General features: G+C 37.2%; 1 protein-coding gene and 2 long non-coding RNA genes across 5 annotated transcripts; 2 read left to right on the top strand and 1 right to left on the bottom strand.

Moving 5' to 3' along the window:
- Positions 1-95,663: 95,663 nt before the first annotated feature.
- Positions 95,664-102,964, top strand: LOC126645441 (uncharacterized). The gene is made up of 3 exons (XR_007630122.1): positions 95,664-95,847; positions 101,270-101,373; positions 101,959-102,964. It is a non-coding gene; the product is annotated as an uncharacterized LOC126645441 (long non-coding RNA).
- A 41,697-nt stretch (positions 102,965-144,661) lies between these two features.
- LOC126645432 (uncharacterized) lies at positions 144,662-165,159 on the top strand. Of its 2 annotated transcripts, none has more exons than XR_007630121.1 (4): positions 144,662-145,028; positions 162,037-162,128; positions 162,705-162,787; positions 163,776-165,159. It is a non-coding gene; the product is annotated as an uncharacterized LOC126645432 (long non-coding RNA). The 2 variants fall into 2 exon arrangements; XR_007630120.1 differs by lacking the exon at positions 144,662-145,028 and adding an exon at positions 150,586-152,301.
- PLXDC2 (plexin domain containing 2) lies at positions 156,600-411,551 on the bottom strand. 2 transcript variants are annotated; one of them, XM_050325692.1, is made up of 14 exons: positions 410,807-411,551; positions 295,062-295,273; positions 274,022-274,168; positions 269,850-269,919; positions 224,191-224,313; positions 221,220-221,338; positions 212,910-213,009; positions 203,983-204,078; positions 202,969-203,050; positions 182,866-182,926; positions 179,884-180,040; positions 178,497-178,535; positions 166,971-167,131; positions 156,600-157,038 (listed from the first exon to the last, which is right to left on the bottom strand). In XM_050325692.1, exons 1-14 carry the CDS (start codon positions 410,913-410,915, stop codon positions 156,922-156,924), a joined length of 1,593 nt encoding a protein of 530 aa, XP_050181649.1. In that variant the 5' UTR covers positions 410,916-411,551; the 3' UTR covers positions 156,600-156,921. The 2 variants fall into 2 exon arrangements, with proteins under 2 accessions (XP_050181649.1, XP_050181659.1); XM_050325702.1 differs by having other exon boundaries at positions 179,887-180,040; positions 410,807-411,548.
- Between the last annotated feature and the right edge of the window lie 23,522 nt (positions 411,552-435,073).

The raw sequence follows: 435,073 nt of genomic DNA, 5'->3' as shown, positions 1-435,073 counted from the left end.
GATTTAATTGATCCTGGTTTGCTGGACTTTGAATGGGCATTTGGTTAAGCATGCTCTCAGAGCAACACTAATGAAAAGAAATTGATTTGCTGGCTTCTTTAAGACAGTTTTATATACAAATGTCTTTCTTGGGTTATCTTTATTCATTTACACAAGTCAATTATTTTTGCAGCATTGTAAGAAAGTTTAAGTTAAAATAAAATCTAGAAGTATTTTGGAACTGCTCTGCTTGTAGTGGAAGAAGATTATTATGCTTAGGGACATATTTTATTTATTTGAGTGTTAACTGTAATGTATAATGGACTGCATTAGAATATTTTTATCAAGTGTTAGTTTGAAAAAGGCAGTTAACAGTGAATGAGGACAAATGGCAGCTACAGATGGAACTGGTTAGTGCCTTCTAGGTAAGTGACATACAGTTACTACCACACTAATTTCTCCTTAGGAAATACGTGTTAGCATTTCCTATGAAGTTTCATTAGTTACAGGACTTTGATTCCATGATCTGTGGTGCTTTTAGATACTGAAATGCTGCCAGAGTAGCAAAATCCAATCTTCATATATACTGCAGCAAACAGCAGTTTTCAATAAGAAAAAGATTTAAGAGCTGCCAAAATGGACTCAAAGCACTCGAAATGTGTTTTATTTGAAAATCTCTCCATAATCTGCTTGTGCTACTGAAGTATTTGGTTTTTGTTTCTATCCTAAATCTGTATTTCAGGTGAAGGTCCTCGTGACAGCCACTGATGTGAAGTTGGTAGAAGTCATGTGTTCAGCATCTGAGGGATTATGTCCTTATTCAATAGCAGTGTCAAATCTAACAAATGGCTGAAGGGAAGAAGGCTCTCCTGTCTTTACTGGCCCCATAGAATATAATTATCAAAAGGATTTATGTACTGGCACTTGAAAGTCCTGTGGAAACTGTCCATGCTGTGTATTGGATAGGTTGAGAGTCAGCTGTCACTGCTTTTAGAATGCCCTTATGTCTGCTCTGTCACAGAACTGGGCCTTTGATTTTCTCTGTCGTATTAATTGGCAAGAATAAGCTAATATACTGTAGAGTTCCCTTTACAGAAGAAATAATTGCCCAGTGCATTGGCTGTGACAAGTACTGCCTCCCCTACCTTCTCCCATTCACACTATCAAGCCCAACCAGGTTTCTAATCCTGTCCTGCAGTGACTACCTCTCTCGTCTTTCCATGAAGCTACTTGTGGGACACAGTAAAGTGTTATCAACAAATGATCCAGATTTGGTTTTTTTCTTCCAAATGATTCGTTTTATCATCATTCTTTCAATGATTTTGTTTATTGCACAACCTCAAAACCAGTAATATTGACATAAGGAAAGAGGTAGCATGTCCTGGGTGGGAAGGCATGCTGAAGTGAAAAGCCACATATTTCTTACTCAGATTTTGCTGCAGAAGTTATTACAAGTCAAGCATATGTCTGAGGGTACCATCTGAATAACTAACCTGTAAGCTGAGCAATACTGTGTGGATGTGCTTGACCTGTCTGTGAGTGTATGTCTGTGCTGTAGTGTCAGAAGTGACTCTGGGGGAGTGTGCAGATACCTCCTCCAGCTTTTGAGCAATTATTTGGAATCCCAAGAGCAAGCCATCCACTGGCATATGGCATTCATACAGGCAAATTTGTCCTTCAAGAAAATGAGACCTCAGATAGTACAAAGGAAACAAAATGTCAGTAGGTTTGAAGTGCATGTTCTTGTGCCCTGTGGGAAGGAAATCCTTTGTGTACAGTCAGAAGACTGAGCCCCATGACACTACAGCAAGCTCCTGTCTCTGAACTGTGTTTAGAACTAGAATGAGTTGATGTGTGACAGAGCTCACCTGCTCCACAAATTTGATACCATATAATGTGCTATGTGCTCAGCAAGTTTTCAACGATGACAGCAGAAACTGGAGATGCATATTTATGCACTATATCCTAAACAGAGTCTAACAGTCCTTGATTTTATATATTTTAGCTTTGTTTTCTTTCCCACCTGCCTACTGTTGACAAAATCTACATGATAACATGCCTGTTCTCATGCAGAAGACTACTGGCTTGTGGCTTTGACCACTTGTGTCTACAAAGAGACATCCCCAGGTATTAACATCTGGCTCTTACAATACTGTTTGGCATATAAATATCCGTTTTCAATCATTTCAAAAGAGCTGTCAGTTTTCATGATTGTTCTTCAATTCAAGCCATACCTTTTCTGTATTTTTCCTCGTCCTCCATCTTTCTTCTTGGTCTGCTTATGGTTTGTGCTGCTTGGACAGCAGCTTTTCCAGGACTCAAAGGAGATACTTTAAAGAGGCTTCTCAAGCATTGAGAAGAATTTGAATTGCTTGAAAAATGGTAGTGTTGTCTGCTCATTAAGGTCTCCTTCCCCCAGCAGTTGTCCACTGCTTCACTGTACATCCTGGTCTTTTACCTCTTCTTCTTTCTGTCAAGTTCTGACATCTGTCACCAAACCTGATGGGCTTGGGACCTCTTCAGTCAGGCCTTTAGACGACTCTCTGACCTCCAGGTTCTGTGTTCCAGTTTGGAACTTTAGAGTGGCTCACCTATCTGTTCTCCTGTCGTGACCTTTGAGCAGAACTCAAAGAACATTAGCACGTGCCCATTTGCCCCAAGGGGTACTACATTTCTGTTGTGTCAGCTTTGAACAATTCTTTGTGAAGAGTCCTCTTGACTGTGCTTTCCCTCACCTTCCTTGCAGTGGGTACTTCTGGCAGCTTCTGAGCTGTGCTACTGATTTCAGAAAAGACGGAGATCACAGTTTTTTCTCTCTGATGAATACCTAAATCACCTCTTACTCATTCTCTTCTTCAGAGGGTTAGCATCTTCATTATGTTATCCCTAATTCTGGGCTGAAATCTTGATTGAGGACTAATTCTTTCTCCATCAGTGAAGGGTTTGTGCTGTGTAAATGTAGTCTGTTGCTCACCATGGAAGCTATGTTGATAGGCACTGTCCTGCTTGGCAGAACATTTCAGTTCCTAGCACTGCTTGTCCTGTATTCATCAGATAGGATCTCTGTGAAACATGATTATCTGTACCAAATCCAAACCTTCCTATAAATAAATGTGTCATTATAAAGTAAACACTTTTCCCTTACTTATAGTTCCTCTGACTCAAGATGACATTGACATCCTCTAATTTCATGGCTTGTAGTGACATTAGGAAGCATGCATCTAAAATGTGTCAGATGAGTTATGCTCTAAGGTGCTGTTTAGGCAGACCTTGATGACTGCAGCTATTTTACGGTATGGATATATCAAGTTAAATGGGATAAGTGGCATATGAGGTCTTTCTGGCAAGTGGTTCAACTGAGAACTGAGTTTATGTATTTATCTGAGTGACCCAGCTATTCAAGAGACTGTCGTTTTCATTTCTACTCCAGCAATCCAAAACAAATACAAGAATTAGGTGACAATTATTCATAATCAGCTAGTTAGCTCTGCAGCTTAAACAATTCCTCCATCAATATGGAAGTGAATAAAATCAGTCACGGTTTTGGTAAACCATGTGCAGGATGGATCTAGGCATTTGAATTGACATTCAGCATGCTTGCACTTCCAACCTTTCCTTCTTCTAACCTTATTAAAAATAATGATAAAGGTCTACTTCTCACAGAAGCAGACTTGGTGTGCTGTTAAAGAAATTAGATCTTCAGTAGAAGAATAGATTCAAGGGTCTTGTAAGGTCTTGGAAGACAATATTTTACAATTATGCTTTCAAATCTTAAAGTTACTTAAACTTTTACTTTGGTCCCTTGCATTTTTACCTGGCCCTTAAAACCCACTAAAATGGTTTTCCTCTGCTCTATGTTCAATGTTTCATTTCCTGTGGCAGTTAACTTTGTGAGAAGGGAGAAAGACCATAGCCATTGAAATACTCAAATAACTTTCTCTTCCTACAGTTTTTCATTGCTATGCTAAGTAACATCTGTGAAATATCCTTCATTTCAAGGCTCTTTATTCCACTCTCATGAAACATATTGCACAAGTGCCATACTCCCTGTTCAAATGCCACTGGCCACAATGCTCTGGTGCACAGCTGTGATTATTATGAAAGGGGGGACGTGTTACAATGGCAACAGCTACAATCTTGATGTCAGAGCAATGACTCCTGTGAGAGATTTCTCAACTTGTCCTTACTTTGAAAATAGTAGCCATCATTGCATTGTACCAGTGTTCTGTGAGATTAGTAAAGTTGTAACTTTGCAACTTGGTTTGTTTTCTGGATGCTATAAAGTCAACACAGCTGCAGCTGCTTTTGAACAGATTGATTTTAGATGCTGTTTTGACTAGTTGCTGCTTATGTTTTTGTTGGTATTCTACTGCTTTCTATTTTATGGTATGGTGGCTAAGCCAGAAGAGTACATCAGATCTGCTCGTGTGAGGGCCTTCTGCCAGTCTAAAGATGTATGTTTTCTTATTTTAAGCCTTTCTTCTTTTTTCAGCACTGCCAAACTGTTTCTTAGAGATCAAGGATATGAACAGGCTTATACTCACCCTCTTACAAGAGGGCCAGAACTGTGGTCTGAACTGGTACAAAATAAACCAAAACAAGGGCATAGTCACTGGTCACAATCAAACTAATTTGTCCTCTAAGTTGAACACATGGCACATGAAACACAAACACTCCTTTGCCCCCCCAAATTTCCCTTCTATAAATATTGCTGGTCTAGTGACTGTATGTTTTAAGAAACACACCTGTCCAAGAAACTCACCTTTTTGGGAGTAAAATAACAACAGGCTTTTCATGTATTATTGCAACATTATTTAACCTGATCACTGTCACGAGGAACTTACAACTGGATCAGAACTCCACAGCTAAATAAGGTAGGTGGAAGAAGATTATCTAGTCTGTGCTTTAGATTATTTTTAAAAGCTTTTTCTCATTTGAATTCTGTACAGATAAGCAGTGAAGAGTTTTGTACAGGATTGAACAGCTTTATCTAATTTCAGAAAGCAATGTTGTGAAACCATGGATCATATCAGAGTAAATGGACCTTGTTTCTTAGTCCAGACCAAGGTTTCTTAATCTACTGTATTTCTTATCTGTATTAGGCAGTGTGTTCAGCTGAGGCAAAAAATGTTGAAGAGGCATATTTTAAAATATATTTAGATTCAGAACCAAGAAGGTGAGAGAAAAGTGAGTTTTTCAAATCACATCTGAAATCTGAATCTGGTTAGAGGGACGTTGAAAACTTTACTCAACATTTTAGCACTTTGGTGTGCTTTAAGAAACTGGTCATCATCCTTTAATGGATTACATATAAATAATGAAATGGTCACTGAATTAGGAATCATAAAATTTTGTTTACCCTGAAACCAAGCATCTAACTACCAGACTAGAGCTGTGTTGACTTTTTTTCCAACTATTTAGTCTAAGGACTGTTTAATTAGGCTATATGAAATGGGACATGATCAGTGAAATGGGTGTCGATTCTGAACTCCTCATGGTTTAGCAGTTAGTGATTCTTGGACAAGATACTTATCTGGATGAGGATTTGAGTTACTGGATATGAAGAGCTAAATCAGTCATTCTGAAAGACCATCTCTTCTTGATTTTTTACAATATGGCTGAGATACACCCTCAACAAAGTGTTCAGGGCCATGAAACATAAGATGGGATGGAGGAGTGTCTGTGCCATTCCAGCTTGGAGATATTTGAGATTTGGTTTTGGCCATAGCATTTCCTACTTGCTGTGAAGAAAATATGAAGGGGTGATATATAACACAGAGCTCTGAGTCAGTACAGCCTGATTGGCTAAGCATATGTCATGGGTCATTTTTAAATCATGTTGTTTGGAATGGGTTGGAGAATGCTTATGCTGGCCTTCAACAGATAGGAAATCCTCAAGCAGAAACGGGTCACTTGGAAAAAAATTGAGGGCCAAGTCCTAATTTTATGTCTCAACTTTGTTAAGAGTATGGATGCTCCTCACAAAGCTCCGAGGAAATTACAGGTTTTACTGCTGATAAGCTGGTGGTGCTTTGCCTCTACTGCCGGCAGCAAGTCCTGAGTGCAAACCTTCTCAGGGCAAGTCACTCTGGGTGGGTGGCCTTGAGGGCCACCTTCTGGCAAAACCTGCATCTCAGCCCTGCCATTTTTATCTCAGGCAGCAAAGCAGTAGCTGTGGCAGGAGGGACACAGGGATGTGTTGCCTGTGTGGGAGTGCAGCAATGGACGTGGTTGAGCCAGTGTGCCAGAGGGAATACAGACTCAGGGGAGGTGGAAAGAGCAATTGAGCCAGAAGTATCCTAGTGGGCTGTGATAGACAATGTTACCTGGGAGCTGAGCCCCACCACTCGCTCCTGCTTACGACAGGCAGGAAAGGGTAGTGGATGTTCAAGCACCAGTTCTCCCAAGTGGATATGTGAGCACTTGTGCTGAATATTTTTCACACTCTCCAGTCCAACTACAAAGCCTGGATGAACAGAACACTGCTGGAGTAAAAATTAGGTTTTTTGCATCAAATGAAATTGTACTTGAAAGCATCCAATGCCTCCCTTGACTGGCTGTTCCAATTGTGGTAAGTTTTACCATGAAAACCAGCCTTCATATTTTTACTTACTTTCTTGTTGCACTGCAGAGCAAGCGTCTTTGTTTCTTCTTTTATCTGGGCTGTGATGGGAGCAAAAATCTCTTTACCTGGTGCAGTAAAGACATTAGGAAACTGCCACTGGCCACAGTCATTTGCTGTAATCCTCCTGCTACATATAGCATTGATAGCTATGTATCTGTCCCCATTTTTCTCAGTCTTTCTCTCTTTTTTAGAAAAAATGTCCAGCAGCTGAGATAGAAACATACAACAATATCTCTTTCCTCTTCTCTGTTGTCCTGAAAGAGAAGATGAGGAGCAAAATAATTGCATATGAACTTTCAATACAGCCTGTCAGGGCAGGGTGAGCTGTAGTTCATTAGTCCCTTTAGCAGTAAAAAAGGCAGTCGTGTAAAACTGGCACAAGGGGGCAGGTGTGCACTACTGAAAATTCTTCATAGTTTGAAATTGTGTTTATGAATGATCAGAATTAGCTGCAGGACATAGACTGGTAACTGTCTTGTTACGTGCATAAATAGTTATGTTAACTGTGTTTTAAGAAAAATGGTACTGTATATTTATTAGAATGAAAAGTCACATTTCTACATAAAACACAAGGGTTTAACAATACAAATTATTTACAGAATTTGATTTCTGATACAGATCAATAGCAGAGACAAATAGGGAATAAAGATGTGTTTCCTTAATACTTTTTACAGGATCAGATGAGATGAGCCCTTCAACTACTGTACTTCAACACTTTAAATATATATATATGGGCATTGTGTTGTGGTCATGCTTAAAGGTGTTCTAGTACTTAATCATATATACATGCTCCTTAAACAGTGATAATTACTCAGAAACCTGTGATGGTGCATATGGTGGAGTCAGGAGTTCATAGAGTTAAATGTGTGTACAATTGCTATATATGACTGCAAGAAGAAAGCCAGTGCAGGAGGTGCAGTCAAAGAAGAGCTGCAGTAAGAGTTGTTACAGCAGCAGGGGTTTCATTATGCTCTTAAGACAAATTAATCTGCTGTGAAGACATCTACTCATGCAGTGACAGCATTTTCTTCCCCAAACCTCTCCTTCCTGTGACATACACTGCATCTTTTTAATCTGATCTGTTCCACATTTAACCCAAAGCAAGTAAATATTTTTATATTTTTTATATTAAAAGACAAAACTCAAATGCTAGAGATAAAAGCAGTAATTTTATTTCATGTGATTCTATTAAAATTTAATTTCTGTTGCTGCCTGGACTTAACATAGACTTTGTTGCTCAAGCAATGCCAACGTAAAAATCGTTTTCTATTCAGATTAATCTGAAATTTTTCAATATACAAGACGTGGAGATGAAGCTTTGCAAGAACAGGTGTTTCATGAGAACTTCATTGTGGTTGAGCTGAAATCAATGTCATTAATATAAGTGAATATACATGTATACAACAAGATATATACAAGTACACAACATAATTTTGCAATTCAGTGTTATCTGGGAGACTATTTTTTTGTGAAGGAAACAGGCGCTCAAGACTGTTTAAAATCTGTTTTATTGTTGTAATACCATGTGCCAGCAGATGATCAAAACTTAACTTGAAGCAATGGGGACTCTGTTCAGCTGCAGACAATGTAAAGGTGAATAGGTGATGCTTCCCTCTTGCCTTTCATGTTTCCAAGCACATTTCTCAGCCTCACTTGGATTATTCCAGGTCAAAAATAAGTAAGTTTCTTTCCAAACAGGTGGCATCAGAGTCATCTCTGACTGATGTTCTGATATTTTCATTTTGCCTACTGACCTGTATTATTGACGTGGTAAAACAGTTCCTTTGCCTTTATATAGGTGAGCATAGCTTGACTCTCTCTTCCACAGTTGCCAAGTGCATTATTTTCTTAAAATTTCTTCATGTGCCAGTTGCAAAAAATTTCTGTTCTTCTCTGAATTTACTCCATTCTCTCTTTACTTCTCTCATTGTCTAAAATGTGTGTAAAGATTAGAAAGCTTCAGCAGAACCATGGAAAGGAGGACAAGTCTCCCTTGCTCTAGAAGTGAAGCCAGTTCAGTAGGGTAGCTGAGGTCTGTGACTGTGATGTAGAGAAGAGCCTGGGAGGAATCTCCTCCACCAAACACTGCTAAGACTTGACTTCTGCTCCTCTTGAGCCTTTTTATGAAATCTGCTACTCTGGTAGCTCCATGTTGATGATCAGAGCATTTGGGATGAAAGTGTGTTCAGACTCAGGCCAATGTGGAGGTCTAGATGTGGCTATGTGGCTTCAGCTCAGTAGAACCAAAGACTGACTCCAGCCCCTGGGAACAGGCCTCTGGGAAGCTGTCCATTGAAGACCTCCTTCTCCACACTCTTGGTGTGGCACCATACAGGCTTCTCTCCTTTATGTTAGAGTGCAATGAGTGGCTGCTGAGTGGTAGGTTGGCATGAATGCCCTTTTCCGAGCTTTGAGTGTAGGTGCTACCGATACTTACAAGGAATCCTTATAGTCTTGAATGTTCAAAAATAATTGCTTGTGGTTCATTAAATTCCTTAGTTATGTCCCTAGCTCCTTAGCCTGAATATCACTGGGATGCACTTTTTAACATTTTTCCGTGCATTCTCTTTTCCAGTCATAACAACTCTCTACTTCCACATAATTTTACTAGTAACAGTTGCAAAGCTGCTTTAACTTGTATTTTTGTTGGTTTTTTTGGATTTCCCCCTGCCCACCCCCCCCAGACAGCAGTTTACCTAATGAATTCTGACTATAGAAATACTGGATTCTTCCAACTGTGGTTTGTGAGTGTAATAAGGAACAGAGCAGAAGATGTGAGAGCTTAAGTTTAATTCCAGATTTTATATTTTGGTTATAGCTAGGTCATTGCCAAGATGTTATAGAGACATTGATTAAAACAAAAAAATACATTATTGAAAGCAGGAAAACTGGGTACCTAAATAAAGCTATTTAGCATGTCATAATCATTTAAATGCCAGTTACCTGCTGTGTAAAACTGGGCTAAAAGTGGTTTCTTTGCAATGTAATCCAATCCCACAGGAAATGTTCTAACATTACAAAAGTAATTTCAAACTTTGTACTGTATTTACACAACATGATCAAGACCATATCCAACTACTTTGATGAAGACTTAATTTATGGTCTGTGAAGAGGAAGTGTCTGTCATTGAAACAATTTCTCTGCTTCATCTTTCAACCCTGGTTGATTTTCTTTCTCAAGTTTTAGTTTTCGGTGTTTATTAATCTACATTTAAGAATACAGCTAATTTTATCCAGGTTGATCATCTTTGTCTTGGCATATTGTAGAAGTTATTTTTGACCTCAGTCTCAGAAAACATGAAAAAATACTATTTCCTAAGTTTTAGTGGAAGATTTGTGATAAACACTCTATTTACTGAGTTTTTGTAAAACATCAAATTATTTTCCACTAATGACTGTTTAATGCTGAAGTTCAACACATCTCACAGCTGGGTATTAGCTAATGAACACAAGATGGTCTAAATATAATAGCTGTTTATCCTCTCAAGAAAAAACCACTAATTTTATTCCAGAAAGCATGGGTGAAGCTTTTAAACCAGACAGTTTTGCAGACATGTTGTCATTCCTCAAATTAAGAATATTTCTCCACTGCCTGTCCATGCTCTAGGAGCTGTGAATGGTGATTCAGTAAAGGACCACCTTCTGTGGCTGGTTTGTTCAAAGGCCCTGACACAGAGTGATACTCTGCCATGCATAAAACCAGGTCACTGAAATTTTGCACGTGCATTTTAGAAGAGGAAGGCTACTGTTCCTTGTGTTCTGACCAAGTTTATGTTTGTGTCATTATTTTCTATTGCCAGAATTATAATAATTTTATATTTTTGTAATAATTTATTACTTTCAGTGGAGATGACACTGATTTTGTTGGTATACAGTTTTGGAGTACTAGGTAGGGTCCAGGCTGCTGCTTTGATCATGTTTTTTTGGTACAGAGTTGGGCTGTTGAGGTCCTCATTACACTAGGATTCGACTGCTTCTGAAGATGGCTTGTTGCTATGTTTTGTAAGCAACAAGTAATTCATAGAGAATTTTTTGTGAAATTTGCTTAAATAGTTATCTCTGATGGTGTTATGACTTAGAAGTTATGCTATGAGAAGCTTATATATGCAATGACTAGGAAATAAGTCTGGATTAAACAATACCGGATTTTCCAGTGAAAACCCTGACATTTGTTTCCCGAAGATTTTAGTGTCTGTTTCTCCTGGTTTTATATCTGTGCTTTGAAAAGCTCTTCCTGAGCAGACAGACAAGTGATCTGCTCAGTCAGCCCCAGCCTTAAGCTCTGACAGAAGTGACAGGCGAAAGGCAAGAAAACAGGACAATAGAACATGTATCTGTCTTGCACAGCTGAGAAGTGCTTGTGATATTTTTTCCCTTTTTTGCTGGATCTTCAAACATCACCTGTCAAATAATTTAAGGGAATTCATTCTGTAACTCTTGTTGACTCTGTACTGCAGAATTCAATGAGGATGTGACAGGTGTTTTGAAGTTGCACCACAAAGCTCATGGTTCACCTCTTGCTTTTCTGACTGAAAACATCATCACTACCTGTTGTGGTTTAGGAACACCATTCTGCAATTTACTGCTCCCCCAGCTGAAACTCTCCCAAACCAGACACCACTTGCTTGCTTCCCTCACCTTCCACTTCTCCTTCCCACTCCAGAGATGGGGTTGAGAATTGGAGGCACAAAAAAAAGGCAAAAATTACAGGATGAGTTATGAAAAATTTACTGGAAACAGCAATGAGATAAGAAAATGAACAGTAACAGCAACAATATTAATAACAAAAACATACAAAAAGAGGGTGATGTACATGCAAAAAATGCTCACCAACTGACCTGATGTGGTTTGACCCCGAGACAATGAACAATGGCTGCCTGTCCTTCTGCGACCAGATTTTTTCCCAGCTGAACCCAATTTCCCACTTGTAATCCCATGACCATCTTCTTCTTGAAGTGAGAATCCCTTACTTCTGCACTGATGATGGAAGGTAGTATAACAACCTAGATATGCCCATATGGCTCGAGGCTCTGCCCCCTCATGGCTACTGCAAAAAAATTACCTCTGTCCTGGCTGAAAACCAGGACACTGCCAAACAACCATCAGAGGCGATGACTAATTTTCAGGCCCAGAACTGAAAAACATATTATTGCCTATAGATAACTCTTCCAGTTATTCATTCCAAATATTCAGTTCTTCATTTTGCTGAAATGAATCATACACTTACATCTCTACGTTCTGACTGAGATCTTACTAGTAATGCTATGCATCAGATGTGAAATACAATATCTACAATGGCATCAAAGGAGAGTCTATTATATATATTGAGATTCATGAATCTGTAATGTCTTCCCTACATGTGATGAAGAAGGTGATCTATGCTGTCCAAAATGAAACCTAAAGTAATGCCAAAAAGTAAAAGACAATGCCAAAATGTGCTTGGATAGTTAAGATCAAGAGTGTCTTACTATATCTGAGAAGTGACTTATGTCAACTCCCTCCTTGGAGAAATACTGAGAATTGGAAGAAGGATTACAATTTATTAATAGCTTATTGTTGATGGAGTAGCTTTTCTTGGCAGTACATGTCATGGATGCAAAATTAATTCCTCAGTGACTAATGTCTTCTAACTCTCTTTTGAGATTATCCAGTGGTTATTTCATGATTGTCTATTCGAAGAACATTATGGGGTGAAGTTTTGACCCTTTTACTTTCCTTATTTTCTTGTTCCTACCAAGAGTTTGTGTATAAGTTGGATAAGCTGTATACAGTTGCTTCCTTTTGTGTAAACCAGGGGAAGTTGGCACTTGATATTTTCACTTTTAAAGAAATCTTATGGTAAAAATGGTGCTTTAGTGGCTATTGAGAAGCTTTCTCTCAGCTTGTGTATTCCAATATATTTATGTATGTGTATATGTATACTAACCTCTCACCATTATAACACATAAATGAAAAGCTAACTGGGACTTTGCTCTTTAGAATTCAATTTTGGATTTGTAGGACTAAGTGGAAAGCAGACATAACTGCAGTTCTGTGGGTTGTTTTACCTGAAATGATCTATTTTAGTGAAAAACGGAACTTGCTCATTTGTTCCACCCTGTATCCTCCTTACTATTATGCAGGCAGAAGTGTCTGTACAGCCATACAGTGAACCAAATCCAGCAACTGAGCATGACCAAAGGTAACCCACAAACAAAATCACTTAGTTTTAACCTTTTAACCTTTTAACCCCGTCCCATATCCTGGTCCAGCTGATGGATGCAAGCTGATACTCAGTAGTAGAGGAAAAAATAATGAAAGAGAAAAAAAATCTGTCTGAACTTTGTAGTAGAAGATAAATTTCCAGATAGAAAACCTTTCTTCAGTGAGATTATATCACTGTTTTCACTGTTTTGTTTTTTTTTTTTAAATAAAGAATCTAGTTAAGTGAGGTTTTTTACTCGTTTGGTTCATTGGTAGTTTTTTTATTGTTGTTGTTTCGTTTTGTTTTGGTTTTTGTTTGTTGGTTGGTTTTTGGTTTGTTTGTTTGTTTTGTGTAAAAGGTTTTTCCCCATCTCCTAGAGTATTTACAATTACGTTTAAGTCTTGGTAAAAGACTATACTAGAAACAGTAGTAAAACCTAGACATACTACCTTTCTGTCAGCAGTTTAATTTCATCAGATGTAGGGATACAGGAAGCTCTAGTGTGGTGTTTTGCTGCAGATTGTCATGTTGCTGTCATGGTACATCTATCCAATGTAGATGAGGTTTGAGACAAAGCATAGCTGCTGTTTCACGTAGTATGATATCAGTAAGAACTTCAAAGTAAATTTTCATATGAAAGTAGAAACATAAGCATTAGAATTTAAATTCTTCTGGCAATGTTTTGAGGTTGTTCCTGCTCTACAAGCCAAGAAGCCTGCTGTTTGAAGGAAGTTTGCTAAGATTCTTAAGCTAAAAACAGGAGGTTTTGCTGGGCAGCTTGGGTAACTGTATATAAGGTATGTTAGGCCAGCTCTGCAGCAGAAAAATGTTCTGTACCATCAATAAATGTCTACATTTTGTTTTATATAATCCCTACAATATTAATGGGATAACATTAGAGATATATTAGAAAAAAATAATGTATCATTTCATGTTAGTGTTCATTGCTTTCAAGGTCTATATTTAGAAACAAGCATGTGCACCTCTCCTGCTCAAGCCAGCAGAGATAAGAACACAAGAAAATTAAAAATGTCAGGTTGCATGTGTCCTGATTTCCCACACAGACATGATAATGCATATTATAGAACCAGCTCTGACTATAGGCACTGAAAAACAGGTAAGGAGTTTTCTCTCTCTCTGATGACAATTCTCTCCCTTCTTTGTTCCTAACCTGTGGGCATAAACTCATTAGCAATAATGGAGTTGTTACCTTCAGTATTTTATTTTCCTCCACAGGAACCTAAATATATTTTCTTCATCAAAGAAAAGATCATGAATGAGAATGAATACTTTATAAAACAAGACATTATAAAAGGAAAGGAAACAGTGTTTGAATGCCTAAACTTTCTGCAGGCAAACCCAATTAGCAATAAAGGAGCTTTGACTTTATGGGAAAGCTGTGATGGTAACTCTATTAGAATGAAAACCAGACTATTTTCAGACTTTATCCCTTTAAAAAATCTTATGTCCATTTGCATTTTTTTCACTATTGAATTTCCAACCTATTCATCAAGAGACAGACACTTTACACATTAAATTATGCTTTTGTGTTTGTACATTCAATAGATCTTTTCACTCCTGTAAATCCACTATTAGTCCCATTACAACGTTTGCTTATGTCTTTTCTGTGTCAGGAAGCTTCTTTCTATTCAGGTCTGCGTGAAGTAACAACATTTCCTAATTTCATACAGTCCTAGTATATCAGAGCAACCCACTGAGCAGTTGTTCAGCTGAATTAGCTGTATGAATTCATTGGTCCTTTACCCATTGTACGTGCTTGGGCACTCAGTGCAGAAGGAGACTCAACTTTCCCATCACATCATTGCTGTTAGATGCTCCCCTCCCCCTTCTGCTCAGCAAATGAGCACATACCTAAAATGTCTTTGGTAATGATGAAGGCTTGCTGTCTTAATTTTAAACTTGACATACCCACTGTATGGTGTAATTCAGGCTTTGTTTATCACACATCTTGTGTCCTGGGATACAGGAGGGCAAAACTTCTTAAAGCATTAGGTGGTTCTTCTTCTTCCCTCTGTCATCCCAGCAAGTAAGCACCTCATGAATCATTTATTTATGACTTTTTTTTTTTTTTCCAGTTAAGCTATACTATGGCCACAAGAGCTTGGAAATGCATACATTTAAATATATTTCAAGAATTTTAAAATTAGCATAACATATACAAAGTCCCTTGAGAGGTCTGAGTGAGATTCCCTCTCTCTGAGACTGCAGCTTAATGAAAGCACCAGAACTCCATAGTAGATTTTATGTCTGAAATATAAAGTTCCAAACTTACAGTCCATCCCCAGAATGACCACATATTATCATTATCATATCTGATATAATATCATATAGGCAGATATTATCATATCTGCCTATATTAGGCAGATAATGAGAAATTATTTGTAAACACGTCTTAATTGGATGCACACTACTGAGTCATTCTTTTAAAGCTTTCATGAGAAGCAGGCAGCAAAAAGAAGAGACTGAATGAGCTTTGAAGACTTAATTCTGTCAGCCAGGCTTTTTCAAATGGAGAAAAAAAGGAATGAACAGCCTATGCCTTTGCAAACTCTAAACATGTAGTTTTCCTGCAATTCATCACTTTGGCCAGACTCCCCTTCTACATATAAAGTGAATATCAAAGTTAACATCCCTTGTCCCACCATCAATAGCAGTATTTTTGGTTGTATGAGATGATGTTTGTACAACATAATACTTTGCTGGCCTTGGAGCTCAGGCAGCAGCTGAACAACTATTAGGGGCAGCGTTAAATTTTACAGACTGCTCTAAAAGCACAGCCTTGAACCCTGTGCAGTGTGGAAGGCTGACAAGAGACACAGTATCTGAATCACAAGTACCTCTAAGCCCTTCTGCAGCGGAATGCAGCTTTTGAGAGATGTTGTAGGAAGCAGGGACGAAATACTGTCCTGAATTTAAATTTTGTGAAGTCAAAGTAATTTTCAGTAGCTCTAGAAGGGAGGCATGCTTTAGTATTGGAACTATTATAATAGAAATGCATTTTTAGAGACAGCAATAGGTAATAGAGTCTGTAGGGTAAACAAGGATAGGCAATAGCACAGCATTCTGAGATTACATGCTGCCAATCACTCCAGAGAAACAGAATTTATCTGAGTTCCAAGAACTTCAGAAATAGGCATAATCTAATGTAGAGAGCATTAAAAAAGAATAAACTCCAAATTCTGTTGCTGATTTATTTATTCTGCTAGCCAGCACTTTCAGCTTATGGCTAAACCATTAATATTCCAAGAACAGAAGAAGAGGCCTTTTCTTGACAGCTGTTTCCATAGCTCCTTCTTCACTGTGTCCTCTTTTGATAGTAAATTGAGATGGCTTTTAAAAGTGTCATAGCGGCCACACTAGCTTAAACATGATAAAATAATAATAATGAATTTATTTTTAAGCAATTGGATAATTTAAACAGTACTGTGTGATGGTCAGGTATAATAACATAAGTTCTGTTTGCTTCATACCTATCAAACAGTCAATACACCATCCTTAGGAGGTAGATGGGTAGGCTGCAGTGCTCTTCTTTTACAGTGGGTAAAGTAAGACAAAATGCAAATGACTGCCCAAGGCCATGCAACGAGCAAGTTGCAGAATCTGGATTAAAACTGTAGGAAATTTACATTTACTTCATTGGTGATACTTGTTCTGCATATATGGCCAATAAACTAAGAGGAATCCAAAGTTCCCTGTTGAGAGATGAAGTCTAGATTTTTTTGTTTTTGAGCAACATATTTTCAGTGGAACTGTAAATGTTTTATTTAAATATTTTTTAAAAGCTGCTGTCTAGACTGTTACCTTTGCCAGCTCAGTTTAAAACTAGACACAGAAGGAATAGTATCTACATCATGAACCAAAGTAAGCATGTTAATAAAAAATTCATCAAGGACCTTTAAGTACCTGACTCTGCAGAGGGAATTTTTGTCTGCTCCCTTATAGGATGTATCTTTGAGATGATGTTGAATATGTATTTTTATTGACAAAATCAAAGCATACTTCTGAAGTCGTTAATGGACATTGTGACTTTTTCATCCTCTGCCTTTCAGTGAAAGGTGGAGCTGACAACAAAGCAGAGTACTTGGTAAACAACCAGTGATACAGGTAGTAACTTTTTGATTAACCACCTAACCCGCAGGTGTAAGGCGCTGTGTATCTCTACATTTTATCTTGCTGGAATAAGGCATATCTGACTAATAGAGCACTCCATAAATGAATGGAAAGACAAAAGTCATGTGAGTAAAGGTATCAATTTGTTATAAAGTAATATAATATAAAGTAATATAATAATTTTATTAAATGAATGCTTTTTTCCCTGCAAAGTGTTCATGTGTTGCATCTAATATGTTTCTAGGATCTGAATTAACTAATTTACAGCTATTTCAGAAATCTCCCATCGACATGAGAGATTTTGATCTTTTGGGTCAGATTCTTATGTTGAAAATTATATATGCCATCTGGAAGGGAGAAATAATGTTTTTCAAATGGGCTCCTGGTAGAAAACCAATTTGTCTGTGTTCCAGGCAATGGTGTGAAGCATCTGTTGAATTCAGAGCACTTTACTAGCCAGAAGTAGGAGTTGATGCATAGATGTCTCTCCTAGTTTTGCTGTTTTTCCTGCTTTGTCTTGCCCAGTCCTGCTGTACACTGTTATGATCCGTAGTGAAAACATATCCTTGCTTTTCCTCATTGAAAATGTTTCAGTTAGATAACTTTGAAAATGTCACTTTAACTGCTTTACTGCATAGAGAACACATGCCATCACACCTGTACTTTACAAAAACTGCAAACAGCAACAGCTCTAAAACCTTTGGAAGCAGCAGTCCTGTCATCTTGCATCATGATCCCGTAAGTCCTTGGGAGGGCAGGAACTGGGGAGGTAAACATCTAGGTCCTGCACGCAAAATCTGTATGGGGCATTCCCTGGGATTTAGGGAAGAAATGTTGTTACTACTCTATGTTACTATTACATATATAAGTCTATGGAGCAGGATGCAATCCACCCAAGGGTGCTGAGGGAGAGAGTGGAAGTCCTCACTGAGCCCCTTTCTGTTATTTACCAACAGCCTTGGCTAACTGTGAAGGTCCCAGTTGACTAGAGGTTAGAAAATGTGATACTCATCTACAAGAAGGGCTGAAACTACAGGCCTGTCAGCCTGACCTTGGTGCTGGTAAAGGTTGTGGAGCAGATCGTTTTCAGCGCCATCATGCAGCACATCCAGGACAACCAGGGGATCAGACCCAACCAGCTTGGGTTTGTGAAAGGCAGGTCCTGTTTGACTAACCTCATCCATGACAAGGTGACCTGCTTGGTGGATGATGGAAAGGATGTGGATGTGTGTACCTGGACTTCTGTAAAACCTTTGACATCATTTCCCACAGTATTCTCCTGGAATGCTGTTTCCTGAAGAAACTGGCTGGTCATGGCAGATTTGATATTAGGAAAATTTCTTCACCAAAAGGATTATCCAGCACTGAAACAGGATTCCCAGGGAAGTAGTTGAATTACCATCCTTGGCGGTATTTAAAAGACATGTAGGTGCAGTGCTTAGGGGCATGGTTTAGTGATGGGCTTGTCAGTACTGTGTTAATGGTTAGACTCAATGATCCTAAATTTCCAATCTAAAAATTTCTATGATTCTATTCCATGAACTGATGCAAAACACAGTGGTAAGATGAACCTGGAGCTCTGGTCTCTGTCCTTTCACAGAAGGAAAGAAAAATAAAGTTGGTTGTACTTCAGTTTAGTACTTGATTCAGGTGCTTTACACACACACACAAATGCCCTGGGGTTTCCTACTTGACCTCCAGCTGCCAGCACAGTGGGGCACAAGTCCCTCTTAAAATCCTGTGTCTTATCTATAGCCCTAAATAAATAAACTCTGCCCTAAGAATCAGCCATGCAACTGTTGGCTTCAGTTAAGCTGATCACCATAAGGGTCTCTTTATGGTCAACGTAACGAGCAGAGCTGTGGAGTGAGATTTGTCTGACCTGTTTCAAATGTCTACCTTAGGATGAGAAGAATTGCACCCTGGAGTCCAGTGAGCATTAACTTATTCTGCATTGACTGAAGTGGGCTGGGAAGGCTAGCTCTGGTGTGTTTACACTAGAGACGTGTGTTGTTAATCATATGAATCTTGTTGAGTGTGACTGAGCACAGAGCAGCCTGGAGCAGTTTGGGGCAGCTGATCTATCACTTTGTTATTGGTTTCTTGGGACACTGCTTTGCAATATGTTGAATTAAATTGCAGAATCCCTTCTCTCTGCAAGCCAGGGTCGAAGGAGGAGGCTTGCCACAAGATTCCCCAGGTACAGCGTATTCAGTAGCTCTGCAGGAAATTCTAATTCCTTTTTTGGCCATTGCAGAACCAGAGGAAATTTAAGTATAGAATTCAGAATTCAGGTAGTTCTCCTGCAAAACTTGGCAAGAACTTATAATCAGTTCAGCTGCTGTTTTCAGGCAGAAATTATCGACCTATACCACTGATTAATATGGCTGCTGACTTAACCAATATTAACAGGCCTTGCTGAAGAGATATTATTACATTAAAAGTGATTAAAGATACATTCCAAGCAGCAATGATTCTCGGAATACTTGTTATTGAAATGTTGACAACATTTATATCAGGATTTTAATATCCTGCTTGGTAATTAAACTTCTGCCTGGCACAGATTTCCTCTGAGTCTGCTGTGTGGGATCCAGAAATTGCTTCTAAGTTACTGAGTAGAATTATATTCATGTACTGGTCAGTGAAAGATTGCCATTAGTGCTTTTGTCTTGGTAATGTTTCACAAAGATGAGCCTAAAGTTACAAAAAGCAGCTTCCAGCTGAGGAGAAAAATTCGGGTTCTCCAGTCTTTGAATCTTCCAGCTTGTCTTCAGTTTCAGGGTAAGATGCTTTAGGGTACTCTCTGCTGTCAGATTCTCATTTGATATTGCTGGGGGGAGGGGAGGTAGTTAGGCTAAGGCAAAGAAAGGAGCTTTATAAAAGAAAACAACATCAAAGAATGATGAACTCCTTGCACATGTCAGTGTAGTAGGACACATTTTACATGAATTATTGGTGTTGTCAACACTTCTGGACTGTAGAAAGAGTGCACTCTGCTTCAGTTCACTGTTTAATTCTTCAGTTCCTTTAAAATGAATGAAATAAAAGAGGCTTATTAAAGCAGAGGTGTTGTTTATATGTCTGGAGGCTGCCACAGAAGGAAAACTTCTGTTTTACTGGTTTTCTAATATTTTTTTTTATTTTTTTTTCAGACTTTTTAATTAAAATGTCTTTAGTGTGGCTTTCTAGCAGAAGGAGGGTTGTAGTAACACACTGCATGTCTTTGCATAGCTTTCCAAATACTCTTCTGGAAAAGTTTTTTGACCAATATCAATCCAATAAAACAAAAAGGACAAGTGTTCTGAAGAATCATAATTTTTAAGAAAGTATACAACCAGGCTGAAAAGAAAGACTCTGTGACATCCTAATTGAGAGAAAACTGCAGAGAGAATTTGGACACCAGGTAATCCATATGCAACAGAGAAAGTAGTGGCTATCCTGGTTTTTGAGAACACGTCATTTTTTGCTCACACTTTGTTAGATATCGGAGATGAAATTTGTATAAGATAATGTTAAACATCTACAACAGTTTGGATACACCTGAACTGTTCACCTTGGAGTTCCTTTACAATCAGTGGAGAAAAATACAGAAATCATGACTTGTTGAGTAGCTTTTTTTGTTAAGATAAGAAGATGATTTTTAATAAGGTTTTCATGAGGAGTTTCTAGGAAACTGATGCCCTCAACAGTCAAACTGAAAGGACACAGGTAGGGCACAGGCATTGTCATACCTACCAGGTGTATCTCATATATTCTAGAGCATATCACATGGCACTAAATGCCTGTGCTTGAGCATCTAAATTTTGCCCTACCAGTGCTAAACTTGATCAGTGCCTCCTGGGATTATATGCACCCTTTTATGCCAGTTTTACAACACTATGCCTGAGTACAAAATGCATCCCCTAAACATCATCTTCCTGTTCACAAAAGACCAAGTTGAGGAGAATGGAAAATGGAAAAGAATAATAAGTTTTTTTGTTTTGGTTTGTTTTGTTTTTTGTTTGTTTGTTTGTTTTTTGTTACCTTAGCTGTTTTCCATGTTATTTTGTAATTTATTACGAGCATTTCAGTCTCTGCCTAAGAAAATGTCATTCTAACTGGCTAGTGCAAATTGTATTTTTCCAGTCATAAATAGGAGAGGCAGTATAGAAAAAATATGCCTCTCATTATTTAAATCTTAATGCCAGGTTTCTAGGGATTTAGGAGTGGCTGGATTTAATCTTGGAATTTGAAGTTCTAATGTTCTGTATGTAGATGTTATAGGTAATTTATAAAGATATATATTTTTAATTGATTACTAGATTGGGGCTTTATAGAACAGTTTTGCCATCATTGTTCAGAGTGACATTGCATAATTATGTAATTTTGAATTCAGAAGGACAGAGTCTTCTTATTCTTTTGATAACAGCATATTTAACAGGTGTATTGTAGACTATTAATTCTTCCACAAAAAATGCATTATAGTTTTTTTTGTGTCAAGCTGAAAATGAATGGCTAAAATTGAAAGGGGTGAAGGAGAATGTTCATAATTATGCAAATACAACTTTGCAATGAATGGAAGAGATTTTGCTCTCTAGTGGGATATGATAAGAGTTTATGTAGCAGAGGTTTGGAAGATTGTGTAGATAAATGGTAATTATATACACTCTTTAGGATTTAAATCTGCAACTCGTCCATTTTAATAGGAATCTTTGGATAGAGGACTCTTTTCAGACCTTTGTTTAGAGTTCAGAATGTTGAACATCTGATTGAGCCAAGATGTCCCAATGAGCTACAGAAAGGCCAGTTTTTGGTTGCTGACAGCACACAAAAACCAGCATGGCTATCACCACATCCAGCTGCCTTTGATGCCTCAGGTCTGTAAACTTTGTATTATTTACAGCTTCATAGAGCAGGACTTTACTTCATCATGAGTCTGATAAGAGGTCTGAACTCTTGCTTCTTGATCAGTAATAAAAACATTTATATTGCATTGTCACAATATCTTCTTGCATTGGGGTTAGTGTATAAATATATGCATATTCTGTGTGTGCAGAATTATACATCATGGGCTTGCTTCAATAGACCCTGTGTCATGGTGTAGGAAGCCTGGACAGTTTTGGTTTTTTATGTCATCATAAAATTAAAAATTATTGTGATTAATGAAGACAGGTTTTAATGTTAAAGGTGTTGATATATATGAATGTATATTATTGCAAAAAGTTCAATATACACTCACACAGAAGACACATCCAGTCTTTTGAGGGAGACAGAAATGGTGTATCTAGAGAAGAGTTAGTGAACTCAGTTTAAAGCTGTCAACATATAAGATCCTCCCAGTGGACTTTATTAAATATTTTGACAGTATTCAAAGTTGGGATTAACACTTCCACTTTGTTGCAAAAAGAAAGCAGAGGATCAGGTTCCTTGGGCTGCTCTGGCAGCTTTGCACTTTATCAGCAACACAAAGCAATAACAAAGCTTATTTAACTGGCCTGTTAAACCTGGTTTACAGCTGCTTTGCATCGCTGGAGCGGTACAAACAGCGGGCACCCACTGGTGAATCTGGCTCTACATGTGTGGTAGTCTGCTGCTGGTGCTGGTAGAGGCAAGGTGGCTGTAATGACCCCAATGTGAACTGCATGAGTGATGTTTGGTAATGGTAGGGTTGTACTGCTGGCATGGAAGAGTTGCTGAATTTTATTTTCTAAGGAGTAGATGGCTAAGAGCCCTTTCTGAACGACCATTTTTCATTTGTTTCCCTTTGAAGCGAAGAAAGGTATCAAAAGTAAGAGAAAAATTTTTCCGGTGCTAGAACTAAACTGACTTGCAGTGAAACTTAAGGTAATTTTTCCTCTTAATGTTTCTTATGTTCTGTCCAGTGTTTCTCTGCTTCACAGAATCCTATTTTAGGAATCCCTTTGGACCAAGTTTCTCTTGAAACAGAGGTTTTTTCATTAAAAGGAGAAAGCCTCTGTCTCAAGTGCCTCTGCCTTCTTTCATGGCTTCACTAGTCTGAAGAGGCTGACGCAGCATCACTGTGTGCATCAACCCTTACCAAAGTGCTGTTTTGTTCTTCCACGACATTTTCATGACCTAAATCACAGGCCTGCCAAAGCTGTATGTGACTTGGGGGCAAACCCACGGGCTTGACTTGGGACAAGGACAGGTAATCTTGTATGCCTTCCCTGGATTTTTTTTTTTAAAAATAATTGCCTCCTAATATAGATATATTTGCTCTGCTTTTGTGAGTTTTTGTGCAGTGCACATGTCCTCCTTACAGGCAGGGTTGTAGACAAATCCTTTAAGTCCATGATGCTGAATGTCTCTCATGCATTTTTTATGTTGCTTTGTTAGATTTAACATTCTTAAATAATGGCTTCAATGGCTTCCTCTGGGCACAAGATGCTGGCAGTTGGAGGTTGTGTCCCAGGCTGGAGACTCATAACATCTTTGAAAATCTCTTGCAGGGATCTCTTATCCCAGAATGTTCATTGGTTTGTTTACAGACTGGATGAATTGCAATAAATTTAACATCCACAGATGCTGTCAACCTTCAGTTATTTGCCTGCTCAGTAATGAGGAAGCTAAAAAGTTACTTTAAGAAGAAGGTCTCTAAGTTTCAAGAAATCATCTTTTGGCTGAACAGTGACTACTTCAATTAAAATAAACTAAAATGGAGAGAGAAGGCACTGGAAAACTACATGGGACCTTGTTTCTCATCCTCTGAAGATCCCATTCATCAAAGTGCATAGCAGCTCGCTGACCTCATTGCTAAGCTGGAGCAACTGGGAAATGGCAGTCTTTAAAATTGCCTTTTCTCACCTCCAGCTTCTCAAGAAACAACCCTTCCTTTTGAGCAAAGAGCTATCCACAGCAAATACTGAATGAGCACATTCGTCACAGCAAGCCATTTGTCAGCTCCAGTTGGGATTACTGTATAATGCTCTTCCTGCTGGTATACAATATGGCTCAGGCTACCACATACTCCAGTTCCCATAGTGATTGCTGGACTCCTGGTGACTGTTTAGTGCCCTGGTTCACTCTTCAGAGCTATCAGTGTAGCAAACCTCAGTTATTTTAAAGGGTCTTTTCCGGTTTGATTTTTTAACTGTTATAACTGTCATGACCAAGAAATAAGGACAAGGTTTAAAAAGGACAGGGTTTACAAGTACCTGGATCAAAGTTTTCTCTGCAGAAAAAAATAATAATTAGCTATTAAATCAAATTTTAGAGCAGAATAGGTAAGTCGAGCATCCTACTGTTTTCTAAAGGTGGCTGCATAATATTGCTCTCTCCAACATGGTGAGAATGATGTTCTCAAACTCTCAGCATCAACAACCCTTTGTATCGCAAATCCACTCAAATGAGAGAAAAGAAAATATGGTAAGTAAAAAACAGCCAACACAAAACCCAACATAAAAGGATAGTCTTAATGGCATTTTGATAAAGAAAACAGAAAAAGTGTTGAACAGTGCACAAAGTCATCTAGATATCTTAGATATAGATACAGAGTGCAAGATAATTAGACACAGTGATGATGGGTAGTGGACAGCACAATAGGTTGATAATTCTGATATCCCTTTCGTAATTTACATGCAATGCCCTTGGCTGACAGTTAGGTAGGATGTTTTTGTGGTTATATACATGTATAAGAAAGAGAGAACAGAGTACAGCGAGTGACCAAATTTCTCATGTTAAAACAAGTTTGCTGACAAGGCAAAGAAATGTGTGAAAAGCCCTTCAGCAAACATTCAGTATGCTCTGTTTTTCACCAGAGGACAGCTGGTACACAGATGGCCTGGGATCAGAGGAGTACAAAGCTGTATTAAGCCATGCATTTTTCCGCTTGTGAGTCGACATGTATGCATTGTAGCTGTAAGCAAAGTTCTCTCCTGCCATCCCAGCCCAAATGCGTGGGACAAGGAAGATCATGAGGAAAGGACTGGATTGTTGCCTAACCATCTTTTTGACCCTCTTGGTTAATTATATCAGGTTTTGGAGTACAGCACCATCTTTGAAAGCTGGCTTGGGCTATCAGCAATTCAGAAGAGCTTTGTCTACTGCCTACAGTGTTTCTCAAGTAGATTGGAATGCACATTATTTTGGTTACTATATATTTTTTTCTAAAAATCCAAAATGCAAAATGAATATTTCAGATGAAGGGTCCCAGTTATAAACAGGGTATATATTCTGGTATATCCCAGAATAAAGCTGGTACCAGTTCAATTTTTCAAAGATTCTTCAAAAGAAAAGGACTCTGCTTATTTCCCTGGTCCATACTTGTTGCACTGAAGTCTTTGTATATTGAGATTCTCTGTAGAGACCACCAATCCTGAGAGACTGCAATGAAAGGGAGCAGATTTCCATATCCTACATATGTGCCAAAGATGGATAAGGGAAAACAGTTTTCTCTGTGTTAGGTTTTCCTGTGGTGACACAGGTACTTGACATACAGTGAAATCTGTAGGGTAGTGCCTCCTGTTCTGTTCTAACCTCACCTGAGACTGAGTGGCCTGCCTGGTTCTTTGTGCTTTCTTGCTACCATCTTTGCATATTTGGGACACTTGTCTTATTGTAATGAGTAGAGGCAGTGGAGGGTGGAAGGATGGATTGTAAGTAGTGGAAAGAGTGCCTCTAAGCAGGGATCATTAACTCTTTGTGATAACAGACTTTCACATGCATGAGTTCAAAGGCTCGTGAGTTTTAGAGTGGATGGTAATGGCCAGTGATGCTATCCAGATTCCCATCATAAAATGCCATGCTCTGTGTTTCTGGTTGTGTTTCATCTGTTACTTTCTACTGGCCTCTCTATTCCAATAAATATGTACAGGCAATCCTGGCTCTAAATACAAAATAGCTGAAGTGTCATTTTCTATGTACTTAAAAAGTATGAATGCAATGGCACTTGCCACGGGTACCTGCTGATTTTTGCCAAATAATCTGTATTTATGAACAAGGTGTTTGTGACATATACAAGGAACCCAAAAAAACCCTGCAACCTTAACTTGAAATTAATATTTTTTTGAAAATGCTGCTGTGAAAAACAGATTATCTAGGATATGTTTCACAGATTTATTATCCAAGCCACAAAAGAATAATTTTTCACATTATTCTTTGTTTATTTGTTCTTTTTCCCCAAAGATTTGTGATTTGTGCAATCAACAAGAGGAAAAGAGCCTCTTTCTGGTCTTAATTGTTTATAGTGAGTTAGGCACCACCCTGGAGAGTGGAGAGTCATAATTATTTTGATGGAAAATTTTTGTAGAATGTGTATCAGTTGTGGAATTATTCAGTGCATCCCTCCCAATTAATGGAAATATTAATAATCTCATAATTATGTTCCTTTCTTTTTAAAGCATTCAATAATTTTTCTCATATTATTCCTAGCAGCCAGAGTGTACTGGAGTCACAATTTCCTTTACAAGTGTCACTGATTGAGTGAACTGGAGCAGTGATTCATATCAACTGCTTTGTGCTTTGGATCAGCCTTTTTGGTTCATATCTCTATAGGGTATCTCTAGGGTCACAAACCACTTGATATTTAAACAGCTAAGGATATATTTGCTTGTATTTTTATTATAATTCTGCCTGAAATTATGGTAAATAAATTTGCCAAGGTAGGCAGAAGCAATATTTCATACAGACAGAGCCCTAGTCATACCTGAAGTAAAGTAGCTGTGTAATACTATTTTGAATAATGTATCTCTTTCACATGTACAGTTTTTACAGTTTATAGCACAATGGGAGTCTCTTAGCTTGTTGGAGTAGCTGTGGTAGTTGAAACATAAAGAAGTGAAAATTGAGCAGCTATTCCTCTTACTTTGGAAAAAAAAATGTAACCAAAAAGAAAATAATCTCTCAGACTGCAGATTGAGAAGATATGGCTATATATTACAAAAGTCACTACAAGCTTTGTGTCCTGTTGCCTGAAATAAGTTTGTAAATGGTAGTTTATAAATTTGTGTCCCTAGAATTTTAAAAGAATCTCCAGTTTTTAATTTATAGTTCACCTTCCTTTACTGAAGATAGAAGCCTTTCTCTTACTTTTGCTCTCTGCTTCTAAAACTATAAATTCATTTATAGCTACAAGCTATTAGGAATGTTCCTATCACAGAATAATTTAGTAATTTCTGGCCAAAATTTTGCCAGTAAAAAGAGAAATGTGGGTATAAGGTTATTTTAAAGTAACATTGGGGAAACAGTGTTAAACTTGAATTATACTAAGTGTTTGAAGGTTCCAAGTGGAATTGCTCTTGCCTAAGTTTAGATGTCTATAGTAGAAATATATGTTTGTTGCCAGTGATCAGTGGAGAGCAACAACAATTTCTGGGATATATTTCAACTGATCTTTCTTAGATCTTCCCTTGTGATGAATTGCAATCCAAATGTTGTTCCCCACTGACGTAAAGAGGAGTCTGACCCACAGGTTTGGAAGGGAATGCCAGACATTTGCATTGAACACATTTACATTTGGGGGCAGAAGTCCCACTCTGCCTCACACATTTTTCTTCTATTTTGAATTCCCATCCTGTTACATACTTCTGCATTGTATTGCACCAACTGTAACTTCTATCTTTAATCAAGCTAGGTAGTAGGAATACTCATCATGTTTTAGGTAAGGCTGAATATGAAACTAAAATATCAGGGTTGATTGATCAGAGTGGTGTACAGCATTTTTAAAAATCCTGTCTTTTAAAAGATGTTTTCTTGTAGAGGTTTCTTCAGAAATATAGCTATATGTGTAAAATTGGCATTTAAACATTTGGAAAGCAAAATGTAAGGCTTTGGTTGTTTATACCCAAGGGCTATTAACCCTAGAATCAATAACACTGAGTTCACACAGAGTCTGTAAAACAAACTTTCGACAGCAATTTCCAAATAAGTGTGTATTAAAAAAACTACCTTAGCCTGTATGCTGCAACATAATAACTGACTTCCAAAGAGTGGTAGATATGGGCATCTTTATGTAGAATACTCACTTTACTCTGACATAATTTGAGGTATTCATAATAGCTTCATTAGGCTGCATTTAAACTGTGACAGTTTAATGAGCCAATTTAATTGCCCACTGTCAAAGCATGTGTGATGAAGTCCATACAAATTAATGTCCATATACAGTCTCTAAATCAGTGCAGTAGAAAGTATCAGTGATAAGCAAAGTATTAAGGATTAATATTAAAGCTTTGGTAAGGGAAAATATGTCAAAACCTGACTTCACTTTAGATGGTTCTGAAAGTTAAATTCCTTACGTGTTCCCTCTCTCATAAACAATGCATTCTTTTAATCCCTCTGCCACATTTGAAAATGAAGTATTCAGGAAAAAAGTTGCATAGATGCATCACTGAATGTTATCAAAATCTGATAACACTGAATCCTATGGAAACTCTTCCTACATGGTTTTAATGTATCTGGTATGTAAAAGCTTTAAGTTGTCTTTTGGCAAGAAGAAGCATATTATTCTTGCAGAAGTAATCTTTAAAGTTTTGCTTTCTCAAGAAAATGACAAAAGTTGTGTCCAACTGATAAGAGCTTCTTACTTTTTTATACTTTCATACATAGAGCTTCCTCGGCAGAAAACAAGAGGGGTGTGCTGGATAAGTATGACAAATGAAATGCATATGGAATAAAAAGGAGAAAGGCAGAAATAATTCTAAATGTTAAAAAAAATCTGTCTAGAAAACAGAGAGACAAAATAAATATTTCATCAAATATGAGAAAACAAGTAACAAATGTGAACAAACTGGAAAAAAATGTTAAGTGAAAAGTTACGTGACATGAAAATTTATTGACCAAGCTAAAGAAGTCTGAGATAACATGAGAAACAAGTTCATAAGTGGTCTGAGCCACAGGTTTACAATGTTAACCAGTCTACAGATTTCTTGTTCATATCCTTGAATGTGAAACTGATGTCCAATTTCATTGTTAAGTTATTCTAAGTTGTTTCATTAATTGAGGTATTGCTCTGATAATGCTTCCATCATTATGACTTCAACTGGAATATATAGATTTCATCAGAATGGTAATTTACTTCATTAAATTGCAGATAATACCAGAAAAAAAGCTATTAAATAACTATTTATTAAATGATAGCTTGAGCTGCCAAGACTAAATCTGATTGTGCATATTTTTCTTAAACCTATGTGTCTGTATTTTCTGTCACTAAGGAATCCTGGTTTTGAAACACAGGTTCTACTTTTTATATTGGGCAATAAATAATGATTGGTAAATCCTCTTGTAAGGAGAAGCCAAATTACCTTCTTGATTTTAATTCAGTGATAAGATTTAATTGATAGGAGAATTTGGATTAATGTAAAGTAGTTCAGACTATGCAGGATATGGATGATGACAGAGAAGTGGACTTCTGCAAAATATTTATGTTGTCCAAACGTAATCAAATCTTATTGATCTTTTTTTTCAGTACCTGTATAGAAAATATCATAGAATAACAGAAAGATCTGTGTTGTAAGAATCCTCTCATGGACTTGAAGATCAATCATCTCTCAAAGCAGGGGTAACTTTAAATATAGATCAGGATGCTCAGGGCTAATCCAGTTTGAAAATCTCCAGGAATGGTAGTTCCACAGTCTGTCTGAGCATCTCATTCCAGAGGCCTAGCCACTCACATGTTAAAGCATATATTCCTATGTGTAATAAGAATTTCCCTTTTTGCAGCTTCTAACCATCACCTCTTGTCCTTTGGCTCTGCACCACAGTGGAACTCTATGTATCTTCTCTGTAACACTCTTTCATGTTGTATGTGACTGCAGCTAGATTTCTCTTTTAGCCTTCTCTTCACAAAGCTTAACAAAATCTGATTTCATAGAGCATTCCAGAATTTTTGATTTATCATTTAGATACAAACCCAGGATTCCATACACAACACTAAATAGATTTCAGTTTTATATAAAGTACCTTCAGAAAAACCTGTGCAGTGGCCATCTGAGCCCATGGGAGTGTAGACATATGCATCTGCCTTTGCCCCATGGCACAGGTTGGACCCAGTTGCCTCATTCCAAGAATCAGACCATTCACCAAGTGCTCTTGTGAAGGAGGATTTCTGTCTCTGTGTGTGTGTGTGTGATGCATTATCTTTGCCTGGAGAGGCTGATAAAGGACTCCTATCTAAGGACACAAAACATTCACTTATAGGTTAGTAACTGTTAAAAAAGTAGCTGTATCATAGTATCACAAAGTAGTAATTTAGGTCAGAAGGAACCTCTGGAGCCATCTAGTCCAGCACCTGGCACAACACAGGCCATACCATCCTGTTAAAACTAGGCATGTTGACTTTGGCTGATAGCCTTGGGACTAGGGCACTCTGAAGAGTTCAAGTTTGTCCCCTCCTGCCTCCAGGGTGGCTCTGACCCACAAATCTCCCTCTGGACAGGTCTAGCAATGACCTAGCTGTAGGCTACAGAAGCATAGGGGCACCTTCTTGTATGGAAACTATGCTGCTGGCAAAAAGGAATCAAGCTGCATATTTTGTATGAGTGGATTAAACAGCTCTGGGAAATGCTGCCAGGTGTTGGAAAGTCAGTGTTTACTCTTAAATCCTCTAAATGGGCAATTGTGTGGCTTTGACCTCCGGTTGCCCCAGATAGTTCTCCTATTTGATTTGGGAGCTAGTGCAGAACAGGGACTTTTCCCGGCTGTCAGTTTTCGTATGGTCATCTCATTTGGAAGTTAGAGAAGTTTAGAGGCATGGACCTGGCTTGTTCTCTGCCACGTGATGTCAGGATCAGGCAATGGCCAGACATCTAGTTTACTTACATACTGTCTTAGAGAAAGATGGTGTGCGTGAGAGGAAGCATGATCCACTCCTGGGGCTCACTGTCAAAATTGTCCTGGACTCTTGTATCTCTCTCTCTTCTGAGTAGTTCCTGCATTTCACATTAGATGGTTGGTTGCTCAACTGTAGCAGTAGAAGCTGTGACCATACCTACAGATATACTAGTCCAGGCTAAATGCCATAAACTCTGGGTTACAAAGTCAATCTGTACTTGCCATTGCTTCCTTTTTATCCAATCAGTAAAGTTTCATTTTCATTCATACCAAATAGGATCTTTGTTCCCATTCATAAACACTTAGAATTGACAGTCTGAGTGCTTTTCTGGGAAGTGGTATATGCCTTATCTCTTTAGGCAGAGAAGCTTATTGAACCCTTGCTTCCCACTGCCAAGGTGAGCACAGAAACACGTTGGAGCTTATATGAAATCAACAAATGGTGTATCCTTCTCTGTGGCATTTTAAAGGAAATTAGAGGACACTCCACTTTGTGGAGGAGGTGTGTGCTGGAAATACCAGCTAGATCACTTATGGAAGAGACTTAAATAGAGACATGACTGTCACCTGAATCAAAGCAGGTGTAGAGAATGAAGTTAGCTGCTCCTCAGCCTTACAGGCTTGCTAGTCTGCACAAGTCCAGGGAGAGGGCTGGGGGCCTATTTTGTTAGCTGAATGTGGTTTTTGGAGTGAGAGTTTGGGTGCAGACACTTATGTATGCATGTCTCTGACTCACTATTCTTAAGTACTTCCCCAACCTATCCCTGCCAAAGAAAGAGCAGTAGCCCACATGAGTACCTTCTCTGTCCAGGATGGCATGTTGTCTGTCTTGTATATGACACAGCCTGCAATGTCTAGTGTTGTGGCTGGAAGACTGTATAGTAATGATGTAAGCCATGAAGCTAGCCAGGATTTGAAACATTAGGTTCTTAAAAAGTAAGGTGGCTATATTTGCATCTATATCTAATTATCAACAGAATCAATTTGGTTTTAAAGCATTTGCTTAAGCCCTGCAAAGGGAAATACTTGCCTAACTCTTTTTAGGATTTTACTATTCAAAATCTTGGCTGGAATTCCAAGTACATGTGAAAGAACAAACTGAGCCTTCTAAACATGGCAATCAGCCATTACCAGTTGCTGAGAGCCCATGCAACAAAAGTGGTGCCAAGACCTGAGCTGTGAAACAGTTCAGCTCAGTAGCAATCATCACCTGCAGCTGCTTGTCAACTTGTTGAATCTAATGTGATAATGAGAAATGCATTGGTCTCAACATTAAATACTTGTGCAGACATCCAGAGAGAGGATGTTTAGAAGTTCTGGGATGAGAAAACAGAGATGAAGAATGAAAGCTTGTTTTCTTAGTGCTCATGGCAAACTTCAGTGAAATGTAAGGAACTGACAAGGTAATGATTGGGTAACAGATGATAATGAGTCTATTTGGTATTGCTGAGCTGTACAGGCTAAGAAAATTAACATATTCTTTTGAGAATGGGATGTGGCTTTAAAAGACTGTTGGAAAGTATCAGTCTTTGGCATGCAGACCAAGTTGTGCTGTTGAAACGGAAGTTTTTGTAAGACAGATCTAACCCCCTGCCCCTAGGAAAACGTGAAGAGTAAGGGTACCTGTTTGAGTCCTTTTGGTTTAAACCACCATCCAATAACCTAAGATGAAATAGTAGAACAATGTTGATGCAATTTAGGTTTTCTTTTTTTCTCCAACAGAACACTTTTTTCTGAGTTTTGCATTTCTTGAAGTCATACAACTGTGTAGTTAAGGTTTCTTTATGAATGAATAAAGTAATTTAAGTAAATTCTGTCAATATAGGATGATCACAATGAAAATGACGCTTTTGGTCAGAAAGCTCTGAGTTGTTTTAGAATGAATAAAGTGTAGCATCAAATCTCCATATATAAATGCATTTATTAACACTTATGCATTTAGTTTAAAAGGATCTGGGAAATACAGAAATAATTTTCCAAGTTTCATTTTTAATGTTATTACAGTCAAACAAACCAGCTGGAACTGCACTATTTCTGCTCTTTGGGTAGTGAAAATCTTTGAAAATGTTGTGAGATTTCCAAAGATCATGCTACAAAGAGCAAGAAATCTTATAAGATTTACTGAAAGGATATCAAGCATAGATATTGTGGACTGGATTCAGTCTCATCCACAAATAATTTCACACATGACTAGAATTAATGCACACTTACTTCTGAACACATCACTATGTGGCTGATAGCTATTTCTCATAAAATTTCAAGCACCAAGATTTTTGACACTGACATTCTAAAACTTTTCACAATGCTATCTCTTTGGGTAGCCATCATTTTAGTCCTTTTATTGGGCACCAAGTAGCTTTGTTTTCCAAGTCTTCTAACTATTTCTTTTTCCAAGAGCCACAGCTGTAGCTTGTTAACAACATCTTGGAAAGACATGGTTACTAAACACTATGTAGTCTGTATAGTCTACCTTCATTGTATTCAATTTAATTGCTTTGGGTTTATATTAAGTAATTAAGCAAGAATTAAAATGATTTAAAATATTGTGTATTTTATGGGTGTTCTGTGAACTCACAAAACTAATATAGATACTGCATATACTGTAGATACTAGGTTTTAGATGTTATGTGGCTGGATTATTAGTACTGATAACATAATTGTTACTATATTGTTTCTGAGGGTGTTCATAATATGCTGTTAGTTTGCAACCAGAGTAAGAAATACAGCAATTTCGGCTATAGCTCTTGAAAATCTCTTGGGCTCAGGATGTTACTAACAAGCTACAATCCTAACTGGCGGAAGAAAAAAAGCATGTTTGATATTTGGTGTGAGAGAGAGAATCCAAAGCTAACAGGAAATTTATTGGCTTGTGTTCGCATAGGTCCATACTCTGGCAATTCTGATTCACTTGGGATTTAAGCAAATCTCCACATGCAAACTAAAATTCCATTGAATCCACAGAGTTGTTTTTAAAATGTGTTTTCAGGTCTTTGAAGCTTTTGATCTGCATTCAAGTGAAATTTAAGCCAACTTTGACATGTGGCTTCCAAACTCTTGGGTGAACGTGAGCTTACTTTGTGGAACCTGATATTAGAGCTGCAGCACTGTTAAAACTGGCTTAGGACTGTTTCTCAGCACGTAAAGTTAAGCATGGCTTGAGGCTAAGGTGTGCTGCACTTGATTTCATAAACAAATTTTTCTAAGTTTTTTTTTTAAATTTTCTGTTTAGGGAAGAGCACTAAAACATTGGACTAAATGGGGTGTCTCAAAAATAGCCAAAGTTATCACGTGTCTGAAGCAGGAGTTAAATAATCAGTGTTTGACCTACTCGAGTCTGGGACTGGATAATGCTTTTGTTTGTGTGCACTGATTGCTACCAATACGCAAGGAAGAAAAAGATTACATCACAGGAAAATAAAAAGGAGATTTAAAGAAAGTGCGAAGGAAAGCAATTTCTTAACTGTACTGTAGTTATTCAGTTTACCTTCAAGCCCTGTTAATTCACCCTAGATCAAGCACTAAACATATGGTATGCACAGATGGCTCATGCAGCTGCTCAGGCCTAGAATCCAGGTGGGTGTTTCTCTGAAGTTTTATCATATTTTATCATATTTTTTTAAATTGTGTTCCAATTTTTAATGAGGAAGTTCCTGAGAATGCAGTAGTAAAAAATGTCTCAGGTTAAGAATGCTGGGCAATAGGCAGTATTCTCCTTTGGGGCTAACTTGCACTTTTCTTCGGTGTCAGGCCCTTGACCTGAAATAGGGACCTTCAGTGCACTTTTCTCAATGTGTATTTCAGTGTCTTGTTCAGGCTCTTACATAATTGCTTAACATATATCCTGAACATAGGTGTTGAGATTCCTGTACTAGCTCACCACCACACATAGTGTGTAAAGATACATACATAAGGAACAACACTAACTAGATTTATTTCCCTAGATGAGAAGATACCAGTGAGAAAGGACTAACAATAGAGCAGGTGGCCAGTGGGAGTTCTTTGCATCAGATAAAAGTTATTTAGAGATTTTGTATATGCTAAGTGTTCATTCCAAGACTAAGTGATGCTTCTGGGCAGTGTTTTTTCCTTTGTAGAGAGCAGACTGAATCAAATATGTCCTAAGAAACACATGACCATGCTGTGTTGCCTTGTCCTTTCTCTGTAGATGGCTCTGTTCTATTCTCAGCCAGTAAATTACTTGATATAAGTCATGGATGTTAGGAGACTTTAGGACTGAGACTTCCTGCATCATCACCCCAACTTGATTCTTTTCTTCTCTGCAGGGCTCTCTTTCACATTTAGAAGTGTATCTGAAGGAGATCTGTAATTGTTCTCTCTATATATCCTTGTATCTTTCTCATTACAGTGGTATCGCCTATTTTGTTACCCTTGGTTGGGTTACATGAAAGAGTCACTAGTGCCGTGCTGTCTGAACAATCAGTCTCACAGAGCTGGAACCAAGCTGCTCTGCTTACAGTGGGCTGCAGCCTGGAGGGATGCTGCATTCTAGTTCACTGAGGCACTGTGGTCTTAAAGTGGTGGCTGGCTAAAGGCTTTAGAAGCACAATTAGATTAAAGATATGTCTGATATTACCATTATTGAAATAAAGTCACAGCTTTTACTACGTGATTATGTTTTGTTCAGATAACTGCTCTTAAGATTAAAAAACTGAAGTCCAAAACTTGCAGTCCTCAGCATCTCACTGAGAAGCTGCCTAATTCTAGAGCTGTGTGAATAAAATACGTAGTGAAAGTCACTAGTAAAAATGTGTAACAACTAGCTGAACACCCATTTTCTCCCCACTCTCTGGACTTGAGAATCTTGATCAAAGGAAGGTTTCTTCCTGAAGTTCAGAAAATGATGAGCAAAGCAGGGTTGATCTAATAATTTGGTGATATAAAAGGGATCATTCTCCTTCTCTTCCCATTACCTGCTCTGTGTGCACCCTTGCATACTGTACCTTGCACTAGTTCTGGAGTTTGTCAGAGTATTGATTCATTTCACTGAATTTGGCAGAAAACTAACAGCAATAAAACAAGTATTTTACTGATTTCAGCTGTTCACTGGGGGACAAGATAAATGTCAGAAGAAGGAAGAGGAGAAGAGGAAGGAGAGTAGGGTTAGAACCATCATTCATGGGAGGAGTTGGCAAGTAAATCTCAGCTGCCTCACTAAAGCTCATCTCAGGGAGACGAGGCCTCAGAAAGGGATGACATTGAGAACTTGAAGTGTTTCTCTATTAGCTAACTTGGTTTACTTTATAGTTTGTTTTTGAGGATTTAATTCTGACCTGCTTTTCTCCGTCTACTCACTGATTGTATATAGGAATTTCTATCATATAAGTTGATGTTAGGCAATGTGGTGCTCAGCTTTGCAGTTCTCAACTCCATCCCAGATCTATGTCTACCTTCTCTGTAGGGGTAGACAATGAAGTCTTCTTTGGTCTTCTCTGAGGCAAAATTCATGTACACTAAAATTTAATTCATGCTTTTCCTGAATCTGCAGGGGATTAGTAGAAAAAGAACAAACAAACCAGAGAGGAGAGATTGCTTGGTATAAATAATAATAATAAAAAGCTAAAAGCAAGGAAGTTATCCTCCAGCTGAAGATCTTATCTCTTTTATTTCATTTTTGGCTCAAACCATTCAGATTGAAATTTTTGTTTACCTGTATTTATATAGGCTTATCTACACTGCAATTTTAAACATTTCTTTATTGAAAACTAAAAGAAGACCTCAAGATCCAGACTTTTGTTAATTTAATGTGAGTCCTTTTAGATGAAATCACTTCTAGATGAAATTGCTTCAAAATATAGTTCCTTTTAGCTCTTCAGTAAAATTTAATTAAGTGGCTCAATCTAAAATATTGGATGTATTTAGAGTAAACATTGTGATTATCCCCTTCAAAATAAAACAATTCTCTAAGGAAAAGATGAAAAGATAGCTGTATGAATATAGTGTAATAATAATTGCAGTGATTCCTAGACTCTTTGTCAGGCATGGCATTTTCCTGCCTGGATGGCTTCCCATAAATACATTGTCGTTGCTGTAAGAGAAACCCTTCCCAGTCTAACCTAGTTCATCATGGACCAGGGGAACATACATTATAAGAAACCTTCCAAACCTGGAACTGTTAGTTGTGAAAGAAGTGAAAGATACAGGAAGGCGCTTTAGGTGAAATATTTTGCTGCACAATAATAGAATCTGGATACTGTTGAGCATATAAGACTTCAGATAATAAGTGACCTTGTTAAATTAGAAAATAGAAAGTCTGTTGTCTGTTTTTAGAGTAATATTGTAATGTACCTTGGGGAAACATTGGTGACAAATTTTTATCTCAAATAAATATTGTCATTATTGTTTTACTTCTGTTTACACCACTCTTTTTCAAGTTGAATTGAGATGTTTTTATGAATTTGTCTATGAAAGTGTGCTTCAGACTAGGAATTTGCAGTGTGTAAGAGGCATTAGGGCTGTGTATGCACTAAGCATTTATGTGTCCATGGTGAGATGAAAGGACACTAAAATTATTTCGAATCTTATAGCTCAAAAATTATTTTTGATTCTTGCTTGCTCAGTTTCTAATTCACATTTTAGGATTATTAAAGAAGTAACTTTCAGTACAACATTCATATACACTTTTTTGACCTTGGGATTAGCTCCGTTGCTTACAGCATGGTATTAAAACCAAGAAGGTTTGGGGTTGAATCCCATATGGGCTTGAGGGTTCAATTCTCTGAAGAGTTCAACTTGATGATCTTTGTGAGTCCCTTCCAGCTCAGAATATTGTGTGAAATTTCTCTGTGAAATCTATTGTCTAACATAGAATCTGAGAGATATTCAGATTTTTCATCTGCTTTGTACAGATTTGAGAAGAAAAAGACGTAAGAGTTCAAAAGATCATAATTATATTCATGTGATAGTGCTTTAAGTGTGTGTTGATAAAGCACCTATACATACTGAGTTTCAGGACAAAATATCTCAAAAAATATCAATACCGAACATGAAATAAAAGCTTTCATCTCAAAACTAAGTTCAGTTCTTTTTGAACCTTTGCAAGAGCTTAGCAGACTTCTCCTCATTATATTTGTCTTTCTATACATCTGCTTTTTGGACTATTTCCAAACAACTGGAAGTGTAAAATATAATACCTTCTCTCCTGAGGTTTTCAGCCCAATTTTGCTTCAGAGTATAAGAGGGCTCTGACTTGATTTTTAAGAAGAATAATGATTTAGATGAGAAAAAATATTTTGTCTGCCTGTACAAACCAAATCTTAGCTTAGTTTAGGACTCTAAACACATTTATTCATCCAGAGTATGGGCAGAATATAAAGTGGTGATTGTACAAAAGCCTCAGGAATCAGTGATTCTAGGCACACCCATGGATTTAGACTAGCTTTTCAACCTCTCAGCTCTAATTTAAAAATAAACCACAAATGTTCTTTATGCTGCCCAGTTACATTCTATAAGTTGATGGCTTCAAACCACTATGCAAAGCTGCAGACCTTTTGGATTTATTCCCCAGAAATCAGGTATTGAGCTGAGGTGGCAGTGAATGGCTCAGCATTTTGTTTTTTTATGGTCAAGGAATGAAGTCTGATGAAACTTTGCAAATAGGAATACATGACAGGAGGATACAGAGGGACTATCAGCACTAGCACCAAAGCTTGGATGCTGTCATACACTCGCATAAAAGCAATGCTTGCAAGGGCTGCTGTTGGCTACAAAGGAATTTCTAATCCCATCTGAAGTTCATCCAGAACCTTGCAGTAGAATAACAAAGTAATCTTCTAGCAAAAGAGCTAATCACCTTTGGGACAACAAAATGTAAACAAAGAAATGCTCTTAAAAAATTATGATTGAAGCCCCATAGGCTTTAAGGACTTGGCAGCTAGCTTTACAAACAAACAGAAACCAATACCAGTGTGTCTCTTGGGCTGGGAATTAAATTTATAATGACTCAGATTAACTCCTTTGCTTTTAATATAAATCTCAAGACTGCATAATAAGGTATACTTAGAATTATAGAGTTGTTTACTTTGGAAAAGACCTTTTAGATCATGGAGTCCAACACGGCACTGCCAAGCCCACCACTGAATCCTGTCCCTAAGTGCCGGGATGGTGACTCAAGCACCGTGGCAGCCTGTTTTACTGCTTGGCAGCCCTTTTTGTGAAGAAATTTTTCCTAATATCCAATCTAACTCAAGCTGCAGTGCAGCTGCGGTGGAGCAAGTTGTTTTCTGTAGAGTTAATGAGCAGATAGGATATCCTCCATGCAGAAAACCATCATGTTTTCTACCTCAGTACCTACTTCAGATCCCTTGATGGCTGAAAAAGTATTAGGAAATATGTTGAAGCTTATTAAACAGGGGACACACTGGAGTGAAGGATAATACTGCTGAATTCCCTATTTCTGCCATGAGAGAGACATAAATTGGATAGTTCTATAAAATTTGAGGTTACCTCATATAAAATACGCATGAGCAAAAAAACTACATTTACACTATCATACACATGTCTATTGATTTACCCAGTGGAGTTAATTTTAGATCCTGTGACTGGGGGATGAGGGAAGAAAGAAAGAATTCCAGCCGAGTGCAGAGGGAAGATGACTGGTATCAAATGCCAAATTCCTCTTTGCTTGCTTTGAATCAGATGTGCCTTGCACCAAGGCAGGAGCTATAGCATAATAGGTTTCTACGGACAATAGAGCTTAGGAAAGGACACTGGGTTAAGAGGAAAGGGAAAACACAGAAAAGCTAGGTTAACATGTGTATTAAAAGAGAAGAAAATAATTCCCTGGAGATATGTCTTGTGACAAATTTGTTTAGCATTGAATCTGAATGAACCGACGGTATATTCCAGAAACCTAATAAAGATCTTAAGGAATATACGAAATACTTCATTGAATGGTTTCTCTCTTCTACAGTTTTACAAACCTTTCATAAAATTCCTCAGCAGCAACATTAGACCAAGACCTACCAAGTGTGCTGATTTCTGACCATGTGTCAAATAATAACATGGTGTGGTGTCTTTGATCCTTAGCTCAGCAAGCCAGTGCACACTTACAGCTTTCTTTCCTGGAGACATCCCTCAAGCAGGAGTTCAGAACAGGACATAGATTTGTGCTGCACGTTCTTAGTGAGACTCTTGGACCATTCTACTCTACCAGTTACCTGATTTTTGAGTGCATAAATATAGTGAAATTATATAGAAATGCATTAATTACAAAGAAACATGTATGTATGCACGTCTAATCATAACATGGCAATATGCACAGAGTTGATCCTTCCCTCTAACGTTCTACCAGATGGCTCTGTAAAAGGTTAGCTACTTTAAATTTGCTCTCACGGTGGGCTTCAGAAAGCAGCAAAACTGATGGAGGGTGTACTGCATACAGTACCAAGGCTCTGCTGCACGGATATACTAAGCATAACATGAGTAATTAGTTATTATTAAACTCCTGTCCAGTCTAATGATCAGGTTTGGAACAGAAAAATACATGGCAGGGAACTGCTGCTCTTGGGAGGGAAAAAGGCAATAGACCAGCAGACAGCCTTCATTTTTCAGAATGCTTCAGAGAGCAATGCTAAAACCATGTTCTGTATAAGTGACTTTGGAAAAATTGGGTTTTTTCCAGTCAAGTCATAAACATTCTTAATGCATGAAATAGATGGTAGTCTGTGACCTACTTTCTGAAGTGGCTTAGATGTAATTTATACTAAGGAAATACAAGTTACGTGCAAAATTGTAGGATTTTTGATTTGCATCGAGTAAAACTCCTTAGGGAGACGGTTTCATCATTAGGGAGGTATGAATGAGACCACTTTCATATGAGCATGGTGCATTTGTGGGAGGGAGGTATAGGGGTTGCTGATGTAATTACAATGATATAGGTAAAGGAGAGCAAAGTTGTAATGTAGGTGTGAGAACCTACTTTCACCCAATGGATGAATGCAAACACAGTCAAAAAGTTGAATTGTGACACTTTATTTTCAAAAAGTAATTTATTTCTTAGATGAGCTAAATCATCTCAATGTTCCCATGATGGTCCAGATGTACTAGGCATCTAGCAGAGCCACTACAGGTGAATGTCTAAAGCAACCTGGATTATATAAAGACCCTCTTCACAGTAAGGTCCTACCCTAGCATTTCTGTGTAAGTTTGCTAACATTCCTCTGTAACTAGTTCCTGCTTGTCATAGACCACCCTACCAGAATACAGAAAGACACAGATATTGTATATATATTTGACACAGAAAGTAATGGCACAGGGTTCCCTTAGAGCATGAAAAAATTTGACTTCTATTACACTCATCTTGCTACAACTGACACAAGCTGTCTGTTCCTTCAATCCCCAGTGATTCTTTTCTTTCATGTTAGACTTTCAAGGATTGCTACAAAAGGCAAATTTTTAGAAACCATTATTAAAAGGAAATCGAGACTTTATACATTTTCTATGTCCTCAGTAGCTATATATTGTGGAACTCAAAGCCCAACTCTGCCTTTCTCAAGCTGTTTGAACATGCAGCAGTTGTAAATGTGGCATTATGTGGGACAAATTCTCTGTACTTAGAGCTGAGAAAGCTGTTTGTTTTATTTCATTTAAGCTAGTGATCTCATAAAGCCTTTGCACCTGATAAAAATGACTCACATATTAATAGTATTTTATTTTTAATGAAGCTATTGTTTAATAAAGTGAGTTTAATCTGCAATCATATCCACATGAACTAGGTAAACTGGAATAGTTTAGGCAAGGAAGGAGAATACATTATTCTCTTAAACTAACCTGTCATTTTGTCAATCAATTTCCTTAACTTGACATGTTCTAATGACCTGATTCTATGAGGCTGGAAACGTATCCTGCAAATCTTATTTGCAGCAGTTCATATGACTATATATTTTTTAATTGCTTTTATAATTTTTTACTTCATTCCTTGCCAGATGATAGACATTTCTGGACATGGGTAGTAATATTCTGTGCCTGCACCTCTAATTTCTGTATTCAGCTCTCAAAGACAAATTTTTGAGATAATAAAATACTGCAGCAAAATTACTGTATCTGAACCTAAATTTTTTTAAGCTGAATTCAGTTTTGTTAAGTTATAAACCTTTCTAGATGTGCCATGATAACAGAATAGAAAACATACTCTTACAGTAGAAAGAATTTTCATGACAGGTGTGTTGACAGTGAATTATGGATCCCTTTGGAATGGTATATAAAGTCTTCATTTACCTGTTATAATTAGATGAGTGTCTGTCACTTTTTTTCTGATTGTTGCTGGAATTTTTCTATTAAGAACGAAAACAAGCATTGACCTCATAAGGCTTTATTATCCAAAAGACCAGATGACATGTTGGTGGAACAGCAGCCGTGTTCTCAGACTTATTGGACCTGCTAGTTCTCTCTTTGTACTTCTTGTAGAGGAGATCAGAGGCACTGAGAGATGCTGGCCTTTGAAGCCACCCTTTTTCTCCCTTGGAAAGATGATGTCAGATTACTTGGGAAATGTAATTCCTTTTTCCCAAATGGTTGGGACCTAGTTCCTTCTGTCAAATGCAGCTGGAATTGCCCAACATTTCAAAAGCTGTGGGAGGAAGATGAGACAGCTGAGGTCTGATGGATGGGCAGAGTGACTGACAGGTTCCTCCATACAGCCTCTGTGCTCCTTTCTCACCTGAAAGTAGGATGGTAGTGTTCCCCCACCAGTCAGGGATGAAAGAAGAGGCACTTAGCAGGGTTAGGTGAACCTATGGTACCTCCTGCCTCCTCTCCCACCTCCATCAGCAGTCAACAAAAGGTGCTTCTGGTCCTGAGGGATAGCAGGTATGTAACATTAAACTTTACAAGGGCATAAAAAGACATAATTTTTTTTCCTTGTGGTTTGCCTTAAAATGAATTATTGTTACTTAGAATATCCCTTTTGTTCACATTCTTGTCCTGCCTGTCTCTGAATCTCGGCTAATAAACAGTTGGCTTCTTGGCAAAAATCTTCTCAAACTTCTCTGAGATGGATTTCCACACTGTTTCTCATATCTGGAGTGCCTGCTCAGCCTCTGTGAAAAAATAATTACAGTAAAGTTAATTGGGTTACTATAGATTTATATGCTGGTGCAGAAAATACAGTCGCCTTTTATATTCCAGGTTTCACTTTTTTGTAATTTGGTGGGGGATGATGAACCTTAGTCACTGATCCAGAGCACATTCATTCTGTCTCTGGCCTTGCTTGTGTTAGGTAGTTTTTCTTAAAAGAAATATTATTTTGCTATCAAAACAGTCAATTCAGTGAAAAGTGGGAACGAGATATGAAAAAAGTCAGAATCAGTAAAAAATAAAATACTTTAAGTGAAGTCATTAGTAGAAGCTCTGTTTATTACTGTATTTGCCAAGGCACCTCTATAAGTGGTTGTGATCCCCTAGCTCCTGGTAGTTGGGTAGCTTGCAGAAAGAAACTGTTTGGGATTATAATGAGAAGATGTTTGTTCAGGTTTTTTTTCTTTCTTTTTTTCTTTTTTCCTCCTTTTCTATTAGTCAACTTTATTGGACCCTATAATATACCCAGGAATTTGAGTTTTTTCCTAGAACTCCGGAGTCTGTGATGTATAAAGCATCTTTAGTTTCTGTGAAATCTGATGGGAACTGAAGGGATCTTTAGGCCAACAGGTAGACCATGGCTTTATACCCTGTATTTCCTTTTTTTTCCCTCACCACCAGTAGTTAAGAAATCATCCAAAGTGGCTGCATGTTTGGTGCTGCAGGCAATACAATGTCTCTAGAAACTTCTGAAAGCACAAGAGTAAACATGATAGCTTCTGGGTATGTTCCAAGACTGAAAAAAAAAAACCCTTCTGCATCTCCTCAATCTCCTTCTGTTTGTAGACATGAATATTGTCAACAGCATTTGCTTCACTCAGGGGAGCATATGCATTGCAATATGGCCTTTAATTACTCAGTTGTAAACTATTCCTCAAGTAATATGGAATTGTATCCATATTGCTCTGTAACCTCAGATCACTGTTTGCTGCTCTGCATGAGCCCCTTGTGTGAGAAGTACATGAAATTGCATAGTAACGTTATAAAATATTTACACATTTTAGTGCTGTATGTAGACAATGTTAATTTTCAGTTTAAAAAAAAAGGTTAGTATTGCAAGGCTGCTGTTTGCAGCGTATTTTTCTATCCACAAACTCAGCACAGCTTTGGGGTGTGTGTTTTGCCTTTGGAGGACAGTTCCTCACTGAGGTCTCAAAAGCTGCAACACGTGTCTGTATGACCTGAGGAAGGTTCTGGGGAGTAGTTGTGAATATGAATACATTTTTCAGTGGTGATGAACTGAATATGCCCCATTGTGGATTTATGTTGAAAAACTGCAAATGTTAGCTTAAGTTTGACTCCTTCTAGAATTCCTAATGATTGGTTTCTATTAGTCTGTTAATTTTAGTGACACTGTTTGAAACACAGGCCTTAATTCTTCTATCTAGACGTGCTTGCACAGACCTACTTATGCAGAATTCTGCAGGGCTTAAATTTTACACTGCAATAGGCTATGGTTTTTTATTTCTTTTTTTTTTTTTCAATGCCTGCTCTTTAAGTTAAGAATGGACACATTTAAAGTATTTGAGAATCAGATGCGTGATCTCACATTTCATGTGCAGAGTGTCAAGAAATTGCAGAGTATAATTTTAGGGATGAAAATGGGTAGTGGTAAAAAGAAATGCTGATGTATCCAAAACTCTGCAGTCCCAAAGGATGCCACTGTAATATAATTTTGCTAGTGATTAAAGCAAGATGGGAAGGGTCTCTACTGCCTGTCATACTGCACTAACAACAAACACAGCACATTTTAAAATGATTAATGGTGAGAGGATAAAAAAACCTATTAATTTTAACAGATGTTAATAAACAGTATTTAATAGGAAGAAGGTTGTACAGGATGTCTGATATTTATTTATGTCTAGTCAGGAGTACAAAAAGAGAAGAGTATAAATTATTCCTGACATCTCGATTCTCAACAGAATTCTGTTGCATGTAGAAAGGCTATCCAATATCTTTAGTTTATTATAAGCTATGTGACCTGTGTGTGTGGTTATGAAATGAAGTGTTGACAAATGCTTTCCTCTAAGCAGAAACCAGTGCTGTCAGCCTGGAAATGTGGAATTGCTGTGCTTCAGCTGGCACTAACTCTTAGGCTCTGTTCTGTCATTTTGAGGTGTTGGCTGTAATGAAAAAATGCACATTTAAAGAGAGATGCTTTTATCAAACCAGGGAGTAGGGTGCTGGAAATTGTGTGCATGGCTGAGCATAAAGAAAGGCAGGGAGAGAGTGGTTACAACTTTGTTTTTCCCTCAGAACCTTTGTGCTGGTATGCAAAAGGAGTGATGTCCCCAAAAACACCCCAGAAAATAGAAGAATTAAAACATCAAGACTGTTACACATAAGGAGAAAAGCTGCAAATGAATTGTGCTGTGTAAAAGGAGGAGAAACCAGATCCTTAGTGCTATAAGTCAGCACAGCCCTATGTGAATCGATGAATAAATACTGAAGGAGCAAATTGAGGGAGGAAGGTGCCTGGTTGCTCAGCATACACCCTGAATTGTGGGGCAGCGAGGATTCTGTATGCACTGAGGCTATGGGTGTGGTGTAAAAAGAAGGGAAAGAACCAAAGAAAAGCAGTTAACATGATGAAATCCCCTCTTTCCCCTGTCCTGTGTTTACATGACACTCACTGCTAGACCTTATGAGCAGACCTGGCTACAGAACTGTGGGCTGGAGTCCAGCCTGTTGACTGCACAGAGCCAGGTACTGCTCAGTGGGAATCTGGTACTAAATAGTTCATGTTTAGATGCTTCACTCTTGCCACTCTCCATGGTTGCTATAGAAGGAAGCTCTGCTTTTCTTGGCTCAAGTATCTCTTGTCAATTGACTTTTTATGAATAGAATCTATTTACAATAAATCTCCCACTCACAATAAATATGCAATCTTTGTCTAAGAACTGCATGCTCTGTGTAAAGACATGACACTTATATTCATGAAATGAAGAAAATAGCATATTCTGCTCTGAACTTGCTGTGAGTAGTAACACATATTAAGTAGCAAAAGCAGGAAGAGATTGAGATGAGCACAAAGGGAGTACTGGGCAGGCATCCTAAGGAGGAGAAGTCCTATATAATACCAGAGTGGCTATTAAAGTTCCTAGAGGGGCTATTTCCCTACTACAGAACAGCTTTCTGGGAGGAGGCATCTAAGGAGAAAGATACTGTATGTTATTTCCCACTGTTTTGATTACAAAACCTTCAGCAATTCCTAATGCAGACAGAGCCCCAAGTTGTCATCCTTGCTGTCTCAAAAATTAAATCCAACTTCCACTACAGTCACACCACCACGATTCTTATACAAGTTGCTCTCAAAATTTCATTACTCTTTTCTCTCCAGGATTATGTTCTTTTCTTTGGTAATCTATTTCAGAGCACCTTATCTCCTCCTGATCCTTCCTGGTTCTCCATGGTCCTCCCATTTCACCTTAACAGCTTCCTACTGAAACCCATTTGTCCTTCATACCTCACAGACTTCTCACTCCAGGTACTCCATCACTACCTATTCTCTTAAATGGTGGTGGCTGGCATCTGCTGCTGCTATGCCTGTAGCTGATATTGTGGGGATTTTTTGGGAGGAAAGGAATAAGGAAGGACTTAAACTCACCCTCTTCCTCCAATCCAGAAGCAGCCAGAAATTATTAAAACAAAAAAAATCATATAGTAGAGACCTCAGGGATATATCTAGGGCAGTGCAGACATACTGTAATCCCAGATGCAGCTCTGAAGTGCCCAGGGCTTGCCAAAGTGCATTGAAGCCACACAGCAGAACAGCTCTTGGAGAGAGAATGATGACAGCAGGAAGGTAAATGATGTGAGGACCACCTTGTTACCCACTTCTCTCACTGTTAGCAGCTAAGCTTGCTGGAGTGAATCACAGTCCTGTTATCAAGACTCTGCATGGTCCAGCACTCATCCAAAGGAACACCTCATAAGACTTCAGTTGGTTTGCTGTTGCAGTCTTATAATGTTCATTCAATTTCCAAAAGAAGCCTTCTTTTTTGCCATATTTTTGTCTTCTCCTCTATCACAGGGCCATACTCTGGGAGCATATATAATGCAGTTGATCTATCGAATGTCACAATCAACCTCGGTTCCTTAGTGGTCTCTCAGTTGCCCATGGGAAGGAAAATAGCTGGGACCAGACTGCAGCTGCCCAAAGTAGTCAGAAGGCCAGCTCATCCTGATAGGTTGTAAGTCAGTCTCAGTGTGGACATAAAAGAAATTGATCATTATTTACATTTAGGTTTTATTCCCTGTGGTTTAGGTCTTTAGTCCATGGTATTGTCTCAGACACTTCAGCTTACAGGCTGGCTGGGTCTCTGCTGTCCCAGCACTAACAGGGCCTGGAGCGGATGACTGTAATTTTTTCAAATCCAGGAGCAACCTCATACACTGTTACACACACTTCCCAAAACCTCCTTTTTTTTTTTTTTTTCATGCAGATTTGGAAGCCTCTATGCAGGTTCCTTGGTACAGGTGCTTCTGAGCAATGCTCTAAGCTGAGCTCTGGGACAAGGCATATCCCATTAGTCATGAGCTACATTTACATAGCAGAATATTCTAAATTTCTCTTTGAATAGCAAGGAACAGGCAATCACTACTAGCCTGGGGTCAGAGAGAATCTTCCTCTCAAGGCTATGTCATTCTATGTTTGTCTTGCATTTTCCTCGCGAAGACAGGTGGTGAAGCTTTGTTAGAGCAGGATATCAGATTTGACAGCCCCAGGGCAATGTGTGCTCCTTTGTTTCCCTTCTTTCTGCCTCTGAGGGAGCTAGAGGTGGAGTACCTGTTTTTCATTCGCTCTCAGGGTCTGGGAAAGGTCTGTAGCACATAGAATATTGCTTTTCACTTTAGTAGGGTTCCTTCTTTCTGTTCCACAGCAACAGTCTTGAATTTTTTAGTGAAAAGTGTTGTAAGAGTTTGTAGTGCATGGTGACCACCTAAACAGGAAGAATGACCACACACACACACACACACACACACACACACACACACGAAACTAGCTGAGACACAGAGCATTTGTTGAAGGGGGGAAACTATTTTAATATGAAGAGGACAGACACCATAGTCTCCCAGGTGGGAAGGGCAGGCAGCTGGAAGGGACTGCACTTCTGCACAAAGTTTGACTTTCAGGCTTTCATCTTCATGCGTGTCTGAACATGTGGATGGTCTTCCACTTGAATACATAAACTTCCCATCTGCCAGAACTTGTGTGGTCATCTTCAAAGAGGCCAGTGCTGGGGTGCTGCATGCCACACCACCAGGGTCCTGTACAGAACAAGGCCATCAGACCTGAGGCCACACGCAAGTTTTGTCCAGAATTCCCTATAGAGTGCAAACCTGCATTACTGAGCCTTAATTCTATTTTCACTTATCATCTCCAGCTGTTTCAGCCTGCAGTACTAGCTCTTTTATTAGTAACAGCTGCACCAAATTTTAGAGGCAATACTCTTGTTAATTTTGCCTGAAGCAGATTCTGAGTGGCTTGAAATATCTCTAATCTAATTGTGCAATTAATACTTGTGCTAACATTCAACAGCAAAAATGAAGACCAGAATTTTACTCAAATACTGAGAAAGAAGAAAATATTAGGTAAGTAGGCTACCATTAGCTTTTGTCTTTCTGCTACTGTATTTGTTTTGGGGTTTACGAACATAATAAATTTCAAGGACTAAGTGGAGTCTATTCAGTCTATTAAGGCTCATTTTCTTTTAATACTCTAATCCCCTCAGGATACCATTTGCCCTAATTGTTTCTTGAATGATCCTCCAGTGTTTAAGCTTCAGCCTCTGACTCATAAGCTATTCTGCATACACTTGTGGCTCTGTGCAAAGAAAAATAGGACACATGACATCTGTTTCAAATTTGTTTTTCTTTGCTTTGCAATTATGCCCCTTGTCCTCTTATCTGTCTCCCAGAAAAAAATGGTAAGTCCATCTGACATTAACTATACTGTTTAAGATTTCAATATACCAAAATTAAGTCTCCTCAGACTACATTTTTATATCTATAAATTCAGATTTTATGGTCTCTTCTCATACTTCTTTGTCCTCAGATCAATAGGGCTGCCCTCCTTTTGAACTCTACAAACATTAGGCAGACCCATGAAGTTGTCCTGGCCAGAAGGATAGATTGCATTGAAGGGAGAGTGCAGCCAGACTGTGCTTTTTCCACTCACAACTTGTTTGACTGGTGACTTAAATTCCACATATACTTTCACCTTTTTTTTTTAAGTTTTAATTTTAAAATTCATTTACATTGTTTGGATTAATCTCGTTCACAAGGAAATAGTTATTTTTAACTGTTCAATATTTTAAACAAATAACTATTATTTGTAACATTATAATTTTATTTCCATATAAGTCTTATTGAAATGTGACAAAATATCTTTAAAAAAATCCAGTCTGTGATCAGGGTAAAGCAGCTCATTTCTCTGCATTTTCTAAGTGTTTTGCCCAGTCTTATTTGAAATGTCTCCAAGTTCTCTGATTTTGGTTGGAAACTATTTCAGTCTTGCAGAACTTAACTTCAGAAAGGATATTTGGCTAACATTCAGTCTGAATTTCCCCTTCTTAAACTCATGTCACTGCTGATATGTGTATTTTCATGTATTGTACTAAAGGATGCCTCACATCCATAGCAAGAGCCCCTTTCCTTGCTCTTTAGCACTATGCTTAGCCAAGCTTCACATACTCAGTTCTTTTAATTTCCATATAATTTAGTCCCATGGTGCTCTGACCATTCATGTTTCTGCTTTCTGAGGGTCCCCCTGGTCCCCCTGGAGGTGACTGAGCACCCCTGAGTGTAAATGTGCAGGGCAATAGCACCAGAGCCTGTCCTGCAACTGTGTCAGCTGCCAGAAGCAAAAAAGACAATGGAGCCATCACAATTTACATGAACTATGGATTTCCTCCCAGGCCTAATATTGTGCATCCCTGATACTGTATTGCAGTATGATGCCTCCATTTAGGCACTCGAAAACTGCTCAAGTATTTCCTGTAGTTACCTCTCCTTGCAAGTATGTCTTACAAACAACACTCTATCACTTAAACTTCTGGTATAACGTTGATACTTCCCACATTTCTGACTGATATTATTTAATATATAGGATTAGGGTCATCTCAACAGCCGTACAAGAGCAGGTGTTAATTTTAATGTTTCATTTTCTACTTATGGGATGTTTTTAAACATATTTCTATGATTTCTAGATCTGTCCTTTGTTATTTCCTTACAAGAACCAGTTTTTGATGCACTTTCCCAGCTACTTAACACAAATTTTATATTATACAATACTATGCTGTACTACATATATTAAGTATATATCATATTTATACTTTACATTTCTATACAATGCTATGTCTCAACCTTTAAACTTCATTGACTTAAAAATTTTTTTCTGATTCTGGATGATAGACAAAAAAAATTTCACCTGATTGTGAATGGTTGTTTTTAACTCTTGTTTGCATTTTTGGTGCAAAAATTTTAGATTACAGTAGGTTTTTTTATTCAAGCTGCTGATTTTCATTTAAATAAGCCTTAGTCAAACACAGTATTTACTGTAGGCAAACATAGAATTCAAACTTTAACATATAAACAATAACTTCCTAAAATGATACAAAAATTCTTATGCTCTGGTTTTGTGCTCAGATTTTTCCACTGAAAGAAAGAAAGAAGGAAAAGCATTAAGTGGTGAGTGGTGGAGGAAGGTCTTTCTGTCATCAATTTATGTCTTCTTACTCAGGAGAGAAAGAAAAATAGGAAAAATGCAGAGGATTGGAAAACATGTATATATTCTATTCTTTCTTGTTTTCCTCATTGAGAAATGAGGAAAACAATGAGGCAAAAATGAGAACAGTCAATTTGTCTATTTTTTTAAAAGAAATGCTTCCAAATTTTTGTATTAAAATAGGAGGATTTAAAAATAGAACTTTTTCTTTCTGATGACATTTTGAAGACAGTATGGAAAATACTGATGAATTTTCAGTAGCTCCTACTGAAACCATATGTCAAATGCTACTCAAGATATGGGGGTATTTATGTAAAGTGCAACTGTATGGCTGGGGTGTCCCTTTTTCAGGCTCTTTTATACTCCCCACCCTCTTTTCCTAAAATGCCAGTGTGACTTTTGATGCCAGTAATCATTCATTGACATAGTTACCAACAAATGGGAAGGTGCTGTACCTGCTTGCACTGTGAGGGACAGTCAAACACGGTTTGTCAGAACGCAAGCAGTGCTACAGCCGTGGCTGTTCAATGAAATAAGTAGCAGAGAGCAAGTGGAGTGGAAAATATGATGATAGGTTCTGGGACACTGATTTTGCAGCCACACACCTTAGTCTTGAATCGTTCTGTTTGCTGAGTCTATGGGGAAGTTTCCAGCTTCAGGATATATAATTTTCTCCCTACTGCTCTTAGTTGACAAATGTCTCTGGTGGCGAGTCTATGAAACCTGATAGACTGATTGGGAATGTTCTTGCTGCCTAGAGACTGCTCTGGGGCTTTCCAGCAACTGCAGCAGCCTGCTTCAGCTGAGCACCACACTTGGCTCTGCGTGTCTCACTCTGCCAAAGTACAGGATTCAACCACAGCTTATGTCTCAGTATCCCTGAGCCTTTTTCTTTATTACACTGGAGAAAATCGATTGTAGTAACACAAAAATGTGGGTCATGAATGTACGTCCTCTTTCCTTCTCCTTGAAGTGACAAATTTAGATGATTAATCTCTATGCAATTTATTTCTAGCTTTGGCTTCCAAACAGAGAATGTCAGAGAAAGTGGTACACATATTCTTTACACTAGGTGACAAGAGGTAGAAGACAGACAAATAAGTATCTTCTACATGCAGAGCTAACAGTAAGTAACAATAACAGTACTAAAATGAGAGGGGTATGAGCTCACGTGGATTAAACAGTAGTGAATAAATACAGAGCAACTGCTGTGAAAGCTCTGTGAATAATGGGAAAAGGTTGTCTAGGTGTATTTAAAAAGTGAATAGCAGCCCTTTGGGAAGTGTATTATACCCTTGTTGTGGAGGGCTGTGAGGGAACACAGAGAAAACCAGAGTACACCTAAGTGATAGGGACAGGGCATTTGCAGGCACTGAAGGCAAGCTAGTGAAAGAAGACCAGAGAGCAGAAAAAAACCTTTTTCTCATCAAAAGGCAGTGATGAAGGAAGGAAAACAGCTGGTAAGAGGAAGGGAGAACAGTATCACTGGTGATCAGTTGTCTTTACAAAAGAGGGGTAAACTATCACGTAGTAGGGTTTTTAGTATAAGAGGGAAGGACAGGTGGCGGTAAGTGAAAGCATCTCATAGATATCCGACATTTTATCCCAGCTGCTGTAAAGCTTAAAAACCCCAACACCCTTTGTTTTTAGTTATGTAGAGAACTTGAAACTTAAGTCCACTCAGGAATTTTCAGACTACTCCTTCGAAATTCAATGAGACCATAAAAGTTTCTTTTAAGAAGCAGCTTTTCCAAGACACTAATGGGATTAAATGCTGAACTCCTATTGATTCTTAATGTAAGTTAGGCATCTGACTTCCCTTTATGCCTTTGAAAAACTCCCTGTTAATCTTCACAGTTTACAATTTGCCCTCTGAGACTGCTCTCTCTTAAAATAAATTGACTCTGATCCTCCTGAGAGTTTGAAGGGCTGTACATATTGTGAAATCCCCACAGGGATGCAGTATATGTGGTGAGGGAGAATTCTTGTTCATTATTTTGCTCAGGATCTCTTATGGAGTTTCATGCATAAATAAGAGAGCCTGAGCATCCACCAGTTCAACTAATAAATGAAAGTAAAGATGCAGAGCAAAGTATCTCAGTCTTATGGTCCTCTGTGAAGAGAGCAAAGCTAAATCACTATGGTACTACATGATACATGATAAAAATATTCTGATGTTATTTAATGGTATTACCCAGACAGAAAATCTCCACCACATCCTGCAACTGAACACCTGCTTGTGATTCCTGCTTAAAGAGAAGCTAAGTCGAGAGATACCCTTGCCCAAAGGTCATATATTATGAAGAACCACTTCCATTGCCTCTTTCCAGACTTATAAAGCCACAAAGGCCTCTATAGTTTTGAAATAAGCTGCACTGCTTGAGCTAATGCACTCATTTGCAATCATCTTTGCTGCTTCAAGAATTTATGTGGTTTTATGTTCTCCAAGGTATATTACTCATGACTCCATTAGTGGCCATATCACATCCTGAACTAAACCACATCACTAAACCACAGACAGATGTGTGTTCTCCACACTTAGTAGAGACTTCTCTGTTCATGTTCAGGTTAGAGAGGCAGTGTATGGAAGCAGAATGAAGAACAGAGAAACACCAGTCAGTAAAAGAGCTAGAAAAGTAAATGCATATTGCCTGTGTCAATCAAATACCAGCCAAACCAAAGGTAATTCAAACTTTCTAAAGTTGGTGATCTCTGAAGCCAGTAAAGCAAGCTTGGATAGATAATCTCCACAAAGTTTGAGTGATAACAAAAATCAGTGAAGTTACAAACATTCCAGATTCAGAGAGATTCGTTATGATTGTCCTCAGGTTGGGAAACCTGAGCACAGACAGACCAACTTTGAGATGAGATTAAGGGTACTATTTTACAAAACATAATGAACTGATAGCTGATCAGAAAGAGCAGGTGCAGCTCATTTAAAAGAGCAATGTCTCTTCCCAAAGACAGCAGACACTCAGTGAGATTCTCAGCAAGAAGTGAATTCAAGTCCTTACATTTTATTTAAAAGCAAACAATGATGTTTCTCTCTTTCTGAATTTAGAAAAAAAATTTTTTACAGAGACTGGGATAGATTTTTGCATAGTCACATAGATTTTTGCAGACTTTGTGAGGCAAAGTAACTTTAGAGACAATCCTCTTGCTGGTAGACCAGAGCCATCAGCCTTTCATAGCCTGAAGTACTTGTTGGTACCTGTAGAAGCAAGTCAGTGGAAGCCAAATTTACATTTGTAACTTTCTTGGTCCATGGAAATCTGAACTAAACTGATTTTGCACAATTTTGCCTAAAGTTTTAGCAAGATTCCTTAACTGTGATTATTCTTCTAGATGTCATATCAAGGAAAGTAACTTCGCAAACACTGACCAATTTCTGATTAGTTTGTTCAGAATGAAGGTGAGGTGGTGAGATTCTCTTTACATACTTCTGAAATTATGAATCTGTCTGAGCAATCAGTACTGTTAGTTTTCAAGTGTGTGACTAAGTCCCTGGGGTGATAGTTTCTGACTTGAGTGTCTGGCAGCCCAACAACAAAAGCAATTGTTTTCAGAAGAGGAAGAATCTGCATATTTAGCTAACTATATTTAGCACAACTGCAACATTTGCAAGCTTTTCATTATTTTTTAATTATTCATGTGTCACCACACATATATTAATGTGTGTTTTTTGCAAACCAGATTAAAAAAATATAGCAATATGGAGCACAGTTGAGAAGCACAGCAATAAAGAAAAAAGGCACAGCTAATTTTACAAGTTGTGAAGATTCTCACTTTGAAGAATATGTATATCTGCTGATCTATGTTGTGGTGAATCAGAACAAATACTTAGAGCAATGATTATACTTTTGCTCTAATGGCAGAAAATGTTGATAAGTCCCATTCAGACAACCTGAAAAGTCAAGCAGATATTTCTCTGGAATTAAAAGATTAAAACAATGTGTAGATGTTTAACACTGCTGATTTATAGTTATCCTTGTTTCTCTTGATAAACTGTGCATAATGCAACATGGTGCCAAGATACTCAAGTTAGCTCTGAACTTGCTACTTGGGGCACTACAAGTTGTATTTCAGGCCTTGGCTTCGCAGGGGTTTCTTAGCAAATCCAGCTATGCTGCAAGGTGTGCTCACAGCTGTGCTGTTTCTGGCAGTACAGTAACTCTGTGTACTGGATGGATAGCTATCCCTCTATTCCTGCACAGCTTGAGTTGGTGAGATAAGTCTACTTATCCCTACAAAACAGCACTGCTACAGTAACATTTCTGTAGCATGTGGTATCCTCAGTCGTATTGGGTTTCCACTGCTGAAGCAATAATTGCTCTGCCTCAGATTTGGAAAATATACAGGGATAATGGGTCCTTTCTACTGTGGTTGCCATTGAAAAAGTCATCACCTGTTAGCAACTCCCCCAGAGCAAGAAGACTAGGATGCCTAACTTGCTGGGATATAGTAATAGGGACTATAATACTGTACTGCATGATTAATTTAATGTGGTCCCATGTGTTGAATACACCTGACTAGCTGTAAAGCTGTAGTGAACTTTGCAAAGGAATAGAGAAGAGTGAAGAAATATTTTGCTGCAGTGGGATAGAAAAGGATAATACATGTCAGTGGAACATCTTTCAACTAATTATTCTTACCCTTGCTAGTTAATTTTTGCCCTTCAACAAAACTGTTACTGATGTTAATTTTGGCTTTGAACGTTGCTAGAAAGTGTTAAAGGCTTCTCAGAGTGTCCACAGCGGCACTTAGAATGGAGATTGAAAATCGTTTTGATCAAAGAAGGGAAAGATCTTTCTTTTGCTGTTTGAGATATATGCTGAGTGTATGGATACTACCTTACTGCAATTTATGTTCCATTTAACAGCTGGACCCAGATCATGTACCCTCTGCCAATAGCTGTATCCATAGGGCCCAGAGGTGGGGTTCAGGTCACTACAGAGGCTTTATTGTATTTTTCCATTTGCACACTCAAAGTGTTATTTTACTCCTTAGTAAGTAAGACTTATTTTGGATTAGGATTCCCTTCAGAAGGATTTACTTCAGAATAGAGTAAGGATGACTGACTCCTCATATTTATCTTTGGCTAGAAATTAAGCTTCAGCATTAAAATGATTTTACATCCCTCTTGGACTTGTACTGAAGTATGCAAGCCTCAGGCTTGCGGTTCTGGGTTATACAAAGAACACAAAATAATACTGATAGGGAGTGGGAATATACTGAAATTATCAAACATCCATTACTACACAATTTACATAAAATATATTTTACCAAAATGAAATGCTTTCCTCATTAAAACTCATTAAAATTCTTAAATGGGGCATATCTTTTATAGCTTTCTGGCAAACTTTTAAGAAAATATGTTTATGCTATTAGTCTCCATCTAGGTGCTTTATTAAGTTTTGTATTTTATTCTATCCTAATAGAACCAGTGAGGACCATTGTATCTGTGTTTGAGGACATGGAAGGTAAAAGGATTAATTACATTTTCATCAGAGGACATATTATAATATCTAACAAAATACTGTCCGCAACCAGAAAATAATAGAAAACTATCATAACTACACTGACTGTAAGTAGTTCCCAGCAATGTTTTTTTTTCTGGAAAATTAACCTACTGGAGTATAAAGTTTCAGTATTTTCTTTAACTTTCTTATAGTAGGACTGGCAACAGAAAATATGACTCTTAGAAGAAAGATTCCTTGACTGAACTCAGAACTCAACCTTTAATGGTTCTTCATGAGTTATAGGTAAAATATTACCATTTTCCACCAGGATTTCAGTTTCAAGGCTGATAGTCCAGAGACAGATGTTTCCCTATACTAACTACAGAGTATTTCCTCTACTGGTGGGCACTTTCAGAGAGCATTGGGGCTGAAATTCTCATAATTCCCTTCAGCCAATCTACATTTTAATCTAAATTTTCAAATTTTTTTCATATTTATCTCAGAAATGCCCAACCCCAGCATTCTGTTAGAAGAAATAGACCAACAAGGGGTGAGTCCTTTGTCCTCCTGTGACAGTCATATATAAGACAATGGGGTAATTAAACAGGAAATACCCTTGCAAGCTGATAGAATACTGATGGATTTCAATAAGTCTGGCTCATAGAAAAATATATAACCCTAAGACAAAACTACTGCAACTCTTCAATCAGGGTACTATTTCCACTTCAGCTTATATATGTGGAAGTTGGAAATGTCAAAAGGATAAGCAGATGTCTAAATGGATTGAAAATGAACAGCTCAGGCAAGAACTAAATAGCAAATGGAAAGAATCTACAACAAATGCTCAGATTTATTAGAAATTTCAAAAATCCCTTAAGGCTGCCTAGAAAAGAAAGGGGAAATATTTAGAATATATTAAGGGTGAAGCCAATGACAGCCTATCATTAGGCATCTGGGAAACAGGGAGGATCCAATGCAAAGAATCTGCTAAAAATCCTTAGGAAGGAAAAACGTTCACAAGATAAGAATAGAGAAGCAGAGAGCACATGCTTATGGGACAATATAGATGTGTACAATGTGAGCTTAGGATGGGAAAAGGACTTTGTCAGGAATATGATAGAAAGAGGAGAGCATATCATAGACTCCAAAGTAGAGCAGAAGTTTCTCATCTCTGAATTAAAGCAGTTTGAACAAGGGAAAAAAGTGACTTATCTTTGTTATTCATATTCTTATATAGATCTTCTTTAGAGGATTCAGACAAATATTTGGAATTTTCTTTATCCTGGAGCATACAGAAGAATTAAGTTTAAGGAAATTTTTATTTTATTTTTTTTTAATATCTGGTAGGAGGTTTTCAAAATGATAGTCATGAAGGATTTGTGTCTGTGTGCCAGTGCAGATGGTCTTGTAAAACTGTGCCTAGAAATTCAAATTCAATCAACACACAATGTCTGGTTTAGGGCTCTGAAGATATGTTTTTAAATTTATTTAATTTTATTAATTTTTTAAAATTAATAAACCACTTGAAGAAAATGTATCTCTTGACCTCTTCTTTGAAGGTCTTGCATCAACATCCTGTCTCACTTCTCATAAAGCTTTGATTCCTGAAAGGATATTTGATAAAGCTTCGGTTTTATAAGAGTGATGATCTTATACTGCAGTGTGGTCGTGTCTGGGAGTCTGAGGTGCATTTTGAGAAAATGGAGTAATAGCAATTTGTGTGAAACTGCCTCCCTAAAGGCAGAAGCAGAAGAGAGAGATTTTAGAGGAATATTTTTTTCCCTTTCTAACTATGACTGTGCATGGACTGTAAAACCAACCCACGAGCTTTGTTTTCTGTTTCATTCCCAAATTCACCTTTTCCCCCTTCCCTCTATCTCTCTGTCTTTCCCTCAGCAGGAGTTTGACATCTCTCTGGACTGAGGGACTTGAGTTACAGACTGCATTTTGTCTACTGAATTGCTATACCCTGAAGGAATATTATGAACTTCTGCCACACCACTACTCATTTTTTACTAATCTTTTCAGTGTATCGCATTCCATATATTCTGAGTTTCTAATTGAAAAAAACTTTATTACGCTTCATTATTTTTGTTATGTAGACTTCTCCCTCCCACGGATCAGTCTGAGATGCAGTTCCTCCCCCATGGTTGTCTCAGAAAGCCTTAGGTCCTTGTGTGTGCTTTTGGCCCTTGCAGCTTTCACAGCTGTAACCAAAACGTAGCAGTCAGCATGAGGTAAAACAGAAGGAAAACATTCCTGCTCAGCAGCGTCTGGACTCTGAAGCTGCCCTACACCTGAGCTCAGCAGGCTTTGGAAGTCACTCTGGCTCTTTGGCAATGCCCAAGATCAGGAAGTGAGTCTATATTAGTGTTTTAGTTTTGATAATGAATGAACATCTGAAATTAGTTCCCACTGAGCCCTGTAAGTGTCCTTCTGAAACTTAACTTCCTGTAGGCTATGAGATGGTGCAGTTGAGAGTGTGTCAGCCCAATTGGTTCTGAAAGGGTTTAAGGCTGGATGACGCTTTACCCCTTTCTGGATATTGTGGTATCTCTAAACTCAGAATTTTCACAGAAGGACTCACTGGGCTCCAGCAAACGTTTCTAATGGAGTCTTTATCCCTTGAAAGCTGGTATCTGTCTACCTTAAGGCAAACAAATGAGCAAACACTAGCAATGAAAAGTTAAATATCCTTCTCTATGCTTTTGCACTTTGAGTGCTGCCAATGACACATAGCCTTTTAAAAGCAAAGTATTGGTTTGTTACGACCAAAGACTGTCTGAGAAATCATAGGATAAGCCACTAATCTGTATGATTTCTACCTCCTTCCAAGTTTCACTGTTTATCTAGTTCAGAGAAAGACTCTGTTCCTCCCCATTCTTCACTCTTGGCACCCCTTGGTCTATTTCATTTCAACATCCCTCTTTTAAGCTCTATTTTGAGTATTTTTATTGTCTCTTTCTTTGTAAGATTGTCCCTAGAGATTGAAATGGGATAGGATGCTTAAAGACAAGAATTTTAGCTATCATCTTTCAGGTTTTATGCTGACTATTTATATGTGAGAAAGCGTTGCATTACTTTTTTTTTTCTCCTCCTGTTTCTAGAGTTGTCACAAATAAACAATTCTAAGGCATATAGGAAATATTGCACTATAAATAATAGCTAAATAGAATCCTTAATTTATTGAATAGGAAGTAGTCCTGTCTGCTACAGCATTATCCTATGAAACACTAATTAAAGGCTTGAAAAAGGAAAAATAACAGATGTGTAATGTTTATCTATGCTATTCCATTTTTAGCTTCTTTATTTAAAGATGTTGAATTCTCATTCCACAGACAATTTGAAATGTGAAATTAATTAGTTGATTTATAGTAATTGTAGCCTCACAGTAATAGAATTTTTGTTGAATATGCTACAGCATAAACCAATGACATCTGGGCACTGTATAGGAAACAGGATATGCAGTATTCTGTTATTAGGATTGTTTGTTATTCTTAAGAGTATTTCCTCAGTTGATTGTACATAGTCTCTGCAACATAGAGCATTCTTTGACCTAGTCTTCCTTGTTTTGTGTTGTTCTTGTTTGTTTGTTTGTTTTAACTGAAAAGTTTTTTATTTAGACATAGTTTGAGTCCAAGGCTCTGGGACATAATACTGGAGGTGAGGCACCTGTTTCCTTGTATTACATTCCCAGATGGTGCATTTCACACAGGTGTTTTGTAGTGATTATACAGGCTTGAGTCATTCCTGGGACCATGTAGCAGGCACATGCCAGGCAGAGACTTCCTCTTCTCCAAGATTTTATTAAAAGCCCATTTGGGAAAATGAAAACAAAGCGGTAAGGAGCCATCCCTGTGAAATGGTGTTCTCTAGATGAGATAACTCAGAAAAATTTTTAAGTACTCCCGGTATATCCAGACCTTATCTACCTCAAATTTGCTTTCTGTAACCTGGAACATTGTATAGAAATAGAATTGTGAAGAAACAGTAATGTGACGAAACCGAAAAAGGTATACACATTTGAAAATTGTATTTACTTACAGTAATATGGGATAATGGCAGCTATTGTTGTAGCATAGCTTCAAGCATGCTATGTTTGTGTACTGCACATTTAATGAGCTCTAGACAGTGTACATGCCCTTCAACCAGAATCCTGTCACCTCTTGAGTATTCTCTCCATACATGCTATCTCAAATAAAGGTGTTTACATTGGTTGGAAAAGAGTGACTACTGAGGAGGAGGGTTATGTGTTGTCAAAAAAATGTTTCTGTTACCAGAGAGGATGCTTGGGTCTAATGTCCATGACATACACAGAAGTTGAGCAGTTTTATTAGGCCTCTGACTGCCAAAAGGTGTACTATCATTAGGCAGAGATCATTCTTGTGAATACTGAATGGTGGGAAAGCTGTAAGCAGAGGGCGCATTATAAACCCACTTTATTGCTAACCTGTGGTAGCACCAAGCTTGCAGTCAGGCTACAAGTAGCTTTACTCTCTGGCTGTAAGGGTGAGTGAAGGAAAAGTTTGGTTTGCAGTAACTAGCAACAGGTATTGAGGTCTGTATGACAGGCATGATTACCCTTAGTCACCAAATGGAGGTAACAAGTATATCTTTAGCATAACATGTTACAACATATAGAATGTATTTACTTGCTTCATTATTGATTTGGAATGACATACCTGGTGATGAGTGCTTTTTTTTTTTTTTTTTTTTTACATTTATGCTCAGCTGAGTGTATCTGTGTGTTATTGTCAATATTCCTCTCAGCTTTATTTCCTCTGATCAAGTCACGGGTGTGCAGAGCTGCTACCCCCTGCAGACATGAGGTGGTCAGCTTGTTTCCCAGACAAACCAGGAATCGATGGGCAACCAGAGAAGTGAAAGGGTAATTCTGAAGTGTACTGTCGTCTTGTGCTGACCTTATCCCTCATACAGTAAAATCTGTGAGTAAACTTAAGCCTAGAGAGTTATAGGATTTTTTTTTTTTTAATTGTGTTTGGGGTTTTTTTTGTAAGTAAGTTAGAAAATGTTCAGAAACTTGGTGACAAGAGCATGCAAAAACAAATGGCTTAGGAAAATGAAGAAGTGGTGAAAGACTACTTATTATTCAAAAAGAATAAAAGTAGCAATAGTGGAAAGGACACACAAAAGTGTGGAAGATTTTCAGTTTAATGAGAATGGTAAGAATATGAAACACAATTCCAGCAGTACTGTTTTTATACATGTGTTTTCAGAGACAGTAGTAAGTGAAAATCTTTCCCTGAATTCTAGTGGGAAAAGTGACATTTATGTCATGAAGAGATGTAAATTTTCTGCAGACACTGGGCAAATTTCACTATGAAGATTTAGCAAAAGCCTTATTGTTGAAAGATAGGTTTTATTTAGTAAGAGAACTAAGAGAAAAGTGAGACGTTCTAGCTATCCTGAACAAATCCCAACAACTTCTTTTTCTGTTGAATTGATTTCTGTGTAAAAAGTGAGAAACTGATTTGCTTAATCATACATGAGAGCCTGAGAGCAGAGATCTGGTCAACCAAAGAACAAGATGCACTACTTGATTTGAAAAAAAGCCCACCCTTCACATTTTAAAAAATTTTTCTTTACCTTTCAGTATATAGGAAGAGAGACTACCTATAAATATGGAAGAGATAACAATTTATAAATTGTGAAAGGTAAATGTTTATTTAGTAACTTTGTGTTTATATGCACCTTAATAATTCTCAGTCTGAAAATTATATCAAAAGGGTCTGTTGAATACAATAATGCTGAGAAAAAAATAGTACTTAAACAAGGAGATTAGAACACTTATTTCACCTTAGGGGAACGTTTGTCCATCTGAAATAGACATGACAGGTGTACAGATTCTACCTTATATTTAAATATTGTCTCATAAAATATTATACTTCTCATCATCATATTAAGTAGCAGAAGAGATTCTTTACTATGGTTATCTGAATTTTAGTATTTTAAGATGCTGGTTGAGTTAGAGTGAATATTTTGTACTTCAGAAACAAACAATAATATTCTCTTTTTTTTTTTTTTTTCCAGCAGTGTACTAACCAAAGTGAATTGTCTGTATTTACAGAGATATCTTGACCATACTTGAATGAATTATTTAGGAGCCACCAAATGTGTTAGAACCTGTTCATTCTCAACAGTGAGTGCCTAATTGAGTTTGGGGTGGCCAAACACAATCCACAGGATAAATATTTCAGCTGCTGAGGTGAGCTGAGACACAGCCTTTTGCTACTTATGGGTTACCTGAAGAGATTATTTCAGATAAAAGTCTCTTCCTGAAGAGTTTCAAATACCCCTAAGAAGAAATTCAGTAAAGTACACTCCATCTGTTGCTTATTAGCTAGCAGCATCAAATAGATCATCAGAACACTTTTGCAGACACTTTCAGAAGGCCCTGGAGGGGGGAAAAAAAAAGACAATAATTGGCCACACAGAAAATTCCAGCATAGTTATTTCTTAAATGTCGGATATGAATTAGGTTTGATTTATTGGATTGTGTTTTAGCAGAATATCTCAGAAAACAGTAGAGTAGATGTATTTTTAAAGCCTGAGTACACACGCCTTGACTAAGGAGTCAGTTCAGGGAAGGATGTTTTGCAGGTGGTGGATGTTGCTTGGTGGATGCTTTTTCTAGCAGGATTAAAATGAGAGATAATGGGGTGACCATGCACTTCAACACAGAAACTTCCAGAAAGGGAACAGATTTACCAGTATTGAGGAAGTTTTTAGAAAGGGAAAAATGAGATACCTGTATTGCTACAGAGGCATGAAAGCAAATATTTACATTATGATCTGGAGGACACTAAAGATACTTCTGGTCCAGAAATCTATGATCATAATGAGATATAGTGCTTTACAAGTCCAATTATACAAATACATAAAAAACTTAATTGTACATAGCTACTTCAGTTCTATTCTACTGTAATTATACAGAGTATTTGTAATTCATTTATACGTAATGGGTAAATATAGCAGACATGAAACATACAACTGCAGTGGTTTTAATTTTCATACATGTTATCACTGTTGCAAAAGGAGCCGCTCTGTGAGGAAACCCTGTCACAATGAGCACCAGAGGAGAAACACCTTGCTTCCCCCAGGGGCCTGATATTTGTTCTTTCTTACCTGGCTGCTTCATTCAATCTAAAATGAATATTATCATGACTTATGGCACATGACATTCTCTCTGTCTATGAACTGTCACCAGTCCCACTGGCAATCTTAGAAGTCAACCAGTCATCGCTTTACTCGTGAGAACTTTCAGAATCTATAAAATGACTTTGCTTTGGGAAATAGCAGAGTTTTCATTTTTCATTAAGGACCAGTCACAAAGGAAACCAGAGTCACAAAGAAAACCAGTATGTCATCTCCAACTTTAAAAAGTGCTGAGCAGACAACATTTGACATTTAAAAAAAAAAAAAAAAAAGCCATATCTTAAATTAGAAGATTTAAATGTCATCCTTTTGTTTTTTACCTTGAAGTGTTAGGAATTATATCTTCCAAAGAATAACCCAAGTTTGCAGCAGGCAAATGAGTGAGGTAGAGTGCAAGAAGTCTTTTGTTGTTGTTATTAGTGGCACCTTACGTTTTCTGTAACATCTTTTATCCCATGAAGATCATTGCTATTACTAAACATGATTTGGTTTTTTAATTCTGTTTTTGTGAAGCTTGATTGAATATTAAGCCATGACAGACATAAATTACATTTAATAATCATACTTCACAAGAATTTAAATCTGTCACACAACAAGCACAAATGTCTAAGAAGCATTTTAAAGCACTATATTAATTTATTGATAATGCCTTACACTAGGTTAAATATAGTGCACTGAGTGACCTGTAAGATTTGCTAAACCAAGGAAAAGTGGGATTTGAAATTATAAGTTAGAAATAAAAGAAAATTATGGCTTTGCACACCAGGTTGTTGTGTACAAGACCCTCTGTAACAGAGATATGAGCACCAAATCATTTGATGCATCCAGCTGAAGGAAATGCACTGTGTGATCAAATTTAAATTTGAGTAAGTAAATATGAATATGAAGTAAGAAATAGCCTTGTGATGAAAAGTATTGTTACTTGTTACTTAGTGGAGTAGGTTTTGTAGATTGATGTCATTTTGCTGGGTATCTACTTACCTGTTGAGTGCATAGGACAGATCCACCCTGGCACAAGAACAGCACAATCTGATGCTTTTGCAGAGGCATTTCTTGCAGACGAACTCTGCGAAACCCACACTGGCATGCTTTACTGGTCAAAACTATCAGAAGCAGAGAAAATTTGCAGACTAACAGGTGGGACTTTGAAGTAGAAAGAAATGCGTTATCTCTCATATGACATCAAAACTATGTCAGAAAGTAAATCAAGAATATAGATAAAGAATTATTTCTATAAGTGTTCATCCATAACAGGGGTAACTATAGCCTAAGAGGATTTTTGTCTTTGTAGTATCATAGAAATCACTGGTGTGGGACTAGAGTTCTACTTGCAAATATTCCTCTCTGTGACAGATCCCGAATTTTTTATTCTCTGAGGCAGAATTTCTGTAACCACTACTGTGGAGAACAATGAGTCTTCAAAGACTCTTGGAAGAGTGTGTTTTACTATAATTTTCATGTGTCCAATCTCTCTTTCACACAAAAGGCAAAACCTGTACAACAGATGTCTGACATAGTGGTGATAAGACTGATGGTAAACAAACAGGCCTTTTTTTCCCTATATTTAGGCATATTATTTTCGTATTAACAGGCATTATAAATGTTTCCATTTGAGTCTATCAGTGTATTAAACCAGGGTCTGAGTTGTCAAAAATACTGATTTCTAGTACTGAAAACATATTGTAGAATTATCATGAATTAGGGAAACAAGTCTAGAGCAGTAAGGTACTCAAAAAAATAATGTTTACATTGAAGACTTGGATCTGAGATTTCCCCTCAAAGTTTGCAAGTTCTCATTAGAACTATATGTAAGGTATTAGCTTTAGAAATCTGCTGTGGGCTATCTGATGCTGACAGTACCCTGAAGCTGATAATTTAGAGTGGAAAAGAGAAGAGCTCCATGGTGTTTAACTGTGCTTATGATCCACTCATAGCCTCATCCCAGGCCTTCCTCACCCGCAGTTGCCCCACAGTAGTGACCCATTGTTCTCCTGGAGGTGGTAATTTACTGTCAACACTACACATTGTCTCTTCTAAGAAAAGTAAGTAACTCCAAAATTTCTTTCTATTTTATGGCTTTATAAAGGTTAATTGGACCCTTGCTCTAACAATAAGAAAATTTCTTCACTGAAAATTTTTGCCTACTATGCCATTCATTTTCTATTTTTATAGTTGGGAGTTCAAGTCAAGTTCATGTCACAAAGTAAAAAACTGAAGTTGAACATTGTTTAAATTCCCTCTGGCTATTTAGATAGGTAATAGGAGCAAAGGGTGATAGCACTTTTTTAGCAACACAAACAGAAAACTTTAGGGCGTAATAGAGATTTTCTAGATAAACAAATTGTGGCAGCAAGTTTAATGTTTCACTAATAAAAACAATTCATAGTGCCACTTTATGGATAGATTCATTGTAGGAATCCACATGGTCGGTGACAGGACTGAGTCTGGTGTTAATAAAATCCACTCCACACCAGACTTTATTTCAGTCTGGGTTTTTGTGTTAAATTAGGGTTCCACCTTGCACTTTCATCCACACATTTGATTGTCTACACTGCCTGCTTATTGATTTATACTCCAACAAATATCTGGAGCAAACCAGCCAATTTACCAGGTGGAGAAACATAGTTACAGAATATTGAATCTTGCCTTTTCAGGCGGGGGCAACTCCAATCTCAAGCCACAGGGCATAAACTGTGGCTTATTCTTTGTAATAATTAACTAAGTACAGATTAGAACAGCATAGCAAATCCCCCTGCAAATCCCCACCAAGTGAGTCTGGTACTGTGATTTCTCCTGGGACTGTATCTGAACAATACTCCTTTTTTCTTTTCATTCTTTCTCTCTGCACACCAGTGCTTCTGATTTTTACCAAGACAGCAAAGAGACAGAACAGAAACAGAATGAGGCTGAAATGTTGCCTTGCTTAACTTCTTTAGAGGGCTCATGATTATGCAGAAGACTAAAAAAAAAAAAAAAAAAAACCCAAAACAACCCTCAAGAATTTTAAAATCGGTGTTGACTTCTTTCCAAACATTTCTAAGATTATAACATTTGATTTTGAACAGAGCCTGAGGTCAGCAGTGTTTTTTTCATTTCAGCTAATTTCCTGTATTCCAGTAATTTTACTTCTTATTCCAGTTAATGCCAGAAAATACAATTGCACAATCTGCAAATATGAATTTAACTTCTAACCCTATAATAGAATTTGTCAGTCAAGTACAAGAATATTTTGTCACGTGGGTTGATGGACCTTCCAGACAATTTTTTCCATCTCTCACAGAAAACTTTACCTTTTTTTTAGCATCTCCAAAGTAATCAGTGCCTTTTATTTCAGATTGTCATGGAATTATTGAACTTCTGGTGTACACCCTCTCATTAAACTCATTATACCTTAACTCTTGCAAAAACATGGGAATTGAGAACTGCTAGAAGTGTAGCCCCATTTCCAAACAATGTCTCAGCTGGTGATGTTGGCAGTACAGGGTGACAAATGGCTCAGACTGCCCACATTGTGTATCGTACTCCAAAAGAGTTAAGGCTTGAGATGATTTCTACAAAGATGTTTGTAGGAAACTTTCTGTTCATTGACAATAAAAATAGTTTCCAGGCATTATTTTTTGGATGGGATTTTTTGTTTGGTTTATATATATATATTTTTTTTTAGTCTGTATAACCTTTTTAATAAGGGATTGATTCTATCCCTGAAAATATGTAAAATGAACCAAGCTCTGTGCATATGTAAGGTGTGATTAGAGATTACTGTTTTTTTAATTTAAAGTCTGTTCTCCCTGACCTTCAACAGGAATGAGTTACTCATAAACCCTATGTGACTCCAGAGTCTAAAAATACACCTGTAATGTACATCTGAATTGCAGAATATCTGGTGTCAAACGGAAAAATATTACCTCCTTTAGACTCCACTCTGTGAATGAAAATTGGGTAACAGCTCTTTAACATCCTTGTTAGAAATGTCTGCTCTGGTCAGAATTTTTTCTGCCTGTGAATCAAATTTTCTAAGTGGAAGAAAGGGAGTATGATCCTGTGTTCTCTAAAAACTCACCTTTTCTAAATATTCAAAAAAGTGAGTGAATTCAGAAAAATCCTGATACATTCTTGTGTTTATGGAAATGCTTGTGTTAAGGGTGGGAGAATATTGTCTGTTTTGACCTTCTCATCTCCTGAGGAAGTATGAAACAGAGAAAGTAACTTCCATTTCTGAAAATGATACCTTTCATAGAATGACTTTCTCTATAATTAAGAGAAAATTTCAGATATTTGTCCTATCTGAAAATAGATAAATAAGTATAGGGAATTTAATCTGAATTCTTTCTCCTTGCTTACTATTGGAAGTAAGATTTTAAAGAGAATTAGATGAGAATACAGCCCCCCTAAAAAGTAAAAATGCTTGGGGTCTGATTTTTTTTTTTTTCAATTACATTATAATTTATTTGGACAAAAAAACTTTGGTTCATAGTTCTGTGTGGAAAATTACCATTTTGCATTCAAATTCTAAATGAATATATTTATACTATGTGTAAATAGAAGCAACTGAATGCTGAAAAAAACCCATTCTTTCAAAATGACCAGATTCAAATGGGTTAAAGTCAACCTTATGTCCTGTTCTGAGTATATCTCCTCCTTTGAAAAGCAGCTGAATTTTAGTGTCAACACGTTACAGGAATAAAACACCTGTGTTCATATCAATTAGCTGATTTGGATTGAAATGTCTTGTTAGGACAAGGGAGCAGGTGGTAACGATCTGGACAAAATCACTCTTCGATGTGAGTGGGAGCCTAAGCCTATCAAGGAAGAGAGGATGTGAAAGTTTTATGTCATCAGGTAAACCAAAGTTATTTATTATAATAATTATCAAAGAAAGGATTACACAAAGATTACGTTTGAACTTTTAGAAATAATTTTTATAGCTTGAAAACTTTTTGTTTTCTATAGTTTTCCATAATATTTTCAAAAAAGTTGCATTCGATCCTTCTATGGATGGTGTATTCCAATGTTTTCAATGGTATTTCATCTAAGCAACAATCTTTAATGCCAATGGTCTCCTATTATCATTAACCCTAAAATCGAAATGGAGCAAGTTGACTCTTGACTTTGTTCCAACTCATCCATTATATCTAATGTGTTTTGTATTCAAGATCTATTGAGCTGTTCTTGTCTGTATTGTAAGTTACATCAAAACCTTACTTCCTATTGTGGATACTGATTTATTAAAATGTATTAGGTCAGAAGCATCCAAAAAGATAAACCACCTAATCTTGTGATTATTTTTAAAACTAGAGTTGAAAGAGCATCTAATGCTCCTTTGAATTATATCTGCTTAAAAACTGTAGGTGTTAAAAACCTCCTATGCTCTTTGTAGTGAAATTTGAAGTCTGAAATTTAAACTGAAGGAATTAAGCTGAGTTCAAAGTAGAAAAATTGCAAAAGTGTTAAGGATAAGTAAAGCTCAGTTATTCAGCAAGAAACCAAAAAGCATATCAGATCAGGAGAGAAGAGATAGGAACAAATTCAAAAATATTTTTCACTTTCAATAAAAAAATGCCTAGCTGTTTTTGTGTTTGTTTCCTTTGTTTCTTTTTCCCTGAAAAGATGTTTGTCTTTCAAAGGCTCTTACAGTCTGAAAACCTAACTTTTTGGCACTCTCAGTTGTCAGTAGATATTGAATTTTGTGTGGCCCATGCACTCAAGCCACTGGAGTGCAAGCTGCAGGGTGCTGGGATCCAGCACAGCACACACTGGTGCGTGGCACGAAGGCAGTGCTGATGCTGCTTTTGGGACATACCAGTATTTCCTTTGGGTGTTTCATCTTCATTTTACTCTGCAGCACCTCCCACAGACAGCCTGGACTCCTCTGGCAAACAGGAAGGGATTGATAAAAGTCTGGTATTTGTAAGGGGCTATGGCTGGGAATCTTGGATGTGACTTTTGGACTTTCTTTCTGTTTGACTCATGCCCTCATGCCAAGATCAGTGCTTGGCTCAAGGTGGAATGACCAAAAAATGGTCTTCATTGTTTAGGTAATCCTTTGTCTACCAGACACTGCAACCAACCATAGTTGCAGCTAACAGCATTAGTTCCTTAATATTTAGTGTAATAACCTCAAGTAGGTTTCCGTGGAAGCAGCCTGGGCACCGAGGTGTGAGCTGGGGTCAAGAGGACGATAGCACCTGACCTCTCATCCACACAGCCTGTCATCCCACAGTAAACACTTGGTGTCAGGAGGCAAGGGGAAGAGAGAGACCTGTTCTGCAGATTGAGCTGTGGCCCTTGAACCAAAGATTTTTATGACTGTTACAGTTTGCTTGTCTCCTGAGCTGTGTTATCTCAATGCTAAGGTGAGCCAGCCTGGGTTGGGTTTCTGAGCTCCCAAGAGGAGTCAGAGCTCAGCCATGTCCTGCTGGTTAGTGCACTGGGTTTTGGGCATCCCTTGCATAGTACCTTCTTTTCTCTGGTATCCTACAGAAACATCAGTTCCTGCCTTTGGGTTTGGGCTTCTCACCGCCAAACACAAGCATATATATGTAAACCACCCCCCCAATAAAAAACCCAAAAAAACCCAACAAACCAAAAAAACACAAAATATTGTCTAGAGGCCAGACTGAAGGCTTGACAAACTCCTCGGCTTTGAATTCAGGATGTCTGGACTCAGTACTCAAACTGACCAATGTGTTGACATGGCATAGCTAAACTGTTAGATGGTTACACAACAAGTATAATATTACTGTGAACTACTATGTGTGTAAATCATAATGACAGAACCCATCTATTTAAAAAAAGAATTGATGAAAGGGATAAAAGAAAACTTTGCAAAGAGCTGCGGATTTGATTAATATTTTTGTGGGGAGGGAGGAGAATCACTGCTATATCAGCACTAGAGAAGTCTATCAAGACAGCTTGATTAATAGGAAAATATTACCTGAATGTGTAAGCGCAGAGATAAGATGGATTTTTGTAATCCTGAAGTTTTATAAAATGCCAGCTAGAAGATTAGAAAAACATGGTGTTAGTTTCTTTCAAAAAGTTCTGTAGAAAAATCTCCTATAGGAAGATTCACAATAAATCATTTCAGTTCTGAGTAAGATTAGGATGCATTTTTTACCATGTATACATCATCTTAAACAGTATGTAAATTTGTACACAGTTCATCAGGAATTACTGATAACTTACCTTCTTTGATAAAATTTATCTTTTGTAAGATAAATTCTTGTTTTTGACTCATTACTTCCTGCTTAGAGAAACCTCATTAAATAGCAAAAAATATAGAAAGCACAGCATATCAGGAACTTTTCTCATACCTTTACAGAGCAAAATGTTTCTACTGGATTTCTTGGTATATCTGGGTTTGTTTCTCTGTAAAAGAATACAAAATAAAAATTCATTGGCTAAAATTAGGAGACCTGAGCTCAATTGAATTTATTTCTATGAACAAATGGGGAAGTTAGAAATCAAATAATTCATGATATTTTGAAGTGGATAATTTCTCTTCTGGGTGTCAAAAGTTTTATGATATAACAATTATTTTTGCTTACAATTAAATAAAGAAAATATTGATAGGTGTAACTACTTTAAATATTGCCGTATTCATAAAGCTGTGCAATATCAGCCTATCTTCAGATAATGAATCATGACATGATCCTGAGTTCTTAGCTCCCACATCTGTTTGCTGGTACCATGGATTGCACACCATCTGCATACTTAGTGATTTCCAAATCCTAAACTTAGTTTTGGTATGAGATGAGGCACAAATAGACACATGTGCACTGTCAGTAGCAACTGGAGACAGATGGGAAAGCTGCACATCAAATGCTGTAAAAAGCATGCATAATTTGGTGTGAGTGTAACGGTTTGGTGGAAAATGAATAAATTTATTAGCTCTTTTGAGAAGCTCATCAATAAGCTGGTCAATGCACCTGGAGAAGACTAATTGGCTTGCACCTGCTGCTGCTTATCTTGAAATTATTCTGTTTATGGGAATCCTAAACCTATTAAAACTTTACCTGTCATAGGTCTGTCTTGACTCTTACAGCTGCCACTGGAGATCTTGCTTAACTGTCCCACAGACACTGGCACTTCCAGGCATATGCCTGGTGTGACCAGAGTCTGCCTTTCCTCGTGCCTTTCATGGTGGTTCTGTAATCCTGCTGTGGCTTGGCATTTAGTATCAAGAGCCCAGCCATAACCCCCTGCCAAACACACATGGTCTCTGCACCCATATTGCTGTGATAGTGCAGGCTCTTAAGGAATACTGATAAGTATTTCAATTTGCTTTTAGAAATTTAATTTACCTTTTTTTCTGGGTTGTTTTGGCACAGGACAGATTGGCAGGTTTAATCAAATTGAATATTTCAGGTAGGATGTTAAAGAAGTTTAGGGTAATAAGTCTGCAAAATAAGTGTCCCGATTGAAAAGATTTTTTTTTTTTAATTATTTTTTAGACTTTCATACTGTGGCTAAAATCAGGAAACATTTATTTACTAGAATGTTTGCAAAAAAATACTTACAGTTATAAAAGAATCTGAGCTCTCTAGAAAAACTGAATGTCTGCATTTGTAGAAATCTGTTCAACAGTCCAAATTTCACAGTCCAAACCAGCCATAATTAATTGCAAGAAGAATTTCACGACCTTCAATCACTTTCATTTGCTGTTTTGCACTGTGTGTAGATGTTTTTTTACCACGACTCTACTTGCTTTTGTCATAGGTAGGAAAGGCATAACAGGTATTTCAGAAGTATGGTAGTGGGTTTTTTAATACATAATAAAAAGCATTTTTATATACCTCTGATTTTTGCAGGGGTGGTGGTGTGTATGATAGAGGGATTAGTAGTGATAAGGAGCCTGTGAATGCAGTCTATGAGCAATGTTCAGACTTAAGCCAACAAGAGCTCCCTGGCGAAGAAGAGCGTGGCAGGAAAGCAAGTGAGAAATACAAATCATTTGCAATCTCTTACTCTTTTGGGAATGGTGTGTGTGTATCTGAAACCACAGCTTGGTCTGCTGTTTAAAAAGGTTGCTCTGGGTTAAGATTTTGGCATCTGGCTCTGATTGGAGTCAATATGAGTCCTCTGTATGCATCTGGAAGGGTATGACCCTTCCTGCTTGTTTTCACTTACTATATTTTTATGGTATGGCACCTCTGAGCAGGGCCAATCTCAGCTGCTCGTTCACTTTAAAGACCATCTGTAAGGAAAGCTATTCTTGTGTTTCCTTTCATTCTCTGAGCAGTCCTCAGCTTTCTTTCATGACTTCCTTTCTTGTTGATTTATTAAGCTACTAAGGCTCAGATCACAATCTATAAAAATTAAAACTTCAATCTGAAAGAAAAAATAACCAAATAGATAATGTAAGTACAAGATAATAGCACAAGCAGCTACGGGGCAGACATAGCATATTTTATTTTCAGACATCTTCTCAAAGATAAGGAGCAGTTCAATCAAATTAAAAATGTGGAGAGATTTTCCTTCAAGCCACATTGAGCAATCAAGTCTAAAAAACAAGCCATACTGTGCTTCTGAAGCAGATAATAGTATCAGTGATGAGGTATTACTATTAGGAGTAAATGGCTCCTGTAAAATAATAAACTGATTTAATGGGCCAAATGATGATAAGGTACTTTTCATGGATATGCCAGAGGCAGAAATTTTTTCATCAGGATTGGAGTCTTAACTTGACATTCCTACTGCAAAGCTCCAGATGGCTTGAGACTAATGGCAGTGTTGTGATTACTATGATGGCAACTGAAGTGGGACCCTGAAAACTGAATGTTCTACAGCCTGTTTAAGTATTCTTTGAGGTGGGCAATGCTTGCCTTTTGTTCTGTCTTAAAGCTTGTGTGATTGCAGGATCTCTGGGCTTACAACTGAGACCACTGCTGAGCAAAGCTTCTTTTGACAAAAGTGGTACAGGCTTAGCACATTTATAAGAATGACTCATGAAATATTTTATATTAAATTAAAATATTAAATAGCTGATAGCTTTGCTCAAGCCCTGGTTTTCTGACCTGTTGCCTGAATTTGTTGTTGTGCTTTGCTCTTGTGCCTTTTCTTGTTTTAAAGCTGTATGAAGGCTCCCAATTTCAGAAGTCTTAGACACTCAAAACCTAGATTGTGGATCACCTGATACTATTACTGATACAATATCTAAATATGCTGTCATATAATTGAACGTTTTGGGTTTTTTTCTGGTAAAAATTTCATTAAGTAGACAGAAAGGTACCATCATTTCAGTGGGCTTTTTTATTATTCTATTTTACTACTATCCATACCATACTACTGAGCAGAGTTTAGTTCTGTTTCCTCTGTATCCTTGGAAACATTCATGGGGTCCTGCACTTAGGCCAAAACAACCCCCTGCAGTGCTACAGGCTGGGGACAGAGTGGCTGGAGAGCAGCCAGGTAGAAAGGGACCTGGGGGTGCTGATCGACGGGAGGCTGAACATGAGCCAGCAGTGGGCCCAGGTGGCCAAGAAGGCCAATGGCATCCTGACCTGGATCAGGAACAGTGTGGCCAGCAGGAGCAGGGAAGTGATCCTTCCCCTGTACTCAGCACTGGTGAGGCCACACCTTGAGTATTGTGTTCAGCTCTGGGCCCCTCAGTTCAGGAAAGACATTGAGGTGCTGGAACAGTTCCAGAGAAGAGCAACAAGGCTGGTGAAGGCAGTAGAGCACAAGTCCTATGAGGAGAGGCTGAAGGAGCTGGGGTTGTTTAGGCTGGAGAAGAGGAGGCTCAGGAGAGACCTCATCACTCTCTACAACTACCTGAGAGGAGGTTGTAGCCAGGTAGGGGTTGGTCTCTTCTCCCAGGCAATCAGCAGTAGGACAAGAGGGCACGGGCTTATTCTCTGCCAGGGGATGTTTAGGATGGATGTTAGAAAGAAGTTCTTTACAGAGAGAGTGATCAGGCATTGGAATGGGCTGCCCAGAGAGGTGGTGGATTCATTGTCCCTGGAGGTTTTTAAGATAAGGCTGGATGTGGCATTGAGTGCCATGATCTATTAACCACAGTGGGGTTGGATCAAGGGTTGGACTTGATGATCTTTGAGGTCTCTTCCAACCCAGTTAATTCTATGATTCTATGATTCTGTGTCTGACAGGTAGAAGTTCATGTCAAGAATATGAAAGAAATTTGGGAGTCTATTCTGCAAATTAGATTTTTTTTGACCTCTTTTGTTTTGTTTTTATTTTCAGTTGTAGAAAATCTGTAAGACCCTTGCTAGAGCCTTGATTAATATCACAAAAGGCTCATGAATATTTTTTCTTTGGAGGCAAGGCAAATATTTTCATTGCAAAATGTTTGGTTTATGCAGAGATATCACCAAGTTCAGCAATAATTCAAATAAAATGTATTAGTTTCCTAGGAAGTTTTATTGTGGGAATCCAAGCTTCTTCTGAAACTTTTTTTAGTGTCCTCATATACCTTTCTTACTATAAAAGTAATATATTTGCAGAAATAAAAAAAAACAGATGAAAAAATACTGTCAAAGGAGTTTGGAGAGTTCAAAACAGGTATAATGGATAAATCTTCCTTCCATGTATTAATAAGGCAGAAAGAATGAAAAATTATTTGCTCCCACTTTCAAAAACATGAGATCCAAAGCATAAAATCAGAAAGAATTTGAGGAAGTATCACCCCAGCTTTTAATCTTCAACTTTATTTCCTCAGCATGACATTTTGCATCTAAACGTTGCTCATGAGATAGGTAAAAAGTATTTCCTAACACTTATTCTAGCAATTTATTATCTCATGGGGGACTCACTATGCATTTACTTTTAAGTTATCTTTCTCAGGGTGGTTTGTTAGGTTTTTTTGGTGTTGAGATCTATACATGTGAACTAATTTCTCTGTTTGATATTACAAAAATTGGTCTGTCATCTCTGGCTTTTTGATTAGAGAAACATTCGACAAAGATACACATATTCCCATAAGAATATGAAAAGTGTTGGCTGAAAAAGCTTTGTTATTGATAACATTCACGGAGCGTTATGTTATTGGAAAATACATGATCATTGCTTGTTTAGGTTCTCATTTCTGGTATGTTTCCATCACAATTTCCTGAATGTTTACGCAGGATTGTGCATTTTCTAGGAAACTGGCCATGCACAATATATTTTCCTTGCAAGTCATCTTCAAAAAACTCATCACTGCTTTGTACTTTTGTGAAGGGCTCGATTATGTCATACTGGCAGTGTTAAGTGTACTTATAACACACTTGATAATATATAATATTATCAGCAAAAACTATCTATTTTGGCAAAGGCTCTAGGGAATCATCAGGAATCATATTCTGACAAACAGGTATCAGTCAAAATGGCTCATATCCCAAAAGCTGTTGGGAGTATTACATGGAGGCCTAAAGTATAGGAGGAGGATACAGCCTCTGCTTGCTTAATCAATGTGTGGAGGAAGAGAGACTACTTTTCTTTGGAGATTGCAGTGTCTGTATTAATTGTTTAATCTGTTTTGACAAAAACCTGATTAAGTAATGGAACAAGAGAGAAAATGTTCATTTGTGGAATTTTTATTAAGCTGAGTATATGGTTTACTGGATCTCTAGACTAGTAAAACCCTGTCTGCTTTTCTCTGCACAGAAAATTTGTAGTTCTTGATCAGTGACTGTGTTGAGCTTTCAGTTCAGAGGTCTACAGGGCTTCAAGGGGAAAGCAGAAATACAGCATGTCTCCTTGGTGCAGAGAAATACATTCTACCTTGGAGGTTAATACCTCAGAACAGCCCTTGGATTCAGCATGTTCACATGTGGTTGGTGGTGACATTTTCTGCCTATATGTCTGAGGTCTCCTGCGTGACTGATTAATATAGATGGTCTGTTATGTGCTTTCACCAGTTAATTTTTGAATTTCTATAGCTGGTTCCCTTGCTCAGTTTACCTGAAACAAACAAAAAGCCATCCTGATAATCTGTTTTCCCTAGATCCTTTGCTCGCATTGTCACAAGAGCAAGTGTATATTTTAGTGCTGTAAATGCTTTTCCATTGATCACTACATCTGACAGCATAGCAATGCTTCCTTTTCATGTTTGGGTTTTCTCCTCGTTCCGCTATCACTTATAATACTTATCTCTGCATGCGTTAATGGAATTCCATACCCCCTAATTAATATATTGTTCATACAAACAGTACATATGCCCCTAACTTTTAGAATTACTTGAATAAAAAAAGACATTTATTGTTCAATATCTACTCAGACATCTTTCTATGATTCTTTCTCCCCATTGACCTATCTCCACTGGATATTTTGAATGATACAACTTGAAAGCTTGTATTTGAAGAGCATATATTAAGGAAACTTCCCAGTCTGATCATTCAAAAGACTCTATCAGTATTGTGATGTCTGTAGTAAACTACTTCAATTTATAAAGAGAAATAACATTATTTTTAGATGACAATGCAATGCAGTCAATCTGGATTCTTAACACAGTGCCCCCTGTGATTCTACAATTAGAAAGTGTGCAATTATTTCATTAAGAGATTCAGAAAAGAATCCATTGGAGTTTTTTTGAACACTAATTCTTCAGTATTAGCATCTATTTGTTGATCTGAATAAGAAAAGATGCAGTCTTATACAGGAGTTTCATGAGTTTCATCCCAGCAATATGAAGTTAATGGGAACTCTTTCATGAACGGAAACGGGAGCAGCAGCAAGGTTGTGCAACACTCCCTGTATACAAATTACCTAATTTTTTTTGAAAAAAGATGAGGACAGGAAATCGGAAATGCAGTAAGGAATAAAATTTTTACTAATAATAGAAGTTCCTTCCATGTTGCTTGGATTTTGACTTGAGGATGAAGGTTTCCCTGCTTGCTGCTGTGTTTATGGCAGCAATGGGAGTACTGCTTTATTTGACATTGCCCAATTACATTTTATGAGACAGTTAAGAAATGCTTAGAAATTTTGCCAAAACATTACTCAATTTGGTTGATATATTCCATGTCAGATGTCTGCCTGAGCCAAAACACCTCTGTGTCAAGCAGCAGGGCTGAGGAAGTACGTTGTTTTGCCACATTGTCTTTGAAGTGCTCTAGCTCCATATCCAAAACTGAATGGGAATTTAAATTCATTCTTTGTCATTACCTCCATACTTTCATAAGGAAAGTAAGAAGAGGACTGTATTTCTGCTACAGCTTGTCCAAGGAAAATCAATACTTTCCCCAGAGCCCCAATTTAATGCAATTTAGGTTGATTGTGATTTTGATTTTACTGATATAAATACTGAATTTCTGTGCTTCACCCAGTAACCTGATAATATGGTCCTGTACTTTGCAGAAATATGAATTCCTCCAGGACAGGAAAAAGATTTTTCTTTACTGAACCTTTTTTCCCCTGATCACTGATGTGTTATGTCATAAAAGTAAAGAAATGAAAATAAACCACAACAGTGAAATGCTATTCTGGGCCTATAAAAATTAGTTCAACAGCTTCACCTTCTAGGAAAATACCAAATGAACCACCTATTGAAGAGATCCTGTAATTGAAAGGTGGAGACTTTTTTTGTCTGATGATTGAAAGCAATGAGCTCTTGTCACCAAGTTATCTTGATGAGACAGGCTGAGTGGGAAGTTTCATCTCAGGGGATGACAAGATAAAGAAGCGGCAGGATGTCAGGACCATCATTTCCACAGTGCAGGGACTTTGGCTCAGCTGGTCAGTAGAGACCTAAGATGGTGGGCTGGTAGGAAGTTTCCAACAACCTTATAAAAAATCTGTCCAAACAACTTTTTTTGTTTGTTTGTTTGGTTTTTTTTGGTTGTTGTTGTTGGTTTTGTTTTGTTTGTTTTGTGTGTGTGTGTCCCCCAAAGTACTGTGTTCAACAAAAGAGCAAATTCTAAAGGAAAATGTTTTATTGGATTTTTTTCCCCCAACTAGCTCTAGAATGTGAAATTATAGTATAAACATCAGATTCAAGATAATGCAATAAGGAGGAGCACTAATTTATTTTTAAGGGGAAAGAATTAAGCTTCAAATATCGAAAATTATTTAAGACATTGATGCTCATCTGCTATGCAGAACCTAGTTAGCACTGACCAGAAAGTTATCTACTGATTCAGACTCTTTCGATCCACAAACATGAATGAATTGGTGCCATATTTGCTGAATGGCTTTTACGGAATTAATATTAAGAAAATGTATTGCCTTCAGTATGATCAATGTTGTGGCAGGAAGAAAGGATGAGAAATGTATAGAGCAATTTGCTTTCACTTGCAGAAAAAACAGAGCTGCATTGAAAATCTATCAGGAGAAAATTAAAGAAAGGCTGGAATAAGCAGCCACGTTAGTCTTCTTCAGTAGCAATGCTGAAACTGAAAAATGAAGGCTTTGAAAATTTGAAATGCTAATGAGTAATAGGAAAGAATAGGCAGTTTAATTTAATTTTGATACCATATTCAAAATTATGTTCTATCTTACTAGAATAGAGCATGTGACACAATTTCTCCTTCTATTTGTAGCACAAGATTGTTCCTTGCATTTTACAAAAGAGTGCTGTTTTGTTACACCTTAGTAACAATCCTTACTGAGATACAAACATTGATCTCTGTCTTGTTTCATATATATTTTAGTGAATTTCATAGGTTTTGCATTCGGGTCCTAATTACTTTCACACAAAATACTCTGCATACAAGAGGGGGGGAAATCTGAATGTACTGCCTCAGTGATTTTACTGCATAAATCTGCTACTATGGAAGATTTAAATAGATTGCATTTTTAATTTGCAATGAACCAAAGATGAAAATTAAGTATGAAAATGATTTTTCTGTATTTGGAGACTGATATTAAAAAAATAGAGGCCTTAATTTCTCATGAAAAGGCAGTAGTGGCTGTTTTCAGTAGGAAAATGAATAGCAAATTGTTCTTCCAACAGTTTATGTTAATTATTTTTATTTAAAATTACATAGATTAACAGGCTTTATCAAGCACATGGCAGTCTGCCTGTTTCCAGGCTAAAGAAAATGGATATTTAAATAGGAAAGCTCAGTGCTGAATTTCTGAAAGAAATAGGGACCAGATCCAGTAAACCACTTGAACTGGATCTGGAGGGACTGGAGTGTCAGAAAGCTGAGGCTGCTTAACCCAGTCTTTAGGCAACAGCTCTGTAAGTGAAAACTGTGTGCCAATCGAAGGCTCCCTTTTTACAACACTTAAGAGAACACACGTAGCTCAGAATACGATGCAAATCCATCACCCTATTTGGATTGGAAGCTGCTGAAATCTGTGTAGAGATGGTTCATGCCAGACAAAATGGAACAGTGAGCACAGGTGTGTTTCTGCAACATTATTGTCTTCCATAATGTGGATGCCTCTAGTCTCTTCAAATCCAAAAGCCAGATGTCCACTTGAAGACAGATATCTAAAATCTTTCTTCCAAAGGAGTTAAGTTCTCTCTCCTTACAGGAAGGAAAGTTAGTTATTTCTATAGCTGCATATATCTTCTTGCCTTGCCTCTTAGAGCAATCACTCTGGCAGTGCTTCAGGCTATGGAGATTTAAACCCATGGCTCACTCTCCTGGGTTCTTTTGGCGGGTGAGGACAGTTCATCATGCCTTAGGAGAGGGAAGGAGAGAAGGAGAAATAACTACAGACCTGTAGACTAATGCTTATCATGCTCATCTCAGAGAACAGTGTTCAGTTTTTTAGGCTGTTCTGTGACATTAATCACTCACTCTAAGAAGTAGTTCTGGGCTTAAGTGCTCTCAGGTGTTAGGATATTTGCAGGAGAGAAATACATTTGGATCTTCACAGGCAAAACAAGGAACCATGTAGTTCCTCCATGAGTGCCATAATGACTAATTAGCTGCACAAAAGAACAAGTTACAAACTGCAGGAAACCACCCATGGTGGCTATCAGACATGGCTAGTTTGAGTTCAGAAAATAACATTTTGGGCCTCAAAGTCCCTATTTTTCATGCTACTTTTCATTACAGGAAAACTTTGGGATTGGGCCATGGAAGTTCTGGTACAAATTCTAGATAACACTATAGGAATTTTATCAATAAAATGTCATTGTGCAGAATATGTTACAAAAAAAGGGTCAGATTAGGCCATAAAGTGGACATGTATAGAGTTTGTGTTGTGCCTTTTATAAAAATTATCTATCTATTCCTATACATATCTGTATGAACACAGAAGCCAGCCAATTCACTGTATATACAGTCTCATAGAAGTTTCTGGATGTACCGACAATATGAAATGTAAGGAAAGATAAGGAAAAGCTGTACAAAAGTGTCTTTCAAATCAAGTTTGCTACAAACAGCGCTGCAGTTTTGATTTCTGCTTCTTTCTATTACAAAGTTCCTAATGATCCAAATAATCGTCCTCAGAACTGTCTTTGCATGAATGTGTTTTCCAATTGACATTAACGAGGCTGCTTATGCACATAAAATTAAGCACAGTTATGAATATATGCAGAATCAGTGCTCTATATAGTTGCCTTTGGTCACTTGATAGTATTGATGAAGATTTTTAATTCACATAGAAGAGACCTGGGCACAGCACAGCAGTGAAGCTGCAGAACATGTCTCTCATTAAGCCTCTCTTAAAGGTTGTTGTGGCATTTACCTGTGTCTTTCTTAACTGCAAATTTATAAGTGGTCTGAATTATTCTACTATTTCATATTCTCTGCTTTATTATATATTGTAAATGATAGTAGTGGATTCCCCCCCCCCTTTTTTTTTTTATTCCACATATGAACTGAATACCATGTACTTTCAGACCCTTAACTGGTACAGCAGATATTTTTGAAAAGGCAGGAAAAACTCTTAGAAAAAAGTTAAATAATAGAATTCTTGGTAAGAAAATACTAGCAATTCTTGTCCCCTGTTCTTCATATTAAAGTATCTGCATAAAACAAGTCAGACTTCACAGCAAAATTTACCTGGACCCAAGAGAACAGTATGAAGCTGTGTTGGGGAGATTTAGGTTAGATATTACGAAAAGATTCTTCATCCAGGGGGATCTGGGCACTGGCACAGGCTTCCCAGAGAAATAGCTGCAGTTCCAAGCCTTGCAGAGTTCGAGAAGTGTTTGGACAATGCTCTCAAGCAGTATGACTCCTGGGGCTGTCCTGTGCAGGGCCAGGGATTGGATTTTTATGATCCTTGTGGGTTCCTTTCAACTCAGGATATTCTATGATTCTATGAATGAGTCCTTTCTTCTAATTATCTTATGGGCAGTGACTACTCAGCTTTTGAAGTTGCTGATCTAGACCTGTAAAGCCAATTGATGAAGATCTCAGCTGTACCAGTTTGTAAATAGACAGAAAAGAAGCAATCCTACCTCTTGCAGGAGACTTGAAAGACTCTCACAAAGATACCACGTGTCAGAAAAAATTCAAGTGTGTCTTCAACTCAAGGTATCCAGAAGAGAGGTGAGAGATGGCTTTCATGACTTCTTGTATGACTCGTGACTCAACTTTATGAGTTTAGTACTAATTTGTTTACAAGAGTCAGGGAAATTTCAGCAATGGGCATACCAAAGATTTTGTGTGAATCAAATGAGGTTTGGACAATCATCCAAATGACAGAGACCATTTAGTTCCAACGGCTAATTGGTATAGCACAGATCACATCTATAGAGCTAAATTATTTTACCCTTTACTCACACCCTTTTGTATTAACTTGGACTTTATGTTTAGGAGGTTTTTTGAGAGAGTACTAATTGGTGGGAGCTGAAAGTATAACAGGGACTGTGGTGAGGATGGTGATAGCATGGTGGCTATACGTTTTCTTTGACACATTTTTGTTTACTGTAGAACACAAAAGGTGCTGAAGAGAAACCCAAAGCTTCAGTTCAACACTACCCCATGTGCAAGATTCTTTGTTCTCTTGTCTAAATTCTAATCTGATCCATGGTATATGCCAAGATAGACAGATTGTGTGGATCAGGTGGATAATTCTTATCCACTCCTTTACTGCTCAGCAAGAAAGTTTCTAACCAGTTTGTGCAGTGAATTCTCTTGAGCAGATTCTGTGTAAGTATACTTTACTGGTATTTAATGGTTTGGAGGACTGTCCCCTAAGTGCTGAAGTCCTCTAAGAAATCCTGAAATAATTGTTCTTTAATAACTGGAGCTCTGAATTTTCACCCTCACTCAAGCTCAAATGCTGTATCTACCCTTGACCATCTCCAGTCTTACCCTCCAATAAACATGAGACACCACTGCAAACACAGTCAGTCTATTAACTCACCATGTCTTGCAGAATTTAGCAATCCATTGAAATCCACAGCCACTTCTGTCCATAGCATTACCCTAATCCTAGTCATATCTTTTCTCTGATTAGTATTCCTACCGTTGTGTTACATTTCTCAGTATAAATCAGTTAATCAGCCTGTCTGAGAGCTCATTATGAATCCCTATAGACCTTGCTGTCTGAAGGAGTATAAGGAAATTTCTATCCGGATTCAAGAAGTATGTTATCCCAGAGGTGAAAGTCATATATTAAGTTAGGCATGGGTCACAGTGATGGTGTAATGCTTAAGTTTAGAGTTAGCTTAATCTTACAGTGTGGAGAAAAGTAACTACAATTTGGTTTACTGACGTGCCTTTAATACTTGTTTTGTCTAGAGAGACTGGTGATCAGTCAGGATAGCTGGGTAAAAGATAAGAAACAGAGGAGTGGTTTGGAGGAGAAGGACTGTAAAACTTCATTAATTCCTAAATTCTTCAAGTCTGATGACATCTGGAAAAGGGCTGTTGTTGCCAGAAGCTTAAGATCTCATTGTACTTATATCAGAAAATCCTACGTAACTAAAATGCAGTGCTTACAGAAATCCATGAACAGAAATATTGTTTAAATTCTGAGAACGAATGATGTTTTTGTAATGATGAAGAACAGGTTTAACATTGGCAAGAAATTTAATATTCAGAAACACAGCATCTGAAGAACTGTCTTCTTGTTCTTTCTGCAAAGATCACCAAGATGAGGTAAGTGTGGAAGAAACAGAGGCCATTGTCCAGTGAACAAGGTGCTGTATTGTCATCATGCTAAAACTTCAGGTTGATCATGAAAATATGAGCATGGGGAATTTTTTCTTTCCAGTTCAAGGACTCCACCCCTTGTGAAGTTGTCTGGCTTTATAGCAGAGGAGACCTGTCACTCAAAGTCCTTTTCAGGTTGCTGCTCTTTGTAAACTCTTCCAAGAGGGAATACTCCCATGAAAAGATTGGTTGTTTAAAAGTTAACTCTGTCTTAACATGCATTAATTTATCATGAAATTTGCTCCCAAAGTGGAAAGAGTCAAATAATGGTAGGGCAGGATGTCCTGTTTGTAAGACTGTATTCCATTTCAGTGGGAACCAGGGGCATTCAGTGTCTTGCAAGACAGTAGTTTTAGATCTGTTAATGGGATAGTGAATGTATCTTGTTCAGGGGAATTTCAGCAACACTGAGCACTCCTAGGATGTGAACTGTGTTTCTGGAGGAGAAGGAAGTCAGTCCCATTGCTGGGCCATTTTGCACAAGGCTGGGCAAGACCTTCCTGAGAGCAAGAATCTTGCAAGGAAGGAAATGGAAGATGTTTCTTAGCTTTTTCCTGTCTCCCAAGGAATGAATTACTGTCTGCTGAGTAAGTGACATGTCAGTGACATTAGTGTATGAAAGCTGTAAAAGAAGGAAAATACAGAAATGAACCTGGCAAATTTCTTTGGCCTGGTCTTGCTGTTTGTATAAAAGGATTCCCAGAGTAGTATGAGCTCATGTCTTTTGACTGAAAACTCCACAGATCCATAAATTGCTCACACATGTTTACTATTAGACTGCTTATGTAAATAGTTTTATTTATAAGTCAGTAGCTGATAATACATGTATGAAGAGATTAAGAATTTAATTTTTAACAAATGATTTAATATATTTTCTTTTTTGAAAAAATCCCATTTAACATGAGGTCCTGATGCATGAAGTGGGAGTTACCCTGTCACTATGTTTGTGCTCTTCTAAGCTGTATGATTCTGAAGTGTGAAAAGGTTAATCTGATATGCATTCCAGTTATTTTTATTGCATGAGTCTTTTGATACTGGAGCATTACAAATCTCTCAGAGGGAAGCCATTATACAATATTTATGCAAAGCTGTGTGAATACTCTGTTATCCCTCTGCAAGCTTTGCTTTCTCTTGGTGGGCATTACGCAGTGACAATAACCAGGCAGCACGCACTTGTGGAATTTACAGAGAGATTATATAGTCCCTAAATTGAGTGGACTACAGGTAGGTCTTAGATGCTGCTAGGGAAATAAAGAGAAAAAGTGCTTTCCCTTTTGTTCCCTCAGTAGCTGTTTAATATTGAATGCATTACTTTTGATATTTAAATAAATTAACTGACATCTGTAAGAGATCAGTTTTGTAACATTCAGCAAGGTATTTGATATTTGCAAACATAAAGGTCTTAGTAAAATATCCATTAAAAATCTGAAAAAAAAACCGAGTGTGGTACTTTGAAATCCCAGTTAAGTAAGGTTTGTGGGAAGATGTAAAACCTTTTACTCGACCTGCGGATATAATTAGAAAAAGCAAGCACTTTTAAAGGCATAGAAAGCCTTCAACACTTTTGAAATATGAGGTATGAACCTTTAAAACTAAGTACTAGTGAAGAAAAATTGCTCAGAATTCAACTAGAGACAGGAAAAAGCTCTTTAGTAGCAATAGAGCTCCAACTCTAGCATCTCAAAAGATACTCCAACTAAATATCATAGCAAGGGAAGAGTCCAGGTTGTGTTGAGATAGGGAGAAGATGGAAATAATTTTTGATGATAACTCTGATTAGTTAGAAGTTGAAAGGGGGAAAAAATATAAATCCCAGACTGACAGAAAAGCAGATTTTTTTTCTGGTTTTGATTTTTAATTTTCAGAGCAGGTACAAATTTGAGTTTCTGTGCAGTACAACTGCACTGTAGTAGAGGTTACCCTTTTTGTATTTTCCTGTGCAACAATGTATAGAGAAAAGAGGTATTTTTAATCAGAAAAAGCTTTCATCTTTGATATAGTTAGGAAAACAAGCTAAGCACATGTCTATCACATGTACTCCCAGAGGCTGTGGCCTTTTGGCATAGGTGTTTCTACAGCCTAGAAGAATCAGTGACTCAAAGGATCACAGGGTTAAAAAAACACTTGTCCATCAATTCTATTAAAGAGATGGGTACTGGATTCATGCCAAATAGAGTGTGCCTTTCACTAGAGTCACTGATGAAAATTTTTTGCTAACTGTGGATACTGTCTAAAGGAGTTGGAGACTCTTGGAAGGCTTTTTTTCTGTCTCTCTGTAACTCATCAAGGATCCAGTCTATCAGACCATCCGATTCTGTATGTGAGAAAAATAATAATCTTATAAATAATAAAGTCAAAAGTTGTTTCTATTTCCACCTGGACAAAGCATTTGAACTGTTTGTGACATCAGGTAAAGAAGGCAATAACTCAGAATGCTATGTTAAAAAGATACAATGACTAGATGGGGCTTATTTTTTATTTTTTTGCATTTACAGTTGTGTAGTCAAAAAAAGAAGAGAGTTTTATTGCCCACACCCTCCCCAGTTTATTTTTTCCCAAGTCTACAAATTAAAGAAATGTTAGCTCATGTGTATATGTCATTTTCTGTTGTAGTACTACAAGACTGTTAGGTATCTGTTTGTGTGCATGCAAGAAGAAGGTGAGGATGTTATTTCACATGGGAGTGTAAGAAGGTTCAGCAGAAAGCTGTATGTTTAAAGGGAAAAAGAGTCAGTCCTGAGGGACTGGCTCATGGAGAAAGTATTTAAACTTTAATTATGTCCACATTCTCCTCCTACAGAATAATATTTTGTCTGATGTATTGAAGTCAGAGTTTTTAAAAGAAAGGAGCAATAGCTGAGAAGTGTCTGAATTTTCAGCTCAGCCTGAATAATTCCCTCCAACTGTCTAGCAATGAAATGCTAAGCACAGATGGAGTGGTGATATACTGGGCTGAGGAAGCTGCCCAGACTGTTTGTTGTTCCAAGTATTTGATTTTGTGAATAGCAATAAAGCCTTTTTCATTGACCTCTGAAGGATTAATTTCTTAATTTAGCACTCAGTGGCAAAGAAGCCTACAGAAAAAAAAAAAAAGGGATATGTGTATAATGAATTGCAGTGTTTATAGTTTGTATAAGGTACAAACCCCATAATCTGCTGATTGCAGTTGAATTGAGAAGTGCTAATTCATGAGCTTTGACATTCCAATTATTTTGTTATTAATATGTTCTGCATCCACCTGTGCTGCTGTCTTAGCATCATTTCAATAGCCCTGCTAAACAACACTAAATACAAACAATGAGAAAAAACATATAACCGCATTTTTCTAAAGAAGAGTGTGGGAAATTTATTGAGACCTTTATTTGATTTAAGGTGGCTGCTTTTCAAAGCAGAAATACGGGATTTTGTTAAATTGTGCTGACAAAGGCAGGTTAAAAAGTGAGCAAAATTTCAATTTCATTGAAATTTCAGACTGGTTCAACCAATAATTTTTGTGCTTGGCATATTTATTGGTGGCTTGATGCAAATGGCTTAATATTTCTTAAATGTGTTGCATTCATTTTCAGTTATAAATTGTTCTTTTTCTTATTCTCTCTGCTGGATGGATTTAGCCACAAAGATAATTATCCAAGTCACATTGCCCTATGATTAAAGGATGTAAGAAAGAAAACAAATAGGAATACAGACAATTACCTGAAAATGCTTTGCAAGGAGCAAATTCTTCCTGGTTACAGAGGAATTATTACAGAAATAAAACAGTGATATGACTTTAATGTTGTGACATGCAAACTGTGTAATATAATAACTCCAGACCACCTTTCTTTAAGCAACTAAAGAAGGCAAGGCATTTAAAACCAGATAGGCGTTAAGACCACACAACTGCCTGGGTTTGCATATGGAAGGTCTGTCAAAGAGAATACCTAAATTTTCTTATGTGAAACTAAACACCCTTCTGGTGATGTGATTCAGCCAATCTGCCTGTGTCGGGCTGGAGATCTGATGCTCCCAGGCCCTGGGACGCTGCTCTGTGGCATCACAGTGTACCAGGAGCAGGACTGCAACACAGGACTCTCTTCTAATAGACCTGAAACCCCCTTGGGCAGGATTTATTTCAATCTTGAATATGATCTCATTAAATATAGGTATGATTTTCTCTGCTAGACAAACCTAGGAAGAAGTGAAATGATTTTTACACCTTCCCTAGCTCACCCTATTTCATCATCTGGCACAAGAAGAAAGAAATGGGAAAGCAACATTATATTTCATAATAGCAACACCAGAGGTTCTGGAGATCCAACTTTTCCACTCTGATCAATACTGTGTAAGATATGAGACTTTGACAAGCAGTGATATGGTTTTTGGTACTGCTAATAATTCCCCTTGCTGGTATTAAAGATGCACCATTCATGGTAGTTTCTATTCTGAACACATCAGAGTACATCTCTTCAAGGTAACCAGGCTTACTAACCAAGTGATAATAAGCTAGGGCCCACACTTTTGGTCTCTTAATTATATTTTTAAGCATTTTATTGACATATTTTTAAGTTACTATAAGTAATGAAATCAGGTGCCTACTTTATTCCAAGAACATTTTCCTGGTACATATAATGGTTATGCAGTTTTCCTGGGGTTACTTCTCTAGAAATTTATTTGACATTTCTTCCATAGTCCATGTAACATAAAGATAGTTTCTTTCTAGTGATGAAAGAATGTTTATATGGACAAATATTTTGTTAACAGGGGCTAAAAATTATAATTTTTGAAGACCACTGTAACATAAATAGCGACAAGTTCAGCAATTGTTTGTGTTTTATTTTTGTTTTGCTGAAAAAACTCCCTCCATTTTGGAGAGCTTTGCTGGTTATTTTTTAACATGAAGACAGATGGCTCCTTTTAGTGGAAGGAAAGAACGTTTTGTCTCTGGGCATAATAATGTAGTAGCAATTCAATCATTAATATCAACATTCATGCATTTGTTACTGGCCTATCCTGCCTGTGAGTGACTGTAATAACCTCTTTTCTGACATTTATGTGCATATTATATCAGAACCACATTTTAGAATTCATTTGACTTCTTCAGGTGCTGAAGATGGGGAAAGCAATTTTCATAGCTCTCTGAAAAACAACCTTTGTCTGCAGATGCTCAGCTCAGGAGTACTTTTCAAGTTCACAACAATTTTAGCTCTAGACTGAAAAACCTCAGAGCCTTACAATTGGTGAGAACTAATGCTTAATAAAAAAGAGGGAAAAATGTCATTTACGGATATTTTCTAGTCACGAAAAGATACAATTTTCTGGAAATAGTTGCAGTTCATAGTTTGAGCTTCCACGACATTATAAAATAAGTAGCATGATAAATATTTCCTGACTACATTGAAGTTAACTATTGTTAAATGCAAGTAACTAAAAGTTGTCTGATCTCAATTTATGAAGACTACAGTACAAAGTATTATCAATTTTTTATCACTTTTGGTAAGTGACATCCAAAATGAAAAAAAAAAATAAAGGAACCACTCATGCCCCACAGAACTTACAATCAATAGCAGAAGATAAATTTATACAGATTATGATAAATCAGTAGTAAGGAGATGCTTGTGTACTGATGACACGTTTTAGAAAATTATTGACTGCCTTATTGTTCAGCCAGCCCAGTTATATAGCACTCTCTTAGCCATCTTAAGTATTATCCCATGTTCCCTGCCAACTGCAAAGCACTCAGCAGGAGCACTTTGTGCTGTGTAGCCCAGGTACAGCACAGTGCCCTGGGGACTGGTACACTCACGGGTGGGAAAACACAGCTATGAATTGGCATCTGTGCATCCCCAAGACATGAAAGTGCTTCCACTGACCCGTGTTTCTTGGGTGGGGGTGTAGCTTCCTCCCTGCTCTTCTGCTTCCATTCTGAACCCAGCACCTGAGAAAAATGAGCCTTTTCTAAGATGTCAGAATTTCTTCCAGAGTTCCAGAATACTGAATCTTAGTTAAGTCTGACACATTTTTTACATAGTTAAGCTAGGAGTGCAATGATTTAAAAGTCTTGTTATAGATAATTTCAAGAAATAGATATGTCTCGTGCAGTTTTCCCCTTTGAGTACTGAATTGTCTTCTCAACTGAATAGAAGAGCTTGACTTTAGAAAGACTGAGATGAAGTCTCGAGTTGGGTGTTATTCTGACTTTCCAGCCCTCTTAAGTGGTATGCCTAGAGATAGACCTACTAGGATAGAACTCTTTCTGTTTTTTGTTGTGGCTCTATGTGGATTTGCAAATTTATACTTTTTTTTTTTTTTATTTGCAAACAAAGTGCCTGTTCCTCTCTTGATCCAGAGGGCTATCAAATCCTGCCAGGAACAGGGACAAGATCCCACCAGGTAACAGTCACATGGTCCTGCATTGGAGCACTTGCCACTGATTTTAGAATGATACCAGGCATGGGAGGACCTTCCCTCTTCGTGTGGAAAGGGTTGCTGGTCCCCTCTTGTCCTTGATGCTCAGAGGAAGTCAGGCAATGCTGCTGCTTGTGGAAAGAAGAAGAGACCAGGATTTTGTAGGTGGTGCTCACAGAAAGGATTTACCTCTTCTAAGTCTGAGCTGCACTTGAAGATGAAAGTGTGAAGTGAAGGAATAGAGTAGCACAAGGAAATGATAGGTCATAATCTCGGAATATTTTTGATGCTATCACATGTAACTTTATCAGCCATTCCAAATCAAAAGAGGAAGGTAGATCTGATGATAAAGTTGGCAGAGTAAATCTACCTACTCTACATTAGGGCTCTGAGACCATGCTCTCTGTATAAAACCTTCCTGAGCTTCGTGACAAAAAAGGGGTCAAAGATCAGCCAGGCATTACTGTCCATTCTGGACCAGACTGTAAACTCTCAAGATGATTAAAAAAATTTAGCATTTCTCAACAGGCTGCAAGGAGCTTAAATTACCCTATAAATGAAACCAGAAATGATAAAGAGATAGCCTGGATCATTGAGAAAATAGTAAAAAAGATATGTGTTTCATTATTAGGAGAAATAATAACCATAGGAAAATACTCAAAAAACATGACTGCAAAAACCTCTTTTGAGAGAGAAATTGAATAAACACTTTCTTACACATGGTAGAGTAGGTGAATTTCAGATCTCCACATAAGGGTGAATAAGAAACTTAGCTGAAGACTAGCACCGGAAGAAAAATGCTTTAACTGAGGAGCAATTAAGAAAAACTTTTAATTAATTCTATTAGTTCTCAAGCCTGTTAAATGCAGCTTAAATAAAATTCTATCTGTTAATGTTCAAGTGAAAGCATGGAATTTCTTAAAAGAAACACTTGCAAAGCATTAGTCACAGTAGAAAAGATAATAATGCTTTATACATTAAAAAACCCCTAAAATATATTGCCCTTTCAGCCTAACTCTTAGCTAGACCAAGATATTTTGTATATATTTTTTCATAGTTAAGATTAAGGAATATAGTTTTATGGAAATGAAATTGTTTTTAAAAATTGAATATACATTTGTACAAAATAAATTTCCTCCATGAATTAGCTTGTTAATTATGGGTCTGAATCTTAAAGTAGCTAGATATAAAAATTCCTTTACAGACTGTGGATTAACAATACACTCGGCAAATAGCAGTCCTAAGATCATCAAAAGGAAAAGATATTTTCTGGGAAAACTTTGCATTTGTTGGGTAGATTGAGACATGCAGCCTTAAGCCCATGAGGTTGACTGGTGTTCCCTGGATCCCAGTTTGCCAAACACGTTTACCCTGAAGGAAATTCCCCTGATGTCTGCAAGTTTCCTCACATGGTTAAAGCTGTACTTCTGCCTACAGATACTGAGGGATAAAGTCCTAGTTTTCTGAAAGTCAGTGGCAAAGCTTCTACTGGTTATTGTGTGGCCTGGCTTTCACTCAAGTTTCAATAATAAATCTCATTTTCATTAATAAATCCCATAAAACATCACCACCAAAAATGTATGAAGAGTAGGAATTTTAGTAGAAAGCAAAGAATGGGAAGTTGTGTCTCTGGGAGAACAAAAGATAAAGTCACCTATAAATTTAATGTGATTGGACAGAAAACCAGAATGTATTTCAAGCCATAGTAAGCCTGAAATTTTCTGTGTATCTTGTTCTTGGGGAATGCGGTGGGGTGGGTGGTGGGTGGGCAATTGGGATTTTACTTCTGACTTAATGGAATTAAGATGTTCTGCACTTTCCTGTGTACTCTGTTCCTTAATAGAGAACCAACTATAGGCCCACAAGATTCCTGTTGAGCTATGCACAGCACAAACACAACCCCCTTGAGTGTTAATTTATTGAAAAAGAAGGTCTCTTGTATATAAAGAATAGGCAAGAAAAAACACAGATGCATAAAGAAATTAAGAAACCACACAGCAGTTCAACCTAGTTCCCTGAACTGACAGGTTTCTGTCCAATAGCTTACAGTTCTCTTCAAGCAGGAATTTTTCCTTTTGGAGGTGTAGTTCAGAGATGTCTTCTGTGAAAATGCTGGTAACAATGGGAATTTGAAGTACTGAGTTTTTCTGTGACTTGAGATTTATTTGAAGAAACATCTTGCACAAAAAGCCCTTCATTACGTACCATGCTATCTTTTACTGAGACTTGCTGACTGTGATAAGTAAGGAAACAGAGATTGACAGCATTTGCTACCAGAAGACTTGAGACAACTTCTAGTGCCTGGAATAGAAAATCAATCAGAGGATTGGGAAGAGAAAATGAAGCAATTAATGGGTAAATTGATTCCAACTCATCTACTTGGAAAAGTGGCTATCTCTTCCCAGACCTGGGAAGAGCTTTGTTGTTGCTGCTCACTATTTGCACGGTCTGGTGTATTTATTTACTATATTTATAGGTCAGAAAGTGTGTAAATCTGATATGAAAGAAGCATTTTCTTATGTTTTATTTCTTACATTTTTAAAATGACAAGTGCAAGAAATTTCAACGGCTGGTGGTGTAAAAATATCTATGGACTTGCCCTAAAGGATTGTGTTTTTATTCTGCACTGATATCAAAACTCACAGAAGCAGCATATGATCAGCTTGATAAGGAACAACTTAAAATCAAGTATTTTTTAGAAAGACATTTTTTTATAATTTGGAATCTAATCTCAGATGTATTTAAACTTGGTTCCTCTAATAACAAGTGTTTATTTTCTGTACTAAAATATTGTTTCAGTAAAATAAATAAGCCTGATCATTTCTTGCAACTCCTTTTCTGTAGAATTAAAAATGCTTTTATAGAAACTTAAAATGGATGTCAACTGAGAATTCTTCAGAAAAAAAAAGGAATTTCTTGACCACTTACGCTGATTTTTGAATGTCCACTTGGAGATACAAATCAGGTCCAAACTGTCTAGAGTCTATATTTATGTCCATCAGACCTAGTCTGATGAAGCCTCGATAACACCAGATTGTCCCCCAGGCACATATGAGTTATGGCACTCTTGCATCTACGTGTTCACTAAAAAAATCCTACTTCATCTGTACAAAAAAATTAACAAGAAATCTTTATGATTGAAAGTCAGTTCTTTAATCTTCCCTGCCATAATCTTCCCTGCTATATATAAAAATCTGCTGCTTTTGGCAATGGTAGTTTTAGAAGTGAAAGAATAGAAATCACAGCTATAATAATCATGTACTTCATATCATGTTAGTTATGAGTTTACAGTGAGGGAAAGGGATATCTCTTCATGGAGCCTGGTTACGGCAAAAAAGCCTGTCAAATATGTTAAAAAGGGTGTGTTGATTGTGTTTGTTTTTTGGGTTTTGATTTTTTGTTTGTTTGTTTTAATTTGGGATAGAGCAGATGGTTGTCTTTACATCTTTAATGTTGTAAGAATGACTGCTCTTTATATATTCTTACAGCAGTCCTGCAGCAACTGCTAGACCCATAGAGAAAGGCAGTTATATATATCCATCCATCCATCTATCCATCCATCTTTTTTCCTCCCTTTTTATTTTCTTGTGGATTGGAAATCATTGTGGTCATTCCAGCTGGTGCTATCCTTGTTAATATAGGATGGTATTCCCCGTGAGGGCATAGGAATATTGTTCTCACTGATCCTGGGAGATTACGGGTTGAGTTTGGTGCAGGTATGAAGTAGTGTAAATTACAGAGATGCCCAATTATGAGAAAGTAAGAGCCTGTCACGTCAGTGGGGTTCCCATTCATATGACAAATAGATGTATGTTTTTATCTGTGCAGCATCCTAAGCATGTGCAGTGTGGATACAGAGTGGGATGCCTGTACTGGAATGACCCAAGAAAGTAATGAAGAGGTGTGAAAGCCCTTAAGTAAAGGCCCTAGATGAAAATAAAAGAATGTGGGGCCTGACACAGCTCAACTGTGTATACATTGAAGATATATCTGATGAGAAAATTGTTCTTTGGTAAAGGGTTGCATTTTTAGCCTTGTAAGCAATGTCTTTTTTTTTTCTGTGGATTATTTTTAACCAAAATCATTAAGTGAGCTTCTTTACTGCCTGACCTCCACAAACTGCTTTGTTATTCCATTAGTGAAGGTGAGATAAATGTCAACAGAGGAGCAAAAATAAGTGAAGAAGAGTGGAAAGGGAAAAATGCCTTAAGAACCCCTTAAACCAGATTTGCTATCAAAGGCAATACATTACTAAATAATCGTATTTGGATAAATTTCTGTGAGTTAAAAACTAAAAGAGTTATGATGATGAATAAGTTACATTTATGTACTGTGCTTGATTGATAAACAGAATTATTTTCTTCCGTTGTTGATAGGTCCAGAGTATGGTGCTCTTGACTGAAATGAGTCAAGTACTGTGAATGAAAGTTTAATATACACAGAATTGCATAACATCATCCTAGTTTGCAAGGTGCTGAGAGACTGCTATTGGAAGCTGTTTCAATTAATTTTCTCATTTGTATTACTACACTGTCTTTCCTCCAGCAAAAGGGACATGTTCTAGTTTCAAGCAGATGATGAAAGGTGTATGATTGGAGTGTCTCAGTTCAGTTAACATGCTTTTCACCTGGTTTAGGGAATACCTTAGGCTGATAGTTGTCTGCCTGAAGTTCAAATAGTAACAAAGACATTTTCACAAGAGAAAATATATCCAGATTTAATTTTGAAAGGGCAACAATTGCGGCAGAGCATGAAAATGAGCTGACACTACATATGCTGACAATAACCCTTTTCAAAACCCATCTGCTGGAATAGGCCAGGTAACTCGTGATGCTGAACTCAAACCCATCTGCCTTGAGGATAAGGTGAGGATGAGTGAAACACACCCACAACCATCCACACACTCATCTTGTTTGTGGATAAACACCAGGTTTCTGTGCCTGGCTCCCATCAGCCCTGTTCTGTATGCACTGCAGAGAGTGATGAGCAGAGTGATGACGACCTTTGCTTCAGCATGTGCGTGGTAAGTCTGAGACATCGCACAATGATGAACTCACTGTCTAGCCACTGTACAGCTCTTGTGAACATATTTCAGTCTCAGAAATCCCAGACAGAAATATGAGCCCCCAGGGCTGTAAATCACTATTTTCTCACTGAACCCTAAGGCTGATGAAGCTCAGGTTGGCTTCAAGCCTGTACAAGAACAATGGAAATGTTTGGCTGTGGAAAGATTGAAGGTTTTAAACAAATCTCTAAAGTCTTCAGATTGTGGAGATTTCAGGTGTGGAAAAGGGCATGACCAAAGACAGTTGAACAGATAATAGATTTCTATATTTGTATATATTTTTTGTATTTCTGTTGCTTTAAACCATTTACCACATCTCAGTATGGAGTTTAAATGTTGAACTGCTGGTATTGCTAGGTCGGCAATCCCTTCCCCACTTCCTTTTAGCTTGGAAAATCAGGAGACATCTTTTTATTTAATCTCCAAATCACAAGTCTTTTTTACTAAGTTCTTTCTCAACCAGAAAAATTTCCACCTTGACACTGGCATTTTTCCAAATATAATGCCTTTCAGCCTACAAAAAAGAATAAGCCAACAATTCCTTTCCGTCTCAGAGCACTTTACTCAAAGTGCTTAGTGCATTCTTATTCTGACTAAAGATGGATGAAAGTGGTTTGGGTTGGTCTGTTTTATCTGCTGTAAAACAACTGTACTACCAACAACTTGTTTTTCTAAACATCATCTTTCATTTTTCCCTTGTGAGGGTGTATTTTTCATTTTAAGGAAATAATTCTTGCTCACTATTCAGAAGCATCAGAAGTGAATATAAAACTGTAGGTCTACTTCCAGGAATGGCATGAAAATATACGCTGTAATAAATTTTATGCTTCATGTTTCTCAGAGAAACAGTTTATACCATTTAAAGGGGACCAAAGGAAAGAACCATACCTGGAATTTCACTAGAAATTTTCTACCACATAGAAGCAATGTGGGAAAAATATACAACCGAGGTCAATACCCAGGATGCTCTCCCTTCCACCACAGCATCACTCACCACCTCTCTGCCTGTGTATGATATTTCTCTAATGATTATTATCATGTGAGTTCTGCTTCAAAACTGCTGTGCATGAACCAGAGGTGAGTGCTGTCATGTAAGGCAGTAATAGTGGGAAAATTATTAAGAAGCTTCAAAGTTATGAATCCAAACCCAGTGCTTCTGTGCTGTCTTTTGCTCTACCCAAACAGCCTCTACTGCCCCACAGCTGAGGAAACTTGCATGGGAGTCCGCTCTACCAGAAAATGGTCATTAGGAAAAGGTAAGGAAAAACATAAGTTTTTCATCTCAGCACGTTTGATTATGTTTCCCGTGATCAACTATTATAGCTCTTTGCCTTCTGTCTGTTATCACCTTTAGAAGCATGCTGGAAGCATCTCAGCACTTTCAAATCAAAGATGAGCTTGTCATGCAATACTTATATTTTCTGATTGAAGTTGTCATGCACTCCTAAAGAAGGGATTTTTCCTGGTGCTGAGGAAACAGGTACTCGGGCTGATGCAGATCAGCTGTATGCTTAACCTCTCATGTTCAGGACTTGGATGCCTTCCTACAGAACTAATACTGACAGGATGGGACACATAAAAAGAGATGAGTCCAAACCATAAAACAGGCTATGCTGCCCCACAGTCATGAAATCAGTTGGCTGTGATTTCCAGTCACTTGCCTTAATCAAGCTATGAGACTTTGGTTTTATTATGTGTAACAGGCTGGTAAAGCAATTTGCTTAGTCATTTAAACCAGATGTGTAACTAAGACTTAAAGCTATTGGGTGAGAGAATTTGCCTTTGTGGTGTTTATAAAGTGTCACAACCATCCATGGTTTTAAATGGACATTTTTTCTTATTCCTGGTGTTCAACTCTAGTCATCATGCCTTCTACAGGTTGTGCAACACTCTCCAGAGTTACTGAGGGGAGAGGGTTTTGAACTAGATGATCTTCAACGTCTCCTTCCAACCCAAATCATTCTATGGCTCTGTGATGCTTTAGTTTGATGCCTTTAGTTATTATTCACAATGTAACTCACTATTGCAAGACTTTGCTTTTAGTTTCAGTTATGCTTCTGTAAGTCTATGCCCAGAGATACAGGTTTGGGTTTTCATTATAGTCTGAAAGATTAATCAAAACCAATCCAACCATTTTAGAAAAAAAAAGGAGGTAGACAGAAAGTGCTCTTTGTTTATAGTAAAGGCATTTAAATGAGAGGCATTTATTTGTGTCCTTCAAGGTAGAAACTGGAAGAGTGGTTCATGATTGTTTCTCTGTTGCTAGGTGAAACTGCTTAAATGTGCAAAAATCTGAGTATTTAGATTTAAAAGCTTCAGTAGAAACATTTGCTACATGTGAGAAAAGAAGATCAGTGTCTCTCAACCAGAGAGATAGTTCTTAAATGACTGCAACTCTTCTTCTGTGATATGTATGCATCCTATGCATCCATGCACAGAAGCAAGAAAATAATAAAAAAAATGGAAATTATGTCCAATTTTAGTAAGCTGTGCTCTTTTTTTGCCTTTTTTTTCCTTCCACCCCTACAACCCTCCTCTGCCCCCCCCCAAACAGTGTGTCAGACTTGGTCTTGTGGAAGGAAGGAAGGAAGGAAGGAAGGAAGGAAGGAAGGGAGATTATTCTTAGGATACTCCTCATTCTGTACACAGAATAAGACAGATATCCCTCAGAAGAAGAGGGTGCAAGCTTTTATAAAAATACAGAATTACATCTGAGGACTGAATCACAGCATGCAAACACAAATGTACTGTGACAAGCCATATGTTTTGGTTCTTGATTTCTTCATTATAAGCAACTCGAGGAGGTAGTAAAAACAAGTATGCCTCTACGTATTTTCCATCATTCTACTCTCAGTATCCATTTTTGGGGTGTATGCTAAATTCCCATAGAAAATATAAAGTAAGTCCCAGTGCCATTTTCCCAGCTCATTTTTCATATATAATTTTCCATTAATATTGCAGATGATTCTGCTCCACTCCTACTCTCTGGTTTTTTTTCTTTCTCAGCTTGAAATCAGTGCAATTTTAAATACTCTACCTGCCAGATTAGATGTATTGTATTACTCATAAGACACATAAAAGCAGTTAAGCTTTTTTTATTGTTCTTTACATATGTCTCAGCGTAACAGTGAATTTAATATTAGGTTTGTGCAGGAAGGACTAAATAACAGGAAATAATCTATATTTCATAGCTCCAGGTGTCAAGCAAATAGTATATACTACTCAATATCCCTATTGCAGATATGACTTTTATATTAGGAATAAGAAATTAGAAAATTAAAAATGTCCTCTTCTCTCATTTTAATATGTTTTACTGATAATCAAATTTGATCATGTTAGATCAGTCTCTAGGAATGGGAAAAAGAAAGATAAAAAGCTATAGTTTGGAAACAAGCAGGAAGAGCAAGTAAGCTATTCAGCATAGCAATACTTTTTCTCTTTAATGGATTTCTGCTGTCTGTACAACTTCATTTGGAGAACATTAATGAAATAGTAATGTGATATATATGTCTGGTGAGACTCAGGCAATATAATAAATGATTTTGTAGGTGACATTTTGTGCCTTTTAAAGCGTGTTTTTGTTTGTTATTGCCTTAAGCTTGTTCAATGTGCTCAATTTACATCTGACTTTTTTTTTATGTCTTCTATGATACAAGTTCTTAGTGAAGATGCCAAAGCTTATAATAAAGGAGGGTTTAGAAACAAAATTTAAATCCAAGGCGGGCAGACTAAGATCATCACTTTTTCCAGTACTGAATACCAGATAGTTCCTGCTGATTTCAAGGTGTAAGAATAACACTGAATTACTCCACTGCCACAGGGGAGTTACAGATTTGTGCTGTAGCTGTCCTGGCTCTCTGTACCTAACCTGTGCACTGGGAGGACAGCTGTGCACTTGCAAACTGCTTAACTGAAGGGTGGCATCACTGTGACAGGACTGGACAACTGTCCAGCACTAAACACCAGAATTTTGCAAACAGCTTTACTTTTGAATGCTTTTTTTTTTTTTTGCTGTTATTCCTTAAAATCAGGTCTTTCCACCCAATTTCCATTGCTTCTCAATCGTTCTCCTGTCCACGTAATGGTATAACCCTGAAGGATGAGGCAAAGCTCAGCCAGACATGCAGGGCTGGTGCCTACCATATCTTCATCAGGCTCAGCACAGGGCTCCAGCCTTTCTCTGTGGGAAGTGAGGGAGAGTGACGAAATGGGGATAAGCTCCTTGCAGCACTGCTCCCCAACAAGACCATGCCAGAAACTTATATGTAATCCCTAAGGTGAGAGAAGGGTTATTGTCATTCATAAAACTTTTCCCAGCTTGGTTCCAGGAAGCATTACATAATACAGCACTAGGAAGAGCACATTTTATCAGCTTGTAATATATTTGCACTTAAACATCTTGCCTGTACCCTTACAGCTCTATTCCACTGAGTACATTTCCTCTGCAGGAAGACCCATGGAATTCTGTTTGCACTTTCTCAGTGGGGAAATTGAATGATAGTCAAACATTCCTAACTTTTTTGTTTGAATTACACTGTTATTATGCTGTCTGCTGTGAAGAGCTTTTAAGTGAAGTGTTTACCATTAGAGCCTCTCCATTAAAAATTATTTACTATCGACAGTGTTAGCTAGCAGGGAATATTTCTCTGGAATATGGATTTGTAATTACACTGTTAGTTTAAGGTTTAAAGCTTTTTTTGATGGCTTAGAGAGAGGTGTTTTTTTTTGATTTTGAAACCACAGGAGATGTATGAGAAATCTGACCTATCGTGTTGTCTCTGGCTCAAGAGAGGGAATCTGGAATGAATAATAATAAAAATAAGGCAAAGAATTATTTTCTCTAAAAGCACTTTAATCTGATTCCATGGACAGATGGCCAAAGCAGAAATTGTTGTTTTGCTTTGAACGGTTTGTGTGGCTGCCTGGAAGCCATTGTCCCTGCAGCAGGACAGGCAGGCAGGTTGAACTGAGCAAATTCTCCTGGTGAACTTCTCTGAGAAGTCAGCCAGATTCAATCAGGAGTCAAAGCACAATAACTTAAAAGCACAGCAAAAATACTGTCAGCCTGTACACTTCCTTGCCACCCTGAATTTACTGTGTATGTAACGCGTGGCACATCTGCACAGGCTCTGGACCAGGAGCAGAAGAAAGGCGGCCGTGCCAAAGGCACAGCTCTGCGGGGTCTGTGTGCAGTGTCTGTGGGACCCGGGCCACAGTGAAAGGTGCTACTGGGTGGAGGTTTGGCTACTCAGTCGAGGCACACTGCTGCCAGATGGCAGTGCTTACCCTTTTTACACCAGAGCCTTTTCTTTGCTTTCAGCTGGCCCTGGCTATGATCACGGATGTGTTTGCATGGGGTGCATGTCAGTATGCCTAAAAGCCACACCAAATTTTATCAGAAGGTTTGACTCTAGCCTTGTGCGTTAGTATCCAAATGAAGACTGTGAATAAGGAAGGTCTTATTAAGTGATCATAGACGGAAGCTTTAAAATGTACAATTCTTTTAGATCCTCTAAATTAATTCCCTCTATTAAGTGTAATTATTTTAAAGTATAATTTTTTAATATTCATTCATCACTTTATGACAACATGAAAAACTTTAAAATAACTTTAGAAGGACGGCTTAATATTGTCCAGCACAAGGCTGATATGCATCTTGAAACAACTGATCTGAAAGTGATTGACTTCTAAAAGTGAAAAAAATCCACCTTTTTCTGAATCAAAGTGCAAATCTTAACTAATTTCTAGTTTACTTCCTAACTGAAAAAACAAAGAATAATAAGTACAAATGCAGTTTTTGAATTAGACAATTGCAATTTTCCTTGCTTTTGGAAACCAGTGCAACTACTGAAAAAGGAATTTCAGAACACCATAATCCACCAAATGTGAAATTGCCTCAGGAGGAGGTCACTGTGCTAGAAATTCATTATATTAACTTACAAGCAAGTTGCTAGTGATTATAATGAAAACCCCTGACTGTCTCTAGCCATGTTAGAAGTGTGTGTAATGCAACCTCCAATGACACAGCCTAGAAGTGATGAGGCACTGCTGCAAGAGAGGCACCACTCATGGCTCAGGTGAAGCAGCTGCTGGAACAGCTACCATGCACCAATTGCTAACCCATAGCTAACCTGGCTATTAACTTTTCTAGTCTATAATAATTTCCCCAGCTATGGTAAAATGGTTCTGACAAATACCAGACTGAAATTTCCGAACAATTCTACTTTTCTGCAAACCTTACTCTTCAAAGTGACATAAAATAATGGAGTTCTTCTGTCTTTGTATAAATGACTAAAGTATGTGCTATCAAACTGTTGAGTAGATTTTAAGTTGATCCATTTCGAATATTATTTTTATTTTACAATGGCTTTCACGGAGATCTGACCGGAAAACTCATATGATATGTGTGCTTTTGTTTAAATATTCAGATAAATAAAAAGCTATTTTCCTAGGAGGTTGTCTCAGGGCAGAAAGAAATGTGGTGACTGAATTATAAATCCTTTATAGTCATTTACCGTAAAAATGCGGATACACCAGGAACTGTAATGCTGTGACCAATTTTGTTATAATAAAAACATTCTACTTTACCTTTTTATTTTACTTTTCCTCTCCAACAACTTATTGTAAACTTTTATTAGTGCATTTGAAATAAGCCACCTCTTGCTCTTGCTCTTCCAGAGAGAGAATTTCACGGGCACAATCAAAACTTGCTAATCCAAAGAAAGTTGTGAACTAAGAAAACAATCTCAAGATTGTATCAAACATTGCTTAACTCTGTTCTGGTAAGTATACAGCTGACTTACTGGATATTCATAGCATGTTCTGTACTCCTACAGAGATTATTTAGTAAAAAAATGCTTAAAAAAATACCAAAGCAAGAAGAATGATAAGCAGGTTTGTGTTATAATATGTCACAAAGCAGAAAGACAGAATGGGTGCTGTTTGCTGGGTGAACACTCAGCAATATACTATATAGATATTGCATCTACATAGTATATTGACAACAGCAGATTAGAGTGACCCTGGCATCATGGGTTGCTTTTTACATGTGACTAGATCTAGTGAGGAACTGAGGAGACTTTATGTGGTTCATGGGAAAATCTAATTTCCTTATTGGTGATCTAATTTTGAGAACTCTGGCACTACCCTGACAGCATATTTACAAAGAATCAATTCTCTAGGGTCTTTGTGCTAATAAAGCAACCTTCTGCCATTATGCGTGGTGCCTTTTCCTGTTGCAAACACTAAGATATGAAAAATACTAGAAAACTGCCTCTTTTGTGGAAAAAAATTCAGATTGCTTCGATGTAGAAAGTCCTTGAAGTTCCTACAGCTGAACTCAATCCCTCTGTGATCTAATATTCCAGGTTGAAAATCACTGCACACAGGGTGGACAACAACTGATCAAAGTATGAGATAATTGGGATAAAATGATGGAGAAAATCATGGCTGTGTTGATGAAATTTGGAATACCACAGTTCATACAAACCATCTCTACGGAGAGTGGAGAAGTGGAGATATGCTGTGCCACTCACCAGGATGCTGGACAGCCTGCCTATTCTACAGCTACTGGGGAAGTAAAGAGAGTAAAAAGTGCTCAGGGCTTCATGATCAGAGTATTAATCAGTGAAAATGGGGGATGCAAAGAAACTTCATCTTTGCATATAATTAGCTGGCATTCAAGTCACTGTTTTGATGGGATTACTTTTAGACTCCATTGAGGCAGCTGAGCTGGGCATGGTAATTCAGCACAGTTGCATGTGCAGATAGTAGCTCTCAGATGCTGGCTTGAGTCCTGAAAGCAGTACAACAGTGTTGGCTATAAATAATACAGCAGGGAATATGTAGGCAATGCTGTTTTCAATACTCATGTTAATCTATTACAAGTTTGTTTTGGTATCTCTCCCTGACACAGCTTTATGCTGCTTAGACTTATCCTTCATGTGCAAGCAGGGAAGCTCTTTGGTTTTTTTGTGCGGAGGCAACATGCAACTCACAGCTGTATCTGGGAGGAGAAAGAACAGATGGGCTGGAAGTAATTGTGCCATGTTCAAAATTACAATTAAAATTCTATGCTGCTTCTTGAGGAATAAAAATCCAAAGGAGAAAAATCCTCAGGTTTTGTTTTTCAGATGATCATATGAAAATGAAGACTGGGGCATGGTCTCACTGAAAGATTCCAGAAAGAATGTTGGCAATGGACAATAGAGAGGCACAGACAACTCTGAAATACTGCGAGTAATTTTTGTCCTGACAGTATTGGAGAAAGAATGTTCAGTCTTGAGGTTACAGGCACACTGTGTTCATTCAGACATTTGCCCATGAAGTTGAGGAGCCTTGGCTGTGCTTGGAGACATGAAGCCTACAAACAACAATCTTACTCCAGTGGTGGGTGAGATGCGAGTGACCAAACACAGGGCTAGCAAACACTTATATTGTACCTCTTATAATTGCTGCAGTTATAAAACCTTTCTACTGTTCTCAGATTTCTGATAAATTACAAATGGGAAGGTTATAGTGATGCAAACAGGGAACATTTCTGTATATCTTTATTTTATTTTCTATTTTATGTTATGTTGGTCCTGATTTGTGGAACTCAAAGTGAGGTAAGTCACAGGTGAGTACAAGCATACCTGTGTGCCCACATATATTAAAGTCATTCCTTACAGTTGGTCAAAAATCCTCTGATTTCCAAGAAAAATATTATGATAAAATACTAAAATACTAAAAAGAAGGCAATGCCTTTGCCTGATCTTATATGCAGTGTGAGAAGAGATAAAGGTGAAAACACTCATGCATGAGGAAGGATAAAAACTTGAAAGTATAAGACTAATACAAGCTTATCTGATCAGTCACATGTATTTCACTAAAATGTTCAGTTTCTCAGCAGTCAATAACATCTTGCAGGAACTGATGTACTGTCAGGGACAATTGAAGAAAGGGGAAAGCAGAAGTAGATATGTCTGGAAATCACAGGGTTGTGTCCTAAGGCTACAGGGTCAGTGACTCTGTGTATGCCTCTTCCTAAATACATCTGCATAATAAGCTTTTCCCTTTTCATATTAATATTTTTGAAAATGTTTCTGATCTGTATTTGCATATGGATGCCAGATGATGATGCGTTAAGTCTGCAAGCTGAATTGAGCACAAAAACATGCTCAAATGAAGCAGGGAAATATTGCTGTGTCAAAGCCACAGATAATATTACATATGCAAAATTTACCTAGCAAGTTGCTTGGAAGGAACCGTCTCTTGAATATTGCAGCAATAGGATTAGCATTTAAGTAAACCAGCAAAATTTTTCACTGATGAAGAGTACCTAAGAAAGTCATAAAATTGACCTTTAAAAGTTCCTAAAATCTAGCTAGAACTGAGAATCTGTTAATGTAATGGATTTTGTCAAAAACCAACTTACGATTATCATCTGATAAATCCATTTAGAAAAAGAAAAGAACTTGAACATGTAATTCACATTGTTTCTCAGGTCCATTGAGACTTAAAGATTAGGAGTATGTTATGCATGCCTTCTGATGATAATATAATAAATGTGTGTCTTGGGCTTGTGTGGCCAGGTTTTGTTAGTGGGGTGGCTACAGGGGTGGATTCTGTCAGAAACTACCAGAAGCTTCCTCCATGTCCAGCAGAGCCAATTCCAGGCTGCTACAGGACACATTGTCACTGGCCAAGGCTGAGCTCATCAGGAATGATAGTAGTATCTCCGTGGTAATGTATTTAAGAAGAAAAAAGAGTTATTGGACAGATGAAAATTACAGCAAGAGAAGAGCAGAGTGAGAGAACACGTGAACAACTCCACAGACATGGAGGTCAGTGGGAAAGGAGGGGGTGAAGATGCTCCAGGCTCCAGAGCTGAGGTTCCCCTGCAGCCCGTGGTGCAGCCCACGGTGAGGCAGCTGTGCCCCTGCAGCCCATGGAGCACCACGGGGGTGCAGAGATCCACCTGCAGCCCAGGGAGGAGCCCACACTGGAGCAGGTGGATGCCCTGTGGGAGCTCCAAGGTGGCAGGGACCTGCAGCCCTGTGGAGAGAGGAGTCCACACTGGAGCAGGTTTTCTTGGTACGACTTGTGATCCTGTGGGGATCCCATGATGGAGCAGTGTGTGCCTGAAGCACTGCACACCGTGGAAGGGTGAGCCACATTGCAGCAGTTTGTGAAGAACTGCTGCCCGTGGGATGGACTCACATTGGAGAAGTTCATGAAGGACTCTCTCCTATGGGAGGGATCCCATGATGGATCAGGGGAAGGACTCCTCTCTGAGTAGCAGCAGAAACAATCTATGATGAACAGACTGTAACCCCCATTCCCTGTCTCCCTCCACCACAGTTGCAGAGGGGAGTGACAGAGCGGCTTTGGTGAGTACCTGGTGTTCAGCCAGGGTCAACCCACCTGACGTGGCACCTGATGGGCCACATTTGACTCTTCGTATTTGGCCATATTTAAAGAGCTATTTCTAAAGTGGGTATTATCATTTCCAGTACACAGCTTTGCTTTAAGCATTGCTGTGTGCTGACTGAGATTACGGTGTGCTACAAATGGGATTTCCATTATTACAGGCACCAAATAAGACTTATCTGAAAACTCTCTGTTTCCTGACTCTGAAAGGTTTGCTTTAATAATTGCAATAACAGATATATGGTTTTTGTTTCCTTCAAAGAGAGAAATGAGGGTACAAGAGGCCTTTCTATTTTCAAAGAAAAAGTTTGAAATTTTCTCCATCATTAATGCTTCATTCTGGGAACTCTGATTCAGCAAGAGCTAACTTGTCTGTGTTCACAAATTGAATACTAGAGACAGCAAGCATTTTTTTCCTTATGAGGGACAAAACTTCTGTTTTAAATATTAGTGAAATTACAGGATGTCAGAAAAATATACGGAGTTGGGCTGCACAACATATCTTGGCTCCGCAAATATACTCTTGTTTTCAATGCCTCTGTTCCAAATTCAAAGCAGAAGACATCAGGACATGGAAAAAGTCAAGCAGGCATAATTTTCTTATGTTCTTCCATTCATGACTCAGTACAATTTCTTGCACTATGAATTTTGCATTGGACTTCATTTTTTCCTTGAACCTGAATCTTTCCTTTCCTGTGTGAGATATTTCTCTTGGTAAATGTATGCTTACTGGAGTTAAATGTATTTAAATTGCTGCAAAGTTGTAAGGGAGTGACACTTTCTACTGAATAACTTTCTCAGCCTTACATAACAACCACCTGAAAGTCAAAGTTGTGCCTTTTCCCAAGGACATAGTTTCAAAGTTGTCACCTGTAATTGCTATTCATGGAAAGGAACTAATCAGATAGATAGTGTTCATCATTTGATTTCATACTTGTTCTACAAGCTTTAAGCACAGGAAACCTATGAGAGATTTATTTCACTGCTCACTCATATCTTTACTGCACAGCATAAAGATGAACGTCTACAAAGAGATGTTTGAATTCAGTACGTCACTCTGCTGCATAGATAGGATACTAGGTACATGGAGTGCTAGCACTCCATGTACCTAGTATTCTATCTATGCAGCAGGGTGACTGACAGAATTCAAAGATGCATTTTAGCAAGAAGGCTAGTGAAGATCCTTTAAATAAATGCAAACTTCTTCACCAAAAGGCTGGAGAGGAGCAGGAGTAAGTCTGTAAAGAGGGAACTGGACAGTATTATTAGTAGAAGGCACTGCAGAAATAAAAAATGTTTCAAAAAGATGAGTTTCCTTAATGGAAAAGGGCTTTGTTCAATAATCCAATACAAAATTTAGTAAAGCTTTGGGAAATGTCTCCATTTTGAGGTATTGCTTTGACAAACATCCACAGTTAGCATGGTTATAGCTGTAGTTTGTTCTGTTTTTTAGCACACTGGTCTTTTCAAAGTTTCCATTATGTTATTTTTTTAAGGCAACATCAGTGTCTGTGAAGTGGAGGCTCATCCTGAGACCATGAATCAATCTGACATGCTGAATGGTTGTCTGATTTTATAACTTGTATGAATATATAATACTGACATAAAAAAAAAAAAAATTCAAAATCAATGTCATTAATATCCCCTTTGCTTTAAAAAAAGCCAGTCCATTGCCACTTGGCAGGAGCTGGCCTGGTATGAGATAATAAGAACACATACTGTGACATAGCTTGGTACATTAGTATCTTTCCATTAATTATATAACCAAAGTTTTCTCCTTGATGATAATTGTTCCTCCTTTATTTCCTTGTAGTTTGAATAGCATAGATACATATCTTTAAACATTCTATTTACTGTCAGAAATTGTATGTGAATGGATTTAATGTAAATACTTTAGAATAGTCTTGGTTCATAAGTTCTTCATGTCATTCAGTACTTAACACAGCTATAAAATCTAAGATGTCCCAGAAGAGCATATATAGGGCACATCTAGATTGCACTTGAAAACCAAAACATTGCATCACTACTTTCTTCAAATACTATTTTTATTGAACTGCGTGTGAACAAGGCCTTGCCATTTACATTTCATTATTCAAATGAGCATTGAAGCAAAGTGTATTAAAAGTTGCAGAGCCTTGAGTTTTGCTCTTATTTGCTTCATATATAACCCAGTTTTCTTATCCTTAGAGTTCAGAAATCACCTGCTGATCTCCTTGGAGTGACATGAGAAATTGCCAGGTAGAATAATGAACCTAGAAGCAGATTTCTTGATCATCTATATAAACATAACATCACACCTGGGGTCTATTCTGGAGTCAACCAGCCAGCCAGCTTCCTCCAGAGCAATGCCCATGATGGCTGCAGGGACCCTTCTTCTATGCAGGATGAGTGACATCACAAAAAGCTGTGCTTACAGGTACTCTGTGCAGCTGCCAATGCTAGAACAGGTTTCTTTCCACCTTTGGCTCTGTGTCTTCATGTGTCAGGACCCAAAAAGGTCTTTAATATTTTACTATAGGACCATCATTTCTCCCTTGCAACATGACCCAGTGTCTGCATTCCATCACTGAGGTGATCTCCCATTGGTCTGAAGAAACCAGAACACTGGTCTCTATATACACTAAAATTTCCCAAAGATAGGAATGTTTTGCCTCTGTCTGGACCAGATGCTATCCAGTGCTTCTGAGCTGAGAAAGAGCTGACTGTGAATGCCAACCAATCTGTCCTACAGTCTTTATAGAATCTAGATATCTCTCTATGGGATAGACAAAAAAAAAAAAATAAAATCCAGCTTTCTTTTTTCTGCCCCTTTCTTTCCCCCAGCATGCCCCTGTTTTTCAGCCATTCTTTATGACAAAAAGCGATATAAAGCAGAATGGTCTTTGAGTTCTGTGTTGGTGGTGCTGATCTTAAAGCACTACAAATTTAACCCTATCATGGCTATCTTTTTTTACATGAAGTTTCTTATAACACATTGAAGTGTTCCAGCTGTTTCAGTGTTTTGGTATGTATATCTGATGAAAACTTTTGAGTTACAGAGGACTACAGAGACATAGAGAGGCTACAATTTAAAAGAGCATTTAATGCATTCAGGAAGTCAACAGATTAAGAATTCTGGTTCCACTAGAGCTCGGGAAACTGAAATATATCCTTAAATCTAGTCTTGCTTTTAAAATAAGGAACACTTCAAATTACAGAGGACAGCTGTTAAATTGTCTTCATATACTGTCCATCTCAGGAGATCATCCCAAAGAATTATTCAAATTATTCACCTGTAGCAAGGTGCCTATGAACAGATATCTTTAATTTTCCTGCTTTTTAACTAGAATCTTTGATTTTCCAAATTTGAAAAAGACATTTTTAGTGTCCTCAAAAATTTTTTTTTCAAAAAATGCATCTCCTACTACTTTAAAATTAAATGAGAAGACCAAAATTCTGTCTGTTGGAGTGACACAGAACAAACCTTCGTGTTTTCTAGTTGGGGAACTGGTGGGAAAAATACTGCTAGCCTTCATGCACTTGATCTGTAGAAGGAAGGTCAAGAGATATTTTACTATTGGGTTATTCTGGATTTTACTAGAAAGAGGAGAGATGAACCTTGGAAACTGTGAATCCACTGGCAGGCTCTGCAGAAAACTGTTCTGCCACCATCTAACTCCTTCACCTATTTCTACCTTGCTCTTCCAAATTATCTCATTACCTGTTTTTCCTCTCTGCTACCTTATCAACACAGTTTTGATGTTTGCTTACCTTTCTTTCTCTGCCTTCTATTAGAATTTTTTTGTTGTTGTTTGTTTGTTCTCCTGTTCTTTACCTACAGTCTTTCAAGTCTTAATCTTTTTTACTCTTACTATTTGCACTGGAGTTAGAACTACAGTTCTTGCAAGGGCATGAGGAGGAATTAGGGAAGTGTCAATAGGGAAAAGAGGCAGGGAAGGCTTCAGTTTCTAGGAGCTGAGGGAGGCAGGTATGACAGGGTTTCAGAGTAAAGATCAAGATAATTTCAAAGATTCTATAAGCTTACCCAAATAAACACTGATATTTTTCAATCTATAGCAATGCCTTCTTTTCCAGTCCCACAGCAAATAATGTATCCCTGTGAGTTTCATGTCAACCTTTTAGCTATATGAAAATGGAATTCAAAGCATATTTTGATGTTTTAATGAATCACCTCCACTCTACTTCAGTTTTTCCAGAATGCCTTAAATATTTTACATTTTCTCCACTTCCTATGAATTTTCTGTGTTCATGTGTAGCATTTAATAATAGAACCTTGTTCAACATTTATATAATAGCCATATGGTCCCAGATATAGTAAAATAATTTGGCTATAAACACCTTTTATACAGGCTAGAAAGGTATTTACCTTTTTTTGAAGCAGCATTGTGGTTTGCAATGTACTTCTAATCTTTTCCTGAGGTACATTATAACTTTTTACTCCATATTTTGCATTTATGCATTCAGTATGCATTCCTTCTCATCTGATTTACCTCATAAGTAACTCATCAGATATCAACTTCTTTCTTTCAGATGATTTATCAAAGTTGTTAAGATGATTTTATATTTTATCTTATCCAGAGAGCATTCTAGTTGGTGTTACTGGTGGTTTGGGGTTTTTTTCCCCAGTATACTCTCTGTATAATATTTAACCCTAATGGAAATATTGAAGAGTTCAAGATTTAGGACATATCTCTCTAAGACTCGGTTAATCTCCTTTTGGTAGAAAACAAAATTCTAACTATTCTCTATTCAATCTTCTGCATAACAGTTTTATCTACAATGTATTTCTTTAGTTTGAATATGAGGCTGTCTTGTTGGTCTGTGTGAAAAGCCGTAAAAAAGACAAAATATTTTCATGTTTCCCACTCATCCAATTAGTCAATAATTTTATCAAAGAAGGAAATTGTATTGAACACTATTTGTTTTTGAAAATATGTGTTGAATGATTCTTATTACCCTCTTGTGTTAACAAGCTAATGAATTACTTTATAATTTATTCCACAATTCTTTGGAGTATGGAGGTCAGGTTGAATAATCACTAATTTCTTAGAGAGCTTTTTCCTCTTTGAGAAAGATTTTCTTTTTATCCTTTTCCAGTCCTTTGGGAACACACTGTTTTTTGAGCGTATTCAGAAATCAGTGCTAATAGCTCTGGGACTGCTCAGACTACTGCTGTGAGTACTCACAAGGGGACATTTTGTCAGACCCTGCTGAGTTTGTTATCTCTAACACTTAAATAATCTTCCATGCTTCTAGTTTATCTCCCTTCCTCTTCTTGCTAATTACACAATGAGTGCTTGGACCAGTAGATACTTTGGTTTGAAACAGCTTTGGTTTGAAACACTTAGTGACCCCGTATAAAGCCCAAGTGTTCACCAGAAATCCACATCTGTGCCAATAATTGGAAGGTCTAGGTTAGATCCATGTTCTCCTCTCCTTTGCTGGCCTAGGAGGAGAAGGTCCAAACTCATCTCTGACATCCACAGGTGTCTGAGGCTTCAGGAGCACTGAGCTCAGCACAATACCTGCTTCAAATCTAATATGTCTCCCTCACAAGAGGGAGGCAGAAAGGAATGGCCAGGACAAGAAGGAATGAACCTTGTGCTACTCTAACGGTGCACAGGAAAAGAAAAGGTTAAGCTGTGGTCTCTGCTCCAAAGATTATTTCAGCTTTTTTTGAACAGAGATCTGTTAAAGTTTAGGAAAGTTCCTTGAGGTAGAAAACATTGGCAAATTTTATGAAAAAGTCATTTTGCAAAGATGGTGTTACATTGTAAAATAATGTTTTAAATAAAATAATTTTGTTATCCAGTAGGATGTAAGTACTCATTGTGTCATATTTGTCATGCCTTCTGGCATAAAAAATTTAGCATTTGCTGCAAGACACATTGGCTGCTGTCACAAGAGGTAGCAAAATTGATTTAAAAGAGGGACAGCATATGGCAAAAATATCACTTTGGTTAAGGACATAATGCTACAATTAATAATAAAAGAAGAAAATAATCTTTTTGTAAAAGGAAATCTAATGCATTTAAAGTGCATCCCTGGAGCAGTTTGCTGTGTTTACAAGCCTAGGTGAATTCTCCTAGGTGCAGTAATCTTTCAGTGTAATTTATTTTGTCAGGACTATGCCAAGCAGGAATACATAGCAGATATAACATAGAATACATAATAAGCTAGAACCTTCCCCTCTCTCTGAAATCTTTTGGCCTGATGAACTTTTGTACAAAAGACTTTATTCCTTGAAAAACAAAGCAGTATATACACTTGAGTTGGAATGTCAGACTTCTTCCTTGGTGCTGCATCACAGTGAAATCTTTTCTTTATTTCAAGGTTGGGCTGAGTCTTATGGCATGTGTTGACATCTCTGAATTCTTGCTTGTCTAGAAATAGAGCTGAAGTGGAAGATCTCTACAAATTACCACTTTTTGACCAGGGAAGGGGAAAAAACCCCAAAGTATATAAATTCAATGAAAAACTGTCTAAAACTTCTCTGTTTAGAAGGCCAGGTGGCTTTTGCAAGTCCACATAGATTATTATTCCAAAAGTTATAGCAAATGAAAATACAAACCAAAGGCTCCTGAAGAAGTTTTTATTCCCTGTTTTTCCAGAAGATAAGGAGAGGTTATTTCAACTAAGGATGAGAAGGAAGTTGACCTGCTAGATCCTTGCAATTGCTTTCAAGACTTTTACTTGCTAGAGAATCAGGAATGTGGGATATGATAGGTGTTGGTGTTTCACATCTTTAAGCTCTCAAGAATGGGTTTCATACATTGCAGACATGCACAGAAGTACATCCCTGAAGCAGTTTGATGGGAGGCAAGAGGGTTCTCTCAGGCAGCAAATAGAGTTTGTTAAAGTGAGTGGCTCAAATAACTAATCTGTGCTGATTTCCATGGACAAGTTGCAGTGAGTCCTTCAGAAACCTTCAGATCATGTTGTGCAAGGTTATATTATGCACATGGCATCAACTACAGGTGCACAGAACAAAATGCACCTAAAAAGTCATACAGACTTAGAAGCACATAAAAGATCATATACAAAAGCTATGCAAATCCCCTTTATATAGTTCCTGAGACTCACATCAGAGACCCCTCTTCAGGTTGTTCATAGTACAAGGAAATGGAAGGTAATTAAAAAAAAATCACTAAACCAAAAAGCAACAAAAACCCCTCCGCTTGAGACATTAACAACATGGTAAGCTTCTTTAAAACGCTGGTTCTGTCTAAGAGACATTTTACTGATATGGTCAGACTACCTATGGGTTTTCTCCTAAAAACTTGTGGAAATGAAGTGCACAGACCTGGGGACAACTTATCTCTTCCTGGCATAAATCTCCTCTTAGTTTTCCAAGGACTCAGATTTCAACAATTTCTCTGAAATACTGATAAGATTTTTAAGAAGAGGTTGAATGACTGAAGAATGATAACTGTATGAAAATGGATTTTCTTTCTGCTTCCCAGAAAATAGCATAAAGGAAGGTAAAAGAGAATTCTTGTTTCTTAGACTGTAATAATATGAATCTATTCTTTCAGTATATTATTAGTCATGTTTCATCCCCCCCATAAATAGACATTTCCACTTTATGCTTAGTACTCAACTGAAAGAAAATTTAATTTATTCTCCTTTGTAAAATTCATATGAGAGATTATTTTTTGAGATTTGAAAAACTGCTAGAATTTCTAGGTCTTCTTGTTTAAAGTGTTGCTTTGCTTGTTTTCTATTTTGTGATAACAAGAAGAGTAGAGAATTCATCCTCCACACAGCATCTTTTTTAACCTAATACTTCTTAGGAGCAAAGATGTCACAAAGCTTCTTGAAATAACATATAAGTCATCAGGAACTCAAGAGAACTTGGTTGTTTCTAGCTGCCCAGGACTACACTTTCAAAGCAAAATCCAGAGCATTGTTATGCTCTGCATAACAAACAGTCAGACTATCAGGAATAATCACTAGCTAATACATAAGAGCCCAGAGAAGGACCCAGTAGAATGGGAATGAAGGGATTTTTATACATGTCTACTGAAACATCCATGTCAGTTTGTCCCAGTCACATCTCACTGACACCTAAAAGCACAAACTGGCAACAGAGAACGGAATCAAATTTGTAAAGACTTGATATTTATATTTTCTTGATTTTCAAGAGAGAGACGCAACATGGAGCTGAACGTGGAACAAAGAATTATTCATCTCTTTTGTATTCTCCTTAAATATCTGCTGGTGGAGTAAGACAAATCTGAATGAAGACACCTCACATCAGAATGAAGACATCAAATTAAGGCAGGGGACCTTAATAATAATGTGTGTTTCTCATTATTAATTAATAATATATTTTTTCCCCCACAGAATCAAAAGTGCAGAATGAGAGACCACAGATTTTTTTTAAACATTTCTCAGAGGACCATTTCCGTGCCAGTCAGATGATGGAGTCTGTTCAAGGGTGCTGTACCTAGAGGCATTACACTGTTACAGCTGAAAGTTGGCATCTTCTATAGTTTGTTCCATAACTTCCCACTGCTACAAATTGCCAGAGCATCTAGGGCAAGGACAAGATTGCTGAAGAGTTACCCCGGCCAGGTAGGAATATAGCTGAACAGAGCAATGTGAGAACAATCTTTGGTTTGATCCACAAATGCTGCTCTTTCAGGAGGTAATTTGGAGGGGAGGTAAATCATGCTAAAGTATATTTCATAGAGTAACTAATTCACATAGCCATAACTAACTTGAAGGCTTGAAGGTGATGGAAAAGCACACATTATTAGAAAGGACAAAGGTAATGTATTTGTTTTCTTTCTTATGGCAGAGAATTCAGATTAATTTCTTTATCTGTGTTTGGATGAAACATTCCTACCATTTGTTTAGCCCAGCGGTAGCTTCAAAGCATTCTGAGTATTTGGCTAGGTGCATTCGTATTTTATGTCATAAATTATGGATCACATTAGCTGAGCCATTCATAAAGTCAGTAAGTAATGATAAATGGATAGCCAAATTCAGCTCTCAGTTGCACGTGTGTAAATCTGTAGTAGCTTTGATATTTACAAAACATTCAGTATGAGAAGAAACTCTTTATTTTCAATATTTACAGAAGACATGAAAATCAAGGGACTGCTTTGAGAGCATTAAGAACAACATATAATTTCAGATAAAAGTTTAAGAAATCCAGAGATTTTGTGGAAAAGAGACATGTTTTCTAAATTTACATGTTCCAATAAATATTGTCATAGTTTAATGGTATCAAATATTTTGACTAGCAAATCTTAAACCTGAAGAGGCTACAAAAGGCAATAAAGGAATATTTTGGACTTATTCTGATATCAGTTTTTGTGAATGTCCTGATACATCCTAGTGCCTCTGCTCAGAACTGGCAGGGAGGCTCTGGTTCATTTTTCAGCTGTGCTGCATCCTGTTAGAAAAAAAAAATCCTGACCTCATCTGGTAGGCATCCTGACCTCATCTATAGATGATGCTCCAGACTCTGTTTGAAGACCCAGTTTTGGGTAAGCATTCCTATAGCAACAGGTCTAATTGCTGCTCTTTAATTAATGAGGACATGATTCTTATACTTCTAGTTGGCAGTTGTAGACATGTAGATAATGAAAATGAGGTGGACAAGAAGGTGGTATTGATCTTCTTCAATGGGAAAGAAAAGAAAGGGCAGAAAAGAAAGAAAAGACCACCCTGAGTCTTGAGATGCCAGAATTATGGCATGTTTTGTGCCCTGTGTGCAGTGTTTCTCCAGATACAGGCGTAGAGTTGACATAATCTGGCATTTTAGGAATTATATTTTAGGCTTGACTGAGGTTGCTGCATGAGTGTCTGTACATGTGGATCTTGAAGGACTTTGTGCATGGGAACACATATGCTTGGAGGAGCAATCTGGAGTGTCTCATCTGAATGCACCAGATGCACGACTAATAAAACATCAGTGGGACAGAAAAGGAGCAGTGCGCCGGATGCCAAATATATCAGGTATTATCTTGATGTAAAACAAGTCTGTGCAGAGATATGTGTGAAGGGTTTGTAGTGCTTTTGGGATGAATGCAGAACATGGATGTTTAAACCCCTTTCAGATGTGGATTAGTGTTCCTGTTGCCTAATTCATAGGGTTTGGCTGTGTAAAGCTGCAGGTATCTAGAACTAGCTCTTTGCTAGGTCTGCAAGGTCTGCTCTGTTACTGAGCGTCTTCTAAGCTTATGCACAAACTTCCTTCTGTGTGTGAAGATGAGAGGCAGCACCTCCATATTGCTGTATGGATCAGAGAGGGATGAAGCTGTCAAAATCCATGTGTAAGCAGCAAAGCTGCTCTACTTCAGTGCTACTTGGCTCCAGAGCAGGGGAGAAGTAGAGAGGCATTTGATTTATGCCTTCTGTTAATCTGTATTAACAAAAAAGCACTGGAAGCTATTTTCATTATCCTTTGCTTGCTTTTTACTAATCCCTCACTAGTCAGAAAAAAAGCAACAGTATTTTGAACACTTAAATTCATTTACATCTGTGCTGCAGATTCACAAGTAGTAAAGAGCATGTGATAAGAATACTGTCAGTCCAGGTGTTGCGTACATTCATCTATAGAAGACCACCTTATTGCCCAAATGAATTCCTGTTAACTAGAGTTGGTTGCACTGCTACCTCAGGTTGTTTCTTCTCCTATCACTAGATTATGTGGAAAGAGAATAGTTTCTCAAACACTCACTCAATCAGAACTTTTTTATATTGGAATTGAACTGCAATGCAGCCTCTCCCTGCCAATTTCTTTGTGTCAACTGGCGGCAATAATAAAAAAAAGATGTTCAACATTTACATCCTTGTGACACTTATCTTCTACAGAACCCAAATCACCTGTCACATCCAGTTTGTTCAGCTGCAAATACAAGATTAATGACTTGCTTAAAACAGCATAAATAATCATATTGTTTTTTCCCCTGCATTTTCAGCATTACAATTAATCATCTGCCATACTGCCTATTTTAGATGATTACAGAAGTCTATTCAACTTGATTCTAGCGTAGTGATAGAAAATAATATTGGGCCAAAATTTTCAAGTTCAAAACAAAACCCTAAAACTTTCAGACATATCTACATTTCAGACATAGCTACATTGTGTATCCCGACTGTAAATAACTGTAAATCCCAGATGTTTTGGATCATGTGTGGGGAGCAGACTGAGTAGGCGCATTCAAAATTAAAACTGAATGACTTTAGGAAGCTAAAAGTTTACATGAGATTCAGAAAACTTGTATGAGATCTCCACATTTCATCAAACTGTTTTGATCCTGTGGAATTTGAATTCTGCTGGAAGTACTCTCAGAGCTTCATAAAAATCAATATTGTCATATCAGTAAAATATCTGACACAAATATCTGAATTTTTAGGTGTTTATTAAATCAGTGCCAGAAAACATTCTTCCTGAATCCCATGGTGACAGTCATTTTTAGCAGAAAAGGAAAATAAGTTGAACTACACAGAAAAAGAAAAGCTGAGCCAAAAAGTGCAATGGAGGAATGAAATAATAGAATAATAGGTGACTGTGACACAGATGGGTTATGAACTCAACTTTGACTGGTCTTATAAGGTTTAAAAAATTGTCCTTTCTCTTGTTCAAACTGATTCATCACACTATTTCTATTTTTCTGGCTTCAGATAAATTTCATCTAAAGACTCCTTCAAAACACTTGAAGGAATCCCCTCTGGTAAGGTCTTGAATCATATGTGTCTTTTTTTCCTGGAAAAGGCTATTCTGCCCTGATGGCTGGCTTTCCTTCTTTCCTTAGGCTCTATTTCTCTGATACAAGAACTTGTTTGTTAGAAATTATCCAGTTTCTGCAGTGTCTAGGAAAGCCTGACCTGCTTTTAGCTGCCAAGAAAGCCTTTTTCTCCATGAGCTAATGCACATCCATTCCAAAGGGATAGGCAACAGATTATGACATCCCTATATTTTGTACACTCTCTAAGATCATCAAACCCTCATGTGAGCCAGTTCTAGTGTAACACATTTTCCATCTTTCTAATTAATTGAATCCTCCTGCCATTATATAATAATTACACTAGCTTCTCGTATATGTATTTTGAATTGATGGTACTAGTTTGTTAAGCTGTTGGCTAATGATTGGTGATTCTGTTCTTTTTCCTTGTGCTTTCCAATTAGGTAATTTTTTCAATCTTCTTTGAACTTCCTCTTCCATGATCTGTCCTCAACTTTGATTAATCACATCATTCCTTTCACATGTGGTCTTTTTTTTTTTTTAAATCTCCTTTGCCGAAGGGTTACTTGGTGCCTCGCATTCCCATTTTTCTTTCCAAAAGTCAGTCATGCTTAGTTCATTTGTCATTGTAGTCTTCTCATCTTTCTGCCTGACAGTTTGAAAGATTTCCTCTGGTCATCTCCACCTCACAGGTAATGGTGTTATTGGTGTGTGTATTCCTCTAGTTCTCTTGTCTGTATCAATAGGTTCTTCTTCAATTCCAATTCAACTTCTGCAATGTTATGATATGAGATTAAGGTTGTGTTGGGTTTTTTTCCCCTATTTTTTTTTTCTATGATTGCATTAGTATTGATCTACTTTTCAATTTCCCCTTATTCATGCCACCCCAAGTAAATCTGCTGTCATTACAATGTTCCTGTAGACACAGTAGGACAAGTACAGGGTTGATACGAAACAGAGCCATGCCTAAAATGAGCATATGTAATTTTATACAATGAACAGCTTTGAAAATGTAACCTGTGCAGTGTCGTGCCTATTTGGATTTGCTTCTCATTATGGTTTTGTCTTTTAAAGTAACACTGTACCTTAGGGATTTTTCATGGTTCTTTAGCAATTCCCGAAGGAATTCTTATTCCTTCGAACAGGTGAAATGCTTATTGCATACACGCATATAGAATGCTATATTTTATGCTGAAGTGAGCAATTAAGACACAACATTCTACAGTTCTGTTTCTCTCTCTCCTGCTGTTTTAGTGGATGAAACAGGAAAGAAACATGGCAAAATTCTTATGGATTTCCATTCACACATTTGTTGTCAGCTGGAAGTTGAGATTTTTCAGAGTAAACATTGTCATCCTGTCTGAAAAAAGTTTTAGAATTTCAAGAATAAAGAATGTAGTTTTTGGATCTTCCCTCTTCTGGACATTAGATTTTTTTTAATTTGAAAAAAATCACTATTTTTATTGTGCTTTGTTTCTGAATTAGGTAATAGAATTTAAACCTGTTATAATGAGTGACTAACCATGTGGTTTAGCTCAGGATTGTCAACACAAGTCAGGAAACCAGTTACTAAATGTATTCATTTCTGGTAAATTAGTCAGAGAGAGAACCATTAGTGTTCTTATGATACTGTGAGTTTCTATGCTTCTTGATAAGTATTACCCCTATCTGCATGATAGTAAAGGACCTTTTAAGTGGTCACTAACAACTCATTGTAAGTAAAATGTATTTTCTGAGAGCTTTGCCTTAATAAAAAGACTGTTCTCTCTGTGAAAATAAAGTAGTCGACTTGCATACAACATAGGAATACTAATTTAAATTTTAAATCTGCTTACTGGAGAGAGACGTGTTTTGAAGCTAAAATTTCATAATTTGAAACTAGCTAGAGCATCTGTTCTTTCACAGATAAAGGGCAAGTGTAGTCTGAATCAAAATTACATCAACCATATTTTATCTCTGTGTTGTTGGTATCCTCATCACTTCTGTCTAAACTTTTGCATATTGAAACTAACTTGGTGAAAAATTGTTTATTCCTGTTTTAGGATTTAATTTGTTGCCTATCATTTGTTTTACATTCTTTCTTCTTCCCACTGATCCTTTTCAGCTCTTTTGAAAGTGTATATTATGAAACACATAATTAGTTAGAAATAATTCTACAAAGTGGGACTTCTACATTGTGCCAATACTTTGGAAGAAAATATCACACTTTTATTTTCCCTGCTCCTGCACTGCTCCTTTCTTCTCTGAATTAACTCTGGGCATGGAGGTATGCTAAAGTCATAGCAATTACTGTGTTTAAAAACTTCTATTTTATGCAACCTAAGAAGCACTTCATAAGAAACAACATATCCACATCACAGTAATTCTTTGGTCTTATAGGATCAGTACAAGTCTCTCCTATCAATTCTTGTCTATTACAATTGAAGAATGTCTAAACATATTTTCTTGTGTGCTCTCTTAAACATCCTTTCTCCTAGGCTAGGGATCTTTGATGCATAAATATAGTTTGGTTAGTGATGTTTAGACTAGATTTCATACTGTACAGCTGCTAGCAATGAAGACGACTTTGACAGCACCCTTGTAATTCTCCTCAATAAGTTCTCAGGATTTTTAATCACCATAATACACCACAATATCTCTGGGTAGATAAAGTAATGGAAATTAGCTAAATCTTTTACAGTCTCTGGGTATACCCACTGGTTTCAAAGCCCTCGAATGAACAGTTCCACACCTATCAAACTGAATTATTAGAACCAGTCTTGGTTGTGGAATCAGTTCTTAAATCCTCTAAGAAATGCCATTTTATCATCCACTTAAACATTTGTAGCATTTTTGCAAACAGCCAGAACCCTCTCTGGCTCAGTTCTTTCAGTATATGATGGGATTTCTAGAGCTTTCAGATCATGTCTATCTATCTATCTATCTATCTATCTATCTATCTATCTATCTATCTATCTATCTATCTATTTTTACTCAAACACACACACAAAAGCATATCCATCACTGTCCCCAGTCTTGTAAAGAGCATCATAAAGCTCTTAAATACTTGACATCCATGAATAAACGTGGGATTCATCTCACTGAGTGATAGTCTTCCAAAACTTTAAGTATCTTGGGTCACCCAATAATTAAGAGAAAGTCTCAGTCTTGCCTGCCCTGAACACCTATCAGCAGATGGAATTAATCACTCCTCTGAAGGTGCACATGTATCCCCAGGGATGATAGAAGTTACCAGATTTAACTATAATTCTTACTTTTAGAGGCTATACTTGACTGAGGTTCATATTCTAAATGGAAATCTCTATTATGGCACTAAGTAGAAAATACTGGTTTTTACCTTTGCATAAACCTGGTACCATCAAAGATGATGATGAACCAGGAAACAGCCCTATCAGAAATTTCTAAATGCATAGATTTACTAAACATGGAGAGAAAAAATAATTATCTTTATAAACTGAAGTTAAAGGAAAGAAACACATGCAGTGAACTTCATGTTTTCTTCTGTTCTTGGTGTTTCCCTGTTTTCATGCTTTCTGGGGTGAGACAGAATACCAGAGAGGTCTTGCTAAACATTTTCTTGTTGACAGCATTCAAACTCATGGTAATGAAATCCCTAAGTATCCTGCCAAATCTAGAAGAGGAGGCAATCTGTTCTCCACACCTTTTGACCTCTTGTACCACTGCAGACTGAGGATCCTAAAGGGTTTCCAGTCTCAAAAATTCCCAAGACATCTGCAGCAGCTGTGGTCAGCAACTGCTGGTGATATCTGTGTGATGGAAAATGCTCAGATAGAGGAGCTTTAAGCACAAAAGAAAGTCCTGCTCAGATTAGGTGTTACCTTCTCTTTACTACCTGAAACACTTACTGAGTTTTGGTGTTTTATTTCCATCTCTAAGCAGAATCAATAGAAAACCCCGACTGGGGCACTTTGAGTCTGAGGCAGCCATTAGTGAGTAGCTGCAGATGTAAAATGAGTCAGTCACATTATACCACTCTGTGCCACAGAGAATATGGGAGAGCTGTGGCTCCCCATAGGATTAGCACTCAAATGTTTAAACATTCATTTATTCAGCAAAAGCATGGTTAAAATTTTGCAAACCAAGTGTGGTGTGTAGACACTCACCTTCCACTGTGATTAGAACAGATCCACTGCATTACCAAGCAAGTGTCAGATTTTAGTTTCTTTACATGTTACTCTGGAGAGCAAAGAGCTATTAGACTATTGGTTAGGAGTACATTTTGACCAAGATGTGCAAGAAGAGAACTTTTTCTTTTTTTTTCCCCAGAATCCTGTGTTTGTGCTCAGCACAGCCTCTGAACATACTTAAAATTTGAATAAAATGCATAAACAGTAGGTAAAGAAAGAAACTATGTGACTAACTGAAATGATCCCAAACTGTGTCTGCAGTTGTGGCACAGTTTGTCAGTTTAAATAATAATGGTTTTGTCACGTCATCCAAAACTGAATTTATAACCACTTTGTTCAGTCCCATGTATTTTAAAGTCTTTTCTGTGAAATTAGCAAATGTGCTGAAGTGTATTCTGTTTAGAAGTTTGCTTGCTTAAAAGTCGTTCACTGCTGCCAGAAGTGGATAAATAACAGGATTTTAAGATCTATTTATCATAAGAAAAGGCATTGTATGAGAGAACAGAGTGGTAGCATTCCCTGTTCTGTAACACTGCGTATGTTTCTGAACACCGTGCTTCTATGTATACTGTTGGTGGGAGATCTGAGAAAAGAAATTACAGTGATGAGAGAGGCAGAGAGCCAAAGAGACTGACTTCCTATAGAATCTGAAGAGCCACACATGTACATATGGAAACTTGGTCAAGTGATTAATGGCTGCTGGGACTATGACAGAGGACTTTCAATATTTAGTGGTTACGAACACAGAGAAGTGACAGAACATTTAAGAAAACAAAAGTGAAAAAAATGTCTAAATCGTATGGGATGGGAAAATGTTGTGTAAGAGATAACATATTAGGCCTATTGAAGTAATCCCAGTGCAGCATTTTCCTAGTTTTTGTTTTGTTTTGGTTTTTTGCATGGCTCATAGAAATCTGCTTATATACAGTAAAAAGAAATGTAGTCAAAGTCACAAGAAAAAACCACTCAGTTTTGAGAGAAAGATCTTTCTGACTGGCAATTTTGATGAACTCTAGAACTTTCTGAAAAGTAGTAACCCCTGTCTCTTGGGGCCATAGTAGGAAAATGGGAAAAATGTAAGCAAAAGCATAATAGCACTGGCAAAGAGCAGAACTAGATTTGCTGAGGTTTATTTTAGATTTCAACAACGATCGAAGCCTTTCACTTTTTGAAAACACCTTACCCTTTGGTGCATCTATAATTCAAAAGACACTAGAAAAGCCAAGCAAAAGAAATGACCAAAGAGTCCTACTGTGTTAAGGCACCCCTCCTTCTCTTTGTTTTTATTCTGAGAACTGTGCCTCAGAGGAAGCAATGGAGTGAATATCATTTAAGCTCCTTCTGGAATACAAGCACCTTCACCAGGACTGGCATGCAGTTGTCTTGCTTTACTTACCAGCACAGGATGACAAACTCTTATCATCCACTTAAACGTTTGCAGCATGACTGCAAACAGCCAGACATATGATGCAGCATCTGAGAAGCTCCCTCCTGGAAAGTACAGGGCAGTCGCTGATGCTACCAGGCTTGGGATGGGTGATGCCAGCAAGCTTGGATCATCCATACTGGTATTCTTTGAAAACAATACTCTCTTCCTGACTGCAGAGACATGTTTTACTCCTGTTGGATGTTCAGAATAGTAGGTTTGGATTATTTTTCTGCTCTGGCTGTGGTGATGCAGTACAGGGCTGCTTGACAGATCTCCCTGAACAGCACTGGCTGTATAATTTGTACATCTTATTGCCCCTTCCTTCCTTCCTTTCTCCCTCCCTTTCTCCCTTTCTCCCTCCCTTTCTCCCTCCCTCCCTCTCAACCTGTGCTCTTTCTTCCTTTGTCTTATTTTACTCCATTTGACATATTTTACTGTTTCTGAGGTTTGTTTCTTTTCCTACTTCTCAGCTTCCTTCCACATTAAAAAAAAAAAAATCTTTCTGTAAATAACCATACAGAAAACTGTAAAAGAGCAATGAATTTTGGTCTTAATATACATCTGGCTGTAACAGCTGAAAGATAGAGTGAGTCAGAGTCTGGACTACCCTGTGTGAGCTCTGATGTCATGTGTGATTTCATATTACAGTATGATAAAGGAAAATGGGTAACAGGCTAAATTTCCTTGAAGAAATCTATGACCCCCTAGATTAATGCATTGTTATTCTGACTCATCCAGCTAGAAGGGTCACAGGTCTAAAAGATGAAACACAGAAACTGGTCTCTGATGTATGCAAGTATAGAAAGATTGAGGGTTTGATATATTTGAATGAATAAATTTACTAGGTTGAATGTACCTTAGATCAAGGTGTTTAATATATTATTAGTGTCCTTATCAGAGCTGACTTCTGGAAGACTCATTATAGATCAGTCTAGTCCCAGATTCCCCAAAAGGCCTGCAGCTCCTTAGGTCTCCCCAAATCAAAGTTTCTAGTACTCTTAAAACCTGAGCCCAGTGCCCCTGAAAAACTGGGTCTGCCCTCAGTTATAGGTTGCTGTTTCATAGCGCATCACATACATTAAAAGTAGCTAAACCTATGTCAAAAGAATCTCTTAAGCCTTTTTACGCTCATAAGAAAATCACAGGCAGAGATTTAAGTACTTGCACTTATCACTCCTTTCCCCTTCCCTAGAGAGAAGGAATGTCCCAGTCAGTGAGAATTATTGCTTGCAAAATTACACTATTTCATATAATTCCTATTAGTGTTGCCCAATGTATTTTAAATTGTAAAGGTTTCTTTTATAAAATAACACAGAACCCTTGCTTTCTTCTATTAAAACCCAAAAACTAGTATATGTGCATGCATGTGTTTGTGTGTATGTATGTGTGCTCTTCTAATCAACAACAAAAACCTGCCTTCAGGACAACAATTATGAAACAGTCATGGTATGGATTGTACCCTTAATAATAGATATGTTTGCCAGTTGGGTGTGCTTTAACACGTCGCTGTGAGTTGATGACAAATTTGGCACTTTTTTTGGCCTCAACAGCAAAAAGGGTTTCTACAGCAGAGCTGACTTTCAATTTATACAGCACTGATGTGTTTTCCTTATGATAAAATCCCCATGCACTAAATATGACTGGTGTTCCATTTCTACTTTCCATGCCTATATTTTCTCCAATTGTTATCAGTGCTGATTGTTGTTCAATATTTTCAGTATTTTCAATGTGATAAACATCTCTACCTTTCTTTCCTATTACCACGTTTGGTCTTCTTGCATATATTCTAAATCCATTAATGGTAACATTTGAAAAATTTGGTAATTCTTTTTCATGTCTTATTTTCTCTCTCTTTGTACCTTATGAAGATAACGCTCCTTTCTTACTTGCTGCACATTACTGCCAACTTTCTAATGTAGTAATTTATAGTCATCTCCAGACAGTTAGTTGCATCAACTGAAAAGTGATTTACAGTTAATGAGGCCAGGCCACAAATTTTATTGTCTGAATTCACATTTTCCCTATCATCTGTCTTCTGGCGTTGCATTAACATATCTTATGTAAATCACCTACTTAGAGCAGTTGTAGTTAAAACTTTGGGATGTTCTGTCCTTCCTCCTTTGTCATGTCACTTCTAATTTTCCACTGTATTCAATGAGATTTCATAAAAGATACACCATGGGGAGATTTTTCATCTCTTTCTGCTTGGATATCTCTTCCTGTTGTCTAATGACCTATTGACAGAAGTAGTATATTCCTTAGATCGTTTTGGTTTTGATCCAGTAAGTCCATCTCTCATAGTTTCCTGTCATTACTCATTGTATTCCCTGACATCCTTCACTGATCTCATCTTTTCTTCTGTACACTTCGTGCCAACACAAAGTCACTTCAGGTCAGAGTTCATACAATGCTAACTTCCTGCTGCTGCTCCTGTCAGATTCCCTTAAATCTACTTTTCATCAAGTCACTAATCCCAGGCATATGATCTAATTGGGTGGTATGTTGAAGTTCCTTAAGTAAGCCTGAGAATTACTGAATTTCTCTATGAAAATACTCTTTGTTTTCTTTGTATGCTTGTCACAGTTCTCCTCTCTTAAGGTCCTGTATAAAACTGCTTGCACTCTTGTAATGCCAATGCTTCTTTCCTGAGACATCTGTGCAACTCCTCTCAGAATCACAAGGCACTGTTAGATCTGAATACTAACTCTCAAATCTCTGAAGGTTTTCACTATGGAATTAATATAAAGGAAAACCTGTACATTGATTTTGACATGAAAGCTCTGTGGTAAAAACCCCATATATTTATTGATTTTTAATTGAGAATGATAGTGACTACAAATTGGTTACATTGTAATGATTTGTTCAAGTTTATATGGAAATTGTCTTCTGCCATGATTTTGTGAACACAGCAAATCCACATTAAATGTAATCTTTTCTATTGGTGGTGCTTAATTTCAAGGATTTATTTCTTTAAGTAAAGTTATATGAGAATCTTTCAGGCTATGAGTGTTGGAGAGGTTTGTTCCTCTACCAGTCTCACAACTGCTAAAGAAAAGGATGGGTTGCCATCCTACTGTGTTCCTACACAAATAACCTACACGACCTGCTAGCACTTCCTTTGCTTGCTGCAGAAAGTAGTCCAGCAAAGAGCCCTAGATAAAGTTGCCATCTGCTGGGCCTTTGCATTTTCTCAACAAGGCTCATGCCCCCCATAGCCAAGGCTCTATAGAGAAATCAGCATTGGACAGCAACATGCTCTGGCTTTCCATGTCAGTGTCGCAGAATGAGACCACTGGTGACACAGAAAGGAACTGGGATTTTGGCAACTACGTGGGAGTGCGTGATGCTTGGCACCAAAGGATATGAAGAGGATCACATAACTCAACAGAAAACCTCTTAGTAATATAACAACTGGCCCAGAATTTGCTGACTGCTTGTTAGTTATTGAACAATCCCAAACTGCCTAACCGAAAACCTACCCTATGTCTCCTCAGCTGCTTGTCCCAGATGACTAATAGCAACTGTTTTTGAAAGGGGTCCAGGACTGGTTTTGTACTGACTTTACTTTTCCACAGCTCTAGCCAAGTGACTGTGTACCAAGAACCCTGAAACTCTGAGCCAAAACCTCTGCCTCCTGGTACTTCTTCCATAAACAAGTTCTCTGTTGAATTTCAAATACAGCTGATGCTGAAATATGCCAAAAAAGAAGTTTGAACAGAAGGATTCTTCGATTAGAAATTCTCTTAGCATCTTTAAAAAATATATCTTCTTCGTTACCATTAGAAGAAGTAACACAGGGAGGAAGGGAAAAATGCAAACTATTAGCTCCTTAGACAAGCAACAAGAGGTAATAGTCTCTAAATTAATCTGTGAATAAATGTGTAAATCTGCATTTTGTGCATAAGGTGTCTGTTCATGTATTTCTCTAAGTTCCCAGAGTAGTTTGAGGAACAGAGACTAGACGTTGTATTCTAACACAAATTTTTAGAGGTGACACCTCTAAAAATTTTCTTCCTTCTGTCATATGGTCATATCTCAAAAGGAGAAAGAACCACTCTCCTTTAACATGACAGAAACCGATATATCTTGATGCTTTTCTGTCCCTGAAGCTTCAGGAAGGTGTCCACAGAAGTGACTAAAAAGTCCTATAATATACTTTCTTGCTATGTCCTATACTCTTAATGTATCTATTAGGCTAGTAAAGCAATTTCATTTGCTTTTCCTCCATTTCCATGGAAATGTTGCCATTTCCTCTTAAACTCTGCTGATTTAGTCTTTGCTTGGGAATTTGACCTGTAATTAACTTCGACTTTTAACAAGCACTTTTATGCTGCAATATATCCTTAGTCTCTCCAGATGGCATGTTAAAATCTTGGCCATTTCAGGTGGAACGTTGGAACAGGCGGAAACAAGTGATTTTGTCTGCTTTATAGTTAGTGGTATGCCTTTCTCATAAGCTCTGCCATTGTTTTGGTTTCTTGCCGTTTAAACCTTTGTCTCCTTGGCCTTCATGTTCATACTAAATCAGAAATAGTAAGAGTCAGCAGCAAACAAAAAGTTATGCTCCTCTCCATGCCTCACTCCAATCTTTTCACCTAAATCTTCTACCTACTGAATCAGAGAGTGTCTCTTCAACTCAGTTCCTAGGGAGGAGTCCAGAACTGTAAGTTAAGTGAGAAGCTGTCTCCTACATTTTAGAAGAAAAGTTATAGACACCAGAAAGGGACTGAAAATTACCAGTGGAACCATCTGTTTAATGCAAGTCAATGGGAAATACTGAGAATGATGAGTTTTCTGATTTTTTTCCTAGTAATTTTCAGGGCTGTGACTTTAGATAGGGAATTGCAAGCAATGCTTTGGAATCCCTTCTGGTAATACACCCAAATAATGTGTTTCACATGCACTAAGCAGTGTTTATTTTTTTTTTTTTCCTAGAAGAGGGTGGTGCCATAATCTAGTAAAGTGTCATCACTATGGACATTCTGAAAAATAGAAGAAAATTCAGTGCAGTCAGGCTGCAGCAAGTTCTTTATATTGCATTTTGAGCAGTTTCCTAAATCCTCTGCCTGTTACAAAAAAGAAAAAATCTGCCTCTATCCTTAGGACAGGTCAGTAGTATAAAACCATAAGAGTTTAAATTGTCATTGTATTGGTAAGAAAACTGCAATTAAATTAGCTATCTAGAATATTTGACTAAAATTTTCTTGCCTTCTTGAGTTGGAAAATGTAATTTGTATGTTAAATAAGCTTTGTTTAGCATTAATAATCAATATATTTCTGCAATATGTAGCCTGCATGAGGAAGGACAGGAAGAGAAAAGGGGAAAAATCAAACAGCTATACTGAAATTTCTATCTTGCCATTGTGTTTATACTAGGGTTTCGAAGAACAAAATAATATTTCTGTGCAAGAATTCAGACAGTATATCTGAGGTCTTTGGAATGTGCTGCATTTTTATTAATATTCTCATCAAAAAGCCTGAATTTTCATTGACAGTATCTTGTGTAACCATTAGGCAGGTCTTAAGAGGTCCACATAATGTTGAGACAGTGTGGAGAAAGGTCCTAAAAATATCAGCAATGAGCTTGACAATTTTCCCTGAGTTCTGCGTGCCCTCTGCCATTCAATTCCTGGTACATAAGGAAAAATTCAGCCTTCAAGGGAGAATGTAGTTTTACAACAGGCATTTTGCAGAATGACTGTTCTTAAACCTCCAGTTGCCCTCTTTGAATAACTGTGGACACAGACAAGAATTATACAAAGACAAGTTATACAAAAAGTTTCAATCACTGATATGCTTTGTTAGTTGTACGAAGGAGAAGCAAGTCCAAACCAAAAGATGATGAGACTGAGAAATACAAAAATTAAAATCTAATTGATTTTTCTTGACATGTTTAACTTCACTAAGGTAAGTTTGAACAAAGTTAAACATACTGAGATTTTAGCTAATCAGCTGCTTTAATATTTTTCTTCAATTCTCGTCTCTTTTCAGTATGACAGTTTCCTCTCTGGTCTCAGATTCCCTTCCAGTTGCAACCTTCAAGGCTGACCTCTTTCTTCATTCTTCATCTTCCTCCCCTGCACATCTTATTCCACTCTGACTTCCTGACTATGCTATTGAAATAATATTCTTCACAATAGTGTCTCCACAACACACTTGTACCAAGCCAGGAAATACATTATGTGGTTGTTTCTCTGGTATTTTGTTATTATCATGTCTCTTCCTCAGTTTTTTTGCTTTTGGAGCTGTTCATGATTGTGTCTGCTCTAAAAGTAAGGGTAATCCAATGCTGGCTGCCAGTGGCTGTCAGATCTCAGACTCAGGAACAGATCATTGTATTTAGACCTTCTGCCAAAATTTATAAGTAATGATATTAGTTAGAGAACTAATAGTTCTTTAAATGTAGGTTTTTGCATTATGGTTTGTTTTGAGTTGACCAGCTGTGCTGATTTTAGAGATTTAAATCTAAGATTTGCATTGTTTTTTATAAAAATGAATTAAAAACCTATGATGACTTAAAAAAAAAATCCAGACATCTGTCCTGCCTTTTCTTTTTATGGGCATCCAGTCTCTCATCTCGATAGTTTCTTTTATTTTTATGCCAATATGTACAAACTAATGGTGGAAAGGCTGATAATATGACTAAAAGCTGTATAGTTATCATGCAAATTGAAAATGAATCTGAAATTTTCCAAATATAACTCTATTAAGACTAGTCTATTGATTAGAGACTGTGCTTTGTGCCAACTATCCACATCTTGCCTGTTTCCCAAAGCAGACAGAGGACTGCCATGCTGCTCTGCCCACACAGGCCACAGCTGTCACATCTGGAGCTGGTGGGACTGGCATTATGAATCAGTTATTCAGAAATATTTAGTTGCTAACTCATTTTGAAAAAACAAATAAGAACATATTTAACATTTGAATATTTCTGAATAACTGTTTTGTAAAGAACAGCAGAAGTTTGTCCTCTTGTTCCACAAAAGTATAGCTAATACTGCCTCTATTTAATAGACATTTTTATATGCCATATTTTTTTTAAATTCTGTAAGACTTCATTCAATTAATAAAAACATGTTGATTCTGTAGATTTTTAATGTACTTCTAGTTTCCATTAGAATACACAGTGGCACAAATTCCAATTAAGAAAAACACCTTTGGCATGCTAACAAGTAATGCAGCATATGCCGGTTTTGAACAAAATGGAAAAAATGCAAAAATTAAGAAGCTGGCTATTTTTGATTACTATGAATTACCCTGTGTAAGTGCATGTCTTGTGCAACTGGCTAGAGTGAATTAAAATTAAATTATTCGCTGAGTTTCTACATGACTAAAGCTAGTTACATGAATTTCACCTTCCCTAGATGGTTTTTAATTGTAAATCAACCCCCTAATTTCCTTTGATAACTGACCAATGATCAAGAATTCACTGTTATGAGGGAAATTGTGTGCAAACACAGAACAAGACAAAAATAACTATTTTAAAAATTATTTCTTACCAATAACTAAGAAAAAGTCATAATTTCTTGGCCTTTTAACAATTCAATACAATTATAACAATAATAATAGAAAATAATAGTTCAGCTTTCCAAGCTACTGGACAACGTCAAAGGAGATTAAATGGAGCAAAGACTGTGTGGTAGAATTATTCACTTGTCTTTGTTTTGAGTTAGGATGTCAAAGGCATGAATTATATAACCATGTTTTAATAAGAACTTGAAGTATCTGTTGTGGGAATAAAATATATATGTTTTTAATGATCTCTGATTATACACTGGTGAAATCTGGGATCAAGTACAAGAATTCTGTTCAACACTAAAGCTTCTTGTGTACGTGTATGTTGTCACTACTTACTTTTTGGTCTTGAATTGATTCTATTAAATACTGGATTCAAAATGTTTTTCAATCAGATTTCTTCATATGACACTCAGGAATGAGCAAATATTGAGATACTTTCTCTTTTTAATTTACCTCAACCAGCGCAAATGGGAGAGGTCTAATGGGAGAGGCCAGTTATCCGGGATTTAGTACCTCATGGTGATAGAAATTGGGGCAGCTCAGACAACTGTCTGTGTTTCTAGAACACTTATGCAACTTCTCCAAATGAGATAACAACTTTGTGAGGTTTGTGTGTCTTTATGTATTTTAATGAGCAGAGAGTATAAACAATATTTCAATTCCTATCATTGTAAATATATTTCAGAAATCGAGTATGTGGATATTATGATGTTGAGACCTAAAAATGAAGACAACTGAGTTTCCATTACAGAAATAGGACTGTTAATCTACTCTGATAAAAAGAAGTAAATCTACAAGAAAAGTAGGAGTTGAGCCACATCTACCATCAAGATCAAGATTAAGTGTCTAAAGAGAATTTGACATTAGTTTCACAGACTCCAGGTGAATTTGGCACACTGGATCAGTACATAAGCTCTAAGGACCCACCTGTAAAAAAAGATACATATGAAACCTACATGAAAATGTGACTAAGTATATTGTAGATTGCAATGTATTCAGTTTAGTTTATAATTTACAGTTGTAATTTTTTCTTGGAAAATAGTTCTATGATATGTTGCTTTCTCTCTCCTTTGCCAATTTTTTTCTTTTGGTGAAGAACGTGCATCTGATGATAAAGTGCATGTTGCTTCTACAGTTTGTTTTGGTATAAGCATGTAAGGCACATTAAAATGTAATAAGTGTCATATAATATAGGAAATTAGAGATCTCCAGTGCATGTGTGGCTGTACATTTTCTCTGCTTATCTTTCCTGTATTCAGTGGTTTGGAGAGAAACTGAACTTCTGATATTTTTTTCAAGATAATTCAGAAAGAAATGATTAAAAGAAATGCAAGTAAGTGGCACTGACTTTTTTTTTTTTTTAAATAAGAATTCTATAAATCTGCTTACAGAAATTCTTTTGGTTTAGCTGTTTTGGCTGTTTATTGCAATAAAAACGAACACCTCATATGTAGGCGATGTATCACTTAAATTTTCAAATTAAGAATTACTCTCCGAATAGGTACTGATGAGCAATCAGCACAGGTTCTGAAAGCATCACTCTTGCTCAGTTGTACCTCCCTTTGCAAACAAACATTTGAAAGAATAAGGCTGCTTACGGAGTAAGGGTCAATTTTACAGCAAATGCAAATGATGAGTTTATCATCATTTACCACCATCACGGGTTTTAGAGAGTGCAGTATGTCTTACAAGTAATGCTATTTTCAATCCCACAGAGTACAGGAAAAAAACCCCCAGAACAGAGGAAAAAAGTTAGCCTCTGCCAGTATTTGCAAGAATCCCTTAGTAATTACTGGCTTCAGAAGAAGAAATATGTTGGCATTTGGTTTTCACAAAAAAATTAGGAATGTTTTGCAAAACTTTGGTCATGAAGCAAAAAGCAAGTTACTCCCATTCGATCACTTTAATGTTATTTTCTTCTTTGCCACATCCGGTATTGTCCCTGAAGTACATCCTTAGCAAAATTACAAAGCAGTATGATAGTTTCTTAATCCTCATTCATAATAGCACTACTCCCTGTAAGAGAAAGAATTGTGTCTAACTTTCATGTAAAATAACTGGCTGTGTCTTTTATGTCAACAGAAACATGACAACCATAATAAATAAGATGTGATGCAGATAAAATTAAAGAATTATTTAAGAATTCATATGTTGGCTACACAATATCAAAACATATAACTTTCTTCCTGATTGTATTTCCCAGAAATCTGCACATGTGAAGAGGATTTGTTGCTCCTATCTGCTATTCGGTAGGTGCTGAGCTCTCAGATCCAAACTTTTTTTTGTTTATCTCAGAGCATGGAACAATGTAATTGAAAGAACAGAGCCTTTTAGAGTTAAAAAATATGCAATTTTTCTGTCCAGTTGACAAGTTTTGAGTTATTTGTACATAAACCCCTTTGTCTAAATGAAAGCTCCAACAGCATATTTGTGTCATTTTCTCAGATAACAATAAGCTCTATGATAGAATTATACATTTGTCCTTGATGTTAGAAATAGTCTACAATTTGGGCATGTAACTATGTGCACAACCAGTCTGGGACATGGAAATGTCCTAGCAGGACTGCAGGCTGGCTTAAAACCACTTCTTTTAAACAAACAACTGTCTTCCTCCTAATATTCTTTACAGCCTTGGTTTAGGAACATGTCACATCTCCTCTCAGTAAACAGAAGTGACAAAGTTTGAAAAATCCTTTCCTCTTCCCTTGTGTACATTTTATATGCAACTTTTTCTGTATGTGGGTTTTTGGAAGTAATTAAACTCTCCCTCAGCCTTTCAATGAGATTTGTAGATGCTCAGGACCCAAGTGCATCAGTGTCTATAGCCACCCTCAGTTTATGCCTCTATGTCATTTATCACAAGCTATTACAGTGCCTCAGTGATCTTTAGTAACTAATTTTAGACAACAGATCTTGCTGAAGCACACAGCCAAGAACAAGAAACAAGAGCAGTTTAAAACTACACTTTCATCACATAATTTTGTCAGTTCATCTCTTGTTTTCTTTTAATTCTCTTCCTAAACTTTGCACCCCAGAATACTTAAGTTAGATGTCAAAGACACACAGACATTGTACTGACACCTTCAGGGGAGCAGGTCAACCTGGTCTAGTGGAAGGTGTCCTTGTCCATGACAGCAGGGTTGGAACTAGGTGATCATTAAGGTCCAAACTGTTCTATGATTCTATGATTTCTTGGCCAGCCTGAGTGTGACTCCTGATCCACAGAGCAAGCTGTGGGCAGAGTAATACCTTAGGGTAGAGCGATGCCTGAGTAACTGATTTTGACTCATGGCTAAGATTTCAGATTTAAAATTTAGCTTTGCAGTGAAATAAGGAAAAGCAGATGGGAATATGTGGTGAAGGAAGAGTCTTATAGGTTAGTCTAATGGAGAATCTCAAGGATTTTGGTTACCTTTGCTCAAGATGTGATCCCAGTATAAACCAGCAGAATCACCTAGGTAAAAAGGATAATACTGACTACATCTGAGAACCTGATCTGCAATATATTTCCCATCTTGTCTCTCTCAAAGTTTATTGAACTCACTTATTGAAGCTCACTTAGAAAACTAGAGAAAAATAATAAGAAACCTCACCTCCATCTTTAACAGAACAAATCAGAACAAACAGAGTTTTCTTCCTCATGGTTTTAAGGCCTGAGAAGTGTCCTGCTGGGAATCTGCCCTGAAGCGTGATAGTACAAATTTTGGATAACTCCTTTCTAAAACCATCTGGTGTATCTGGCTTTGAAACTAACCTATCTGTTTGAAGTACATGTTAGCTGAGGCTAAACTCTCATTTGCAGTGAGTTAGCACAGCTCAGAGAGAAATCTCATGTTATATTTATACTCATGTTATATTTCTATTATTTATATTTGTAACACATTTTACTGAAATACCTTTTGGGTTGTAACACTACTTCATATTAATTGCATAATTTGAAGTGTTTCTCATGTTCTGTTACCCTCTCCCTCTCTTGAAGAAAGTGCTATTTTATTGATGGCAAACAAGTTTACCTTGGTGGGGTGTCTTTGCTGATACACAATTGCTGTCTTATGCACCCCTATAGTTCCTAGAATGCTGACCTCTCCAGGGCTTGTCTAGGATGGGAAAATCACCTCTAGTCTCCAGAAATGTCTTTGTAGTTTAGTTGCCCAACAATGCAACAGATCTGCTTTTTGTGTACCCTGTTAATGCAACAGCAGCCATCAACCTGGTCATGAGCTATTCTGTTCTGCTCCATCAGTGAGGGCCTGTAAACGAAGCTGCCAGTTCACAGCCTTTACCAAGGCTGGCAGGCAGTCGACAGCTAATGCCTATTGTGATGTCTTTGCCTTGTGACACCTCTACATGCAAAGAAGCTAATGAGCATCACTTAATAGCTCTCATCCTCAGTTACAACACCCCAGTCACGTATACTTTTAAAGCAGACCATCTGAACTGTGAAGAACCACATTTTCTGGATAAGCAGTTATGGGAAAGTAGGATTTTGCAGAAGGTATTAATAATTTTTTTTGAGAAATACAGTGTATCAATGATAAATGTAGTTGTCTGTAAACAGCTCGTTCAATTGAACTAATGGTTTAGGTTATTTTTATAGCATTACATTTGGGAAATACTGAATAACAAAAGTAATCTGACAAGTCAGTAAAAGGTTCCTTTTATTTACAGTGATCTACAACAAAACATCTGCTGCTACTGTTATTGTTCTTCATATGTTCCCTTCTGTGCAGCATGGTTTTTTGGCTGTGTGCTGAAACACAACCTGTGCTGAAGACCATAAAAAACCTACTTAATTTCTGTGTTGATGCTTTCTTGGATTCCATTTAATTTCTTAGGCAGCCTATGAGTCCAATCAGAATGTATAAATTTGGCGCACCATAGTTGTGTGAAATGCCTGGGGACAGGAGAAAGACAGGAGAAAAACATGGAATTAATGAAACAGAGAAGAATCAATTCACTAGCTAGAAGGCAAAATAGGTATACTGGCAATTAGGACTTTGTAAATTGTTTTAACTAATTCAAATGAAATCCAAATAACCAAACCTTAATATTGATAAATGCTGAAGGGTAATATTTTTTCTGTAGGAAGTCATGGGTAAGTGTACAGAGACGGGAAGAGAGACAGAGGAGTGGTGACCTCCATTCTTCCACCCTTGTTTTGGATTCTCAACTGAGTCTGTTCTACAGTACCTCAGCTGAGAGAAACATAAAACAGAAGAAAATTATTTCTATTGTAATAGAAAGATATTCAAGACTGAGCTTCCGGAGAGATTACTGCCTTTCACAGGTGGTTGAAGCTGCTTGGCTTGCAGCCTTTGTGCCTTATACCACCGTCCAGGGAGCTGCAGTTGCCTGAAAACACACTACCAGTCTTTTCCTACCATTTAGTTATAGCCTAGGTTTGCTAGCTCCTTATCTCCTTTTCTAATGTTATTTAGCATATTCTGTAATTGGAATGACAGATAATGAAAAGTAGGATATCAGTGTGTTAAATCTGTTTGCTAAATTATTACAAATATTTTTTAAACTCTTCACTATTTACCAATATTCCATAGACGTTATTACAAATTTGGACAGTATAGTTACTTCTTTTTTAGAGTTTGTTTTTGTAAAAACTGAAAAGATTAGGAAGCTGCTTGGAATTATGTTATTTGATTAGCGTAGGGTAAGTACATTTTCAAATCCACTGCTTAAATGTAATGTTAAATAAATAAAGAAAATGAAAGGTGTATTTTCAGTAAACTGTTAGTGTTGAACTTCCAACTATCACTGGTTTTGCTTGAGAGTATCAAAATTATCAGATGTGTAAACATACTGATAGGAAAGAACCCCAAGGGAGCTAAAATCAGAAGAATTTCATTTAGAGAAAGCAATTCAAATCTTGGTTGATCTTGTCACAACCATTTTGCTGCATAGTACTTGCTTTTCTAATTGGATGATTTTCTTCTTAGAATTAGAAGAAAAAATAAATCCTAGTCATATAAGCACAATGAAGGAAAGGAAAATATATGTTAATTGAGAATGAACAGCTCAAGGATTTATTTTATGTGAAAGCTTTTGAAAATCTACAGGAATAAATTCTTAAATTATTAGGAATATATATGAAATTAGGCAGTTTTTGCAATTAACTTAATTGCAATGCTACACAGTCAAGACAGGAAGGTCACTGTTATTCCATCCAAAGGCACAAATGTCTTTCTATATCCTCTGATAAATTGTTTCTCAGTACTGCAGTAATTTGGGCATATGTGCTCCTCAAGGAGATCCACCAAAGGATATAATACATACATATATTGCTGGCAGTGTTTGTAAATTTTCTTTCTTAGTGAAATATATCAACATTTGCTAGGGGAAATAGCTCTCCTAGGAACTATAAAACCATTCATTGTCTATAAATGTTATAGTGAAAATCTTATCTTTCCAGCATTAAAAAAATACAAAACCACTCCACTCCTAGAAAGGAATTGAATTAGTGTTAGCACCTCTCTAAATGGTGTCATCTGTCCATTAAGGGGCAGAACATAAGAACACACCTTAACACAGGTAATTCTCTGATTTCTATGTCTGAAGAGGGCACAGGAGTTTATAGGCTGGGTGGTGAGATTGACGTGGTCACTGAAGCTGATTTCAGAGTGCATGAGCATCCTTGGGGTCACAAATAAACACCCAATGAATTTTTGACAGCTCCAACATTAAGTATCAGCTTCATGTAGTTGGATCTTTTTACGTGTGGGTAGGGAGGTATGGTCATTCCCTCACAAATCATTTGATCATTTGATGTGGTAACTTAGTGTGGACAAGGATCTTAAAACAGAAGGAAAATCTCATTTGTGAGGGAATGACCTTAAACCTTCTTTACTATCAGGCAAAGAAAATTAATTTAAGGCATGTTCACGTTTTTTTGCAATATTGTAAAACACTTAATTTCAGTTTTTAGTATTTCAAAAAATCAAGCAAAAAGGATTAAATTTTTAGTATGACTTTTTGTGGGATTACATCTTCAGCACCAGGAGGAACAGTACTTTATCTCACTGAAGCAAGAGACCTCCAGGACCTCTTTCACTTGTGACCTCGCTGCTGAGACCTGTATATTATACTGCCTGTAAAAATCCTGGGGAGGAACATTTAATTTTTCTTAGTGTCAAACTGTTAACTTCACTTAATCATCCACTTCAAATTTGTCGTGTACACAGGGAATTCAAATGTGTTTGAGAAAACACACACTGAGAGAAAGCCCACAATTTTAGTCATGTTTAGTGCTATTAAGAAGTACTCTTTATTTATACAGCTCCAATTTCTATATTGCAAATAGAAGAAAAATCATACTGATTAAAAAAAAAATATTGTCTGTTAGGACAACTAGATTTATTCTATGCTAAATTGCATATTTGAACATTTTTATTTAGTAAGAACACACTGTGATCATAGAACATAAGCACAATTTTTGGATCTGTTTATGAATATTTATTTTCAAGAGAGTTGCATTAGCAGTTTTGCCAGCATGGTGATTTTCACCCAGGGGTGTGTGTTTTGAAATAAGCAGAGGAGAGTGTCTGAATCCCACTAACAGTAAGAAAATAATGGTTAATCATTATTTAGGTTTGATTACTGTACACAGGGCACAACCAAAAAATAACTTCTTTCTCAACATCGAAGAATTTGGACAGAGTTGACAATTGTGACTTAAAAGCAGCTCCTCAGCTCATTCCAGTAAAGCTTCATGTGGTCAACTGTATCTTTCACCAGCAAGTCTTACATGGGTGTCCAACACTCTCTCTATAATTTTAAGAAATTGAATTTCTTTGTTGCAGGTCTGGGATCTCATCCAAATTCTGTCTGAAAGGAATCATAATTGATACTGCTAACTAAAGAACTGATGCACTGATATATAGGTATGTCCTTGGGTGAGCCAGCCAGTCAGTGAACAGTGAGCTGTGAAGTCTTTCTTTGGACTTACTTCAAAGATGCCAGAGTTTACTGCAGTCCAGAGAACAGAGTGAGGATCTACTATTTCTAACCTACTAAGAGGGACAATGCTTAAAAAATAGTCCATTTACTTTGAAAAATAAATTCTTGAATGCTCCTTATGCATGATAAATAAACATTAAAGGATAGAAAATGGATCTTCTTTGTAGGTCACCTTTAAGAATTCCGTCTCTTAAAGAGAATTTTGCCTTAAGAAATTACAAATCCACTGCATTTTAGTGGCTTATTTTCAGACAAAAGAATTCTTTGTTTTGATACCAGTTGGAATGCACTGGCAAAAATTTTTTACTGGACAAAGACAGTGAGCAGAAAATATTTGGCAGTTATGTGCTAAAGAAAGATACTAGAAATGTTATGTACCTCAGAAAGATGAGAGGATTTAAATCCCTAAGTTCCTTTTCCCATCAGATATCTTCCAGGAGCTGTATTAAGGGTACTGCCAAAATGGAGTCTTTCAGAGAGGCTTCTTTCCTTATCTTCCTAAATGGGAAATGTAAACCTTGCTTCCACTTTGACTTTCGTGGATCAAGGTGCTGGGCCCCAGTGTACATACAGCAAGGCTGTATGGACAAGCTAGGATATTTCACAGGGGTCAGTTAACCCTTCTCCTGAAGCAAACCCCCAGAGTTAAGTTACTACCATATTCACAGCATGGCAGCAAAAGCATTTCTTTGTCCTAGAATGTCACTGGGAGTCAGGGGCATAGTGATTTGCCCAGGATCACAGAGAAGGAAGCAGGTGGGTAATCAGGGAGTTGTAAGAAAACTTCTGAGATCTGTGATTGCCACTAAGGTACTTCTTGTTGCCATCTGACTATATTTATCAGCTATATGTGGCTCTCCAGGGTGGAAACCACCATGTTCTTTGTGCCATCAGCACTGACAAAAGGAAAGGATAACTCTTGGGACAATTCCTGTTCTTAAAACAAAGACAATTCCCTCTTTGCCTTGTGCAAAAGAAGCTGATAAATACGTCTTTTTGTCCTCTTTCACTCTGCTTATTCCGAAACATGTAGACACTGAACTGATGTCTATCTGCAGTGTTTTAATATAACTGTTGAGGGCAAGAAATAAAAAAGACAAGGACAAAAAAAAACCCCTTTTCTTCAGTTGCTCATAGCAGTGCCAATGGCAAGTTCTGCTTTAATAGCAGAAGGAACATTTCTACTGGTTGTTGAAGCAGAAAGAATATATTGCTGAAGAAAATAAATCAATGTAAATTATTTTAAATATCCTTCATTATATTACTCATAGTCAGGCAAAAAAGGTGAAAATTATGCTGTATGTGATGGAAAAAGGATGTAGCTAAATACAGAAAGGTATGAATTATTTAAAGGCTAATGGATGACAGAAAAAATTCAACACAGTTGCAGATGACTTATGATCTGAGAATTTGCCTTACAAGGTTATATAACATAAAGAGAAATTGTTGGGAACTAATGCAGCAAGGGGTTGTGAAATAATAATGAATAAGAAGGAAAAGAAAAACAAGTGAGAAACCAATGTATGTGCACTGGGGGAAGGCTGTGCTTCTAGCAAGTCACTGCCTTTGCCACAGCCTTTTAAGTAGAGGGCACAAATGGGTCCCTAAGTTTGGGCCTCTGAGACTATACTAGCCCCTGAGTGAACTATCCTGTGGGGCCCTGTGGTCCAAGGATGCCTACTTGATAGTGGGTTTTCAGCTGCAGTGTATTGTGGGGCTCTCCCCATCCTGTATGGCCTGCAGTCCTTCCCCATCACCTCTCTGATCATGTGAGATGCCATGGTCAAGAGGACAAAAGTAGAGGCACCTTTGTAATTGGCTGCAGCTTTGTTCTCTCACAGAGGATGAGGAGAAGAGCTGCTTTGCTCCATAGCACACAGAAATGTTATTGCTGCTGAATGACTTCCTACCTGCCTTAAGCTACTAGGGACTGTTTCTGCCAGGATGCTGCAGTCAGCATATCCAGCAGGTTGAGTGAAGTGAAAAAATTGCTGCCATAATAAAGTGCCCATAAGCCTGCTGCAAAATCACTCATACAGCAGTTTCTGGAGTTAGGGAGCTCTATCCCTCCAGGAGGTATGGGAACTTCCCCATTGCCCCCAAAACACCCCTTCAAAGCTACATAAGCCCTTCAGAGGCTGTTGAACATCTAAAAAAATTTTCTTATGTTTACCAAATTACAACTGTCTGCAGTACAGATGCTTAAGCAACATGCAGACTAACTAGAGAAGGCAGCTTTTTTATATCTTAGTGTGCAAATAATCATAGAATCAACTGGATTGGAAAGGACCCCTGAGATCATCAAGTCCAATCCTTGATCTACTTCCACCACCATGGCACTAAGTGCCACAACCAGTCTTGTCTTAAAAACTTCCACTCTTCAATAATAATAAATTATTATTCAATAAATTGAAGTTTAAATATTCAAATGTAAGTTAACATGTGTGGTTACAGCACAGCAATTTTAAAGCAATTAATTAACTAAAACATATTTCATCAGACAGATCAGAGAAGATTAATTAGAAAGGTGTACCTGTGTCATATGCCTAACTAATGATAGAAGAAGAAAATATAAAATATAAAAAGACAATAAAATGCCTCACATTGCCCTGTGCAAGGGCTGTAATAGGAATGAAACTTACATAAAAGCATACATTTGCACGCATGTATGCTTGATTCTGATGGGTGTATTTATCAAGTCAAATAGCCTGAGGAAATCGCCTGCCCTTAAGTATAACTAAAACTGAAAAGATGTGGTTCATTTTTATCCAAATCCATGGCCTTAATCAGAGATCATGGTTAATATGTAATGTATTGCTCAATGAGATTTGCCACCATGACTCAGATGTAAAAAGTTGCCCCTGTTGACCATTTTATTCAGGAGAACGTGATATGATGTTGACTACCTCTGTCTGTCTGCTTTAGATTGTTGCTCAGGGGCCACTAAAGATGAGGAATGTCTAGCTTGAACACTACATTGATTTGATTTGTGTTGTTTTCTTCTTCCAAGATATACACAGTTCTTAACTTCATGCTAAATCATTAAGCATTTGGCTGTAACAGACTACACCATGCTGTACCTGTGCTATCAGCAATCATATTAATTGGGATGCAATAGCAGTGTATAATGTGGACAGGCTGCAAACAAGGCTCCATGAGAGAAACATGCACATTTCAGTCCATTATCCCCACACTCTGGTGTTACTTTCTGTACAATAAGGGAGTGACTGCGCCTCCTGAACTTCTCAGCCTACATCAAGATGTATGAATGTGTGAAGCACTTGAGGGAGAAGAAAGGAACAACGCTGTAGTGCAAAGAAAATTCCCTGACATTCTGGAAGAGTTATAAATACGTGTGTGAAGGACATTCAGAAGTAGAATGACCTTGGCTACCGTTTTCACACTTGTGTAGGTATTTCCAGAAGAAGGATAGTGATGAGTATGGGAACAATGATGAGCTAAAATGACAAAGTGTCAATAAACCTTCAAATTTGACTTTTTAAAGGTCAGAAAGTTTTTAACATTAGAACATTGAAGGACTGGAAAATAGTATAGCACATACCATAAATCTTCTAGCAGATGCCTGCAGAAAGCTATAAAAAAATCAGTATTACAACATACATATGATTGAATTTAAATGAATCATCATTTTACAGTGGCCATGATATGAAATTTCCATCTTCCTCTGAAATTGAAGGTTAAGAATGATACACTATTTTACATTGTCCTGATGCTTATATAGAATTCTGAAAACAGCATGAAGGAAAGCAGAAAAATAAAGCAGACATATTAAAAAGTTTGTATGATAACAAGGGAACCGTTATTCTGTTATACAGAACATTGTTCTGTTACACATACTTAGTGAACTGGAAAAAAAACCGCCTTAAATTAGTGCTATCCTTCATTCCATTAGTGTGATAATCAAGACTGCCTTGCTTTGTCTGCTGTAGCTTTATATAAACCATACCTAAACAATATATTGGAATATTTTAGAGCTAGAAGTAATTTTGATTTTATTTTTAAAGTGACTTGCTCAAGTTTTGATTTCATCCTTCAGTTGGTTGTTTCACAATATGGCATAAAGGCTTTAAACATGATTCTGAAAAACTTAAAAAAAAAAAAAAGTAATGAAGAATCTTATGGCTCTATGAGCTTTAAATACTTCTGGCCAAAGGTATAACTGGTCACTAGAAACATTGCTAAACTTTCCTACATCAGGAAATTTAACATGTCAGCTGACTTCTATTTTTCCTGTGCTAAATCAATAGTCAAATATAGTACAATTAACAATTCTGCCATGGGATTGGTAACCAACTTTTTGCAAAATAACGGAGGCTGATCCTACTGTGAATAACAAGTGTATGAGGTCTCCAGTATGCATGATTTAGGAAGTAACTATTTTTCAGTTAAATAAAAAAATAATTGTACCACCATATTGGGATACAAAAAAAGGTTTAGTGGATGTGAGAATTGTAAAACTATTGCATTCATAGCACAGGAGAGTAAAGGGAGAAAAGATTATTGTGTTGCTGACCTTTTAGAATGGAATTTAGGGACTACAGTTCATTTTCTGATTTTAACACTGAAGTCTGATGTCCCTTGGGACAATTTATAATCTCTGCACGTAGCACCCTTTCCTGCTTGACATCAAGCTAAACTGATATATGTTAGGGTCTCAGTTCTAACACTTTAAAGGTATTTTAGTGCTCAGGGTACAATAATAATACCATCAGTGTCAGAAAATCTGCACTGTCTTCTCTTGATTACATGTCCCAGATGACAACAGATGATCTGGTAAGTATGTGAACATAAACCTTGCAAGTGAATAGAGTATCAAAACTTTTCTGTTCAGAGAGAATGTTTGCCCTAAAACTGATAACACAAACAGGAAACTAATAATGACAGAGTTTACTTAAGGCTCCCTTACCCAGATTAAACAGAAACCTGGGGATTATGAAGAGATTGTCCAGAAAACAAAGTGTCACCTTGAAAAGAGGTATGAGTGCAAAAGGGAGGGACTCAAACCTTGGGGATTAGCTATATAAGTATTTTCATTCTGTGTGTGTCTTGTTTTACTTCCTTGAATCAATGCTTCTACTGTATCCTGAATGTGTATTCAGAATAACTACACATATCCTGGGTAATTATGTGTCATTAGTAGATCAATAAACTCCTTCCATCCCAACTCCCACTGTTTCCCTCTACCATACCCAGTGGTATTGACCCTTTACAACAACAACTAACATGGAAAAGACACAGAAGCCTCAAACTAAGAACAAAAAAATCTTAAGAATCAAAGCACAAGGGGCAAAATTTCTTATGTAAGACACAACCAATTGCACTAGCACAGCTAAGATATCTGTTGAGAAAGATTACTGTAAAACTCCTTTTTGTTAGCTGAGATATGCCATCAACTAGCAGTCAGGAGAGCATAAGAACTGTCTTTCATCTGATGTGGAATTTTTATGTCAATTTAGTTTCTTAGAGTATGACCCAGTGATAGCTGGCATAATATAAATCACTGACATAAGTATTTGCATACTAATTCTTTGGTTTTGTTGGGTGTGAAGTCGAATCAAAACTGAAAGCTCTGAGGTTTGTTTTTTTTAATCTCAAGATTTAGCAAAAGCTTTTGAAAAATTTTTCTGTAGGAATTTTGGGCATTTCTATTCTAGTAATTGCAAATATTATATTTTTTAAAAAAGCTAATGTTTTGATTTTATTTTAGGAGAGCTGGAATGAGTGAAGGCCTATTGTAGAAAGAATAAAAATCATCAACGTCTGCAATAGCTCAGTCAAAGTAACTATGAAATAAACTTGGGAGAAAAGCCTAAGGTGAACAATCCATAGCAATCACAAAAAAAACCTGCTACCCCCCAAACTTAATCACAGCTAGTGGCAACAGCAATAACTACTGAGACCGTTTAGGTCCACTAAAGACCATGGCTAGAAAAGTGTATTACAGTAGAGCTGAAAGGTTTGCATGGGGGCAAATATCCTGCAGTACATTTCCACTGCAACTGTGTCCCTCTCATTCTCTTTTGTTTTGGAAGGAGAACACATGACAAGTTTTGTTTTGTACCAAGACCAAATTCTACATCAGTACACATGTACTGTATTTTTTACCTACCAGTTAACCCAATGCTGCAAAGTGCTCAGCTCTATTGGACAATACGTGTGTGAATCTGGGGTACTCAACTCACGGTATCTTCTGGGCCTCATATCATTCAACAAAGTAATAGGCCCTAGTTATAGCAAACCTGGCAGATTTAAAAGACATGACACTAAGGACCCCATGACTTCAGTCACCTGAGAATTGCAGTATATAATCACCATGAAATGCTCAGTCTGAAATGTCCACTTATCATAAAAGTGGACAGATAAAAAAAGAGAAGTTGTAGTTCCACACATTTGTTAGACTTGAGTGGTTCACTCACGTTGGATCATCAGGACATACCAATTAATTCTCTTCGTCTGAAAATCTTATTAACAGTGTATAATGCTTTTCCTGTTACTTTTATTGTTTTATGTAAGGTTGGGTCATAATAATAACCTCTTATTCAATAGATTTGTTTCCATGTTTAACTCATCTATGTAATAATATGTATGGTTAAGCAGGATGTGCCTGTAATAATCGCTTTGCTCCAGGCAACACAATTTGTCAAGGTAATAAAAGTGAACAAGCTGGAATGTACCCCTTCTCACACCTCATCAGCAGATTGTTTCCTGCAGCCCATTTCCTGGGTAAGTGCTAGATATGAGCAAATCCATTGAGAGCAATCAAAATGCACAGGTATTACTCAAGGCAGAAAGCAAAAAAAATGTGACTGCCCAGACCTCTGACATCAGTGTTTAGCCTTATGCGACCTGCATTACTGCAGCTGATGTATAGGAGGAAAACAGCCATGCAGACCTTCAAGGTCCAGCAATGATTTTTCCACGGTAATACTTGGTCAAAAATACAATTAAGTTCATATCCCATAAAACTAAAAAATTATGTTTGGAATTACCATACAAAATATATGGATACTCTGCTTACCAGACACTTTGTATTATGACTCTTTATTAGTTCAGGATTATAAACAGAATTTTTATTTTATTTTATTTCTTCTTGTCAAGCTACTGGTTCAGAGCCTCACATATGTGGATCACCACATGTCATTTAAGTTGACTTCATAACTGATGATCATATTCATCCATGATGTGAACCTGTTGTGAATATGAATTTGTCCTGGTATGCTCTCGACCTTTCAGGGAAGAAAGTAAGTATAATTTTTATTGATGTATTTTAAATTAGTAGACTTATTTTAAACTAATTTTTTTTCCAGAAGCTTTTACTAAGTTCAAGAGCTTACACTGAATTCCTCTCAGATAAATTTCTTCCCTTGTGTTCCATTTCACTAAAGTGAGAGATTCCATTTTATGGTAAGCTAACTAATTTAGAAATTTATTTAGCTATGTGTAATTCCCTAAATGAACCCAGCATTTTCTTTGCCCTACTTCCTATTAATCTGAAGGCCAGATGCATTATCTCACTTCCAGTTCCATTGAAATGAGAAAGAGGATTACTTTTTTTAATTCCCATTTGCCATCAGTGCAGTAGGCCTAGAGCATTAGAAGTCCAGCTTCCCATTTATTTTTTTGTACTCTGATTATTGCCCACAGTTTGGAAACAACTTCTGCAATACCCAGTGCTGCAATATGGATCCCCATTCAAGTATTAACTATCTTGGACTCAATTACCATTTTGACAAAATTAAATTGGCAATGTTGAGTTCTGGGTTTTATCTGAGAGTAGTGGAAATAAAGTGATTTTTGCTGCTCAAAACTAGGGAAATCTTATAAAGACAGACTAGCTCTCTTTTTTGTGTTGAGCTAAAAGACTAACTCTTACATTACAGCATTTGGAATCAGAGCTACTTGAGTTAATAACAATAAAATGCATTACCAGTGGGTCTTGAAAGCCTGGCTCAGCCTGTGGTCAGTACTTTAGGGTTCCTCTCAGGGTTGTTGTCCTGTACAGAGATCTAATTACTTCCTGGCACATCTACAAGGATGGAAATGGAGAATGCTCACTTTTGCAGTTGTTCAAATTACACTTGGACTTTTGAGCCTGATAGAGAATCAGATACTTCTCCTTCCTGATGTTTCTACCCACATTTCTCTTGTGTGCATTCCTGTCCATACTTCCACTTTAACTTGCTCACCTCCTGCAAAACTCTCCTAAATCTTGGAAGCTCTTCTTAGCACTCCAGGAATAAGGTTGTGTTTTGCAGTTTGTAGTGGTGTCCTCATAAAAACAAAGGAAATAAACTTGAGCACTGGAAGTGTCAGGCGTTGCAGTAGAAAACTGACAGCTATAATGGACTCAGTTACAGCTGCTCCATGGTAACAGATGAGCAGATGGGAGCTTCCTTTGCCCATGTTTCAATTCAGATAGACATGAGGTAGCTGGGTATGTGATGCAGGGTTCTTGTGACACACCAAGCTGAGGCTGTGCTGACTTGATGTTAGGAGATCACTCAAATACATGGGTTATAAAAATAAATAAATAGATAGATTTAAAAAAATTACAGTGGTTTCTTTCATGTGTGCATTTTAAGTTGCTTTCTTGAGGTTTTAAAGTATTTCAGGTACAAGAATAACTTATAGTTTTTTCTTCAGTTGTGTTACTGTCCATTAAGCCCTATTAAGAAGCCTAAGGATATGTGTAATTTCATGTTGGGAATTTTATCTAATTGAGCATTTCTGTGTTATTTAGTACTGAAAAAAATCAGAGAAAAGAAGCTGTAAGTAGGTGGAAAATTCACCTCCACCTCTTTTTATTGGAAAAGACAAGTTTTGCTGTGCTTTCTTTGTGCGTGGTTGCTCTACATCCTGTCCTATTTTCCCACTGCTATGCCAATAAGGTTGATACTAGAAACACACCAGGAATTCAAATCTTGCCTCAGTAAATCCTGACTGTTGTGAACAGGAACAGGAGTTTGCATGGTCATTTACCATTGGTTTATCAATGATGAAGTGAGGAGTGCTTAATTTCCACCAGTAAAACCACTACCACTAGAAATGATGGTGTGTGGGAAGAGCACATTTTATGCCTTCTAGATTTCGTTCTCTGTTGTGACAAGAGCAGAGGTGGCAAATGGTCTCTGTTGTGCTGTACCCATGAGGGAGGCAAACTGGTGGCTTGTGTCGCCTCCTCCTGAAGCCCAGCTTCTTGCCTTTGTCCACATCAATTACCAGCTGTCAGCTGCTTCCCTGGTCAAGCTTCCTGTGAGCAATTCACCAACTGGCAGTCACTGTGAGGATGTGCTCATTTCCAGAGCAACCTGCTCCTTCATCGATGTTTGTTTGAACAGCCATCAGATCAGAAATTCCCTGTGCAAACTGGATTTCTGTTTTCCCTTCTAATGCAGAGATCTTTATTGGTTGCTGGCAATGTTTTCCTGTAAGGGATTGTGTCTCTGCCAAAGTCATATGTGAGCATGACACAAATTATCATCCTGAGTAAAGCTGTGTATTGCATTACATAACCCCTTAAAAGAAAAAGAAAGAGCAACAGCTAAAGTAGCACTTATATTTATGAGCACTATTTCATGGTATTAGTTCCATTTAGGCTGTAATGTTCCTCTGATACAGATGCTTAATCTGCTCTTTATTTTCAAGAAAGCCATGCTAATGTCATTCAATAATTCTCATTTCAAATCTAGCAGCATACACTCCCCAGCCCTTCGGACAATCACTGTGTTAAATATTTTTCCACAAATCTTTCCTTTAAGGTGCTACATAGAATTAGCTGTCATTTCTCTTTTTTGGTTTGGTTGGAGTTTTTGTTGGAAGTGGACTTCAACAAGACTGACTGCTGTGTAGAGGCAGAGGGAAATCCATCCTGCAGGTTGCCATAGCTGCTGTATCTGCTCTAAAGGAAAAAAGCAGGAAATAGCACAATGTCTAAGCTGATTTGGGTATTCACAGGTTTCAATACCATGTCTCGGTGTACCATTAATCTCCTCCTTCTCCACAGGTGGGCATCCCTCTGCCTCCCTAGGAGGTGCCAGTCAACTAAAGGACCCTGTTTTTGGGGACTTCAGTACCTGATGACTTAATGGTTTCCATACCCCAATTTAATATCAGTAGGAGGGAACTAAACCTTTGACAAACATATAGTCATTATTGGATTTAACTTCTCCATGATGCTCTTCATTCAGTCATTTGGTCAGTGGGTTGATTAATGCAGAAAACTTCTTGACAGTGTATTTAAATATCACTCATTTTTTTTCTTCCTCCCTCTGAAATTTTTTAGTAACAAGTGTAAAAAGACACTTGTATTTTGGATTTTTACCTATAAGGGTTTTTTTAGGATTTATATGTCACTGGTAAATGTTTACTTAAAGTATTTGAAATATTTGCAGTAGATTTATTGCTGCTATCAAAGATTAAATGAATATAGAATATTATCTCCAAAATATCTGAAATCCTTTCACTGATAATACACAGCAGAACAGAGTGACATCCTACATGTAATCAACAAGGGAAACACTCATGCCACTCTATCCAGGTAGATATTCGTATTTTGAAACTCAATGAAAAAGGTTTACCTTATTTGGGCTGATGACTATGATTATAACTTCACAGAAAATGAAAGAAAACTTCTCCTTTATTCAGATCAAATGTACCAACCTCTGTTTAACACTCAGAATCATTCCACAACAATTTTCATGAAAATATTTGAGTTTTATTGAATATGGTGAGGAGTATTGATTTTCTGAGTGTGGTGTTGCTCAGTCTTTTCCCATTATCACATGTAACAATTGACATTCATTTGCAGTACTTCAGCCAAGCTCTCTACATGCTGTACAACTATTAATATTCACTGCAGGGAGAAAGAAGGAACAAAAACACAGGGCTCAGAGTTTCTCTCAAAGCCGAAGCATCATTGCTTATTCAATAGAGAGACAACTGATAGAACTTTTACTAGAACAACTGTGTCTGTAGAAGTCGGGTTTGTGTATACATTATCTTAGCAGTGGAAAAGCTGACAGTTTTCCAATCTGCAATAGGCAGTGGCTGGAGAGAAGACATAGACCAGACAAATAAAACTCCATACATCATTTAGTTCCCAAAGTACAAGGTGACTGTGCTAAACCATTAGAATAGAAGACAGCTAGACTAGTCACCACAAAGCACTTCATTGCTTCTGCAGTGAAGGGTTCATCTGATTTCATTACTGTCTTTCTCAGGATTTCCTGTTCTGCAGTAGAGAGAAAAGTTTGGCTTTTCTTTGTGTCTGTGTGTTCTTTATTCCTAGTGATGCTCATCACAGATACCTCAGCATCCTGCAGCAATGCTTTACCTGTCCTCACTCCTAAGGCACCTAGCGAGTCAGAGAACAGTATACAGTGATGCAGACCTTTTTCCACATTAGCTCCAGGAATTAAATTCCCAAGAAAGTGTTCTCAAGCAAAGGTATACCTAAATCCATATACTGGTGGACTGGATTCCTGAGGATGAGGTTGAAAAAATGACATAACATAAAGGGGCAAGAGTGTTTTATGTCTAGTCTGTTACTAGTAAAATAGCAGAGTATGTCTGAAAATTTATGTCTTACTGATTGTGGGAATCCAGCGTCCCTGGTTTAAGTGTATAGAGGCAAAGACACAACCTGAGACTGCTTGCTACTTCTGTAAGTCCAAATGACACCTCTAGATGAGAATCCAGCACCCAGCACACTCTCATCCCTTAACAGAGACCTTTAGTTGGGCATTGACTAATTCCCTGCTATTGTCACTCACTCCTTTGGAGCCAAAGAATCTTGCATCTTTTCTGCACCAGGGTCATGGGCAGCTTCTGAGAAAGGATTTGAGGAAGCTTAATGTGTATACCACTATTTGGGATGCTCTCCTGGGTAACAGGACTTCACATGCCTCCCCAACCAAGCACTGCATCTATAACCTCATGGTCGAATGATCAAACTGCTAGCTTAGTCCCTAAGAGGGGTCAGACATCTCCATTATCACTAAGTGTAGGTGGAGGCAGTTGCTGAGCCTTCCACTGTGAACATTGCTCTTAGCAAGTGCTAAAGATATGTCATGAGCTTCTCATTGCTCTACTCCCTAAAGTCACTGCTGTGTAGGATAACTCAGCCAATGCTGGTCATCTGTGTCAAGCATATTTACATACCAAGGTCACTTCAGGAAAAATTATGGCAAAATCTACATCCTTAGCTAAATTTTTGGATGTCTGATCTTATCTAATAGATTGTAATCTCTCCCCAGGTTCCCTGTCAAGCCTGGTTCCCTCCAGGCAGAAATCTGCAGGCCAAGATAACCCCTGAGCACTTGTCACCTTTCACTGACATGCTCACCCACACTTCGGAGGAGCAGTACAGAGTACTGGGAGAAGATCTGTCAGGCATTCCCCTCAGAATGCACAGTGGTGCTGCAGAGATACAGAGTGAAATGGCTTGTGTCATCATTTCTCAAAGTGCTCTTGCTCTGAGAAAACACTTGAAATGCAAAATGCATGGTTGACAACAACTGGAAGGAGCGTGGGGGGGGTGCAAGTGTGTGTGTGCGTGGCTGCAGGGGGCTGTCACACACAGAGCAAAGGCCACGCTCACTCTGCAGCAATACCCGGGGAGGGGTGATGCTGAGGAGATCCTTTGCTCATGCTCAGCACTAAGGCAGAGGCTGGCACAAAGTCACCACCTTTTTTTGGAGCACGCAAGCCTTAGTGAGGTACCCACCCCCTCTTTGCTCTCCAAGCAGGAATGGCACCTGCAGTCCTTCAAGCATCCGCTGCCCTGCCCTCATCCTGCCCACATCCCATGCTGGACCCTTTGTGGCAGGGGTGAGGCCCCAGCCTGAGGGCCAGTGAGTGCTGGAGGTAATTTCATCCAGTGATAGTGCTGCTATGCATGGCTTATGTTTTACAGAGTTAGTTATTTTCAGTCACACTCTGTAACCTAGACTGCCAGACTCATCTCTTTAGGAAGAGGATTCCTTCTGGAAACAGGCCATCGTGAAAGTACTGACATGTCTATGAAAGGCAAAACATTTTGTTTTGGAAAGCTTCATATTGTCACCGAAAGAGGGGTATGTAGTTGTGGTGCAATCCTGATGTCCTCATAGGCAAGGTAGCGCTGGAAAGTTTTAAAGTGAAAAGCTTAGGTAAAGGACACCATTGCATTGTAGTCAAATGTGAAAATCAGATTACAGTATTTGTTGCTACCTCCCAAAACAAAATGTAACAACTCTTATTGAAAAAAAAAAAAAATCTAGTAATAAAATCATCAGTCCAAACACAAGCTAGACAGCTAGAAGTGGTATTTTTTACTAACAGCTTCTAAATGTCTGAGGAAACATTGTACCATCCAAACAGTCAATAAATGAAACTTCTTTCAAGCTAACATTAGCAATTAATAGCACTTTTTGTTTTTCAAGTGAGAGCTATGCCAAAGGAAATAATGCAAACTTCATGGGAAGAGTTTAACTAGTATCCCTGAACGCTATCTTCCCAAAGAGACTACAGAGACAACAGACATCTATATTAATTAATTGAGTAAAATTATCTGCTTAGTTAAATGGATGTAATTAAAAGTAATGTCTTGAGGTCTGTCTTTTAAAGTCCTTTTGCTGCTTTAAAAAAATTATCTGGGACAAGTTTTCCTCTGAAGAGACCAGTAATTTGTTTGACCAAAATGTCTAAACAAGTTTCCAAGTTTCCGGAGACTCAGCATTGAGCTTGCTGACTCACTGGACAGAATTTAGTCAATAACAGGAAAATCTACCTTCAGATAGTTCTATTAACAAGAATCCACATACAGAGGAAAAATCAAGTGGAGCTTTTTTCAGACTGAGGCTTATTTTGAGCGACACTGAAAGTGGTCATGTTGACACATAATTCAGGCTTTAGAGGAGTGCAAGAAAACAAAGTAGTGAAAATGTAGATTTAGGCCAGAGGTGAAGAACCCAAGAATCAAAAAGTGAGGCAGGAGATAGGTACTGAAAAATCTCACAAGAGAGAGAATTGAGTTGAAATGCATGAAATGTCCTGAGAAAGACTGTGGAGTTAGCATGAGACCAACTAAAAAGAGCTGTGCACAGGGGAGCAACCATTCTGGCTGGGAAAGAACTGTGTCAGGAGATAAGACTCTCTGCCTTGTCAGACAGATACTTTACTGTACTTGGCATCCTCAATTTTTTTCTTCTCCATAAAAAATTAAAAAGTCAAGAAAATCTCCTAAGTTTTGACAATAAACTGATAATTAAAGGACAGCTTTAGAGTTATGATATTGTTTAAATCACATCCAATCAGTCCACAGACTTGAATATTTTATCAGTGCTCCAGCAGTAGGGATATTGGTTGCTCTGGATAAAATTAAACTCATTTGTTCCCTTCAGTTCAATGCAAGCTGCATCCTGCTTTGCCATATTTGACTTCTGATAAAACACTACTGGCACACTGTTCCACCTCAAAATGCTGCCTGTGGTTCAAGCTTCTTTGTCCTGAGGAGTGACATAAACCATTCATGAGGTAAAATATCAAGTCCTATAGATTTTTCTACAGCTGAGATATCTACTAGGTGAATGCCTAATCTTGTATAAAAAATAAAAGAAAATAATGTCCGAAAATAATAACATAGCCATTGCTTTCTCCGCTGTATGCACCCAAAATGAAATTTCCCTTTGATGATCTTGAGCTGAAACATGATCCAACACGGGGTACTGAATGCTCTATTCACTCTATTCACTTTGTGAAAAACTGCCAGCTCCTGACAAATGCTTGTAGAATCTTATTTAAAGATTGTTTACAAATAAAATAACGGATATTTCAATTTACAGTTTCTTGTTCTTATTCAATAAGTTATCTAAGAGAATATAGAAATATTTTCATGTTTCCCTTGGAAGATTTCTTACTCTTCTGTAAAGAAAATCTCTTCCCTGCTCACTGGCAAACTGGATCACCGCTTCCTTTTCCATTGCTTCCACATTTGGATGGCAAACTAGTGCTTCAACTACTCAGCTGTCTCAGATACTAGTGTAATGAGTTTTTTAGGATTTGAACTCTGTTGACCATGGAAAAATGGTGAAGTTTGCAAAGTCAAATATTCTATTCAGCTTGGCTTCCACAGTATTTCAAAATACAGTGATGTATTATCTTTTCCCCCAGAATTGCAGCACACATATTATTTGTAAAAATGAACTTGATCTGAAGGTAAATTATAATGTTGCACTGAAGTAGGTTTATACTTACAAGATATCTATGTCATTTGTAGTAGAAGCTGTAGAGAATGAGAAAAGCAATTATATGAAAAGAAAGAACAGTATCACATTGGTGTTCTCTGGAAAATTGACTCCTTTCACAGGAATGCTCAGAACAGACATAAAGCAAGGTGTACACATCCCTTGAGTATAATGTTCATGGGTAAAGAAGAAAAGTCCATGAAAAAAAGAAGTCCTCTGAACAGGGTTTGGACAGACTTTTGCACAAAGTGCAATAAAATTTGAGCAAGGAGGAGAAAAATATGAAATAGCACTTCTTATGAACAGTCTCTGTTCTCTTTCTCCAGTACGTCACAGGACACACTGAGAAATGGTGGACAGTGAAATAAGATGGCATCATTATATGTATGCACATGGGTGCGAAATTACAATTCTACTTCTTCAGCAGTTCATATCTGAATACAATTTTGCAAACGTTACAGTCTTTTTTTCAACAATTTCTGTGTGTGATACATATATCTGATTTAGTGTTTCATCTTAATGTGACTTAAAAGCTACTTAGTAATGTGCTTTGGGTCTTTGTAGTTCCAATTTTCCTTTTTCTCCATGAAACAGGATGAGCTGAAGCATAAGAGTGCTAGGTGTTATGGAATGTTTGACACTTAAATGGAAAATAGTAAGAAATAATTTTGGGAGATCTTGAAATAATTACAAGTATTAGATACATAAATTTACAGGAAAGTTTAAGAGTTAAAGTAACTGTTAGGATAAACAACTCTGTAAGCAAGCATTTAAACAAATGAAATATTCTGAGTTAGTTTCAAATGAAGGACCAGTGGGAATGCTAGTGAAGCCACTGTTTCAGACACTAGGATGGAAATTTCTTTATGAATTGCTGAATAACATTTCAGCTGGATTTCTGAGAGAGAGTTACACGACAATTTTTTTGTCTGTACCAATTAACCTGGTGCTTTATAAAAATATAAGAATAGGATTGTCAATTAATTTCAATATTTTATCACACCTCTAGATTAATGTTTGTATAATTTTTAATGTGGCAATTTTAATAATTAAAAAAATTAGAAAACCAGATGGAATTACAAAACATCAACAGATTACTTAATTAACTTTTGCCTACTGGGATAAATAGAACATACCACAGAATATATCAAAGCAGACACCAATGAGACACTATACATCTATTAGTATGCAGGAGATTTTCTCTTCAGATAGCAGTTCTTATCAGATGTAAGCATATGCCTATCAGTCTTATTTAATAAGCCCAGCAACTCCTCATGTTATAATCCATAGCATATAACATCATGGCAAAAATCTAAAGAAGTATACTATGATGCTTCCCATAACCCAGTGAAATCTGCCACCAAATAATGTGAGGTGGACAAAAAGTGAAAAAAATAATTGTTCCTATTTTATGAAGGAGTATGATATGTAAGTTAGTTTGCAAATACTAACAAACATCCTTCAGCTGTGCAAGAATGCCTTAAAACAAAATTAATCAAAATACCAGATTTTAAAAAAGTTGTCTTATTTGTGATACAAATATTCTGTCAGTTCCATTGCATGAAATGTATCACATATATGGGTAAAAATATGAGCAAATCAGATGAAGCGTAGACCTGTAAACCCATAATAATACAAATCTTCTTTACTTACATGAAAAGTCCCTTGAATATATTGCAATTCTATGTAGATTTTTGTAAATTGTTTAGTATATTTTGCCAAGATGTGCTCTGAAATAAAAATTTTTCCAAATAGGATTCCAGAAGCTCTACAATTGCTTCATTTGGCCAATGAACCCTAGCTGATGACCTCCAGCATTCCTAGGAAAACTAATGATAATTATTGCACACCAAATACGTGCCTAAATGATGTGCACTGATACCTTTTTATTTAATAAAAATGAGTGTCACCATGTATATGTGCATACATTTGGTTATTGCTATCAGAATTAACATCTTGAAACTTAACCCCATCTTAATAGAAACAGGGCTCAGCAGACCCACACAAACTGAAATGAATACTTGCCATTGGCTTTTCACCAGGTTTCAAGACAATGTGTTTGTTAGTACCTTTAGATTAATACCAGTTAGGTTTTGAACAGTTTCAGTCTCATGCTAGATGATTTAAACCAGATGAAAATAGAATTGTGTTACCCAAAATAAAAGAATACAGAAAATATAGTATTGTAGTGTTTACTGAACAAAATAACAAGTAAAAATTGTGTCTCCTTTTTTCTTTTTTTTTTTTTCTTTTTTTTTTTTTTTTTAAACATCATTAAGTAATCAAATTTAGGCCATACAAGCATCAACCAGAAATGTAAATAATGTACTATTAAGATGATAACTACAACTTCTTTAAACTGCTCGAGAACAAAAACCACAGATGTTACATACCTCACTTTAAAATCATTCAAGTGCCTTGCACAGTATGTAAAAAATTTGGTAGACAATGACTGCTATGAAATATACATACAATACCTGAATTTTATATTTTATAGCCCAGGCCCAGATCATCAAAGTATTTAGGTTGCCACTCCTCATGGAAGCTCTGGGTCTTGGTGTATATTAACCACTTCCATGAAAGGAGTAACAGTTTTTGATGGTGTGAATTTATAGTCTTGTCTTTCCCTATACAGGGAGGGAAAGAGTCGATAGTAAAGAAAGAATGGTTCCAATAGGCAGAAAGTTTATGGCACTGCAACTACATGAACCACCTTCCCTACACAACATAAAAATATTCTAATATTAAGGATTATTTTACAACTCAGTGGAAATATGCAGTAATGCAATCCATTTCCTTTGTCTGGATGACAAAAATGCAATCTTAACAGTCACAAGAACCCGCCTTGTGTTAGCTATAAAAAAAAATATATTTATATATATATTTATGCAACTACTATGTGCATTAAACAAAACCACTGTATGAATCAGCAGGGTTCAATAACACTTGTATCTGAATCTCTGAAAGGGGTGCATTGAAGTCTCAGTAACGACTCAGAATGAAATGGCAACGGATAGAAACCCATTTATTTTAAATCTTATTTTTTCATATCAGATTGCCTAAGAAATGGCAGCTAAAGCCATTTAGCTCTCTGGCAGCTAAAAGGATCTGTTGCCTTTACTTCAGCCTCCTGTTGAGAAATGAAAGACATCCTTTAACACAAACCTGATAATTCATTTTTTAGTGAACACTGCAACTGAAAATCAGCCCAATTTCATTGTGAACTCCCAGGAAATGATTTCACCATTGTGAAAATTCTCTGTTGCTTATATCTGTTGCTGATTTGAATATCATGAGTTGTTTAGAAGGGTAGTAATCAGCAATGCACAAGAAACATTGTACTACTCCTGGAAAGCATTTACATTGTGACTCACTCAGGTGGGTAGGTTAATTTAGACTGAAAAGTGTGTGTATTTCACATCTGCTTATAGAAATATTGGAAAGTTCCTTGTTTCTTCTTTACCTGCATTGAAATACTGTTCTCAATCACCTGTGAACACGGTTCAGTGCCCTTTGCACTGAAACAGTACAGATTTGTCCCTCAGTCTTTGAGATAACAGAGAACACTTAAACCAAAGGGCAACACCCTTGTGCACCAAAGCTTTATTATATTTCTGATTACTGTGCATCCCCGCACCTAAAGCCAATAACATGGCACTTGTGCCATAGTTCTGATACTGTAGGTGTCCACTGACAAGTGTTCTGCATGAACCATTGTGTCTCAGTCCACTAACAAAAACTACTGTGCAGTAGTAATCTGGTATCTTAGATAGTTTTTCTTCTTGGACAAAGCTTATCCAAAATCTTCTTTCTATCAGGCTACAGCAGCTTAGGGCTCCTTTTCTTTAAAGAGAGGCAAAGTAAATGTCTTACACCTGTAGGCCAGTACTGGTGTTCTGTCCCAGAAATTTTAGCACTGCTCTGATACAATGAACCCTTCTTTTTCTCCGACTGGTTCCACTTCAGCATAGGCAGGATGTCCAGATCCTCTTCTGAATTTCATTGCTGGCCATCTGCTTGGACGTCGCTGTAACAACAATAAAATAAACTTTCAGAATATGAATGGTACAACAATAAAGTATTAATAAAAAATTTAAAAATGTCCTGCAATTTTGATCTCTCGTCCTAAAACCCACTCCATGTAGTTGTTACAGGAATAGAGAAGCACAGTTCAGCAGCAGCAGGTCAGAGGAATTAATCCCTCCTTCTAAATTTGTGAATGATGGCTGTTCTCAAAGACATAAATAATTACCACTACTCTTAGCAGTGAAGAGAATGAAATAGCTCCTGTCTAAACCAGTTGATTATTGGATTTGTCACATAAAGAACTGCTGATCCACTACCCTCCTAAAGGATCTGTCCAAGGCTCTTCCTTCTTAGTTCTGCATAGGAATTTGCTACCATACTCTATGCCATGGGAGAACATGTAGCAGAGTCAACAGAAACTGTAATTTTAAAATTATTTAGGACAAAATTCTGTCATGTTTATGCAGAACTGTAAAAATAATGACTTTCTGTTTCAAGTGCCATAATATCTACTTGAGTAGTTTACTTTGATTGTTCACACAGAAGCAACCTTTTCATTTAAAGTCTTAAGAACTTTGGGTGCAAAAATCTTAAGGAGTCCTAACCAATTTATATTAGGATCCTTGGTGACTGCTTTAAAGACAGTTGATAGAGAAAAGAAACAGTTATTTTCTAGGGCAGATAAAAAAAAATCCTGTATTATTATGATGTCCCTAGGAAGAGGAAGTGCTTTAAACAATATGTATTTTCAAACTAATTAACATCTGGTAAGGCTCAGACTTTGGGTGACCACTTTGAGATTATGTCAAAGGGAGCAGCTTTCAGAAAAATAGGGAAACTCCTTCATAGAGTCAGTGAGCAGAAAAGCTGTCCTAAAATGATTATTCTTTATTGAAAATTTTATCTGCCAAATATGCTGATACATATTTTTATTTTTTATTTAATGACAACAGTTACAATTTGCTTGGAAGGAGGGGTGGAAGATACAGCAACCGATATAGAAACATTGCAGGAAAATGAGAGGACAAACAGTGAAAATAAGCTATAGCCTATATTTTCATTAACAGTTCAAAATCTAACAATTTTACTATATGATCTTGCCTCTGAAAATAAACAATGCATTTAATTTTCTGTCCCTATAACATCCCCATTTGGATTGCCTTTCAATCACTAAGGATATTTCATGCTGCTAAGAGGTGGTGTTGGTGACCACAGAACAGCCATAGGCATGATGTGTTGCTGGGACCCGTGGTGCTGTTGGGCAGCAGTCACTAAAGAAATCTCAGTGAATCTTGTTACCAAAATGCACAAATCTGTCTGAGGGTACAGCACAAAGTCTTCCTCAGTGATCATCATTGGAAAGACACGTTATAAAGGCAACCACTTCCTTTTTTCTCCTATTGCAGGATCAGGTTACTTTTGAGGCATCCAGAGTTAAATTCTGTTTGACAGGTAATTTAAAATCCCAGGCCTTCAAGTGAAGCATCTTCCTACAAAGTAGGAAGGCAGAACACTGCCTTTTTAATGGGTGTCTTTTCCTAATAAGAAAACTTAGTCTATTAAATCTTTGGAGACTTTTTTCTACCTAAGCTTGATTCAGTGTGCTTTCAAAGTTAAGGACAGTTTGGTTGCTGCTAAAGAAAAGGGTCATATTCTGTTCTTAGGCTTGTTAAAGAAAATCAAGAACAATTCAATTAAAGGATTTATTTCAGATTTACACTGTACAAATGAGAAAGGAATTTGACTGAGAGCTCTCTAATGAAAAAGGAAAAATGAAAAACCACTAGAAATCTAGCAAGAAAAAATAACTAGAAACTGTATCAAACTGCAGCCTATAAGGATGAGCTGATTTTTAATCTATTAAGTTGCTCCCTAATTTAAAGATGTACCTATGATTAGTTACTACTTCCTTGCTACATTGCTGATAGAAAATAAAATCCACCATTTTGTGCTACTCTTTTTAATGAGTCTTTCCAGATGATTAGTTATGGAACAGTTTTGATAATACAAAGCCATACAACATAAACATGAGTTTTATTTCCAGAAAGAAAGCAACAGACACAAAAGTCAACCCCTAATATTACAGTTAGAGTTTTCTGTGGTTTCTTGTCACGTCTGAGGTGAGATTTTCCCTTCCTAGTGATTCTTTTATTTCAATTTCTTTATGTGCATGTGAGTAATGTAAGTGGCTGACAATCTTAAAAGAGAGCATTGGCAAACTATCAATTCACTGCCTTGTGTAACCCCCCAAAACCTGTAAAAATATTACAGCTTTAATTGATAAAACCAAAAGTAACTTGATTGGTATTGGGAGATACAAAGCTCCTTCAGTTACCAAAGCAGTTCAGGAAATGCCTAATGTATTCTTCCTTTTTGTTTTCTGGGAAGACTAACAAGAAGACAGAAAAAACCAAGCAAACCAGAAAACCACAGCAAAAATACCACCAAAACCAAACCAAATAGGGAGAAAGCAAGATGGGTATTTAAACTAATTCCTTATTTTCTTCATGCAATTTTAGCAGGAAAAAATATGTTTCTTTCTCTGGAATTAGAACACTTAAAGGAAATCCTCTGAGCTGTGGCTGGAGAATTGTAACTCCTGCTTCCTTTCAGTGTATTACAAAGTGGGAAAACAGGACTAATATTTTTTTCATGGGACTGAAACTTCCTTAGGTTCACTATTTTAAGCAAAGAAATTGAGAGAAAAGCACTTATGACCCTACATGACCAGGATGCAGAAGAATAATTTACAATACACATTAAAAATTAGTTCCTATTAAAGATCAGTAAGATAAAATGAAAGAAACTTTATCCATGGAAAGTGAGATCTACCTTTCACGTGTCTTACACTATGCCTGCCTGTCTACACCATTGTTGGTGGCTATGCAGAATACTTGACTTCCTACAGTAGTACAAAGGCTAAAATATGTGTATTTACATACATCTTGAAGTAGAGGCAGAATTTATACTATTTGTTTTACTTCTGAGGAAAAAATGAAGGAGATTACACCAATGAATAAGAAAGGGTAGAGACTGGAGTAACCTTTGAGTGTTATTGCATGGGAAGGTCTACAAGTGTGTTCTTATTGTTGACCAGTTTCTTTTGACATCTTTCAACATCAGGGAACTTTGAACTTTATAGGGCATATTTTATCCATGAAAATCATATGATTTCATTTAGACATTTAAAAAAAATCTGGAAATATGCAAATATGAAGCTATCCAAATTCCAAACCAATTGTCAAAACCCCAGAAAAATTGTTATGACTTACTTAAATGGATTAAGAAAAAGATAACAAAACTATAGTGAATTCTTACTAAATGGCTACATGTTAATCTGATATTATTCAAGATCCATTAGTCTAAATACACTTGTCCACTGGTAATCTACCTCTGCAGTCATGTCTTCTGCTTTCTCATGAGAAATAAAGATCTTTCTGTTAACAATTACCTTGCCCGTAACATGTATTTTTGTGCTCAAAGTTACCTGAAATTTGTGCACCAGTCTTTAATTCTTCTAGAAACATCCAATTGATTTGGCAAATCACAGTCAGAAGTCAATGAGGCTTAAAATATCTGAAACTATACTTCTGAAATGTATTTCCAAGAATAAGATCAATTGCCTGACACAATTATTTTGAAGAAACTGTTCTGACATAAAGATTGCTTCAGACTTCAGATTCAAGAGGATCATTTACTGGTTTAATTTATTTTTCTTTTTGATGGAAGCACTTTTTTAAAGTATCATTTTGTGATTTAAAGCACATCTTGCTATAAGAGTTTCTGCAGTCTTACGTATATCTAAGGAGCTGGCTGCTGAAGGATGAGAAACAGAATGCCTCCTTCCTCTCCACCTTTGACTTTTATTGTCAGTGTTGATTATTTATTTTAGTCCTTCTCCCTTGTGGCTGATTTAAGTTTCCCTTGCTGAGCTGCTGGTTCCTGCTGAGCTGGATAAGCTTTGGAAAAAATAACTTTACTATCAGTACAAGGCAATGACAGTGAGATCAATGACAATACTCCAAACACCAGGACACTGCAGAACTTTGAAAAAGAGAAAAATGATACCTGTTCTCTTCTTTTTAATCATCATCTTCATTAAACACAATTCAGCCTGAACCTCTCTACAAAAACTAATTGATGACCATGGCAAACCTGTTTCAAACTAAAAGCATAATCCCCTGTGAAATGGATATATATAATAAAAACAATGGGCCATATCCCAGAAGAAAGCAGTGGAATTCTGTGAGGTCCATCACCTGGATTAGAAAGCTGAGGATCTTATTATTTTTTAAAAATCCTTCTTTCTTTTTTACTCTGTTTCTTATTTATTCCTCAGTTGTTTGAAAACATACACTGCATTTGTGACATTAATGTAGAAACCTGGAAATAGAGATCATAGTTGAATGTCAAATCTGGCTCCTATTTGTGCTACGTTGTTATAAGCAGAGATGTATAATAGTGAGCCAGAAGTGTCCATTAATTCCCTGAGCTCTGAAAAACCAAGAACTCTCTCCAGCTTTTTTGAGTATTTTCTCATATTACTTCCTTCCTCACAGCAGACGGGATGAGCAGAAGGTCAAAATTTTAAGAAAATCTACTGCTAGATCTGCGTGCCAGTGAAAGTTTCCAGATACTGAAATACAATCCCCCATACAGCCCAATAGTTAAAAAAATACCCAGTAATTAGTGCTTTCTCAGAGAACCCCAGCTAGGGCTCAGTATTTGTGAACCACCTTCAGTCCATGCTAATAGTCTCCACGCTGTCAACTATATATGAGACAGAGTTAAGTGACAGGAATGCAGATCCTTCCATGCTGGTTGGTCTTTATGCTAAAAAAAACCTTCCCAGTGTAATTTAATTTAGCAAGCAAAGACATAATTTAAGTTAAATCAGGAGGTGTCAATGTGCATCCTCCAGGCTCTGATCACACACTATTATTTTATTTGCAAAAGACCTGCAGCTGTTCATTCCCTCCTCCCTCTCTTTTTCCTCAAGGTCACTCCCTGGCTCTGTAGCACCAGTTCAACTCTCTGTGTGGCCATTTAAACAGATTTGTGAAATTATCCATCTTTAACATCCAAGATGAGGTAAAATAAACGATGAAAAAAGACATACGTATGTTCATGTGTGTGATGTATGTGTTTATAAGTGTAGATGTATGTTTCTAAGCATCAACTGCTTAACCAGCAATATAAAGCTCTGGAATAACTCCAAGGAGCATGGGAACATGAAGGCAAAAGTTATGACCTTTAAAATGGGATCTTAACTCTGAAGAATGTTAATTTTTAACCACAAACACCCACACTGTTCTTCAGTGTGTGACATATTAACTACTATTAATACATAAACAGATGAATTCATTCATATTCTCACAACTTCAGAGTCCACATGTGTTAATAAGTTGGATTTGGTTTTGTACATATAAGCTGAATACAAAAGAAAGACTCTTTGCCTGAGGTTAAGATGATACCAACTTGCAATGTCAGTTTAGACTCCTTAAAATCCCCTACCCACAGAGAACCACCACAGAAAAATTTTATTCTGCTGTTGTCAAGCCTTTCAAGCCTTTTACCAAGCCTTGTCAAGCATGCTCGGTAATGGTATCACTGTCCATTTGGGAAGAGACACTGAAATGTCTGACTTATTGCCTTCATATTTTCCAGCAATCTCTCTGCTCTCTCCTCAGCTGTGGCCAGATCATGTTGACCTTGATCCCCAAGGGCAGAGCACTGGGATGACAGCTGAGGTAAGTTTCAAGCCTTAAAAGGACTCTGGTTCACCATATGAGTAAGGATGGTAAGTAAAACACAAAGTATGTGAGTGAAAAATTCTTGTGTCAAGTGCAACCCTTTGGTCCAGAGATAACTCTGTGCAAACCAGCACAAACAAGACATCTGAGTTCAAGGCCATTGGCCATATGCCTTGTTTTTCGATTTGCTAAATATTCTCTTGAAATTAATTGCTCTCAATTACTTCAATAGTTCCATAGTTCACATATAAAAGTAGGTCCTTAAAGGTTAAAAATATAAGAAAAAAAGAACCTGAGGGAAAAGAAAGGAAGAAGTAAAATATTAAATACTACTAAAGCTGCAATCTGGCCCACAGCTCATTGAAATTTGAACAAATCCATCTGACTCAGCCGAGAATTTCTTCCCAACTCTTTATATCCAGCTCCAGATATTTATATCACTTTTGCTATAATCTATATCACATGTATGCAATCCTCAACATTCAGGACATCATGATTAGCTTCTTGGCCAACAAATCTCACATCCTGAATGCAAGTATACCACATGGGTTAGTGAATAAAGGAATTGCTTTTTAATTGTGCTATAGCTAGGGTGTAGCTATATATGTTGTCGCTAGATTTCTGACATAAGTTTCTGCTTTGTTGAAAAAGTCATGAAGAGCACTATTTGACATGAATGTTGCCTTTCAAAATCAGTGTAAATCAGTTCAACGTATACACAAGAGACACAGCATTCCTCAAGCTAAGAGTATGTATGTAACGTGATTTAGCAGGGGAAACTACTGGCAACTGAATCAAATTCAAGGGAGATAAAATACTGCAGGGATAATGATAAATAGAAAACCAAAGCATGCAACATCTCTTCTGTCACTCTGCAAGCTAATCTCTAGAAAACATTTACTCTTAGCTTTTGGAGTCTGCATTCATTGGAACTTTGATTGAAGCTCCTTTAACTTTAAAAGCTGATAATTCATTCTATCTTTAGGTCACCAGAGAAGTGTCCAACTTAAACAACAAAACACATGAGCAGCCTGGAGTCTGGAAGAAACAGGAGAACACTGCATTTTGATTTGAATCTTCTACACATTTAACAAAAAGTGGAACTTTGGAAAATGCGTTGAACTGTTTGGATGGCATTCTTCTAAAACTGCACACTATCACAGGCAAATTGAATAGCATAGGCATTTAAGATTTCTCAACTGTTTGCTCAAAATAGCTATTTTTATTCCAGGTGGGGCTGCACATGTGTGTTCTGCTCAACAGCTATGAACAAAAACACTAGAGGAAACATTTTCTTCAGACTTCAGACTTCAGTAAAACAGTAATGGAGTAAGGTTGCTCTGTTTTCAGACAATAGTTGCTTTTGTAAGAAATGGTATTTTTCTTGGCTTTGTGTATCTCTTGTTTAAACCAAAGTAGTGCACTCAGGATATCATTTAATGTTATTCAGAAGGGATTGCCTTTATCAGTGCAAGGGTAAAGAGTGCAATCAAAATGTGGGTGTATTTATCCTTATCTGGGGGAGCTCACTACATGACAAACATGAGTGGGATTTGAGATGAGCTATGAGAGAACCTGAGTAAGGCAGTAATTGAATATTGAGTAATATCTGCAGAGAACACAAGGAAGAAAGAGACTTGAAACCTCAGACATGGGATCAGTTTATTGCACTTTTCTTTATTCAGTAACCAGTCACAACTATAAAACAAATCAAGTAAAAATTACTTACATAGCCCTTAACCTAAAAACCCCAACAAAATCTGATTGAAAATGACACTTTACCTACAAAATCATAACAGTGTTTTAGAACTTAGATGGAAAAAGAAGTTTCTCTATTAGTCATATTACAGTTTTGAATGAATATTATGTTTAATGTTATATGATGCCCCTGTAAAGCTTAAAACTAAACAGAAATGGGCCAGGTTTCTGTTCTTTCTTTTGGCCAGCCTTAGAGTTATATTATTACTGATGATAGATAAACTGGTGCAGATCTTCATTTGGCTAGAAGACTTCATAGCAGACTACAGTGTACTCATAATTTCTTAGACAACTGCAGGAGGGACCTGCCTGTCCATCTGTCACATCTTGTTTTAACTGTGCAGCTTTTTTTATTAATCAAGAGACTCATACAAACCAATATAATTTTCTGAAATATTTATATGCTTCTCATTTCATGACCATGGCAATTCTCTTGAGTTCTTTCCCAAAAATGGTAAAATCAGATCCACATTTCATTCATTTTCCATAAATAATGTAGCTTGTCTGCTGTGGTATGTGGGCTATTATGTTACCTGTAACAGCTTAATCAAATATTTTTCAATTACAACAATGTAATAAAATTGACTGTTTGTAACGCTGAATATTTATACCAGTTTTACCTCATTATTTTTTGTACTTCAGTTTCAAAATGCAAGTTTGAGAAGATACGTTCTTCTTTGTCTTGGAAACATGTAGATCCAATAGATTTCTCCTTTATTTTAAAAGGAAAGTACATGTTTTTCCATTTTTTTCCTAAAAGCCTACATTGCTTGCTGAAAGACATTTTAGAGTTGACTGCATAGATTGATTAATGGCACCTAAAGATTAAATTCATTGGAATAGGTTTAACAAAACTGATTAAGGCACCACTGTTTGCATGATGAGTATGATATCAATAAAAGAAATAAATTAACGTGCCCTTACTATATGGAGAACAAAAATAAATAAATAAATGTGTATTGTAATTTGGTATTCTTCCCTCCTCCTTAAAAAATGGTGTTGCCATTTACTTAGCCTTTTCAATCCCACCATGACAGATAAGGAACTTGCTTTAACTAGAATGAAAAAACAGAAATTCAATCATCTGTGTGCGAAGAAAAGAAAGGGAAAAAACCTCATCATTTATGTGTGGACTTCAGTGGAATTTGTTTGTATATATCAATACAGAACTGGCTTGAAATGTTGTATAAACATGAAAGAAAACTATTTTTTATTGCATGGATTCTGTTTCCCAATGGTTAACACAGTTACATCACTTGAGGCTGGAATACTGATAAGTAATTCATTTTGATTTTTGTCACTACTATTGCATCAAAGAAGTAAATTTATTATAATATGATATAAAGATGAATCATTCTGTTCATGTTCATGTCTCACTTCAATTCTCATTGCTGTCACCAAGAATGAACGTCTACTTCCTATCTTCCTGGTCCAGGCTTTTACCTAAGCAATCCCCAGATATGTCCCTAGTGACACTTCCAGTGGTTTTGCATTTTCACAGTTGTCTAGCACTAAGTGTCCAGGCTCTTAATAGTAAGGGTATACTACAAGTGGGGTTATGAACAGTCAGGTGTTCACACTGAGTAACTCTATACTTATCACAAGGTAGAGGAACATTGCTGAGTTGGAAAAAAAATCCACAAGAAGGTGTAAGTATTCACAGGTTTTTGAAGCCTCAAACACCTATGGAGAATGTTCCTTTCTCATATTTTCAAGAACAGTGGAAGTGAACTCACTAAATGTCAGCATCTGCAATGTAGATGCCTGCATCTAAAGTAGCTATCTGTATTTGAGGGAGAAAAATGGTAAGTTATCTAATCCTAAAGGAGATGTCTTAAATAGGTCAGATGAATTATGGTCTAAGAGAGTCTATTGCTCTCTACACTAATAAAAAGAGCAAAAGAAGATGATAGATGTAAAAAAATTAGATGAAAAAATCTTTCCCACACTTGGAGACAAACTGTTAAAAGATTTCTTGAAATGATGTAAGGAACAGCTAACACAAGTTTCCAGCTAAAAACTAAGTGGTCAGCTCTTCTGCAGAATTAGGAATGCACACTTTTCTTTCCTCCCTCCCCAGGAAAATAATAGAAAAAATATATATCCTGAAGCAAAACGCCAGTGCACTTGAAAGGTAATGGAAAAATGCTATCATGAGGAAAATGAAGGATAGGAAAGAGTGGTGGAATAATATCTGAGATCCTGTCTAAAAGCAAAAAAGTTATAGTGATGGTAGTTAAAGAAGGAGCTGACTCACAGACATGTTAAGAGCAAAACACCTGCTAGGGGAGGTCCTTTTCTTCAAAGATTATACTATGAACATGAGAATATTTTCTGATTTAGTTAAGAAAGATCAATTCTGGAGGCATCAAATATCCAAGCCAAGAGACAGGACTGACACAACATGTTACTTTTGTCTTACCTCTATGAAGAAGAGGCTAGCTGCTGATGTCGGATGATGATACATATAGACGGTCACGAGGATGGCTGCAGCCACAATAAGGACCAGGACTAGAATGCCAACAATTAAGCCAGTGTGAAGTGTTCCACCTTTCTTCTCTGCCGCACTGTCATCCGTTGAAGCTGCACAAAAAGAACACTTATTAGCACAGTAATGTATGTCTTATCCCTTTCCTTCCACAGATGGCAAATAAGCATTAGCTTTTGTGTTGTATGTACCTTGTTTTCCACAACCCAGGTTGGGAAAAGATATTAGATGTTTCCTTCCTACAACTGGATATCGTCGTGATCTTAATGAAGAGACATTTTCATATGTTTTACTAATTCTGACAATAAAATTAACATCCTTCTTTTGAATATAAACTGGACATTCTGAAGTTCCTAATTACCTTCATAATGAATTTTGCCTTGATTTTCTCTTAAAATTATTGCAATTTACTCACAGAAAAAAAGTACTAATTGAATACATTTTGAACATTGCATTTTTTAAAAAATATTCACATTGATATATGCTACAAACCCTTTTGAGGTCTAACTATTAAACATATTGTGAAAGCCTTATTCATTAGCTTGTAGGGGAGTTTGGAACCACCTTGTACAACTGAATCAGACAGCAGAAAGTGCAACAGATGGATGCTAAATGATCCTGCAATATTCTAACCTTGGTCTGAATGGAACACTCATCATATTGAAGTATTACAGAAGACCATCCATTTACTAAACTTTTTACCACCAGGACAAAAGAGGTCTCTGTCACACAAGCAACTTGTCAGCAGTGCTTCCAAATAAGTGACTGAAAGTCTTTTAACAATACTGTAACCTTTGTGGAAAAAGTCTCTCTATATATCAATTAACACCTGTAGAACTGCTTGTTCTTCAGCATAGTCTCGAATAAAAGAAGAATTACTGTACTGCCCACTCCTGCAGACAAAAGGCTGATTCAGAAGTCCTAGGTTTAAGAAACATCAGAAGATCACTGGCAATTTGACTTCACAAACTTACATCATTCTCCTAATATTCCCACTGCTTTCTGCTGTTCTGGAAATCCTTCTAATCACCTCCATGCCTTAATCCATACAGCATCTATCTCTGGTCTTGCTCATGAGAAATTTTCTTTCAATTCCACTTTTAAATTTCCTCTCACCATGCTTGTTTGCCAAGCTGACTATAATGAAAACTCTTGATTTCTGCAGTCATTCTTTTTGCTGTGCCAGCCCCTTGAACTATCTGTTTGGTTGTCTTAGAGTTCTATGTTCTTTGAGGCCAGAGATTCCCTTTAATTTGTTCTTTGAAGACAGATATTGAGTCAGGGGTACCACTTCAAGTTACGTGTTCTTGTTATTAATAGTAACAACAACAATAACAACAACAGTAGCAACAACTGACCATGTTTTTTACCATTCATCAGATTGGAGTGGAGCACTCCATGCTAATGTTAATAAAGAGAATATAATAGAAATCATCATCATCATGGGTAGGCTTCACTCTTGCTACAAGGGCGCTGATGGCTAAAAAGGCCAATGTGAGATAGACAAGTCCTGTTGATAATAGAAATAAAATGGAAAATAATAGAAGAAAGCTATATTGATCCAGTAGTGCTAAATGCCTTGCATAAGAGGCAATAAAAGACAACAGGAACAGTTAATCTCAGTGTAACAGCTCATGCATCCACATATGGCATCACTTTTCTCACTAGACCATGGAAGGCCGTATGTCTCATCATCCATGGATTGCATGGCACCATTGCAACAATAGGGAGAAAAGGAAAATGAAGATGCATTATTTTAGCCAAGACATATTACTAACTATTACTCCATGTAATAGTTATGATTCTACAGGGGCAGTGAAGGGATTCATGTACATTTGCTTTTGTCCCTATTTCCTCAATCTTTATTTGGGACAGGAAAAACCTCAGTGTTGCTCTGTTCTTTTCCATAAAGTCAGCGACAGCTTGTGAAGTAAGGACCTGAGTAACAGAGTCAAAAGATAAAGATCCCAGTAACTTGAGAGATTAAAGTATGATTTGGGAAGCATTAATGAATCTATTAAAAAGTTGCAAGCATGATCCCCACTCAGGTATGGCCTAATCCTGATTCTATCTTTTTTTTTACTGCAAACTTCATGAGTACCTGTCCACACTGGAACTTCAGTTTTAATTGTGCTGACTTTGGACATCAAGTTTGAGCTTAGGCATAAACAGGATCCAAGAACCAGGCTTATCCCTGCCTAAATCCTACAAAGGGATTTACTTAGCTTTCTTAAAGCTTAGTCCACACAAATGTATAGGAGCTTTTGAAAAAGAAGTCAGCCCTATTTGATTTTTTTTTTTTTTTTTTTTTACACAGTACATACAGTAAAAATTGCCAGGCCATTCTTTACACTGAAGCAAAAGAATTGAGGTATTGCCTAGGATCTGGAAGATCTATTTTCAAATTTTCAAAATTCTCACCCAAAGGGTCCTTAAAACACTTGCTAATATTTGTAGCACTATATAGCAAAGGATGCAAGATTCATGAAGGAGACAGGAAAGAAAGGCGACCTGAAATAAGGTTCCTCTTACTTTCAGACAGTAGAGCCTTTTACTTGACATAGCCATTAATATTCACTTCGTCTGAGAACAGATGAATGTATAGAAGTCTTAGTTTCTATTCATGCACTGTAACAATATTTAGTACTTGTACATATATTTCAAATGGCCATACAAATGGAAATTAAACAACTAAAAGACCATCAGGAAAGGGCTGCTTGACTGTACATCCTCTGGGCTGGGCTATTAATTCCCAGTGATGAGCAGTTAGTTGTGTGAGTCACCCTACTGAGAAGTAACTGCTCCCCAAAAGGAGCAAAGGATTCATATCTTGTTTGTCTCATAATTATCTTTTTGACAGCTTCATACTCTTCACTTCAATGTCATATCAGTGCATCACAAACTGCATTGTCACTTGTACCCATTTTCAGGCCGATTTGCTCTAAATGAGCAATCTGTATTGTTACTGTTTTACGATTGAAGGCAGAACATCATGTACTGCATATTAAAAAATGCTGGACTTCAGCAAATGTCCTAACACTTCTGTAAAGGCCATCAATTTAATCCCTTGTGATCTGATATTTTCTCAGCTTTTAGCACCCAGCTTTTCAAACTAGAACACCGTTTGTTCCAATAACACAGGTGACAACTGCCTGCCAAGATTTCTAATAGTCTAGGGTGGAACACTGTGTGGACATCATTGCAGTGATCAGAATGCCAAATGCAAAAAAATAATGAAATACAAGGAATGTTTTCCTTAAATTACAACAAGTGTAAGTAACTTGTAATTTCCATAATCAAATTCAGTCCACTGACCCCCCAGGCTCAAATACTCATGAGAAATTGATTTCACTCTCTTTGCACAGAGACAATAAACAGTGTTGTCAACTTTGAAAATACTCCTTGCTGCAAAATCAACTGTCAGTTCTTTTAAAAAGCCACCAAGGAAAATAGATGAAAAATCAAGGGCTCAGAAACCTTTTCAGGTGTAGAAATCTTACTAAGATTATCACAGCACATCTGCTGTTCCAGATAAGGCTAAACCCATGGGAGGCTTATGACCAATTCTTTCCCAAAAGGAGTATTCTCAATGGAGCTTCCCCAAACTTTCCTTGTCTTGTGCTCAGAAAGCAATTGTTACATACAATATACTCTGCATTTATAACTTCTCCCCAAACTCCTAGATGCCCAAAACTTTTAAGTAGAAAGAGCATATTAACATCTCCAAGGTCAGTCTGTTTCTCATTAGGTGCTGAATGACAGGATAGAAACAGCAAGTAGCTTTTTTCCCTAATGTAAAGGCACGGAATCCAAAAATGAAATAACTGCTCTCTTGCTGGAATTCTGTTTAAAAAACAAAAATGAAAACACAACAAAAATATTCTCTTTGTTTGCAAAATAAACACTTAAAGACTATATAATATTTGATTTAAAATTACTGTATTATGTTTCTAGTTATTGCTGGCTTTGCTTCTTTTGGAGTAGGGAAACAAAAAACCTTAAGGAATTATGAAAGAAAATCTTGTCATGGCCCATGGGGACTGTGATACTGACTTTAACAGAACAAAGTGTGTACAAACTGGGACTGCTTTAGAGTGCTTGTAAACACATTGTGGATACTTTCTCAACATTATTTTTCTCACGGTTGCATGTTAACCATTGAGGTCTGCAAAATAATGAAATACATTGTTTTACCTTATCTAAATCTAAGGTTTACAAACAGTTTCTATTGTGATAGTTTTATATATATCAGAAAACAAAATCCTGATACATACATTTACACCTCTTGTGACATGAGATGGTAAAGAGTTTAACTTCTAGAGATTAATATCTCTGTCTGTGAGAGCAGAGACACAAAAATGTTTCACAGGAAAACTGAGAAAAAATAGACAAATTTCTGGTACTTCCTGGCTTGAAAATTTCCTTTATGTAAAATGAACAAAAGGTAAATTGGTGAAAAAAAAGTGGAGATTTATTTGCATGAATTTGGAAAATAAAATTTTGCTTTTCCTGCAAACCCCAGGAATTCCTTTTTACTCTTGCATTTTGATCAGATGGCAAAAAAACATCTGGAAAAACATAATTGGAATTGAACCTCCAATTCAAAGTCACTTATATACATGTGCATCTTTAAGGGATAAAATCCAATACCTTATATGACCCTCCTGACTGATATAGTCAGGATATAGATGATTTAAATAGCAGAAAACAGCCTAAAGATGATAACTCAGTACTGAGCTTTGTTCTTTTCCCCCCTCTTTTTATGAGAAGAATGAATTTTCATGGCAAAGCCCTGAATTTGTCACAAAGACAGAGGAAGGACCTCTTCAATTTCTTCTCATATAGGAATGTTTTATGATGAAATGAGTATTTGCTGTTAGGTCATGTGGAAGCAATTAGATGAATTTTTAATGTCCATCAAAACCCATGAATTTTTTAGCTGTTTATTCAGATGAATGTGAAATTGGCTGTGAGAACACCTATGCAGCACTACTGGTATAGAAATTCTGGTTTAGTAAGTTGTCAGTGTTTCTAACATGGTCTTAGTTTTATGGCAAAATGGGTCTGGACACAAGTGCATGAAAACAGCTTCTACACATGAAGCAGACTGAAAAACATAGAGGTATAACCACATTCAGGTATAACGATGTCCATAGTATAGACTTACTTATTCTTTTGTTAGTTATCAGTATGCTCTAAACAGATGACTAATCAATACAGAAATAGAATGTATGTCGGTATTTTCAGAGTGTCAATACAAACATGTAATTTTTCAATAGTTAACAGCAGAACTCCCCTTGCAATGTACATCTTAGGTAAGGACTGTTTTGGAGTTGATCATGATTTTGAAACTTCAGCATGCCCAACTTAATAAAAATACATTAAGTGATTTTATCGATTAAAGTAGTTTGTGCCATACTATTAATTCTAATGCAAAATGAGTATCTTATTCTTACATAAACCCCGCTATCCTTCAAATACTAGCTTAGGAAATTCAGATATGCTTATATTACTATTACTATTACTGTGAAATTATTATAGAATCACAGAAACTTGATAATCCCTAAAGAATGCAGCATTTAGGTAACTTAAAGCTCTCTGTGACAACACAATCCACCTGATGTCATCAGAGACTGCAAGTTCCGTAACTCATTCTGTAAAAAAATATCTCAGTCTAAAGTCCTGACTTGTGGATGGGATTGAGATATACTAAAAGCTGATTTCTTAGCTGCCCATTTCTACTTCTTGGTTGGGTGCTGGGTATTACATTTGCCAGTTATACATTTATTGATATATAAAAAAAGGCATGTACTGCTTAGGAAAGGTGCTATTTGAGATATCAAAAATCTATGATAATATATACTTGTCTTTTTTTAAGTCATCTAAGCAATTTTCATCCCTTTCCAAGATTTACTCCATGGTAATAAAACTGTCTGCCTGTGATAGTGTTGGAACATTCTTACTTTGGGCAAATCAGCTGAATCTGTCAGGTCAAGCCCATCTTTCCTTGCTACTATCTCTTACCTGTCTGATACTCTGTGTTACCTGTGTTAACCTCATTCAACCATCCTTACTAACACAATGGTTCATCTTCCATCACCATCTTTGGATCATTATTAATCTGGTTCCAGTCATCCTGGAACTTCAGGGTGTTTGATAGCTGTTTCTATGTGAGAAATTTCTACAGGTTTTTTGATACCTCCTCTCCATGTGTTATTTTCTACTTTTTGGTCAGCCTAAGAGAAGAAACCTTCTCTTGCTGCCTGATCTGGGCCTGCAACTACAGATCCAAGTTCACTCCAGCAGCCCTCCATCCTATTGCCTGTGAATTTCTACCCTGAAAGCTGTATCACTACTGTTTTCATCACTGTGGGTTTGAGTTAATAGGCTCCTGCAAAGAGAGAGGACATAGTGTTTAGGGCCCTGAACACACAGGGTTACAACCTACAGTGAGCTCAATAGAGCCATTAGATTTTTCCCCTTTTCTGGGCCTCCATTGACATCTGGAATGTGAATCTACCAGGAGGCTCCTTGTTTTATGGGGCAGGTATATGGTTCTCCAAACCTAAGCTTTTTCCTGTACATAATGCAGATTCCTGAAAAGATGATTAATGACCTACATATAGTAACTGTGGGAGGGAATAAGGAAAGGAGTACAGGGAAGGAATAAGGGAAGTACAGTTGGAAGGAGACTCAGAGGAATATCCACAAAAATTTTCTCTCTACCTCTTTTAAGAATAGCATGCTCTGGAGTTCTCAACTTCTTCACAGTAATGGTGTGTGATTGTCCTGATTGTGGATTCATTCCCTTAGCATTTGTTAACATTTTGAGGTTAAAGCACTGCTACATTTACGTGGTTTCATGATGATTTATTCAGTTATGGCTTAGATAATGCTTTAAAAATTGATTTGAAATTGCACATAAAAAATGAAAGGTGGTCTTTGAGTGAGAATATTATGAACCATAACCCACAGATTCTGAATTCAGTATCTGGCTATGCTATCAATCTTCTGCAGGACCCAGGGCAACTCAGTAAGTCTCTAAGATTGATCAACTGCTTCGTGTAGTAAATTGATGAAAGTGCATTAACATCAAATCCCTCTGTTTATAGGTTGGCAGCACTCTAAATGTGTTAGGTAATTGTGTTTCATTCTTCTACTCTGAAATATGATGTAATGATACAACTGTTGTCATCTGTATGAATTTTATTTTGAATTGCTTGGGGCCATGTAAGTCATTACAATACTTAGTAGCATAAAGAAGGGGTCATTATGAAGCTCAATATTGTACCATGGAGGATTGAGTTGTTTGGCCTGGAAAGACAGCTGACTCAAATCCAGATGAGCAAAAAGTTACCAGATTCTAAGAATTTCAATTCAGTCAGCCCACTGACTACACCTGACTGTACTGAAAGTGAACACAAGACAATAAGGTCAAGCAGGCTGTTCCTCTCTAAAGCTGAGTCTAATGTTTGCAGAGTTACACACCCCCATGCCCACCACAACTTTTGGAGACAGAACAACTTCAGGTACTTCAATGAAAAATGTACAACTCTATTTGCTTTCTTTCACTGGACCTTCACAGTTACCTGTGCACACTGATGTCAAAGATGAGTAAGCAGTGTAGAGGAGATTGCAAGAGGTTTATGACAGTAAATACTGGGTTAAAACCATGTGGAATAGCTAGTTAAAAAGACAGATCACAGGAGCTTTGGGTGCCCTAGCTGTCACACTCTGTAGCACTGTGACACCAACAGGAGCAGATGATAAGATGGTAAGATAAAATATTAAGTAATGCAGTCTTGTATTAAAAGTTTATCCAGTTATGTAGCCCTCCTCAACATCTGCATTTAGAGCCACATTGGGTTTTCATGTTAAGCCTTGAGCTTGTACGAAGTCCACAAAATGAATACGTTTAACAAAATCAGCTGTGTGCCTTTACAGCAAAATCCTGACAACTGTAAGAGTACATACTGTGTATCATTTTATATTTGGCTTAGGTCTGCATTTTGGTCATTCCTTACCGAGTTTTCCATCCCTCAACTGAATTCTCTATAGCACTAGTGTTAATCCTGTACATCAGTGATGTTTGTATCTAGACCATTGAAAATGTCCATAAGAGAGTGAAAGAAGCAGTACACGGGCATTTCCTCGCACTATATATGCTGGGATGAACTTGTTCACAAATAAATAAAATAGCTTTCTCCCTCAGGTAGGTTGTTGGTTATTTTTGTGCACAGTTTTCCTCTTCTTGAAACAGTAATTTCTGTACATTTTGATAAATGAGAAGTGTAGTATTTTGTCCGACACCTGCTGCCCAACAGACAAAGACTTTTCTTTTGAGTTTTAAAGCTGAAGGACTGTGAGGGACTCATAGCAATCAAATCATCACAACAGTGTCTAAAAAGGTCAAATAAAATGTCTAGATGTGCTGGCCAATCATCTAAATCATCCACCAAAGAGTTCTCAAGAAGAAAATACTACATTACTGGATAGCCACAGCCAATTGCTCACAATTTTTATGAAAAATCAGGCTTTTAAACTGTTTAGTCGGCTGTGTTGTATTTCAAGAAAAATGAAAAAACAACAGAATCTGCAATTAGTAAAAAAAAATGTACCTTTTTAGTGCTGGATACATCTTAAAAGTTATAAAAGGCTTTTTATTTTAAGGAGAACCAAGATACAACAAAAATTGTGATGGCATGCCAGCTATATTTTAAAATTGCTTAGGCATGTATGTAATAGGCATCTGTCCTGCCTGTAAAGAACGAGAAACACACAAATTTGAAATGTACATTAAGATATGCCACAAAGGATTGTGGGTGAATTACAGCATGGTTGCAAGTGATTTTCTCACATAATTGAAAGATCAAAGCAGCATGACCAGGACACAAAACGTAATTTAAATTTAGTTGTTGCTTTATAATATTTGGTTTCAAAAGTCCCAGGCAGAGGTGAGATGCAGAATTTCTATGGAATCCTTTTGTTGTACCTAACTAGATATTGACTGCTATCACCCAAGGACATATCAAACTATAGGCAATCATTGATCCAATATAGCTTTGGTTTTCCATTATAAAGAGTTCCCTTTCATTAGAGTTTTAAAGGATTTAGTGTGAGAAAGTAAAGACCCTGTATTCATGACCTGGAATAATCTACTCTTTATGAAAGGCTAACAAAGTATAGAAAATCAAAGAATGTGCCTGCGGCTGCAGAGGTTTTATCTGAGTCTAATCTAGGGGTCACTGGAAAATTCAATGCATAATTGAAGATTCATCAAAAAGAACTTCTCAGATTAAAAGCTACGTTTACTGTGTGAATGAGAAATCCTGGAGTGTTGCTTTGCTTTTGTGCTGTTTGAAGTAATTTTCATTTTTTTTTAATTGCAAGAATAAAAGAAGCAGCTCAAGGAAAATGAATAATCACATCAGGTGTTGGTTTTCCTCCTAAAATGTAGCAGCTTTCTCCGTGGACATGAATGTTCTATATTTAAGATAACTGATGCTGCAAACCCTACATCTCACTCTACCAACCAGGCCACAGCCATCTATCACTTTTTCTAGTATTAAACATTTTGTTTGCTTCTTTTCAGATCTTAGGCAAAGAGAAGACAAGTCAAAAAACAACCCTGTTGCAATTCCCAAACTGAAAGAAACTTGGATGGGTTTTATAAACCCTACTTTTTGAGTTGTTTTTTATATAACAGCATACTATTTTGAGCTGTGTATGAGATGCACATGATGGAGAGCTGCCTGGTCCCAGGCTGACCACCTGCCACAGGGCATTGGCTCATGGGGCAGAGTGTGGGCAGAGTTCAGCTAGGAATATGCCTCCTGTATAGAGCAGAACAGGAGAGTGAAGTGCTGACTACTGACCTTTAAAAGCACTGAAGCACTTTTCACAACAAAATAAAAATCAATTTCATTTCAAGAAGAGTAAGAGAAAGAATGTTCAGGGACATCCCTATAGACAAAATGCCTAAAAGTACTACCCTGAACTTACAGGTCACCTTATTCCAAGGGATCTCTTATGTGTCAAAGAAATGTCACACAGCGACATCAACAACAAATAGACAATTCAATGCCCAGTACAGCATGGGAGCAGCTATGATGCAGTTAGTGGCAGCAAAGTGGTAGGGAAGTGGCTGACAACTACCTCCTGTGGAGTGAAAAGATCTCTAATTTGAGGAAAGGAGAAAACAATGGCTGAATATGACTGAAAAAAACCAAGAGGAAAACAGACCAACTTGCTAAGTTGCCTCTGCACTCTGTGTTTTCAAAACTTGAATAATTCTCTGCAAGAGTCCTGAGAAACCACTATGCTCCAACTTTTCTGGACTGCTGCACCTGGGACCTGTGCCCATGATGCTGGGGGCACACCATGTAAGCTCAGGTCCAAACTTAAGCTACATTGTAGATGAACCTGTATTCAGTCCCATCTTTGATCTTGTCTCCCAGACCAATGCTGAAGGTAGCTTGTCTCCAGTCCTGTCCATGGGCCATGTCTCCTTGGATGGACCTTGAAGCTGTCTTTCCTTTTCCTACAGACCAGAATCTCTGTATGGACCTAGTTCATCACCTCACTTCCTCTGGGACTGCTGATGGGTCCTGCCAGTGCTGTTGGTTGCTGTCCCTGGCCTGCTACCTTGCTGCTCTCTCATTGCCTTGCCAACCTGGCTTCCTACCTTGACCCCGGGTCTGCATTGTTTCTGCAGACTCAGTTGAGGGTCAGTAGACCATCACAGGGTTCACCACAGTTGCTTCCCCTGAGCTGCTGGACTCACCCTGAGCCCTGCCTATGCCTGCTTGGCTGCCTGTTCCCCTGACCCATGAGAGAAACTTGGTGCTCCCTGCTTGGAAAGGCAATCAGAGCTGATAATATTCCCCTTTATATCTGTGGAAATATAATTTATTTCAATTAGCTGAGCAAATTGTCCTCTGGTTTGATAGACCATTCTGAAGGCTGCAGAAATCAAGCCAAATCTTCCCTTTCACCTCATCAAGCTGCATATTGGCAGTGAACATAGACACAGGTGATGTCTAAAAATCCTACCCTATTCTAATAGGGAAATTCTCATCCACTTCAAAGGGAGAAGGAATAAACCTCAAGTCTCAGTCCTTGAACCCACAAAGAAGAAGACAAAAGCTGTCCCCTGCAGAGCATACAACCAATAACTGTATTAGTACACTTAAAAATATACTTAATAGGTCCATACATGGAAGTTAATTAAGCCTGCTGTTTTATTATAGAATTATAAATAGAGTTGTAAATATGTAATTTTCCTAAGCAGTTTCTAAGTTTATTTGTCCTCCTTCTCTTCCACACAGATGTGGAAGGCTAAAGTCCTATGGGAGTCTGATGAAAAACTATTTCTACAATCTGATTTTGATTAATGAAGTTCAGTGGGATAAAATTTGACAAATTACTGCCACTATTTACAGAAAAAAGTAAATCTCTTACCTCCATTATCTTTTAGGTGCAGTGCTATCTTGGTGTCATCTATAAAGGAAATTCAGAGTTAGTTGAAGGAAAATGCATTATTCTAGGTCATGAGTAATTTTAGGAATTGGTTTCTAATGTCAAAGACATTCCACAACTTGAAAATTATTTAGTACTCAACTCAATGAGAATTAGATTATGGTGTTTCTTACACTGAGCATTACCTCATTTCCTTACCAGTAAAAAAACATATTTGAGAGCGTTAAGGAGGATTCAAAATACTGGTAAATAAGGGTACTAGAGTCTGTCACATAATGTTTACAAATAATTCATTTATGTTATAGGTTCATACATATCTTGAGTGTTCTGTCATATTAAGGACTGTATGATCTAACATATTACAATAAAGTAAGACTTAGATCCTTTTCTATGAATCATGAAAAGGTCTACCAATATTAAATCATATTTATTTCCATATTCCTCTTCTTCTTGGGAATTTTAATGAATAAAATGTCAGGGAATATTCCTTTTAATGCACTCTGAATGCTGTACCGACAGTTTCTAAACTTTTATTGGTGCAAATAAAACCAGACTTTCTTATCAGTAGATTCTCACTTTGAAATGCCTTCAGCTCAAATTTTCCTTGGAAAATTTGCCTGTACTTTGTACCTTTTCTTCTGTTAACATACAATGTCAACAGACAGACACACAAACTTTATAGATGTTCTTTGATTAATCTGATATAGCTTTCCTGCCCAGCTGAATTTTCTCCCAGAGCAGGAAAGCAGGATATCCCAGTGCCAGAAAGACAAGATTTAAGTAGCCAGTGGAACAAGGATGAGAACTGACACACCATCACTTGCCCCGTTAATTCAGTGCAGAAGCCTAGAGAAACTATTTCAAAACAACAGTGAGCACTACATGAAAAGAACAGTGCCAACTGGACTAAAAAAAAGTAAACAGGCATATTTCAAAGAGGTTTTTGATTTGGGCTATCTTTAATTGTCACCTGGCTAAATAGAATACCTAAAGGAATTAAAAATCCATTAAATCTGTAGTGGGAATTTCTTCACTAACTTTAAAGGGGCTGTCTACTACTACTAATCCAGCTGGTTTGGACTATGGCTTGATGGCAAAGGAAGTTTTCCAGAAGTCTGCTTGATTTGCCTTTGCTGCTCCAGCACCATCCACTCCTCCAGCCCTCATCCCCTTTGCACCTTACTATTACAAGAATGAGTTGCAAATTAAAACCTGTAGCAGATATCTGCTAGCAGACTGCTATTTTCAACTCCTTCTGCTGCCTCAGAGAGGAAAGGTCAACATGGGCACACATACTTAGAGGAAATACATTTCTTTTTGACTTCTAAATGACTTGTTTGCACTATAGAATAATGCAGTGTATACATGCCACCTTCTGTGGGCAGGCTAGTTGGCAGGTGGGAAGTGGTGGATCCTCTGGTGGTTGTTAAAACTCTGAACCTTGTGGTGGTTGGCAGAAGGGTGGTGGTGGAGTATGGAAGTGTTTCAGTTGTGTCTATGTTCTTCTCACAAATCTTATCTTTTGCCTGTGGGGAAAGGACAGAAACAAAGAAGAGAAAATTAACTCTCAGTGGAGACTGCCACTGAATAAAGAATTTAGGATGGACAAGCTGCTGAAATAAAATGAATTAAAATAGAAACCCTAAATCAAGACATTTCAAGAGCTTTCTCTTTTAGTTCCTTTTTTTTTTTTCTCTTTGAAGTGGTCTACACTGCATTCAGTAACATGTATTTTTTTCATTTATCTGTAAAATTTACAACTCTCAATTATTAATGACAAGCCTTCAAAGTCTTCCCGGTTTTTAATATCTAAGATTATAGTATAGATTTTTACTCTTCTATTATGAAAGCTCACTGCCATCAATACAGGTGCCATAAAATATGTTAAAAAGGATATGTGGGAATTAAACTGTAACTCTTCATAGTGAACAGTGTGTAGTTAAGCGGAGCATTTAATTCAGCTTTCATGCAGTTATCACAGAAGAACACACATATATGTGTAAAATGTGTACATGGATTCAGCCTATAGAATATTTATTTACTACAACAGAGCAACACATTCACGATATGTCTACTAATTCTACATAATATTAAAATATCATGTATTATTTGTATATATAACAATTATTACTCTAAATATAATATAAATATAATATAAATTATAATAAATAATAATAATGAAAATTATTATAATATATTATCACACTATAAATAATAGTAACCATAATGTAATAATTTTACTTTTATTTTCATGGGCAAATATTTTGATACAAATTTTGTTTTGGTTTTTGTTTTGGTTTTTGGTTTGTTTGTTTGTTTGTTTTGTTGTGTTTGTTTTTTAATTTCTGGATGGCACAGTTTTGCAGGAATACTACATCCAATTAACCTGCAGCAAATACGGGAACTGCACGTAACTCCTCCTGTCCCCATTCATTTTAATGAGAAGTGAAGTCCTGAAAAGCCTACTTATTTTATTGAGATCTGGCTGTCAAAACCCAGTGGGCACTGTCTTTCTTTTAATATGCAAAGGTATTTTATTGCCCTTTGTTTTACCAATAACAATATATTGAATTAAAGAAAGGTATCAGTGTCTGCAGGATAATTATTCTTTAAATTTCTTTGTGTTTTCTCTTGAAAACTACTGGTATTTTCATTGATACAATATAATAAAAATTTAGCTCAAAATACATATTACAAAACAAGGAAACCCTGTTATGAAGATCCCTGTTATTCATCCTCTTTAGTGAAGGCATCTATAATGAACCATTGTGTGTTAATTATTGATCCTTCATTGAACTCTAGCAGTCAGCTCAGGCATAATTCTGGAAGATGCTAAGTAAGCTGTTGCTTCTACTCTAGAGACCCTGAAAACTTTGCAAATTAAACTATTAATTTCTCAGATTCACGTAGTGTATCAATAATTTCCTCTCAGGTCATGCACTAAACCTGGGAGCACTAGCTGGACTGAAACAAGAAAGGAAAAGCAGAATGGGATGCTACTGTCCTGCAGAGAGTATTTTTTGGGTAGCTTCATTTACAAGCACAACTGAGTCCTAGCTATTTATAATTGGATTGAAGCTATACAAAGGTCATGGACTATAGTAAAACATGCTTCCAGTAACTTTTGTCTTATGTTCTTGAAGAGATTGCTCTTCACAGAAATTTTGTTCTTAAATCAGCAAATTACAAACTGCAAAGCTGAAGCTTCAAGGCCATGTAACAAGGCAGTAAGTAGGATGCAGTTATTTTGCAATTACAGTTATAAGAAAAAAAAATAATTCTTCCATTAGTCTGGATTTATGCCATTACTTCTCTTTGCTTCTACTGAGAATAAAACAGTGTGCTTTTCTAACTAGACACTTGGGGCTTTGTTTTGCCCTGAGTTTCACCTGACATTACACATCAGAAGGTCTATGTTGCTGAAACTCATGAGAAAATTTAGCTCCTTCAGCAAAAATGGAAAAATAACTGCTCTTTTTTGTGGCCATCATGAGATTAAAAGTGTCCCAAATTATTTTGTTTTTATTACCACAATCCCCAAATGAGCAAAAAATAAAATGAAAAAAACCCAAACCCAACTCCCAAACTAAAAATCCTTATAAAGGAAAAAGAAACACCAGCAGCATATTTATATACGTGTCTTGAAAATGAACTGTTCTGGTCTATGAGTACCCCAAATAACTTTCAGAGGAGGTTTATAGTCCCTGTTTGACAGCCTGCCACTACAACAATCAGGTATCTTTCTCATCCTCTCACTGCCACCCCATGAAAGGAAATCCAAATGCCCTGTAGTGTTGGTTGTGTGAGGTGTTTTTTTTATTATTTTTAATTTTTATTTTATGTCTTTGAATTCATCTGTTTAATGTCTTCTGTACTAAACAATTTGACCAGATTTCATTATCAAAATGCAATGCCCGTTTTGCACTAGAGACTACTCTGGTTTTTTGAAGTGAGGAAAATCACAGTTTCTTCCCCTTTTCTGGCAAAAGTCAGAGATCTAAAGGAAAATCAGCGCAGGGACACTGTTTTGGAGCAGGTTTTTTTCTCTTTTTTTTTTTTTTTTTTTTTTTGGTGTGTTTTTGTTGTTAATTTATTATTATTATTGTTTAATGAATTTTCTCAAGGATAAAAATTCAATTTGTGTCCATTTTATTCCACCAAATGGAGAGTGAAATTGCTCAGCCTATATTCATCTTTATTATGTATTATAGCATTTCCCCCCAATAATAAAGATAAATATAGCATGTCTTTGGCCTTGAAACCATGCTTCATAATCTGAAGAATTTGATCAAAAGCATCATATCTATATAAGTTGCCTCTGATGGGCTGAGGATGTAAACTAATCACATACCTCTTCAGGGCAGCCACTGTCTACCCAATCTTGCCGGTGACGGTCAAATCCACTGGAGCATCTTTAAATGATGAAATACACAGAAGTTGTTCCGATGGAAATAGGAGGAAAATAAGAATAAGAAAGGAAAGGAGAGAAACAGCAGAGAATGACAGAAAGAATAAGTAAATGATGTGATTTAAAATCCATATGATTTATGTGGTATCACTTTTATTTAAGATGCTGTTTGTTACACTGTGAGTCACTCCTTTAATCCAATTCTTGGAAAGGTGTTTCAATGAATGAGGCTTTACTTCAGGTTTTTAATTTATTTATAGTTTTTAAATAGGAATATCACCCTTTCACTGGATAATTATTCTAAAGACTGCACTGACGCATAGCATTTTTAAGTTTGATACCAAACATAGTGATGTAAATTGGTTTAATTAGTTTTTGTCCAGACTTCTTTGCCAGGAAAATTTAATCCCACAAAGGATGCAGTGAACCAGTCACTGTTTTTTCAGTCAAAGTGATCTGATACATCAAAATACATACACTAGTGTGATCAGTGCTCACAGGTCCTCTGAACACTCTTCATGACAGTTAGAGAATATTATACAACTGCTTCTGACTCTTCACTAGATGCAGAAAACTTAAATTGGGTGCACATTTTTTATCAAATTAGGTGGCTTTAATAACCTGTCAACAATATTCTTTCTCATTTGCAATATGTAATGCAGAAATTTTTAAGAAACTTGTAACACTTCAATATAATGATTCCTTTGGCAATCCCCATCTCACAAGAGTGTTATCAGTGGTTATAAAATTAGGTTTTCCTAAACAGGTTGCATCACAAACAGAGAGCATTATTAAAATGGTAAGCAAATAATTAAAGAATGATCTTCAACTTTGAAAAAGATTCCTCTCAGTTAGGGTGGCTTTTATTTTGGAGGGTTTGCTGTTTTTAATTTTCTGCTTTCATTTCCTGCAGTATTTTGTTATGAGACAGTGTGATGCCATTTGTCATCCATGGCCATAACTTACCTGATTGTACAACAAACAACTTTCTTGCTGTCATTTAATAAGGAAATAAGGCCACTGTTATGGTTAGCTATATTTAAGGGGAAACCTTTGTTTTCAAAGAATTGAAAGATGAAAAGACATGCCAAATACCACCCTACGTCAACCAAGATAAACAGGTGCATTTAGAAGAATGGATCAGTGGGATTATTTTTACAGGAGGAGAGGATGTTACAAGAAGATTTAAACAATGTTAAAAACATACTTGGGATAAGAAACGTCTCCATATAGTTGCTCTGAGCACAATCTATAATGTCTTTGAGAAAAGTTTTTGAGAAAATATTCATTCTCTTGTTATACTTGCACTGATCCACATTCCACCATTCGCAACATTACCAAAAAAAACCTAAAACAAAACAAAAAAACCCCAGTGCTAACAGGTGTCAATTATCATACACTCTACAGCAACTGACTTCTCCAAAAACCTATAGTAGTTAAGGAGAAAGATGTCCAAACAAGAGAATGTGTTCCAGAGAAACAGAGACCTCCTTCTCAGTACTTGAGGCCCTCAATATACACAGGACATGGACCTGCTGGAACAGGTCCAGGAAAGGGCCACAAAGATGATCACAGGACTGGAGCACCTCTCTTATGAAGACATGATGAGAGAATTGGGGTTGCTCAGAGCCTGGAGACAAGAAGGCTCTGGGAAAACCTTATAGCAGACTTTCAATACTAAAAGGGGTCTTGTAAAAAAGACATAGAGAGACTTTTTATTAAATCCTGTAGTGACAGAACAAGGGGTAATAGTTTAAAACTGAAAGAGAATAGATTTATATTGGACATAAGGAAGAAATTTTTTTCAATGATGCTGGTGTGTCACTAGAACAGCTTGTCAAAAGAAGTTGTGAATGTCCCATCATTGGAAGTGTTCAAGGTCCAGTGGGATGGGGTTTTTGCAACCTTGCATTTAGTGCAAGATGTCCGTGCCCATGTCAGTGGGGTTGGACTGTATAATCTTTAAAGCTCCCTTCCAACCCAAACCATTCTATGAATACGGGTCACTGCAAAAAGTGTTTTCTTGCTGAAGGGTGAAGGGATCAGTGCTATGCTGGGAGATGAGAGTGCTGCTTCTACATCTCTGTGGTGTTCTGTCTCCACGAATGCTTGAAAGAACCAGAAAATCTTACTAAGCAAAACGAAATGATGACATGACATTCCAGGTATGAGTAGAACACGTTTTTTTTAGTCTCACCTACTTTTCTCTGGAGTTTGAAGAATTTCATTAGTAACTTCTGTGTTCATCTCAAACCAACTGTACTTAGAGCTAGCAAGGATTAACAAACTTTTATCCTAGATTTTATCTTGGGTCTAAGTGTTGTCAAATTTAAGGCTCCAAAGATTAAATGAATAAAAATGTATTCCAGGTCCACTCATTTACAAAGTCCTTAAATTTTTTCTTACAAACTACTGAATTATGGTGGTGACTAACATTTGTGGGATTATTTTTTTTTTCCTAGGAATTAACAAACTACCACAAATTGAATGCAACATGTAAGGACTTGGAATGGCTCTTTCAAACATGTGAGGCACTCTTGAGATTACTCTGACTTAAAAAGAATTACATTAAACCCTGAGCACTGTTTATTTAACATTTCCTACCGATGCACAGTGAGTCCAAACAGTATTATCAGAAAGCAGCTTTATCAGAAATGAGATAGGCTCCAGGCAAACCTGTTTGTGAACTTCCTTTGAGGCATATATCATGAGATGGCAGCTGCAGCAGCTACTATTGCTGTGCTGTTGATTTAGAATTCTGGAAACTGTCATTTCAGCTCACCACCCACTTTACTGACTGCGTTTTGTAGCATGGTGATAATTCCCTGTTTCCATTAAAACACTGGAGCAGATTTGATTAGCTATGCTGTTTATGCCATCTGTCAACATGGCTATTTTATAACAACTCCATTTTCAAGTGATTACTGAACTCAGCTCCTAGGAAAGCAATAATAAAGATGTTCTAGAAAATGAGAATGGGGACATTTGTTAAATGTAAGGAATTTCAGGATTTGTGTGGAACTCTGGAGTACTGGTTCAAGGAGGAAAGAGAATTAATGTGTCTGCATGTATAGCAATGACAGTTTGGCATAACTGATGCAGCTGAGTCTGAATAACAAGAAAGCTGTCAAAATCCTTTCAGTGAACTGTATATAGTCAGAAAGGAGTTGGAGATGGATCCTATCTACCAAATGCCATTTACTGGTATTTGGCAGAGAATATTTAAAAGATGTGTTCATGCAGGTGTATGACATGAAATGCTTTGCTGCTTCTCTCTGAAGACAGTTCAAATGAGGATTAATAATAATAAATTGGATAACCTATATACAGAAAATTCATCAAGATTTAGCACGTAAAAGCTAAAGACATAACGGAAAATTATTGGGAAGGAAAGTGACAAAGTCTGTATAGAAAAATCTTTTCACCAGGTTGAGCTGGTATAAGACAATGAAGAGCATTAAAATGCAAAACACATGTCCTTTAAACCAACAATTCCCTATTTTTTTTGGCTCTGTAAGAGCATGTAAAGAATGGATTTCTGGGACTGAATCTGAAATGATTTTGTAAATACTACGTAATTATTTAGCTCAGTTAAAATGCTTATTGACTCATCTAAATAAAAGGTTAATCTGGAAAATTAAAAAGGCTTTCCTGCCTTTAACCATTAATGAAGGACCATCACATTATGGAAAGATTATAGCATGTGTTAGGATGTTTGAATTACTAGAAGAATTAGAACATTTTAAAATGGAATTTCTTTCCAAGTTGAAACAGGAAGCAAAAGATAAATAAATAAATAAATAAATAAATAATATGTTAAAATAACCTAAACTGGAGGTCCTGAACTTTGTCTCTGTCCAACTGAAAAATAACTCTAATCATAGAGTGATTTTTGGAGGAAAAAAAGATTTATCTTTGTGCTTTGTCTGGTTTTGCCTCCCTTTATCACAGAACAGGCTCCACTTTTGTTCTTTCATCCTTCAAATATTACTTACTTGTCATACTGTGCTGTCTGGATAAAGACTGAATTTTCGTACCTTTGTTATTTTCCACTTTTGGATGCAGAACTTTATCACAGCTTGAAATACTTATGAGGTTCCAGTGAAGTGTCACTGTGAGTGACTGTGGAATGCATTTGTAAGGTATTTGGATGGTGTTTTCCTTATCTCCTAGTTCAATACACCCAATCATATATGTGAATTCAAGAATAAGTGTGTTCTTTGTATTTATCCTTTACTTAAACATTGCTTAATGAAAATGTACTTATGAATAGGATGACAATTTGATTAGTCAGAAGATTTGCTCCCACTTCGCTGTTGTAGAGTAAGAATAGCTGACTAGCTTAATAAAAGGATTTTAAACATATGGCACTACAAACAGCCTGTACTCTTTTAATGTTTATGACAAATTTGATTCTAATTACTAAGGCAGAGTTAATAGTTGATGCAGCACTGAATTCCATCATTGTCTTAAGATTATGTGTTTCTCAAAATTTAAAACATTCAGGAGGATCAGAGTAGCATAAAGTTCAGCAGCTGATCTTCAGCCTGACAATGGTTCCAAAATTTTATGGGATGGAAAGTTTGGAAAAATATGACTACATGTTCTGTAATGTACTCTTGCAATATCATGTAAACATAGAAGTGAATGTTGATAAAACTCAAGCTGTTATTTTACAGAAAAAGAGTGAACATGAGTAAGCCTCAATATTTGTAACTCTGACACAACATTTGAATAGGCAGTAGAAAATAAAGACACCCATAGGGAATTCTTTCTGTTGAAAGAAGCTAAGAATAAAAGTGGGATAAAAGAAGTAAGTATTTTTATTTCCAATTCAACTAGATAAAGAAGAAAAAATTGTGGTTAAAGCAAGACTTGGTAGAGTAGTGATTAAAGAAGAATAGGAGGATATTTTCTATAAACTTAATGTCAGTTACAACAAGAAAGGAAACATGCTGATAAACAGATAAAGAAATAAAAACATGCTTTTGCTAAAGGCTCTGCTTTGAATAGCGAGAAGGAAAAAGAAAGTGTAAGAGGAGGACCTTAGAGACAAATTTATGAGATTATGGTATCAAAATTTCCAACAGAATCAGCAGAAAATAATATCAAATGTATTCTCTGGAAAGGAGACACACTGAGATTAGTCTCTGATACTAGATTACATTCACCACTGCCTTTGACTTTGTGCATTTGTACTTGTACCAGGTGGGTATAAGGAACTAATAGCAACAGAAGTTACCAGGGAATTCTAATCTGTTAGCATTGCTATCTATTTTGCACATAAGTAGTTTCTCAAGGTTTAAGGCAGAGCTCTAAAGTCCTATTGGGTGTACTTTACACTCTGGTTAGTGACTGTAACTAGCACAATAAACTTTCTTACATTTACAAGGTTTCTGAACTCTTTTCTATCTTTGAATATTCAGCTGATACTGACAGCCTCAAAAGTATAGTTAGTGTCACATACCCATTGATTTTGTCTTGTTTTTAAAATAAAGATATGAAGGTCACCTTTGGAGAAAGTATTTCTTTTTCCGCTTTAGAGATAAAGAAACCGAACATAGGAGACATGAAAAAATCATCTAAGACAACACAGAATTTGTAACAGAACCTAAAGTTAAGTCCAGATTTTCTGAAAACCAGATGAGCATCCACTAATTCACAGGTCCTATGTTTCCCATAGTACTCCCAGACATATGTACTATGGAACTGGGAACGACAGTGAAAACCATCAAGCCTCGGGTGGCACACACAAGGTACAGATCTCGTTCACACATTGGCCATGGTCCCCTTTTCATTCATATACTTTCACTGGGATTTTACTCCTTTATAAAAAAACCCACACTGATAACATTAATTCTGCAGTAATGTGGCCTCACCTTGAATATTGTGTGCAGTTTCGGTCACCTCAATATAAGAAAGATATTAAGCTTTTAGAGAGTGTTTAAAGAGGACAACGAAGATGGTGAAGCTTGAGGGGAAACCGTATGGGGAACAGCTTGAGGTCTGTTCAGCCTGGAGAAGAGGAGACTAAGGAGAGACCTTATTGCAGTCTACAATTTTCTTGTGAGGGGAAGAGGAGGGCCAGGCACTGATCTCTTCTCTGTGGTGACCTGTGACAGGACCCGGGGAAACAGCCTGAATTTGTGTCAGGGGAGGTTTAGGCTCGATATTAGGAAAAGGTTCTTCCCACAGAGGGTGCTTGGGCACTTGGGTTTCCCAGGGAAGAGCTCATAGCTCCAAGCCTAACAGAGTTCAAGTGTTTGGACAATACTATCAGGCACATGGTGTGATTCTTGGGGATTGTGCTGTGCAGGGCCAGGAGCCGGACTTGATGATCCTTGTGGGTCCCTTCCAGCTTGGCATATTCTGTGATTCTGTAACTGTATGAAGTAGTAGAGCCCTTGGGACAGGATAAAAGTGGCCTGGTGCCTGTTATGACACCTGAACCCCCAGCAATCATACAATATATAACATCAACCATATATAACATGGTTGATTCAGTACTAGTGGGCATCAGCATCTGAGCTGCTAGAAAGAGAAGTTCAGTAATGTTTTGGTTAGACTGGATTACTGCTCCTGTTATATCTCATTCAGAAATCAAAAAAGACTAAGAACCCAAAGGAAGCAGGAGCAATGACAGGCAAAGGAGGCATACTGTGCTAAACTAACTCTACAAAAGCCAATGTTTATATGCAACAAAGCAGCAGAGCATTCTGCACAAACAACATACACAGTTTTGAAACTGAATATTCATTCTGCGTTTGTTGAAAGGAAGGGTGAATTAGGGCTAGGAAAAATACCTGTTGTAATGGCTCAGTGAACTCTTCAGATAGCAAAGAAAGGAAGGACATGAACCATCCTGTAACTGGTTGTGTTCAAAGAAACTTAAAGTTCAGAAAGTTATTTGTTTCTAAGATAAATATCCTAATTGCATCTCAATTTTTAACTTAAAGTGAGTCAAATTCTGAAGTCAAAATTGAGCAGGAACAGTCAGCAAAACCAAAGACTTACAGAACTGTAGGGGCTCCTCAGTTTCTTTATTAATTGTACACATTAATATCAGTTCTGATATCCAGTGGAAAGTGTGGTTTTGTCAATGTTTTATGATAATGCAGAGATTAGAAGAGTCATATGAATTTCAGATTTGTTTAAATAAAAATTTGTTGCAACATTATATAGGAATATGTGTGTAGCAATATGTAAAATTTAAAATATGTTAACAAAAAGAGACTTTTCATTTATGGTCCTTTCCTAAAGAGTGGTATCTAGGAGGCTATGAAGTGAATATGATTTCAATGATGCTCAAGTTATATTGAGGAGTACAGCTATAAGAGGTTAGCACTTCTGGAAAGCAGTTAAGACTGTTGTGATCATTCTGTCTATAGCAGTACAACAAACATGGCTAGAAATGTTCCTTGGCACTGAAGACTGTTGGCACAGAATGGCTTATGTCTGAACAAGCAAACTCTCTCAACCTTGAAAAGAAGGAGGTTGCATGGAAATCTGCACCACGCCTGGGAACTGTTCTGGATAGTGCTCCTGGGCGTGGACTGAAACTACATCAGGAAACATCATAACTTTTTAATGGCACAGAAAATAGTTTTAAAATTCCCAGGAAGCTTCCCAGATTGTGTTTAATTTGCAATACTATGTAAAAAAATACGTGGTATGGAAAGATGAACTACACTGTACTAGTGACTGGGGCTGCCATTCTGCATTATATTTCAATGAAACAGAAAAATCAGAGAAAAAGAAAATCTGATTAAGTGCAAAAAATTTCAATTAAAAAAAATCTCGATTGCTTCCATTAAACCCCCTTATGACCTATTTATTTATCTCCCTTGTAGTGAGAACAAAGGAAATTAAGACAGACATCACAAAATTGGTGGAAGATGGATTTCTCCATAGTAATACAATGGGTTGGATGCTTATATGAAGGGAAAAAAAATTAATGCTTCCAAAAAAAGTAGATTAACATTCATCCTATAAAGTATCCTAGAGTCAGGTGTGATAGTTTGGGCTGTCTCCATATTTGTGTCCTGAATTTCGACATTTCCTGAAATGTTTTGTTCTCAGTTTCTCTTGTTTGCTTTTTTTTTTTTTTTTTTTTTTAAAACATTTGGAATAAGGAAAGAAAAGTGCAGTTGAGGAAATTATTATCTAGACCAACAATTTAGGTTACAATGGTTAGGTGATATCTGGCTTCTGTAATATAGTCTCATTAACTTTCAAACATTTGATAAAAGATACAGAGTAAAGTAATTTCTTGGAACATACCATTTTCTGACAGTCAAGGAAGAAGTCAGGAACTACAAATTAAATTAATCTCAGACATGAAAGGGAAGAAATCTGGTACCTTGTTCTTCACTAATTAATGTTCTACTAAGAGGGCCTATTGGACAAAATGCACTTACTGCACAATAATTATTTTTGCTAATCCATGAATGAACCTTTTTCTGTACCTGAACTTATCTGACAAATTGTTCTGAAGTTATAAAGCTTGGGTTAGTCAAATCTGAGCATTTTCTAATGTATCATTTTTGGGAAGAAAAGAATTCCCAAGTTGTTCACCTGTTGTAAGCAGTATGGTTGATTTATTTCAGTCCGTAGGAAGAGAAGGTTACATAAACTGCAAAATAGCAGTAACACTGCTCTAGGTTCAACAATGCATAAAAACACAGCCAAATGAGAAATTATGGATAACAGAACTAACCTATTTTATATATATATATATCTTTCACTAATGAAAACAGTGGATTTTAACATAGTTCATGGTCACTACTCAAAGCAAATACGGCAGGATATAAGAAGTTTTGACTTTGGAGAGAAAAACCCATCAGACATCTAATATGAAATTAATGGGGGAAAAAAAATAGTTTCTCAATAGAGCGGCTAGGCCATAGAACAGCAGTTCTCTCAGTTTTTGAGCCAAATATCTAGGTAAGCTGCTTCTGATTAAATAAATTTATCCATATGTTTTCATTAATGAAAGAGAGTCAGCTCACTTAGAACTCTTCCAGTAGCATGGGAATATAACTCTTCCAGTTAGCATGAAATAATGTAAAGACATATACATGATAATCAACAGAGAGACAGTTGGATAAAAAGATCAGTAGTTTAGCAAGTAAAGGTAACTCTTGCAAATTAATGTTATTTAGGTTAAGGAAAGTTAGCAAATTTCAGAGGTGTGAAAAAGAGATAAGTTGGGACTTTACACACACAAGAAATGGAAGAAACAGCCTGAGTGTCAAGAATGTAATCTAATCAGGGTAAAAATTATGCTGTAGATAAGATGATGAGTTAGTATCTCATTGTTTTTTGTTATTATACATTATAGTAAAAAGCCAAAGAGAAGCTTGAGACCCTGACTTCATTCCTCTGTCTTTGAACTTGCCCTCATAGAGCGATGGTCCCTCTCTGAAGATGCCAAAACTTTCTTGAAGCTCTTTCTCTGAATTCAGGCAAGGTAGGTACAATTTTTGCCTTAAGTGGTAACTTCTCAGTGTTTTTTTAAGGAGTCTTTACCCTTTTGTTTAAGTAACTATACTATTTTTTCTGTTCTCATTTTTGTTCTTTATTCACCTAATCATCATCTGCCTATATTTTTCATTTCACATTACACGTACTATGAAAACTACATCCAAACAATTTTGCATTATAATTTATTTATTTTATTGCTTTTAAGTGTAAATATTTTAATTTGTTACCAGTAAAGCCTGCTTTATTTGAAATGTGTCCCTTGCACTCTTTGGATTATACATTTAAAGCCTAATAGTTATATTAGAGCATCCTTTGAGACATTTATTTGGGAAGAAATCAGACAGGCTATAATGCCTAGTATAGGAACTCTGTCTTGAGACAGCCCATCACATGACACAGAATGATGACCAGAAGCCTGAGTCAAGTTTCCTAAAATATATGTATAAATTGCATCCTAAGGTATCTGTCTGTGGAACTGTTTCATGGACGAGTATTACTTTTCACCAATCAAATAGGAACACGTACGAATTCAAATTTAGCTATCAATGTAAGAAATGAACGGATGAAAATGAAACCAAACAGAAAAGAATTTAGGGCTGTGATGTAACTAAATGTTGAGTAGTTCTCTCAGAAAAAAAAAAAAAAAAAGTTTAATCCCAGAGGGAATGCTTCTCTAATAGAGCAGAGCAACACCCTCTGTAATGGCTATCACACTCAGCATAAACAAACAATAAGGAATTAAGTCTGTACTCAACTCTGTTGCAAATTGAAAGATTTATGGCCAGCACAGAAGTTACAGTTCTAGATGTAAACGGTTCATCAAAGACCGGGCTGAGTCTTGTTTTGTTTGTCTTGTTTTGTCTTGTTCTTCTAAAGCAGTAAGTGAAGAATAAATAAACCTCTACTGTTATGTAAAAGAACTGCAAAAGAAATTTCTACTGAAAAGAGTTGTACTACCAACCTATTTTTCTAGTGTTTTAGCACTGTGGTATCTTAGGTGCATCTGTGAATTTAAACATGGAAATTAAACACAGATACGGTGGTCTTCTTTCCAAATTAATCAGCAAAAATAAATATTCTCCAAAGTATGTCTAGCAGGTGGATGTCTTCTTTCTCTCCTCTCAATGAGATTTAGGTGCTTAACTGTCCTCTGTATCTTTGATAACTACCTTTTGTGTTTAAAACAACCAACTTTAGGAATGTAATATATTTGACACACATATGTGAGACACACTTTACATTAAGGTCATCGAGGCAGTGGTCCTTTTCATATTAACTGTGATATCTATGTCTTGTCCAAGTTGTGTTGCAAAATGGCACTCCACAGAAACCTGCAGAGTGGATAATGAACAGAGTTTCTGAGCTCCAGAAGACACAGCAACATCTCTGGCAAAGGATGTTGTTATTAACACCTGGCTAGTGAAACCAACCTCAAATTTTGAAAGGCAAATGATATGGTAAGAAACAGGAATATATAATATGAGTAGTGTGAGTGATGTGGTTTAAATAAATCACTGTGTTTACATCTAGATTAAGAATCTTCAAAATGCTTCCCCATCTTTGGGCCCAGGCTTTAACAGAAAATATTTTAACAGAAATATTAGGATTTCAGAGTAATGAGAATTGTAGCAATCTTCTGCCTATTTTCTAGAAATAACTTCTATAACTCAGTCTTGAACTTCTTAAAAATCTGCATCAGTTATGAGCATAACTGTAGTACTGAGGACAACTGTACTGCTGTTCTGAGTTAAGGAAACAAAGCAAGGTATGCATACATGAAAGTTGTGACTAATGCTGCAGCTGTAAGAAAACTGGCTAGTTTCTGTATGAAAGCAGGATTCAAATTCAATCTGGTAGATATCAATCTGTCAATGTTAGGGTAAGGATAGTTTTATGGAGCTGCTGAAAATATCAGTGAGTACACTGGAGAAGAATGTGTGGAGAAAAGAAACTTAAGGAATTAAGTCCATGAGTAAAAGTTCTAATAGCGCAGGAAAAAGCTCAGGTGTTTGCCTTGAAAAAGTATTCCACATATTGCTCAGGCAATTTGAGTGATCTGTTTTGAACCATGCAAGTGGATGATTCTACTCTAGTGGGTCCTGCCCTGTATCTGGTGAATTGGCTGGTCTTGCTCTGACTTGTGCTAAGACCCCAAGAGCTACTGCATATTCACTTGGGTTCTGTTCAGAGACTGAGATTTTTAGGCTTATTTGTATTAAACATAGGAATTATTCCAGACAATCTGTGCTCAAGGGGAATTACAGAAATTCCACTATAATTCCACAGACTCCAGCTACTAACAAATTCCAAACTTACCAAAAATGTAGAAAGGCTATTAATCTGCTATTTTTTCATGTATGAATCTCAGTGAAGAGCAAATTCCTTTGGCTGCAACCTAACTTTCAATAAAAACATGTTGCGAGGTCGGATTATCTACGTGCCTTAACAGTACTTTTCAATGTACTATTATGTACATTATACATGTACATCTTTGCCATTATGCATTTTTAAGTGTACCTTCAGTTTCACTGAAGCTTACACTGTCCTCTAAACAGAACTGCCATGACACTTGAGAATATCTATTACTATGATCTGGTGAGGCATTTTTCATCAAACAATACCATCAATGCTTTGTTCATTAAACACTTCTGTGCCACTTTCTTTTCTTACTTTATTCCCATCAGGCTTGCCATGCATACAAAATTCTCAATTATTGAAAGCTAATTTCCTAACAGTTTCTTGCAGTCCCTGAGTGTAAATTAACTTGTCAAATTAAGAACAAGCAGCTTGGAAAGTATTTGAAGAAGCTGGGTGTGGAGCAATTTTTTTGCTCAATAAGGTATAAATCTATTTATTGTATCTTTCCTATCAGTAATGTATCAGAGGTGACAAACTTACACATTCATTCTTGCTACATTTGTTGCACTTGATTAAAAGAATCAATTGATGTTTCAACACAACTTTTAAAACACAAGAAAAATATGTTGCATTTTAATCAGAGCAAACTCTGACAAACGGCCATAATTTCTGATTCTCACATTTGCTATATGATTGCTCCATAATCAGCAAAGAAACAATATACAGGTTAGAAAAAAAGTACTGACATCACTTTTCATTTATCACAAGGTAAATTTGACCTAATTCAACAATCCAGATGTTAAGACCCAGGTGCAAGGTGTGGCTGTGTTTTCATATAAAAACACTCCAGCATAAAGAACTGCAGTAGTAGAACAGAGACAGGCAAAATCTGGGCACATTTCTTTTGCTTTTTTTGAAGCAGTGGTATGATCAGAAAATTCATGAAGTCAGACACATTGATAGAATGGAACATATTTAACAGAATACACTATATTTTAAACCTCTAGCCCTTCTTAAGCATTTAAAATGAGATTTTCCTTGTTATTTGTATATGAAACTATTACATTGATTGGATTATATATGCTCCCTCTGGTGGTTTACTTAATCCATACAAATGCCTCATTTTCTTTTAGTTTGTAATTCAATGGCTAAGATACTGTGGCCAATTTTGTAATAACAGCACACTACTGTCAGTTAGTGTTTGGATAAAAAATGCTCAAGTATAAATCAGCAAGTCTTCCTGCCATCTTTTAGTTTGAAATAGCCCTAAAGCAATGGAATGAAGAAAATTAAAACCTAAAATTTTTAAAATGAGAAAGTATTTAAAAGTGAGCATTTTGAAGAAACCTAGTGGCCTTATGATGGAGTGATAACATCAGTGGACAAGGCAAGGTGTATGGATGTCACCTCTCTGGAATTCTGTAAGGCCTCTAACACAGTCCCCCACAACATCCTTCTTTCTAAATTGGAGAGATATAGGTTTGATGGGTGGAGGGTTTAGTGGATGAGGAACAGGTCAGATATTTGCATCTAGAAAGAGGTGGTCAAAGGATCCCACTGGTTCCAAGTGGTGTCCCTCAGGGGTTTGTACTGGCACCAGTGCTGTTTAATATCTTCATCAATGACACAGTGGGATTGAATGCACTCTCATCAAGTTTGCAGATGACATCAAGCTGAGTGATGTGGTTTGCCTTTCCCTGCTTCTCTGGTGGAATCTACAATCTTTGCTGTGGTGTTACCTATCAAATAAAAGCTAAGGAAAATGTAGACACCAAACAGTAAGCCATGTGTGGAGAAAGATCCTGTGTTTCTTATTTGGATTTAATTATTTTCTTTTGTGAATCAGGAGGTTTATGGTGTTAGATAGAATGATAATGATTTTTGTGCTTTTTTTTTTTTTTGTAATTCTGTATGGAAGGTGCCTTGCTTGCTGATAAATATTTCAGGTTACATAAAACTGTTATTTATACTACAATATTTTAGTCAACACATTTTTTATGAAACTAGTTCTTGTCAGCTGGGACATACAGAACAACAAACAAAAAACCTAACTCTTTTCCTAATATTAAAAATTTCCAGACACAAACTCACATTTGAAAACTAACTAAACATGTTTCCAATTTCCTTCTAAAGGAAGAATAAACAAACAAGACATTTCAAACTTGCCCAGAAGTTCAGAAGACAAGCAATAGGCATTCATTTTTTATCTCAACTACCATAAGGGCTCTATGGAAAACTGTCACTTCGTATTTCGACTGTAACATGGTTTCTTAAGAACTGCAGGTGGGTAAAGATTCTCCCTTCCCTGCTTTCCAGTTAATCAGCAAGGAGTGCAAAATAACTTGTTTCTTTATTTTCTGCTTAGATGGGAATAGTAATCATAATAATAAAAGCTTAGAAGTATCAAGACTTAAATGACATTATTGCTAATATTCCCAGACACATTTCTGATTTTTCACTTTGCTCAGAACACATTCCATAAAACCCAGCCATAACCTTTCCATTTATATAACTAGTGCTGTTGTTGGCACACAGAATTAAACACTGAAGTGAAATGTATCACAAATAGGATTATTTCATTTTTTTTTTTTTAATCTCAGGATTGTTTTAAGAGTATAAGAAGCTTTGGGAGCTGTGCATACACACATGGACAAGATGACTGTTCCTGGAGTGCATGGAATGTCCTGGCTCATCACTACACACAGAAAGTCCTGGAATTTGTACAATCTGTTTCAGGGCATCTGTCAAACAGTTTGCACTCTATGGGTCAATACCATAAACTGGTATGACTTCAAACCAGATTATTCAATGTATACTCTGGAAAACAGAGACTCTTGAGGATAAGAGTGCATTTAAGTACTTAACATAAACAAGACCTTTTTCTGAACTGGGACTCTCAAAGCCAAATCTCACTTCTCTTGCAGACCCAGGAAAGTCCCCAGAAGGGCTGCCTGGACAGCAGTGTCAGGAGTTAGCTGTGACTCTCCAGGCAGCCAGTGCCTGAGGGTAGTGGAGCCATGCAAGGAAGTTTCAGTGCTCAGGCTTACACATCTGCACATCTAATGGGACATTTTTTCAGGGTGACTTGTTTTCAGAGGACCCATGTTCACTTACCTCCCGTGCCTCTGGGGGTTCTTTGATCATTGAGAGGCTTTTGTGTAAAGGGCAGTGTCAACCCTAATGAGTAAAGGAGCTTCACGAGGCTCAGAGATTTCACTGCTGAGCTCTGCTTAGACTCAGCTGAAGATCTTTCCTCAGACAAAATGTATGAGCCTTAGAGACCTTTTTGGTCTTAATACTTAGGTCCAGATTTTGGTGAAAAGATGCTCTCCTATTCTGCATAATTTCCCTTGAAAACCTAAGTGAGTCTGCCAATAAAACATCCTTGAGGATCTAACTATTTGGGTTTTGGGTGCTCTTGGCATAAGGCAGACAGTTTTGAGGATTAAAAATTTGAGTATAGGCACCAGCAGTGACACCTGAACAAAACTGTCATCTAAACTTTTGGCAGCTCTTGCCCTTAATACTCCAGCACTCCAGCTCCCTCTCTTCAGTGTTAGAGTGATAGTACCACATTATCAAAGCTGGCTAATGTTGCAAGGAGCACAAAACATTCAAAATTGGAGTCTCCAGCATGCAGAGATTGCAAGAATGGGCTCTTTGTCTGCTTATTTCTGAACTCAATAAAATATTGCTTCATTTCACTGCCCAAAATCTGAGACTTCACTGAAGTTTGTTAAAATAAAACCACCAGTATCTAGAGAATATTTATTGGACAATTAACTTCAAATATTTCCAATAGAATTCACTATTTCAGTATAAGTGAGCAAATTTTACAAACTGAAACTATAAAATAACAGCAAGGTTTGTCTTAAAGCTTCCAAAAACTTTCCTAGAAAATGACGTCTCTAAAATGAAAGCTATACCAAATGCCTAGAGTATATAAACATTTTCAGAAGCATAAAAAGATTATATAAACAACTCTAATATTAATGAATGATCCCAATTTTCACATGTCAGGAATTCAGAGATAATGAAGAGTAAATGATCCAAGTTTCAGCCACAGGTGACTTCTATGGGGCAGAGGCTAAAGCATTTCTGGCATGTTATAGAGATGGATCTGGTGCTGCAGAAAGTTATAATACCATCATAGTTTACATATTTATAGTTAATCTCTTTCTGAACAGTTTTACTTATGAAACAGTTATGAAATAAACATAGTTAAAAAAAAATTAGGTCCTAGTGGGATCTTTCACCTGCTGAAGTCAAAAGAAAATGATATGCCTTTGCTTTAGTCATGATAAAATTGTATGACACACATCACGTTGGATTTCAGAGTGGATAGTTTGAAGACCCCTTATGAAAAGTCTAACAGTGATTTAAGCTTGTAGAGAGTGCAGGAAGAGAGGATTTTGCCCTGAGTCACATATAAAGTGAACCTGCCTCTCCAACCATTGCAGAGTTTGCACAGCAGCTGGGCTGAACTTAAAGGTAGGAAACAACTCACTGTTGCAAGATAAAGCTGTTTTCATTCCAACACAGATTGCCCACATGGGGGAGTACAGTTATTCTGCAATCAGTGTGCTGGTCAATTTTCCTTGTGCAGTTATAGATTTTACATAACTTTTTTTTTTTCCCCAACTTACTTTGTTGTGTGAATGATTAAATATGTGGATTAAATTTTATGCTAGAAAAAAAAAACAAACAAGGTGGTATTCCTGGTAGCAGTGTTGTTCCTTGTTTCTGGTTAATGGCATAATGAGTTCCTGAGAAAAAAGATTTGCATAATTAGTATAGAGTTTTGTTTCTCTACGGGTATGTGTTTGCTTGTAACCCACACAGAAGCCTGGATGCTCTGGAAGATCTCACTTTAAAGCATCAAACTACTACTGCAGCACCACAGAAGGAACATCACTGGGTGTTCCAGTCATATCTGACCCTCAATGCTGCCTCAATCCCCTCACTACCAAACAGGCATTGTCCCTCTGCAGAAATCTGAGTGTTAGATCAGTTGGTAGATAACTGGTACTCTGAAAACCAGTCACTGCCAGTTCAAAGCCTTCTTCGGGCTTTTGCACCAAAGGCTAATCGGCTTCCCCACCCTGGGCTTTGCCTATAGCCAAGAGAGGTAGTCTTGGTTTCTCACTTCCTGGATCAGTGTGTCCAGTCAGTTTTGTAACCAAGACACATTACTCCTACTTCAAAAAGCACTATGAGCCCCCACTTGAAAGTGGACAGTGAATATTAATTTTCTTTGTACTCCAGGCACTTCTGAAATGTCTAAGTTAATACTTCATTTAATGTGTTGCCCTTGTTTTTTCAAGCTCATTTTATTCTACTGCAGCAGAGCAATGTATATCATAACAGGAGATAAAAGTCTCCGTTGATTTACAAGGCTGGTGACTGAAGAGCAGTGACACACAGAAAAAGCTGGAGCACTAGAGTGAAGGAATTCACAACTTTCCATCATTTATGATTTTTAACCAGGATATTAGATTTTCTTGTTGAGCAAATGCTTCTTAATCAGATGCAAAAAGAACACTTCAACACAGCAAATTTATTTCTAAAGGGAACAAAACCACAGTGTGGTACTGAAGCAAATGATTCTGAGAATTCTCCTGTGATCCAGACATCTCCACTGAGAATGGAGTAAGATGTTTTTTTATCTCCCTAAAATGAATAGACACGCTGAAAAATAGCAAAGTAAAAAAAGAGGTACTAGACTAGAAAGCGAGAGAGAATATCCAGAACTAGAAGAGAGCAGAAAGTTTTTAGAACTGAGAAAGGAATGAGTCCTTGTCACAATAATCCTACCAGTGTAACTAAATAAATGTTCAGTCTTCACGTTTTGAAGAACAGATTGCCTTTTTTCACAAAATATGTAACCACTTAGTATTTTATATGTGTTTGTCTGTAGAGCTGAAATAGTTGAAATAAACTGTTCATTTCAGGAGTTGGAGGAGAGTGGCCAAGAAAGGTAATGAGGCCTGAGGCAGACATCATCATCAAAGGCATGCTTCTGGAGGAAATAACAAGTTAAAAAATAAGGTGTAAAATCTTGTATAAGATTAAGAAGTACTAGGGACTGGACCACAGCCTTGATGGTCAAGTCCCAGATGAACAAAGTCATGAACAAAGCACTCTGTTGTCACAGCTGGCTCTGCTTTGCGTGGGAGGTTAGTCTAGATGACCTTTAGAGGATCCTTCTATTCTGAACTATTCTCTGACTCTATACACCATTCTCCATTTATTAATAACTGACTGAATATTGTTCATCTTAATAGACACAAATTAAATGGCATGACTGTTTTAAAACTACTGAAATTCCCACATAGAGGCATATTCTTAGTTTGCTTTTCTGGATCCATACTTTTTTTAAGGAATCCTCTTGAGTTCTTGCTTTTGCTGGTAGTCAAACAATGTTCAAAGATAAACTGCATGAAGTGACAGTCTCACTACTGTTAGTAACGAGCTGATTAATAGCAATAAAACTGTTCAGTCTATCTGCTGCACCTCATGAAAGACACAACCATGCTGCAACAGGAAGCCAGCTGGTTTTGGGAAACAGTACATGACCACATCACAGTAGGTTCATTGATTGCAGTATGATCTTCACAGGCAAAACAAGAAGTAAGATTTTCTTAATTAAAAATTTATTTGAATAGATGTGTTCAGACTGTACATTTTTCAGCAGTAAGTTACATCTTGCCAGTTGTGAGGGTGCAGCCACAAATTCACAGAAATAAGTGGAAAGTAGTGTGACTACATGCCTGATATTGCTCCTGCTAAAGGTGAGGGATAAAACTGTCTTAGTTCTCCACAGTGAATTTGTGCCTCAGTGAGTGAAGCAGATTTTCCATTAATTCCAGAACTCAGGAAACTCAGTTCTTCAGAAAATACAGAAAACCACAAAAGATCTCAAGGTTTGCCTGTTCTTCATAGGAGTCAGAACTTTACAATATAATTGAATTTATCCAAACAAAAACAAGAACACTGGCTACAAAACAACAGGCCTTGCTCAAACCAAAGCCAACAGAAACTCAGTGCTACAATAGTTGTTGGTGGGAGGAAAATCAAGCAATGCTGAAAACAAGGAATCAGCTAAAGCAATCATGAACTACTCATACTTGCTTGGAACAGTTTTCTAAAAGTATTCTTTCTCTTGAACATATTTGAATTTATGTTTTCTGTTACATGATTTCACTTAGCTCTAATTCCACTAAAAAGTTTTTTGCAAGATAAATGGGGAACAGAGTTACTTTTCAAGTGACTTACTACAGGAGTTGAAGCTTAAGAAAATGTTATAAAAGTGACACTCAATTTCCTAAATCTGTGTCATATTCATCAGCTATTTATCAGTTTTTCAACATGGTGTCAAATTATTGCACCATTTTAGAATGTTAATAGCCTTTTGTCATTTCATTATGCATCCATTTTACACATAACATTTCTGAACCTAACCACTGGGGTTCAAAACAACAACAATAAATAAGCATTATGATACTGCACTTTGTTTCAGAGAATGGGTGTCAAATTCTTGTTATGAAGGTCAGTGAAGGTCAGTGGGTGAAGAACTTTTTGGGAAGCTACAGCTGCAGAGTTTCCATTTTGCCAGCTGTGCTCCAGCTGTGTCACAGTCTGAGGCGCTCCTGCCGTGGGCCTGACTGTCCTCTTTAATGTGTCAGTGAGAGGCTGAGGAGACCCCAAGTCCCCTCCAAGTATAACAACAGGTTAAAATCAAAAATACTCTGACACTTTGGATGTGCTGGTCTCCCTGCTGTTGAAAAGTAAGTGTTCGTAGTTACATAACACCCTGCATCTCCACATGTTTAAAGTATTTTTGATGAAGCCAGGGATATAGGGAGAAAATATGAATTTTGTTATGATTTCTTCTTCTTGTTCTCCTTCATAGGGATTTTAAAGTATGACTAAAGAAATAGGAAGAAGGGCTTAACTCCCAAAACAACTTTTTTGATTATTCTTGCCTAATTGCTGAAGTGAAATGGGACAATGATGTTGCTAGTGATTGCAATTGAGGTTTGTGTTCATGTCAATGCATATATATAAAAGAACAAAATATAAGAATTCTTTATGCTGAATAACCTATAGGCAATGCATTTGGATAGCCTTTAAGCACAGGTGCATAGCCAAGGCAAAAAAACCCCACCAAAACACAAACAAACCAAAAAACCCCCTTTTCTTTACCTTTGGAGTTTACTGCACCAGCTGCAATTGAAACCAATCTGGGCAGTGACACAGGGACCACAGCTGGTAAACTGGAGACAAGCTGAGATGTAGATAAACAAACACAAATTATTATATTACTATCACAAATAATTCACATAAAAATCACAAAAGAAGAATACATCTTCTGATAATATATATATCTAGGGACTCAACAGGTTCACATGTCCAAAATAAGACTTTGAAACCAGCTTATGACAATGCATTGCACAACTGCATTGACAAAAGTACATTAATCTGTAGGATCCCATTTATATTCCATTTGTTAATTTATTACCACTTCCATATCTGTGAATTCACCTTCATTGTTATTTTTTAATCTTTTTTTTTCCTCAATATTAAGAATTTCCTTAAATCTCTTTTTTTCCTGGTTCCAACATTCCTTGGTGTTGCTAACATTCAGACATAAGCAGATAAGAGTAGCAGAAAAGTGTGCAAGAACTATAACTAGATTAAAAAGTAAGAAAAATAGATTTTTTATTTTTTATTGTTTTCACAGTAGTACAGCTGGTATTTTAAATTCAGAGATTTCTAACCAATGTAGTTTAACCTTGGACAAAAGAGAGAGATGAACTGCAAAATATGTTTGGGGATATTCATTTGTGATGGGATGCACAGTGCACAGAAGAATTTATGTTTGCCTTGCAAGCATGAAAATTGTTCTTCTTTTTTTTTTTTTTTCTTGAGGAAACAAATTTAAAGGCAATATAATCATTCTTCTGAAAAAATGATTTGGCACAAATTTCATTCAGAACCTACTGGGAGCTACATACCTATAAACTAACTTGAGATACATGAGGATGTACTGTATAAATGCATAATCCATATGGGAATCTGCGAGAGGAAAAATGAATCTGTTCATGAATACAAGTCCACAGATGAAAAAAAAAAAAAATTTAAAATTGTGTTTGTGTTGCTGGGAGGGAGAGGGAGGTGCTTCCTAGATCTGGCTCCTGCTTATTATGCTTTACTTACTTGGAAGAGGTATCATTTCAACAGCTGAGAGATTGGTAATCTTTGACATCTGTAGCTCCACCCTGTGGTATTCATAAATTGTTCTTCTACGGACATCTATCAGAAAAGAAAAAAAAAAATCATATTTTACTACTTTGCACTCTTTAGATGGTGAAATACAGTGGATGTAATGACTGCACGTTGTTCCTTAAGGGCATACAGGGCACCAATTTTCTCCAAGAATATATTTTTGACTTTAGACTTCATGAAAGAATATGTAAAGATAGAGAATTTTTTACTTGAAAAACCCTCACAGCCGACAGAATAAGTACTTATTCCTGGCAAAGAATTATGAAAATGCTGAGTGTGCTCTCAAGCATCTTAGTGATTGATTTAGGCAAAAATTCTAGAGAGTATACTGTCAGACATTTTAGGGTGTATTTCAGATGCTTGCTAAGACATTTCTCAGCTTACAGACTTGAGAGAAATGTTTTATATGCTCACTTTGTCAGTTCTTGCCAAGATGTGCAAACAAAACTGATTTCATTGCTTAATCAAATTTGTTAGCTACAAGCTGGCTCACATCTAAATGTACTAGAATATTTTTCATATTATAACATTGTTTTAAAGAAGACAAGACAAGCCTTCCTAAACAGCCAGTGTTATGCATAATCTTTACACAAGCTGACTGCACTTGAGTTTCTCAAAGAAGAAATTCAATATAGTCAATGCATTGTTCTTATGAGCTTTGAACTCACAGGCAACTGTAAGACCCAAGCACAAGATAAGCATGTTAAAAATCACATGCTATTTCCCAGATCAATATCCTGTAAAATATTTTGAATATTCTAGATTTTATGTGCACAGTTGCAATGCAGACTGCTGATCTTCTATATTTGCAAATTAAAAATCCAGCCTATACCACCAGTCTAATATAGAAAATTATAATTCTCTGATGTGCTGGTTTCATATTTATGTTCCTTTTGAAGGCCTGTTAAACTAATGGTAATCACTGACACTGTAGAATCATTCCACAGAGGAATAAAGGGTTACATACAAAGGATTAACAGGGTACTCTGGTCAATGACTGGTCTGAGTCTATATGCAACAGAAGAAAAATTACTTGTAGACAGCCATAAACTCAACCTTAGGGGGTCTTCTGTGTTGCCAGTCCTGCATTGATTAGCTCTCAGGCACAGGTGGGCAGCGTTTGGCTTCCAGACAATGATATTTCTGCTTAGCTCAAATCAGCACCTGTGCTAAGCATTTCCTATTGCAACTTATCTGAAGCTTTGCTTCGCCCCTTCTAATAGCAGATTTCTCTTTCAGTATGAAATTAACCTATAATTCAGCTAGTTATATGTTTGACCTACAAAGTCATTCTGACTAGTTAAAAGACAGATATGAGCAAGTGCCAAAGTTTACTCCAATAAATGCCTTAGCCATGTCCTTCAAACCCACTAGACAGGAAGAATTTTCAAGACAAAGCTAATCATGTGCTGGGGTAGGGAAAATCTCTTGCCAGCTGCAAGAGGTTTACCCTCACAGGATGGTCAGTCCCATAAAAGCACCTGCCAAATCAGAAGGATCAGAAAACTGTCTTTGAAATGAACTCCTGACAATGCTGAAGGATGTAATTTTTTTCCACAAATATCTTTACCCTTCTTTCGAAAAAAATAAGCAAGTGAACACATAAGTTCAAATGGTGAATCCTGACACTTTAGTTGAACTCCATCTCATCCAAGACGAGCCCCCACAAGTTCTGGGTGTGGGAATCCACAGATAGTCCTCAAGTTTGCAGGTTTTGACAAAGTTTGTCTAATTCACCTGGATGCCAATTAAAGGCCAGTTGCTATTCTCATCATCAATTCTTGGCATTTGAGTACAAATCCAACAGTTATTTTTATGAAGAATATTAGATGGCACTAGAGGCACATGTAACTTTCATTTCCAAACCTGAATCATGGTTACCAACTGTACAGATAATAAATATGGAAGAAATAGTCTAAGCCACATCTTCTTCATCTGTATCAGTCTCTGTTTGACTAGATGTCCCAGGAGCAGAAGCTCTTTTAACTCTGGAATAGTGAAACCAGGGTCCTTCACCAGCAGCTTTGACTGTGGTGAGGGAGGTCAGCAGACCTCGGAATGGTTCTCTCATCAGTAGCAGTACAGACTGGTATGCTATAATCTTGTTAATGCTGAACCTTTCCTAATGGACTCCTCACAAGGCTTACAATAAATAAGGAATAAACCAGAAATCTAGCTTTCAAAAAATTTGTTAAGAATCAGTGACTTGGAGCACAAGTACTTTTACCTCATCCAGTGCATGAAATTTTTGAAAAACACTACTTTTAAGAGAATTGTGTTATCAAAAATTATATTTCTAATCATGCATATTTCAGCATGACTCTTGCTCCCATTAAATACCACTTCCTGACAGACTAAAGTCTGATCTTTTTCTTCAGAAAGATGACTGTGTCAACCACGGGTGGTGAGTTTGCATATGAGGCATCCACCTACTGTAAGGAACCTAAGCACAGAGAAGTATTTGCATAGTCACCTTCTAATGGCTTTGTATATACTTGCATGCAGGTTGTTGGAAACACGAGTATTCGAATTTATCTGTCTGGTCAGGCTGTAAAAACATGCAACCCTAGATTCTTTTGAAAGTTTGACTTATACACACCATGCTTAGATCCTCAAAATGCACTTTTCCTATTTAGAATTCAGAACCTGTATCCCCTTAACAAAACTAGGAAAAAAGGCTAAACTCAACAGTATAAACAGAAAAATTAATACTCTCCCCTGATGCTTTCCACTCAACCTCCTCACACACTCCTCCTGCAACCCAGAACACACATTGCCTGACATTCAGGTGTAACCTTTTATGCTTTGTCTTATGCTGTCTATTTAGCTCTTTCACAAAAAAATCACTAGTGTAGAATCACAAAGAGCTTATGAGCCCATGTACCTCAGTATACATCTTAAAATGACAAGAACTAGTGAAACTGATACAGGAACAGATAAATATGTAAGCATCATATACAGGTGTTTTTCTGCAAAGAGGTGTTGCATCAGGTCTGGCAGAGAAAGGAGGAAAGGAAAAGGACTTTTTGCATGCATATATACTTTTGAAGTACCAGTCCCAGTTCTGAGTGTCAGAAAATATATATATATATCTTTTTCCCAGTCAAGGAAACATTTTACATTTCTGTAAGTCTGAGTTTCTCAAACACACCTTTTTAACAGAATAACTCATATTTTTCAATATCAGAGTTTCAATATTTTTCAATTCTTTTTTTTTTTTTTTTACATTTGGTTTAATTTTTATAGTATGGTTTAAACTGTTCTTTGTTTTGTTTCTGTGACATGTACATGTGCTATCTTTGAACACAAGGCTAAAGGTACAGTTTCAGAAGAAAAATCTGAAGAAAACACCAGCCACTTGAGGTAAGAACATTCCTCAGTGATGTGGAGAGATAACGTGGTGGGTCAGAAGGCTGGTTGAAAGAATCCTTTCAAGGGATTAGACAATGGATCGGTAAATTATAATTGTGTAAGATTCTGGTGTGACAAAACACTTCCATGTGGTTTTATCACAGTAGTATTAAACTAAATGATGCCAAAGGGAACTGCCAGAATTGACTTCAGTGACTCCTTAAGAGGTCTGAAGGCTCAGTAGCTCATAAAAAACCATTCTAAATATGTGTCTGACAGGTGCATAATCTCTCAGTATCTTTTCTATTACATAATCACTTTTCCTCATACACTACTCCTCAGCTAAAACCTGCAATACAGTGAAATGTGAAAATACCAGAGAAGTCATTCTGAGTTTTTAAATTATATGTTCATACAAATAAAAACCTTTGCTTGAAAGATTTCTAGGGAATTGGGATTGGCCATATATACAGAAAAAAGCCTACTAAACAAGGCCATATGTATTCACACAACTGCACTTTCACTTTTAAGTTTTGCTGATAGAGAAAACACAAATGGTAAGAGGGTGTATTTGATTATCCAGAAGTCAATTTGAAGCAAGCAATTTATGAGACATATCCAGCAAGCTGCAAGCAGTTTGTGAAAAATATAAGGCATTGAGAGGGGTGGGGCACAGCTGCTGTGCTATAAAGCCACTGACTTTGCTTGACAGCAACCCTGTTTAACATCACTGACTGAATAAAACTTTCAGGCAAATATATAATTTGCCAGCCTGGTATGTCTGATAGTGATCACCACAAAAGGCAGGGGAATCAGAACATCCAAGCAATCTATTCTTTGTTTTTAACAGCTTTGTATTGCTAAAGTTAAAGGGTTGGACTTGATGATCTCGGAGGTCTTTTCCAACCCGGTTGATTCTATGATTCTATGAATATTAACTAGCTAATTCTTGAGGCGCTGACACTGGGACCAAACGTGCCTGTAATCCAAACACCACCTCAATTGCTCTTGGACATTGACTATTACACACATCTGAATCTAGATAAAAATTCAGATCCCCTAGTTGTACTAATTTTATTTTTCTCTTTAAAAAAATCCTTTCAAACTTGGAAGCCATGGGTCAAAGATGTATAATCTGTGAACAAGCAAACCAGTAAAGTAGGTTCTGAAAACACCTTTTTTATGAACAATGCAGAAAAAAATGTACTGTCCCAGTGCTCTGTGTCTACCAAAAATTATTTACTTTGAAACTCTCCGTGTCCTTTCACATTTACCTGAATTCCTGATGCCAGCTGAGTGGCTCTTAGTACAGGATCTAGGTGTGAAAAGTTTGCTTTATTTCGTTAACCCACTATGCAGCAAACTGCCTCACTCTGAGGCTGGTCTGTAGTGGGTTATGAGAATATTTTGAACTTTGATCACCTGTCATGCTGCTAACAGTCAGCGGCATGCCCTGCTCTTTCATCCACTGCTCCTGAATCACACATCTAGTGCAAGGAACACAGCAGCCCTTTTGTACCAGCAGACAAACATGTGGAGCTGGAGGAGTTGGTACTGTGGGGTTAGTTACTCTAGTGGAAGAGATGAATAAACACTGTGAATTTAGACCAATAACTATGAGGCCCACTTCCCACAGGGATAAATGACAACATTGTCAGTAAAGGCAGCAGCAAATTAGACAGCGATTCCCCAAGTGGTGCTGCAAGTTTATACAATAGACATTGCAACAAAAATGGCTAGTCATCTTTTACCCTACAGGAAGGTAATGCCAAGGTTCTTTCAGAGGCTTCACTGCTGTAAACACACTGGAGAGACATCTTCAGCAAATAATTATAACATGCAGAGTTGTCACTTAATTGTATGCTTGAGGTACTCTGCACATTGAGTGACACTAATTGCACCAAAACTGGAATATTACTAACACATAGCTACAATTTTGTTTCTGTACACAGTGTTGTTGAATAATTTCAGTGTGATTAAATGTTGAGTTGCCAAGGCATGGATTTCCTAAAAAAGCTGTATCTAATATAGTGGAGGCCAAGATCATGGAGAAGTATGTCTCATTGTGAAGAAAAACCTACTAGCCATTATCTCTAAGTGCAAGACTGTGTAGATCCTCTGAATCTGGCACTATCTCATTTTACCAGCGTATTTCATCCTTTTGTGGAAAACAAAGCACAATCTAGGAAGGTTCACTGGTGGAATTTTTTATTTCTAAAATACAAAAGTGGGTTGCAGCAAATGCTTTTGTATTTCTTCTTCTTGCCCAAATAAAAGCTAATTGAAAGACAACAGGGGAGAGAGAGCACTGAAACAAAGGAGAGAAATGTAGTAACCCTGAAGGAAAAGAAAAATGGAGAGGGGGAAGGATGGTCATGAAATTAGAGAGAGATCTTGGGAGTTTGCAGAAGGCAGAGTAAAGAATACCACAGGCAGAGTAAAGAACACCACAGGCAACTGAAAGAAGGACCAAGAACAGAATGGGAAGATGGCTGAGAAATAAACAAGAAATGAAAGGGAACAGGGTGGTTGCAATGGGAAAGGGACAGGGCTCCTGAAGCAGTGAAGATGTTGAAAAATAGAGAGAAGACTTGCTGGAGGAAAACATAAAACTGTCTCCCGTCATCAATCATGTATTGTCTAACTGGAAAACACCCAAGAAATATTCTTCTCTATACCAAGAAGTAGCATCAGATCAAGGAAAAGTATCAAACAGAAAAGAGGCAGAATTCCACCTGCTAAAAATCTCCCATCTCTATGCTCTAACTCTTACAAGATAAGGTATAAAAATGTAGGTGCATGGATTCTTTCAGGGGCAGATGAAAGGGGTATTACTGCAAAGCCTTTTTATGTAGGACCATACTAAAAAAAAAATGTCTGAAATGCTCAAGGTCCTCCGTTTTAAAAAGTTCAGAAAATCCTTCCTTTTTGCTCTTGGCTCTTCAAGAGGATACTTTTCAACACTCATTAAAATGCACTTTTGAAATGAAATGGCTGATCAAAAAGCAAGGTTGTCTCTCCTCAGAATGAAATAGGTTTGTCTGGCTTTTGAACCCACTTTTCAGAAGTATTAAAAAAGTTATTACCAATGTTTTGGACAGTACAACTGAAAAAAAAAATCTTATAAATAGTTCTAAATCTTCTGAAATTACTTCAATAAAACTAGGACTGAAATTTTAGCATGCTGAGCATACATACTGCACCAAAGACATTCAGTATTTTTGAAAATTGAGAGGATATTTTTGTTCAAATAGACGTATGTTGTACTCACTGTCTCTTTCCTTTACAAATATACAATATATACAAAAATAACAAATATACAAATGACAAAGGTCAAACATGAAACAGCAGAGTTTGGGAGATGGGATGGTGGTTTGTTTGTTTGTTTGTTTGTTTGTAATAACTAGCCATGAACATAAAGGGAGACTGGGTTCTTTTGATGGCAAAATCTTTGCTAGAGTGATAAGCTAGAGCAACTAGCTATACTTTGCCTTCTTTTGGGACAAACATCAATTTATATTTTTCCATTGCCTTAAGGAGCTAGCAAATAAAGTAAAATAACAATTCTATCATATCACTTTTTTTGGTAATTGACTAGCCATAGGTGATTTAACACCTCTGAAAAACAAGAATTCAAGAATGCATATTTTAAGAGCATCTGATACTGGCTTTCTATGGACCGATATGATTTACCAGTTCTGTCAAGGTGTTATTATATTGTCTGTACATATCAATATTAACCTGTTTCATGGAAAGCACAATTGATCTTCAGAAAAATCTACTGTAAAAGAAGGGTTCCCATGATTAATATTAGCTTTTGTGTAAACTGCAAAAGTAATCATGAATTATCACAGTCCACAGAAGTGGAAGCTAGAGATAGTTAGGGGGAAAAACATTGCATTGCAAACAGTAATACATGAATAATGCTATCAAAACAGTTATATCAGTGGCACATTTTACACTCCTTACCCACACTATATTCTCATTTCACTTGGCAGAACGTGTCATGTGAGAAAAAAAATTACGCCAGAAGACTAGTAAGTAATTCTGCATTCATGAAAACCAACATTATTTAGTGCTAGTAAAACAGGGCGTGTGTCTGAAATATTTCTACAGAAAAAAACATTCAAACTAGAATAAAGACTCACATATACCGTATGTTTTCCATACAAAATATGTAAATCTAAAAAAGGTTCTTTAGAGGTGTTTGATTATGGAGGCCTGATGTCAAAAGATTTGCATGCTGCTTGCATCTCTAACATAGAATTTCTCTGTGACTATTCTCATAAACCATTTGCATAAGTCAATCAATCTAGTTTCCACCTGAATCCATTTTTGGAGCTCTTACAAGCTGAAGATTCAGAAATATTCAGATCATTCACCTGCAAACATCACTCACATTACTGAATTCGATTGCCTAGATTCATTTGTTCTTAAACACTCAAAACCAATCCGTCCAACCATAGGCACATCACAATTACGAATTTCTGATCTCTTAAGTGAAATCTGGGTATGCCAACCTCATTTACACTACTCTGAGCTCATAACAAGCAACAGATGGTACTGAAATTTTCCATATTCCCCATGACAGGACATATAGGATTTATGCTCCCTCATGTTAAAGACTGTTTACATGTTTATGTGATGAGGAGATAGGATGAGCTGAGAGGCAATGGCACTTGCAACTTCAGTGTCAGCCCCATCTGCAGTCTGTCTTAAAGATGGGCTGGATCAGGTCAGTCTTTGTGAGCTTTGTGTGCACCACAGGGTATCTCCTAGGAGGCTAGTTCAAGTACAGCTGCTTCCATCTACACCCTGCTATTAGGGGATCATTAAAAACTGAACTTAGTAATTTTTCTACAAATATGTAAATAAAACCAGCAGACTTGGAAAATGAACATATTCTCCAATGGCTAAACAACCTCACAGGGTTCTGTACACAGTATGTTAAAACAAAGCATTCAAGAAATCACGCTTGATTTTCTACTATTCATTTTCAGTCAAGCCATATAAAGTATAATGAAAGACAGAGAAAACCAAATATCACCTGCAATACTGTTGCCACGACTACGTGGCAAGATATATTACCTAGAAACTACATCTCCTCTTCTTTCCTCTCACTAAAATGTATATAAAGTATCAAGAACTTCCAGTCTGGATATTTTTGGGTACAGATGGTTTTTTTGAACAGGTTGCTTCTTCTTCACTATGAGTAAGGAGACATATTCCAAATAAAGTATCTTATGAAATACCAAATTGTGCTGGTTGACAGTTTAATTTGACATTATTTGACTGGTCATTTAGTTTTATTTACTTAATTTATCAGCTCAAAAGAAACAATGACAGGAAAAGCCATATTGGGAATTATCAAGCAAATAAAATTACACTTGAATTAACAAGCTGAAATTAGCTAAGTGATTTGTTGTGCAGCTAATCATGCTTCATAAAATTAGCTTATACTAATTTCTAAGCCTCCAGACCATTAGCACCACTACAATTCTACATACTGGGAATTTGCTGGATCCTGTGCACAACCACAAACGCATCTGAAAGTCCCACTTTCACTGGGTGGTTGGTTGAACTTATCTGTGTTACAGCGACAGGAATCTGGAAGACAAAACAGGAAGATATACATGAAATATTGAACTAAAAAAACTCTGGCTAAAAATAAGAGCACTGACAAAATGAAAATTTAGCCAGTGTCAATTACAAGTCCTAAATAAATATTTTATACAACATAGCATAATATGACCAAGAATTTTTTGAAGATAGAAATTACTGGTTTTAATTTGAATTTTAACCCAGTTTCCTTTGCTTCTTATATAACAGTGCTCACATTAACACAGGTAGAACAATTGTTAATGACAAAGCAGAAAGGGTAGTAATTTTGAGCAATTTATTTCCCTCAGTTGAAGAAAAAGTAGGATGATTTGCTGCTAATACTCAGGGAGAGGAAGGCAATACCTCTCATCTACTACTGAACACAAAACCAGCATATCTTGCTTCTCCACATATCAGACCTAGAATTCAAAAGTTCTATCAATGACTGAGAAGTAGACATAAATTTAATGCCAAGTAGTTCTCCAGATGGCACTAGCAGAGTAAAATTAGTGAAATGCCTGAATCAATTAGCAATGTTAGACATTGCAAAAACTGCAAAGATGTAACTTGGACAAAAAAAGAACACAAGGTAGAGGATTGGGAACTATGGACTAGAAAGCAGCAGTTCTGGAAGGAACCTCAGTATTGTATTGGATGAGCAACTCCAGCAGTCAGAAAGGACATCCCAGCAAGAAAACCTAATGGATATGATATTTGGATCCACAGTGAAATATAGCCTAGGAGTGGGGTGGTCATTTTACTTGTACCTAAACATTAGATCATTACTGATACATTACACAGATTTTGAGAGGATATATTTCTTAAAAAGATGCTAAAAAATATAAGAGAAGGAAGATTTAAAGTGTCATAAAAATATTTTGTAATCTTCAGTTCTCAAATGACATTAACAGGAGGGGTAAAGTGGTCTGTCTATTTGGCTTCTCAAAGAGATAATGGAAAGCTGGCTAGATTATCATAAACAAGTACTACCACAGGGAGAAATTGCTCAGGTCTTTTTTTTAATTCTAGGACAGAAGGATATAACCAGAAGTTGGAAACTTCAGGCAGGTACCTTCAGAGTAGAATAAGCTACATGCTTCTATAACTGAATGTTATAAACCACCGGGATAAACAACCAAGAACAATTATGATTCCCTATCCATTGCTGCTTTCAGATCACAGTTGGATATCTTATATTTCAAAGCTGGCCTTTATTTAACCAGACATTACTAAAGTGAAGACAGATGAAATTGGATTTAGTGTATGAAAATGAGCACCAAGGTGTTAGTTTAGCTAATCTAATATCCTCCTCTGGCTTTACCTGGGTAAAACTATCGAAATGATACTGTTGGCCAGTACTTTTCACATAGCAGAAAAGTGCCAAACTAAAAATCTGGTTACTTTTTCCAGTGAATGAGGATTCAGTTCTGTCTGCATGTCAATTAATGTCATGACTTCTGGTACTTGAATTAAACATCAGCAGTTGTTCTCCTTGTTCCGAAAATACCAGGTAGCTACACTTTTTCCTGATTACACTGATAACTGTTTAGTAAAAGCTAAATTTAAGAATACTAACAGAAAAAGTCTGTTCTGTTGAACTTAACATTGTAATAAATTTGAATTTTTTTACTTAATTTAGCGATTTTTTTTTAAGGAGTTCTTGCATACATGATCTGCTGCAGTATAAAAAAGGTGTGAGATGTTCTTAAATCAACATGGAAAACAGAAGTGGCTTGGAAATACTAGTAATGCATCAATTTTAAATTTGGCTTATATCAGCTTAGCTCTGATGCAGTTATTGGAGAATGACAGAAGAAGGTTGAAAATCATATTTTCAAATTCTTCAAAATAAAAGACTCACCAAGATCAGAAATAAGTCTATAAATTTTCTCTAACATAAAAGTATAAACAAAATAAGGAAATTATTCATAGTCACAGAATACTAAAAAGAAAAGCTTACATTAGCTGTCAAAGAAACTGTCTTAAAGGATTTTAAGGATACTCTAGAGAAATTATTGAAAATTAAGTTAGAAAAAGCACTGTTTAGAAAGATATAATGACTATTTCTTTTGCAAGACAGGGAGGGAACACAACAGATGAAGAAAGGACACAGAATGTAGTTGGAATCATCATTATGAGTAGGTGTGACAAAATATAATGGTAAAATTGGCAGCTCAAGGCACAAATTGTGTCTGATGCATGAAAAGAAGTATACTAATTTGTGTGTGTAAGTATAAATCAGAGGAAGTTACACTCAGTCTCCTTGAATAAGATTCCTTTGTTTTAAGTATTTTCTTTAAGACACTTATTTTAAGTGCCTTTTCACATGTTTGTTATGAATTTGGGAACTATTGAACAGCTTTCTTCAAAAATTAGAAAAAAGCAAACTAATTTCTCCTTTTTTTTTTCACCTCCCCCCCCAACCCTGGGAAGGAGTAATAGGTTCTTGCAGTACTAATGCCACAAGTGAATTTGGTTTGGGTTTCTGAAAATAAATTTATTTTCATTACAATTTGGTTCAGGAGAAATTAGAAAAATTCGTAGCAGAAATAACTCAGTAGATTTTGCCCAAAATCCCTGCAGATGTCCACACTCTTCTGCTGGGTATTCTAGTGTGAGTAAGGAAATTGAAGAATAATCTTCTAAAACAAATAAGGAAGTTGTAGTAGGGTCCAGTCTAATAAAAGAAGCAGCCAAAAGTTTAGATATATGTTATAGAAATGGGGTTTAGCAAGTGCTTGTGTAAGCTTAAAAAAAAAAAAAAATTAAATTTGGATAGCAAGCTCTTCAAACTGAAGGGCAGCCTGTGTCAAACAGTCACACAGACAGAAATGTAGTCAAATTAGAAGGGAAACCATGACTCAGGAACACTCTTATTCTCCTGAAAAACTACAGTGTCATTAAACCTGTATTTACAAAACCATATATCTATTTTTAAGGTGGGAAAAAGAAATTTATAATGAGTTTACTGAGTGCTGTATTACAAGTGAAGTCTTTCACATGAGATGTCAAGATAAAATGGGCTTTCACCATACACTGGCCTATTAGGAAACACGCCCTTTTGACGGAAGGTTTGTACTAAATATCAAAATAATTTACTGAAAATTATAGTAAAACATCAGTAGCAAGCTAGCTGCTGTTCTGAATTCTTCACCTGAATGGCAAGATATGTCACAACAGGCCGACATGTTAAATAGCTGAACAGTAAGCTGAGAATGTGCAGGTGGTTGCTAATGAGTGGCAGTGGTTTTATGGCATTACCTTCAGAGAATACTTTTTAGCTACTTTAATTCCAAAGTGTATATTATCTCTACCACAGAAAATATGAACTTTTGTGTTGTACAAGTCACCAGTTTATGAATAAATTTCCCAAATTCAACTGGTACTGAGGTCATTAATGTGTACATTTTGGATTATGTACTTTGACAATGGGAAGAAAGGTATTTAGAATTCATTCTGAATTCTAGCTATCATTGGGACCAGTAATTCTTTTCAGCTTTGAGGTCATGCCAGAACCTTATCCTTCAAAAAGGAATAAAATCATGGCCTCTAACCTTATTCTGAAGGAGATGGTAAAGAAGGGTGCAATTACTACCTCACTTCAAAACTGAGTAAAAGATAAAAGACAAAGTATGTTGCAAAATAATAATGAGGAAAGCAATAATAGTACTTATATAGGGTTTTCACTGAGAGTTTCCTAAACAGCTGTTAATTACTCTGCAGGCTAAACTACATGAAACCTACTAGTGAATTTTAAATTGCATAAAATGACTACCTCAAAAATTAAAGATTCTGTTTCCATGTTAATATTTTTGATAACAATAAAAGAGGCAAAGAAATGCCAGGCATGTATAACCTAGGCAGAACATCCATCAGGAAGATGTTTTTTTTCTTTTTTTTTTTTCTTTTTTTTTTTTTTTTTAAATTTCTGTTAGTTTTCAGGCAGCAATAACAAAGTTTGTAGTCTTGTTACTGAAAACAGTGTATTTCCATCGCACAGAGCAGGGGCATAAATTTTATTTTATTTTTATTTTATTTATTATTATATTTATTTTATTTTATTTATTATATATATTATTATATTTATTTTATTTTATTTAAGTTCTAGCACTTTATCAGTTTCTTTCAATTCTGTCTCTCCTTTCACAAGAGAAAGAAATTATATTACAACTTTCTTTTATAAATTTTTTTCAAACTTCACATACTTGGCAATTTGAACAAGCATTTCAACTTTAATAATGGTTTCTGGATGACCACATAAATAGAAAATCATTACTATTTAAATGAACAAAGAAAGCCTGCAGGCTACTGAAATTAAGAAAAATACCCTAAACTATTAACAGGGTCTATGGTACCTTTGCCAATTTTTTCCTGTATTAATCATGGACAGAAAATGAAACAAAATGTTACCCTAAGGAACATTAGCTCTAAGCATTAATGGGAAAAGACTATACAGAATAGTTATTTTGTTCAATTAGAAGCAAAACTCTTGAGAATTGAACTTCAGTGAAATTTAGAATGTAAGAAATGAGTATTCACTACTAATTCCTAAAAAGTATGCCTTCACAGAAATTTTTCTTTATTACTTTGTTCTGTTGGCTAGTTTGCACTGTAATCTATTTCATCTGTAGTAGAGGTGCATCAGTAAAATTTTCTTGCTAGCTGTTTCCTGACATATTGACCATTTACCAGAATTCTAACAGTTGGCATAAGCAAAGTGATACTTAAAATTGAAGGTATGTGCACTGTAAAGAAAGTAAATTGCTAAAGAAATAAATATTTTGCTTGCTATAGGACCTTGTTATATTTTAAATTGTTTTCACATTTTGAAAACTTGACTATACAGTTCCTTCTAACAATTAACACTTCTGAAAGATATTCTGATGTCTCCGTATGTCTCTATCCTGGTGATTCAGCTCCTTTACTAATTGTTTATTTTTTCAAAATCTGTTCTAGTTCTTGGATAACAAATTATGAACTTCAGGTTGCTTCCTACTGGAAAAACAACAGAATGCAGAAAATTGAGCAGAACAGCTCCTTTCATACTCAGCAAACCTCAGCTGAGATCCTGTCTTTGTGGTCAACAGGTCTATAAGGTAGTAAACCTGATATGGGAGCAGGAAGGATGTGAAGAAGGGAATCTCAAATCATTTGAATAAATAAGAATTGGAAGGTAAAATTTACCCTAAATGCTTTAGACGTAAAAGTCCCTAGTTATACCTCCCTTAAATGTATAAACACAGTTATTTTAAAGGTAAATTCTTCAAGATAAATGTGTCACTTGAACAGAGCCCCTGTTGGATGCTTTATAAGGTTACTGGCAAACCGTCTGCTGCATTTCTTACATGGTGCTTCAGCTTGGTGATTGCAATGATAGTGCCATGAAGACCTTGCAGATTTGCCACACATCACTCTCATTTCTGATGGACTGGGATGCTAAAATAAAATGGCATCAAAAAGACAGTAGAGATCTTCTTGTGCAACTTATAGTTGTGCTAGTGAGCAATTACACAAGTCATCTTACTGGAGTTAATGGGGTACCTGACAACGTGACTCACCAGCAAGAGAAATGGTTCCAGAAGGAAGGACTTCCTCAGAAAGGAATGGCTTTGGCACTGGAAAGTAAATCTAGCCAGACATATCAAGACTAGAATCCAAAGAACATCTTTGTTTGTTCTTTTCAGACAACTTGTGTTTGATCAGTGATTGGCAATTTTATTTAATTTTCCTCATTTAGGAGAAAAGCTGAGGTGATGGTAATGCAGTAAAAGCTGCAAATAAAGAAAGTAGTCTTCTGGAAATCTCAGCCTCCTAATCCATTCTCCAAGTAATTCCTATTGGAATACACTGATTTTAGCTTTCTAAAATTTTACAAAAACCTTTTGTCAAAAGATTTACTGATCATTACCATGTTACTATTATAATTTTAAAAAGTCTCTTTCCTTAGCTATGTGCAATAGCTCCAAAGTCATATTTAATAATTCCATTCAGGACAAGAGTAACTCATGACAGGGGATGAGTTAAAAAAATTCAGCAGTAGGAAAAAAGCACATTATCCATTTGTGAATTCCAGTTTTCTCTCTCAGAAAACTGGGAGGTGGCCCATTTCTTCCTTCTTCCTAAATTAATAAAGTTTTTAACTGCCTGACACTCTGACTCCAAAGTCAATTACCTGTATGCAAAATGAATGCAAGATACTTTCAATTTAGAGCAGCAACTAGTACTATCGATATTAAATTCATTTTGCACAGGGCTGGACAGTAACAGAGAGAGCAGAGTACCTTATAACCAAGAATAGTAGTATCCTGAAAATGTCACCATTTTAATATCTGAATGCATATATAGTTCTTGACAAAAATATCTTAAAATTACAAATTGAAGTACTGTCCCTTCCCACCTCTCTGGGTCTTGAAGGTAGGAAATTTTCAGCAGTCTTTAGAAGTTTTTGCCTTTCTTTGAAAAGATTTCAATAACAGGAGATAAACAAAGATTTAGTGCACAATCCTTTGATCAAGCATAAGCTCTGTAGTTCTATGCAGAGTAAAGCTTATATGAAGTTGGATTCAAAATGCAAATAAACTGCAGTTTCATAGATGAAGATTCTAGCCTGTACCTAATATTCAGAAAAAGAACCTAAGGAGACCTTGCATCAGCATGTCTTTTATAAGAAAAGGACGGCCAGGTACGTAAGCATACCAGAAGTTTCTTGCTTCTACAAAACAGATCCAGTAAGAGCATTCTGCAGCAATCCTGTTTGCAAGGTGCAAAGATATGACTGCAAGGTGAAGATATGACTGCTGCTAATAGACTAACCCAGATCCTCTCTACTTTCTAATGAAGGGGATAGGAGTTATTATTTTTTATTACTTAAATTAAGAGAGAAAAAGAGAAAGAGAGAAAGTGGGAAAGAAAGAAAGAAAAAGGGAAAGAAAGAAAGAGGGAAAGAAAGAGGGAAGGAAAGAAAGAAAGAGGGAAGGAAAGAAAGAAAGAAAGAGGTAAAGAAAGAAAGAAAGAAAAAGAAAGAAAGAAAGAAAGAAAGAAAGAAAGTAAAAGAAAGAAAGAAAGAAAGAAAGTAAAAGAAAGAAAGAAAGAAAGAGGGAAAGAAAGAAAGGAAGAAAGAGAGAAAGAGAAAGAAAAAGAGAGAAAGAGAGAAGGTAAGAGAGAGAGACAAAGAAAGAAAGAAAGAAAGAAAAAGGAAGAGAGAAAGAGAAAGAAAAAGAGAGAAAGAGAGAAGGTAAGAGAGAGAGAGAAAGAAAGAAAGAAAGAAAGAGAAAGAATAAGAGAGAAAGAGAGAAAGTAAGAGAGAGAGAGAAAGAAAGAAAGAAAGAAAGAAAGAAAAGAAAGAGAGAAAGAAAGAAAGAAAGAAAGAGAGAGAGAGAGAAAGAAATTCCTCTTTGCCCCTAGAGATTTGAGCTTGTCTACTTTCTGATTCTCATTTTCATGAATCACAGAATCATTGAATCATAGAATACCAGTCTGAAAGAGGACCTCAAGGATCATCTGCTCCAACATGTCCTGGCAAAAGCACTAAAATTGAATTAGGTTACAGCCTTCAGAACTCTAGTAAGAAAAACAAAATCACTTAAAGCAACAACTGGAATTCTGAAACACTTCAAGAATGCAGAAGAGCACATCCAATACAACATATTGGTGCTATAAAGCCAAACCAAATGGCCTCAATCTAAGCAGTTTTATCACCAAACAGATGGAAAACCTCAAAGACCTAGTGATACAAACCAGTTATTTCTTATTTGAAATATATGAACTTTGAACTATGTGAGTTGCTAGAAATGACAGCTGCAGGAAAAAGGTGACCTTTTAATACTAACCATTGATTCTAGAGTATTTTCAAACAGGTCAAAACTGGGTGAACTAATTGAGCAAATTAGACCCTATCTTTTAAAACTCAAGAGGAATTTACTTAAAAACCAAAGAATTTACTAAACACTCAACATTTACAACCATGTAAAAAAGTCCAGTTGAAATCCAGGAGTAGCATATTTGAGTCCCCTTGATGGTTTTTAAGTTCACCATATGAACAACACTTTTACAATAAAACAATTATTTTCAGCAAAATATTGATCTTATGAGCAATATAATGAAATGATCTTATATAGCTGATCTTTCAAATATCTTCCACTCACAGAAAAAAAGTATGGAAAATCCTGGCAGGTATAATTTGTCCACTTAAACGATAATTTTCAGACCCAACTTACTTCTTTGTAGCCGAAAATGATACGCCCATCATTGAGAAGGGTGGCCTGAAAAGTGAAACTGCCCAGGTTGTAATTATCCTGCAGATGTACATGGTCCCACTGGACAACTAGTGCTGTGCCTGTGAACCCCAGAGCAGGGGTAGAGAGGCAAAGGGAAGAAAAAATGTAAGAAATACATTAACTGACTGTAGGAAAAGTACTTAACTGCAGTTACTTGAAACAAGAACAGTGATTAGCCTCTTTTTAGCAACTTTCAGCTCCACACCTTGAAATGCCAAAGATATTAAAAACACAAGTTGCCACTGGAATCCTCTTACATGCAGACACCACAGTGCCTCGCACAAGCACCTCAACTACCTCTAAAGGAGTGGTCAAGTAACATGTTTGGAATCAACAATCACTAAAGGTAAGATCCAGCACTCAGAGTTCAGGTGTGCTGCCATTACCACTTCTCTGCAGGGGCTTTTTTGCACTATATACATAAACCCAGATGACTTTGAAATGTGAAGTGCTAATAGCATTACCTGCTTAATAAATGTTATTATTTGAGGAATTCAGATTCTGCCATTAACTATGCATTAATTAAACAGCATTAATTTTTTTCTGTATGGTACAAGTCCTTGCTGAGGTTCTGCAAGTTGAAACATATTAAGTATTTGCATTAAATAAATGTAGTTTAAATCAAACTCACTAAGAATTCATGCATAGGGTAAATATTGAGTCTGGTATGCAGAGATTTAGTTGCAAGAGGCTGCTTGTTAATATTCATGGGAGTTCACTAGCTGAATATCCACTTATCACAGCAAAAATGTACCCCAAGCAACTTGCATACCCTGTGAGCATGATTTATAGATGTTGAAGGTTATATTTAAGTAGCTTGACTGAAGGACACATCACCAAAACCGTGTTTACTAAAAACAACATTTTTGTCTTTATATGGCTTCCTCTACAGCTTCTCTCTTCGGTGCTAATGGAGTCATGTGCTTTGATTCACACTTTTATTTCCTTTCTTCCTGGAGTGTTCATGATGGCTCAGTATGCATCCAGCTCAAAATATTTTTGATATATCCTTGAAACATCTTTTGTCACAAATCTGCTGTGCTATAACTCTCATGAACACATCTTGGCAGGGGGGGTCATAAAATTATGAGCATGCAAAGTTTGAGTGCTCACTGCATTAAGTCCACCACATCATTGTCCCTTGTGATTTTCATAGATATAGTACATAATCATTAATTGTGCAGACAGTGCATTTTTTGCTTTGTGACCACATTCATTAACTGCTTTCTGAATATTTATTTGATTGTATTAAATTTTATTTAAAGGTAAATTGACTTTTAAAATTATATGTATTATCTAATAATATGATAATATTTAAATTTTAATATATAATTAATAATGATAAAATTATTGAAATAAAACCAGCCAGAATTTCTTATGGTTGGTCTTTGAGTACCTCAGATCTATGTGCATCTCAGAACCCCACCCTAAAATGAAAATCATCTGCCATCAAAACTGTCATCTCATTCCTGGGGCTTTTAGGTAGATTTGTGTGTATCTAAACTCCTTGCAGTGAGCTCTGTCAGCAAGACCTTGATGGACCCCATACCTTGTGCTTGCCTACTACAGATGCCGCTCTAAAGTAGCACATTTACTCATGCAAAGAAAACATGAATGAATAAGAAAAAAGGTGCTGAAGATACAATTGCTCAGTTCCTTTTTATTTGTGCTAGGATAGCCAATTCTTTGTCCTAAAGCACATGGAGTTCAAAAGATCATGTCTTACACATGAAGAGCGATCCAAAATCTCAAAGAACCGTTTAACTTTGTCATGAAAGCCCTGTGATACAGCCTGATATATGGAAGTCAGGAATGTAATAAGGATTAGCAATGTCTCCCCGAGAATCCTCAGATTCTTTAAACAAAGATGAAAAATCTCAGGCCATAATGATAAATAATTTATGAAATCAAAATTATATTTTTTTCCTGTTTTAAATTCTGCAACGACTAAATTTTAAGGAAAGGTTATGACTGGGTACAAAATTTATATGATACATATTGATCACTGTTCTAAAGAATAAAAAGTAGCACACCTGGTCAGAAATATGATATGTTTTTTAATATGCTGTAAATTTATGCTTAAATTCACAATAAATAAACATACAGGTTAATCCATGTGTAGATCCATGAAGATTTAAAATTCATGGATCTTATGATATTAAGTCATGATACTAAACTGTCTAAGTTTTAAATTCAGAATAGACAGTAACTGCCACTGTTGTTGACCACTAAAGGCCTGAGATAAGGCACAAGATGCCTTTTAACCACATGGGTTATGTTTCTAAAATATTGATTATAACTGAATTCAAGAGAAAAATATCCACACGTTCAAGGCCTTTGAAATATCTCACAGAGTTTCAAGAATAACAGTGCAGTTAGCATTTTACTCTTTCAATCTTTTTTACAAGGATCTGTTGAGAATTCATGGTGTAGATTCCAATGCTGGGACTCCATGAACACTTAGTCACTGACAGGTTTATTAATCTTATGCCTGCCCTGCTTCTGTGCATTCTTGCTATTGCATTCCACAAATGCTATTTTCATTTTAGGTAGTGGGTAGATGGTATTCATATATATCTATATATATTTTGAAATAGCAGGACCTTATGCTTTTATACAAGACAGATTTTTCCTTTTAAAACTGATAAAATGCATTGCTAGTTTGAGTTATGTACTTCAACCTCCAGAAGATATCTGTTTGATAAAAAAAAGCATTCATGACTCTTTCAACTCTAAACTAAGAACTGTTTATGTTTGTCTAGCTACATGCTTTATACACCTTGTGAGTTAAAGAAAAAAACCACACACACAAAAAAAAAATCTTCAATGTTCCCCTCAAAAATAGTTATTTAGGAAAATAAGAAGAACCAAGGGATACATACACATTCATTTATGAAGGACTGCTACATACCATTATCAAAGTATCTGACTGTTGAATTTCTTGATACACTGGGGTCAAAATTTGCCATTAAGGGTGCAATATATTGGGTAGCTGTTAACATTCGATGTACAACTTCTCCAGTATATATGAAACCTACAATTAAAAAAAAAGAAAACATTTCAGTAAATTCTGGAAAGGTATATAGAATGGCAGGTTGAGTTAGGCATTGCCAGAGCACTAGAGGGTCATCTGAGAGAAATTAATTCCACTACAATTTTTATAGTGAATTAAATAAGAGCTAAAATTTCAGGAAAACATCTGTCATGGCTGCAAGAAGAATACAAAACAAAATGAAGAGTGGAACAATTAGTTCAAGAAGGAAGTTTTCGTACAGAAATAAAACAAGAAGAAACTCAAAGAAGAATAACTCCAGTTAAGGAAAATATGCAAGTATGTGGCATTATGAAAATGAGCCATTTACCACCAGGCATAGTCCATAGTGCTTTCTTCTATCCTTTCCAAAAAATTTCAGTTTGTTTTGCTTTTGGAATTTGTGACCTCTTCAAAATTTATTCTAACCCTTTTTATATTTCTAGAGACACAGAGTAAGAGACTATTTCATACAAGAAGAGTTGACAACCTTTAAAAATAAACTTAGATGAAGAGTGGAACAGATAGGACAATTCCAGGATTATAAGCCAAGAAAAATTCTCTGCAGTGTCAGGTCTTGCTAGGTTATCCTATTCACTCCTGAATCTACTATAGTCCTCAGATTAATAGTGGCCTCCTTTCATCAAAAAACTCTGGTGGTTTGGAATTGGAGTCCTTCCTTTGAAAGAACAGTCATCTATGGTGAATACAGTAATCCTGTAGTTTTTTTCAAAGCAAAAATTTGTGTATTTCAGTGGTAGGAAACCCCTTCAATTTTAAACAGTAGATGGTCTACAAATGTTAATGTTTGCTTTACCCTTTGCCTTTAAGTTGATTTGGCTACAGGTAGATCTCCAAAACTGAGGTTTGATATTACCACTCCTCCTAAAGTGTTTACCAGATGGTGCCTTGTGATGAAATGTTTGCTTTTTCTCCTTCTTGATTCAATGAAGTATATTCCAACAGCAAAAATCTCAACACGAGGAATATTAGAATATTTTCTAATATGAAAAATTTTATTTGAAAGATTTTTTTACTGACAAATGATAGTATTCAGCCCTTCTCAAATCTTCGTTCGTGAAGCCTAGCCATGATGATGATGATGATGATGATACTATTCATTGCAACAGTTTTTCACTGGTTTGTGTTTCCTTTTCCGTCTTCAATCTTACTGAGAATTCCTTTCACTGTCAAATCCAAGAAATCCTTTCTTCTCACATTAAGTATCATGCCAATGCAACATTTTACATAGGAGCATGCAAATCTATCCCTAAAATACAATTGTGAAATTCCAGAACTAAATACAAACCTGATCAAATCTCCTGTTAACAGATGATATTAAAAAACTATTAGCGTGCAACCTCGCTTTCCTAACAATAGTATCTCCATCTTAACCACTGTGAGATGACAGACTTATTTGATACAATACAGGAAACCTATGGTTGCATGAAAAACAGTAATTTTCTGGAGTGCTTTAGCCATCCCTCTACTCCTTTCCTCTCCCAAAATATGTAGTTAAATTCTTGATAACTCTTCAAGGAACTAGTTCTAGAAGTGATAAGATGTTACAAAGAAACAAAGAAGAAAGGTGGTTCTCTGGAATAATTCCTCTGCATGGTTGCTAGAATTTAAAATCAAGTTTTGTGAAGTCAACTAATGCAGAGGTGATAGGAGAGCTAAGAAAAAGCCAAGTGTGGAGAAAATACAACAAAAGATTCAGTTGCAAGATTTGGCATCTGACAAAGAGGTGAGCTAGGAATCAAGCTGCTTTTTCTTCCTTTAAAACACATCTGTGTATCAGAAAAATACAGTATTTTAATATCTGAACATTATCTAACTTCTAAATTAAGTCTTAGGACTATACTAAAACTTCTTTTTTTTGGGGGGTGAAGAGGGGAGGGAGGGAAGAGGGTGAGGAAGTGAGAGAGTTGGGGGGTAGATTCCTTCAATTGAATATCTAAGTATCACTTTTCTTTTTTGGTAATTGATATGGAGAGAGAAACATTAGTTAAAAAAAAAAATCTGCCCACACATATTTACAAGAAATTATAAACCCTGAATTTTCAGAAAATAGAAGTGCAGCTGGAATTTTACTCTATAACTCATTATTTTAGGGTAGCCAACTGTCTTGCCAAAGTATAGTCCCTGAAATGCATTTTCATTATTTCTCTTTTATTATTGTCTGCTTCTTAAATGTCATTCCCTTGTGAAATAATCCTTTATTCTTATTTAGACATTCTAAATACATACAATTTCATAGAAATATACTTCATATTATATTCTACTTATTATCCCTGTGCTCATCTGCACACATATTTTAACACAACTATGGGTAGGTCTATAACCTTGAAACCCTTCCTCAAAAATAATATTATGACAATACAAACAAAAACCTTTGAATCCATATTCTTTTATTACAATTAGCCTTAACAGTTCAGTACTTATTCATCCCTTGCACGATGGTCCTATCCTTACACACAGTTTCCCTTTCATGCTGCCATCCCATTTACAGTATAAATGTTACCATTATAACTAATAATGAGGCAGATACAATAGGGAAAGAAAGGACTTAATTGTGCTGGAACACATAACTAAGTAAATCAGCCCAAGTAATTAGTAACCACAGAGTGTATTTCCAAGGGTTTGCCGGATGCAGCTTTACTATAGACAAAAATGGAAAGCAGGAGGTGGGTGATAGCTGGGAAACGGGCAGGCCTTGCATGAAGATCATTCTAATGAGAACTCCAGGCATGCACTGGAACAACTTGAAAAGAAACACGAAGTCATTTCAAATCATCCCAGAGATTTAAAAGCTGAAGCCACCGTTGACCATGGACATTTTATCATTGTCACTACAACTTAAAGAAGGCAGCAAATGTAAAATTAACTTATTCCTGAATGGAATTCCACAGAAAACTGGCTTATTTTATCTGTGACCTAATTTTCTGACAGTGGTAAATGCTTATGGTTGATTCATTTAGTCAAGGAAGAAGTTTTCAGACCTGCAATTTCCTGAACCACTTAATCTGTCTTTTGTAGAAGGCATTGGTAGAGTTCTTTTCCAAAACTTTCCACAAGCATTATACCTAGAAGTATAATATGTTCCTAAATACTGGAATGAAGACAAATAGGAAAGAGTGCTCAGCATTTTGTAAGTCTAATATGTACACATAAATTTGACTAAAAATAAGGCTGAAATATTACTAAAACTACTTGTAAATCAACAAAGGTACAGTTTTAGTTCTCGTAGTGTACAAATTTACACTCTCACAAATAGGGAGAAAATACATATAACTACTTAACTATGAAAGCACACTTCTACCTGATGTAGGACACTGAATTGGTTTAAAAATGCATTTTACATCTGAATTTTTCTACTCCAAAATATACTCCTTTTCTGTTCCACATTAGCATATTAGGTTTACAAAGAAAATTTCATGTACAAAAATACAACATTCTGCATGTAAGATTTCTGTGGTTTCTTTTTTTATACTCCTAGCTATGCACAAACTCAGTATGACTTAGAAAGTTTTTGACGATGTTAGCCAAGTGTACAGAATAACAGAATATAGGTTCAAAGCAGCACAGGCAATGAGTCCTTTGAAGTTGCTATTGTGTGTCTAGAAAGATGATAGGATATGGGGTATACAGATAATAAAAAAAAATGAAATATCTAGGTTGATAACTATCTTCTAAGTTAGTTGATAACTAACTTTTAAGATAAACCTTCTAAGACCTTGAATGAAAAATTACATAAACCTGAGCCTGATATACAGGTGACAATATGATAAAGCGCTTTTGCACTTCAGTATTTAGCTGAATTAGAACAAATCCACTTCAGGTTGTAATTCCATGTGTAATGTATTTTTAAATATATGAAACAACTGGTCATATCTTAAAAGCATTATCTTGGATAAGGGTATAAATGAATTGTACTTGTGATGAGGAGGATCCCTTTTGAGAGTATATATATAGGTGCCCTGTACCTCTTCAAAGCTATTATGGCAGTTCAGTCTACCTATAATGTGGTGGAATGACCTTTGCCATCTGCCTCATGCCCACTCACCTTCTCTCTCAAAACCCTTCCTCAACAGGATAGAAGGACAAAATAAGATGAAAAAACCTGTGTGTTCAGATATTGACTGGGAGAACACTTTCTAATTACTGTCATGGGCAAGACAGAAGTGATTTTGGGAAAATTATTTTAATTTGCTGCTAGATAAAACAGGTTTGCATAGTGAGAAAGACAGATTAAAACACCTTCCCTCCACCCCCCCAACTATTTCCCTGACTTAGTGCCACTCTGTTATTCCTGACCCTTCTACCTCCTCCTCCCCATTGAGCAGTGCAGCGGGATGGAGAACGGGAGTGGTCAGCTCATAACACAATCCGTGTCACTCCTTTCTCCTCATATTTTTTCCCTATTCCACTGTAGAAATTTCCCATGCACTGCAATCCTTTAGGATAAGCCTGCTCCACTGTGGGTCCTCCATGGTTTCTTTAGGACAGTTCCACCTTCACAGGCTACAGCACAGATATCTGCTTCAGTGTGGCTCTTCCACAGTCTGCAAATACCTGCTCCAGCCTGATCCACAGATGCTTCAGTGCCTTTATGATTCCCTCCTCCTTCTTCTCTCTCTTCCCTTGGTGTTCAGAGTTTTGTTTCTCATGCGTTTTCCCTCAATCCTAACACTGGTATGCAACGTTTTTCAACCTTTCTTAAATATGTTCCCCTGGAGGTGCCACCAACGTGGTTCATGGGCTCAGCTGTTTCCTGCAGTGGGTTCACTGGAGCTGACTGGACCTGCCTCTGTCTGACAAAGGGCAGACCCTCATGTCCTTCTATAGAGGCAGCCACCCCACTACCTAAACCTTGCAATAACTCACAATACAGCCTAAGACTTAACCTAATATTTTACTTGTTTTATATATTACCTCTTCCATATTCTATTTTACCTAATATGCAAAAATAAAACAATTTTCCTGAATTACTGGAATTTCTTGTATCTTGTTAAGAGGTTTATTTATTTATTTTTAGATGATTGATATTCTAGTAAAACATAGGTGGAAAATTGCAGCTGAAACAGAGCACTTAATGTACCAATCTTACCCTCAGTAATTGCTAGCTCTTGTCCAGGTTAGGTTATTCACACTGCATAATACAATGTAATATAATATAATATAATATAATATAATATAATATAATATAATATAATATAATATAATATAATATAATATATATAATATAATATAATATAATATAATATAATATAATATATATAATATATAAATTTTGTTATCTAAAAAGGGAAAAATGTCCTGACAAAAATACTACTTTCAACCTGAAATACTAAACAATGCATTTCACAAGAACAGAAATACTCAAAAACAATTTGTATAGCTATCAATAAGCAGTTTGACTCAGGCCTCTAAACATCCTATCATTATCATTCCCTTCTTTTCATAATTTTGAAGAATTTGAGAACTTGACTAAATGGCACATAAATTCCATCAAATCTCCAAAAACCAACTCTACTTATCAGGTGGTTTTGCCATCATGGTAAGTTGGCTCATGCACCTTTTATTTCAGGTACAGATATCAATATTATTTTAATGATCTACAAAGCCTGGTGTGTTTTAAAGGTAATTAACTGATCCAGTTCTACGTTGGTTGACTTAATCTGAAGTCTGTCATAGAGTCCCCAGAGAACTCTTTTTCTGCCATACAGTGCTGGATCACAAGAAATCAAAAGATGGAGGATGTACACTTTTCTTGAGACACTTTAATTAATTCCAGATCAGAGAAGTGAAAAGATGATACTTGGAATTTAAGACCAAATAAAAAGATACGCATTTAAAAAACCACAAATGAACAAATCCCAGGAGCTCAAACCAGACAACAAATCAAACCCCCTCATACAAAATATTAAATGCAGAAAAAACATAAGACTGTTTTGGAAAAAAAAGTTCGTTTTTTTAATCAGGCAGCTAATGTTAAGTAAAACCATATGTTAAAACCCCGTAGTAAAACAACAAGCTGTAGTTACTGAGCTAGAAAAGAAAGGGCCTGCCAACAGTGGCTGAACAATGAAAGGTTTTGCATGACAGAGACTGTCCTGGGCAAAGGCAGCTCTGCCTTTCCAGCCCACAGTTCACTGTGGGTTTACTGGAGCACTTTTGCAGCATATAAACTAGAAGGAATAGAGCAGAGCAGCTTCCGAAATAGGGAACCAGAGGAAAGTGGTTTTCCTGAGAGGGTAGGCTCCAACCCAGATCACTCAAGTTAAAGCCTTGATTTCAGCTTGTATATTCACATATGCAACAAGCTTTGAGAGGAGTAACAACACACTCTCACCCTGCCCCCGCACCCCCCCCCCCCAAAATGTCTTGTTGCATAGAGAAATCATTCCTTTCATTTCTCCCTGCTCGCTTTCTCACTTAAGCAGGGTGAAAGTATGAGACTTCTGATGCTCATTTTCCTCCAAAACACTTTGAAAACTCTTTGTGCAGCCAAGAGAGACAACTGCAGAGGAACCGGCAGGAGCTTCCCAAGTCTCAGACAGCTTTTCTTTTGGTCTCAGCACAATCAAAGCCTTCTGAGAGGACCTGCCCTGAGGCATTTGGTGGTACTTTGTATCAACTCAAGGCTAGCTCAATAGGTAGCAGAACTTCTACTCTGTATTTACCATCTTAGACTGAGCTCACTACCCATTTTTGATGGAAACCAGAGTCAGCACAAGTACAGTACTGTACAGCCTAAGAGTTACCACAATTTTCACAGTTTTACTCCCAATTTAACAGTTATATGCTGTTGAAAGACTGACATAAAATGGGCTATGTTATCTACCTCATTTGTTTATCTACTTCCCTATGTCTAAAGAAGAAGAAAATAGGAGAGAAACTTAAGAGACTTACCTCAGGCTTATTTAAAAAACCCACCACAGCCAACTGTGGGTGCAAAGAAGTGTTTAATGCCTGATTTCTGTCAGAGTTGGGCATCACCAACCAAGACAAAAATAACCTGCTCCCAACTTAATGGTGTGTAAAAACCCCTCACATCCTAAAAGAGATTTATATTCCACCTTAACGCCTCCAGCTGTCAGAGATATTTTCTTGTCAAATAAAGAAATCGGAAAGTGGATCAAAAATTCTGAGTTCTCCAATTGACTATGATAATTAGTAATGTAAAAAGGTGTATTGAATTCTCTTATTAAATTACTATTTGTCTGAAAAAATAGAAGAGTGATAGAGACTGAGATGCAGGACATGAGAGCTTGTATATACATCCTGTAAGACTGAGATTCTAATGGTAATTTCAAAAATTAAAACAGTTCTCAGGTTTAGCACATTCTATGACAAATACTGTATTTAATTATACACAGCTACATCTCAGCACATCTACATTAGATTAGCCTTAAAGACCATTTCAGCAATTTCTGAATATTCCCATTTTTAAATAGAAAGCTGCAAATAAGTTAAATAGGGAAATTAGAGTATAGTTTGTTACTGTTTGTAGTTAGAAAGCCCTAGCTAGAAAGCTAGGTTTAGGTAGTAAAATAAAACATGGTGAAACATATCTGCACCCTCTGTAAAGATTACTGGAGTACAGCAACAGCTTTTCCATGATCAGGAGAGGACCTGCAGACTCTGCCCTCAGAGGGCAGAGTCTGTATTTGCCAACCACATGCTAATATGTACCTACAAAGAGAAACCCCTTGTCGTGGTTTTGCCCACCAGCCCATCCCTGGGGCTGAGGATGGTTTTGTCCAAGTGATTTCCGGACAAAAAACCAATCAAAAAGTTCAGTGTCGCCTTTGCTAATTACATTTTTAAGAAAATGGAAGAGAAGGTTGTGTGTCGCAGTTGAAATTAAGAGCAGCAGCCATGTAGAAGGGTAGTGGGCCCGAGGAGGGCCAAGGCCCCCTCCTCCCCCGGCTTGGGCCGGGGGGGGCAGGTGCAGCACTGAAGCCTCTCTTCTCTCTTGTGAGAGAGTGAAGAAAAAAAAAGGTTTAAAAGATGAACTGCTTAGACGAGAAACCGCTGCAGAAGAATTCCAGCCATGAGATAACAGGATTTTCAAGGTCAAAGCTGGCAGCTGAAGTTGCAACAGGAGAGAGAAGAAAAGTTCGAAGGGGGGAGAGTTGCTTTTTTCTCCCTTTCGCTCTCCCTCCCTTCAGCAGGGTAAAGACTGAAAAATAAAATCCCTGCCACCTGTAGAAGTTTGTTGGGGTGAAGAGACCCCCCATACGACTCACAGAGGAGCTTGTGAATGTACCTGAGATTTATGACTTTAACAGAGAGAAAGCCTTGTGCTGGAGCAGAAGCGGCTCGGATGAGGCAGAGTTCTGTTGAAGACTTTGTAACCCTTGAAGGAGACGATGCTTATGCCGGAGCGAGACGGCTCAGATAAGCTCGGAATCTCAGTGAAAGATCCATGCTGCTGGTGCTGGAGATTTGTGACCCTGAGAGAACCTACGCTGGAGCAGAAAAACGGCTCGGGTAGGGATGTTGAAGATTTATGACCCTGAGGGGAATGAAAGAACCTACGCTGGAGCAGAAAACGGTTCAGGTGGGATATTGGGATCCGAGTAAGGGATCCAGACTAGACCCATGCCGAGAAGTCAATCAAGGACTGTTCTCCCATGGGGAGGGACCTCCATAGGGAAACAGGGGTGAACTCTTAAACCATTATCCCCTGTGGAAGAAGATCCATAGTAAACAAGTGTTCCCTTGCAAGCCTATGAAAGAAAACCCTTCAGGACCTGAGTAACCCCCAGCCTTCGGTTTTAGCCCAGGAGAGGGGGGGAGACCCAGCCCTGGAGGTCAACACAGAATGAGAGAGAGATAAAGGAGTTCCAGCTGTGACGAAAGTGCTGCAGAGTTACTGGAGAGAGAGAGCTGGAATTCTGAGAACAAAAAAGGACTGCTTCTCCTCCTTGGACTGATATAAAAGGAAGTAGGGGGAGAAGTATCTTCTGTAAATACATAATACCTTTTACTTAAGTAAAATTATTGTAGATATAATTCTTTAGTTTTAGTTTGATAATAATAATAAATACTCATACTTTTTTTTCAATTCAGTCTCTTTTTGTCTGCATAAACCTTCTCTCAACTGATAGTAATTGTATGGGGGATATAAAAGTAAATTGAGCCAGGGCAAAACCACGACACCCCTAAATGAAAAATCAAACCATTAAAATATTTCACTATGTGAACAGATGTTCCTTAATGCATTTTTTTACTGCAAAATGATGCTGGAGAACATAGCTATCATTAGGGAAAGTTATAGCCTTGTCTGCCTTCATCACAACCAACCAAGATTCCTGCAGTAGGAAGGCCAGAAAATTTTAGGAGTGCTGTTACTCAGGCACATCTAACCATCAGCTGAGATCAACGTAAGATAGAGAACATGAGCATAACTCAAGAAAACCCACATTTTTTGTTTCTATAGTGTCAGAGATGTCTAGATTGTTCTATCACTGAAAAATGGTACCTTAAAAACAACTGGTTCTTAGGTAGTCACTCCCTTCTAAAAGATTTTTGTAAACAAGGTCATCTTAAAAATCAGCACCTAATAAAATCTTGACATCCTTTTATTCAGTAACCATTCAAGATAACTCATTTCTGTTGCAGCACACAAACCATCTTATTTGCAAAAACATAGCTCTGTTCAAACGGGAATAAATTATGATTTGTGACACGTCATCTAGACTACAGAAACTAGGCTCCTCCTGTAAAAGGCTATTCCCCACACATTAACACCTCTCTCTGCTCATCTCTTATTATTTCATTTCTTTAGAAAATACGTATAATTGTTCTATGTGGTAAGGAAAAATTCAACCCTTTTGTTACAACTACTTTTCTCCAGGTAATACAAATTACTGCTTCAAATGCACCTTCTCACTAGGTTAGAAGACTTTTGTTTGGACTGACACTGTATAAAGATGGTCTTGAACTAGTTATTACATCATTTTAATTCAAGTCTTTCATTTAATTTCCCTTAGCACAATTATAACCAACTTCAAAGAAATTTATTGAGAATAAGAAAACCAGCTCCCTAACCAACAAAAATGTATCCGAGCTTTATCAATGGGTAAAATTGTCTCTGTCTGTAAAATGGTCACATAACTTCCATTTCAAACTACCTTTGCAAAATATTTATCAGCAATTTATGATCATATATGATATCTCAGTTAAGAAAACTCAGAACTGCAAGTTTTCAGTTGAAAGCCCAGTGGGATGTTGGATTTTTTGTAATTGTTTTATTTAACGCTGCTGAAAATTTTGACTTGCATTTTGTTTTCAGGATGTTTCTTGCTTTACATCTCACTGTTTCTGACATATCACATTTTTACCTTACGTTCTTTTTTCTCTCTTCAGTAGTAACAGTAAAAACCCGATGAATCTATTCTTGTTTCTGGAAATAAACCACATAAGGACTCAAAAGAGGTATTTACATTCAATCGAAAGATGGCAAGATGTGGGGGAAAAAAAACATCAGGAGTTGTGTTGCTCATGTATTTATTCAGTGAAGCTGACAATTATTGCATAGGCATATAAAGTATAGCCCACTAAATGCTGCACGTTTTCTTTTTCAGCTATGCTAAATTGTGTTTTCCCTGTGATTTTCATGATATTTCTCCACCATTTCACTATGAAGCAAATTCAAGAATTTGTTATGCTATTAAGCTCCTAAAATACATTGGAATGCTGAATTTTAGAAACAGATAATGCAATTTACTTTCACGCCTTGTCCTATATAGCCATATTAATTTTTCTTTGATACTTCACTGAAGTAAGCTTTAAGTAATGTCATTTTTCCCCAGATGGCTAATTTATTGTTATGTCTGTAGAAGACTGTTATCATCACTGTAATTGCACGAAGATTACAGTGTAATTAAACAAAAGGATAACAGCAACTCCAGATCCCTCAGACAATCCATGAAAGTTAAATACCTTAATGAGCTTTCAAGATCAGTGTAAAATGAACCAATCTCTCATGCTATTTTATGATTTTTTCCAGCCTTCTGGGAAAATTGAATGAGAGACAGATTATACATTTTTTTTCACTTTGCTTTTACTTGACTGGATTGAATGTCCAATCCATTTCTTCTTTTGGCCTTAAAAGTGGGCTATCTGAAAGCTAAACCCCAGAAGGCATAAGTATAACAGTGTTTCTTAATTGCATAACCTTACAAGGTCTCCTTGTGAGTCTGTGCATGATGGTAAAAGAAAAGATACTCACAATTCTCATACGCTTCTTCGTACTTCTGTTATCTTATGTAGATATTTAAAGGCCAGAAAATTAGTTTTTCACCATTATTTTTCCTGATGCTTTGTTAATACTTAAAGCAAGCATTATCTGGAAAATTTGAGAACATGAAATGTATGACATTGAGTAAATGTCAATAAGTTTTCCAGGGTGCTGTAGTTTCCCTGCTACTCATGTTCTTTGTGAAAAGTGTAAGATCTGATGGAATATAACCCTTTCTGATTAATATCCTATGCAATTAAGTGAAGGGATTTAGGGGATAATGCATCATGAAACTCTTCCAGTACATGTTTTACTTCTGACATGCCACAAGACATCCCTTGTCAGGAAGCTGTTAGATACCGCTAGGAAAAGCACGGGACCAAGAGAAGCCCTTTTAACCAAGGACAGTGACAGACTGCAAAGAACTTGCAAATCTAATTGTAACTGAAGTATCCGTTCACATACTTTTAGTGACTCAAAATTGCAAATGCTCTCAGCTTTAGGAGAAAGAAATTTAAAAGTTATTTAGAGTCTAATGACTTGTATCCATTCCTCTCTGATCACGTACATACTTCCTTAGGGAAAATTCTTGGACAGAGGCATGAAATACAGTATCTACTCAGTGAGATACCACCATAGTGTATCTGGGAGCAATAGCTCCCAAGTGCCTCTCAGCTTCAGCCAAACAAAGACCAACACGGTTCCTAGACAGGCTGGAACCAGAGAAAAGAGGTTGGCAGGAGGATTATCTCACTTGGGATGAATATCTTAGCAGCTGTGTCACTGTTTTAACTTTGGCACTGCTAAATCCTTGGATGAGGCTTGAATAGAGCTGTTAGAGGGAAATCAAATTTTGCACTCTATTTCTGATAAAAGTGTCTCTTCCACTGGTTGGGTAAAATATCTTCATGCCTGAATAGCTCTTGTCATCAATAAAAAGTTTGGATGGAACTGAGGAAAAGAGCATTTTGATGCTTGAAAGCATTTTATATAAAGGGGTTCATCTTTGAATCAAACTTGTAATATCAATACAGATTTTTCTTCTTTTGCTGTTGTATCTCTGTCCTCCTGTATTACCACACTACCTAATAAAAATAACTACCATAAGCTTTTCTGTTTGCTCTGCTTATTCTCCTCTTTCTTCTTTCTAACTTTTACAGCTATTTCTTCTCTGGATAAATCACAGGAGACCTGAATAACAGGAATTTAATGAAAAATAAAAGATTTTCAGGTTATGATGAAATCATTATTCTCCAATGTATCAAAAAATCAGTAAAGAAAAGAATAATAGGGTTTAGAAAAATGCTGAATGCCTTCAAAGTGGGTTGTCATTCATTCTATAGAAGTTTAAAGCAACAAGGTTGCAGAAGACAAACATTTTAAATTTTAAATTTTAAAAAGTCTGCTTAAAATTTATGTGTAACAGAAAGACAGTTTGGAGAATGTCTAGGTTTCTACTGCAATAAATCAATGTTATTTGAAATAAAACTTTGGGATTGCTGAGTATAGATTAATTCCACACCCATTATATAATGCTATTGCACTACTATTAGTCCTTCATAAACTACTTATGCTAATCCTATGTATATCATATTCCCACGCATGTAAGCAACAGCACTCAGCATGTCAGGGAAGACTGCAGAGGCTAATATGCATCAGAGAAGTTTCAGAGATCCCATTAAATTACATTTCAAATATATACATAAAAACCCCACTGAAATGGCATGTAATGAAGATGGGTTTTATTCCATCAGGACTTTTTCAGAAAGGAATTAGCTCTGTGTTCCTCTACTGTCAACATTCTGCCATAGCTACGTGCTCTGCAATTCCTTGTTATCCCACTACATATGTTTTTGTTGGACACAGAGAGCTAAGGCAGTGTGGGTTTGCCTCAAGCAGAACTATTAATCAGTGAATGTACAGCTCAAAACAATGAGATAGAAGTTGGTAAATGTCCATGTGCAGCTTGGGCTTCAGGGAAGAAAGGTTACGTTTGTCTGTACAGAAAGAGGTTCTTGTTCATATGTGTTGCTCAGTGAAAGTTTGGGTGTATATAAGCACATTATACTGTTCTCTATTCCAACTTTGCATCCCTCCCAAGAGGACCCCTCTAATGCAGCCATTGTAAGGGAAAACCAGCCAGCTCTTCCCTTTCTGTGACTTCAGTCTCATCACCAGAACTGGATATGCCGCCCATCAAACAACTGGATATGCCACTGCCCAGACAATATATTTCCCTTCTTAGTGAACCACTGGCAGACAATGCTTTGCAGGATGAATCTCTACACTGGTTCAAAAATAAACTCCAAACCAAACTTTTTGATTAAGATCAATTTGCTGGTCTATCTCTTAGTGCACTGGATAAAGGCTGGCTGGCAGGGAGGGTGGCTGGCTGGTGTGATGAGGAACAGACAGCAAGCAGGGAAAACAAGCAGACTTGTAACAGACGCACTGTATACTGAATTTGAAGCCAATTTTGGTCTTGTCCTTTCTTCGCCTCCTTTGTCCACTCACTACCTCACCATCATTTTGGGCTGTGCTTTTCATTTGTGGAATTACTTTATGAAAACATCCGGCTTAGAGCAACATGAGCAGAATGAAACACGGAACAGACAAAAATAAGTGGAGGAAACTAGAATATATTAGTCTCAAAGTTTAGAGTTTGGGAATTAAGTCACATTAGATTTGGCATCATTAGTAATTTTCCTGTGTTTCCTCTCTTTTGCTGCGTTAGTTTACATTAAAGCAAATTACATTACATGAAAGTGCTGTATTCATCTGTAATTTAAAGCACACAAACAAAGCTTCTGCAAACACATAGGGAAATGAACCAAATTCCCTTCAATAAAGCAAAATATTGCCTGGATAAAGTGTTCCTGTATGATGCTGAAGTTTTTATAAATGGAAGACTTTCATAGGAAATATTTCAAATTAGTTCTTTTAATTAGAGAAAAAGCTTTCCCTTATCTTCCTATAAGAACAGAACCTGTGCTGTATCACAGTTTCAAGTCCAAGGTTTTAATAACCTGACCATAAAGAATGAGTGACCAAAAAAAAAAAAAAATTCAATGCCAGTTTGAAGGAGATGATTACAAATTTCTGCCATAGGAAGCATACTAGCTTCAAGTTTGAATACAAAGTAAAAATAAAGTAAAAGTAACACCTCTATGGTTGCAACTTTAAAAATAGTGTTTGTGTATGTGAATAAGCATTCTAAAGGGAAGAGTGAAATGATTTCTCTTATGGTCATTAAAAAAAAAAAAAAAAGGAAAATCTTTTGTAGCATTTCAAGTCATGTTTTTAAAATGTGGGTGCCCCATTAAGAAAAGGAACTTTGGCAGGGGTGAGCCTATTTAGGAGTTGTGCATACAGAGGTTTAGGAGCACAAGGGAATTAATCTTTCCATCTGAAGACCTCAGACCTGTAATAACGCATTTGTTTCACACAGTCAGAGTGTGGAAATAGGCCATGGCTAGGTGGTGGGTAGCATGTAGCTGTGCTGTTCAGAGTTCAACTTGTTACAGGCATAAAAAGCCATCTGTAGGAAGCTGATTTGCTTGCAATCTCTGCAAACCCCTCTAGTAAATACAGTTCTGCCTTGTTTCATGGCTGTTAATACATTTTTAACAAGTTGAAGTAGTCGTCAGTGGAATGCACATGCTATGATGGGTTGCCTGTACACCTTATTGTACAGCAGCATTAGCCTTGCTAGACATTAGCCCTTATAACACAAGGGAGTATGTCCTAAGAGAAACACAGAACTGGGTTTATATTTCTGTGCTTCAGCAAAACACGTATGCAAACATGTCATGTCTTTCGGACATTTGCAAAAGACTTCAGTATGCATTGGTAAATGATCTGAACGAAACTTTTAACGACTGAGATTGAAAATGTTTTTCTAAGCCTTCCAACAATTAACTGATGAGCTTTTAGACTAAACTAGACCAAAAATTAATTTCTAAAAAGCGGAGAACTTCAGTTACAATATTGTTCTACATTGTGGAAGACATATATAATGCACACTTCACTCTGATGATAAATGCTGGTCATTTAATCACATGGTAAGTTACAGGCAGCAAAAGGATATCTGTGGTAAATACCATGTAATCACAGGGTACATAAACAGTGATCCCTTCCTCCTAAACCAAAGTGCAGGTTATAACATAACGATGTTTAAACTTACTGAAAGTAATAATCACATGTGGCTGGCTGGATTGTATTTGCCAAGAAGAAGCCATTTAGGATTTGCTCAAGGGAAACACGTTCATTCCTTTCAACATTAGGAGCTGGGGAAGCATAACTGTAGCCCTGTGACTCATCACCCATCCAAAAGATAAAAGTTATGGCAGGAAAGCTAGAAGAATCCTCTTAATGTAGAAAGCCTTAGACAGACATTAGCTGTAATGGTGATAAGGCTATTTCATCATGCTATGGTAGAAAACGTCTGTATACTGCTTAAGACACAATAGGCTGCTCTTCACATCAGATGACACCTATAGAAGAGTGGTGGCAGTTTTCTTCCATAAGCATTTTACCCACTTTTGAATGAATAACTAAATGGATTAAGAGTATGGATTAAACCACCAAGACGCAAGAAGAAAATTTTGCCTCCCATGAAATCTTAGCAGGTAAAATATAGTCTTGCTCACATTCGGTTGGGTTTTTTTAAGAAATAAAGTTCCTGAAAGATTAAATTCAGGAAGCATGCAGAGGCAGATGCAGGAACAAAACTGCTTTCAGCTACCACCTGCACTCATAGTTATTTTTGTTGTTACAGGTCATGAATGGCAGCAGAGAAAAAATGGAGAACCAATGAATTTTTTTTACTTCATTTTGTTTGAACAAAATAATACAGGTTCTGTTTATTTCCCTTGAGATTGTGTAGACATATGGCTTGGCATCCTTCTGTCTTCTGTCGTGGCTCCATTAGGGAACTCATTATTACTTTTATACAAAGTTTATACCCAGAAGATGCTACTTTCACAAGTTGCCACCAGTATGGCAACTCACATTCCTTTTTGGAGGAACATAAATGCTTGTTCAGAGTACATGATCTCATTAGGTGATGTGCCTATACCCTTATATCTTAATAGAGGAAATAAAATTATTTTTTCACCACAGGTTATAATGATCGTAGTTAACAAATTAAGAATAAGGTAGTAAGAAAAGATTTCAAATGTCCACCTGGAGTTGAGACATTTAGACAACAAAGGAAATTTTCAAAGGTGAACATCAGTACAACTTATTCTTTGACAATCTGCCCACACAACTGTGTGTTGATCCTCTCTGGTTTAGGAATTTAGTGATGAGTACAATTTTTTTAAATCCACTGTGGATACATAAAATACATAAATACATAAAATCAATCATAATTTGTTCGGACCAGCAATATGTTTTGTAAATGTAAGCAAGGAGAAACCAGCCTGTACCTTCAATTTTTAATTATACTAAGGATATATGTAGTGCAAGTCATAGCTAGTAGTGACCAAGATTTTGATACTGAGTCTATGTAAAGGCCCTCTGGAGATTTGATTCATCTAGAAATGTAAAGAAGTGATAGCTAGTACATCAGGTATTGCAATCCTTTTAATCACACAAACATCGTGTGAGACACTTCAGAAAATCAGGATCCTGGTAAGGGGTCAGACCCAGCTTCATCTGTATGCTGCTGACACCGGCCAGTCAGTACAACAGTGATTGTACAACTACAACAGTGAAGTTGTAGTGATTCTGACACTGTCAGACCACGGCTTTCTGAGCTCAGTGAGGAAGGCAAGACCACAAATGACCAAGAGCAGCACAGTGACTTCATTGATGTTAACAGACATGCCATCACGTGCATCCTGACTTCTTTGTACAGTATCAGTCAGGGAGGAGTTGTGAAAGATAAGGATGCCATGCAACTTCCTACATCAATCAAAATGATAGAAGGAAAACTTTGAGTATGATATACAATGACATGCTGTGTGATAAAATAGTTTGTTTTCTTGACAGAGAAGATAATGGTTGGGACGTGACTGATCAACAGGACTGACAGACACATTGAGAAAGATGTCAAGTCAAACCCTCTATGATCATCTCCTATCTATTACTCAGAGTTAATACTGGACTAGAGAGATAAGGGATATCATCTCCTGAACTGCACTGGTGCTTGTTGCCTCTTTTGCACTAAGCTATCTGGCTCAGGGAAGGTCAGTTTCCAAATGGTCACATCAGCTTTCTTTTCCTGTCACTTAACACTCTGCATGAGAGGTAAGTTCAAAGGGGAGTTTCAAGAACGTTAATATTTTTGTCCCTAACTTCTCTATTCACTTCCCATTTTCCTCTATTTGGAAATGAATTTTAACTACAGCTTCTTACTCCTTGCATGCACTCAGTCACAGAGAATGGGCAACACCTCAAAAAATCATTGCTGAGAATTTCTACCAATGTGACTGATGTGGTTTATACTGATTCTATCATCTGTGTGTGCTCAATTAAATAATATGTCATCTAAGACCAGCAACCTCTCAACACAAGAAAGCTTGGTACAGGGATACCATAGGATGAGTGCAATTATTTACAAACCCATGTTGCTACTGCTGCTTTTCCTTCTTCAGCTGCCCACAGGAAAGATGGAAACAGGACTGCTCTGGTAGTGCTCAAACCCAAGTAGCAGTCACCAGAGAACCACCTGTAATTGCTTTCTCTGAAGCTCTTTGTTAAAATGATAGCAAAACCTTTCACCTTCCTACCTATTAGGGGAAATCTCCTTGAAATTCCCATCACAGAACAGGACTGCCTTCCCTTTGTGTACAGATGGCTGGCACCAAAATAAAAGCCTGCTTTGTGTTTATAACCTTGAAAAGGATTGTCAGCAATCTGCTACTAATGATGCTTATGCCAGTCTTTTTGCCTCCAACACCAAACTCACACTTTGCCATTGAAATTCAATTTCTCAGCTCTTCAGCTTGTTTAATAAACACACAAAGGTGATGTAAATCCACATCCTCATCCAATGTACTGTCCCCGACCACTTTACCTGCTTCCACATCCCTCCTGTCATGGAACAGAAAACTAAGCCAGCAAAAATACCAAAAGAATAGCTTCATCATTCCACTGAATTGCAGCACAAGCACTTCTGCTATCCCATGGTCAGTGCCCTAAAAAGGTAGCAGACAGGATCAGCAGTGAGTGAAACTGTTTCTTCTCTTGGCTGTGAAGTTTTATGCCAATTCGAAGTCTTCATGAATTTGCAGCCTTACACAACTTGGTGTGATTAATGTCTGTTTGACATTAGCCTTGAGCTTTCAGTTTCCACTTGGGAGTCTCAGTAGGCTAATTTACTTCCTCTCAACCTTCTAATATTTTTGGCAGAAATTACATCTAACAAAAATTTTTACTTCTCCAAGTAAGTGCAAACCTGAGAGTTAGATTTAACTTTTTCATCAGTTCTAGGATGGAGATGACCTAACCGCATCATCCTGAATTGAAATCACATGTCTGCAGGTTGGGACAGTTGAAAAACTTTTTCATCAGTGACTAACAGATGCTTCTGAAAGTGGAAAAGACAAGCCCTAGAGACGGATTTTCTTCTCACATGCAAGTACACAGATTCAGTGATGAGTCATGAGGAGGAAGGCACCTAGTATTCTGAACTTGAATGTTTAACATTCAAGATCAAAATGTTCAACATTCATGATCAGCTTCAAAATAAGCCAGTAGAAAAAAAAAATTAAACCATTATTATGACAAGATACTTAAAAACACTCAACCAGAAAACTTATGAAAGATCATAAATGTGTGTTTCATTAGATATGTTTCTCTAAGGAAGAAAACATACTGGTTCTTAAGAAACCATAGAACCACACCTTACTTCAGCTTTTGAAAATGCATTAAGTCCCACCAAGTTGAAACCAATTGTTTATAAATTAGATTTAAATGAATGCCAGGCCACTTCTCAATAGAAAAAATGCAGGCATGCCTCTTTAATTCTAGTCACTTATATACACTATAGAAATAGTAGATAGACCAAATGTCACTAAAATACCTATTGAAATAAGACTGATGAATTCACAAGATGGAATCACGAAGAGGGAACTCAACTATTAAATTTATGTAAAATATAAAAACTAAATTTTAATGCAGTTTTTAATATACTCAGAAAAATAATGGTTCATAAAATAAATGCACATTATTTACAGTGAAGCCTGTAAGAAATCCATGCATTTTATGACTACTTGTAATGCTTTAGTTATTCTGCAAAGGCTGGTAACACAATCAAACAAAAAGCTCAAAAAGGTCTGAATATTCCAGTTGCAGAGATGGCTGTTCACAGTTAGTAAATTATAAAAGTATTTAAGGGCCTGTGCCTGCAAAGGTTTGAAGGACCATCAGCACCTATTGAGTTCAGTCAATGTTTAGGGTGCTCACAGTGTACAAAAGGGCTAATGGTTTTGACAGGAAATCTGGTTTCCCACTTATTCAATTTTTTTAACAAAAGGGAATGCGCCAAGCCTGGCAGAGTTCAAGAAGCATTTGGATGATACTCTCTGGCACATTGTGTTACTCTTGGGAATAGTCCTGTGCAGGGCTAAGAGTTGGACTTGATGATCCTTGCAGGTCCCTTCCAACTCAGCATATTCTGTGGTTCTGTGATGCCTATCTCTGCAGCTCCTACCAATATTACCATAGCACTCAAGAAGAGTCTCAGCTACCATTCAGCCACACATGGAATATAGTATTGGAATCTTTATTTAAACTTCTACACAAATTACCACCTTAAAGGATGTTATAGATATCTGGAATCACCAAGCCAGGGTGGCTCTTCAGCCCTAATGAGAGATTCACGCACAGTCCTCTTGGCAGTCAAATATCTCCTGAAGCACAGGCAGCTGAATGCCCCAGACAGTGTTTCTCATTTTGTTGAACAGCCTCATAGAAAAGCAGAATCCAGCCATGCCTAGAGACTTTTCTGCCTCAGGCTGCTTCCAGATCTTCCATCCAACCACAATCTCTGGCAGATGGAAATCATACATTCACTTAAGAGAGGAAATCCTTGCATGCTTGGCACTGGCTGTTCTCACAGCACCTTTCCAGATTGCAGACGGGGAAGGGGCCTACTCTGAGGAGGGAATCCTATTGTACAGGCTAATAGGCAGTTATCCAAGAATAGGATATAGGTTGGGTGCTCTGAATTACCTCTGTCACTCCATTGACTACATAAATAAATATGTGTCTGAACCGAAAGTGAGTTCCATCTCTCTTGACATGTTTCCCTTTCCATCTTTCCTTTCACCTCTAGAGAGAGAAGCAGAGCTTTTACTGCACAAAGGTTATGACATCTTTAAAAATCACAATAGCAAAAATAATCTTTTGGCCATTACATTTACTTAAGGATTTATAATGCTCAGATCATATAGCTACATTTTAAGTGGAAAAGATGCCTTTTAAAAACTTCTTTTCCATTGTGTATATACTATTGCTAGCTAGGCAACAACTCTGTAATGCCACTGATATGTTTCCTATTTCTCTCAGTATTTATTGAAATGAGCAAGAAGAGAGCACATTAAAAAGAATCAATAGAGAAAAGGTGGCAGGGTAATTTGGGGAGAAGGATGTTGCTACCTCTCCTTCTAGAATTAAAGATGACAATTTTTCCCACCTTATTTCATTTCACTTTCTAAAGTTATCTATTTTTTTGCACAGATGGCACTACTCTACATGTGGGCTTTACAGGTGCATACATTTACTTCTATTGCCATTGCTTTATTTTCTACTTTGGTTTCTCCCTTGTTAATTGTTTTAAAACATGGGTGATTTTCATGTAGATTGGGATACTGGTAGTCTGCATGGACAGTAAACAGTGATGAACCACTTCTGCTGAAACACCACTTGTTAGCAAATTTTCTCTTCAGTACAATATACCTTTCTTTCAAAGTAGAGATGTGCAGTCAAACACATTTCTGTAATGACAATTTATTTCCAAATACACTTAACCGTTTATTTGGAAAGGTGTCATTTGCTTGGTTTTGCACATTTAATTTTCTTATAAGATGTGCAAGTTTTGCCCCTTCACTTGACCTCCAAATTAATAAATTGGGAAAACTCATACACTGTAAAACAAGTACCAGTATTACCTAGTAGGAGCTCTTCTTGAGTGAAGTCCAAATTATACTGCTGTGTGATTTTTTTTTTAAGTGCAGAGGACAAAATGTAACTATCACATAACATGAATCAGCCAAACTCAGAAAACAACTCTAGGTCTGATGGATATGACCTCCAGAAAAGCAACTGGCTTGACAAAGCACACACAGCTCATACTCTAATATGGCTGAGCTTCCATCAAGATAGTAATGTGAAACATAATTCACAAGTTGTCCTGTCACAGGTTAGCAAGAAAGTCCTAACGAAATCTATTTTAAGCAGTGAAAAACTTAATCAGTGAAAAATCTGGGTATAACCCAAGCACAGTCTTTCCAGTTCTCTAACAATAATTAAAAAAACCAACCAAACAAAAAACCTCAAATGTCACTAGCTCTTACCATTGGAAAATAACACCTCTGGGTCTAAACCAGTGGGTTTTTTTCATGAGACCGGAAAGTAAATGTGGCCTTTTTCTCCACAATTCTGTCTAAATTTCATATGCAAAACCAACTTGTTCATGTTTTGTTCATAGGGACTCTTTGGGAAAATTGTAGATAGCAGATATTAAAAATTAGCAAAATTGACTGCACAGAAAGAACACAGTTCAAAAGTAATATATGACTTGTCTAATTCATGCAGTTCTTGGGTGCTACTCTTCACTGGATCTACCCCTTTAATCTTATGCACTATCAGTCAAATGTTTTCTAAACAAGAAAAAAGTAATCAGCAGGTCTGTTGATATATTAATAAAGGTTGGCAGGATATACTGAAGTTCTTCCTACTTTTTCTTCCTGTTACTGCTGATGAAGAAAGGAATTTAAGATACCAGTGCTGCAGATTTAGTCCTTTGCAGGGTACTGCTCAGTACTCAGTTGCTTATATTTAATATTTCATCTTGACTGCTCACTGCTACTGATCCACTTCTCCTCAGAGATAAATTTTCCCTTTACTGTCAGTTCTCAACACATCACAATTCAAAGTCTTTTCCTTTGCCATCCTCCTTAATCTAGCAGTTCTTTCCTGAGGCTCTTGCACTGGTCTTTGTAATCAAGTCCTCTCTGATTTCTCAAGGCTGCATGTTTTCAATATTTTGTGTCTTTCTTCATGAAACAGGCTTTCTGATTTCCAGGTTAGAAATCCTTTTTCTGCAACTGACTTTCTGCAGGAATTTTAATAGTTTTTCGGTGTTTAACTTTAACTCTTTCTGAGGGATTTTTCTGAAAAGATTAGGGCAAGGGATTCTGTATGTAACAGAGCAACTCCTGAATTTAACAATTATCTGTGTAATGCAACCTGTATACTTCACAAAATTTTTGGCAGTATCATAAAAGAGGAGTTTTAATTTTTTTTTTTAATTTTTCTGCAACATTCAATGACTATTTCTCCTCTTGTATAAAGCCTGATACTAAAGGTAGCTAGAACGGCACAGGACTGCTAGCTCACATAAGCTGCTTTTAGCTGTGACCTCACACATCAAATTGTTGTGCATTTTCCTGTCCTGCTGTCTTCTGATGATGACATCTTCCATCTCAGATATTTTGACATTGCACTTCAACAAAAGACAGCTCATTTTATTTATTGACACATTTACAGTCTTTGCTACCAGAGATCTGAAAACCTTACAGGGTTGAGATAAATCATTTACCTTCAGCATGTGTAACTCTCTCACCATGTTTCTCAGAGTGTTGGTAATATATTCCTTTAGCTCATCTGATATTATCTGCTTTTGGTTTCTCATCAATAGACTCTTCATTATAGTGATTTCCCATACCAAGAGCAAAGTGAAAATGCCTTGTAGTGCTGCAATACTCTGCTATGAAGGTTTACATCAGACAATGACTATGACTCCTGAAACAGCAGATAAATGGGAGGAAAAATTGTGTCCTGGTTGGTAAGATATTTGTTATCAAGTTGCTTAAGAAACCTTCCTGAAATGTAACTGCTTGATTTTCCAGGGAAGGGAGCTGATGGGGTTGTTAAGGATTCCTACTATCACATTCAGGCAGTACCTTATGTTTATCCTGTTATAAATGAGTCTCATAGAAAGCTCTCTGGGTCTACAGACTACTTTTTGCTGTGTCAGGCTTCCCTTTCATTACATATTAAGAAGAATACAGGTCTAAGTAACCTATTCCTGGAGCTTTAGTTTGTTGGAAATGCTTTACTCTGACTGCCACAATATATCCTCATTTGAGATCAAATGCTAATCAGTGAGGTGCTTGATAGCTCTATACTCTTCTTTCTTTTCCTTTACACTAGTGCTGTACAACAAAGCCTCTACTGTTTATAATAATGAAAGTGATATACCCCTTCCCTAGTAGCAGGACCTCAGGTGAGGAATAACTTTCCAAATGCAATCAAACTGAATCAAACCAGACTGTGTCGAGATATAGATCTATTACAAAGCTAAACTTTTTTGATAAAGGCATCCTCAATCAACACCTTTTGAAAAAATTACAAAAACTTACTAACAAACATTTTTACAAGAACAAAGCAAAAATTTGTCTTTCTTGATTTAAAAAAAGGCAATTCTTCTGAACTTATATAGCTTTTTAATTCCATGGATTTTAAATGTTAGTCTTGCTAATTGTGGTGTCACAACAGCATGTGACTTGCACAAAATCTGTGGAATGAAGGCCATTCAAGTATATACCTAGATATAATAAAGTATTCTGCTGCCAGTTGTTTTTTGCTCTTTGTCTGTTTTCAGAAAATTAGCTGATGAAAGTCAGGTGAATTTACTACCTTTGACAGCATGAAAGCACCAAGACTTGAAGTAATGCTTTGTTAGATCACTCTCATCATGGTTGGATGCAGCCAGGTATCTTCCTTCAAGTTCTAAAACAACAACAGTCTGCAGCTAGATTTTTAACATGTCATTTACAATGAAATTTGATCTTAAACATCAGTTTTCATTGCTGGTCCAAAGTCACTGTTGGTATAAATCGTGGAATAATTGATTTTGTCCCTTTCAGACTTTTCTGAGCAAAAGCAGAAGACCATGCCATTAAATTAATACAGTCTTACAAGAAACCATTTCAAAGCTAGATGACATGAAACCAGACACACATAACTCCAGCATTTAGGAGATGTTGAGTAACATGAATTCTGGATGGAGCTCAGACTTCAAGTTTATGTTTGTTTGTTTGGTTTTGAGAGTATATATTTAGGGTGATCGGCTGGAAAGGAGCTTTGTAGAAAATTACCTAAGGGTTCTGGTGAACATGAGTCAGTAATGGTGGGACACATCCAGAGTGCTGTGTCCAGCTCCAACTCCACAGCACAACAGAGATATGGAACTACTGGTGAGAGTGCAGTGAAGGACTCCCCAGTGAGGACAGTCTAGCAAGGATGATTAAGAGGCTGTTTAGCCTAGAGAACACAAAGCTTGGGGTGGATTTCATACAGGTACATAAATGTCTAAAAGGGAGACTGCAAAGAAAAGGAAGCCAGGCTCAGCCAGGCAGGACAAGAGGCAGTGGGCACACAACAAAACACACAAGTTTCTGTCTGAACATTGCTGTGAGGGTGATTCTGCACTGCCACAGGTTACCCAGAGAGGATATAGAATATTCATCCCTGGAGATATTCAAAAGCACTCTGGGCACACTCCCAGACAACTAGCTGTAGCTGGCCCTGCATGGGTAAGGGATTGGACCTGATGACTTCTAGAGGTCCCTTCCAACCTCAACACTTCTATTCTGCAATTCTTTTGGGTTTAAAAATTATGTTCTCTATGATTAACTGAAGTCAAATGCATGCAAGAGTACTATACGTGTTGTTTGTGACACATCCATTAATTTCCAGACTAATAAGAAAAAAGCTTTTTTTTTTTGCCTCAAAAAGCATAAATGAGCATTTAGTGAAATATCATTGCAACCTTGGCAGTTTAATGAGATCAAACTGATGTATTAGGAAACAGAATATTTAATGGAGATCAAAGCCATTAAAAGAGTGGCAGACCAGCTAAACTAATCCAGTCATGCTGGACTGCTTGAGTATTGAAATTGTTATAACCTGCTCCATGGGGAATAACAATTTAATTCTTAAACTGTACTGTTGGAGAAACTATAGTTATAGAATAGGGAAGTCTTACAGGATGAAGTTAGAGTCATCCTTGGAAAAAAAAAAAGTGGCCAGCTGAATTCCACAAACTATCTGCAGTTTGCTGATAATTTTACTGTTTTTGTAATGCTTTAAACTTTACCTGGAGGTGAGGCAGTGTTTAGATCACACCACAACTCTTTTATAGATTTTCTCCTGTGTTACCATGGAAACTTTTCCCACAAAAAATGCACATTGCGTTACAAATTCATGCAGATACAGTGTTCATTTTGTTGATGGGTTAAAGAAGGGGCCAAAATTAAATGTTCCCTCATTTTAATCATCCAGTTAACTGCTAACAATGCACTGAGTCTTAGTCAGTCATTTTTCTTACAGCTATTTTTTTCTCAAATTTCTTGAAAGGTTGAGAAGCTTTCCATGGATATCAATCAGCTCTTACAAATGATTCTTCTACTCAAAGTCTCTATAAAGTTTCTCCGCTCACTCATTACAGAGGCAACCTTTTATTTGTTTCTTCCTCAGACTTATTGCTGTGAAACCACTGGGTTAGAACCTTCTTAAGGAGTTGTGATACAAAATGGGTTTTTAGGCTGGTGCTTTTAAATCATTCACTTTCCTGATCAGGTGAAAGGAGAAATGCTTCATGCATGTTTGCTTTCATGAAGTCAATCAGTTTGCTTTCATGAAGCAGTCAGGCTTTAGATCTTTATATGGTAGGGATCAGTCAACATATGCTCAGAATAACTGTAATGAATGGCAAAAGTTACTTTTGTTTCTTTTTAGAAAAGTCAAAACAAGTTATCTGAAAATTTCTGTGTTTATGAGAACAGCTTCATACAGCTGTTCTGAGCTCTGTTATTTTATCCAAGGATCAGGTAATATGCAATTAAGATGAAAATAGTGAATTAGGCTAATAACATGAAGATGATTTTAATGGTTACAGAAGTTCCTGCAAGCATACAGAAATTAGGTGGAACAAACAGTAACAGGAATGTAATGGGTCCTTGTCTCCCATGACCATGATCTGCTTTGCTTCACTGAATCTACAAGGGCTTTTACCCTCTGACTAAAGCTGAACCAGAAGGTCAGATGAATATTTATGAAGCAGGGATGCCTACAGGCACCTCAAGGTCTGCTGAATTCATGTTGCAAATATTTTTTTTCACATATTAGTGAAAATCACATACTAGTGAGTTTTCCTTGGTCCCTATATTTAAATATATTCTACCCCCATAATATTACTAGAAATGCTTAAAGCTTAAATACCTAATTCCAAATTTTATTGCAACACAGATTGATTTTAATATCTATCCCTCTATATTATATATTTTAAATACACTGGAGGCAAGACTAATTTATTAGTTCCCTGTTTGGAGCATAGAGTTGGATGCAGTGATCTCTGAAGGTCCTTCTCTATCTGAGGTGCTTAAAATTTCTATGGTTATTTGTGTTTGTCCTATGAAGAGTTCACAATCAAAGGTCCAGTCTTTTTTTCTGAAGCATGCCTTAAATAGAATTGTTCCACCATCCAGCAGCTTTCAGTCTCAGTCTGTGATGAGACAGAGCAGAATGATGAGGCTAAACTCATCACAGATTAATTCCCACTCTTGTCAAAGTCCATAACAGATGTCCTAATGATTTTGAGGGCAAAATGTTGAGACTTCAGCTAAAAGGTTCTATTTCAACTACTGTTCTAAGGCTTGAGAATGTGCTGAAATATAGGCAGAAAGGGTACCCAAATGGGAGCATGGTTACATAAATACACAAAAACTTCAGTGCCTGCTGTCTTAAATTACAAGTTGACTGCCTGCTGAACAGAATCTTTTTCACAGTGTCCCAATTTTACATTACTATACTGAATTGATAAAGCTATTTGCCATATTATCAAAATGCATAGGTTAATTGTTGCAACACAACCATCATTTTCCTACAGAAGAAACCAAACAGCAAGAAGACAATAAAAGGACTAGAGAATGAAGGAGACAAATCAGGTTGAAGCTCTGGGACTGTCATCAGGACAAGAAGACTTGATGATTTTATTCAGAGATGAATGGAATAAGACAAAGAATGTATCCATTGATTCATCTGTCTGAAATTAAAATTTAATGTTGTATACGATGAAAAAATATAGGAGGGAAAGCAAGTAGATTACACATCTAAATTCAAAAGAGAAAACAATAGGTTTTTTTTGAAATTGATCAATGCCCTTTGCTCCTACTTTCAAACAGCAAAAACTACTTAACATCCATGATCACGCAGAAGAAAATCTCCAAGAGAGGTCATCAAAGAACACAAACAGACTTAAAGGTGCAACTAAAATTCAGTAGTACTGTTGGAAATGAAACAGAAAATAAAATAATCACAGAATATGCTGAGTTGGAAGGGACTCACAAAGGTCATTGAGTCCAGCTCTGGCCCTGCACAGGACCATCCCAAGGAGTCACACCATGTGCCTGAGAGTATCATCCAAACGCTTCTTGAACTCTCTCATGCTTGGTGCTGTGACCACTTCACTGGACAGTCTGTTCCAGTGCCCAACCACCCTTTGGGTGAACAACTTTTTTCTAAGATATAACCTAAACCTCCCTTGACACAACTTCAGGCCATTCCCTGAGGTCCTGTCACTGGTCACCACAGAGAAGAGATCAGTGCCTGCCCCTCCTCTTCCCCTCATGAGGAAGTTGTAACTGCAATGAGGTCTTCCCTCGGTCCCCTCTTCTCCAGGCTGAACAGACCAAGTGACCTCAGCTGCTCCTCATACGACTTCACCATAAGGTGATTTACAATCTTTGTTGCCCTCCTTTGGACACTCTCTAACAGCTTAATATCTTTCTTATATTTATAACATAAATATATTTACTTTATATACATATTTCCTATATATTTTCTTATATTAATGTTTCAATAGAAAAAAAAATTCATTATATGTTTACAACATGTAGCAATCTGGTAAAATGACTTTTTTCTATCTCCTTCTACATCAAAAATTATAAAAATCTTAAAGATGGGTTTATACAGCTGACCACCATGACTTTAAATTCACATTATTCATAATCCTGATATCACATAAACAGATACATACAAGGTTATGCACGATCAGATGCATTTCCCTTACATTCCCAGAAATAATTGCATTGTGAATTTATTTTTTTTCTTTCCCTCTGGCAAAAATTGACCAAACCAATAAAATTATTTCTGAATTTATAACCTTAGTGTGGCCACATAAGGACACATTTCAATACTGTGCTGAATACAGAAATTCCTGTAAGCTATGTCTGGACACAGACTATCTCTGTATCAGCTATTGCCTCTTTCCCCACTAAAGGATGGTCATTCAGTATTAAGGCCAAGTAGACTTTTCAGGACACACTGAACCTGCACAGGAACCTTTAGGAAGTGTGAAAGTCTCTCCATTTTTTTCTATACCGTCATAAAGAGACGGTATAAGATGCAACTTTCTGTCATGCCAGGACTCATGTTATTGCTCCAAAATATGAGACCAAAAAAAGGCATGCATACTTTGATGCACAGAAAGATGTGAGGACAAAATATTTGTCTTTTGATTGACCTCTTGAGTCATAACTAAAAATAGTATTTTTAAGTGCATAGTTCCAGTTGTTTGGAAGCAAGGGACATTAGCTTTAAGAAAGAAAAACAAAACAAACAAAAAACAAACACCCAACAAGAAAACCACTCCCAAGCATACTGAACAAATGATGCTATATTATTTGAAATCACAATGTTAATAGCAGTGCTAGTCTGCCACAGAAAACAGTGATGAGATTACAAGATCTCTCTAAACCTGTTCAAAATGAGCCTCCTTTCTGCTGCTCCTTGCATAGCAGCTTCTCCTGGTACGTTGTTATCTTTTGAGCCCACCTGTGTCTCATTGTTATCCAACGAATATACTTTCAGAGCCTGCTGGCTTAAAGCACAAGTTGACTGCCTGATGAACAGAGGCACACTTTTTTCACACTGTCCGAATTTTACATTATTATACTGAGGTGAGGAAGGTATTTGCCATATTACCAAAATGCATAGGTTGATTGTTGCAGCACAACCACTGTTTTCCTACACAACGACTGTCCTGTTGCAATACAATTAACGGGCACATCAGGCAGTAACGCATTAGAGAAAATTCACCAATAAGCTCCCTACCAACACCGTGCTGGTATTTGCTCTTGCAGTAGGCAAGGTTCTGACTTGTCCAGGGAAGCCAATTGACTGCTGAGGCAATGATAAAGCAGTGCTGAAGAACACAGAGAAGTCAGTATGCTGCCAGCAAAGTCATGTATAGAACCCTCTGACCGCCCAACTACCTCTCACAGAGAAGAAATCATCGGCAGGGGAGAACTCATTTCAGAAATCTCTCAAAGTTGAAGCATGCCTTGTTAATGCTAAGCCTCTGGTAGCAGAGGACAGTATCTCTGCATTTTGAAGCTGGAGGATTGGAGTCCTCAGTCCTTCCTTTTCAATCTAAACGACTGCACTAGTTTTTCTAAAAAAAACCCCAAAACAACCAACAACAAAAAAACAACAAAACAAACAAACAACAAACAAACAAACAAAAAACCCCCAAAACCAACCATATTTTTGGACTGTATAAAAGAGGAAGAACAATTTTATAATAGCTCACAGTCATTTATGCTTATTGGCTTCGCAAGACCAAAAAGGATCTCTATTAGATGAGAAATTTAATGTGGCCATGCCAACAAGACCATCCCACTGTGGCCATTATGGAAGGGACAAAAGCTACCATGCATCCTCATCTAAAGCAGCAAGGCTGAAAAGGCCTTTCTCAGGGAACTGTTTTCTATAAGATGTAAACAGCAGAATCTCAGTGACCCAAGAGAAGCTGAAAGTGGGTAATGCTGCTTACATTTCACTTCACAAGAAAACATCCATAAAGAAAATCAGCAAAAACATACCTTACTCTGGCATTCTGACAAAATGACTACAAGTTAAAAATTCCAAACCAAACGCATTAGAAAAAAACAGACGTCTAAAGGGGAACCACTGAATAAAAAACATCCCTTGATTAGTTTTCAAATATTTGATAAGTTTAAAGTGCTTCTGTGAGTGGAGCTGACCTTTAATATCTATAATGCTGACTGCCAAAATGACTACATTTAAAAGAAAATAAAATGTCAACAGTGCTATACTTGAAAACAAATCTATTTCAACCTCAGAAATGTTTAAGAATCTTCTTGATTGCCTCACCAGTACTACATTTTTGCTGGAAGTACTTTTAACACCTGTGAAAAAAAGCACGTCGTATGAGATTCTTGATAATTCAGACTCTTTTCCTCTATCCTTAATCTTTACAAGGAAATTCAATAGAAATAGGTTCCGTTTCTGAACATATACATGAAATTCTGTCTCCAAACTGGAAACTGCCACTTGCATGAATACAAAAGTAATAGCTTTTTTGGATAAAGGACACTACAGAGATATTTTCTTTTTCTTTTTTTTTTTTTTTTCTTTTTTTTTTAATATTTTTATTATTATTTCACAGTAAACCAAATAAATAATTTACCACAGAAAATCCGTATTTTACCATTCTTTTCTGGTCTGCATAAAATGTAATTAGACCTAGTAGATAACCGATAATTATACTGTCAGTGTCACTCTTTAAAGATGTACATTCATGGATAAACATGAAACATAAAAATTATTTGTGTTCCATTTGTCTTTCCAGCAAAATCGTGTTTTCTCAATAAATGCCACTGATAATAGAACAAACTAAACACAGCTAGCAGTGAAAACAACATGCCTCAAGCAGTGAAATGACCCCAACTATGCCTTCCAAATACCCAGAGCACCTGGTAAGAATTACTTGAGTTACTCTTCATGTAGGGTAAAACCAGTAGAATGCCTCATAAACATCTGTTCCAGTTCTTAACCCCACAATGGAAATAGATGAAAAATGTATTTATAAAAATTGGCATTAGTGCATTTTGCAATTGGAGATATAGGGTTAGATTTTAAAGTGTTCTGAGTTCTGAGAATATCAGAGGATGCAAACTGCTCCACCAAATTTTTTCGCTATTTGTCGAGTGAATACATATGAAGTAATGTCAAATATTATTTCTTGGACATTTTCACAGCTGAATGCACAACTTTCTCATCTCTATGTTATCAGAATCAATGTTCATACTGGAAGTTGAAATTAACAAAAAAAATCATCATAAAAGCTACAGCTGAAGAAGTGTGAAAAGAAGCATTTGTGAAAACTCAGAAACTCTGCTAAAAGAGAAATATTCAGGTACCTGATCAGTCTGCTGGCTGGCTGTTTATGGGCAGTGCAAGCATGTATACTCCAAAGTAAAAAATGGTTTATCTTTCCCATCACTATTTAAAAGAAGCCAATAATTTAGTAGGATGACTAATAACAAAACTTGTTTCAAAGCAGGCCTGAAGATTTTTTCTTCCTGAAAATGTAGACATAGATTTTTATAATCAAGGCAAGTAATGCCACCACTGTCCTAACCCTGCTCTGACACTCGAAAATAGGTACAGCTCAGAGCTGTTAAGGTGGAGGAAAGGCAACAGTAGGCACAGGTAGGACTGTATTATTCAGACAGCAAAGCAGGTGCAAAATTCACATAATAATTGCTCTGATCATTAAGGAAACCCAAAAGACTCCAGGTCTAACGGCTTACAGTGTATCCCCTAAGGAATTAATGCAGGTTATCAATTATGAAACAGAATTTTGCCCTTAAAGTACTCGTTCTAATGCATTTGTGAGAGAGGTAGAAATTAGGGGATAGGAATCAGAAAGTAAAATGCATTTACAGGTATAATGCCTCCCAATCACACTTCATAGAAATCTACTCGAATGAAGGAAAATGTTTTAGTGTATAGGATTGAGAGAGATGGATTTTAAGACTCTTAGTCAATGCTCCATAAATATTTTTATTCCTTTATATTTCATGTCTCCTCCACATAAGGCAAGGAATGAAAACAGAACATAAACTGCAGTAAAACAGAACAGGCTTATGACTTTTATTGCATTATTAAGTCATTGCCAAATAACACCTTGTTTTATTTGGCTTCACTTCCATCTAACTAGAGGTATATGAAATCACACATCAATTGCAGTTCAGCTCAGATATAACAATAATGCAGCTAGCTTATTTGAATGAATAAATTCTTAAATTACCAAGCATTTATTTCTTTGACAAAACAATAAGATAACACCATGGTAATTTTTAGTGAGTTGAGCCCTTTGATTCTTAAAAACAGCCACCATTCAAGTTCTCTTCAACAGCCTTTAGGTTCACTCTGCTCTTAGATGTGCAGGCACGTACCAGACTCTCACGTGCAGCAGCTTGAAATCAAAAAGTCACCATTTCTACTTGAGCAAATAGCTACAAAAGGATTTTTCAAGGTAAGTAGCCCCAGGCATCATGGGTCATGATGCAGGTTACAAGGTCTGATGCTTTTTCTCAGGTTGGTTAAAAGCAGAGTTATGGGCTACGCTTCAGCCTGAGCAGATTTTGCAGTACAGTAATGGGTGAAAAAACACTTCTAACATGAATTGCAGGGCAGACCCCGACCAACGAGTTATACCAATGTTGTCTGTGGCAACACAAGGCAGCTTTGAACCCATTAACAAATGAGAAGCAGCGTTTGCACCGACTGCCCCAACCCCGTGGCTATTCATCCCCCACTTCTTGAGTTGAGACACAGGACTGGTGAGTGGGGCAGAGTTAAGAATGCCATGCCACTTTTTCTGGCTACCTTGTCATTTCCTGGAAACACACCGGAAAGACATGACCCAAGCTGCTTTTCCAGGCTGACGTAGCAGCCTTCTTGAGCATCACAAAAAAAAACTACACACATAATATGCGAAATAATTATGGGCTAATTATTATGGGCTATTGGTAGTAGTTCTAAAATAAAAGTCCTGTCTAGAATAGTCACTGCAAGGAGTTGGAGCATAAAGCAGCTGTTCACAGTCAATGGAACTAAAACACATGGACACAAATATAATTTTGAGATAAGCTTTCCATGAAAGCCACAAAAACTATTTTTTATTTGTTCAATTTTTCTTGATAGGTATTATCAATGTTATCACTAAACCGACGTTTTGTGACAAAACTGGCAGCTCAAGACCTAGCAAGGAGAACAGTTGCACAAACCTCTGGAAAGTTCTTTCCTAAGACTTTTTGAGAAATTTAATCCTAAATGCTTCTTTCCACTGCTCACACCTGGAACCAACTCCACAGGAACAGGCATATGCATGAAAAAGCTTGAAGAGTTGGGGATGTCACAGCCAAATGACAACACTGACAGAAGGAAGAAGAAAGGATGTGAATGGAGCCAAGGCTGAGATTGTGAGGAGGAGTGGGAAGTGAGTAAAGAAATTTAATTCCCAATTCAAAACTGACAAAGATCCATGGGAATCTGTTTATTTCAATGGCTTTGGTTTCAGAAAACAGACTGATATCAATCTGAACAATTTGCAAGGCTAATGAATTTAACAAGACCTAGCTTGAGACACAGTGGTTGCCAAGGAAGGAATGATGTTATAATGCAGAAGCTGGCAACGGGCAACTGATTTTTCATAATGTGACTCAGTTAACAGTTGCATGCATTCTGCTTTCCAGCTGTTAATCATGCAAAACACGTAGCATTCGCTTTTCTTAAGACTCTCCAGGAGTCGGGGATGGATGGACATGGATAGTCATCATATGCACAATGCAGGACAGTCACATTAAGAAAATCTGTACTCCCTGTACTGTCTGGTAGAGATGGTAAAGAAATTCCATGTGCAGACGTTTCCTCTGACAGTGACAGATCCCAAGTAGGAAAATTAGAATACTTCATCTGAAGTAATGAACATAAAAAGTCTTACATATCTTGATTCATGTGCTTTTCATACTATCTAGCAGTCTTTCTTCAGACACACAGATAGGAAATGGAAATTATGGGTGATTAGTGTCTTTGGATGCAACAAAGCAAATACTCCTAACAGCAAGAAGAAAGAGCAATTTATTTAATGTTTTAATAATGCTGCTGGTAACATGTAAAACTAAGTGACCAAATAGGCTCTTATTAATGTGAGTCTGTGCCATCAGTAGAATGGTTCCAGTAGGATGGGTTTTTTTGTTGCTGCCTTCTTTCAGCTCCCACAAAATATTTCGTGCCTCCTCATCAGTGAGGACTGGCACTGAGTCTCTACAGGCTGATCTAGAGCCATTTTAGGATGCAATTTACTTTGTTAATTATATTTCTCCAGCAATAGTTTCAGTGTTCACTTTTAAATCCTTCATTGATTTTAATTAATCCTGTGTTAGCTTCCAAACTTTTCTTTTAGATAACAGCAAGCTGCTTACAGCACAACAACAAGAAATTCCACATTCACTAATTCAGCTGGAAATCAAACATACTGTCACTTGCTAAAATTGCTTTGGACATAATGACAGGGGCCTAACAAATTGGTAATGCTGAAGCAAAATTAAGAGGTAAGAAATATTTATCTTTCCAAAATATTAAGAGTTTCAAAGTAGGACCTTGTTTCAAACCTTTACATCTCTATTTTTCTTACAATTTGTTTTTGTTAATAATTAATTATTTGGATGATGGCTCTATACCAGGTATTGAGCCTTGCATAATATTAAAGATACTAAAGCTAATGTAATGCACATTAAGTTGCAAAGGTAATATAGCATAAATGCTTAATTGTTGTAGTGACACTGCATTAGCTTGAACACCTTGATGTACATACTCATGTGAGCTTTTTGAAAACTGTTTTAGGTAATAAACTGCACAGAATAAAAGCGGAGAAAGACCCCTTCACTGAAAGAACAAAAAATTATGAACTGGATAGGACTGTTACCTAACCATAGCTTTAAAAACACCATTTAGTTGAACTGCTGAGTACTTCAAATATAAGATTTCTAGTATCTTTTCCTGACAATATTAAAGGTACTTTATCTATACAAATGCAAAACCCTTGCCCATATTACTCTCTTATTGTATCTAATGCTACCCACGTTAAGTGGAAAGAAACAAACTATACAGACTTTGACACTTTACCCTTTGCTGCTCTGCTATGCCTTGTAAATACACTCTGCTACAGCAGAGAGGAGCAGCAGTAACTATCAGTGCCACCTGCCATTGTAGAACACAGTTTTAACAAAGCACCTACTGAACCTGCTGCCCTGATATGAAATATAGACAATTAGGGGAGCACCCTGTGGTGCAACACGGGGAGCTTTACAGCTCATTTTGATAGCAATAATATCAGGATATAAATTCTGTGAACAGTTGTCTTAACAGTAATTTCTTAAGGAAGCCAAATGATCATGTGTCTAGATTTCAGCAGAAACATGAGGAACAATACGAATTTCATAAGTATTTTAGGAATAAGAATATAAATTTATGACTTTGCAGGTAAGGATGATGACATGTAAAGCAGATGAAGGCCTCAGTTTCCCTGGTTGTTACGAGTAATCAGCAATGGTACCACATGCTATGGTACCAGACAAGCATAACATCGCATAATGTACAGGATTTCACATCCAGAATTTTAAAGATGCATTTACAGCTGCCTTAAAAACATCATGCTTAATGGTAATGGTAAGACTTCCCTTAGAAGCTGAAACCTTCACTAAGGTACACATGGGAAAAACTGGTTGAAAACCTTTTAATACCCCTTTACTTTAATACTGATATTATTAGGAATTCAAAAAACCAACAAAAATTTAAAAATTAAAATTAAAAAAACAACAAACCAACCAACCAAAACCAACCAAAAGACCAACCAAAAAAAAATCCCAACCAGACAAAAAGCCCCAACACCCAAACACTTAAAAAACCAAAACCAGGAAATAGAACTTTTGCCAAAGGTAAAAATTAACTTTATCAAAAAGTACAACTCCTAATAATCTGGACAACTCCTAATCTGGACAGAAAAATAAGACACACCTCTTACTAAAAATAATGTAACCTATAGCAGTCCTCATGTTTAATAATAATTACTGACTCTGAGCTGCGTTCTTAACACAATTCCCAGCCTGATTGGTCTCTAAATATTCTGTGCTTGGAAAGACTTCATTTTTTGAAAAAAGTTTCTAACCAACTGCCACCATGATTTTTATTTTGACTTTATGAAACTGATATATACAACTACTATTTTACATATCTAAGAAGCTTTATGGACTGAGCACATTTCATTAGGTTCAGAATGTCCACATTAATACATAATTTTTATGATGCACTGCCTTACAGCATCAAAAGCTGTATTTCCCACTCTTTATCAGGAATTTCCTCTTTTAATTAGAAACTACAGGCAAAAGTGGATTGAAGTTTATTTCTTTTTAACTTATAAGCATGCAGCAAACCAAATAAACATTGCATTTTGTAGGAGTTGGAGAAAATAAAGACTTGTCATGCGTTAAAAATCTTTATTATGGTGTAATAGCACAATATTACTGAAACTTTGCTATGCTACTATAAAGGTAAAACTTAAGATATACTCGTATCATAAAATTCTACTATAAAAAGCAATGGATCCATTTTAGGCATAGCCTCTACCTAACAACTTGCCAATGTTCAATGAAGCAGTTTCTGGCTATCCCAAAGGCTCTTTGCCTTAACATCAAGTCATTTAATTTATTACCTGCCAAAATATTTAATTTTGTTTAATTCTTGTTTGGCATTACAAGTGGGCAAATGCTTCGGCTATTATTCTATTATTCTATCAAACAGAATCTCACAGAAACATAAATGTGGTAATTTTAAGTCCTGGTATCACTTAAGTGCAACTACTGTCCACAATCCTCACAGTCAAAGTTGGCAAATGCTTTCTTATATGAAGGTCATAGTAATGTCAAGGCATATAGAATTGGTATTTTTTCCCCCCTGAAGCTTATAATTCTCTTTGCACTAAGTGTTTCTGATCCAATTTTGTAAAGATAAAGCATAAGGGTGGGAACAGAAAGAGTTGTAAGAGTTCACTGAGGGAAGCTAGACAAAGCAGAGTTTCAGAGCAAGGTTGATAAAAGGGCTACCCCCTTACAAAGACAGGACAGGTAGTTTCAGGGACACTTGACACAGGAATGACAGCCAAAGGAAGATTTACAGGGAAAAACATTTTTTTTAACAGCTGTATGAAAGACATCAGAAGCACAGGAGATAAATGAAGGCAATTGTGTGAACTAGTCAACAGCAGGACCTCTGCAGTCCCTTCAGAGCAAGCTGCCCACTGGTGATGACAAGTGTAATCCCCTATAACAGACACAGGGTAGGCTGTCATTGATTTTGTCTAGAAATACTGTTTCACTCTGCTTTGTATCACCTTTGCCATTTAACAGATGTTGCCCATAGGGTAATTTTTGTTATCAAAGGGCTCTTTAAGTGATGAACACATCTCCTGCTGGCTCCTGTACTGAAGGGTTCAGAGAAGCAGGAACAACCAGAAAAACCTCACTGAGATTTATGGCAGGCTCCAACAAGATGCTCCACTCAGTACGCTGATACTTCAAAGAGCCAGGCAAACTTCACTCTACCTATCCACTGTTTTGAGATGCAAGGAAAATACATGTAAGCATAATCATTCCCGGAGGACTAGAAATCTCCAGATAATTTTTCAGCAGCCTAGACTTACTGCAGGCTGTAAATGAAGCACCATGCTCCCCAATAACAAGCTAAGATCCTAATCCTGTTGATCCTTCTCTTTCCACAGCACCACCAGCTAGGTGGACACATTTCCCTGTTGCTCAGAGGTATTGCTCTGTGCACCAACACAGAAAGATGGGGCTGAGATAGTGCAACATCAGGTTTTATTCCTTCCCCACAGCATGCTCTCTCCTCTTTCATTGATCCTCTTTCCTTGAAAGTACTCCAAAATGTGATGGAAATTGTATTAGAATTCTCTGCACTTTGGTGCTTATTTTTCATATCCCTCCTGCTACCTTAAAAACAGTACAATTAAACATGAATTCCATCATCCTATATACACATTCAATGTCCAAAAGGAAATTCAAAGTGTATTATCTCTCTATAGAGCTTCAGTGTTTAAGTAGCTAACCAGCTAGCTTGCTAATCCAAGATATTTTGCCTCTGCTACTTTCCCACAAGCCATCTGTGCACTTACAAAGAGTTTGATACTGAAATATGCATGATTCTTTCTGTGAGAATAAAAGATTTACTTTGAATCTGTTATCCTGATTGGTCAGGGTTTAGAAACCATGCTCAGGTACCTCAAGGCTGTTCATCAGCACAGGTTCAAATAACATCAAGTTTCATCAGAAAATTTATTTCATCACCTTCAGTGCTTGTGGTTTTATCTTGCATCAACAGAGGGTAAGACACTGTAGTTTTGATGAAAAGTTGTGTGAATCTTCGATGCACAAAGACCTCTTTCTTTCATAAGTACAGATATTTTTAAGCATATGATCTGACCTTAGGAAGTAAAAATCATACAAAGAATCCTTGATCTCATCTTTAGAAAATTATCAACTTTAATTCTATTACATTGGGATTTACTACTGGGATGCTTTTTTATTTCTTTTCTTGTTACTCATTTTATTATTGACAGTGGTAGAAATGCTCAGGCAGCATCTCCACCATAAGAATTATTTCAAACTATTCCTCCATTTGGGATATTCCTCTACTGAAGGATGATTTATCAAATATTATCTCACCAGAAGTTAATACAGAATATACAAATTCAACTACTTGCTTCAATTTCAGCAATTTGCTATTGCACCTGGTAGGTGGACATTTCTGATGCCTTCTTCATGCTAGCTGGCAAAATGTCTCAATAGTCAACTAAGCTTTATAAATCTAAAAATGTAAATACCATATATAGGAGTTGATCACATGAGACTCTCTTTGTAGCTATATTTATACACAGTGACACATAGACAGTATTAGACATAGAATGCAATTCATCCAACCTACTTTAAACATCTTCCTCCAGCATTCATAGACTCTGCTGACTATATTGATTACATCTGTACTGACTGTATATGAGTTTATGCTGACAAATATGGAAATAGATTGGCACAGCTGGATGAATTGTACCCTTTGTATATAACCAATTTATTTTTACTTGTAAATTTGCCTGCAGGCTATGCCCATACTTGTAGCTTATAGCAGTTACTTCAGACTGGGCCCTTTCATTGTACAGTGTCATTTCCAGCACTATCAAGGATCAACTCATTGTGACTTAGCTAACCTTTCATCAAGCAAAAACCATGTCACTCTGTTACCTTTTGCTTTCCTTCACCGAATACTATACTGTTGATTTCTGTTACTTTTTACTTCTTACTTCTTGATAGCATTTATAAGGTATGCTTATAAAAATGTGTCTTTGAAATTGAATTTTTCATGGAATTTCCAGGCATTTACTGACATGTTCAGAGGTGGCTAGAATAGATAGTGATCTTTGCCTATTAAAGATCACTGTGTGGTTGCTCTTACATTGTTCAATTTATTATCTAAACTCCTGCAATTCTATTGTTTTCTGAGCAATTCGGTGGTTACCACTAAGCACGCTGGTTTTTATATTTTTCCACATGGCAGTCTGACACAATTATTTGCTTTATAATCTTCTGTAATATCTACAGTATTTGTCTTTCCAAGTTCACATACCTGCAGAAATGCACTAATTTCCCACATAGTTACCTGCATGTTTGAGTACAGAGAACACCACAGAGGTGTAACACTGAAGTTTCATCTTTTTATTCACACCTGTTTTTCCCTCTTGTTCCCCTCATCTGTGCTCCTCAATACCAGTACAACAGTATCCCCACTGGGAGATACTACCGAAATTGCTAAATGTCTATTAATTATCCTAATAGTAGTGACCTTCAGCTTGATTTTGCTTCCATGTGTTTCTCCTGCAGTTTTTCTTCCCTTAGCTTTTCTGGGATAATACTATCTCCTTCTCACAATCCAGTGCTCCCTGTGGATTGAAACCACATTCAGCAATACTCTGCCTTTTCAGTGTATAAATTTCTTTCAGCTCATTTACCTCATGGGGCTCCTGGCTCCTTAATACTGCAACTCCAAAGTCAAACCCTTCCTCTAACTCATCCTGTCCCTAACTGTCAGCATCCTCTTGTCCTAGTACAATCCATTTAGCTGAGGTCTACAAGCTCATGTTCCAGAGCAACCTAAGCTTCAACCTTCCACTGCTCTTCATCTCCTTCTCCCTTTCAACTTAGAAATCAGCAGTTACTTGCCTGAGTTAAGACTGAGTGAAAAATTAAGCAGATTTCAGGATTTAGCTCACAGACTTAATTTCAATTTTTAGTTTACAGAAATTAATTACTCCCACTTTTGGGGAATGATGTTCCTACAGAAACAGTTTCTTTCAATTCTGAATTTTTTTTCATTATTGAAATCATAATTAATTGTAATGAATTTGTTAGTGAAACATACAGTCACAATAAACGTGTTAATACTTGCAATGACTTCTGTTTTGCAAAACAGTTACTGGCTTTGGGAATAAAACATGATGGACGGTTCAAAGCAAACAACCTCAATGTCAGAAAATTCTAGTCATGACAATATTCTGAATTGGTCTAGAAATATTCACTAGACAAATAGAAAATTTAACAGAAGTGAGCTTTGAAAAACCTATACCAAAACTAACACAGAGCCCAATCTGATAGTAACTTATCAGAAAACTATAACATTTTTAGGGGATGCACACATATCTTTCTTTTTAATGAAAATTCCTGAATAACTGGCTGACTCAAAGGTCACGCTGACTTGAAAGATTATCTAATCTGTTTTGGAGCTTCCAGATGTTGCTCTGCTATGAAAAAGATAATGAAAGCTAAAGGGAACTAAATAATCTGTCAAATAAGGTAAATTATTGCCATCACATACTTAAAGGTGACTCCACGTAGGAATTAGACCGCAATTAACACCAAGTTTTACACATCTATTTGAGAAAGACCTTTGTTCTATTTTCACCTGTGCAGATTCTTTGGTCATATACTATTTCTATGTATTAACTGCAATTTCACTGTCTTATTGTTATGTTTCATTATTGCTGAGCAGTGCTTACGTAATGTCAAGGCCTATCCTGCTCCCTCACACATCCAACCAGAGAGTGAGTGAACTGTGGGTACACAAGAAGCTGGGAGGTGACACAGCTTGGACAGCTGATCCCAGATGGCCAAAGGGATGTTCAATACCCTATTGTGTCAGGCTTAGCATATAAAGCTGAAGGAAGGAGAAGGAAGGGGGGGATGTTAGGAGTGATGGTGTTAGTCTTACTGAGTCACTGTCACACCTGATGGAGCCCTTCTTTCCTGGGGATCGCTGAACACCTGCCTGCCCAAGGGAAGTGGTGAACAAATTTCTCCATTTGCTTTGCTTCTGCATGCAGCCTTTTCCTTCACCTATTAAAGAGGCTTTATCTCAATCCACGAGTTTTCTCACTGGTACTCTTCCAGTTCTCCCCTACCCCACTGTAGGGGGAGTGAGCGAGCTGCTGTGTGGAGTTTAGCTGCCGGTCGGAGTTAAAACACAACAATCCCAGGCAGCAACTAAAAGGTCTAGTGAAAAGTCACAATAATCTGGGTTGTCTACCACCCTTCACTGTCATGCTGCTACAGGCATAGAAGCGCCAGAGAGAAATGTAATGTCAAAGAGAGGTGCCATAAAAGAAAGACAACCCTAAATAATTTACAGTATCTGATACAAAACTGCACTAGAAAACAGAGACTGATAAACAAAACAAACAAACAAAAGCCACAGAGATTAAGCAAATAGGACTTACACCCATGTGCATGGAAAATTATTATAACCAGGGATGAAGCTTTACTAGATGTTGAATAGGATGTGGGGTCACAGAACTTCAAGGACTCTTCTAAGAAGACTTATGATACTACCTGGAGAGATGTAGCACAGAAAGGGTTTTCCCAGTTTCACAGCCACTGAGGTCTGTGACGGGTATCAGTGACTGGCAACAAGCAAATTTCACATACTCAGGTCCCTGGCATGCACTATATAGCTCATTATCTCATGAGTGGTTTATTACAAAATAACCCATATTTGTGGCCTGTGGAGTACAAAGTTTATAAAGCTTCACAAAAAACAGAAATCAGTTTTTTGTTGTGTTATTTACTATTAATAAAGGTTTAAGACCCCTCTATAGGAATGTGGCCAGGTAGTTGTCCATATCTCAAAGAACCAGTTACTAATTATGTTAACAATACTATAAGATGTCTTACCTCCTAGTTGTGAATTAAATATCCTTTTCAAATACAATCTAAGGACAACAGTGAATAAATTTATTTTCACTCCTTGTACCTTCTTTTCTTAAACACAATCAGCTCATCAAAACCATTCAGAAGAGGAAATAAATATTAGTTAAAGAGAAAAAAAATTGTCGAGATTTACACCAGCAATTTCAAAGTTTTAATTAACCTGGGAAGTAAGGTCTTAAGTAACCTGGGAAGCCTACTATGCCACAATGTAGCCTCCAGAGAAGAATTCCAGAAACCATTGGGGTAGACATTTTTATTGTAACAGGGATTTAATGCATCATTGTCCTTAGCTTTCCTTTTAATAAGGTTAGTTAGTTTATAATTTAGAGGTAAAAACAGTTTGTAGTCTTTTCATGAGCATAATTAATCATATCCTGCTTTTCAGGAAGTAGACATCTGTCATGTGGGACTTCTGCAGACATTAACTCTGCCATTCTTTTGATGTCAGAATAACCTCTGGAGGTATTTCAGGTCTCTAATAATAGTAATGCCATTGTAAAATCCTGGTTACTAAGAAATAGTAGACCATACAATGTACAAAGCACATAAAAACTGTATTTATCCTTTTCTATCATAAGTGTGGTGCTTAGCCTAGCAACAAAATTTGCAAATATAGACAAAACAAAACACTTATCAGAGAGTTAGTACAGAAACAAACCTTTTTGTTTGTGAGTCTTATAGCTGTAGAAAAGGTTGCATCCTGTAATGGACTGACAGAATGATTTACAGTTACTGAGCTTTATCAAGATAATATTTTTAAAGCTATTACTGACTAGATCTTGCTTTTTTGTGTTTAATTTCGAGGTTGAAAATCATGGAAGTGTCAATGAAAGACAGAAGTATCTCTATGCTAATGGCAGTGGTGTATATTAAAAGGACTGATTTTAAGGTCCTATTTAGCTTGACAATAATCCATAGTCTATTTATTCACAGCAATATTAGTTTATTAGTAAACATGGACCAAAATAAAGGCAGAATCATCATCCAGTGTTCCATTAATAGAAAGAGAAAAGATGCTGCAGAGCTGCAGCTATTCTTATATGCTTACGTGCTTTTTAAAAAAAAAGAAATCAACACCCAAAACACCTACATTCCCCAAATACTCTGAACCAAAAGTGACAACGCTTCCCACACAAATTACTAGTACACAGCTCTCCTTAGGAGCTTAACTGTGCTCCGAAGTTTTGGGGTCGGATGGGGAAACTGGTGACAGCAGTGTTTCAGTGAAAGTGGTAAAAATGGCAAAAATTCAGGACTTTCATTAAAAGGCAAGGCCCAACAAAGTCACCCCACAAAAAGAATTACTTGAAGGAAGAGTGAACCTTGTAAAGCTTTAAAGAATGAAGTACAGAAGTAAGAATAAGGGGACAGTTGGAGAATGAACAATGTCTCCACCGCTGCTGTTTCAGCTGGGCAGGATCTATTCTTTCATGCTGCACAGATCATGTACTTGATTTTGGCACCCCGTCAAATACAGCTCCTCTAATACAGAATACAGAACTATGCACTGACAATCAAGCACCAAAATGAAACTAAAAGCAACGCAGAATGGACATCAGACAAGTCTCAAAATCAGTAATTCGTGGCTTTTCTGATCCAAATCAGCATCAAAATGTCATTTCTGTTCAAGAAGAGAAAACACTGATACTGAAGTAATCTCATAATTCTGCATACTTTTTATCATTCTACTGCAAATCAACCATTTAATATCAGCATTTATTCACCTCTGTCCATCTATTGTATTCTTTTGCTTTGGTGACAAAATGGAAATCCTGATGGGGAGCATGACAGAAACCTCTGTTCTAGTTCCTACTCTTGCTGAGACACTGGTTGCAATTCTTTCCTAATCTTTTAGTCCTAACCTCTGCATTTAGGACTCCAGTGGGACATGGACATCCCCTGGTCTTGACCAGCTTGTCACCCATAGCATGAGAAGAAGCCTTGATTGTGGCAGTGTGGAATTGCTCCTCGTGATGGTGGCTCCTATTTCTGCCTGCTTGTCCTGTCACACCTCTAGGCAGAGCACCACCAGCCATGAACTTGCTAGACCTGTTCAAGGACCAGAGAATGCTGTGGGTGTGCTCTCTGTGATGCTGTCTTTCTCCTCTCTGTTTTCATTTTTTCACCATTACTCCTTGTTTTTCACATTTTTTGTCTTCCACGTCATCTCATTATCCTCTGGTCTCACTTTTGTTTTTCAAGGAGGTGGAGAGGGAGGGGAGCAGAAGGAGTCAATGACTGTTCCTAGTGCAGGAGATCGGTGCAAGTAGCAGCCAGCAGCAGTGGGAGGGAGAACCCTAACCACAAGTCAGCAGCTGTGCCCAGAGCTGCAAGACTAGGAGCTTGAGCTATGCCATACCTCCTTTCTTACCCCACAGAAGAAGAGGAACACCGTGGTACATTTTCAGATGCCTTACCACACCAAGACAACGCACTGCAATGAGTTTGCCCTACAGGTGATAAATTTTGTACTTCTGGTTGCACTTCCTATCTTTGGACAGTAAATCCTCTGCCCTTTTACAGGCAAACCCTAAGTCTGCCTCCTTGATTTGGCTCCAGCACTATCTCCACAAGTGCAACTGTTAAACACACATACACACAAGATTCCTGGGGAAATATCTAAACAGAAAAGGATTAATGTTATAAAGTCTTACAGTGAGATGGGTTTCATCTTGAACAGCTGGAGGTTTTTCATCATATTGATATTTTGTGACTTTCTTTTTGCGTAGAGGAAGATTTCCTAAATAAAAGCTGCAGTTTATCTCTTGACATATATAGGGGAAAAAACAGTATTTTAAATAGCTGCAAGAAACTCTTCTCATATTACTCAAGTAAATTGTTAGAAAGCCACTTACCCCCAGTTGCCACAGTAATTTCACGTAGAAAATGGCCATAAAATGGAAAATCAAAGGACAGATTCACTCTCTGAAAGGAACAACATGAGAAAATAAAATCAATATTGAGCAGAAAGGTAAGAGAAAACAAGATGAACAGTCCTCCACTTCAAACACCTGTTTCATTGCTTTTTATTTTTCACTAGAGCCTTGCTATTCTTTTGGAATTTGGAACTGGTAATAGCTAACTGGAAGCAATTTCGTGTAGCACTTCAACACCTGAAAGCAGTGGATCTTCATAACTAAAGACTTCAGAAACTACAATGCATGAACAGACATTGTAACTCACTCATAAGAATAAAACTAATAAAGATTTGTAGAGTTTTTCCTTAAAAAAGAGTTCTTCCTTGCTTTAACCTCTTTCTTAAGAGGAGTCATCAATATCTAAAGCCTTAGCCATGCCTACATTTTACAGGATGCCTCCTACCTTGGCTGCTGGTCATTTGGTCCTCTGTCACATGCACCTTCAGATTCAAGTGCTCTCCCTGACATCCTGCAGCTACCTGGGTGCTTATCTAATGAAGGCTAGTCACTGGAAGGCAACTCCTCCATTTATCCCATATGACACCAGTTCCCAAACTTCTCTGTACTGTCAACTAGGAAATGAAATGATGTACAAAGAAATATTCAACAGAAGCAACAACAAACTCTACTTAAGGTACTTATTGCAAAATAAAAATTAAAAAAAATTATAATTAAAAAATTTTACAAGCCTACAGATGACTACCCTCTATAAGGGGAATTCACAGCAGAGAATTGTAATTTGGGGAACAGATTTTTCTTAACTAAGTTCACTATAAAGCAGCATTCAAATTCAAATTCATTTTTCCTCTCTGCCTATGGCTTTTTCCTTTTGCACCTATTCACTACTCTCCCAAAGCTTGCTAAATATTGTGGCTGCCCATAATTATCACCTCATGTACTATCTGGTTAAACTCCGAATAAATCAGTAGTCATGGTAGAAAGGAATGCTGAAATCCCAGTAAGGTCCTTCCACAGTTTAACTATAATATTCCAAAAAACACATCACTTCCATAATGGTCCAAATCCCAGATAGGAAACAGGCATGAAGCCCATTATTTCTTATTTGGGAGGAATTATTATAGTAAAACTTAGTGTGAAGGTGGGTTGTTGGTGGCTGTCCCTCAACCCTATCCTCTGATGTCTCCACTTAAGAAAGCAAAACAACTCATACATTTTAAAAAAGTGGAGGAAAAAAAGGAAAAAGAAAATCACTTCTTGTCTTTATTTTCCCTACCATTATTTCTGTCCCAGGTTTATTATGTTCAGATCATATCTGGGTACTTCTTCTCTCAGAAAGAATTATGTTTACATCTGCTAGAAATGTTTAAAGACTTATTTAGCATGAAATTAGCAGCTGAAGATTTACAGTAACTTTAAATTAGATTTACTTTCCACTTAAGTGGAAGACAGAATTTAGACAGGATTTATTAGCACATTTTTTGTTTGTTTTTAATTAAAATGCAAAATCCATTTGCATTGTGTTAATTGGACCTTTTCTGTATATACATAAATATGGATGTACCACTGCACATTTCTAATCAAAATGGCATATGCAAAAGACAGCTAATGAATTAACTTAAACAAGTGTTCTTTTACCACGTCCTAAAGTTTTCACTGCTGAAGTGTGTGCTGTGTCTGTGTATGTAGCCCATTTAAATTGTCCTTGCTCTACCAAACATAATTTCCAAGAATTCTGTTAAAACTATCATTTTGCTGACCTAACCATCCCTCTTTCCTTTGTATGCTCTCCTCCATTTTACCTACTAGCATTAACTTTCTGAATACACAGTAACCATTAAACTGCTTCAAATGAAAACCGTTCCCTTAACAGCCTTCTCAACTGCTGTAATATAAACATTAGTATAAAGATGTTTACAATAAAAACTTGATTGTTTGTCCACTCAAGCCAGATACAGGTCTCCCACTGACTTAAATCAAAAAATGATGCCTTAAATTCTGACAATGTAAAATGTTTAATGTAGACAGTTTAGCATAATAGTGTAATAAAGAACCTACATGACTTAAAAAATGTTTTAAAATACAATATTCTAATGGTCACTAAAAGTGTGTTTTTACTTTTGCTGATAGAAAGTATACCTTTTTTTTCAGAAAAAAATATCAGAATTTTTAACCCACTGAAATAAAAATGTTTTTTACATACACAAATGATAGAATGGACTGAGAAAAAAGGGAATTGAGTTCCTAACCATGAGGTATCCTGTATCTAGTTCAGTGTTTGAGCAATCAGGTAATAGATATCTAAACACACCAAATATCCAAGACAGTCCTAAAATTTTATTATATGCTTAAGAAGATGGTGGTCATACGTTATGAAACAACCCTTACTCCTAGTAATATAAATCCTGTAGTGTTAGATATTTTAATTGTTCCATTAATATATGTGTGTTACTTTCTGCAACCAATTTCTATGCCGTCTATACAATCAAACCATCTCATGGATTTTCTCTTTATTACTTTTCCTGTAAAAGCAAAACCACCTGACAGCTTCTGGGAACTCTTAGGATTATAAATTTTAAACTGAAGGAAAACACACAAATTAAGTGTAAGTTTTACTATTCAAAGAATCCCTGGCATTGCTAAATGAATTCACTGATTCTTAGCATATAATAATTTAACTCCTGGTTCTACTGTCAAATTGGAGAATAATGTTTAGAAATTATCAGCATGTAAATCACTGAGTCCCAAAAAGATGTTCAAAATGGCCTTTAAAAAAGAGTAATAACAAAGTTTATTTCTATGGAAAGGAAAGGAAGAGATTGCTGCTCAGTTATGTATGATCATCTCAGAACATATGACTTTACAGTCATACAGTACAGTTATGGAGAGCACATCTCTCTGTTAAGTAATTTCATTGTGTAGTACATATGGATGTTGTTTGCTCAGATGCATACAAGAAATCAATTATAGATGCATAAATGAAATATAAAACCTTACAGGATGACTCATTGATACCTTTTTATCATTCAGGAAGGACATAAAACAAATCTCTGAAAAAGAGCTCTTTAAAAATGTATGTAGACATAGCTACAGGCACCTGAGTTCCCAGTCCAAGGTATTTGGGTAGGTATGAAAAGAGATGGATATCAGAGTTCTAACCATGCTGAATGATCCTCCACACTGATCCCACACCAAGAAAAAAAATTGCCTCGTTCTAAATCTCAATTTAATAACTTCATTAAAATGTCTTCCTTGGAATTGGTATTTTTTAGGTGCATAATTTCAGGGATCCGACTGGAAATAAAATTGCTTACAACAAAGATCTGGAAGGGTGTCATCTTCACTAATCCTTAAACACAGGTTAAAATTTCTCAAAGGAATTTCACTAATGTTTAGGTCTCACTTTCACAAATTACTTTTAATAGGGAAAGATGTTATAACTTTTTTATATATGTATAAATTTTAATACTTTTTTTTTTTTTGCAATTTGTAAATCATACAGTACTCTATTTCACTTCTAAGTGTGTAAGCCCATTATTTTCATATCCATTTTACCAGGTACTATGATTACAATAAGTTAAGTATGATTGTCGTTTACATTCTGTGATATTTATTTGTTGATAACTTAAAACTGTGATCACATCACTTCTGTTACTATAAGAAATTAATTGTGATCACATCACTTCTATTACTAGAAGACATTCTCCTGAGTTTTTTCCAGTTGTCCCAAAAGGAAAAATAAGTGTGATACCTCACACAAAATAGAAGTGCAAACACAGATGCATTCCATGGGAGATTTAAACTTCACCAACTTCATCCTGAACCCATTTCTGTTATTATTGAACTCACTGGTAAAATTCCCTTCAAGTTCAGCAACACAAGTAGTTTACAGTTTGATAGCTTGTGATCCTCCCGAACAGAGAAAAAATTTAAATCTATCTGTAAAGGCATCTCTAAAGGACTTTTATAGCATGTTCGAAAAGGCAACTTGGAATCACTTGATATCAACACTGTAAAGATTTTCACAGCTTAACTAAAATTCAGAGACATAGCTCTGTGAACAGTAGTCAAGATACTTAGTAACACTACTATGTGGGTCACTGGTGAAAGCATCCATGTTAGTCTAATAAGAAAATGGTACCATAACTTACTGCAGCTTGCCGATGCGTGTTGGAAAGGATCCCATGAATCTTTACTTTGTCCTTCTCCATCTGGTCTATATTGACCCACAAATCCCGGCTGGTGGAATCATATGGGCCATACGTCCTTGAAGTATAATAATTATGATCTGTATCTTCCTGAAAGGGGGGAAAAAACACAGATTGTAATGGAAGATGCACCTTAATTTTATATAAAACTCTTCCTTGAAATACTGAGTCCTATTGCTTCTGGAAACAGCAGCAACAACTACACTGCAGCTCAGTAATAAAGGAAAAAATGTACAAATTGCAATTGTGTTGCACAGACAGCTCTGCTTCTAACCACTAGCAGTTGACAAGGCAGTTATCATCATCCAATCATCTTGTATTATGATGAATATGTTCACTATCCCCAAATCCCAATCATACAGTTCCTTTAATCATATCAGTGAAATCTATGGCAAAATGTTTGATGGCTTATGAGGCAAGATGGCCAGTTAAGTTCCTTAATAATGGCCATGCTCTAACAAAGCAATGAGCAGTATTCACAGTTAACACCTTTTTTAACATTTCTGAACATAATTCACTAGACTATCCTTTATACGAAGATCCAAAAAAATTCCTGATAGCTTAGGCTTACAATGCTATTTTATTTTAAATCTCTGAAAGTTTGTTTTACTGTAGGTTTGCCACTCAGAGACAGACATCTCTATATATATTTGTGGAAGAAAGCTTCCTAATTCTCATGGTCTTTAAAATTAAAGAAGTTGCTGTAATACTATGTCACAGCAAATTTCTGTCAAGGTCAGTAGCTGTGAAGATCTGTACTTTCCTGTCTAAAACAGAGAAAAGGGTAAAAAAAATTGTGTGGTCTGAGGCGAGCAATGAAACATATCTCAGATTTCCAGTCTTCCTTTACACATCCCAAGCTGTTGTAACCATAAAATATTTAAATCAACAGCATTGCCAGCTTCCTGTTGAAAAGCTTGAAGTAATACTATAAAAGTAGTACATGCTAGTGTCTCAGTTTCTTCCTTGCTTCCACCTCCTCTGAGACAGAGCAAATTAAACAAGACCTCAATGATAGTGTTTTATAATTAGAGTAAACTTAGAAAATAAACAGGACCATTGAAAATGGAAGAGGTGGACTTCTTAGAATTTAGAATTACCCTGGTGATAGAGAAGTTCCTCTCCTGCAGTACCTCCTATTCCCAGCCAGCAGCACAGGACTACCATCTCATCAGGCCATGCTGCCACGCAGACCTGACACCCCCTCCCCACAGACCACTCCCCAGAACATACACAGCCTGTTCCTAGTGACATGATCCTGAGCTGAAGACATACTTGACAAGAACTTTTATTCTAGATGAAACTATTCAAGCTTTAGTTTAAATATATTGACCATAAATCCTGTTTCAGCTGGATTTCACCCTACATTAACATCATTACTGATGCATTTTACTTCAGCTGTTGCAGACATAATCAGGTTACTTTCTCCTTGACACTTTCTGTATTTTCTGCTGTACTTTCTATGCCAGAATGTACTTTATATGCCCAGTAAATCTCAGTGACACCTTTGAAGCAACTTCTAACAGCTTCAGCAGCTCTAGGTAAGTCACACAAGTAAACATAATTAAAACTATACTGTCAGAAAGATGACAAAAGCCAGCCAACTTAACAAATTCTTTCCTGCTTTAATGGTCAACAGAAACAGTTATTGCTGTCATGTATAAAGGAGGTACAGTAAATTAAAAGGTTTTGAAAACAAAGACATATTTTCCCAGTTTAATTTATCATTCTGACAAAATTTCCATAGAAAATAAGTCACATTTAAGGCATCACAAATCCCAAGGAAAGAGCTACAGAGATAAAGAAGAAATAATTACCAAAATAGTTTGTTTCAGATAACATGTGATATTTAAACCATAGTCAAAACTGTGCAAAATTTGTAAATTGTCCAGTTTTTCATAACTAATAATGCTACTCCAGTTAACTATTAGTACCTAAGCCTCCACCTTCACAATTAGAAGGCTCTAGTGCTGAGCCTAGTTAGTAGCTCCATAAGAATGCCTTAAATGGTATCTTGATCCATGCTCAAAGAAGATTCATCATACATTTTGTAAATCAATCACTTAAATTATAGCCTTCAGCTCAAGATCTTGTCACTGTGTGAGGAGTTACTCATGTCTACCAAATTTTCTGTATATATATAAAAAAAAAGTATTTTAAGTCAAGTTAAATAACCTTAGATACTTTGGGAAGGAAACAAATTCACTTCTACTTGGATGTTAGAAGGAAGACAGAATTCCTCTTACTCTGAAAAAGCTTCATAGCCTTCATGCAGATGTATTTTATGAATACACCTTTAATTATTTGTCTCTCACACCTAATTTTTCTTAATCCTATCTGTAAATTTACAATCTGACTACAAAAAGGCTCATGCAGCTAACTACTAAAGTTCATGTGAGCAGCTCAGGAGCTCTCAGTAAAGTTAGGATCCAAGCTTGTGTTCCAAGTTACTGCCTTCATAGTTTCTAATTTGCATTACCATGGAAATGGAATTCTCAGAGTCTTTCATAAATACGATTTTATTGGTATCATTAAATACCTACAAGTTTTCATTCTGTCAGAGCTGTTTATATGGTTTGGTTCATTGTACCTGTTTGTAATGCATTCCATCCCCTACAGGTACTACATGCGTAAGAAGACGCAAAAATGCTTCAAAAATTATACTGAATTTGCATGTAAACTACTGAATTAAGAAAATAATTTTAATAGTTATATGATACAGATGTAGAGTTCTGCTGATAGCTAGAATTCTATATAAATATGCTTATGAAGAGAAACAAACTTTCAGTATCTTTTAATGATGTAGAAGCAAATTACTAAAAGGAAGATCATTCACAAACAGCAGAGAATATACACATTACTACTTCAAGAAAGTTTTTATTTTTCCTTTGTTTTTCAGGTATGGATATGAGTATTATCTCCCACTGCTTCTCTAGATGTACAGTTCTGTCCAAATACTGCATATGTATGAAGTACATAGCACCTTTATTCTACCAAACAGTACAGCATTAAAGCAAAGGATTTTTTGAGATTTTTTTTCACCAGCTATGAGGATTACTGTTGGCAACCTCTGTGAGTATAAAGGGAATATTTATTAGAACTTCTCTCATAACAATTCCCTTTTGGGGAAGTAAGTTATTTTTAACCTGAGGCCATCCTTGATGCTGAGTTGCCATCTTACTATATATTGTAAAGAAGATTAATTTCTTACAGTTTTCACAAGGGATATTGTCTGATGACATCTTGAATATATTCCCATATTTCTCCAACTACAACTGAATTTTCTCAGGAAAGCTGAATGCATGCACTACTCATAAAAGCTCAGTACAACTGAAGTTTAAGCCTTCTTTAAATTCTTGGTGTTCAGTATTTGTCAAATTCATATCAAATTCAAATACTGAACATCCATTCTGTATGTTACATATATGATTACTGCCAAATACAGTCCAAACAACACATACCCATTTCATCAATAACTGTTGTCCCTTAACAGATTAAGGTGATCTGTCACAATCAAGATAACATAATGTAACTATATGTGATATTTAAAAGTAATGACTACATTATGCCTCTGAAATTATTTCAGATTATGAACTGGGATTCTGGCCAAAGATGTATACGAAAATAATACTGAAACAGACATGAAACAATAAAGTTTCCTCTCAATGAAGTAAGACAGCATGATTCAATGATGATGTAATCACATATGTAAACATTGGACTATTAGGCTTAATTCTCTTCCTGACACATTTTTTCTTTACGAGAAATGAAAAGGTACTATAAATCTCTAGGAGATGGGGGATATTAACAAAAAAGGTTTAGGAATAAGAGACTTTGTTAAATCCAATTGCATGAATATTTTGCTTCTAAATACTGGATTCAGTTCGATCCAAACCACAGACATTACTGAACAAGAAGCTCTGCCAGCTACTGAGCTCTCTTTCTTTAAGCCTATAACTGAAGAAAACTGATAACTTCAACCAGAGAAAAAGCAGCTGGCACACCCAGGAATGAGCTCTGCTATTGCACAATAGCATGCTGTAGAAAAACCTCTTACTTTCTCTGTAGTTGAAAGAAGAGAGTAAGGCATTCACAAAACAAATCATTACAGATCAGCCAACCAGATGGCAATTACATTCCAGTAGATTAAGTTTTGGCTGCCTTCTCCCAGTACTGGAAGACTGTTTACGACATTACCAATCAAAAATCAATCAATCAATCAATCAATCAATCATCCCATCTGAGGCTCCTCATCTTCAGATATTTGTGGTCAAGTGTTATGAGTTATTGCTCAGTGCAATCGAAGATGAGACTGTATTTGATAACTATTGTCCCTTTAAATATACTATTTATTGAAACTGCACTTCCAAACTGCAGTCGAGATGACAGCACAATGGAAAACCTCTGAAGCCCTCAAGGATATGATGTTGGACTTCACTGATGCTTAATTTTATCACTTTAAAAGGAAGGTCTGATATATGATTGTTAACAAAATACATTAAAAATTGCCCAAATATTGCCAAACTGACACACAAGGTCTGAAATGAACTGAAACTGCAGCTAATATTTGCCCTAAAAATTAATTATGAGAAAATTCATCACCTATTACTAAGTTCAGAAAGTCACCTTTAACGCTAAGCATTTCTAGATTAATAGCCTATGAAATTAATCAGAGGATTATGCTTTCTAAAATGTGCATTGGTAGACTAAAACAGAAACACTGAAAAGAGAAAACAGGTAATTCTATATTTTTTAAACAGACAATTTTTCAGCAAGAAACCAAAGATAATAATGCTTTTTTGGATATTTAGAGGAAAGACATGAACTACCAATTAAAATTATTTCCCTAAGGAATAAAGCAGTTCTGGTGATCCATTTTGCAGAAGCAAAAAGAACACCCTTTCTATTTAAATAAGACAGTAACAAGATGGCCCTGCACACATACAGCAAAAACAGCTTCCTCAAAACTATTTGCACTCTTATCCAGTCTCATGTAATGTTTGCTATTCTCTTACAGTATCTGTGCCTATCACATCAGTAAAATGCAGCCAAAATTGACTTCTGAATTGTTTCAGACTTTTGTTAGAAAATTGCTTTTATATTTCCGAACATTATTAGTCCCTACCAGCTGAAATAAGCACAAGAGGGAGAACAGAGATGATGGTTTGTGTAGTACTTGAGATAGCTGTGTATTGCAGTTGATGGAAAGCCTCTTCCCAACAGCATGTTTTTGGACACCAAGAAGGGGCAAGAGAGATGCACAGTCATACTCTGCATTACCTGGGCAGGGGAAGTATGTGTGTATGGTGTTGCAAATGATTTTTCTTCCTTTATTTAAATTTTCCTTAGGCAGGCACTGACTGAGACAAGGACAGGTGTTAAGGACACACGGAGAATATCCCTAATCTAACAGTCATTAGCACAGGAGATGAGACAATACAAGAAAAGATCACCTCTCCTGAGATGGGGTCCTAGTGGGGAAATTAAGACCAGAGAAAATGGGGAAAGAGACACTTTGCATGCTGCTGTTATATAACTCATTTTAACAGGGAGTATCATAATTACAATCATAACATCGCAATGCTATGATGCTATTTTACAGTTTTATAGGACCTGACCTAAATCTAAGAACCCTAAGAGAACCCTAAGGAATACTTGATTTGAACTGGCCTCTCAATATGTGAAAGCAGATAAGCTACATGTGGACTACAACATCAAAGTCTTATGGAGGCGCACATAGACGAAGCTACAATCTTTTCCTTTTGTTGTTTTTCATATTGTGTGTGGGTTTTTTGTTTTGTTTTGGGTTTTTGTTTTGGTTTTTTTATTTGTTTGTTTGCTTTGCTTTGTTTTGTTTTGTTTTTTTTTTTTTTTTTAAATATCTGGAGTGGTAAGAATTAAGGGAAAATATATACAAATAACGGGCATAGAATACCAACACACACTTCACATACAAGCATACTTCACATCAACAATCAGCAGAGCCTGAAGACAGCCTGAGAACATCACTGTTGATTCCACACACCCTAGAAAAATCCATTTTGAACAGCTAATGTAAAGACCAATGAATGAGGGGAACCCAATCTAACAGAAGAGGAAATTCTGTGTCTGAGTACACTAGGGTAAAGAACTTCATCTCACACTATATTCTCCAAGAAGAGGCTACACAAGTGCTCTGCAGAGTCCTGAAAGCCTGTTGTGTGTGTGCAGTAGTCCTCAAACTCAGATTTTCACTAGGGCCAGTATGAAAGCGACATTGTCCAGCATCTCACAGATTTACATCTGGAGGTTATTGTAAACATTAAATGATGTCATCAGCTGGGATGAAACAAAGGTATTTAGCTCACAGCTCTCTCCCCTATGTAGACACAAGGCTTTACACAGCTCTACATCTTAAGTTCTCAGGTTTTTAAAATGCACTTTTCTGAGCTCCTGACAGCACCTATAATGGAGAGTCACACACACTGACAGACAGTCTGCAAGGGACTGTCCATTAATCCAAAAAGCCATTTAGTCTTTCTGGCTTTGTGAAAAGTCAATGTGGAGCCACTGCCTTTTTCATGATATTCAGTTGCTTTTGAAAAGAATCTTCTCTCTTGGGACTGCTATAATACTGTCAGCCTATTTAGGGGTCATTACAGCAGTCTTATAAAGCCCTTTGGATTGTCTTGTCATATGAGACAAGCTTCAAAAGAGCAAAAATCTCTGCAATACCTTACTTAAAAGAGGAAAAAAGCCAAATCGCCAAGTCACTCAAAAAGCAATTACAGTAGGAAAATATTTATTATGCAGTTTTGTTTCTGATTTGCTAGAGCAGGAGTTTGAGAAATTACATTCTTAAAATAAGCCTTTATTAACTGCTCTGTAGCACCCTCTCCACTAAAGGAAAATAATAGGAACTGTTTCAGTACAATGTCCATTAAAACACCTAGCAGAAATTTGATTTTGCTGTAATTATGACATAGGTTTTAGAGTTTATATTCTCACTTTTAGATCTGTATAAATGACTAAAGTGCTCATAAAACTGGAACTGTGAAAATGACTGTAAACATAAATAATATCTGCCAGGTCTAGACTACAGAGCATCAGTGGTTATAACCCCATGTCTTGGGGGCTCATGACTACTGATAATTCTGAGCCCAATGACTACAGATATTGCCATAAATAACTATGTTTTTGTCAAGTTAGCTTTTACAGATTTAGTATTTTAGTCTTTTAAAGATCTACTTCCTGTGTGGAATATAACCAACAGTGTATTTCTGAGCGTATGTACTTTGACATACTTACAGCCACATTTGTGCAAATTTTTTCCTCCCCCTAAAATATTCAGTAATTTCAGTTTAATATTGTACACTTTTTTTTTTTTTTTTTTTTTTTTAATCCAGGTATTGGAACAACTTTAAACTCTCTGTAGCCTATGTATTTCTCCACTATGTATTCAAATGCCAGGAGAGATACATCATCCTTGTTCCCCATTCTTTGGCACTTCTCTGTTGGAAGAGGCAGGAGGAAAAGAGCAACCAAGACACAAACAAGAACCCTGAGGCCTCACATGATGAGGGAAAATGGCAAATCCAAATTCGTAGGAAAAGTGTTACAGCTCTAGAGGATTAAGTTACTATTAGCAGGTATAGATTCTAATTGATCAGGACTTTCTGTAGGACAGTGCAGGAAGCTCCCTCTACACTCGCTGGTGTGTGATGCAGTTCCTGAGCCCTTAATACTGTGTCTCAGGGATCCATCAGGGTTCAGAGTCAAAATTGTAGGGTAATTAGTTGTAGGAACATGTACGACCACTACAAAGTTGATACAGGTAGGAGCAGGGGTTTATTAATGCGGTAGCATTTTACCTGTAGGGATAAAGCCTAATTTAAAGTTTTTTTAAAGGTGTCCAATGTACACCTCAGCACCAATCTTTGCCAAAGCCGTGCTGTTCAGTTCAGCTGTGTGCTGGTCAGCATACAGCCAGACAGCAGCATACTCATCACAGAGCCTGGGCATAACAGGATGAACTGCATCATCATGGAAAGGACTTGGTTTAAGTAGATTAAGTAGATAACCAAAACTAGTAATCTGTTTAATCAGAGCAATTTCTAGTTTAGCTCTCACATAAAACACACATGAATCTTTAGTTACTAAAACGTAGGACTGGCTGAAATCCACAATCAATATGTAAAATTTCAAAATTACAATTCATGCCTTAGAGAGAAAGCTAGTGGTGATGAAAGTGATTATCCGTAGCAATTTCTACTGCTCTTTTGAAAGCTTGCTCTTTGGTTTGAAAAAAGTATTCATTTTCCTTTATTCACATGTATTTTTCTCTATGCATCTGTAACAGGAGTTCAGTCAGAATATTCTCCACAAGAACAGTGAAAAGAACACAGAATTTTAACGAACTGTTCTCACCAGCTACATTTCTTAAGGACTTTGTCACAGAAAATGCTTCTTTATCTCATCTTGCAGTCACACTCAAAAAATAAAATCCCTTGACAGCTCTCGTGCCACAACTGTAAGACATCATATTTAATTGAGATGCTTGATTAGTTACATGTTGCCTAGACAAGCGTATCCAAGTTGCTGCCTTTGCATGACATCAGGCTCCAAATAAGCGCTCTGCAGGATCTGCACTCTTGTTCTTTTCAACAGGGATAGTCTGAGCACTTAACAATTACTCTGACAAGATCAAGATGTTAAATAATATCCTCCCTCTACTGTTTCTGAAAAACACCACTGCCATCAAGTTAACCCAGAGTTTAGTTGATCCAATATTCTCAAGTATTTAAAAATTAAACACATCATTTTGGGTTTGATAGATGTTATTTTTTCTTGCGTATAACTTCTAAATCTATATTGTTCTTTCAGAGTAAAGCAATTCAAAATGGAAAGTTTCACAAACTTGCATTTCCTTGTTTGGCTTTCATCTAAATACAGGACACCAGAAGATAAAACACAAGGCAAAACACAAGGCACTACAGAGTTACTTCTGACTTCAAGGGTGTCTTTCACAATTTTAAGCAATAGAAGTGAAGCCAAACATCTAAGCACTGAAAAACAGTGAAAGATAAAATCACGAGATTTTACTCGTGTTCCGAAAAAAGCTTTTTTACTGGTAGTGAGGGTGGTCGGTGAGACAGGAAGGGGTAAAAGAGAGGAATAATCTCAATATTTTGACCCTGACTAGAAACAGGCCATTTTTATTTTGTTTGATTCAATCTGTTGTTGGTATATCTGTAAAAAAATAAAAAAAAAAAAAATGGTATCTTTTCACTTCATATTTAGATGAACAAATAGGTAGCTGAGCAGGGTGGTAATCGTTTTGCAGGTGCAGCTGTCTGCATAAGAACTACATTTGTAAGCGCTCACTGTCAGGACCACAGACCTAGTAAATGCTGTCACTGAAGGTTTGCCAGCTCATGAAGTTTTCAGGTTCACTTTAGAACAAACTAAATTACCCACTTTGACTGCACTGACCATGGGTGAGATATAACTGCTTAAGCACAGGAGGAACCCAGGGTCACCTGGAACTTGCAGATATGATTCAGGACCTACAGCAGAGCCTTATCCTACAGGAGCAGCAATGGACCATTCAGTATAACCACAGTGTCTAAAATGATATCAGATATCCATAGCTAGGCAACTTTCACCTTAGATTTTTCACCATCTGTGATCACAGAATCATAGACTAGTTTGGGTTGGAAGGGACCTTAGAGATCATCTCATTCCAACCCCCCACCTGTGGGAAGGGACACCTTCCACTTGACCAGGTTGCTCAAAGCCCCATCTAACCTGGCCTTGAACACTTTCATGGATGGGGCATCCACAACTTCTCTGGGCAACCTGTTCCAGTGCCTCACTACCCTCATGGTAAAGAATTTCTTGCTAATTTCTAATCCAAACCTACCCTCTTTCAGTTTAAAGCCATTCCCCCTTGTCCTGTCACTAAATGTCCTTGGGAAAACTTGCACATACCTCATCTATGCCACATGCACGTATACTCAGGTATCCAAACTGAAGAGCTGAATTTCACCTTCAATTTCAATGTTAACTAGAACTGAAAAGAAAACCACTTGTACAGACCCCAGCCTTTTGTAGTAATCACAGTGGCCTTGTATTTAATGTAAATTCATATGCATTTTTAGAGTGGTACATGGATGTGTTCTAGCCTTTACTGAATGTTTATGTGAGAAACAAAACCTCTGCCAGCGTATTTAAGAAATAACCTTGATTTCAAAGGTGATGGAATAATATTCCTGACACACTAATAGAAGAAAAATCAACACTTTAGCACTGTTAATGATTAAATGATAATGTTAAAATTTCTATTTCTATTTTTATTGAAAAAAAAAATTCTCAGAAATAAATTGCTTTTTCTTTCAACTACATAGTCAACAATTGTCCAGCTGTAAGAATTGGCTGTTTTGTTTTCTAGACAAATAGGAACAGTGGGTGCACTAGCTTACAACTATGGAAGGAAGATGTTTCAAACATGCTCACCAAACTTGCTGTAAATCACTGTGCCAGCCAGCCAGTTATACCATGAAAATGAACCCCCACTGGGTTGCTGACCTATGGAAGCCACATTGTTTGCCCACTCCTGGACATGGCTAAACTCAGCAGCAGCACTTTGGAGACAGATTATGCCTATTTTAGCACTGAAAGAAACTCTTCATACACCACGAGAGAGGCATTCATACTTTGCCTGGGACAGGAAGAACCTGAGAAACAGTTTGTTTTGTGGTCTGTACTGGAGTCAAAGGGAATACCTCCGAGAGATCACGGCATTTTATCCCTCATGACATTTCTTGGCTCCACCTATATGAGATCAGGCAGATAGGACTTCCATCTGCAATTTCTCCCTCTTCCTACTTTTGTTGCTAAGGCTACAGAAAGAATACTTGGAGAGTGATGTTTTGATTTATTAAAAAATTTTAATAGGCACTCGTGAAAAGTCAAGCAGTTTGATACAAATGAATGAAGCAAACCTCCAGTAACCCTGTCACATCTCTCTACTTTTGTCAAATGTTTTGCCACTAAGAGGTCTGGTGAATATGTTTTCTGTTCTTTTTCCTTTTTTCTTTTTATTTTTTTTGCCTTGTTAGTCACACTGCAAATTGTTCAGTTTGTTGCAGACTCTCCAAGATCCCCATTGCCAATTTTGTTTTCTAGAAATAAATATACTGTTTTATTACTGATGGTCTGTGAAAACTTAGACATGCTGTACATTAATGCATGCTGGTGTTACAGAAGAGAGAAAAGAAATAACCAAAAACCCCAAGTTATTTTCATTAATTATTAATTTCTATTGAGTGTATGAAATACTACAGCTTATTAAAGGCGTCTCCTCAGCATTTTCTTAACAGTTGAAAGCATTAAGTTAGTATTTTTGGAAGGACAAATGCACATTTGCACTTTCTCAATGGACTCAAATGAACTTTCTTAATTCTGATACCCCTCTTGATATGAATTTTGAGTGTTAGCCCCATTTATTATTCTCTTTGAAAAGTCTGTATAACCCGCATGATCACAGTGAAGACAGACCATTGACTGAAGTTGTAATTCCTAAATTTACACAGAGTCAAAGCAAGTGTCTGACTGAATCTGAAACAAAGTACTCATCTGGTTACTTTTTTGGGATAATAGATAATAGACTCTCCAATATTAAAGAAACATGGAAGATTTTGACTGGCATGGAATAATATATCAATGTCATTAGAATTCCTATGGCTTTGACAATCTATCCCTAAGGACTGGTGTTATCCAAACTGGAATTATGAGGTTTAGTGTGACAACTTTGTACTTACCTACCCAAATTCCTCTGCACTAACAGCCTGGTAATGTATTCACCCTCACTCCCGGCTCCAACCAGCTATGCACAATTTGCTGTGTGCTGCTAAATTAGCTAAGGCTGTTTGCTTTGTATGGGTTGAAATGAACACAGTCTTCTGCTTTTTGTGTGACCGAATCGACACAAGTCTCCTCCCAGTGAGCGAGGAGGTAAACACTCCAGGTGAACAGGATGAAAAGGGTCAGAAAGGAAATGCCCAGGAAAGGAGAGACTTTCCCACTCGCCACAGCCACACTCATATTCAGTTTTCACAAGCTGAATCTATTTTCAGCAAACTTCTGCAAGCAAGGGCTGAGGCACATATGACTGAAATAATTAATTCAGAAAGTACAAGGTCTGTTGATACTGCTCACAGCTCTTTTCAGTCAAGAGTTCAGCGATTCTGGTATAACTGTAATGTGCTTTAGGAAGTTGGAGATGAAGAGGGATATGGAAATATAAAACATTATAATGAAGAAAATTCAAAGGCAGATTCCCTTAAATTCTGAATTCCCTGTCTCCTTCCTTGCTATAAAAATTCATTATCATCAATATGTTAAACTAAATGCCTTGTGTGCCAACATAGCTAAGCATGTCAAAATGAACTCAGGATTACAATGGAGTTCTCTTACTTAGGAGTGGGAGAACTACTTTTTAATTTCTTTCTTTCCCCATCTTCTCCCCTGAAGCTTAAAGGAAATAGAGAATGAATGTCGCCTCCGGTCTTTGCCTTTTTCTTTTTCAGCTATACCTGAGTTGATAGCAGAACCACCAGCTCTTGAGTTTAGATTGAAAATACTGGAAACATTTACAGGCTCATTGTCACAGTACTTTTGATCAAGCTGGCAATACATTTGGTCCAGCTGAAGACTGCAGCAACACCCAGTACAAGTGTTAAGATGACCTTGACATAAGTAATCAATTAATGTATTCAAAACAAAAAGATATATGAGGCTTTTCTCTAGTTTACCATTTTGCAACTGAAAGCCTGAAAGAAAACAAGACAGTGATATATCAGTCTGCTGGCTGACTAGAAAGTGTGACATCACTGGTAAAAACTCAGTTGGATAAGTGGAAAGTATGATTATCCCAGATTCTGTTTTTAATTGCAGGTGACATACTGTTTGCTGTGATCAGCAAGAGTAAAGAATTAGATTATTTCATATGTGACCTGTGCTACTTTCCTGATGAATTAACATTCTGGCTCCTCTTTATAATTATTAACAATATTACTTAAATACTTAATGTAGCAACAATTTTCAGGCCTTTTTGTTTGACTTAGGATGTCACATGAAGAGAAAGTACAAACACTTTCAGTAATGTCACATAAAAAAGGAACATATTTTTTCCCTTGACTCAGTCTGAAAACACATGACATTCTCCATCTCCAAAGTAACAAGGTATTTTCTAAAATTAACTCTTGAAAAGTGTGAATAAAAACATTTTAAAATAGCAAGAACAATCTCTGCAGAAAAAAGTAGATTAAAATATGGCAAGAAAATCTCATACATCTTAGCCTTTCATTACTGTATCAACTGTATCATTTAACAGCAAATGTTAGCTCTCTTACAACAAGAATATGACAATTAAATATTCAGCTACACAGAAAAGCAAAAGATATAGCCAAAATGGTTTCAGTGGGTTTCAGTGCAACTCTAGCATATCCCAAGACTCTTCCTTCAGTGCATCCTAAATCTCTGCTGCAACTTTCAAGCTTCTAAATATGAAAATAATAACATGACATTTAAGTAAATCTAGTAAATGGATACCAACAAAAACACAAGAATAGCTGGACTCTTTTTGGCTAAACATACTTTTAGTCTGGTCCTCAGAAATGACTGGGAATGAGAGTTGGACTCAGTGATCCTTGTGGGTCCCTTCCAACTCAGAATATTCTGTGATTCTGTGTGTGTCTGATGTCCAGGAAGACTAGAGGACCCAAGGTAAACAATGGCAATTCCCCATTTTCCCTAGGTTCCAGTGATCTGCTCTTCAGAAACTCCCTTTTGTGTTTAATAATCCTTGACAAATTTGTATTCCATGAATTTGTCTGATTCTGTAAATTTTGACATCCGCAACATTTGGTGTCAATGAGCTCCACAGCTTTCACACTTTAATGATGTGCAGTAGAGAGGAATCATGTGGGACATTTGTTTAATCCTCTAGAACATTATGGAAACATCAGAGGCATGAACATCTATTGCAGCAAAGACTTCTGGGCCAATGTTACACTGGCCTAAAGTCAGAAAGACAACTGTGTTATCAGTACAACTGACACGGCCAAGGGCAACGTAAGATCGGGTCTGAAATTGCTGAAAACCTGATGAAATACCACCTTCAGCTGTAAAACCATGTCTTTTAGTCTCAGTTGTTTTACCCATGGAAATTCCAGGGCTATACTAGATGGTCAAAGTTTAACCAAAAATGGAGAAAAATATTTGCAAGCCTACAGGAGGAACCCAAATTTTCCCTCCTTCTCTTGAATGAATCATACACCAAAAATCATGCATACACACAAAAAAAAAATCACATGATGTAGTAATTATTAATTGTAAACAAGAAATAGCTAGACTTTCCTATCCCTAAAATGAAAAATAAGAATGAATATAACTTTTGTTCTGATAAAGATTTTGCAAGTAGACCTGGTAAGGTGTAGCCATGTAATTAAATCAGTTAAAGTATATTTCTTCACCTAGAACTTTAAATGATCCTAAATAAAAATTTGATGTTTCCCTTATTTCAATCAAGGGCTAAATATTGTTTGAGCTCAATAACATAGTCTAGAATCCATTCCCAACATGAAGCAACATCAGAAAGTGGGCATCAAAGATAAAACTGATTGTTTCTTCAGTCTTCTTCATTGTTATTTTGTTGGTTTTTCTTCTGTACAGATTTTTGCAAATACAGATTTCAGAACAGAAGTACCACTCTTTTGCTCTCTAATGAATCAGCCAACTCCTGTGACAAATTTTTGTTTTGCAAAGCTTTATTCCTCGTCACTTAAATGTCAAATATTTCAACTAAAATAAAAATTAAAAGCCTAAAATCTGGTTAAACCTTTGTAATGAACATGTATTACTTTCATATTTCATAATCCACATTAATGTGACTATGCATTAGAAAAGAATTCTGTCCTGATACAGAGATCAATAGTATCCCAAATATTATCAAACTGCATGACTATACAAAAAATGTTGCTCATGGAATTGACTTGCACTGTTAACTTTAGGGAGAGGAAGATACAAATACTATTTAAGCAAAATATTAGAACTATAAATTTAGAAGCTAAACAAGCAGGCAACTCTACACAGGTAATTAAAGGCTCTAAAAATTGCAAGTCAAGAAACAGACTTTAGAAGTAAAGTGTGACACTCTCATAGCTTGGTATGAGGAAAAAGAACAGAAATACTCAATAGACTATGTGATAATAAGGGTTTTTTCTTAAATACAGAACATGCTTCTCAGTAACCTGGAGGGACCATGGTTTCGGTATACGGAGCTATTGACATTGCTCCTTCTGAGTCCTTCAGATGCAACTGGCATCAAAGCATTGGGATGTGAAAAAAAAAAAGGGAGGGGGGAAGGAAAACAGGAACAAAACAGAGATAGGCTTGGCAAAACTGACAGCTCATTATGAGATTGTGATATGATATTGTTTAGTTTTAAGGTTTCAATAATGCATGGACAAATTTTTCTACTTTAAATACATGCATTAGAGCAGTAATCACAGCACTGACTTATCGTTTGCCCAGTTGATGGGAATTTCATCTTAACCATTTATTTTCTTCCTTTCTCAGTCTTGAAGTGAGAACACAGCAATGGGCATGCTGACACTGCTGTCAGTAGCTGAGAGTAATTGCTCTCAAATCCCAAGGGCTGTAAAACTTAATCCCAATCCCTTCTGTTGTTTTTGCCATTTAGAATCAAACACCGTCACTTCCATGAGTGATTGGGACTGATAGGAGAGGAGTATTCTTCTGGGCAGAAGCTCTGGGTCAAAATGCAAAATTCAGCAAAAGACCAGTTTTGGAAGGAAATCCAGCAGTGTTATTCCAATAGGGGCAAGACGATTTTCAGGTATAAACTACAGGGACTGCTAAAATTTACATTTCAAACAACATCTAGAGAAAGTAAAGAAAGGAGAGAAAAAAAGAAAGAAGGGTGTCTTCAGTTAACAACAACCCTATTTTAGTTAAAAGCAATCCACAGCAGGCGATATCAGTAACATCCACAGGAATAAATGAATCACTTCACTACAGAACAAAAATTTATTTTGCACTGAAATAGCCACAATTTTCTATGCTTGCTAGTACTATGTTAGGAGGGGTGGAGAAAGTAAGATAAAGTTGAAGTTTGGTTTGATTTAGCATGCTCAGCATGTTGTTTCTTGCTTGGAACTGAATCTTTTTCTGTCATACAGCTGCAATCATTCATTCTCTTCTAAGACTTTATATGAAAAATCATGTTTTCCTCATACTTTTCCTGGTGCAAAGCAATAAAACCTTACTGCACTCAGCACAAGCTTGACTATGATTTAATCTATTATTTTATTGCTGGATTTATTTTTGATATTTGAAGTTTGTGAAAGACTATTGTTTTGATGTAGTATCTCCATACAATGGCCAAAAATTTGAAAGTAATTCACATGATCTAAAGTTATTTTGCAAAGTTTGTCACTTTCTGCTCATGCCAATGCAAGATATATATTAGAGACTTTTTCACTTCAATTTCTCTGTATTTTACTTGTCAGTGTTTTACTGTGCACTGGAGGTGACTGCAGACACAACAATCAGGGAGAGAGAACAGTGAAAGTAAGGACCATCAAGCAAGTTATTCAGAACCTTTCTACAAAGTAAGCTGCAGCTGGGGCTGTTTTACAGAAGATCTGTGATAAAGAGACCACAACTCTACATACAGAAGGAGAATCAGTTGTGTGTGGAGCTACCCATAGCCATAAACATAGGATATTACTTGAAAAATTAAGTACATTTTAAACTATGGAAAAATTATGATGCAAAATTTTTGAAATGCACAGTTGTATATTAATGCATTATTAAGCTTTTCTCAGTGCTCAGTAGCCAGGCCTACATTAGCAAGTACTATGGCAAAACAGGAATTCATTTGTGGATACCTTAGTGGTGAATACTGGGGACCCAGCGTCCATATTAAATATTTCCAGTAAATGCAGAAGAGCAATAGGAAGCAAGAACCTCTGATATCTGCCTTCATTACCTTTATGGCTACAGGGCTTTGGGGATCAACTGAACAACTGTCACACCATGACCACAAAGCTGTTTTTCTTTTAACAATATTAATACTAATTTACTTAATAAAAATGAGTTATTATGGAGCACACTTTTCTTTTATGAGAGCATATGAAGGAAAGTAGTATATTTGTCTTATTTTTCTCCTTGTTGAAAGAAGACATGCCAAACTAGACATATTCATGAAGATGTATTTTCACACTCACTGCTTTTACAAGGACTTACAGTGTTTGCAGCAACAAATTCCACCTGACACATTGCATTTCCTAGGCTTTATTTATCATAAGTAAAAGGCACTTCTGAATGCCCTCAGCACAATAAACAAAAGTGGTGGATTATACAATAACCAAAAACCCAAAACAACCCTGACCCCCAAGACAGAAGAATCCCAAGAAAGATGGGAGGTAAAAAAGAAAAAAAATAATGAAAGCTACTTGAAATGATGAGATTGTGAAATCCCAGAAGATTGAGAAACAAACTTTCTAAAAAGAATTGTTGATACAAACATTCCAACAATGATTCCACCAATTCATGTTGGAATTTCCCACCTGATTTCTAATGTATACCCCACAATAATCCCTGTCTTTGAGATCCCTGTAACCACAGTGTGGTACACATTTCCCTCATTAGCCTCCCACCTGCAGGACCATGGAAGCTGCCTTTGCACTGACCATTGCCAAGCACCATTTAGTGCATATGGGGTGTGATTTTATGCTTCAAAACTCAAAAAACCTCCTCTGGCTTAGTGGGAAACACTTCAGCTTCTGACAGTCCCAAAGTTATTCCAGGTATAAGGCTATAAGGTTTTACTTTGTGAACCTTGGGAAGAAATACGGCTTAGCTGTGGATTCTCCTGTTTCTAGCACAGACTCTCTATAACTCTCATTTGCCACAAAGCCAAGAAGACAACTTGTTGCAATACGTCACCAGAATACTTTTTTGAGGGTTGACCCTTACAGTTGATTTGGACTGCTGGTAACACACTTCTTCACCTGCCCCAGGAGCAACTGCTTTGGGGATTTCTCTCTCTCTTTGGTTACTTTATGTAGTGGCAATGAAACCATAACAAGCCTCTTATGGAGTATGATCCTCATCCGTATTTGGGCTCTAGAGTACCAATTGCAAATAAAGGAAATGGGAATAACCTCCACCCTTGGAAGCCTTTTCGGATTCACAACATCATAGCCTCTAATTGGCACGCTATAATAGCCCTAATGAAGTAGGAGAAAAGAGGAATACTTTCAAGATAGCGATACTGTTTTGTAAAGTGTTTATGATAAGCATTTGTCATACATTGATTCTACCCCATAATTTACAGTCTTTCTCTTGGTACCTCCAATTTTGTGGGTTTGTGCTGCCACAACAGTGCACATATGGACAACAACATTCCTATTCTACTGCAACACAACGGACCTTGGAGATCTTGTCATCCTCTTCCCAAGGCCCTGCTCTTTTCTGAAGGTCTTACACATCAAATGGCTATAGCCACTGCTTCTGCTACTCTCAGCAATTTAGTTCAAGTCCAATTCAAGACAACATCTTTATTTTAAAAAGTAACTGAATATGTATATTATTTTTCAGGAGTCCTTTCCTGAATCGCAGTGCCACACATACAGGAGACAAAACAGACACGTGAAGAGAGACAGTAAATGTCCTGGAGTACCTGATGGCTGCACTGCTCCATCTCTTGGACCAGGGAGGCTGCACATCTAAACAGGTACCTTATGACAGTATATATTTGATAACACGGGAAATATTTAGAGTTAATTTTAAACAGCATGCAGAAATTTCTGCCTGCTGCCTTCCCTTTTGTCCTGGCCTGTTTTGAGTTGATTTGGTATTTTTCTGTGGTTTTTCTTGGGGGGATAGGAGCAGGGGTGAGAGAGGGCAAGGGCTGTTTGTTTTGGGTTTCTAAAGCTGCAGGTAAACTCACCACTGAAAAGAAGGACAAAAAAATAATTTCAAGTGAAAGCGTTCATTGCTATCTGTCTTCCTATTAAAGAAGTCTTCTTTGTGTAAGCCTAAAAAATATTTTAGAGAGAAACAGTATCTGTAAAGGAGGGATGTTGTCATCCTGTAGTGTTGCTAAATACAAGTGGCAGGTAATACTCATTCTCTGGATTTTCTTTAGCAAGCACTGCAATGTACACAGAGCAAGGATTTAAAATAATCAATATGCTCTCCAACACTACCGATAAGCTCCCAAGCTGCAGAAAACTGCGACATACAGATTCTTCCTCTCTGAGTATCTGTTGTACACTTTGCCTCCCCTATAAAGCCAGGCATCAACTTTTTTTTTTTTTAAGATGCCTGTGTGGTGTAGTAGGGATTTTCAACGGAATCCGATAATGTGTAAAACCACAACTCAGTTATCTTTTTGTGCTGAAAAGACCTTAGAAAAAGAAGGTTACAACAGAACACAAAACCTGAATTCAATAAACTCAGTAGGGCTGATGCACTATTCAGGTTAAGACACTGTAAGGCCATTAATCTGACAGGAAAGATGCCCCTGGAAAAATGTCATTCTATGTATATCGACTTGCAAGCATTTTCTTTTTCTTCTTTTTTTCCCCCCCAAATCTTGCTATACATTGGTGTTAGAGGGGGAGCTCTGACCTGTTTTGCTTCATAGGAGTTGGAACTGAATGGATACACTACATAGGAATCCACAGGTAAGCCATGCTAAAATCAGCTACTCAAACTTTCCTGTAACTGATACATCTTGCGCTTTACCTGCAAGATCGATCTGTGTTGTGTATGTATGAACTGCTACACATATAAGCAGATGGGGATTACATGGGGGGAAAACCAGAAATTATAAAAGCAACATGCAATTAAAAACTATAATTTACCAACCAGTGACTTTAATGTTTATACAAGAGAAAACATAATTAGTGCTGTGCAAACTGGGAAGCTTAAAAAATAACAAATAGAAAACACACCTCTCAGAGAGCACTATTATTTTTTGACTCATGCTGCAGAGATGCCGTTGTCTCTGTAGATGGGTTTTATATTGCTTTGCTTTTTTATTTTGTAAGATGACAACCCAAAATCTGAAAGCTGTTTTGTTTGTCTCAGAGTGAGCTTCTCAGAACTGAAAAATAAATAGTACTGTTGCTTTGGAAGCAGATTCTAAACAGTGAAAATGTGAAGTGTAGTTTATTCTAAGCTGTATTTTATTGAAAAACAGGATGTATATTTTATTAATAAGAAAACCTCAAAACCAATACTTCAAAGAACCCCAACAACAAAAACAACCAAACAAAACAGGAGAGAGGGCAGGGAAATATGGCAATTAAAATTTTTTAAACAAGAAATCAGAAACTGAATGACACCATGAAACAGAGGGAGAATATCCCAAGACTTCATACAGATGGACTTGACCCATGTTATTCTTCTTTGGAAGACCAAAAGTTAAATAACATGTGCAAAATGTTTCAATGACCAACCTGAATTTTCTTCCAATTTGTCATTTCTCTAGAGCCTTTTCCCCTTAGTGCCTGGATATATCTCTCCATAAAGACAGGCAACGTCTCAAAAATTGAGGTTTTTACACCAACTTCTAAAAAATAATTAAATTTTATTTTATTTTAATACTACTTTCTTTTCCAGTTCTCCAGAATTGCCACAACATGGGACTTCCCTTAAGTGTTCTCCAGTAAAGAGACACACAGCCTCAAGGGACTATCTTCAAAAGTCAGAAAGGACAGGCTCCTGCCTCAGAACAAGAGAAAACTCTAGCTTCCACATGCTGACAGGTTCACAAATACAAAGACCAGAGGTTCTCTTCCCCGTCAACATTTGAATGCACTGAAGGAAATGTCCTAATTTTTTTACTTACCCCCAATCCAAGATAAAAAAATTGAATAAAGAAATAGATGGAATGAATATCTACCTCAATCTGGGTGGTGTTGTCATGTCCTTCTTCAAGCAGCAGGTCCGTGAAACCCCCTGGCTCAGAGGAATCCTGCCCCATGCTGGCTCTGTTGGTGTCAATTGATTTGAGAGACTCTGAGTGCCTTCTCCACCTGTTGCTGCTTACATATGAATCCACTCGCACATTTTCCTCCATTCGAGGGAAGCTCTGAACAATTTCATAAAACACACCTGTTTGACAAGACAAAAAAAAAACAAAACAAGATAATAAGTGAGCAGAACGTTAGTTTACTAATCACAATTGAAAACTTAAAAATTTTTTATGAAGGTTTTGACCAACTCCATAAAATAGCCATTTACATTTCTCATAAATTTTCTACAACAATATAAGTGTTTAAAAGAATAGACAGAATATTATACTTTCAAATAATTCAGAAATTTGGACTTAGTTTTGTAGACTCCTCTAAATATCCTACATGTTTTATTTGCCTGATTACTTTACGTCTGGGAAAAGTTTTACCTGTAACTCTTGTAACTTTAATACATGCCTAACCATAGTTGTCCCTTTTCAAAATAAATCTAACAAAAAATATTTTAATTATCTAAGAAAACAAATCTAGAAAAGGCAAAGAAACACTTGTACAGACTTAGTTTTTCCTACTGATTTTATGTCAAAAGAGTTTGGAAGCATTGGTGAAAGGCAAATAAACATTATGGAAAGATGTGAAATACTCATAAACATCTGTTCCAGTGCAAAAATAAAGCTGTTCTGTTGTGTAAATGATAAATATGAATGATGTCTGAAGTCTGCAAACACCCACTATAACATCTGCAAAGGGTGAGCAGTTGAGTGGTGTGGTTTACATATTCCTTTAGGACATTTTCATATTCATTCACAACTTTTTTCATGCTAGTAAAACTATCAGCAAAACAGAACAATAAAACTATCACCAGGCAAAACCATAAATTTTTCTGGTTTGCCCAATCCAAAAAACAATCAAAGTATTTTTCTGATAATTTATTTCTGCTAACACCATCAAAACAGGGTGGAGTAATTTTGTATATTTTGCACTAAAAATCAGATATTTCTTGTACTGTCTTTGGATGTAAAAGGAGAAGTAGGGGGATGTTCTGTGCTTTTCTTGTGCCAGGAAGAAGGTGATCTGTTTCAAAAAACAGAAAAAAATGAACTTTCAAGAGAAGTGGCAAATTAAAAGAAAATAGTGAAAGGGTAGACTGGTAAATAAATTATCTGCAAAAATATTTCCATTGCTTTTCTTTAACTGAACCTTCTGAGCAAAAGAAGCAGCCCTCCCAAGGTCTTTACTAAGCACTGCCTGTATTGTCTAAGTTGCTAAGACATGGGAAAATAGAAAATTACCTATCAAAGGCTTAAATAAGTACAATTTTCCTGCATCACAGCAGGAACAGGTGTAGGAGTCGTGGCTATAGGAAAATCTGCCAGACATTGTTTTTGACAGACCAGAAAGTGTTGCAATACTAGAAACAGTCTCTAATACACTTTAGGCTCTGTGTGGTTTCATTTTTCTATCAAACTCCCCTAAACCTACTAAACTTACATCCTAAGATATTTGACCAGTATTAACCAAACTGAAATCAATGTGAGCCGAAGGTGTTTTGTCACCTAGAGAAACCAGAACTTACTAGACATGCAAAACAAGCAATCTTGAGCCATATCTTTCCTCAGACCCCAAGTAATCAGACTTCTTTTAATTGGTGGCATTTTGAAAACCTGTTTCCTTGCATTTCTTGAAAGACTTAGAATATTGTCTCCAACAAATTGCTACTGTGCTCCCTATTTTATCAGGCAATCAGTAGCCAGATGCAGAGGGACAGCTCAGCAGATGAACTAACTTATTCCTTATCAAAACCTATTCAAAGCAGCCCTCCCTGCTTTAGCTTGCAGGCACTTCACTGTGCTGTTATGGGGATAAGGCATCAGAAAGCCAACAGACACAGCAAACTTCTCAGATGCACTGGCAGACAGGCACTTTCTGCCTGTGATACACAGAGCCCAAGGCTGGATCCATGGAGACAATGTTTGCCCTCCTGCTGCAGCCAAGTCTGTGGCACTGAGACATCACGGCACTTTCTTCAAGGCAAGGCATGAGGAGTATTAGACACCAACAAATAGGGGTCCTAGGCCATGCCATATCAGGTACAGGTCTCCAGGTCCCCACTTCCTTCTTCTGGAGCACCTTTCCTGGCTGGCCTTGGTGGCTAAAAAACTACACTCAGCCAAAAAAACCCCTCATTTACGCTCATTTATTCCCAGTCCAACCTACTCTTTTCAAGGCTCACATGTTTGACTTGTTGAGGCAATCACCTAGATTAGCAAAAAGAACATATGAAAGTTAGGGGGTCTTAAATCCTATTCACCTCAAGATGAGCTCCATTTGTAAAAGAAAGCACTTATACCTTATTCTTCCACATCCTGAATAGAAATTAAGGTGATTTCTAACCTTTAAGGCATTCACTACATAAGCTGTTTTTTAAAATTATAATAATATAGTGATGGTGAGAAGAAGGAGAGAAGTATATTGGGGTATTTCCACTGTCTTGGAAACTTTACACAATTTTCTCTGTATTTTCTTTTACAGTATAATTGCATCATGGCATCTGCAAAATTTCGCTTACACCATTCCCCATTAGAGAAATCTTTGATGTCATTAATGCACAACTTTTATCCCCTTTCAACTATTTTAGTTATGTGATTTTTCTCTTTGAAACACAGAAAATGTTTTAAAACATAGTGTTTCTGCCATTACACTGATATTTTTTACAGGTACGAGCTATACTGACATAAGAAAGTTTTAGAATCATCTAACTGTATTTAGAACACATGATATCCTTCTAAATGCAATGGTAGCCAGAATTAAGCACATGAACTGATACCTTTTCAGTTTAGAACTAGTCTTCAGGGTTTTTTACACCATTATCTTTGAAATCTGTGAAACGTGGCTACCAATAGACTAGTTAACTGTCCTGGACTGGCAGAGTAGAAATACTGAAGCTACAATGTGAGATAAAATCTGGATGTGATTTCAAGGAAGAGAGAAATGTACTGTATGATTCCTCCTTCATTAAACATTTTCCTTCAGCTATGGGGGATGGAGAGAGAGAAGTGATGGCTTGGCTAGACCAAGTCTGCTCCAGCATCTCTCTCTGATTATCCCAGTAGATCTCTAATGCTCAGAAAATGACAAACATTTTTAAATGAGCTGAACAGGATGCTTTACTTTTATGTAAATAAAACTTAACTATATAAATTCTCAGATAATGCATCGATAAATTAATTTTAAAGTTTCAAAAACAGGCAGCTCATGAAGAAAAAGCATTCAGAAACCTAAAATTCCAATACCTTACAAGTTAGAACTATTTCATGTTTCTGGTTGGAATATCTGTGTAGCTAATAAATCACATAAATGGCACTTTAGAGGAAATGTACCAAAGTATTATACTCTTATCTTCTAGATCTTGGAGCTCGCACCTAATTAACACTGAAGTAGAACATGTCATTCAAATAAATTGGAAAGAAGCCAAATGCAGTAATATCTGTAGTGTAATAAAATCATAATATTGGCAAACAGACAAGTAGAACTTGTTCAACTTGTATGAACAGAGACACAAAACCCAACAAAGCCTTCAAATCTGTTAAAGTTGGAATTACAGTTTTCAACTGATATTTTTATGTGCAAACTGTAAGAGTGTTATATATAGTCCTGTCACTGGCATGCCAGTATTTCTGTGTGAAGGTCTATATGGCTGATACTGTGCTGAAGTATTTTGGAAGTAGTAAAAATAGAGTAGAGGTCTGTCTAATGAATATGTAATGAAAATGGTGTTTTGGTTTGATCCTTCAGCTCTTGTTCTTGAAATTTTCATAAAATTAGCAATGAAAATTATTCCATCTGCAGCTCCTTTCCTCCTTGGGTTAAGTTAAAATTTAAGATTACAGTGCTGTGGTCAATAAAGCTAGACAGGCAATAGAGTGGGGGTAAGGGAAAGAAATCCATAAAAAGCTTCACTGCTCTGAGATTGTTCAGTAACTTGGCAAGTTCAGAAGCTCTGTCACAGCTGGCCAGTTCAGCTGTTTGTAGTTGATGTGGTTGATCAGAATGACCACCAAAGGCTTTGAGGGAATAGGGACATCATTCACACAAACTGCAAAGGCCTGAGCAGAATATTTAGAGAAGACACTGTGGAAGAGGAATGGATGAAAATTATAAGGCAGACTCACTTTCGTTCACATCTAAGACAGGTGCTTCAAATTTCCTTCTGTACAGGTTTATATGTTCACATCAAAAAGGTTTTTGAAGGCTTTTGGCATCTATTGCTTAAACCACCGAATATCCAGATAATAGCTTTTTTACTCCTTGAGCTTGCCTTTTAACAAGTACTATATTAGCCTTTAAACTATGTTAAACTAAACTGATGAAAGACAGACATCCAAAAACCTGTGTCTTGTACATCAGGACCTGACTTTTGAGGTGGCTCTGCTACTCTGAGATTTTGGACAGGAAGATGTGTGTCCTGTACTACAAAATATATAGAGCTGCTTAACACTCACATCATTAACATAAATCAGTGCTGAAAGTGGACAACAACTGAATAAGTAGGGTATTGTGAATTATGCAAGGTGCTCTTACAGGTTGGAAATGCTGGGCTACACAAGACAGATTTGCTGAAAGGGAAGAAAACACCTAACTATGGTGGGGGGCATGGGTTCTCTGCTTTGCTAAGCCTCCCTAAAAGAAAAGAGGAAAAATTCTATGAAAATTAAACCAAAATGCAACAGCAGAACTTGACAAGTAAAGACCGCTCTGATTTAGTATGGAAGTCTGATCTGCATAAACCTTTATTTATAAGGAAGATCTATTTCACTTTACAGGGAAAAAGAAACATTATAATTTTAATTGCAGCAATGTAACCAAAGGAAAAATCACCCCAATTTGGAAAAAAAAAAGGCAAATACCATAATCATCTACCACTAATTCAACTAATATGGGTATTTTTCCCCCTTTTTCCATGAGGTCATACAAAGGTTTCTGGAACATTTCAGCACATCAGAATTTCAGAACTGTATTTTTGGAAAACGTGTTATTTACATTTCATGATTGCACACATTTAAGCCAACTCTTCAATTTGACTAATTTCATAAATGCACCATAATCAGCAAGATTTTTTTTTAAAGCCTAGAAATATTCTTACATTGAAACTTCAACAGATTGCTCTTAAGATACACTATCAACTTTCTAAATATGCCACAGCCCAAATACCAGTAAAATCAAGTATCAAATATACAAATTTATTCATCAAGGGACAGAAAATGCCATCATACTACTTCAGCTTAAGTAAATTTCTATAGCCTGTTTCATGAGTCTTTATTTCTATTCTGATCATTTTAGTAAAGAGGATAACCCAGCAAATGTTAGTGAAAGATATGAATACTGGTCCCATGAAGTTAGAGACTCTTCAAAACATAAACATTCCTTTAAAGGATTCTCCAAGGAGAGGGCTCATATACTGAATGACCAAGATCACAGCAAAAATCAATCATACTTCTCATAAGAAGAAAAATTTCAAATTTAAATTAACTCTGCCTATGAACAGCTCAGCATGATAGAGGCTTCTTTTTCTGCTGTACCTGACTCATGGGACTAGAACCAATGCCATCTTTCTGATCTTCTTTAGGAAAGACATAACAGATAAGCTTGACTTGCAATATGTCTATGATAACGATATGATAAATTTCTTAACAGATTAAAAAATAACATTAGTTGTAAAAATTATCCCACGGTGACAATTAGCACACAAACGGCAGTGTCAGTTTGACTCATGATTTAAAAAACCAGGAAAGACCAGATCCTCCTGCTTTTGTTTTACAGATTGGCTGAGACTGCTAAAAGAATTGTAGCAGTATGTGGGAAAACAGTGCCTAGCATGATCCTATTTTCATGGAACAGGGCCTGCAAAGAGAGTCAGAGGTTAATAATGCTAAAATACTAAATGATGGAAGACAATGATTACTGTATTGCTATTGTTTTATATGCTCAGAACAACAAATAATAACACCACTATCTTGATGCATGTTTTCCTTGTAATTATACAGTAAGTAGCAATTAAGACTCATGTCCAATACAGAGTTAGTATCAATGATAATAGGTATTATGGTAGGGAAATAACATAACTGGTAATTTCCTTACACATCCATTTTATCAACAATATGAACCTAGACTTTCCCTTTGTCACAACTATAACTGCTGCAGGCTGGTTTTTTTTGTTTGTTTGTTTGTGTTGTTTTTTTTTTTAAATTACCCGATTTACTTTCACTTTGTAGTTATTTATGTAACCATACTGGTAAATTAGAATGGTATAAGCAAAGTCAAGATCTGACTCCACTGGTAACAATATTGTTACTTGGATTAGTGTATTTCAACACTGAGGAAATACTGCTTAATTCCAGCTTCACTCATATTCTCCAGCTACATAAACACAATAATTTAACATGCACATTGAATTTACAGGCAGTCTGATTACAGTTTTATAGCTTATTACAGATGTGTTTTGCTAGTCTTCCCATCAGTTCCACTTGGGGACCAAGACCTAAATTTATTGCTAAGTGGATACACAACAGAACAAAAAAAGTACGACTTCTGTCTCAAAGAAGGTTTGGAGGCTTGAAGGTACTAGGTAATTGGATGAGGGACAGAGAATTTTGGTCAGTAGACAGTGATATCAGTCATCACCAAAAACCTAGCTAAGATTTTGAAGCCATTACAGTAAGAAGATTTAAAATGGAAAAGAAAAAAGTTCTATTTTGATGTGCTTAATTTTTTTATACACACAATCCAGATGGATTTCAGTTGGTTTCACAACTGAGGTTAAAACAGTGATAAGAGCCTAGGGAAGGCTGACCATAACAGAAGTGGAAAGCATATAACCTTTCACATCTACTAGGCTCTTACGTGTCTTACGCACATCTGCGTCCCATACTTGCAGATCTTTTTTGTATTACTTTTGGAATGATAAAAACACAGTTATGATTAAGGTAAAAATGCAGAATGTAATCCTCTATCTCAACCCTCCACTTTCCGAGACAGGAAGACAAAATCACTTTGAAAGGAGATCACAGATAATGAAGTTGGAATTGATTCTGGCTTAGCCTTTTCTTACGGAAAAAAAAAAAAAAAAAAAAGCTCTAATAGGCTTAGATTCCCAGCCATGGTAAATTCAATCTGAGTACTACTCAGCATCCCTACTAACAGAAAACTTAGAAAAGCCAGAATGATGTCGTTTTGGTTTGATTTAAAACTTCACAGATGTACTGTTACTGATGTGATATTTCCAAAATTTTCAGGTGGATCAGATCAAAGAGTTGGACCCCATGGATCACAAAAGAAAAATTCAGAACTGTGCTGTTAGTGACTATCTAAAGTCAGTATGAAATGCGCAACTGGAATAGTATTTCCAAAGGAAAAATGGGAAAGATTTTGCTTTCTCCTTAACTTTCTCTTGTCTCACCTGCTGTAACTTCAGTATAACTTCACATAGCTTTGATCATTGCTATACATACAACCATTTTTTAACACTGGACTTCAAGATTTTTCAGCTGAAGATCTCTAAAAATTTTCGAGTTATAGGTCTAAGCCTACTTAAAGGAATTTTTCCCAGTTCTCCCTTTCCTTTCCTCCTTTCCAGCACAAAATATGGCATTATAGATGGGAAACCCTACTCTCCTTATCTCATCTGACTAGCAAGAAAGGGGTGCTTCCTGATACACTGGTCAATGCTGGGATTCTTTCTTTTGGCCATATTCAGCACAAATAATCACAAATATGACTTAATCTTTAATATGTTTCATATCCACATTCCCAGTAGCACTTGCAATAATTATTAATAATGCAGATGCCTAAGTGTACCTACATGAATTCTTAGCACATACTAAGTTTCCAAAAGGAAGTATATCTGTAATGTTCCTATGTCCCTGGTACACAACTCAAAAAATTAATAATTTTATTGACTTGTGAATTATCAAAATACAGCATAGGAAACCAGGAAGTTAACACATTTTAACTAATTTGACATTTTCTGATTAACAATTGTAGTAATAATATCAAATTGTTAATTCATGTGAAATTTATGTATTTTCTGTCCAAACCTCCCCATATCACAAATCCTAGTTAAGCCACAGAAATATTTGTTAAAAAAGCAGCAAAAAATAAAGAATTCAACAAAAAAATGCCCTTCTAAGAGAAATGGAGATCTCTCTATAATATTCTATTTATATGCAAATTCTTGCTTTTCAAAACCTGATTCTAAGGTTTTCCAACTGTACCTTATTTAAACACACTAGAAAAAAGTTTTTTTCTAGTCAGTAACTGGGTTACAGTATGATTGCTAATGTTGCATAGCAGTATTAGAGCCATCTCCATTGTGTCCACCTCACAGTTCCAATTTGAAAGCATCTTTATTTTTCCTCAAGGGTCCAGCAAACCAAGTGTGATGGACTGGTAGGTAAGTAATGTCTTAAACATTGTCAAAATCATAGGAAGACCTTTTGTCAAACTGCAAAGAAGCAACAGCCTGTCTGTGGCCACCAAAGCATCCCCCTCCTCCCAGTGCCTCCCAACTGGAGTCCTGAACATATAATAATCCATTGGACTCTGTTTTCTGGGAAACCCTCACCACCAAGAAGACCAGAAGAACTGGACTGACAGAACAGCGCCAGTTTACACAGAGTGGTGCTACTTTTTCTATTTTAATCTCTCCCTGTCCCTTTCTTTTTTCTAACCCTGCTTTTCCCTTTCTGTCTGTCTCACATTTACTATTGAATAAAACCCATACTATTTATTGACTTTGGCATTTGGTCTCATTTGTACCTTAATTTGGGCAGAACCATTTCTAATCATTTTAATAACCAAATCTCAACACTTAGGCACTAGAACAACCTGGGAATGCCAGAGAAAAGCATACAAAAATAAATTAGGCATTCATAATTTGAACTGCAGCATATGTCTGCAACTTCTTTTTCATGACTTGTTGAGGAAGAAGACAGCAAATATCTGGCATGTACCAAACTGTGTTAGCATGGCTAATTTATGCCCTTCCCAGCAGACAGTGCCAAATGCAACTTTGGTAGAAGGGTTATCTTCAGTTTTAGCCTGAGGAAAAGCCAAAGGCTAAGACAGATGCAAGCCCATTGCTTAAAAAATGGATTAGCACAGACAGCACACACAGTGCCCCTGCACTCTGTAGCATGCAGAGGCAAGGAGCAGGGATTCCAGGGACACTGCTCTGGCCCAGACACCATCAGTTAGCTTTCCACAGGCTTGTCACTCACTGGTGCTGGAGCAGCATCAGAGCGCAATTGGCTTCCTGGGTAGCCCTGTCACACTGACTTTGAGTTAGGCACAAGGATCAATGTCAGCATTTACACCAAAGGCAACCATGCAGGTTCTGGTTGCTCAAGCAGAGGGAAAACAGGGCTCACCTATCAGCACAATGCAAACATGTATAGACAACACCACCTGAGGAGCACAGATTAAAGTCTGAGCAACCTGGCACCCTGTTGGGTACAACAAATGCTGATGGCCACGCAGATGAAGGATTTTCTCCCTTTTCAGGGATACCCAACAGATTGAAATCACCCTGTTAATAAGTTTGTCAGCAAACAGGGCCAAACTCCTAAGCCCCTTACTTGCTCCAAACAGATTTATTAATGAATCTGTGGCACTGGGACAAAATAAAGCTGACATAAAGAGTGCCACTTCTCAGAACTCAGCCTGACCTGGACACCTCAAAGAAAAGCAGACCATGCAACGTAGCCCCAACATGACTTAAATATGGCACATTTCTCCTGCTGTGTCCTAAATTCCCTCTGCCCCCACCATAAGAGTGGAAAGGAAGCGGTTTGCAGTATTAGATGTTTCACAGAGCTCAGGATTTGGAAAACTGGAAAATGAACAAGCAATTGCTGTAGCCCAGAAATGTGTGGCAGAGAATGCAATACTATCTGATATTATAAAAGATGCTGTGATGTTTCTTCCAGTAGACTGGCAAACGAGAGTTTTTTTAAGATGGCAAAATTAAAATTTAAACTTTTTGTGAAGACATAAACTTTTCTTCAGCTCAATGCTAAATGCACACATCTATTTTAGACAGAACTTAAAATTTAAACTTCACTTTCATTGTGGACTAAACAACGAAATTTTATATCTTCTTTCATTTTCTGCACACAAAGGTTTCCTACACCAACAGTGATTCAGGATTTAGACAGATTAATCCAGGTACATGTAAATAGATGGATGATTTGTGGAATCAATGAATTCATTTAATAAACAGTGAAGGCTTAGTGCCAGACGTCACTAAACTGTGGTGTCAAGACAGATTTTCATAAAATGTCCTGCAAAAAGTAAAAGATGTAAATTGGCATGTTCAAACACAGAGTTGCTCCAATTGTCAGGAAAATAAAGGTGGTCTCACTGTGCTTATATGGCAGGGTTATATGTTTAAGTCAGCAATGACTGAGAAATATATTAAATGTTAGTACTTTAAAATTATCAAGTATATTTTTAACCTAATTCTTTATAGATACACTGAATTATGCTTACTGTGGTTTATTCTTGGCACTTTTTTGGTAGAGATTGAATGGTCAAGAAATAAAAATTGTATTAAAAAAAAAAAACCAAACAAAACATTGAAGCTTGTCTCAAGGTCTCCTCACCCTCCACCTGCAATTGCTATTCAAATTAAATTTCTCTATATATTTACCCAGTCCCCTAATTTCTGTATACTTTGTTCCAAAAGAATAGTACAAAGCTTTGAAAAATAAGATCCATTGCCTTCCATTTTCATTCATATGCATTAAGTAAGTGTTTTGAGGACTTCTGAAAATATATTAGTGTTTTTAAACAGCAAGGGCTCCAGTCTGGCCTGGTGAAGTAAGTCAGTACCACAGATCTGGTCCTCTATAAGAGCAGTCACTAGAGAAATCAGAAACTTTTAACTTTCAGGAAACACAAGAGAAACCTAAGTAACTATATCAAATATATATGGTGTAGAGGTGGATTCTACAAAAGAACCCAAATATAGGCTGTGAAAGTGTAGGTTACTTATTTTTTAAAAAATATTTTTCACAATAGCTCAATGGATACTTCTCTTTTGCAACCTGGAAGATACAGATAATGATACTCACATTTTGTGATAAACACTGTGTTACTGATGGCAAGCACTAGATAATAGCTACATACTGTTACTGAAAGGCCATTGCTTATTTCTTTTAGACTTTCTGTTGGTAAACTACTTTCTATTTTATCCAATGAAGATTAAATTTGTCACTGAAATTACAATGGATCTAAATGCCTTCAGCTTTTATTTTTTATTTTCAGGAGAACTTCTCATTTTAGCTTCAGCTAAAATCCTAGATCAGGAGATCTGCTGGAGAAAAATATCATGTTTCTAGCACACTAATGGTAGGAAATTAGAGTGGAGATTGTTTTTAAGCTCTGGCACAAAATCTGCCGTGCTAGACTTGATATGGGAACAAAAAAAATATGTAAATCATACATTAAGAAGGAATTGTTGTAGAAATGAGTTTAGAGTCAAAGAACAGCTGTATTAAACCCATCAAGAATCAGGGACATAAAAATAAGAATTAAGCTGATTTGGGAGATGAATGATAGAAAGACATTCTTTGCTTGGCAGAAAAGAAATAATCTGTCTGAAAACTGGCAGAGATACTGGAGAAACAGAAGATAAAATATTGCATCAATCTTGAAACTTGTCAAAGCAATGAAATTATCCAGCAAATGTTTAATTGGACCGCCTGATACATGGAGTATTAAATATTGCCTTTGTCTCCTCCCAAAAGACAGACAAACTAGTACTGTGGATTGTCCAGATCTGGCATGTTTTCACAGTTTTTAACTGACAAACAGAACTGGAAGGACTCAACTCCTATAAAGGCATTTTAGAACTTACAGATAAGCCCTAGTTTTTATATACGTAACCTTTGACACTGTTCACATGCACTCCCCCCATGCCTAAATAAAATGAGGAACTGCAATGATGGCATTCACTTTTAATACACCGAACTTACATGGAATTTAGTTATTTGGATAGACATGTTCTGGGAGAAGATTGAATAAATGTGTTTTTCTTCTTTATTATACATCTTCCAATGCTACCACAACATTTCCAAAGGAAAAACATTAGCAGCTTTGCAGCACTCCTGCTGGGGTGGCTTTGCTGTGTACATACATTTCAGTTGTGCATTTTTTAAAAGGAGGCAGAAATGGATACTGCTGTGTTGCAAAGCACATGGTGTTTTGGAAGCTGTGCAGGGATGAGTCAGCTCAAATTACACTGGTCTACATTTACGAAGGGACAGATTTACAACTCTCTGCTGTGCCAGTGCTTCTCTAAGTGGAAGACAGGACATTATGTAATGTGTGAAGATCATTACACATTAATCATCACATGAAGAGTGTTATTTTACTTCTCAGAGGGTAAAAAAGGATAGAGGTGACACACGGAACAAGAGAGTTCAGTTTCTTATAAAACCACAAACGTGCTTAAGTGCTCTGGAGGAGCTTATTTTATAAATGAACCTGAGCTTATAGGAACTCAGACATGGCAGACTCAATGATTAGATATGTGCAAACTACCCAGTGCATTAAGAGACTGGCTCTATGAGGAAGATGGTTTGTTTCCTCCTTGGGTAATCACTACTGTGCCAAGTATTTGTACTTCTATTCAGCCACTTTCTCAGGCTGTTGCTCAGGTTCTTTATTATCCCTGGCAAATTCAAAGGAGAAAGGAAAAAAATGTCTTTAAATAAGAATGAAAATAGTGTGGTTTAAAATATTTTGGATACAATTATATTTGATTTTTTTACTAATCAAAGGCAGAAATACTTGGGTACAGAATGATTTGGGAAAATAAGTCAGTCAAAAAGCAGCCTATGTTGTTAGACAGACTGATATATCTGTAAAATTTACTTGAAAAATCACCTGCATTTCTCCTTATTCTACCCACTACAGATTTTATTCCTAAAAAGCACATAATAATGCTGTCTCAACACGCTTTGTCTTTTCCCTTTCCAAACGAAGAATAGTGCCAGCAGTCAGCTATGATTCTCCATACTCTGCCCTTGAGATTCAGAGACAGTAAAGCAATAGCCAGCTGCACAAAAAGACATCTTTTACAGCAATCTTATATTTCTATGTCACAGCATCTTGCTGCCAAGGTTTTAACCCACAGACTGGCTGACAGCCTACCCAGAGCCAGAGCAGCCACAGGAAGGTTTGGAAACCAGATCTTCACATCTTGCAACATGGAACAGATTCAACAACAGCTAGACTTCATTCAGGATTGTAAGAGTACAATCCAAAGAATTACCTGATTCCTGAAATGAATACAACTCTAGAAATCATATTTTAATTTCCCAAGAACATACTCATAGTAATTTTGGTTCTATTGCTAACTAGCTCAATGTTAATTTTAGACCACAAACTCTCCCTCCGTAACACATATATTCACACTGTCAAAGCACTCACATCTCATGCAAGTCCCAGGCTGGTGCACTTTAATGGAACTTTAACAGCCCCTAGAACTGCTCATCTTCTACAGGGCTGTCACTTCCACTCCACTGAGGAGTTAGTTTTAAATTAATCTGTCCTCTTGCTGAATGTTGACTGCCGTTCTCAACACGTACATCTCATTTACTCAGGCAGAGAAATAGCTCAGTCTCCACAGATATATCCATGTCTGAACTACAGAGGGATAAATTACCAGTTCCTGGATATCTAGGTGTCTAGGCCAAGCAACCGCTAAGTTTGCACAGGCTGGCTGTGTTTGTGCAGTGTGCTCCACAGACCCATCACTTCCAAACCCATTACCATTAACAGGCCTGGTCTACAGGTTTCTTTTCTCTTCAGATAAATTTTAGGGCTAGGCTATCAATTGGTAAAGGATGCAGTCAGTAAAAGACTGGCAGACCACACATCTTACCAAAGAACTGGTTTGGCCACCTTTCTTATCTGCCTGAGCAGCTCACTTGATCCTGCTTTTTGTTTTCAGAAAGCAAGTGCCCACTGTGACAGAACTGTCCCTTGAAACTCACAGTAAACTTTTCTTCTTACATCAGGAAAAGTTACAGTCCCTGTAGATTTTTTAAACTGTCTGTCCTGCCCCCTCTCTTTGCTCAAAGTAGTCTTCACTATTCTCTGGAACAAGTTCAAAAGCAAGACACTTTGCTAGGACTGTAGGTGCTCCAGTCCTTCATCACATTTGTAACATGAAACAAATCTGGGAGGAAGAGTTCATTAAACACCTAGCAGTGTTTATAGCAAATTCACACTTGCTTCAAACTCTAAACCTGTTTTTGCAGCCCATATGTCAGTCATGTGCAAGTTTCTCATAGTTTGGTGCATTTGGGCACATTGCTGGCTCTAAATGAGCCCCCAAAACCACTGACACTTCCATGAACCAGGTCCTTTCAAAGGCCTGTTATTTAATGGAACTTTATCACATAACTCAGAGTGGACATTTTTCCTCTTTTACATTAATGGTAAACCAAAACCTCACAACTTCTTGTGCCCTAAATTAGTCTCACTTCTGCCTGGATAAACCAAAAGTTGCAGATTTTCCACAAAGTGTATTCATCCATTCACATGATTTAGCTAAGCCGTTTCTAAGCATCTGTCCAGTATCATCTGTTTGCAAAAAAGTAAGAAGCATATATCACTTTTTACCTACTCCTGGAGGAGAAAAGTAATAAAAGACAGAACATTCAGCCTCTTCCTCTCATATAAATGCAGTAAGAAGGGAAAAAGTACAACATACTTTATTACTCCCATCAGTTTTGCTGAAGTAAGGAGACTGAAAGCTGTGGGAGAAAACTCTGAGTGTCATTAATACAGCCTCTCCACAGGAAACATGGGCTCATCAATATATTTTCACCTTAAGCTTTAATTATGAGTAATTTCACAAATACCAGCTCATACAATTTCTTTTAGGTTTGTAATGCACTCAACTATGGGCAAAATGAATCTTGCTTCTCTTTTTCTTGTGGTTTTTCTTCTTCTCTTCCCCCACATGTGCATGTGCTCCCACTCCTCACTATGTTGCCTGCCCCAGACACCTTCTCCCTCCCTCCCATGGGGTACAAAAACCAAACTGACTATTCCCTCTGACATTCTCAGACTCCAAGTCAAGTATCCCCCATCCAACACAAGTTATCTTCCCCATACCTTGAATGACAGGTTTTATTTGAGGCTCCACCACCCGGAGCCGTGACAGCTCCCTCCCACCAAGTACAGACCTATACAGGGAATTCCTCCTTTTATAGCTTTACTCAGGTTTCCTTCTGTGCTCAGTTCAGTTAATCAACACTTTTCAGACTTAACTCCAATCATCTCCCTTTTCAACAGCTGCCTGGTCTCTCCAGATCAGCCTGTGCTCTCCCAGGCAGAGGCACATTGTCAGACCACATGTTGCATCATTTTTGTTTAGCCTGCAGGAAGGAAGGCAGGAGGAGAAGCAGTGCAGGGAGGAAAAGATGATGTTGCATGCAGAGGCTGTCTCAGAGCCTCAGCCATGGGCTTTGGCCCCACTTGCCTGCTACCTCTTCCCAATTTTATTGTCTGAAATCAGATGTTATCCTCTCCAGTGACCTGTCAGAGGAAGATAGAACAGCTGAGAAGAGAGTAAGACTGCATGGAGTTCTGCAGTCAGAAAATCACTGCTCTGAAATGCAATGTCACAAGCCTGAACTCTATTTTGCTATAATATATTTTCTCAGTATCACAGAGGGAATCTCATTTCTCATTTAAAAATTTTAAAACCAGGACCTTTCTTATCTAAACTTAATATCAAAAATTTATTACATTATAAGTGCACTGCAGTAGCACTGGGCTTATTCCACACCCTTCAAACCTGTGGACAAGGAACTTAAATGTTTTAATTTACAGAACAGTCTATATCCATATTAAGATCTGTTACTTACTGTTCCATGAATAAATGTGACATAAATCACTAAGAAAATCACTTAGTCAAGGCAGTGGCAAAAGAGCAAAGTGGTTTGCATGCACATAGGGAAGGAATGAAATAGCTGTGCATGTTGAGTCCAGTGAGATTCCAGAAAAAAGCAGAAGGTAATTTACTGATGGTATCTAACATACAATACCACCATAAAACTGCTAGTCATGGAGTGGGCTCCCCTTGCTTTTCTTAGAAAACTCAGATGTTAGAAAACCCAGAAACAGACAGAATTCTAATATTATTCTACTGCAAGGTGCATCATATATCCAATAAATTGGCATCTTTAAATCTCATCTTTAAAAGTGATCTAGAAGTCACACATTTTGCATTGCAGTGAATAGGAATACTTCTTGGTGCTCTGCAGAGAGCTGATTAGTCACAGCATGCTGTTTCCTCATTATTCAGCTACCAAACAACATTTAAAAAGTTAAACTCATATTAAATATTTGTCTGATATTTATTGTTCCATGTAAGCAATTGCTGCAATTTCCACAGGAATACTATTCCGTTGCCAGAAAGAGGATAATCATCTATGCAATGGCAAATAGGCTGGGAAGTTGGCCCATGAGGCAACATCTTTGTTGAAACATGAATTTGTGAACCCTCTGGCCAGCATTGCTCAGCATGACTGAGGCATTTCACATTTTGCAGGTGCATGACTGAAGCATCTTGAGGCGTAATTTTTGCAGGGTGATCTATTGAGACTTTCTGAACATCATTCCATCCAGAACACGTCCTCACAGACATCCACCAACTCTTGATCTTATGGTTCTTCTTATTAGTAAGCTCAGTTTCTTCCTTATATTAGCATTTGCCCCCACACAGTTCAAGACTTAGAATTATAATCACTTCTGGAATACGTAAAAGCAAGTGTAACCTCCTGAAGATCCAATGATTTCAGAGGAGTTGTGGATGCTCAGAGCACCTTTGATGTCAAACTGCTTCTAGTATAGAAGATCATGTCTGACTGGAGGTGGTACCCTCTCTGAAACATCCAGCTGTGGAAAACTGAATTGAGATCAGCTGCAAAAGACTCTCAAATTTCTGGAAACAGGCAGTGCTACATTCTCACAAATGTATGTTCCTCATAAAACATCAGTTGGAGGAGATCACCTCCGCAACTTTTAAGTCCTCTTGAATACTGCAACTACTGGTTGCTCTGGCTCTAGTGTTACTGGGTTAATTTTTCTTCACAGACCAAACCTCTTCTGTCCTAACTAACTTGAAATCCTTTAAGCCTGAAATATTCTAGGTGATCAATAAAAAGGGCTTTTCCCATTGTGTATTGAAGATGTTCAGAAAGACTTTGAAAGTGTTTAAACTTCAATTTGGCATATAAGTAACCTCATTTTTCTCAAACTAGCACCCTCTAACACATTGCCTGCTCCTAAATTCCCTGTCATTACTAGGAAAGTCAGCATTGCGTCAGTGTCAGACATCTGCATTTTCAGCTCAGTAACCACCCTTTGTGGGGGGAAGGAAGGCTTGCCAGAAAGGACAAAGTTCAAGAACACAGCACCCCTATTAGCATAGTTCAGTTCTAGTCAAAATAGTTTTTTATGCCCTTATTTGAAATTAATCCCTCCCCTCAATCAAATCCAGATGTCCTGTGTTTATTTATTTATTAACATTTTTTTGAAGCAGGAAGTGATGTAGGTATGATGAGAATCAGTTTGAAGCTCTGAGAAAAGCTTTGATCCCAGAAGCATTGCTAAAACTGTTGTGAAACATGGTTTTTTTCTCAACCAAAATGCTATGAACTGTATATACTCAAGCTTACTTAAAGAAAAAAAAAAGAGGAAAAAGTAAAATTAAGTCCTTCTAAGCACATTGTATGTATTTCTACCCTGTATTGTGACTCTAACCAAATGTAGCTACTTTCTTCTTTACTTATTGAAAATGCAATCAGCAATGAAGTTAATTTGTGTCTGACCAAGGCTCTTACAGTAACTGATTACTTACAGATGTCAAGTCTCCAAGTGAAATTTTTGCCACCTGCTTTCAATTTCAGGATTGGTAGTTTTGTATTTCCACAGTTTACTGACCTCGTGCAGGGCTATACCATCTGTTGTTGTGTTCTCCATGCTCAATCACCAGTTTCCACAGGATACCAACAACAACAGAACAGTTTTATCAGGAGGTTTCCTCCTTTCTACAAGGAAGCATCTTAAATATTACAGCCTGGGAATATCACAACTGTCTTCCACATCAAAAAGAAGCTGTAGATGAAACACGATTACTTTTCATTAGTAAGTTGTTTCATTCAGGGTGTGAATATGGTTTATTTATATGTCAATTTAACTATATCAAGATGTTTCCATGTATTGTCCAGGTCAGATTTCACTGCATTTTTATCTGGATATACATTATCTAGCATAAACATTTTGTATGGCCTGAAGATTTTTAGAAGAGCCCATTTGATTCATGGAAACATAACTGTCAACATTAAATATATGTACTAGGAAATACAACAGCTTAATTAATTTTAAAAGGGCAATAAATACGCTTGGGAAATAAACAGAGTTTGTTGGTAATAAGCAATGATCAGAATTACAAAATAGCTCATTTTTTCCCCACCAATCTGCAAAGGACACATTGTTAAATAGTTTTGCAAAACATTTTTTCTATTTTAGAATGACACTCATTTTCCAAAATGTATCACCCATATTGTTTAAGACACGACTCATCTACAAATTAATTTCAAAATGTATTCTCATTATAATGATTACTAGATGATACTTTTAAGAGGAACCTGTTATGGAAAAGGACCATTCAGTTATCCTATCTGTAAGTTGCAGCACAAACCTCTAGGGGATGCTGTGTATATTAAATTTATACCACATTTTTACTTTCGAAATCTTTTCATAGAAGTCCCAGGTGATACTAACCTATGTGGCCTATGGTTGGCTGATGCTATCATTTTTGGCTTGTATGATCACAGTGGGTATGTGCCTTTGCTATTGACAAGACCTAGAATGGTAGATGCACTGCAAATGCAGGCAAAAGAGACTGTCCCATCCTTTCTGTTGCTGCATAAAGAGTTAAGCATGTGCTAAATTCATCTGTGCTCTAAGGTGATGTGAGCATCTTCCCTCTCCTCAGGTGGCCCACCATCAGAGGAGGCAGGAGGGCTTTGGAAAAGCGTGAGGTTGGAGCTGGGTACTCTTTCTAGAGCATTGGTGTGGGCTATCAAAGGTGGAATACAGGAATTCAGACATGAGGGGTGGGCATGGGTCACAGATCATGGACAACTTGCTTAGGAAGGAAGAAAAGGAGAGTGGGCTGAGAAATACTCACCTAAGAAAAGGCTGAAAATAAAAGGAAGGAGGAAAAATATGACTTTTGGCTAATACACTAAACCCCTTAAAATGATTGTTTCCCTATTTCAACACCAACCACAGAGATTTCAACACAGTCTCCTCCCTGCTGCAAGAAAAGACAAGTGTCCCCATCCCATCCCCTTGTTCATGAGGCAATTGAAACCTTTCCATAGTCTCCAAAAGAAGCTTTTTGAGCATTCCCTTCCGGTCCAGTATTGGTAGAGACAAGAGACAGCACAAGATCGAAAGGCACTTTCCAGATAGTCACAGCTCTTCCAAGCCTCTCAGACTGCAGTTATGGCTCTTGTGCTAATGCTGATAGACACAGAACCCTTTATTTCTCATAACAGTTTGATTAACCTTCTGCCATACCATTTGCTATTGCTCAGTCTCTATAAGAGTGAGGGAGACTTTGGCATCAGTCTGAAGCCACTAGAGTTTTTACATCTTTTGCTTAAAGAACTCCGACAGGCAAAAATTAGCCAGGATTGTGGCCCGCTCACTGCAATGTCCTCTGACCTCAGTTAACACTGACATAAAACTAGAAGAATGCTGTTGACTGGAGCACAGTTATTACCATTGTACAGGAGTGCATCTGAGGTCAGAATCTGACTCAAACTGCTTGCCAAAGACTGCAAAATATTATGAAAGAATGGCTAACAGAAGCTGCCCACACCCACTGAGCTGTGGACGTTTCAGCCGAGAAGCAGATGTTTTAAGGGTCAGTACTTCTGTAATAAGTAAACACATTTATTGTAATGTAGAACACTGAGCTAATAATATAAATACCAAGTAGGATACTTGAAATACTAGGCAAATAACAACATACATCTGAAAAATAACTACAACAAATGCTTGTTTTTCACTACAAAGATCACAGGATCACCAGCTGTTTACTGCTTCAGCGCAGCAATTACGCCATAAGCTTAGCCAATGTTTCCAATAAAGCCTGCTCCCATCCATCCCATTTCTAATAATCTGTGACATTTTTTCCTGGGTCTAATATTCAGAGAGTTTGCTGTCCAAAATGCTAGCAGAGTTACTCTCAGAGCAAAGCCAAAAGACCACGTGCTCTGCTTTTCAGATGCAGTTAGCTAAAACTAATTTGCTTCGTTCTTTGCAAAGACCCCCTGCTTCCTACTCAGCAGTATAATTGTAGAACACAAATAAGGAAGTTTCTGAAGACTAAACATTTCAATTAGAAACTCAAAAAAAAAAAAAAAAAAAAAAAAAAGGCCTGCCAGAAAAAAAGAAATCTTTGCATTTACTTTTTCTTTTTTTTTTTTTTCCCCCTGTGATTTGGCTAAATAAAATACACTGGTATGATAGCCAAGCTTTCAGCCAAGGAGAAGACACCCACACAGATTGAAGAACAGATCCAGTATTTGCACTTCTGCTGACTTTGGTGGGATCTGGGCCAACCCTCAATAAGGGAAATAAAGTCTCACTTTCACCAGTGTTCCTGCTTATCTGCATCCCTGTGCAAGTTCTCCGTAGGCTCTGAAACTTTCAGAGGGAGGCCACAGAACCTTGCTTGTACCATCTGCAGAAGTCTGAGCTGTGAGTCCAGACAGCCACTCCAGGGTGAGGAGAGGCTGCTTGTCCCAGGGGTGCCTTGTTCCAGCTGCCCCCCTCATCTGCCTAATTCAGACTTATCCGTCTGGTGTACTGGGTATGCTGGAAGGTTAGAAACAAGTACAGAGCCCAGCATCACAGTCGAGAAGATACTCTTGTATTCACTGCACTATCTTTGCAGACACCTTCAAAACTGTAAAAATACATAAATACGCTCAAATGTGGGAGCAATGTTCTCACCAGATCATCCTAACTACTGTGTCCACATGGATATTTTGTATTGTTCTACATGCCAACTAATTTGGTTTTATTTTTCATTTTATTCAACATGTTAAAACAGAAGCATCATCCAATCTCTTCTACTTTTTTTTTAGGAGAGAAAGAGACTAAAAATCACAGTGAAAATGCAGACATACACACACATTTTTGCTAGCATATCTAAAGGCTTGCAGACATATCTCCTCATTCCTTTTCCTTGTCTAGAAGAAAATGTGGCATATCCTTTATTGTTCAAAACTGTAAACCAAAAGCTGTACCTACCATTCCTCAGAACTCCCTTTCAGAAATTAGGACTTCCACACCAAGCAGTGAAGCTTCTGCAGAAGGAAGCCAAATAAGCACACCACTTCCAACCCAGTGAAGAACTCCTCATAACCACAGAATCACAGAATATACTGAGTTGGAAGGGACCACAAGGATCATTGAGTGCAAGTCCTGGCCCTTCACAGGACCATCCCCAAGAGTCACATCATGTGCCTGAGTATCATTCAAGTGCTTCTTGAACTCTGTCAGGCTTGGTGTTGTGACCACTTCCTTGGGGAGCCTGTTCCAGCAACCAAACACCCTCTGGGGGAAGAAATTTTTTCTAATATCGAGCCTTAACCTCCCCTGAAACAACTCCAGGCCATTCCCTTGGGTCCTGTCACTGGTTACCACAGAGAAGAGATCAGCCTACCCCTCCTGTTCCCCTCCCAAGGAAGCTGTAAGAAGAGTCTCCAGGCTGAACACACCAAGTGACCCCAGCTACTCCTCATATGGCTTCCACTCAAGGCCCTTCACCACCTTCATTGCCCTCCTTTGGGCTTAATATATTTTTTATATTGTGGTGCCCAAAACTGTACACAATATTCAAGGTGAGGCTGCACCAGTGCAGAGTAGAGCAGGACAATCCCCTCCTTCGATGAGCTGGAAACATTTTGCCTACTGCCCCCCCCGACATGGTTGGCCCTCCTGGCTGCCAGGGCTCTGCTGACTCATATTCAACTTGCTGTTACCAGAACCCCCAGGTCCCTTTCCACAGCACTGCTTTCCAGCATCTCATTCCCCTTTCTGTAGGTACATCCAGGGTTGCCTCACTTCAGGTGCAGAATTCAGCACTTTCCCTTGTTGAACTTCATATGGTTGGTGATTGCCCATCCATTCCAACATCCCTAAATCCCTCTTTTAACCTGCCATTTTGCATGTACCAGCCCGGGTTCATCCAGGGTGAACAAAACTGGTTTGCTGACTCCATTAAACAGGCAAAACTTTGGAACAACTCAGGAAGAACCTGCATGTAGTGCATCATCTAGAATTGTAGTGGTTTATTTTGTCCTTTGAACATACTTTCTGCCTATTTATTTATTTATTTGTAAACCAGGAACATACTCTTCTGCTTGGATGAAAATTATTTCCTTCTGTAGTCTATAAAGGTACTCATGTGTTTCTGATGAATTACGGGATCTTCCTCTTTCCCTGAAGTAAGAAATGTGAATACAAATGTTGATAAACAGGGTCAGGATTAGAAAACTCAGGAACTGGACTGAGCCATCAAATTTAGAAAATGAATTGAGCAATCTCAGACACCAGGATAAAGGAGGAATTTTTTTATCACAGCATCAGCCAGTGCTCTCTGGTAAATGGCATGCAGCAGGGGAAGAGCTCAGGTAAATGTCTCATCATCATGTTCTGTATCTGGATTTTAAATCAGTTGTAAATTAGAAAACTGCTTGCAGAGTTTCACATTACTGACCTTCTCCAAAGATTTACTCCTGATGTCTTCTAGCTCCTTAATGTGGTTTTATCTAGAGTTCTCCCTTTTGTCTACTGGTTGGATAAGTTTTCTCCAAGTTCTACTTGGAAAGAAGCCCTACTATTAATGTAGATGTCAAAAATGTTGGGGTTTTTGAGTACAAGCTGTTAGGATTTACACAGTTATGCTCCTCCACCTTGCAGCTCTGGGTTAGAAAAATACAAATAAATGAAAAAGGATGTAGCAGATACATGGATGACTTGCTTATTTTCATTGGCCAAGTAGCATCACATGGAAAAAATAAAAGGGTTTTAAAAACAAGATTTAAAACACAGCTGGACAGCTATAGACACATAGTTTAAAAGCATAAATTATCTCTGAGCTCTAATGCTTATTATCAGAATGTGAAAAGGTAACCACATGTAAAACAGTATAGTCTGGTCTAACACAAAAGATTGAATTAATGAACATAGTTGCTAATGTCAGTTGTATTTCCATAATTCAAAGTGAGATTTATGGTATTTGCACATCAGAGGCCTGCAGGACAAGACCAATGACTCTGACAGACGGCTTCCACAACACAGCTTTGTACATGTTCTGCTTCAAAAAAAGGAAAGGTACAAGCAGAGATGGCAGGGTAATTCCTTTCATATACAAACCTTCCATGCAGTAATTATATAATGTAATAATCTTGTAATAGTCCTTTAAACATTAGATTTACCTGCATAAATAACTTGAAATAATATACATAAACTAAGCATCCAACTTCAGCTTCTTAAGAAGACCTGGGTATAAGGATATAATGCTATACAGGTACTTGCTAAATGGAAAGCTTGTGATTGAAAGGAACAACAAACAATGAACTTAAGTCTTGGGGTTTATTCAATATAAGGAAGTTACAAACGTATTGGATTTATATATCAGGGCAATATAAACCTAGATTTTTGTAAATCTCTTAATTATATTTAACTGTTTTTCATGTAAGTTTTCTCCTTTTGAAAGGCAGGGGTTTACTCGCCTTTTAAAACATATTGAGAACAGGGAATCTAATCATTATTCATGTCTGTTAGCTGAAATTTCATCAAGTAACATTTTGCCTATTTTAAAATATTTTCTCCCTACATTGGTAAAGCAATTAATCTAGATTAGTTTAAATTGACTGCCTGTTAAATTAGCTCAAGAATGCATGGGAAAATCCTTCAGGTTAATATCTATTTGCTCAGCTGCATTTTGGAAAATATAGAAAACAATATTCTTCAGAATGCAAAACCTCTTCAGCAAGCTAAGCAAGTTTTACCAGTAATTATGTGATTAATCTTCAGTGTGGCTTCAGTGATTTTGGGAATTCTACAAGTGTCAAAAAGTATAATTATACATTATACATTAGCCTCTTTAATGTTGTAAAATACTGAAAGTAGAAACAAAGATCTTGCTCAGCAGAAGGAAAAATCAGTGCATGCAGGGTATCAACATAATATTTACTCTCTAGATATCAGAGGTGGAAGAGATGGTTTAACATGACAACTACCTTCACGGTCTTATAATTCAAATGTATTCAACATGCAGTCAGTCCATTAGGAGTAATATACCAAAAAGAGTGACAAACTAATATGAGAGCTTTATATTTTAAAAGTAAAGTCAGTGAAACTGCATGAAATCCATCAAGCTCTTTACTACCATTACCAATTTTCAAGGAAATTGTTGTTCTAATAGACAACTGTATATAATCCTAAAATTACTCTAAACCCATTTTCTCTCTGTTCTCAGTTATTTACTCTGCAGAGACAGACAAGTTACTATTTATTTTCCTTGTCTAATTTTTGAGAGGCAAACTGTCTCCTTCTATGAATTAGTGCTTCTTGGCCTGTACTAAAATACTAGAAGGCATTTAATGCCCTGAAGAATAAGGGTGTGAATATGAAGAATGAGGGATACTAAAAGTGTCCAAACTCAAGATATTGCCATTTTCTTTCACACAGCATGTATTTGAGCCAGCAGTAGCATATGTACGACTGTATTGTAATGAAGGTGAGGATTCTTGGACATGCACTGAAACTAATGGCATCTACAATGAAAATTAATGAGTTTTCACATTAGTTAGAAAAAAAGAGCAAAACTATTTTAGGTAATATAAGAAATGTATTTTATCTACACCCTGTCATTTTCTAGCTTTCAAAACAAGCTTGTGCTTCAGCATATGAAAATGCAGATAGGCAAAGCATCAAGTGCATAACCTTGACCCTCCCATGACACACTCACAACTCTGAATAATGAAAAGACACAGCAAATCTCTGGAAATTCATCAGCTCTGCATGTGTCCACGTGTGCTGTATTCCACACAGCTAGAACCAGAATACAAAAGGTGCCAGAAAACAGGGCCAAATTTGCCCAAGGGCAACTCATTGGATAAATCACCCCCAAAATAATCAACACTTCTGCAAAAGGAAACACAACCTGAAGACAAAGTTCTCACAAGCACATGGTAACTTCCTTAACATTCCAGGGAATACATGGATAAACACTTCCTTCCCAAGAAACCCTATATAGACTATATGTATGAAAATAAACACTCCCCTTACAAAAAACCACAAAAAACCCAAACCAAACAAACAAAAAAAACCAAAAAACCAAAAAAAACCCAAAACAAAACCAAAAAAACCCAAACCAAACCACAAAAAACTCACCCCACCCCCTCCAAACAACACAAAAACAAACAAAAAAATCCCCAAACCAAACCAACCAAACAAAAAACCACAGTGGTTCCATAAAATATTTTCCAGAGTTCATCACCTGGGTCATATTATTTTTCAGAATATAAGTGATGACTTTTTCTTGCGACATAGTATTCTGAGAGATGATATCAAACCAAGTCCCACTGTGAAGTTCAGACCTATAGGTAAGCTGGCAGTGCTGTCAAGAGTTACACACAGTGCTCTGCAAAGCTTAATTTCTAAATTCAATTCACTGAAGGCTGAATGTACACTGTGAGGTCCAATACAGTGAGTTATTGTTAACAAACTACTTATCAGTGATGGTTTAATAGCACCACTATTTTTTAGTGCCTCTAGTTCCCCTGATTGCTGAAATTATGGTGTCATTATTTCACTAGATTCTGAGTCAAGTAAATCCCTGGTGTGATTTGGATGTGAGGCAACAGATTACAAACATTTCCCTATCTCTTCAAAGTATCTCTAGAAGGAAAAATTAAATAAATTTCTCACTCCAAAAGAAACTGTGCTATGTTCTCAAAACAAGAATGCAGCCTTGCAAGGAGATTGCTGTCTCTTTCATTCATGCCCAAAGGATATATTAAGAACATGGGAAGGCCTCTGCTGAGCTGCACTGCCAGCATTAATTGCTTTTTCATAAAGAAATATCAAAGAAGAAAGTAGGGACCAATGGAGCGAGTGATTCACAGAAAATTTCTCGCCAGGAAAAGTACTTCAAAGAAAGTCAGTAGTATTATACCAGTTAGGATAGAAAGGGAAACCTTTCACACTGCCTTCCACATCACCTCCATTAGTGTATTGACCAGTGACATAAAACACTTCTGGTTTCCAATGTCTGTAGATCTTCATATTAATAATGCCTTGTAAAAAGTTTCCTCAGAATGCGAATCATTCTAAAACATAAAATGGAAATGTTATAAATGTCTCTCAGTATTTGTAAGATCAGGAAAGTGTCCTGTCACCTCGTTTGATTTATGATTAATTTTAATGTGTTTCTAAAGAGAAGCAGTATTTTTCTAGGTTCACTTAGACAATGTTATCAGAGTAATAAAATCTTACAACCATATTGTTAATATTTTATTTTTCCCACAGTTATCTTGCTTGTATTTCTGTACCTTAGAAAGCAATTTTTTCCTATCCTCTTCTACCCGCAGAAGAGTCTAACTTGACCATAACCATTTTCTGCTCTTGGAACAGACTGTATTCTTGCTCAACCTGAAGGCATCTTTTAACAAATAAACTTTGAAGCAATCTATTTTAGCCTTTTACTTTAAAAAGAAGTGCATGGAATGTAATCATACCAGTCATTCAAAAAATTAAAAGAAAATAATTATCCCAATTCAAAAGTACCGGCGCACTTTGAAAACAAATATAGTCTATTACCAAGTGCAAGAGCCTCTAGTATTGCCTCATTAAATAGAAACCTGGCTTTGAGCAATTTCTGGATTAGACAGAAATAATAATCTATTGTAGACAGAAATTTTACACATTCACTAAAAACACCTCTAAGTATGTTTACAACAGTGTAATCCAGAAATTCTGCAAGCTGAGAGATCACATTTTTTATGTGCAATTCACTTGAGATTAGAAGATCTTTTGCTGCCTTTGGCCCTGCCTGTCTCTTGTTTGTCTCCCTGCACCCAGCTGTGATACAAACAGGGGCAGAGGTACAACTGCAATCAGGGCCTTATTTGGGTGTTCACCCCTGCATGCAGGCAGAAAAGGGATTAGTACTATCCGTGAGTATTCAGGTACATACAAGAGACAACATATTTTCCTTTCCCTCTGGTATCAGCCATGGATGATTACCAGAATCCATACAGTTATCAGGTACTAAGACCACTGAGACAGTTTTGCATTCAGAATACTCTTGGACCTGAAGATCCTGTGTCCAGCTGCTGAGACAGATGAGGGGTGTGGGTTGCACAGACATCTGTAATGCTGGTACGCTGCAGCATTTAATTTTAACATCCTGTTTATCCTGGCCCTAAGTTTAGCTCATTTCTGGGTAATGATGCAAGAGATTATCGGATGAAACAGGAACTTTGAACATGCAACCAAATTTCCAGGCAAATAAGGTTTTTCAATTTCTCCCTGCAGCTCAAGAGCCCCTTCTGCTCATACCTGGTAATCACACACCACAAGACGAAGAACACAAGATGGCATAGACAGATGACCTTTTACCACAGTCTTTACTCTAGGATCTCCCAGCAACTTCCTATTTTCTGTTGCCAACACAACCACAAATTATAGAAGACCTTGACTTCTTCAGGCCATATATCAAAGTAACTAATATCGCATTTTTAAGGTATAGTTTTGTCTTTATTATAAATCACATAGTACATTTTCACTGATCAAAAAGCTGAGCAGAAAGAGGAGCAGAGCTAGAGAAAGTGATGGAATTCATGACTACAGGGGTAAAACTCCGTTTCCTTTTGAGTACGTCAGAGAGAAGATATTTCTCTCCTGCTTCCTCTCCTCTTTTCTCAGAAAAATAACTTACTCGCAGAATGCAAGTATTACTTCTCTATGCATAAAAACAAAGTTGGTTTGAGGAGTCAAAGGACTTTGCAAGTAAAAAACACCAGAGGCTACAACACCACCATACTTAACACAGGAGAGAAAGATACTAACAGATTCCCTGAGCTGGAGGGGGAGAGGAGCTTAACAGCAATTGGCACTGTAAGGTCTGCAGGCAGCTGTTGGCATGCAAGAGCCAGGAAGCAATGGGACACAGCACTTCAGATGCTCCTCCTGGTCAAGACCCAGCCTGTTAGGATGGCTCCCCTTGCTGCTAGCAGTCCTTGCAGCCCTGGGACAATTGTGGTTCAGGGAGAGGTGCCGGGCAATCCCTCAAGCCCCGTTCTGACATAATGTGTACTAACTGCAACACCAGCAAGAGGTCACAAGTCAGAGCATCACACTGTACAGGCTTTATGTTCTCTGTGCTATTAATATAGAATTTTTCTAGTCAGTCCCTCAGAGAAGTGTTTGAGACAGAATAAAGAAATTTCAAACCAAAGGGTCTAATAAAGTCTCAAAAAAGAACATGTGAAACTGCATGTCTCAAATTTAAATTCCTACGGCACACCAGGGTTGTGTTCCCTATCCATGGTCACAACCACATGCTTGATACGGATCTCTTCACACTAAAGATATAGGTATGCAACCCATTTGTGGATCTTCTTGACCATGCCTGAGTAGCCAAAGGTACACTTTCTGGTTATTTCAGTGTTTTATTTTCTTGCTTTTGCCCTTTATCATCTCAGCATGCTGTGATCCCAGAAATGACAATGTAATTGCTGGTGTCTAACAGGCTTTTTGGCTTCCACACACAAAGTTTATGATTCTGCCATCAAACTGTAACTTATATGATTACAACTTTTCAGAGAACAACTCATAGTATTTGTAGGAGGCAGAAGATAATAGGCAGTGTTACCCAAAACAGCAGTCAATACAGATTCTCTCTTTACTGGTGGGAAGATAGGCTGCAGACAGAAATCTAGAGCACTGCACACTGAAAGAAATGGCTTGCCTGCACTGGTGGGTTCAACTCACATCTGCTAGGGTATAAAAAGAATAGAGTATCTCTTTCACTTTTAGGAAGTAATTAAATCAAAGGCGTGCAGTCAAATGCAGCAGAGAACCATGTGACATATTCCCTTAGACACCTCTCTGGGTCACAGGAGAGAATACAATGCCCACTTGAACAAAACAGGTCTTAGACAGCTTTTTATAAAGGATTTTCATACCTAGACTAGTCTAACCCAGGCACTAATTTGCCAGATTAACTCTGCTGCAAACAGCTGCTACTCCTTAAAAATATTCTAAGTGCATCTGACTGAAACCAAAGGGACACAGCATGACTTTGTCTTTCATCTCAACAGAAGTAGACCATTCTTCAAGAGAAATTCTCCTTCTAAATCAGGCTCTGATGAAAGACCAATGCCAAAAGCAGGCTCTAGCACTGGTCATGTAACTTTCTCTCCAAGTACCGTTATTTCTGCCAAGTGTAATGAAACAGAAGACAAATGCTGCAGCCTTTACTTCCCAGCACATAATGAAAAAGAACTTGGAATCATATGTGTAACTGCACCATGCAGTGACATCTGTCTTAACACTTATCTATTGTCAATTATGTAACACAATTAAACAAAAATAAAATAACATCTGGGACTGCTCTAACAAGAATTTGGGAAGTATTAAGGACCTTGTTTTACTTTCTATGAGATCAGCAGTAATTTTGTTACTGACATTAGCAGACATACAACTGAAGACAAAAGCTTATTTCAAGCCTTAAAAGAGCTGCTGACTGTGGTGGAAGAAAGATGAAATGTTTGAAGAGGTATTTATTGCCATAGTGGGACATTTTCTTGGAGTGATTAACTGGTGTACAATGGACATAAAAAGAGTAAGACAACAACACTTAGAAAATTATTACATACACAGATGATTCAGTATTTCAGCTATATCATGTTGCTTTTCAAGATCAGAACATACGAGGCTGTACTGTACTGTTTCTTCAGTTAACCAGAACGTTACCTGACTAGTATAGTGGACCCAGTAGCAATGACCTTCTAGAGTTTGAAAGCTATAATAGATATATCTATCCTCTTGGATTTCACAGGGATTCTTTAAATTAAAAAATAGATTCAAATCTGTGTGTAATTCACAGGCACAAATTTGAAACTACAACTACTGCTCCATTGACAATTTACTCTGAAGTGCCATACACTGATTTTGTTAATGAGAATTTTCAATTAATTTAATAAGAGCTGAATTTATCTTCCATGTGTTGTTCTAACCTAATGAAGCAAATGTATTAACTACCTGACAGTCCCAAGATATTATCTACTAAACATCTTTGGAAAGATAAGGAGGAACAGACACTTTGGGAACTAATTTGTCAATGCTTTTGTACCACTTTGGGAAAGCTATGTAATTGGTCTTTCTTCAAAGATGTTATACTGAGCTGAATGGAAGATATGTGTGGGGTGGTTGCTTTTTGGTTTGGTTTGGGTTTTTTCTTAGGAAAAAATAATACTTTCCTTTATTTTATGTTTTGAGTCAGGTTTGTAATGCTGTTTAAACACCATCAGTAGAACAACCAAACTTTCAATTATCACTTTTTTTTTTTTTTTGAGTTGACTTAGCACAAGATTGCTAAGCCTTGTCCAAACAGCATTTTATCCAGCAGATTCACAGAATTTCACTTTAAAGGAAATGTGATAACCTGCCTGGCTTTGCTTTATTCTACTTTTTAAAAACAGGACCCAAAACTATGGTGTGACAGGGAACCTCACATCTAGCAGATTTTCATCTCTTGACACTTTCACCTTTTTTGACTATTTTGAATTGTTTTCTCCAAATTTCAGTGGAGGGGCATTTCTACTTTGACAGCATTAGAAATTAAAGTACTCTTTGTTTACGGGAAGAGCAGCAGAAAAGCAGGTTAACCTATCAAAATATCTTGAATTAGAGATCACAGTTTTAGAAGTGGAGGATAATTCAACCTACATCCATTTGATTTTTGGCAACTTAACAGAACAAGCTAAAAAAGGGTGACAATTACTATCGATTGTAGCGTGAGTTTTGACAAGCCCAATCGAAACAACTGCAGTTATAAAGACCATACATTAAATATAAAACCAATTAACAGACAGTTAATGAAACACCATCACTGCAGCTTATGTTGTCATTGGTCAGATTTAGACAGAATGATTCATATTTTAGAAAGAGAGGTATCATTTTTTTCTATACTACCCCTCAGTTAATTGAGTATTGTATCTCCCTCATGCTATCTAAGTTACTGATCTAAGTACAAGCACTTCCTCTCTCTCTAAGCCTAACCTTTCATACTCCCAGAAGATATGCAGATGCCACTGCAGTCAGACCTGCAGATATCTTTGAGTTCAGGCTGAAGTCACTGTCAGCTGTAGTAGCTACTTTGAACATTACAGAGCAGTTAGAAATCCTCCATGAAGCCTGGTACATTATTAAATCTTTGTCATAATGGTGATTTTATTGCAGTTGACTAGTACTTGGATTATTCCTAGGACTACATCTGTTTGTTTCAATCTGCCTTGGAGAAAATTAAGGCTGCTACCCTAAACTACACAACTGTGGAATATTTGCCCTAAATGTACAGAAACCAGGATTCACAGATTCAGTTGTAATAGCCTGAAATGGTGTGCTCACAATCAGTTTGCTCTTCTCACATTTGTTTATAAGTGTTGTCACTATCCATTAAAAAAATGGTTGAAGTGGACTGGAATTTTATCAAACACCTATCTCTTAATGTACCATGTTTTTCTGTACTGCCTTTTGGAAGCCACATGTCCTACCACTAAAGCTGTCTGGAACACTGTTCTCCATCTTGACAAACTTCTGGATTTAGCAATACATGAATTTATTATTCTAGCTTTACATCAGAAACATGAAACTACACACTCTCAAGGGATTACAGATGTTATCAACACAAACACTGCATTTTCTCCACAGTATGGGTTACTGTAAATACCTTCCTTTAGACTACAGTTACATTAACAAGCAATATCAACCTAAACTACATGTAGACATATAGTATATATGTTAACATAATTTTAAAAAAACCAACCATTCAGAAGTTTATAAGCATTAAACCTTTCATGATGCTGATTGCTTATAAAATATCAAGTCAGACTGATTTTATTTTTTGTCTTTAAGGATCTCAGTAAATTTGCAAAATTAGGTACACAACAAATGAGGCAGATCAGTGGCTCAATTTTCAGTACTCAACTCCAGCTGATCAAAATAAAAGGTGTACAGAAATGCTTCTGAAAGTCCCTGCTTCTGAAAGTATGCCTGCTTGCTTCCTCTGACACATCTGCCTTTGAAAATATGACCCTTAGTGATTTCTGGAGTGTCTAAAACTTTTCCTCAGGCTTGAGGAACTCAGTCAGGATGCTCCACATTCGTTTCTCCTATAACTTGACCAGAACACAGATATCTATAAAAGAATACAGGATGCAAATCTGCTTAATCCCAACACCTCACCCACACATGCTATGATAAAGCCCAGTTTTCAGCATGCCTTCCCATATATTTTTTGTTGTGCCTCTGTCTATGTGTGTGTGTGACACAACACTTTCTCCTGAAGACCATGAGAAAGAAAGAGAAAATGAACGATTTGTATGATACATTATAGTTATATTTATCAACATGTTTCTGAAAGGCACTTGAACACCATAAAAAGAGGCATGGAATAGGAACAGAAGAGTGGCTTTAAAGTGTACATCAAATCATAGCGTAAATAAAGTCCTCGAGTAAACCTGTGGTAATTTTGATAGATCAGCAAACTCTTACAGAAAACATCTCAAGACTCATATATCCAGTTGAGTGCATTAAAAAAAAAATTAAGATGACCCAAAGGTATAATTCTGTCTCTTTATCTTGTTCACTCTATGTAGAAAACTTAATACCTCCATAATTCACAAGCTCCTTCATAAATTGACCATATCAGTAGTCAGACAATAGCTTGGTCTTACTGACCTAGCAGAAAGCTATCCAAGAACATCTTATGTATTTCTTCTATATTCCAACTTTGAGGTATTCATAAGTTATATGCATGTATTTGTTCTTGTGCCAGTATTATTCTATAGTTTAAATGGATCTTCTCCTCTGTGTTATTTATCCTGCTAATCATGCATGAAAATCAACCAGCTCAGCTTCCATTTTAGAAGGCTAAACAAGCCAAGGTCTTTTTTCTTTTTGACAGCTCTATATTTAATTTTGCTCTTCCTTCAGTGCCTATTCCAGTTTTAGTTAATCCCTCCAGAAGACAGAAGACCAAAGCTCCATGCAGCACACTATAGGAAAAAAAAAGTATTGTTCTCTGCCCAGAGTAATTTGTTTTCATTCACCTAAAGTGCCCCAAATACCACATTTTACAATCATAGCACCATTGGATCATATTTATTTCTGTGACCCTGCTCAAATTTCCTTAATGAACTATGGCAGATTAACTGAAGCTGAAACCTAATATTTCCTAATAGGTTTCTGTTCTGAGCTTTCTGGTTTATTCACAAAGCAAACTGGACTTTGTATCCCAATGAGATGGCATAGCCATGTTTTTAAGTTAAGTCAAGTAAGAAAAAAGTCAAACAAGTCAATCATACATAATAGATTTTTCCAAGGAATACATATGTCAGGCTCAGAAAGCTCTGGCACTTACTGACTTTTTTTCTCAGAATAGAAAAGGAAAACCACATCTTTGCTTAAATGCCATAACACACTGTGGTGAACAACGGTCTTATAAAGGCTCTGGATGCAAGCTACCACCATTTCTCAGGTTGTCCGTTTCATTTGCTTAAGACTTTCTTAATTTTTCAGGTGTTCAAATAATCAATCATAGATAGCCCCAGTTTCAGATCACAAGAAATTAAAAGCTTTAATTTTACCTCACAGACCTAGCCCTTTGAGCAATCCATCTGGCTAATTAGAATTAAATTTGCTTTTAATTTACCTGTAGTAAAACGAGACAGGACATATCAGAATGTATTACAACTCTCAGTACTATCAGCCAGCATTGTTCAATCCCAAAAGAACTGAAGGTTTTAAGATGGAAGGATTATTCAAAGAGATTATACACTATATTCCTACATGTTAAATAATTCATCAGAATTAATTCTACATATATTAACAGCTTTTCTTTCCTTCACCCAAGTCCCAAGGATCAGTTTATAAGAATATGAAGTGATTCAGACATCCTTATCATATTTTTCAGATTTTTTCCTTTTTTTAAACATCACCCTTAGAATGACTGTAAAAAAAGGGACAAAAGAAAAAAACCAAACAGTGAAAAGGATAATAGCAAGTCAGCAAGTGAAAGGGCCTCATGTTGGACAAATCCTAATTTCTTGGATGTCTGAAGTCCATCTTTTAAAAGAAAAGGTCACAAATCGTTTTTATTGCTGCCTTCTCCTCCAAGAAAACAAGCTATCAACATAACTCACTCTACAAGCATAGTTTAATACACTTAAAAGAGCAAAGCACTAAATTTCTCAGATGACTGGCACTAAGCCAAAGCAAAGAAAACACAAATTGTGCTTCCAGTGTTCAGAAGCACTATTAGATTAGCAGGGCTGACACAGGAAACTGGCCATGCTGACAGGTTTGTCTTACCTAATATATCCCAAAGAAAGTGCAATGCTCTTATTCTTTGATGATTGCCAAACACTGTGCTTAAGCTATTAAACTAAGCTAAACACCATTTGGGACACAGAATATTTTAATATTCATGAACAGGCTTTTTACACATTGAACAGCGGAAATCAAGAACTCAAGTGATGGGTTCTCCTCGTTAAGTGTTGCCTTTTTTTTGTCCTGTCTCTCTCAAGACATGACCTTTCTCCATAAATACTGTCCATATCTTTCAAGAGATGATCAGCATGGTCCTTTGGCAGTTTACTCACATATAAGTCACAACACACCTTGTTTACTATGTCACAATTTTAATTTAGATCCCTTCACTCTTTCCCTACCACCTATCTCAGCTTGGAGGCTTGGACAATTCTGCCTCCCTCTAAGGCAAGATCCATTATGATCCAGCTCTTCTTGGCTTGGATCAGGAAAAATTCCTGTTCAGTACACCATAAAAGGATACCCCTCAGGTACTCTACTTAAAACCTCTTCTCTGTGGAACACAAATATTTTTAAAGATACTGAAAGTGTTTCAACAAAATAATGTATTAGCTACTTACTCAGTGAGGATTAAAATTGTAATTGGCCTATGCAGCTTGGTTCAGAATCTCAGAAATATTTAGAATATTCAGTACTTAGCATCACTAACTCCCACTGAAACAAGGAATGCATTTAATAAGTCAGGCTGTAAGTTCTTATTTAAATACTGTTCCTTCCTTGCAAGCTGAGGTAAAATCAGAGTCAAAGAAGCATAACCCTACTGCAACAGCTTTTCAGCAATTTGTCAGAAAACATTTCTAGAAGTTTTGGCTGATGCTCTTTTCTCCTGGGTTAAGAGGCACTTTTAAGCTTTCTCTGTCTTTCAGTCCTAAGCCTTATGATCTTATTAGCTCACCTGGATGGAGGTTGACATTTCCCTGTTATTAGCACTCCCTCTACTCTCATAGGGTCTCACTTTTCTCTTGGAGACATTTCATGTTTGAAACTGTTCTGTGCTTTCCTGCTTTCTTCCTAACAGCTTTGTCTGCAGCTCCAATTGGTCCTGCCGAATAACATCAAGCAGATAAAGTAATACTAAATAGCAGTGATACAACAGAAAAAAAATATTTTTTTTTATTCAATTTGCTTTGCTTAAAGTAAAGGTGAACACTGTTTTCTCTGAGAGTGCAGCTCAGACTGATGGCAGTGTATCAAATGCAAGAGCAGAAAAATGTATCAAAAGTAAAGTCCCCATTTTAATATAAAATTAGGATAGAAACACTTATTTGTATTCTTGACAGGAAACTTTCACTGAGAGTCCTCATCTATGCTGATTATCCAATTGCTCACTTGTTACATACAAATATAACCAATTTATGAATTTTTCTTTTCAATAAATTTAATTAAATTTAATAAAAAGCATCATTAAAAATAATGACTCTTTGTTCCTGGCATCAAACTGCAGATCCAGGACATAAGTACATACATATGATTGAATCATGGAAACAGAGATATGCACAGAGGTACCTTTCCTCTCTCAGAGAAGGACTTGGTATGGCTGTGGTTGGAATTCATTCACCCTCAAATATAAATGCCTAACTGGTCTTATCCTCTAGTGAAGCCTCTGACCGTGGCAGATGGATAGATGGATGCCAATCTCTGCCATTTATTTAGCATAACTCCTACAATGTTTTCTTGTCATCCACCTTCCTCCCTCTTTTGCAGCCTATTCTTTATTTTCTGTTTCTTCTCTTTCACTCCTTGTCACCTATTTCTCCTTCTCACCATTTTTTAAGTGTTTGCAGACCTCTGCTTCATTTTACACACTAAGGAACAAAAGCGCTTCTTGGCATGGGGTCCTCCTGATAAGCTTCAACAAGCCCCACTTGTGGGGGAGCCCAGCTGGTTCTGGGCTCTCTGTAAGCTGAAATGACGAAGATGGAACGCCTACACCTGGTAGAGGGTCAACTATGGACAGAAAGGACTCTAACACAGAATGGGTTTCCTGTTAAGAATGCTGACCTATTGTGTTCAGACGTGTGGCTGTGTGTCCAATTGTGAGTTATTATGTTAGTGGTAAACCAATGGTGCGTGTACATGTGTTACCTAGAACTGCATAAAAGTAGCTGTACTGTTGTAATAAAGCTGCTGGTATCCTGAAGCCACGTTGTGTGCCACCCCAAACCACGACACACACTGGAAAACTTTTCTGGAACTTAAACCTGAGTGTTCCTGGTGGAAAAAAACCAAGAAGCTCAAAAAAAGAATTACTGGTCTTGCTTCTTCTATAACTTTTCCACAAAAAGAACAAAGATTTTTTATGTCCCGCTGGAATAAAAAGCCCCTGCTAAAGGACAGTACTGTTGTAAGGTGTGACAATTATGAGGCAATTAAGACAAAATGAGGCAATGGATCAATGGGGAAAAAACCTACATAGGATTAAGCAACTTCATCTCCAAGCTCTTATTAACTCTGAAGCAGTTTATATCTTAATAAAGGCAAGAAATTGTCTTAAAAGATCTCTCCTAATTTCAAAACTTGTTCTCATTTTAGGAGGGGCCATTATAATTCTTATTTCTCAGGTATTACTTATACAACAGACATGCTCACGTGCACATCCAGGTGCACACCCACTGCAAGGTATCTCAGGCTGTAGAGAGGTGATGAACACTCCCACTCTCAACAACACTCTACATGAGAACATACTCTGTGTATACCCTGGGTGAAGTTTTAGCAAGCTTTTATTAGCTGTAAAGTATATGAAGTCAAATAATGAACATGAAGAAAAATACTGAAAAGAATAAATAAGATTAATTATTATAGAGGGTCCTGAAAATGTGCCTCTATTTCTGCCCACCACCCCCCCAACCCCAACAGTGTAAGAAATGTGTGTGGGGAAAAAGAAACCATTATTGTCAGCAAAAACAACTCCATGACCAAAGATTAAAGATGTGCTCATCATTATGAGCTTAAAAACAAATTCTTTTTTCTCCTGATAAGACTTAAAAACGTGTAACAGTGCATGAATGTGGAACACACTCAAAAATTCGAGCCTGCTTTCTTTGTGCTAAAAAACACAGACCAGTGATGTTAAAACATTTGCAATATATGGTTGATACAGTGTTTATCCATTGCATACTTAGAATGGAAATATTAAGTATCCCAACTTCATTTCACCACGGCACAGATCTTATTAAAGATCTCTCACAGATCTCTCTTACGAGCCCAGAATGAGAAAGGTCCTCCTCCATACCACCAAGAATTCACACTTCTCCTCAAGCGTAAGCATAGTCCTAGCATTTGCTGAACTTATTAAATGATTTTGTTCATGGAGTGTACCCTTGGTGTAAACCTTTGGAGCATGATAATTATAAATATAATACTGAACTTGACTTGTGACAGAGAATTGTGAAAAACCTCAGTGAATACTGCTGTCAATGACAGCTTCAGCAGTACAATGTAATACATAAATATAATCACCTTTGATTGTAATCCTCAGGTCAAGTATGGGTGGGTAACAAGGCTTGTTTTAAGAGAAAATCCTGGGTTTTTTCTGCCATCATGAACTAAAATAAATACCTGGTTAAAATAAATTTCTGTAAAATAATCAACAGAATACAGCAAGAAAAATAAACTGTAGAAAATACTTGTGTATTTTCTGAAAAGTTCAGTAAAAAATATTTTATACAACAGATTTTTTTTTCATTTCAGCCATGTAGAAGGGGAGAAGATGAGAAAGGGAGAAGGAAAGAGAGAGAGGGTGGGAGGGAGATGAAAAGGTAGAAGTAGAGAGGCAGGGAGAGAGAATGTTTGCATCTAGATCAGCTCTGAAAGTAAAATGTTTTCATACTAATTTTTGAAGTGGGAGGAGTTGGACAGGGTGTCCTTTCCTTGAAATTTCCAGGATAACCTAATTTAGTTAAATAAAGGAAATGAGGAAATGTAAGTATATGTCTCACTGTCACAAAGCTTTCTTGTTACTATGTCAGAGAATGTTTAAATAGAATCTCTGTGATCCTAAGATGTTTAACAGGACTCACAGATCATCTGTGATTAAATTCAGGTCACATAAAATAACATCTGTAATGCTGCCAACTCCAATGAGGCTCAAGCATGATAGTGATTAAATGGTGGTCACATAAAATAACGTCTGGACTCTAAAAACCATGGAAGAGATTTGCATTTCAAAGGCACGTACACAAATACATACCTGTACTCAGATTATAACTGCTGGAGATTAACTAGCAGGAAATTCTTATGTTCTCTAACAAGGCTGACAAGGTTGCAAGGTAGGCATAAAGGTGAACAGAAATGTCCACTGAAATCACAACTATTACTAACACATAGGAGTGGTGACGTTGCTCCTCATGTGCAGGAGTGCTGTTGTAGGATGCTCTGTAGTCTATCCCACAACACTAATGACTAAAGATATTTCCACACTTCAGCATGTTCTCTAAACATCATACTGTTGTTATTGAGCATTGGATGGATTTATATGAAAATAAATAATAAGAATATTTCCCTCCCCTCTCTCTTTCAATCATTTGAAGTGCTGTTACTGAGTAAAAATAAGAAGGGCAGAGCACTGCTGCATGACCTGAACTCTCCAAGGGATGGTAAAGGCAGAGGAATAACTTCTTCCTGCAGCAAACACAAACCAGAGCTGGGTGCCAAAAAAAAAAAAAGCTCCTCACATCAGCTGCTGCTTCTGCCTTTGGAACCAAGAGCTGAGTAAGACCTATTCATTCACATGGGTGGACTGAAAACATTATCAACTTGTGTTAGATCTGTTTTCAGAATGTTTGCTCATGATGCATCATAAAAAAATGACAGTTTCAGAAATCAAATTAAAGCAAATCTCCGTTACATGAAAAAATATTCCTCTTCGAAGTCCTGACAGCTCAAGCTACTTTTTCTAACCTTTAGAATGCCAGGTGCCACACCATGATATCAGCAAGTTTGTGAAGTCCTGTTTGTCTTTAGTAAAAAACATCCTTTTGCAACAGTTTAAGAGATAAAGGTGCTTTTGCTTTTTCCTGATAAAGTCATGCTGATGTACTGAATGTACACATCCTGAAGTCTTTCTCAGCCTAATAATGGAAGCCTGTAGAGCCAAAACTTAGTTGATGCTTTAAATTTACTTTTTACTTATACAGTAAATCATGATGGCTCTTCTGAAAATAGTTTTCCTCTCCTGACCTACTTTTTGAACATGAGGTTTTGGGAATACTATTGCATGTTTGCCTACCAGATGTCTGGACCTCTGATAAAGTGATCTTTTCTCTCTTCAACACTTGCATAGCTGCTACTTTCAGAGGAGTAATAAACTGCCAGCATGAAAAGGCTAAATTTAAATATTTCAGGACAATGTCACAAGTGAGTGCATTTGTTGAATGTTTCTTTAAAGATTTGACATTATCAGTAGATTAATTTTTACTTCCAAGTTTAGCAGGTATGCTAGGAGTACTAGCAAGCATATTGACAATATGTACAATTCTGTCAGCTGTCATCGATTTAGTTCTTTGACCTTTTCCAGTGGCAAATCTTACAAAATGCACTACATTACTGAATTTATTTGAATCTGAAATAGAATACAAATAACTGTCAATTAATCTGGCTTGCAGTCCTGGCATGAACTTAAATTTCCACAACCATTTTGTACTGGCACTTTTGGTACTGAAATGATAGATGTTAAAAATAAATAAATAAACAAAAATCTCTCTTTCCCTGTTAACAGGCTTAGAAGTCAAAGAAGTGGTTTTATAAAAGCAAAGATACTCTACTTTACTTTCATCTTTCCCTAAGCTCTACCTAGTTCACAGACCAGCTTTTGAAGGAACCAAGCAAAGTATTTCTGTAACTCACTTCAGTCACTCAGAGAAAAAAGACTTCAGCAATCCCACTACTGACACAAAATTTGTAGATGAAGTGGTTAATATATGTGCTACATCTTTAAAGAAAATATACTATAAATTAATAGTAAAACCAAGACTAGCTAACAATTAAAGTAGAAACCTTATGCTGCAAGGGCTACTCTCTGCAGACATGAGCAGGTGTTTTGTTTTACACATAAAATAAACTCATTAAAATTATTGGGACAATTCACTGTACATAAAAGTGCACAGAACTAAATCAAAATGATTGGAATCACCAAATTTAATCAGGAGTTAAATGAGTCAGCAGAAGAGCTTCACTTAAATCTTCAAGTTTAATCTTGTTTTCCATTTTGTAGGGTTTTTTCTTTAAAGAAAAGATGAGTCTTTATGGTTGGTATAATTTTTTCCTCTCTTACTGCAACCAGGGAACATAAGACCAAAAATACCCATAAACAGTGGCCAACATAACTGTGTCACTTAGGAAAATTTATTCAAATCCTAATTTTTACTTTTTATTAAGTATGAAAATAGTGAACGGAGCATTTCTTACTAACAAGGTAACGGTTATTCTTTATTTGGGTCTATACATACAAACAGAAGATTGTGTTTCAGTTTAAGCTTAACAGAAAATATTAAACTAATTTATTAAGGGAGTAATCTCACTTAACTTCACCCATATAAAGTTAAGCACCCAGTCTCGGCAGGCAATGTAGGGTCTGTTTGCACTCAGTGGAGATAAGAGGCAACTTCAGCATGTGATTCCTCTTTTTAATGATGAGGTGATTTGCCTTCTGTAATGGCTGTCCTCTCCCTCTGACTAAAATGGGGAGACAAACATTTGCTTGGAATTCAACAACTAGTGCTAGGTGGAATGACTCTCACTCATATTATTTAATCTAACCACTTAAATGCACTAGAGAAGTGAAAAAAAACCTACCTAAATTTAAAGCATTAAATAAATAGAATTATTTCAAATACAAAAGATGCACCATCTATATTTTGCAATTTAAATACATTGATTTTGGTTAACCCAGTCTTTAACATTTTAGAACTAGTAAGCAGTACTTCTCTTGTATTTTAACCATGGACTGAAAATTAAAAATATGACCAACTTTCAGACTTTTCCTGAATAGACCTCTCTGAATAAACTGAAATAAAATACCTACACTGAAGATTAGAATATTGCTGTCAGAAGCTTATTTTGCACTTCAGCAAACTTATGTCTCAGGTGGTCCATGTTTCAACCAGCCAATGATTTCCAGTGGTTCACCCAGATACCTTTCTAAAAAGCTTCTTACCTAACACACAGTATACTTAAAAGCATTTTTTGTTGCTGCTTTTTCTTTTCTTTTGTGCTGGGACTTGGCTCCAGGCAAAACAAATGTTCAGAAAGTGCTTGTGCACAGGACCATAGCAGCTTATTATAATTTTATGATTTGTCATTATAAGAACGTAAACCAGAGATAAAAAAAAGCATTTTGCAACCTCCACTATAATACATATTCATTCAAATTTCTTGGGGATAAAAAGTATTATTTGTCTGAAATATCTATTTCAAAACATTAAAACAAACAAAGTAGTGTTTGTTAGTAATTGCTTATTGCATTTCTTATGTCTGATGAAAAAACTATAAGAGTAGAAAAAACTCCAAACAAAACAAGACTGAGAATTCTGCCTGCTGGTGCTTTTATTAAGTAGAAAATAACACCTTCTCTCCCTCTGAGGTGTTCTGCTAACAATGTGCTCTTTGGATGCTTACTCTTTTCACAGCAAATGTACAGCTAAAAGCGCACACCACCACCACTACCACCACCCAGCTGAAACATCCCTGTCTCTAACTGAGAGAAAGCTCACAATCTCATAGGAAACACTTTTTGTAAGCCCAGTTAATAAAATAAAGATTTATTGGTGAAATTTGCAAGGTTCTTAGAGACCTTCTTCCCACAGAGAAAAAAAAGAGGAACGTATCTTTCTTTCTGAAAAAGATGAAAAGAAAGATGTGATCAGGATAGGGCTGTGATAACATGTTTAGGATAAAGCAATTGGTGCACAGTACCTGAAATTGCAAATACTTCATTTGAGAAGCTACTGCAGAAGTTGTTTATTGTCAGCTTTATCTAGACAACACATGAAGAAGGATTCCTATCATAAAATTAATGTGTCACAGCAGCAGTTAAAAAATAACCTCCTTCCTAGCTTTAACATAGTCCATTTTGATCTATCATCCTGTTGTAGGCACTACGATAACATTAGGAAATGAAAATATATTAAGAAGCTTAACAACCTTGGATTATCCTTGGTGCCCTTCTCTGAACAATTCCCAGTTCTACTGCACTATTTCTGGGAGAAAGAGACCACGACAGCACAACAGTTCTCAGTGTAAAACTGCCTTGTGAAATGTTGCAATTGTCCAGTGATGCTGATATGCTTAGTTTTCTATTATTTTCTTAATAAGCCCTACATTTCTAATTCTGCAGGACCACTCACTCCTGCAGATGTAACTGAATCTTTCATAGAACTATCCACCATAACCCCTCAGCAGTAATGGTCAGTAGGTCAAGGGTCATTTGTGAACTTAGCTTTTTTTTTTTTTCCTCATAAGCATCACTTTACAATTATTTGTACTGAATTTCTAACTACCTAAGATTAGCTAAAATTATGAACATTGCCAGGCCTCTTCTTAGATCCCTGATCCAGCACTATGATCCAGCACCTAAATGTCTGAACTTCATGGCATATGCAGGACCCAAGCATTAAACTTCTAGGGTATCTAGTTCCCTGTTTTGGAGCCACACATTTTACTTCCTAGTCTGAAACACAAACACAAGAATAAAACCTCTGTGCTTGATACTCATAAATAAACAAACAAACAAATTTGTAGTGTAATGCAAGAGAAAGTTTCTGAGCTGTTAGTTCATACTGTTTAAGTAGTCTTGTGTGCTGCTGTTAATTTATACTATTTAAGCAGTCCTATGTGCTGTATCAGAATGGATTGTCCGCCACATACATCTCAATATGGATACAGTATTTTTATAATTCAAAGGTGATATTTATATAGATGTGCCATCCTTGTTCCTTTTCTCTTAAGCTATGTTTCTTTCAGTTTGGGTATTATAAAAAAATCTGTTTTCAGGAATATTACTTTGAGACGTTTCAAGTAATAGCACAGTCCAGAGTGTTTAAAAAAATTTTGATTGAAAAGATTCTAAAACCAGCTACAATTTTCAGGTCCAAATTTTATTAAATTTGAATTTAAAATCTAAAATCACCACTTTGATGCCTGGCAGTAACCTCTGATTTCACTTACACGTCAGTTCAAAAGTATTTTGGTCAAGATTCTACCTAATATTCTTAATTTCTAAGTCTATCCTCTAAAAGACTAGAAATGGCATTTCTGGCACTGATTTGAATACTTTCACATTATTATATAAATGGCATTGAACTACGAAAACCTATATGATGCCCAAAAATCGCTTGTGAGCCAGGTGTATTAAAACCACCACAAAGGGTTTTTTGTAAAATAAAAAGTAGTAACAATAATAATGCTATGAAAATATTAACATCTGAATGACTTTTCCTATGTATGGGTTAATGGTGCATGTGGGCTGACATAGGCAAAATGTCTACCCAGAAAATAAATTGTGAGCATGGAGATTTTTGTCTACAGCTGTGGAACATGACAACTTTAATCTAAGCCAGACAGGTTCCCAAAGACAAGGCAGCTCCAGAGGTGTGCTTGGGATCAAAGCATTATTGGATCACAAAGAATTTGCTGCACTTGCACTTCTGCTGGCAAGGGAGCTAATGAGATTAAAAAGTTGTGCACGCCCACGCAAAGGGCAGTCACCATCATCTTCTGAGTGGACATATTCAAAGACTAATGCAAAGGGTTTTGGTGATGCATAATGTTAGGTAATTCATTTTAGCCACATGTAAACAACATAGCAGGAAGGATTCAAATATGAAAGATAAGTAGAAAATACTTAACACAAAGTATGCTAGAAAAATATTGTGGAACTTACTGTTTGCAAAGCAATGCAAAATGCTCAGAGTAAACATTTATAGATGTTTGAGGCTATTAATCACTGCATAGTTTTCTTCCTCAGGGAACAGAATACATATTAACAAAACCCTTCTATTATTAAATCAGAAGACAGATTCTGAACAGAATGTCCACATCATAAGGGACTGTGTTGACAGAGTGCTGAGAGCAATGGCCAGCAGGTCAGGTACTTAGCCTCTTCTGCCATGATGCAAAGCATCATCTATCAAAATATCTAACAAGGTTGCAGTTTTATGAAGAATAGATTTTTTGCTTACAATGCAAAGTGGTAGCAAAAACTATGGTATATTGTAAACAACAAACACACTATATAAAAGACAAAAATACAGCTACTTCATTTTAACAGTTAAACAGTGTCCAGCACTGCACATAAACCCACAAATTTTATAAAAAACACTTTACAAATAAAGAAATAAATAGAAAGAGAACCAATCAACAAACTATTTTTTCTGATAATACAAAGATTGCATTTTTTTCTTCATAGTCTGAAGCATTAAGCTTTCCTCAGCAAAGTAAATAATATTCATATTATATCCCAACCTCATGATAGGACTGCAGAAAAACAAGGCTGGCAATGAACCAAGAAATTATTTTTTCCCCAAGATTGGAAAGTGTCAGGGAAGTTGTTCTTAGCAAACTGTTCAATTCCATAACTCTGCCATTGCCCCTTTTTGCAACAGGCTCCTCATCAGGCTGAGGAATTACAGCTTGTCAGTTCACGTTACTTTTACCAAACATTTACATGCAGTGTAAATCTGTGGTTTTTGAAAAATTCCCTTGCTGATGGATTAGTTGTCTAGCTTGCATGCTCTTCAAGATAAATACTGACTGAAGTAGCAAGATCATCAACTCATTTGAAGTCCTTGTATGTATTAATGTATATATTAAAATAACAGAAATAGAAAATATCTCCTGTGATCATAAGACTTAGAAGAATAAGAATGTAATTTTAAATATTTTATAACGGTTCTCTTTCAAATATTTATCTGCTCTTCTATAACAGATCCCATTTTTTATTCTCATTTCTTTCTTTTTCCATTTCTTATTTCACTCTGATATCATTTCTTATCTGTTCTTGCAGTTTCTTTTAGAAATGGAACCTAGAGAAAACTCCTGCTGAAAGATAACAGGGGGGCTAGAACCAGATGAGCTTTAAGATCCCTCAGAACCCAAGACGTTCCAGGGCTCTATGAGCAATGGAAAATGCTGCAATTTACATGTAATGTAATGTAATTGTGATGAGAATTTTGAATACATCCTAAAGCCAGAATTACCAATGTCATTTTAAATCAAGTATCAGATATTAAATAGTATATGTACTGAAAACCTCACTCTTGTACATTTGACCTATTCAACCAGCTTCTAGAGAAGCACAAAAATCTGAAGACAATTTAGGAAAGATTCTGAAACTATTCTCAAAGCCAATTAAATTAATCAGAGAGCGTTTATTAAAAAAAAAAAAAAAAAACAACAAAAAAGACAAACCCACACTAAAATTTAGAAGAAAAAAAAATAATTACTGGATTTTCTTTGATTCAGCCTCCCAAAACATTCCCTGGTCTCTGAGAATAACATACAACCTGAGGCAGCATTTCCCTATAGAATATTCTGCTTAGACTTACCTAAGGAAAAAAAAAAACCAAACCAAAAACCAAAACCAAACCACAAATCACAAAACACCTCCCGAAAACCACAAAGCCAAACCCACAAAACAAAAACCCCTACCAAAATGAGGATGGTTTTCTAAGTAAGTTTTTGAAAGTCAGGCATACTGAATTATATGCATTAAATTTGGTTAAAGCTGAACCAGCCCCAAGAAATCACCTTTTCTCTATTTTCTTAATATTCTGTGAGTTTTCATCCATGTCTAAAGCTAAGATATACAGGTGCTCAGACGTTACAGTGGTGGGAGAGACAAAAACAGTAATAAGTTTCAGTCACTGAAATAAGCACTGCACAGTTTCTAGAGTTTTTATTTCACAGTATTTATCTACTGTCCTGACCATAGAGGAGAACAAAACCAGGTAGAGATTTATTTCACTTAACTTTTGCAACTCAAAGTAATATTTAATCTGAATTAGGTTCTTCAGCTCCTACAATGTTGAAAGACAACACACCAGTAGATCCAAAAGTTTACTTGTCCCAGCATTTCACACACCTGCCTTAGACTGGGCTGAGTCAAACCTGGTGGCACTTACTTCTCCCCACCGGTTAAAAGGAGATTCTAGATAATAAACAAATTAGACTCATGCTAACCCAGCTCCATAGGTAGCTACAGTTCACGAAATGATTTCCAAAAATAAGTCAGACCCATACCTAGCAACAAATTTATGCACCCAAGATACGCAGACTTGTTGATTTTGACCACAGTAATCTGGCAAATATCATAAACGAAAAAAGGAACAAAGCAAATCTCAAAAGTATGAGAAGTCCTTGTCTAGTATTTTACTCAGGGGACCATTCTGCCTCTTGCAGTTGCACACATTCTTAAATCAGGCCTTCTTATTTTCACAGGACTACAAGGCATTTACTCAGTAGGAGTGCAGCTTACATGGCTATCAAAGTGGAAATTAGTGAAATAACAAATTGGCTCTGCTCAGGAAGATTAACCTCACCTTTTCCTTTTTTTTTTTTTTTTTCCTCCCTTAGTATTTATAAAACTACTTATAAAACCTGAAATCATATTCTCCTTTGTTTATGTAGTAAAAATGGGACATACATCTATAGCCAGCATACAAGTACATACAGGATTAGAATATTCTTTGAAGGTATGCAGAGATGATCAGAAAGTGATGTTTAGTTATTACTATCAAGTCTCTTAACCTGCATGTCAAGTAAGTCAGGGTTCTGTAAACTCACTTAGCACAAGATCCAGTGTGACTTTCACAGAGTATGCTGAGTTGGAAGGGACCCATAAGGATCACTGAGTCCAACTCCTCCTTCCTGCCCTTCTTGAAAATTGGGACAATATTCACCAGCTTCCAGTCAGCTGGGACCTCTCCAGTTTCCCAAGACCACTCGAAAACCATCGAGAGAGGTTTTGCAATGACATCAGCCATCTCTGAGGATTCTTGGATGAATCCTATCAGGCCCCATAGATTTGTAGGGATCCAGCTGGAGCAGCAGGTCCCACACAATTTCAGGATCGACTAGGAGTTGATCATTCTCACATTCATGGTCCTCCAGCTCAGGGTGCTGAGACCCCCTTGGTCTGTCATCTGTGTTGAAGACAGAGGTAAAGTAAGCATTAAACACCTCTGCCTTGTCTCTGTCCCTGTTTGTGAGATGACCATCCTCATCCTGTAACAGGCCGATGATATTTCCATACTGCCTATTGCCATCCATGTATTTGAAAAACTCTTTTACCGTCCCCCATATTTCTGGCCTGTTTCAACTCCAGTTGAGCTTTGGCTGCACAGATTTTCTCCCGACAGTGGTAAGCAGCACCTCTGTATTCTTCCCATGTCATCTGACCTTGCTTCCACTGGGCATTCAGTTTCCTTTTTTGACTTACTTCCAAGAGAAGATCCCTGCTCAGCTAAGCCAGCCTTCTGCTTCACCTGCTTGACTTCTGAAAGCTGGGAATTGTTGGTCCTGTGCCCTTAGGAGGTGATGTTTAAAAAGTGACAAGCACTGATGGGCCCCAGCACCTGCAAAAACATTTTCACAGAGGACTTTACTCACTAATTCCCTGAGCATCCCGAAGTCTGCTCTCCTCATGTCCAGAGCTGAGGTTTTGCTGGTACTTTTCCTGCTGTAAAAAGATTTTAAACTCAATTGCCTCATGGTTGCTGTGGCAAGATGGCCTCAAATCTCTGCTTTGCTCACGAGATCCACTCTGTTGACAAGCAGCAGATCAAGGAGGGCATTTTCTGAGTTGGCTCCCTTAGGACCTGTTCCATAAAGTCATCATCCAGCTTTTTCAGGAATCTTCTGGCCCAGGGTATACCAAGCGTGTGATTCTTCCAATTAATTTCTGGGAAGTTGAAGTCCCCCATAAGGACAAGGGCAGTTGACTTGGGAACACCCTTAGTTCCTCAAAGAATAACTCATCGGTGTCATTGTCCTGGCCAGGAGGTCTATAGTGGACTACCACAGTGACATCCACATTACTTGTTTGCCCCTTGATTCTTACCCAGAGGCTCTCAACTGTGCTGTTGAGTCAAAATACCCAAGTAATCTTGGAGTCTTGCATTGATTGGATGGATATGCCTAATCCTATCATTATTATTCCCTTTCACCAGAAGGATCAATGAAAGCATTACCTGTGATCCTGATCTATCTACCAATCCTCCCAGGGCCTTGAAGCCTCTTTTGTTTTTTGAATTTGGCTGAACCTGTACAAAAATCTACCTTGCTAGGGATCCATCACAGCACCGAGACAGTCAGATGTGCACCTTGAGATGCAGTACAGATGATGCTAAATAGCAACCCTTCTTCCTGCTCGTCTCTCCTGCCTATCTCTTCCTATTCAGCTCAGACACATCTCATTTTCATGAACCCCACCAGCTTAAACTTAGTTTTAAAAACACTGATGTACTACTGTACTGATTTAGAAAAATTCAGCAGCCTTGGATTCAACAATAGAGAAAAAAGAAGCAAGACAGATCACTATGAACACCTGGAAGTGTCCCAGGTTTGACTTTCAGGAGGCAGGCATGTGTACATGTCTAAACCACTCATGCAGTTAAAGCTATATCATCAAGTTATTACATTTTTAATGAATACACATTTCTGAATGCTGCAGTAAAGCTGGTGATTTCAGATACATTAATTGAGAAAGCTTCATGCTGAATACATCCTCTGCTTAAAACGCTGTTAACAATGTCATATGTGCAAATGAATGCAGTCAATCCATCAACAGTGGTTTTTACTGTGTTCTGGGGCAAAGCACAGGCAATCAAACAATACCAAGGGGAGAAGTGAAAGTTCTGTTCTTCAGCTTGCAGTGCCTTTCAAGAGACTGAGAGCCTCACAGTTCCTACTGAGCATATGCTGCAAAATGAGTCAGAATTCCTTTAATCAAATTTACAGGAAAATGAGAAGAGGTGGAAGTAGAAGGAAGGAGAAAAGACAGAGACAACTCTAAAGAAGTAATTTCATTGTACACAGTGTGTCTTATGGCTGCTGAATAAAAAAAAAAGACCATTTGATTCATTAAATGGAGATTGCCATTTTGTAAACATAGACTGCAGGCTATTGATTTAATTGAGTAAATTCCACCTATCCTGGGATATTGTAGGGATGCACTAAACCTTTTATATCACTCTGAGCAATTTGGCATATTTCTCTGTATTTTACTTTAGCTCTCATTAACAAGTGTTTATTTAACTTAATAGCACTCGTAGTGGGAGTATTGAATGTTTGCAAATTTTTGTAACCCCTATTAACCAGTTTCCAGCTCAGGGATACAAGACTCAGTTCGATAAGTAAAAAAGATGATCAGGTGCCTTTATTAAGGAGTTTTAACAAGGAGCAAGACTGACAGTTCTGGCTTTCATGTTTTGTGGTGGTGAGATTATAACTGGAAACAATTTGCTAAAGCTAGGCCAGCCCCCAAATATATCAAAATATTCAATGGATTTGAGAACTGCAAGATATTGGTTAACAGAGCCTAAAATTAAAATGTCATGGTGTCCCAGCTTGGAACTAGCAGAAATTCAATGCCTGAAACTGCATTTTAGATAATCATTTCCCCACAGAAGAGAGAAGGTCTAACAATGCCAACACCTTTTCTGTTCCATCTAAATTAAGTTTGAAATTTGAAAGAGCTGCTCTCTTTTTAGTCTTACAAATAAAGCAAAAGAGAAAGGTAAGTAAGTTTCACTTAGACCAGCTATTATCACTTTGTAGACCAAGGGACTTGATCCTTGTGGGTCCCTTCCAACTAAGGATGTTCTGTTATTCTATGAAGTCATGTTTCACTGAGTGCCTCACTTTCTCTGTTTGGAAAAGTGCGTATTTCCATGGAGCTGCTTGACTGCTTTTCATCATGTTCCCAGGGATTTTTCAGAACTATATTATGCCCTAGAAAAATACACCTTACTTCTTTTTCTGCAGAAGTTCTCATTCATCATCTCTTATTAGGTCTCAAGGTAAAAATTGTCATCTGTTTACTTCAATTGTTGAAAGAAAGCCATCCATCACAGTCCATTCATTCTGCATGAATTACTGGCATCAGGTATAACATATTTATGGTGGTCCCTGCCCTACAGATCAAAAGGTAAAATCTTAAACAAATACAAACATTACTGTAAAAATTTCAATGTAGAAATGAGTTAATGTAAATTCTCCCCCCCTTGCTAAATGTAAACTGACATTTAATTTTTTTTTCTTTTACTTCACTCCATGGCATGAATGCGTTCACAATGAACAACTATGGAAAAAAAATTCATGATGATGAAAATCAGTACTTCTTGTAGCACAGGAAATAAAGAAAACTCACCATAATTTACCAAGAGAATGAGAAAAATGACAGAAATTTTGATACTATAGAAATGGAATTTTGCAGCTTTCCTAAAGATTTTGCTTATGTCCCATGAAGAATGAGACATAAACCTACAAATGTTACATACATCAAACAAATATTTTCAGTATTAGGAAAACAGAAGTGATAGTCATAGAAATAATAATCTCCTAAGCACATATGGAACTTTGAAAGTAATGGACAATGGAATGAGTCATGTGCAGGCATTTGCCATGATTAGGGATAGATGAAAAAATCATAATGTATTGATGTCTTCTTTTCTTCCCAAATGATGACCCAAATTTGTTTCTTGCCAGCTGGTCTACAACAGGGCAATTGAAGCAATCAACTGGCAAGGAACTCTAAGCCAAGAATCATAGTGATGCTTGCTTCTACAGTGACAAGCTTTAAAATGCCATCTCAGCTTCCACATGCTATTTCTTTTAGCCAAGAAATCTAATGATCTCCTTCTATAACAAGGCTGCTATAGCTACAGAGAGAAAAAGAATTTATCACAACCGAATAAAGCTCAGCTGTGCAGGAGACAGTTTTCAGACCATAACAATTTTCTGTGGGAGCTAAAAACCTCACTGTCTTGTTTTTTCCCAAGTGCACTAGGAACTCTTTGATTTTGTTAACACAGTATTTTATAGCATATATATGGTGCACACATAATTTCCAACCCTCCCTTAAAAGCACAGCACTGTTGGATAAACAATCTCCCACTTGGAGAAGGGAGAAAAAGAATGAACTGCATATGACAAACATTTGTCAAGCTACTTAGCGTGTTTCTGCAAGGCAGTGAGAAACTCTCTGATAATAGGAGTAGGAAGAAAACAAATGAAGCAAATGTAGAGGTAGCAGACAAGTGGACAGGATAAAGTATTTAAAACAAAATGAGTCAAGCACTTCTATTTTTATAAAGGATTAATAGTGCTCATTACATAGGTACCTGCAAATATGTTTGAATAGAATATGATAAATATATATTGCAGAACTATAAACAGATTTTGCAGTCATTTCCGAAGGGAAATAAGGTAATGTAGGCTTATTAAAATTCAAATGAAAGATTTTTAAAATCCCAAGACATCAGCTTTTGGTGTCACGTAAATGAAAGTAGCCCCAGCAGACACAGGAGGATCTCCACCATTTAAACAAGACGAAAACTGTGTCGTTGTAGTCAGTTGATTTGAACGTATTAGGAGAGCACTTGCCAGCTCATCAAAGTGTGGTCTTATTCCTGTTAAGCTCCTTCTCATCCAGCATCTTTTCTCTTGATTATTAACATTTTTATTCAGGTACAAAGGCTAAATCTACTGCAAGACACCTCCTATAAATCTGTTTGGAAGTTTGATTGTGTGGTCAGGGGACACTGACAGCATATTTATGCATTAAACATACACATCACAACTACATATAAATTTCTTTTCCCTCTTCAGTCTTACCATGTATTTACCCTTTTATGTCTCTCTGGACTATGGCTCTCTGAAACCAGAACTGGCTTGGTATTTCTGTCTGGCACAGTGACAGAATTTAACAAATAAGAATTAGTAACAATATTCCAGAGGGTGTTGTGCTGTGCCAGAGGAAAGCTGTCATGAGGTCACATGTCAGCTGTGCCTGCTCGCTGCCAGCGGGCTCTAAAGGGTTTTGAGGAGAACCCCTGCAGAATACTGAGCAGGAGAACCCCTGTGGAGTCATTCATCCAAACCCTGCATCCTGCTACCAGAAATGACATACTAGGGAATAAGGTTGGGGAAAGTAAAAAAGGCAAGGAAAAACAAAATAACCAATAAACTAGACACACACATACAGCTAAACTGCTTGGAAGTGAAAACTCAGCAGGGAGGTAAATGTTGCTACATAACTCTGAGACCACATACGACACAGAACCTCCAATTTTCATGCAGTTTAATTGCAAGTTCTTTCCTCCTTCGGGAATTAAATCAGTGAGAACCATATAACTTAAAGTGGCTTGTTGTGGGCTCTATCTCCCGCAATCAGTGCCTACTTTCATCTTTTCATGAATGCTGCCTCTGTCGTTGCAAGCGTTATTTCTCTGCTCCTGCATAACCGGATTGCAGAGAAAGGTGTGTGGGAATTTTCAGATGGAAAAGTCTGTCGAATTTGAACGAGACGGCTCCACTCATTTCAAACCATGTCAAAGGGTAGATCCAGAGGCTGTAAATGACATGCAACTAAGGGTTCAATAAGGCATCCATAAAAAAAGATTGAAATGCAAACTGACTGGTCCAAATAAAAAAGGCTGAGTCTTGTCTTTTATTTTTTAATTAAAAATCTACTGCATGAAAGCCCTGTAATAAGTTAAAAAGGGTAAGTGAATTATCTTGACAATATTTGTAGAACAAAAACAATACAATTTTCTGTGACTGAAAGGGATGCATTGAAAAACAGTCAGAACCAGGATGCGACCTTCTTTCCTATTATTATACTCTTATTAATTAAATTACTGAATTTCTTCTTGGTATTTTCAGTACTTGATAATATTTAGGTGCAGTTATCCCACCACTCTGTTACTGTCATTGGAAAAAACTAAATAATTCAAAATTACCTGCCATTACTTCAAAGAGTTTTAGACCAGAGTAATTTTTGACATCACTTCTCATGATTCCAGGAGGGGGGAATGTTTCCTGCACTAAGTGTACTAAAAGTACAAGTAAACACTCTAGTGAAGAAAAAATCCCCAAACTATCTCCTTATTAAGGCAGCTATTCACCTTAAGAGTTGCATTCACAGTGCGCTTAAGCCACATGCGCATATTTCCAAGCTTTCTTCTCTCCACAGCCCTCCCTCCCTCCATGATTCACACAGGTTTCTACAGCAATGCTTACAACTGAGTGCCCAGCACACACACACCAGCAAAATATCCCCTATGAATGAATGAAGAAGAAAACAGCATTTGATGCTGCCTTGAACAGAATGCAAGTAAAGTGATAACAGCACTGTCTTTCATTGATTCAGTCAGTCAGTCAGTCAGTCAGTCAGTCACTGATATTCTCTATCAATTAGTCTACATAATCCTTTATGGTGTTTTCTGACACTGAAGAGAATAAAAGCACCAGAAATCATCTTCTCAGGGAGGAGTGGACGGATAGGCAAAAGGACAGAAAGAAAAGGAGGGGGTTGCACAAGCAAATACCTGCTCATATTGCGTGAATGGGGGGCTCCTGCACCATTCAGCATGTTGTGAGAGCAGCGTGGCAGGGCAGACTCAGTCACCCCTCACCTGTGACAGCATCTCCTGCCTGGCCCTGGGACAGGACACTGCACAACCCTGCAGATGCACTACAAGAAACTGGACCATGCATCTCTGCTTTTAACAAGGACCTAAAGCACAGGCTCCCCACAGGCAGGCTGAGCCTGAAGGCACTTGTTCTGGAAGGCTGCAACAAAGGGGTGAGAACCATTGTCTCCATACATCACCTCTCAGGTACCCCTTAACATGCAGATGCTCTCTCTCCATTTTTGTTGGTTGAACATAGTCTCCTCAGATTCACACTTAAATAGATCCAGAATTGATCACTCAAGTTAAAAAGCTGCTCTTGATCACTTCTCAGAGGGTAGTTTTGTCTGTCACCAAGTTTCAGCATGGTTTGCCATCACACTATCCTTAAAACAAAGAGAACTTTACCTTGAGGAACTGACTTTCCCTGACTCTATCTTCCCCATAAGATTTCAAGCTACAAAGGGTGTCTAGGTCCAAGGACGGATATTCTGGATGCTGGCAGAGGACTGGGTTTAGCTCAGTGTGTAGATGCACATCTCCACCTCCAGATCAAGCCCATAACCTCCAGTAAGCTACATCATAGCATTCAGAAAGACATGTAAACAACTCTAAAGATTATGTGTGAAGAAGAATCTGCTGAATACATGTGCAAGCTTTTCTCTATTCCTCTTCTATTCTAACCCTTTCAAAATCATGTCTCATTTCAAGCCTTAATATACTAGATTGAAGCCTTCAGTCATTAGGACACCTAATGCCTTTCTGCTGAATTTGGTGCCTCTCTACTAGAATAAATGTTTTCACCAGGATTTCTCTGGAACATGACAAGTCACTCTTTTGCTCTCTCATTAGTAAGCTAAACAGATGACATTTCTCACTGCAAGAAACGTCATCTTTGTCAATCTTTCCAAGTTTCTCAGTATTATTTCCAAAGGGAGAGTGTGATGGCTTCTAATGATGCATATTATTTCTAGTCCCATTCAGGTGGTTGATGCTTTTGCAGGGGGTATTTGGTCTCCAAGTCCCCTTACCACACTGGAAACTATATTCACTGGTACCATCAAAGCTTATAAACTAACATAGAGTGTTTGCTTTTAAAGGTATCTCCTTTTCTAGACAGGTTCTTTTTGTGTTAACCTGTTTTTAGTGCAATTCGGTGTCCTTGATTTTTTTTGAAGTTTATGTATTTCAGATTGAAACCTGCCATAACGTCATGTTTTTCTTCTATGTATTCAGTGAAGAAGTTGGGGAGATTGAGGAGAAAAAAAGAAATAAAAGAAATAAATCTCTATAGGCAAAAATATCTTTCTGAATTGCCAGGAAATACCATTATAGGTTCCTCTATGTACCAGCATGTATTAGAACATTATCCCTCGTTTTAAATAATATGACATAGTCTGTCACTTTGGCGATGTAATTTTTAAAAAAATACTACTACAAATATTCCCATTTGTTTTCAGCATAAGAATGAATTGGAATTTCTGACTATCTCTGTAAAAAACTACAGAAGAATAAAGATTAAACTGAAGTTCACTTTCATTATGTATCACCAGCCTCGGCAGGGCATTGATCCTTTGAACAAGCATTTCCTACAGTATACAAAAGCAAACCAACCAACTAACAAAAACCCTGTTAAAAATAAATAAATAAAATCCTGTTAAAAATAAATAAGATCAGAATATGGCTGGATATAGATGTTACAATGTACAAACCTGCTACAATGTCAACAGTGCAACTTAAATGTATTATTAACCTGCAGTGTGTTATTAATTTCTCAAGTACTACAACCAATTTACAAAAAACGGGGACACCATCTGTTCTCTAAATCATGGTAAAAAAAGCCTGCTAGCAATTAAGAAGTTGTACACAAGACACAATTTCTGCAGATTTCACTTTTTTCCTGTTTTTATTTTTGTTGTTTACTTGGTCTGGAAACCATGTCATCACATCAGTAGATGGTCTTTCCAGTGGTTTTTTTTCTTTTCTAGCTTACTTATCTTACAGATGTACTTTTTTAATCAGTGTATTTGATATTCATGACTAATGTGAATTTGTAGACAAGATCTGAGAGAATTATGTGGATTTAGATTTAAAGCTTTTCCCATCCTGGCAGACTGACATTAGTTGAACATTTATTTTGCTCTGGCTAATGTATTCTCTCTCTCTGGCCTCTCAATTATTCTTAGTTTTCCCTTTCTCTTTTTAATAGTTATGGTACATTAGTGTAAGTATTGCTTCCTTCGGGTTGTGCTATTACTGAGACTTTCCTAGAATGTGAACAGCAATGCTGTCACAACTATTTCACTGTCACAGATTTTCACAGTCCTTGAGGGTTTAAAGTTAAAAGAAACTATAGATTTGTTAATGCATTTTGCAATTTGATTGCGCCAATGCGTTCAATAACATGCTCAGATCTTCAGAACAAGTCTGTGGCCTTTGAACTGTATTTGAGAGTGATTAGTACGTACACAACACCATTCTGTCACATGACATAATTGCTATTTAGGGAAGTCAATAAAGACATAGTGAAATACAAAACAAAGCCATACAGGAGAAGTAAATGATGCAGAATGCCATATTACTTGATTTCAAATACACTCTCTTTGGTCAAAACAGCTTTTCCTAAAAAAGTACTTCAAGTTCACTACTGCCATAATGCTTTACACAGTTAACTGAGCTTTGGCAGCAGAGACACGATGACTGTTTTGGTTTCCATTGCAGTAGGTCTAGTCAACATCAAGTACTTTCTTTTAATATGTCCCTACCCTTGAAAGAGCACATATTCCTCCTGTAGGTAGAATAGTGGAAGGATTAGGATGAGTAGGAATTCTTCTCTAAACTACAGGAACACCTGGAGTCCTGCAAAAATCTATACTTGTTGCAAAAAAAACCTTCCACAGACACTGTGCTAAATCAATTCTCCCTGCCAAAACCCTCAAAAGCCTACATAAGTGTGACTAGTAAGATATGACTGCATTTGTTAGTCACACCAAAACCAGGATTTTTGCTTTCCATAGTGAAGAAGGTGAGGACCAGTCTCTCAGGGCAGAAGATAAACCAGACCAGCATCTTCAAAACATCTGAACAGAACAATCCTGACTCATGTGACACAGAGGAAGCCAAGGGACACTTTGGCCACACTGCCATTAAGAAATAGAATTTGCAATATCATTAGCTCCTCTCAGCTGCTAAGAGATGTCTTTCAAGATTGACAAAAATTGAGCACATGTAAATTCAAAACTACACAGAGAACATATAAAGAGACTTCACATTCATTTACTGAATGATTTTAACAGCAGAGAATTTAACGCTAGGATTTAAAAACCAGAGAATTTTAAAACTGCCAGTAAAACTGGCCCAATATATCTGAGCATGGGCCTGGATTTCCTGGAAGTGAACTTTCATTTCGAAGGAATCCTGCTCTTTCTGATGTCTGGTGCCAGCATTGCACTCAATAGCCAGAACTGGAGTTGGATCAATTGCAAACAGCAATTAAGTGGATCTGAGATGAATGCAATAGCTGTATTTTCAGTGTGGAGAAAACCAGCCACACCAGTTGCACTAATGGGAGTTATGCTTTTAAACTTTATTTGTACTGTATGGCGGAAATCCTACTCTGTTCCACTGATCTACAAGGTACTTGACCACTATACTTTAAAATGGAAATTGAGAATGATTATCCTGTTTTACTTTTTTATTTTTTGCTCACATGAGTGCCTGACAGTTTAAATACAAATAGAAAGTCCTGACTTACCACTTTATATAAGAAGCATCTCTGCTCAAAGGAAATGGGAGAGGAGTGGGTAGACACACTTCTACACTGGAGCTGGGAGCACCTCACAGGAAAGAAAAAGCTAAATTCTGGGCTCCTCTGGCAGAGACAGTGACACAGGGGATTCGAGGGGCTGGTAGGGACCAGTGGCACTCATTTTTGTCAGCAGTAGGCAGGCAGAGTGCATGAAGCAAGCAGAGACAGGACTGGGCTCTCTGACTGGATGTTTTCTGCTACTGGCATGAGCAGGGATGTACACAGGCTGCTCTCTCTGGGCCTCAGAGGTGCGTTCCAAACTTCATGAGCTAACAGAGCCCTTAGAGGCACACACAGGGCAGAAATAATGTATTTTTATTTCCATTTGAGAAATTATTTGTAGCCTCTGTGTGAAAATGTGTGTATAGACATTCGGAATAAGAAAGCTCTAACATATCTAATTATTTAATTGCTTCACTTGTTCAAAAAACCTTGAGTAAAACTATTCCTTGTTTGTGTTTGGGGAATTTAGCCATAGTGATTGCATCAGAGCAGAAATCATCTCACAGAAGAAACCTAACCACTCATTAATACTTTGCTTTAGGGTGCCTTATGGAAACAGGCTATTCACACTAGTGTAGCTAGAGGAAGATTCTATATGCTAGGAAACCTAGGGCTGGCCACAGTTCCTGTATTTATGTGGATGGTGCATATGCCTCTGTACGTGATCAAATATTTCTTTGTTCTGTCTCAAAAGACACGGTGTTGAAATGTACAAAAATAGTATTTTTTTTTTTTTAAATATGTATAGCAGAACTACTGTGCATTTCAGTACTCTGCCTACCCATAGGATCAGAAGGGTAGAATTCCTCTTTACACATAGCTGTGAATGAAGAATACCTTTGAAATACCACTCTCCTGTTGCTTGATCTTCTGTTAAACAGAAGAGGCTATTTAATGTAGTTCACTGCGTTTTGTCTTTTCCCTGTCCCTGCTTCTGAGATAATTTCACTCTTAAGAAAAGGGAGTATTGTTTTATATGAAATAGATTACATCTTGAAACAGCCATCTGTAAGGTGGTATTGTTCTCACTTTTATTTAACTGTACAGTTCCTAAAGTTTGTATACTTTTTCAAAGTTAAAAAATTGTTCATTTTGGCACTTGACAATTGGCTTGGGATCACTTGCAGTGATCAAGATGTAAAAATAAGAAGTTGCTTAGCTAAGGCAGAAAATATCTTTTTACAAATTGGTCTTTCTAACAGCAACTGATTTCCACCACTAATTTGAGTTTGGCAACTGGTAAAGATTCTCGATTGCACCTGTGGCACCAACTTATGCCGCAATTGTCTGTATCACCATTTCATAACCCATGTTCTGCTCCTAAGGGAATAATATAATTTACGGTCCTTTTCTCCCTTGATTAGAGTACACCTGATGGATTAATGAGGAAGAAAGAAACAGCTATTCATTCCACAGCTAGTGGGTCTTATTTCTCTCTGAAGTGTATCATCCAAAACAGCTACTGACATTTTCAATGAATATCTATCAAATATTTATCACTGACTACAGCCAAGCTTTAATTTGAACTCTAACAATGATGATCTCAAGCAAAGCACTTAAAAAAATCACTAGAACCCAGTAAAAGAGAAATTTGATTGTAACTCTCATTTGTAATATGGCACAGAGCCAACATGATTGATCAAAATATACCAAAAACCGGTGAGTTCATTAGCATACTGCAAAAATACTTCCTTTGCTACAATTCATGTAGCTTTTTGGTTGTAGTAGTGAATAATCTAGATTGAAATAACGGGTTCACTAAAAAAAAAAGCATGCAAATTTCAAAACAAGCTATGTAGCTTTTGTGTCCTGTTGCATGAAAAAGAAAGAGGTAAAAAGGAAAGGGAGGAAAGAGGAAAAAAAAGAAAAAAGTAAAAAAGAAAATAAAGTAAAATGTGGTAGGAACTGACTTACTGATTTACAGTTTAATTCATTGTGAAATAATTTGTTGATCATCAACAAGGTTTTAAAGATACTCTGAAGGACTATCTGGAAGTTCAGTAGCATGCTAAGACTATAACATGCTTCAGTGGTCAAGATAAATCAGCAGTCAACAAATCAGGGATCTGTTTTTGAAAAATGGAAATCTGCTGTTTTCTGCTAAATGTTGAATTACTCTGTATTGTGAATCAATATTTTTGCTGTTTTCAATACCACAAAAAAAAAAAAAAAAAGTAACTCATTACTCACTTGTTATCCCTTCCCTTTTTCACTTGCAAAGCTGTTAACCCCCACAAAGATGATAGTCAGTTGAGAAAAGCAGGAAGGAACAAGGGCAAATGGCACAAAAGATCATTTCATTTGCTTGACTAGGCACATTAATGAATTCCACTTAGACTGAAAAAATGCAGTGAGCACCACAGCATCATACACTGTTTTAGCTTGAGCGATTCAGAGTTTATGCCATTAAAACGTACAGTAAACTGTAATTAAGCAATTAGACATGAAAGAGCATAGGCTGGGCTGAAACAGTGTTAGACCCCAAATGCCTTGTTTATTTTTTGCTTTGAGCAGTTTCAGCTTTATTTCAAAATGACACATGCCCTGTCAGAGCTGTCTAACTGTGGTTATAAAAAGCTATCTCTTTTTCTTTCCTACCACAAAACAATTCTTAAAGTATTTTCTTCTTATACTTCTGTGTAAATCCTTTCAATTCCTGTTAAGTTGTTTGATGCTCATAGAAGCTTCCTTCCAGAAAGTGAGAGGATGGCTAAAAGGCAGGAAATGAAGGGGAAAGATTGGAAGGCTTTCCTTAATATTAGGAGAAATAATAATTTAGTCTACAAGATAGTTTTAGTATAACCTAGAAAGGGTGCCAACATGAAAAATTATTTTAATTAAACTATGGATAATTGTAAAACCTTGTTGGAAGAGATAGATTCTCTGCACCTCTCAGATCAGAATGCAAAATATATAAATAGGAAACTCAGATGAAGGATGTACAAGAGAGACAAGGTAAACTAAATTGAAAGGGAGAGTTATGACTATATCTCATTTTTACATTTTTCCATAATTTCCTGATGTAAAAAAATCCAGGTCTCACAAAGACTCAGTGATGAAGTCTAACCTATATGCAGCAACCAAGCGAATAAGGGAATATATTTTAGTACAAGAAAGGAGACATCAATACAGAAATCTTACAACATAGGACTCCACAGCTGATACTGGTGTTTGAAATGGTCTAGGACATCCAGATATCTTTTAAATATATGTTTTGGTGATCTCAGTTGAAGCCTGCAGAGTGAACTTGTACCACACCAGCATGTCAATGTGTTAGTATCAGAACTTGTAAATATTCATTCTGACCACGGGATGACATCACTCTGATTCTCATAAAGCAGAGATGGCAATTGCCAAAAGTGTTAGGAAAAGATTAGGGGAAAATAACTGTCATTATATAGTTTTGCTAAGGAGAGTTTAAAAACAAATCTCAAAAAATCCTACAGAGTTTAGAAAAAAGCATAGCTACACTTAACATGTCATAGTGGGATCTTTAAGCACTAGCTTTCACATTTTCACATGTGTATTAATTTATTTTTAAGATGTTTTGTTGTATACCGAAACATAATTCTTTTGGTCAAAACAGGAAGGTAAATATTATAAAAACTATTGCATAACAGCTACTAATCAGCAAGGTATGCTTCCACACTTATTTGCAAGAGAAAAAAACATATACTAGATCTGTAGGTTTTATTTTTTCCCTTCTCATTCTTTTTTCAAACAGATAGTATATGTATTTGAGCCATTACATTAAAATATTAAAAGTAGGCTTAAAGACTTAAAAAGTAACTAGTGAGATGTGATTTAGAGGAAAACATGCCAAACAAACCAACCTCACCACATTTTAAAATTAAAAAAAACAGGCATGTAAAGTGCATTATAATGTGTTTCACATATGAAGCAGCTGGTACTAAACATCAAAAGAGTCAAGCTAGGGAGACCGAACACAGGCCTGATTCAATGCCACAGATTTTACTGTATGAGGCTATCTCTCTGTTTTCAGCATTGACTCGTGATCACAGGCAGTATAAGACCTTCCTCCACCCTCAGACAACACAGGGAGCTTCTGATCAGCAAAAGCAAACAGTGTTTGTGAGGGATCAAAACCTTTCCTCCTCTCTGCATAGCAGGAAAAATGTCTGTTCATGCTCCAAGGCAAAACTTGGTTCCCAACAAAACAACTGTTGTGAAAAACAAATGAAACTGAACAAAACCTTTCTACCCTTTTTGTAACCCACACGCTAAGGTATCTTCAAATACCTTATCCATTATTCTGTGGGGAGCCTTCCACAGTACTCCTAACCTCTGTGCAGAGCCAATTGCACAGTGAAGAAATTAGTGACATTTGTGAGATCATGACATATTTTGGAGAGAGTGAACTCTCATTTTTTTCTACCCAAGTGACTGTCTAGTTGTATTCATGCCAAAAATTTGGTTTTCTCTTTCCATGATTTCTGTTCTTCCTTTTTAAATTAAGATCACTTTGGAGTTAAAGATTTAACACAGCTGAGTTTTCGGGTTGGTATTGAGAATAGTCATTTACTCATTTAAACCCTCAAATTCAAGTTTTCTTACTTTCTCCAAAAATTTTGTCATATTTGTACCAAGTAATTTTATGAACTCAGCCATACTGCAATTATATAGTTAATCATGTTGTGAGTATTAAAAAAAAAAAAATGGAGGTATTAAATATTTTATATTTGGATTTTAGCATATATAAGTCTGTTAGCAAAACCACAAACCTGAATTCGCTGATGTCTTTCCAAAATCAAGACATGAAAATAAATTTAGAGGTTATGAAAGCACTTGGCTCAGCAGACTTGCAGACTCATGTCCTCTGTTTTTCAGAACAGGAGGAATGTGGATAGTGGCCAGGACATCTGTCAGACAAACTCCATCAACAACCGGAACTCAGCAAGCCAGATGTGTGCAATCTAATAATCCTGGTAGATCAATATTATATAACATTGAAGTTGATGAACTTGCAGTACAAATGAATTTATCTGTGACCAATCATGGTCAGTTTACAGTGTGAGTCTACCTGACAGGAGGCTGTAGCCAGGTGGGCGTCGGTCTCTTCTCCCAGGCAATCAGCAGTAGGACAAGAGGGGCACGGTCCTAAGTTCTGCCAGGGGAAGTTCAGGTTGGATATTAGGAAGAAATTCTTTACAGAAAGAGTAATCAGACACTGGAACAGGCTGCCCAGGGAGGTGGTGAATTCACCGTCCCTGGAGGTTTATAAGATGAGACTGGATATGGCAATTAGTGCCATGGTCTGGCAACCACAGTGGTGTTGGATCAAGGGTTGGATTTGATAATCTCAGAGGTCATTTCCAACCCAGTGGATTCTATGATTCTATGAAGACACAATTATGGGATTGATACTGCAGGACAAACCAAGGTTTGTGTGCTTTTTTACTTATTTTAAAAAGACAAATAACAATCAGCAAAATCAGCAGAAAAGATAAGAGACTAAAAAGAATTATGTCTTTAAAGCAAACAAATAGGAGCCAGAGTGATTTATCAGAGAGATATAACAGGTCATCAGTACATGACATATCAAAAAAACCCTAGGATCATTATTCAGAGATTAATTATCTCTCAGGGATATGTGGTTCAATCCCTTCCTCGAACCATAACCAAACTTTTTTTCCCTAAAATTTAACTAGATTTCTTTTGTTGCAACTTGTGTCCATTTCTACTTGTCCTATTACCTTTCATTTTTAGCTTCAGACCGCTGTTAGGTCCTCCCTCACCAATTTTTCTTAAGGTTTAACAATTCCAGGCCCCTCAGCCTCTTCTCACCTTATCCTTCTTGTCTTTTTTCTTCCAAAATATGCTCTGTGTCAATAAACCTTCATAAGGAACAGTTCTTGAAAGGTAGGAAAAGCCAATGCAAACTTACTTAATCCCTGAATATGCCTTATTTACACAGTTACATGAATTATGAGGCAAAAGTCATCTTCAGTGAGTACACAAAGCTGGTACATTATTTAATGTAGGACCTCTCTTACATTGTTTCCAGAGCTAGATGACAGTCAGTAGATACTTCCATGACCCAGAGCCTGACCTGACAAGACCACTGAACAGAGCTCTCAGGCCTCTGTCACCAGAGCAATCCCTTCTCTCTCTTCTCCTCCTGGTCATATGGTCCTGCCCTGTTGCCCTTGTGCTGACTCTAACTCCAGCCTGACCACCTGGCCAGCCAAATCACCTCACCAACCTGCAAGGGACTTTTTTGGGATTTTTTTTTCCTCCTTTAAAGAGTCAAATCATCTGTCAGAAGCCAGTGCACAAGAGGGACTGTGGCCAGGTAGCCAGACTTGGGGGCAAGAAATGGATAGAAGGACATCCTATTTTGACTGGAGAGATTGTCTTGCATATAAAAGTAACAGACGTGTCTCCCACGGATCTCTAGTAATAATGTGTATAACAAATTCCCATATGATAGAATCCTGTACAGCCTATGTTTTAGGTAGAGAATGAAAGGACAAGAATGTGTGAGAGCCACAGAACTGAATTACCACAACTTTGGCAAAAGAAGGAAAAACATCTCCTTTCCACCCAGGTCATAAGCACTCTCTACAATGAGTCAGGACCAGAGTCAGGACCTCAGTTTTACAGGGCACAGGGAAAGCAATCAGTAGACCTGTGAACAAAGTAAGAATAGAAAACAATAGAAGAAAACAATGTTTGCCTACACATATGACTAAGTACATTTCCAGAGGCATTCTGACTCCTAAGTATGTTCAAAGCCAACAATTCTTCCCCACCTTAAAGCTCAATATGTGTTTCCTAGAAACAAAGGAAAGGAAAAATGTCATAATTTTTTTTAAAGAAGTGATACAGTAACCTGAGCTATACACTAGTTGCAGACTTGGTGTCATCCTATCATGATACTGTTCCCACAGTAGGTTCAGGGACAGATCAAGGCTTCCTATCAACAAAGGCAAAATGCAGCTTTGCCATATCAGTAATAAAAAGCCTGTTACTGGAGTCAAAGTGCTCAGCTTGGATGCCTAGGACAAAGGGCATGGAGCTGGTCATTCTGCTCCCACTGCCTAAAATGTGGTGCAGCAGACCTCCAGATTCTCCTTGCCTGTGGGATAGGCAAAGGAGAAAGCACAGCCATGCTCCTTGAATGCCCTTGGCACTTAGCTGTCCTGCTTTTGTCCATGTCCAGAACAAGCCCTGGTACAACAAACTGCTCAGGTTTTCTCTCATTAGCCTGAAAGATGCAATGATGTTCACTGTTTTATCCATTGATGCTGTACTTTCTCAGTATTAAATGATAAGATCTTTTATATATATTTTATCACACATTATACATTCCAGTGAAAGTGATAGGATGCATTTGTGGCAGTCTCTGAACTGTACTGTCACTCTGAGAAGCCTGTGGAGTGAATAAAATAGGGAAGCAAATTGCTCCAACTTTAAATGCATTGCCATAACCTCCTTGCTCACCTTAGGCAGAAGGAGAAAAAAGCATGTACTCCTCAGCAAACAAGTGATACCTGCTATGAATCAAGTTGCACTTATATATGCAAAGAACATGGGAATTTTGCCATGAAGTCTATTACAAAAGTGTTCTTCCTTACCTAGGTTTATTTATTTAGTAATTTTTTGGAAATTACTTCCTAATGTCACTTATTAAACCCTTTCTTATTTTAAAGAAAAGACTGGACAGACATTTAGGTGAGATTTTAATCGTTAAGTCACATAAATTGCTTGATAAGTGCAGCTAGTCACATGAGTACAGAAGCATAGAGGTGTATCAGTGACAATCGCAGATGAAAAGCACAGCTAAACTCCCCCTGCCACACTGTGTATTGGGAGCAAAAACAGATTACTCCTTCCTGTAAGACAATGACAGCTCAGACTGAAACTATAAACCTCTCATTTTTTAAGAAACAAGAGATTTCCAGTGTGTTAAGAGCAAAATGGTAGCCAATCCTGTTGAAACTTTATGCCAGATTTTGACTTCTTAGCAGGTCAACAAACCAAATGTTCTTTATCCCCAAACTGCTGTAATAAAATATTTGAGATTTCTATTATCTCATGTTGCAAACTAATAAAGAATATCTCTGTGAGAACATGAAAATGCTGGTTAGTCTCCTGAGATAACTTCACAAACAGAGGTAGATTGGATACAAAAACACACTGTTAAGTGTTCTTAAGTTATCCCAGACAAAATATGATAAGATTTACTATTATGTTATGAATTTTATACCACTTTTTTTCTATCTCTCATGATAAAGTACTAGAAACCAAGCTCCATGTACATATTTTATGGTAGTTCTGCCTCTAACAAACTGAATTGGGTTTTAACTTGTGATTTGTGAGTCTGAAGCTCTATGAACTCCATTACAGTGGTTCTCAATAGGCAATTAACAAAATAAAGCAAATAAAATAAGATTAGTTGCATAAGCAATCAGCAGTCATTAGAAAAATGTAGCATCTTATAAATTTACAGTGTTAAAAATCTCCACCTTACTGGGTCTTAATTGCCTAGTCCATCAGGTAGAAAGCAAAATTATTGAAAAAAGCAAAGGAGAGAAAAAGCAGTTCAGCTGTCTTTACATGCTCATCTCTCCCTCACTGCCTCACAGTGCAGTATGACAAAGGTTTGATGCTTGTCTCAATGTGGAGCAGCATCTTGTGCAAGGACTTGAAGACATCCAAATGGCAGCATTTTTATTTGCCTTTTCTTTCAGCACCTTCAGATAATTTCACTCTTCTTCAAACAAAAAATGGAAAAATCAATGCTTCTTTCATTAATAGGCCAGATTTCCCAGCATTTATCACATCTGGAGCAATAAGAGTTCATGCTGTGAACAATCACAAATTGCACGCTCTTGATTGTAATCAAAGTTTGGAATTACTAGATTCTTTAATTAAATTTTATCCTACTGCCTTTAACATATCACTGAATGACAGTATTCTCATAGCTCAAATACACATGTTTGAGAGATCTGACCTATCCCTACTACTACTGAGTCATTATATAATTACAAAAGCCACAAGTAACACTATCGATCATCCCATATATTTACTGATGAACCGTGAGTGACACAGTTCCACAGAGAGCAATACTGAAGGAAGAAGCTCAGCAGACTAGCAGGCCAGACATGAGTGCAAACCAGAAACTTTCAATTTGCATCTGGACTTGTTATTGTCCACAGATTACACTCATTCAAAATTTCCATCCAGCCAAGGCAATCAGAGAATTGACAGCAAACAGAAAGGATTCAGTAACATGACTCCCATACGAGGCTGGAGAAAGCCAAAGGCCAGTTTTGCTTTTCTTCATCGATTAATATCTTGATGCAGTCCTTTCAATTTAGGGAAGGCTTCAACAAATGTTTGTTATGATTAAGCATCACTTTAGAGAACTCTGAAAAGGCAAATAGGCTAAATGAAATCATGGAAGCCAGGATGTTGTCTCGCCCACTTGCAATGGAAGAGTTTCACTGTGATGCTGAGGGCACATGTCAGAGTAACTGCATGCAGAACACGCTGTGCATTATTAACACTTGGCAATTGCACAACTGATTAAGAGCTCACCACCACAAATGCTTATTCACAGAAATAATTGCTACTCAGATAAGAAAGCCTAATGAAAGCAATGGATCTACTAAGATGCTCACAAGCACTGAGGTCAGGGTAAGACTCTTCTACAAGCTAAAACAAACTAAAACAGTCTGGCTTATTCTCTGTCTTGAAAAATAGTCACACACAGTCCTGAAGCAAGAAAGTAGGGCCTCAGTTTTAGGTCAGGGTTTCCTTGATAACATTTTATGCTGTGTTGTGCAAGAAATTCCCATGATTTAGCTAAGCAGTAGGTGGAAAAACAGTCCATCACAGATTTAGCAATCCTACCAAACACTGTGGCTAATTATGCAACAATAAAATGCATTAATTTTATCTCCTTTTCACATTGAAAGGATCGTGTTGCAAAACATGATAGTAACCTTAAAATAAACTTTGTCTCATTTTATACAACACAACAATAACAGATAATATACAAAAATAAGACACGGTATGGAATTATAACACTACTGTCCTTCTGCATTTTGGAATACTAGAAATAAGAATTCATATTGCAAATCTGTTAATCACTCTCATTTCAACAAGTGCTTTAATGGAGCACAGAGCAAAGATGGTTGACTTGTAGCTTCCCAGCTAAGCAGTTCTCTTGTGCTGATCACAAAGCAGGTACCTTCCTGGTATATGGTAGCAATAGAAGCAATCAGTCATAAAAACAACTGAAAACATCAAGAGGGAGCTGCTGAGACCAGGCTTGCTGGGTTACACAAAGCACAGTGGCCCACCCAAAGCAGACTAGTCCCCAGCATGCCATGATGCAGCATTACCCATGTAACTGCTTCTTGCCTTTGGGACACACACTTGCCTTTCTGAATAAGGTGCTGGGCAATTTGTGGCCACATAAAGGTTCCCTTGGGAATCGTAGGACCAGATGCAACTTGAAGTGTATCTAACACTGGATTAGAGAGATAATACTTCTGTAAAACTCTTTTACTCTTTTTAAAAAGTCCACTCATGGACACATGTCTTGGTCTACAACTCAAGACAGGTGATGAGTGTTAACTTCTAAACTTTATGTTTTCAATAGGATTATCAGTTGCATAATATAGCAAGTAAAGTTCTGGCATAGTCTTCCTCAGATCTACAGACACAATTCCTATTGACATTAATGGGAACAAAGTACACACAGAAAGGCAAATGAAAAAAGCAATCCTTTCATAGATTCATAGAATATTTATCATATTCTTTTGAATATATTAATGCAGATTTCACACAGCAGTGATGGATTTCCGTTTTCACAGTCTATGCCATGTTAATATCCATATTTTTCTGCCTCTAGGTTTAGCATTTGACAGTGAGCCATTAGATAAACCATGAAGTACAAAGGGAAATGCAAAACAAAAGCATGCTCAGAGTTTCTACAAACAGCAGTAAAGACTTTGCCAGATGGAGCAGATGATATGGTCAATGAAGGTGCAGAAGGTGAAAGAATTAATCTTAGGGAATTAACAGGATGCCTGACACCAGACTGCTCCCCAAAATCTCTTGTGTCAGCTTCAGCTGCCTGTGCAGACAAGTGCACATGGTGGACATGCACTAATTATGTGCCTCTCTCTGCTCTTACTGAATTTATTGATTGTTTTTACTGTGCTTATTTAATTTCTTTTCTGCTATTTAGTTTAGCCAAGAAGTCTCCACTGCAAACAGTTTGAATTGCAAATTACATCTGCCAAAAAACTAGCCTCTGATACTGGTTCTTGTGCATTTTCCACATTGCTTCCAAAAGCATCAAAAAATGCCCTTTCTTGAAAACTGACACCACTGTATTTCCATCAGCAGCATATTATGCTTGTACAGTGCATCTACAATTATTTCTGGATTTTCCATGCTTATAGCTGTCTGCTATTCCCCACACAATACTGTGGCTGCATTTTTTCATCTTCTTTCAAGATCCACTGAAGATGCAAGAGAAGAAGTACATAGATCAGGATGACAACAGATTTTTTCAAGATAGAATTCTGTGGTTCCCAATATGTTCCACCTTCAACTACTCAGTTATGAAATTTGGAAGACTTGGATAAAAAGGTCTACTTCCCATAGCTAGGGCTGGTTTTGGGTGCCTTGTACTACAGTCTAAGACTTTTCTACACAAAGTAGAGAAGAAAGTATCTTTGTGTAAAAAGTTTAGTGGTAATAACTTTGAAGAGATGGAGTTCACTTCCGTTCCCACAAGGCATATATGTGTTTGTGAGTAAGTTTATGCAGAGGACAGAAAAGGCTTATAACCGTTTTTTTATTTAGAAGACTCACACTTGCTCCCTGCAATTCCCTTTACTTGTATTTAACTCTAATCCAAGTTCTTCCTCTTAAAACTTCTGCATGTCCCTCAGAGAGCCTGTGACACTGTGCAGCTGGGCCAAGGTCAGAGTGACCCAGACCTCAGCATGTGTACAGCTGCAAGCGGTGTTATTACATCAGGTGAAGTCACAACTGACCTAAGAAGGGACACCTCTGAACTACTGGCTCCAACCACTGCTCTCAGTGGAACACACTGCAGGGAGAGGTTAGCAAGACTTATTAACTGATTTAATGATACCCTGGCATTATTCCAGAAGTACCTGTGCTTACTGCTGCACCACGCAATCTAAACCACTCTAGGGAATCAGCACAGCTTTCCATGGAACAAGGCAGTCTGTTCAGATAGCACATTCTTCCAAACTCTCCCACACTCACAGCTTGTTCACCCTGTTGCTCTGAGGAAAAGCTTTTCAGAAATTTACCCCTCTTCTCCATACCTCTCCAAACTGTTCATGATCTCACCTAAACTGAAAAAACTAGGAATCAGATTCTAGTCAAATTTACCCTTCAAAAGACAAGCACAGCATAGTATCTCTCCTTTCTCAAATCCTTTGCAACAGAGGATCATGAATCTTTTATTCCAAAATTCCAACAGTCCCATAATGTGGCAGTATATATAGTTTGAAGACTTTTCAGAGGAATTAAGGTTTTTTCAGCATTTTTATAACTATGGGTGAGGTGAATTCAGTGAAAACAAAATTTAAAAAAACGAAGATATTTGGAATATATCTGATTCAACAGCTGATACTGTTACTCTTGTCCACAGCATCTCGATATTACTTATACTTTTAATACTGTGCTACGAACTCTGCCTCACTGCTGGGAAGAAACCTATGAGCAAAATATATCCTTCAAATTTTACTCTTTCCTTGTTGTCACATGTAGCAGTGGATCAAGAAATCAATGACAGCAACAAAATCTGCCTTCAGAAACACTCATATACTGCATATGGAAGTAGCAAATGCATATACAAAAAACCTAAAGACATGATATTTTGCTTCATCTCCCCCTTTGCAGATTTGTTGGTCTATTGAATAACCAAACTTTGCAGAAATGCTGACATTATTCTTATGTTTACAACTCCTGCCTTCTTAACTAGCCCTAAGTCCAAATGTAGCAGTAAAAATTATTTGTTGCCTTGGAAACATATAAACTACACATTCATGCCTTTCTCAGTGTATATGCTTTTTTCTATAATGCTGTACTGGAGGTCTACCAAAGCCTGCAATTTATCAGTTGGAATAAACATTATCTTCTGCAATTCAATTATTTATCAACTGCTTATGGCCAAATTTGAAATTTTACTTTAACCAAGGTGCAAAAGTCTTTCTCTGACCAGTGTTACGAACATGTTTACCAAATAATGGGAGGGGGATGTGTCTTTCCCAGCAAAAATAAAAAAGATAAAATTTTCCCTTTATTATAAAATAAAATGTTTGCTAGCAGTTATTAATGATCCTCTTCATATCCAGAAATTCTTTGACTTGGCAAACTGAGCTAACAAATAGCATGTTGGAGGACATTCCTAAACCATACTTTATTCTTATTTACACATACATTTGCGATCCCCACAGTGTAGTTGGGAGTCTATTGGCAAAAAGAAGTAAAACACTTTTTACATTACTTCCATGTTAATCACACCACAGAAGCTACAGAAATATCTATCAAAATCATTGGTGTCAGAACATCCAAACCTCACAAGTATCTCATGTTACCAAAACACCCTTATTGTTCAGTCTAAACACTCATCAAATTAGCAAAGGAATCTATTTGCCTTATTAGCCAAACAATAATAAACAACTGCCTCTTTTCTGAGTTATAGGCAAACCAATAAACATACCAACCGAGTCTCACTTCTAACAGTGCTACATGTAACAAAAGCTTCTAAGCTGTCTACATTCAGTTTTGCTTTTAGCTTTCTCTACCACAATACCTAAAACCAGAAAAGTAGACACCATTTTCAAAGGCTAACATTCTGTTTTCTGAAAGGCAGACACCTAAACTGCAGACAGGCAAGCCCTGCTCCACCAAGAGCTTGGGGAGGGATAACAGTGTGAGTAGGGAAGCCTCAGGGTACCTGCTGATGCTGGCATCTGCACAAAGAGAATCCCACAAAAGGGGGTAGAAAGTTCCCTGCAAAGCACTTTGTGGAAATTGGGCCAAGATTTAAATAACACCAGGACCTCCCAGAAGGCATTACATTGCTTAAAAATACAAAGAACAAAAGTCCTAATTAGATTTATAGCACTGTGTTCAGGTTCCCAAGGTGCAAGCAAGGAACTTTATAACTAAGGCTGAAAAGCCAGAGTGCCATTTCACAACTGCTCCATGGCTGCCTTCAGTATTACACTAATTACACAGTATTACACTAACAGCAGAAATACCTAAACTTTCAGAAAATCTTTTCATTGGAATCTCAGTGGCTTTTATTAATGGTATTTATTACTGCTAGTGACATATATGATGTAATAAAGATGCTGAAGAGTATGAAGACTATGACTGACATGTTCAAATAGACCTAGCAGTCAGGTCTCAAGTTCACATGGTATGGAAAAGACCCAATATACTTATGATTTTATTAAGACAAAAAAAGCCTTGATATATGCATAATCTAAAATCCTTGCTTTTTGTCTCTGGCCATTATTCACCTAGATTTCCAAAGGTACTTTATGGGAAATGATTATGTACCCTATAATGAGAAAGAAGAACAAAGCAATTTCCCAATAGTCCCCAGCCATCAATCCTCTTGAAGAATAAGCTCAAGGTACCATCAGCCTGAGCTAGAAAATCCCCAAAGGGCATTCCAAGCTATGCTGGAGCAACTGCCATTTCTTATGTAAAATGTGACTTCTAAGAACTTTCTGGTTGAAAAAGTTTAGTAACATAAATTAGTAAGATAATAATTACCAAATGTGTACACAATGAAAGAAAAACAAACAAACAAACAACACTTTCTCATTAGTTTCCTTATTTTCAGGAAAGAAATCTCACTCCTCTAAATGGATCAATCAATTGTTTTCTCTGCACTAGGATTTTTTTTTTGATGATCAGTTATGACTATCAGTTACGTTAATTTGTGAAGAACTTGAAAACATGCCAAAAAGATAAAACACTGACCTTTCAGAGAGTACTGTTGTACTGTGCTATATACTCTCCAATGCATATTGATCACCTCCTTTCCCACTTCAGTAGAAAAATGTAATTAAAGTTGAGTAGGGTACTAGTTATTCTTCGCAGTTTGGGATTCTCTGCAACAAACAGTGACCCCAGCTGATATCAACAATAAAAAAACAATCAAAACCAGAAGCCAAGACCAGAAGGCAGCTCTGCAGTTCGATTCTGCCTTTTTTTCTGGACAAACCTGCTGCTAACTTCAGAAAATTCAAGAAATTATTTCAAAACAGATTGGCATTTTGAATGATTATCATTTTAGCCACATAAATTTCTCCATGAGCTTGATCTACAGAGGTACCACATTCCAGATAAAAGTGTTATGATTTTTGTACAGATGTGCAACTGATTACTATGGGCACCCCAGATAACTCAGAAACCCCTGTTTTTGCCAGATTATATCACAGATCAGGTAAACCTTATCAGGCCATTTTAGAACATCAGACACTTGCCACTAAGAAATAGGACAACAAAAATCCTGTTTGTCTCTTTGTGGTGGAATACTCAAACTAAGGAAAACTGATAAGATTATTCATAAAGAAAAAAGGATTCTGACTATGAAGAAATTGCTAAATTGAAGAAAAATGTCCAAGTCTTTAACCCACAGCTAACCCACAGAAATAATACCCACAGCTTCTTTTTTGGAGTTTTTACTTAACCACTAAAAGTTGCTGAATTTATATTCCCCAGATCAGGAAACTATTCAATAAAGAAGGTATTTTAGTTAGTAAGACCTCTCAGAAAAATCCTTACCTGCTTGTAATTATCTATCTTTCTTTCTCCTATCATTTCTACTACCCTCATTGCCAATTATTTTCTTCTAATGAAAATCAAGAGACACTTCAAGAAGAATAATTTCTTTTACTTGTCACTTTCTTTTCCCTTTCCCTTTTATTAGCTCTTGCTGTTGCCTGCTGCTCCTACACTCCTCCCTGCACAAGTATCTCAGAACTCCAAGCTGACATTTCTGAAAAATGAAGTCTATACCACCCTTACAACATTCTTCTGACCCATTTAAAACTTCTTTGTATAATTTATTTCATTTAATTTATCTATCTATCTATCTATTCTTATACACTTCTTATATGTGCCAAAATCTGAATTACAATTTGTCTGCTAAAACCTTTTTTCAATAACTTGTGGGAACATACTTGCATATATACAAACAAATGGAAAACCTTATGAATTCCTTTGTGATTAGACAGCACCTATAGCATCACAGTTTGATAATACACAAATCTGTTATTGCAAGAGAACAAATGTTTGATGACTAACTTACTACAGATCAAGTCCTTAATATCTTAAAGTAGATATTCCTGTAACATCTTACCCCTCTGGTTTCTCAATGGACTGCAGTGCACCAGCTTGGAGAATCCATCTCTACCTTTACATGTTTCTGTGTCTGGAAGTGCCACAGGATAAACCTGATGCTGTTCAAAGCAGCAGAAAATATCATTATCTACCATACTCATTGCAAAGCACTACCTGCAAATGGAGAGCTGAAGATATGAATTGTGTACAGTGGGAATCATGGCCCTCCTTGCAATGTGAAGCTGATGTATTTTGGAGAGGAGGTGTTTGCATATACATGTGTGTGTGAAGGGGGGTAAATATATTGAACAAACTTTATTAAGAAGTTTTACCTCAAACTCCAAAGTACAACACAACATATTAAGTTTGTCCATTTATGGAAATGAATGTCACAATTCTAGTCCAATACAGGTAGAACAATACACCTTAGGATATTGGTGTTCAAAACTATTACTCCAGCATTTTCCCAAGGAAGTCAAGATGATCAAGCCATGATAAGCAACCTGATCTAGTTGAAGATGTCCCTGCTTAGTGCAGGATGTTTCAACTGCATGACTTTTAAAGGTCCCTTCCAACCCAAACTATTCTGATTTTATGTTTCTATATTATTTAGCCTCTATAGCTTTTCTTCAGTTGTATTAGAAAAATAGCCAGCACTATAGGAAAAATGTCCAGCACTATAGGCACGGACAGTATATACTTGCAACATACTGCTACTTCGCTATTTTTTAAGGAAAATAACAGTTTGATTTAATGTTGCTTCAGTTGTTAAACACTTTCTCATAATTAAGCCAAAGACAATACTTTGCTGACAACTAGTCAACACTAGAATGTTCCTTTAGATAACTGGTATAAGGCTTTCATTTTCTTTTAAGTGAAACTAGATGTTAGCAAGCATTTCTTTACTGAGAGGTGGTCAAACACTGGTGTTTGACACATTGGAATAATGCCCTTAATATACTTTAACTTGATCAGCCCTGAATTGGTTAGGAAGTTGGACTAAATGATCCTTGTAGGTCCTTTCAACTAGAACTACTCTAATGTAAATAAATCGTTAATAAATTGTTAAATAAATAATTAAATATATAAGAGACAGAAAAAGTCATAAACTGCCTCTCCCAGGGAAGGGTAAGGTGCCTAACAATGCACATCAGGGCTGCTACATTCACTGTGAAGGTGAGAATCAAAGCATTAGCTCATGCCTATTATTGGCCTAAGGGATTTCAAGACAGCTAGACTGTTGAGCTTCCATCTGGAGAAAACCTGTTTGATTGAGAATAATTAATGTCACAGTATTTTTTCTCCAGATAATGACTTTTTCTCTCCCCTCCAAAGCACCACTGTCATTTTACTGCTAAGGTTCCTTCCAACCTTTGCGATACACCACCAGTGTGGCAGTACAGCCATTGGAGCACTGACACCTAAAAGACAGAGAGAGCTCTGAGAAAGGACTGAAGTGGCTAAAATGTAATCTCAAATGGAACCTGAATGATTTTGTCAGCAAGTGCTCTCACTGTGTCAAAAGACAGTAATGCTCAGCTCTTTGTTCATTGTTACCTTGCTTTAAAATAACCAAGAAACAAACACTGAATTCAGTGGGGTAAGATCACTGTGAGCACTTTGATTTAGAGATCTGTACAACATTTCATTATCAAACATTATCAGATAAAGCCCCATTTTAAGTGGTGTACATTTTTGAAAGATAATTTTCTAGTTTTCAAACACATCACCTGTAAAACAGATACATTCGATAGCTCTCTCTCACACTGTCTTTACATTGTCAAATTCAGACACACAACATGATTTGCAAAAGCTAAAAAAAGACAAACCCAAACCGTGGCATGAATTTAGATGCTTAACTACACATTTAAGAGTCAGATCTTTTACCCTACCTTGAATGACTGGGCAAATAAAAATAATCTTGACAGAATGATACATGCTTTATCATTGTTTTATCACAAGTATATCCAAAGATTTAATTTCTGTTTTTTATAATGTCATTCATGACAAAGATATACATAACCCATAAATACATTACTAGCTAACAGCTGTGTATCTCCTCTCATCATCCTGAGCTTTGAAAACTGAACATAAACATATTGGCTTGTTACCCTTTAAAAGGCATTTTGATGGACATTCTCTCTCTCTCTTTCTTCCTTTGTTTCATCTGGCAAGCATTAATCACTGCCTTAGTTGCAAATTAAACTTGTATTGGGCAATTATTATTAGGTCTATACAAAATCCTTTCCTTTTGCTCCATGTATTAGGAAAGGTGCCATTGCCTGAAGAATACAGCAATAATACATTATAAAATATGAAATCTAATAAAACAAATGCTGTGTTTCTTAACTATCAAAGTCATGGATTTAACTAGTGTATAGAAAAGAAATGCCTGTTGTCTGTCCCTGAACACTCCCACTATTACCTCAGTGATAACAGAATGTTCTCCTGGCTCTGGAATACATGCACAAAACCCAAACATAGTGTTTATTAATCTTTTTCAGTTGAGAGGAGGAAAAAAATAATCTCCTCTTTCCCTCTTTCTCCTCCATCAAAACCCACGGCCCCTCTGGTATCCCTTCATATACTTTTTGAAATTGAGAATAAGGAAGAATGAAGCAATTATGAAAATGAAATGCTATTCCTTAAAAAATCTATAATTGTACTCTTTTAATTGAAAGTAAAAAAAAAATCAGTCATTAGTAAGTTTCTGAGATATGCTTGGTGATAGACTTTGACAAGACAGAACCTAACAGTGCAAAATTACTGTATTAACTTTATTTTCCCCTGTTGTTTGTTTAAATGTGCAGAGATGTTATGGTGCTTCTAGGGATCAGTAAGATTTGTACAGCTTCCTGGTTTTTTGGATGAAGAATGATCACAATGACTGAGCAAAATCATGCTAAATAATTAATAAGAAGTCAGTAACACTCAGGCTGTCTAGAATATCTGGCCCAGTCTTTCCCTCTTTGCTACATGAAGTGCAGTTTCTGACCAACTCAGCTGTCTATACACAACAGGCAGAAAGGGAAAAATGTAAGGGGTATGCCAGCCTCTCCAGCCTTGCAATGACAGGATGTCAACTGGCAGCCGTTTCTCTAACAATTCCCTCAGCTAAGTATTCCTTTGAACTGGGATTTATGCAAATGTTTATGTCAATAAACATCACAAACATCTAATGAGGGGCGAAGCAAAAACCTTCAAAATAAATAATTTAAGGTAGCCCCTGGGACAACAAATGGAAAGACAAGGAGAAAAAACCCACAAACCTTAAATTCCTTTAACAGTGAAACTTTTGTGCTTTTTACTCTCATTTCTGCCCCAGAGGCTATTCAAAAACAAAATGTAAAATGGGTATCAATGGAGTTACTCATCAGTTTAAGCAATTTTAGCTACAGCTTTTCCTGGCAGCCTTTACAAAAGGGAGAATCTCTCCCATCCCAAAATGTTCTCTCTATGCCTGAAACAGCTATGAGCTTTATTCCCCACACCAACCCCCAAAAGATTGCTTTCAAACAATGCAATTGAAATACTATCAAGTTTGGCATACAATGTTTGGCATTAATAATAGCAAAATCCTTCAGATCATCACAGAATATGCTGAGTTGGAAAGGACCCATAAGGATCACTGAGTCCAACCAAAGCCTAATGCTGAGATGCATAATTTTCTTCATAGTATATTCATATTCAAAAAGCTAAATTAATTCTCTCCTTTTTTTTTTGTTTTTTTTTGATTGTTTCCTCTTATGATGGTTTTGCCGCTTGCATATTCAAGATTTATAATGACGTCCTACATGAATGGAGGGTTGTGCAATTCTCCTATTTCTTATTTAAAGCCTGGTATTTGAGTTTTAATACATTGATTGGCCACTGGAGCTTGCCTAGAAGCAGAATTCCACAGAAGACAAACAAAACACAAATAGCACATTTCAAACAAGTAAAAGGAACACAGCAGGGTGCCAATATGGAAGAGTTTAACCTTATGTGATCCTCACTCTTGTTTTCACTCAAGAGAAATAAAAAAAACAAATAGGAATTCTATGCCAGACCAAATGTAGGAAAGATTACCATTTTAGCATAAGAAAAGTCTTTACTAAGTAATAAATCAATACTGAGAGAAAGCAAAATTACAGGTAAGAAAATGATTTTTTCCTTTCTTCTCTGTTATATCCACCTGTGTGGTCAGAAGTAATAATTCATAGGAAGTATCAAAGAATGACCATCATCCATCAACTGCACAGAAATGGTGACGAAAGAGTAAAATAAAATAACCCTTACTTCCTCTCAAAACTTCAAAAAGGCCTATTTTCAAGATCTTTCAGTGACTCAATTTTGTGAAAGACATATGTATATGCATTAAAAAGTACGTTTTTTACAATGTATAGCATTTAATTTCTGAGTAAATATTAAATATTCTATTAAGAGGGAGATACTAGAGATATTAAAGTGAGGGGAATTTTAGACATTAGCTTTCATACAGAGAGACTTCCTTTTTCATGCACAAAGTAGATAAAATGTGTACATTTTATACATGTATATACATGTGTATCTGTGCAAAGCTTGGTTTCTATGAGTAGTATGAATCTTCCTTCCAAAGGTGTTCCTGAGCAGACTAGATTATTTGCTATATCAAAATACTGTATTTCAACACAGATCTAAAAAAAAAAATTGATTTTTCTCCACCCAGAAGCATCATACCTCCTCATAATCATATATATGGCAAAACTTAAATCTGAAAGGATGTTCCCAGATTGTCAGCTTTCCTGCCTGAAAACAATGGAGCAATTTGACTTGGTAAATTATAGCACAGTATTATATGGCTTTTTCACGAAACTGTCATACAACATAGGGGATGCAAATAGGTTTCTTTCAGGTAAGAATGGTTTAGATAGACATTACTGTCAAGACTATTTCCAGAAAGACAGCATATCTTTCAAACTTATTGGAAAAAAAAAAAATCATTCCACCAAAACAATTAGAAAAAATAGGGTAAAAGAATCATATGCTTTAAGTTGAGATCTCCCACCTGCTAGAAAGGTCTAAACACCTACATGCAGGTTCCTTAAGATATCAAAATAATAATACTGGTTAGTAAGTAAAAAAAAAACCCTCAGCACACGCCCCTGTTTGGTCTGAAGAAATTATTTTAATGAACATCATAATGAAAAGGAAAAGGTACTGAAGTGTGAGGGTGAAGTACAGCTGGACATGGTGGAGATGGGTTCACTAGCTAAGCCTCTTGGAAGCCATCTCCTATTCAAGCATTCTGATGTTTGCCTTCAAAAAACAGTTTACTCCAAGCACTCTCCAAAACACAGCTAATATCTTAGTATCTTCATTAGTGTCCCACTGTCTACTAGGCAAGACACTCCTTGGATTCTAACTATGCTGTGTGCTACATTGCTGGTTATACAATTACAGCACAGAGGTGTTACTATGTGCCTTACTCCTGCTGGCTTCAACAGCGATACAGAAAAAAATCTGCCTGGATTATAGTTTTGCTTAAAAACTCAAATTCTGATTCACTTTCAAAAGATGAACCTACTGACATACCTAACCACCAGTCTCCCAGGGAGGGAAAATGGTTTTTGTTTTGGTTTGGTTTTATTTGGTTTATTTTGTCTTGAGGAGGCCTCACCAAACTACAGAGAACAAAGAGTTCAAAGAAGTATTAAAGATGAAAAAATAAAACAATACATTTAGAAAAGACTTGGAAAAGCTTTAATTGAAGATTGTTTAGTACCCTCAAAGTACAAACAAGAAAAACCTGCACTATAACTGTTTGTTTGTGGAAGGAATAATAATTAAGTAAATGATCTAAATGCATCTATAAAGAAGGCTGCTTGCTCCGTCTCTCTCAGCTTTGGGATAGACCTACTAAGTGTTGAATCAGTCAGCCCCTCAAAAATAAACAAGTTTTGAATTTACTAATGAGTGGGAGACAAGGGTTTTCTTAAATTCTCACGTAATCAAACACTACTGGACCTAGGAGGTACGCTATGTAGTGATCTGCAGATTCTTCATCCTGTTCCTTAGTCCCTGAAAACACTGGCTTTCTGAAGGAGCATATTTGCCAGGTAAAAGTTGGGAGCCAGAGCAGCTGCCTGAAGTCAGAGCCAGAGGTGGTGCTGAAAAATACAGCACAGAATGCGAGTCCAACCAAAACCATTCTGGATTACACAAGGTACCACACTTGTTAAATAAAATATGAATTCAATTATTTTATTTGTTGTTTAAAGTGCTTAGCACTTGAGGATTGGCTGAGCAACAAAAACAACAAAATTCTTTTTCAACAAAGCAATTATCCCAGAAGAGTAATTGTAATATGCACTTTAATCCTACATTTTGAAACTCAGGGTGATTACATAACCAGGAATTCAGAGCATCTGACGGACACTCAAAAATATACTGATTATTTACTATTCTGAGGAAGGCATGAACATGTCTGGCAGTTTTGAACATTTGAATTCCAGTGTTAGGTTGTACCACAAATAAGCACAAGGCATTTGCCATTAGTCTAGCCAGCTCTCAGAAACCCATTCATATAACATTGGCCCAGTTCTGGTTTATTTCTCTCTACTTTAAGAAAAATTCTGCTGAGTCCCAGCTTTCATAAAGTCCCTGGACTTCGATCTACTATTCTGGAGGCAAGGATACAAATTAAGAAGGATCCCACTATTATGGGAGGAGGTAAAGAAAGGACTGGAGACAAAAGCCTGACCACATGCAAGACGCTGTCAAAGTTCCTTGACTCAGGGGAACCCGAACTTTACCCTTCAGACAGCATATATGGACACAGACAGTCATAGTTGACATTTTTAAATTTAATGAAGTATAAAGAGATAAAAACTGTTACTCAGTTTTGTTTCAAAAGATTCTACCAATGAAAGCCCACGCTTTGCTCCTAGCTGTTGGGCAATCAACTCAAATGCAACTGTTCCAACCAATCTTTGCTCTGGGTCTGTTGAGATGATGTCCAGGGTGAATTCCTCTGCCTCAGTCACAGGGTCCATCTAAGCAACAACAGTCAAGATTTGGCCAGCAGTAGTTATTCAGCTCTAGAATCAACCAAAATGCATCAAATTAAAATTATTTGGGAAGCATAAATGACTCTTTAGAGAAAGACAAAGTAACTATTTTTTTAAGTATTTCACAGAATGTTTAGAAAATTGAGCAAGAAGAAACATATCACATCTTTCTGCATGGAAGCAGACTCAATTATAACTCAGATATTCCTGCCAGACATTTGTCTAATACATTCTCAAGTATCTCTACCAGTGGAGACTTTCCATGTCATTAGGCAATTTACTGTAGAGCTTAAACTACTCATACAATCACAAGGGCTTCCCTAACCCCCTACTCTCATTTACCTTGCTGCCAGCACTGCTTATCCTATCCATGATGGACAGGAAGAGAAAACTATTGCCTTCCCCTTTGCAACTACGTCTTAAGCAACTGAAAAACAATTTTGTGTTCCACTTCAGTCTGCTGACATTTTAGTAACCAAGGCCCTTTAACACTTCTTTACACTTTCCAGACATGTGGGTCCCATTTGCTATATCTTCCTTTTTCTCTCTTTCTGTTTAGTTAGCTGGTTTGCATCCTTCCTGAAGGGTGAAATGTGCAAGTCTGGATGCAGCATTTGTGCTGAGGCTCTTCACACTCAGAAGAAAACAGACAGCCTCATCTTCTTTTCCTTCTTCTTAGGATCCATTTTAGCCTTTAGAACTTCAAATATGAATCCTCTGCCTCACCTGTCTTTCTCATTCCTGTAACGGTGCAGTCACTATTCTGAGAAGGACACTTGCACAATTTCACATAGAATTGGCTTCTATTTCTTTCAAAACAGTTCTCCCATGTGTCATGATTATCCTGAATACAACCCTCCAATGTACTTTTAATCCTCTCACCTTTGCTTCATCTGCAAATTCAGTATCTCTCAGCTGATTTTTCGAAGCTAACAGCTTATTAGTAAGTGTGTCTAGTATGCACAATAGCATCTTAGTTCTTAGATGAGATCACAGAATTGCTCTTTTAAGTTTCTTTTCAATGTTATAAAATCCATAGCTACAGAACAAAATATACCTATTTCCTTTCCATTTTATCCTGAACCCTTTTCCCCTCCCAGATATACTGTCACCTAAGCAATTTTCCTGTTCGTTATAACTGTGTTATACAATCAGTACCAAACCTCTCATTGCTGAAAGAATGTCATGACAGCATTTTACTTACTGCCTTTGCTATTGTGTAACTTAAGATAATATTTGCTTTTAAAAGCCCAAAATATTTCTAATCTTGTATAAGCATGGCATTGTAGCTGTTACTCTTAGCAGATAATCCACTTAATATCAATGCAGCTGTTTATATGAGTTACACAACGGATTCCAAAAAATCTTATTTTTTTATTATTTTTTTGCTTGTAAAGTTAACACATGCATAGTACAAAATTACTAATTCCATACTTTTTGGGCAAAGCTATGCATGTTTCTTGGACAAAGTCCCTAGTCTGTTATGCTGTGCTGCCCAGTATCACTGTATACACGATACCCAACTCTCCATTTTTCACATGCTTGTGGTGAAGTCATGTTAGATGGGAGCCCACTGAATTTCAGTCTTAACCTTTATGGAACCAAAACTGATTGCTTCAGCTGATCTTTCTTGTAGCAAAGGCCTGGAGGATGGGTCAGTAATGTCATTAACATATCCTACACTGATATGAATACTCCTAACTGAATTGTGGAGAGAGCCTAAAGACATTTCAGATGGGAGGTTCTGTGAAATAAGGCATGTAATTAGGGAATGTTTCAGGATGATCGAAAGGGTGTTTTTCATCAACACTATCTCTGTTGTTTTGAGACCATTCACTGAACTTTGCAGAAAGGACTTTCTGAACAAGAGGAATGTGGAATACAGCTATTATTACTGTCAAGTATGACACATAGGTGAGAAACAAAAACTATCTCTCCATTAGTTAGAAAATCACAGCTCTGGCTAATAAAAGCTCTGCATTTCATCTATGGTCTTAACTACGGAATTCTTTAAAACTATTAGCAGCATCTTCTGTTTTTTTCAGAATGAAGGCTGATAAATTAGCGGCAGAGAGAAGAGTTCCTAAGCTAGACAGTTCACTTGGAGTTGTTATATAAATGGTCCTTCTGAAATGTGTCCAAGACTTAAATTACTCTGATTAGCTGATGTCTGTGGAACTGGCAACAAGCCTTTTCACTGTTGTTCTCATGGTAATTATTATTCTTGTTTCATTGCATATTTTGATAGCATTTCTCAAGTGTCTAGTTATAAATCTCTTAAAAGCCTGAGGACTGTTGAATGAGTAGAGGTAAAATAAGAACAGAACCAAGCTGATATTACCCTGGTCTTTCCTCTCCAACTATTTTTGAAGTTGAAAATAAGTGTCTCCCTACGTCCAACCTGGAACTGATCAGAGTGCACTTCAAAAAAAGGAACGGGGTGCTTTTTAAGCCTCTCCATTATATTTATATATCACAAAAGGATATATAATTCAGAACAACAAAGTCATGAGCTACTGCAGACAGTTTTCTTCTTTTTGTTCAACCAGTTTTTTAAAAAGGAAACTAACTGTAAAAATAGAGTTTCTAATAGTCCTCACCACCACATATTTTTCCTTGTTGATAACAGCTCTCTTCAGATTTAAGAAAGCTCTAAAAGATCTCATTTATCTAATCTATCAGAACCAATTAATTTTACCAGAAAAATATTCCTCTCATATCCTCAAACATCAGACCTTTCGTGTTCCCATAATTCATCTCCCCAAACTGCTCCCAACTCTGTAATTGGAGTTCGTGTCTTTTTTCCCACAGTTCTTTCAAACACCACTTCAAGTCCCATCATTTCTCATTAACTAGTAACTTCTGCAACTCTCTTTGATAGAAGAGTCAAATCCCCCAAGTCTAAACTTCGTAAATTAGCATTTATTAATCCATGTTTCACCCTGCTCTGTATTATCTGCCACTGAATCAGGAATACAAACTGCTTCTCCGTTCCTAACATGTTAGATGACTTTAGAAAGCTTCTCTTTTATTGTCCTCTGTACAAATCATTCCTTTGCACCCCATGCTGCCCAAGAGTGACACAATGCACAAGATGTTGCTCTAACAGTATGGTATGACATGCCATTAAAAATCAGTTGTGAAGTATTCTCTGAGAGATGCTGCAAGAAATTTCCCCTGCTGTATGATGAAAGCAGATACAAGCAATCTTTTAATTACTTGCACCACATTTCAGCTCTCTTTTTTCTTTTCTTCTTGATCACCCACACCCAAAGGGCTTAATTCTGGTGGTTCTGAAAGCTTGAGCTGAAGTAACCTTAAATGAAAAATATCTTTATACTGAAGTAAAAAAAAAAAAAAAAAAGATAATCATGCATCATTACAGAATCTGAGTTTCCATTTCAGTGGGTTCAATCTGGAAATAAGAGGCTCAGAATTGCCCAAGATGCCAACCATAATTTTTGGTAAAGAGGGTTCAAGAAAGCTTTCGTATTCCACCACCCCAGTTTTTCTCTTTAATAGTACAGAACAAAATGGCCACACAATAAATATTTCCATACATATGAATACTATGAATGCCACTGTAAAGGCGAGGAGATAGGAGAAAATTCTTCATTACTAAGAAGTTAGATTACTAACTGGAAAATTCTCTACATGAAATATAAGATGTTAGTGAAGGAAAAAATGGTGAGTGGGTTGAGGCACTCAGGAAGCCAATCCAGTACAGACAGACTTTCCCTGGACAGAAGATGATAAATGTGCAGAGGACCTGTTTGTAAACTGAAAATTCATCTAGTGGATTAGGCAGACAATTTTTTCCTTAGGATCTTAGCAGGGTTTTTGTTTTGTTTTCTCATCTGACAGTACTTTCAATTATTGAGACAGAATGACAAAAGAGCATATGTGCTCAATGATCAGAGGACCTGCACCATCAAACTGGGCATCTGCTACTCATTTCCAAAGGATGCTGCAAGTGAGGCACAAGTGAAAACCAGAATACTGAACAGTCCTGAGCCAGGCCAGCTGGAGCAGGACCAAGAAATGGGGTTATTTGTAGAGGAACTTAACAAAAGTGGTCTGTAGAAAGTAATTTGTACCTGGGAATGCACCCTGTAATTGTTTCATTGTGTTTGATCAGCTACATTACAGAGATGATTTAGGCATATGTATGGCCAAAAACAGACCAAAGAGCAATTGCAAAGGTGATTCCACCTCAACAAAATATCTTTGCATTTGCTCCCAAATAGAGTCAAAATGCACTTCCATGACCCAGCCATTAATCTATGAAAATATAACTGGATCTGGAAGAACTGTATCCTTGAACAGGATGCATCACAGAAATAATCACCTAATTTATGAAGCTGAAGGGTCTCCTCTGACTTGATTTCATTCTAGCTTGATTTGCACCTGCCCCATGCTGTCCTGAATTGCTCACTCATTTTTGAAAATGTTGTGGCTACCTACGGCACTCACCAGCTGTAACTGCAGCTGTTATTTCTGTTGCCCTTTTTTCAACAACAACAAAAAAAAAAGGGTCTTTTTTCTTCCATCTTCCCATGTAAACTGACAGCCTGGTAAAAAACATTTTTCATAGAAAATTCTGAAGCATTTCAGAAATGGTGAGTCCAATCAATTAAATGAATAATAGTTGCTCAGAATCACTAGGGGTGCAATGTTATTTTTAACTTCTTTCTATTGACTGCACAGCATTTACAGAAAACATGGTCTTACTTCAATTACTTTTTATTTCAATAAGTCTTAAAAATATTTTTTCTTCTTCCTGTATGGCTTCAGATAAATCCCTGAATAACCTTCTTAATAATTCTGTAAGGAGGACATAGTTTCTTAGATTTTATGGAGACAGTAACTCTTCATAAATGTGTGTTGTCTAACACAGCTTCTACTAGAAACCTTTGTAATCTCACCACATTCTGGGAAAGGGAAGAGGGAAAGAACTCCTTTTCATTGAAAGCATGGTTAGCAGTGAGTTTCTTCAAAATGGTAAATGGAATCACAAAAATTGAAGTCAGAAGGGACTTTCAGGACAATCTTGTCCAATCCCTGGCTCAAAGCAGATCTCTGTAGATCAGCCTGCTCAAGCCCATGTCCAAGTGAGCCTAAAGCACTTCCAAGGACAGAGACACCACAACCTTTCTATACATCCCATTCCAGTATTTGATCATTTTCATGGTAAGAAGAAAAAATATCTAAACAGAATATCCACAAACTTTTAAAATCTATGACTGATTTAAAGTCACACTAATTACAAAACCCCCACAATTCCATTTTCATTGCTTTTTGCCCATCAACCCCACAAATGCAAAGTTTGATTTGAATTTCTTTTGTCTCTTGATCAAATATCTGAGTGGTAAATGAAAATCTGTAAATAAAATGTGTACAGGAATTCTGTACAGATGTAGAGCGAAAAAAAGATCCAAAATGCAGCATGAACATGGCAGTACATCATCCTACAGACAAAGTAAGTCTGATAGTTGTCCAACTAACCATTTTTATGAAAAAGTCTTTACCCTGTCCCCTACTACTACAGTACATAGAGCTACAAATGTAACAATACATGGTTTGCATTTCCTTAGGTAGACACCACAATTTTCACTTGTTTTATTATTTTCAAACTGCAAAGTTGTTTAACAGTTAATGTTCCTCTGCAGAATATTAGGAAAGAAGGGATTCTGTGGAATAACAGGGTTTAAGAATTTTATATATTACATCTATAAGAATGGGACATACTCCTGAAGAACATGTTTATTGCCTATGTTGGGGATGTTCACATTACCCTCTTAAGTGACTTACTCTTTTGAAATTCATCAGAGCTCTCAGACTCCATAACTATCAGCAGTAAGTTCTTACAGGTTAAACATGAGTCACATGAAAAACAAAACAAGACTCCAAAAAAATCACAACCTCTTGTTTTCTTCAGCCTTTTTATTTGTTCCTTTCTGTTTTACTGGATTTTTTCCTGTAGTATGAGAAGACAAAAGCAGAGCTTTTGGCTTGCATGCTCAATTCTTGTTAGTTTTTCTATCTTGTCTCAATTGGTACTTTTCAGAACAAAAAAGTGCAAGGCAAAGAAATATCATCCATTTGGGAAGGTCTTTTAACCCCAAAGTATTTTCTAGCTCATTTCTGAACACTGTTGTAGGGGTTCTGAACCCCATAGGTTTCATGTAGGATGACCTTAAATGAATTCAGCAGTCAAGTAGAAGACAGTCACTGATATACCTTTAGAGAACAAAAGAAAAAAAGTGCAAGGACTGTTACACCCAGAACAGATACAATGAGGAAAACCTGGGTTAAACAAAGACCAGAATCACTTATCCTAAAAACAGATAACATGCAACCTCAAAGACACTGAAAAAAGAGCAATGTTGAAAGGAACGCTAAAAGAAAACCCTAGAATGGCAGGCAATGAAATCCCATGTTATCCCATTCTCATCATCAGGGTGACTGGGTGTAACATAGAAAGAAGAAATCAGGTGTTTGATCTGCTTGCACCTCAAAGTAGGTTTTTTGTTTGTTTGTTTGGTTGGTTGGTTGGTTGGTTTTTTTTAATAACTAGTGCAGCTAGGACTTTAGGAGGCCCGATAAACATTTCCAATATTGGATAATGCTAATTCAGCAATGTCCAAGGAATTACAGTATATGAAATATGCACCCATAGCCATAAGCAAAGATTGCTGAAGAGTTCATTGGGTCTTTTCCCCAAAAAAGCTCTCCTACAAATGGGACTAAATTAAGATATGATGGTAAGAAGAGATGAAAAAATTATTTCTTAAATCAAGTTGAATCCAATTTTCCCTCATTTTCTTTTCAATACTTTAAACTAAATGACCAGTTGTGGTAAAATTTGCCTTTTGTAGCAATTGCACAGATTTTGCAGCTGCCCCTGGATACTACCAAGTGCCTTGAATTTTACTTAAAAATTATAGAGGCAATTTTGACAGGACTTTCCCTTAACCACTTTATTTTACCTCTTGGCTTTTGTTAGATGCTTAAGCTGTAGAGTCTCAGACTGAAGTGATGTAGTAGCTTATATTTTCAGGGATACAGTCACTTATATAACTACTTATAAGTTAAATATGAAAACATGCCTCTATATTACCCCTTGGAGACCTCCTGAGAAACAGAAGGCGAGTTCTGTCCTCAGCTGGAGGAGGCTGAACATAGGTGAGTTTGTAAAATGTTATCTGTGTTGTCTGGATCCATTTCAGTATCCATCTGCACTTTGAAGGATGGAAGAATTCGGTGGCTGATTTTAACAAAACCTTTTAAGAATTCCTTAACATCTCTCTTGGAGACAGCACAACTTCAGTTTCCAGTGCTGATTTCACTGCCTTATGTTATTTGCTCATTTAAAGCTAATTGTAGAGCAGGTCACATTCAAGTCACTGGAAAAAAGCCCAGTTACTTTTATGGTGCATGACCAAGATCTAAAAGAAAATAATAAAACCATTAATTAAATTCATTTAAAGGGAAAAACAGCAACAAGCAAAAACAACCCAGCTGTGGTTATTGAGAATCACATGTAATTTTTCTAACCAATTATGTTCCAGGTAAGTACAGGGGTCATTGCTTTTTTAAGCTTTATAAAACCCAAACCACAGAGCACCTCCTGTTGTCTCACACTGCCATACCTGGCTTGGCCTTTGTAATCACAGTATTTGGGTTGTAATTTGCAGACATCTACTGGCACTTTAAGCTAGAAATTTCTCTTATCCATCCCTTCTTTTCCCTAACAACATGGAAGACAGCTGTGAAACATCAGACCTGAGAACTGAAGCACTCTGTGTGCCATGCAAAAAGTCCATTATCATCAGAAGGCAAACATGTTGCTTTTTCCATATAGGAGTGAATTCAAAACATGAAATAATTAACTCATTCCTGAGCGTATGAGTGAACTCAAGCTAAAAATACTGGCTGCAGAATACAGCATCTTCATTTTACATTCAGGATAATGTGGAGACTCAAAACATTCCCTCCCTTATTTATTTATGTGCAACAGCAATAATGTCCTTTTCAGGCAGCAGCAAGCATACCAGAAACTAGAGTTCTGTCTCCACTCCTATTCTGTGGTTCAAGACTGAGAAGAGAAAAATCCCAGCAGCATGGCACAAGATTATTAAAATATAATAGATTTTACAAGTGAAGCAAACTGTACAAGAGTGACAAGATGCCAAAGCTTTGACACCTACAATGTCCAGACAAGCAACACAACATGTACAGACCGAGCAGAGCACAGTGTCTGCTGTTCACTAGGCTATATGAAATGCTTACTGAGACCCCGGATGACAAAGTTTACCTAGTGCATTCCTTCTGTTCACCCACCATCAGGCTCAGTAAAGCAAACAGGCTGTGAAATCAATAACTTCCCAATTGTTCATTTTTAGGAGAGGCACAACGCTGTTTTATATAAATGAGACTGAACTGCCAACATTTCAATGAATCTGAAAGAACTTACCAGCCACTGACCCAGAAAGATAATCAGCACACACCAGTGAGCACTCAATGCTTCCCCACTAGAGAAGCGGTTTAGTAATGGTGACATAACTCCCAGCTTCTGGGTCATGAGATATAAAATATCATTACTTTTCAGTAACTATTCAGTGACTCAGAGGACACAAGAAGAACTGGCAATCACAGTCTTTTTTTTTTTTTTTTTTTTTGTACTTGTGATGAGCAATTTCTGGCTAGACAAGTGGTTCTCTACAGTGCCAGGCTAAAGGATGCCAAGTCTATTCTGTTCCAGCCAAGGACTCACACAGGTATTTCAGTGGGATTACCCAAGAGCTTGACAATTGACTACAAGTTTGAAGGTCATGTTGGACTGGTACCAAAGTGCTCAGCACGAAATCTTTCTTGATGAACTCTTCTGTATAAATGTGTATTGTAAAAACAAAAGAGAAAGATCTTAAAAGGTGTTTAGATACCAAAAGGATTTAGATACCAAACTCCCATTGTTGTAACATGCTTAAATATCTCTGAAGATATGAGCCAAAAACCACCCTCTACACTTCCAATTACTCTGTTTGTTGGGAGCTTTAGCAAAGAGGCCAGTGAAGAACAAGCCTGCAGACAGGCACATCCCACATGGCAACCTGGCAGGCTAGAGAGACTTTTGCAACCATATGAATTTCTGCTTCTCTAATTTGGCTCTCAACCACAAGCATTAAAGATTCTTCAAAACAAAAAAAGAAAAGGTTTCCTATACTACAACTGCCCTACAAAAGTAGCTGTAGTCATTCACAGTTGCAAACAACCAATACATTACACTGAGCCATATGCATCACTTTCCTTAATATGTATCAGGGAAATATCTACTTTACTTATAAAGGCTTAGTTCAACAGGTTAACTAAAACTCTGTTATAGCTGCCTGCCTAAGGAGAGAAGCCATACTGGTCCTTAAATGGATAGTCATGTGGCACATTCAGCTGTGGTGCACATTTTCTCTGTAATTTCCCTTCTCTGAGCGTGGAGTCTTTGACATGCAGAAGAATGGACAGCACTTGTCAAACTATGATTACTTCAGAAATTGAAATACATAAAATAATAACTGAGGCAATCAAATGCACACATAACTATCATTTGCTTGGAACACAGACAAGCAGATAGCAAATGATTCAATTTATAATTAATTCAGAGAAAGAAGGAGGAGTTGAAAAAAAACACAACTATATAAATACATTCTTCAGGACTTGGCAGAAAATAATGACTGAACATGGATCTCAAAAGGAAAATTAATGAATGACAACAAGAGCAGCACATGTGTAATTTGAAGATAGACTGCAAGAAAATTAAACATGTTGCTTATGGGAAAATAACCACCTTCTCCATATTTTGCTCAGAAAAAACACATGGTTCCTAATGGAATTCAAGGCTATTATTCAAGCAGAAGCTTCTCATGAAGGCAGAAACTGTGAAAGTATGCTTCCTAAAGCAGAGCCCCAGGAGATAATTGAAGCCTTGGAATCATAGCAGTGATTTTCTTGAACACTCAACCCCAGATTACCTAAAATAAAATCCATCAGATAAGAACATACAATGCAATAACATAAAGATGACACTGAGTGAGATGTAAATAAAGTGGAAGAAAATAAAATGTATAAAAAACCTTTGGGGAAAATTATGGGTGAGTACTTGCACATATACCCATATAAATTGACCTTTACTATATAAATCATATACCTGGAAAAAAAATACTTTAAGAAATCCTAATTCCCTTTTGAGAGGACTGTCCATAAGTTCTACATACCTTAGCAGTGTTTTAAGAGCCTTGCAATAGCTGTAATTTTCAGAAATCAACCACAGTTTTGAAGATCACACTCAAAAAGGTTTTCTAAAGGGAACACTGAAAGAGATGGACTCGACATGTAGAAATAATCCAGATATCATAGCAATGCTATGTGAAGAGCCCCAACATCTGGTTTAAACTCATGAAGATTTAAATGGAAGCCAGACTCACAAAACAGATCCCAGCTTGACAATTCACACATTACAACTGCCTCACTAAGAGCAAGAAATATTTTTATGGAAGTTATATTTAGGGGAAAAAAAAAAAGTCCTATTTAATTAAAAACTCAGTTCCTAAATCATACGATGCCGCAAGTTTGGAGAGAAAAGAAAACAAAACAACTGTTTTCTTCCTATGATCAGTAATGAAATTAAATCTGTAGTCTTCTCAGCCATGCAGCCATTTCTCAAGGTCATTCAGTGTTAAATTAAATTATTAGAAGAGCCTCATACTCCTTCTATGAGGACCAGGTCCCATTCCGTGTTCCTCTTCCAGATGTTAGCAAATAATGGCGTGCTAACCTTATTATTTACCTTCAAAGTTCCCTCACCACCAATGAACTTTGTCACTGCTGCTCTGAAGTTAGGGTCAGAGGACAGCAGGGAGAGAGATGTGTTTGTACGATTTTCCAGATACTGCTTACATATAACCAGTGCACTTATTAAAGTTAAATGACATCTGTGTGAAAATTATATTGTCCCAAGTCCTGCAGCTGCAGAGGCTGATGCAACTTTTTCCTAAATGAGAGAATTTAGCCATTCTTCAGTCCCAAGCTAGACAGAATGCACACCATACATTATGCAGGGATGCAAAACCATCTCTCTCTGCAGCAAGGTGCAACACCAGCGAGGAAGGGTTAGAGAAAGGATTATCAGCTTAGGGTATAGCATGCAAGCTGACACATCTAATTTATGAGCTAAAAAGTCTATGGAGAGACCTTAAAATAGGGAAGCAATAAAAACTATTCAGAGTATCTAAGACCCAGTGGGCAAAGGTGGCCAAATAATGGCAAGAAATTAAATAGGCTTAATATACTACTGGGCTCTCACAGATAAGTGCCATTAACTCCCACATACTTCATTTTCTAAAAGATCAATTACACAAGTCCTGCCACTGAATAAAGATTGTGGCTTCTACTCTGGCTTCTAGGGGAGAAAAGAAATTAGTCTGGACAATTTAGAAATTATACATGCAAATAAAAATTCCAGTATTATTATTTCTCAACAAATCGCATGATTTCTTGAGGCTTGTAGTGTTTAATTTTGGAGTTAGTTGCATGGTAAAGCTTTATTCGTGAAGGCAGGGATATGAGTCAGTTATCCTCAGCACTGAAAAAGCCTGAACACTGTACTAATGTGAATCTATTGACTGCTCAGCCTATACACTGGACTAGGAAATATATCTTCCAGTATCACCAAATAAAATATAAAATTTTACAGTCTTATTTTCTCTGGTTACTGATAAAAATCACTTTGAAGACCATAGTAAATTAGTACTAGGCAAAACAGTGCAGCACTTGCTCCTGGTAAAGAGGAGGTTTCCAGACACAGCAAAGTTTGGCTGCTACATTCATGTCCTTGTTACAATAAAGTTTTTTCTGGCATCTGCTGCCCTATAATCAGTGCTTGGATGCTAATAATTACATGGGATATGATACTGTACATCTAAACTGTGTTTCAGTGAACCAAAGAAAAGGACTAAATCAGAAGCAAAAGAAATAATTCAATAGTGAACCAAATGAATAGCCAAGACACAGAATGAAAGTTTGGGTTCTCTCTCAGGTGTTTCCATTTTCTGACATTTTTTTGATATGCAGTAAAAAACCTGTATTTATACTAAATGGGATACTACCAAAGATCAAGTCCTAAATCACAATTGCATTTAAAAGAATTGATGTAACACATGCCTCTTCTGGGAGTCCTGAGGGCAGAGGGGTTCTTACAGCTTCTCTTCACATGATGCAGAAATGGGTGAAATTGGTATTGATGGGTCAGGGTACAAAGCTCCCTTAGGCATCCTTCCCTTTCTTGCTAAACTCTTCAGACATATGTCTTTGTTTGTGTGTGGAGAAATACGGGCAACATAAATACAAGCTTGCCTGAAACCTGGAGACTGAACCAACACAACAGTGATTTCACTGCCCCTGTGATTTGAACCATGTTGGAAACTTCCTTGCTATAGAAACCAACCAAACGTATTAAAAATTGTCATCAACCTTGAAGACAAAAGGCACAAAGAAGGAAACATTTTCTCAAAACTGCTGCAGTCCAGGCACAGAAATTGATTTTCAGTTAGGTTCTTTTACAGAGACAATACTTGAAAGAACTGGGATTGAAAGTGAATCTCCTGAAAATTGGTTTGGCGACTATCCTAAACTGTAGGATGAAATTGTATCTTGCACTCTTCATTACTTGGAGTCTTTAAATCAGATTTCTTGTAAGATAAATGCATACTCAGGCCTTAACAATACAACATCAAAGTTACAAACTCCTAATGAACCCTAGGAATGGACACTGTTACTTAGCTACCCATCACAGAGCATTTGAGGTTAGTTTCATGGTGACACACACTCATATTGCTAAATCTTTCTGAAGCACAGATATTCCTAAATCTGTCTTCCAGTTTTTAAACTAGCCTGTACAGCCCTGCTGTCCTTTGGATACTCTAAAGAAAGACACTGGACAATGGAAGAGTGTTTTAGTGCTCTTTGTCCCCTATGATTGTAAGACTGAAATAAGCTCTAAGAAGACAAAAGCAAGAGAATATACTCTCAGCACCTCTAACAGTACAGTTACTTTCTCACACTGACCAGCCAACTTGTTTGGCCTCTCTGACGCAGCAATTTGGGCCACCAATTCTACCACTTCTTCAAGATTCTTTTTGCTACTGAACTCCATTTTGAGACTTTCTGGTTTCTTTTGCCTAAATGACATTCTAGAAAAGGGAGGAATGGCACAGAGTAAGGAGCTAGAACCCTCTCAGTGTGTTTCCCAACTTCAAATGGCAGAGTACTGCTCCTTTATCCTTTCAAAAGTTGCTTTCTCTTCTCCTGTCAGTGTGTGCTGGGACACACAGACCTCCCCTTAGCCTTTACTAATTGTTATCACACCAATTTTGCAATGACAGAGTGCATAAGTCCCATAACTGAAGTTACATGACCTTTAGGAACCAACACAACCTAAACACGGTACTTGAGCACAGCTTAATTACAGGATTAAGGAACAGGCTGTCTGATGTGCATAACATGCCTGTATTCCTTCAGGAGGATGCTTGAAGTGTTATGATGCTTCATTTTCAATCCTCCACTACACTGGGGCCACAGTGGTTTTCAAAACCAGTGATTAGGCATCCTCCCGACATTCACGCTGCAAGGTTTGGACTGCAAAGTAGTACAGCAGGGTTATATAAGTGCTATCATAGTATCATTATGCAAAAACCTTGAGTGAAATCTGTAGATAAACAGCCATGCCATAAAGACTTTGCAGAAGCCAGCAGGTTAGACACACAACTGTGATGCTAAAAAACCACAGCCTTTGGGACAGCTGGAGCAGAAACAGCGAAGTTATGATATAACCCATGCCCACAGACAGCACTGCTGGTGAAACTACAAGCCAGATCTCCTGGACAAAAGCCCATTGGGATGCTCTCCAGGCAGCAGAAGCTGTGGCATTTGTTTTAGAGTCTAGCACGCATGATTTAAGTGTCTTTTCAGATTATAGCAAAAAAGAAATTGCAAGGCCAGAACGTAAAAAAAGTGGATTGCCTGTGAACATGTCTACTTCTCTTACATCTCCAGTCTCAGACGTCGGGCAACACCCTTGCATTGCACTGCTCCTGAAGGTGTTTATCTGTGGAAGACTGAGCAGTGTTGAAGGACTCATCCATCACCTCCTGAGATGGCTAAAACACTTTCCTCCGCAGTACTGCACAACAGGACCCAAAGGAAGCAGTTTAACATTATGCAGCAGCAATACCTGAGTTAGAACTCCAGTACCCTACAGCCATGTCTATCCACTATATAATGTTTCATAAATTTTAAATATGCACTCATTAAAGAGCTTTTTTGACTCTGAAAAGGAAGCACATTCAGAACCTCACTGCTTTACTAGTTACTGATCTTTGTATTTGCAGCCTAAATTTATTCATGGCAAATGTATAACTGTTTGTTCTTTACCTCAAATATCTCCTTTTTTTTCTCTGCAAATATATTTACAGAAAGCTATCACAACTTTTTCCAACTTTATTTTGTGAGACTAAAGAAACTTATCCCATCTTACAGAGGAGGATTTGTCCTTTTCATCCCAAGTAGGCTTCTTCTGCACCTGTTGCAATTTGAATGAATTTTTATTGCAAATGAATGATCAGAACTTTATGAAATATTCTGTGCTCAGTTGTATCAACGTACTTCCTTCTTGCTGCTGAAAAAGCTGGTTCTCATATCTTTTAGTAGCACATTCGCTTTTTCCACATCTGTCACATAGTTTTAAGGTCCAGTTTTTCTGCAGTAAGGAGGCAGATAAGTTTTTATTTCAGTTTAGAAGCAGAAATTTTGTCTGTGAGTCACCCAATGTGTGAATTTTGACTATGTATTATTTCATGCCTTTTTCATACTCCACCATCTTCTAATTATTTTTATGGGAATGTTTAGTCCTCCTCTGACATAAATTAAAAGGAGTCGTCAGTACAACAACAGAATTTACTGGCATACTCCCACTTTTTAGTGCAATTTTATTACGAAAATACTAAAAAGGACCAGTCCCAAAGCCAGTTTATGAGAATTTCTGTTTGTCTGGAGGGAAGCTGCTACTACTTTCTCTTTCACAGTCTTGCTATGTCCATTACAATTCCTCTCCTAGTAACCATTTTCCCACTCTGACCATCCCCTACAACCAGCATGATGTGAAAGCAATGTGACCCTGACATTACATGAATTGGTTGGAGCACAGCGCTAACAACACCAAAGTTGTGTTTTGATCCCTGTATGGGCCATTCACTTAAGAGTTAGACGCAATGATCCTTGTGGGTTCCTTCCAACTCAGAATATTCTATGATTCTAACTAACAACCTCTGTGGGATATAATAACAAATGCCCTTGGGAAGAAAAGTAAAATAAGACGTAAGAAAAACTGTTTTCACTAAACAGTAAAGTAATAATCTTCCCTTTCATAAGTCACTCAGATCTTTTTAAAAAAATTAAAAAAGGCAAAATCATTACATCACTATATAACTGAAAGTTCAAAATTATTTTTTCCAAAAGTGTTCTAAAGTCTAATTGCCTGCATTTATTTTCTCATTCTGAAAAATGAGACACATGACAAAATGTCATGTAGTACCAAATTAAAAAAACAGATCTTTTTTTTCCCAGAAAAACACTGAAAATCAAAGGGTGAAAAGGTGAAAGCTCCTTTTTTTTTTTTTTTGAATAAATACATTTTTGTGATTTAGTAATCTCTAAAAAAAATATGTAGAAAAACATGTTTCTTCCAAAACCATCTGCAGAACAACAACCTGCCTATGAAAATACAGATGTTCAGCTGAGAATGTTTTTGATTTGTATTATCATTATGGAGTGAAAACATTAGGGAATTTCTTTGCTATAACTGCTGGATAAACTTAGGAGAGATCTTTTTGGGTATGTATGTCTTAAAAGGCTCCTTTTTCAACAAAGCATTTTCTATAATTTGCATCAACATCTGTAGGCCTGTTGAGTTCCTTCTTTATTCACATTTCACTAGACCTATAATTAAACCCTCTTAAAAAATGCATCACTTAGGTGAAGAATCTTGAGGAAGGTTGTAATAGTTTGCTAAGGGCGAGCAACAAAGCTCCTTCTCTACTTACAAGTATTTCTTGCAAGATTCATTCTCTTCAGCGGATGGAGGGCTGCAGTAAAAGACAGCAACTGAGGGCTGAAGAGGTCATAAAACTCTCAAGGGCAGGAAATTACATAGGTATATCTGCCAATGAGGTCTATTTATGAAAAGTCATTAGGCATTCCCAATCTCTTCAGTTCCTGCTTCCCCACATAAGAGAACAGTATTTAAAGAGTAGTAAATGCCAATCATCCTGTTTCAATTTAAGTTTATTCCTCTATTTTCTTTTATATGCTAAGCATATTACTGATGTCAAACACAAAAGGTATCCACCTGCTAAAGAGAAACCAATTAGATGTATAAGCAAGTAAACTCTCCTGCAGCCCATGGAGAGTTTTGAAGCAGTAAATACCTCCTACAGTATTGATATCACTGATTTGGCTTTTGTTTCAACACGAGGTTTAGCCCCCAGCTCTAGCAACCTTTGAAGTCCTCACATTATTATGCTACAGCTGTAAGACTCAGGGAGCAGAAGTCACCTGCCTCTCAGGAGCTGTGGCACACACCAGGTGACCAAACCACACTGCCTTCCTCCTGGGCTGGAGAGCACTGTGAGCTTCACATGCCTTCTTGCTCTTAGGCTCTAGACAGGAGCTGTGAGCAGCTGGACCCAGACTGCTCCAGCAGGGACAGGTATAAACCTTAACAGGCAAATTGTTACTGAGGCACTGGGGTTTTAGCCAGAGTAAGGAAATCAAATTTACACTAACATCCGTAGGTATAGCTGTGCACAATGATCGTCAACACGTGAAGCTGCCTGTATAAGGACTAGCAAAGAAAAGCGATCAGAAGACCTCTGATGTCCCCATGTAGTCACTTCATTTGAATGCACTATGAGCTACTATCAGAAACCATATGAGGTACTAGTAGAAGTGAAAAGTGAAAAAGCAAAAGTAAATTTCAAGAAAAGACAATTATTAGATGTTCTCTGCAGTCTTTTGATTTATCACTTTGATTAGTACTGAGTCTTAAAAAGATGACAAAATACTGAACACAGTAATTAAGCTAGGATTAAGAGGGTTGTGTTTCCTGAATAGACTACATTCTATCAATAAACAAAAGCAAAACTTTGAGTGGAATATGCTCTTAGAATACTAAAACGAATGGTACCTCTGGGAAATAAACACACAAATGTTCAAAATAATATCCTTATTACAAAGACTGTGGAAACCAAAGTAGAAACAGGCAAATAAAAAATGAAAACAAAGAAAATTTACTGTATAACTGATATGCAGCCTTGTCTTTAAATATGACAATATTTACACACATGCATGTATACAACTACCAATACATACCTCTTCTGCTTGTGCATTTATATGAGGTTACATACTGAATGTCAAAATGCATATAACTGAGCACCACTCAAAATGGGTTTATAAGTATTTTCAGTGAATAATTCCACAGTGTCCCACAGCTCCTTCTAAATATTTCTAATTTATTTTGTATCCTTCCTACACAGCTTTTAAAGACATTTTACATGTCTTTAAAAAATATTTAGTGGCAGAAAACAAAGACAATCCAGATCAAAAGATCCTCTTGTACATACATCTCAGTGTTTCCCAGACCAGCAGCTTCCCCCAGGCCAGTGAGAGCTGCAGAGCTGAGATCTTCAGGAACTGATGGGAAACGTTCTTCAAGAAACACATATTCAAATATCTAGTGAGTACAAGGGACTACCGATCAGAAGTCATTCTGTCCCAAGACTATTATCTTTTCTATTTTGATTTCAAAGTCTAAATGGCTGAAATTCATTTTGCTCCCAAGTGAATGGCTTACTAAGCTGCAAAACCTTCACATTAACTGGCATTATTGAAAGTGAACAGAAAATAAACTCAACCAAACTAAATGGAAAATATAACCTTGTATACTGCACATCTACAAGTGCTAAAGAATATTTTGGGCACTTAGTTCCCACTGATGTCAGTGGTAAGATTAAGCACTTAGGGAACTGTACAGTTACTGTTGCAGGACTGCATGGTATAACTGTAAATTAATTTCATCTTATTAACTAGAGTCTCATATTTTCAGTTTTGCTGAGAGCATTCCAAATGTGTTGTGGGCATAGTAGAGCCAGACATTCCAAGCTAAATGAAGCACATGTTTCATGGAATATATTCAGCAAAGGATTAGAAAACTTCTAACATATTTTTTCCCACAAATCTGCTCTAAATATTCAGACAATTGTATATCTTTCAGAATTGAGATAATAATTTAACTCAATGACTTGATTAAATTTCCAAACCGGATAACTGTTCTTTAGAAAAAAGAAAAACATCCAACTAATGCAACTAATTTATAGCAGATCTTAAAATAAATCATACAGGTCATTAATTTTATATTGCAAAAGGTCTAGATATTAGATTAAATGCTCAGTTGCATATACTGCACAAGAAAATTAACAGGTCACATTGGCTGCCTTTTCTTCATTATCATTTCTTTGGGAACAACTCTTCAGCCACTTGGCATACCTTTCTTCAATTGTTGAATAATTTGATGCTTCTATTTTTAGACTACAGACTGTACAATCTTTCCATCAAGGAAAGAATCTAAAAAGTTATTATGCTGGACTCCACATCTTAAAGAATATCGGGTTCTTCAGAGCTTAAATTTTGGAGTACCTCTGCTGCAGGTATATCACAAAGCCAAGCTCAATTACAGTATCAAATCACTTTTTTTTGCTGCCTGTGACTATGTAGTGTAATGTAATGAAAGACCAGGTACACTGTATGTGTAGGCCAGAAGAAATGTTAGGAAGTCACATACTTTTTCTTCTGTCCTTGCACACTGAGGCAGAGGAATTCATGCTCTTATTGAAAAGCATCTGAAGGGAGCATTTGGAAAAAGGTCTCAGTAATATAACTATCCCTGCTCTATGGCATTTCTCCAGATTTCTCCTTTTCTAAGAAGATTTATACGGCCTTCATTATCTCCTTTACATAGATGCAAGAGATGCTGAATGTAAGGCTAGACTCTTCCAGGCCTCCACTTCTCTGCCAAACCTTTGCTCCAGGAAGTATGGATCTCTGCCTGTTCCATTGGCCTCACATAACTTCCACTTCTAATTCTTGCTCGAAGCACTTAAGGAAAACTTAAAAAGTAAAAGGTGGAAAAAGAGGAGAACAGAGTTGCAGAAAAGTGTTCCAAAATCTAAAATGGCAAACAAATACAAACCATAACTAAATTAATAACTTCACCCAGAGGTGGTGGGGGGTATCTGTTTTGGGCCAGGGATTTGGGGGTTTGGGGGGGATTTTTTTGCGGTATTGCTTTTGTTGTTGTGGTTGGTTTGTTGGGGGTTTTATGGGTGGTTTCTTTTGGTTTTGTTTTTGTTTGTTTCCTGTAAAGCATATGTTAGTATTCCCATGGAAGCAAAACAGATTCCCTAATTTAAGAGACTTCAGCTCTACTCAGCAGTAAGCTTGAATGGCATCTTGCAGAAACTGAGAGGAAAAAACCAGTCTTGGATTGCCAAATATTTATATGGAAGTTAAAGAGCTGCTGGCAGGATGGTGGAGTTCTGACAGAAATTGTAAAGATGCTATCAGCTTGTGTTTTAGTGAATAGTTCTTGTATATTCAACTTTTAAGTCTGTAATTCCATCACTAAGAAGCATACAGTGTCTGCTCTGAAGGTTAAACATGAAAATACAAATTAAAACTGTGAGGTTTTTTCTTGTTTCTACACTAAATTTGATTTGAGTGATTTTGGCAAGCCATTCAAAACTCCAGTGCTCCTTTGGTAAAATGAAAATAAATAATAAAAGTTATTAGACTTGGCAGTTTTGTGGCTTAATCCATCAGTATTTAAAAACAACTTTAATAAATGGTGATGATGAAACCTATAGAAAAACTTATAAATAGTTATTTCAAAATTCAAAGCCATCCATTCTAAATCCACAAATACTAAGTAAAAAATATTACAGCACAAATACCAAGAGGTGGGAGGGAGAAAAAACACATTACATGATTTTAAATCATGAAATGCACATGGGATTTTTTTCACTGAGTTTGTAGAATGATGGCTATTATTCTTCAAATGCCATTTGGCTGGATAAATAATAAACAGCAAGAATAGATTCAGTTCAGTGAATTTCCAACTAATACCTTGGCAGGTGGGTATCAGAATCCTCAAGGGAATAAAAGCAGAGATGTCTTGTTACTGATAAAAAGAGAAAGTTGAGGGAGATGGGCATCTCTGAATCAGAAGCATGTTTTAGGATTCATGGGAAAGATGAAGACTGGAGCAATTTGCCTCGGCAAAGATAAGTGATCTACCATGTCAGTTAACAAGTTAAGGAAATACAGCCCACAATTGCAGAGGGATGTGCAACGAGAGCAGAACATGTTTTACATTCAGCATCCCATGTTTAATGAAGCCATTATTTTGAGTTATATCTTAGTGTTTTCTGCTGGGATTTACAGTGCCTCAAGGATGGTCAGAGGATACTCTGTCAAGCTGCAAGTTACACCGCTATTGCCACAGCACAGCTGTAAATATACAGGAAATTACCACAGGGCCAAAAGAACTTAGCCTGTACTTATCTTTATCATCATTATTCAATTCTTTTCCTCTTCCCCCTTCAGAAAAACATGTTTATAGGAGTGTGGAAACAACTGGACCTTTGAAGAAATACTGAAAACCAGAAGTAACCCACTCTGCCTTCCTGGCCTGTCCTCCCCCCATCCTGTAATGCCTGGCTAAAACAGGTGTTCAGTAATGAAAAAGGAAGCATTGCTCCTGAATGCCTAGAAGCATAGCCCAGCACAGATCCAGACAAAAAGTCTTTTCATTCCTCAGATATTTTTTACAAGGAATCCATTGATAAGAGCAGTCACCTGGTAGGGAGATAGAGGTTGGGAACCTTTCCTTCCCAGTTTACCTGTCCTATATAATTTAGAGGTTTCTAACATTTCTTAAACTCTGCAACACAGTTCCTCCTTTCTACAATTTTCAGGAGTAAAGAATCAGAGAAAGTACTTTTTTTTTTAATAATTACTTTTTTAATACTGAAAAAGAAACTGAATTAGAGTAGCAAGTGCAGCATTTTCCCCTAAAGGGACACTGCTTCCCTATAGAGCTTCTGAATATATCTTTTCCTATCTTCACTCTCTGGCTCCCTACAGATTTAAATTACAGAAGAAAAATATGTGTCCTCAAAGTAACCTAGTTATTTAATCCACATGGATGTTTTGATCTCTTTCCTCTAGCCTTCCACACTGAATAGCCCCACAGAATTACTACGGGTGCTAAAATGTATAGAGTGAACTGAATCAGGCCTTTCATTCCTACCCAGGAAATATTCTCATAGTTCTCACAGTCAACCCATGGAGTCTGCTCTTCTTGCTCCTCTTTTTCAAATTTCAAGAGTCTCAAGCACTCTGAAACCAAATGAAATTCCTTTACCCTTAGAAATAAGCAAATTTCATTATCATATATTATAAACAGATAATACAAATAAAAGCATCAGCAATGAAACAGGCAACCAGAACTTTTCAGCCTCCAAATCCCAAATGCCTTCAAATAATACAATCAACAACCTAGGCAAATCAAGTGCATTTTCAGTACCAAGGTAAAAATCATTACCATTCATTCATTCTCTTCCTGGGAGCATACAAGCCATGCTCACTGCCCGTGGGAAAGTGGTATCAAGCTCTACTGTGACCAAAGATCCCACATGGCAATACTTCACATATGCTAAGGGTTACTGAGCACAGTACAAAATTAGAGGGAGGGCTTTGTGGGCTAAAGATTCATTTCAAATTGGCCCAAACTGCTCGTACAGGAGTAAACTGTGGCTGTGTTGAAGTATGTGAGGGCAGAATTTAACCTCTTTTTTTTCCCTAAATTAAATTCTAGATATAAAAGGCCCTATAAACATTTCAGCAACACCTACCAGCATGTTCTAGCACAAGTCAGTTTGGTGAAGACTTTACATATGCAATTCTCTTCAAGCACACACTTCAGTCACATTTTTAAGTGCTGTGCCAAATTGAGACTTGCAACTATTTTTCTTTTTATAATGAATCTACATATTTTCTGTCTTTGCCTTCTCCTACTTTATGGCAAAACTCTAAATGGATTTGAATTCTACTTAAAAGTCTAAAAAAAAAATTTCTCTAGATCTCCAAACAACACATTATTGGAAAAAGAGGGACAACTCTTTTTCAGTTGCAGACAAGCTTTGTAGCTGTACCAGCATCAGTATCAGACTCTCATATAATTAGAGAGATAAAGTTAAGACTGCAGTGGATTTATGCTGATCAATAAAACATAATTATGGTCATGCAAAAGATAACCAAACACTGGACAATCTCCCTGCCCACAAAGTTTTTAAGTTACAGTAGGAATGCTGGCTTGGTATGCACCCCCACTAAGCTGTGCCATAAAAGAGCAGAATAGGGATAAAATAATGAAATTCAAATACAGGCATGGGAGGGTCAAAGCTTAAGCTGAAAAACTGTTTTTATTTTACAGCCTACAGTAACTATAGCAAACTTCTGCAGTTAAAGCTGGACATAAATTCCTATCCTGAAGACCTTACCTTCAGTTTATTTTCTATACATGCCTAGGGACAAAAATGTGCTTCGTTACATCGCTGGGTCATCCCTTGAAGCTAACAGCAATTTTTTTGCGTAGAGAGTAGAACAATAAACCATAAATTTGCATTCAAGGATCAGCATGTAATAAGTGTTTACACTTAAATTTGATGTGAACCATGTGTGCTTATTGCTTCTCAAGCTCAGGCCACATTTTAGTGCCTTGGAGACGGATCATAAAATCTAAGTGAATATTTAGTTCACGCATCTCCTAAACGTGTCTTGCACATCATATAAAAAAAAATTAAAATAAAACCTCAATGTCCAGCTATTCAAGAGGAATGAAACATGCATGCATTAGAGGAGAGATTACTACTCTCTGCTCTTATCCACTACAACAACACAGGGAGGTGGAAGTCAGTCTTCTCTGCCTGATGAAAGATCTTTCTTTCTACAAATCATTTCAGGATTTGCAACAATGCTGCAAAACTTATTGCCACTGTTGCAAATGTTCTGGGGCTTTTGAGTCAACTAAATTCCAAGGTCCAAGATCAGAGAAAAGTCTTAAACATCCATATCTTTTTTTAGTCCACTCACCCTAGCACACCACTTGTATAGATTGCTACAGTTAAGCAAACATTTAAGCACCGTTCTAAATAAGGGAAGCTTTCCATAACTGGAGCCTAGAGATGAAACACCAAGTAATTCAAAGTATAAAGTCTGTTTGGAGTTTGGACTTTAACTTTTTTTGGTGGGTTGTTTCCCCACCCCTCACCCCACATCCCCACCACCCCAAGGGTTTTGTTGTTCTTGCTTTCTTGTTTTATTAGAGTTCTTTGGTTTGTGTTGGGTTTTTCCCCCCACTGATGGTTCTATTAGATATATTATCTAAAAGATAATTTAAATGTCTTTTCAAATTATGTTGGGGGGAGGGAAACTCATACACTTTGCAAGATAAGAATAACAGCATTTTAAAATTTAGCTTTTTAAACTTATCACCATTTCTGCAGAACAAACAAAAACAAGATGCTGAAAAGTGCTGGTCTGCTGTTCTATAAGTTCTGTTTTCAGCCAAATACTTACTCTACAGGAAACTTCAACATGATTTATAGCATCAGGGGCAGAGTATTGTACACGGACTGTATAAATACATGTCTTATAGACCATTTGTCAATAATCCTTCTCCTTAAAAGCTCATGAAGATACAGTACCAGTAAAAGCTGGCATCATATTTATGTGCAAAATAATAATATTCTACATCTTGTAATGATCATTTTCTGAGGAGGATAAATGTTTTCAACAATCAAAGCATTCTAGTCAGCAGTGCTGCGAACTGATTGCTTTGAAGTTCTTTCTTCTGACTCGTAATTTCTGAATCTGGATTGTTATTCTTAAAGTTTAATTTTACAGTTTGTGGAACACCATCTTTCTCTTCTCTCCAAGAACCCAAGGACAAAACCAAGAAGATTTGGACAGTCCTTCCAGATTGTCAAAGTGCCAACTGAGAGAAATCTGACCCAGTATTTGTCTTTGCTTCAGACATGCTTGTGTTTAGGAAAGAAACTTATCACACTAGACCATAAAGTGTGGCAGTTTGGGATCTGTTATATAAACAGCTGAGAGACAAACCCCTCTCCTGATGGAAGCCTGAGCAAGGAAAGGAACACCTGTAACGGCAGAACCTACAGGAGTCCCAAACTAAGCCTTGTTGACTCTGCACTAATCAGAACCCTTAGTCAGCTCTAATCTGGATTTTTTTCCCAGACAGACAGGTTACTTGATCAGAGATCTGACTACGACTTAAAATCTGAGATTAGAGAATTCAAGGATAAGAATGCAGAGAGAAATTACACCCCTGAATTTGGTAAACCAAGGGGAAACACAAAAGATCACTGGGCAATTGCAGAAAAATTCAACTCTGATTCTGAGACAACAATTATGAATCTTTAATTTTGGTAAGGTGGTCACTTTTTCAAAACCAGTTTCTTATTTGGATATTAAAATTAGGATATTACCTTACTTCTATAAGGTTTTGCAAGAATAAGAATACTAATGAATATAAAGCTCATATCTATGATGATTTTAGGAACAATCAAGAAAGCTGTAAAATAAGTGTGCTTTACAAACAGCAGTGGAGAAGTAGAGCATACAAATATCCTGATGATAAGTGATGGGAATCAAAAGTCAGAGGTTGAACATCAGAGTACCTAAATAAAATTAGGAACACAAGCTCGATTCAAGCTTGAAGTACAACACAATGGAATGGCAGAACTGCCAATCCTCAGGCATGTCAGCTGAGTCAGAGTATAAATCCACCTACTTTTAAACACTAGCTTTTCAGGATGTACACCTGGCAAGCTCAAGCAGCTGACAAAAAATAATGGTAGTTCCTTTTCTCCATTCAAATGGACAAGTTTACTACAGGAAGAGTCATTTTGCAGGTCATTTATGCTATTCCAAAAAATGGCTCTGAATTGAAACAAAACCAGTGTTACCAACTCTGCAATCATTGTCCATGCAATTGTGCATGAAACAAAACGGGTGAAAAAGCCAAGTATATTAAGTCAAAAAATAAACAGAAAAACAGGCTAAGCAAAACCAGATCAAGATCGACAAGCTTTCAAACAAAGCACACTAAAATTAAAACTTCTTTGCTACTGTAGAAACTCAAACTATTGTCAGTGCCCTCTTTACCTTCTGTGGCACATTATACTTGGGGCTGCAGCTATTTTACCACATGCCTGAAGATTGTGAAAGGGAAGCACATTACTGATGGCCTGTGGTGCGTGGGGGGCATGTGGAGCTGACATTCGTGACACAACTGCTTCTCATCTCAGGGAAATACTTGCTGACCTAGATAGTCTCTTCTTAGCTAATGCTGTTCTAAGTAAGAAATTGTTAGGACAACTTACTAGTGTTATTATTTCATTTTTACTCTGGAAAGATAGAAATGTCCCCAACAGCTTGCAGAGGCTTGGGGAGGGTAAATGCATTAACATTAGCCAAACTGGAAGGAATTACATTTTTGCTTAGTGTGATATTTAATAAAGGAAAGAATACTTTGGTTTTGGGGGGCTCAATGTAAACATGAAAAACTGTGTATTTCCACAGTCTAGAACTATACATTTCAATTATTAAGTCTTGCATAATTTGCATAATAAACTAAAAAGCATTGCATTACACATACATTATTAATAAAAACTTTTTAAAAGAAAATTAATAACAGACATAATAAAAAGTAGAAGGAAACTAGAACTATGGATAATCTATAATGGTGATTCATGTTAACAGTTTTATTTGTTTTGAGACCACAAATTAGATCAGTATATATAAGTTTGAATAGGAACCAGTAATACATTGTGTTGATACTGAGGTCACATTTCTGCAATACACCAAATGCTGAACTTCTAGTCCATAAATGCCTTCACTGCAAATAAAACATAAATCTGTTATCTTTATAGCAGCTGCAATCTGGAAAATGTGATCTCTTTTAATTATGTTGCCTCATGTATATCTTATTAACCAAAAAGCCACCTGCATGAGAAATATGCTATAGAGTTAAAAAAACCAAAACCCTAGTTGGATGAACAAGACAACTGATTTTTCAGCTGTTCTCTCCTTTCCTGTCACCAAATTAAAGTAAGGTTTCTACAAGATAAAAAGGTCTGCTCTTACAGGGCTTATATAGCCAAATTCTCAACAGTGGTAAGTCTCAATTAGAGATGACTAGAAAGTTAATTTTCAATCCTAGTAAAATTTTTATCTTATTCAGATTAAAAGTGAATAGACAATGTTTGCTGTAGGGTATTAAATTAAAAATATGTATATGTATGCACATAAACTTCAAAACAAAGTTATGTTTATACATAATACAGCAATTCTAATCTAAAAGTCCAAATGAAAAATTTGAAATGAGACATTTTATCATCAAAACAAGAAACTCAAAATTACTTGTTTTGACACTTCCCAGTTGAAATATTTGACAAGAACATGTCAAGTTTAGCACAATTTTCCAATTACAACTAGTTTTTTCTTTGCACATTTTTTTACTAAACTGATATAACACCCAGTAGTATTACATAGAATTCAGGTATTCTACTTTATCCAGAGTTTTTGTGTTGTTCTAAGGGGATTTTTAATGCTCAGAGGTTTTGAAATACTACATTCATTCTCATTATAATTTTATTTTCACTTCCTCTACTTCTTATAAAATGTAGTCTTTTTTGTTTCTTTTTCCCTCTTTTTTAAATCTCACTTGACTAACAAGAGCAGGTCTGATCCACCTGACCTAGGGCATGGTCACATCCACTACCAAAACAATGCAAGTGAGGAGGAAGCAATCTCTGAAGCAGGCAGGAAGGGCAAGGAGGAGATGAAGGATAAGGAAGAAGAGGATGGGCCGAGGAACTCTGAAACCTGTCTTGCCACAAAGAAGCTCCTTACAGGAAGCCTTGGGTTTATATCCCTGAGTGACCGAGGTTGAACTGCAAATACATGCTGTTTGGCTTGCAAATTCAAAAGGACAGTCATACAAACACACACAGGAAAGCAAAAACATGCAGCTGGAGAGTATCATGGAGCAACTATAGTAATAAAGACTTATCCTGGCTCCCAGTTTTCTACAGAGGCCAAGATAGCATTTTCCAATGGATTTTTAGTTCAGCTGCTGACTCATAGAAGAAGAATCTGCATAGTGATGAACACTTTAACATTTCATCCTTCAGAAAACACTGAATTTACAGCGGATGATACTTGCCTTCTACAATCAGCCTAGTAGCAATTCTTGTGAAAAAAAAGCGCTGCAATTATTCAGCACAGATGCAGTTTGCACATTATGACCAAAGAGGAAAAAAAAAAAAAGTAATTCTTGAATAGAAGTAAAAGTTAAAAACATCTCAAAGTGCTTATTACTGGATAACACTACATCCTATTCTGCCACTAAACATAGCTGAAATTTCTGAGGGAATCTGCCCTCTGACAGCAGTTAAGGAAAGCTGCAGTAAATACTATAAATGGCTTTTCATCTCTAACATAATCAGCCCTTTGACACAGTTCTATTACATCTCTAAAGCAAAGGACCCAAGATCTTAGCATCAGTTGTGATACAACTTATATTTGAAACATTGCCAGAGATAGGTTAAATGGAAAGGTTTATATATTCCCTTTATGGAACCCTTCCTTATGATGGAAGCTAGGCAGTGTTCATGTCAAAAGTTCTAAACAAGTATGAATAAAAAGCCTTATTTCATAAGAACACAAAGCATTTTAAATGTCTTTACCTTGTCTGCAGCTACAGAAAGTGTATGTTAAAGTCACACTAAACCCACATATATCATTGAGAAATGAGAGACAGAGGCCTCAAGCTAAGAGAGCACTGGAATTCATATTTGTATTTTATCCAGCTGCAGAGTTCAAGGTGAACCCCTGTGTACTTAAAGCTATCCACACAGAATAATTCCAGATAGCTGGGTGAGACCTTGAAAGGTCACATTGTCCAGGCGCTTGCTCCAAGGCAGCAACAGCTGCCTTTTTGGATAGAATGACATTTTGGACATATGTTTATCTAACCTATTTCAGCGATGAAGACTACTCATAGATAATCTGCTCCCCTAGTCTTATCATTTAAAGTCTGCCTTGCTGCAGTTTCAGTCATTAGTTGCTGCCAAGGACAAGTTATTCCCTTGTCTGTGGAAGTCTCACACTTCAGGATTGTTACTATGTCATCTCTTACTTTTAGTCTCTATAGCAGTGTTATTTTTCTCTTTCCTTCACATAACAGTCCTCAATTAGTCCACATATTTCTTAAATACTGTGCTTGACACTGAAGGGAATACTCCTGTTGGGATATTACCACTGTCGAGTAGAGCACATGCATCATTCTTGTGATGTCTTGCCTTGTATCTATCTTCATATTAATCCTTACATTTCTCTTGATGTATCACCCCAACAAGATGTTTTCTGTGTTTGAAATTGTGTTTTCAATTCAAGTATCATGTCTGACCCTGGACCTGGTCTCAGAACCTGCTTCATTTTCCTGTTTCAGAAGGTTGAGCCAAATCCAACTCAGAAACACATTCCAACACTGTCTTTTGGTTGAAGGAGATGGACATGTTACACAAGCTCTTTCAAACCCAGAATTTACAGACACTTAGTGCAACCAATTGCTCAATGTTGACAGCAAGGAGTGCTAACTGAAGTTATGTTTATTGGTTGGATGAAAAAAAAGAAAAGAGGAGAAAGCGGAGGAAGTGTTCCATGATGAGACACAGCACCCAGCACTCACAAACATTACTTCAGGGCAATGTTTTATGCTCATTTGTGAGAAGCCACAAACAAAAACAAACCCACATACACTTAGCATGACCTCTCTGCATACTTCTGCATAGAAAGAAAACTCATAGGTTCTTCCAGTTCCTGCTGTGATTATGCAATTCTCTGATTTAGTAAGTATGGCATCTGCCAATTGCACTGCATTAATGCTCTCAGTTCAACCCTCATAAAACCTAATAGTTGGATATAATTCCACACTGCTGGCAAGCTTGCAGCATTTCCTTGTACTGGATCATAAATGCTCCCACCAAATTACCTTTTGTTCCCTCTGTAGAGAGTGCCCAGCAGAGGCTTACCTTAACCACTGCTGCCTTAAATTCCTTTAGTACTCATTTTTCTTAGGAAGCATGAACCACACCAGGAATTCAAAATACCAGTGACCCCAGCTGTGTTCTCAGTCTAAGAGACTGCAGCCTTGATAAGTTTTGAAACTTGGGACTGCTACAGAGCTTTCTTTTTCTCCAGTGCTTTCAAGGTTACAAGCAGCAGAATGGCTCAGTACTTCAGACAGTCCAATGAAACCACAGTGACTTTTATAAAAGGCAGGGTCAAATGATGCTTTTAATAAGAAATTTTTATCTCCTTTGTGGAAAAAAAAATCCAGTAGGATTCAACAGAGCACGTTTCTTCTGTGATAGTTGTCTTTGGCATAACTCAAAGCAAAGCAACCTTTTGGGTATTGCTGCATCGCAGTCCTGCAGGAAACAAGATTCAGGTTCAAACCTCCATCTCCTGAACTCTGTGCACGTGCAGGGACCTGCAGCACTCCTCCACCAAAAACCTGTCAAAAAGTCCTTAATGAAAAATGTTAAGGTCTGTGGCTATATTTCTCAGGGGATCTCTCATCACCTTACACTATGAATTTCTTCATCTGCCTCCTTCGTGGTCTGAGGATTCTCTTCTTCAAAAGGAAAGAGCCCTCCTGAGTTGCATTTTTTTAGAGGAAACTGGTATTCAGCAAGGCAATAGATGTCACAAAATTTTGCTCTAAATGGCCTGTACGTACGACTAGTAAATTGTTGACCAGAAACAAAGAACTTTTCAGATTATAAAGACCTTTTCCTCATTTACCACATTTGTTTACAGTGTAGAGAGCTAGTTCTCCTAGTATGTATCATCAACTCCAAGTGTCAGACAGAACCTAGCATCTGAGTCAAGTATTTGCTGGGTTTTAAGTGCCTGCATGAAGATGTAAACTCGGAAGAGGAATATTTACAGCCAAACAAAAACACTTATTTCCCCAAGGGAATTTTAAACCTTGAATGAACTATGAGTATTGATCTTACTCTAAATCTGTGGAAATGAGTTTCTGTAAAACTGAATTAAAGACCTTATTATAGTCTTAATTTACCCACTATTTACCAACAATACTTCAAACCACTCTTTCAGAGGAAATGACAATGACAAAAAAAACACAAAAACAAAAAAGGAAGAACCAGGAAGAAAGTTAAAAAAACCAAGATGACTTCTTTAGAGGGAATCCTTAGGAAAATATAGAAAATATATATGATATGCAAATAGGATTTGCTCTCAAATGTCACTAGGATTCTCTAATCCAAATGTCCCTGTTTACATACCATGTACAGATAAAAAAACAAACAATACGAATGCAAACAGATACAAATGTTGTCTCATACTGTATTTCTTTTGATATTTCTAAGATAAAGAGCTATGATAAAAGCTGAAGGTCCTAATTTGTAATGGTGAAAGTTTGGTTTCAGTTATTGGGGTTTTTCTCAGAGTAAAGCTCAGGCAACATACAAAATGTTACTATTTCAGCAGTAGATAAATGCTAGATAAACACACCTTAATAGTAGTTTATCCAATAAAAATAATTCTACCCCCATCTGAATGCTCATGCCTGGAGACAGCAGCAGTCCAATGAATATAAATTATATCAGGATTCTGGAACATGCTTTGACAGAATAAAAATTACAATAACAGCCTCCTAATTCTGACTGATGACATTTGCAAAAGAATGTAACACTTCCAAGACTTCTTGTGGCAACACTTCAACAGCGAGCCCTCAAGTGTACAACTGGAAGCCTTAACTGCTGTGTGAGTCTTCAACAGACCGTCTGCTTCACCTCGCTAAATTCATGTCATATTCAGTTTGGCTACTATAAAACAGACACACACACACAAACATTGAGTCTAAGAACCTCCATCCTGGATTTATAGCATTTTTTATCAGCAAAAGTGAGGTTCTGCCCGGGCCCAGGGGAGGCTGCATGGATGCACGGGTGGATGGATGGATGGATGCATGGATGGATGGATGGATGGATGGATGGATGGATGGATGGATGGATGGATGGGATGGATGGATGGATGGATGGACGGCTGGCTGGCTCCTGCAGAGGAGCCGCAGCCCGCGCGGCCGCCGCTGCGCCCTCTGGCGGGGACAGCACCGCTCCGGCCACTGCAGCCTCGCACCCTGGTCACAAAAATTTGGGTTTTAAAAACCCCCAGAGACAGCCAGGTAAGTTCCAGCGTGCCTAGAAAATTATTACACTTGAATTGTTCCGACCTGATTTTACCAAGCAAAGTGATTCTGAGGAGCTGGGGAAAAAAAAAAAAAAAAAGGCCTTTGTATTATTTTTTCATCTGTGTTGAAATCAGAGCATATTCCTTTGGTAGCATCAGAAATCCTCCACGGCTCCAGCTCTGCCAGGGCTTACTAAATGTTTCCATTTCCTGATACTGTTATTCCATTCATTTTCAATAAGGTGTTTTGTTACTCACTATTTGTAGAATACCTCAAAAACAGCCTCCCATTAAGAATTTGTAGCTACTTCAAAAATTTATTCTTTATTTTAATTCTTTAAAGGTTTTATCTGAGCTGATCTAAAGGGATAAAGTAGGTGCTAAATACAGTAAAACTTTGAAACATTACTTTTTATTTTGACTCACAGGACCTGAAGTTGAATTTCTGGTTTTACATAATAACCTGTTCTCACCGATTAGACACAATCTCTCACTGCATTTTTCTTCTCCAAATAGCAGCAGTATTGAAAACAAACAGCTAACAACAACAACAACAAAAGGAAATAAACCTCTAATTCTGTAAATGGCATTTAATTATTACTATCATAAAATAGATTTCTTAAGCAAGAGGACCAGAAAAGATGCCCAAGTTATAAACATCTAGCTGTCAAAACTAAAATCAGGTTGCCCATCTTCCTAGTTAAAGAAAACAATTGCTTGGCATATTTTCTTTAGACTGTATTAAATATCAGAATAGTATTTGTCTGATTATAGACTCCTTCATACTTTGTATCCATATATTCAGGAAGATATAAGACATTACTAAATTACTTATGGATAAGCAATCCATTGGTATACCTTCTATTTAGCACCTCCTGGTGCAGACATAATACAGCTTAATAGCCTAAATCAGTGATGTGCAGCTTTTATTTGTCCACTGATAAATTATATTTGACTTAGTCAGCACTAACATCTTATTGTCTGGCTGGAAGATAATAAACTTTGTGAGCTCAATCCAGAACATAGTAATTCTCTTTTTCTAATCTCACTCCATACTTTTTTCCCTTATAATTAACGTTAACAAATACCAAGATTTGTTGGCTATAGCTCCAAGTGCAGCAACATGCGGTTTGCAGTAGTACATGAAAAGTCTCCTCCTGTTTTTTCCCTTTGGCCCCAAGTGACATGTGAGCCCCGGCAACCTGCTGAGCTACCTTGTCATTTAACAATTCCAAAACTCAGTGGTAGGCCCCTGGCTAGGAAAATCCTGCTCTGTCTAGCACATAATCTCACTGGTTATTTAAAAAAACTACCCAGTCTCTCTTGTTCGGGTCAGTTACACGGTGACCACTAAACTTATCACGCCTGTATCAAACCTTTAAGAAAAGGAAGAAGGGGCAGTTCTATTGCACCAGGGAAGCCCACACAGTGGGCGTGTTTCATCTGATAATAATCTGGCTGGTGTTTCAAATATACAGGCACAGCTTTTGGAAATACCTGTAAACAAGAAGGTTCTGCAGGCAAGGTCCCCTGACACACAAACCCCACGACTTTTCTACTATCTGCAAGTGCTATCCCCCAGCTTTCCTTTAACAGCTTTCCCCTCCACAGCACAGGAATGCAGGATAGAGAAGGCTTTAGTGATCAAAAGGGAACTCCATGCTGAGGGAAACAGTGGCCCAAGAGAAAGCACTACAGGTGCTGTGTGTCACGCATTAACAGGTGTTTCAGAGAAGGACTGACAAGAGGACCCCAATACTTCACAAGCAGACTTAGTCAATGAAGCGAGCTCCTCGCTCCTAACGAACAGGTCACACAGCCCCGTGGGGCTTCTTCCATTATCCTGGTCCTTCTCTAAACGCTCGGTTTCCAGAGAAGGCTGCAAGCTACTGACTTCTGCGGGGGAGGAGAGTGCCCGCTAGCATTCCCAGGCAGGATCTGCAGGGAAACTTTGCCTGCCCCCCACGGCTCGCTGCCGGGAGAGCAGGGGGGCCCCGCCGCGGGCGGGAGGCGGGGGAGGCTGCCGGGGCACCCCAGAGCTCCCGGGGACGCCGGTGCCTCCGTCCCTCCCTTCCCGAAGCTTGAGCGGAGCCCCTCGCGTTTCGCACAGGGCTGGGAAGGAGGCTCCGGGAACACCGCGGAGGGGCTGGGGAGGGGAACAGCACCGGCTGCCGGTGATCGCGGGGCAGATCCATTAAAGGAGGAAAGTCCCGAATTCCCATTAAAATAAAAACTGAAGTCACGGAGAGCTCTTTCCGGAGAAGCCCAGCGTAGAGAAGAGTGAGAAGCCGGGACCCCGGGCCTCCCTCAGGAAGAGGGTGAGCCAGTCCCCGAACGGCGTTTGCCCTCTCCGGGTGCGCGGCCCGTGGAGCTGCCAGCTTAGCCCACACCGCGGGATGCTCCCGAGATGCGGCCCGGCCTCCCGAGCCGACCCGACCCGACCCCGGCCCGGCCGCGCTGCCCCGGGCCGGCCCCGCCCGGCAGGTACCGGCTTCGCTTACCGCGGCTCTGCCTCGGCGTCTCCCCGCCGGAGAGCTGGCAGCGCTCGCTCAGGCACTGGAAAAGTAATAGAAATCCAGCGGCTAGTTTGCTCCTCCGCAGCCTCGCCATAGCACGGAGCCTGCCGAGTCAACTCTCCGGGTGCGGGGTGCGCGCCGCTCCTCGTCGGTGGTGGGGAAGTCTGGGGGGCGGCGGAGAGCAGCCCTAGCAGGCGCTGAGCCGCCCTGTCCTCGGAGCAGCGCTCATGCAGTGGGGCGGCAGGGACGAGCCGCCGGGGCTGAAGGCGCTGGACCGAGTCTGGGGGGCGGTGGAAGGAGGGGGGCTCCGTCCCCCAAACTTGCACGGCCGCGCCGCTCTCAGTCCAGCGGCATCACCGCTAGGGAAAACAAGCCCAGCCTCGGCTGCGAAGTGCCAAACTCTTCCCTCCTCGCAGCCTGCTAATAGATTTTAGGAGAGCCACTGAGATCCTCCCTTCCTGGCTTGCCCCCACCCAGCTCCCTTCCCCCGCAGGGTGAAGCAGTGTTCCTGAGGGACGGAGCCTCTCCTCAGTATACCGCTACCGAAAAAAACCCTCCGAGGGAAACGAGCGACGAAGCGTTCCAGCCGGAACCAGCGGACCGGCCCTGAGCCCGGGAGGGAGCAAGACCCGGAGGGCGGGCGGATGCGCCGCGGGAGAGGATGCGCGGGCGGCGGGAAGGCAGGCGGAGGACGGACGAACAAGTTCTCCTTCTCTTTCAGGGCGGTTCTGGCGGCCGGCGGTGCTATGCGGGGCCGAGGGCAGCCGCGTGGGGCGGGCGTCCCCCCGGCCCGCTCCGCGCCCCCCGCCGCCGTGCGCGCCCGCGCTGCCGCCGCCGCTCCAGTGCGGGCAGGGGGCTCGCCCGGGGCCGGGTCCCGGCCGGCCCCTCGCTCTGCCTCCCGCCCCCTCCGCACAGCGCGGTGGGGCGCAGGCGCCGGGGCTCCGCCGTCTCCCACGCCTCGCTCCGGCAGCAGCACCGCGGGATGCGCCGGCCGCGCTCCGCGCGGAGGTCCCAGGAGGCTCTGCCTGCCCGGCACCTGGCACAGCGCGGCTCCCCGAGCCTCCGGGGCACGGCGTGGAGCTGGGGCTGGCGGCGCTGCGCGGTGTGCGAGCGGGAAGGGGGGGCGGTTGGCATGGGAAGCCCCTCGGGACGGAGAGAGCCTGGGCCAAAACCGCCTGCTTGTTCAAAAGTTGCGTCCAGTAAAAATGAACATGTGAACGTGCGTTTGCATGTTCAAAAACATGCGTCCGTTGGGCGGACGACAACTGCAGTGACACACAAAACCTCCAACCCTGTTCTTCCTCTTTCCCTAAGTCTTCCCAGGGCTTTCGGGGAAAGCAGCCTCCCTCCACATCCCTTCCCCACATCCCCATCCCCTTTCTTCCCACCCTGTAATTTTCTTTTTCTCTTCCCAAACCGAAGACTTGTTTATGTACACTCTTCACATCAAAAGTGCAATGACTAGGAGTTCTTCCCTGGAAAAAAAAAACAAAAACAAAACCAAAAACCACAAACCTGCATGCTTAATTAAACGCACTGTGAATAATCCCATCCCCTACATTAATCTGTGAACAACGGCGCGGAGACAGAAGCGAGCAGAGAGCACATCAGTCAAACCCAGACAAGCGAAAGGGGCACCGGGGACCAGGCGGCAGCTTTTTACCAGTTCAGCAAACTATGGGGTTGGTAATCAGCTGAGCAACCATGTAGAGAACCATGAGTGCACCAGCTTCTCAGCACTTGCTACAAAATAATTAAATTAATTAAATGACAATTAAATTAATCAAATAAAGAGGTCTACAGAATGTCAAACAGCAGATAACTAATAGTTAATCACAGAAGAACAACCACTAACGAGACTGTGTTTTCCCTTAATTTAGCACTGTTCTTGAGGTTAAGAATTCATCATCTCCATTGTCACTGTCTTGCTCTTTAATTGTTGATGTCCTTATGTGTAAATCAAAGCATAACACCTCTGGGTTTAAGAAGTAAATTTGATATATAAGCAGAAATTTGCAACATCTTTTCAATGTATATTTAAATAGGTTACTGGAGGATATTGCCAATAATTTTTCTACATTTAGGTTTATAGTGGGCCTTTCTAGTCCAACTTTTTTGCACATACACCAAAACAAAATAAAAAAGTAGACCAGATATTGCTAAAAATAACTGCAGAAAATGTTTTCTATGAAGATTTTATGCAGCAGGAATTAAATCCTGTCTGTGTTGAAATCTGTGGGAATTCAGGGAGTATTACTACCTTGTGTACCAGGTGATCTGGATTATACCACATGCTTTTGTGCAGATTTGGTCAGGTTATCATTTAAGCTCTTGCTGTTTCTTAAACAAAATGTGAGTCGTAGGCTTCTTCGTGCTATTGGAATATAATTTTTTTTTTTTTTGACAATTGGTTGGATTGCTCAGTTTACACAAAGTTTTTGCTGAAGTTGCTGAGAGGGCTATTGAGCTTTTGGTCTTTACTGGAAGGGGTAGGGAGGTAGTCCTAAAGAAGGACTGCCCCTCTCTCTGCTGTTTTTCAGCAATACTGTTAGATGAGAATAAGAACTGGAATAAGGTAAAAGAAAGGTCTGGAAAACCTTCAAAATCTGTTTTCATCTTCCTTTGTCATTTTTTAAATAATAAGAAAGATTAGATTATTGTAACGTCATAGTAAATCTTAAAATACAAAAGAATGATTTGAGAAAAAAAGTTTACATGATGCTAAAATAAGTAATAATCCTTCAAACCCTCTATCTATAGTATAGAAAAGCCTAAATGAGGGCAAATCAAATTTTCTTTCATTTGCTTTCTGCTTCTCAGTCTTAGAGATGTTTATAGTTTCAGATTTATATTCTTCATAGATGTACTACAAAAACTTTGCATGCTGAAGAAAAGATTAGCAATAGACAACTGAAGCGTGCAGTTGCAGATAAAAGTATTAGCAACATACTAGGTCCCACAGTCCTAATTTGCAGTGCTCTGTGCAGTTGTGGGACAGTTTTGCATTGTGCCTTCTGCAAGGTTAGCACACAGTCACTGCATTCAGTACTTCTTGTGCTCCACAGAAAAAATCAAACTGTGCCCTCCAAGGAAGGCTATAAGTATTGTGCCAGGGCATAGCTGTATCTTGGTATACTTGCATGTAAAAACACAGGCAAAACTTTTTATTTTACTGAGACAACAGCTAATAATGAATCTTACAGCGATTAATGACAATGTCTTTGTTGAAAAGGCATTCACAACAGAGAAGTGTATTTATCCATTGTTACTTATAAAGCATAAGTAAAACTGAAAGAACAACTTCTTGAAGGCTTTCTGAGGCAATGAGCTCTTTTTACTCAGAACACAGTGCCTGTTATAAGTTTTCATTACTTTTATCTTAGCCATCCTTGCACATTATCTCACCTCTCTTAGGTATATATCTTGCAGTGGCTTAAACAGCAGTGGTTCCATAGAAATCAATGAGAACACTTCCATTTTCACCAGTCAAGAATATAGCCTTATAATTTCTCTTCCTGTGTAGCACTACCATCCCTGATTATAACATCAATCACTCAGGAAAGAAGAGTGGGAAGATTCTCCCTGTTCATTGTGTTCTACTTTCGTACTGCTTGCAAGTGCTCACTCTTGCTTACATACTACTTAAGAATTTGCCTGTTTTGTTGTTTTTGTTTTCCTTATTGTTTTTGTATCAACATAGTCTTTTTGACCTACATGCTTTCTGGCCTTATTGCAATCTGACTATGAAACGTAGAGTTTTTAACATTTCCTTGTCTTTTTTTGACATGGTATTAGCTCTTCTGCTTTAATAGGTGCAAGAGAGGCACCTCTCAACTGCATTTCTGTAAGCATCCAGTGCTAGCCTAGAATAATATCTGCTTTTACATTTGAGAAGTCAGGGAAGGATATCTCTGTTTAATTTTGGAAAAAAACCCTGGTAGGTAAACTGCAGCATCCCTGAGGCAGTGGAGAATATATCTGTAATGTCTTTCAAGCAAAAAAAACCAACAGTGAGTTTTTATGTTTAGTGGACCCGCACTTGCTGTTCTGCACAGGGTTGTGTCTGCATATAATTAAAAAGACTACAACCATCAATATCTTCTGCTGCAACTGAGTGTGTCTAGCAAATAACCTACTTTCCCAACTGCAGAAAGAAAAAGATCTAGATAATTTTAGAGCAATAAATAATACTTGATCTGCCAGGATTAGTCCCCACAGGGACAAAATTGATTGTGGAACCCTTATGGAGAAAGTAGTCCACAGCTTGATGTTATGTGTATTGCAGATTGAAGCTGCACATAGCCTTTAATCTCTGGGAGTGAGTTTGCCACTGAGATGCACCTCCCTCCCTTTGGGGTTCTGCGTTGACTAGGGCTCAAGAAGGTGATTAGTGCAGCTATTAGGAATTTGGCTGAGGCATTAGGTTTAGTGCAGTCAAAGAGAGGTGTTAGAGCAATGAACTTAAGAGTGCTGCCCAGCTGGCAGCTGTCTTTGACTTTGCCAGTTCAAAGGAGGAGCACAGCATTTTAGCTGAATCACTAAAGGGCCCTGCAAAACACAGATGTCAAACGCAGAGAGGCAGCTTCCCTGTTAAATAGGGAAATACAATAACTTTCCAGAGGATCTGCACTGCACTCTTAAATAAGCCTTTGTTTCTTCCCCTCTTCCTCTGGCTGGGAGAGCTGAGTCTCACCACTCTACTTGATTTCCCAGGGAAAGCACTGAGGTTCCCTTTCTGGTTGAGTCACATCCAGTAAGCTGCTGCTAAATTCCCTGTAATTCTCTACAAGGTGCTGTATGCAAACACATGAGTTTGCATAATTGTGCTTAATTAGAATATGTCCGTACTGTGGCTCTGAGGGCTGTGCAGTTAATGCCAATGGAGCTTTGTTCAGTGAAGCTTTCTACTTATCTCTAGGAGAGCAGGGTTGCAAACCTCCCACATGTACTGCCTTATGCCTATGCCACGGTGCATGGTTAGAGAGCGGTTCTGTTGAGGTAAAGAGAGTTCAGATTCATGGAGTGGTAGACACTTTGTCATACAGAAACTGGAACTCAACCTCATTGTCTCACACAGTGATGAAGTGGTTCACTTGTAAATTGAGGAAGGGAAAAAAGGAAACAAACGTTACAGTAAGCAATGCAGCATGAAAAAATAATAAAGTTTGAGGGTAAACAAAAAGTTTAATCCAAACCAGTTTTGATTCTTATTCGAGCTCTGTAATGACTTTAAAAGAATGGAATAGTTTTTGAAACAGAACTTCCTTTCAAGATGAGAAACCAAAATGCTCCAGCTAAAGTTCAATTTTTTTGAACTCAAGATGCTTCAAACATATTTTTTCAATGAATCTGCCTTTCCAACAACACTGGCACAGGCAAAAGCAATGCTGCACCAAACAATGTCTTTGACTGCCTGTGATTGGGAGCTTCGAGGATGTTACTCAACTTTGAAAACCACAAGGTAGCAAACCCCAAAACAGGGCCTGGGAGTTCCAAGTCTCACACCCCATCCTTGCAACTGCAGTAAAGTCTGTGTTTGTGACTCTGAGTGAAGTAAAGAAGACCCGGAGTGACCTGAGTGTGAATGGAACTCACAGGTACTCACAACTCAGGGTTGTGACCCTGAGTGAGTCAGGAAGAACTAGAAGGCTTCCTGAATGCTTGTGGCAGGGCCGAGTTTAACAGAGAAGTTAATATTTCAGTATAGCACTGGTCAGCAGGCTAAATTAAAGCCATAGGAGAACTGAAAGAGGCTAAAGGGTGACACAGAAGAGAAAGCAAGCATGGAATTGAAAGTGAGAGAAGAAAAAAACAATTTTGCCAGTGACATTTCTCTATTGCTGTGATGGAAACCTTATTATATATGGACACAGACTTCTGTGTGATGAACTATACATGCACAGCACCCAGGCCTTTTATCGTGGATGGCTACAGGGGAAGCGGAATGTGCTAAGGAGAGGAATGGTGGCAAAATAAGCCATTAGGTTTCATTCAGCTGAGCCTGTGGGGCTCAGCACAGGACAATATTCAGAATGGGCATATTTCTTGGTGGACATGTTAGTATCAGGAGTCACTAAAGTAGTCAATTTAAAGAAAGCTGAGGGAAGTTTTTAAATAGAACAAAAATTTTCAGCTACATTTAAAACCAAATCAACTTAAAACATAGCTTTTCAGTGGCCAGATTTCCCAAGAAAGCAATCTTTATTAGAATCTGCAGAAGCATATAAAGGAATTCCCCACAAAGTCCTTTCTTACTCATGATTTGGAGCTGGTAGGAGGGCCTGAGCAATTACTATGGCCCATACAGTTGCGAGTAGAGTTAACTCTTTTAATCAGTTGAGACCAAAGAACGAAATCTGCTGCTGAGCACAGCAGGGGAAGGCAGACTGGGGTTAGGACTAGTGTTACAAAACGTAATTGGGTTGGGGTTAGGTTTTAGGTCACGAAGTCTGGGCAAACTTTAATGCTAGAATGATCTTAACAAGTGCTTAGCTGACACAACTGACAGAGGAGTAGCTGTGACACTGACCTGTAGAAGGTCAATGCTTGGTGTTAATGATGGTTGTGGGGGAGGGGGAAAGGGGTAGCTGCAACAAGGAGCGAAAGTTTGAGAGTTAAATTTTGAGAACAAATACCACATTTTTGTGCTGTGGCCCCAGAAGCATAACAATCTGCTGCACATGTATCAGCTTGTTGCACACTTGCCTTTCTGAAACCTGCTTGCACGTGACACCACACCACAGACTGCTCTAGGAGTTTGTGACCAGGAATACCACTGATGCTTGGATTGCCCCAGCTTGGTCCATTATGGGCATCAAGACTGTGCAACATGTTTAAGGTGCAGTTCAGATATGGTATTTTTTCTTCAATTCAACACTTGGAAGAAATAATACTGTTCAACAACTGTCTCCCTTACAGTGTGAGTACTATGCAGTACAGAATGCGGGCTTCCTCCCTCCTATCTGGACTGATGTCTCTAGGCACAGCTGTCATGTCTGATAAGCCACAAACCCTGAAACTTGCTTCAGAAGCATGCCAGCAGACTACATCCCCAGCATGGACATGTCAGGATCACACCAAGGTGGGCAAGTTTAACCTGATCAGTTAAACTGGTCACAGAGGCCACAACCTGTGCAGGCAAAGAATGGAGTCTGCCAGAGACATTATTTTTATCATTACAGATCTGATCTGCCTAAAAAGAAGTGAGAGATAGAGTTACTGGGAAGCTGCGTTGTCTTAGTGTTACCTTAGCATATTTCCTGTCTGTTGTGGTGGATCTTAAAAAGCATTATAAACATTCAGTGTGTAGCAGCGCACAGCTGATGTGCAAACTGGCACTGTGACTTGTGCAGATAGCAGGCTTAAGGAGGGGATATATTTTCAGAGAGGAGCATAACCTAGCAATTTTACTTCCTTTCAGCCTCTGTGGCAATACTTCCTCTGCCAGGGAAGTCTTCAAGAAGGGAACTCTCCAGGAGCAGTTGGATGCTAAATCAGATGAATATCTCTTTTTATCTTCTTTTGAAGTGGTCCCTACTTGTATATTGCAGATTGAAAAGGTTTCTGTAGTGGTTCCTATCTCTCAGAAACACAAGCTTTCTTTACCCAAAGGTAGGTAACAAGCAACAGGTTGGGCCCAAATTCTGCTCTCTGACAGCTTCCACCCCTCTCTACAGTAAGGTTTCCCTGTAATTTGCCCCTGGATGTTGGTCCAAACTACCCTTGAGTATCTTAGCTCCTATATAAACATTGAGATATGATTCTTTGTGGCTTCCACATACAACATGGAGCCTGGCTGCATGCCTATGAGAAGTGGTAAGCAACTGTCCAGTGAAGGGTAGCACTTGTTTGATGATTTTTCATGTCAGAAATCCACCCCAGCTAAGTGTTTATTGTGAGACTTTGATCTCAAAGATTTAGCTCTCCCTGTGGAGTAAAAGCAGATGCTTGGTAAGCTGTAGCTGTAGTCCTGACAACCCTTTCAATTGTCTAGACAGTGGAAAGACATGATTACATCCTCTTTTAAACTCAACTGCAACAATTCAACACACTTAATATGTTTACCTCAGCATGACCCTATTTACACTGCTTTGTTTCATGATACTGCATGTACCTAATACTGTTGAAAAGTGCAGGACGATAAGGTGGTTCAGGATAAAAACCTGCTTTCATTAACAGTAATAAATCTGACAGATGTGCTAGGTGACATATGGTCCTTATGAAGACTTTAGATGGACCTAGAGATTAAGGAGTTTGATAACATGCATTTACAGTTAATTCTTCTCATTTAAGAGTCTCGAAAATGTTAACACTTACAGAAAGGCTATTTAAGTAATGCTAATTGAAGAACACATTAAATTCCAGACATAAGGCCAGGAAATGTCCGACACTGCTGCCTTTACTTTATGTGATGTAGTGAACAGGGCAAGAGAAAACCAAGTTATCGAAGTCATAATGGATGAAGAGCTGTCTTGGTCTTACAAGTTAGTAGGCTTAGGAAAAGAGATCTGAAAAGAGAAGGGAAGGAGATTCCACCTTAATCAGTATCCTCAAAATAGGTATGAATTCAGAAGTTTCTCCAAGAAAAGCCAGCCATGGAAACAGGAGGTGTTAACATGCTAGGTCTGCCTCATGTCAACCACGTCACTGGAGGAGGTATGTAAAAATTTTACTGGTAATATGATTCAGGACTATTTTAGGTGTTTTCTGGTTTTGTAATTTTTGTAACTAAGAACCTAAAACTTTTCCTTTAGGTAGAATAAAACTTCTGATTTTCTTGTCAATCTGTTGCATTGTTTAAAATTATCTCAGGTGCTTCTGATACATCAGAAGGGTTTTTTCCCTCTGGGAAGCCTAACAAACTGGTATTGCCAACACAGGATCTCAGAACAAACCCTTTGGCCAGATTTTTAAACAAAGCTGTAAGTAAATGTGAACTGTAAATGTTTTAAAATACTCTTAATGGCAAGCTGTTGATATCTTCAGAAAACCTTGTTCCATGGTATGCTTCTTTATTCTTGTTACGTAGTCAATTGTCCAAATACCTGCTCATGCAAAAAGCTGAGGTAACTACTGCCAAAATGTGATCTCTAAGCTTGATTCAGGCATGTTTTGTGGACTACTTTGTCAACTTCTCTTTCTTCTAACATTCATTTTGAACAGTCTTATTTCATGTGATCAGAAAAATCAGTTTCCCAGTGCTGTTTTTAAGATACCACTAAGTGAAACATCATTAAAACAACAGGACTTATTTTGGAGGATGATTTTCTGGATGTATTTTAATGCTTGGTTACAATTTCAGTTTGTTGCATCTATTCCATTCGCATAATACTGAGAAATAATTCTTCAAAGAGGTTGCCGGTATGGTCATGTCACCAATTCAGACTGGATTTCAGAAAGAAGTAGGTAGTAAAAACACACAGGTGAGATATAAATATACATATACACACACACTCAGTACACAAACTGAGTAAATATAAGATTTTTTATGAGATTATGACCTCACAGTTTTATTTTTCACTATGAAATCTGATCTGAGTTGCACAGCTACAGCTGTTAAAGTTGTTCTGCTAACATCAAGAAGAATTAGGTTCTTTTATTTCTGCTGCAAAATGAATGTTACAAATGGAAGACAGATCATGAATATGAGGATTGTAAACCAAACATTTTTTAAAGTGAAAATTGCATCTTTAACCATCAGTGTTTGACTCTTAGCGAACAAAAGGAAGAAGAGGATAAATTTTAAATTTGGAAGCACTCAGTGAATTTTTAAGGACAGATGACACATGATAATGGTAACTGAAATCTGTTTAAGTCAATAAGTCATAACTCACAGTTTTTCCTCAAAGCATGCTGCTGTGTTGGCAACAAGTAGCTCTTTAGTAATATCAAATAAGCAGATGATGCAAAAGACAATTCCCATATGTTCCTTTCAGTAATAAAATAAGAAGTCTATACAGCTAATACCTTTTCAAACCATCTGAGGATTTTATCTTAATCTTATTGGGTATTGGCAGCTGTAAATTTCCACATGTTATGGAATGTACCTCAAAGATGCAGGTCAATCAGTTTCACAAGTCAAAATCTGTTCTGAAAAATAAATTTCTTTGCTTTATAATACATCACCCATTTCTTTCTGCTTTATTTTTTTCTTTCAATTTCCCTTTTTTTTTTTTTTTTTTGCTCATGAAAATGACGCTTTGAAGCAAGAAAGTTATAAACTGTAGAATGTGCAAATAAGTCTATGTCAAACATACTTCAAAGATTTACACTCTCTTTATCATTCAAGTGAATTGTTTTTTAGAGGTTAGACAGTATAGTACTTCTGCCCAAATGTTTTTCAAAGTCCTGTGTTTTAATTCCAGTTGGTGATTAAAGACCACACAGCTGCTCATTTATTCCCCCCTAACTCACCCCCTGAAGGGAAGAAGAATCAGAAAGAAAAGGTAAACCTCGTGGGTTAAGAACAATATAATAATTGAAACAAAATAGAATTATGATAATGATAATAATTATAACAACAACAATAACAATAACAGTAACAAGAAGGAGATGGAGAGGGAGTAATAGAATCCAGGAGAAACAAGTGATGCACAGTACAATTGCTCACCAGCTGCTGACCAATACCCAGCCCATCCCTGGTTGGTGACCAACTCCTCCCAGCCGACTCCCTCAGTTTATATTCTGGCCATGATATCCTATGGTATGGAATATCCCCCAAGCCAGTTCAGGTCAGCTATACCAGCTGTGCTCTCTCACAGCTTTCTGTGTCCCTCGTCACTAGCAAACATGAGACACTGAAAAGTCCACGATTTAGGGTAAGCACTACTTAACAACCACTAAAACATTGGTGTGTTATCAACATTATTCTCATAATAAATCCAAACATCACAGCATTGTACCAGCTACTAAGAAAATTAACTCTGCCCCAGCCAAAACCAGGACAAAAAGAACAGGAACCATTTTTTTTTTTTAAATTATAATTTGAGATTTTAGATAAATCTACATTTTTTGTTTGTTTGTTTATTTGTTTGTTTGTTGAGGAAAGATAATAGCAGAACAGCACATTTTTCTAAATTTAGTATTTTGTTCAACACTGATAAGGTAATTTAGCCAAGTTAGACAACTGAGCCAGTGTGTATAAAATAAGAGCAAATTGCAGTCTATGGAGAAAAAAAAAAAACAGGCAGATACAACTGACTCGAACCTGCTGATTCTTTTTTTATTTGTCTGTGCTAGTTTACTAAAACAATTGTAGGATATTTTCTCTTTCTTGTATGGCTGAAGAAAAACTCCTCCTGGAAATCAGTGCTAGAGGTCCATCCCAATACCAGGCAAAAAAGCCTTATCTGGTTAAGATATCTGAGCACAGTCTTCAGGCTGTGTGAACTAAAATATGTGGATGTCCAAGAGAGTCATGTCAGTTCAAAAAAATTGGGTATCTAGAATACAGTGGCAATACATGGCTGGATTTCACAACCTGTCTCCAGAACACCCCTCTGAGAGTTACAGACTTGCCTGCAGTCTTTCAGCAGGGGAAACGATTATGCAGGTAACGATTAGACAATGGCTGTTTCCCTAATACTATCCAGCCTTTAAGTCATTTATGTTTTCATGAAAATAAAAGAGCAAAGTCTAACATGTTATGCTATGTTTACTTTTGTTGAAAACTATGAGATGAAACATAATTATATCAGCTGGCATGACTACAGCCTAGAGGGTCTTACAAAACTGATTTGTGAGGCAAAAGGCAGGGTTGGGGGGATTACAATGTATGTGTGTGCACATACATACACTTCTGTCTGCTGGAAAATGTGAGACCAGGCTTCTCTGGTAGCAAGAGAGTTGTAAGCTAATTTTTTCTCATTTGAACTTGGGGCAATTTTTAATTAGCACCCTGCTGAGTTGTGTTCACCGTCTGTCTGGACAGACCCATTTAAATCCAACTTTTATTTTGGCAGTCACATAATAAAAGACAAGAAAATTAAAAAGGGTCTGTGTAAATGACACATGGAAACATGGATGTGATTTTTCTAGGTCCCTTTCTTATGTTTTGACAGTTGGGGTTTGTGGACAGATAGTGATTTTCAAAGAGGAAGCTGTTATAACATGCTGCCTTTCCTTCTTTTCTCATCTGATAAACTGCATTTTCAAGACATTAAACCTGCTTGAATCTTCCAAATTGCAACAAAATAAGGAAAAAAATGCTGAAATTTTGTATTTATTTCTAAAATAGCAGCTATTTTTCAAGCTTTAAAGTTGGATTTGAATACGTTTTAGTGTATATACATTGTCTTACCTTCCACTACCCTATGAATTTCCTTTGTCTTACTTTTTACATGCAACTCTAGAAAACATATTCTGCCAATACATTCACAGCTTTTCTAATGCCTAAAAATGCGATGCAATTGTAATTGAAATACAGCATAGCTCATACGTGGGAAGGTAAGGATAAATATGTTCCTTAATATTAGTGGAAAAAGATATAGTTACAAGTGGTCTCCCTAGACTGCTTTATCAGGGTTCTCAAGTAGATGGAGCTTAGTAGGAGAGGAAATAAGAGTCAGAAGTTACAACATGAGCTTGTTATTGAAGAAGGGGGCTCAGGGGGCTGTATCAGTGGCATTTCCCAAGTCATTAGGAAGGCAGATTCCCCCCTCCTAATTTAAGAAAATACCCTGTCCTTACCTTACCAAGCTGATTTGAGTGCCAGTCAGAGCCTACGAGGTCTGGCACCACCTCGGTAAGGCAGCCCTGCAATAGATGGTGCTATTCCCACACTTCAGAACCAGGGTGTCCTGCAGTCTGTGAAGATGAAGGTCATGTGCTGAGAATGTCTTGATTTTACTTTTTTCTACCATGATGTTCTCATAAAGAGCAGGATTATTAAAACATTTCCCCCACCCTCCTCAAGTAGTATTCTACTTCCCTGCTTTGGGGGTTTTTATTTGTTACCTACTATTATCTCTCCTAACAGCAGTTTTCCTCTACTAAATCATGTCATTATTCATCTCACTTTCCACACATTTCCCTCTCTCACTAAAGAAAGTAGAAGAGGCTCATTCACTCCATTCAGGTATGGAAAAAACATTTTCAAAATGCTAGTCCTAACTGCTATGTCTTGGAATCAGCATAACAATTTGTATCAAATCCTTTGTTCAGAAGACAAAAGAACCAGCAAAGAGGATAATGGATTACCCACCGTCATGTTCCATCTGGAATTATCTAAAGGCTGGTTTGATAAGTAAAGTGAGAGTTGGCAGTGTGACTAATGTTGCACCATTATATTGCTATAACCTGTAAAACACAGAGATACCAGGATCATCAGAAATACTGTTACAGAGCATCCAAACTGGATAACAAAAGTGAAGGAAACACTGACATCTCATCCATTAAATATATTGCATTGATATAAAAAAAAAAATCTAGCAGGAGTGAGGTATTAGAAGTCTTTAAGCAAAACTGCTTCTTGTTAGGTGTTTTGAGCATGGCATAAGCGATTAATTAGAAGAATATAGACATATGCATGCTCAGACAGAAATCTTATTACATAGTTGTCTTGCTGTAACTTTAATAACATGTATACCTGTCAAAGAATCTAGATGCCAGCATTTAACAACACAAATAGGCAGGGTAATGTACTGTCCTCAGTTCTGCTGATGGTTGCCTGTAAAGACTCCAGCGGTCAACCTTTCCCTGGATAGTTACAACAGGAATCCTGGTTTGCCTCTAATGCTACTCTCCAATCCACTCACAGCGCTTTAGTTCACTCTTAAAGACCTGCCCATACTAAAAAATATTTAATATTTCTAGTAACTGTTAATGTGTTTGCCAAAAGCTCAACAAGGATTCCTCCTCCTGGTTGAAGGAACTGTGATATACAATATCAGGTGTTTAACTCAGTTGACCCAAAGGACAGAATAGTACTTGGTAATGTGTCCTATTTGCTCTACGTGCTGTGCTTTTTTCTTTCACCATTGTACATTGTGTCATCTGGAACATCCACATCTGTCACAACCTTCTCAAAATGTCTTCAGTACAAAGGGGAGAACTGGGGTATTCACGAGAAGTGTCTTATGGTTTTTGTGTCTCTGTGTGTAGTAAATTGGGTTTGCCCTAAAATTAATCATTGTTCTTAAAGAGTCTGATAGTGGTTACTTAAGAACTAGAAAAGTAAGTTTATACATAAATAATCCAGGAAATAGATTGTAGCAATAAACTCCGGGAAATATTCATGGGCGAGAGGGTCAACAGAAGTTGGGCAGTGACCCTGAAGTAATAGTACATTACGGTTTTCAACTCCAATATACTGAGTGCAAAAGAACAAATTGATTGTTTTAATGCTTTGGAAATTAAACCAACCACAGTAAAAGTGTTTTATTACACATCAGCCAAAAAATGTAAACCATGCAATAAAAACTATTCAAGTAAAAACAAACATCACCACAGATACAGAAGGCAAGATTCTGTTCTTCTTTTCAGGTGATGCCTCCCTAGGGCTGTCATTTCCTAATGGCTTTATTGCTACAACTGACAGCAGGGTTTGGCCTGCCTCTGGGGACCAATGCAGTATGACAATACAGAGTTGGCTTTATTTTGGAAAAGAGGGACTTGAGGAAAGAATTCTGAGATGAAATAAAAGAAGAAATGAATTAAACGTGTTCTTTAAAAAAATAATAAAATTAAAGTGTCCATTTTAATCTAATCACACATTTTTTTAAAATCTCAGCGTAGGGTACCAAAAGCCAACATCCACACCTAAGGCATGTCCTATAGTGTCTGCACAGCAAACCCCACTGCCTCTACATACAGCACATATCACCCGCTTCTAAGTAACATAAAATCAAGCGTAGATTAGTCCTGCATTAACAGTAGTTTAATCTCAGAGCCACCATTTCCTCTTTTTCAGGAAAATTCAAACACCAGTTCAGACTCTTTTGCAGTCTGGAACCCATGTTAGCCTGCTGATGCCTTCTGACATGGGCTCATCTTCCCATCAAGCTGTTCCAGCAGCTCTAGAGGCAGCTGTGGTATCACCATTTGTCACCTTTGCACAAGCTGATTTTCAGTCTTTCATAGTAGCTGCCCCTCATTAGCTGCTTGCTGGAGGAAAAAGCAGGAGGAGAGTGAATTGGGGTGTTATTAACACTTCCCAGTTGATTGCTGTGGTGTGAAGTGTATATGCTTCATCACAGACTTTAGTAGTTCCAAGCTGGTGTGACTGGGGGATGAAGTTTCTAATTGTCAGATAAAAGCTGGCTGAAAAGTTATACCACTTCACTTGTATTTCTGTACAAAGATCTACCTTTGACCAAAACTATTAAAGTAGAAGGAACAGAGAGCTCAAAGTGACATGATGTGATTGACCTTCATTGGTATTGGTCTCAGTAGTCATTTCTTGAAACCACAGCTTCCTACATTTGCAGCTCAGAAAGAAATGTATTTAACTTTCAGGGAGAATAGGGTGGTAAAGATATTTGTTGAAGAAAACCTCAGGTATCTTTTTTTTTGCTACCATTTCTCAGAAATATCAATGCTAAAAGATCTCATTCTACTTTTTGATTGATTGCTGTGGTTATGAAAAACCAAACACTTTCCTCAGATCTTGGCTCTGAATTGATCATGTATTAAAAAAAACTGTCAGGAAAGTAATTGCATTTTAAAATGTATGAAGCATGTGCAAATTTGTGTTTATCTGTATGAGTTCTTCTATGTTTAGAAACAGAACAAGAAGAAAATACCTGTTAATGAGACAAACCATCTTTGTTCCGGGTACATGGAGGACCCAAGACACACCATCTGGTGGGAAGTATATAGTAGAAAACCTGTGCTGAATGTTGTTCCTTATACAGTAGTATGCAACTAGGTTCCAGTTCCCTCCTTTCCCTTTATTAAATAATCACATAATCACAGAATCACAGAATAAGCTGAGTTGGAAGGGACTGACAAGGAAAGAATTAAAAAATAAATAAAATTTCTGAATGTTAAAGACCGAAGGTGAGTAAAGACATCTTTTAGATACAGTAATAAAATCTTCTATTACAAATATTGCTGGCATATATCTCAAATTGCATTTTTAAAATATATATCCATATGCCAAATATAGTTTTGTCTGTTCTGAGCATAGATCTTTAATCTCTGCAGATAAAAAAACCACTCCAGAATCTGGTGAATTTTTTACAATAGTTTGATTTAATCCTGCCCTGTAAGACACTTTGCACATCCAGTCTCTTATAACAGGAAAGGCATAGACAAGTATACATTGTGTTGTCTGGACTCTTGTTTCCAGATGGCAGCATCCTTCCACAGGCTACTTGATATTTATTCAAGCAACAAAGACACTTGCACCTTTAAGTTTCAAAGCTTTGGGGGGAAAAGCACATCCTCTGTCATTTATTACTACTAAGCTAAGTCTTTGTTCAGCTGTATCTATTGATGATGTTAACTGAGGACATCAGTTTTATAAACCACGAGAACCAAGGGGAAGTGGTCTTTTACTGGTTTGTGGTCTTCACCAGGCACTAGACTCAAAGGAGCCAGACCAAAGCACTGTGGTCACTGTTTCACCATGTGGGTTGTATGGTCCCCAGTGCATGGTCAGCTCCATCAAGACCTGAGACCACTTGAAAACTGGAGGAAAAGCTTTTCAATCATTAGCCTGGAGGATGGAGTGCTCTTTTTCAACTCCTTGCCCCCAACGGGCTTGGGCAAACCCCTGTGGTGCAGACTCAGCAGTGTTCCACTGGAGCAGGGTATGCAATGAGGAAGGCTCTACTCTGGGGAAGGTGTGGGGGAAGTCACCAACCAAATCTCCCTATAAAATAAACAAAGTAAACCACATGCAGAGGAATATGCTTTCTACCAGCAGCCCACTCAGGAGAAGCAATCAAACCAGTTGGTGAGAAATCCTGAGGGGAAAAGGGCACCTGGTTTCTAGAAATTGGCTACACACTTATCTGCAAATCTAAATTGTTGATTTTGGGTCCATAGCATAACAGGCCCTTTCTAGAGCTGATTTTGGATATCAAAATAATTTACTTCAAATCTCTGATGGGGACTCAGTCTTGGCTTCTGAGAAGACATTTCTTCAGGTGATGAAGAAGGCATTTTCTTTCGAGGAATCAGTCATGAAAATACATGATGGATAAGAACCAGAAATCAACATCCTTATGCAGTGATCTCTTGCTTCTGGTTCTCTGGCAGTAATCTCAATATTCACTCTAAAAATGTGCATTTTCAAGAGAACTTGTGGCAAGTGTATATAGCTTGCCCTTGCCTGTGTACTTTTCTGAAAACTGTGTAGATACGGATTAGACAGATGTTTTGTTTTGCCTCTCCCTCCTTTTCACCAGGAGAATAACATAGTCTAGGAATTCACATCTCACCATTCTGAGAGAATTGCACTAACCAGCAGGTGATTGTCCTGCCCATGTTTGTGAACATACATGTTGGCACATATTTCACTCTCCTATGAGGGGATGTTCAGTGTGATCTGGTCACCAGACTGGGGCCAGGACACTTTGTGAATTACACATCAGAATAAAGTTTTCACAAGTCCAGGCAGGATATTTGGCTCTTCTTGCTTGGATAAAGTAATCTGAATTCTTGTGTTGCACTGCACACACCTCAATCCTTACAGCTGGAGAGGGGAGGAAGATCCAGACTTGTACTCTGATTCAGTTCCTACATTTAAGCTGAACACAAACTACTGACTGCCTACCACAGAGTTTCATTAGGGACTGACCGTCTAATAAGGATGAATAAACTTCTGGATATTCTAGTGTTAGGGACTATGTAAGTTCTTTAAATAGGTATGTCAGGTTTAAAAATTAATGTAGAATATCTGATTTTTTTTCATCAAACTCCCTGGCAGACAGCCTGCAGCAGAGCACAGGGATCAAAGTATGTTACCCAGGGAAGATATCTGTATGTATATCTGTTGGTTCCAGGAATTATACATTCTGATTTTCATCTTCAAAACTAAAAGAGGCTGAGCATAAATATAATATTGTTTTAAAATCTGAAGAACATTTATCTTCTTTTGTAGCTGGGCATTTCTCTTCTTTGCTAGTTAAACAGTATCACATTTGCTTTTAGTGAGGGTGAAAGGAGAAAATCATGGATCATGTGGCTGTAGCTGTTTGGGACCTGCTCTCATTTCCTTGCTTTGTTCCCTCTCCATGCTGCTCTTGGTGTGAGCAGTAGCCCCATATAAGCACCCTACTTTCTTCCTCCCATGGGAGTGGAAACTCAGGCAGTTTGATAGATGCAGTTAAGGGAAGAGACGTCTGTACACAAGGGCAAGAGGTGGTTATGGGGAAGGAAAAGAGGTGGAAAGGGGTTTCTGAGGCCATGACCGTGCAAGAGGAGTCCCTTAGAGGATCTGTAGAGCAGCATTTCTGTTATTAGGTTTCACAAGGCATGCAAGGACACAACCACTCAAGTTGTCCATTCTGACTCCCACGTGCAAGGTGCACATGAGGTGCATGCAAACTGGCTGAAGTGAGGAGGTTTAGGTGTGTGTGCTGTATGAAGCTGAGGGTGACTATTGGGGAAAAGGAAAAAACTACCCAGTCTTTAAACATTTAAGAACTGCTGCTTTACCTCCTCAGACCTTTAGTGCTTAAGGCAGTTAAGAAGTAAATCATAAAAATGAAATTTAAGGATGTATTCTAGTAAAGTTTAAGCAAGTACTTTCAACAAATGCTTAAAAGTTAAATGTGTGCTTAAATACTTCACTGAATTCTTTTGAACAGAACTAGTCTGAAATGTGTTATTTACTATAGTTCTGTTTCTAGCTTTATAACTAAAACAACTTGTACTTCTCACCATTTTATGGATATTAAAAAGAAACTGATAGGCGCTCCAACTTTTAGGGGATTTAGTAAGACTATCTAATATTATCTATTACTACTTAGGAAAAGCTAGTTTCATATAAGAACAGTCCAGAATTTTGTGTTTCTGAGAATGTATATTAATATTTTGGTAGACCTATTATATAACACCTTTTGATACAAAATTAGTCCCACTTAAGAGTATCCATGGTCATTCATATTGTATTATAATCGACTAGTATATGATGTATTTTCTTGTCCTTGTATTAGCTTCAGAACCAGTATACCTGTTCTCTTTTGATCAATCACAAACATGTTGTGCAAAAGTTCAGAACAAACTGGGTTATTGAATGTGTAATTACATGTTGCACATTACTTCAGGATCTATTTTTGCTGTTTTTTAGGGAATGCTATTAATGTTTAACAGCAGCAATATGCAGCTTTACTTTCCATTGAAGAATGATCTAGAAAATGCTATATCATAACAAAAAGATTAACAGAAAATAACCTGAAAGAGCTATTAGTCAAACTGGTTTTTATTAGGCTACTCTTTAAATTTAACACATATCTTTAAATTCAACTAAAATACATATTTTATAAAACACATATAATATATAAAATATATAAACAAGAACATAAGATAGTCATATATTATGAATGTATGAAAATTAAAATTTATTTACCATTTAGATTCTGAGGACATTGTAATGGAATTATTCTCACGGGGAGCTATTAAATATATACAGATAGAATATGTCCTAAAAAACACCAGTGCCTAAATTTTTCCTCTGGACAAGATATTTTTAGCAGTAGTGATGGCTTTTTTCTTCTTTTCAAATTTAGTTATGATTGTTAAGGTTAAAAGTTCCCAGTGTGCAACACACTGTCCTTCAACATAGCTCAGATCAAATATTTTGGGCATTTCCTTTGGGCAGTTTGCCATCGTTCTATTGGATTGGAAGTTACAGCAATTTGACTGGTATGTCTATTAATCTGTTTTTTTCCCTTAGCTATTGAAAGCAAGTATTGTTGTGTCTGTACTGCAGCTGAAGCAGTTTTGCAATTGAAAACTTGCACTTTTGCTTTCTGCTTACACAATAATCTATTTTGATACAGAGTTCTGTTGACTGCTGCATAAAGTAGCAAGTGCTATCACCAAAAAAATGTACAGCTCTAAGAGAATAGTAATACTTCTTTGTTATCTAGAAAAGGCTGTCTGTGTGATTTATATTTCTGGCAGTGTATTAAATGTGTCACGTGGATGTCAGAGAAGGACAAAATATCTTCTGTTATACAGGCTCCTCCTGTAAGTCTGTTCTTAGGTCCTCCTTAAAATATTTCCTTTTTTAACATAATATAAATGGGAAAGTGGCATGAAGTACTTTTGTGGTGCACTTCAACTCTGTAGTCAATAATTTCATGATATAGACACACCAATATGCACTCATTATTCACACATTGTTAAGGTCAGAAGGTGTCATGAAACTTGCAGCTACACAGAGAAAAAAGGTAAAATGAAAAAGAATTTCTCCTAAGTGGGCTATCTCTTTGCTTTTCTTGAATGTTTCTTGAGGAATTTTAATTTACTACTTAAAACACTCATTAAGCAAATTTTTATACAGTATGGTGTTGTAGATCCCTGGAACAGTGGTGGTCCTTTGGGTGTAGTTTCAAACAGATTAGACCATTTTAATAGATTTAACCCAAAGCCAAAACTTTCTGTCCCCATTCCCATGTCTGAAAACCATGTCTCTCCCAAAAGCAAGCAAGCAACCAATTAATCTTTTGTTTTACTGCCTACATTCCTCCACAAAGTCACCTGAGTTTCTCTAATGGCAATTCCATTTGGGGTGTACACCCAAAAAAGAGTGAATTGGGATGTTTTTGATAAAGTGAACTACAAAATACAGAGATACCTGTCATTTTCCCCATGTGAATAAAGACCGTTTTATTAGGGAAAGAAGAATCTGCTAACAAGTATACCATTTCAGACAGGGTACAACTTTTCTTTCTAAATTAAAACCTATGGAGGATTTGAGTTGAAACCAAAAACACCCAAACAGACAAAATCCAGACAAAACCCTGTGTATGTTTTTGTTCTGAAGAAGATACCATTTTCATAAACCATATTGATAAGTTATTAATTTGTTTGTGAAAATTATTCAGAATTGCACTCTTTTGGGTCCTTGCAGTCGGACAAACAGAAGGTCTGTAATCAGTGATTGTGGTAACTGTACACCAAACATGCATCCAGCTTCCAGAACTGTTGTATTGCAGCATCCTCCAGATTTCCATGCAGAATCACAGACCACAAAGAATAAACAGAGTTTGGAAGGGACTCTGAACTCTAAAGTGAAGGGCCTGTACAGTGATTGAACCCACAACCCTGGCATTGTTAGCACCACACTCTAAACTTGTAGTTTTCTCCCCATGTTTTACCAGATGCCGTTCTGCTGGTGGTACCAAGGGTCTTTCAACGGGACTCAAAGTCTTTGAACTTCATCAAGGTGACATTGAAGCCTAAGATTTTCTCTGACTGGAAGAATTAAAAATTATATTTAATCCTGTTAACTAAGCACAGCCGGTTTACAGGCAATTGGGGCAGTCTCTGTGGCAGTGCAAAATGCAAAGGTAACTAGTAGATATCAAAGTGATAGGTGAGCTCTAGAACCATGTCACGTAAGAGGGAAAAATAAGTGTATTACTCATATTACAAATTCATATTCAAAGAAAATAATTCAACAACAGACTTGTCTATCTTATTGTTATATGGTTGCTATGTTGTGTGTCAGATGGAGAGGCGTTACTTGTCTGCAATGAACTCTCTCCATTATGTGCCTTGCATTTCTTCCCAGGGGTGTGTTCACTCATGCAACAGGCAGGGCACAGCACTTATTGCACAAGGTAGCACAGGAGAAGAACAGTAATGCTTCAAATATCTGTGATGTTGTATTTCAGGTACAGTACCTACACCATGGTTTTGAACTGTCTGAAAATTATTTGATCTAATGATACAAGTCTGTTCAGTGAGAAGTTAAACAAAGATAAAGCAAATTATAAACAATTATTTCAAACATTGAAATGAAGGTGCCCAAAGTTAAGAGTCTAAATCCAAATTTTGGCTATTAAATAAGATACGCTGTGTCTGGAATTTCTTGAGGTCCCAGGACTGCAGTTCTCATTGACTTCAGTAAGATTTATAGGCAATTGAAACTCTTGAAAATCAGGTGATATTATTAATGACGATCAGTGTAGTAGTGCCTGAGGATCAAGAAAGCTTTGAGGATTTTACAATCCAATATATAAGTTAGAGACAGCATAGAGGATAAGTATAACTTAACAAGCATGATTGAAATAAATCACCTATTTCATCAAAAATCCATTTCCTTTTCATGTAGAAAAAAGAATAAGTGAAGGGCTGAATGATCAGTGAGAGAAGATAGGAAAGAAGAGGATAAAAAGGCAGATATAAAGATTGAAAAGCTGAAAAAGATGAAAGATTGAAAGTTGAAATAAACAGCCCATTGGCACAGGAAAAGTCCATTCAAAAGCATAGACAGTTCTCTGAAGATGCAGAGGTCCATAGGTTCATATATATGCTTTGCTTGTCTTGTGGCAGCTAACATGTGTTTGTATACAGATGTACGATTAATTTGTGTCAGGTTAAAGACTATAATGCTGTCTCAGTTTTAAATAACAAATATGTGTAACTTGATTAATCAGTTCCATGGTAAAAGAAAGCAAAGCTATGCATGCAACTACTTAATTGAAAGATTTTATATTTTCTCTTGTAGGACTCTCTAAATAATTATATTTGCAGAGTGCTCAGCACGTGAAAGACATGGGCTTGCTGGAGTGGGTCCAGATGGAGGCTACAGAAATGATCAGAGAGATGTAACATCACTCCTATGAGAAAAGCTGAGGGAGTTGGGGTTGTTCAGCCTGGAGAAGAGAAGGCTCTGAGGAGACCTTATTGAGCCATTCAGTACATAAAGAGGCCTAAGAAACATGGAGTAATGGTTTTAAACTAAAAGAGGATAGATTTAGACTGGACATAAGGAAAAAAATTTTTAAGATTAAGGTGGTAAAACACTGGTCCAGGTCATCCAGAGGGATGGTCAATACCCCAACCCTGGAAACATTCAAGGCCAGGTTGGACAAAGCTCCAAGCAATGTGACCTTGTTGAAGACATACCTAATCCTTGCATGGGAGGTGGACTAGATGAACTTTAAAGGTCCCTTCCTACCCAAACAATTCTATGGTTCCACAATTATCTTTTCATTTTGAGATAAAAAATTGTACAACAATCTGAGATCTGTGTATGGTATGCACTGGGTACTGCCTACATTTCAGTTTCATTTTCAGAGATCTTTGAAGGAATGCATGAGGTGGTGAATTTAATTGCTATTTATAGGAGGATGACAAGCTAAATATAAGGAGTGAGCCCACGTCTCTACTTATAGGCAACATTTTGTGCAACAACTTTCTGTTGGAGATTTTTTCAAGAATTACCACTGCTATTGAAAAACAAAAATATTTGGTCAATTTTTTTTCCAGTTAAATGCCTTATTTAATTTTCAATGAACTTGCAGAAGGAGCATGTTAGCTTACTCTTTGGTTTTTATCCTAAATTAGGAAATGGATAACACTAACAGTATAGAATTATGAAAATATTTTTATTCTTAGATACATAGTATGTTGAATATTTACTGACATTAATTCCCTCACTTGCCTTTCACCATTGTACCCCATACATAACTGAAGGCATTTTTGTTGTAGCTGAACTGAAGATGATTTTCCTTGCATCTACTTCTTAGTAGAAAAGTTCTAGTGAAACAGAAGTCATACAGACAGGAAAATAAAATGAGACTAAATCAAAATGTATCAACGCTGCCTTTCAAATCTTTACCCGTGAGAAATAGATGTTTAAGAGAAAGCAAGTAAATTGGGCAGATTTTGAGTCAATGAAAGTAACATTTAAAGTGTTGATAAAATGCAGAAATTGCCTTGATTAATTAACATATACGTTACCAGAACTTATGAACCTAAGGATCCTTTGGCCTCTATATTTTCTCGAGGATGTCCAGAAAAACCTCCTGCAGACTGAGACAACCACAGAGAAACTGCTGAGTAATTTAATCCCTTCTATCTTCTGGATATTCTAAATTGGTATAGAAGTATATATCTAGGAGTATACTCCTAGGAGTATCTTCCTTTATCCTTTTGATTTGTTTTGTGTTAGTAGCAATTTTGCATAGAAGCTCAAGGCAGCATAAAACCCTAAAAGTTTTACTTATGTCTTCAATCTATTACATGATTAATCCTGTTACAATTGATACAGACTCTTTACAAAAAGATGCAAATCATTATGAATTCCATGACAACACTTCCCATGAATCCCACTGAATACTTTAACTA

This window comes from Myiozetetes cayanensis, unplaced genomic scaffold (genome assembly GCF_022539395.1).
Source record: "Myiozetetes cayanensis isolate MyiCay16 unplaced genomic scaffold, myiCay2020 scf1, whole genome shotgun sequence".
Lineage (NCBI taxonomy): Eukaryota > Metazoa > Chordata > Aves > Passeriformes > Tyrannidae > Myiozetetes > Myiozetetes cayanensis.
This window is presented reverse-complemented; position numbering and strand designations above follow the sequence as displayed.

Coding starts and splice junctions, on each gene's coding strand:
- PLXDC2 (XM_050325692.1), bottom strand. CDS start 410,915: ATGGCGAGGCTGCGGAGGAGCAAACTAGCCGCTGGATTTCTATTACTT. Junction 204,079..212,909: donor CAGGATCCAGCAAATTCCCA/GTATGTAGAATT, acceptor CTTTTCTGATAG/ATGTCCGTAGAAGAACAATT. Junction 182,927..202,968: donor TGGTGCAGTAAACTCCAAAG/GTAAAGAAAAGG, acceptor CATCATTTAAAG/ATGCTCCAGTGGATTTGACC.